This window comes from Phyllostomus hastatus, unplaced genomic scaffold (assembly GCF_019186645.2).
Source record: "Phyllostomus hastatus isolate PE091 unplaced genomic scaffold, TTU_PhHast_1.1 phas_contig_40, whole genome shotgun sequence".
NCBI lineage: Eukaryota > Metazoa > Chordata > Mammalia > Chiroptera > Phyllostomidae > Phyllostomus > Phyllostomus hastatus.
The window spans coordinates 86,692,145-87,268,860 of record NW_025333872.1 but is presented as its reverse complement, the minus strand read 5'-3'; the positions used below and the strand labels follow the sequence as shown (position 1 = coordinate 87,268,860).

Below are 576,716 nucleotides of genomic sequence, written 5' to 3'. Positions count from 1 at the left end.
AGTACAAGTAATTCGATTTCATGAACAATACATAATAAGCTCACAATATCTTAAGGATAAAAAAAATCTCTTTAAAAATGTTCACCGGGGACTGAAAAACAGGAAAGAGACAAAAGTGGAAGAAATAAATATTCTCAGAAAGCAGTAAAAACCAGAGTGCCAAACTAGGAATAAATCAACCAAGATGTGACTGATTACTCTAAAAAATTAACAAATCACAACCAGCCCGCAGCATGCAAGTCTCTGTCCCCTTGCACAACCCGTGTGAACTCCTCCTGGGCTGCTCCGACGGGTAGGGTCCACTCAATCACACGCTTAGCACATGCTGCAGGTGAACACATGAGGTGGCAAGGAATGTCAGGGAGAACCTCAGACTTTGATGGAGGTCAAGACGTCAAATCTCTACTTTGTTGCCAAAAGTGGCACCCAAGACCAAGCAGAAAAGCGAGGTTTCAATTTCCTCTCCCTTCTGGTCTCTCCCTTGATCACTCACAGGTTTCCTACCCTTGGTAAAAGTTACTGACCATCTGTGTCCCATCTGTAAGATGCCATGACAATGTTCAATGTGTCATTTGTGTCATAAGGCTTGAGCACCCGCCATAACAAGCTAAGCAGCCACAAGGGCAGTCATTACCCATTAGTCACATTAAAAATGCTACCTTGCCTTAGGATTTCCAGACATATTTGTACATATGAGAGAGAATACCATCACTCCAAACATGAAGGTCAACAATATAGTGGTTTTTTTATTACAGGACTCTAGCACTGCAAAGCTGATACCATCTGTGTTTGACAGAGAATCTTACATGATAATTATCTCTATTGCTGAGGGAATGTTATGTCATTATATTAGTCTGCTGGAGCTGCTCTAACCAAACACCTTAGACCGGGTGGCTTAAACCACAGCACTTTATTTTCTCACAATTCTGGAGGCAAGAAGTTCAATATCAATCTTCCAGCTGATGTGGGGATTTTTTGTTGAGACAATTCCCCTGACTTACAGATAGGTGCTTTCTTACTATGTCCTCATGCATGGAGAGACAGAGAGAGAGAGAGACAGACAGAGAGAGAGAGAGAGAGAGAGAGAGAGAGAGAGAGAGAGAGAGAGAGAACGAGCATGCAAGCGCAGGTGCTGTGGTGTGTATTACAAGGAAACTAATCCTATCAGACCAAGGCCCAACCCTTACAGCTTAATTCAGCCTTAATTACTTTCTTAGAGATTCATCTCTGGACACAACCACACTGGGAAATCAGGATGTAATACAAGAATCTGGGAGAGACACATTTAATCCTTCAGAATTAGTGGTGTTGAGCACCTTTTCACATGTTTGTTGGCCATCTGCATGTCCTCTTCAGAGAAGTGTCTATGCAGGTCCTTTGCCCGTTAAGTTCTTTATAAAATTTACATATTAACCCCTTATCAGGTGTATTGGCGAATATGTTCTCCCATTCTGTGAGTTGTCTTTTTATTTCGTTGGTTGTTTCCTTTGCTATGCAAAAAAATTTTAGCTTAAGATAGTCCCATTTCTTTATTTTTTTCTTTTGCTTCCCTTGCCTAGGGAGATATATCAGAAAAAAAATTTATGAGCAACATCTGAGATTTCACTGCCTATGTTTTCCTCTAGAATTTGTATGGTTTGGGGTGTAACAATTAAGTTTTTAATCCATTTTGAGTTTATTCTTGTGTATGGTGTAAGAAAGCGGTCCAGTTTTATTTTTCTGCACGTATCTGTCCAATTTTCCCAACACCATTTATTAAAACCATAATGGGATAGTACCTCACACCTGTCAGGATGGCTATCATCAATAAATCAACAAACAACATTGGTGCCGGTGAGGACGTGGAGAAAGGGGAGTCCTTTCTGCACTGTTGGTAGGAATGCAGACTGGCACAGCCACTGTGGAAAGCAGTATGGAGATACCTCAAAAAATTAAAAATGGAACTGCCTTATGACCCAGTGATTCCACTTCTTGGAATTTACCTGAAGAAACCTGAAACACTAATTTGAAAGAACATAAGCACCCCATGTTCATTGCAGCATTATTTACAATTGCCAGGATCTGGAAGCCGTCCAACTGTCCATCAGTGGATGAGTGAATAAAGCAACTATGGGACATTTACACAATGGAATACTATGTGGCTGTGAAAAAGAAAATTTTACCGTTTGTGACAGCATAAATGGACCTTGAGAACATTATGCTAAGTGAAATAAGCCAGTCAGAGAAAGACAAATACCACATGATTTCACTGATATGCGAAATCTAATAAACACACTGAACTAACAAGCAAAAGGGGGCAGACTGATAGATAGAGAGCAGGCTGACGGCTAGGGGTGGGGGCTGTTAAGGGGTGGAGGGATTGAGCAAAAGGGAAAAAGAACTCATGGACATGGACAACAGTGTGGTGACTGGGGGTGAGTGAAGGTAGAAGAGGATAAAAGGGAGATAAATGGTGATGGAAAAATATAATTAAAACAAACAAACACCAACATTTAATCCTTAATAGCCACCGTCCACACCCATCTGGGATGAGTGTCATGCACGAAATGGAGTTAAGTGCTGAGCACAGCCCCGCTCATTATTGAAAATGAGTCCTATTCTAGCTTTGCAGCGGAGTCTTCCCTTGGAATGAGAGAAGAGCCTGAAGACAGAGATTTCTCTTTCATGTCTCGGGTAGTCAGAACCGAGGAAAATGGGGAAAGACAATATAAATAAAGGGGTAACGTCCAAAAGTGGAGCCAGGATGAATCCTATGAAGCCATGTTGGTCTGCCTCCTCCTTGTTGGAGCTCTGCCCACCTCATTCCCCCACCTCCCCGCCCACCCCTGCAAAGGGACTTTCCCTCAGCCCAGAGAGAGTTCCTTTAGGGCCTCATGGCTAGTGAGTCAAGAGGAAGCCGACCCTGCTGCCAAGTCGGGAAGCCCCTGCCTGCGTTCTAGAAGGTCTGACTACAGAACACAAAGGGGAGCTTACCATGCAGTGCAATGGTGCCCCAGGCAACGTGGCTGAGGAAGAGCTTAAAGACTTTAGAAATGATCCCTAATTTTAAAAGTTAGGGACACACTTTTAATTTTTTCTTTAAAAATTAATTTTAGCCCTGACTGGTGTAGCTCAGTGGATCAAGCACAGGCTGCGAACCAAAGGGTTGCCAGTTCAATTCCCACTCAGGGCACATGCCTAGGTTGAGGGCCAGGTCCCAAGAACATGTAACGCGAGAAGCAAACACACATTGATATTTTTCTCCCTCTCTTTCTCCTTCTCTTTTCCTCTCTCTAAAAATGAATAAATAAAATCTTAAAAAAATAAAAACGAATTTTAGTTCTTTAATTAAAAATGAATTTAATTCCCCTTTCAGAGAAATCCTAACTCTGCAACCCCAGTGATAAGTCCTTAGCCAAGCCCTAGCAGTTACTATGGAAACAGGCCCAGTGCCTGCCAACCGAGGTACCTGGGTGTTGCTCTGGGTGTTTCTTTCCTTTGGGAGAAAAAAAAGCCTGAAACCACCTCAGATGTGCTTCACCAACTCTTTAATTTTCTTGGGAAGTCTGATTCTTTCTTGTTGTTGTTTACTAGTACATGGGCTTTGCCCACTGTCTAATTATGACATTCCATCATTACAGAGAGTGAGCCTGCGCTGGCCATCTGAATGAAAGGCAGTGTTTTATATTGACATTTTAATCAGTGGAACTTACTGTCGTAAAACCTCTGTGAGACAGTAATGATTTGCAAAACCTCATATTACATCTTTTGTAGAGCCTGGTATCTGTGTATAATTGACCAATTTATTAGATGCCTGGGGTTCATTGATTTTCTACATAGAAAAAAAATTGGATTGCAGTTTCTAGCTGCTGTTTTCTCCAAACTGATCATGTTGGCTCTCATAAATGTTCCCTTTGTCCTCATGCTCGTACTCTTGCACAAAGAAACTATATTACATACAGTGCGGTGTCTCTGGCCTTGGAATGAGAGTCCGAGTTTTGTTTCTTGTTTTCTCCTGCAGAAGCTCTTTGAGGTGGTTGTTGTTGTTGTTGCAAAGTATTTTGAAGGCAGTTTTATTCCAAGGAATTTTTCCTACAAAGGGCTGCTTATTATCTGAGCGTACATCTCTTCAGGCTAGCATGATCCTTATAAAGGGGCATTTTCTGAAAGCTACTTTGCTTGATTCACAGTAATGCCAAACAAATAGATATTTATTACCTATTGGTTAGACAATTAATCTCAGGACCATTGCCAAGGCAAGGATGACTTTCAGAAAAATTGTATTTATGCCATTGCTGATAATAAGATACTTCTGGCCTGAAGAGGAGTTTTATTAAGAGAAGCCACAGTACTGAAACCTAAAGTGACAAAATGATGAAAAGTGAATGGTTGTCCCTGCTCTTTTACATGAGGTCTGAGGCAACCTGTGGGATGAAGCAAGACCATGTCTAACGTATGTGAGCATTGACTTTTTTTTGGCACATGGAACACACTAAAGGTAAACAGAAGTAAGGAGAAAATAGAAGCAGAGGGAACACTTCATAATTCTACGGAGCCAGCATAACCCTAATACCAAAACCAGAAAATGACATTGCAAGAAAAAAAATTGTAGACCAATATTTCTCATGAACAGGATGGGAAAATCCTTAAACAAAAAATAGCGAACTGAATCTCTGTCCCGATCTCCATAGAATACTTAGAGTGTAGAAGGCCCTGGGGCCAGAGAATGTTGGATTCCAACGTATTAGGAGGTGACCCGGGGCGGGTGCCGACCTCTCTGTCCATAGGCTGTAAACCGGAAGTCTTCCACATAGTGCTACTTCTGTCCCCTGCTCAAGGTCTGCGTCTCCAGATTCCAGCCATTGCTCAGCAAGCTAATGCCGCTTATTCTGAAAGTTCCCATGTACCATTATAGCTTCTCTGGACCTGCAGGGTCAGGATGACAACTCTTTCAACTTAGTTGAAAAAAGATAAGATTCTCTATGTAATAGCAATGTGCAATTTGAATCCAAATGAAAACAAAACTTTATTTAAATGAATAAGAAGCAGCACTAGGTGGTTATCCGTAGGCAGTCATTGGTGGTCCCGTCGATGACGTGTGCTGAGCAGGTTCCTGCGCTCTCAGACTCTGGCTCTGGGGCCGCACAGCTGGGAGGCGGAGAGTAGGAGGAATTTTGTTTCTGCTTTTTCATAGCCTAGTGACTGGACAGAATTTTATGGTCAGTAGCAGTAAAAATGGGGCAATTATATACTTGAAACCCAGAAATTGAATCACCAAAACAATTCAGGGGAAAAAAAATACAGAGAAAAAAAATGGTAGAAACAAAATTCACCCAATGACTGAAAGATTTTACAAACAGAGAGGTTTGGGAGAACGACAAACTTTTGGTCAGAAACACAAGGGAATTAAAAAATGAATGAGACATGTAGAGGAGAGCATTATGCAGAAATCAAGTGTCCGAGGCTTCAGGAAATGAATGAGACATGTTTCAGAGGATCCAGAACAATTTCACAATTGTTCTTTGGAATCGATACAAGATTAAATTAGAGATGTAAAGAGAAGGGGCTATCTAAGACAGTGTGACTGAATTCTCTGTATTTAAAATACCCATTTGCTTTGCTAAGGAAAGAAAACACAAGTACTTCTTGAAACTGCTAAAAACTATCCTATGCTTGCTGGCATCCCACTAACTAAAATCATAAGAGGAAGACATCAGAGATCAGCATACCTATCTATTTATTTATACCTTTTAAATAAATTTATAACTTTATAAATAAATTTTGAAGAAATCACATTTACTTATTTCATTGTCATACCACTGGAGTTTATAAGCAGAAAGTCAATAAAGCTATTATTTTAATTATCAGTAATAATGATAGTAATTGCTGTTTTTAAGGGAAGAGTTAGGTTAACAGAGTAAACAGGCTGACCTAGATTCTCCAAAAGAGTGAGAGTCACAGTATCTATTCATATTAGAAGAATTTTTAACAGCTAAGTAATTTATATAGAGGAGAAACTTCTGGTTTTAATAGTCATTCCATCAGCCAAATCCCCAGACCCTGCATAGTGGTTCAGGATATAGACCCTGATGTCAGGCTTCCTGGGCTCAAATTCCGGCTCTGTCCTTTATTTGCTGGGTGACCTCAGGCATATTTTTTATTCTCTGTCCTCTTTCTTCATCCATAACCTGCAGGACCTACACTAGAAGGCTGTAGTGAAGATTAAAAGAGTTGAAATGGGAGCTCCCTTAAAACAGTGAAGCAGGTCACTGATGAGCAGTGTATCATGGATTTAACAACTTAAGAAACAACATACTCTCTACACACCCTTTCCACATGGAGTCAATGGGACATGCCTCGGCGGGTCCTGACATTCTGCTGTGCCCTGGCAGGGTGTATAGACTTTAACTGAGCAGTAGAATGCGAAAAAGTGCTCCAGAAGATGTCAAGAGGACCCCAAAGCAGGGCTGAGAGGTGAACCCTCCCGAGCAGGCCTAATTGTAAATACAGGTGGACCTCAGAGGGACTGCAGACTGTGGGAACCCAGATGGGGCGGAGATAACAGGGCGGGTGACCACATGGCCCTGCGAATGCCAAGAACAAACTGGGAAGCACTCCACTGCAGCCATGGGGCGGCAGACACAGCATGGACAGAGCTCTAGGTCTTATGACTGAGAGGGCTGAGCTGCTCATCCATCAGAGTCAATGAGGACAGAAAGGACTGCCGAATGACTCCTGGACCAGAGGATCCTCAGTTAAATGCACAATTTTCAGGGACACCCAGATGTTACCAGGAGAAGGGAAGGGAAGATGCATGAGAATGTCTGAGAGCTTGAGCATTTGTACTAGAGGGACTGGGTTAAGTTTTAAATTGGCATCAAGTTCTTCTTAAATGGCAAAGTTGAGTTTTTTTCAACTGTCAGCAGAAATAGAGGCTTCAAGAAAAGTCATGATGAGTTATAAAAAGAAATCAAGAGCCCTGGTTGATGTGGCCCAGTGCCTTGGAACTGAACGGTCACTGCTTCAATTCCTAGTCAGGGCACATGCCCAGGTTGTGGGCCAGGACTCCAGTTGGTGGTGTGCAAGAGGCAACTGACCGATGTTTCTCTCCCTCCCTTTCCCTCTCTCTAGAAAGAAAGAGAGAGAGAGGAAGGAAGGAAGGAAGGAAGGAAGGAAGGAAGGAAGGAAGAAAGAAAGAAAGAAAGAAAGAAAGAAAGAAAGAAAGAAAGAAAGAAAGAAAGAAAGAAAGAACTTTAAAAAAATCAAGAAAAAATGGCCATGAGAGCACTTCTCAGACTGCTGTTACCGTGAAGGTGACTGTCACTTCACTCTCCACGGGGCTCCGAGTTGGGTGAATGGCAAGGACAACCTGGTTGTGACCTACTCAATTTTAAATGCTTTGTCTACAATTTCCCAAAGTTGTACACAGAACTGCACCCCTAAACAACAAACAACCCTCCGTATCAAAATGGAGCTGAGCCATCAAGAGGTGCGCTGCCCCCAGAGGTTAGCTCCCAGAGGCTCGAGACATGATGGCAGCCAGGACCTGGAGCATCTCCTGGGAGAAGCTGAAAAAGAGTTCCACCTGTTCATGACCCTAGGTCATGTGGACAAACTGGAATAAATAGTTCAAGTTAAGAATTCTATGCATAATTATTTTGCTTTGCCCCCCCCCCCCGCAAAGATGCAAAGACTTACACATGAGATGAGTTAGACAGACAGATGCTTATGGCAATAACCAGAGCTGCTGAAAGACAAACCTGGGCCAGTCAGGGGCCAATCAGGTAAGCAACTCACCTGGCCCTCCCATCTCTGCCCAGGAACTGACATCAGGCAAGGAGACAGCCCACACAATCAGGAGAACCAGAAGGGTGTGGGGGTGATAGGCTTGAGAAGAAGATGGATGTCCTGAGATGGAAAGTTTTAACTGGCTAGTGACTGAAGTAAAAGGTACTTGTCTTTAACTAGGTCGTGTGTTGCTCCTGAGTGTGGGGACTGAGTGAAAAAAGTGAAGAGATTAAGCAAAAAATATCTCACAGATCAAAAAACCTTTGGTAGATACCAGAGGGAAAGGGAAATGAGGAAGGGCAGGCAGAAGAGGGTAAAGGGGGGATAAATGGTGATGAAAGGAGGTGTGACTTGGGGGGTGGTGAACACAGCGTACAATATACAGACAATGTATTATTATGGAATTGTATACCTGAAACCTATGTAATTTTATGAATCAATGTCACCCTGATAAAGTCAATAAAAAATTAGTCATCACTATTGCAGGAAGCCATAGTCTTGGAAAGGCCCTAGGAATCCGCACTTGGTGATTTTAACAGGATATTTGGTCTACATGCCCACCTGTGGAAGAATAGTCAGTGTTGCCAGAATTGAGTCTTGAGGCCAAAAATGAAATACCAATGCTGGAAAGTCCTCTTCGAATGGGAGGAAGGGAAGAGGTGGGGAATCCCACGGTCATCGTTAATGCAAGCAATCTTTGTCAACAGTTTGAGGTCGGATTAAGTCTAAACATCTTAGTTTTTAATAATTGCCAAGAACTTTTTTCAATTTCATTTTATACCCTTCGTTCATCATCTGAAGTCATTACACTTATTTTGCATTTTTATGTCTTCTATTTTTTATTTAATTACAAACACATCATAAATAATTATTATGATGATGTATTATAGTTGGCTCTTCCTCTTTATTTTTTTAATCCTTTCCGAGAAGAAATATGGACTTTGGAGTTTTTCTTTTTCAGGCAAGTTTATGTTTCAAAATCAAGCGGAAGTTTCCTGAAGACAACCTTTCTTTGTGGCCCTTATTTTTGCAAATAAAAAATGAATTAAGAGATTTTGAAAGTGAAAAGAAAGACAGGTATCCAGTTTGGGAGTAAGGGACAAGAGAAAGATAAGGAACAAGAGAAAATAATTCATTCAAGAAGGGACCAGTTGTTAGATTTTAATTTAGTGACTAAAGGTGGGTACAGAACCTCAGAAGAGCATGAGTGAGGGTCCACCTCTTATACCTGGGTCCTGGGCACTAAGTCCCCCACCCTAGGGTGGCACTAGAACTGTGGAGCAATTTCCAAAGCCTATGAGGCCATAGACAAGTGTAGTATCAGGAGTGGTCAGGATGGGGCCACAGAGCACTAGAGTTTCCCAAATGTCCTCTGTTGTAAGTCTTCAGTAGCCCTCAAAGGAACCTGGCTGTCAGTGTGGGAAGACAGTGGGCAACAGAGAATCGAGTCCCAGTAGTGACTGCTATTAACTTTCCTTTCATAGTGAGATTGAATTTAATTTTTGGAAAAATAAAGTTAATGATGTATTTCATTTCATAATACTTGGTATGGGAGGGTAGGCATCAATCACACAATAAGGAAATTCACCAGGGATGGTACAAATAACCGAAGTGCATAAAAACAATCCCAAATCTATTAACATTTTAAATCCGGCTCTTTGAATTAGTGTTGGAGTGAATGGTTGCAATTATGAATTCAAGTTTTAATTCTTATTTATTCTATCCTCCTAATGGATGTTCTAATGAGCCATATGCTTCAGAAGAAAGAAAACCAAGGGTGGAGTCTACTGGCAGCAAGACAAGATAACTGGCCAATTGGCAAGCCAGCATCTAAATTACTGGAAGCTGATATTAAGATGTTCTAATGCTAGCACCACTTGTATTTTGATAAATACTAGTGACAGTTTAGCTACAGCTCTACCTCTGAATAGATTTTTTCAATCTCTGTTTTCTAAATGAAGGATCTTTTTTCAATGATGTTATTTTAAGTACTGTTGACTCAAGGCCCTTTATAATATTAACTTTTCTTTAACATGCAATGCAGAGTTTCTGACTATAGATATAAAGGTAGCATGGCTTGTCATCAAGAACTCAAACCATTCATGTTCAGCAGAAACAAAGACTGGATTTTTTGTAGTAGCCTTTTAGGAAAGGAGCTATAGACATATGAGTCACATGTCACTTTAGCAGCCAAAAAGAAAAAAAATAAATTGACTAAGAAATAGTCTGCCCATACCCAAATGAAAGACTTACACTTCCCTGTTTGTTTGTTAAATATTTAAATATATTCTTTTCCTTCTTTAAAAGAGGTATTTGCTCAGTTTCAATAGGATTGTCCCAAGTAAGAAATTATCCAAACTGAGGATTAATTCTTAACATTGGTCACTTTTGTTATACTTCCTTGTCAACTAAGATTATTGTGTATAAAGTAACAATGATAAAATTCAGTGGAAGGTTTAGTTCTTGAGAAAGATGTAGTGGTCTTGGTAACTGGATATATTTGTAATAAATCATTTTTGAGAGACATTTTTTCAAATAATTGACTGTTATTATTTGCAAGGAGATAACACCATAATGTAGCCATAAGTAATTAAAATATCTGATTTAACCAGTGGAACAGTTCAGCCACATTTGCAGTAATATTCATGGTATGTAAGAAGGCAATAGGAGCATTAGTGTGGAGCATTAAGCATTTGCTTAATCAATATTTCTATTCGTATGGCAAGGCAGACTGTTTAGTTAGAAGCATTTTCTGAGGAGGAGGACTTTCTAACTGAGGACCCTGACCTTGACCAGGGTCATTCTTGAGAGCTGGGCGTTTACTAAATCTCCTCTAAGTCTAGGACTGTGTCCGCAGGGCTGTAAGGTTTTCTCCAACAATGGTCGGGAGGAGATAAACTCTGGATGTGAAACAAGGTGGAAAGTGAGTCAACTTGCTGCGTTCCAGACTCTGTGGGTCCTTAACAGAGTTTGTTTATTTGTTTTATTGAAGTTGAAGATGAGGAAGCAATCTAGCTTTGCTAACCCCGTTTAGCCTCTGCCTTGTCAGCATAAAGTACAGCAAGTCCTCATTATCCAAGAATAATTGGTACCAGAGAAGAGCCACTTAAAAAAAAGAGAATCTGCACAAAACGGGAACCAACATTTAATAGTAAATAGAAAACTAAAAAGTTTGATTAGCATCCTACCTTGAAAAATGAAGCTAAAATTATGACAATTAGTTTTATATTACATTTTAAAATTTAGGCTATAATCACATCTATGTGATAATTCTTCGGATTAAGGAGGAATTAAGTATGGATTGCTTTGGGTGGAGGGTGGCTGTAATTTTTCCAACAAAGTTACTTGATAGCGCAACGTGACATTTTTCACATTGACTATGGCAAACTAAAGAAGAATTATATTCAAGGATTTCCTCATATTTCACAAGATCTTTTCTTAATCCTTTCATATTCAGGTCATTCCTTTTCAAAATATCACCATCCTTGTCAAATTCCTCTTCTTCAGTTGTCAAGTCTTCTCACTGCCAGATCCTTGTTTGCCAGTGTCTTTGTGCATGAGTGGAGTGCTTCTTCAGCATTCTTTTCTTTTTATATTTTTTCTTGAATTTACTGGGATGACATTGGTTAATATAGATTTCAGGGGTACAATTCTATAAGGCATTATCTGTATATTGTATTGTGTGTCCAGTACTCCAAGTCAAGTTTGTTTTCTATCACCATCTATCCCTTCTTCATGCTCTCCTACCTCCCCAAGCACTCATTTCAATGACCTCATCACATTCTACATAATTTCCTAAATTAACCATTTTTTTAGTTCATCTGCCTTATATTGTAGAATGTTAATAAAATCAAACTATCATCAGCATTGAGATAGCCAATGATATGGAAACAAGTTTGAAACTGAGTAGGAACTCTTTTATAAATGCGGTCAGCTTATTGTTTAAAAATTTCAGGTTGTGACTTTTTTTGCAATCTCAGAACATTGGGGATTCAAAAATAAATGTTTAGATAATAAGAATACCTCTGCACAACATAACAGTTGAGAGAAGTGTGGATGGATGGGAAAAGACCCAGAGCCATTGTTTCCAAAAACAAAACATCGTTGCCCCTCTATTGAAAAGTAATTGAAAAATCTTGATCTTCTCTGTTTTTCACATTTTTTACCAAAGTCAGTCAATATGAAGGAAAGGAATCTTTTTTCTACATTGCCATAGAAAGAGATGGTCTGTACAATGAAAAAAGCACACTGAATATTCTTTGAAAGACATGACAGTTTTGTTTTGTTTTAGCATACTCTGCTGACATTCCCAGTGTGGCTATTTTATTCTAAGTAGCACTGCCCCATAAATTTTAAGAGCACTGAAAGAAAGAGCCCGTAATGAAAAATAGATGGCTGTGAACTTGTTTCAAGATGGTGGGATGTGAACTTTTCTCTTCGACATGTCTCCATAGAGAGGAAAGATAACTTCTGGTTTGGCAATGACTTAGGGAAGACACAAATCAGGGGCGTACAACCTGCAGCCCACAGGCTGCATGCAACTCAGGATGGCTATGAATGCAGCCCAACACAAAATCGTAAATTTACTTAAAACACTACGAGATTTTTGTGTGTGTGTGATGATATGTTGCAATGTATTTAATGTGTAGCCCAAGACAACTCTTCTTCTTCCAGTGTGGCCCAGCGACACCAAAAGGTTAGACACCCTGGATCCTATAGACACCACTTAATGAAGTAGTGAAGTCCACGGACTCTGCAGCCACTCTCTGGGTCTGGGTCCCACATTTGTGTTTATAGCTGTGTGATCTTTTTTTTCATATGTACATATTTTACTTTTTTTAATTTTTAAAATATATTCTATTCATTATAGAATATATTACAATTAGTAATATAGAATATATTACTGTTACAATTGTCCCATTTTCCCCCTTTATTCCCCTTTGACCTGCACACCCCCTCTCACCCATATTCGCTCCCCATTAGTTCACGTCCATGGGTCATACATGTAAGTTCTTTGGCTCCTACATTTCCTGTACTATTCTTAATTTGCCCCTGTCTGTTTTTCAGCTAACATTTATGTTACTTATCCCCTGTGCTTTTCTCCCTGTCTCCCTTCCCCCACAATGACAACCCTCCATGTGATCTCCATTTCTGTGATTCTGTTCCTGTTCTAGTTGTTTGCCTAGTTGGCTTTTGTTTAGGTTTGGTTGTTGGTAGTTGTGAGTTGGTTGTCATTTCACTGTTCATAGTTTTAATCTTCTTTTTCCTAGACAAGTCCCTTTAACATTTCATATAATATGGGCTGGGTGATGATGACCTCCTTTAACTTCACCTTATCTGGGAAGCACTTTATCTGCCCTTGCATTCTAAGTGATAGATTTGCTGGGTAGAGTAATCTTGGGTGTAGGTCCTTGCCTTTCATGACTTGGAATACTTCTTTCCAGCCCCTTCTTGCCTGCAAGATTTCTTTTGAGAAAGCAGCTGATGGTCTTATGGGAACTCCTTTGCAAGTAACTCGCTCCTTTCCTTTTGCTGCTTTTAACATTCTCCCCTTATCTTTAATCTTAGATAATGTAATTATGATGTGCTTTGGTGTGTGCTTCCTTGGGTACAGCTTCTTTGGGACTCTCTGAGCTTCCTAGACTTCCTGGAAGTCTATTTCCTTTGCCAAATTGGGCAAGTTCTCCTTCATTATATTTTCAAATAAGTTTTCAATTTCTTATTCTTCCTCTTCTCCTTCTGGCACCCCTATGATTCACAAGTTGGAACATTTAAAGTTGCCCCAGAAGTTCCTAAGCCTCTCTCATTTTTTTGAATTCTTGTTTCTTCACTCTGTTCTGGTTGAATGTTTATTTCTTCCTTCTGGTCCAAACTGTTGATTTGAGTCCCGGTTTCCTTCCTGTCACTGCTGGTTCCCTGTACACTTTCTTTTATTTCACTTTTCATAGCCATCACTTTTTCCTCTATTTTGCAACCATAATTCAACTAATTCTGTGAGCATCCTGATTACCAGTGCTTTGAACTGTGCATCTGAGAGGTTAGCTATCTCTTCATCACTTAGTTGTATTTTTTCTGGAGCTTTGATCTGTTCTTTCATTTGGGCCATTTTTTTTTGGGGGGGGTGGTTCTGGGCATGCCTGTTACATAGTAAGGGGTGGAATCGTATGTGTTCACCAGGGCAAGGCAACCCACGTGTCTACGCCGTGGTGCTGAATGTGGAGGAAGGACCAGAGAGGGAACAATGCCGCTTGTTCAACTCTCTGCTGGCTTTCAGTCACTTCCTCCACTACCCACAAGCAAATTAGGCCCTTCTGGTGCTGATTCCTGGGTGAGTGGGTTTGTGTATGTTCTAGAACCCTGTGGGTCTCTCCAACAAATTCTCCTCTGAGGCTGGGAGTTTCTCTGACTGCTTCAACTCTCACAGGTCTTTTCACTCAGAAGTTTGAGGCTTTATTTCCCTGTGCTGGAACTCTGGATTGTGTGGTCTGTCTCACTCCCTAGTTGTTCCTTCTGATTTATCTGAACTTGAATGTGGGACTGCCTGCTCCTCCAGCCACCACCTTGCCACGAGTCCTCTGCTTGACTGCCTGTCTCCACCCCTCCTTCCAGTCTGAATGAGTGTTTTTTCTTTAATCCCTTGGTTGTCGGACTTCCATACAATTCAATTTTTCTGTCAGTTCTGGTTGTTTTTTTGTTTTTAAATTTGTTGTTGCCCTTCTTTTGATTGTGCGAGGAGGCACAGTATGTCTACCTGAGCCTCCATCTTAGCCGGAAGTCTATAGCTGTGTGATCTTGATAAAGTTACTTAACTCCAGTGTGCCTCACTTTCTTCTTTTCTTTTTGGCTTAAAAATCAGAAATTTATATTCTCACAGTCTTGGAAGCTAGAAGTCCAAGATCAAGATGCTGGCAGTGTTGGTTTCTTCTGAGACCCCTCCCCCTCTCTTATAGATGACCATCTTCTCCCTCCATCTCTACACAGTCTTCCCTTTCTGTGTCTGTGCCCTAACCTCCTTATAAGGACACAAGTCATATTGGATTAGGGTCCCCCCTAATGAGCTCATTTTAGCTTAATTACCTCTGTAAAAACCTTATCTCCAAATATAGTCATATGCTGAGATACAGGGGTTAGGATTTTAAACATATAAATTTTGAAAGGACATAGTTCCATAACAAATGAGTGCATAAATCTAGTTTTGAACTTGTTTTTCTTCAGAATTTTGAAGGCATTGTTCCACCACCTTCTAGTTACCAGTGTTGTTATTTTAAAACTTACAAAGCCATTCTGATTTCAGATCACTTATGTGTGACATGATCTATCTGGAAGCTTTAAGATCTTCTCTTTTTTCCCAGTGATTTGAAACCTCACAATGATTTAAATCCATTCTCAACCATTTGGCTAGGCTCTTTGATGGGCCTTCTCAACTCAAAAAAAAATTTTTCTCACTTGATAGAAATATAATTGACATATAACATGCTATAAGTAAGTTTAAGGTGTACAACATGATGATTTGATACAAATCCACATTTTGAAATGATTACCACAATAAAGTTACTTAACACATCCTTATATAAATACCTTTTGTGTGTGGGAGGGTGTGTGGTAAGAGCATTTAAGGTTTACTCCCTCAGCAACTTTCAAGTGTACAATGCAGTGTGCTAAATTATAGTCACCATGCTGTGCTTTAGACCCCGCAGCTGATTCATCTTGCACCTGGAAGTCTGTACCATTTGACCAGCACCTCCCCATTTCCCCTACTCACCCCACCCTTCAGCCCTTGACAATCAGCATTCTACTTCCTGTTTCTATGAGCTTGGCTTTTTTAGGTTCTGCATAAGCAAGAACATAGTGTTTGTCTTCTCTATCTGACTTATTTCACTTAGCATAAGCCCTCAGCTTCTATCCATGTTGTCAAATATTGTGCCTCATTTTTTTCCTCTACAAACAGGAATAGTAATAGTGACTATCAATTAGAGTGGTTATGAAGATTAAATGAATTAGTATTTGTAAAGCAACTAAAATTGTGATGACATGTAGCAAGTGCACAAATAATTATTTTTTAAATAAATCCCTCAAATACACATAGAACACAATGCAGTAATTGCTAAAGCAACTGCAGCCGGAAGGGCAACACCACGGAAGGGATTTCTCAGAAGGACTTCCAGCAGCTTCATATTAACCTATACAAAATCCCTGGCAATTTTACCCAATTAAACAAAGTACACAAGAAGTATTCAAATTTTACTTTAAATATTCATAGAGCAGTGTATGTTTTTGTAGTAGAACAAATAAGCCCCTTTATAATCCATTTTTGACAGTGGGCTGACTTGCTCACTGAGGACAGAAGACAAATTGTGTATGAGGAGGGCAGGGCGCTTGCTCCAGTTCTTCCCACGTATGTTTCAACCACAGAGCCACCCAATGGCAGTGGGTGGTTTACAGCATCCAATGTCAGAGGGCGGTGGCAGGACTCCTTTGCCTTGTGCATACCCGGCAGCTGGCACCCAACTCAGTTACCCCACAAGGTTCGGTAACAACCGTTGAGGGAGCATCGGAAGCCAGGTTTCACGGCAGTGGACAGATAATGATTCATCATCGTGAGGAATGATGCAAACAGCATTAAATAACTGGCATTAGCAACCTGTAGAAGACACAAGGTCTATGTTGTTTATGTCAGAAGAGCCATGGCATGGTGAGTAACAACAGTCTTGCTCCTTTCTTCCCATGGTGCAAGTCAGGAAACTAGCCCGGAATGAAAATTTGACCAGAAAGGATGAAAAGACTGTTTCTGGATCTGCACAGGAAGAGATGGTGTCTGGACCCTATGAAGAACTCTCCTCCAATTGGATGGATTGGACCATAAACACATAGGTAAGTACTTCCCCTCTATGTATTATTCTAACCCTTTATTGACGATCTATATTCACAGTACCTAACACTGACACATGACTTGTGAAATGCATTTTTAATAAAATTGCTTATATATGCTGAGGCCCCATTAAAATATTTGCTCAGAACTTGCACACCTTGGGGACTGCCCTGGTTGAGAGTGCTGGCTTCGGAGTTCAACTTCTGTTGTTCAGATCCTAGCTCCGCCACTCTTTAGCTCTGTACTCCTGAGCAAGTTACTTAAACTCTCTGTTCTTTAGTTTTCTTGTGTGCAATACAGGAATGATACATCAAAGATTGCTATAAAGATTAAATAAATTATTTTGTAAAGCCAGTACCTGGCTCATGACATGACCTCAATAAATACTATTATTTTTATCAGCTCTGATTATTTCCTTAAAACAAATTTCTACAGGCAGAACTGCCAGTTCAAACTCTGAGTATTCATGAGGCTTTGATGGTATCGTGAAACGACTTTCCTGAAAGTTTGGTCACAACATTTTTAAAGCCAGTGATTTCATCACACCTTAAAGTGGCCTATTTAGAACAGCTAAAATAAGAATAAAAACAATTTTCAAAGAGAGAAGTAAAAGCCAAATGTTGAAAGAGAAAAGAGAGGACAGAAAAAGAAGGAGATTTTTAAAAGGAAAATATGAATGAAAATGAGAAATCATCTTTTAGCATTTTAAATAGTTTGTAACTACTAGTTTGCCTATACTGGCCCCTGTCGACTGGAGTCTGATACTTAAGGAGGGTTTTGACTGGGCTGCCCTCCCATCTCCCTCCACCCAACATGAGAAACCTTCTGAGGCCCAGAGACAGCTCAACAAGATTCCACGATACCTCCCGGGGATCTACCACTGTCTCTCTAGTAGTTAAGAAGCAAAAGTATTTACTCAAAGTAATTCCAAGATAAAAACATTAGCCTGATAACATTAAATTCTCTATCCTCCAGCTCTAAGTAAAATCTCAGGGAAAATTTACTAAGGAGATTTATTTTTCATCATGTATGCTAGTTATAGTATTTGTTAAGATAATGAATCTACCCATTTTGTTCCCAAAAGATCTCTAGGTTCTCCTGTAATGCAAGGCCTAAGCAGGGAAGGATCTTCACTGTTGCAAGAATCATAAGGATGAGTAAGTTTACAGGGCGTTAGACCACTATCTATAATAGTAATGTGACTTTATATAATGCTTGGGCTTAATGCTTGGGCAATTAGTGATCAGGGACAGCTGGAGTTTTTATATATTATTTTTATTTCCCAAAGAAAAACAGAACCAGAGCAAAGAACAATTCCTTTTATACTGTAGTTCTCATTCACAGGCTATTCTAAGCGCATAATTCTCAGTCCCATCTAAGACACACCATTAGGATGAATTCAAGTTATCTCAGAAAAATATGATATCTTCAGAGGGGATGCAACAATGACCATCAATCTTTCAGTCTCCTACCCTAACTCTGCCCAACCTGCAAACTGTGGTTGAACAAAACACTCTAAATTATATAAATGGGCGAATCTATACTGCCAGGCTCTGCAATACAACATGTTTTGAGCTTGCAAACATAACTCAGTCCTTGACAATTGCTCTCACTCTCTCTCTCATGTCCACTTTTTCTAGGTAGTACGGATGTTCCTGTCTTCCAGTTGTGTAGCTTCTGTAGTAATTCTTATTCTAGTGAAACAAGAGTCTACCTGCTAATGTGGGTAGCCAGCCACGACAGAGCCTCCCTGTGCAGATTCCCCAGGAGTCCCCGTGTGCCCAGAGTCATGTCAGGTGAGCTTTCAGATTTTCTCCCATCTGTCCTCACTGAGGTCTGGGTCAGTAAATAGGTCTGGTATCATCTGTATTTCGTTCCTATAATTCTGAGCGTTTCTGGTTTTCCTTCTCCCTCTATTCTGTCTGGACCCCTGGCAGCTCTGTCTCCAGTGAGACCCCTCTTTCTTTGAAAAGAACAGATTCCACTGGGACTTAGAGGTATATATTCATATATATAATATATATTAGGAGACATCTAAGAAGTTATGGAAGCTGAGAATTCCCACGAGCTGTTGTCTGCAAGCTAGAGACCCAGGAAAGCCAGAGGTGTAACTCAATCCGAATCCAAAGGCCTGAAAACCAGGGAGCCGATGGGGGAGGTTCCAGTCTGGATCTGGAGGCTTTGAGAGGCTGCAGCACAGAGGGCGAGAGAGGACTGAGGTCCCGGCCCAAGCAGCCAGGCAGGAAAGACTGACTTCTTCCTGCCTCCACCTTTTCGTTCTATTCAGGCCCTCAGTGGATGGGATGATGCCCACCCACCATGGAGAACGCAAACTGCTTTACTGAATCTGCTATTTCAAATGCTAATTTCTTCCAGAAACATCGTAGAAACACCCGGAAATGACATTTAGCCAGATATCTGGGCACAACATGATCTGGTCAAGCTGACACGTAAAATTACCATCACAGGATTGGGATGGCGTGTTCCTGCCCAGTTCCGTACAGGGAGCACCTCGCAGTTTCTAGAAACACTGAGGCATGAGGAAGACAGAAGGCATAACGGAGCCTCAGCCAGCCTCTCGACTAAAACACAACTCAACTACCTCGAAGGAAATTAGATTTGCTCTGTTGCTCTTGTCTAAGCCAGCATGTGTTGGTGGTTCCCGAGTGTGTATCTGAATGACTCTTTACTCAACTTATATTTTGCTAAATTTTATACTAAATTTAGAGATTCGCTTTGACATAACTGCAAATTTGTTTTCTGAGCTATTCTAGGAAGCTTAATTATGGAGTCTAAAGGAATGAAACATCTCTCCACAACTTACAACCGTCTACTTGTAATTTAAATTCTGAGAAATAATGTATACTTACCACACACACCACGCCTCTTCCCCCTGACAACAGGTGTGCATTGTAAAATACAGAGTTATTCTATAGGGAACAACACTGGGGTTCGGGATGTTGACTGACCCTACTCCATTTCCCCTCTAGGTTCTAACCGCTTTGCTGTATGCAGAGGCGGCAGAGGAGAGGGCCCAGAATGCTGCATAGCCCGAGGGAGAGTGTGGCTTCCTTTCCTTCCCTTCCCCAGATGAATCTGGCTTAACCACACAACTGCCCGCCCCCGCACCCCGCTCCACGCAGCCACACGCACTGCAGCTGAAAAGTGAGAACCTCAGATGGGAGGTGCCCTTCCTGCTGCACTCACCGTAGGCGAAGATGGAAGGGGGCGGAGATAGAGACATGGACCTGCTTTCTTTATTTTTTAATTCAATTTCTTTGGGCTGATGTTGGATAAAAAGATCACATAGGATTCAGGTGTACATGCCTATGATGCACGATCTGCATGTTGCATTGTGTGCCCACCCCCCAAGGTCAAATCATCTTCCGTCACCATAGTTGCGGCCCCCTTTACCCTTTACTACCCTCCCACTCCCCTGCCCTCTGGTAACCACCACACTGCTGTCTGTGTCTATGAGTTTCCGTTTCCACCCCACATATGAGTGACATTATATAATTCTTAGCTTTCACTGACTGACCTAGTTCACTCCGCATGCTGTTCTCAAGGCCCATCCACGTCACAAAAGGTGTTATTTCATCTTTTCTCATGACACCTGGGCACGGGCCCAGCTCAGAGCCTGTTTGGCTCTCCCATCCCTCCAGTCATGAAAGTCACTGCTGCCGAGGCAAGGAGCTGGCGAAGAGGGGCGAAAGCTCTGAAGGTCCCTCATCTAGTCAGTCCTGGAGGTGGTGCACCTACTGCTGGAGAGGAAGGAAGCTCTGGTTTTCTCCATTAAAGGGAGTTCAAGGAAAGAAAAGTACCTTCCTTCAGGGCAGATAATTGAAGCTAAGAGGCAAATTTCATTTTTGATGTTTTATGTAACTACTGGAGAGCTGTCTTTATGTAAGCTATTAAAGAGGGGTGTTTTAAAAGCAATCGTGGTACAATAAAACCATATTTTAAGTTTTCATTTTATATCTTAACTGAACCATTCACACACATGCTCACACATATACCCACACTTAAATAGGTGAAGCAATAAAAGGAAATGCACCACATATCTTTGAGTGATTACATTAAATGTGGCAAGGTATTTTTTTTTCATTCTTTGCTTTACTTCTTTTTCTAAGGTTTCCAAAACATTATTGTTGAAATAAGAGAAAAATATGTGTGTTTAAGGAAGGAGTATACTCTGAAACTTCTGAACATAATCTGACCTAATACTTGAAAAGAGGGAAAAAAAAATCACTGTCAACCCATCACTGTTCTGGGAAAACCTTGGAGGCAGATGAGGAACTGGGAAGGGCAGGAAGGTTAATGCCAACAAGATTAAGCAAGAAGCGCCCTTGACACCCAGAAATGAGGACTGAGCATGGTCTCATGTCCTCACAAGACCCGTGCAAGTACATGCAGAGGCTGTGAGAGAAATGAAATGGAAGTGATGACAGCTAAGTGAATGCTGATTGTTGACATTTGAGGACATTTATAAGTTGGGCTTTCAGAGCCAATGGACTTTCCCAAAACATTTTTACATTTCAATTGTTCATTTAATCTTTTATTTTTCATTACCAGACATGTTTAATTCAAAAAATTAGAAACATACATTTGTGATCTTATTTTTCAAAAGGTGTATGTTTATTATAAAATATAGAAATAGAGACAGGCAGAATAAGGCTCACCCTAGTCCAAACACAACCATTGTTAATATTTTGGGCTTCTTCAATCAAGGGCATTGCCTTTCTGCACCATCATAAGGCCAAGGGCATTGCCTTTCTGTACCACCACAAGGCCAAGGGCATTGCCTTTCTGCACCACCACAAGGCCAAGGGCATTGCCTTTCTGCACCACCGCATGCCTCACATGGTGATGGACAGGTGAAAGGAGAGAGCATAGAAGTTTAGAGATGAAAGACAGCTCAGGCAAAAATAACTTTTCTTCTGGGTAGAAACTGCTGATAAGTTTTCTGCCTTTAATTTCATATAAAATATGTGACCAAGAGATAATTGTTTTGTTGATTTTTCGGTGGCTGTTCCCATGAGCATGAACATGGCATAGTGGGAAGACAATGAGCTTGAGCTGGGGTCCCAGCCTGATTCTTAGTGAGGCTGTGGGCCTTGACTAGGTTACTTACATACCCTTGGCCTTGATTTTCCTCTGTGTGAGATGGAATCAATAATACCTCCTTTATATGGCCATCGAGAGACTAATATAACACACTAAAATACCAGGCACATAGTACTTCCACCTATTTTATTTAAAGATTCTAAAAGAAATTTAGTATTGTTGTAAAATGTTCCCCATTTGTCTTTCTACTTTTGCAGTTTACACTTCACTATGGCATTTTAAAATAATACATGTACTTGTATTTGGTACCTAAAGAAAGAATGGCTGCTCTTAACGTGACTTAGTTGCCCTTCACTAAATTACATATTTTTGGTCATGGAAAAACCCTCTCTAAATTTTAAATCTATGCAACTCCAACTCCAAACATCTAGATTAGTAACTGTAAGTTTCAGAAGATAGGGGCCATCATGCCAAGTTTCATCTGCCCCTTTATTTCAAGAAAAGAAAGAGCATTATTAAATTATAATTTGAAGGTGACATTTTTTCCTAGTTGTCAACAAAATGAAGCTCTTCTTATAGTTGCTGGTAGGAAAGAATAACAACTGTCCTCTAATTTAGAATAATCACTTCCCTTTTTTAAGACTCTATTTATTTTTAGAGAGAAGGGACAGGAGGGAGAAAGAAAGGGCGAGAAATAGTTGCTCCTCACAGCCCACCAACGGGGGACTTGGCCTGCGGGAATGACACTGGTGACCTTTGCTTTGCAGGACAATGCCCAACTGAGCCCCATCGGTCAGGGCTATCTCTCCCTTTTAAATATGTCATCCAAGCCCTGGCTGGCGTAGCTCAGTGGGTTGAGCATGGGCTGTGAACCAAAGCATCACAAGTTCGATTCCCAGTCAGGGCACATGCCTGGGTTGCAGGCCACAGCTCCCAGCAACCATACATTGATGTTTCTCTCTCTCTCTCTCCCTCCCCTCCCTCTCTAAAAATAAATAAAATCTTTAAAAAAATATGCCATCCAGTTGAGTGATGAGTAGAGGATCAATAAACTACTTAGATAATAAGGTCAATAAATGAAATTTTATTTTCATCTGGGAGAGTTTATTTTACAAACTCATTTCACAGGAAACACATATATGGTGAGATCAGAGGTCAGTTGTGAAACCAATTGTTTTGCTGTGATGGGGCAATAAATGAAGTATCTGAGCTTTGAGGGGCTAGGGTAGCATGGCTTTATCAGAGTATACAGAGCCATTAAGAAGACTCTCTGTTTTCATCATGTTCTTTATTCCTTAATTTTTTTTAAATTTCCGAACTGCCTGTCCTCAAAAACCAACCAATACAGGATGCTTTTCTTAGGGCCCAGGAGTGAGCAGCTGGTAGTGAACACAAATGCTTAGTGGAGTAACGGATGCTGTGGCCAAACTAAAACTGTGATGTAATGTTGGAGAATTGAACCATCGAGAGCTATAACACATACGCCTAGGCTTAAACCTGAATATTTCACAAATTCTAATGGTTATGTACATTGCTGGTAATTACTCAAAACAGAGAAAAACTATAAGTTCTTCTTTCCAGGAAACATCATGATCCCCTGTGTGGATGGATGGGCAGGGATATTCCGCAGTGTTACAAAGGAGGCAGGACCCCTGAAAGCTGAGTCCGCAGGGGTGTGGCAGCCATGTTGGATGCTGGCACTGGGCAGGCGGCACACGTATCTCTGCACCCAGCCTTTGGAGGTTCGTTCCCATACAGATGCCTGGTATCAGTAAGTCAAATTGTTTCTTGGTGTCCACAGTTGGCTTCTATCATTCCGAGGGCTTCTTTTTTTAAATTTATCATTATACTTTGATTTTATCAGAGTGGAAAAGAACATTCCAACATTATATATAAACTACTCACCTTTAGAAAATAATTTCTACCATAATATATCAAGTCAAACTACTTTTTCTAGTGTTAGTGAGGTATTATCAATATATAACGAATGTAAATTTAAGGTGTATAATGTGAGGATTTAATACAGGTATATTGAAAACTGATTATCTGATAAACTTAGTTATTAACCCTTCCATCAGTTCATCTAATTACTATATTTTTGTCTGTGTGGTGAGAACATTTACAGTCTACGCTCTTAATAATTCTCTAGTCTCTCTGCAGTGTTGCTGACTGTGGTCAGCCTTAGATCCCCAGAGCTCATCCGTCTCATAGCTGGGAGTTCGTACCCTTTGACCAGCATCTCCCCACCTCCCACCTCCTGGGAACTACCGTTCTCCTCTTGACTTCTATGAGTTAGGCTTTTTTAAGTTTCACATATAAGTGAGAACACACAGTATTTGTCTGACTTATCTCACTTGGCATAATGCCCTCAAGGCCCACCCATGCTGTTACAAATGGCAGATAAAATTCTGTTTGTGTGCGTGTATCCCATTTTCTTTAGCCATTCATCCATTGAGGACACTGCGACTTTCTATGGCTCAGCTGTTGTGGATAATGCTGCAGGGAACATGTGGGCGCGGACATCCCTTCGATGTTGTGTTTGGGCCTCTGACGGTGTTCAGATCCCTGAAGGAGATGGAAAGATCATCCTCCTCACCCTAGGGGTTCTTTGAGGGCTGAGGCGGTGGGTTCTGCAAAAGGGGCACCAACGTTGTCAGGAAGTTTATCTTCAGATTTTAAAACCTTATTGTTAGTTGTTTCTCCAGGACCATCCCTATGTCCCTCTGGAGTCCCTCTGGAGTCCCTCTGGAGTCCCTCTGGAGTTGGCCTAAATATCAAGGGTCCTAAAGGGGCTGTGATGACACTAACTCTCCCAATTGCCCATGCCCTCTATACAACTAGATGGGCAGCCCATTTGGCACAGGTTAGCGTCTCCCTTCATTGCAGGTATCTCATGCTTACCCATGTCACATGGCAGGCTGGAACCTGCATAATTTTCCATTAATGATCCAGTTTAGCCCATGTGAATGTCACCTCCTGACTGCATCCACAGCAGCTTCTGCCTGGGAAGCCGCTGAGGCTTTTCTCCAGAGATCCTCATCTGAAATGCCTTCTCACATGGGGCTAATTCATGAAGTAGGATCTGCATGTATTAATCCAATTACTTATGATCACTAGTTCCCTGAGGAATATGGGATCGAACAAAGAAGGGGAGGTCTGGAAAGGTCTGAAACACAGGTGTACGGAAGGAGAAAAACCTGTACCTATGGAAGGCAAGAGTGATCTCCCCAGTGAAAAGTCTCTGTTTGTCAGGAGCATCTCGATGTCCAATAGGTCTTGATCACAGATCATAGACTCCGCACAGCCTTTCGGGATGTCTTCCCTTCCACACATGAGCTGAATTCCCTTAAGCCAGCGACAGTCTCTTGGTTGGCTGCCTTTACCTCATATAATGTAATTCTCTCCTATAAAGATGAGTTGGAGTTGAAATTTTATAATGCTGCTGTGCTATCTCTCCTCCTCCGCACTTGCAGTGACATTTGGGCCATTTTTATCTCAGCATAATGCATGCTCTTGCCATCACAATGCAAGGGCAAATATGAATGAGATGAGCATTAAGCACATTAACTTTCAATGCTGTTGAGGCCATTAGGCATATCAGAGGCCCATTGCTTCATTTTTCTACAGCTGTCTTCATGGTAGTGCGCACTACGATCCCCAGGCAAGAACACAACGTGAAGTCTTCCCAGGCAGAAGCTGCTGTGGATGCAGTCAGGAGGTGACATTCACATGGACTAAACTGGGTCATTAATGGAAAATTATGCAGGCTCCGGGCTGCCATGTGACATGGGTAAGCATGAGATACCTGCAATGAAGGGAGATGCCAACCTGTGCCAATTGGGCTGCCCATCTAGTTGTGTACAGGCCATTAATTTGAAAACCAAAAAGAGAAAGAGAAATTGGGAATTTTTGTCTGGAGCTATTCAACACTTGTCTTCTGCCCTTCATGTGGCAGCTGTAGCAGCAAAATAGCCTGAAGCTCCAGCAAACTGTAAAAGCTTCTTCATTTAAGTATAAAGAAATGGACTAGAAAGGTTTAAAGAAGCCAAAAGCGAAGAGCCTCTAATTAAAGGAGTCATTTCAGAACAAGCCTTGGAAACATTCAGCATGTTCTTTTCATTGATTTATTCTAAGGATGGTGCTGAAAAATATATCTATCTACCTAATGGCAGAAGGGAAAATCTCCAGCTTTACCTTCTGTCTAGATTTATTTTATTCTCACTGAAATGTCTAGTTTATTCATTGTAGGAAAAGGAACGGGCTCAGTCTTTTCAGAAATAATGTACCCAATGCAAAAGGGACCTTCTGTAGCAAAAGTGGCACCAATGGAGTTGGGCGGAAACATTTTAAAACACTGCAAGTTGTTGTTGGAGAAAGTTAAACCTAATGTAACATTTTAAATTATAGCTTTAGTCTCAAAAGCAGGTGTTTCATCTGCAAAAGTCAGGAACTCTTTCCGCTATAAGGAACTGAAGGCCTGTCCTTCACCTGGTTTTTGCCGTTGACTTCAGAGGTCAGAGGTCTTGGTGTGGGTGCGGCAGCTCAGTAATGTCATCAGAGAACCAAACTCTCTAAATTTCCACTCTGCTGTGCTTAGTATGTTAGCTTTTCATCCTCATGGCTGCTGCCTCATTACCACAATGTGGCTGTCGAAGTGCTGGGTACCACATCCATAATCAAAACCAAAAGAAGAAAGAAAGGACAGTACAGCAGCAGAGGGTCTCCTAAAAAGAACAGGCCCTCTCTGCTAAATTGCAAAGTCCTTAGACTAGAGACTGTACCTATTTCGTCTCTGTGTCTCCACCTTCCTGGTTAAATCCAGTAAGGACACACTGTAGATGCTGCAAATGTTGGATTTAACGGGAAAACTATGTACTACATGCCCTAATCATTCCTGTTACCAACTATTAGCCAGTGAATTTTTGCTTGGGGCACTCCTTAAACACCCTTCCCAGTACATCCACATTCTCATCAGCCCAGGACAAATAACCACAGAACATGCCATTTAGCTCATCAAACTACTGATCACACAGTGTGACCTCGATGAACAGATCGGCCAAAAAGAAAATATGTCCTAGAGCAAATTCTGTCCTGTTTCAAAATAAAAGTTGTGAATTTACACAATACATAGTTAGCTTATTACCACAGCTTAGCTCTCAAAGTGATGTTCTTACTGTGGAGCATTAAAAAAAATCTATCTGTGTTCTTGAGCTTAAAAAAAAAATTATCCCCAAAGAGTTAAAAATAAACATGACTAACCCTGAGGCAAACTGTGAAAATGCAGAAATGTCACACTACCTTCCTCCATTTCTAGGCAGTTAAGCCAAGTATCTATTACTAAATGGCCTTTGGCATATATTGTCCAATTTCCCTCCAGAAAGCTCTATGTAAGCGCTTATGAGAATGCCCCTAAATAGAAATGTTGTATCTTGGTCATTTACTCCTGTGCTTGGTGTCCTCACTTTCCTCCTTCAATATGTTAACTAGAGAGGGTTATCCAGGGACAGGCTGAACTACAGTTGATAAAAACTTATTTCTGGAGCTCATTGCAATTGTTATGTGTAGCTTTCTGTGCCCCCGCTCTCCACGTTTGTCACCAGCCAGCAGTACGAGGTCCTGCCTTGGAGGGAATCACGCAACTGCTGTGTTGATACAGCTTTGCTCAGAAAGAGGGCGCTCTCTGCTGCTAGAGCCCTTTTTGTCCCTCCCTCAGGGGCTGAGCTTGGTCAGTCAGGTGCTCTCTCCTGAATTCTAAATCATGCCTGGCTCCTGCAAGTGTCTTTCGAGTTTTAATTTTAATGAAGTCTAACTTACTGATTTTTTTCCATGCCTTACACTTCTAGTGTTGTACCTAAAAGCTCATCACCAAATCCAAGGTCATCTAGATTTTTTCCTATGTTGTCTTCTAGATGGTTTACAGGTTTTACATGTTACGTTTAGAAAATATATTGGATTGGATCTGCTAATATCATGTTGAGTATATTTTCTCATAACAGTTCATGGGAGATATTGGTCTATTGTCTTCCCATCTGGTAATGTCTTATCTGATTTTGGCATTAGGGTAATGTTGGCCTCATTGAAATAAGTTCTATCTCTTTGCTTACATTACTCATCAGTTCTTGCATGTATGTACTTGTTCCATTAGAGCCCTTAATGTATTAGTCATATTTATTTATTTTAAATCAGATATCTGATAACTCAACCATCTGTGACCTACATAAGTCTGTTTTGGATGTTTGCTTTCTCTTTTCAGGCTGTATTTTTTCTTGCATTTGAGCATGCCTTGTAATTTTAGGTTGAAAGCTGGACATGATGTATTGGGTAATAGGAACTGAGGCAATTAGGCTTTCAGTGTGAGGTTTTCTGTTAATGTGGCTGTACGTAATGTTTTCTTCAGCTCTTCATGCCAGCGCTTCATTCTCCTCCAGTCCTCCTATTGTCTCTCCCCCTGTTGTCTTTGGGTTTCTCTCTGAACTCCCTCTTACATAAAGTCTGCTCCTTGCAGCTCTCTTAGTTGTAATTCAGCACAATTATACTGCAGCCCTGTTGATACTCAGATGGGGAAGAGAAGGCTTCTATAATCTCATGATTAAATCTAAGTCTTTGACTGGGCTTTGACCTTCAGACGTGTTTCTTAGCCATTTTTTTTTCTCCCCTTATGTGGCACAAGAAGGCTGGAGGGTCGTAGAATTGTTGGATTATCCCTTCTGGTAAAGCAGTTTGCCCTAAATGATTGGTCTTTTCACAGATAACACTCTGTATGTATTTCAGAATGATTGCTTTTCCTCTGGCTGTAATTTAAAGGGTTATTTTTCCCCTCCTCTTTCCTGAAACAGGGAGGGATTTTCCTCTGATCCCCCCACCCCAGGAGAAGCTGGTAGGTCTCCTGGAGGTAAAGCCTACAAAACTGTGCCCTCCACCGCTATGACTGAACCCCCCAAGAGTTGTAACTCTCAGGCTGGTCTCCACTCAGCTTCTAGCAATATCTCAGAATTATCATGTAAGTGTTCTTCCTAGTGACTGACTCTACAGCTTCCACTCCCAGTAAGCTGGTCCTGGCTGGGGTTTTCTATAGTTGCCCATCTCTCCAGTTTTGTAGAGGCAGTTTGCCCTCTGACCTCAGCTCTCTGATGGGTCTAACAAAAGCCATTGATTTTCAGTTCGTTTGCCTTTCTTCTTGTTGTGAGAATGGGAGTGATGTCTTCTAAACTCTTTACATGTTGGAACTGACTGGAAATCTCCTTCTTCCTCTCCTGCCTTCCTTTGTCCCTTTACCCTGTCCTCCCTCCTTCCCTTCCTTCTTCTTTCTTTCTGAAGCAGATATGGCAAGATGCTCATATCTATTCAATCTCAGTGACTCACAATCCCTTAAATGCAGGTGAGAGGCAACGGTGGTGGCGTTCCTTGAGGAGGCCGTCATGTTTCCTGAGAGCTGAATTTACATTCCAGCCTCCTTTTGCCATCATTAAAATAAAATGGGCTTCAGCATCTATGAAAAGGTCTGCAGTCGTCAAATCGGCAAGAAAGCACACAGACCTCCAAAGCTTGTTAATCGTCCTTTGACGCATTAGAAACATAGTTAAAGGCATTTCCATCACTAACCCTGAAGCGTATTCTGAACGGGAAGACATTGCTATGAAAACCATTTCCAGCTCATCCGATTTACCTGCCTTCCCTCCAGGAAGAAATAAGGTTAATGAGAGTTTTCAATCAGTGAGACTGGGAGAAAAAGCTCTCAGATGAGTACTCATGTCCATGCAGGGTTCAAATTGAGGCACCTTATTAAACCAAACACACATGGATTTTTAAGTTAAGATTTCTATCATCACTCTTAGTCATCATGATAGTAATAGCAAAACTAAACAGTCGCTTTAGCATGCGATTCCAATAGTGTATGGTTTTGTATATAAATGGTATAACACGCTCACTATTAAAATTTTTATTTTGTTTTGTCATAGGGAAAAGCTTATGTTTTTATCAGAGGCTTATATCATGTTAGGATCTTGTTGGCTAGCTTTGTGTTCACGGTATTTGTTTGTCCTTCACATAGTACATCTCGAATGGTTTGGCATGAGTTTAGGTGTCGTTAGTATACTGTTACCTAGCACTTACAGCTGCTCCTGATTGGTCCCCCACAGTGGCCAGGTTTTGCCATATGCCCTTCTGTAGGTAGTGGGGTGGGGGTTGGCACTTCTATTAGTTTGCTAAGGCTATTGTAACAAAATACCTCAGACTGGGTGGCTTAAACAGCAAAAATACATTTTCTCACAATTCTAGAGGCTAGCGGTACCAGATCAAGGTGTCAGTAGGGTTTGTTCTTTCTGGGGCCTCTCTCCTTGCCTTGCAGATGACTGTCTGGTCCCTGTGTCTCCACATGGTTTTCCCTCTGTGTGTGTCTGTGTTCTGATCCCCTGTTCTTATTAGGACACTAATCATATTGGCTTGATGACATTGTTTAAACCTAATTACCTAAGTGAAGACCCTATCTCCAAACATAGCCACATTGCAAGGTACTAGGAGTTAAGTCTTCAATACCAATTTTGGGGGACTCGATAGTAGTTCTTGAAACAGGGAGGAAAAGGTCAGTTTTTAATGTTCCCTGGATCCAGGGCACTTTATACACCTTATTGCATCCTCCCAAAGTCTTACGAAGCAGGGTTACTATTTCCGGTGTACAGGTGAGGAGACTGAAATGTAAAGTCAGGCAGTTTGAGAGCGGCACAGCCAAGATGAACAGCTGGCTCTGTCTGGCTCCAAAGTCCGTGTCCAGCCCATCATGTCACAATCCTGACTTTTGCTTGATGTCTGCAACTCTTCACTCCTCTGCGTCTTGCCCCTTTCAGCCCCTCTGCTGAGTGACTTGTCCTTTTGGTACCATTGCCCCCTCCCTGCTCAAATTATCAATCAAGCGACAGATTTGGAGAAATGAAAAAAGCTTGTCATTAGAGTAACGGGCTGTTGTCCTACAGTAGTAACTCAAAGCCTCAGCCCTTCTAAACAGCTTCTCTGTCAGAACGTCCTAGAGCAGGGCGTGTTGTCCCCATTTGAGATGCCCCAGGCAGCACTGAAAGCAAACCAGAACCCAGGGACCCGGAGCCACAGTCTGAGGCGCTTGCTGTAGGAATGAATGCCTGATATCCCCAGGCACTGTGCCCTAGAAATACCTCTTCTGAGCTGAGCCCATTGTTTGCAACTAAGACTCATGGCAAAACAATCCTGGAGTACAAGGATATCACAAGCCAAACGCATTGTGAAACTTTTGCATTGCTTCTCCTGAAACCCACAAACAGGAGGAGATGTGAATGGAGGCAGAGGAGCCAGCTATCTCTGGGGTGATTTCAGGATACCCAGGAAAAAAGTCAGAGTGCTTTGTCTCCCACCAGACACCACTGTTGTGCTTTGTGGGGTTGTTTTTCTTTCTAATGCCTAATCTTTCTACTCTATTATTGTGAGATAAATTATTTTACATTATTGGGCAATTAAATCATATCCTATTTCCAGTTCTCAGATTAAATGCAAGCAAGCGCTTCGTTAGAATCTCCTTGTGTACAAATGAGTTATAATGATTTGTAAAGCATCAGAGCTATTGCAACGATTTGATTAGTACCAGGGCTGACACCAGGCAAACAGGAGTCATCGAATTTCCCTCTCGAGCGCCGCCACACCAACACACGCATTATTTCATGTCTATCTATGCCGGCGGTCCTCCCAGGCTGATCTGCTTTGATTTAAGGAGGCTTTCTCAATATGAGCACTAACGAGTAAATATTCATCTAGACAACTTGGGGATTTGCCTCTACACAGAATAAATTACAAATATAGACAAAAATCATTAGAACTGCAGGGGGATTTAAAGATCACTTAGTTCAATCTCCTGATTGTGTGGCTGAAATTAGTACAATTAGAAGATTCAGCCAAGGTTTCCGCATTAGTTAATGACAGAACTAGACCTGGACTTCAAGTCCTGGCCTCTCCCCACAGCACCATTCTGTACTATGCCCAGAATATAGATGGAAGTTCATGCACATGCTGGTTAAAAATTGTCTGCACTTGACTCCAAATTTGGATTTAAAAAAAAAAAGCACTGTTTTTTAAGACTAAAAATAAGTCAGGAAAAACCTGTGTGTGAGTCTTTAAAGGCATGCAAATAACTGAGTTATGACTTCTTCCAGCTTCAAAAAGAGGAAATGTGATATTTAAAACAGCATACTAAAATATCATCATTTTCCTAAGTTCTTTTTCCAATTTGGAGTAAATATTTTTAAACCTCTATGTGCAGTTCCTGTATTTCTGTGACAGAGCTTTGCCTCTGAACTGACAGCGGAAAGAGAAAATACTGGGCAGGAACGCAGCGCCCAAATCAGGGTCACGTACAGAAGGCCCCCTCAGACGTTCTGAGGGGACACTGTCGGGGGTTACGGATCTGGATCAGACCCGTGTCGGGCCAGGGGCTCACACCGACAGGAGCCGTGTTGCTGCCGTTAGGCCAGGGCGCTCGGACCTGCAGATGGTCAGCACCCTTCTGCAGAGCAAGTGCTTACTGGGATGCAAAGGACTTTTCTCAAGTCCTACCATCTGGGGTCTTCCTTGTCACACCTGAAAATGAGTCCCCACTCCCTGTAGAGTGGGTATTAGTTTGACTCCCCCAGCCTACTGACCACACATCCAGACTAGTACCATCCCTCTCTACGTCCCTGTCCGACCTCCCTCATGAAGATCTTAAAGGGACCACTTCCAGGTGTTTGTGCGCACTACAGGACCCAGCGCAGAGCTCCCCACATGTGGCCCAGAAGTATCTGTTGAATAAACAGATGACTAAGTGTGTGCTGCCTAAGATGAAAAATCGTATCTGTTACAAACTAGTTGCAAAAAAAATACAACATACTTGACGTGTTTAGGAATTTAAACATGTAGTATGAGAGAAAATGTTATGCCTTAACAATGTGTATGCATGGGCATTATTCTTACTAATCATACTTTTCTGTCCAGTGGGTGAATTTCTTCATTGCTTTTGTATCTTGGCTTATGTTAGTGAATATGATTTACACTGAAGATGTCTATAGGAATGCTTAAAATAGTCATGCTTCTAATGTAGCAACAGATGCTAAGAATACTCCGTGTTTCTTAATTTACAGGTAGGACAATCTGGGCCTGGTAATTATATTTGTTCAAGGTCAAAAGTAAGGTAATGGCAGACATCTACATGTGAGATAGATGTCAAGTAGGGATTTAAAAATATACTTGTGAGCTGTAGAAATGCATGCGCCTGCCCACACCTCTGATTTTCTTGGCCTCCGTGCTATATTAGCTTTCAGAAAATAATTCAAAGTACAGATGGAGAGGTTACTGTCCTACATAAATATACCGTTAGCCTAACTTCATGAAGAATGGTCTAGTACGAAAGGGGGTTCAGTACTGACGTAGGTTGCCAAGGTTGGGGAAGAAGGACAACATAAAGGGATGGGCCTCTAATTTCTCACAATCCTGTAGATTTTGTAAAGCACAAAATAATAGAATGAACTGGTCATTATAAGCAATGTCAATTTTAAGAAGCTTATTGCTTGGAAAAAAGTGAGTCTTAAAGCATTAAGATAGACAAATTTTGAATGACTGAACAGTGAGTGGATAAAAGAGTTTTCTACATGTATATATAACAAACATTAATTTAATTATTTTTAGTCACACTTTTATTGAAAAACACATATTCATCCTTACTTTGCTAGGTGTTGAAGCACGATTAAGCTTTTGGTTTTAAAAAGCGCAAACCCTGATTTCTTCTTTAGTGAAATATTCATCACAGTTGACTTCCTTTTCTATCCCCTCTCACCACAGTGGGCTGTGGCTCTTTAATTTCTGGTGGACTTACTCATTTTCAGACCTCTGCCCTTCCCTGGAGTATTGTGCCTCCCCCTCTGGGATGCCTGATAAAGCCTTTCATCCTTCAAGACCGGCTCCAGCTCTGTCCCTTGAGGAAGCTACCCTCATCCTCCATGTTAATATCACACTTCCTTCATTGCACTTCCACAGATTTCTTACCCCCACGGCTGAGTCCCACACCACGCAGAGCCCTCACCAGCTCACATCAGTCTAAGCCATGTCGTTGCCCCAGGCGTCTGTCCTGACTCCGGGCTTCTTCTCCCATGACCACCACTCTCAGGTGCTTTGCACCCCCACTGTTCCTCCTTCCAGGTCCTCGTGCTGTGCACTCTGGAAGTCACATTGCAGTAGCTTTGAATATAGTTTGATCATGAACCAACAAAAGAAATCTCTTTCCTTTCAGAAAACACATGAAATTTATACATGTTTTATAAAACAATGCAGTGAACCCTGGGATCTTCCATTCTCTTGATAAAAAACTGGTTGTGTGACAATTGCATATTCACACACAAAAAAGTACAGCTATGTCCTTACCTCATATCATGCACAACATTTAACTCAAAATGAATCATAGACCTAAATAGAAAAGCTAAATCTATAGAACTTCTTGAAAAAAGCAGATGCAAATCTTTGTGACCTTGGGGTGGGCAAAGAGGTGTTAGATAAACTCCATAAAAGAAAAATTGATAAATTGGATTTCATTAAAAACTTCTGTGCTTCTAAAGAGACCATTAAGAAAAGGAAAAGACAAGCCACAGACTGGAAAAAAAAATATTTGCTGATCTTGTTTCTGACAAAGAAATATATTAAGGACTCTCATTCAATAATAAGAAAAACAACCCAATTAAAAATGCATAAATGAACTAAAGATATATGAATGGTCAATAAGCACATGCAAATGTGCTCAACCACATTAGTTATTAGGAAAATTAGAAACCACTTTGAGGAACCCCTACACACCCACTAGAAAAGTTGTAATTAGAAAGGCTAGCATGACCAGCTAGAGAGTATGGAGCAGCTGAAACACTCATACCTGCTGCTGGAAATGCAAAATGATACAGCCATTTTGAAAAAAAATGTAGCAGTTTCTAAGAAGTTAAACATAAACTTTTCATATGACATGGCAAGCCCACTCCTAGGGATATATCCAAGAGAAATGAGGACATGTCCACTGAAAGCCTGACACACCAATGTTTACAGCAGCATTATTTGTATTGACCCCAAACTGGAAACAATCCAAATGGCCGTCAATGGGTGAACGGATAAGCCAATGTGCTATATCCATACAATGGACTGCTCAGCAATAAAAAAGGAACAAACTATTGATACATGCTCAGCATGAATGACCCTCAAGAACACTATGTTAAATGAAAGAAGCCAAACCCAAAAGACTACGTATCATATGATCCATGTATGTGAAGTACCCGAGAAGGGCAAATGTAAGGAGACAGAAAGCAGATCCATGGTTGCCTGGGGCTGAGGAAGGAAGCAGAGATGAACAGCAAATGGCATGAGGAAACTTGTTGTGATGTTGGAGATATTCCAATACCGGATTGTGGTGCTGGCTTTATAACTGTAAATTTACTGCAACTCACTGGATGATAGGTGTATGTTATGGTAATATAAATTATACTCTATCAAAGCTGCTTAGAAAGTTCTAAATGATGCTAGTTAAAACTCACTAAATTGATTTTTTGACCCACTACCGGATCCTGATCCATTGTGGAAAACATTGCCCTGTCTTAGAATCAACAAATTCCCCTAGATCCTTAAACTCCTCCAGTTCTTGCCCCAGCTGGAACCAGGCCATCAGTTTCATTTCCCAAAGTCATGTCCAGGTCTCCCCCAGACAGGTACTCACACCCTTCTTCTGATGGAAGTCCCTGACAAGGGTTTCTCCCTCTTCCATTTCTCTTTCATCTCATCACTGGCCAACTTCTCCAATTACGCTTCCTCCAACTGTTCTCTTCTCTCCACTTCTTCATCTCTGTCTTAGTTCCAGCAACTATCACCTCTTGCCTTGATTATTGAAGCATCCACTTTTGGGTTGCTTTGACTCTAACCTTAACTTACCACTTTGCCAAAGACAGGCCTTTCTAGAGCACAATCTTCTCGTGCTACTCCTTGTTTCAACATTTCAGTGGCTTCCAGTTGAAGTATCAACTCCTCGACAAAGCAAGCAGGGTTTCTGGCTGATGACAAATGATCAGTAAAATTTGTTGAAAGAGAGAATGAATATGTCTCATGGCAGTGATTTTTTTCTTTAATTTCATTTTGTTTGTTTGTGTGTACTCCCGTCTCCCCTAGAAATTTTGAACAGTCCTCTAGCACAGAGATTTATGTGTTTACACTCGTTTGTCATCCCTAGCCCCCAGCACAGTGTACTCTACAGTGTAAGAATCTGCTCTGCATTTGTGAGGAAGTGAATGGAGGAGGGCTTTTCAAAGAACCATAGTGGGACCCAAGTGTTTCTGGCTCCCCAGGAAGTTCCTGGCTTTGGTTTAACCAGCAAAGCAAATGAGAGTGTCCTGGTACAATATGCAAATACACCAAATGTTCTGCATTCCTGAAATCTGCCTGGAGGCTCATCAGTCAGACACTGTTTTGACTTCGGAGAGTTGATGAGCTTGGTCCTGGACTCCAGTGAGCAGCCTCTTCTTGCCAGGCTCCCAGAAGCTTCCAGAGAGGAGGAAGAATTTATATCGTACACAGACACTTGAAGGATACTATTTATGTGTGCCATAATAGTTTATATTCCAGATGTCTCTAGAAAGGCTAGTCCATCTCATTATCAAGACTGGCAAAGGGACAGATTCGTTCTACAGACACAGTACAGGAAAGTGTCTCACTGACATATCCTTTCTACCAACTTGAAAATAAACTGGCAAAGTGTATCTTCATGGCTCAGTGCCAAACCAGAGCTCAGCACTTGCATGAATTACTTGGCTGCCTGTGTCGAAAAAGGTAATATTCATTTGATTCTAAAAGGTCTGCTGCATTTTTCAGAAAAATGGATGACTTTTTTTTTTAACCCAAAGCTCTTACTAAAAAAAAATCACCAAATTTACAGCCAAATTAAGGTTATCTTCTGTGAGGAAAGAATAGAATTGTTATACAGGACTTTACATGTGGGCCATCTTAACACTTAGTTTCACCCCCAAAATTGTGGATTAATTAGATCACATTCTTCAGAAAGACAAAGAATAAAACAAAGTAGCCAGACCAAAAATAGATTAAAAATCTTCATTAAACTGACTTTTCAGAAGGAATAATTTTTAAGTGTTAAATTACCATTTAGGTTATATTTTAAAATATTTTAAGATATTCTCACCATTAAATTTCTCTGCACACCCTGTTCTTGCCTTCTCCTTGTTTTTGCTTTATTCTGAAAGGCCATTCTCCCGTTGTCCTCCCCCTGGCCCAAGCCTTCTCTTCTTTCTGTGACAAGTTCAAGTGCCATTTCCTCTAGGGCACCTGCCCCCAAAACTTGAACCATCACTGATACTTTTCTGGAGAACTATTTATTGCATTTTAAACAAAGGTTGTCAACTGAGGTAAGAGTTAGAAGGGAGAAGCACATAAGAATCTTAAGTGTCATTTACAAAGAATATCACAGTGTATTTTGAAATAAAAGAAAAAATTGTTAACACTAATGTAAGGATATGAAAAAGAAACAATCTTCTGGAGAGAGTAGAAGCTGGCCTCTCTTGCACCCACCCCTCCCCGTATCAGGTGCAATGCTTTTTTTTTTCAATTGAGAAAAACTAACATGGAGTCTACACCACACAGTGTCCTTACGAGGTGATACCCAACATGTGTGAAGTTCCTAACAGTTTACGGAGGGCGCACACACAGTTTTCATGTGGTCCTTATTGCAGCCTCTGAGGTGGGGTCAGCATTATCATCTACATCTTGGGCAAGAGAGCTGAGTGTCGAGAAGTTAAACAATATCTGTGGTGACACTTTAGTAGTCTACATTTAGTTTGTTGTCCTTTGCACTATGCTATTGAAGGGGACCAGAGTATTCTACCCCCAAACATGCCACTTTGGCATGGGGGTGATTTTAAGGCAAAGGCAATTGAGAAAGAGCAGATAGAAGGAACTCTGTTTCCCCCCTTCTGCCCAAAAACAAGGTTTAAATTTCTCTTTGTGAAGATGTCCCCCTTCCCTTCTCTTGTACCAGGAAGAGACAAGACACTTGTCACTGGAGAAAGCACTGTCTTGAGTCTGCATAACTTGCCTTACAGATAACCCTCATGTTCCATTAGTGTGTCCCATATTACTTTCCTATGATTGACTGCCCTAGAAGCCCAACCCCCTGACCTTGTCACTTCTCCACAATTTATCATCCTTTGTTAACATGGTATACAAGCTTCCAGGGCCAACCATTTCTTTTCTGTGAGGCTTCACAGGTGCATATGAAGTTAACCTGTTCTCTCTAATCTGACTTTCGTCAGTTTAATTCAGAGTCCCCAGCCTATAACACTTACCTAAGAGGGTAAAGAAAAAGCGTTTCCTTCCTGCCCTGACTGGTGTGGCTCAGTGGGTTGGGCATTGCCACACAAACCAAAAGGTCAATTTAGGTTGGTTTGCCCTGGCCAAACAGGGCAAAGCTGGTTAGAGTGTGGTCCTGTAAACCAAAAGGTCATAGCTTTAGTTCCAGTCAGGGCACATGCCTGGGTTGTGGGCCAGGTTCCCATTTGAGGACAAGCAAGAATAAACCAATTGATGTTTCTCTCCCTTTTTTTTCTCCTTCTCTTTAAAAATAAATAAATGAAATCTTTTTTAGAAAAGTGTTTCCTTCCTTAAACTATGATCTTTAATTTTTCATGTCTTATATCTTAAAATTTCCCTCAACTTTCCCATTGTATCTAGTACAATTATAAGTGGGTGAATGAATGAATAGTTGGATTTATTATAAGAGATATTTAAGTTTAACATCTAGCTGTTACAGGATTGAAACTAGAGGAATACATATTTTTGCTTCCCTAATACCATGTTAATATTTTTTAAATTAAGAAATGTGTATAAACCCTGTATTCATGACAGCTTGAAAGATTCAGGAGACAGATTCTGATCAAGGTTACAACTCATTGAACATTATTGTCTAATTGTTCAATTATTGCCATTGGACATTATTGTTCATGATCATTCAGTGAACATTTACTGTTCATCAGAAATTATTTCTCTTCTCAATACACATTTGAGTGTGCTTATGTGTACTTTAAATTGACTTCTCAAATGAAAACTAACATGGTCTTTCATGAAGACATTAAAACAATTGAGTAACCTAGTCACCAGTTATTAATTTTTCATTTAAATACAGATTCCCTTTCTCTATGTGGGAGGAGAAAGATGGGACAAAGAATCTGGGCTAAGTAAGAATTACGTGCAGTTTTTGTATGTGAGATTAGCACACTTGAGTGGTCCAGGTGGCCATCACATGAATTCAGAAAGAGTCGGTTCTTGTGCTGCCTTTGCCTCCAGGTCACTGTTTCACGGAAACTGAAGTGTTGTGAGTTAATCAAAGCTTCCTCCTCTTTTCTTAGCTGAGGCTAAACACACTGGGTCTCATCAGTTCTTGCTAATGAAGAAAAAATAAACAACGTCTGCAGTTAATCTTTGGCACACAAACCACATTACTCTGGGAAAAGAGCACTTTGGGGCAAGGCCTTTTCAAATGCATGAGCACACCATATATGTTTGTTGTCAGTTTGGAACCTATTGTACATTTGAAGCATGTTGTACATCTTAAGTACATTTTAAGATTTTTTGAAAGTGAAATTTTTAAATAATTATTTTTTCCCATAAATTTCCAGCTCCACGAAGAATTGAAAACTTGATTATTGAGAGTCTACTGTGTAGCCAGAGCTTTCGAGTGCATTATTTTATTTTCACTCAGTTATCACAACCACCTCAGGCTGTTGCCACAACGCTGTGATTGTAACTGTCAGTGATTGACAGACAAAGTGTGAGCATAGCTTGAAAGATGAAAAACTCTCAAGAGGACACCATAAGTTCTTTTATTGTCTTATTTGACAAGTGTGCCATCAAGGAAAAAAAATCAGAACTTCCTAATTTTTTTAATATGAAAATTATCTTTATTAAAACCATTGGTGCAAATAAAAGTTCTGTTAAAATAAATCTTTTTTGTCCCTAAAAGGGACTGTATGGTTATCCAATCTTCTGCATTTACATCATACTAATATTTTATTTCAGAGCTGGATACATTTACAGGAATTATTATACATGCCAATGATTTTGAGTTCAGACAGATAAACTTATGCAAGTTCCCTACTGTTACAAGTCTCTAATTTTTCTCTCTAAATATTTAAAGATTTAACATTGAAGTTTTAAAAGGTTTTCAAATGTCATCTTTAAGTACTTTCTCCCCAAGGACTACATTTTTTTTTTTTACCAATTAACCAATCTGGTGGTTTCTGGCCAAAATAAACTCTTTAGCAAAATTACACTGTGTATTTACCATGCTGCAGTTATTTAAACACTTGGGTTCCAGGAAATGAAGTTTTAAAACATGTTTAGGTAAATACTTTCTAACATTATCCAAATGGTTCCGTTAACTTAATTTACAAAATTGTTAGCAATTTCTGAAGCAAAGCAAACTTTTCTTTCAGCAGAAGGCTATTGCACCAATGTCTCAGGAATAACCCTTACTGTGGGACATCCTGATTTTGTTTATTTCTGGAGACATTCAAAATTGACCTAAATTATTAATATACAGCTATTTCGCAGGAACATGGACAGCATAAGTGAACTCTAAACACTAAATTTAGAGTCAGGGTACTTGAGTTTGAATGGGGACTTTATTACAGCTGAGATTCTTCGACATAATTTGGGAGATGGGACCCATTCTACACAACAGTGTGAAGTTTCGATTTGATAATCTATGTGAAAACTCTTCATAAATAGACATTTAAAAAGTACTTGCTTTACTTTGGGTGAGTGTACTCACGGTTGTGACTGAGCCAACAGAAGTCAGCTCCAGCAACTGCCAAAATGTGGCTGAAGCTCCTCCTCTGCCTTTGCCCTTGAGTTGGGATTCCTGCTTTGCATCAGAATAAATCAAAGCCTATTTAGTCCTAAGCAGGTGTTGCCCCCCCCACCTCTCGCTGGACCCTGGAGCCCCCCTCCATGTGCTGGCATAACTGCATGCTCACTGATCCTGCCTACCCCTAACTGTCCTCTACTCCCACCCCGTTCTGGCTTTTTTCTCACCTACATTTTCAAATTACAGGTGACCCCTGAATAAGGGTGTCAGAGGTGCCAACCAATCCCCCAGAGTTGAAAATCTGCATCAATCACTGTGAAGATGACTTTTGATTCTACTGTATACCCTTCATATCCACAAATTCAACCAACAGTGGACCAAATACCGTATTTTTCATCCAAGGTTGGGGATCTGCAATTGAGAATTCACAGTTGGGAATGTGAAAATACTGTTTTCCCTCTGCAGTTGATTGAATCCTCTGATGCAAAACCCAAGAATGCAAAGGACCAACTGCATTTATTGAAACAAAAGTTGCATAGGGGTGTAAAGCACAGCATAGGGAATATAGTCAGTAACATTATAATCACTATGTGTGGTGCCAGGTGGGTACTAAACTCATCAGGGGTGATCACTTCGTAAGTTATAGAACGCCTAATCACTCTATTGTACACCTGAAACTAATATAGTATTGCATGTCAACTGTAACTGAAACAGAAAAAAAACTAAAAGAAAACCATCTGTGTATAGGTGGACCCACACAGTTCACACCCGCCTGTGTTATCCAGGGATCAACTGTAGTTCATTTATGTAAAAATACTATTTTCCATGGCTTTTACAATTGATTTCCCTGGTAATATTTTTGTTATGATTTTTTAAAAAACAATACTATAAGATAGTCACTTACTAAAGAACAAACTTAAGTACCAAATCACATACCAAAAATAAAAGAATGACAAAATTATTTTTTAACACCAAACTCAGAATGATCCTTAAGCCTTGTAGAGGCTGTCTCTCTGCGCATGTGCGGCAGAGTCACGTGGGTGCTGTGCAACAGGCAAGCTGCCTGCCGGGCTCTTGCGGGAAGTGTCACCATGCTCGCACGTGAGCGTGGTGATTGGCATACAGTCAGCACTTGCATACGCTTGGATTTACTGAGGAACCAACCAACGTAACCACAGTTGGACACTTCTCCCTTTTAGTCCCCTCCTTATCCACAGTACGTTCGTTGTTACCCCTTCAGCCAGCCCCGCAGCGTGTTGTGGCGGTTCTTTGTAAACTCTGCCTTGAGCTACTTGTTTCCCACCACTCCTCCAGCTTCGTCCCATTGCGCCTCTGAACCTCAGCACAGATGGGGGAAGTAAGGTAATTTCGGAGGGAGGGACATGGAGGAAGTGGTGATTACTCATAATAGTAGTGCTAAGTCTCTACATGAGACTTAGACTCATGTAGTGGACAGAGGCAATCCAGAAGTTTTACGGGAAATTTCACAGTAATGCCCTGGCTGGTGTGGCTCAGTGGGTTGAGCGTTGTCCGGTAAACCAAAAGGTTCAATTCCTGGTCAGGACACATGCCCGGGATGTGGGCCAGGTCCCTGGTTGGGGGCAGGCGAGAGGTGACCAATGGATGTTTCTCTCTCACATCAAAGTTTCTCTCCCTTCCCCTCTCCCTACAAATAAATAAAAATCTTCAGGGAAAAAAATTTCACAGTAATGTTACACAAACAGCTTGTGTTTTCAGTAACATGAATTAGCCGGTTTATTTTCACCATGTTACCTCACCAACCATATTTTACTATGTCTCCTGTAAACAAAAACAGAAAGCTTTAGGATCTCTGAGATAAACATTGAAAAACAAAGTGTGGAAGTAAGCTGACCAAAGAACCAGTTGATTTAAAATAAGATTAAATATCTCATCATGATACATAGAGTATCATGTATCTCTTAACGGACTTGGCAAACTCCTCTGTAATATTGCTGCATGATATTATACTTTTCAGCTTAGTTACCAATTCTGGATGAATAATTAGCAGTCAGCACTTGAGCGGTCTTTCTTCATGACTGTAGGACACGCTTTCTTACAAACCTGGAAATAACAAGGATCCGTGCTCTCCGAAGGCCTCGGCCGGCCCTCAGAGGTCACGCAAGGGTGAAGCCTCTGAGACCTGGGTGGCCCTGCGATGGAACCAGCTGCCGAGATTAAGCGGATAACAGCCACACATCAAGAGCTAAGATTTTATTTGCATTGAGTATCAATTCGTGTGCACTTGCTCATCTCTTCGTTGGGAAGTTCTGAACTGAGTTTCATTTTGAGAAAACTGTCCTCCACAAGAAGTGAGCCTGGCAGAAAAGTTAGTATGTGAACAGAGATGGCACAAGAAAAGAACTATTACAAAGAGCTCATAAGTTTTGTTCTTATGTTCTGCCTTAAGGAGATTATAGCACAGAAACAAATGCAAAGGTGCAGTGCAGCTGATGTCAGGCACTTTTTTCTGTGGCACATGCAGTAGGGTCTTATTACTGGGGAGCTGCTCATTCTCCAGTTACTTCTGTTCTTTCCCCTCCCAGCTTTTTCCTCTTCCTGGTCGTGACCTTGCTCCAACTCCCCCCACTGGCTGTGCTATTTCACAACTCAAGACCCTTTTCAACTGGCACCATTTCAGGAATGACCCTCCACTCCAGAGCCCAGGTCATTATCACCACTTCAGAACTGATTCCAGACTGTCCACTGGGAAAGTCATTGTATTCAGCACAATAAAGTTTATGAAATGCAGATGAAAATATGGAGTAAGAAATGTAAAGAGGATAACAGACAGACACATGGAAACTCTGAACACATACTTTAGCAGAGATTCCACATGTGCAAATACAGGATAGATACATGAACCATGAGAATTCAGGGGGATTATTTTGTTTCCTGAATTCTTGATCTATATAACATTGCTCAGCACCTCAGAGCCACTGAAAGATTAATTATAAAGATATGGAGATCCCTGGGTAGCCAGATGCTTCCTTTTCTTCTGAACAGGATTAAAAACGCAGCAGATTTGTTGCAAGACACAAGACACTCTAATAAGTCATGGTCACTGACATTTCACTCCTGCCTCCTAATCCTTGTCAATTGTTGCCTAAACACATGCTTTAGGAAAATAGGACCTGCACTCTGGCAATGATCCTGGCTCCTTTTGTTAATAATCCTCAGCAGCAGAAAATGAAGAAACTCCACTTTGGGGGGAGTCCCTAAAACCTAGGATACCACCCAAGGAATTAACCATCTGGAGACACAGCAGGTAAGAACTCTGAGGATTACTCTTACCACACTCTGGACCCAGGAGAAGCTGCTGAGTGGGCACTCGATGCCACCCACTATGCTCCAGGCCAGCAGGGGGCAGTGTGGCAGAATCTGCCCCTCAGAAAAGGAAGTAGTTCACACCAGGGGCCAGGACCAATTCCGGGAGAGCTGCATCAGCTGTCCTGGAGCCCAGGATATGGGGAGCAGTAAAAGCACAAGTTTTAGAGACAGGCTGATTCAAATTCCGATTTGCTACTTGGTAACTGGGTGATGTGACCTTGCACAAGTGACGTCTCGATATCCATTTTTATCATTTATAAAGTGGAATTATTTATACATTCTTCATAGGACGATTGTGTGATTTAAAGAAGATAACAGAACCTGTACTAGCCACATGGATATTCATGCACTGTGGTCTTTGCAAGGGGAGCCTTGACCTTTTCCATGAACGTATGGAAATCCCCTTCTTCTTAGACCCAGTAGGCTTTAACATTACCTAAAATGGTCAGGTGTGCTTTTCTGACTTATTATCTGAAATTTAAACATATTTTTGCCCTTTACATATAGTTGATGACAGGGATTAAACAAGACAGATAGTTGTAATTCCCCGTATAATTACAGGTCTGAAAATGTATGTTCCGAGGTCTGTATATGATGTAATAACTAGAGAGCCTCTGGGCTATTTTTGGCCCAAACACACGCTAGTTTTGCAGCAAAGTAATGGCCTGTGCACACACACACAGGGCATCTGAAAAGTGAGGAAATAGAAGAAACTTATTTTTAAAGAGCATATTAGTTATATTTTCAAAGAATGTACTCAATATATTTTTGTTCAACCTCAGAGAGCTTTTCAGGTTAAGGAGCTCTAGGTATAAAGCAATGGTACCATTTTTTTTTATCTGAAAAAGTTTAATATACACACATTATTTTCTGTTTTCCAGACTTTTGATATATGTTGCTGTATCACTGGAGGTGATTTGCCTGCAAATAGTCAAACACCCTTTTTAAGCTGGTATAAACTATAAGAAACACTTATACATATAAAATAAACCTTTCATAAAGAATATATATGAAACTAGTTTGGGCACACCCATCTTATTACTGAAACTATAGGATTTGGGCCAGTTATCAAACCCTGCTGCTTTATCAGCTCATTGAAAACATGATAGTAATCACAGTACCTGCCTCATAGGGGTCTTGTCAGAATTAAATGATATGATACGTGTAAAGAACTTAGAATCATTCCCAGTAAATAATGTGAGCTATTTTTATAGTGACAGCAATAAATGTTAGCTATTAGTATCAGGAGTGAGCACTCAATAAATGAAAGCTATAATCATTATCATTACTATTTTCATTATCATCACTCAGAGACTATAAGTGAATTAGAGAAACATTCGTTATGGAATTTTCCAAACCCACCAGACTTGCTCATTTGCAGAACATAAAGCTAATCTTCCTCCCTGTTAACCAACTTCCTTTATTCATAATATGATCAAAGTGTTTATAAATAGATACCTTCAAGTCAGGCTATAGGGTGCATTTCTGAGGCTTCTCAGTGCTTAAATTTAAACCAAGAAATGCAAACAAACAAAAAAACACCACTCACACAAACACTGACGCATACCCTTATGGACCATGCTCATAATCACCTTGGTCAGAAGGCCCAAATTCCCATGGGCTTTGGTAGCTTGAAGCAGCCAGATTTCAATGAGACTGTCCAAGTAGTGCATCCCATTCTTGTCATATCATTTAGAGATTAAAAAGTTATAGGATCCTAAAGATAAAATAGGCATCTTCACGATCATCTAATGTAGCTTCCCAAGCAATGGAAGGTTCTTTAGCAGCAAGAAATCCGGGCTACTCCCTGTCTTTGTGGAGAGCGTGACCAGCGACTGAATTGTTGCTGAACCACTCAAGTCATCACACAGATTTTTACATGTTGAACTAAAATTTACTTCTCAGAATCTTCTACTCACTGATCTTATTTTTGTCCTGTGAAGATAAGAAATCAAGTCAGCTTCCTCTTTTCTATGAAGACTCTTTACCCTTCACAAGCTTTAAAACCCCTTGGATTTCAGCCCTGGCTGGTGTAGCTCAGTGGATTGAGCATGGGCTGCTAACCAAACAACTGCCAGTTCAATTCCCAGTCAGGGCACATGCCTGGGTTGTGGGCCAGGTCCTCAGTGGGGGCCATGTGAGAAGCAACTACACATTGATGTTTCTCTCCCTCTCTTTCTCCCCCCCTTACCCTCTCTCTAAAAATAAATAAATAAAATCTTAAAAAAAAATAAAACCCCTTGGATTCCTCATCTCTCGTTCTTCTAACCATTTTTTTCATTCATTCTTCTAAAGTATGATCATGAATAGTACAATAGGAATATTACCTCCAGGATGAACCTTTGTTGGGTTTGCCTGTCCAGTATCCATTTCCTTCTGCTTCTATTCAACGGATTCCTCTTTTTTAGGGGAACCTACCTCCTGTGGTTTAGACAGTGATAATTCTATCTGCTGCAACTAACTCTTCCAACATGGCCTACATATGGCCGCCCCCATCCACCCAGAGTGATTAGCTCAGAGATGTGACCTCAGTCAGGTTAGTGAGAGTTCACCTCAGGGCTTTGCTGGAACTATCAGGAGAGAGGCCTTCATTCTGCTGCCTTAGTAGAATGTGAGTCGTAAATGTTGGGGAGATGTTTGCTACCCTTCGGTGAGCACCCATCTACCAGTGGCTCCAACACATAGAAACGAAAGTCGAGACACAGAAAGGGACAGATTTTTCCCTGCAGTGAGCACTTGGCCCCCACAGGCTACAAGTTGGTTTATCTCCAGAATTCGTACGACATCCAGGGCTTTATTATTGTTGTTGTTGTTGTTGTTAGGATTTATTTCTATCACTTTCAACTTCAAACAAAATTAATTAACTCGCCTCCGTTACCTCTGCCAGACCACCGGATCATGACGCAGAGTCCGACTTCCTCGTGTCATCCACTCCCCAGCAGCAACCCCGTTCCCCTGGGAGTAGGCGCCTGAGGAGCTGGTGCTATCAGCTGTTTTGGTTTGGGAACCCTTGGTGGCAAGGAGAGAAGCTGGCATAATCAGCACAAATAATAAGAATGTTTATTGGAAGGATACAATAATACATGTAAATGAAGGCTTCCTCTCCTTGAAGTTGGATCTGGTTTATTTTGATTCAATGTCTCAACATACTGACATTATTATAAATCTTTATTCTATCACCATTTAAATTAGTTGTTTCTGGCAGGTGTGTATCTTCTGCACAATTTTACGAGAATGACTTCTCTGGTTTTATTAAACTATTAATACAAAAGCTGAGGAAGACGAGGCCTCAGAGGCCTGTGGCCCATCACTAGAAACGTATACAGGTTACTCTGACTGTTCATTAATATCTTTTGGGTCTAGTTAGCCAGCCAGCAGCAAAACTGGCTAACATTTCTCTAATCCAGTTTACATTTCACCATCTTAACCATAATGAATCTCAAAGGAGACTTTGAAAAATACTTTTCGTAAAAGAGAAAAGTAACAACCCACTGTACCTGGCATCCACTATCCCCTCACTTCTTTCCCATGGTAACTTCTCCCAAAGAACTTGTCACTTTGAATTGTCACTGTCTGTCTCTCCAATAAGACTCAGATCCCTGAGGCGGCCAAGCTCAGTGTCTGTAGTAGCATATTGATGTTTCCCTGGTCCATTATTTGTTACAGTAGGTTCTAAATGTTTTATCTTGCATGTTAATGATTGAGGAAAAATTTAATTAATTAGAACAAAGAGGCATTGTGGGTAGGGGAGAGAAAGCAAGATGGAGATTTTGCTGTAATCCAGAAGAGATTGGTTTGACCTTTTTTTTCTTTTTTTAAAAGATTATATTTATTTATTTTTACAGAGAGAGGGGAAGGGAGAGAGAAAGAGAGGGAGAAAAGTATCATTGTGTGGTTGCCTCTCATACGCCCCCCCACTGAGGACCTGGTCCACAACCCAGGCATGTGCCCTGACTGGGAATCGAACCAGCTACCCTTTGACGCAGTCCGGCGCTCAATCCATTGAGCCACACCAGCCAGGGCAAATATTAGTTTGACCTTTTAAAAAATGTATAAAATGGTAGCATTAGTTTTTGTTAGCCAATACTTAGTTTCATTCAAAAACAGATGTGTCCTCAGAATTACTCTTACCTTACAAACCATGATTAGGAAACTGGAGGACAATAAACAGATTCGGTGGAAGGAGATGGCAGAGGAAAACAGAGGACACAGGCGGGGATGGGGTGAAATGAACTGCAGAGGGGCAAAAGGCAGAGAAAAGCCTGGGAACAGAAAGCACAAACCTTGTCTGACCCCCAGCAGGTGGGTCCCGTCACCCTCTTCCCGAGCCAACAGCCCAGGGGCAAGGAAGGCTCTGACTCGGCTCCTGTGAGCCGGACTCCAGGACAGAGAGGAGACAAGCTGTTCGCAGGCATAGGAGATGCCGCTTGCCATAGACTGAGTGTGTGTGTCCTCCTACAATTCAAACGTTGAGACCAAATTCCATTGTGATGGTATTGGGAGGCAGGGCCTCTGGGAGGTAACTAGGTTTAAATGAGGTCATGAGGGTCAAACCCTCAGGGCTGAGATTAGTGCCCTTGTAAAAGAGACCCCAGGGAGCTTCCTGGGTTATCCCTTTCGCCATTGGACACTCATCAAAAGGCACTGGGCTGTGACCCAGGAAGCTGGGCTCACCGGGCACCTAATCTTTAGTGTCTTGATCTTGGACTTCCCAGCCTCTGGAACTATGAGTTGTTATGAGGCACAGTACAGTTCTGTGGTTTGGCAGCTCAAAAGGAGTAAGACACCACTATTCAGATTTTATAAGTCAGGGAGTTGAATGTGCTTCAATTGAACTGGAATATATCATCATGTACATGGGAATAATTTCTACGGGCAAACTATTGAACTCCTATAAAATGTGTATTTTAATTTCCATAATAACCCTAAGAAATGATCTATCGCTCTCCCTCCTTTTTTTCTTTTCTTTTCTTTTTTTACAGATAATGACACTGAGGGTCAGACATGGTAAATAATCGCCGTAAGTCAACGCTGGATTTGTGGCGTTGCTGGAATGTGACTCCATGCCGTCGCCACAGGGCTCACAGGAGCACCCCAAGCGCTGGTATTTCAGGACCTGATTTACAGCCACCAGGGACTAATAGGTCAAATGTGCTTATCATTACGTCTTTTTAAGATGCCCACGTTGTTTTTTTTCCTAAGTGGCATTCAACTCTATGTTATTACTCACTGTTCCTTCAGTAAGGTTTTTAGTAAACATCAAGGTTTGGACCTTCACTTGAAAGCAAGGAGCAAACCCCTTAGTAACTGGTGGTGACATTCGCCACCCCGAGGTCTGAAGGATCTGCACCGGCTTGCTCAGTGTTGGACGCACGTGCAAGCTGCCTGCACCAAACCCCTGATCGCAGACGTGGGGACAAGATGGTGAAAGGCTCTGGTCAAGACACACACAACATCTGGCCGAAGATTTTAGATTTTTCCCCTCCTTTGGTTCCCCCCCTCAAGTGCCATTGTGTTACCTTCAATTAGTACTTAACCATCCTTGAAAGTGAAGCCGAGTCATTGGTCATGCTATCTATAGTTTTTCTGCATTATCATTTTTTATTGTGAAGGCCATTATGGAACAAAAAGAAAGAAAAATAAAAATTCCACTTCTCCCACAAAGTTTGCAACTTACAATATTTATAAAGGTAATTAGCAGACTCTATAACTGAACTCTATGACTTCATTTGTTTAAAAGTTAATCAAATATTAACTGAATCTATGATTATGGATAATTATTTAATGAAACCATTGGCATGAAGTTCCTAAAAGCAAAGTGCAAGCACCTACAGCATAACTCAAAGGATGGGATTTTCCCACAGAAACTACATTGTCACCAATGTAGTTGCTAAAAGTTAACACGTTCACAATAAGAACGCTGCACACCTGAGGCCATTTTCCCACGAGCAGTGTTTCTGCTCTTTCTCTTTTAGGTTCCTGCTTCCGCTTTTTGTTTTGGAGCTTCCCCAACCACGGCTGTAGAAACTGACGTTCAGTTTGGATCTGTATGGTGATTTCCGATCCTCAGTATCTCTGGGTACTAGAACTGCTCCCAGCAACGTGTATGTCCTGAGAACTGGGAAAGGGCTGGTTAGTTCTAACCCTCCAAGGAGTTCAGGTAGCTCTCGGCTGCCCTAGGGAATGGTTCAAATTTTCCTTCCTCAGATCCCAGAGGCAAATCAAGAAGGGGGCCCCCAATCAATCATATTGTTTTGATTCAGGTGGGCTGGGCTCACTGGAATTATCGTCAACCATGAAGACCCTAACTCAGATGCAACTAACAAGGTTCAGACTGGAAGGTCACCTCTGTTGTTTGCTTAAAGGCATCATTCTTTGCTTGTTGTTTTTATCCTGTTTTTTGTGTTTTTTTTTGTTTTTTGCTGGAGACTTGTGTGGTATCAGAAACTGCATGACATGTGAGAACCTATGAGGTAGAGAAAAGGGACAATGAGCTATGGGAATAAGGAGGTTAAAGATAAGACTGTGAGACTTGATGGCAAAGACAAGGGACACCCATTTGCTTAGCAGATAGGCAAGAGAGATTTAATCCTGGCTGTGAAAACCCTGTGAACAAGGAGAAAGCCCATGAACATAAGAAATTTGGTAAGCCCTAGCCAGGTAGCTCAGTTGGTTGGATCTTTGTCCTGTACACCGAAAGGCTGCAGGTTCGATTTTCAGTCAGGGCACAAATCTAGATTGCAGGAGCGATCCCCAGTCAGAGCACGCATGGGAGGCAACCAGTTGATGTCTTTTTCTCTCTCTCTCCCCTATTCTCTCTCTCCAAAATCAATAAACAGCCCTGGCCCTGACTGGTGTTGCTTAGTGGTTTAAACACCGACCTGTGAACTGAAAGGTCACCAGTTCGATTCCCAGTCAGGGCGTATGCCTGGGTTGTGGGCCAGGTCCCCATTTGGGGGCATGGGAGAGGCAACTATTGTGTATCTCTTGCACAATAATGTTTCTCTCCCTCTCTTTCTCCCTCTCTTCCCCTTTGTCTAAAAGTAAATAAATACAATCTTTAAAATAAACATACCCTTGGGTGAGGATTAAAAAGAAATTAGGCAAGGCGCAAGCCACGTATGACAAGTGCAAAGAAACCACCGCAGGGGCAGAGTGGGTCTAACGCCAGGCTTAACTCACCACCTCAGCAGCCTTGTCAGGATGAGGGGAGAAAACTAAGAGTGGATCTTCCGATCAAAGCTCACTGGGTAGTCAAGAAATCCCAGCAAAGCTAGCTCAAGTACAGAGGCAGCATGGAAGGACACCGAGTGTCCCAGGGTGTGAGGTTGCTAACCAAAACATAACTCTGCCTGCTGGGGTCTAAAAAGCCACCCAAAATAGAATTGCTGCTTGTCAGTGGCAGTGTGACCCCCTCATCTCCCTGGTCTCTCCACCTGCCTCCTCCGTTCTCTTCCCTCCTCGGCTTTCACGTGGTCTGAAAAATGCCCGCTCTAAGTCTCAGGTTTCTAGTACCTTCCTGTTTCAAAGCTCTCCTAGTACAGCAATGTACGTATGAAACCGTCCAAATTTTGAGAAGAAAAAATTCCTGGGAGAGTGCATTCGTCTAAACCAGGTGTGAGGGCTACTCCTAGAAGTTCTGAACAGGACGGGCATCGCGGAACAAGGCTATGGCAGGGTAAGCCTAGGTGACGGTGAGATGAACGGCAGCACAGAAACGCGATGTAAGACACAGAAGGAAAAGAGGAGCACATGCGTTCACTCCACGAACACGTGTTGAGATCTGTATGTGCCAAGCACCATGCTTGTGCTTGGAATTCAGCCTCCAAAGAGCTTCTCATCTAACTAAATTAAACTTACAAACACCCATCTGTAGTAAAATGGGATAGGTGCTTTCATAGAGGTTTGCATCGATCGCCATGTGGAAATGAAGAAAAGGGAACTAATGCCCCCTGAGTGGCTCAGAGAAACCTTCAAAGGAGGTGGCATTATGAGTCAGTCTGGAAAAACCTGCAAGGTGTTTACAACAGGCAGGTAGAGAGAAGCCTTCTTTTCAAAGCATTACGCTATTTGATTCTCCTAACAGCGCTATGAGATGTATTGGACAGACTGTTTCTGTTCTGTAAGTGAGAAAACAGAATCCCACAAAAGGTTAATTAACTGACCAAGACCACATACCCAAGGAGGAGTAAATCCCAGGCTTGATCCCGAGATTTCTGGCCCCTAGCTCACTGCTGTTTCTGTTAGTTTGTGTGGTGTTATGTGGAGAGACGAGGGGATAGGCCTGTTCTGTTGCCGTCAGTATCTTCCGTGCTGTGGTTTAACCTGCCTTTCCTAGGCTTGGTGTCCAGCGCTTTCTTCGCAAAAACTCCTGCACTTAGAACATGTATCGGCCCAAGTCTTGATGGAAGACCAGTGACAGCTCAAATTAATTGACTAAGGTAGAGTTTAACAAAGGGGTTATTTACAGAGGTGTGAGCAGGGTTTCAGGGACCAAACAGAGGATACAATAGGACCCCAGAACTGGCAAGAGCAGGGATTCATCATCACCATTACCACCATTACCGCCATTACCACCATTACCACCACTAGGTCTGAAGGGCAAAATGGGAGTGGAGTGATCAGAACTCAGAGTGGGTGGCATGGAGAAGCCACCTGGCAGGAACTGTGGCTTTCATTGCAGGACAGTCAACCCATGGCAACCTCGATTTCACTCTCTTCTAGCTTCAGAAGTCCCACCAGTGCCTTATATCAGCCAAGCCCCCCGGAAGTCAGAAGGCATGGAGACCCATTGATGCGATCCAAAAAGGTCAGCCTTCCTGGGCAAGATCACGCCAGAGAAGGGTGGGCAGTGAATCCGGAGAGCTGGACAGGAACCATCCAGCACCAGGAATAAGGGGGGTCAATGCAGGAGGCGAGGGGTGGTTTCTGATCTGTGTGTTTCATGCTCCTTTCCCACCCACACACACCTCTGACTCCACCCCCCCCCATTGTCTTCTCTCCCTTTCCCGTGATCTTTCCTTTTGTATTTTGGAAATCTGACCACTCAAGTCATGGCTCTGTGTTTTCAGCCAGGAATTCACTCCAGGCCCATGCAGCCAAATCTGTTTCATCTCCGTCTCTCAGTCATTGCAAGTCCTGAACTGAACTCAAGGGTGTGTGCCTGCCAAGGTGAAGGATGACTTGCAAAGGAAGTGCTGGTATGATTCTGTAGAGTTCCACACCACGTTCTTCCCAAGGACCTTCTTGGTGTAGTCAGGGCCACTGCTCTAAGGGCTCATTTTGAGGAACAAATCTTAGAGATCCAAGCTGAAGTTTTTCATAAGCTCTGCCTGGATGAGCCAGTGACTGGACTGCACCAACAGCAGGGCGTCTGGTGTCTTCTGTGCTCAGCAGAGAGGCCGAAGGTGGGCCAGCCTGGAGGTGGCAGATGAGAGCGTCATGGCGGCCAATGCTCTTAGAGGAGGCTGGCTGGATGCTCTTTTTTCTCTCTTAAAGGAATCAGGACATCTAAAAGTTTATTTTTATGCAGAAATAATTCCCTTTTTTGGCTCATGAATGAAATTTGCCTTGATTTCTGCTTTTGAAAAGAATTCATGGGCATGAAAATTATAGTTTTGATCATATTCAGTAAATTTTTCCTCTCAGAGCCTTGCTAGGAAAGCCACTTCCATCGTGAGCCAGAAATGGGGCCATTTAAAAGGGATAGGTGGGTGGTAATATTTATTTTATATCGTGAAGATTAATTTCACGAACTTTGATGGTTTACCTCAACTATGTACCCGCTAAAATGAACCAAAACCTTACACTCAGATGACATTGCAATTCAGTATCTTAAATCAGAGGTCTCAAATCAATAGTGGGCAAGCAGGACATTTCCACAGAACTGTCTGTTCACAGTTCATTGCTGTGTATCCCAGTCTTCGCCCTCATGTTTGCCCGTCCGAGTCCCGCAGATGCTTCTAGCCGACTATTCCTCCACTGGGAGGCCACCCGCCCACATTACTGTCCATCATGGACTTTGCCCAGTCGCATCTACATGTTTTTTAGTTCTTCTTTCGCACACGAACAGCAGTTCAGTTGTGCTGGCATCATTTTATCCTGGAGATACCCCAAAGAAGTGCAGGGAGCACCCCACGTGGGTGCTAAGGTGGAAGCACAAAATCTTTCACAATAGGGCATTTTGCAGAAAGGGGAATTTTTAGGAAGAAAAAGGTTGTTTTTTTTGGAAACAAAATGTTGGTTCTTTTATCTTCTCCTATGCCTTCCCTTTTAACTTCTTTTTTTGGCTGAACTTCTATAGAGTTGGGAGGAAGTTTTGAGTAAGTTTCTAATGTGTCAATTGGCAAAGCTAAAGGGCTTCATGAAATAATGGCTATGCTCTAGTCCAGCGATTTCCAACCAGTGTGCCACAAGAATTTTTAAAAAACATGCATTACCTGACTCTTTAGTTAAAGGCACTGAGCTCTTTTTCCTTAGATTGTCAAATTTTTTAAAAATGGCAAAAGCCAACATAACAATAGCCATCCAGTGTGAATGAATCAAAATTATACCTACTCTGGGGGCAGCTCTGCAAAAAACATGGTATGTTTTTTGGTGTGCCACAGAATTTTAGTAATTAGTTTACATATGCCACGAGATGAAAAGGGTTGACATCGCTGCTCTAGTCTAATATCTGGTGTGTGAAGGTATGACCGTCAAGTCAGATGTAGGCGAACTCATGACCTAGGAGGTTTCCTTCTCTTGTGGTTTTGCCCTATGGCTAATGTCTCAGGACACATGTAACCCAATTATCCCCAGCCAGCAGTATCCCCTGGTTACAGCCTTTGCATTTTTGAGCCCATCAAAACAACCAGCCCACTTGACTTCAACTCCCTCAGTAACCAACCTGAGGAAGCTAACTAGCTCTTAACAGATGTGAGCAGAGAACTAAGGGGCCAGTGTGTAACTAATTCCAGGTAAAGTATTAGCATTTAACCTGGGGCTTCTTGGAGATACTGCTCAAATATACAAATGTCACTCTAATGGTGAGAACTTGGAGAGCTTTAGCAGGTGAATGGGCAACTGTGCCTTCGGTAGACGAGGCCTTTTGGAAGGCTTCAACTCTTGTCATTTTAACCTCAGTGATGCCCCTTTTCGCACCGGGGCGATCCCTACAGCCTAACGGCAGGACCCCCAGGGCCTGGGGTCAGAACCTCCAGGCTGCAGACTCAGATGTGGAAGGAGTTTGCAGTGCTTCAGCTTTGTTTGTTTGGTCTTTGACACACACAAACCAGACGGCACTCAGTAAGATCCAAGATTAGTGGCACTGCTGCTTGATGACTAATGCAATTAAATAAGTCTTGGTGCTGGCACAGCACCATAATAACAAGTCCCATAGTGTCGAATGCTCCTGCCAGATGGATTGCTCAAACCTTTGGAAGCACACTCAAGTACACATACTTAATCACTGCAGGCCCAATTCGTGGAAAAATGACATGGTACTTGTGTGGGCGGAAGGTTCCTGTCACTTTTGGGGAGTAATCAATCCCATTGTCAGCTTTCAAAGACAATATTGTCCTGATTTCTTCTCTCGCGGGCTAGGGGGATTGAAGTATTAGAAATATAATGAATTTGAGAGACATAATAATTTTTTTCAAATATCTTAGGTTTTTATAGAAGAGGCCTGATTTCAAATATCCTGTCCCACTGCCTTTTAAAGTACATTCTGTGCTCATTAAACTGGGTCCTAATTTTTACTTTAAATGTAGGTGATAGCATTTCTTCTATTCAGTTTATTAAGTATGCAACTAACCTGCTCAGGAGGGATGTGTGTATTGAAGAATAAGTTAAGCCTCATTGAGGTTCCAGCTCAGTCGAAGCTGTGAGTCCTGTGCAGGTCACAGAGGTGCTGCTAGGAGTTATGGGCCCTGAAGACCATCCCTGGATCTCAACTTAACAATTGGTATTCTCATCTGAACTGTGGGAAGAAAGGGTAGCTGGTCTGTGGCATTCCCACCGGAAGGACACGATGTTTTCTGAACCAGCACATTTGCAGGCTGTGGCTCTTTGCAGGGAGTTCACTCTTCAGTGGCTTCTGCTACATGCATTACCACTAAAAACACAGTCCAAGGCCCTCTGTCCTCTGATTACATTTTTGAACCATAATCCAAATATGGTGTGCACAACTACCATCCTTTACCTACCTATAACCCTGGAGGAAGAGAAAGGTATTTACCCGTGGGATGTGGAAAGTAGAAAATATTTTGATTTCCTGAGTGCTTAACAGTGCTGTGAACCACGAACATTGTCATCCAAAGATTGTGAATGCTCTGAAAAGTCAAGCAGACAAATTGACCTTAACATCTAGGCTTTCTATAATAATGCACTAAACTTTCAACTACCGCCCAGTTCGTCCTGTGAATACAGGAGTGGAGGCTGCAGAGACCGCATGCAAACTTGCTCAAGATGGGGATATGCCATGAAGGGTATTCTGAAATACAAAGCAAAGATTATTTTTGCAGCTGGAAAGTCTTGGGGTAGAACTATGTCTGCTCTCTCCAGTTCCACACATCAAGCAGTTATGATGGTTTTGGACCATTTATGCCAGATCTCAAAATCATCCCATGTAATGATCTGCCTGCTCTTGAGATGGTTTTCAGGATCCGGACTTCCCCGGGTTCATGATAGAATGAATTCAGGGTGAGGCGGGTACTACTGTTTCCCATCCAGGCTACCTAACAGGCAGGCAGAAGTTCTGCACCCAGCACCAGGTTCTGTTTATTGCTGATGAAATACAAACAGGATGGGCCCCAACTGGTAGATGGCTGGCTATTGATTACGAAATGTCAGACCTGATCTAGTCCTTCTTGGAGAGGCACTATCTGGTGGCTTACACCGTCTCTGCAGTATTATTGTGTGATGAGGAAATAATGCCGACCCTTACACCAGGGGAGCATGGATCAACATACAGTGGCCATCCTCTCAGCAGCTGAGGGGCTGCAGCATGCCTTGAGGTTTTGGGAGAAGAAAACTTTGCTGAAAATGCAGACAGAATGGGTGCCATCTTAGGAAGTGAACTCATGAAGTGACCCTCTCTGACACTGTAACCACTGTTGCTATCAGAGAAAGCAGAGATTACTGCAACTCTGAGATAATGGACTTCAGGCCAAGCTGACCCTTGGCAACATCATCAGGTTTACACCTCTGCTTGTCATCAAGGGCGACAAGACTCAGGAGTCCCTAGAAATCATTATCAAGGTCATTCTGTCTTTCTGAGGGTAGTGACTGCGGGGGTCCATGGACCCGCTGCAGACAGGCAGCTCGGTGAAGTCCTGGAAAAAGCCTCTGTGTTTCTGCCTTAACACAGGCATGTTCTGCTTACCCTGTGTCTTCAAGGACTCTTAAAAAATATATATTGTTTTCAGTTCATATGTAATGCAAGGGCATTTGCAATCATGCAGTCTGCTGTGTGAGAGAATGCAATGGCATCTACATTCAATTACGTGTTTTTGTGTACTTTCTTTTAATCAAGCCCTGTATAATTTATTTACATTTTTATAATTTCCTTGCTGATGTAAATGTATTATATTTCAAGTTATATGGGATTTTACAAAGAAGACTGGTTTAACCTTACAAAGTTGAAGTATAATAACTGAATTTTAGGAAGGATTAAGTGATTAACCTTATATAAACTACTAGCTTTAAATAAACTCCATACTGGCTTAGCCAAAAAGTTTGTTTACTTTTTTCTGTACGATGGCTCTAGTAGCGCTTAGTCATCTTTAACTTCATTTGAAACAGTTTTGTTGGATTGTATTGTGACAGCTGTCATATCAGAGTGCATTTAAAAAAAAAAACTGATCAAAATTGGTGCATTTCTGTGTAGCCATTTTAATATTGAAAGTGGAAGAAAATAAGCAACATTTTAGCATATTATGCTTTATTATTTCAAGAAAGGCAAAAATGCAACCAAAACACACACACAGAGGAGGATTTGTGCAGTGTGTGGAGAAAGTGCTGTGGCTGGCGAAGTTTCATGCTAGAGATGTCTTGCTGGATGATGCTCCACAGTCGGGTAGACCAGTAGAAGTTTGTAGTGATCAAATGGAGACATTAACTGAGAGCAATCAACATTATAGCACATGGGAGATAGCTAACATACTCCAAATACCCAAATCAGTAAAGTTATTGGTGAAAATGAAAAACATATCTTTTATTCCACAGAAGAACACCATATGGGCTTTTTGGCCAACCCAATATTAGTCAACACCAGAATCAGTGTCATTATTTTGAAGTAAGAATTAATGTTTAACATTTCCCAATTATGTTTTAAGTGTTGATATAATTTTTAAAAAATAAAAATCACTTATTTTCACTTTTTATTAAAATTTAAAATAAAGTTTATACTTTAAATGTCAAAAAATCTTCAATAATTTTTAAAAACCTAATTGAGTATATTGTTCAGTCTACTTATCCCCACTAAATCAACAAGATAGTGAATGTTTCCTTCTATCAATATTTATCACAGGCAAGGCACTTGACAGATGGAGCATCAGCACATGGAGATATCTCTCCTCGAGGAGTTTAGAGTGTAGTTGAAGAGGAAAACTGGCACTCGTGAATGGCTGTGAATAAGAAGTGTGGATAAATAAACGTGATAACTGATGTTACATGATATTGATTGTTACTGTTATTCAAGTTCAGGGAGAAAGAAAGAACTACAGGAAAATATAGACAAACTTTTCAAGGAGGTGGCATATGACTAGACCCCTAAGGTCTTATTTGGCTTAGGTAGACACAGAGGAAGAGAGTCTATGCAAGCAAAGAGACTGTGGCGGGCATGCGGTGGGCATGCGTGCTAAGGCAGAGCTGAAGGAGTGGAGGGTGTGACTGGGAGAAATGAGACACCAAATTGAGCTATGTAGGCTTAGCCTATGGAATGTCTTCAGATAGGCAGAAACACTCAGGCGTTGTGGTGTAGTCCACAGGGAACCACTGAAAGATTATAATGAAAAGCTTAATTTCATGACCCTTCGGCTGGATCTTCCATTATGATTCAAGTGGTACTAAGGAGGCCTGAGACTAACTCGGTTTAAATGCAATGGAAAGGAAGGAGAGATGGGAATGATGTTGAAAAGGATCTATCAGGACCACACAGGAATCAAGGGAAGACTGGGCCACAGCTTACTGCAAACCCAGCCATGATGCCCATGGAAATCATGGAATACATCTTGTTCCACTGAACTGAGACAACGCTCCTGCCACCAACAGAGAGATGACTTCAAAAGTGCCTCTGTTTGGGAAAGGAAATGAACTGGGTTTCAAACCCATGGATTGTGAGGCGATGAAAGGAAATTAAAATCTCTCTTAGATAATCAAAGAGGTACATATAGCTCAGGTGAGAGGTCATGAAAAGAATCACCTGTGCCCTGACTGGTGTGGCTCAGTGGGTTGGGCATCATCCCACCAGCCGAAAGGCCACCAGTTTGACTCCTGGTCAGGGCACATGCTTGGGCTGTGGACCAGGACCCTGGCTGGAGGCATGTAAGTGGCAGCCAATAGATGTTTATCTCACTTACAAATGTTTCTCTTTCTCTCTTTCTCCCTCCCTTCCCCTCTCTTTAAAAATAAAAAAAATAATGAAATCTTTAAAAAAAAATCAGAAATAAGCCAGGCAATGAAAGAAAAATACTATATGATCTCACCTATAAGCGGAACCTAATCAACAAAACAGACAATCAAGCAAAACAGAGCCAGAGACATGGAAATAAAGAACACACTGACAGTAGCCAGAGGGGAGGGGACAGGGGTATAACAGGGGAAAGGAGGGGAGAAATCAAGTCAAAGAACCTGTGTAAAGGACCCGTGGACAATGACGACGAAGGGGGGAGGATTGAGTGTGGGAGGTGGGGAGGGGAGTAGGGCAGGGGAGAGTAATGGGGGAAAATGGGGACATCTGTAATTGAACAACAATTTAAAATTTGTTTTAAAAAAACAGAATCACCTACACGAGTGTAATACCGAAGCCACGGTAATTGCTGACGACACCGAGGAAGAGAGCCTGTGCCCGGGCCGAAGCTTTCCTGCTCTCATCCCTTAAGAGTGAGGACCGGGCATAGTCCACACAGAAGGCCTGCCCCGCTCTGGGGCATGTTACAGTAACAGAGCCGTGTACGTCAGCCTATCATACTTGATCTAATGGCATTTCATTATTGAAACTCTGTGAGGGAATTGTTTTTAAAATGTGTTAACTTCTGCTAAATTTAAAAAGCAAGTTCTCAAAGTGAATGGGATACGTCAGCCTCCCAGCCTGAAGCACTGTGTAAGTCCACCGTAAACATGTCTTTCACCACCTGGTTCAAATCTGACACAGGTGATCACACACAACTACCTTGCTAAGTCGCAGAGTTGTTACCATCCTGATTCTTCGATGAGAAAACCAAAGACCACAGAAATGTTGTAGTTTGATCCAGATCAAATAGCGAATGGCAGAAATAAAACTGTAGCAAGGGGGCTTGACACCAACGTTGCGCTCTTTGACCTATGTGATTGGAGGTCATGTTCAACAACAATGCTTGAAGGTGGGGACTCTTCCAAAAAGCCAGGTGAGCGAATTCCTGCAATGCTAGATCTCCAGAAAGGATCCTCAAAAGAAGCGGACTGCTAACTTCTCTCTGCTTCCTACACCCCCGTACACATGGGCGTGCACGCACATCCACGTGCCCAAATCTCCTGAAAGGCCCGTCCAGGTCAGGAGTTGCATTGCAGTCCACCGCAGGCGCACAGGGGTGGGGTATGTGAAAAGTAATCAGGCTGCTACATATTCTTAGTTTATAAATATAGGTGCTTCTCTATTCACAAATTTTCAACTCACAACCGTCTGTACGATGAACAAAGCTACTTTTCAAAGCGGAAGTCCACCATCCTTGCTCTTCACCCACAGATGACACCAGGGCTGTGTGTGCAGAGACGGTTTAGTGTCAACTAAAGCTGGTGAGCCTGTGGCCAACATCATAACCCTAGGCAGGTGAAGTCAGTGAGTGAAGTGGTACCAGGGTAAGACCACCAAGAGCGATGAGAGCTGTGAGGGACCGGGCGGCACATGGCTATGGAAACAGGGCAGCGACACCCCAGTTCTAGCTGATGGTTATCAGGAAGGTTTGGGGACCCACCGTAGCAAGGTTTTCAAGATGGCATGAAAATTCATGTGAAAATCTTAGTTCTTATGTAAAATGTCCTGGCTTTTGAATTTCGAAGCTAATTCACATTTTATAAAAGCGCTCCACAGCCCAGACACACCCACATCTGCAGGCCAGATTACTCTGAGATTTTTGAGTTAGTTTACTAACATCATTAACTCTGTCATGGCCAGAAAGTGCAAAGCTTTTGGAAATTGACGAAAGTGATAAGAAAGGGGCCAAGAAATTCTGAAATTCTGAACTCACGTCACCAATAGGCACATTCTCTGGAGAAATCTAATTTTTCATGGATGTGGATACATCAACTGATTCCAAAGTAATGCCTTGGATTCATGAACAGATAAACTTAAAAACAGCTTTTAAGGACCTTATGTGTTCGTCAAGACAGAAATACAAACAACACATATTTATATTGTAAATCTTGTTTTAAAAGGGATTCTCCTAATGTGTTTATAACAGGAATACTGCTCTTTCCCCTGCAAAAGCTTGCTGTGAGAACAGGATAGACTGGAACGCCCACATGCGCACCAGGACTCGAAATGCACGAAGGTGCAGGAGACCAGAGGAGGCCAACTCCCAGACCCTTGGCAGAGAATCCAATGCTAAGATGCGTGTAGTAACTGAGGGAAATGACAGTGATGTAGCTTCGTACTATCATAATTCTATTGTTTTATATTAAATTGATGTTTGTATCTGTTTATAACATTTTGTACTAAGTGTTTGAGAGCATGCATGTCAAGATTTCCTTATGTTTTTATTTTAAAAAATTTTTGAGAAAGATTTCTACTGTAGCCATGATTGAATAGGTGAGACTAGACTTACCCCCTAACCATAAAGAAAAACAAAACTAGACACAAGCCCTGGCTGGTGTGGCTCAGCGGACTGAGTGTCAGACTGCGAACCAAATGGTCACTGGTTCAATCCCTGGTCAGGGCACATGCTTGGATTGCAGGCCAGGCCCCCAGTAGGGGGCATGCAAGAGGTAGCTAGTTGATGTTTCTCTCCCTCTTTTTCTCCTTCCCTCCCTCTCTCTAAAGGTAAGTAACTAGAATCTTAAAAAAAAAAAAAAAAACCTAGACAAAATATGGAAGGAAATAGTTCTGGGATATTAGATAATAGGCGACACACGACTATGATCTCTGAGAGAAGGGAAACAAGTGAGGAGAATCGGGTGATAACCCTGACTATCAGTTTGGATGCTTTTCTGGACCACGCAACATAAAGAGAGAGAGACCCCAAGTAGAGTTTGCGATCTTACTGTATCTGAGGAGACAGAGATAGAGATCAACACGATTGAGTTGGCGAGAACTTGTGAAGCAGAGTAGGGCAGGGAGGTGGGGGGACAAGTGTGTGGAGAAAGAGTTTCGGAAAACTTCAAAAGGATAAAAAAAATCACATTAAATACAAATAGTCTAAACACCCCAAGATATATCATGCTAATACTACAGATAAATAAATCAGAACAAACTTAAGCTGGATTTTGTGTATTAATGTCAAGCAAAATAGATCTCACAGAAAAGAATGCTATCAAAGATAAAAAGGCTTTTTTTTCATAATGATAAAGGCTAACCAACCAAGGGAACATAATAATCATAAAGGTTTATGCAACTAATAACAGATCTCCAAAATACATGGAACTAAACTACCAGAACTACAAGGAGAAATAGATAACTACAAAGATAACTGGAAAGTTCAACACTCCCTTCTTGACATGTTTACACGAGCTGACATAAAATCAGTAAGGATACAGAAAATGTAAACAAGTCTGTCAACCAGAGTGATTTAACTGGCATTTCCGGAACACCCCACCGAGTGACGGCAGAATGGAAAGTCAATCATTCTTCTCACGAACACTAAAAACATTTACCAAGACAGACCATATTCTGGGTGCATAACACAGTACAAATCTCAAAAAATAGAACAGGATTTAAGTCATACAGAGTATGTTCTCTGACCAGAATTAAATTTAAAATCCATAACAGAAAGTTATACTTAAAAATCTTCAAATATTTGGAAACCATGTGACTTACTTTTTTAAAAAAATTAATTTATTTATTTTTAGAGAGGGAAGGGAGGGAGAGAGAGAGAGAGAGACATCAATGTGCGGTTGCTGGGGGTTATGGCCTGCAACCCAGGCATGTGCCCTGGCTGGGAATCAAACCTGGGACACTTTGGTTCCCAGCCTGCGCTCAATCCACTGAGCTACACCAGCCAGGGCCATGTTACTTACTTTTAAGTAACCCATGGGCCAAAGAAAAAGTTAAATGATAAGTTAGAAAATATTTTGAACTAAGTGAAAGTGAAAACATAAGATTCTCATAATTGTGGGGGATACAGCTAAAGCAGTACCAGAAAGTATTAAGAAGAGGTAATAAGAGATTGTTGTGAACCACTTTATACTAACAAATGCATGTCAAAAACTTAGACAACTTTAATTCAACAAATTCTTGAAATACAAAACTTATCACACAAAAAGACATAGATAACCTGAATGGCCTTATAGCTATTTAAAATATTTTAATTTGTATTTAAATATTTTTCCACAAACAAAACTCCAAGTCCATGTGGTTTCAAAGGGAATTCTGTCAAACATTTAAGAAAGAAAGAATATCAGTTCTACCCGAACTCTTCCAAGAGATTGAAGAGAACTGATTGCTCGCCAGTTTATTCTCTGAGACCAGCATTACTATGACAAAGACATTTTAAGAGAAAAAAAAAGACCCACACATACACGATCAATTCATTTTTTAAGGTGTCAAGGTAATTCAATGGAGAAAGACATAAAGGAATAGTGCTGGACATCTAAGTGCAAAAGAAAAAAAAGAACCTCAGCTCTTACTCCATACCATATATGAAAATATAAAAAGTAACTCAAATTGGGTCATAGTCCTAAATGTGAAATGTAAAATTATATAACTTCTAGAGAAAAACATGGGAGAAAACCCTTATGTCACTGGGATGGGCAAAGGTTTCTTATGACACAGCAAGAATAAAAGAGAAAAAAACTGATAACTTTTACTATGTCAAAATTATAAATTTCTGATCTTTGAAAGATACCTTAAAGAAATTTAAAAGAGAAGGAACAAGCTAGGAGAAAATATTTGCAAAACACACCTCAAAAATGGTATTTTGGGGCGGTGTGTTTTGCAAATATCCAGGATACATAAAGAACACTTAGAACTCAGTAATAATAGTACAGATAAAACAATTCTATAAAAAATGGGCAAAATATTTAAACAGACAGTTTACTAAAGAGATACTGTTAGAAAATAATCACTTAAAAGATACTCAATAGCATTAGTCATTGGGGAAATGCAAGTTAAGTCCACAGTGACAAATGTATTGGAATGGCTAAAGTTTTGAAATCTGAAAGTACTAAGTGCTGATGAGGATGTGGAACAAAAGGAGCTTCCATACATTACTGGTAAAAAACAAAACTGTAATAACCTTAGAGAATAGTTGTTGTTGTTGTTTTTTAAATTAGACATACCATTTGACCTAGTAATTCTATTCCTAGGTATTTACATAAGATAAATGAAAGTACATATCCACAGAAAGACATGTATGCAACTATTTTTAGCAACTTTAATTATAACTTCTCAAAATAGAAGTTATTCAAATGTCCACCAACATAAGTGGATCACAAATTATGATATATTCATTCCATGGAATACTATTCAGCAACAAAAAGAAATAAATGACTAATATTGACAACATGGATGAATCTCAAAGACATATTGCTAAGTGAAAGAAACCAATCTAAAAGGACTACATAATGTATGCACCCAATTACATGGGGAATTCTGGGAAAGGCAGGCCGATCAAAGTTTGCCAGTAGCTGAAGGGGGGAGATAGGGGATTGTCTACAGATGCATAAAGGAACTTTTTGGAATAATAGAAACAGTCTGTATTTTTTAAAAAAATTATTCAGTTTACTTATTAAAGAAATAGTTCTTACAGCCTCTCAGTGCATAAACCCCTTTCCTGTCATATTTATTGTGCTCAGCCTCTAGTATCTGAATCTGAGAAGTAGGCTATTTAAAACTGGATTAGAAACAATGGCAACAGGAGTTCCAGCCAAGATGGAGACATAGGTAAACACAGTGTGCCTCCTTGCACAACCAAAAGAAGGATAACAACAAATTTAAGAACAAAAAACAATCAGAACTGACAGAAAATCAAACTGTATGGAAGTCTGACAACCAAGGAGTTCAAGAAGAAACACTCACCCAGACCTGTTGGAGGGGTGGAGACAGGCAGCCGGGTGGAGAGGACTTGCAGCAAGGCAGAGGCTGGAGGCCTGAATGGTCCCACATTCGTGTGCAGATAAACTGGGAAGAACAATTGGAGAGCAAGACAAATGGAGCGACCCAGGGTTCCAGTGCCGGGGTGTAAAGCCTCCAATCCTTTGATTGAAAACACCTGTGGGAGTTGAGGCAGCAGGAGAAACTCCCAGCCTCATAGGAGAGTTTGTTGGAGAGACCCAAAGGGTCCTAGAAAATACACAAACCCACCCACCAGAAAATCAGCACCAGAAGGGCCCCATTTGCTTGTGGGTAGCAGGGGAAGGGACTGAAAACTGGCTGAGAGTAGAGCAAGCACCATTGTTTCCTCTCAGACCCCTCCCCACATATAGCGTCACAAACCAGAAATGTGGGTTGCCTGGTCCTGGTGAACACCTGAGGCTCTGCCCCTTACTACATAACCGGTGCAAGAAAGACCAGATCAAAGCTCCAGAAAAAATACAACTAAGTGACAAAGAGGTAGCCAACCTATCAGATACAGTTCAAAACACTGGTAATCAGGATGCTCAAGAACTGATTGAGCTTGGTCGCAAAATGACAGAACAAATGAAGGCGACCCAAAGTAAAATAAAGCAAAACATACAGGGAACCAACAATGATGGGAAGGAAACCAGGACTCAAATCAACAGTTTGGAGCAGAAGGAAGAAATAACCATTCAACTGGAACAGAATGAAGAAATGAAGAAAAACAAAGAAATGAAGAAAATGAAGAAAAGAAATGAGGAGAGGCATAGGAACCTCCAGGACATCTTCAAACATTCCAACTTGAAAAGCATAGGGGTGCCAGAAGGAGAAGAGGCAGAACAAGAAATTGAAAACTTATTTGAAGAAATAATGAAGGAGAACTTCCCCAATCTGGCAAAGGAAATAGATTTCTAAGATGTCTAGGAACTGCACAGAGTCCCAAAGAAGTTGGACCCAAGGAAGCACACACCAAAGCACATCATAATTACATTAGCCAAGATTAAACATGGGAGAATCTTAAAAGCAGCAAGAGAAAAGGAGGCAATTACCTCCAAAGGAGTTCCCATAAGACTAGCAGCTGATTTCTCAAAAAAAATCTTGCAGGCAAGAAGGGGCTGGAAAGAACTATTCTAAGTCATTAAAGGTAAGGACCTACATCCAAGATTACTCTATTCAGCAAAGCTATCATTTATAATAGAAGGGTAGATAAAGTGCTTCCAGATAAGGTCAAGTTTAAGGAGTTCATTATCACCCAGCCCTTATTATATGTTAAGGGATTTAAATTAAAGGGACACATCTAAGGAAAAGAAGATCAAAAACATAAACAGTAAAATGGCAACAAACTCACAGCTAATAACAACCACACCTAAAAACAAACAAACCAAGCAGACAACTAGAACTGGAAAGGAATCACAGAAATGGAAATCACATGGAGGGTTATCAGTGGGGGAATGGGAGGGGGAGAGAAGTAGAAAAGGTAGAGAGAATAAGTAGCATAAATGGTAGGTAGAAAACAAACAGGGAGAGGTTAAGAGTAGTAATAGGAAATGTTGAAGCCAAAAAACTTCTGTGTACAATCCATGGACCTGAACTAAAGGTGGGGAATGGGGTTGGGAGAGGATGTTCAGAGAGAGGAATAAAAAGGGGGAAATGGGACAACTGTTATAGCATAATCAATAAAATATCGTTAAAACTAAATAAATAATTAAAAAAAGAAAAATGGCAACAAACTGAGCTTCAGTTGAGCATTCATTTCTTTCGGCATTAAGTTTTTGTTTTAATACACTTTACAAAGTGTTCCTGCCAATATTTCCAGTATGCACCTGGCACCATATATAGTATAGTTATATATAATGGTTATATATATATATATATAACCATAACATTATATATATATAACCATAACATTATATATATAATGTTATTATATATATTACATATATATAATGTTATTATATATATATATATATAAAATGTAGTTATTACAATATTATTGACTATAATTCCTGTGCTGGCCTTTGCATTCCCGTGACTTTGGTACCCAGCAATGTGTAGTTCTGAATCTCTCCACCTCTTTCACCCAGCCTCCCGAACCCCTCCCCTCTGGCAACCATCAGTCTGTTCTCCGTGTCTATGAGTTTGTTTTACTTTCGTTTGTTCATTTACTTTGTTCTTAGTTTCCCAAAGTAAGTGAAATCATGTGGTATTTGTCAGAAATCATCTATATTTTGATCATGGTGATGGTTCTAGGACTATATACATTTGTCAAAACTTATTTAACCATAGTACACCTTTAAAATGTATATTTTCCTGTTGATAAATCCTATTTCAAGAAACTTAGCTTTAACATAAAGAAGATTATGGAAAGAAACTGTCAGTACATGGAGTGATAGGTGCAGTATAGGTAGCCGTGCAGACTTGTAAAGGTTCACAGGATCTTCTCTTCAAATTATGCTTTGAATACCTTCGTCCTGTTAAAAACAAGGTTTCCATTTAAACCCCATCGTGTCCACTTAAATCCTACACCTAAAAACAACACCCTGAAATGCATTGTCTGCTGAAGGAGTTGAAAGTCCGTATGAGAGAGAAAACCTTGAAAACAAAAGCACGTTCTGTGCACCTAAAACAAACAAAACCACAGCACAAGGAGACACCTCCGGGCGCTCGCTAGATGAGTTAAAAGTTATTAGCCTGACAAGACCGATTGGAGCTAATGTGAAGCAAGCGACGCTCACACGCTGCTGGTGAGGATGTGAAATGGCACAATAATGGTACTGCGCCGCTCTTTATACGAAACCCTTCCCAGGAAACCCAATCTATCGTGACAGAAAGCGGAGCAGTGGTTGCCTGGGGCTGGCTGCGCAGGAGGGGGTCTGGCTGCAAGGACTTTTTGTGGTGCTGAAATGTTCTTGATTGTGGTGCCGAGCATGCGGCTGAATACATTTGTCACAACTCGTTAAACTCTACCCTTGAATGAATGTATTTCATTACATACACATTATATCACAATAACGTTGTGGTTTTTTGTAAAAGAGTTTAGTGACTTCGGTCTCCTCCAATACAATGGACCAGGTACATTTTTTAAGCCAACCAATGAAAACAAAAATATGGGACAATATTTAATTCTTACATTATTTTCATTAGTAGAAATTTCTACTTACAGCTACATCATATAGTAGATTGTTACTGTTTTTTTTTCTTTTCCATGCATGTAAAAACTGCTTTTTTTTTTTGGCTTGAGTCTGTGGAACAAAGACCAACAGAAAGAGAAAAAGCAAAGGTTATTTATTCCAAGCTTGCTGTAGCAGAGGAGTCAGCCACCATCACTTACATTTTGGCAGAAGCTCAAAGGCAGGCAAAGGAATAGGAAGGCTTTATGGAGAAAGAAGAGAGAAGGCTTCAGGTGTGGGGTCCCGATTGGATGGGGAGGACGTGGTGGGCTAGCTAGCCTGTGACGGGTTGTGGGCCTTTCTTTGGTTGGCCTTGAATTGGAAGTGGGAACAACAGTTAGGGAAGCTGTTAGTTATTAAATGACTCCTGGTTGATTGGGGCTGATTGTCATAAGGATGACTGTTTGGCTTCCTGGACCAGTTGCCAGAGACAGTGGTCTGACCTCCTACAAGTCTGACTGTGCACGGCTGGCTGGCTTTCTGACCCGGCACTGTTGCTAATGGGTTGGTTTTCCGGGCTGGTTGCAGGCAGGCTATGGGTCAGAGTTGCATGTTTATATATGGTCTGGCCATTGCCCATTTGTATATACAATTTTTCCAGTTTCTATAACTTTATCATTAATTCAAGCCCCAAATCATCATCAAATAGCTAAATCTCTTCTCAGAGACTCTAATCTTTAATCTTCACAACAAAAACTACTGAGAATATTTTAATCTGTCCTTTTTAAATTTATTTTTTAAATTGAAGTATAATTGTCATATAACACTGTGTAAGTTTAAGACTGGGTACATTTATATCTTGCAATATGATTACCACCATAACTTTACCTAATACTTCTATCTCATCACATAATTTTTTTTTTATGGTGAGAACAATCAAAACCTAGTCTCTTAGCAACTTTGAAGTTTATAGTTCAGCACTGTTGACGATAATCACTTTGCTGTGCATTACATCTCCAGGACTTACTTATGTATCAGTTGCAAGTTTATACCCTTAAATGACATCTCCCCTGTTCCCTGATCCTCCAGTCGCTGCAAACCACCATTCTACTGACGGGGTTCAGAGCAGGCCTCCCCAAGGTGTACCACTTTGGTCTGTCAGTTATTTTGCACTGAAGGTAATCAAGACTCTGCAGGCTCAAGAGAATTCTTTACCTTTCCGTTAAAGAATTTGGATGAGGGGCTTTGCCTAAGAGGTATTACCAGAAATAACTTTTTATAACCTATCTATAGGGCAGGACAAAGTTCTAACTACTGAGCATCTGCTCTTCTGACTGCCCTGGGAGTGACCTTCCTCTCCTCTGCAGCCTCAGACACCCCACGTCATCCTGCGTTCAAACCATCATATATACCTCGTTGTACCTTTCTGTCTCTGAACGTCTCATGTGTGGGGGGCCTCTGACTCTACTGTGTATGTGGGCTTCCCATACATACATATGCAATCATATTTCATCACTTTCCCTTGTTAATCTGTCTCATGTCAATTTAATTACTAGAGCAGCAGAAAGACCCTTGAAAGGTGGAGGAAAATGTCTTCCTCCCCTACACTACTCTCCATGTTTACAAGTTTGGCTTTTTTATATTGCACGTGTAAGTGGTATCATACTGTATTTGTAGTCTGCATTCGCCCTGTAAGCTGGACACACCTGGGATCCTCAGATCATACTTCCCTGCCCTCCTAAACATTCTTTCTCCTCACGCCTACCTTCCATGCCTCCTTCTCTCTGGCTTCCTTCCCCTATTTGGTGTTGCATGTTAACTTCTCGAGAGAAATCACATGAGAAATAAAATGTTGGGGACTTGGAACATCCAAAATCCTCTCTAGCCTAACCTAAGGTATACATTATAGATAGCTTGGATAGGCAGCAATTCTCCATTGGAAATTATTTTTCTTCATGAAGTTTTCCTTCTGAATGTTAAGGCACTGCTCCATTACTTTTTCACTTTCAAATGTGGCTGTCATTCTGACACATCGTTCTTTGTATATAAAGTGTCTTGTTCCTATTGGGAAGCGTATGGGATCTTCTTTTTGTACCTAATACTCTAAAAATTTTGCAGTGCTGCATCTTAGCAGGGAAGCCTTTTGATCCATGGTGCTGGGCACTCTGTGGTCCCAGTGAATCAGGAAGCCACTGGCAAATTATCTTGAATTATTTGGTTGTTTCTTTCCTCCCTCTATATTCTTTGTCTTATTTTTTTAATATTTGACTTCAAAAATTAGTTCTTTAATTTTCTTATATTTGCCTCTGTCTCTTTTTTTTTCATTTCTTGGTCTTGCTGTTCTATTTTCCATTAGAGTTCCTCCAATTTACCTTCCAGCTAGTTAATTGAGTTCTTCATTTTCACTATTCAAACAATCACTTTGTTTTTAGCCATATCTTTATATCTAGATAGTCATGATATTGCCAATTCCTAAACATTTTGAGGGGGTTTTCCAACATAAATAGGGTTGTATCTTGGTTTTCCCCTAGCCAGTTAAAGGATTAAACTTCTTGCCTACCGAGAACCAGCTCCTGCTCTTTTATCTGCTTTCCAGTTTCCAAAAGTTTGTTACTACTGTCTCCACTCCTGTTCTCCTTGTCCTTGTGGTTTTGAGCATTAACAAAAATATTTTTGCTACCATTTTATCGGGGTATGGAGAGATCGTGAAAGTAAACACCTGTGTTACTCTTCATTCTTTACGAAGGGGTGCTGACCAGAGCAACCTCAACGTTCCCCTCAGCTCGATTAAAATCCACCCGTGCTTCCTCCTGCCTCCAGGCCCTTGACCTCCCTTGGCTTAGAGCGTTTACTCCAGCAAACTTGCCATCACAAACTCTTTCCCTGTCCTTTCTGAGCAAATCTTCTTGCAGATCCTTGCCTCACCCGGCAATGTCTTTCTTAAGGACCTGGGCATCATTTCTTTGAAATAAAATCATTAAGAAAGATAGTGCCCCCACGGCCCAGTCTCTGTGGGTGGGAGAAGCCCCACAGCTGTCGTGGTGCCCTGATCCCGTTGACCCACCCCCTCACTAAGCTCTGCTAACCCTTGTTCATCACCAGCTCACCGCGGTGTCTGAGAATTCTCCCCGCCTTTTGTTTCCGCAGATGGAGCTCGCTCTCTCCCCTATGGCAATAGCCTTGAACCAAGTCTCCTTTGACTGCTTAACTCTGTTGGGCACAATTTTTCTTTTACAATATGTGTGGGTTTTTTATTTTTAAAAATCATTTGGATCAATAACTAATAAAGTAAAATATTTTTGCTGGAAATATATCATACTTTAACATGCTTTTCAACTCAGTAAACACTTCTGGAGCTCTGTGTGTTATGCCTGTACTATGCCAAGCACTAAAGATACCAAAAGAGAAAAAGCAATAAATTCAGGAAAAGGGCAACCACATCCAAAAGCATCTATTATAGATTGAGTTTGATTTGTTTACTTCTAAATGAGACAAAGACTGGCTTTGTGACCTCAGGCAAATTCACTCTCTTCTCTGTAACTCTGTCTTAGTCTGAAAAATAACAGCATTGGACTGCATGGTTGGTAAATTTCCTGTTTGACTCTTGGATGCTGAGGAGAGTTTGAAGTAATACAACAACTTGTTTTTGGCAATCAAATGACTAAAATGATTTCAAAATTTTTACTCTAGTCAGAATTTATTTAAATACGTTCACAGCTTATTTAAAACAGTGGTAGAATTGGATAGGAATAATACAGAATTCAACTAAGCCGAGCTGAGCTCTCTGAGAGTACTTACAAATCAATATTTGAGCCTTTTCCGAAATCCTAGCGATATTTTTTTTCTTCGCAAGACATAGTTTCAAGGTCCAAAAAGCATCTCTGGAGGGTATTACATTTTTGGAGCGAGCTCAAAGTTCGTCTATAAATACTCCGGCGAAGGAAAGAAAACAAGCCATCGGCAATCACCTTGACAGGGATTCATCAGGCGGCACAGCCGCCGGGAGTGCTGGACTCCGGTCAGGGGCGTAAAGGCCACGGAGTCATCATTCAAATGGACTGAAGTGCCTGTGGTGTCTCGAGACCTTCCTCACCTCTCAGGGCCAATGAGTTAAGGTGGATAACAGGAGTCTCTCTTAGGTGTATGGGGAGCTTGGCACGGCAAAACCCAAACCCAGGAAAGAGCATTTCACTCCAACTCCTGGCTCAGTTCGGCCTAATAGTAGCAGCGAGGCTGTGGGGAACCAGAAGTAATCGGCAGTCATGTAGAGTTGAGTTAGGTTCCTGGTCTATTTCCCTTCACTAGCTGTGTAATCGTGGCCAAGTTTACTTAAACCTCTTGGAGCCTCGCAGAGCTGTTGAAAGAATTCAGTGAAATAGATTATGTGGCATGCTTGGCACAATCACGGGCATACAGAGTGTGCTTCATGAGGATTAGCTGAACGTATTAATAGCAAGAGCTAATATTAGAGGCAGAGTTTAGTCTACCGCGTATGCATTAGAGGTGATCAGAATATGCCGCCCCCCAAATATGCCACTTTGTCACAAGGATTATTTTGCATTACAGATACTTGAGAGAAACAGCGGATGCAGAAAGGGCTCTGGGACCTCCTCCTTTCTGCATAGAATTTCCCGTGAAAGACGTACCCACCCCATAGCAGGAAGGTCTTAATTCTCTTATTCAGCAGGGACTCTTAGCTGAGAAGCAGGATCTATGTAACTAATTTTACTAAGACAGCCTTTATCTTCCCTTAGTTTCCCCCATATAGCTTGTTCCCCACAGCTTGCTTCTTCTAAAACCTAAACTCCTTTTTCTTTGTCTTGTCACTTCTGCACAAATGTATTCTTCTTTAAAGGGCAACAAAGGTCCCAGGTTGTAACCACCTCTTTGAGTTACTCATCACTGAGCACAGGTCAACACGCTCTGTTTTTCTCTTGCTGGTCTGACTTTTGTCAGTTCAATTTTCAGAGCCTCACTCACAGAACCTGACAGGGCAGTTTTTTCCTCTCCTACAGTGTATACTGTGGGTGTGTAAATGTGTCAACAGAGGGACATTGGTCTCATCTATTGATCCTGGAAGGCTTTAAAGATTTTGGACGTGAAGAGTCCCAGAACCAATGGCCTATTGGAAGAGGGGGAACTGAGAAAGTTGAGGGAATGCTCAGGCAAGAGAAGGACGAACATTCAAAGTTTTGTCTGACATCTAGCTTTTCTCATGTCGCTTACTCATCTGAGCCCCAGAACACGGAGAACCGAGTGACTTTTTTTTTTTTCATTTCTTCCACGGATGTCACATAGTACTATCATAGCAGAGGCTTAGGAAGTTAATCCATTCACTATACATGATGGGTGGCTCAGGGCATTAGGGCCTGGCTGAGGGCTTGGACTGGATGTCGTCAGGTGGAGAGTAGTTCAATGGCCTTCAGGAGTCATTTTCAAAAGAATACACCAGAAAATTCTATGCAGCTGTTAAAAAAAAGTATAGTATATACTTTTATGTATAACAAGTATATAACATGGAAGTATGTCTGTTATTTATTGCTGAATTCAAAAGAGATCATCTTGAATAGTAAGCACAGAATACCCCAATTTTACCTTTTTAAAAACCCTATATGCAAATACATGAAAAGAAAGGAAATTCTGGAAGAATCTACATCAAATTAGAGGAGAGGATGACTTTGGTTAACGGAATTCAAGGGAAAGTAATGGGTGAAAAAGATAAACTTCTACACTTTTACTCTTCAAGTTTCTTCATTGAGCATCTATTTCTTTTGCAATTAAGAATTTTTTTTTCTTTAATCCCCAGTTTAAATATGTTTCAAAAAATTAAGGCATGAAAACAGAAGGTCAATTTGATGAGAGCTGTGGGTGGCTGGGGCATGGAGCAGTGGGAGGAGCAGGGGGCAGGAATGAGGGCATGAGCATTGGCAAGCATTGGAGCAAGTGTGGAGTAATCAGAATGTGCAGGCCAAGACGTTAGGGGCTGGCAGGGGGCCGGAGATGGCCTGGTCCTTTGAGAGGAGGGTCCAGGCGATCCAGAAGCTAGCCCAGCACGGAGCACACAGAGGCCTTCCGCTTCTGGAACTCCCTCCCCTCCAGGAGAGGTACAACTGAGATCCTCGGCCCCCGGTGAGGACTTCCCCTGCATGTGTAGCCACGTCAGAGCACCCCCAAGTCAGCCACTCTCGCAGCATCTCGACATTTTTTGTCTTATCTTCACAGTAATTCTCCACTCGCTCATTTTTAAAATCTAAGTAAATTTGGCATCGACCTGAGCAATAACACCCATGAAATTAGTTTCCATGTTAGTTCTGTTTTCTGCTCCAGAAAAAGTATTAGAATAATTTTTAAAAGGCATTTGCCTACATTCCATCCAAAATCATCAGAGCATATCTGGGGAAATAACATGTTACATTATACAAAGTCATGCCTTTGTACCCACAGGGCATTAGTTCCAGAACCCCCATGGATACCACAATTTGAGTCCCTTCTATAAAGTTGCATACATAGTATTTGCATGTAACCTATGTTTGCCAGTAGGCTACAGCAGGATGCACACTCGTATCACTTTATTTGCATGGACTCAGCGTAGTACTTGGTACATGGCAAATCCAAATCTTGCTTTTTGAAACTGTTTGGGATTTTTTTCCCAAATATTTCTGATCTGTGGTTGGTTGAAGGCATGGATGGAAAACTTTGGGATATGGAGGGTCAATGGCATATAGATACATTACATGTTATATTACATTATCACTAAGATCATGGTACTAAGAGGAGGAAGGTAGGGGTTTTAAGTGTTTAGACAGAAGGTATGGATATTTAAAGTGACATTGATGATTGAAGAAACCATCCTTACCTGGCAGGTCAAACACAGGGCACTCTTCGTGTGTGTACGTGAAAGTTACGGCAAGGAAGAGGAGTGATGGAGAGTACTGTGGAACAGGGCTTCACTGCAGAAATTAGACCTAGCACAACGGCAGGAAGAGCTGGGAGGTAATGGCCTGACAGGGGGAGCTGGAGATTCAGGGACAGCTCCCTTACCAGCCCTCCTGCAGCACTGGTGCAGAGGAGCAAGCTGACCTTGCTGGGGTCTGGGAGGCCAGGGACATACAGGCAATGGAGGGAACCACAGTGGGGAAGTCTGTGGCAAACTCCTGCTTCTCCATCAGGCGTTGGACCAACTCACTCTTGATGAGCAGGGCCAGCCTTTGGGAAAGATGGCCTGAATGCAGGGTAGGGGAGTGTGAAGGCAAACTGGCAGTCACTGGCATCTCAATTCTGTTTCTCACAGAGTGTGCTTCAGCCAGCTTACCTTCTTTGGGCCACTACTAACGCAGAACCATGTTGGGAAGAGGATTCTGGGAAAGGTAGTTCCAATGAGCCACATTGACACAGTACAAAGCCACCATATCATCAGAAGAAAATGCAAAGCTAAGGCTTAGGGGATGAGAAGTACAGTGTCTAGGTGAGAATGGAGACCAGAGGTGTGACCACCGTGCTGTGGTCTCAGCAGGCTGCTTGCTAAGACATATTTCATTTGGCCCATTTCGTTGGGCTTGCATGGGCTTTTAAAGGGCCACAAAGGCAGGCATTGTTAAACCTAAACATAATGCAAACAGCCCAAAGCCACTACCTTCTACTACTCTTATGCATGTGTTTATGTTCACCTCATGCCCCTGTAGGCTTGTGTGTGTGTGTGTGTGTGTGTGTGTGTGTGTGTGTGTGTGTAACCTTAATGCAGATGCACAACTAACAGCTGAGAGCATCTAGTCATTCATTTGACAGGTTCAGCACCTGTGTGCAAGCCCTGTTCCAGAGCTGAGGATATAGCCGAGAGCTCAGTAGACTGGGTCTCTGCTGTCCTGAGAAGGAGGCAGGCAATAGCCAATCTATGCACCTACTGAATGTGGGATGGAGGGAAGGGCTATGAGAGGAGATCCGGGCACAAGTGTAGAGAGGGACTGGGGATGTGCTTGTCCCTAAGATGGCCAGGAAAGGCCTCTCTGGGGAGGAAGCTGATGAAGGATGGAGGCATGCTGCTCTCTGGAGTGGACGTCTTCCAGATACAGCAACAGCATGTGCAAAGGCCCCGAGAGCAGACGACACTTCCCACATTGAAGGAACCACAAAGGTTCAAGTGTAATCATGGCAGCCAGGGCCAGAAGGAGAGCGGTAGGAGCCAGGAAGAGAGTGGTAGGACGTGAGGCCTGAGGCTGAGGGAAAGGCTGGGATTCGTCTCAGTGGGAGTGGAACTCGGTGTGACTTTGAGTCGCAAAGTGACCTGCTCTGAATGCCAGGGGAAAGGAGCGGCTCCTCACCAGTCAGAGCTGGCTGCGGTTTCGCGGACAGCTCACACCTGCACAGATGTGTAGGGATAGAAAAGAGAAATTTGAGTGAGAATTTCACTTTTAACTGAATGAGAGCACTAAAGTATTGAGAGAGCTCATTTTTCTCTAAATACTTTATTTTGTTTTAAAATCATGCCCTGCAATGGACCAAGGGCCTTATGTGTCAGAAATTCAGCCTCTGACTTGAGCATTGTTCCGCTGTGATCCGAGAGGCTAGACCCCTAGAAGGGACCCGAGACAGCTGGGCGGTGGCAGCAACTCGGCTTGCTGTCCCCTCTCTCCACACGGCAGAAGCAGGTGGAAAGGAAGGGAATGTTCCCTCAAAGAGAAGGTTGAACTGGTGAGTGTGAGAGGCAGTGAGAGAAGCAATTATTGTTAGGATAATTTGAACTTCAACTTTTATTTCATGGCCAAATGCTAGTTAGTCTTCATGGACATAAAATGTTAGAACTGTGATAAACAGCTTAGAGAACTTCAAGTTCTATAAATGATCCAACTGCACTGAGCAGCCCTATCATTAATGTCTCGCAGCTAATGAGTGGCAAAGATAAGGCTTGAACTCAAGTCAATCCATCTGACAAATAAGCCTCAACTCGTGACTTCTGTGCTATCCTAAAAAAAAAAAATCAGCCAAGACGATTCATATCTAAAAAAATTTATTAAAATGCTTAGAATAACTGTAAAAGCTAATATAATATTTATAAAGCCATTAATATTTTATTTAACACATTCTTTATCTAGTGCTCACTATAAGCAGAGCACTTTTCTACGTGGTTTCCAGGTATTAACTCATTCAATAATTCCAATAGTCCTAAGTGTTAGTGACTATTGATATTCCCAATTTGCAGATGAGGAAAACTGAGGCACAGGAAAATTAAATAATCTGTCCCCTACTAGTAGAGAAGGGATGTAAACCTATTAAATGTTGCACACGAAAGAAATAGTTAAAAAAGATTGGCCCCTATCTGACCTGTGCCCTCTCACAGTTCATTGGCTAAAACCCAGTCACATAACCATGCCCAACTACAAGGGACATGCAATCCAGCGTGTGCCCGGGAGGAAGAGGGCAAAGCTGAGTGGGCATCGAGCTATCCCTTCCACTATAGAGATAGACACAAAAAGAATATATAACATACCCAACTTACTTGGCAATTACTGTATTCAATTGTATTTCATTGCACTTCTAGGAAGGCTAAATGACAACAGGTGGTAAATTTCTCCAGCGATGGCCTTTTCTGCACAGCCATGCGCCTCCAGGCAGAATCCACAGACCACGTTGCTGGTGCCGGTGGCACAGGCAGGCAGCGTGCGAAAGCAACTGGTTCTCCTTCCTTTTTCTCCCTGACTTCCGCTCTGTGCCCCTGTTCCTTCCACTCGGCCTCACTGTCTTCTATCCCACTTTCATTGTCATCTTGTTTTATTCCCCTTGGGCCCATGTTAGGGGTGAAGCCAGGCAGGGAGACCACAGGCATTGTCGGGTCCCCTCACTGTGGTGGCTCTCGAGCAGAAGGAGAAAGACGCCGTTTGCTGGAGCAGAGAGAGAGCTGGGGGACGACCAGGGCCCAGCTTCTGTCGGCCCCAGCACCTTCCAGCGCTATTTGACCCGGGACAGCTTTGCTCTGGGCCTCAGTTTCCCCACTGGTTAAGGTCCAGGTTGCAACCTGATGTTCTCAGGCCTTAGCAGAAGGTCCCTGACTTATCCAGGGAACCACATATGGAGTGATATGAGCAATTTCAGAGACTGGCTGATGACAATCTTGGGCATGAAACACTTGCAGGTAAGAGCCAGAATACTGCTGGATAGACAGCTGGAAGCCGACACAGTCTGGGCTGAGAAGGGGGTGAGGCCCTTAAAGAAAAACCTCAGGACAGGAATCACTCACTCGACTCTTATGGTAACCAGCCAAGCTCCTAAATATACCAGGCTGGCCAGGGTGGGGTCGGGGGAGGTCAGCAGTGACCTAAGCAGCCCATGTCCAGTCCAGCTCCTATAAGAACTTGGGGCCACTGTGGCCAGATATATAAACTTCTCAAAAGAAATGGAAAATGAGAACTTTCTGTGATTCTTCATTCTAAATGGTTGTTCTCTATTTTAAACCATGTTAAAAAACACTACAAGTTAAATAAGGCATGTCAGATATTGCATAAAACAATGAAATACGGCCCTGGCTGGCGTAGCTCAGTGGATTGAGCGCGGGCTGCGAACCAAAGTGTCGCAGGTTCGATTCCCAGCCAGGGTACATGCCTGGGTTGCAGGCCATAACCCCCAGCAACCGCACATTGATGTTTCTCTCTCTCTCTATCTCCCTCCCTTCCCTCTCTAAAAATAAATAAATAAAATCTTTAAAAAAAAAAAGAAAAAAAAACCCCAAAACAATGAAATACCATGTCACACCTGTTAGAGGGGCTATCTTCAAAGAGACTAGAAATACCAAGTGTTGGCAGAGATGTGAGGAAAAGGGGACACCTGTGCGCTGTTTATGGGAATGTAAAGTGGTGTAGCCGCTGCGGAAAATAGCATGCAGCTTCCCAAAGAACCCTAAAATTAGAGCTATCACATGATCCAGCAATTTCATATCTGGGTATTTATTCAAGGAAAATAAAAACACTGTCTCCAAGAAATATATGCACCTCTATCTATGTTCATTGCAACACTATTTACAATAGCCCAGATACAGAAGGAACCTGTGTCCACCAGTGGACAGGGAAAGGAGGTGTGGCCTATGTATACGAGGGAACACCACTCAGCCATTAAAAACAGGGAACCTTGCCAGGCGTGACAACATGGATGGATCGAGGACATTATGCTAAGTGAAATAAGTCAGAGAAAGACAAATACCGTATGATCTTTATATGTGGAATCTCAAAAAAATTAAGCTCACACTCCTCATATATCTGGAAAAAAAATTGGGGTAGGAAAAGGTGAAATGGGTGAAGTTTTTGTCTTTTTTTAGCATAATTTCATTGGGGAAAAAGTGAGACAACGGTGATGGGAGATGCGATAAAGAGGCAGGCAGGCACCAGCCGATGGAAGCCTGCATCACCCAGGCTAAGGAACGTGACCTGAGGTCCTGCAATTGGGAACTGAGATCCGATGGCTGATCTGAGCAGGAGAGTGGCATGAACTGGAGAGAGGCAAGGCGGGACCACCGTTGGCAGACTGTTGAACTCAGGAAGGCATCTAAGCCAGAAGTGACGTTGCCATGAACCAGGCCTCTGATGGCGTTTGGACTATTTGAACCTTGTAGATGTGGCCTGGAATGTCTCATCTCAGGGAAGGTGAGAGAAGTCTGTCTTAAGCAAGTGTAACGTCTTCTTCCAGTGCTGTTTACAGCAGATCTGGGAACTGTCTTCGAAATTCATACTAGATGCGCATGAATCTTCAATTAGTTACCTAGTAACTGCTACAAGACACCTGTTTGGGTGGAGGGACACCCAGAGCATTCCCCTGATACTTGGGGATTGCTGGGAGGGAAAGAAAGTAAATGAACAGGACTAATGAAAGGTTTGAGTTTTTTTAAAAATCCCTGCAAGTTTAATAAAACATATGCACAGGTTGGGTGACCCCAGGTCGATAGTTTGTCTCAGGGCGCAGTCACCTCTGGAGAACTGTCTGTCAAATCATGGCCCCTCGGCATCACTCCTGCCACTTACTTGGCCACGTGTTAGCTGATGTCCTTTCCCTAAGGGGCAGCAGGAACAATGCCCTGGGACCCAGTACACAGGAGCCAGGAATGACGAAGCTAACGTGGTGATGGCGTACTGCCGGACAAATTTTCATCAGGGGTGAGGGAGTCCTCATTCTTCCCCAAGTCTACAGAGCTCCGAGTCGCCGCCTGGTTTCCATGAAATGATGACCTCCTTGAGAGCGAGAGCTTTGCAGACACTCTCCTCTGGAGCTGGAGCCGCGGCTCCGCCGTCCAGAGCCACCCGAAGCGCATCAGCTCCCCTGTGTGGTTGGGTTTGGTCAGCTCTGCCCCGGTCGACGGGATGGACAAGCCCAGAAGCTCAAGTGATTTTTTTTTTTTCTGTTTGAATTATGGCAATTGGATTGAATTTAACATACCCTTAGAAAGGTTAATGTTCATACCAACCCTGTGGGAAAACTTTTTGTAAGCCAAAGAATCTTCTGGGCAAATGGACAAACCATACCTCAGTTCAGCTCTTCTAGTTTCTGGTACACATTACAAATTGTGAAATCAGGTTTTCTGAAACTAAGGTTCCCATGAACCTAAAACAGGAACATGTGGGCAGGAGTGGGGTGCGGCGAGGTGACCTAGTTGGACTCTGGCTCAGGAGTGGCAATTTCCCCGGCCAGTAACCCCGTGATGCTCGAGGTGGGGTGGGGGAAGAAAGTATAGAGCCATATGCAAGTAAAAAGAACAAGCATTCTTTAAAAAAAAAGTTTTATTTTTAAAACTATTCATTATATTACCGTATGATTTCACTTATATATAAAAAAAAATGAACAAACAAAACAGAAACAAACTCACAGATACAGAGAACAAACTGATGGTTGCTGGAGAGGAGGGGTGGGTTGGCGGGAAGGGACAAGGGGATTAACTAGTGCAGACTTCCAGCTGCCAAACAGGCCACTGGATGTGACATACAGCACGGGGGATAGAGTCAATGTCACGACAGCTAGGTACAGGGCAGATGGATGGCTACTGGACGTACTGCAGTGACTAATTCCTAAGCTATATACATGCTGAATCACTATGCTGTACACCTGAAACTAATATAATATTGTATGTTTACTATAATTAAAAACAATTTTTTAAAGTACATAATTGCAACCTGGCATAGACATTAGTTTGTTGTAGAAAAATATCCCATGTCTGTTTCTGCAATATATGTTCATTTTTTTAAAAAAAAATTGATTTAATAGTGGATTTCCAGTTGGAGGAAGTAAAACATTCTTGATTAAATGTGTTGATTTCTATTAAAGGGCTTATTTCCTGCCACCAATAAGTAAGTAAATAAATAAATAAGACTATTCCCTTATTTAAAATTATTATATAATTATTTAAAATCATTAAATTTTATATAATCATTGAAATAAATAAATTGCAATTCTGTTATGTTTTAATTTATATTTAACTTATAGTAGCACAAGAAACTCATTAAATATATTAATTTTTATAATTATTAAAATTATTGTTTAACTTATTTAAAACTATTAACAACAGAAAACCGACCCTTTAAGAATATAAAAAGCAATAGTGATATGATAATAGTAATAGTAATAGCAATAGTAATATGATAATACAGATGTCATGCTGCGAGAGAAAGATGACAAAGAATTTGGACTGAGATGGCAACGAAAGACAAGGAGTTGCAGGTGAGTTCAAAACACTGTTCACGGTTGGAAAGCCCGACTGTCTGAGCTGCTGAGGCTGCCCACCAGCTAGGCACCTATCAGGAAGCTACCGAACCTCTCGTAGTCCCAGCTCCTGCACCTATAAAGTGGGACTTGAACCGCCAGCCCCATTATTTACCTTTATTTTACATACTTTCAAAAGGCTTAATAGGATTTTTGTGAGAGCATTGGAAAATTATAAAGTATTATAACACAGTAAGATATTTATCATATCATTTTAATAACATAAATGCAAAAAAGAATAGAAGAGGGCAAAAGTAAGTGAGGGTGCTTAAAGAACGGGGGTCTTGGACAGGTAGCTGATGGTTCTTCCTGCTGCGTGGGATGTGGCCAGCAGAACAAATTTCCCTTGCTCTCCCTGCCCTTTGAAATTCAAATTGTCTTTGTAACGCTTGAATGGTCCTGATTGGCCTTATTTCCAACTTCAAAGTTTACATTTTAAATAAACTCTTATCCAGACATGGATTTTGGAAAGTGTTAAATGTATAAAGAAATTCACTGAGACTTACATTGGCCTGAACTATAAATTTCTGTGACATGGAAAATTTCTTACACTTAATTGCTATCAGAGATTGTTTTTCTCCCACTATAAGTGCCTCAAAGTTAGGTCTGGGACCGGCATTTGTTTAATTATTCCAAGTCCTTGTTTTTGTAGCCTAAGTGTATGTGCGGACGGTAGTTCCAAGGAAGAATGACTTGCAGCTCTGGTGTGAACTTCAGGATAGACAGTGTCCTTGACCCTGGGTTGCTCTGGCGCAATGACTCTCTCAAACAGATTTATCTCGTCACTTCAGTAAGTTAATGAAATCTAAATTCCCCGTTGTAGCAAACCAGCCCCCTTGGCAATCCTGCTCCATCCCGTTCTCACCCAGCCCCCCAGTCAGCCGGGGGTGACACGGGGACGACACAGTGACACGGTGCAGCAGGTGCAGAAAACAAACAGCCCCGACAGTGCGGAGGGTGGGAAGTGCTGGGGGCGGCGGGTCTCCAGGGAACAGCCACAATAATAAAAATCCAGCGTCTGACAGGCTTGGCCATTTAAAGAAGAAAGTCAATTGATATATACATAACTGGATGAGAAACAAATTGGTTCCGTATGTAGACAGCAAAACAACTATAACTCCAGGGAAACAAAGCATTTTGCAAGAATGAAAACATGAAATTAGTGGATTACTTGGATTTTACAATGAGTATTTGCAAGAATGTACTAATGAAAACACCTCTTTTATACACTTAGCTAACAATGAGATATAAAACTGTTGGGAGCATGGCAGAAGGGCACACGGGGAAGACCAAATCTACATTTAGCCTAACAGAAAGTCAATGAATAATACCCTATTTTTTAAAAAATGATAATTCAGTAAGCATACTATAGAACTCTAGAAGTCAGTCATTCCCCTCAGTATAATGACTAGAGAGGTCGTTTCCACATTCTAGATGATCAGTTTGGAAATTTCTTATTTTTCAGGAATCTTTGTTTAGCTCATAGCCAATATCCCAAAACACAGTATACACTGAGGTAAATTACTACACACAAAGACACAATAACTAAGACATAATATACACTTAGGGTGATTATTATAGATAATGGATGTGAAATTTTCTTTTGAGTCTTTCTTAAAATTTTTGATCAATTTCTAATAATATAGAATTAGATGATCATTATATTTTGCCTTATATTACAGGGTGGACGAAGAAATCATCCGAAGACCACCTGTCCACTCTCCCCTTTTCCGGTGACCCATTGTTCTTGCCTTATCGGTTCTCACTGGTCTCCTCTGTGAGGGACAATTCATTTCAGTTGGGTGATGTAGCCTGAATACTACCTCCGCAGTCACAGAGGAAAGGCAACATCTTGGAAGTCTTCTAGAGAACAAATAAATAAAGGGCATTGTCTCTCTCTCTCTCTCTCTCTCTCTCTCTCTCTCACACACACACACACACACACACACACACACCCTGGGCATGTTGTGGAACTCTTTCCTAGAGGTTCCAAGTGACATGAGGCATGTCACATGCCCACATGTGAGCATGTGGACCTCAAGATGACATCAGTGATGGCTTATGAATGTTAGTCACAGTTCATTGTTTTTAATATAAAAGTTAAATAAAATAGAAGTTTTAATATTTTCACCTTTTATTCCAGTGAATTGACTTTGATGTCCCTCATAAGGGTCCCTGGGTATGCCCTCAGAGGGCTCACATCGATGGACTCACCTCTCAGTCTCTCCTAAACGCCCCTGAGGCGGGAGGAGGGAGCGTGGGTGGTCGGGTCTCAAGGAAAGGCGAGCTTTGACCAGTGCGGTGCACCGGAGACATTTCCACGAGTGCTTTTGTTCCATCCCAATAATTTATTCACATCTTGTCCACCTAAGAGCATTGTACCTGTGCATGTTTTATGCACATGTGTGTGCATCAGAGTCAAGTAAATCGGACTCAAACTCATAGTCCAGGCAGAGGTCTGTGTTTGGCTTGTTGTTCAAGCACATCATTTCTGAAGCACATTAGAGGATAAAGGAGTAATGTTGACCTTGAGTTTATTACTCAAGGCAGCTATTGACCAAAGCATTCATTGAAACGTTCCCCAGGAGGCTCTAACTCCCCAGAAATGGTAATGAGAACTTTAAGCTTCCAGATAATAACTCTTCAGAGCTACCCTTTTCATTACACACTAACCATGGGTCACCTCATGCTTCAATAAGGGCGTTGGGCTGCTTATAATAACTCAGCAATTGAAAAAATGGGTATAAAATATATAGCACAGGGAGTATAAGTGAGACACGCAGTGCCAGGTGTCAGTCTGTGGGGGAGCAGCAGAGACACTGCTCGGGTCACATGTTGCTCTGGGTCAATGCTATCTTGTTGCTGAGGCCCCTCCTTTTAGAAGTGCATTGTTCACAGGAGTAAGGCGCTAATGGGAACGCAGACATCATGCTCAAAACGTGGGCATAACTAATACAAGGCCGAAGCTTCACTCAGCATAAGTGCAGTGAGGATCCAGAGCTACTGGAGGAGCAGAAGGGAAGGTTTCTTCGGACTCAGAGAGAGGGATGGGAGCCAAGCATAGGTGTTGAAACCTTGAGAGCGGAGGTACTGAAGTGGGTCCTGGGGGATGGGACTAAGAAATCCAGAAATGGGTAGAAAGGGAAAAAACACTCAACGAAGGGGTTAAAGCCATGATTTTGAAAAGGACAGGCTATCTTTGTTTTTGGGGGTTTTTTTAAGGTTTTTTTTTAAGATTTTATTCATCTATTTTTAGAGAGGGAAGCGAGAGAGAAAGAGAGAAACATCAATGTGCAGTTGCTGGGGGCTGTGGCCTGCAACCCAGGCATGTGCCCTGACTGGGAATCAAACCTGTGACACTCTATCTTTGTTTTTTAATGGATAATTTACATAGTCATTTATTTGCATGCTTCTAATGCTTTTTAGTTCCTGTAACTGATGACACGTGGTATGGTAAACACATTTTTATATTCATCGCAGTGGCAGTTTACTCTCCAAATACATTTGTAGCCATAAATATTGTGACTTTAAAGCATGATGTAGAAACTCAGAAATGCTAGTTGCTGGTTCATAGGCGCTCTACTTCACACATGTTGTTTGGATTAGTCTCCTTTGTTAGAGGAAGAGAGAAAATTAAAGAGTACTAACCGGTTTATCACAACCAACAGTTGCCCTGGCCTCACTCCTCCACCTCCCCTGCCTCCCCTACCCCCGATTCTGTCCCTCAGAGGAGAGCACTTCAAGTTCTTTGACTCTTCTGTTTGATATTTATTTCTAGACTCCTAAATAGTACGCTTACGTGAGGTTTTAAAACTTGGACATTATCTATTGATTTTCCGTTCTGCTCCAGGAAGACACACTGTGTCTATGTTCCCGCCCCCACTTTCTCTCTTGCCATCTTCCCGATACTTGTGCCGCCTTTTTAGCTGGGTCAGTGAAGGTACTGACTTTAGTATGTTTGTATAAATAATACTGCTTGTAAAACTTAAGCAAGCTCTTATAATGTTGTCTTTCTTGCAAAGTGTTTTATTTTCCTGGACTTACAATTGTCTTGTCTATTTTTTCCTTTATAGTTTTCTGCATTTTGAAGGCCTAAATTTCCCCTATGATTTTTATATTATTAAATTAATGAAGCAAGGAGGCCAGGCCGGGGTGGCTCTAATGCGGTGGTGGCCTCTATGAGCCAATCTGTTTTGTTTGTTAGAAACAGACTCATAGATAGAGAACAGACTGAGAGCTGTCCCATCAGAGGGGTGGGGGCTTGTGGGGCGGAGTGAAAACATGAAGGGCTTAAGAAAAAAAAAACCTCGTAGACACAGACAACAGCAGGGTGATTGCCAGAGGGACAGCGGGGCAGAGGGAGGTGGAAGACAGTAAAGGGGAGATAAATGGTGGTGGAAGGAGACTTGACTTGGGGTGGTGAACCCACAAGACAATATACAGATGATGTGTTATAGAGTTGCACACCTGAAACCTATATAATTCTATTAACCAATGTCACCCCAATAAGTTAAAAAATAAAAGATAAAATACAGGCACCAATTAAAAGAAATTCTAAGCTTATAAAGGCCTCAACATTAGGAAATCAAAATTATAAGGACAACGCACCTCGAACAGCCAGCCAGCCTTCCAGCCCTAGCCAATCAAATAATTCCCTTGCTTTTGCTTCCGCACCTGCTCTGCGAGGGTCTGCCCCGCTCCTGCGGGCGGAGTGCACCTGACCACCTCTGCTCTGGCGCTGCCCTATTTGACCTGACTTCGCTCAAATTCTTAAATGTTTAATAAGCCTCAGGTTATCTTTTAGCAGCATCAAGCAACTTTTAAAACACTTCAAAGCATATCAGATGGTCTGTCTTTCTGTTACTTTCCGTTTCCCCGGAGACCTCCCTCCCAGCATCCTCCATCCGCCCCGCACAATCTGACCAGGCTGCTTCCTAAGTCCACTGCACAGTGTCGCCTGGGACGCCTCTGCTACTGTGCTGAGTTGCATTCTCTGATTTCTGGCTGTGCTATTTTCTTCCCCCCCAGCCTATTCTTTCTTTCTTTCTCTCTTTCTCTCTTTCTCTCTCTCTCTCTCTCTCTCTCTCTCTCTCTGTCTGTCTCTCTCTCTCTCTCTTTCTTTCTCTCTCTCTCTCTTTCTTTCTTTTTTGCCACACCAATGGCCAGTCTCCAATGGTCCCCAACCGCCCATGCTCCCCGAGGTTTTTGCCCTCCTGTAGTCCCCTCCTACACTGAATCAGGACTGACCTTTGTGGCAAACTGAAGACAACGAAAGGGATAGTGTGTCTGAGGCTGAGTCACAGAGGGCATCGTGGCTCCTGTGGCCCCTGCCTGGCTGTCTGGCATCACTGGCTTGCTCTGTGGGGGGTCCGCTGCTATGTCGAGTATAGACACATGCCCCGCCCATGATGGGGAAGGCAGGGTACAGGTTCATTTGTCCCCAATGTCAACCCTGGGAGAGCAACAGACGCCCATCAGAGAACCTTTCATTCCAATTTTGCACTGAGTTAATACTCTTCCGCTGGGTGAACAGTGAACACATGAACGCACCCTAGTTGTATATGTATTTATTCAATTCCAGGCAAGTCTGGGGAAACGGGGCATCTTTACTTTGCTCTTGGGCACCGTATGACCTCGCTACGCCACTGACGGTTATCAAAATTTCGTAACCTCAGCCAATGATGTTCTTCCTTTTGTGACACATTCCAGTCTGCCATTAAACCCAAGCTTATAAATAAGCCCTCAAATCACTGTGTCACCAAATGTCAATCAAGATGTTCAGAAACAATGTATAATCAGAGTGCTCTCATGGAAAATGGCATTTCTGACTGGTGCTTGATCAAGGGCTGTTGGAACCCCTGATGAAGTAAAACCATTCATTTAAATCTCATACTTTTAAATCTTGTTTATGTTTTGTAATGGGTGTAGCACTTTAGTATTGTGACACCCTTTCATAATCTGTTCATAAATAAACACCCCTGTATTTGTGGTATGTGTTCAAAATTTTATAACCAACAAGCGTACAAGGTCCAAAGAATTTGGGGGGCTCTGATAGCATGAAGCGTCACTTTTTGAGAGCTGCCTATGAGAGGTGAGGCGTGGCCCTGTGGACCGCTCTCCCCGCTGGCCCCTCAACACTCCCCTTGTTCACAGCTATGGCCTTAACATCAAATGTGAGCTTTTTATACTTCATCTCGTCTGTGAATAATAATTAGTCCCATGTTCCAGATGAGAACACTGAGACCCTCAAGGTGCAGTCAGTGGCACCTCATCCTGTAACTGTAAGTGACACGGTCTACATTTACACTCAGATCATGCCGACTCCAAAGCACCTGTTCTTTTCGTGACTCTGCTGCCCAGACCTTCCACCCAGGTGGCCTTCCTGCAACTCCATCCTTTCGCCCCATGAATGCTCTGCTTCGCCATCCCTAAGATGTACGGTTGTTTTACATTTGAAAATCGGGAAATCACGCCAACTCTGGCGCCTGATGGGGTTTCCCTCCTGCTCACAGTCAAGCGAGAGTCCTAATGCAGCTGTCACTGCACTTGTGTACACTTGGCTGGCTTTCTGGGGTCGTAACTGGCCTATTGCTACTATGCTTGGTTTTGGTCCCCAAGCAGTTTAGGGACTTGGGAATCCTGCGTATTGACAACAGTGATCTTTTTTCCAGGTTTAACCTTCTCACTTCCTTTAACCATTCCTGATGTGGATTCCCCGACAAACTATGCCCATCCTTTGTTCCTGCTCCTGCTCCTCCTTCTGTCTGAAACGTCCTTCCCTCCTTTTCCTTCCGGTTTGCCATTCTCCAAGCCTCAGTTCCAGCATCACCTTCTCAGAGAGGCACTTACACAGCATCGAACATACGTCTCTCCCTTGTCTGGCTCCCCAGAACGCTTTCTGGGAAAGTGGGGCCTCAGCCCTGTCTATGTGCCTGAGCGTACAGAACGTAACAGGTACTCATGTAAACACACACAGTGAATGTCTGTTGGATGAATGAACGAGCAAATGAATGAACGAAGCCCACAGTTCCATTGGAGGAAGACTGTGGCCATCGTGGTGGAGGCAGAGCCGCCTGCTGGAGACGCACGCAGTATCTGTGGTTCAGAGGCAGCACCGCACAGCGGAGGGCCCCCGGCCTTTGGAATGAAACACCAGCACACACACAACTGAGTCTGAGTCTCAGCACTGTCACTAAAGTTACACAACCTTTGTGTGAGTAAATGGGTTTGAGGATAGCACCTGCCACATAATGCTGAGCAAAGATTAAAAGCAACGTGTCTACTTTCAGTCCAGATGGAGACATAGGTAGACACACTGTGCCTCCTTGCACAACCAAAAGAAGGACAACAACACATTTAAAAATAAAGAACAACCAGAAATGACACAAACTCGTACTGTATGGAAGTCTGACAACCAAGGAGTTAAAGAAACACTCACCCAGACCGGTAGGGAGGCAGAGACAGGCAGCCAGGCAGAGAGGACTGGTGGCAAGGCGGCCGCTGGAGGACCGGGGCGGGTGAGGCAGCAGCTACCAGAGCAGGTGGTCCCACATTCCAGGGAAGCTAAACCGGGATGAACAACTGGGGAGCCAGACAGATGGAGCGACCCAGGGTTCCAGCGCAGGGAAATAAAGCCTCAAACCTTGACTGAAAACACCTGTGGGGATTGAGGCAGCGGGAGGAACTCCCAGCCTCACAGGAGAGTTCACTAGAGAGACCCACAGGGTCCTAGAATGCATACAAACCCACCCACCGGGAGTCAGCACCAGCAGGGCCCAATTTGCTTGTGAGTGGTGGGGGAAGTGGCTGAAAACCAGCAGAAAGCAGAGCAAGCAGCAATGTTCCCTCTTAGACCCCTACCCCACATACAGCATCACAACACAGCCAGGTGGGTTGCCCTGCTCTGATGAACACCTAAGGCTCTGCCCCTTACTACATTACAGGTGAACCAAGACAAAAAAAAGGCCCAAATGAAAGAACAGTTCAAAACTTCAGGAAAAATACAACTAGGTGACAAAGAGATAGCCAACCTATCAGATGCAGTTAAAAACACTGGTAATCAGGATACTCCAGGAACTCACTGGGTACTTCAACAGCATAACAAAGACCCAGGCAGCAATGAAGCTTACATTATGTGGAATAAAGAAAAATCTACAGGGAACCAACAGTGATGGGAAGGAAACCAGGACTCAAATCAATGGTTTGGAGCAGAAGGAAGAACAAAACATTCAACCAGAATAGAATGAAGAAAGAAGAATAAAAAAGAAATGAGGAGAGGCTTAGGAACCTCCAGGACATCTTGAAATGTTCCAACATCCAAATCATAGGGGTGCCAGAAGGAGAAGAGGAAGAACAAGAAATTGAAAATTTATTTGAACATATAATGACGGAGAACTTCCCCAATCTGGCAAAGAAAATAGACTTCTAGGAAGTCCAAGAAGCTCAGAGAGTCCCAAGGAAGTTGGACCCAAGGAGGAACACACCAAGGCACATCATAATTACGTTAGCCAAGATTAAAGATAAGAAGATAATCTTAAAGCAGCAAGAGAAAAAGAGAGAGTTACCTACAAAGAAGTTTCCATTAGACTATCAGCTGATTTCTCAAAAGAAATCTTACAGGCAAGAAGGGGCTGGAAAGTATTCCAAGTCATGAAAGGCAAGGACCTACATCTAAGATTGCTTATCCAGCAAAGCTTTCATTTAGAATGGAAGGGCAGAGAAAGTGCTTCCCAGATAAGGTCAAGTTAAAGGAGTTCATCATCACCAAGCCCTTATCATATGAAATGTTAAAGGGACTTATCTAAGGAAAAGAAGATAAAAAATATGAATAGTAAAATGGCAACAAACTTAACAACTGAGCCTAAAACAACAACAACAAAAAAACACCAAACTAAGCAAACAACTAGAACAGGAACAGAATCACAGAAATAGAAATCACATGGAGGGTTATCAGTGGGGAGGGGGAGGGAGGGGGAAAACGTAGAGAGAATAAGTAGCATAGATGGTAGGTAGAAAGTAGACAGGGGAGGTTAAGAATAGTATGGGTAAGGTAGAAGGCAAAGAACTTATATGTACAACCCATGGACACAAACTAAAGGGAGAGAATGCTGGTGGGAGGGGGTGTGCAGGGTGTAGGGGAATAAAGGGGGGGAAATGGGACAACTGTAATAGCATAATCAATAAAATATATATTTCTTAAAAAAGCAAAGTGCCTGACACATACGCGATTAGTTCCCTTCCCTCTCCTGTCAGGGTTGAGTCAGGAGTGACAAGTTGAACAAAGAGAACAGTTGTCCAGTGACAAGGGGGTTAGCTATAAAGGGGCAGAAAGTGTTGCTAAAGAATACCCTCAGGCTGAGAGGGAGCACTGCAGCAAGGAGCAAACTTAGACAGGCTGTGGTGTGTCCCACAAAATCCATATGGTGAAGTCCTGACACCCAGTATACCAGGATGCAACTTTGTCCAGAAATTATTGTATTATCATTGTCTGTGATTAGGTTAGGATGAGATCATACTGGAGTAGAGTGGAACTCCAATCCCACATGTCTACCATCATATACAAAAAGGGGATATTTGAACACCAACATGAACACAGGGAGAATGCCGTGCGCAGGTGAGGTTAGAGATCAGGGTGATTCTTCTACACACCAAGGAATGCCAGTGGTTGCCAGTAAACCATCAGAAACATGAAAGAGTCTCTCTCAGTCCTCAGAAGGAACCACCCTGCTGACAGCTGCACCTCGGACTTCCAGCCTCCAGAACCGGGAGGCAGTAAGCTTCTGTTAAGTTCCCCAGTTGACAGTCCTTAATTATGGCAGCGCTCCAGGCCTGAGAACTACACCCCTGCTTTCCTGGGTCTCCAGTTTGCAGGCGGCAGATGGTGGGACTTCTCAGCCTCCAAAAATCATGTGGACCCCTTCCCCATAATAAATTATATATATATATTATATATACATAATATATATTTAAAATATATCTCTGCTCATTCATTCCCACACATATATTTATACATACACATATATATCATATTGGTTTTCATATTTATATATCATATCACATATATATATATATAAAATTGGTTTTGTTTCTGTAGAGAACCCTCACTAAAACACAGGTAAGTCTTTGTGAATGCATTAAAAAGCAAGAGCTACCAGTGAGTCTAATTCGCTACCTAGTTTCTAAGGAGCAACGACTTGAAAAGACATTGGGGGGTATCTGTAACCACTGCACAGTGATGCGAAAATACCTGTAGCTGGGGTCAGTGACCATGTTACAGATGGTGCTAGTACTGAGGGTGTTGCTTACCTTCATGATTGAAGAAAATGCTAAATTTCAGTTGAGGTTACTAGGAGAATAAAGGGACGTGGTTCTTCTATTTCAGTTTGTGGACCCTTGAGTTAGAACCCCTGTCAAGAGGTAATTGCAGCAACTGAGGCCGACCCAGACCTCTCTGTGCCCTGGGAAGGTAGTTCTGAATGAGGCTCGGGCCAGGAAGACCGATCACCTCGACCCCAGCCATTCCGACACAAACACAACACTGTCTGTGGAGCCGCAGGCACCTCCCACTGAAGGCCTCTGAAGCTCCTCCCACTTTGCCCTAATCACTGTCCCCACCTCCAGCACAGGGCGCTGTTCAAAACACAAACCCACGTGGACTTAAAAGTGAGGAAAGGGGAAGTTCCTGGCTTCACAATGCTCGCTCACATGAGAACACAATGACATACTTCATAGTTTGGGGTGGAGGGGCCACGTGGTTCTGCCTGCATCTTGGCCAAGTGAGTCAGTTGAAGAGGAAACGCTTGTGTATTTGCACGGGTGGTGCTGGACAGGACAACTGACCCACTGACCCCCTGGCTGATGGGGATCGAGACAAGGCTGACTTCCCTCATTGTGTTACACAGCTTACAAGCCTGTGTCCTGACAACCAGACCCAGTGTCCAGGGCAGAGGAGCCCCAGCTGGCCAGTGCAGGAGGAACCACACTCCTAAGGTCTGAGGCTGCACATCTGCTTGTTGCCCATTGCCACTCTGGCTTGGGGTGGCCTCCTGCACGCACACACACACACACACACACACACACACAGAAGTACCTGGCATACTTTACTGGTGTATTCTGTTTGCCCAACAAATATCTACTGAGCTCTGGCACGTGCCAGGCACTGTGCTGAATGCTGGGAAAATCCTGGTGAAGTATTGACGCCTCTGTTAGTTTAGTCTGGTGAGAGAGACAGACAAGTAGGCAAATAATTACAGCAACACGATCAACTCTGCAGGCTCAGGAGCCCACCCAGTGCTGCGGAAACAGGGAAGTGGGAGGGCCTATTTACCCCATTAAAGAAGAATTCCACTTTTAGAAAATGGTGTGATTTGAAAGTTGCTAAGAGAATAAAACTTGTTTTTCTTTTTTTAATCGTCACCTGAGGACATTTTTTCATTGCTTTTAGAGAGAGAGGGAGAGGGAGAAACATTGATGCAAGAGAGAAGCATCTGTCATATGTGCCTGGACTGGGGAAGCATGCCCCTGGACCAGGGACAAAACCAGCAACACTTTGGGTTGGCTCCAACCAACTGAGCCACACCGCCCAGGGCAAGAGAATAAATCTTAATGGTTCACACGGCAAAAATAAAAAACTGTAACTGTGAGGTGATGGATGTTCACTAAAAATCTTGTGATCAGTTCACAGTTTGTACATGTATTCCATCATCACGGTGTACACCTAAAACTACTAGAGTGCTTTATGTCAATGATATCTTAATAAAATGGAGGGGTGCATGTAAGGAGATATAGGCAAAGTAAGTGCTTTTATTTACACATGCACCAAGAATAAAAATGACATGCAAATGCTTTACTTTAAACTATTAAAGTGAAACTGTCTCAACCCTAGGTGACTTTTCTTTTCAGGGTTTTACCCAATACAGAAAAACAAACAAAAAATATCAAGTCCAGAGGAGAACACCAGGACAGAGTTTCTTGTCATCACCCTTTGTCCACCCCACCCCACTTCCAGCACCCCTTTCTGCAGCCCCACTCCCTGGCAAAGCCAACAAAGATTCCAACAAGAGACAAGAATGAAACAATTTATAAAATTCTGTAAAGCAGTTAAGATTGAGAACAAATTCTGGTTGCCGTCCTTCTGAGAGAAGCGAGCAGGTTACAATGCTAGGACAAATGTGGGGAACTGTGACAGAGACTTCCAGTCAAGATGGCAGTGTAGGCAGACATGGCTCCCCTCCTCACACAACCACATCAACATTACAATTAAATTATAAATCAACCCTCACTCAGAACCATCAGAAATCAAGGTGAATGGAAGTCTGACAACTACAGAGTTAAAGAAACACATCCATCCAGACTGGTAGGAGGGGCGCAGATGTGGAATGGGCTGGTCCTGCATCCACATGTGCTGGATGAAAATTCAAGAGGACCTCGCTCAGGAGCGAGGAGTCCCAGCCCCACACCAGGCCCCCCAGCGCAGGGTTCTAGTGTCAGGAAGATAAGTGCCCATAACTTCTGGCTGCAAAAACCGGTAGAGACTCAGTCAGTGGAAGAAACTTCTGGAGTCCAAGCAGTTCCTCTTAGAGAGCCCACACATGGACTAACCCAGACTCACTCCCTCTGAGTTCCAGCACCAGGGGAGCAGCTTGAAAAGGACCAGTGGCATATGGGGAAGAACTGAAGTGTCTGGCATCAAGGCAGGAGCTGGGAGATAATTTTTTCCCAGACAGAAAGGCAGGCAGAGGCCATTGTCCCTTTTCTGAACCCTCCCCCAACAGAGCCACAGAGCTGGCAGGTGGGTGCTATATCTGAACTCCATCAGCCTAACACTGTGTGCCCCTAGAGACCCCCCAGAGATCCCCTGAGACTGTCCACCCAAGCTGTTCACAGATGTTTCCATATGAGTGGCTGGTCTTGGCTTATGCTTCACAACTTCCTAAATCTTATCAAACAAGCAACTGCCAACCTCAGTGAGCCCCCAGCCCCATTACCTCTTGCTAAGTGGCCCCAGGCCCAGCACTAGCAGCAACCAGCCTAGATTCACAGCTTGGCTTCCCCTGAGAATCTCCATGCCAAGCACAAGTAGCAGCCACCTCAGATTGCTTTATAGCTCATGCAGGGTGGGCCCAAGAAAAACACAGGTGGGGAACGTCCTTGACCTGCATCACCCAGGAAACCTCAGAGCCTGCACATCCAGTGGACAGCTACAGACCACATCGGAGCACTACCACCTTGCCTCTACACAGCTGATCCTCCACAGAGGGAGGAGGTTGGTGGTCAGTGGTCACAGCCAGTCCTTGCAGCTGAGTGGCCTGAGTAATTCCTTCCCATTGATCTTCCAACAGCAATCAAGTCTCAGCTATAAGAGGAGAGTGTATTCAACACACATGAATGGTGCACCTTGAGTACCCAGTTTGGGTGATAGCGGGAGCTGTGCCACTGGACCCTACAGGACACCTACTACTCTAGGTCATGCTACCAAGACAGGGAGTCATCGTAGCTCTATCTAATACATAGAAATAAACACAGGGAAGCAGCCAAAATGAGGAGACAAAGAAACATGTCCCAAATGAAAGAACAGATCAAAACTCTAGAAAAGTAACTAAATGAAATGGAGATAAGCAATTTATCAGATGCAGAGTTTAAAACACTGGTTGTAAGGATGCTCAAGGAACTTAGTGAGGACCTCAGCAGCATAAAATAGATCCATTCAGAAATGGAGGATTCACTAATTGAAATAAAGAACACTTTACAGGGAAACAACAGTAGAGTGGGTGAAGCTGAGAATCAAATCAATAATTTGGAACATAAGGAAGCAAAAAACAATCAATCAGAACAACAACAAGATAAAAGAATCTAAAAAAAATGAGGAGCCTCTGGGACAACATCAAGCATTCCAGCATTTGCATCATGGGGATGCCAGAAGGAGAAAAGAAAGAGCAAGAAATTGGAAATCTATCTGAAAGAATAGTGAAAGAAAACTTCCCTAATTTGGTGAAGGAAATAGACATGCAAGTCCAGGAAGCACAGAGAGTCTCAAACAAGATGGATGCAAAGAGGCCCACTCTGAGACACATAAGAATTAAAGTGCCAAAGGTTAAAGATAAAGAAAGAATTTTAAGTGCGGCAAGAGAAAAGCAGAGATTTACTTACAAATGAGTTTCCATAAGACTGTCAGCTGACTTCTCAAAAGAAACTTTGCAGGCTAGAAAGAATTGGCAGGAAATATTCAAAGTCATGAAAAGCAGAGACCTACAACCAAGATTGCTCTATCTAGCAAAGCTATTGTTTAGAATCAAAGGGCAGATAAAAAGCTTACCAGACAAGAGAAACTAAAGGAGTTCATCATCCCCAAACCATTATTATATGAAATGTTAAAGGGACTTAAGAAAAAGAAGATCAAAACTATGAACAATAAAATGGCAAAAATACATATCTATCAACAATTGAATCTAAAACACAAACTAAGCAAACAAGAGGAACAGAGACAGAATCATGGATACAGCGAGGGGTTTGATGGTTGCAAGGTGGGAGGAGTGTGAGGGAGAATGGGTGAAGAGGTGAGGGGATTAAGAAGTACAAATAGGCAGTTACAGAACAGCCATGGGATACAAAGTACAGTATAGGAAATGGAGCAGCTAAAGAACTTATATGCATGACTTATGGGCATGAACAGTAGTGGGGGGATTGCCTGAGGGAGTGGGGGGCTGCTGGGAGGAAGGGGGGCAAAGGGGGAGAAATCAGGACAACTGTAATAGCATAATCAATAAAATATAATTTAAAAAAGAAAAAAACAAACTGTGGCAACAACTTGGACCTCTGAACTGTGTAGCGATGTGGTTCCCAACCAGGTGGGTCAGCACCCTGCTCCCTGGGCATGTCCATCAGGCGATGCGGGGAGGAGCCCACCGGGTGAACTGTGCCTGTGTCTCCACCAGTGCTGATGGAGGGACAGCCTCTGAGATCTCTTCTTAACGACATCGTTTCCTGGGTGGAAAAAAGGGAGAGAGAAGCTGGAGCCGATAACCTGGGCACTAGCACAATTGGTCGCCTTCACAGCACTCAAGTAATTGCCACAGGTCTGGGAGGGGCTGTGGTAACGTAATGGGTCCTGGCAAGTCCGCCTTTCCTCCCCTGCCAAAACTAAAAGAGTGAATTAATTGTCCAATTTGCACATTTCGAGAGCGCTATGAGCAAAACCAGCATTTCTGCTTTGGGCACAGATTTGGCTTCTCCAGGTTATGGTAACCATGAGCCTAAAGAAAAGTGTTGACTCCTTGATGGGTGAACAGCACTCCTCCCTATACCTCTTGAACAGATTCCCCAAAACAAACACTACACATTTTCTCTAATTTTGGAAAGGAAAAATATCTGCAAGGAAAATCTGAGCATTCATAACATGATGCAATCACCATGAACCCCTCATCAAACATTCTCTTGTGGGCAGTTCTCTTCAACCTCAAAGCCGCCAAAGGAGCAACTCTGTGAGAAAACACGGTCCCTGGTGGCTCGGGAAGTCAGTCTCCTTCGGTGCTGACGGTGCGGAATTACCCCCTGTGCCTCCCAGCAAAGCCCTGCTCCCTGCGTCCTAAGCCTGGGACGAAACAGGAAGAGCCCAGGTGCCAAAGTAAATGAGGCTCCTCCCTGGCCTGGAGCCAAAGCCCCGGATTTAGACCGCAGCTGAGCTCGCCCTTGGAAAACTTGCGGAAACCTCCCCGGGGAAGATGGAAGAAATTCACACACTGTCCCTGTGTCCAGGGAGACAGCCCTGAGCCCTCTCGGCCGGAAGCTGCAGGGATCTGCAGGGAGCTGAAGCCCCTTGCAGGAAACTGCAGCCCCGGGAGGTGGGACCTGAGCTGCCCTGAGGGTGACCCTGACGGGCACTCGGACTGTTCTGGAAGTAGTGAGAAATGCTGAGGCAAGGAGCCCAAATCAGGAGGAAGGGGGACTCTCTCGTCAAAGGCTCAGGTCCCAGGGCTAGGGCCAGTTCTGATTTCTTGCCCTTGATCCTCATTTCCGCCAGCCCTGCACATACCACTCTTCCAGAACACAGTCCTTCGGAAGAGATTCCAGCTTTGCACCTGGGATGGGAGCCAAGACGAGGGTCCTCGGAGCTAAGTGCAGTTTGGCCTTGGCCAGTGGGGAAAGGGTTGAAGTGAACCTCAGAAAAGCTGTGTGAGAGGACAGGGGTGGTCCCGTCCCATCTTCTGACGTGGGACCCAAGGGTGGCATCCCCAAGCCCTGTCCTACCACCTACCCATGCGACGGAGAAGAGAGCTGGGTGGCTCTGCTCCTGGCTGCTGTCCTGAGTCCTGCCCCACCCCCACCTGGTCTTCTGAGGGGCCCGCATCCACAAAAATGGGGGCTCTCCGGGGCCTACTGTCCCACACCAGCTGCGTGCAGACCTCACTGGAAGGGAGGGGCACCGGGAGAGGGGCCAGTGCTCGTTTGGCCTCCTTGACTCCAGCGGTGGGACTCCATTCAATTCAGACCAGACCTCCGACTCCGGGGAAAGCCTGAGCCCCTCAGAGTTTAGAATGTGAGCTCTTACAAGCCTGGCTAAGCAGGACTTGAAGAAGCTATTAAAAAAAAAAAAAAAAGACCAGTCAGTTCTCTGTCTACTTGGATACACCAGACACCCAAGCAGTCACTTGGCGGCACCTGGCGGTGTGATTCATCCTGTTTAAGGGAAGGAGTCACTAGTTACCCTGGGACATTTGGGACCTGGACAAATCGGCCTCCTCTCTAGCAGGGGCACTGTCTTCTCTAGGATGATCCCAGCACAGGAAAGCATGTCCTGGGGGCTCAGTTCAAACTCCGAAGGGCCCCAGCTTCCTGATGACACTCCAAGTTCGTAACCTTCACCACGCAGCAGGATATCCTGGGGAGAGATATGGCAAGAGAAGCAGTGTGTGTCCAGGTTCCACCCCATGAGTTTCAGATTCAGTTGGTCTGGGGCAGGGGCCAAGAGGCCTCCTTTTCCAAAGCTTTTGAGGTATAATGGCGTTTTTAATGCGTCCACTTGGCTAGGCTATTGTCACGACCTCAATATTCGTGTTCCCCGGAGGTCGTGTGTTGAGACTCAACCCGGGTGGGATGGTGTCGGGATGGAGAGCCTTTGGGAGGGGATCAGGATTAGGTGAGTCAGAGTGTGGGGGCTTCATGAATGGGACTGGTGCCCTTAGAAGACACCACAGAGCTGGCTGCATCTCTCTCTTCCCACCCCGTGAGGACACAGCAAGAAGCCGCAGCCTGGAAGCTGGAAGAGGGCGCTCCCAGAACCTGCCAACCTTGACCCTCTGACCTCGGACTTCCAGCCTCCAGAAGGACGAGAAATCAATCTCTGCTGTTGATAAGCCACTCGGTTTTCAGGATTCTGTTATTGTGGCCTGAATCAGGACAGCTACAACCCTCAGTTATTTCATCAAGCACTACTTAGGCCTTTTGTAGTTGAGATTCAAGTCCATAATCAGTTGACTTTAAGTAAAGGGGACTAAACCTGGGTGGGCCCGATTCAACTTTTGAAAAGGCCTTTTGAGCAGAGCTGAGGTGTCCCCAAGAGAGAAGACATCCTGCCCGTGGGCAGGGCTGCAGCCTGGGCCGAGGCCTCCAGCCTGCGGTTCCTGGCAATGTGCCCCATGCATGGCCTTCCCCCCTGCCCGGCCAGCCCTGTGCCCAGGGAAGCCAAATCTGTGCAACAAACCTCTCAGTGCATGTCTGCTTCTGCTTCCGCTTTCCTGGTGGGACCCAGACTGATACACTTGACTTTTAACATGTGGCTCAGGCTGAGAACCAGGGAATTATTCAGTAGTGGCTAAGCCAAAGGGCTTCAGAATAAAATAACCCAGGTTACCCTGGCTCAGTTGGTTGGAGCATTGTCCTGTACATCAAAAGGTTTCAGGTTCAATCCCCAGTTGGGGCATGTGTAGGAGGCAACTGATCGATGTTTAATTTTACCTCAATGTTTCTCTCTCTCTTTCTCTCTGTCCCTTCCTCTCTCCCTAAAAATCAATAAGCAGATACTCCAGTGAGACTTAAATAATAATAAAAATAAAATAAAAAACCAAGGTCAACTCTCATCCCTTCTGCCTTCACCTCTGCGGCTGCAGGTCCCTCTGCTGTAAAATGGGGTGCACGGCGTCCGCTGCACAGTCACAGTGTAAAGGCTCCGTGAGCATCAGGCCGAATGGCGTCCTCTGTCTTACACCGTCAGGCTGTTCTGGGCCATAGATGTAAAATGCCATTCCCATAAGCAAGCAAACACAAAATGAGCCCGGTCTCCCATCTTACTGCACGACACCTAAAGTTTAGGACTCGGTTTTAGGGTCTCCTAAACGCTTCCTTCCCCGCCCGCCGACCACTCCTCCGGCAGGCGGGAGGAGGGCACCTGTGCACTCAAGACCCCAACCCCACTCTGGGCAACAGGAGGTGAGTCACCCGGCTCTGGTAGCTAAAGGAACCTCCACAAGGTTCATAAAAGCGGAGTTTGTAAGTTTTACTGGTCACTAGTCAACACTCTCCAATGATGTTTTAATAGGTGCTTTGCTTGCAGGGCTCTAGGTCTTGCTGATAACTGGGGGAGTCGTGGCGGTCCTGTTCTCCCTCCCGCCGCCTTGTTTCCTCGGGGCGGCCTCTGCTCTCGCTGGCTGTGCGGCTGGGTACTTGCCTACCTCGGAAATTGCTCCTCTCACCTCCCGCCCTGCAGGCGCCCGGTTCGGCCTTCCATCTGGCACATCAGTGCCCTCTGGTGGTCGTACGCTGTAGCAACTACTCCCTCAGCAAGAACGTGTTTGCTGGAAACAGCTCTGGGAAATTCTGGCTTGCTCTGATTTCTTCTTAAGTCAGGATGCTGACAAGCTCCAGCAAAGCCTTGGCAGAGAGGGTCTGCTTCTTTATCACCTACTCTGTCACTAGCCATCTAAGTATGACCTCAGCAGCTCCTGTGACCTCTCCAGGTCTCTGTTTCCCACCTGTAAACTGAGAGGATTACAACGGATCATCTCCAGCTTTAACATGCAAGATTCCAGGGTTTGTGATTCAGGGACAGTCACTCACTCAGCAGGTACTAGGTGTCAGGTGTAGAGGTTCAGGCTCATCAGTGAGCAAACCTGTGCACTCCTGGACTTTCAGTGCAGCAGGAGGCAGTTAATAAGCAATAGGCATAACAAAGAAATGAAGTATATAGTGTTTTAGAAAGTGACCAGTGCCATGGGGAAAATAGAGGTGTGGGAATGGGGTGTGGTGGCCAAGGGAAGGCCACGGGAGGGGGCAATTTCAGGCGACAGAGACGGGACAGGGCTCTGAGACACCACCTCTGAGCAGGAGGGACAGGAGGGAGTTAGTCCTGCAGATTTTCCAGGCCAGAGCGCCCAGGTAGAGGGAAACCCACATGGACGCCTGATTGAGAGCCTGACCCCTACGTGTGGAGACCGACAAGAAAGCTGGGGTCCCCACAGCCCTCTGTCACATCTCTCGTGTGGCTCTGACCACAGTTGTGAACCACAGGATGATGGCAAATTCTGGTCAGACGGCTGTTAACTGTGGTGGCTCCTACACACATATCCGGCATCGTCCTTCCAAACATGGTTTGACAGACAGGACTTCTCAGGGGTTTTTATTCAAGTGTCCCAGAGGGGACAGCCAAGTCCCCTTTCCCGAGTCCGCTTCTTGGTCCGTGTTGGACGGATGGGCTATGAAGAACTGGAATGCTTCCCAGTAATGCTGCCACGGTCCCCTGATGAGGCGTCCAGACCTGCACCACAGTAAGCATCCCCCCCCCCCCCCCCTCCGTCTCTCTCTCCAGGGAAGCCCTGTGTTGGCTCCGAGCGGGTCTTCATGGCCAACAGGAAAGAGAGTCATTACTCCAAAGCTTCCAAACGAGCCGTGAAAGCATGAGTCCCACCCTTCTCTTTACCCTTGCCACTAATCAAATTTATGTCCTTTGTAACTTCTAAGTGAGTTCACCCTAAGTTTCTATATATGAGGTGAGGTCAGAATAAATAGGAATCTAGTCAAAGCTTCTTAGAAATCATAACAAAAATTTCTTTGAGTTGAGCTATGGAATATTAGAGGTCATCTTGAAATAAATCAGATGTGTATGGTTAGTTCTTTAAAATAATGTAGCACTTCAGATGAACGCCAGCTCTAGGTGTACATGAAATATTTCCATTTACAAAATGGATCGAGGGAGTGGGGATTAAGACAATGATTCATAAATAAAAGATTTAAATGGTAAAGCTTCCTTTAATAAAACCCACCAGTGCATTTATTCTATCAAAATTTAGAATACAGCCCTGGCTGGCGTAGCTCAGTGGATTGAGCGCGGGCTGGGAACCAAAGTGTCCCAGGTTCGATTCCCGCTAGGGTACATTCCTGGGTTGCAGGCCATAACCCCCAGCAACCGCACATTGATGTTTCTTTCTCTTTCTTTCTCTCTCTCTCTCTCCCCCACTCTTCCCTCCCTAAAAATAAATAAAATCTTTTAAAAAAAATTAGAATACATACTTTTAACACAGCAATTCCACATGCTAAATATAAGGATATTCCTCACAGCTTTCTAAAACTTTTACCCTAACCCGAGGACCTATTTTCATGGCTTTGAGAGAGAGGAAGCGGGGAGAAACATTGATGTGAGAGAGAAGCATCAATTGGTTGCGTCTCATCTGCGCCTGGACCAGGGGTTGTACACACCCAGATCAGGGATTAAGTCTGCAACCCCTGGCATGTGCCCTGACTAGGGGATCTTTTCAGCTATGAAAAGCAAACTTGCAACCTTTCAGCTATGAAAAGATGTTCCCACCAACTGAGGCACGTCAGTCAGGGCCACACCAGCTGTTTTAGAACAGCAAATTCTTGTCCTTCCAGAGAGTACTGGTTAAACAAACTACGCGCGTAACCGAGTACTACGCAGCCAGTAAGAGAATGGCAGGGGCGCGGGGTCTCACATGTCCAGACCTCCGAGATACACTGAATTTAACAGCAGGGGGCGTGTGAAGAACATGCTATCGTTCCTGAACAGAAAAACGCACATGCAGTGGAATTTGCAAGTACACAGAGCACTTCTGAACGATCGGCAAACACTGGTTGTTAACTCCTACCTGCAGTGAAACAAGTGAGCGACCAGGCTGGGCCAGTGGAGGGTGATTTTCCGTTGTTTGGTCTCAAGTCTCAAGTGCATGAGATCTACTCAAAATTTCCTATTACAAACACACTCCCACCCAACACAAAACACATTTCTGTCAAATATGGTACACCAATGTTGAAAAGGACTTTTGTCAAGTTGATGAATTTCTAGGATATCCCGAGTTTGATTTCTTTTCTCTGTCAATACAAAATGTGGGTTTTGTTAACTGTGCAACATTGAGCAAGTCAACCACCTATGTGGCTTCAAAACGCTTCTGAAAATGATGGGCTTATACAATCAGTGATTTCCACCAATCCCTTCCTGGTTTAGGAAACTGTGATCATATGACTTGATTTTGCAACAGAAGACAAAAAGTTGCAGTAAGTTGATAAAGAGAATTGGCACTGTGGCAAAAGCACTTATATACAGACAGCTACTACTACTTTTATAATATATTTTATTAAACCACACTCTCGCCCTGGCTGGCATAGCTCAGTGGATTGAGCGTGGGCTGGGAACCAAAGTGTCGAAGGTTCAATTCCCAGTCAGGGTACATGCCTGGGTTGCAGGCCATGACCCCCAGCAACCGCACATTGATGTTTTTCTCTCTCTTCCTCCCTCCCTTCCCTCTCTAAAAATAAATAAAATCTTAAAAAAAAAATCCACACTCTCCCGTTCATATTTGAAATATCCCAGGAACAACAAAAGAGGCATATTCAGCTGAAGAAATTTATTTACTTTTTTTTCTAGGTACATAGATGACAATTATAGACAAGTTTTGATACATAGGAAAACCCTTCTGTCCTTTCTCTTTGCTAAATGAATCATCACAATAATTTTTACAATTTTTAAAACAATACATAGCTTTCTTGGGCTGAAGCAATCGCAAGAACATATTGGTACTGGTATATTACAGCTACTTACAATGTTTAAAAACAGCAATGGAGAAAAATAAGTTATTTAAATACTGATTTCATATACAGAAAGTGCAATGTTGTTAGTTGTTATATAACTTGCTTGACAGTTTGTTTCCTCTATCAATTTAAAATCAAGATAACTTGGACTCAGAGGACGAGACTTATTTTTCTGAAAATCATACAGCACACACACGCAGCACTGACTTGGCGAATGGATTTCTTTCGCTGCAGTTATGAAAGCAAACTTTGCTATGTCAGGAACTGATTACCAGTACACCAGTCACTTCCAATGCTGCCCACCCCCAGGTTCAGGACAGAGAAAAGGGCCTCTGACAAAGGCAGGCCTTAAAAAAAAATCTATCTCCTACTTGGTTATTTGGGAATGTAACTAGTGGTTGGGGCTGGCTGCATTTCGTTCTAGACAGCTTTGAAGGAAGAATTCCCGCGACGGGTGTGTGTAGCTACCTGAGCCTGGCTGCCAGTCCAGGTTTCTTTTGTGCTTCCCAGAGACAAGTTTCTCCGCTCCTCCACATTCCGAACCCCGTGCACCTGAGTCAACCTGGATGCGGCCGACACCCGCCACCCGTCTCCTCCGCCCCCAGGTGGCCCCAAACCACCTCAGTCAAAAGTCACACACAAACGCTGAGGCTTCTCTAGGATCAGAGGAAAAGTTCAAAGCAAAAGAAGACCAAACAAATACTAATTTTTTTTTTAAAAGAAGGATTTACAAAAGCACAATAAAGTAAAAAAAACAACCTCAGACCTTTCAGACTAGGAAGACCTCTCCACCGACAATCATTCGTGGTCCCTGAACTGGAATTTTCTCTGCAAAGGCAATGATCTCCGAAGAAGAGTTGACAAAAATACGGTTTGGCGTTCTCAAAAGTTCGAGCTCAGAAAATCCCCTTTTCCGGTGCCATTTTTACCCCAATGAAAGCGTTACAGTGAGAGTGAATTAAAACTTGGAAAAGTCACGCAGGAGTCCTCCTTCCCCTTCGTCACCGATCGGGACTTTTGTGCGGTGTTTGCTCAGCGTAAACCAGGAGGTGGGCCTCTCCCGTGTCGCACTGAGCTCACGGCGAACACAGCCGAGGAACCCCTTCAGCGGGGGCCCTGCTAACAGGGATGTCACAGCCCGAGGTGATGCAAATGGGCTCTTTCGAAGGGTGCCACAGAAGTTTGGCAGCTTTAGCTTTTTATTCTAGATTTCCACAACTTCTTCACATGGCATCTTACAGAAACTATTATTGAAGAAATATATATTATTTTTTTAAAATGCATACCAAGGCATGAAAAAAATGTATCACCTGAGAGCATCCTTTTCCTCAGAAACATGGATATAAGTATATAAAGCAAATGCTAAAGATGGCTTTGTAATTAATGAAACCACGTTGTTGTTTTTTTTCCCTGAGGGAAATCAATTGTTTTAGTGAGTAGATAAAATACTAAAGAACTTTTGATCAAGGCTTTGTGTTCAAAGTGTTTCTATTGTAAAGAATCACATTCGGGGCTTGGAATAGTGCTCACAATACGAACATAAAGCCAAATCATTTTGTAAGCAATGGAAACCTTGCCAGTTTAGTTGTCTAAATGTCATGTTGCTAGAAAGTCAGACACGAGACTAAGAGAGGACAGAATATGCTGAAATCAGTGGGAAACCATGGAAAATATGCAAACACTTAATACATAGCTAAGGGGGTTTGTCTGGCTCCAAAAGGAACCTTTATTTGAATTAAAAGAACTACCTAAATAAGAAAAGGAGAAAAACAATATCCTAATTGTAAAACTGTAGGAAAACCTTAAAAACCTCTCTTAAACTAATTCCCTTTTTGAAAAGGTCTTTCTGAACAACGCAGCCTTACGCAACGGCTCCTCGAAGGCGATCTGTGGGCGGGACCGAGGGTGGGACTCGGGGGCGGGGCCGTCAGGGTCAGGAGGCCAAGTCAGCGCTGCGCCAGGGCGACCCGCAGGATAAGGACACAGAACGCGTTCAAATGAAAGGCAGTTACTATAGACACCCACAGCTTCCCCCCAAACACTCACATGTACACACATGATAGCCTGGTGAATTTCGGATAGTTTTTCACTGGATTTTGGAGTTGGTTTAACAGGTGGACACCAGCGTGAACTCCGCGCCCGATAAACACTCCTATAAAGTGAGCCGTGTCAGCATGAGATCACCAGAAGAGCCTGTTTTCTTTGCTGGGAACACCCAGACGTGTTAGACGGCAGTCGAAGCTGAAGATCTGGAACTATGGTTACAGGGTAGTGAACACTAGTTAGACAACTGCGTAAAAGCTCATATTAAGGCAAATAAAAGCTGATTGCTAGAAAGCAATTATTAAAACGTCTCTTGTTTATCTAAAGGAGAATAGGACCATTTTTTCCCCCCTAGTGCAGACAGATTTTCTTACTTTTGAACCAATGAGCACGTCAACCGTGTTTACAATCACTCCCGAGTCTGTTACTTTGGCCTAGCTAAGCCTGCCTGGCCCTCGGGTATCCTGCAGGGTGACAGGCAGAAGGTCAAGGGCACTATCATCAGAAACGGAACAGGCTGCCCCTCCCCCCGCCCCCCCAGCCCTCTCCCCAGTGCACCAAGACAGACCAGAGGCACAGCATTTGTGGCAAGTTGGCATCTTGGTTCTATTCTGTTCTGGAAACAAAAATAAGTGCTTGTCTTTTCTTTGGGGGGGGGGGGGGTTTGAAGAGAACCACACCAATTTCCGCAAAGGGGCTTTTCTGGGAAAGAGAGGGTCCCTCGGTCCTATGCCAAGGCTCCGCGCTGTTCAGCGGCACCCTGGGCCGCTCCTCTGGATCTGGTCCGCTTGCCCGGGGAAGGAAGGACTGCGTCGGCATCGCCAGCACAGTGAAAGGGTGGCTCTCATCCACGGAGGTCCGTTCCGGGCCCGGCTACAGGGCCTCGGGGCCCGGCGGCAGCTTGAAGAGTCTGGCGGCAGACACGAGCTTGCTTATGTGTCTCTCCTCTGTGATGCCGGCCTCCTGAAGGCAAGTGTGGGACAGAGAAGGCACCTGGCCCAGGGTGCTGAACCCCGCTTCCGTGAGGGCGCCGGCGTACATGGGCAGGCCGATGGAGACCAGCCAGTCGGACACGGACGAGACGCAGCCGGGGGAGAGGGGCTTCCTGCAGATCTCCGTGAGCCCGCCGCTCGGGATCTGGATAAGAGAGAGAAAACGGTCTGAGGCGGCCCCCCCACGTGCCACCGGGCGGCCGCTTCTCAGATGCCAAGAGAGGGCCATGAGGGACACATTCACCGCCACGCTATCGGGAAGCGATGATGCCGTGACAGGTCAAAGGCCAAGGGCAGCAGAAAGAGTCCTTCCTTGACCGTTCAAAGGTGAGACAAATTCTCAAGGACGTGTGTGAGGCTCTGGAAGGTACTCGGAATAAAATATAATCCCAGGTAGGTGTGCAACTCCCCAAACTGTGAGCATCTGTCTGCATTTCCCGCTATTTAGTCTCACGCTGACACGCTCTTCAAGGAGGCGTCTCGTACAGTCAGTCGGTCGCCGCACACCTAAGGTGACTGAGTGAAGAAGCAGTCCCGGGCGACCGTGTGGAAGGGAAAACACTCAGTGATGGAGCGTTTATAAAGCAGACTTTCCGTTGTACTTTGAATCCACATCAACAACTAGCAGATTAAACATTTTACCAATATAGTCACGAAGAACTGAAAATAATATTGGCTGGGGCAGGGAAGTAAACACTCACACCGGACGCCCGGGAAGACCAAATGCCGTGCCTTTCACAAGGTGGCTGACCACCCCACGTGCGAACCCCTGGGACTCTGTGCAGCCTTGACGAAGCACGCCCTCTTAAAGTAACATACCCTCGGAAATGAACCCCAGACGCCTACGAAGACTTACTAAGAATGTTTTTCACTGCGTGACTGAAAATGTAAAAATTGGGAAAAATCTCCATGTTCCACCAATATGGACTGGCTAAACTAGGACACACCCGCCTGCCGGAGCACCCTGAAATCCTGACACTGTCACACCCTGAAATCCTGACACTGTAACAGAAGTGCATGCGGTGAGAGAACCAGATTTCCAGTGCTCCGACCACTGGAAACACTCAGGTTTCAAAGCCACGCGTTTACTGCTGTGTATGTACAGCCCAATGACCGGGCGGGCTTAACTTCTCCACAGCGCTGGGAGTGCGGATAATTTTCATTTTTTCTCTCTCTAAAATGGTGCTGTAAAACTCTGGGGGCTGAATGTGTACGGCCTCCCCACCAGGCGTCTGCTTTGACGCTCATGAGCCCCGGGCTGCACAGCGGTGGCCCGTCTGCCCGGGGTGAAGCCCTACGACTACACAGACTCCGACAGCGGGGAGGGGCTGCTCACCGCCATGCGGTGCTGCTTGCGGAGCAGCTTCACCCGGACCTGGTCCATGTGGGCGGCGACGTCCCTCTCGGGCTGCTCCAGGTCCTCGGCGTATCTCTGCACCAGGGCTTCGGGGATCCCGCAGCGGCCGTGCTGGGGGGGCGGGACAGAAAGGTGGTGTCAGGTGTTGCAGTAAGGACCCTTCCTTCTCCGAGAACAGCAAACACACGCTAGGATGAGACATTTGGCTACTGGAAAAGAGCACCCAAAGTTTTCATTGCAAATGAATCCATTGTCTCTACAGTCAGGATGTGTTGGAGGGAATACTTTACATCTTTATGTTTCGGGTAGTAAGGAGCTCTAGGAAAACGTCTGGAAACTCAATCATTCTACATTTTGGGGGGCGAATACCCTCAGCTCACTCTGCCTGATCATTTGGCCGAATGTCTGTTTGAAAACTGTTCCCCAACTGCAGAGGGGAGGGGCCCACTTCCTGCTCTCCCGTTGTCTAGGCTACTGCTGTGCCTCCGCTAGTGGGACCGCACCGCCCACACGGGCGGCTGGCACTGACTGCGGAGCAGAATTCTCACTGCTGCTCGTTCACGGGGGTTTATTCTCCAGGTACGAAGGAGAAGGAGGGTGCTACTGCCAGGCATTCGTGGGCACAACAACTTTACAGTGAAGACCCCCCAGGACTGCATTGTAACAGAGCTTGCATTTCCAGGAGCCACGCACGGCTCTATCCATTCTCATTTGTTCTCCAAGTCGTCGTGGGATGGGTAGATCTACTCTTTTTTTTTTTTCAAATGAGAAATGAGTTTTCGTGATAGAGCTCAATGTTTTTAGTACCGTGGTATTTCCACCTAATCTTTCCCCTGTTACCCATACAAGGTAATGATATAATTATTATATCTGAATAGGGCTCTATAATTTTCAAAGTATGCTCACATTTATTTTACTTGCTCCTAAGAATAGCTCTAAGAGGTAGTTATGTAGGTTATTGTTAATTCCATTTTACATACAAGACAATGAAAGGTGGATCTGTTAGTGTCTAAAAACATGCATGTTGAGATAAGAGAGGAAAACTGGACCTCAGGTTTGTCCTCTCCTCTAAGCCTTTCAGGACCCAGTCCTAGTGCTGATGGGTAGTTCTCCCTGCAATGTACAGCTGCCAAAAATTAAAAACAAACAGGCAAAATAAAAAAGAAAGAGAAAGAAAAGAATGGAAAAGAAACCCCAAAGCTGTATTTGCATTTAACCTGGACACTGTGCTCCCACTGGTGCCACCGCCAAGTGGCAGAGGCCCCTGCTGTGGACCCCCTGAGCTCTCACTGCCACAGTGGCCCCTGCCTCCAGGCTGACCCCCTGGGGCAGCTGGTGTTCCTCTCTCCCCTGGCTGCTCCGCAAGCATGAAAGCAGAGGCGTGTGAAGTGGGGCCAGGGCCTTTGATACCTTGTCAGAATACGGTTCCTCGGTGAGATCGATGCCTTCAGCTCGCAACTTGTCTTCAGTGAGCATCTCCAGATCCACCCCCCGGGCGCAGGAGATCTTCCGGGTCAGGGCCGGGGCCAGCTTCACGCCGTGCTCCTGGAGGCTGGCGCTCTCGGGCAGCTCCGAGAGCCAGGGTGGCGGCCTGGAGCTTGGAGGGCTGCTGGGCTCCTGCCTGGAGGGCGGTCTCGAAGCCTGGGGGGAGTGGCAGTCGCTGGGGCCGCCAGAGCCGCCCTTTTTCAGGGGCAGGCACGGTGCGCTGGGGCCCGGGGAGCCGGGGGGCAGGCCGTTGGCCAGGGCCAGGCGCTCTCTGCTCTTCTTGGCAGGGACAGGCGGAGGCTGCGAGGGGTGTCTGGCAGGCGTCTTGGCCTCAGGGCCCCTCTGCTCACCTTCTTTGGTGCCCGGGGGGTGACAGCTTCCTTCAAAGTCGAGTCCTTTCCGGTGGCCCTCAAGAGCAGTCCTCGCTAAGCTGGGTCTGACCCCGGGAGGCTGAGCATCAGGGTTTTTGGGTAAACACGGGGGAGGCGACAGGCCACGGGAAGGGGCTGCACTCGAGCCGCCGCCCAGTTTCTTAGTAGTCGTTTTCTGAGGGTCAGAAAACCGGTTGCTTTGGGTCAGTAGCAATGCATTGTCAACGGCAGGATCTCGTCTGGGGCTGGGGACCTTGGTGACGGAGGGGGCTGTCTTTTGTGGCACTTGCGGTGCAATCTGAGGGGAGGGTTCCGTCGCCGCATGAGGCACGTCTGTTCCAGCATCAGGCTCCCCCTGAAGGTCGTCCAGGGAGTGGGACCGGGGCCAGGCTTTCCCCGGCTGGGGGCCCTCCAGGGTCTCGCAGCTGCGGCAGATGGAAACGGGGAGGCTTCTCCGGTTTTTGCTCGAGCCGGTCACGCACGGCGGGTCGCCGTGCTCGAGAGTGCGAGGAGGGGCCAGACCGCGGCCCAGCCTGCTCTCCTGCCCCGGCGTCCGGGCGTCCGCCGACTTCGGGAGAGGCAAGGTCGGGTAGTTGCCCGGCTGACTCCTGCCGAAAGACTTCAAGCTGGACTCGGCGGGTGACTTGGCAGACAGAAGGCCAGTTTTCCGGGTCTTGCCTGCGAGACAAGGAAACACTTTACGATCACACCTTAGGAGGAGAAGCACACTGATGTGGACAGGTGGGCTAGCGTAACTGAAACCTCCGCCTCTTATATCCCATTGTTGAGTCACATGCGCAAAAGGACAGAAAATCACCACCATTTACGACGTTAAGTAACAATAGGGTTATTATGGTCATGTCTTTATTCTTAAAAAAAAAAAAATTCTTAAGTCTTCATAAAGGGGTGCATGGAGGCTGAATTAACTGAGTTATGTAGTAGGGAAGTTTGCCGGGTCAGGCAGCAAAAGAAGTCCAGGCCTCTCGTCTGTCCCAGCTGCGGTCAGTGTGGAAGAAGGTCGATCACCCAGACCCACTCAGAAACCACCCAGAGGGGATTTCCATCTGGTGAATGCAGTTTCCTAAGGCCGTGGTCACAGAGGGGAGGCGGACTGAGCTCTGGGACAGGTTCTATACACAGTGCCCCCTCGGGTTCACTGCCACCTTCTCGAATGCCACCTTCCTCCAAGCCCTCCCCCCTGAGCGTTCTGCGTCTAGAATGAATGAATCCCAGAAGCAAACAACCTCAGTGAAAGTAAGTGCACACGCTGAAGTGAGTATTTTGCCTGGGGCAGTCTATAAAATATTGACATGGTTCTAATTCCCCAGGAAACTTCAGCCCTGATTAAAATAAACGGTCAGACTAATAAGTGAACCATCCACCAGACGCAATCCGCTTATTGGACAACGGCTGATTGGTATTAACCACTGCTACTGCTGGGTAAACTTCACTGAGAATTCAATATCCCTCCCCTCCCACTGCCAAAAGCACCCTCATATTTTCTATTCAATTTTCTCTTACAAAACTGTGGCTTATGACCCTCCAAAGTGGTTTCCCAACCCACTAATGAATTGTAAGCAGCAGTCTAAAAAGCTTTGCTTTAGTCCAGGGGTGTCAAACTTATTTTCACTGGGATCCAATCAGCCTCATGTTTGCCTTCAAAGGGCTGAAATAATTTTAGGACTGTAGAAATGTAACTACCCCTTAACTGTTAAGCAGCTGAAATTACATTCAGCCCTTTGAAGGCGACTGCGAGGCCGATGCGGCCCCCAGTGAAAATGAGCTTGACACCCCTGCTTTAGTAGGTGCTCAATAAAAACATCAACCCATGGGCTACTCAGTGGGATTCTGATGGCAGCTAGAAACTGGCTGCCCTGAGCACTTTTCATGAAGGTCTTCCAGTGTTCAACAGTGATTTAGGGGAACCCTTTGCTGCTGTTTCTAGTCTCACTACAGATGGAAGCTTGGGGAGCCACCCACGGTGGCACTGAGTTCACCGGAGCCCATTCTGCTGACGGTTTCTCTGGAATTTCCCATCGGCCGCCTCCCGAATGCCGGACAGGGGAGCAACCCAATGGGCAGCCCTCAGATCAGCCTCTTCCCCAGGAACTGCTGCGTCCCCAGCTGCAGCCCAGACACTGCAGGTGCCACTGCTTGGTGACCCTGATGGATGGGCTACCTGGTGAACTGTTTTCCTTATGGACCTGATAGTTCCCAACACTCAAGAGTCGGTTTTTATTGCGTGAAGCAAGGACAGAGGAGGCACACAATGTGGGTTTCACGGCTGCGCGTATTCTGGACGGAATTTATGCACCTCACGCAGCAGCCCAGAGGAGCGGACACTGGAGGCTAACCACCAACTAGAACGGCAGAGAGGTCAGGAAGGAGAAGGTTAGCACCCAGTTCATCGCGGCGCTAGATCATTCTTTTTCAGGAAATAGGACTTTGGCAGTCAGTGATTTTCAAATGGAGCTTCCTTTACATTGTGGAATAGATCAGTGCTGCAGGGTGGCTCAAGGCAAAAGCCCAAGCACAGTCCCACCCGCTCTGTGGCCACCTTCCCTCCCGCCCCCCTGCCCCCAACCCACTACCACCCCTGTGGTCCCTGAGGAAGGCAGGACCCCGCCACGGGGCACTGTTAAAAAACAGAGGTTACGGACTACGTAAAAAGCACTGGCTCCTTTGAACACACCTTCGTTTACTTTCCCTTCTACGAAAATGCTCTGCCAGTGAGAACTAGAATAAGGCTGTGCAGCCTGGTTTAGTATCTGCCTAAACCACAGGCAGGGCTGGAGGGGGCAAGGTACCATGTCTTCAACTGCTAAGTGGACAAATCCAGAAAGATGAAAAGTCACATCTATTTTGAGAACATCTTGCTTTTCGGGTGCTTTTGTTTTGTCTGAACTATAACCTGCCGGCAATTTCAGACCTTTGTCATAGACCCTGCCTTGCTTTCCAAAATGAAAGTTATGGCTGACCCTCGTGTCCCCAGGTGTCTGTCATGGGCACACAACTGGGGAGGATACATTCTGCAAGCTGCCGGCTCAGAGAGGCCACCGTTGGCCGTGGGTGTGGGAAGGACAGAGCGCTCCAACCAGGGGCACAGACACGTGGTCTCTAGTAACTCCCAGTGGCCAGACCACGGGCAGGGCCAGCCCAGCCGTGTGAGCGTGGGGACCACTGTAACCGAGCCACACCTTCCAAGGGAGAAGGGAGGAAGTGCCTATTGGACGGGGGCAGCTGAGCTCTGTGTCACTGGTCAGAAATCTTGAGATGTTTCTAAAAACTAAAATGTAGTTATTTTAAGATGTAATCGTAGACCCTTTATTTTCAGAGATCTAGCTTCCACCAAAAAAAATGAAGCGATGAATGTTTGAATAAAGTCAAGTCTTTTCACTTTCTCTTCCTATCCATCAGGGATGTTCAGACTGTGGCCTTTGATGGACCACTACCCAAACCTCTCTCCACCGAAGGAGTCGCCCCATAACGGTGGGCCCTGAGCTAACCAGCCTGCCCGCCTCGCTGGCCGGGTCCAAACACGGAGGGCCGCCCCTGCTCGGGCTTCCCGAGTACGGAAGAAGAAAAACTGAGCTGAGGGACGATGACGGCACCCACAGAACCAGCCCTGCGTGCCCCGTGTGACGTCCACCTGGACTCAGAGGGGCTCCTGACAACTGCACAGACGCAGGCAAGAGGTCCTCCATGGCACGGGCTGCCCTGGTTCTTGTTCAGAAATAGGCCCCCTTATTTTAGCTGAGCCATGGTTTTTGAAAGCACTTATTGTGATAACAAATACAAACTGCACCCCTTCTGGCTTCGAGTTCTGTGAAGCCTGGACACCTCTGGTGGGTGTCTGATGCCACCGAGTGGAGTAAGGACCTGACACGCGCGTGGTGTCGGACAGTGAGGTCTAAGGCACTGGTTGGGAGCCTCTCACGAGCCGGGGGTGGCAGCCGAGGGGCGAGGTCTGAAGGCAACGAGTGGTGGCCTCAGTCACTCTACAGTCTCTCTGCCTTCCAAGCCTTCCTCTGGAAGACGTGCCTTGCAGGGCCTGAGTGATAATCGGTAACATGTTACATAAGCTCCCAGCCCACTGCCCAGTTCCACAGTCAGCGCTCAGTAAGTGCTGAGTACTATCAATATCTTATTGCTCTGTTTAAGTCTTATAACACTCCATGAAAGGGAAACTTATCTACTAATAGGAGTAATAAGGGGGCTCAGAGACATGGAGTCATCTGCCCAAAGTCTTCAGCTCATAAATGTTCTATTCAAGGCCCAAACCCCTGGTCCCCTCACTTTAGACCCCACGGCTCTTCTCATGATCTGCACCGGGTGTGGAGACTCTAAGAGTATCTGGACGGTGGCGGGCTGGGGGTCCCTCTCTCTAACATGCAGGTTTAGCCTTACACTTTCTGCACTTACTCCCTAAGAGGGACAGAAGGGTAACTGACAAGAAGACCACTGCAGCCGTTTCTTAAGAACAACAGTTGCCTAGGTTCTTGAGGGACATTCGTTCTTCCTAAGGTCTTAATTAAGCACCAATAATCTTGGGAAAATTCCTCCTTCTATTGCTAGGACTTCCCAAAAGCTCAGGCGGAGGAAGGGAGATAGCCATCAGCCACAGCACAGATGTTAGGAAATGACCCAGAGGGTCGCAGTGAAGGCGCGTGCCAGGCGGTGCTGACATTACCGTTTTCCAGGTTCTCGCTGCTCTCGTAGCATCCCGAGTCTCGTGGGGAGCATCCGCTCAGGCCCTGGCTGTCCACCAGCAGCCTCTCCTGGGACCCCGACTGGTCGCTGTTACCTGCAGAAGGGGAACACGAGGCATGGGATCACACAGGGACCGAAAGCAGAGGTTCCCAAGTCAACCAAAGCCCGCTTTCTCCTCAGTTACTGGCGCGCACGCCATACACGTTTTAGCCTTGGACTTCTGGAAGAACGCTAATTATTTTCAAGTAGAGGAGATAAAAAAAGAATAAGATCCAAACATTTTTCTCTTCAAACACTTTCCTTTTCGAGTATCATGTGCAAATGAATTTGGAGACTAAGAGTACATACTTCAGGTATGTCGATATCTGGAAGTTACCCAGAGGGGGACTCTGGCCTTGGGCCAGGCGCCCAGTCTCTAGGAGAGGAATGCTGAGCATTGCGTCCACAGTGGGGGTGGGGAGAGCACTCGGAGGGCTGGTCCCACGCGAGGCAGCACAGAAGTGAAGCGTGAGCATGTCCCTTTCACAAGGAGCTGTTAGATCCTCCCTGCCTTTTAGAAATTTCTAAGATGTGCGTTTTAAACTATTTGCCACATGCTTTCCGCACTGAGAAGCTAATGTAAAAGTGTCAAATGAAATATCAAATTTTATTCCAATTTTCAAGCGATCTTTGGCCTCGGTGACACATGCTGGCCCTTGTATGATGTCAACGAAGTAAGGTGGCAAGAGGGGACACAAGCCCCGTAGCAACGAGAGCCCAGGGGACAGTCCTTGTGCTGGCTGGACCGAGCGAGAGGGCTCTCCTTCCCTTTGCACTGGGTCAGCGTTTCTGCTCACAGGTTAAGGCTCAGGGCACACGCTACCCAGGGCACCGAGTCATGACTATCCCTAGGGCGGACAGCTGAAAGGTGGACGTCCTCCTTCGAAGGAAGCCTTCTAAAGAGAAGCAGATGTTCTGGCGGCATGCACATCTGCCTAGCTTGAGTCACGTGGGAAGTCCCGGGGGCCCTCTCCAGCCAGCAGTGTCCCTCTGTGCACTGTGCACAACAAGGGCACATGGGGTCTGACCTGGGATTGAGGTCTCAGGAGGAACATGAGGAACATCTTCGTACTATTGTGCAGAGCACGTGCGTGGTCCCATCGCACAGAAACTAAGGAAACATCTTCTACATAAAACAACCACTGGCATGAGGAATGGCTTTCCTTTTCTCTTCACTCATCCTCCCCCTACTGCACACACAAAGAAGAAATCAACAGACCAGAAATCTGATGCCTTTTCCCAGGTCGTTAGAAAAACAAAAGACACTGTGGGAAGGCAGAGGGCTGCCATCCCATGTCCGAACGCCACTTCCTGTTTGTGTCTCGCACGTGGGAAGCATTTCATAACACAAATCGTGGCAGAGGAGGCCCTTGAATTAGACCCCCAAGTTCAGAAGTGCTATTTTTAAAGTGATTAATGAAAAAGTAACTAATCGGAAGCACAAGAGCAAACCCTGCCCTGACCCCTGCACAAGGCGTGGAACATTCTAGGGCGATGTGCTCATTGTGCGGAAGGGTCTGCGGGTTTGGAGCGGCCTTTGTCCCAGCCTAGCATGTTATTTAGGGAGTATCGTTACTCCTAAAATGAGGGCTTTGCAGTATTGGTTACAGCCCAGGGAGAGGAATTCACGTAGCTTGTCCTGGTAAGACAGACAGTTCTGTGTACTGCTTCGGCTACAGCAGACTCCGAAGTGCTGACCAATGGGAATCCAACTAAAAACGTGCCCGGTCCCTGCGTGGGGACCCGGCCTGCGTCTGCCTCTGTGGGGACGCCACCCTGATCAGACACATCACGCTACCTGCCCGGAGGGAAGGGGACGTTCCCACTGCCTAGAAAACAGTTCAGTTTATAAAACCATGAGGCCTATGTCAAGGGGCTACTGTCCCTCTCTTTCAACCTGCAGCTACTGAGCAGAAACCGACATCGGAGAGAACGAAGAGGTGGGGCGCCCCCCCGATGTGCGGCAGATTCGAGGCCGTATCCTCTCCTTGTACTTACTGCAATTAATGTCGAGGCACAAAGAGGGAAGAAGGTGAGCTGGAACCATGACATTTCTCACAAGCAAACAAGAGCCGGGGACTGGGTGGTGTGGCTGAAGCCCCACGGCATTGGACAAGAGTCTCTCCCGCAGGGGACCCAGCAGGAGGGCTGCACTGCCCGGGCCTGGGTGCGACAGGGTGGTGGGTGGCTGCGCTCCCTGCTCTCTGGGAGGCTGAGCTGGAAGGCTTGCGAGGCCTCTGAAATACCTGTCAGTCTCTGAATCTGTCTGGTGGACAGACATTTAGTTGGACATGTATCTACTGTGTTCCTCTACATTACCCGTTACTTAGAACACCGCTTAAACGCAGAACAGAACTGAATGTGAAATCTTCAAGTCTGGACCCAGAGCCTTGTCACTGATCAGCACCCCTGAGCCCCGGAAGCCTTTGTTGTAGAGCTGATACAAGAAGTGCTGCTTCATGCGCCAGGAACGTTGTGGCAGTGGCACAGTGTACATTTGAAACGAGATTTGGGAAGAAGCCAAGAGCCCTCCCTGGACATCTGAGCGAGCATCACTGCTGGGCAGAGATTTCCTCTTGCAAAATATCTCCTGGTGCAAACCCCAGGATGGGGCTCCAAGAAGGACAACGAGTCTGAGCCAATGAGGTTACGCCAGAGCCTCAGCCTAGAGCCTGCGTTGTACTCTAGGTGTCGGCGTGGCTCCTCCTATGTCCTGAACGGTAAAGGGCAACATGGATAACAGGGCTTATAAGGCAGCTGTTCTCAGAATCCGAGGAGGAGCACACGAGCTCCTTTATAGAACGGATGTGGTCCAGAAGACCAGATGACTTGGCTTCCACTGTTGTTAATATAGCTGGTTGGCCACGCCGGGCCCTGGCCTGGGCTCTCTGACTCAGAGCCGGGCCGCAGACCCTCAGGAGGCAATGTGAACACTAACGACGCCTGGTGATAAACGAGCACGCACTGCAGGACACCAGGCCCTGCAGATCCGTCCGCGAAGGCAGCGCGTTCATCTAAGGTTCAGACATCTATCTCTATGGTGGCGTGTGGTCCCCCGTGTTATCAGTTAATTTTGGGGGAGGACCTCGCCAGCCAAAGTGAGTGTCGCTGGGCTGAGAGAGACACTGGCCTCCCGTCTCCTGGGCCCGATACCTTCAGTCACGGATACTTTTTTCCCACCATTAACCACGGTTTTGGTGTGTCTTACCAATAGAAATGCTATTAGCTACTGATACCCCTGAAGCAGAGCACATGAAATAAAATGCACTGGAACTCAGTAGCTGGAAATGATGCTTCCTTTGTGGTGAATAATTTCAGGGATGTTTTTGATGTCAGACCGAAGAGCAAAGAGCAAGACAAGACTAAGTTAATGGAGCAAAGGACGCCACGCATTCAAATAGACTTCATAAAAGCCGCGAGCCCACTGAGTTCTGCTCACGGGCTGTAAAAACGAGCTACAGTTTCGGCGGAGCCTCCGCGGCGTGGGAGTCTCTGCTCCGCACATTCACGGCAGCTGTGTCCCGCACCTTTAACGGGAGCTGCAGAATGGCACTTATTGACGAGCTCGCCTCTTCAGGGAGAAAAGAACTCGTGTGCTCTGAGACATAATTAACCCTCGGCTGTGCAACACACCTCCAGCTGGTCAGGCCCTTCTGAGCCCAGGTATCCTTAGGACCTGTGGAAGGCCGCTCAGCCCGAGAGTTCCTAACGCGACCTGTACTGTTTCTTAAGGAAACTGCAATTCCACTCTCGGCCACCTGCAGCAGCATTTCCCTCAACTACTCCCTAGACCCAGACACACGCCAGGAAGGACGACAGCAGCCGGAAGGTCCTCCTTTGCTCCCACATCACCAGGAAGGCTGCACGGGCAATGTGTGTCTTTGTGCCGTGTGACGTAACGCCAAATTGACCTCGGCGGTGGAGAGGGCAGGACCAAACGGGGACTCCAGGGACCTGAGAGCATGCTGGCAGCTTACAGGAGGACGGCTGGTGACCTGGCAACGGTGTGGGGTGCATGACTTACTGTCATACTCCTGTAACAGCTCCACCGCGGTCAAGAGAACTGCTCTGTGTTCCGGGTCCCTGATGTTCAGCTCATCCAAGTCTTCCTCCTCCAGGAGCTTGAAGGTGTCCAGATCTTCATATCCGTTGAACAGGAAGGTGGGCATGTGCTCCTGCGAGGGGAAGACCACCGAAGTGCGTCAGCAGGCCCAGCCCCGTGACCCACGGACCCACAACCAGCTCCAAACCCCCACACTTCTTCCACAGTCGTTTCTATGCTAATTGAAAGAAAAGTGTCATTTGTGAGCATCTGCGCCTCCCAGTTGTGCGGCTCAGCAGGCAGATGGTTAATCACAGGGTAAGAGGATGTGCACTACAGACTGAACTGGGCTCCCCTGGCTGGCGTTTTGATTGCGCCCTTGCTATGAGCTGCCACCTTGGGCGCCACACAGCGTGCAGTGGGGGAGCCTCTTCTCTCCTTTCCAGAAAGGACTGCGACTTCCCCAGAAACAAGAGGGTTTTGCAAGGAGGACTCGACCTGCCGCTGCAGCCCCCACCCCTCACGAGATGTTGGAAATGGTGGTGGGAGATGTGGGAGGAGGGGCTTCTCACGGCCTCTGTGGAGCCGAGGGCGCAGGGGGGCAGGGGTGGTGCTTACTGCCCTTCCTGGCAGGAGCCTGACGCTCGGAGCTCCTGGAAAGCTGTTCTTGGGGTGTTAACAGCAAATCCTCACCTGGGGCTTAGCTAACGCCCGCAGCAGAGGTCAAGGGCTGTGTTAGAATACCGTTACCGATTTCTGCGCAATAATGGCTGCTCATCATAATAACGGGCCGCCCTGTTGGAAGACGTGAGTACCCCCCACCCCCGCAAGTGTCCTCCTTGGCTGGCTTAGTTTAGAAGGAAGAGCAACATGTGACCACAACTGGAGGGAACTGACTTTCAGGTTGATCCGGTCAAGGAGATCCTCCACCGACTTGGGCTGGGGTGGTCTTCCTTTTCTCTTCCTCCTGGTGGGGCGCTTGGGCTTCTCCTCCTCCTCGTTTAGCACGTCCACGTAGATGAATTTGAAGGTGCCCACCTTGTTGTTCAATAGGCCCATCCAGGTGCCCATGGGTGGTTTGCTGATGATATCGATGATGTCTCCTTTCTGTGGCCCAGGGAACAAAGATCTTTCCATTAAGCACATTTCTACACATGAACCACAACTCGATGAGATATATGAATCACATAGATGTGAAATCACTAAGGCGGCCAGAATCGGGGTTCCACGAGCAGCCTTATGAATGGGTTTGGGAGAGGGCAAGACAGGACCTTCCTGACTGCTGGTCTCATACCCTCCGCCCTCCGGCCCCACAGGGTGAGGGGCCCCCAGTGCGCATGGCCAGGTGCAAGGGCTCGGCTCTCTGAATGGTTTGCCATCATCCGGAGCTCCTGGGGCTTAGAGAAAGGATCTCCCCCGAATCAAATGCTGGCGGCAATCCCCGCTCTGTAACTGCTACATACATTTTGTGGAACGCCACCTGTCCCATATAAATACCACCGACCATGGAGAGAAGGAAGTAAGGTTTCTTCGGTGGAAGAAAGGGCAGAAACTTGGGGCTAGAGGGCAACAGAAACTCCACAGGGACGCTGAGGTCAGAGGTCAGGGCCAGGAGGATGAAGCGGTGAGGACAGAGGATTAACACTAGACCCGCCTCTGTCCCGAATGCTGGCCGGTTCTGTTCTGTTTCTCACTGTAGAGGAGATCGGCTTATGGAGGCAGCCACAACGCGGGCCAGGAGCACCGCAGCAGCCCAGCATCCAACGGCAAGAACAGAACACCTCTTAAAGGGCCCAGGTCTAAGGCCAGACAGGGATGCACCTTGAGCTTCAGCGAGTCCGTGTCATAGGGGCTCGGCGTGAAGTCGGTGTGCACCCTGGCGCGCCCGCAGAAGGGGCCCCGGTAGGGTGGCTCCTCGTCGTCGCCGTCTTCCGACTTGACGCTCTCCCTGTTGCTGGTCGAGGAATCGGTGGTGCTCACCGTCTGACCGCCTGCACGGGCAACACGGGAAGAGGGATCAGTACAGTACGGGCTTCCCGCAGAGCGGGGCTGAAGGACACTGGAGGAACCGCAGGTTAGGGCACTAGAGGGCAGCGGAGTGAAACCGTGAGCCGCACGCAGGTCAGGACCAGAGCGGGATCCGGTTCTGAGTCCAGGGAGGATCTGAGAGTTCTGATTATCACCCCTAGGTAAGCCGCTAATTGGACAGGCGGGACTCCAATGAGGGAGGTATCTTTATGATGTAGCAGTGCAGGTGACATCAGAAGCCCCTCACATTTACGACCCCTCGTGGGTTGGCATACCATTTTTACCCCCATTAACGGACGAGCAAACAAACTCAGAGAGGTCAAGTAACTTCCCCAAGGCCAGGTGCTTTTAAAAGTGGTGCATTAGCCCTGGCTAGCGTAGCTCAGTGGATTGAGTGCGGGCTGTGAACCAAGGTGTCGCAGGTTCGATTCCCAGTCAGGGCACATGCCTGGGTTGCAGATCATGACCCCCAGCAACCACACATTGATGTTTCTCTCTCTCTCTCCCCCCCTCTCTAAAAATAAATAAAGTGTTAAAAAAAAAGTGGTGCATTTAACTGTGGAATCCACCCCCATACCATTCTGCGGACACCACCACTGGTCAGAGTGGCTGGCCAGCACTTGTAATCAGCGAAATTTATAGCTATCTTCCCTTCCCCCATCTCTTACTTTGTTGGTCATCTTCTTAATGACCCTGAAGACACCCTCTCTGTTCTTCAGATCCTTCCTCTGAGATGCTTTCCCTGTCTTCTGCAGTCAAAACTCACCACCCGCCTTTCGTGCCACTGCTGTACATAGACTGAACAAGCACGACTCCAGGCCCAGGTATTTTGCAGGTCTAGCTCTCTAAGAGTATCTGAAGGATGCAAACTTGGGCTGTCTTTGAGTTACCTGGACCTGACACCCAGTAAGTCTGACTGATCCCGAAGGAAAGCATCTACAATTACAAAGTAGACGTACTCATCGAGCTCTGTCCGCTCAGAGAACTCCGCAGACTCTCCACAGAACCCCCGGCCTTGAGCTTGGGCTTGTCCACGTGTTCAACGTCAGGCTGGGAGACGGGAGGGGAGCCCGGCATTCCATCGAGGCTCGTGTCCTGCAATGGAGTTCAACAGAAGTGTGTTTCATCGGGGTGGACGACTACCGTTTTGTAATTCAAAGCAATTCTGCCCTCAACTAAAGCAAAGGTGATGCCTCAGCCAACATTCTCCTCCTGTTTAATCTATGCTCTTACTCTGTTTTAAAGGTGTAGCCTGTATAACTACTAATTAAACACTTAAAAATTAGTTTTCATGCTCAAATAGACATTCTTGAAATCTCTGAGAAAGCCCTATCTGTTGGGAACTGCCCTGCCTAGTATCAGAAGCTGTAACCACCCTCCCCCCTCACAAGGCTAAGGCTGAGGGAACGACCTTGGACCATAAGCCAGCAAGGAGACAAAAGCTTATTTCCCTGGCAGGAGCACCGCTTCTGCTCCTTTTTCTTCACCCTGCCTGGCCCCCAATGCTTGGTCAGTTAGCCAATGACGGGTAAGATTCCCCAAGGGGGGAACGACCTAAGACAGGCACGATCACTTTGGGAGGCCCCCCAAAAGAAGGACTTTGCGGGCTACAGCAAAAGGGGGTGATGGACCCTCATCCCTCGGCTTCGACATAGCCTGAGTCCTCATTCTGTCTGCGAGAAAATCTCCTAATCTCTTGGCTGCCTTACTTCCCTTGCTCCACCTAAGCCTGAAACAATAGCAGAGGGTGGTGCCGCCCTGTGCTGGAAAGGGCGGGTTCCCTCGGTGATCAGGCCTAAGAAAGAATATGTAAAATCCTGTGAAACCTGCTTTGTTTAGAATGCTCTCAATTAAATGATAAGGCTCCAAGGAAGAAGTAAGTTTGTTCCTTAAAGTGTTTTACAGTTCTTTGAGCCTAACTCAAAATAGGCCCTCAGAGTTCCTTGTTATCTATTGTTCGATCCTTACTTCCCAGCAATGAGTAATTAGCTTTACCTGAATTCTTGTGCAAACAAACCCAGTAAAACCATTGAGGAAAAGGCTCTTGGCCCTTCTCCTTTGAGAGATCCACCACCTTTCCTCCCTAAGCAGATCATATCTTGGTAGACTTATTCTCATCCGTGGCGGCCAGGGGGGCCCTGTGGGTGGAGCCCCCCCACACCTATCTACCTCCCTAGACAAAATACTTCGTTAAAGGCTGCGAGACTGCTGGCATACTCAACAATCCAGCAATGAAGCTGGACTCCAAATGCACATCAGGTAGAATTCAGTAGTAAGGGGATATTTAATCTATCTGAAGGGAAACATTTACACTAAAAAAAAGTGCACATCCCTTGCCTAAAAAGAAAAGACCAGATTCTTACGCTTCTAGTGACACAAATGATTGAAACTGGCTAATGAAATACCAACTCAGGACCCAGGCATGTGGCAAAAACACCGTCTCTCAGTCTGTGAAGAAGTGTCCATAGGCCTGAGCTGCTATCAATTGTCCCCAGGCTTTAGCATCTACCAGTTCTTTTCCGTGCTGTCAGGAAAAAGCTGCGATGCCCCTTTCGGTCACTGTTGGGGTGGCCGTGCCATCCACGTGGCGGCCCCGCATGTGCACGCGGAAGCCCGGAAGGCTCGCTTGATGAGCAGTGAGTGAAACAATGTCTCCCTTCCAACGTCAGCCGTGAGAACGGCTTACTGGCCAAAACTTAAACCTCTCTGGCATAGTCGCAGCCCTGCGAGCACCAAGCTGCCCAAGCAAAACCTGTTATTTGCGGGGTGCCGACTCATCAGAAGGGCTCGAACAGGAGTCTGCGGGGCCCGCGAGCATCTGAGGACAACAATTGTGGCCGCTTTGGATCCCACACGCACTGCTTCACATTTGAGGGAAGTGAGCAGATGACCTCGAAAACAACACTCTCAACAGAGGTGCCATGATTTGGAAGCTACTGACGCTACGAAGTACTCATCCTTGAATAGAGTTTCATTTCTAAATCCTAAAATAAGACATCTGCCCAATTAAGTTCTTTTTTTGATGCTTCTGCTAAAAGCACGCATGCTTTTATTTTTTAAAATAGTGATATTAAATATACATCTCTGATACTGTATGTTCTTAAATGCTTTGAAAAATTATTAACTTATTCATCACATATGTATGGATTATCTACAACAACACATACTATTGCAAGTAACAGACATATAACAGGAATGGAGCAGATAAAAATCCTTACCAGAGTGGTTGGCATATTTACTCAAAAGTTAAAAAAAAAATGAACAAAGCTTGCAACCATTAATCTCCTCTTCCCCCTAAGCATTATAATGTTCACTTATTCCTTCTCTCTTTTTTCACTTATGTGACATGACTGCTTTTAAAAAACAGAGAACTAAGAATACAAGGCAGGCATATAGTAGTAAAATTACAGAAAAATGCTCAAATGGCATGAAAGTTCCATGCTTATGATCCATAAAGCAGAAAACCCCTGTGGGTGTTATATTTACATGAGCTTTTAGGGGAAAAGCCAACTAAATGAAGTGCTTTTAAATTAGAGGTGCTGCTGCCATTGGCATAACATTGGCTTCCCAGGAGAGCGCAGTTTGCTTTGTTTCTGGTCAGAAACACAAATCACCATCACGCCCACACCCACAGGGCCCCGAAATGCAAAAAACACCAAAACAGTCATAGGGAAGACACACTGGAGGTGGCCCCGACTTCCCCTGTACATCTAGCAAGCCAGGGTTTCTCCACCTGAGTACTATCAGCATTTTGGATTCCATGTCAGGGGGGCACTGTCCTGTGTATTGTAACATGCCTCCCTGGTCTCTGTCCACTAGATGGCAGTAGCACCCACCCAAGCTGCAATTGTCCAAAAGCCTCAAGGTGGGTGGGGCAGCAAAATTACCCCGTGAGAACAACTGCAGCAAATTGGAGATGTTGTGCAGGCTTCGTCTGAATCACTGTGGATGGCCAAGCTGGCTAGTCCATGTTCACGGTGATCCAAACAAGGCAATGCCTGGGTTTTAGCTTACTATGCCCACTAGAGGGCAGCAGCGGAGCCACAATGCCTGCTGTCCCTGGCTTTACCGGGTAGATACAGCAGCATTACCTACACACTTCCAGCAGAGAACCAGCACACACAAGAACTTCAACAGACTACAGAATGACCTCCTGCCGGAGGAGAGTGCTCTGAAAATCTAACGGTCAGAATCAGCCAAAGGCTCAGCTCTCCACATGTCTTTATTCCCTCCACCCACACAATTAAGACAGAACCTGTTCTTTCCACTGATGCGATAATCTAGAATTGGAGGGGATCAATTCTGTGACACCTTAATGGCTGCAGAGAGAGCCGGGGAGTGAAAACATCCCCATGGAAACGGGATTACTATGGAAGTCCCGCAGCCAGGCAGCATTTTCCGAGTTTGCTGCTCAGATGGCTGCGTCTTTCTAGAGCGACTGGTGCCTACAGAAACTTGAATGTCTTCCTTTTAGATTCGATGGCCGTGACGTCCACTATAGGAAGGGATATTTTAGAAAATAAAAGCCTCCCTTTGTATATAAATTTAGTGCTTATTGCACTAAAAGAGTATCGTTTTTTCACGTGTCTTGTTCCTTCCGTCTACACAAAGTAGGAAGGGAAGGCCTAGTTTTTCGCCTCCAGCACCAAGCACGGCGCCAAAAGGACCCTGAGGGCTTAGTAAGTGCTGGTGGCGCCCAATGTTCGACTGCGGAAACCGAGCAGGCTCCCAGGGCCGCGTGAACGCCAGCAAACGCCTGTACGTAGTGCCGTGTACAGCCTCGGACCGACCGCCCTCGCCTACCTGCCGCCAGGGGGAGCCACGGGGCCCCCCCGGCGCGACAGCCGCGTGCCTACCTGCTCGGACACGGAGCTGCTGTACTTTTTAGACATCCTCTTCCTCATCGTCTCTTTTACTGACTTGACCTTCTTTCCAAGAGAGATGCGGGAGGCAGTAGGTGATTTGATGACTTCCTTGTACACAAAATCTCCTTCTTTGCCCTACAAAACAAAACAAAAATACCTTTAATCACAGAAAATGAAGTCCCCAAGCAGGTTTTATTATCCAAATCATTAATGTTCTACCTCAGAAAAATGCTGGCATCCCCCAGGACTTTGCAACTTTTCCTATGTTCAATCAGGGCTACATTATTAATCATTTAACTTTTCTTTTGTTTTTTCAACTTTTTTTATTTTTTCAATTATAGTTGACATTCAACATTATTTTATATTTGTTTCAGGTGGATGTTATTTATCTTTTTTATTAAAAATTGAAAGCTACTCACTAAGGGGCTTTTGTTTGTTTAAAGTGGGACGTGAGATACTTTTTATTTTATTTAATCTTAGTATATTCTTCTCCTATTATACTTTTTTCCAGCATTTTAAATGCCCAAGGGGATGGCATTTCATTAGTAAAGAGTGATTCAGAGGAACCAGTATTTTGGGTAGGGGATGTAGTCCCAGAGGTGGGGGAAGAGGAGGACAACACTACGCATCGCCCAGGAAAGTGGCGAGAACACAGTGGGAAATCACGGTCACTACGAACCAGCGTCCGGTCGGATCTGCATCCGTGTGGTCAACTCCTACGAGTGAGGGGGAAAAAACTCATTCTTTCATTGTTTAAAAGATTGGCTATATAAAATTACTGGTTTACATATCAATGAAACTAGATGTCTAAATAAAATAGTTTTATGCTTCCAGGAAATTCTCAAACACTTCACAAATCACAAACGGGGGTTTCAGCTGACACCTGGTATAGTGTGCCGACAAAATGCACGAGGGGAAAACAAAATGGTACATCAGACTCGCCTACACCTGGGGCCTAAGCAAGTCAACACGGGGAGCAAAGCTTGGACAGACCTGTCCCCAGACTGAGGTCCGGAAGCAGCAGGTCTGAGCAGCCAGTAACCCCGGCCCTCGGGACATTACTTTGCTTTGTCCCCAAGAAGGCTGGGTTCACTCCAGGACATCCCAGATCAGAAAGACCTAGGCTTAATAGGGGGTGATGCACTTGGCCTATGATAAAACTGGGTTTTAGAGATTCTGGCAAATACCCTTGAACCCAAATCACAGGGCTCCATCCCGCCGCGCGGCTTGTGTGCTGCAGTCGTGCACACAGAAAACCAGGGGGAGACCGCGGGGGCTGAGCGCAGATGCCTGCATGCGTGACTGGGAGAAAAGGGGAAACCAGGCACAGAAGGGAAGGTGGTGCTGGAAGGAGAGAGACGGAGGCCAGCGGTGGCCCCGAGGAGACAGGAGTCTCTGGGGGAGGAGCTGGGTGCACAGGTGGAGGGGTTAAGCACAGACACAGACAACAGCATGGAGATTATTACCAAAGGGAGAAAGGGGTTGGAAGAAGGTGGAGGAGGGTGAAGGGGGGCGTCAATGGTGATGGATGGAGACTTGACTTGGGGTGGTGAACACACAATACAATATACAGATGAGCCCTGGCTGGTGTGGCTCAGTGGATTGAGCTCTGGCCTGTGAACCAAAGGGTCGCCGGTTCAATTCCCAGTCAGGACACAGGCCTGGGTTGTGGGCCAGGTCCCTGGTTGGGGGTGTGTGAGAAGCCACCAGTAGATATATCTCACACATTGATGTCTCTCTCCCTCTCCTCCCCCCTCCCCCTTCCTGTCTCTCTAAAAATAAATACAAATCTTTAAATAAATATATATATAAGATATAGAATTATACACCTGGAACCTATATAATATTAGCTATTATCACCCCAATAAATTCAATAAAAAATTTTTTTAAATGTGTGACATAGGTCTTCTTTTCCAACGTGGTTTAGGATCACCCAGGAAAAGGTTACCAGTCTCAGTTTCAAAGACACTTGGTGGGAAACTATGCCAACCACGTCGCCCGAACCCGAACCTCCTGCTTTTCTGCCGCCGTCCACTCACCAGCGGGTCAGAGTTACTGCTGCCGATGTGCAGGGCGCGATTGGTCAGGTCAAACCCTCCGAAACTGCAGGTTCTCTGTGGAAAGGAGGGGGCAGGACCGTTATGCTCGAGTCAGCCCAGCACATTCCCCACCTGCAGGACGTCATGGAACCACAGATGCGACACGGATGAAGGTCGGACGAGAAACGATGGGAAAAAAATACATGACTCATGTCCCAAGGAAACTTCCCTCAGTTTTTACCCCTTGCACGGGCCGCTGGGACGGCGCCTGCACCAGAGGTCCAAAGTCCCCTGGTGGCACAAAGACCAACTGGTTAAAAAACAGAAACATGACCAAACACCCTCCACAGGTTAAAGGCTCCAAGTTTCTGTTGCTTAGCAACAGACTTCCCCGCCCAGCCCTCTGATCGTAAGCTGCGCATGATCTTGGTAAGGAGGGAAGCCGTGTGCCCTGAAGGATCTCGGAAACCCAGGTCTGAAATCCTCTGGCTCTGCCACCAATTGATGGCAGGCCTTGTAAACAGACTCTTTTGTTTAGTTTTAAGTCACTAAGAAGGGGGAAAATAGGTTATGTTTATAGCAGTCCAATCAGGCCAAGAGGATTACTCAACTCATTGCTTTCCTGACCTAGCCAAAAACTCGGGTAAGTTTCCCTGCTAACTGCCTGACTTCATTAACTATGACCTTTTTCTCGGTGCATGAAGTGGAGACACCACATTTGCCCAGAAAGAAAAAAGTTGATTCCATGGCTATCTTTGACTGCACTCCTTAATTCCAATAGGAAAAACACAGATGTTATGAAAAATGAAAACTTTAATGCTCTTTCCATTGGTTTCAAATTTTGTGAAACTGCATATATTTCAGTGATTTTTATATGTTGAAAGGTTGGTTTGAATTCCCTTTCATTTATCTAGCAAAAGCTACTCAAGGACCATTTCCCTGACCCTTCCTGCAACAAAAAATCTGTAAAAAAAAAAAAGAGAGAGAGAGAGAGAGAGAGAGAAACTTAAAGCACACTAATTCTTGTTACAACTGATTGTCTTTTAAGATACTGGTAATAAAGTTGAATATCAGATTTGGGTTCCATAATTTGTAGAACGTTTCTCACAGAACTCTAGTTAACAGCTATTAAACACAAGAAACAAACATAAAGCACAACGTATACTGTAAACGCTACTTAAAATAAATGTACTTTAGATAGAAATTAAATGAGTTGAAAAAGAAACATGCAGAAGGAAAACGCCTAGGTTTCTGAAATCGCTAGACGTGGACCCACATCCTGGTTCTCCATTTGACTTGCTGTGTGGCCACAGGTAAAACACGCAGACTCTCTGAGCTTTGTTTTCTTCACCTGTAAAATACTACCTATGGCATATATTTGAAGACATCTAGCCTACTACTTGGTACAAAGCAGACACTCTTATGAATGTCACTTTCTTCCATTACTTCTCATTTGGGCTGCACTGAGAACAGTAGTTTGTCTCAACAATTGCACTACTGAAGTTTAGGCTTAGACAATAATTTAAATATGCAAATGAAGGACCAGAGCTTAGTTCTGCGCCTGACATTCTGGGAGCTTTGACTGTAAAACCAGAGCATCCCAGGAACGGGACCAAAGGGAGAGCTAGCAGGTGTGGCAGAAGGGAGGGTCGGGAGATGCAGAGAGTTACAGGAGGCATTCAGGATGTCACACGACTGTCCCCCTTCACCACAGTCGTCACTTCTGTTTTAAATAATCTACCACAGACAGATGTCCAGTGAACATTATTCTAATTTTATATTAAATACTCATCAACAGCCCTGGCTGGTGTAGCTCAGTGGATTGAGCATGGGCTGCGAACCAGAGGGTCGCCGGTTTGATTCCCAGTCAGGGCACATGCCTGGGTTTCGGGCCAGGTCCTCAGTAGGGGCCACGTGAGAAGCAACCACACATTGATGTATCTCTCCCATTCTTTATCCCTCCTTTCCCCTCTCTCTAAAATAAATAAATCTTTTTTAACAAATACCAATGGACAATCTGACTTCCCTTATAATCAACTCAACTAGAGCTGCATCTAATCTATAAAAACAGAAAGACCTCTTTATGCAAAAACACTCACCAAATCCCCTGACTTGGAGAGCAATGCTAGGAATACCTCTCCAGGCTAATCTCTGGCTCACAATGTCAAATAGAGATTTCTCGTTTTTGCAGAGGCAGTGACTGCGTTCCAGCTCTTTTCCTGTGACTCCAGGCTTCACAGGCACAGTATGGCACCCAGATGCCGCCTCATTTTATGGCTTTTGCACTTTCCTGCTTTAAATTCCAGCATTAACTGCAACACTGGAGCCCAGCACGTTGCTTCTGAGGCATATGAAATAACTGACAAAGAATTTATGTGGAAAGTGTAACTGTAATAAATTAGAAGCTCGTTCATATCTTCATATGCCTGCTGTATGCATCTATTCCTAAAATAAAAGCTTAAAAGAGTGGATCGGTTTTTATAACCACCACCTAAAACCTCTCCCGGCGATACGCTAAGATATCTGGAAATGATTCTTCTTTATCGCTGTGGGAGAACAAAGACTGTAACAATGGGCATTGCCTGAACTAATCTCTACCTTTTCAGTAACGTCAAGTAGTTCTGAAAGCACCACCCCTTCGACAGAGAAGAGAGACTTCAGAGGGAGTAGTGAAAGAAAGGAAACCAATCTTCAACTTGGGTGGTCTCCATCAATGAAACCTCAATGAGTTTCGTAGAGTTCCTACTTCTCCCGTGCAGGTGATTGTAAGAACATTTAAGATAGATGCTTGTGGGTGAGGAGGTCCAGGCAATGGGATGGTCATGCAGTTGAAAACACATGTTTTTGGGGGGATAGGGTTGAAGTTTAAAAATGGACAAAATTCCAAAATGTCATGCACGTCTGTTCCACCAAATGAAAACTGAATGACCAAATAAAAAGTGAGACAAGTGACCATTTTCAGTGAATACAAAGCATTATCATTTCCCTGAGGCTTCATCAAGCAAACATGGCACTTTTTTTTAAAAAGACAGAAAGATCCAGGTTGAAGACTAGAGAAAACTGTACACTTTGGATAAATGAAGGAGATTTATGACAAAAGAATAGGAGGAAAAAAAAACAAGTTTGAAGTAAACCAAGCAAGAAATTCTCTCAATCCCTTAAAAATAAAAAGTTCTTTCTCACATGTAACATTATTTTCCCTTATATTCACTGACTAATTAGAAAGTTTTGTTTTCCTGATTGTACCACTGACTTACAATAACAGTAACCTGCAAACTTCTAATTTCGTACTGAACACATGTTTCAACAAGTATTAGTAGTACTGGCCAGCACGGCCTCAAGGTCATGGCACCTTGGAAACATCCAGCCTCTGTGACTCGTGGGGCAGAGATGACGCACGCCACTTTTACGGGGGGAATAAAAGGCTCCAAGGCCCTTACTCAAGGTCAAGGAAGAATCGGTCCCTGTGCAATGTGAATTGGCTGCAATCTTAGACATGGACTTCTGGACAGAAAGATCCTGATCCAGCTGCGCCATCCACCTGAGGTGCACACACGGACAACTCCGAGGGTTCCGTGCGACTCAGGATTACAGGACTTAAAGAAACGCACAGAGCGGAGTCGTCAGTTAACAGAGAAGAGGTGACTCTGCTTCACCAAGGCCGTGCCAAATGGCAGAGGCACAGAATGGGCGGGACACTTCCAAAGGTAGAAAGTAAATCGTGCCGAGATTGGTTAACCACAAGTATTTTGCAAAAGATTTGTCACCCAGGACGGAGTGAGTGAGAAGAATTCTGTTATTTTACAACAGAACCGAACCACCGAAACATGGTTGCCTTGATGCTGAAGGAAGCAGAAGAGAAGTGGCTGCTACTAGTATTGAAAGTGTTGTGAGACTGATGGGAATGTGAAAAGATAGACAAGCATTAGCCTGCAAGTCAGCTCGTGTGGGAATATGTGGAAAACCTAAGGGCCCAGGACAGACCTAAGGACCTATGAGAGCGGAGAAGGTCATCGTAAGGATGGCATTGGCCAGCCAGTCTCCATTCCCACAAAAGCAGAACTTTACTGAATGAATTTAATTACAGAAATCTGGGGAAGAACCTCTCACTGAAGAATGTGAACAGACCCTGGAGGAAGCCCCCAGGAGAGGCTCCAAAGTAGCCCATTCCTTAGGCCTTTAAAAAATCGAGGGGGAGAGGGCACAGCCAGCAGCCCTGAGGGCACCCGGGGACGGCAGGGCCCGGAAGGTGGGTGGGAATTTCAGGGAATAGAATACCTATACCCTCAAGTTCAAAATAAGTCATGCCCTGAAAATAAATTTTACAAAGTTTAGTAATTCAGGAGTAAAACTAAACAAAACATTTTATTATTTGAAAGTAAGCACTTTATTCCTTACTATGTATAAAAGAACAGAGAGCCGTGCAGGACGTTTTTAAATATCTGTTCCTTCGATTAAAAAGATTAAGAACACCCACTAGACTTAAGTAAAAAGCTCTTAATTTTCTGCCCTTTCCAGTTAAGAATTTTCCATTTGCTTCTACTGATAAAAGAAACACACTTGATGATGTTTCCAAATCACCAAACTGGTGCCTGCAATGATGGCAGTCTTTCCATGAGCTAGCTCCTAATTGTTTTAATTAAGCAAAACAATAAGCATCTCTTTTAAGGGCAGAGCGTCCTCTGTTTTGAATCAGCTTCTTTGAGACCAAGTGACAGGACGGCTGGGAAAGAAGACAGCCACTCCCAGGAGGAGGCCAGACCCCACCCCGGGACCCAGAAGGCCCTGCTTGGGATCAGCATCCATGCTCAGTTTTATTTAAAAATCAAACAGCTTCGGCTGGAAAGAGGACAATGGAGAAGAAGGAGAAGCCATTCCAGGATAGCAGCAGCAGGGCTGGCAACCTGAGAGGATGGTGGGACGGACCCAGAAGTGAGGATGTTAGAAGTAGAAGAGAGGGAGGGTGCCAAGCTCTGCAAAACCAAGGCCATAATGCTTGACTACACATCACGGAAATGACAAGGCCATCCTGGTGACCGTCTTGGGGACTCACGGACTTCTGGTGGATTCTCAAGAGAACCCTCTTAGTACAGCGGTCGACTGTGGCGGCCCACTTCCTCTTGGCCTCCTCATCCTCCTCCAGCAAGCACCGCCTCAGGTCCTGCTTCTCAGCCTTGCTCAGGGTCCTGTCTGAGGCAGGACGCACTAGCTGGGTCAGGTTCAGGTGGCTGTACAGGCTCCGCTCCACCACGTAGGTGATATTGAACTCGCTGACCGAGGGGCGCCCGCGCACCCTCCTGCTGGGGGCGCCACAGCTCCCTCCCCCTTTGGGTCTCTGCCGCAGCAGCTGCAGGTCACAGGTCGTGGTGTTAACGCCTTTTCTGGAGGGGCGCTGGCAGAGGAAAGCTCTGGAACATGAATAATTAGTATCCGTTTTCTTCAAGCGGATGTGCTTGCGGACGCTCTGAACCTCCTCCAGGGACACTAGAAGGTGGTGCCTACGTCGGTGGTTGTCATAGAAGCAAAGACCGTCCGTACTTACCCCGTGGCTCAGGGACCCCAGACTCTTCTTCATCTCGCCCTCGGTCAGGGAGCGGGAAACCTTCTGGGCCTTTTCTTCTTCTGGATAGGAGAAGAAGGTCCCCATCTTCTTGGGGGGCTTAATGAGGCCCCGACTCTCTCCTTTGCTGAAGGTTTTGACCAACTTCCGGCCAGCTCCCCAGGTCTCCAGGTTGCTCAGTGATGGAGAAGTGGCGACAGAGTCGGAATCATCTTCCGGAGGTTTCTCGGGAGAGCCGTCGAAGAAAAACGGCTTCTTGTGCACTCCGGAGTAGAGGGCGGACCTCTCGTCCAGGACGGGGCAGTTCTCAGGCGCAGGCTCCTCCCCGCCTGCAGAGGAATCAACACGGACAGGGTGAGGCCCCGCCCCCAGACACGCCTTCGCAGTCTCTCTCACCCCTTTCTTGCCGCACCCCCACCAGAACTACGCTGGCCCACACAGAAACCACCATGACCGCGCGCGCCTGCCCCCGCCCCCATCACTTGTACTCTTCACTAGCCTGGCTCCCACGTAAACAAAAGCATGCACAAAAAATAACCAAGCTGTGGTTACGAACGTGTAGTTTCACACGAGCTCAATGTTAAAAGGTTTCACTTGCGTTTTCCTCTCCCTCTTTAAATTGCTTCACAGACCAAACACCTTAATAGACCTATTACGAATGCCATTTGGACAATCCAAACCAGTCACTGCCATGACCCGTGTTCCTTAGCATTTGAGGATCATTAGTCTCCCCAGCTTAAGGGCGCTAATCCTCAGAAGCTGAAAATCAGGATCTCTCCCCTTCTGAAGGCCCTCCTGCTGAGCGGGTGGCCTGTTTAGACTCGGAGCGGGATGCACGCCATGTGGCCGGCAGCGGCTTTTTACTGGTGCATACGCCATGTCATTAAACCGCCGAGGAGGCAGCTTGGGTGCGGAAACGCCACGAAGGGCTGTGCCTTGCAAGTGCAACTGCGGGATGACGGGTCTCCAGTTGACAGGCCAAACTCACAGAGTGAGGGAGCGGAGTGATCCCAGCCAGGCTTTCCCACCAGCTCGGGCCCTGCTAGAAGCAGCAGGGGCATCTGAGGGCCTGGGCACGCCAGCAGCCCCATCGAGCGTTCCACTGCGTCTCAAGGATTCCAGCTCCTTAAGTTTTTGCCGGAGCCAGGTACCACCGCCAAGCCCTCCGGAGCCCAGTGGAAAGGTCTGGACTTGCTGGCAGGAAAACTGAGTTCTTTTCTGCATGTGTGATGTGCACAGATGTGAGAAGAAGAAGTAGGTCAAACTGTGGGTGTAGTGACCCCATCTGGCTGCGTCCCTTTAATTATAAGGAAACTTTGGAGCGTGGCAGGTTTCCACCAGCTGAACTGGGAAGGGGGAAAAAACACAAAGTTTCCTGGAACAGAGGGATGGCGCTAAATATACCAGCTGGGATGCGGGTGCCAGTGTGTGGTGAAACATTGGCGATAAAGGGAGAGGGCCCCTCACTTCAGAGCGGGGGAAAAGATGAGTGAATTGGTAGCAGTCCTTTAAAAATTCCAGACGTTTCCTACTTTTCCAACAGATGGGACCTCACAGTGACAAACAGGAAAAAAAGGACCACTGCCACCAGTACAGCCCGAGACTGACTTAGATGTCAAGCAGATGGCGGTGGGGAGGGAGAAGGGAAACTGTCCAGTCAAAAGCTCTCCACAACCTGCGGCACAAACACACTCGCTGAAAATTTATTCCCGGATCTTCCCAGAGAGGTCAAAATTAGGGTCTAGGGTTCTAACAGGACTTTGCCAGACTAGAGGCAGTGAGCAAATATCATGCAAGTCTCCGGCTGCTTCCTCAGGACATCTGACTTACACGGGATGGAGACCAGGGGTCCGTCCCCATGTTGCCGGGAGTACAAATGGCAACCTCTCTAGACAGTCTCCTGACCTTGGCCAAGAGGAGAGGCACAGCCTTCTCTGCAAAAGCAGTCCAGTGACAGGTCATGGCTTTACCCCGTGGCCCAGGTGTCCAGAGGTGTGGCAAAGGCCCTTACCTACCCCCTTAGGGGCTTCGGGGCAATCAGGTGGGTTGACTAAATAGATTAAAGCCCTGTCACTCAGCAGTGGGCTGGAAACCTTCTGGGCTCTGTCTTTTTAGGGTTGTCATCAGAGACTGCAATACTTCCACATCACATCTGAGTTTGGGACCATGACTTACGTAGCTCTACCTCCTGGTCCCGGAAGCTGGCATCTACTGAGGAGTCTGGAGGGACATGCAGCCACACCAGCCTGTGCTGAGGGCCAGCCCCCCATGGTGCAGGCTCTTCCGTCTGCAGGGCCCCCAGCCCTGAATGCCCAGCCTGGACTTGACCCCTTGGGTTCAGAGCACTGCTTCAGCGATTCTCCTCTGACATGGAAGTACAACTGCCCCACGGGGAGAGTGACAATTGGGAGTGCTCACTCTGTTGGCACTGGGTGTGATTTTTGCTTCGCATATTGACCTTTATCTATTTTATTCAGCTGAGATCAGAATTCAGAAGGAAAGGTGATGTTGACAGGATCCCATGTGGGAGGACTTAAGGCTGAGAACACAGATTTATGCCCTGGACTCCAGCCCTGGCTTTGCCACTCGGCATCTCCACGACCTTGGGCAATTACTTTGGTCTCTGAGTCTGTTTCTTAGTAAAACCTACTGTGAGGGCATTGGGAGGATAAAAGTAAACAGAAGATCTGTGACAGTACCCTATGATGCTGAAGAGCACCCAGTGTGAGCCAGTGATTCACTATCGGGTTCCACCAAAAGCTGGAGCAATGAGGGAAGGGGGTGGGACAGTATCAGCTCCGGAAAAAGACACAGAAATGGACAAAGGGCACTGGCCTGGCTTGCAGTTTAATACTGTCTAAGGTCACCCATGTCCCAGATAAGGGCTTGAAACTCAAGTTACCAGGTGAGCCTGGGTCAAGGGTTATAATTCTCCAGGATCTTCTAAGCCTGCAGAGCTGGGGGCTGAGGGAAGGCGTGGGAGCAGAGTGGAGACCCAAAAGGCAGAGGACACAGGCTGCCCGAACCTAATTCTGGGTCTTCTGCTGGCTGGCTTGGTGGGGTGACCTGCAGTAAATTACTTCACCTCTTGGTGTCTTAGTTTCCTCCTTTGTGAAATGAGTCCTGCCTCTGGTGGCCATCCAGAGGAAGATATAGTAATTAGAACATAAAATCTAAAGTGTTTAGGAAGTGCCTGGCATATAGGATGCTCTCAGTAAATATTCAAACAACGTAGTATTGGCCCAGGCATGTAGGAAGTCAAAGGATCAGATCCTTGAAAGTCTGGGGCAGGGACGGGGGCAGGGGTTGGGAATATGAATCTCAACTGCTTGCAGAAGCAGGGGCCAAAGTAGCAAGTACCACTTCTTTTGCTAATGAGGAACCTCGGAGGGTTCTGTGCAGGGGTTGGAGGGAGTTCTTGTCTAGCAAGGTGTTGGGGACAGCCGATGCAGACACCCTGAGCTGCACACACACCTGGGGCCTCTCTTGGTCACAGGTCATCGCTTTGGGGATACCAACAAGCCCAGCCAATGGCATCGCAGCTCCCCAACTCACTCGGGACTCAGCTCACTGAATCCGCCCCCCACCTGAGACAGGGAACTCACACCAACATGAATTCAAGTTCAGAGTGAAAAGCCCACTGGTCATTCTTTTCACCCCAGAGCTCTCTCTTTTGGTATATATTTTTCCTTTTTACAACTATGTCTCTCAGAGTTGGTTGAATTATTTATTCTGAGATAAATATGTGAGTTAGGATATTTCTGTGTTTCTAAACATGTTGTTCTAGTGGAAAGGCCACCTCCACACACGTGACTGTCAGGTACGAAGGGGGTCAAGGGGTTAACACTAACTGCTCCACTCATTTGATCTCGTTTCTGAAGAAGGGCCGCCAGTCCAGTTGTGATGTTGAGATTTGTCAAGTGTGCATGAGATTGCAGAACACGACGCCCCCTAGAATCAAGGATGGTGACTCCACGTGGTTCTAGTTAACGCCGCTGATGGACACTGTGCATGATTTCAGTACGAGCCGCCACAGCGAGAGGAAGCCAGGCTCTCTTCTGTGTTGTGGAAACTGTGACCGGCACACAGGCATTCAAACATCCAAACGCAACATCGGCGTTGCACCCGTGTGAAAAAGACACCCGGACGAACCCCAGGAGACTCAATACAACTCGCAGTCTGTGGAATTGGCCATCAAGCCGATCTCCCTCACTTCCCCCTCCTTCCTTCTCCCTTTCAACTTCCTCTCTCCCACAGTAACCACTTCACCTGCCACGTTTCTCCAGGGCATTGAAACTGACAAATAATTACAACAAATTAAAAGAAGAAACAGTAATAACCACAGCAGGAAACCATCATCTACCTAAACAAAGGGGAATTCAATTCCCTCCACAGCTTAATTTTATCTGTGTACCAAAAAAAGGTCTCGACAATGGTGCTTTCTAAATCTACATGTTAAAATTTTTAAATTCCTCACAATGTAGGTGTGACATTTTAATAAGGAGTATGCTTTAAAAAAAAAAGGACATTCTTTCCAGTGTTTCTTCCAGTCATTTACCAAACAGGAAATCTTACTCTTTCATCTTTTGGGAAGATCTTCTACAAGATGCTGCAAATGCACACAACTAACAAAAAGGCAGATCCGACGGTGATTCAAACTGTCGTAACTACACTTGAAAGGTTAACTATTCATTCCAAGAAATCCAAGCTCACACCCCTTTTGACATTATTGCTTCATCTACCACGTGGTTTGGTGGCAATATAGCTCTCAGGGACCCACTCTGCGCGGAAAGTGCTTAAAGCCTCATCTGAACTGAGACTTGACCGTCCCTCAGAGAACCGAGAGGACGCGAAGTGCCTTCATTGTCAGATGTTCATTGGAGGTGGCTGTCTATCGAGTTCTGACCAAATCCACTGGGCAAGAACCACTGTCCTTTTTGGGACAGAGGCTTGTGCTAAGAGGAAGTTATAAAATAAATTAATATAAAATGATATAAGCTACATAAGCTCAAAAATTAAAGCTGGGCCACACCTGGAGAAGATTTCACTGCCCCATACCAGCCAGTTCCCATCTCTGTGCTATTTAAAATACTAAGCCCCCAGAACGCTGGACACCAGAGCCTTCACCCCACACCATCCTGAGAGCACTGCCCAGCTGACACGCAGCCCCAATTCTCCCCCTGCCAGAACTCAATCCATCTTCCACTTGAAATCATACTCTTTTTCTCCTAAAAACAAAAAAACAAAAAAAAAAAAAACAGCCCCCACACGATTTGCTTTGGAATAAGCAGGGTGGGGTTTGCTTTTTTACCTTCAGTGCTGGGCTTTTTCATTTCTTCCACTCTGATTAGTTTCTTCCTCACTCTGCGAGTGGAGTTCACCAGCTTGTGCAACCTCTTAAACTTCACTGACTCCTCGGTCTCATCATCCGATTGTTCTCTTGACTGGCAAAGAAACAAAAGAAAAGTTAATCACACAAACGCTCCAGGGCTCTGCTCTTGCAGCGGGGTGCAGCCGAACTCCGGGCACCCACGAGTTTGCCCAACAGGTTCCCGGAGCTCCACCTACCATCTTCGAGTCTAAGAAGTGGAGAATCAGGTCTTAAGCAGCACAACACACACCCTTGCCCTTGACCGGCATGGGGTACATTTTTGTCTCAACTACTTCCCGGTCCTCTTTTAGGAGAACTCCGCAGGACTCTCTCCAAGGCCGGCCCTGTAATTCCCGTTTGCCTGCTGTGGTTTGGGCCAGGCTCTCCTCAGTCTGGCCCATCAGGACTTGCTGTTTAAACGTGGTCACCAACTGCTTCTCCAAACCAAAAATTCTGTTGACTTGTTCCAGTCCTCCCCGAAAATCAAAACTGGCAGGGCAGGAAAAAGGAAGAGATGCAAAAAGCCGCCTTCTCTCTCGCTCCTGGAGCCAGCCTGCCACATCTCAGCCATGCCTTTGGCCTCTCCCAGCTCTTCCCAAGAGCTCACCAGGCGGGCCTGAGGACAGCCCCTGCATTCCTCCAAGAGGGACAAGGGAAAAAGCTGACCTTTTCAGGCATACGCTACAGTCCATATTCCCCAGCATCCCATTCCGCTCTGCAGTGATTCAAGTATGCTCAGCCCAGCTGTTTTCCCTCAAGTATCCAACATTACAGACAGGAAAAAAAATTTCTCTCCGCAGCAATGACCCAGGCAAGAAACAATCCTTTCCTTGTGAACAAAATCAGGGTTTCCCTTCCAAGTCGGCTCCAACATTCAATATGCAGCTTCCTCTGTTTTATCTGTTCAAAATGTGAAAAGGCAAAAGAAGTCTCCAATGAAATGGGCTGCCGCGCGGCTGGGCTCAGGCAGTCAGTCCCGGGAGCACGGAGCCGGCAGCAGTGCGCAGGCGCGGCACACCCTAGGCAGCTGGTGCGACTCCAGCTAACGCTGCACTCACATCCTGGCAACAGCTTTCCCTCCGTTTCCTCAAACCTGCCTCACTGAAGGCGTGGGGAGAGGAATGCCTGCCCTGAATGCTCAGGACAGAGACAAACCACATCTCCGAGCACGAGTCTGGCATGGAGACATTCCCCCCAGATGAGCGCTCATTCATCGCAGCGTCATAGACAATAAAGGAGGCAAGGAAGAGGGAGCAGAGAACAGTTCACGAGGAAACGAGGCTGAGAGTATATGAATTACCGTATTTTACTGTGTAATAATGTGCTCCCGTGTACGGTGCGCACCCATGTTTTTGTCTCAAACTTTCAGGGGGAAAAAAAATCTTTCGTTTTAATTTTTAAATTCAATTTCTTATTTATACTCAGAAACAAAACCGACGATCATATTCCAGGGTATTATTTTGCATACGGATATCGTTATTGCTTTCTAGAGTTACACTTTTAATGTGTATGCATAAATAAAAGAATTAAAAAACATTTATATAGATATGGAATTAGTACTACGCATGTATAATGTGCACAGTTATTTTCCCCTCAAAAATATGGGCAAAATAGTGTGCATTATACATGGCGAAATACGGTACTTAGGTATAAACATGGTGCATGTTGTGAGTCTACGAACATTGCCACAGCACTCTGGCTCTACGGAAGGCGCAAATACAACACAGTTTCCGGCCTCTTCCTCCCAGTGGAGCCGCTGCACCTTCTCCCTGCACAACCCAAGCAAGCCACTCACCCACTAAATAGTGATTATACCCCAGGAGTGACAAGTCACGGGACAGGGGGGTCTCTCAGGCTTTTGTTCTATGAGGAGTATTGACATCCACGTACAATTTCTCAAATTCCTAGAGTAATGTTGCACACGATTTCCAGAATGTAAGTTAACTACTGGTTACCTGGTGACCAAGAATAGAAAATGCACCCCCAGGTACCGGGGGAGGGAGGCTGCATTGCATACTAGTAATTAGGCTTACTGCATTTGGCCTAAAACTCAAAATGCAAAACAATCAGAATAAATATACTTCCTACTCTATAATGATCTGTCCAGTTTGAATTTCATGTTTACTTGACTGAATTGTTATGGGCGATGAAATGGTAGCAGTGGCCAACCAGAGGAATGAGAAGGACCCTCTTTCTGGGTAATTGACACCTGAACAAGCCACAATGCAAGGAATCACACAAAATCACTTAAAAACATTCTGCCTTCTGGCAGCGGGAAAGCCAGGACAGTCTAGTAGAAGAAAAATCAGCAGCAGATGACAGAAATCGTCTGCACTCACCGACGGGACAAACCTGTGCGTCCAAATGTCCATAACCCGCACGTTAGAAAGTTCTGAAGTGAAAATGAAGTATAGGTTGTTTACATTATGAATAAAAAATGTCTGATGTATTATTATATGTATCTCATACCTGGTGTGGGGATTGCTGCTTGCAGTGGGGCACAAGCATGTGTAGGGGTGGGGGAGGTAGAAAGGGAAATGGAGTACAGAAAGAACTAGTATAAAAATCTTCAGTCCACGGAGGCATAAATCATATATGTAGGAAACAGGCCATCAGAGGGAACTTTCCTGGGGAAATCAGAAAAGCTAAGCCAGGACAACAGACTTAAAGGCAAGGACCCTCACCCCCCTCCCCGCCAACCCCGACTTCTGCTGTCCAGAGCCACTGTGGTGAAAAATAACGTATTCCAGGTATTTATTTAATTGCTTTCACATGCTCCATCTATTTTTGAGAAACAGAAGCTCTTCAGAACTTTGAACTAATATTTATTTTTAGTCTGTTAAAAAAAATAAAGATTTGAGGTGGCTGCCTCTAACAAATCACAAATCATAGGAGCTAATCACTTTCTTTGCATCACCACCTTTTGAAAACTGGACAAGCTAGGTGCAGCACACTCTGTATGAAGAAAAATGTAAAATAAAACCAAATGTTTCTTTTTAAAATGTAGAATCTCTTAAGTAGCCTAGAAGTTACTGGAGTTGAACAGTATATTCCAAGAAGTTTTTTTATCAGTAGAGAGGTGTTGACTTCTCACTTCCTCCGGAGTCCAGAGGAAAAGAAATGTCAAGTATTTGCCTTTAAAAAATTCTCTCCAGCTATCAGCCCTAGCTGGTGTAGCTCAGTGGATTGAGCGCGGGCTGTGAACCAAAGTGTTACAGGTTCAATTCCCAGTCAGGGCACATGCCTGGGTTGCAGGCCATGGCCCCCAGCAAGCGCACATTGATGTTTCTCTCTCTCTCTCTTTCTCCCTCCCTTCCCTCTCTAAAAATAAATAAATACAATCTTAAAAAAAAATTCTCTCCAACTATCAACATAGAGACTCTGCAAAGGCATGGCACTTCTTTCGAACTTAAATTTCTTTTAAGCTTATCAGTTCACATCCCACATCCCTCCTTTTACATAAGCCAGCGTGTGCCACTTCCCAAATGCTGGAAATAACATATTGTGTCTTTTCATTCAGAAAACACCCCCCCAAATATGGGGGTGTGAGAATTCACAGTTTCCAGCCTAGAATTTAGTAGAAGATGAAGGGAATCTGCACTGTATATACGATGAATGATTGATTCCAAGAGATAAATACAGAACTATTCTAAGACAGGTTTTAAATAAACTACAGTGTGAAAAACAACAGTAAATATTTACAAACATTCAAACACGAGACGGTCTCTGCTCCCCTCCTCAGCCCACCCCAGGGCGGAGTACTAGAATAAACTTTCATTTGATCCTCTTCTAAAGGAGAAGGTGAAAACCCAATTATCTGCACAAAAACCTCCACCTCTAAACCTTTAGTACAAAAAGGCAATAATTTATCCCACCAAAGGATGTGAAAAACTCAATTTACACTATTGTAAATAGAAACATTTGATTTCCAGCCTCTCTGTTGCAGATTTTTCCACCAGAAAGCCCATATGGCTCAACTTTTAATTACTTTGGCTAATGCTATATGTAGTAATTCTGTGGTGAATGCTTAAGTGTTTCATTTCTGGTTTCCACGGCAACATTACATCAGATTGCAGACAGCTGGCTGCACAGTTTTAAACCATAACAAAGTGACCACGCCAAGGCACAAAACTATAGCTGCTTTAAAGAGATAGCACACCCCCGCCCGCCAGGGTGCTGAAGGAGGAACCTAGGGGGCCTTCTGGCTCGTGAAGGAGGGTGGAGCCTCCTTCCTTCTCAGCTTCTCTTGGAACATGTGCGCCCTTGACACATCTGCAATGTTCTAATAGGAAAGACACGGAGCCAACGTGGAGCACTTTTTATAACACAGCTACATGAAGGATGATCGGAAAAAGGAAAGGCAATTAATAGCATCTGTTGATACAAACATTTGTGAGCTGGCGCGAACTCAAAGCGTGCCCTGACTGTTCAACGGAAGCCTGTCAGTGCCGGTGGGCAACGCACACCTCGCTGGGCCCTGTAACAACAATTCTTGCAGTGTGACGGGACAAATGCTTCCCCAAAGCCACACAGCACAGCAGTGCAGGCAGAGGAGGCATGGGCAGTAAGTAATGAAGGTTAAACCGAACTTGCCAGGAGCAATGAGAACCCTTTGGGGACCACTGGAGACCACACTGAGAGCATGATTACAACAGAACCTTTTGAAGAAACCCACTCGGCTTGCTTCCTCAGCTCTGAACACCCCTCACTGAGTCTCCTGTAACAGCCACCCTGAGTCAGTCGACTTATCTCCCCAGAGCCAGCACATACCACTGTAACATATGTAAGCATTTCTGAAAAGCATTCTGCATTTGGAAAAGTGTTCGGCTGTGAAATTCACACCACCATTTCTGGTAACCCAGCAAGCAAGCAGACACAGGCACTTCATGGTCCTAGGTCCGCTTTCTCAGTGGCATTAGCCTCACAGTTAAGAGGAAGCCGATCGGTTGCAGCTTTAGGAAAAGCAGTGTGCCACACGGTCCCAAGTCAAGTCCTCCACATGGGAAGAAAGCCTCCACAGCTGGCAGCTGACCTCCAACCCCTGTACCCTCAAGCGCTCGCATTCTCACTGAATTCTCATTCTCAAGATAATATTCACTTTTCTCCTCCACAAGAGATGCCTCATCCCTGGGCAGGCTAGGAAAGGATGCTCAGAGTTACGAGGCTGGGAAGTAAACAAGGGAAGAATAAATCGAGGGGAATTTGAATAGAAAAGAGAAAAGCATTATAGCCAGATGCAATCCAAAGCTTGTCCTTGAAGTGCCAGAAAGCACATTTTCCCTCTTGCATTAAACACACGCAGCGGACTTACCGGCTTCGGCATTGAGCAGGCCTAAGGGGGCAATTTTGAGCACGTCCGGTACCCCCACCCCTCCCCACTTCGAGAACGTCTTCACTCTTGTTCCGTCAACTCTGATCTCAAAGTGAAGACCAGGCACTTCTGGGACACGCTCCTTGAGTTACATGTTCAGACAGGCTCCACCAGCACAGTTTAGGATCCGAAGGGAAAAAAAAAAGTGAGGACACTGGATTCAATTAGCCGCTTTCTGCTTGCCGAGTTCCCAGTTCCTTGCTAGCTGCATAACTTGTGAGAAAGGCATAAGTCATCAGCTCTAAGCAAATCTTCTATTCACCACAAGGAAAAAAGAGAGTGTTGTACGTGGCAAACAATCCCTGTTTTCACTGACGAAGGCTCCCTGACCTCCCGCTGGCCTCCGGTTCCTTAATTACTGTCTATGGAATTCCAGAGAAAGGAAAAAAAAAAAAAAAGAACTCGAGAATCGGAGCAAATCCGGACAAGGACCAACCCTTCCAAGTGACTGGACTTAAAAAAGATCTCTTTTGCAGATGCTCTTCTAAACACCCCCTGGAGGAAGTAGTTTCAATTGAAAATAGACACCTTCCAAAGGCTATTCTGGAAATCACCGAATTAAAACTTATGATTTTGGTTTCCTCCTAGAGTTCTCACTTTCTCGCTGTCTCTGCCCCGACGACTCCTTTTTCTATTTTAACCACGAGGGGCGACGTAGGACGTTCCCCCTTCGCTGACTGACGCTTCTCCGGCCGTCTTACCAAATTGTTCCAGGGACCCTTTCAGAGCAGCTGGCTTCCCCGGTGCTCTGGAGGCGTGAGCCGGGGGACTGTGCCACAGACGCCCGTTTCATTTTCTCAGGGGCGCCTGGGGAGCGGCATGCACATGCTGTTACTTAAACAGAACGTCACCCAAGCAGCACAGGGTGGAAGACTCCTCTGAAGTTGCCATGTTCTGGGATGCAAGTCACATCTGTATTCCCAGGGCTCAGTTCACTCGCTCGGGAAAGTCCTCTCCCCCCATCGCACAGCAGGGGCTGCCCGAGCCTCCCTCGGTGCCTCTCTCTCTGGGTGGGTCTCATGTTTCATGCAAAGTCCCCTCTCTTGGAAGGACGCGACACAACACAAATACACGCCCACCACCACAGCTTTTCCCAGGTGCCTGTCCTACTCTTTCTTTCCTCGGGCCCCCGAGGCACCTCTCACTCTTCAGCAAGAACCCCACCCTCTGCCCCAATTTTCTGCCTCAGAAATGTGCCCCCCTACCCTTAAGGGATTTCCCGGAGTTTCTCCCCGCAAGGGTTTGCCACACTTCCCTAATCTGCCTAGTTCCGCATTTCACAGATCCTCACCGACCCCCATTCTGGGTTCACTTACACCACCTTCCCCACGGCCATCTGAAGGTCCCCGAGTGCCACAAAGGGTGGCAGGTGCTCTCTCGATGTTGCACTCCCCACATCCACATATATCAAATGCGCCTGGCTCCCAGGCACCATGCTAGGTATTCAGATATATGATCTTATTTCAGGCGCTGGACCATGGAGGCAGATTCCAAGACTTTGTGGCTTTGCCCCTGCACCACCCCACCTCTACTGGGGGCTTTCTTCACCCAAGGCTGGCAACCACACTGCCTGCAGCACCATGCTGAAAATTCCTTACAACTGTCCGCAGAAATCCTTGTTGAATTTGCCACTTGAAGAACACTAAGAAAATGCGGGTGCCCCCATGAGAGTGGAGTAAAGGGAAGCAGGAAGCCCAGAGTCCTTGGAGTCAGAACAGCCTGGGCTTCACTTCCAAGTTCTCCAGCCAATCACTTCACTTCTGTGGGTCTCAGTATTCCTCCCTCCACGTGAATTCCACTGAATAACATTTATCTCAGTTGGTTGCTTCGAAAATCGTCTAGGTAGAGTCGACAATAACAGCTCAGTCAGTGCTTACTACTTATGCTGTCCTTCAGTGACGGGGACTCAAACAAGACCTGTTTTAACTCCTACAAACTGCTGTGAAAATAGCACAGACAGAGAAAACTGTGAAAGCTAGTGACGTGGCCGCTCTGGAGGCTGGGTCTGCACAGTCTGATTAGATGCAGATAAGATTCGGAGCAGAATTAGGAGCGCTGGAGCCAGGCCCCTTGAGCCACTTGTGAAATAGCGTGTGGCCTTGGACGTGTTTCTTAACTTCTCTCATCTTTCTAACATGCAAAGATAAGCCTCCAACGTCCTTGAGAAGATGAAGTGACCTTGAACGTAAGTAGCAAAGCCTCTATCACTGTGAGATCTGCAGGACACTGAGCATTAACGGAGCCAGGCTCTCTGAGGAGGACGGAGGGAAGGACACATCTGCTTGTCTGTCTAGAGGCCACCTCCACCTGTACACCCCTTTCTAACTGTCATCCAACACGGGCTCATCCTTCAGAAGACAGGAAGGTCCCCAGGGACAGGGACCATGTCTGCCCCCCAGCCTGGTATTCACAGATCCCAGTGCAGGGCCCGCCCACCTACAGTGGGCCCTCACTACCTAAGTGCATCATCGAGGTGGATTGAAGAGGTTTAAACTGTCCACCCCATAGCTCCCAGCCCTTCCTGTGCATCAGAATAAACTGTGGGACATTTGAAAGACTAGGCTGGGCCAGGCCATGCTGGAAAGCTTCTTGGTGGAGGGACGGTAGAAACATCAGGGACAAATTTCATGAGGACAAAGATCGCTGGTGTTGTTCATTAGAGAGCAGACTTGAACTTACCCAGCACACAGTAGGTGTGCAAATTTGCTGAGGACGGATTTGACTCCCGCTCTAGGGATTGCTCATTAGCTCCTCAGGGCAAATTCCAAAGGCCTTCTCATGAAACGTGACTTTGCATGGTCGGAACCCTTCCCTTATCTCCAGCATCTCCAAACGCAGATACTCTGTGGGAAGGGCCTTTCACCGCACCTGGTTCTTCTCATCCTGAGCGTGTCAAACACCTACACTCTGACGTGCCTGCACGCCTTTGCACTCGCATGTTGCTTTTCGCTAAATATCTCTGCCCCACCTACTTCCCTAGCTTCTACTCGCCCTTCAGTATTCAGCCCCATGCGCCTCCTCCTCTGGACAGCTCTCCTGGCCTTTCTCCTTGCTTTCCTAGCTGTGTGGTTGTCCGACAACCTAAACAGACTCTGTCACAGGACTCAGCACAAAACACGCTGTCATCACTGCACAACTCAGCCCCTCACTACACTCCACGAGGACACGGAGCAGTGTCCTATTCACTTCTGTGCCTGTACTTTAGTAACATTTATTGCTTGTGTTCAATTATACATGCCATATATTTAATTACAGACAATTTGGAAAATGCAGCAATGCAAAACAGAGAACGAGAAATCACCTGCAACACCCTACTCGGGCAGAAAAATTCATAATGATTTTGTTTATGTTCCATCATTTGCTATACACACACACACATTATACGCTCTTGGGCTTCAACGTTTTGTTCTTACAAAAAACACGTTCTGGCCCTGGCTGGCATAACTCAGTGGATTGAGCGCGGGCTGTGAGGCAAAGTGTCGCAAGTTTGATTCCCAGTCAGGGTACATACCTGGGTTGCAAGCCATGACCCCCAGCAACCGCACATTGATGTTTCTCTCTCTCTCTCTCTCTTTCTCCCTCCCTTCCCTCTCTAAAAATAAATAAATAAAATCTTAAAAAAAAACAAACAAACACGTTCTTCAGCTGCTCCCCTTCCTGAGGTCACCATCATGGTCTCCAAAGTCTCCCTCACGTGAACACACAGTGTGAGCAGAAATCGAGTGCTCACTTATACTGTGAGCCTCTTTAGAGAAACCCTGAAGTCCTCCGTAAATACTGGCCAAACTGTCTTATAACCTGCGTTTTAAAATTCTGCACATTTACCTATGTCAACAAATAAATACATTAATAATTCAATAGTAGTCATTCCTAGCAGTATAACATAATTTATTTAAACTCTACCCCCATTATTGGATATTTTGCAGGTTTCCAATTTTTCAGTATTGTAAATAATACTCTGATGGACATTGTGTAAAATTTCTAAGACATCGAAGTCTTTTTATAGAATAGATCATTAGGTTATAGAATTGATGGGTAACCAAATGGACGTATCATTAGGTCTTTTGATACACATTAACAATTTGCTCAGAAGAAACACTGTATTATTTTTAAATCTCAAAAGTAATGTTTCCCTACGCAATTGCCAACACTGAACATTACAATATTTTTTTCATGTAGATAAGTAAAAAGAGTATCGATTCCTCATGGAAATGAACGAATGACTGAATGAATGCAGTGAATCACGAGTGAGGTGCAGAAATAACGCGCAAGCTGGCTTTACGTGGACTTACAAAGTTTGGACTCTAGAACGAAAGCCCGAGAGCAGCTGAGAAATGTGATTCGTGCATGTCAACTGAGATAAATGCACGAGAGGGACAAAGAGACGCAGGGGCTGGGGCCGAGGCGGAACTCACATCTGGCTGGGACGTGAGGGGAAGGCGCGTGCCCCGGGCTGGGGGCACCCCCACCTTCCTCTGTGAGCCTAGATATCCAGTGTCCTGGTGGCCCTGTGGCCCCACTGCCTTCTCCTCCCCTGACCTTAGATGCCTGAGTATCTGGACAGTCACAGAGATCTGGGCGGTCGCTGTTGCCTCTACAAACAGCATGTGACAACAATCAACAACAGCTCTAGGCCCGCCTCTTCCCCAGGCTGGGTTTCATAACCTCTCCGGCGTTCCAGATCTCCCTGCGCTCAGCCAAGAAGTGATGCGTCCAAGGCCACTCCCTACCTTGGGGCCTACGGGCCCCAGGACAGCTGTGGCAGGGGCCTTCAGGTTATGTTATTCTTTGGGTTTATACAGATAATTCTTCTCACTCTCTTAAAGACGCCAGAATTACTTTAAAAAGTGTTTATGAGTTGTCGGAGTAGTAAAATATGAAACACATTGCAAGTCTTTTTACAATTTATTTCACAAAGGATTAAGGGGAAGATTCATATGTTTAGTCAGAAATATTTTGCTCATTAGCTGGTGACATCATTGCCCTCTGAAATTACAGGATTTTTGTCAGCTTATGGGGGAAAAAAATGAGATTCCATTCTCCTCCCCGAGGTGCAGTGTAGCACTGAAATAATCTCTCTGGCAGCTTCCAAAGTAACTAGTTGTCACCAGATTTGAAGGAAAAGGAGGAGGAGGAGGAGGCAGAAGAGGAGAAAATTACATGATACTTTCATTTGTAAAAACTATGGGAGAACTTGAGGTAATATTACCATTCCTTAGGGGCAAAGGCTTGCCAGCACTTAATCCACTTAAGAAACTGTTTAAAAAACTATAAAACCAAAGGAGCAGCAAATGAATGCTACCTTCCACAATAACCTCTATTCCTTAAACTTACGAGCTTTGAATTGCTTTTAATCACCCCCAAAATAATGCTGTAAGTTCCCCCACAAGGAAGAGAAAGAATATAGAGGACCTCCAAGAGTCCCGCAGCCCAGCAAGTGCAGAGAGACTTCGAGTGCAGGTAAGCCCCCACCTACATTCTGCAAGCTGCCTCGGGCAGAGCAAACGCCTTTCTTTCTCCAACAAGGGGCGCGGGGAGGGGAAGGGAAGCGGAGGAAAGAGAACTGACTTTTTCTCCACTCTGCACATCTTCAGAAGATGTTTCTGCTTGAGATCAGGTCACCCTGCCCACAGGTCAGAGAACTCCGTAGTTCACGTACAAGGTGAGTTCTGGTGACGAGGGAGTGCTGGGGAGGGGGTCCGCAGCTCTAGAGGCCCCTCTGGTAAGAGGGGGTGGTGTTACCAAAAGGGAATCGGTGGCGTCAGACACGCCGAAGACTTCAGCAAAACAGCAAGCCCACTCATTCCCAAGTGCATTCGGTTCTCACACAGTCCGTGCCATGGAAAAAGGATGATTCAGAACAGGACTGCCAAGTGGGGCAATTACAGATGCGTCGGAGGCTGCAATTGCTGGAGCTGGAGGACGTGTTCGTCCCAGAAGCGGCCGGTCTCCCGTGGGGTTGGGTGGTGTTCACAAAAATCACATTACTTTGACGGCATCGGAGACTGATTGATTTATGCATCGGGCAATGACTTCTTGGACAGAGCCGCCGCCACACCACCTGGCCCAGGCACACGACGGTGTGCAAATGCAGAGAACCGGTGGGCCACCCGGCCAGGGAGGGAAGGTGCCGACACCGAGTTCTTCCCTCCAATCACAACGCTGGCCGTCAGGCGAGCACAGTCGCCTGCTGAAGCCGGAGGCAGGTGGGCCCGCGTCCTGCCCTAGAGTCTCCATCCACAATCTTGACATAACTCTCCTTTTGTTTGTAGAATAAATAATAAGCAAATCTACTTTCCAATGATAGAAATCTAGGCTGAGTCCTTGGGATCCCAGTTAGAGAGGTTGGTTGTGGTTGCCTGAGTGGCAACACTATCAGGTCTGTGGTGGCTGCTGAAACCGAACCACAGAATGCCCTCCACAATGAACAGAATGAGCAACAGCGCCCCCGCCACAAAATAGAAATACATATATAAATATATGTATGTCCGTATATATGTGTGTATATGTATTCATCCAACTAGAAATATTCTACCAAGAGCAACCAGATAAGGAAAGGAACATAAGCAAATACATTAAACTTTAAAACACCATGATCAAGGTAAGAAACACATTTCTGAAGACCAGTGGAAAAGGCCCTCACTTCTCCAATAACCAGAACGGCAGGAATCTTGAAAATCATTTCATATAACCTGAAATCTCAAAAGAAGCAAACGTTGTGGCCTCTTCTAAAAAAAGCTTTTCCTGACCTAGGTGCAGGGAAAATGACTTCAGGGGAGTCATGAGTGAAAAGAAGGAAAGTCAGGTGGTGAGGCTGGTCCTGACGGATATGAAGTCCCTGGAAATTCACCTGGAGAGGAGCTGGAGAAATGAATTACGGGAGGCCGCCTATGGCACCCACCGCCCCGCCCCCATCCCCCTGTCTGCAAGTGGCTGGAATCACGAGGCAGCACACCTAACAGAATCTTCGGGGAAAGAAGGAGGAGCCCAGGTACCCCAATGAGGAACACTATCCAGCTCAGTGGGGGTTCCTTCGTCCCTGGCCATCACCTCAGGCTACAGCAATAATAAACGTAAGTGAACCACAGGGGAAAAAAAAACCCTCAACTGTAGCTCAGAAGAAAAACAATCTGTTGTTGGATAACATGGGGAAAAGGTCGAAAAGTTCTCATTATATCATCACAAATACAAAATCTGACCCAAGCCACGCAGGCATGCAATGCATGACAACTATTCAAACAAACTAGAGCAAGGAGGAGAGGAAAAAATAAAACTAAACTGAGAGGAAAAGCACGAAAAACAGAAAGATTGCATCTTTTGATCCCATCTCTCTACCACTAGAAAATATAACTCAAGGAATGGGAAGAAATAATTCCTAACAGTTGCTTCACTCTATAAAATAATTTAATAAGAACATACAATCAATTAAATGAGTCTGCAGAGACATGATGAGAAACATGAATATATATTTAAAGACTGCAGTCCTAAGAAAATAGATCACCCTGACTGGTGTGGCTCAGGGGACAGAGTGCCAGCCTGTGAACCAAAAGGTTGCCAGTTTGATTCCCAAGTCAGGACACGTGCCTGGGCTGCAGGCCAGGTCCCCAGCTGCGGGTGTGCCAGAGGCAGCCAACTGATGGATCTCTTGCACTGATGCTCCTCTCCCTCTCTCCCTCCTTTCCCCTCTCTCTGAAAATAAACAAATAGAAAATCTTTAACATTGATTTTTCTTAAAAAAAAAGAAGAAAACAGATCAAAAGAACCAATTGCAGCCAATTTCAATTAAATGTGTAAATAAGAATAAGCGAAGACTAGAATCTAGAAGTGAAAATATTGACATAGAGAAATCCTGTATTATTTAAATCCACTTTCTCTTATGAGCCAGGTTTTCAGACTGACCCAGCTCTCTGCCTCGGTCTGCGCCCCTTCCCCGAGCAGGCTTCCACTACCACCACCACGCCGGCCCCCCGCACTGGGGCTCACTGGACTCATGGACTTTCTAGGTGTAGTGTCTGCCCTACGTAGCAACACCCCCGTGAAGACCCCAGTCATGTCATCCATTTGCGTGTCTCCTCTTCTTAAACACAAGCTCCCCGAGTCTAGCGGCCGGCAGGTAGCAGGCACAGAATAAATGCACAATGTATAAATAAGAATGTTGGAGAGGACATGCTTTCCCCTACACTCCGGATCCCACGTGCAAGGGAAGAAGAAGGCGCCCCGCCAGGACACAAACCTGCGATGCTGTCAGCATCACACTGGTGATAGGACACCCTCGGAGGGTGTGGTCTGGTCCAAAGGGGGAGAGGAGTAGGGACAGAGAAGACACCAAAGGGATTTTTCTACAGAAATTATTCTGTGACCAAATTGAATTTGTATGTTTGGTTATTAAAATACTACTTTTCCAATGAATGTCCCTGTCTGATGACTGGCTACATGTAGTGCTAAGAGTTTGATATAATGGTAACGGAAGGGATGGGCGGCCCGTGACTTCAGTAAGTTAACTTAGGGTGGAGGGGGCCCTCAGACAGGATCCTACTCAGGAACCACAAAAGAACCTGGGTACCTCTCCAACAACCCACCTGTTACCTAAGATTTGTCATCAGGGCAAATAATTTAAGGAGGTATTAACATATGATGAATCAGTAGCATTAAACAAGTGAGAGAAATCCTTCCACATCGCCAGCCTCCTTGAGGTTACTGCCGAGAGCAAAGTAAGAAATTGATACTACAAAACCTAAATGCCAAACCTTAACCCAGATCACATTACAGATACCTGCACTTAGATATAATCAGCCAGCAGGGGAAATGTGGTATATCCTGTTTGCCATTCAGGTATTAGGTTGAACAAACAAAATGGCCATTTTTATAGTTCAAAAGTTCCTACCTCCAGTTTCACATGGCTCCACCTACTAAAAGAAATAACAGACCAGAGTGTATCAGAAGCTACCTTAAACTTAAACATTTTCAAAAATAGTATTTTGTCATGTACTACCTGAGTATTTTGTCATGTGTTTTTGTTCGTGGTATGTTGAGGTGAGCCCGCGGGCTGCACCTTCAACTCCCTGCACCTGTGCACACCCGTGGAGCCAGGGATGTACCTGCTTAGTCTGCCAGGTGCAAAGAGCCAGGTTTCCAGTTATCTCTGGGGCAGCCCGGGCATGTGCTCCAACCCAGCAGGTGCGCACACGCTCAGTGAGACTGCCTTATTAGCCCTGTGTGACTCTGGATAATTTCTGTGCAATTAATGGCTTCTCCCTCCCAAACAGCACTCCTAAGGCCAAACACACTTGCTTTTAAAACCATGCCAGACCCCCTGCCCCAAACCCACTTACACGGTAACACCTTCTGAAACAGACAGTAAACTGAATATGTGATTGGCAAAAGCATAACCAAGTGAACACCCGCTATTTTCGTTAAGCCTTCCGATAACTCCAGCCCAGCTGCTGCTAGTATGAGCGCTGCTACCATGTTACTGGTATTCACAGGAATAGCATCCTCCCAGGAGCCCAAGCGCGTTGAGGCCAGCAGTCAATGGAAAGGTAGAATACCTTCACATCACATAACAGGAGCCGATGTTCACCGGGTACTCTGTGCCGTTTCATCCCTGCAACACCCGCGTGGGACAGAGAGCAGGGAGATGCGGGCGCAAAGTGGTGCAACAGTCTGCCCACAGATGCAGAGCCGGTGGGTTCGGATCCCCACTCGACCAACATCTGACTCACGTCTGTGGGCTGAACCAGCCCCCTCGCCTGCCCACGCTGGGCAAACGCCTGGCTCTCCTGAGGCCGGAGCCCCCTCCTGGTCTAACTTTATGTAAAGAGGATGATCTTCAGGACTCAGCAAACACACGCCTCAAGCTCTGGCCCTTGTCCCAGGGCGAAGGCCGGGGGTGGGCGGGTGGTGGGGCATCAGTGACAGCTCAGCTGAGCAGTGGCTCTCGGTCAGCTGATGGCCACTCAGAACAACAACAACAAAACAACATCTTCCTGGAAAGACTTTGCTCGGTGTGTTGTTCCGGTGGGGTGGGGCTTTGCCTCACACTGCTACCATAAGCGGCAGGTCGGAAGGATCATTGCTTTTAAGCTCCTAGTGAGAATTTAATACCCCCTTATTTTACTATCACTGTAGTCTCAACATCACTTTTATTAAAATTACAAGTAACATTTCCTCCCGTACATTCCCAGTCAGCCAAATTAAAAAAAAATTATAGAAAGTACCCATGAAGCCCTGGCTGGCGTAGCTCAGTGGATTGAGCGTGGGCTGCGAACCAAAGTGTCGCAGGTTCGATTCCCAGTCAGGGCACATGCTTGGGTTGCAGGCCACGGCCCCCAGCAACTGCACATTGATGTTTCTCTCTCTCTCTCTCTCTTTCTCCCTCCCTTCCCTCCCTAAAAATAAATAAATAAATAAATAAAATCTTTAAAAAACAGATTATTAAAGCAGTTTATTTAGAAATGTAAGTTATTTTTATGCTTGGACTTCACCCCCTCGGGTTTTCTCATAAAGCACAGGAAGGTAAGAGCCCCAAAGCAGAAGGGAGGTCAGCCATTTTCACGTGGGTGCCTTCACTATACCCGTGTGCCGACTCTGATACTGTGGTATATGTGATTCCTCACGTCATATATACATCCAGTCAAAGATTCTCTCCAAGCCGGCAAAAATATGAAAATATGTATTTTTTTCAATTGCTGAGAATATCTAAAGGTGGATGAAATTTTTGTATATTCATCCTGTGTTGTCATTTTTTAAAAGTTTTCTTGGAGGATCGGAGATCCCCAAATGAGATACCTAATGGTACCTGGTTTATATTTTCTTTTGTTACCTTTGAAATAGAAAAAATAAAATGTCTAACAATTTTTCTTCACAGATGTTGTCTAGAAGTTCACCCTAGTAAAAGAGCAATACTCAAAACAGCCAATCCCTTCAAAATCTGGCTCAACTCAGAATACCTGAGCACGTAGAAAGGGCACATGGCTACACAGACGACCCTTGCAGAAGCCAGGCCACCGCTCTGCTCCCACAGGGGCACCCCGTGAGCAGCACCTGCTTCCCCCACCTTCTGTGGTAAGTGGCCGACCCGCCAGCCTTTGCTTCGACCACAGCAGAAAGAAGTTCAGCCGCTCACAACAAGAACCACCAACAAAGCGACTCTGTGGAAGGCTTTCCTGCCTTTCAGCGCGCCCTGTTTTAGGGAGTTCTGGGCCAGACGCAGGCTGTGGCAACCTTTCCCACCAGCACCTTAAACCTGAACTCTCTGGCTTAAAGACGATGGCTGCTAGCCCTGGCTGGCGTAGCTCAGTGGATTGAGCACAGGCTGCGAACCAAAGTGTCCCAGGTTCAGTTCCCAGTCAGGGCACATGCCTGGGTTGCAGGCCACGGCCCCCAGCAACCGCACATTGATGTTTCTCTCTCTCTCTCTCTCTTTCTCCCTCCCTTCCCTCTCTGAAAGTAAATGAATAAAATCTTAAACAAACAAACAAATGACGGCTGCTGCTGTGGCGGCCGGTGAAACAACTCTAAGTAAAATCCGTCTGCTGGCAGGAGACCAGTTTATGGTTTACAATTTTAGAAAGCCCCAAAAGATTTAACAATATTGCATCATGCCACCCAAACCATCTCATAATACGGGGATACTTCAGCTGAGACCTTAAAAGACCTCCATCAAGGAAACACTCAAAATAGTATTTTTGCAAAAAAGTGGACAAAGTGACCACCTGGCGTTCTGTCTCTCTGTTACCCAAAATTTTAAACAGAGTTCAGTCACGTGGCTCGCCTGCATCTCAAACCAGGCTCATGGCAAAGACGTATTTAGAGGTGGAAGGAAAGGCTATAAAGAGAGGCACACGCGGACATAAGGTATTATTCCAACACCGCAGTCACGACATTATTATAGCATTCTCTGCACAAATGTTTTCCAGCTCTGAATTCCCCAAGTGTAAAAGTGCTCTGTTATGAAACGATGACTCGCTTTACAAAATAACTCAGTCACAAAATATTTCACCACAGTTGCTTCACCCTCGTGAGGAGCTCCAGACATAGAAACGCGATTCCAGCTTCCTCTGCAACGTGTTCTGTGTGCGGTGAAACAGCTCCGGGGGGCTGAAATCGACGCTCGCCGTTGGCCTCTGACAGTGTTGCTGCTTCCCTGGCATTTCTCTTGCTTCCATTTCTCTTAATACATTAATACATTTTTTAAAAAGAACCTAAACAGCACCATAATCACATAATTTACAATTTGACATTTTTTAGAAAGATGCTTCTTCACTGCAAGCATTTTCGTTAATATTCAAGCACCAGGTACAGAACACCAACTCTGAAGTGCCGATCTTGTAGAAACATAGAAACTATGATTTACTAAAATTTATGCCTTGAGAAAAGAAGTATGAACCCCAAAGATGGAAAGCATAATTTCCTCAAGCATTTTCTTAACCAGAAGGTAAACGGAACCTCAAGCCACAAAGTTGAAGGCTTAAATGAGAACTCTTATAACCTTTTCCCTGGAGGAGGCAAATGAAAACAAAACCTACCAAAATAAATGAAATATATACATGCACACACGTTCATACACATATGTATACATATATGTATGTGCACATATACATACATGTGCATATACACACACCTATATATACATAAGTGTATATAGCTATTAAAACAAACGTTCGGATATTTATAAGGAAACAAGTGAAGTACTCAGCCAGAAACTCTTTTCAACAGCTCGAACACTCCCAACAGAAGTTTATTATTAATGAAAAGCAGCAGAGAACAGACCCTCTTCTGGCAAAGAGAGAGCTATTTTTCGCTTCCCTTGGTCACTATCTTTAGTGCCTTACATTCTCGGAAACCAGGAATGTGAATATGGATTTACTGCGAAGCGACACGCAATTATCCAACGCCAGTTAGGGGGGTGGAGAAGCCTGTGAAATCAATGCCGAGGAGACACTGAAGCATGACAGGCATCAATATAGGCATTGAGGTCTGGTGACAAAGGCCTCATGGTCCCTGGAACGTCCACGGCCTGGGCATTCCCGACCACGGCCGGGGACCTATTTACATCTCAGGACAGAAAAGAATAGATAGAAAACGGAAACACCCGGGTTCCCACACAGAAGATAATCAAAGCGCCTAACCCAGGGCGGCCTCGGCGGGACACGGGGTATTTATCTGAAATTAATTACTCCATTCTCAGGCAAATCTGCGCTAACCGAGAAGGAATATTTTGGATGGGAGTCTCCGCAGAAGCACAGGGCAGACTACAGTCGGTGTGAGAGGGGTAAGTGTCATGTATGTCAGGATGACAAGCAAGCTCAGGCTAACTTCAATGACCATGGTAGCGGGCTGGGTGGTGACCGGCGTGACTGGAAGTGGCCGTGGGTGTTTGCCCACGTGGGCAGAAAGTCAGCCAGCAACACGCACAAGGTAAAGAATACTGCCCCAGCGAACCGAACCCTCTCCACTGCTGAATAGCCCACCTTTACCTACATCCCTCTGCTGAAGGAGAAATCATTCTTCAGAGCTTCTGGAGGATTGGGCTGAATTGGAGGGAGCATAGGGTATTCCTGGCCCCTTGTCCAACCAGGACTGGCTGACTTTATTTTTGAGCCATGTATGAAGACACAGTTTGCTGAAAAGCTAGCAGAGCAAAATGTGTGCGCATGGCATCTTGAGTCCCTGTGGGGGTGACTGTATCCGCCACACTGCGGTGACCGTGTGCCACGCCAGGCGGGCCTGCTCTCTCTCCTTCACGTCCCCTCTGGAACCCGAGTGTCTAGCACCGTGCCTGCCAGGTACACGGCACACACTTCGCTGGCATCCCCTAAAGGAATGGAGCACTGCTCAAGGAATGAAACGCCCACCCTTTAAGAGTCTGCTTCACCCTGACTGTTGATGTCGAGGTGGTGTTTCTGATTTGCACCCTGAAAGGAGTCCAACAAACCAGTACTTAATAACGCTTTCTTCGTGGCCCGTTCCAAGTGCCTACAGAGCTCGAGCTACATAAACTTTTTCCCAGGGAGACAAACCTCTTTCCTTGCCGTCTGAGTGTGTGCGCTTTTATGACAGCCCTCATTCTCTGAAGGGGTGGAGTCTTATCACCGCTCCCATGACTCAGATGCTATTAATCAGGACGGCGCACAGTGAGTCTGATACTAAAGGACCCACTCTGGACAGCTGGGTCTTTGTGGTCTTCCCGGAGCTGGGTTTGACTCATGTCAGTCCTGAGTGACTGTATTTATTCTTCATGATTCCTCAGGTTCATGATTTACATTTATATTATGTTAGTCTTTAGGAGGTAGGAATAAGAAACCCAAAGAGGCACACTGGAAACCACAGACATGGTTCCTTGGATTACCTCATGGTCCCAGGATGCGCTGCTGGCTAGCATACAACACATTTATTATTATAAGTGACCATGCAACATCTTGGTCACTTCCACACAACAGCAAACCAAGCAAGGCTTCCAAATTAATAATCTTTTTTTTTTTTTCCATTAGCGTCCATGGAAATCTGGTGCTTGATTCCAGAAATCATGGGAAAGTCGGTAGTAGGAGGGTTCTATGTAGTTCTGATAGGCCATCATTTGTTGCTTAGCTGCAAAGAATGGCAAAGACCGAGTCTGTAGTTGCAAAACACAAGACACGCTCTGAAGCAGCCAGGAAGGATGGACATTCACATACAACTCTGTGCATGCAACATTTTTCAAACACGCGACGTGAGCTGACACTAAGCTAGGCACTCACCGGAGACACCCAGCAACACAGCATGCCCTTCTTGCTCAAGGAGCTCGCGATTTCCAAGGCGGGCAGAAGCATGCACAGTTTATCCTGGTACTGCAGGGTAACCTGAGGGTTCATGTCTACAGCTGGTTTTGCAAAGCACAGAACAGGAAGCAATCAACTATACGTGAGGAGGTTAAAGAAAGTTTCACGGAGGAGAAGGCAGTTGGACTCCACTTTGCAGGAAGCCAAGGTTTACACCTGGAAAAATCTGAAGGAATGCGTTTCAGGCAGAAGAAGATGCATGAATGAAATCAGAGTGTGAAAATACAAGTCGTATCCAGCAACGTGCAGGGTCCAGCGTGGCTGGAGGGGAGCCTACTGGGGGAGGAGGTGACGGATGAGAGTGGAGAAATTGATTAAAGGAAGATCACATTCAATTTTGGGTGTGCCAATAACTTTTGGAATGTACCTGATAGAGCCGGAAAGTAACCAGACTTTTTCTACAGCCCAGGATTTGTGAGGGAAAGGGGTGCTTTAGGAATACGACTGGTTGTACGGAGCACAGACGAAAGGCAAGAGACTGAAGACACAGAGGCAGAGCCGCTTCCAGACTATAAGGAACAGGTGACCGGAGAAACAAAACAACTCCATAACAGAAGACCTCTCAGTGCGATGGATGATGGCACCATGACACGTAGGTCTGAAACTCTGGAATTTTAATTCCTACAATCTCTGTGGAGCTCCTAGTTCAGGAAGCAGTGGTCAACATTAGAGCAGCATGAATAACAAAAAATTCCAACGTGGAAAATAAAAAATAAGGTTCTCTGTTCATAGATGACACGCTCTCATCTGTAGAAAGCCCTAAAGATTCCACATATATACACCAAGAAAAGTTCAAGATAATAAACAAACTTAGCAACATGTGAAAATCAGTTCCAATTTTATACAGCAGCAATGCATAAATTCACAAAGAAAGTAAGAAAAAATTTCATTTACAAAAGCATCAACAGAAAAAAATACTTGGGAATAAAGGTAAGGAGGTGAGACTTACGAAACACTGAAAACCACAAAAATTGGTGGAAGACATTAAAGAAGACATAAATAAATGGAAAGATATCCTGTGTTCGTGGATTAGAAGACTTCATATTATTAAGATGAAAACAGTACCCAAAGTGAAAATACTACCCAAACTGATCTGTAGATTCAATGCAATCCCTATTAAAATCCCATGGCATTTTTTTGCAGGAATGGAATAACCCATCCTAAACTTCCCATGGAATGTCCACTGACCTCAATAGCCAAAACAATCTGAAAATGACGAGCTAAGCTGGAGGGCTCAGAATTTCCAATTTCAAACTTACTGAGAGCTACATTAATCAAAAGAGTATGACACTAGAAAAAGAACAGACAGATAAGCCAATGGAATGAATAGAAATTCCAGAAATAAACCCCTGTATATATGGTCAGTGAATTTTCAAAAAGGATGCCAAGACCATTTGATAGAGAAAGGATAGTCTATTTAACACATGGTTTTAGGAAAACTGGGTATCTCCATGTAAAAGAATGAAGCTGGACCCATATGTTACATCACATGCAAACATTAACCTAAAATAGGTCAAAGGACTAAAACTATGAAAGTCTTAAACTGAAAACACAGGAGAAAATCTTAATGACATTGGATTTGGCAATGATGTCTTGGATACGATACCAAAAGTACAGGCAACAAAAGAAAAGTGGATGAAAGAGAGTGGAAAGGCAACCCACAGTATGGAAGAAAATACTTACAAATCACGTATCTGGTCAGAGACTAACATCCAGAATATATAAAGAACGCCCACAACAACCAACAACAAAATGAACAACCCAGTTCAAGAATGGGCAAACGACTTGAACAGACACCCCTCCGAGGACATACAAATGGCCAATAAGCTGCTCACCATCTTAGTCACTAGGGGAACACAAATCAAAGTGACAATGAGATACTGGTTCACCCCCATCTGGGTGACCATTAACCAAAAAAGGGAGAGAGGGAGGGGTAAAAAGTGTTGGTGTGAATAGAGAAATCGGAACCTTCACGCGCTGTGGCCAGGAACGTAAAACGGTACAGTCACTGTGAAAAACAGTATGGAGGCTCCTCAGGAAAGTTAAACATGGAATTACCGTATGATGCAGAAATTCCACTCCGAGGTATATACCCCAAAAGAACCGACAGCAGAGGCTCAAACAGATACCTGTACACCCATGATCAGAGTGGCACTGTTCACAGTAGCCAACGAGCAGAAACGGCCAAGTGTCTATAAAGAGATGAATGGGTTACCAGAATGTGGTTTACATTACATTGCAGTGGAATCAGCGTTCCACTTACTCACCCATCAGAAAGAAGGAAGGTCTAGTATATGCTGCAACATGAATGAGCCTTGAAAACACGGCGCTAAGTGAGATAAACCAGACCCAAAGGGACATTCTATGATGTCACCTATAGGAGGTACCTCGGACAGTCAAATTCATAGAGACAGAAGGGAGAACAGTGGTTTCCAGGAGCTGTGGGGAGAGGAGGCTCAGGAATTATTGTTTAATGGTAATGGAATTTCTGTTACAGCCGATGAAAAAGATGGTTGCACAGCAACGTGACTATGCCTAATGTTACTGCACCGAACACTTAAAAATGCTTCCGATGGTAGATCTGAAGTTATACATATGCTATGAGAACTGGAGAACACCCAGCATGAAGAGCACTATGCTCGCCAGATGTGTTTCTACTGGGTAAAGAATACTGAGTTACCATGTAAGAACAAATGCTCCTTCTCAGCTCCTGGTGAGAACTGCCAGGAGAAACTGCAAGGCTGAAACTGCACAGACTGTCCCCTCATAGTAGAGGCGCTCAAGATGCTCAAAAAGAAAGCAAACTTACGTTGCAGTTGGACGAGCCGTCGAACGTGGGGCTGGAACCGTCGGGCCAGTCAGCAGGGTCCAAGGCGGCTGGCTGCCGGTGCTGGGCCTCGTACTCCTTGAGCTGCCATGAGAGGAAACGGAAGGTTGAAATGGAAGCACTGGCTGGCACCGTGTCCCGAGCAGTGGAGGGAACACCTCGGCACCTTCCTCACGCCAGTGTCGTGACAAAGTGCCAGCCACACGAGGTTCTCAGAATCAGAACAAGGACCCACCCCCTGCCCTGTGGGTTTTCATCTAAATGAAACCAACAGACACAGCTGACTCTTCGTATTCTATCATGTATTCCAGATAGAACCTCGATTTCCCCCTCCTACATCGGAACTCACCTTTCACAGTTCGACTATAGGTTCTAAAAAAACAACTGTCTCTGGTTTGGCCTCAGAATCACCCCTCTCTGCAGAAGGCACAGTGCGGTTGACTGTGAGCATTTGGGCAAAACAGAGACGGAAGCCTGAAACTAATTTTTAAAAGTCACTTGCTTTTCTTGTTCTAGATTGCTTCAAGTCTCCAGTTCAATGTCACCGTGTAATAAATACAGTGGGATTTACTTGGGACACTTGTGGATGAGAGGAAAAGAAGAAGGGGTCTCGGATACGTGCCGAGATGTTTAAAGGTGGCGTTTAGAAGCCAGGTTTCTACTTTTTTTGAAAAACACAGAGACAGGCGACATATGATAAGAAATTGGCAAATACAATGTAGTAGAATTAGATCAAGGATCCTTCTGAATGGCTAATGGTGTGTTTTTATAACACACATAAAAATTTAACTCTGCCACATAATACAATGAAGTTGTCACTGCATTAAAATTCTACCATCAAGCAGTTTTTCTACATGAATTTTAAGACCCTGATCAAGCTGTGTTCCATGAACAAAGCCACCAAAACACCAGAAACGATCTGACCCGACTGCCCAGGAGGAGGTAGGTCAGCACCGTCCTCAACCACTGGGGCCATGCGGGTGGATATGGCAAAGCCACCAAACTGACAATATCCTCCTCGCAACTTCCCAAAGCATTGCTTCTCCCAGGGAATTCTCTTCTGTGTACACACTGACAGGCGGCAGAGCAGGGAAGGCAGACAGCCCTGATTAATGGGTAAGGGCTTAGCTGCAGAACCAAGCGTCAGCTGAGAGCCCCTGGGCAAAGTACTATCCGCTCTGAGCCTCAATTCCTCCTCCATCAGGAAAATGGGGGTGACAGCACATCCATCCGCCTCATGAGATAAAACAACGAAGCTCTGAGCACACGGCACCTGTGCCAGGGACCCACTGTCACGGCTCTCCTGTGATCACGCTCTGGTTTCAGACAAGTGGGAGCTCCAAGGTCACAGACTCCAGGCATTTGCTCTTTTGGTGCTAGGGGCGCCAATCTCATTTTAATCTTTCCAGTGCCTTAGGGTATTAGTGTTCTGCTCTTTGTAGTACACTTAAGTTACATATTAGAATGCCCTCTCCTTCTAGATATACTCGTGTCTGCAATGCCACATTCTCACTGTATTATTGGAACAGCTGGCAGCTGAACAATGGGGTTGTCACTTGTTCTCTCCTGGTCTATGTCCCACTTTTTATCCTCAACCTTAGCCCCAACTCCTAGGAGCCACGAAATAAACTTCATCGTTAGAAACAAGACAAATTCCTAACCAGGCCATCATAAACAGAATTAATATTTTTCTTCTGCCATCTGTCCATTTCTATCATTTTGGAGGTCAAAAGTACCTACATTTCTTCAGAGGTAGATTCAGATCTGTGCTCTATCCAAATGTGCCACTTTTTAAAAATTATCCTAAATTTCAAAATGCTTCATGTTTCATAAGAGATCCTGTTACAAAACACAATCTCTAAAATGCTTTGTTTTTTTTTTTAATTTTCTTTCTTTTTGGGGGGAAGATTTTATTTATTTATTTTCAAAGAGAGGGGAAGGGAAGGAGAAGGAGAGGGAGAGAAACATCATTGTGTGGTTGCCTCTCACGTGGCCCCCACTGGGGACCTGGCCTGCAACCCAGGCATGTGGCCTGACTGGGAATTGAACCAGTGACCCTTTGGTTTGCAGTCCGAGCTCAATCCACTGAGCCACACCAGCCAGGTTTTTTCTTTTTTTTAATCCTCACCTGAGGACATCCTTTTTCATTGCTTTTAGAGAAAGGTGGGGGGGGGGGGGGAGAAACATCAGTGTGAGAGAGAAACATCAATTGGCTACCTCCTGTATGTGCCCCGACCAGGGATCAAACCTACAACCTTTGTATTTAGGGGACAATGCTCCAACCAACTGAGCCACCCCAGCCAGGGCTCTAAAATTTTTTTAAGTACATTTTATGGGGGGGAGACATGCACCTGGTTTCATTTATATAATTTTACTTTTATATTCCACTCTGCTCCTGAAGAAGTTTTGACTTAAAATAAAATTTCATGAAGGAAAGACAACTGATAATTTAAGAATTTATGTGTTTTAGAGCAAATTTACAGAGTTTTAATTTAACTCCAAAATTTTTAAAATAATGACATTTTATAGTGTGTATCTCTGTCTGAGGTGAAAATCCTCCCTCATATCTTAGTGTCCCTAACCTGACAGGTTTATTATGCTTGGAGTCTATGACATGATTCTTAGAGGGGATGGCCATCTTTAGTAGATTCATGCTTATTCTCCCTTAAAGACCTTTAGGGAGAGATATTCCAGAATGTTCCCATTTTTAAGAGCGCTTATTGTGAAGAACATTTACAGCACATCGCCTCTAAATCCCCTCCAGCTGCAATTTTAATGCATTTCCCTTCATTCTGTCCTCAGTTGAGATTAAAACAAAATAAAACACTCTTCAGTACATCCTGAAGATGTACTGTTTAATAATCCCTCATATATACTTGAGGAAAGTGATTAAACTCTTTGCTGCTGCTTCTCTGAGATAAATCCTTTCCAATTTCACCCCATGGGATCTATCTTTTAAAAAAAAAAAAAAAAACCCTCAGTTACTTTGCTGCTCTCCTATGGACTCTCTCCATGAGCCTCTCTAATTGGCCAAGTCACTGGGATTGATGCTCACTAGCTGCTACAAGGAAATAATTCAAAAACATATACAAAGTTCCAGTTCAGAATGCTGCAATCTGGTATACCAGATGCCCAGACTCCCTTTACGAAATTCCTTGCCTATACTCCCTGGTTCCTGTAGAGGTAGGCTCACACCTATCCCCCTTGGCTCTGGAGAACCACCCTTGGTGGGCAAGGAGCTGTCTCCCCAGAGATGCCCAGATGACTGCTCCCTCCTCCCCACCAGTGTGCAGCCTCCTGTTCCCTGGCAGGAGGGGTTCCACAGTGTAACTCACCTTCCAGGGCGCCCCACTCCCTAAGGGCTCAGGCTGAGCAGAGGCTTCCCCAGAAATCTCATCTCTGTCCTGCTTCTTTCTCTGCCTCTCCTGCTTCCCTCTCTCACTTAGAAGTTTCTCCCAAAAGCTCTCCTTCGCTAAATCATGTGCCTTATAACCCCCGACTCGGGCTCTGCTTCCAGGAACCTGACGTAAGACACTGGCGTGAAGAAAAGTTCACCATGTCAAAACATCAGCCAAATCAGTGACAAACGTCACGTACTTTTTACAAATATATTATCTTAAGGACTTAAGTGTATATATAAATAAATATAGATGTGACCGTGTGGAACCAGATACACATTCCTCCGATGGATAAATACAGACGTATTTCTCTACAACACAGCTCCATCTTTGCTGGTACTGCCACACCAAAACAACAGGGTGCTCTTTCAGCCAAAGCTTTAAAGGTGAGTTTATTCCCTACTCCCCCATCCTCACTCACACGCTACAAATATTACCCAGATAAAGTGGCTTCCAAACCTTCCACAACTAGTCCAAGGTTTGAACACCCTAAACTCACTTGCCAAGAGCTACATGTGCTCTTAAGATCAGCACCTGGAAATGGTGTTCTCTAGACACACCAGTTACCTGGAGCCCCTAAACATTATGTTTTTTAACTCACGAGCTCTACGGAATTCCTTAAAGCACATGTATTAAGTATCCATCATCCAACTATTAGAGACTGTTTGAAATGCCACTAGATTTGATGGAACTATTCAGTTCTTTGGTTAATAAAATTTTAGAAATCCTAAGTTAAGCTGCTTTTTAAATTACACACTGAAGAAAAAAACCCTACTGTGTGAGATGTTCCCTAAACTTCGTTCTCTTAAAATGCTTATGCAACTTAAGAGTATCTCCCACGTTAGCTCTCCGCAGTCTTTTCCATTCTGGTCTGGGTTCTTTTTGATAACTCGGTCTTCAGGGGCCTGCATCATGGCTGCACAGTTCACAGCGCGAAAACATCTGGCAATGAGACCAGAGTCACGTAAGCGAAGCATGGCAGACCCACTGGAACATGGCCGAAGTTTTCCCCAAAGCCAGGATGTGCTGGGGGCTACGCTCAGCTCCATATGGCACCCAGACAAACTTCTCTCCTGACGCTGGCTCATTCCCTCAGAATTGAAGTCTGCATGTCTCTGACCGTGGGACCAACACACCCCGACGTGCCGGAGGAAGGTCCCCATCACAGTCATTATGGGAGGTCTGAGTCTCACTGTTTGTTCTGTCCAGCAATCGCGTCATCCTAGACCCTTCAGCTGCTCCTGAGTCCTGGGAAGTCTGTCCGTCCTGCAGACTATTTTCTGCTCTAACATCTTTCTTGAAATGACTGGTCTCTGGCCCACGAGAAGCCCATCCAGGCAGCAGCGGCTGGGGATGCACCTGCGCAGCTGAGCGGGCCAGCCAGCTTCCCCTCCTGCATCTGTCCGAGGACACCCACTGTTGTAGGCGGAATCGAGCAGAGCTGGGAGAATGCCATCGCCTTTTTCTCCTGTGTGTCTGGGTTGTTGTATAGAAAATGTTCCTGATCTCCTGATGAGCTCCTTGCTGAAACCCGGCCAGGCTGCATGGCTAAGACCTCCACCCAGATGTGCACAGGGAGCGGACTTCTGACTTCCTTTCCATCTAAACAACGGCTGCCTGTTAAGATTATGAGCTCAGAAAGAGCTTTAAGCAATTTTTTCCTCCTCAACTTTCCAAGTATTCTTCATTTTTTTCAACTATAAAACCATGCTACCTCATGCAGACGACGTTAAGGCTATTTGAACATTTTCTTCTGCTCCAAGAAGACGGGATTTGGCACATCGCCTGCACCCCTCTTCCCAAACACAGGTGTCGTCGGACAACCTGCGACATCTTCTGCATTCAGATCTTCATTTTCATGACGAAAACAGAAATGCACCTGGTTGCTCCCCAGAAGGTGGCGTGTCTGTCATGGTCAAACTATTACAGATTCGTATTTCTCATATGCCTTTTCTAGGAACTCAAATGGACTCTTCCCAAATGGGACCACACATTCAGGAAATAGACCTGGAGAGAAAATGTGTGGTGGACGTTTCGCCCCAGCTGGTGGCCAGGCTGAGTGGCCGGAGGTGTGGTGGAGCGGGTCGGGCCAGGCTGAGGACAAAGGGGACAGGCATGGTGATCAGCCACGTGGACAGGAGGTTGTACCTGCCACTTGCTGCATGTCTGCCCCAGAGACACTGGAGGCCGAGACACCTCTGCTCCTGTGAACCGACAGAGCAGGAGAAGCCGGCAGGTGGCCATCTGGAGGTGGCCCCGGCCCTCAGGCCTCCTACTCAACCCAGTCCCACCTTCCACGTCCCACCACATTTGTTTGTCCCTCACGTTTGTTTGTTCCTGAGTTTTCACTTCGTCTCAGCAACGAACTAAACTTCTTCTTGAGTTTAGCGTCAGGTGTGCTCAACGACATGAAGGGAGCCTGTCACTGTTCTAAGGTGACAAACCTCCGAGATTCTACTTGGTGACCAAGTCACAACTCCTTCCATGGCTCCTCAGGGACCTGAACGTTTTCATTAGTTTCTAAACCCGCCTGATTTGTGACCTGTGCACACAGCAACCAACCAACCGTCCAAGTGAAATCCAAGAATCGTCAGTTTGCTGGGCGACAACCAAGGAGGAGACCCCTGCGTGTCCGCCGTCTCACTGCCCTGCTGCCAACCCAGCATCCCGAGGTGACCGGGCTTCTTCCAGCGTCTCATTTAACTCAGAGCAAAAACGTGGCCCAGCAAACTGCAACTGCTATCTACTGAGAAGTAAAAGTAAGAAAAATTTGGTTTTCTGAAAGCAAAATTTTAAGGTATGTCTAAGACTTTCAGATTGTTCAAAATTGAATTTGTGATGGTATCTTGTAGAGAATTGATGTTTACAATGGTCATAATGTATTTAGTTTTTCTTTAGGCTTCACTTAATTTTTACCATTGATTACATTCTTATAATCTCTTTACAAGGCTTGTGCAGTGGGCAATGGCATTCAGATTCCCTTTCCTTGTTAAAGTGGTCTACCGCCCCGTATATTTGCCATTCATTCATTCACGTATTCACTGAATATGGAACTTTACCTCACACCGTGGACGGTTTCTGCTATGCACACAGAATGGAATCACAATTTTATAGGATAAGATAGGTACCTGATGACACCAAAGTATCATCAAAATACTACTCCAAACAATAAATCTCTATACTCTTTGATGCACCTGTCTCAGTCTGCTCACACTGCTCTAAGTACCGCAGACAGGGGGGCTTACACATGACAGAAACTTCTCGGTCGTTGAGGCTGAGAAGTCCCAGACCAAAGTGCGGGCAGATCTCGTGCCTGGCGAGAACCCGCCTCCCGGTTCACAGACAGCTGTCTTCTCTGGCTGTGTGTGTTCACATGGGCGGGGGGGAGAGCCGTATCCTGGGGTCTCTTCTATAACGTCCTTCATCCCATTCACCAGGGCTCCACTCTCAAGACCTAGTCACCTCTCAGAGGCCCCACCCCCAGAACTACCACACTGGGCACGAGGATCTAACACAGGGATTCGGTGGGGGGCCGACACAGACGCTCAGTTTCCAGCGGGCCCCAAACTTTTCTCGGTGTGAGGGGGTCGCGCCTGCACACGTGTGATGTGGATCTCAGCCCTCTTACCCGAGCCAGTGCCTCCTCGATGGTGATCATCTTCTCCTTGACCATCATCATCAGCTGAATCCGCTCCTCATCGCTCATGGTTATCTCGCTTGCCACGTAGCCCACGTCTTCTCCTAGAGAGAGAAAGAAACACCAGGGATGAAAACGAGACAGGTAGACCAGATGCCAGTCTCGACGAGGTCATCATCATCCAGGACTGGGAGAATGAGGGTGCTGTCTCATGTGCCTTTTCCAGGGACTCAAATGTTGTGTCCCGTTGTTGGAGCAATAGGACCACCAGGGGCGGCTTTGTAGGGAGCCAAGCAGCCCACCTAGCTGGGCACGGGCACCACGGACATGTATGGACCAGAGCCTTTGTGATGAAGGGTCTAGCGGAGGAGTCTTGGAGGAGAGCCCACAGGGAGTAAGAGGCGGGCAGAGAGCTAATTTAAAGACCCAGCGAGAGCGGACACACACTCCGGGCTCCCCTGGCTGAGGCTTCCCTATGTCCTCCCATTTGGGGAATGCACGAGGAGAAAATAGTTTGGGGAGAAGTGGGAGGCAACCTCCTGCCGTGGCGGAGAAAGGTCCGAGTCAGCTGCGCTGCAGCCTGAGAAACCGCAGATGCCTGCTAACCTCTCTGACTACTGCTCCTCAGAGGGCTGGTGCAGACAAATAACATCACAGATGGGAAGCGCTCCGGGTCACTGGTTGGGAAGTACCATATACGTAGGCACACATCCGAAAGTTCCGTCGGCATCAATGTTCCCAAACCGTGAGGGGGACTCCACTCCCAGCCCGAAACTGAGGGCAGCCAGAGCCGCAGGGGAAAACAGAAGCCCCGTCAGGTTTCCTCGAAAGTGTCTTCCTACAAAGCGGACAGGCTGCCAGCGCCTCCGACGCCCATGAGCCACGCTGGCTGCGTGCTGCCTGTCAGCCTGGGGGGCAAGACCTGCCAGTGCAGGTGGGCTCTGCTCCGCGCTCGGGGAACGAGCCCTCAGTCCAGGCCCTCACCCTTCTCGTCTGCCCCGTCTTTCCCACACGCCCCTCACCTGCATGGGTGTCATCAGGATGCTGGGCTACGGCCTAACGTGCCCTTGGTGTCAAGGGACAGAGGCAGGGAGGCTGGCCGCACACCTGTCGGAGCCCTTCCATCAGCATCTGCCCGGGAATGTATGTTCCCCTGTGTCTCCCTGTCACACTTCCATTCCACATCAATCGGTGCAGACACACTGCTCCAGGCCCCCTTGCCCCTCGTCCCCTTGCACGGGAAGAACAACAGAGTGGGCTGGGAGAGGGGAGCCCGCCCGCCGGTTTGATTCATGCTGCTCTCTGTGTCGCCTCCAGTGGTGGTGGTGGTTGGGCGGGGGGGCGGGTGACAGAAAGTTGGTCAGGTTTAAAAATAAATCCACGTGATCTAGTCAACTTCCGGGTCTCTCCTGTATTCCTTCCTTCCCTTTCTCTCTCTCTCTCTCTTCCTCCTTTTCTTTCTTTCTAAAGAAGGCTGTGTTAGAATCCAAGGTTAACTTTGAATCACAAGTGATTCTGAGCATGTACCAGAGGAAAATCTCAGCGCGTTTAAGAATAACTCTGTTTTGGCAGGACAAATTTAAAAAAATAAATAAAGACCCCACCGCAGGTCACCAAAGAAGCCGAGCACACTGCTGGCAGGCACACGGCCCGTGTCCACTCTTCTCGTTGCCCCGTGTATGAGAAAGCGGAGAAGCCTTCTGAAGAGGGCAGGCCACTAAGCTTTTGTAAAAGAAGATCCAGTAATGTCACTGGTGAGCAACTAGGATGCTCCTGTCCTGACGACCTCCACCAGCAGGACTGGAGCCTGGAAGTGGCTTTGTTTCCACTCCCCTCTGAACGCCTGGGAGGCGGCAATTATGTAACCCGCCTCAGGGGGATGACACATTTACTTGCTGTATCAACAACAACAAAGGCCCTGGCCGGGAGGAGGGCGGGGGAGGAGGGGAGAGCAGGGCTCCCCCCACAAGGCAGCTCTGGGCAAATTCCCATGATGTCAGGCCAGGAGATAGAGTTTTCCAGGGGCAACAACCCACCAACTCTCCCTTCATCCCTTCCGCAGACAAGCATCAAAAGTTCAGAAGACTGCAAAGGCCCCCAGGGCGGGGCGGCGGGGAGGGTCCCAAACTAACAGACCCTAGAGTGTTTAGGGTCCATCAGGACGAGCAAAGATGTGCCTGAGGTTGCTGTGACGCAGGAAACAAAAACCCGGTCTTTGGCGCCAGACCTACGCTCAGTACAGCCTGCCGGCTCTCCCCGTCCCGTTTTCTTAGATTTAAAAAAAATAAAACATCCCCACTGGGATGAAGTTTTAAGCAATGATAGGAATGTCAGAAAGCTGAACATTGTACGGGCACGCACGATGAGTTATTCTAACTCGCAGCCACCATTCAGATCAGAGACACAGGCTTCTTCCCGTTTGCCGGCTACAAGGGCCCACTGTCCGCCAGCTGTTTCGGTGGTACCTTTTGAAGTCTGCCTCATTATTCCTTTCTGGTTCTTCCGGAAGTTCTGCCAGAAATACTTATTTTTCTTCTTCCAATCTCCTTTTCCTTTAAAAAAAAAATAAAAAAGACACAAGCAGTAAGTCCATTAATAACAAAAGTCGCCCCTTCCTTATAACTCAAAGCTTGCAAGAGTACTTTGATTTCACAAAGACAGTTCTTCCACTTTCAGTTTGTGCAGGACTTGAAAATGCCTATAAAGTTGTTTAAAAGAAATGCAAATTTCCCGGTAGCAGGAAATGCTGCAGCAGGGATAAATTGAGCAATAAAGGAAGCATCAAAAAAGGCAGGCAAAACATGCATTCCTGGATTCTCTTTGATGTCTGTTTAACTCTCATCCAATCTACTGACTCTTGGGGTGTATTCCCCCACCCCCTTTGGTCTCAGCCACAATTATTTCAATGAAACCACAAGTAAAATACTTGCAGAAGTTGACTTTGTTTTGTCGTTATTCCTGCTGTTGATCTACCCTCGGTTCACTTCCGTCACCACAGAGCGAGGGACGAGAATGGCGGGTGCACCCCGGGCACACTGGCCTGGGGCGGGCTGCCGGGCCTGTGGGGTGCCCCACGCCATTTCTCTAAGGTGTGCAGCTTGCACGCATCCAGCCAGCAACGACACGGGTGGGGCAGGATCCTCAGCTCTGTGGCATCAGGCCACTGGGGACCTTCCTACAGCTCACCCAGGGCACAAGGACAAGGAAAGCGGACAGCCCTCCTGCTGTGACAGCTCCCACCCCTTCTCCTCCTCCCCCCCAGACAGATACGGATGGGTGGCTTTTAAGTGAAAGCAAACTGTCACAGCTAGACATTTTTAGCATATGGCAGGGTTTTCTGGTCATCGATATGTAATAACTTTCAAAAACCAATGGGAAACGAGGCGAGTCACACAGAAGGCTAGAGGGACCTTTTGTTCTTCAAGAACAAAATGCAGCGGCAGAGCGACCCGTGGGGACGTGGTACGCTCACGGCAGCTTCGCCGCCACGTGGTGTCTGGTGGCCTCACAGCCCTGGAGAGGGCCCAGCGGAGTGGCACGCTGTTGGTTTCCACAGTCTAGACTGGTGGTGCCAGGCAACGCTGCAGAAAACACACATGTGGGGACTGGAAAGGGCGCCATTTGTCAAAACAGGATGCGCTCATCTGAGTTCCGAACCCTCCGGAGCTGCGGGAATGGAGCCTGAGACGCCAATGTGCTCAGGATGTCCAGGGCACGCCTGACAGCGCTGACTGCCTTTGGGTTAGAGACCACAGCAGACGCGGCCCGTGAAAGGTTAAAGCCGAGGTAGGATATCACTCATTCAACCTTCCTCCAGGGCAATCTGCAATATAACGCATTTCTCTGACTGTAAATTACACTCCCCCTTCTCCCATTTCATTGCTTCTGAAGTGAAGATACAGCTTAAAAAAATAAATGGCACCAGCTAGCATTTATGTAGCAGTTACAGTATCCAGGGCACTTTGCTACCCAACAACGTATTTCATTTAATACTGACAATGAACAGATATTATTGTTCCCATTTGGTGGATGAGAAAACTGGGGCTCAGAGAGGCAAGGACTGTGCCCAGGGTCCTAACTACTAAGTAGGCAGAGTCATGAATCAAATGCAAGTCAAAGCCAGATCTGAGCACTCATGCTAGGCTCCTAGTCACGATTACTTTGCCAGGTGCCCTCCGAACCAAACAGAAAAGATGTTACTAAATCAAGAGGGGACTTTATAATCAAGGAAATACAAAATTTGTAACACCTTCATTGTGCATAATCTTTGATTCAAAAGTTCCAAATCGAAGGATTTATCCCTGATTAAGAACATGATCAGGGATAGGCTCAAGGATTTGTATGGGAACATCTTTCTCTGTGGCAGCGAAAAGAACAGGAAACTAAATGTTCAGCAAAGCAGCACTGGTTGCTTAAACTACGGCACATCCACTATGGCAAATTCTCATCCAGACGTGACGAGTGTACTGGACGCAATGCTCAACCATGTGGGAAAATGTTCAAGACGCATTCCACTGAAAAAAATGATACAATCATATGTAGAATATAATCCCAACTATTTCTTTTACCCATACAAACAAGTACAGTAAGCACGAGGAGGAAACTGTACATCAATATCTTAATGTTGTTTATTTCAAGGTAGAAGGCTTCTTTGTGGTTTTTGTCCTTTCCCATGTTTATGGGTTCTATGAAAGTATTAAAGGAAAATGATTGACTTCAAATCCATAAACCAAGAAAAGAGGTACTGACCTACGGAGCTGTCTTCTGAGTTTGACTTCCGAAGAGAGTTCCTAGAAAAGCAAAACGAGTCTGGTTAGCGGGAGCCTCGCCTCCGCGGGAGAACCCACGATGCCCCCCCTCAGGAGGCTGAGGCCGCACCAGCACTCCCCAGCAGAGAGCCAGGCACGTTTCCACAGGGTATTTATTTTCCAGTGGCCTTTTCCAGCCATCGCCGGCCTTCCTAGAAGCACAGGCACGCACCATCCACCAACGTTTGTTAAAGACGCACCCCAGGGTGAGACCTATATTACATGAAGGGAACGGACCCCACTAGGTGATCACCGAAGTATCTCCCATCTCTGTGAACTATTAACCACCCATGAAGTTACCACCCTCAGGAGGTCTCTTGTGTACGTGGGAAAAGGAGGCACAGCATAGTGGAAGAACAGACCTAAGCACCTCCAATGCCCTTCAGGCCAGGAGGTGAGTAAGGTGGGCGGTCAGCGGCAGGAGAAACCATCGGGGAAGCGGGGGACCCACCCGGCAGCGGGCGTCTGGGGGCCCCACACAGACAGGGCAGCCCGTGTGCAGGCCGTCCGGTCGGGGGGTGCCCACTGGCAGGTGCACTGCGCCTGCGGCCAGATCTCCCCGCGTTCAAAGAGAAGCCAGGCACCTGCATTTTTTACAACGAGCGCTCCACACTCTTTAGTGATGGCGAATAAGTCACTGTTTCTGAAACGTGCCCAAGTCAATCAAGACATGTCTGAGCCTCGGACTGAGGCCGGGCCCTGCCCCAGCCTGGCAGCCGGTTTGACTGCTGATACACACAGATGAACCCAAGTGACCTGAAGCATGAACACAGCCCTAAACCAGGTTATTAAAACATTTCTCCAGCAGAGACTTATGATTTTTTTTCATTATTTACATCTACTTTCCTCAAGGTATCATACATTTTGAAGAATTTATCCCCGGGGCTTCACTTTGGATTTGTTCGTTTTTGTAAGAGGTGCTTCCACGAGACACCCCTTGCATTTCCCTAGGATGCCAGCAGATGGCACTGTAGATTCTTTATTCATCTGGTTCCGGATTTTTATTTCTAAAATTTCACAAGTTCACAGTCTAGAGACTGGCCAAAGAATGGCAATGTTGGGTAGCCTCATGCTTTGAGGCTACCCAACTCATCAATTTGCAAAGGGGGAAAACGACGCCGCGTGAAGTTTGATTTGGACGCAGTGAACTGTCCCCGCAAACAGAAGCTGGCAGAGCAGTGAAGCGAAAGTGCCACCTCCTTTCTCCTCAAGACTGATGATAGAATTCATCCAGCAGGAGCAAAACTCAACAGTGTAACCAAATTCCGAATCCGGATGGCAGCAGGTGGAAGGGGCCATTTACTGATCTCCTGGTGGAAGAAATGAATGCTCAGAAGTCAGTTCCAAAGGCTCCCTAGGAACAAACACGTCCCTCCGGCCAGGCGCCGGGGCCTGCAAACGGCAGCTTGGGAAGCAGCTGCCAGGCCCTTTCTGCGTGTCAGGTTCACTGCCAACTGGGGTAAGAAAGATGGGAACGTCAGCACGGACTTCGGTGGCCTGGAAGCGGTAACGGCATTCTGCTGCACTTTGAGAAGTGATTTGTGCATTTAAAAATCATCGATTCCGAGTGCAAGTCTCTGGACTCAATCTCAGCACCTTTTCATCAACAGCCGCTAGGGAGACCCCCCAACTGCACACATGTTAACATTCTCCCTCAAGGTCCCTGAACTATTTCAGCTCTCAACGAAGCCCTTGAGAAAATTCATAAGGAATTAATAAATTAGATTTAAAAAATTAAGACAGCATCCCTAGAACTTTGGTCCTACCTCAGTGTTTAACAAATTCTATGTTAAATTGCTTCCTTCCTTTGTTCTCTCTCTCTCTCTCTCTCTCTCTCTCTCTCTCTCTCTCTCTCTCTCTCCCCCTCCCTCCCTCCCTCCCTCCCTCCCTCCCTTGAATAAGTATCTATTCAGCCCCCATTCAAGTCTGGCACCCACTCAGGCACTGAGCACAGTGATACAGGAGACTGGTAAGATCTCTGTGCTCTCGGAGCTGGGCGGGCGTGGGGGGGGAGAAGTAGGGTGGGGCGTACAGGTTAAGAGGTGGGGGGAATTTCAGATGGAGGGATGAGGGATGGAGAAGGTCTCTCTGAAGCGGGGACAGCTGAGCAGAGATCTTAATAATGTGTTGACATGACACGCAGTCCCCCAAAGGAGGGGACTGGGTCAGGAAGGGCAGAGGAGGCGAGTAGTCTGGCCGTGTTAAGTCCGAGGTGCTTATGAGCATCTCTGTGGGGATATGGGTGAGGCGGGATATGCCAGACTAGAGTGCCCGGGAGTTGTTGAGGGCCGGAGGTAGGAATTTGGAGAGAAGCCACGTGAAGGCTGAGCTCGGGGGCAATCCAACTGTTTCTTAGGAGTTAGGATAAGACGAAGCAGGCGGTGGGACTGAGGGGCAGTGGTCAGTGGAGAGAATGAAGAGCAGGAGAGAGTACCTTTTACCTTTTCCAACTAGGGTGATATTAAAATCAATTTTACACAAATATCATCACTGGCTCCAATGACACATATGGGATAAATTCTAGGTTGAGTCTATGGCTTCACAGAGGAGAGAGCCTCCGAGACCACAGAGGAAAAACTAATAACCCACATCAAAATGGAATTCTTTGCATTTGCATAGAACTCTACCTCTTAAAGGAAAGGCTCTTGTTGAACCTCCCGTCACAGAGCAGGATGATGGCAGAGACCCGGGAGGGACGACCCACCTGAGGACACAGACAGAGCTGGACAGGATGCAACGGGGTGCAGAGGCCCTGCCCCCGTCCCGTTTCCTGTTTACAAAACAGACATTCACATGGCGCGCTCTGGCCCTGTTCTTGGGAACGTTATTGAAATGATACTCAGCAGGACTTGGGAAGACAGAGCATGTTTTCCACACCAAATTCCAACATGGCCCGTGGGCTTATTAACACCGAGTGTTTCAACAGTGCCTCCAGGATTCTGTTGTGTTGCAACTGCAGGATCCTCTGGTGTGCTTGTGGGAGGAGAGGGGGCCAAACTCCTATCTGGCTCAAACTCATTTTTCTTCTTATGTCTGTTTATATGCAAATAGTCGGAGATAGCTCCAGGCAAAGACAACTCTATCTCACTGTTCCACACTTAAGTCTGGCTCACCAGGAAAGCAGAATGAATGTCCGAGCACAAAGGAATTCCTAAAATAGACTTCATGTTTTTGTTTTGATGGACTGTCCAGAAACTTCATTATAAAAAAAAAAAAAGGAAAGAAAAAGAAAAAAAAACACAAAGAAAAACCATTATAATCCAATGTCTAAGAAAGGAACATATGTTATGTGTTACTGGAAAATCTGTCTTTGAGAGATTTTTAAGGTTCTTTATCTTGAGTCTCCGGAAATACACTTCTCCATTAGTTTCTTTCCTGCTGAATTTTGAGTCGGGGCGTTTGCTGTGTCTGGGTCTTTTCCTGCATCTTCCCGGGCCTGCCAACGCAGTCCCCAAAGCCAGCAGCGTCCGCCTGAGGACCCAGGAAAAGGACCGAGACATCTGTGCCACTGCACTGTGCGCGCCCAGAGGGCCGTGGAGGAAGGTAAACGGGTCGAGGGGCCTTTAGTGAGTTGCTACTCTCTTTCTCCATGACAGATGTAACTAAGTACTCATGTTCCTAGTCTGCACATTTAGTGACAAATAACTTTACGTAAAATAGGTAATTCCTTAATTGGATAAGTCTGATTACCCTTTGGGGATCAAAGATATTTTTCATCCTAGGGGCATCTCTCTTCTGTTTCATAGAAATATATTTTAAACAAATCCCTGTTCACGCTACTGTACTGTCTGCAAAAATCCAAGGGCCAGCCCCTTTCTCAGCCACAGGGCCAGGACTCAGGCGAGGCAAGGGGCACGGAGCCTCCCCCATGTGGGAGGCACCCGCTCTCGGGGAGGGTGGGCACAAGAGGCGAGCGCCACCTTAAAACCTGCGCCCCATGCTCCTCTCTCGCTTTCCCTTTGGGGAAAGCTGGTCCTTCCCAGCCAATAGCTGCTGGATTTCACATACAAGACAGAATTCAGCTTTCCAAAGTCATTGGCTCGGATGGAAAGTAATTCTGTTGCCAAAATCGGGCATACTGTTAGAACTCCCTGGATATTTCGTATAAATGACAACGCTGGTGACATTTTCTCACTCTGGTGAAAATAACCCCATAGAGGCTATTTCTTTCCATGCACAGTCTGTTCCCAGGCTGTACTTTCTGGCCTTTTTTTTTTTTTTTTTTTAACAAAGTCACCTTTATAAGTGAACAGGGCAGGTAGGCGTCTGATGTACCCAACCCAAGGCACAGGGGAGGCACTCACACACTCAGAGGTCACGCACACCTGGGACAGCCCTGCCACAAACCTCAGCCATGCTTTCTTTTCCTGTGATGTGATGCCGATAAAAGCAGTGCCTCCCTTCAGGGACTATTAGGAGAACTGCATGAGACAATGCACCGGAGGGGCTCAGCCCAGCGCCTGGCACTTGGAAGTTCCCCATAAACGTGCCCTCTCGTAACTCTTCTCCGGAGCGTGCCCACGACATGGCTCCTACACTGCAACAGTTCCCAAATCACCGAGGTTCCTCTTTTTTTAAAAAAAATATTTACTTCCCTCAAATAGTTTGGGTGGGTATAATAATTTCTTTCTCTTCTCCATCACGCTTTATACAAATAATTTGTTTTTCTTAGAACTGAAAAGAAAACCCACGCCAACGACTGGACATGATGTCAACGCAGAGTCGCACGGGCCACGGACCGGTATCCAGACGTGAATAACCTTATCTCGACCGTTTTCCCAGGGCGCGCCATGCGGGAAGCTGCCCGGGACAGTGGCTCCCGATGTGGGTTCTGGAATGCAACCGCCAGGGCTCAGAAGTCCGGCTCTACCACTCACTCACCAGTAACCTTTGGCACAAGTGACTGAGTCCCGTGAACCCTGGTTTCCTACTACGCAACATGGAGACAATAATATTACTGATGACGTAGGTTTTCTAGACGTTTCGGTCCAGTATGACCTTCAGGGTTATCTGGAGCAAGTCTGCACGTGGCAGGCTACCTCCAAGAACCAGTGACTACAACCGCTGGCCTTTTCTTTCAGCCGGCTGCCCCCATGGAGTCAAGTCCAAGTCCTTCTCAAAATGCACTTCAGTTTCTCAACCCGAAAGGGGCTGGCTCTCTGGTACCTTGGGGACGGCCAACAGGCTCTCCAGGCCGAGAGCAGGCCCCAGCCAGAACGAACCTGAAAATCCTCGAAGGAGCACAGAAAGAGATCTGTGTCCTTTCCGTCACCAGCCAGTAACTTGTCCCGAAGTTAACGACACAGAGCGCTGGTGGAAGTTGGACAGTTACAGGCCTGAAAGCACCCAGGAGCCAGCTCTCCGAGGCGAGAGCCCACGGCCCGGTTGTGTCCAGGCCGCAACGCCACTCAATACGAAGTGCAAGTGCAGAGCCAAACGTGCTTGGGCATGTGGGGGGGGGGGGGGTGGTCAAAGCTGGGGCAGAACACACTCATCCCCCAAAACCACTTCCCCACCTGGGCCGTAGTATTACTCTTCATTTGTGGCCCCGTGGGTCTGAACTGCCCAAGATGCTGGTTGGCCCTCGCTGTGTGGGCGCCAGCTTGGACGCGGAGAGCACTCCTGAACGCGCTCGAAAGGCACAAATGCCCTCCCACGTCTTCAAGTGCAGGGACTACCTTCAGAACACCCCCAGGGCACACCAGAGGGCACATAATATGATTTTGCATGTGAGATGCCATAAAACGGCATCGGTAACGGGATCAGTCTTACACAAAAACAGCCAACAGTGGTTGCTGATCCGGCATTTATTGCTCGCTGTAGATAATGAAGCCCTGCTTGGCTTGCTGAGGGACAAGGACACAAGGCCCATGCCTTCCAGTATCTCTGGGTGACTATGTGGACCAGCTGCAGGACGGCAGTGGTGGGATCCCTGAGTGGTGACAGCAGGCAAGGCCAGAGGCTCCCCTTCTCGTATCCAAGCTCTTCTCCTTTCCAACTAAAAACCCCTGACTCTGTTTGGGTGGCAGTGCACCCTATAGAATACTCGCCTCCCCCACGCCCCCTGGCAGCCGGCCGAGGCCAGGTGCCAGCCTCTGTCCGGGAAGATGCAGAGGAACTTCACAGCGAGGTGACTCTGGGGAAGCTGATGGTTTCATAATGAAGAGGACTGACTCGGTTTTCACGTGTCTTGTGCCCTTTCGCCCTTCCCTTTGGTAACTGCCCCAAACATGGGCACAGCACCCAAGCTGTGGTCATTTTCTCGTAAGGAACAGAGTCGCATGCTATGTGGATGGTGGAGGAAAGAAAACACTTCCTTGAGCAGCTATAGCAGCCTTGGAACACCTGGGTCCAGACTCCTTGCCAGATGAAAAAAAAATATGTTCCCATTTGCCTCAACGCCGCAGGCAGGTTTCGTCTGCACGTAAGTGAACGGAACCCTGACTCAGTGGTGGTTAAGGGGTGAAGATGACCAACCAGCTTCTATAAAGCACTGGGTCTGGGCTTACCAAGAACATTCGTATGCCTCTCATCGTGGTTCAGGCTCACAGAGGCCCCGAAAAGAATTAGCCCGTCACACAGAGGAGAGACCGAGGCCCTCGATGTCCATGGGACTTCTCCTACGGTCAGTTACAGAGCTGGGCCTCAGCTCAGCTCTCCCGACACCCAGACAGACCACCGTTCTTCCCAAGACAGCATCTGACGGAGGAAGGCAGGGGCCTCCACTGTCTGCTCCTCACTGCGTTTGCAGTGCCAGGCCCAGCGCTGTGAGCCTGGAGCCCAAACAGTGTGCGCTTTCTCTAAACACAGGCACTGAGAGTGCAGCAGAATTTGTGACTCGGGCCCTGGGGCCTGGAGCCCTGAGCACGTGGCCCCAGCTGAAGCTCTGACTTCAGAGGTGTCCTCCACAGGCATGCGAATGAAGGTGTTAAAAAAAAAAAAAAAAAGGAAAAGGCCTTGAACTCCACCTACTGCTCAGTCTGGGTCTGATGTAACCAGTAAAAGCTAAATGCCTCCCTTTTAGGGCCTGGATGGGAACGTCCCATTTTATTTAGGTTTTTATATCTTAAGAATTACTGAGCTGTCACAGGCAAAATAAAATAAAACAGGGTTTTAGCATTTGTTTTGACCACAAAAGGTAGTTTTTATAGCATGAGGAAAAAAAACATGTAAGCAGCTTTGTTGACTTTTTCATGGCTGCTATTTTTCTGTAAAGGGAGTGAAATTACTCCTTCCCTCTGCATCCCTTTTAACATGCACGGCATATGTGTAATAAATACGTGGCCCAGGCACGGCTTTTCCGCCAGGAAACGTGGCTGAGGCTGGAGGCCGGCCGGCCAGCTAGCTGGCAGCGTCGGCTGTTTGTCTGAGAAGCCATTTGGCGACCAGGGTGTGTGCCGCAGGTCCCGCCGCAGAAACGGCTGTGAAAATGGGCTGCCACCCTCACTGGGGCAGGCTGCACCGGGGCGACTCATCCCAGCCGGGGTCGGCACAGTAAGGAAACTCGGCCTTTGCCCTTCTTCTCTGCTGTGCCTGGACCTGCGTTTGGGGAGAAGCTGGCTGCAAAGCGCTGGCCTGTGCCAGCCTCAGCCTCAGCCTCAGAGTCGAGTGGGGACTGGGAGAGGGGCGATGGGAGGAACAGAGGCTCCGCTCAATTATCTCCTCGTTCTGTTTCCATGGAGATGGCACAGGAAGCTGGTCAGAACTTTCTTGGGGGAAACACACAGTGGCAGCCATGCACTGTGGCCCGAGCCACGCTGGCCACACTGGCTGCTGCTGAGCGGTCTGGCTGCAGAGGGAGCCGGGGAGGGACCTGGGGGCCGGGGCTGCCAGTGTGTCTTCTGCCAGCTGCTCTGGGGGGAGTGGGGGAGTCCAAGAAGCCACGTCTGAAGGGCAAAGGCGGAGGAGCCGGGGGCTAGGGGACCCCTGCTAGCCTTGCTGACAACATGCTGGTGGCGCAGTGGCAGCCACCCTCCGGGGCCTCCTGGCGGCAGCACAGAGGACTGGGTGGGTCCTCTCCACAGGGACCACCACCATAAATAGCCAACCGAACCTTCCTTTCGTCTGTCTCTTTTCACTCCTTCAGAAACGGCAGGTGGAAATGTTTCCTGTTACAAATACTGACCGTGAGAACAGGAACCCACACTGCCCTGTCTGCCCAGACATCACTTTATACTGAGACATCATGGACACACAGGGTCGTTAGTTCCAGGTGCACTACGCAATGATTGCGTACGTGTGTATGCTGGGAAGTCACCGCAGAAAGTCTGGTTAGCATCCGGCACCGTGCCCATCTCAGTTCGAGATTCCTGCCCATCGCCTGTGTCCCCCACCGCGCCCCCACCCCTGCACCCACTAAGCGGCTCCCTGTAATCCTGCTGGCTGCTCTCCCTCTGCCCTCCGATGGCTCCGCATCCTCCCCCTCTGATTCTGTGGTTTTATCTGCAGCGACGCCCCAGCATCTGCTGGAGACGACTCCATGCCAGCCAGGCAGTGCCGCCGGGGCCGCCACCATGACACGTGACCCCCGCCAGCATCGGCGGGGCGGCCCCTGCCCCACTGGGGATTCAGACGTGCGGCCGAACCGCAGGGCTTCGACCCGACAGACGAGGAACGGGGTTTGGCAGACATTCGCAAAAGCGAGCAGGCTGCTCGGGCAGCTCCTGGGGAACGGGGTCCCGGCTCCCGGGTTCCCCGTCTGGAGAAGCCGAGGCATTTCACCTGGGCGGGGCCCGAGGGTCTGTCTGGGCAACCAGCTCTCCAGCTAAGGTGTGAACGTGCATGGAGCCACCGATTTACCTCGGTAAACCCTGGGGAACACGTCCTCCTGGTCCATCCCTCCGTCTCCTTCCAGTCCCACACCTCCAAGAGACAGACAGCAGTTTCCCAGGGGAGAATTTCAAAGAAGCAAGCAGGATACAGTGAGATACAATACGAGCAGTTAACATTCTCCAAGTGTTATCCTGACGGTGCGGTTTTACTCGGACAAAGCTTTCAGATAGGGGTTGGGGGCTGGGTTGAGTGTTGAGCAACAGACCCATTCCCAGTGCCTGGAATGCAGGAGACACTCCTTCAGGACTGGATGGCCGAAGGAGCCGGTGGATGGAAGAATTCTAAAAGCAGGGGCATCATAAAAAACAGGGTCTGCCAGGTTTGGGACCTTCGGGATCTCTCCCCTTTGCACTGGTCTCCCTGTCTCCAGGGGGGGCATCCAATCCCCCCCCCCCCCGCCCCACACACAGACAGTGGCTCCAACGTGCAAAACCCACCACCAGGCAACCCCTGAGCTGCTCCCACGAGCTGGCTCTCCGGCTGCACTGACCTGAGCCACGTACCCACCCCCACCCACCCCCGAGGTGCTGCACTCCCACAGCTCAGCACACCTTGCTTCTGCCTGGAACTGCGGTCCCCTCTGTTTCTTTTCCCCAAGAAACCGCCCAGTCAGCCCCCCCATGCTCATTCTTTTGGGAACCCAAAGTGGACGTGTAGTTTAGCTCAGCTGGAGGGCGTCTCCCAGAATCCCCTTCCTGCACGGTTCCAGGTCAGTGTGTGTGCGAGACATGGGACAGTCATGCGGGATGCAATAAGCAGAAGGAGACCAGCAGCCATTCTCTTTCTTTGCTTCAAGATCCGTGCAGGACGCAGCTGACACGTGTCATCGCATGCCCCCAGGTCATGGGGCGCACGGGGCGGCAGCCAGGCCGGCAGTACTCACATTCCTGCCGAGTCCCCTTCTCGGGCTCTATGGGTCCCGGACCCGTGGCCTGTTCTGCTCCAGAGGAGGGAGGGGTGCCAGGGGCTTCTGCAAGGTCCCTGTGCCATCAGAGGCGGAGGTGGTGAGATGACGTGGGCATCAGCCCACTCCTGCAGATGGCAGTTTGTCCTCCTTCCCCAGTTTGTCCTGCACCTTTTTCGCCCCAAGTGCCAGTCCCCCTGACTTCACGCCACATCATCGGCCTCGCCCGGCTGCACAGCCAGCCCCCATGAATGCTTAAAGTCGAAATGCTGTATAATGACGTGCCTGAACGTCAGCTTCTCCTACAGAAGCCTGACGGACACCAAATCTCTGTGGTGCCCAGGTCCACGCCTGTCCCCCAGAGGGACAGACTGCCCCTCCTCTGGCAGCTCCCCTGCATTGGAGTCACACGACCTTGTGCCACAGCATCTTCAGGCTGCAAGAGGACATCTACCCTTCCTCTCCTCTCCACCTGGCCAGGACCCACGCGCACCCACGCAGCAGAAATCTGGAGAACATTTACTCAGGGGAACTTCACTAGTGGCCAGCCCATCACCGGTCCACCCTCAGCACACGGTCCTGGTGTGGCCCCCGTGGGGGAGTCTACGGATGGCAGAAGGACTGACTCCACCGGACAAACAGGTCTGGGTCAGAAGTCCGCCTCCACCTCGCCCAAGGCTGCGGTGATCTTGGAAAACTGGGGAGCGGTTCTAAACCTCAGTTCCCTTACCTTAAACGAACGTTCACCTCCCAGTTTTGTTAGAAGGACTTACACACAGAAATTACAGGTTCAGGTCTTCCCTTATCCTTGCCGGAATAGGAGTGTATTTGTGCACCGACAGCCTCCCTCCCCTCCCACCCTCCTCCCGAGCCCGGCGTTCGGACGGCCTCACCTGCAGAAGAGAGAACAGCCAGCAGCCATCCGCCACACGGAGTACTTCCTGGCCATCGCGCCCGTCTCCCGTGTCGCACAGAAAGGACACAAGGCCCCGCGTGTGGACGGGAGCCGGGGCCGGGTCAGCTGGAGGCTCCCTCCCCAGACGAAGTCCAAGGCGACAGCTGAGGAGGAGGCTCCTGGCACAGCTGCCCCTGCCCTGAGCTCCTGCGCTCTGGAATGCCGAGCCCTTCAACTATGCTGGGAGACGCAGCACACACGTGAGCGGGCGCTCATCCGCCCGCACGCACGCATACCTCGGCGCATGCTGGTCTGCGAGGGGCCTGGGGAAACCGTGGCCGTCCCTGCCCCCCCCTCTCTGGGGCACGGAAAGGAAAGCCCAGGTGGGAATGGCACACCTGAGGTGGCTGCGGACATCAACCAGCTCTGTGCGTGGACCCTCCTGACCAGACTGAGGGTAAAAACCACAGCCACACTGCCTTTGTCCTGGGCAGCGCCCACACGGGACAGAGGAGGTGGGGGGCAGGACAAGGGGAAGGCAGGCACCTGTCTTGTGCCAGGCACCGTGCTAGGCAGTCTGCACAATGAGCTCAGAGAGAGCTCTTAGGGTGCTCATTTAGCCAATTAGGAACCCGAAACTTAGAGAAGTTAAATCCACAATGAGCAGAACTTAAATTGCAGCTCAGGCTCTGTCCATACCAAGCCGATCCCAGGGAGATAGCAAGCTGCCCATGTGGACAGTCTACGCAGAGGTGGCTGGTGCCGAGCTGAGCTTTGGGCCGGGTCACATGTGAAAGATGGCCCAGGCTGGAAGGGACCCTGGAGTCCACCTGACGCACACTCATCGCTGTGTAACTGAGCTGGGGGTGAGGGGCGGGGGAGGCAGAAGGGGGTGGGGTGTGACCCAGGTGGTCAATCACAGATGGAAAGTGCACTGCAAGCGCCAGTGCCCTGGACGGTGACCTTGCCCTTGAGCCCACAGCCCCGGCAGATGGCTACCGGCAGGTAAACTGAGCAAGGCAAAAGAACAGATAACATGCACGACACACTGGCGCCTGGCTCTCGGTGCAGCCCATTCCCTCAGTGAAACCTACGCTCACTGTTCTTGTTCCGCCTGCACTTCCCACCCTGGTGAGCTCGAAGGCCCCCGCGGCCGTGGCCCCTGGGGTCTCCAGTGCTGACCTAACAGGAGGACGGACACTCTGCGAGGACACATCCACGGGAACCAGGCCAAACCAACGTGCGAACTGTTCTAAAGGACACACCTCCACACGGCTTCCTCAGGCTGGTACCCACGTGGCACCTTCCCCATGGAAAAACCTGGTGTTCCCCTCCCCACCCACAGCCCTGCCACAAACAGGATGTGGACACAGGACGCACTCGTCTCAGCTGCAGGCACGAGGCCTGACCTGCATTTCCCGGCAAACTCGCAGACCTCATCAGCAGTTCTCACCAACTCTGGCCGGTGCCTGAGGAGGGCTAAGGACCCAGGGGGCCCAGTGCCCGCAGGTCTCCAGTGCTCACTTCTGGGAAGGAGGACGGGCTTGGAGAGCCCCGCTCGTCGCAGAGGGGGAGGAGCCCGCAGGACCACAGGCGGCAGGCCCTGCCCTCCCGGCTTCCCCGCAGACACCAAGCCGGGGCCCTCCCTGCCCAGACTCTGGAAACAAGCTCACTGAGGACGAGGGAGGGCCCACTGGGGAAAGAACTTGAGGGAGACTTTCTTACGCATCTTAAGGAGGCTGGATACAAAGTTACCAAAAACTAGATTCAAAGTTCTATTCTTAGTGGAGCTGTAATAAACAGATTTTCCTTAAAAAATGCACTTAGAGCCTTGTGTGTGAGGGCACCTTACAGGACCTGCTCAGAACAGGTGAATCTGTACAGATAGAGAGCAGGTCCGTGGCTGCCCAGGGCTCGGCGTCCTCAGGAGACAGAGGCATGATCGCCAGAGGGTAACGGGGCTTCTGTGGGAGGTGACTGAAATGTTCTACATTGACCACAGTGGTGGTGACACATACCTGTGAACACCTTTGGGTTGTACGCTAAATGCATGACTTCTATGGCATGTGCACTATATCTCAACTAAGTAGATTTTTAAAAAAGATTTTGTTTATTTTATTTTTTAGAGGGGAAGAGAGAGAAAGAGAGGGAGAGAGAAGTATCAATGTGTGCTTGCCTCTCATGCACCCCCTACTGGGGACCTGGCCCATAACCCAGGCACGTGCCCTGACTGGGAATTGAACCGGTGACCCTTTGATTCACAGGCTGGTGCTCAGTCCACTGAGCTACACCAGCCAGGGCTAAGTTGATTTTTTTTTAAAAGTAGAAAACAGATGACCACACAAAAACTTGGATATAGATGTTCATGGCAACACCATTAGTAACAGCCATAACCACCTTAAATCTACACCAATCAATAAACAAAATGTGGCACATATACAGCAAAAAGGAATGAACGACAGCTAACCCTTGGAAACATGGTGCTATGTGAAATAAGCCAGTCACTTAAAACACACATGACTCCATTCCCACGAAATGTCCGGAATTGGCAAATCTATAGAGACAGAAAGTTGATTAGCGGTTGTTCAGGGGTGAGGGAAGTAGGGGCATTTTAAGGAAGGCAGATAAAGAGGGGGTGACGAGTTCTGCCGTACCAAGGCACAGCTCAGGGCGACAGCAAAGGAAGGACTAGGCGTCTGGCAAGGGGCTGCCGCAGGCAGGTCTCCAGGCTGGGAAATGGGACTCGACAGAGACGGGAGGTCTGAGGCAGGCGCCTGGACACAACAGTCTGAGGCCATGGGCATGGGCGTCTTGGGAGCGCTGGCAGGCTGGATAAAAAGCCCCAGGGGAAGACCCCAGTGAGGGGTGGGCAGACAAAAGGGAACTGTAAAAAGTGGGCAAAGTGTAAGGAGGAAGCCACAATGTCACAGACACCAAGAACGAAGGGAGAAGTGGGGCCAGAAGGGAAGTCGGCAGTGCCCAGCGCAGCAAGGGTCTGCCCGTGGGGGCGGCGGGGGGCGGGTGTCTCTGCGATAGTTATGGTTTCATCACTGGCCTCGGTAACTGCGGGAGCCGAGACATAGCATGATGGTTGGGAGAACAGCGTGATCTCCTTGGGGTGAAGGAGGAACTACGTGAGTTGGTGCACACTCACCCATGCCTCACGTATCCATTATTGAAGATCTTGTGGGTAAAAGACCCAGAGTTCCGAGTGGGAGGGGACCACACACACACACACACACACACACACGTACTGTGGGACACTGCAAAAGTGGCAGCAAAGCCCAACAGGCAGAGCCTTCACCTCAACTCTGCAGATGAGGGGAGGCTCTGGGAGAAGCCGAGACTAGAGCTGCATCTTTGAGAGTAGAATGGAGCTTGCCCAGGTAAGGAGCGTGGGAAGGCGGTGAGCACGGGGGACAGACACCCTTCCAGAAGGAGCATCCATGTCAGAGGCACGGCATGCCGTGGGAGAAAACATGGCCGGCCTGGGAAACTGCAGGGGCTTCACCCCGCCTGGAGAGCAGGTCAAGGGATGAGGCAGGCCACAGGCAGGCTGAGGGCAGAGCACAGGGGCCAGGAGGAAGAGGAAGAAGGAGGAGGAAGGAGGAGAGGTCAGAGACGCGAGCGGTCTAGAAAGCCGCAGGTGAGCGAGAGGCACTGGAACGCGGGAACTCGTGCAGGGAGGGGCCTCTTCCCTGGGGTCTCAGAGGGAAGGCAAAGACCGAGGGTTTTCAGGGGGAGAACAGAACGTCGACACCATCAAAAGAATGATCAGCCTGCCAGAGGAAACAAATCCGAGAGCGAAGCGATGTCCAAATGGAGTGGACGCCTGCATTTAGGACATCCATCAACCGGGGTCCGTCCGTTTCATCCGACTCCAGAACACTGCTCCGCTGGCCTTCCCTCCTCTCATCTGTCTTCCCTCTTCCATCACGCTATATATATATATTTTTGGGCTTCTTCACCGTAAAATAGTTCAAGTGTAGTCAGAGGTAATGAAAAAAAGTGAAGCTTAAATCAGCGAATGTTCAACTCTGGTGAAAGACTTAGTAGGAAAGAGCTTATAAATACTGGCTAAGGCAAAGCTTGGAAATTTATTTTGGGCCTTCTTGCCTCTACAAATAAATAACTTAGCCCCAGCTTATATACGAAGAGGGAAAAACGTGCTCCTACTTCCCAGGGAACCGCAGGAGTGCATGTTTTAAGTGCTGCTGTTTATATAATGCTCTCAGTTTGCCTCTAACCTCTCTATCGGCACCAGCAAGACAACTGTAAATAAGTCTTTGAGATGATACCTTAGTGGTTGGGGGCAAGGGTTCCCACCTGGGGTCAAAGCTGGGCTCTGCCACGTTTTAGCTGTGTAGCCCCAGGCAACTTAGGAGCCTCTCTGTGCCTCAGTTTCTGCTCTTGTGAATGGGAACGATAGATATCCTACCGAACCTCACAACGGCCTGTGAGGCTCACACGGGCCAGCGGTAAGCACTTAGGTCGGTTCCTGGCCCATCATAAGCACTCATTAAACATCATCTCCTATTTCCTGCCTTTCCTTTTCCAGCTTTCAGTCTGTAAGAACCAACCCCATTGAGTCTACTTGCATCTGGAAACACCTAGAAAACGCCAGGAGCTCCCCCACAGTGGCCTCCCCAGAAGTAATGAACTAAATAATCCTGACATGGAGCTTCTGTGTGAGACAACTAGCTGATTTTCAGACTACCCTGTGTTTATACGTGTATACATACACATAAAACAGTAAATGATCATGGGAAATACCGCTAGTTTCCTACACATTCTCTGTTCTCCCTCCTTCCTCAGAAGCCCGCTTTGTTCTGGGCAGCCATGAGCTCAGCCAGAAACTCACTTCTCCAAACTCCCTTCTTGGCTATGGAAGTGCCCGATTCTGGGCCCCCTTTCTTTGCTTCATTTTTCTCCAAGGCACCATTTAAAACATATAAATTGTTTGTATTCCATCTCCCTACACGAGGCTCATGTCCCTGCTTCACCACAAGATCCCAGATCCCAGCACAGGGTCCTGGACACAGAGCCAGGGCTCCCCGAGCAGGTGCTGCAGGAGGGAGTAGGGTAGGGGTTTGGGGGTGGGACACAGTGCCGGCCACGCAGAGGTTCTCGGAAAGCTTTTTTTCAAATGTACCTGTGGCCTTTTGCCCTCTGATCTTTTTCCCTTCACCCCATTTCTCTCCCCTTCCCACCAGAAGCAGCAGGCACTTTAAAACAGGAGGTCACAACCCCGCCCCCGCAAAAAGACGATGGTCTGGGCCCCCGAAGGCTTGCCTGGGACCCTGTGCCAACCTCGGAACAGGGATGTACCCAAGGAACCTTGCATTTGTTTATGCTGCTATTTGTCACGCTTTATGTTGTTTGTAGCTAAACTCATTCCTAACAGATACAGTTACACAGATATTTCCAGGCAAAAAAGACTTCCTTTCCATGCAATCTTGAGACTACCTGGTAACAAGAAATTCAGTGACGTTCACCCTTCAGCCAGTTGACACAAACCCAAGATTGGTATAACAAAGTAGGTAACCTCACCAACAACCAATATACAGGTATCAGTAGAAGAAGTTCAAATGAAAGCTCCCTTGACCTTTTTACATTTTCAGTGAAAGCGCGTGGAGGCACCAGATGGTAAGAAAATAAGGGTGAATGGGGCCTTTGTCGAACCAGGTGGGGGCGGATTTGTTGTATATCTATTACCTACCTACCTACCTACCTACCTACCATGCAGGTCACCCACATCTCCAGCCAAACAGAGCCCCAGCAGCCCCACCAGGCAGGTGTCCAGGTGCAGTGAGGTCAGGTTCGTTGCACTTTTCTAGCTGTCTGGCTCCCCTACGAAAGGCCCCTACCGAAGGTTCCGTCTCTTTGGGTCAGATGCAAATTCCTGTCATTTAAGAGTTTAAACCTATGAAATGCTAAACACCCCTAAGAAAGATCATGTTCGGTTTTGTTTGTAGAAATCAGACATTTGCATCATAACTAATGCCTGATTCCTGCCTTAAGCAGGTTTTTGCTGGGGAGAAGGAAAGAAGCAAGATGTGCCCAGGCTCCAGAGACAACTGGGGGAGGGCGGGGCTGTGGGTCTGCAAGGCAGGGGCCCACAGGGCCAAGGGCGCGACCTCCACGTTGTCTGCGTCAATCGACTGAGGGCCGGCTGCTGTGGGATCTGTCCGCTTACGTTCACTGAGCTCTCTGGCCTTTCAAATAAAAAGCAGGAAAAAAGTCTGCCCCTAAAACAATGTTGCCTCAGAAGGCTATTTTTGTTGGCAGGTCACCCCTCCAGGGCTTGAAAAGCTACCAGCAAGCATTTTGACGTGAAGAACAGCAGGACTTTGCCTCTCGAAGTATTTGCATTCTCAAGGACACACAAACAAATAATCCAACACTAACACTGCACTCCACCTACTCCAGTTATAATCTGACCCAGAGTGTCCAGAGCAACACCTCAATCTTTTCAGAAAAAAAACCTTTCTGGAAGATTTAATCCAAAATAATTATCAATTTAAGAATAAGTATCACCATTCTGCAAGTCACAGTAAAAACGGATTCAAGCAAGAATCATGAAAGGAATCTGAAACCATCAGGTAAAAGTTTGATGAAGAACAAGATATAGATATATGTGGGGGAGCCTTGTCTACAGAGCACCCCCAGCCACCACGGATGAGAATAAGTCTACCAAGACATGATTTGCTTGGGGAGGAAAGGTGGCTGATCTCTCGAAGGAGAAGGACCAAGAGTCTTTTCCTCAGCAGCTTTTACTGGGTTCATTTACACAGGAATTCAGGGAAAGCTCGTTATTCATTGCTGGGAAGTAAGGATCAAATAACAAGGAACTCTGAGGGCCTATTTTGAGTCAGGGTCAGAAAGCTAAAGAGCTGTAAAAAACTTTAAGGAACAAACTTACTTCTTCCTTGGACCCTTATCATTTAATTGAGAGCATTCTAAACAAAGCAGGTTTCACAGGATTTTACATATTCTTTCTTAGGCCCGATCACCCAGGGAACCCGCCCTTTCTAGTACAGGGCTGCACCACCCTCTGTCATTGTTTCAGGCTTAGGTGGAGCAAGGGAAGTAAGGCAGCCAAGAGATTAGGAGATTTTCTCACAGACAATGAGGACTCAGGCTTTGTCAAAACCTAGGGGCGAGGGTCCATCACCCCCTTTTGCTGTAGCCCCCAAAGTCCTTCCTTGGGGGCCTCCCACGTGATTGTGCCTGTCTTAGGTCATTCCCCCCTTGGGGAATCTTACCCCGCATTGGCTAACTGACCAAGCATTGGGGGCCAGGCAGGGTGAAGTAAAAGGAGCGGCAGCAGTGCTCCTGCCAGGGGGATAAGCTTTGTCTCCTTGGTGGCTTAAGGTCCAAGGTCATTCCCTCAGCCTTAGCCTTGGTGGGGGTTACAGCTTCTGATACCAGGCAGGGTGGTTCCCAACAGATACAATCTTAGATGATCTCTCACACAGTATATCTGCATTACAAAAGAGAAACTGTAACTTCTCAGAAACCCAACAGGCATCATCTTAATCAAGTGATTGAAATTAATATCACTATTGAGGAGTATTTCACAAAACACCTAGCCTACACTCTTAAAAAATATCAATATCATAGAGAAGAAAAGCCAAAAAATCCTTTCAGACTAAATGTGACAAGAGACATGACATGTAAATGCCATGAATGATTGTTTTTTAAAGTCTTGGATTGGGCCCTGACTGGTGTGATTCGGTTGGGCATTGTCCTGCAGAGCAAAAGGTCAGGGTTCGATTCCCCGTCAGGGCACCTACCCGGGTTCAGGTTCAGTCCCTGGTCAGGGTGTGTACCAGAGGCAACTGACCCATGTTTCTCACAGCGATGTGCCTCTCTCTCCCTTTTCCCTCTCTCCCCCTCTCTCTGAAAATAAAAATAAATAAAGTCTTAAAAAACAAATAGACAAAAAGTGTGGGATTGGGGGGGAAAGTGCTGTAAGAAACATTGCTGGGACAATTAAAGAAACTTGAATATAAACTATATATTGGGAAAGTCAGTATTAAAATGCCTCTATGTGTTAATTATACTGTGGTTCCGTAAGAGCATACACTTGCCCTTAAGAGATATATGCTGAAGTGTTTAGGGGTGTGTGCCGTGATGCCTGCAATTTATTCTCAAATAGTCCAGCAGCAAGAATAATGAGTGATTTATGTAAGAGAGAGAGAGCAGGGGTGTGCGAACTGGCCAGTCTCAGTAAAGCTTACGTGGAAGTCCACTGTACAAACGCAAATTTTCTGTAATGTAACATTTTTTCAAAAGTCCTTTATAGCAAAAAAAAAAAAAAAACCCACAATTTTCAAATGTATTAATAAGAAAATGAAGGACAAAATGTATTAAAAAACCTTCAATTTACTTAAACACCTAAGTTTAAGTTAACGATTTAAAAGAACAAAAACAAAATGGCAGCATTACAGATGAAGAGGTTGGGGCTGTGTGGGTATATGATTTCAATTTTTTGTTGTTGTTGTTAACCTCAGAGGAGGCTGTCATTCTCTCTCTCGGCCACAAGAGTCATGCCACATTTCACTAAGTGAAGGCTATAGACACGGAAAGAATGACTACCCATAATTAAGGGGAAGAAGAAATGCCTAGCCTAAGATTAGTACAAATTTGGTGAGTCACTTCCCCTCAAGAGGAAAAACAAACAACTCTCATTTCCTGAAGGATTCAGAAACCGAGAGAACACCTGAGCTCTCAGCTGGAAGCAGGCCATATAGGTGGCACGCTAGGTCTGGTGAACCTGCGGCCCCTCCACTCAACACTTCTGTCCACGCGCAGTTCACCATCAACCACAGTGCCACCTAGTTTCAAAGTCAATGTCAGGTCTAATCTCCTGGCTGCTTCAGCCTCCACATGACTAGGTTGCTGGGAGAATACATGCAGCTAAAACAAAGGAAACTCATGTGGACTGCCCATCCGCCCTCTGGCCTTGAGTGGGCAGTGGCACTGGCTTTCTTTTGCTCATCACCCCCGGCGTCCCCCCGCCTCGGTCCTGCCCCAAATGTGCCGAGCCCCTTCCACGGAGAGCAGGAGCTTCGGCCACGCGGCCTCCCCTCCTCGGAGCTGCCCCCGGCACGCGGCTCACACACGTGGACGGATTAGGCAGAGCTGTGCTGCAAAGCACACACACGCTCTCCCAGCGTGCGCTTTTCATTCCAGAAATACTTCGCTCCTACACCGCTTCTCTGTGTCTCTCCCGGCGTGAAACGGCGTGAGTGGCCCCGTGCCAAGGGAAGTGTCTGTTCAAACATGTGGGCTTTCTTAAAATTTCTTTACCCCAGAAGGTCATAAATAGAACATTCTAGCATAATTATAATGGAATAAAGGAGAAAAGAAAAAGGTTAAAGGAAAAAAAAAAAACCATTTGTTTTGTTTTATAAAGTTGCCTGAAAGAAATACTGGGAAATACAACATATAACATAGAATTATCTTCCAAGACAGTAAAAATTACAGGGTCCCAGTTAGGACAAGGAAGCAAAAATATGACCTTTAAGGTTGGTGAGCATTTGCCATCTCTGTCAAGAGCGTTTATTCCTGCGCTAAGATCACCCACAAAATCAAAACACGGAGGAGGGTGTTTCAGTCATTGTTCTATTCTGGAAAGTCTTTTCACTTTGTACCTTGCTGCTTTAGGACTTCCATCGTATATCCAAAACTAAGAATATAAAAGAAGAAACCCATTTTGGTTGACTTAAACGTCCTTTCCCTTTCCCCAATAAATACCTTTCTCCAGGCATTTATTTTGAGTTTGCCCACGATAAGCAGTGTGAAGTCAATACCTCTTCACAGAACCAGCTGAATGACAATTAAAAACACACTCTTGTCACCTACCTACATCCAGGGGCGGGCAAAAGTAGGTTTCCAGTTGTGAGTACAACAAAAACAGTTTAATCTTGTACTATTATTTATTATTTTATTATTTACCTGTATTATTTCTCTTCATGTTAGTATTTCATATCCTGACTTATGATCTATTTTTTAGGTAACGATGGCTGGTACTTTAGCTGACAACCAATGAGAGTGGATCCTTAAAAACTTACTTTGCCCACCCAGGTACATGTGTGCGCGCACACACACACACACACACACACACACACACACACACACCATGTGAGGGAACTGACCTCCAGCGCCACAGAACACACACAACAGGATCCCCCGTCAACACAGACCCCAAAGCACCTCCGCACGGCACTTCTGACCCCGGGCAGGGAAACTTACTTTCTCTCCACTTCTGGCGTTGACGCGGCGCTACAGAAGCCGAGCGACTCCTAGGAGAGAGAGTGCACAGCGTCAGCACAGGCAGCACGCAGCCGGCTTCGCCGACTTTGCACCGAGAGTGTCACATAAGAAAGAAGGAAGGGGCGGCAGTGAAAATAGATGATTAAAGTCGTCGTGCTTACTTCGATCTGGGACCGCAGCTGAAGTGACGTGGGGCCGGCGTCGGGTTTCTCCTAAAACAGAACAGATGCCGCTTTTACTGAGGCTTCCAAACGTGGCCCACACCAGCAAGACAGACAGATTTGTAACAGGAGCCGGGGGAATCTGGGAAACACGAGGGCACAGGGGGAGGAGGCGGTGGGGGTAAACAGACTTTCTGGAAAAACGCAGGCGTTTTTAAAACGAGAGCTCTAGCCTCTGAAATAAAATGGAACTGGTTCCCAAACTTCACCACTGCTGACAATTCCATGAGGTCGATCTAGCTGTCAGCTAGAATGAGGAATGCTGTCAGCTAACGGTGGAAGAATTCTCCGGGTGGGATCAGACCCTCACCAGGACCTGGAATGGACAGTGACTTCTCTGGGGTTCAGGGTCTTTTTCAACAACAGAGTCCCAGCTGATTTTTTTAATGATTTTATTTATTGTTAGAGAGAAGGGAAGGGAAGGAGAAAGAGAGAGAAATGTCAATGTGTGGTTGCCTCTCACGCACCCCCAAACTGGGGGACCTGGCCCACAACCCACATATGTGCCCTGACTGGGAATCGAACTGACGACCCTTTGATTCGCAGCCTGTGCTCAATCCACTGAGGTACACCAACTTGATTTTAAAGTTCTAAACAGTTCCAAGGCATTTAGTAATGCAGGGCTAGTTGTCAGTGTCTTTAGGGAAGTGGAAAGTTAACTTGGTATTATCTCGAAGCCCTAAAAATCATCAGGCTCCTGCAGTACAAAGGAATTAGCCTAGATGAAAATTTTAAAACTACCAAAAAAAAAAAAAAACCAACTCGCAGCATCCAGTTAATCAATGAAATAAACAAAAGACACCAAGAAGATCACCAAGTCAGAAGCAACAGCAGAGGATTCCAACAATGTCAGGGATAAAGCCATGTGGGATGGATCGTACTCTCATTCCACAGTTTTAAAAACAAAACAAAACAGTATCCCCTCCCTTCAAAGAAAAAAAAAAGGAGAAATAAACCTTTTGATGAAAGGTTGCCTGTGATGAAAATAATACACGAAATAATCTCCGGCTACACAGTGACAGGGTGCACCGTGGGAAAAGACGAGGGACACTGGGGGACAGGGCACCACACTGGTGTTTCTCCTCAGCGGGGCCACACTCTGACTCTACGCGTGTGCTGACGTGGGGGAGGGCCTCACCGCAGTGTGCTCCGCCGCCCAGGGGTGGTCCCCGCCTGGTCAATGAGTCACCAGCAAGACAATGGGCAGTTTGGGTACTATTGCTGACAGTACGCAAGTCTGAAGCGTCGGATTCACCCCGAGCTCTCCAACAATCCTGCCGTGTGTCCACGACGGTTCCGTTCTTCAGGACTGCACGTGCGCTGTTGCAGGGGGTGGGGCTGCCTTGTGAGCCTCGGCTAACGCGCAGGGAGTAGGAGCAGGCCGTCTCAAGTGTGACTTCCCACGGGCCATCTGACTGTTCGGTTTACTACAGCTGCCCACTTCATCACCAGCCCGATGGCAAAACTAGATCCATGTTTTCAAAACCTAGCAGTAAAATAGTCCAACGAGCCTAACTCAGAGTAAATTCCTAACTGTAAATAGCTCACAGGAATCCAGGACCAACACAGACTACAAAGTGAACGTGCTGGGCTGAGTCAACCTGAGGACAGGATGGTTTGGGTCAATGAGACTGAAAGAGGAAAAAAGTGTTGTAACGGACTGGCACCCCACCGACCCCTGGTCCAAGGGCCTTACTTGTTGCGAAAAAGAGAGTGGTGTGAATCCATCCATAGCACTTCTCTCTCATTGGCATCCTGGTTGTTACTGCCACCTTTGTTCGTGACAGACAAATGTGTATTTCTGTCTCAAACTTGATACACCATTTTTACGAGACAGTGTATGGAAATGTTTGGGTTGCAATCCAAGTCCTACTGATATAACCTCAGGCTCGGATATAATAACAAAAGGGACACTCATTTCTGAGGTTCCTGGTGCCCCGTCCAATCGTGACCGCCCCCCCCCCCCGACAGCTCACCACTTAGCACTGCAGTGAAGAAACTCACCAACTTAAACAGCAGGTGGTACACAAAGGTTCATTTTGCAATTTTTTCATACTAAATCATCCTGTTCAGGAGTCAGAATGAAAGTCTTAAGAATGATGATGATAGAACTCTATTAACTCCCCTGAAATTTCCCCTAAAATTGTCCCTTTAACTCCCAACTTCAGTAGATGCCCTTCCAAAACAATCAAAAAAAAAAAAAAGAAGAAAAAAAGCCTGATTCGACTCTCTCCCCTTCTTCAGATCTCAACTCTTCTTCAAACTCTAAGTCTCTACCTCACTACGTAGGAGGCCACGATAGGACGTTTTCTGCTAGTACTGCATATTGTTATCTGCATTTTTTTTTACAATAAATTGTATTTATTGAGTGCATCCTCTGTCACTCAATATCATAAACATAACATTTTGGTCCGTTACACAAAATGTCATAAGAAGCAGGTGCTCGTTAACAACCCCATGCAGTGTCTGATGATCAGAAAGGAACATTCCAAACACTTCAACTTCACATGTTACTTTGTTACTTATAGTAGACATTTGGGTGTGTTGTAGCTACTTTTGAGGAAATTGGCAGGGGCGTGTACTTTGATGTTTAATGCATTAAAACTTGTCCCTTTAAAATAACAGACCTAGTGAATGTTTCCATGTAGAGCATCTGTTTTATCAGGAACCGGAAATGTTAAACAGGAGCGTTGGTACCGTGATGTTTCCAGTGGTTCTTCCCCACCCCCAGAACATCCCACAAAATGCTTTTCAAAGCAAATATTAATTTCATCTCTTAAAGACAGACGACCATCATTGTTAAGAAGCAGTTCTTAAACTAAACGCATCCTCAAGTAAAAGATATCACACAAATTAAGAAGCAGCTTGCAAAATTGTCCACTAAGTAAGGACCTATCCGATGTTTGGAGAGAAAACAGAATGGACTATTGGAAAATTCCATTATTATGACACTGGTGGATGTCACATAATATCCATGACAAAGGCGCACAGTAATTACTAATTATTGTCATGTAGGAATAGTATGAAATATTTAAGGCATAAAAATATACCATAAAAAATACAGCAAGCCCTTGTGGGCCCACAGTTGAGCCTGAGAAATGGACCATTACAGAGTTAAAGCCAGCAGGTGTTCCGAGATCCCCTGGGAAAAACACCTGTGCACAGAGTATGAAACATGTCTTACTAGAACCATCGAACAAACATACAGAAGGGCTGGACAACTTTCTAGTGTTTATCACAGAAAAAAAATACTGGAACTTCTTTCATGGCCCCAGGTGGAGTGGAAAACCGTGATGGGATGGACTCAGCCAGAGGGAGCACCGGCCACGTAGGCAGCAATGAAGGTGCTGCCCGTACAGCAGAGAAGCGGGAATTCCGGTCAGATGGACAGAGGAAGGCTCCTTGACACCCTCCTTCCGTGTCCAGTCTCTAGGTCAGGCTGCCCGTTCTCTGCTTCCAACTCAACTATCCCCAGTTTTGGGGAGGAGGCAGGGAGCCCTGGGTCCTGAGTTTCAGCGGAAGGAAGTCCCGATGAAGGGGAAGGTGGAGTAAGAAGAATAAAGGGACGAACTTGATGGCCTAGCCCCAAACTACTTCATTCAGGGAAATACTGATGGTTCTTAATACAGCTTCCGATCTGGAAGTCGTGTTGAAGAAAACTGTAAACACTGTGACTACCACTAAGCCACAGTCACTAAGAACATATGCGTCTTTGGGGTGTGTCATGAAAAGAGATGGAAAGAGATCACTGGGAAATAAGAGTCTTCTCTCTCTTATCAACATATTCTGTGTTCTCCCTCAATAACATATGCAGCAGTTACTACCATTGTGTAACAAAGCAACCCAAACTTAGTTGCAAAAACGACAAGCATTTGGCTCTGCTCACAGATTCTGTGGGAAGACTTCAGAAGGGGGACAGCAGGAAAGGCTTGTCTCTGGCCCTTGGTGCCTGCGGCCTCGGCTGGGTGGGAGTGGCTTGATGACTGAGGTCACGATCACGGGGAGGTCTTCTCACTCGCATGCCTGGAGGCCTGCTGGCGAGCAGCTGGGGCCTCAGCAGGGGCAATCAGGTGGCACGGCATACGGGAAGGGGGTGTGCTTCACGTAGCTGCAGAATGCTGGGTTTCAAGAGCAACAGAAACATCGCTGGGAGAGGGAAACACAGATCAGCTGCCTCCTGCACAGGCCCCGACTGGGACCAGACCTGCCACCCAGGCATGTGCCCTGAGGGGGAATTGAACCAGTGACCTTTTGCTTTGCGGGATGACTCCCAACCAGCAGGCCACACCCATCAGGGCTGTGCTGCCTTTTTCAATGTAGCCTCAGATGGTGTCCCTTCTGGAGTCACCAACACTCCTAGATGCAAGAGGGCACACAGCCCCCATCTCTCAGGGGAGGAGAGATGGTACAGAGAACAAGGCAGTGGGAGGCATCCTTATGGCCAGCTTCAGAAATCAGCCCGCTGTTCTCAGGGCCAAGCTGACAGGACCTCACCTCCATCCTCGAAATGGAGGTGAGGAATGAGATGAAATCACTGAACTGAGGAATGAGATGAGATCATTTGCGCGTGACAATGTTCGTAAGGATTCTTTTGTGATGTTATAGTTTCCTCAAGTAAGCGTATCTTGGCAACATATTTCAACCTTAACCTACCACTTCAAGGTTGAAATATCACAAGGTTTTAGACTAAAGTTATTAGCTCTCTCATTTCAAAGTTGTTATTATTAAAGAAAACTTCAAATATACCAAAGTAAAGAAAACCACATAATGAACTTCCAAAGTGCTGTTACCCAGCATCAACAACTGTCTACTGACGGTCAATTTTGTTTTATCTACACCTTCACGCATGCTTCAGCCCCACCCCATTTTACTTTGAAGAAAATCCCAGATCCATTATCATGAAATATCACAAATGCTTTTTATGTTAATAAGGTTTAGCAAACAGGGTTGCTTAAATCCCAGCTGTGGTTCATCTTGAGCAAATGCCCCAATCGTCAGGAATTTGACCCTTTCTTCCTGGCACTTGAGAACTTTCTTTGGTCATTGCAGAAAAAAAAATCATATTAAATAAATTTAGATATGCCATCTATATATTGCAGAAGAACATAAAGAAATGCATTCAAAATTGAACATAGCCAAGGAGTTAATTTGGAAAGTACTTACTATTACCCAAAGTACAAATACATCCTCCTAGTACTTTTTTGAGTATGATATACTCATTGACTTTACACTTTGCAGAGTATGCTCAGCAGTATTTAGTGAGAAGTAACTCTAAAATTTTGGTTCATGTTCAATACCCAGAAAGCCACACAGCACTAGAGGCTGAACCTGAACCTGTAATTCTAAGTTAGGGTATTATGACTTCCTTTAAATTTTGAAAAGTGAATTTAAGATGAAAGTGAATTTGCTCTATGGATTAAACGTGTCATTCAGCCACATGTGGACGCCCTCGTTAAGAGTGACAAATACATGTTTGTAAACTATAAATGCTAAAGGAACAGCCCTGCCTTAATGAAGCCCAACAGGGAAAACCAAACCAAAAAATAAGTGCAGGCCACTGTGTGTGTGTGAGCACATGTGTGTGCATGCAAGGGGAACAGCTGGAGGGCATGCGCCACATGCAGTTCCTTTTGCCACTGTTCTCTTTGTGCCTTTCTACAAGCATGAGGTCTTGCATTACCTTCATTGTTTTCCCCCAACAATGGAAAAGATCAGCTTAAAATACAACCTCCAAGTCCTATATATGTTTTTTAAATTATCTACATATGTATGTTTACAAATGAATGAGAAAATGCCTGCAAGAATTCTTACACACCCATGCATAGTCCTGGCAAAGGTCGCTATGGTTCTCCATTTTTAACAAAGTTTTCAAGTGTTTATAACTTTTTGAAATATATTTTTAAGATTTGACTTGTTTTTAGGCAGAGGAGAAGGGAGGGAGGAAAGAGGGAGAGAAACATCAATGTGTGGTTGCCTCTTGCAACCACCCCCGCCCCCACCAGGGACCTGGCCCACAACCCAGGCATGTGCCCTGACTGGGAATCAAACCAGCAACCCTTTGGTTCGCAGGCTGGCACCCAATCCACTGAGCCACACCAGCCAGGGTGTGTTTATAACTTTTTTATTAAGAGATATAACAAAAACCCTCCAAATTAAATTTGATAATATTTTCAGTTCTTCCCAACAAACTAAAACCTTAAGAAACATTGAAACAATTTCTCAAAGTGGGTTACGTGCTGTATTACAAATTTTAATAAATAGAAAAATACTATGCATGAATTTTACGATTAATCATGAAGAACCATGATTTTGGAAATCATTTCACATTCCTATTTTAACTGAAGGAGACTAAACCATACTACTGTATGGGTTTTTTTTACTTGTTTGTTTTTAAGGAATCAGATGACAAAAAATTACTGGTGGGGGGAACCTCACATCCATTTCTTGTCAACTTGGACAACCTCTGGAATCAGTAATTCCCTAGATGTTTATTATGTCTAACGTAGAAGCAAAAAAGAACAAATGTTTCCAAATGAAAGTAGTGGTTTGCCAAAACCCAAACCCACGCCCACGAACACGGTGCACACACATCTGGAGTCGCGAGAACAGGACATGGTCAGATACAAAACCAAGGCTCTGGCCCTAAATGACTACATCGTCCTCCGGAGTGACACAACCCACTGTGCAGTAACAGACCAGAGTAAAAAGCCCCGCTGGGGCAGAGTGAGGTCCTGGAAAACAAACATCCTGCCCTCTTTCTCACTCCAGCTCAGCTCCCACCTTCTTGTGGAAATCCACACCTCTCCGCCCTCCAAGCTGCCAGTGCTCCAAGCCAAATGAACTTCACAGCTGGAAAAGCAGGAGGCAGAAACCCCCTTTCTGATCCCAAAGCAGAGAGGAAGGGCAGGCGCCCTCCTGCCCAGCTTCATGCCAAGTGCTCCTCCTCTCACCCCACCCCCCAACCCAGCACAGGAAGGAGAAGGTGGGAAAAGCCAGAGGACCTCATGCTTCCTGAGTTAGCCTGTGTGTAAACCCCCTGTGCTGCTACTACTACAGATGCATGCGCTTCACGGAGGGAACTGAGCTCGAAATCGCAGGGGAAATTGCTGCTGGTGGTAGACTCAAAAGCTTGTGCTTAGTGTGCCATCTACCACTTTACAAGGAGACCCTGAGGTTGTGGTATTTCCAAGTCGGCCCAGGATGTTCCCCTCTTGTCTGATTTCTCCATTCCTGACAATCGGTGAGGCAGGTGTTCATTTTACCAGGACTTAAACCTCACCATTTTCTTGAAAGTTCCTCACTCCCCATCAGATCAGCTACCAGGGGCTATTGCTTCTTCCTTCATAAGGTTTCCTATGTCCATCCGCCCATTCCATTCACGTACTCCAGCTCTCTGGCTTCTGGCAGAGAGCGCCCTGGGTCACACTGAAGGGCAGCATGAGCAAAGCGCCTGCAGGACTCGGTTTGCTTCGCAGGCACTTTAAAGCTCAGCAAGACTAGTGAAAACCGAGAGAGCTCCCGAGGGGACACCCCTGGAGTGCCCACTGCCCCACCTCTTGGGGGAGTCCTGGGAGCACCCAGGGCAGGGGCAGAAGTCAATCCAAGGAGATAGCAGAGTGAGCTCTCCCATCCTCGGGCCTGGCTGTGGTAACACAAAGGGGAGTCCGTAAAGTCTGATGAATTGGTTCAATTCAGGGACAATTTGAACCTAAGAGTGTCAAGCTGAGTGCTCTCACGCCTCATTTCAAACAAGGTAACAGGGCCTCCGATTTCTAAACTGTCCTAGGAAACAGTGCCCTAGATCTCAGGCTATAACTCTAACAATGCTGAGGACATACCAGGTCCCAAGCATCTTGCATAGAAACAGAAATAAATGAGACCTACACTGTGATGTGACAACCAGTCATGTCAGTCAGTTGAGTCCGGTCAGAAGAATACAGCTTTCACTTGGAACGAAACTAATCCAAGAGTGTCACGATACATAAATCTAAATCTTAAAAGGCACCGTGTCAGTAACGGCACTTGAATTATCCTTAAAAACAAATCTAACACGTTGTACAATTCAATTTTTCATTTTACTAGCAGGACTTGGCTTCTCAACGGTAACATACAAACGGCCTCGGATTTCTCAGTGGTGGACATGACATCGGTCACTCTAGACGTTGTTCATCAAGTTCATCCATCAAGTTCATCCATCAAGTGCACCCAACCTCAGTGCTCTGATCTGAGTACAGCGGGCTGCTGACTGGGACCGCTGACACGAGACGGAAGTGACAGGGAGCCACTAAAGGACCCCACTTAACCCTCGCTTTCTTTTTGTTTCTCCTCATCTTCTCTTTTATCTAATCACCCCTTAATTTTAAAAGCATTTACTGAGCACATATGCCATACATTAACTAAGCACCGCTCGAGTCAACGAGGATGAAACAGTGGAAAACACAGGCGGTGCCTTCAAGGAAGGGGCTCGCACTCCAGCAACTTCTAAGGTCACCCGCAGGAATCATTCCTCCACTGGGTGTCGGAATCACAGGCCGTCCTGTGCTGGCACGAGACAGAAGCCATCTGGAGAGCTGGGCTCTGCTCTGGACGCCACGTTTTCCGCAGGAAAATGAAAACGGGGAGAACCTTCACTGGTGTGGTGTCTGGAAATGGGATCGTATAAACAGGATCAATTGGAGGAACTGGGCTGTTTACTCAGAGAAAGAAAGGCAAATACAAACACGTGAAAGGCTTCCAGGGAGCAGGGGCCGGACAGCTGCCAGGAGCAGATTCCCATGGAGCACGCGGGCGCTGACAGCACCCTGAATGCTGGGGACACAGCGGGACATACAAATGGGATCTGAGGTGGAAAAACACCGAGTGCATTTTTAAATAACCTATGATTATAAAGAAAATAAAATCCAAGTATTAGGGAAAATACTGAATGCTGAATTGGTATCAGAGTTCCAAATAAAATATTTTCTATTAAAAAAAAATCTTGAGCTTCCTTACTTGAAAATAATCTTTAAAAACATTAGATTAGAAGGAGCATTTTGAGATCTTGCTTCCTGGCATGTCGCCAGTTTGGTTTACATAAACTCTTATAAAAATTCAAAAAAAATATTAGTTCACAGGCTTGAAATGACTATAAGCCATTCAATCAGGACTTTCAATGATGAGCTCAATGCTCTTACTGGCCATTTCTAAGAAGGCATTTTACTCACACAGCTAATTTATAAAAATTGTGTTGGCACCCTGGCTGCTGTGGCTCAGTTGGCATCACCCTGCCAAGCGAAAGGTCTCTAGTTCGATTCCCAGTCAGGGCACATGCCTAGGTTGCAGGTTTGGTCCCCAGTCGGGGTGCGTACAAGAGGCAACCAATCGATGTTTCTCTCTCACATTAATGTTTCTCTCCCTTTCTCACTCTCTTAAAAAATCTTTTCAAAAACTGTGTTGGTCATTTTTATAACTACTGAAATACTTATGGCAATTTCTACTTTGAGGATCTAACAGCACTTTGACTAACATCACAGTGAAATTTCTTATGAAAAATGTAACAGATTTCAAATCCAGTTGAAATTTTTCATGTTAGGTAGTAGAAAATACTGACCAAGTTCTACCATACAGACTTGTGCACCTACTGCCCATCCTGAGGCTGGCCTGGCCACACTGCACCAGAGTGTCCCTGTGCCCCACACCACCACTACGTCTGACCACTGCACCCTGGACTCCACACCTGAAGCGTGAGCCAAACTCTCGCAACAGTCCCAGGGCACCTTGACCATGATGGACTGCAGAGGTGCGCTGGGCAGCTGGCCGCTGAAGGGCACACCACACTGTGCTCACTGCCCAAGGGAATGACACACTAAGACCCTGCTGTGGGACAACAATCCAGTGAGCCCTGGACAGTGGTTCTCAAACTTAGTGCATTGTAATCACCTGGAGGGTTTGTACAACACAGAGTGCCGTCCCCCTCACCCCCGAGTTTCAGATTCAGTTATGTGGGCTGGGCCCTGCTAGGTGACGCTGAGGCTGCTGGCCGGGAACCACGCTTTGAGAACGCTGCCCCAGGCCAGGCGGCTCAGAGCTGCCTCTACTCTGGGATTCAGTGATCCGGAGGTAGAAGGGATTGATTAATTAGTACATCTGAGCCCTGGCCTGGTCTTCAGTGCTCTAGAAGGAAATGGTCAAGACTAATAATTTTAAAGTGAGAGGAAAGAGCTGGGCTCAAAATTATTATTTTTTAAAACAAAGGAATAAAAGCAGGTAAATCCAGGTGTCCAAAATAGGATAAATTATTTACAACATGGGAAATCCTCATCCCTGGAGGGTTCGAGCACGACACAGGACCATCTGTCGCCTGGGATGGGGGTGCTTTTGGGAAATGGTTCCAACCTCTGTCTGACTACTGTGATCCTACTAAGAGAAATCAAATAAGGCTCTGTGGAACAATTTATCTTACATGTTATGTTTTAATGATGAAATGAACTATAAGCTCTAACCCAATGACAAAGATTTCAGGATGGATAAGCTTCAGAAGTTGGTGACAATCCATTACTGAACCAATATTCATGCAATCATGTGTTCAACCAGGATTTCTTTTTTTTTTTAAGATTTTATTTATTTTATTGTTTAGGGGGGAAGGGAGAGAGAAAGAGAGGAAGAGAAACATCAATGTGTGGTTGCCCCTCACGCGCCCCTACTGGGGACCCTGTCTGCAACCCATGCATGTGCCCTGACTAGGAATCAAACCAGCAACCCTTTGGTTCACAGGCTGGCACTCAGTCCACTGAGCCACACCAGCCAGGCCTCAACCACTATTTCTTAAGTGTGAACTCAATACTTAATTGACATGCTAAGTACCGGGATTATAAAATGGTCACTGACCTTCAAAAGCTCGTGGTCAAATGAGAGAAACAGACAACTGAGAATATAAAAACCCAAAAGCTTCCATATTATCATATAAATAACATCGGAACTGATTAGCAAGCAGATTGAGTATCAGAATGTGGGTTTTATAAAATTATGGAGCCTCACCAAACTGTAGATGCTCAATTTTAATGAATCCTCTATTACAGTGGCTCACATTTTGTCCCAAGTCAGTATATTAGCATTGGCTTTGTAGCTGCAAAACCAAATGGTGCTATCATGACATTGAACCCTCTTCTTTCTCACTCTTTGAATTGTATTTTCAAACCATTTCTAAAACTTCTGTAACCATCTTAAAAAGTTTCAGCATCGAACAGCAGCCCAGTGCAGACTGAAACCATCAGTCACAAACTTACTTCTAAAATAAACTCTTGAATTAATAGTGTCACTGTATGATGTAAAACATGTTAAAATACATGGGAGATGCCATAGTATTTTTTAAAAGTAAGAATGAAATAAAAACTAGGATCTCAGAAAGTTGAGACAAATGCCAAATTTTAGCTGAAGGCAAACTTTTTATTGCTGTATTATAAATGCCGGAAACCTCAGGTTTATAATGAAACTACAGGCAGACTAAGCCCCAATGTAATATACATAAATAATATGTTTCTGTTCTTGTATAGTGATTTTCCTCCCTTCTAAGCATTAATCTTTAAATGGCTATAAATTATTGAACTTAGTTCAAAAGCAAATGAAATTTAAAATACCCATTTATTGAGTGGCTAAAGTGCCATGTTGAAATTCCTGTGATTTATCTGTTTCTTCAACGGTTACTGTAGCAAATGTACTTCATTGCTCAAAATTATTACCTGGCTGCATAGTTTACTCTGGCTTAAGTATAAATCTACATCCCCGTTCAGAACAGCAGCTGTTTATCAGAATCTCGTTCGTCGCTCATTCATCCACCACCACAAGGCCCAACTTTTTTCTTTCTACCACCTGAACATGCCATCAGTAGCACTGAGATACATATAGATAACACTCAATTTAAATTCACGTGCTCCGTGATTACTACGGGGGGCAGGGCAAGGTGGAGCACCATTCAACCGGTGTTGACGTCACTCCGGTGCTCACAGGCCTCCTTGTACCCTGCAGCGCTCCGGCAGCTCAGGCACTACAGGCAGCCCTGGCTGTGGAACTGATGGATTTCTGGGGCATTACCACTTGCAGCAACTGAGCCGCTGCTACTGTGGTGAGGGGGAGGGATTCCGGCTTAAAATCCAGCTCTTCGTGATGTGGTTGGTGGAGAAGGTGGGAAAAATCCAAACTCTCCACCTAGGGAAAAACCTGCCACATACCTGATAACAAACGAAGTGGCTCAATATATAAGAGTGCTGGCAAATAAATAAGGGAAAAAAAACACTACTTTAGACAGAAACACTACTTCAGATAGAAAAACACTACTTTTGGATCCCAAGTGAGTTTAAGAGATGCGGTACAGAAAGAAAGACCTAAAAATATGTGTGTTCTTAGAGACAATCAAAGAAATACAATGTAAAGACCTATGAGACTACTTTTCATCAAACTGGTAAAGATTCCTTTTTCCAAACAGGATTAAACACTATGAAGTCTGAAATTTTAAAAAGAGCAGGGACACACTGTTAGTGGAAGTGCAATCTGTACCATATACGCAGATGGTAATTTAACTGTTTCTGGAGTCTTTAAAACGGTCCTACTTTCCAAACTGCCAAGTTCATATCCAATAAACTACCCTGAGAAGATAAGTTAGGAAGGTAGAGATGCACCTTTAAAGATATTCATGGCTAATTATTTTTATAATAACCAAAAACTAGAAAACACCTAAATACCTCATATTGGGAAATACATAAATTGTAGTACAGTCACAAGGTAAAAGGGTCCATAATCATTAAAAAATCACAGTACTTAAGAATATTTAATAAGGGAAAAGTGCTCCTTACGGAAGGTTAAAGAATACAGGGGGTGGGGGAGAAAAGGGAATTATCTTCTCAGGGCTGGGCCCCTTATAGTGCAGGCTTCCCCCTGCGAGGTGGATGTTCTGGGAACCCATCTGTATCAGTGTACCAGCTGGCGCTGTTGTGAGAGGCTGCATTTGGCTTCAGTACATTTTTTCTGAAGACTCTCAACGCGTTTGCCATTTTCATGATGGCTGCTTTAAGAGTGCACCTGCCCACAATGCACTGAGTGTTCGGCAGTTTTTGATCCAAAACGGCGTGACCCCGTGCCCCACTCTCCCTATTCACCCATCTTGCTCCTGGAGACTTTTTTATATTTCCCTAGACAAAAAAAGTCCTCAGAGGTAAATGTTTTGATTATGTGAAAAAGGTGAAACGAACAAACAAAAAAGGCAGAAGCACTAAAAGGCATCAAAATTGAGTTCAAAAACTGTTTTGAGCAGTGGGAAAAAAATGTCTTCATAGATATATTGTTTGAGATGGAGAGCACTTTGAAGGTAACTGAAGTTTAAACATGTTAGAATACACAATTTTTATAAATAAATTCTGGGGTTTTGGGGTCCCCCCTCACATAAGCAAGTACACTGCATGTACAGCTCGCTCCCAGTGTGTATGTGGGTATACGGGTGCACATGGTTAGAACATACACTTTGTACGTTTTGTTCGCTGGTGTGTCCCCAGAACACAGCAGAGTGCCTGGTGCTTAGTAGGTCCTCAATATTTGATGAACAAACACATGTATTTATATGTAGATATATCTGAAATGGGAGTGGGAGTGGGGGTGGGGACTTAAACATAATTATTTTCTATTTTAGTTGTTTCTGTCTTTTTGCTAGAATGTGGATGTACTACTACTACAATCAGAAAGCAAAACAAAATTGTTTCTATTTAAAATGTATTTTTCCCAATGTTATTCCTTCTGGAGACCTACAGTCAGACTGGGCTCAAAGTTACACATACCCATAGCACACCGTCAAGATCCCGGACTGCAACTGGGATGGACAATGTCCAAGGCACAGAAGATCTAGGCTTATTTGTTTTAATCTCGCATAATGACCAATTCCTTTTGTACAAATAGATCTGTGGGGTACCTGTGTCATTTAAAGATACGTTATTCAGCCCTGGCTGGTGCAGCTCAGTGGATTGAGCATCGGCCTGTGAACCAAAGGGTCACTCATTCTATTCCCAGGCAAGGCACAGGCCTGGATTGCAGGCCAGGTCCCCAGTAGGGGGCGCGCAAGAGGCAACCACACATCAATGTTTCTCTCCCTCTCTTTCTCCCTCCCTTCACCTGTTTAAAAATAAGTAAATAAAATCTTCAAAAAAAATAAAATAAAGATACATTATTCAGTGCACACATACATCCCCTAGTACTTATTTTTTAATTGCATTATATCATTACATTCTAAAAATCAATAATTTAGCACTTTCCCCACAGAAATTCTGCTTTACTTTCCCTTTTTTCCCTTCAACTACCCTGTCAAATCTTCCTTTCCTATAACATGAAAGGAATGACTTGAAAGTATTTCCTTATCATCTCTTAACTAGCTTCAATCACTTAAATATCTCCAGGGTGTTAATTAGAAAACAGTTATTTAGTATAAGATTATGCATATTATATGCAGAGAAAATCTGCATGTGCACAAATAGTAAGCCAATTTCCCCCTAGCAGATAGCATTTTTCCCCCCTCAGGGAAAGCAAACAAACAAAAGCCACAGAAGAGTACACAGAGGAAACTAGTCAGACCTGAGCTCCAAGGGCAGAAAACAGATGGCTGGCCCTCCCCAAGCATCTGCAGCAGGGCAGATAAAAGCAGGGAGTCCACACAGCAGGCCCAGTGTGCCCAGGAAACTGGACAGGAGAGATGGCCGTGTCCCTGAGTCCTAGAGGTCCCTCCAGAAAGGCGGACATGAACCTAGAGCGATGAGGGCTAAGTAGCCTTAGAGAATCAATAGAATAAAACGTCTTGTAGGACACATTCGGATCTGGCAAACCAATGTTTTTCACATAATCTCTGGAGTGACAGGGTCTACCTACAAGGTTGGCCACATTGTCCTCATCTAGCTCTAAACAATGCATGCAAATTCGGAGCACGGACACTGAGGATTCCATCCAGCCTGTCAAAGTCAACATAAAGAGAAGCCAAGGATCAGAGTGCTCACCTCTGCCACAAAAAAAAAAAAAAAGTCACACTTTCTGAAAGTTTCTATGAAGAGTCTCTTTGAATATTCCAAATTCTAATCCCCAGATGCATGACCGTAACTCATGAAAATGCTAATTATATTAAAGAGAAAATGACCTTTGGAAATGAGAGGATTCTTTAGTTGCTTGCCATAAAATATTCACAGAGCACTGAGTAAACACCCCACCTTCCACCAAAAACGTTTTAATGCTGGGATGAGCAACAAGGGTGACTGAACAGGCACGAGACGGGAATAAATGACAAGGAAAAATAAGAGAAGGGAATAATTGCCAGGCAAGATTTGATGTCACTCCGAAACTGGACAGGGCTTTCACAGTCTGTAAGTTTTAGTGAGTGTTTTTTTTTTTTAGAAAGTTTTTTTTAAAGGTTTTATTTATTTATTTATTTATTTATTTATTTATTTATTTTTAAAGAGGGAAGGGAGGGAGAAAGAGAGAGAGAGAAACATCAATGTGTGGTTGCTGGGGGCCATGGCCTGTCACCCAGGCATGTGCCCTGACTGGGAATCGAACCTGCGATGGTTTGCAGAGCATGGTTCGTAGCCCGAGCTCAATCCACTGAGCTATGCCAGCCAGGGCTTAGTGAGTGTTTTTGACAGAGTAAGAAAATTAAAAATGTTGCCTGCTCCACAGGCCTTCCCTGCCCCCTAAGCCTGGCGGGTGCTTCCACTGCAGCCTAGAACCACAGTGCACTGTAAGTGGCTGCATTCGTCTACAAAGACTTCCTGGTAGGTTTCTGGGCAGAGGCTGCTCACCACGAACATCCCCAGCCCTGGTCAAGGGCCTGGTAGAGATGAAGTATCAATACAATAATAATAAGCATTTGAATCAAGGAATGAAATTTAGCAGAGGAGACTGGTAGTGGAGAGACCATGGCACAGAAAGCTCAGGGCCTTGCACAGAGTGAAAATCAAAAAGCATTTATCAATTACATTAAAATTTCTATTCCATTTTCAGTCCCAGGGTACTGACACTGTATGATTTAACCCTTAAAGCTGGAGACAGACAGAGAGCTGAGCGGCAAAGCAAAGCGATGGCAGAAATGCGTTCTCGGGAGGACCGGGCCGTGTCCGGCTCCCTCTGCACCTTCCGCCACAGGGGTCAAGGGCTCGGTTCGGGTCACACAGACCGCCGTTTGTCCTTGTTCATCCTAAGCAGGCGAACGGGAGAAACTGGACAGAGTGGTTTAGAGTAAAAGCAATTATTTTCCTTACAATCTGCTCTTAAATAATTGCATTCAAATTATTTTAAAAATTGAACTGATGGACTGATTCAGTTACCCACACCCAGGGGTTATCAATACACTGGAGAAAGAGCCACTACAAACTGGCCACTATACCGCATCAACACCAAGGCTACTTACTTCTCACCCTGCACCCGCTGCTCTGCCCGCTGGCGATCGCTGCACCTCACCTATGAACAGAGCACCCTTCTAAGGGCCAATTCTGCCCTGCGGAGCGAGCACGCCTGCCGTGCTTTCTAACGGTCATCATCAATATAATCATCATCAACGTCACCACCATCATCCTCACTTCACTGGGGGCCATCACTGCCAGCACTTACCGAGGGCCACCTACCATTCCAGGCACTTGATATATATTACCTGATTTTGCCTTGTATAATGTGTGCTTTTTGCCCAAATGTTTGAGGGAAAAATAAAGACATGCATTATACATGGGTGCAATGATTGCATGCCATGGGTGTAATAATCCCGTGTACAATGCGCACAAAAACATGGGTATGCATCACACATGGGAGTCTGTTGTACATAGCAGTACATTATACGTGGCAAAATACAGTATGTTCTTTCATCTCCTCAAAAATTTATGAGGTAGGAAATTTCCCTGTTTCCATTATACCAACAGGAAGTCTGAGGCACAGGAAGATTCAGCATCTTGCCGGGACCACATGCTAGAAGGGGTCGGGTCCACCTGATTCAGACGTGCGGACTCTTCACTGTTACGTTACCACCGACCAGCCCTTCTGGTCAGTGCCCCTGTGCTGACCGCCAGCTGCCCTTAGTTTCCTGAACCCCTCTCCTCCTTCCCTACTTCTTAGCCTGTCCCCAAGTGTTCGCGTGTTTTGTTTTGTCATGTTCTTCCTTCTAGAAAGGCTTTCTTCTGATAACTAAATGCACAATGACCCTGCTTGTCCCCAGAACGATTCTGCCCCATCCGTGGCCAGCCTGGTGGCTGAGTCCCTTCCACGTGCTCGCAGACCTTACAATGGAGAGACATCCAAACACAGGCTGCCTCATTCTCCAAGGCTGCCCCTCCCCCACTACTGTCTTGAGCACCCCCATCACCTGTTGCTTGCCCAGACTTGAACTTCTACTGAAGACCTGAGCCTCTCCCATCAGTCCCTGCCATGAGGCCACCCCAGTGGGTGGGTGTATATCCAAGTCCTGGTCTCTCCTGCACATTTCTGATCCTGAGAGCGATCGCTGGTGTTGCCTGGCAAAAACCTGAAGTTGCTACCGGGTGGTAATGAATCTTGCCTAACACTCACCATGTCACAGGGAAGCTCTTGAGTTATCTAACTGTTGCCACCGCAGTCCAATGAAGACTTGTTCTCCCGAGGCAGCCCAACCCCAACACACAAAGACGCTGTTCTCAGCTGGTGGTGAATGCACAGTAGCTCCCTCTCCCTACAAGCCACCGAGGAGCCTGCCACCTGTCAGACACTGTGTAGTTTAATTAGGTAACACTTGTGATGGGTTTTGCGACATGGAGCACACATGTTGTCCCGGGAGCTCACACATGGCATTCCACTGGCAAAATTCAGGAGCTATTTTTAAAGTCTATCTTCCAGTTGAGCAAAAGCTAGAGCGTTTCTTCTTGCAGACTGTTGTAGACCCATTCATTAGTCTTTCACTGAGAATACCTCAAAAAGAGCACACAGCTGGTGGGGATTACTGAATAGGATCCAAAGACACCTTTAAAAAAAAAAAAGAAAGAAAAACTAAGTTGCATCAATGCCAAGTTTTCAGGGAAACTCAAAAAGGGACTGGATAGCGTCTCATCAGTCCGGAGGTCATTTCCAGGTAGGTGCACGAGTCACAGTGCTGCTGGCACAGCCGAAGGCAAACTGGAGAGACTTCTGGGGTGTCCTGGAACCTGTACCTAGCAACGCCAGTGTCCCTGAGGCCCTGGCTAGACTAGCCGGGTCAGTCCAGCCCAGCACGGTGCCTTGCCAGGTGTAGTTGTAAGTGTGGGACCACCTTTACCTGGCTAGACTACAAATTACAGAACACTTCCCTGGCAGCAGGAAAAATGAAAGGTTTGTTTTTAGTGAACGAGGGTAGGTCCCTCATTCCCTCTTTTAAGAATGCCCCCTCTTGCCACAGGGAACCCTGTATCAAAGTAGGCAGGTTTAAGGGACTGCCTCTGGCTAAGAGGTTTGAGGGTGGTTCCCCAAATTGCTGTACTCCTCCGAGGACAGAGCAGTGGGGTCTGCCTCCTTCCCACCTGGGCTTTCTTCCCACCGTTAATGGACCAGCATCAGGGTGGCTCTGTGGTGACGTGGGTCCCGCTGACTCTCGGGCGACTGCCGTCCGTTGTTAAATTCTTGAGGTCAGCAGGGCAGGCGCGGGCCTGCTCCCGGTCCTGCGCACATCGCTGTCTGGTATCTGATCCACACTGAGACAGCCAGGCCGGTCGCACCCCGTGGCTCGGTCAGACCTGAGCGGTGACCCTCCTTCGATTTAAAGCTTTTTCATTTTTTTTTAAAGAAAACTGCCCAGTTCTTTATTTCCTACAAATCGAATCCTTTTCTTCGAGTTCCGCTTTGTTCAATCTCGCCGTCTCCCCCAGACTTATGACATCCCAGGGGGGCCCTCTAGAGAAAAGCCTGGGTCAAAGCCATCGCATGTCGGAGAAGCAGCCTTCTTCCCCCGGGCTCACGGCTGAACAGGCAGAAGAAACGCGGTCCAGGGAAACCAGCATCCAGGCCGTCCCAGGCGTGTGGAGGATTATCACTGGTGAATACCAACATGTAAATTGTTCAGCTGACAACAGTACAGGAGCGATTTCCTCTCCCAAATTAAAACCATCCAACGCTGTTTTCTAAATCCCCCTTCCCGCGGAAACCAAACCTGTTTGTCATCATAGAAATAGGAAAACAGCCCTGGCTGGCGTAGCTCAGTGGATTGAGCGCAGGCTGCGAACCACAGCGTCGTAGGTTCGATTCCCAGTCAGGGCACATGCCTGGGTTGCAGGCCACGGCCCCCAGCAACTGCACATTGATGTTTCTCTCTCTCTCTCTCTTTCTCTCTCCCTTCCCTCTCTAAAAATAAATAAATAAAATCTTTAAAAAAATAGGAAAACATTCTGCTCTGAGGCATCGAGGCGGTTGGCCCACATTGAGCACAGCCAGGCGTCATGACGGACGTGTTACCAATGCTCCATCTCGACAAACATGAATCCTCCCTGGAGCCTGTAGAACGTCTGCTCCACGAGAGCAGACACTGTCCCCGTTTTCTTCACTGCTGCAGCCCCAGTGCCTGGCACACAGTAGGTGCTCGACCAAATTTTAATATTACTTGCCATAGTTCTCACTACAGCCTACAAAGGCAGAGATTATGTTTACAGAGGACCCCTGAGCAAACTGGGTTTCAACTCTGAGGGTCCACTTACATGTGGGTTTTTTTTCAATTGATCCTCGCAGCTCAGACCCCTGTTGCTCACGGGCGGCCTGGCAGATTGGCCTCTGCCTACATGGAGAACTCCAAGTCATACGGAAATGTTTTCACGGTGCTGGCAGTTAACACCCCTTATCCTCACATTGTGCAAGGGTCAACTGTATCTCTGTTTTACAGAAGGAGAAACTGAGGCTGAGAGGTTAAGTAACGTGCTCCCACTCACATAGCTAGTTGGTGGCAATGCCGATTTCTACTCCCGCCTGCCTGCCTGCTCAACTCACCCTGAACCCCTGTGCCTACTGCCCAACAGTCTCCTACATTGGATCCCTTCCTGAAACCACTTGCTTCCAGCAAAAGGCCCCGCTGAATAGGCACTCAGGAGCACTCTGGAGGTTCCTCCCATTACATGCTTTATGACTGTGCCTTGCAACCTAAGCCTGGGCTTCTCAAACCTAATTATTTGGTTTTCTACTTGGTATTCTATATTTAGTATCATCAGGTATTTTATTTCCTTCCATAGCTACATCTCTTTTGAGCAAATACTACATGGACACAACTGCAAATGCAGCAGACCTCCTGGGAGGACTCTGCCTGCTGGGAATACGGATGCTGAGGCCCGGCCAGGGAGGACCAGAAAAGTCCCCAAGCTTTCCATCCCGTCCTTTTCATTCTCCTCGGAGGGAAGGTCACACGTCTTTCAACGGTTTGTACACAGACTTCCGACAAAGGAGGAGTAACTCACTATATTATTTATTTTTCATTCATCATTGTTCTTTTCTTCCTTTTGGCATACAACCGTGTTCAACTATCCCCCATAGAAAGAAAAAAGGAGGAGAGAGGAGAAGAGGGAAGGAGCCAGGAGGGGAGGAGAGGAAGGAGGAAAGAAGGAGGGAGGAGGGAGGGAGGGAGGGAGGAGAGGGGGAAGAAGGGGGAAGAAAGGTTGGTTGATTCTCTACTCGTGCATTGCATCCATTCCTTCAGAGCCAAAGATCAAACTTCCTGAATGAATTTATACCCACTGTCTCCATCCTCCTCCTCCGGACCCACTCATTTAAGGCCGTATACATCAAGTCAGATGCTGAGAAGACCATGACGACTAAGTCTCTAAATGTATCTCTCTCCAGTTGCTTCTGTAAACCAGAGGCCGCTGTTCTTCCGTCCCCGGCTGCACAGTCCACAGGGATGTGCGGACGGGACCTCGATCTCCGCACACTGCACAGTGAGTTCCGGATCTCCCCACACCCAGCCTCCTCGCTCCCTCATCTGTTCACAGCCACACCAACCTTCCAGCACCTTCCCTGACCCCTGTCCCTCCCACAGATTTGCTCAAGTTCTACATCCCTCCAGCCATGCGCCTCTTGCGTCTGTTCGCTCGCTTCCATTGCTGCGCCTGTTGCACCTTTGCGCAGGCGCAAAGTACCGTGGCGGCGGCCTTGTCACTGACCTTCCTCCTCCCAAGTACTTGACTGTGCTTTTCAGAAATCAGACTTCCCAAGGACATAATGCTCGTGTCATTCTCCTAATCAGAATCGTCCACAAGTTTCCTTTTAACAACAGAACAATGGCAAACTGTGAAGCTGGCATTCGAGGCGGCGACAACACGGGCCCAGCCTAACTCTGCAAGTTACTTAGGCTAAGTCAATTCAAAGTGAACCGCACTGAGCTCCCTTGAACATCCAAGCATGATTCACACTAACACTCAAGGAGCTTAGGCTACAGTCATCCTTTGTGCATTGCCAAAGTGATATTTCCCTGCAGGCTCGTTATCAAAACCAGAGTGTTATTCAGAATCACTGAGTTGTTTTAAGAAATGCCTGTTCCTTTATTCCAGCAGTAATTCCAGCAATAATTTTCCTATGATTCTTTCCCTCTGTTCCTCATGATATAATACTCCAGTCATTGGGACTCCTGGCTCACTGCAGTAACTATGGTACAAACTGTACGTTTAAAAACCAAACAACAAATACTTCCTTGTACCATTTTACATCATTTTTAAGCAATGGTTTTTCTTTCACTCATGAGTGTTTTATGTGTAACTGTAATATATTAAAGAATCCTTATCTCACCCTGACTGACGTGGTTCAGTGGGTTGGGCATTGTTCTGCAAAGCCAAAGATCGCTGGTTGACTCCCAGCCAGGGCATATGCCTGGGTTGCAGGTTGAGGCGTAGGAAAGGCAACCAATAGATGTTTCTCTCCCTGTCCTCCTCCTTCCCTTCCCCTCTCTCTAAAAATAAATAAAATCTATAAAGAAAAAAGAAGAAAAGAAGAAGAATCCTTAACTCAAAGTGCCAACACCTAGGCTGATACCTGCTGCTATTGCCAGGAGAGAGTGAGGTACAAATTGCAATTTAGGTGAAGACAAACACTGGATGCTTGGTTCCTCATTTCTTAAGTGAACTGTGATTTTCTCAATCCCTGAAGGCAAAATCTAGCCCAAAGGATCCCTCTTACTTGTAAAAACATAACCCTTCTAAACACCTTAAAATGCGATGAGTCAGACATGTATAGGCTTCTTTAACGCCTCCACTACAAGTTGTAACGAGACATAAGGAGCAACGTCTGTCTGGATGCAGGACACGAAGGCGTTATGTAACAGGAACTATACCAAAGTGGAGATTAAGGATTTGGGCCCTGGCTGGTGTGGCTCAGTGGATGGGACGCCGGCCTGGGGTCGTGTGAGAGGCAGCTGACTGATGTTTTTCTCCCTCTCTTTCTCCTTCCCCACTCTCTAAAAAATGCATAAATACGATCTTAAATAAATAAATGAAAAATAAAGTCTTTTCTCTACCTATTAAAAAAAAAAAAGAATTTGAAAAACTGCTAGCCCTGGCTGGCATAGCTCAGTGGATTGAGCTCAGGCTGCGAACCAAAGTGTCGCAGGTTCGATCCCAGCCAGGGCACATGCCTGGGTTGCAGGCCATGACCCCCCGCAACCGCACATTGAAGTTTCTCTCTCTCTCTCTTCCTCCCTCCCTTCCCTCTCTAAAAATAAATATAAATAAATAAATCTTTAAAAATAAACTGCTAAAAAAGCTACCAAGAATGTAGCTTGCATAGAAGCTTCACCCAATATTCCCACTATGGTCCTACATTTCAAACAGGGAATTTTAAGGGGATTTTGAGCTTCATATTAATCTCATCAGTTTTACATGAAAAAAATCACTAAAAACTCAGATGTCATTTTTTATCCCATATTTTGTATTCCATACAGCTTTAGATACAGCCTTGCACACGGTCAACAGCCAGTGAATGCTGACTTCTGGCTGTAACTGCACAATGCCGAATTACATAAAATTTTGTCCTCTAATACTTTGGGTTTATTTTGTGGAAAGGAATTTTATATTATATACTTCTTGCACTCCAGGACACCTCGTAAAGTGTTCAATCAATACTTAGTGACTGCGTGAATCACGGGACTTTATATTTAACTAAAATTCATGAAGTTGCTGAAATAAAAACACAGACCCAGGAGGCAATTTTTATATCTGTCACAGATGTGTGGGCAAAGTTTTCTATGACACCACTGGGTAGCCTGTGACACTACAGTGTGTTACACTGATTTATAATGAGGTCCTCCTCTTAGCTGACCCACTCTGGACAAAACACTTAATTACAGTGTCCAGTGCAATGTGGTTGTTCATTAGCTCATGAGGTTCTGTTTACTATGGAATGTGGCTTTATGTGCAATTTATAATTAACATTGTCCCAGAGAGAAAATGTAATATATTCTGGTAATACCAAGAAACCGACTGAGACCTTTAGGAGCTTCCTAAAGTAAAAACCAATTCTAGATCATGGGTACTTCCTGTTGTGACTTGAGCCTGCCACCGTGACAAGGATGACCACGAGCACCGCTTTCCCCAACGCTGCCTTCTTCTTGTGACATAAACGTGCCCACCTCAACATTTAGCGCTTTCTCATGGCGCGCACTCCTCGGGATCCCTCGACGAAATTCCCTCTAAACTCACTGTCACTCTGCCATAGGTGTGCTCACAACCTCCCCCTGACACGCACCAGGACCGGCCTCCAGGCAGCTTCTTGGTGGGTGAGCAAGAGCATTCCCGCCGAGCTAAGTGTGTGTTCCGTTACGGTCTCTGGTGAAAAGGACTCTGCGGGGGACCAGACCTGGTCACTGGATATGTGTTTCGAGATGGCCTCCAGCAGGTCTTTATTGAAAGGCACAAGGAATCCCCCGCTCTGTGGCTCTAAATACAGACTGCAGTTTTAAAGGACAACTCTGAAATCACCTGGACGTGAGATTTCTTCTTACATAACCCAAAGGAGTATTAGTAGAAAAATGCCTCTCATATGGTCTTGTCTTCTAATTCTCTTATTACGATGTTAATAGTTTTCACAGCATTTTGGACACGTGAAAGAAAACATAACTGGAACGTGAGAATTCATTCAAGCAAAAATTGAAACGAGAGAATGTTTACTTTCAATATTGCTATTTGCTTACTATCTAATTATACTTCTTTATAACTGAATATTTAGTTAGTAACCAGCGTATGTTTAAAATGAATAAGATGGTAAATTTTGTTATGTCCTGTATTTCATTACAATCTTTTTAAAAGAAAAATAAGTTCAAAAAAACTAAACTAGTCAGGCCACATACCTGGGTTGCAGGCCACGACCCCCAGCAACCACACACTGATGTTTCTCTCTCTCTCTCTCCCTCCCTTCCCTCTCTAAAAATAAATAAATAAACCCTTTAAAAAAAAAAAAACTAACTAAACTACAAACATTCAACCCTGTTAGTTCAGCACTACCTTGGTTCTGAACAACGCCTTCCCAGACCCGAGAGGGCCTGTGCCCCGGCCACTGGCTCTCCCGGCCCCCTGCTGCCGTCCCTGACATTCCCGAACCCTCCAGAACCCACACAGTCTGACCAATCCCCTACGGGGCCTGTCCTGCCTGAATTCCTAAGGCCTTATGTCTCAGCACTCACGCTGCACAGTCACCCTAAGTTGTCCTAGAAGGTGATATGCGGATGTCGGCTGCCTCTCTGCTGGGTGCAAGTGGACATTGATCTCTCCAAGCCTGAGCACTGAATTTAGGAATGTGTATACACACAGTAACGTGAACATAACACAACACATTTAAACAACATATGCCCACTGTGCTCATTTATAACTTCCTTTTTTAGCTCTTGCAGTTCCAAAACACACTTCATGCCTAGCAAGAATCCCCACACGGGGCCTCCCCCTCCAGAGGTATTCTTTAAGGTCCACACGGTGACGACCCGAGTCGAAAGGAAGGAGGAAGCGAACAGGATCACTGGAATAAAGTCACAGCTGACTAAAATGAGGGCTTACGTTCCAAATGTGATCTGCTGGGGTCAGGGCAGGTGACCGGCGCCCAGCGATGAGAAGAATGCACCCTGGCCTGTTCTGCAGCCCTGTCCTACCCTCTGTCCCATCCTCGAGTCAGTGTGACGCGGACAGAGACACATCTCCACCTGGAGAAAATATCTCCAAGCTCTCCATGACCCTGGAGGCCACTGCCCTGACTAAGGAGGGTTGGGTTCCAAAGACTACCTTGTCAGCCTCTGATTTTTTTCTGCGCTTTAATGTCAGCAAAGGTGGACGCGCTCCATGTCAGGCTACATGTCCAGTTTTTCTCATGATGTGCTGGGATACGGAAGACAGGGCCCCCCTGCCACGCAAAGTATGTCTGCCCCGTGCTTCTACGCGACAGGTGTTCATGATGTTTCATAAGGAGCACAATTAGCTGTGGTACTTAGTGAAAAGACAACATCCACTTGGAAAAAATACACAATCTTAGTTATTACTACAATTGGCACTATCATGCTAACTATAAATGCCCTTCAGGAGTCCAGCCCTGTTAAATTCACCTTCGACTTTAGCTGTTTACTTCTATTGATCCAGTTTATGGCACAAGATAAGCTGAGCAATTGTACAAGTTCTCATCCCAATGACTCACAAACCAGTCTTGCACTTGACTTTACATTGTAGAGTCCTGACCGCAAGGCAAGGGACCTGCTCTTCCAGACCAGCTTAAGGAAGCTTTCCAACCAACATGCATCCCCACCTTTTGCCTCTTCTATTGTCCCAATGCTTAGTGCATGCCCATGTGCACCAACGGCGAACTAGAACTTGCTGCAGGCAGATCTGTATCGCCCACGCACGAATATGACTAACACAATCTTCTCCTTGGCTCTCTTGCTCTATTGCAACATATGCTTCCTGAAAGGAGGCTCATATTCTCTGTTACTGATAACTTCCCCATGGCACTTAGTTACTGAAACACACCAAGAAAACCCCAGTAAATGTTGTTTATACTTTGCTGATTTTATCAGGTCCCTGCTCCGACTTTCAGGAAGAATACCACATGCCATCACTTAGCCATTTCTGAAACAGTTTTTACATAACATATAAACTAAAATTAGAATGGCCCTCTAATATTGGGTGACTCTGTTAAAGAAAATGAATTTGGAAGAAAAGGCGATAGGTGAAACAGTAAGATGTTTTATTTTACTTCATTGACTTATTTTATCATTTTACTTCACCTTCTGTTTTGTTTTGCCTCCTTGAATGGAATTCTTCTGAAGTCTATCATCCCCTGTCTTCTACAACAGGGCAAAGGCTATGATTTAACAGATTCTCTTAAATACAAAATTGCCCACAGAATCTACAAAGCTGCTTGCCCATGTTCTAAATAATCCAGGCTGTTGAGCTTTTTGAACTCCTCTATTTGCTCTTAAAATTTCCAGTCTCTTCACCTGCCAACATTTCTCACCACTATCAGATGCTGTCTCTAGCAACCATGAACCTTCTTCGAAGTCACCGCTTCAAACCTGCCGGGAGAGCAAGGCACCGTGCCTGTGAGTGTGTATGCAAAGACAGAAAGAGATGAGGTCACTAAGGGAAAAGGAAGAGAAAATGTGAAATTCCAGAAAACTATTTAAAATCCAACTGTTATCCTCTGTAAGTGGGTATCAGGAGACTTTAAAACTTCTACTTTAAGGAATTCCGTGAGGATATTTTTTCAATTTTCTTACGAGTGTATCATTGCAATTGGTATAATAAAAATTATTTTATATTATACTATGCCTTATCATATTATACTTCTATATTATATTACCCAAGCACAAAAACTAATCTGTGAAATAAGATTTATTAAGGGGTGGGGGGAGGGTGGTCCGAGGAATCTCCTGAGAATAAAATTCAAGGTTAGTGGGTAAACTGGGAGGATTCAGAGACTGGCATTGACCTACTTGTTTCAAGTCCTCTTTTTATGGTTATTACCCTTATCAACACTTAGTGCTTCTATTATAGGTAATGATAATATTTGTTGTAACTATTCATTGAACTCTGCACGAACCCTGGAACTCTGCAGAGTGTTCTACACACCTTATCCTACTTAACCTTTACAACAACCTTGACGAAGAAGCCCCTGTTATCCGCATTCAGCAAGGGAATGTCCAGGCAGGTGGGCGATGCAGCCAGGGCCTCTCCACCTCGTTATATGGCCTCCCTTTGGGAGCGTTAGTTTCTGCCTCCGCCCAACCAAAAATCATAAGGTTACTCATGTCCATCTCACAGGGTTATCAAAAGAACTAAATAGAGGACATGTGGAAGCCGCACACGTGGCCCCTCCTTTTCAGTTCCTGGCAGTGCTTGAGGCAGTCAGGAAGACGAAGGACAGAGTTCTACCCATGTTAGGTTATACTGGTGATCAATGGTGCAGACAGCTTAATGCATAATCATTATATCACCAGTATTTAAAAGATTCATCAAAAATATTAAACGGTAAATTTTTCCTCAAGTTAACATTCTCCTTTAGCCAGAAAGGTTTAATCTTCACGAGTCCGGTGACTGGCTGTGATGAAGAATGCAGATAGAACACCAAAGCGGATCCCAAAAGACGAAAGCAACCGAAGGACTACCTCGCAGAAGCAAAGCCCAGCCCCCCGGAGAAAGAACATACCCACATAAACAAAAATGCCCTTTGAAATCACAGCTGGAAATCTGTCTTTCCTCCTGGCATCTTTGTTAAGAAGTCACGTCTTTGCTGTCGCACGCGCTAAAAAAAATAGCACACGCTGCCACAAACATATCCAGATGTTCTCGAATATTCATGACGTGCTTCCAATCTGGTTTGGACTTGCCCTTGATTTATGTTTGATTAAATTCCATCAGCGTCTGCTGGGGCCCATGAGATGGATGGCACTGCTGTGGCAAAAATTTCAAACATCTTCATATTCTAAGTAATTGCAGAAAGTCTCACAAGCACTTATGTACAAGCCTCAGAATAACTGGAGATGGAGAGGCTGGTGTGCGCCTGAACAGACCTCCCAAGCCACTGCTGGAGTTGATAAATGGAGCCTCCATTTCTAACTCGAGGGTCGGCGGGAGAGGGGGGTAGATCCTGATGTTCTACCCTAAGTAACACAGTGAAACGTTGAAGGAAAGACAGTGGCTGCGCTCTGCGGTCAGCGAGAGGTCTTGCCCAGTCACCGAGTGAGTTAATTTGGGCCCTACCAGGTACAGAATGGTGGAAAAGCCAGCATAAGAATAACTGAACTAACTGTATCAAACCAATCAGCTCACTGTTTTATCATCTTGCTTTCTTCTATTTAAAATACAATTCTCCAAACCTCCAACTTGAACAAAAAGGCAGCTCCAAATCAAAACCTACTTCTGAAAAGGGTACACCGATCTACTAACAAAAGGTGGACAGAGAAAGCTCCAATCCATGGATTTGGTGTACTGGGGCTCAATTCCTTGTGTCCTTAGTCATTTCGGTGCACAAGAGCTGTGCCGAAGGATACATCTAAAACATGGAGTCAGGAGCGGCTAAAATATGGGCCGACAGCGCTGGCAAGGTGGCTCAGTTGGTTGCAGCATCGTTACATACAACAAAAGGTTGTGAGTTCAATTCCCACCAAGGTCACGTACCTAGATTGCAAGTTTGATCCCCGGTCAGGGCTTGTATGGGAGGCAACCAATCTATGTCTCTCTCTCACTGATGTCTCTCTCTCAAATCAATAAACATAACCTCAAGCAATAAATAAATATATTAAAAATGGGTGTATACATAGGTCAGGAGGCCAATTCAGCTGTGTCTACCAGCAAGAGCTTACAGCACTGATCCAGGTGACTTCCTGTCTGTCCCCTGCAGGTATCTGCCTAACCTATTCCAGGCACCTAACCCTGGCCATGCCCAAGCTGGCCCTTGAAGAACAGATGGACCACTTGACCTGGGCTACTCAGACTTCACCAAGGGCCTCAAGGTTAGACCTTTGATGTTACTGTCAAGTAACATTGCAGACACTGCAGCAGAAATGCAGCAGGCCATTCTCGGGGCCTGAAAATAAGCAAACGTTCAACATACTCCTTCATTGTGTGTCTGTCTCATGTCCAGACCACGCAGGCCTCTAATCTACTACAAATTAACATATGTAAATAGCCTACAATTAGCACAAATCCATCACACTGTAATCTTCCACGTCAAGAATGTTTAGTAATTGTGAAATTGTAAACATGTAGATGGCAAGACATTTTGGTAACAGGGTTTTCATAGCCCGAGGTTCCAAAGTGGCACCTGGCCTGGGCCACATTCAACTCCAAAACAAGAGACACTGCTTTTCCCTCCCCAGCCCTGGCCACGCCCAGACTCTGCCTTCAAGGAGGCCTCTTCTACTTTAATTCCTTGGCTTTTCTCCCCAGTTACTGTCAATTTGATTAACACTTAGGAATTCTTTCTGTTGTATGTCAATGAAAACCACTACAAAGCTCAGAGTTTTTCTCCTTTCTGGCAAGAATTTGTATTTGAAGCAAGATGCTATTTTGGTTTTTAATGCCCCAGGAACATGGTGCTTTATCAGCACACACACAAGTCAGTCATTTCTAAATGCTCAGGAGCAAAAACAGAAAAAGGAGTTGATATTGCTGAACCAAATTTGAAAAATCTGACAAAGACCTCCCAACTCGCAGACTCTTGTATCATACATAACACATCTAATCGGTTCTTTTCCATCATTGTACAAACCGTCGATAAAGGTCTCTTTAAGTTTCAGAGGATAGAAGCATGCCTAAATTGACTGTCAGTAAAATTTAAAAAAACTCTCTTAATTATGAAAAGCATAGGATGCCAAGATCAAATCTGGCAGCCAAGGGATCTGTTTATGTCCATGCTAACGCGGTGCAATGCACAAAAATGCTGACTAAATTGGGCCTGGACATTTGACTACAAACGGGACTTTGTCTGAGAGGAGCCAGAGCGGAGAACTGTATTACCATCTGGCTTAAGACATAATGCCTCAGTGTATTTTGACATCAAGTGCGTGAATCCCACAGCAGAATCCAGTTCAGACTCACCAGCTAATGCCCACTGTTTCTGATTGCAATCTGCAACTCAACAGTAGCCCAAAGCTAGCGAATAGTGTCAGTTCAGACAAAATGAAATGAAAACAAAAACAAATGCCCTTCATAGCAACAAATGGGCTTCAGCAGTTAAATATTTAAACACGGGACAATCTGCAACACAGGTCACATTCTTATCCTGGGGACCATGAGAGTAAGAATTCGGGGAGTTCGCTTCCTCAGCACCTGTGGGCCTCTAGCAGGCCAGCATTTCCTAGGAACACCGTTCACCTGTGTGCCAAGGTGGGGGCGACCTTGCTCTCCCACCCTCTTTGCTGGAAAATTCAAGAAGCTCAAAGGTAGAGGAAGCCCGTCTTCCACATGTATTGCTTACTGTAGCAAATAACAAAGGAATGCTCAAAAACCAAAACAAAACCCCCACGGAGAGACTGCACTGTGTTTGCACAGCTCATGAAAGCACAAGTTCACCTCGGCCCAGCAGGTCAACCGGAGCAAACGGCAATCATTTTTGTTTTGTCTTAGGAATAGTGATGAATCAAAACATCCTATTGTTAAAATTAATAATCCAAGGACCTGTGCAGGAAGAGCATGTAACTTTTTTCAGCACATCATTTATACCTTAGATTCCAGCCACAGTAAACCTGTCAATAATGGGTGATAAAGGCTACATTTTCTGTCAATTTTTGACCTTTTCACAGACTGTGACTTCTGCCTTAAACTATTCTGCACTGTCCTCACCCCACCCGCCACCAGGTTAATCTTATAAATGCACCTGGGTATCACCTCCTTCAGGAAGCCTTCTTTGATTTTCCTAAACTGGGTCAGGGGTTCTCTTCTGTATTCCTGCACAGCATTTAATAGCCTGTTTATCCCCCTAAATTGTGACCTCTTTGTGAATACAGAAAACATCTTTATCTGTGTGTCCGGAAGGGCAAAGTGTCAGACACAGGCTCAGGAGTCATTAAATATTCTTATATAATCACATGCATACATGAACTTCAGATACATGAATTTGAACTTATGGAGCACCTGTTAAGTATCACGCATTGTTGCCTATGGCGGAATATGACCAAGAGACTGGCGAAACCCCGGCCTCCAACCAGGACGCAGACCACGCCCTCTGCAGGGCGGCCGCTACGCGCTACACTGCACTGCGGTGCGGGCCGTGCGGATGTGTCCACTGGCCACGGGCACAGAGCTAAGGCTTATGCATTTCAATATGCAAACTGGGCCTCGCAAAAGACAAAGTTCTCAAAAATAATCGAGTGGGCATGAGGGATGAAGGTGAAATGAGAATGACACAATGCTGGTAATTGTAGAAGCCGGGTAAGAGGCACAGGAAGCACTACATATTTTGCTCTTCAGAGATGTTTGAAACTTCCCAAAATAAAAGCTCTACCAAAAAAAAAAAAAAACAACAAACTCTACACTCACATGAATAAAGATGAATATTATTAATATTAACAAATTAATATTAGCTAATTAATATCAACAGTAGCAGATATTAATATTAGCAAATTACTGTGTTGATATTAGGTAGCTGATATCCATTATTATCAGCTAATTAACATTGATAAATACCAACAAATTAATGTTGCTAAATATTGACAAATAACAGACCCCCTTGAAGTTTCTGAACTAGACACAGAAGAAAAAGAAATGAACAATTATAGGTCTCGTACAGTGATGCACCTGGTACTCTATAATAGTTTCCTCATTTATTCCTCAGAACTGCTCTGTGGTCCTTTTAGCGCCACTTATAGAGGGGGAAACTGGGGCTTAGAGGGGTTCCACAACTTGCCAGCTAAGTAAAGCAGGATTTGAACACAAGCCCGTTGGACACCACGCTGCTTTCCAGCCGTGGTTCCCACCCCCCGGCCGCCGCAATAAGCTCAGAGCCTAGGACTCCTCCGGCTTGGGCCGGGGTGGGAGCGGCAGTGTCTGAAGAAGCCCAAGAATCCCCACTGGTCATGACAGGCACCACTCTCATATGCCTCTTAGTCCAGGGTGCTCTCTGGAAAGGTTACATTATGAAAATTACAAGAAACCATAATTATACCCCAGAATCGCCCCAACACCATCAGCGATGGCCCTGGTATCACATCTCACCGTGCTGACTGACAATATTCTCCTTTACATTCCCGGTCCTTAGACACCTGGGTGGGTCTCCACCTGGACTCCCATTTCCTGGCGCCCCCGCACACAGAAGTGACAAAGGTGTGATACAGAGCCCACGGCAGTCGTCACAGGGTCCCGTGAGGGGTGGGGGGGCCTCTCCACTAGGGCCGCGTCACACCTACAACCGCTTAAACTTGGGCAGAGTCACCCTCAAGGATGCTGAGGACACTGGTATGGCCAGTGACAAGAGGCCACCGTGTGTGTGTCCCTTTCCTGGCCACGGCGTCACTTTGACAGATGTCAGACTTTGCATCACTAGAGAAGGGCCCATTATGGACTTGAAAAGCTGCTGCCATTTCCAAATGCGGCTTCTCCCAGCCAAAAACACACGCGAAGCTTAGGCACGTGCCAAATACGTGGAATTACGGGCAGCTTCCCCGCTGTTCACAAGCACTAATGATCTCATCCCCAGCAGAGGCCACGGCTGCCGTCCAAGCACACCGTGCCTTGAGGGCCCATTTGGTGCTAAATAAAAACTCTCACCACGGTCCTCAATTTAAATCATAATTCCTGTTTACACTGTCGAATTTTCACCCATCTGTACTCTGTTGCCGCCATCTAAACTCCACGGCCCCGAAGACCCTTTTTCAAGATAAGTGCTTGATTCCAGTCGGGAGCTGGGAGCTGGGGTATGGGAAAACCAGCTTGCTGTCCAGTCCAGAACGTTAATCACTAACATCATTATCAAAACCTTCAATTTTTCAGGGTTAAGTCAAGCATCTCTGTGGGCGGGCTGTCTTTTTGGTTGGTTTGTTCTCCAGTTGACATGTAATTAGCTCTTAAGGACAATGCATTTTTGGACTTTTTTTAAAAGCCAAAACACAAATATTTAAGTATCTATTTTGTCTAAAGGATAGTCTTTCAATCCCTAAAAAAAAAAGTCATAAAACCAATTTAACCCATCTCCCCAAACACTCTTGTCCTGGAGGTTGCTTCTAAATGACTTTTTATGCGGCAGATAAAACAAACTTAATGCTACTTTTTTTTTCCCCTATAAAATGCTTTAGGCTCCTAGTGATACCATTTCCTCATAGTGGTTTTGGTGGATTGTTTCTTCTCTGAGAAATCTCACATTCGGCCTCGATGGGGCTGCTTCCTAGCACACAAAGAAAGAAGGAAGCTACAGGTCTCTGGACCCCACGCTGCTCCAACAGCCAAGCAGGGAAGAAGTGTGTCTACTTGTCCGAAGGCAGAAAGAACTCAAAGTCCAGAAATACAGACACAATCTAATGCAAGCAAAGGAAGCATTATGGGCTGAAAATTACAACTTTCCAAGAAAACTGCGTTCCTATCAGACTCAATCTGTGGTCAGCTCACTACCTTGAGGGGGATCTTGATGTGAATGGCCAGTGTTGTGTTCGTGGCCTGGGTGATGACCTCACAACCGTCTCACCTCACGAGGGCATCCGGCCCCCTGGGCCCTGGGGGTGACGTGTGTAGCTTGGGGCACCCACCTGGTCTTCTCCAGCCAGGGTCCACCCCTTTGCCACTACAACTTGCCTCAATCTCACAGAAAGAGAACTTGAATGTGTTGACTGGGGATCTTATTTTTCCCACCAACCACAGTTTAAAGGATGAACAGAGTTTCCAGCCTGGCTCAAATTAGCTCCCATCAATTTTACCCACCACCATATTACCATATTCTGCACCTTTGATGAGAACTAATTAAGCTCATGTGGTGCTTGTCCTCCCCAGCCTGCCTTTTGCAGCTCTGGAACAGAGCACACCAAATTAGGCCCATCTGTCTAAATGGGAAGAAGTTATTTATCCTAATGCCAGGCAAGCCTCCTTTCCTACCTAGAAGCTGCCTTCTGAAGTTCCCAAACACCCCGGGATGATTATGGCAACCCTAACTCTTAACCAGCGAGAATTCTGGGGAGAGCAGCTGAGTGTTGCATCAAGAATAACCTAGCAATTTGTGGCGAACATTTCCTTGCACAGTGAGATGTCCAAGAAGGCCACGAAGGAGGCTACCAGACTATTAAGTAAAGTCAAATTTGCAACATGTGAGAACGCAGGGCAATATTTAACTGGTTCTGCTGCAGTCTTGCCAAAAGGAAAGCCTTTTTTTCATTAACAATGCCACCATCAGGAGGGCCTAATTAATTTTAATGGAGCAGAGGAGTCTTTCTGCCACACAATGGAAAGAAGTAAAATAACCCCGCACTCTGCACAAGCCCGAGACACAGTTATGAAAAAGAAGGCCTCGGCAACAGAGACGCCCACACGTCTGCCTGGCCCATGGCGTCAGGCTCCCAGCGGCCCCCAACTGATGCTTCTCGAGCTTCAGCTGACTCCGTTACACTACCTCCCACCACTGCCAACTGCTAAGTCAGTGAGTGAAAAACTAAGAGAATCAACGACTATTTGGTAGTCATGATATAATGTCACTCCTGAGCCAAGCTAAGAAACAGAGGTGCAGAAGAAGGCCAGCATCCTACGCAGGTGGAAGTGGACCACATCTACTTAGAGGATACACAGCAGTGGAGTCTAAACCACGTGTTGGGTCCTTTATAATATAAAATGAATTATTAATAAAGAAAATTATCATCCCTGGCTGGCGTAGCTCAATGGATTGAGTGCCGGCCTGAGAACCAAAGGGTCACTCATTTGATTCCCAGTCAGGGCACATGCCTGGGTTGTGGGCCAGGTCCCCACTAGGGGGTGTGCGAGAGGCAACCACACAGTGATGTTTCTCTCCCTCTTTCTCCCTTCCTTCCCCTCTCTAAAAAGAGATAAAATCTTTTATTAAAAAAGAATGATCTGTTGCTAGTTACTGTTTTTTTCATTCCTAGTCTAAGTAGATCTATAGGAAAAAGCATTTTTTAAAAACAAGGATTCAATGGAATCAGCAGTTTTCAAACATTTTTTTTAAAGATTCACATTTCAAAGACCTATTTTAAAACAGATCTACATAGTCCCCCAGTATATGAAAAATGGTCGAAATGGAGGTGGTCCCGATGGAAGGCACGGAGCACTAAACCTCATCTTCGGCCTCCTGTCCCTAAAATGATCTAAAGGTGACCACAGGGGAACAAAACAATTTGAAAAGCACAGAACCAAAATGAATTCAAGTGTCATATGTGTAGCAAGTTTTAATGGATAATGCAGAAGTTTCAGTAAGCTACTTTACAATAAATACACGACATGGAAATACCAGCACACACAGAGATTACCCAGAGAACACCCAAGCTATTTAGTTACTATTTATCACATGCAAATTCAAACGCTCCGCTATTCGCACACGCAAAAATCTTTACAAACAAGCCAAACGGATTTCAATACACCTGAGTGAGAGAACAGAATGTTGTCCTAAACAATGGTGATGGCAAAGAGGTCTTAATGACATGGAAGAACGACAATAGAATGTTAGGGGGAAAAAGCAAGAATTTTATTGCTGATATTAAAATGTCCAGAAAACCACCAAGCAGAGATCTGCTATATTTCATGTGGTAATGGCTAGGTGGAAGATCGGGATGGTTTCTTGCTTCTTGAAACCTTATTTTGTTTCTAGAAGGAGGAGAAAAAGAGGAAGAGGAAGGGGGAGGGAGGGAGGGAGGGAGGGAGGGAAGAACTCGACATCCTCTGGGCTTAAAAAGTCAATAAAAAGGCAGTACTGTATATAATGGCCAACATTAAGATATCTGTTTCTCTTAAGTTAAAGAAAAACAAATCCGGTCTTTTAATGAATACAAAGTTTTCATCCTGTTGCCCCAGCCAACATTCATGCAGTCTGATATCTGCAGAACTGGGTGGAGGGGATCTGAATGTTCTACCCCAAAGTAGTTCAGCAGCCTGCAGTGGGGTGCTCCGAGCACAGTGAAGACCACGAGAAGGCCCAAAGAGGGGGTGTTGGACCCAGTGCAGGGCCAGGGGCCACCTGCTGGGCAGGGGCACAGCCCCAGGGCCACGCACTCACCACGTCCAGGTCCTGCGAGACCCGCCGCTTCCGCAGCTCCTCCATCCTTTCGCACACGTCGGAGAAGTAGGTGTTGTAATAGTCTGCATACTGCTGGGCCAGGTCATCGATGTTGCCCAGGGAGCCGTCCTGAGGGGGAGGAGGGTGGCAGGAAGAAACAGGAAAAGAACAGAGGCGGTCAGTCCACCTGCACACCCCTCACATGGTGTCGCCTCCCTCTCCGCAGCGCGTACAGTAATAGCTGATATGCATTAAGTGGTGAACATGTGCCAGGTGAAGCTTCATGCGTGACATCTCCCAATACTCAGGACAGCCCTGTTGGGGACCGCCCTGCCTGGTCTCAGGAAGATGTAACCCCCCATGACTTAGGCTGAGTGAAAGACCTCTGGACCAGGAGCCACTAAGGAGACAAAACTTATTTCCCTGGCATGAACGCTGCCTGTTCTGTGCCTGGCCTCCTAGGCTTGATCAGTTAGCCAATGACGGGTAAGATTTCCCACAGAGGGAATCGCCTAAGACAGGCATGATCATGAGGAGGCCTGAGGGAAGAGACTCGGGGCTGTGGAAATGAAGGGGTGATGGACATCAACCCCTGCCCCCTCGGCTTTGTCAAAGCCTGAGTCCTTGTCTTAGTTGTGAAAAATCCAAGTCTCCTGGCTGCCTTTGTCTCCTCTGCCCAACTCAGGCCTGCAGAAATAGCAGGGGCAGTGCAGCCCAGACCAGAGACGGTGGACCCCCGGGGTAATCAGGCCTGGGACATAGAATATGCAAGATCCTGTGAGATCTGTTTGCTGGAGGACGTTATTAGATTAGAATTTGAAGGCACAGGCAGGAAACCAAAACTAGCCCTTTGAGCCCTGTAGTCCTTTCAAATGATAAAACTCCAAACTTTGCCCAGAATCCCAGTTGGGTTTCTGTCAGCATCTTTGAAAGTCACCTATTTCTTTTGATCTTTTCTGCCAGACTATGAATCCACAAACTAAGTCTGTTTTCTCAATAAAAACCTGCTTGGGAATGGAAACGGGGCGCTCCCCACTAGAGAGAGTGGCCGTTCCGTCCCTACTTCCCTGAAGGACCTGGCTGTCTCTGTGTATGTTTTTCTCGTGTTTCGACGAGCCATCCACAGAGTTCCATGATCACTGCAGGCCTGTGGGCGCATCACAGCCCTATATCCCCTCTGCATAGATGGACAAACAGTAGCTCCAAGCAGCTGAGTGACAGCCCCAGGAGGGCAGGGCCTCCTGCCTGGGACTATGTGGTACCAAAGCCACAGTTACCTCACACCTCTGCCTGCTGAGCAGGGCTAGGAAAGCCCCAGCGAAGTCCCTCAGCCACGGCACTGTGTCAGTACAAGGCTCCCTGGAGCCCAGTCGGGACCACGGCTGCAGGAGAACCTCCCGCAAAGCTTTTGTGAAACCCAGATTCCAGGACACCGCTCCCAGAAATTCTGACTGGGACCTGAGACCACAGGGACCCACTGGGATGCTGCATCTGAGACATACCTGAACCAGCCCCTCCCACGAGACCCTGAGAGAAGTGGAGTCATTCCAAGCACAGACGCAAAAGTACACATTACAAATCCATCTAAATACACGAGGGGTCACCTCTGTCTCTTTACTGAGGAAAGGGCCCGCACTCCTGAGTTCGTAGCCAGTGTGCTGCCACTTCGGGGTCGGCGACCTGAGGCTCATTCCTGGCCTCTGGCAACAGCAGAACAGTAACAGCACCCACTTCATAGTGCAGAGTGCTGAGGTCACACAAAACACTTGGAACCCAGCCCCTCCGAGTCTGCCTGGTACATACTAAATGCACAAAACACATTTAGCGGATAATATTCACTACAGATGTTTCAGACTAGAGTCTTCTTTTAGGGGAGCTGATTGCTAAATACATGTCTGAACACATACACACAGGACGACAGAAATGCTGCATCTATTTGCAAGTTAAGCCATTTCTTTCTTTCCATCCTTCCTTCCTTCCCTCCCTCCCTCCCCCCTCCTCTCTCCCTCCTTCCTTCCTTCCCTCCCTCCTTCTTTCCTTCCTTCAGAGAAAGGTTTCCCCTGCCCCCTTTCACCTCCCAACACAGCTTTTCTCTGCTATGAGTAAGTGACCCTACCAAGACAACCAAAGAAAATAATCTTACCAAGACAACCAAGCAAATACAACTTTCAGACAACCTGAAAGGTGCACACACACTTTCTATTTTACATACCCCTGGCCAGCCTTCTCGCGTAACTAAGGTTAGCGCAGCACACAGAGCAAAACATACTGAAAAGCACACTGAAGTCACAATCGAGTTGTACTTAAGAGTTCTCCAAGCACCTTTGTGCTGGAGTCCTCAGGCCCCGGTCAGGACTGGCCGCTGTCCCCACTTCCACATTCACTGATTTTACAGAACCAAGTGCAGAAAACAGAAACAGAAAGCAATGATTTCTTAGAAAGCAGTCTTCCTTTCCTACCAGTAAAATCTTCTACATTTGAGTGAATTCCCTCCAAGTCCCCAGGGTAGGTCTCAGGGAGTGAAGGGCTCCTACAGGACCAGTGAGGTGCCCGAACGCGTCTGGGCAAAGTCACTCCCTACATCCCCAGGATGGTAGGCTGCATGGACAGTGCAGAGGAGGCAGGAGCCACCCTGCTCTTCCCGGGTTTACTGGCAAGTAAACGAGGAAACAGTATCAGTCAAGATGGAATCTGCACTGAGCCGACCGGCCTTCTGCTTGACTGGCTTCAATAAGGAAAATGCCAAGGAAGGAGTCACTCTTGAGAAAGATGGAGCCAGGCCAGAAAGTCTTAAGGAGAGGCTGCTGAAATATAGCATGATAAATCAAATTATGATCCTAAGCTTTGCCCTGACTCGCCTCAACCAACTCAACAGCAGATGCCACATGGGCCACCGAACAAACACCTACAACCTCCCACAGGTTTTCCTGTCTCCTGCCACACTTGTTGCCTAGTCTGCCATGGACCTGGCCAAAGTGACCTTGCTACACAGAGATCTGATCGGGTCTTTCTCTCTCCCCTCAGAATAATCCCTGCCATCTTCATCCTCCATCCTACAAAACAAACCCCGAGCTGACCCGCTGGGCTCTCAGGGCCCTTCACCTCCTTCCCCAAGTCCAGCGGGGCTGGGGAAGGAGCTGCGGTCTGCAGACTGGGGGGACCAAGCAGCCCCCAAGGTGGTGGTTTCCCCCCAGAGGAGGCCCTCTCCGACCCATGCACCTCACCCCAGCACCGGGAGAAGGTATTGGATGAATTTTTAGAAAAGAGAGAGGGCACCTGAGCTACTCCCTCGGAAGCACCTGTTCCAACCACCAGCCAGGATGACGGGAGACAGATGCCCGCTGAGGCCAGGGCGCGAGGCCAGAGGGGAAGCACCTGGACAGTGTGGGGACACAGGCAACCGGGCTACCGCTGGTCTGGGCATCTGCATCCTGTTAACCTACGATGTTTGCTTGCATTTCATAGCAATAAAGCCCTCACCAGCCTGCCTGTTCTCCCAGAGCCTCGTGTTCTGAGCTCACTCCCCCCCACAGACTGAGAAAGACCAAGGAGCTCACTTTGGGGAGGGGGTGGGGGTGTCAGAATGTGGAGTGGGGGGACAGGTCGTTCAGCAACTTCATCTGAAAAGCCATTTTTATGAGTTTTTGCCCTGATCCCACTACTCCCCACGACAACTTGGGCCCGTGGAAGATCCCGGGCTCTCCAGAGTGGTCTTGGTCTCTCGAGAACACGATGCGATCCTCATCCAGAAACTTCCATCTTCTTCCATCCAGGAAATGAAACACACTTGCCACCTCTGACCAAACATGAAATCCACATCTTTTAATGCCCAAGTGCCTGAGTAAACCTGTTGGATGTATTTATTATCTGTTCACAATGGAAATTAACATCTATCTATCTATCTATCTATCTATCTATCTATCTATCTATCTATCTATCATCTATCTATCTATCTATTTATCTATCAATCATCTCCATGTCTCATTGACAGAGGTACTAAGAAGCAGTGTCCAAGCCATGCAACACTTCAATCTGGAATTCCTGCTTCTCACAAAAATCACCAGCCTTTTCATGAGCTGTACAACTTACCACAGCCCACTGTTTTCTCAGCTCAATCAAGGCCACTCCAAAAAAAAACCTTCAACAATTTATTTATATGGCTTTGTTCCACTTACTTTTTCCCCCTTTTCTCTCTTTTTCTCATAATCCTAGCAACACCTTCAAAACCAACTGTTCACTTCGGTTCCAAAGTTTCCGAAAGCTCTTAACCAAACTTTTTCTCCTACTAGTGACAAAGTTTAATTCCCCAGCCCTCACTCCCAATCACTGGAAACTTTCTAGTAATCGGGGGCCTCACACATATATCCATTGCGCATGAGGGAGAAAGCAGCTGCTGAACTAACTCAGGCCAAAGACAGCAAACGTCTTGCACCCTGCCTCATGCTGCGACATGCACTCCGCACTTGGCGCTCAGCAACGGACAGTTTGGAACAGGGTGGCTCAGTGGTCTCTGTGTTTCCCCAAACTGCCTTCCAGATGTGCACGAAGTCCCCAAAGTGCGCACTTCCATCAGTCTTGATGATTTCAAAGCCGACAAGGGCAAGAGTATTTTTAGAAGTATGTCTTTAAAAAGTAGGTCTTGCCCTGGCTGGTGTAGCTCCATGGATTGAGTGCTGGCCTGTGAACCAAAGGTTCGCCGGTTCGATTCCCAGTCAGGGCCCATGCCTGGGATGTTGGCCAAGTGCCCAGTAGGGGACTTAACAAGAGGCAACCACACACTGGTGTTTCTTTCCCTCTCTTTCTCCTTCCTTTCCACTCTCTTCAGAAATAAATAAAATCTTTTAAGAAATAAAATAAAAATAAAAAGGAGGTCTTGCCTGCCATCGAAAGGCAGGCCTTTCCACCCATGCTGCTTTGGGACCATCTGAAAACCTCTGCATCATGTCTGCCCAACGTGTTCTTGCTTGAGACAGTGCAGACCTATTCAGTAAAAATATTTACTTCCACGAAAAATGTTTGCAACACTAGTCTGTAGGGAATGTAAATAATGCAGCTGTATTTCATAGCACCACACCTAGTACCCATCTTTCTTTTTAGATTATGAAGCTCATGTGTGACTCAACACCCTACAATGATAATATCTGGAGGTGTGGATGTTACAAAATAAACATCTAACTATAGTGACTCTAAATCATCTCTAATTTATTATTATAAATGCAATGATTAAAACACTGAAACAAACTCCTTTTTGATCTTTTTTTTTCCTTTCACATTTTCTGCTCTGGAGTTCACTACTTGCCTAGTTTGTTCCGCTTCTTCTTTGGTTCTCATGCACTAGAGGCTGAGGCAATGCAAGATCAAGTTTAGGAACGGGAAAACTTTATTTCCTCAAAATAACTTTTTGAAAGTAAATTGTGAAACTTTGTGTCACGTTATCATTTTACAAGAATTCCCCCAACCCTGTCTTCGAGAAGGAGAGAGGCATGCAAATTCAAGTTCTCTTCTTTTTTCTCATTACAGAACTGGGTCACAGCATCTTGCCATGTGGCCATCCCCTTCAGTGGTACAGACGTGACTTAAGTCTACGGTCCCATAACCAGCGTCGGCTCAATGGAAGAGAAACCTGTGCAATCTTCCCATGAAGCCACAGTGCACATTTACACGAAACACCCATCTTTCACACAATAGTGTAAAAATAGAGATAAGGGATATTGTGCCAAACAATTGAGACTGGGCACAGGGGGTGTCTGCTGTTGCAATTAAGGAGAAAAGAAACACTGTTCTCTCAACAACTGATTTAACAATGTTTCTAATATTTATATCCCAGGAGACTTCTGTCTCACTTAAATGTGAAAACTAAAAGCACTAAGGAAACAGCATTTCTGTCATTACTTTTGTTTTTTTTGTTTCTTCTTTTCCCAGATGTCATTTTTGGTTTAGGGTATCTTCACAGGCTTCCGTGGGAAAAAAAAGAGAGAAAAAAAAAAAAAAACCTCTGAAGACACCATGAAATATGTACTGCTGTATGCAGATTATATGCAAATCAATGCAAATAAGCTTGTGGTCCTGCTATTTCAAGTAGGTATACAAACACAGCCTCAAGGGAAAATTCAGTGTGTTGCTCTGAATGCCCAAAGTTGAGAAGGAGAGGGAGAACAGACTCTTGGCTGACTTATTTAGTGTGTCTACCTCTTCTGTCCATAATAATAGTACATACAGGGTATATCCGATGTAACGTAAATTATATGTGATCTTTACATTGCTTAGTGTTGTTTTGGAGAGGGATAGAGACAAATAAATATTTAAGTCTCCTACAAGCTAAATCCACTAAAAGAAATCAATACATACAAGACAGTGAAACCTAACTGATTTCTCAACCAACTTCACGGCATGGTTTCATTCTTAATCAGCTTGTTTAAAGATTTTGAGGTGATAAGCTCTGGCCACATCATTCTGGAGAAAGTCACTGAATCTATAATAATTGACCTCAGATATTTTTCATATCACTCACAGCATTTCTGCAGATGGTTTGAGCTCGAATACAGTTTGTCTCAGAGAAAGAGTTTTTAACACATAACAACCAAAAACATATTCTAACGGGACACATTAGGTCACAGCAGTAGCGAGGGAGGGCCCTGGGGGCACTCCCACTTGGTAGGTGGATGGAGGGCAGCTGAATTCACACTATCCACTCCCTTCTCTCCAAAAACACCCAGAACTTGCCGAAGCTTATGTCTAATGATCACTTTGGCAAACATGATCTTGGTGCTCACGCCCCCACTACCGTGTACCCCTGGTCTCCAGTTAACTGAAACCCATTCCGGATGAAGGAAGGGTCTCCCATCAGGCAATACTGACCACCCCCTCCTTCCCAGCACTCCCTCGGCAACTGCTTCTAAGGCAGTGGCCTTCAGAGGTCTGGGGAAAAAACACCAGAAAAATTTGGAGTAGGGACTCTCAATATAGTACAATTATTTAGGAATGGATTATATCTACTTACAAATATAAGCATTTATTAATGCAAACTATGTCTATTTATAACTAGTACAACAATTTAAAAATACACACAAACATAGGCATTTTAAATGAGATAAAAAAACAAGTACAACTACAAAGGTCTACGTTTTTTTGTATTCTTAAACAGACAAGCAACCGCAGTGGTATTCACCCTGCAGATCATAACTTATCAGGATGACATGGGTCACGGTCAGGCCAGGGCAGCACCAATGCTATGGGTAACCAGCAGTTGGTGAGACAGTCTGTACAGGCTGCGCCTCTATGTCTAGTACTGAGTCGAAGTCACTGTGCATTGGCCAGGCTGATAGTTGTAACAGAAGCTGGACGTGAAAAAGCATGAACAAAACAGAGCCCATGAGAACACTGGGACCATGAGGACACATGGAATTCCCATCGGTTTCTCATCAGCTCTTAAAGCCTTGATGGTAGGAGTGACCTAGAAGAGACACATGAGCTCCTCCCAACAGACCGAGCACACAGGGGTCAGGACTCCCCGGAAGACGAAGGTGAGCTGGCAGGACTGGGACTCACTGTGGGTCTGGACACGGCCTCACACTAAGGAGGGAAGCTAGCAGATCAGTGACACCACAGTCCTGGACCGCCACAGTCCTGAACACTGTCCAGCAACCTCAGAGTGTAAGATATAAGGCCACTGCTGATTCATTTCTGGCTTATAGGTTGATGCAAAACTAAGCCACCAGAGTCCGAATTTAGACATTTAAGAACACTATTTATTTAAATAACATTGCACAGCACAGAACAGCATGAACAGAACAGAAATTGGTGGTGGTATATATCCCCAAAAGAAAGGGTGCAGATGCTGCTCTACTTACAGTGGGGTTATGTTTCAGTAAACCTATTGTAAGTTTACAAATTTAAGTCAAAAATGCATCGAGGACTTCCGGTCAAGATGGCAGTATAGGTAAACAAGTCTCACCTCCTCGCACAACCACATCAAAATTACAACTAAACTGCAGAACAACCATTCAGAACCATCAGAAATCAAGCTGCCTGGAAGCCCTACAACTATGGAATTACAGAAGAAACTACATCAAGACTGGTAGGAGGGGTGGAGACACGAAACAGGCTGGCCCCATACCCTGGTGTGGTGGATAAAAATCAGGAGGGGTATCTCAGGGGGCAAAGGGTCCCAGCCCCCTGTCAGGGCTCCAGTGCCAGGAAGAGAAGTTCCCATAACTCCTGGCTGTAAAAACCAGTGGGCACTGAAGCTATGAAAGACAGAAACTGCTGGACCACCTGGCAGATCCTCTTAAAGGGCCCGTGCACAGACTTCCTCAGACTCACTCCCTCTGAGCTCCGGCATGGGGGCAGCAGAGTGAAAGGCACCAGAGACATACGGGTGGAACTGAATTTCCTGGCATCAGGGCAAGAACTGGGGGTGGGGGGCAGCTTTCTCCCAAACAGAAGTGCTGACAAAGGCCACTGTTCCGTTCCAAGCCCTCCCCCGACAGACACACAGAGCCGGCAGGCAGGCTCCGTATCTGAGACTCCATCAACCTGGCTCACACTCTGTGCCCCACCCTGGTGATTCCCTGTAGCCCTGCCTCGCCCAGCTTTCCGACACGCCCAAGCTGTTTACAGTGGCTTTTTCATATAAATGAATTTGAATGACTTGCCTCGGCCCATGCTTCAGATATTCCTAAATTCTCTCAAACAAGCTGAATCTGGCTTCAGCTAGCCCCATACCTCTTGCTACACTGCCCCAGGCTGGGCACCAGCAGCCATCAGCCTTGGTTCACAGCTTGGCCTCTCCTGGGCACCTCCAAGCCCAGCACAAGTAGCAGCCACCTGCAGATCACTTTGTAGCTTGTGCTCTGTGACCCTGGATGGAACACAGGTGGAGGGTGGTCTTGGATGTGCCAACAGCAATCAAGGCTCAACGACCACAGAAGAGTGTGCACAGCCCACACAGTGGGCACGCCTCGAGTACGCAGCTTGGGGGATAGATGAGGCTGTGCTACTGGACCCTACAGTATACATACTGTATGAGGCCATTCTACCAAGCCTGGGAGACATGGCAGCTCTAGCTAATACAAAGAAACAAACACAGGGAGGCTGCCAAAATGGAGAGACAAAGAAACACAGCCTAAATGAAAGAAAAGAACAAAACTCCAGAAAAAAAAAAACTAAACAAAATGGAGACAAGCGATCTACCAGATGCAGAGTTCAAAACCTTGGTTATAAGTTTGCTCAAGGAACTTAGTGAGGATCTCAACAGCATAAAAAAAATTCAGTCAGAAACGAAGGATACACTAACTAAAATAAAGAATAATTTATAGGGAATCAACAATAGATTGAAAGAAGCCAAGAATCACATCAGCAATTTGGAATATAACAAGCGAAAAACAACCAATCAAAACAGCAAGAAGAAAAAGGAATCTAAAAAATGAGGATAGTATAAGGACCCTTGAAGGGACAACTTCAAGCATAACAACATTTGCATCATAGGGATGCTGGCAGGAGAAGAGAGAGAGCAAGAAACTGGAAACCTATTTGGAAAAAAAACAAACAAAAAACTTTCCTAACTTGGTAAAGGAAACAGACATACAAATCCAGAGCACAGAAAGTCCAAACAAGATGAACCCCAAAATGCCCACCCCAAGACACATCATAATTAAAATGCCAAAGTTTAAAGACAAAGAGAGTCTTAAAAGTAGCAAGAGAAATGAGGCAGTTACCTAGAAGGGAGCCCCCAAAAGACTATCAGCTGATTTCTCAACAGAAACTTTGCAGGCTAGAAGGGATTGGCAAGAAATATTAGGAGTAATGAAAAGGAAGGAATTACAATCTAGATCACTCTACCCATAAAGCTATCATTTAGAATGGAAGAGCAGCTAAAGAGCTTCCCAGACAAGAAAAAGCTGAAAGAGTTCATCATCACCAGGCCAAGCCAGTATCAATATGAAATGCTAACCCTGCGGAGGTCACAGCTGATCGAAGAGACACAAACAGTTTTCTTAAACATTGTTACACATATCGGATGCATAGTTTCAAGGTCATGACTAGCTGCATGTTTGTACATGATTAATGTTAAGCCATAACGTTTTAGCTGTCAGTTTGGTTATAACACGCGTTTCGTAAGGGTGTGTGATATCAAATAGTAAATTGCACCCGAGAGATACCGCTTATCAAAATATTTTTACAAGTGTTGTGAAAAGCATTTATGCCTTGAACATAGCAATACTATTTGTGATGATTGTTACAAAGGTTTGCACAGCCAACTATTGAAGATTTTTATTAATTAATGTTAAAGACATTTTTGGTTGTATTTTTCGAGCAATATTCCATGTTTCTGTATTGTAGAAGAAAAATTTTTATTCTTTATGGCTTTATTTCATTGTTTAATTTCTAGATTGTAACTGAAAATAAATAAAAATCATGTATTTTATTATATGAATATAATAAATGCAAACCTGTAGGGTTTTTAATGATTTTTTTACATTTCAGCATATACAGTAATGAAAGTATCTCTCAGATACACAAGACCTATGCTATAACTTTTTTGACCACAATCAAAAAGGGACTTATATAAGAAAAATAAGATGATCAGCCCTGGTGGGTATGGCTCAGTCAATTGAGCACTGGCCTGCAAACCGGAAGGTTACTGGTTCAATCCCCAGTCAGGGAACATGCCCGGGTTGTGGGCGGGGTCTTCAATTGGAGGTATGTGAGAGGCAACCGATCACTGTATCTCTCAAGCACTGATGTTTCTCTCCCTCTCTTTCTCCCTCCCTTCCCCTCTCTCTAAAAGTAAATAAGTAAAATCTTAGAGAAAAAAGAAAAAGAGTATGATTGAAAATGTGAACAATAAAATGGCAATCCATGCATGTCTAACAACAACTGGATCTAAAAAACAATGAACAAAGAAGCAGAACGGAAACAGAATTATAGATACAGAGAACATTTCGATGGGTGCCATAAGGGAGGGGGTTGGGAGGATGGGTGAAAACAGTGAAGGGACTTGGAAGTACAAATAGGTAGTTACAGAAATAGGCACGGGGATATAAAGTACAGCACAGGAAACAGAGCAGCCAAAGAACATACATGCATGACCCATGGACATGAACAATTGTGAGGGGATTGCCTGAGGGTGCGGGAGGGGCTGGGAGAAGGGAGGCAAAGGGGGGAAAATTGGGACAACAGTAATAGCAAAACCAATAAAATATTTTTTTTAAAAAAGGAAAAGATGCATTGAAAGCATCTAATCTACCAACATCACAGCTTAGCCTGTCCTACCTAAAGCCTGCTCAGAATGTTTGCATCAGCCTACAGTTAGTTGGGCGATTATCTTGAGTTTCATGTTAGTATAACTGCCTGCCTCTTTTCTAGAAGCAGGACACGGGTGAACATTTTGCAGACATGATGGGATGCAAAAAGACAAAACACAACATCCAGAAACACCAACAATACAGTGTGATGTAGAGTATGCACCATTCACCCTTGATGCCATGTGCCTGAGGGGAGCCGTGGCTCCCAGCCACTGCCCGGCCTCACGAGAGCATCAAACCCCCTATCACTAGCCCAGGAAAGATGGAAACTCAAAACTCTAAGTGCAGTTTCTCTGAATGCGCAGCCCTTTTGCACCACCGTGAAGTTGGAAAATCGTAAGTTGAGCCATCATCCGTCAGGGTCCAACTGTACTGTTTCCTACGATACCTGTTCTGATTATGCACGCGTGTAATAACTATACCTGACCACCCGATGGAAAATCATCTTCCAGCAAACCCGTGGAACGTTTAAAAGTCACTAACGGCGTCTGTCCCCCAGGCAGCACTCTGGGGTCCTCCCACCTTGGAGTCTCAGCTAAAGTCCCCTGCCCTTGGAAATATTGCCACCCCATCCACAGTCACCCCTAAATGCAGATGCCTCCCCCCCAAGGCTCTCCCTGAATTCTTCTCTCCCTGTATTCCCTATTCTCCTGGGGAAACATCCATGTTTGGATATATTTAAAGTCACAGCAGAAGCATTTTTTCCTTCTCTTCTTCCTCCCTCAAGCCCAGGCCAGCCTGCTTGACCCTAGGATATGAAAAGGTTGCGATTTTTTAAAAACCAAAAATGTCATTACCAAAATTGAAGAAATTTGAAAAGCCTGGCCTAAATATGAACACACTCAGTATACAGCCCTGGAGAGGAGTCACCACAATCAATGGAATGAAATTGACCTCGGCCAGGGAAGTGCGGGCCGGCACCTCTCACTCACGCTGATTGGCAGGGATGACGGAGAAAGTGATCCAGGCTACAAAAGCAGGCTCTTCAATCATCAACAGCTAATGGAATATTACATTAGTAACAAAGTAATATGTACTGAACACATATGACATTCCAGATGCTGAGCTAGGTGCTATATATCCAATGTAAAATCAGGAGACATGAACACTTATTATTACTGGACAGAAAAGCACAGTATGGGCTGTAGCTCATTTTAATTCAGTTATAGGGTTAAGTCATAAAAACTTGTTGAAGAGACTTACTAAACTGGGTGCTTAGTGTAAGTTCTTTTTGGAAGTAAAGGCTCTGAAAGATCCAATCGGCTGGTCTATCAGTGTCTCCAAAGAACATTTCACAGGAGCCCTCAGAACTTGAAAATCCAGGCTAAAGACTGGAACGTTGACCATTTGTTCTAAAAAGTTCAAGTCCAAATTCATACTCGAAATGGACGTGTGGATTTAGCAGCTGGCAATTTCAGTCTGAAATCATAACTCGTTTCTAAAATGTCCTGAGCTTAATAGAATCACAGATTTGGAAGAAACAGCAGAATGAGCTAGTTGGGTGGGAGTGAAGTCGCAATTTCAGACCCGATTCAGCGATCCTGACGAGTATGAGTCACACACTGCACTTCCTGTGACTTTGGCACACGGTCATGAGTGTATGGACCTTCCCAAACATCTGGCCAATAAAGATGTGAGAAAGATGTTGGGGAAAAAGTGATCCATAATATTAGACATTTGGAGATGAACATATCCATCTCAGAACAATCCCGAAATTCCTGGTTATGGGGTAGAGCCTGTACAGCCTGAGTTTACTGGGTCTCACGGAAATTATATTCTGTAGCACGGCTTGAGCACGGTCTGGCGGAGTGAAAGCGCGTGGAGTCAGACTGGAAGGCCTCTGGCTGAGCTCCTCGGACCCTCCTGGGAGCAGGGTGACCGCTAACCGCGATGTGAAACTCTTGATGTCGTGATCAAAACTGACAACGGGCATCACGCTTGTAACTACTCACTGTTGCAGAACTAGTGCTGACTGAACTCTTTCTTGGTGACGCTGCCAAAACCCCACGTTTTTAAGAACTGGCAGGTAACTCTTAGACAGGGTCACCAAAAAAATGCACATGACTTACAAAGCTTAAGATGCTACTCACATGGCCCAGCCCTGGAAAAGTTGGATGCCCAGAACTTACACTTAGATACTTCTTGAGACTCTTTCTGCACCTCGTTAGCTGCATACAAATGTGTGTGCCTACTCTTCCCAGACGTTCAGTCTGAACTCTCCATCCCCACCAAACTTTTATTCCGGATTCCAGTATTCCAGAGATTACTATCAACCAGTTTCAACCATGCCAGACTCTCAGGAGCCATTCACTCATCCCCAAAGTAAGAGGGCAGTTAAATCTGACTTATTATATAATGTGTCATAACTAAGTCTGTGTTCTTATAACATTTCTTCTCCAACACTTCTCAACGGCTCAAATGTACCAGAACACTGGCCATCCTAATCCCAGCAGTGTTTCAAGCCACCGACAAAGCTTCCCACCTAGTCCCCCTTTCTCCCATCCCATGTCATTTATAACCTGCTCTATACCCCATGCCCACTGCTACTTTCAAAGTATAAATCTTGGAAGCTGGAAATGTCTCCCAAAGTCGGTCTGTTGCCTGCAACCTCAAGAGCCTTTTCATCTTTACTCTGTTGGCCTTTCTGGACTCTCTGCCATGGCTCCACTTCTCCAGTTTTGCACCAGTTTGGGAGAAACCAAGCTACTCAGTGCGGCGAGCGCTACAGCGTCCCCACTCCCCCGTGCTGTTTCTTTTGCCGGGAACACACCCATTTCACCCTATTGACCTGCAGACAGCAGCCCATCCTTCACAACTTTACTCTGTGCAGCAGCTAACCTTCCCACAACATCACTGTTACTCGTGCATTCCCCACGCACATGAATGACCCGGTGTCTTCCCCTTGCTTCGATGCCATGAGGGGAGGGGAGAGGAGTGGGTGCAGGTACAGACGAGACAGGACTGACCATGATTGATAGCCGTGGTGCTGGGACACGGGGGTTCTTGAAAATAGTCTTTGCCACTTTTGCAGTATTTGAAATTTTCTACTTTAAGACATTTTTTAAGAAGTGGCTTTTACTTATTTACATAGTGGTTGTCCCCGGGAAACTTTCAAGTCCTTGAAAGTTGGAGCTGGGTCTTACTCATTTTTGCAAGCTGAACACCTAACGCTATCAGAAAATAGCCGACACGGAGCAAGTACTTGAGAACTACCTATCAATGCACAAACGAAGGGGCGAAGAAATGAATGAAGCAATAAATGGAAGGCAGTAGAGCTGATCTCTCCCCTTCCCGAGGGTGCCATAACATTAATCCGGCTACCATGCAATGACACGCTGTCCACTAACCTGGCATTTTCACGTGTAATGGCGAGCTCTTACAGTCTTTGTCCCTGCCTCCACCAACCTTGCATCAGTAATTCAGACCAGTGAGTGGCACATTCAAACACAAAATACCTCATTAGAAACGACAAAGGAAGAACTGGGCAAGAAGGTGAGGAATGTTTCAGGCAGAAGAGCCAGCACATGTAATGCCGCTGAGTCAGGAGACAGCCTAGCCTGTTTCAAGAGGAACAGCTCCCTGGGGCAGCGACGGGGTCAGTGCACAGGTGTGGCAGGCAGGGCAGGGGGCTGCAGCGGAGAATGGAACCGGGTTTGAGGATGCCTCACGGATTGAACAGATAATTCTTAACATGTCGAGGGTCACAGATCTTGTTGGAATCCCACGTAAGTTTCTTGTACCAAGAAAATTAAAGGGCAAGTTCCTTGGTGCAATGGACTTAAGGTCAGTGAAGTCTCACAATGTTCTCACATCCAGGCAGAAAAAGCAAGTAAGTGTTTTGAAACAAAGGCAGACATAGGAAAAGGCACTGACTGTGCTGGGAACTCACCTGGCCGAGTGCTCCGCACTCAGCTGCCATCAGGGAGACCAGCGGGAAGCCACACCGGGTGCCACTGGTGTGGGTGTGGTAAGGGCAAATTCCAGGGCGATGCTGTGGCCACAAAACACGCACATTCCCTTTCCGGGAAGGAGCAGCCAGGAGCTGAAGGGACACCTGTCTGTCCCCTATTCCCTGGATGCTGCCGAGGGCCTTTCAATCATGCGACACCAACTGGGCAGCTTCTTTCCAAAGCCAGGGAGAGACCAGCCCGCCCACTGCCCTGGGAAACTCCCCGTGACCCAGAAACACCCTTCCTCACACACCTAACCCCGCCGCCCAGAGCATTCCATGACTTACTGTATTTTACCGTGTACAATGCGCACCTTCTCCACCCAAACTTTTGAGGGAAAAAGGAGGATGTACATTACACATGGGTAGTTAAGTATTACTTCTGTATCTATATAAATGTTTTTAATTCTTTTATTTATGCTTATGCCTTAAAAGTGTAACTCTAGAAAGTAATAATGATACACATATGTTCAAAAATAAATGCTAAAATTTCTTTATAATACAAAAAATAAATATAAATAAGTAATTTAATTTAAAAAATCAAAACACAACATTTTTTTATGAAAGTTGGGTCCAAAACGTGGGTGCACATTATTGTACACAGAAGCACATCATACACGGCAAAATATGGGTAGTTTCTTTTTAAAATTTTTTTTACTGGCCCTGGCTGGTGTCGCTCAGTGAATTGAGCACAGTTCTGTGAACCAAAGGGTCAACAGTTCGATTCCCAGTCAGGCCACACGCCTGGGTTGTGGGCCAGACCCCCAGTAAGGGGTGTGTTAGAGGCAACCACACATTGTTTCTCTCTCTCTTTCTTCTTCCCTTCCCCTCTCTCTAAAAATAAATACATAAAATCTTTAAGAAAAATGTTTATTGTATTTTTTTCCATTACCATTTCTCCCCCTTCAGCCCCCGCCCCTGCAAATGACTTAGCTTCTGACATCTGCTCTTCGGACCTCCTGGCGCCCTCGGTCACTCCCATGACAGCAGTCAGTACACTGAGGCCTGCAAGGAGGGCCAGAGGCCGGCCTGTACATGTGGGGTGAACAGGGGAGTCTGCTGCCTTCACCCTGGACCACACTCCTGCCCACGGCGTCGGACTGAGGAAAATCGGACCTGGAGAACGTCAGCCCCACAAAGTTACTCTTCTTTAGATGTGTTACTTGTTTCTAGGTCGACAAATCCGCCCACCTATGGTTGTAACCATCCGAAATATTACATACGACAGGACGGCCATACTTTTACATTTCAATTTCTTTGGGAAGAAGAGTTCTTTCCTAACTACATCATTTCCCCTCAAGATGATCTCAATTTTCATCAAAAAAGAATTTCTCTTTTGCCAAGAATGTTTTGTGAAAGTGTTCTGAAAGAGGACCCTGGGCACGTGGCTCTGTTCTTACTCATACATTACAAACATCTTGGAAACCCAGAGTGAAGATTATCTGCTTTGTAGCACGTTCTATACAGGGTCACAGTGTCGTCTTATGCCTAAGAGAACCACAACAAAATAAGAAGAATCCGCATCGTTCTACCAAGATAATGATCACAAAGGAATATTCACTTTTCCAATTTACTCAGGAGCTGAGAATTCACTAACATCACCACTGGCTTTTTCACAACATCTAACGTTTCAATTTTCTGAAGTAATACTTTTTTGAAAGAGCAATTCACTGCATCGAAGAGTTAACATTTTTATCTACTCCTCACCCAAATCTTATTTCTTTTAACAGTTTATAGATCAGCATTGGCTTGGACACAGTCCCCTTCTTCTTACCCATGCTCTTGGGTTCACAATAAAACAATCTCATTAAAGGAAATAAACCAGTTAAAACATGTCTCCCACCTACCTACATTTTATGTTTCTCAATTGCTCTATAAAAAAAGGGCAATTTCACTTTTTTCTCTGTGATGTGAACAGGACGAAATGTTTAATTGTTTGCAACATTGTGGGGGGAGAGCCGACACAGGAAATTTAAGGTACTATCAAGCCTCTCAAAGGGTCACCTAGGTTTTTATTTGTTTGTTTTTTCTTTTTCTTTAAATGTTGACTTTGTCAGGATGGGCCATGTTTTTTTTTTTTTCCTTGCAAAGCATGGCAATTTTATGCTAGAAAATCAAATACCCAGGGCCCTCCAGTGCAACCTCTAAACACAGCAGTCAGAGAGCCTGTGAGAACCTGTCAAATTCTGCCCTTGGCTCAAAGCCTTCCTCAGCCTCCCCTCCCACTCAGAGTAAAGGCCACGGTCCCCTCACGGCCTGAAAGGTCCACCACACCTGTGCACCTTCCCCCACCCCCAACACACACACACTCCAAACCCGCCAGCCTAACCCAGCCCTGAACTTGCTCCTCTGTACTCCTCTTGCCTGTACAGCCCTGCCTGTACTCCTCTTCCCAGTTATCAGGCGCACCTTCTGCAGAAGTTATTCAAATACACACACAATCTCTAACCCCATTCTCTGCCTTATCTTTCTCTATCACTCTTAACCATTTAAACTAGTTTGCACACTACTTGTGTCTTTTTTGTTGTCTCCCTCCTCCAACTAAAATATAAGGCCCATATTAAGGAGAGATTTTTCTAGGTTTTGGTCATGTTGGAGTGCTTAGGACAGTGCCTAGAAGACTCTCGGTATAAATTTATAAAAGAAGGAATGAATGAATAATTCAATGTATAAAATAAAATTATCAAAAAATAAGCACAGTGCCAGGCACTGTGCTCAGGCTGTTTGGAAGATAAATATTAATATAAACTATGTATTGCTTATGTTTTGATTTATTTTTCTGTAAGTAACAGATCTACACCTCAGACTTGAAAGTAACCGGCAACTTTTGACTTCTAAAACACCTATGACTCCACCATAATTTAAAAAGCCAATATTAACTATCCTGGTGCCTTTTGTATGTGTATCATCCTGTTCTCTGTATGATTTCAAAAGAAACAAATGGAATATATAGTTCAAGGTGTTAATTACATAAGCTTATTAAAAACAAACTCCTGAGAGGGGTCAGTTCTAACACCTAGTGCTTTTATGTTTATGTAGTTTATTAGTTTTATAAATGTGAGAAAGTCAAATGTAGTAAGCATAATATTGCAAAACAGCCACGACTCAAAAGAAAATTACTTCCTTTCATAGACAACAAGCCTTTATAGAGAACCCTTGTCTGCAAGTCCGAAAGTGAGAAAACATGGTGGGGTGATGCTTCCTTATGTAATCTGCAATTATGTAATTTGCAATGTAAACATTTTCACATAATCAGAAAAGAAGTACCTGTAGTATTCCATTTTGTAAAAATGAGTGCAGACTATTTCGAGACATTCTGCGTGTCCAGGGTCACAAATGATCTAGTTTGATAACTGCCCATCATTTTTTCTGTATTACATTTAGAGAGACAGGTCTGTGAACAGCTACCAGTGGGGGGAATGGGTTCTGTTCATGAGTAACCCAGAATAAGACCAAAGGCAAACCAGGTCATAAACACGGGAAATAAAGACTCTCAGAAGGCCATTAAGAGTCTGCAGCTGTCCAGCGGCGGGCACCTCACCACCCTGCTGGGTCCCAGGAGGCAACGTGGCGGGAAGCGTGGCGAGTAGAAGGCTCCGCCCCCACTGGCCTTTGCCTCCTCCCTTAGCCGGCACCACGGACCCACAGGGGGCCCTGGCTCTGTGCCTAGACTGAGATCGGGTCTCGTGCCCAGCTCTCCACAGACGAGCATGACCACAGAAGTTGTACATGACTTACAGACCAAAAAAAAAAAATGCAGAAAAGCCTATTTCATTGTCCACAGACATAATCAAGAAAAGGTCTAAGAAGTTAAGTCAATTAATTTTCACCGCACTTCAATTTTCCTAAACATTAGCCCAGTGACATTAGGCTCACCTCTCCCATCCTCATCTCCGGCGACAAAACCACTCGCTGAAAGGTATTAAAAACAGAAGAAGAGAATTAGCCGTTCCTGAAAAATATAGTCCCAGGAGGCAGGTCTTCTCACAGCAACAGTCGAGGAGATAACCAAGGCATGAGGCATGTGGCAATATACTTCTTGCCAACTATCTTTAAATATCCGACGACAGTTAATCACCTACTTATTTCTTAGAATTGCACAGGATTTGGTCCATAACCTACCATTTGTTAATAAAAGACATCCAGATGGCCCTGACTAGTGTGGCTCACTGGGTTGGGAGTCGTCCTGCAAACTCGAAGGTAGCCAGTTCGATTCCCACTCAGAGCACATATCTGAGTTAGTGGCCAGATCCCTGGGTGGGGGCTTGTGAGAGGCAAACCAATCGATGCTTCTCTTGCACATCGACGTTTCTCTCCCTTTCACCCTCCCTTCCCCTCTCTCTAAAAGTAAATAAAATCTTAAAAAAAAAAGATGTTCAGATAAACTTAGAAGACCACAGAATACTTTGTCTACAAGAGGACATTTCCGATCACCCGCTTCCTCGCCTCCATCTTCCAGCTACAAAAAAAGTGTTATTTGTTATTAACACTTGTTATTTGTTATATTTATGGAGGTTTTTCTTGGTGTCGCTTGGGTTTATTTCCCTTTCTTAAAAAGAAAACAGAAGAACCAGTATGGTACAATGTTTAAGAACCCAGGCTCTAACCTCTAAAAAGCAAGTTATTCAATTTCCTTGTGCCTCAGAGAGAGGTGTCTGCCCACAGGACTACGTTGCCGAATGAAGGAGATAATCCATGTAGAGCACTCAAACAGCAAGCACGTGGCACCCAGAACTGTGTAAGTAATCACTCTTATCTGTAACAACCGCTGCTGCTGCTTGCGACATTACAGCATATCATGACCGAGCTTAGATTGTCTAGCTTGAAAAATTTTATTTGTTATCGTAACGAAATCATCTTTTGTTCAGGTAGAAACAGTTTCAAAGTGTGAAGCAGACATGACTACAGACAAAAAACAATACGTAGAAGTCATGCTAAGTCCAACTTCCAAAATGTTCTTTTCCTCTTTTGTAGCAGGGGCATGTAGCTAAGGGCAGGTCCCTCCCAGGCTCTGCATTCCCCTAACAATTATGCAACCAACTCATCAATAAATTGCATGGGTTTATTCCTAGTTGTCTCACATATGCACACCCAGATATTCTTCCCAACACATAGCCTCTCTGCCAGACCAACGCATTCTGTAACTCTCTGCAGTGCCCACAAGACAGCAAAGGTAGGCATGTAACAAAAATGAAACAATTAAACACATCCTTATCCTCCAGACCAAGAAACAACATGCAGCTTCTTACATCATATGGGCACCTTTATAAAGATTGGCTTTTGCCCTGGCTGGTGTGGCTCAGTGGATTGAGTGCCAGCTTGGGAACCAAAGGGTCGCAAGTTCGATCCCCCAGTCAGGGCACATACCTGGGCTGTGGGCCAGGCCCATGTTAGGGGACACATGAGAGGCAACCACACATTGATGTTTCTCCCTCTTTTTCCCTCCCTTCCCTTCTAAATGAAATTAAGAAAAAGATTGGCTTTCATTCCATTGAGTTAGTAAAATAAGCTAAAACTAGAAACTGGTGGGTGGGTGGGTATATGTTAGGGAGGTAGGAAGGATGAGGAGTTGGAGGCAAAATTAACATTTATTGAACATTCATATAGCTGTATTACATGTCAGGTTCTCATGTTATTTCACTTAAAACACTGAAGACTTAATGCAGACTTTAGTAGTCGGACAATACCAAGGAGGACACAGACACTCTAGGAGGTGACAGACACGCCCACTGTCACCCATTTGATGCCTGGGCCCATAAAAAGCAGGCCCAGGCATCGAATCCATTCCTGTCTACTCCAAAACCTAACCTGATCACCTCAGAAATACAGGCTCACATCAGTTGGGTACGGGACGCACCTGAGCCAACCTTGCACTTGCTTACATGATAAGGCCACCCGCTGAGGCCTTCCACAGAAAGTGGCTTCCCCTCTTTATGTCTTTAAATAAAAGTGAGTGTCAGAGCTGCATAGGTGTACAGTTAGATAAGTCATTCAACCACGTAAGAGGAAACACATGTCTGGGTGCTTGGCCAAGCCAAACAAATTGGCACATCGTCTCATTGATCCATCATCTCTTCCTGGAGCTGGCTCACGGCGGACGCAGCAGCCCTCGTGTCGGGAAAGCCAGGGCTCGGAAGTGTTGACACAGGTGCTCTGGGGGGTCTATAAAGGGCACCCCCCTCCAAACTCTGTACCCCTGCCTGAGAGAGCATGACACGAGAAACAGAAGCTGCGTGCGAGGGGGCGGAAACCCACCCATCACCACCCACCCCCGAACCTGGAGCAGGAGAACGGGCCCTGAAACTCACGCTAGAAAGGGTGGGCCCAGAACCACGAGCAGGCTGGAGCTCAGTGCTGCTCCCGGAGGGCAGAGGGGGCTGTGCCTCATCATGTCCTGCTTAAGGCTGGCCCACCCTCCACGGGGCAGCTTCCGGAGGAAATCCTGCCAGCTACAGAGAAATGGGTGGCTCGGCTGAGGGTGCCAACAGAAGCAGCATGTGTTGTTCTGTGTCCCTGCACACCCGAGCGGGGCCTCTGCTGAACACTTTTTTGTTTTTGTTTTTGTTTTTCTTGGCAGCAGCGGAACTAAAACGCCAGGCTGAGCGATGGCTCGGATGACTAGGACTGATGAGTCAAGAATGTACATGATTTGACTCAAATGAAGACTGCGGTAAGGACCGAAGTATTCTCACCTAAGCTTTTAGCTTTAAAAACAGCAATGACAATAAACAACAGAAAGACATACAGAACTGTTCAAGGGCGTTCTTTAGACAAGATCAAAGTGCTTCCCAGCCCAGAGCTAGTCTCCTCAGGGCGAAGCCACTTGGCTAGACATGCAATTCCACAGTCAGGACCATGTTCCCTGGGGTCTCCTCTGGAGGGATCAGGGTGCCTGACATGGGGCAGGCACTCAATGAAGGTTTACCGAATAATGGGTTTTTCTCTCTGAGGTTAGAAATTCCCCCCAGGTGGCTATGCACACCCACACGTGAGTGTGCACACACTGTACTACAGCACTGCTCTGAACACTGGAGAGGGAAAACAAAGGGAAATAAAGAGCACGAGTGGAAAGGGTGCTGGCCTTCTCCACACCCACCCCCTTTGCTAACATCACCCCCATCCAGCAGGTCCCACATGCTGGGGCTCGTCCTTAATGCTCTCCTTAGGGCCGGGGGAGTCCCATGGCCACTGGGGGCCCAGCCCCTCCTTAAGGGGCTTCTCAATCCTGCCTTCCTTGTAACTCAAAATGTCAAACACAGGGCACCTTGTGATAAGATCCGTCAAGAAAGTATCCAGCCATGCACTGTGAAAAATAGAGACATATATTGAAGAAGATACAAGAAACACGGTACATAGTACGATGATAGCTCAGTCCCCTTCAAAGTAGCCACCTTGGGACCTCACCCAGTTCTCCCAATTGCCATCGGCTGCACATTCCTGTGTTCCTGAATCTCATCGACGGTCTGAAATGTCTTCTCTTTCAAAGGGGATTTTAGTTTGGGGAAAACCAGGCGCCAAATCTGGGCTGGAGTAGGGCTGAGTCACCTGGGTGATTTGATATTTTGCCAAAAAACTCTATACAAGACATGATACATGAGTGGGCATGTTGTCACGATGAAGCTGCCAATCACCAGTTGCCCATAGCTGTGGCCTTCTGAATCATCCAAATAGTTACCATGGAGGAATGTTCAAGCTTAATGCAAAATCTGATGCAGATTCATTGCTCTATTCACTCAGTCATTTTGAATGTGACGGCCACCCAGTACACATGCTCACTCAAACCCCATCTCCTGCCCCCACTGACTAGCACAGCGAAGTCATCCTTGTTCATGCACGCACATTCCAGTCCACTTCTTTGGCCACCAGGTTACATCGATGTCATGGAAACCAGTCATTATATTAACTATGGCTGTCCTTCTTCCAGACAGACCTCACGCATTTTTCTACTACGGAATCTTAATCAAATCAGGATCCTGGGAGTCTGAAGGAACTCCTGTTCGTTATATTTATGTAGAAAACTTGTCTCCCCTTTCTCCACCCTGACCATTTGCCTGTCTACCCATCGCACCAGGCAATCACACAACAGGAAGCATGTCACCAGATCCTGATTCTACCAGACGGGACGGCAAGCCAGTACCTGGCCACCACAGACATTGCCACACCTCCAGGGTAGCAATGCCTCGCAGCTCTCTGATATTAATAATGTGGGAGAGATGGATGGATACAATGGAGTTGCAGTGGAAACCAACATGGGCCATGAGGCCAGAATTCCTGGATTTACGTCTCACTTGTTGTGTGATGTGGCCTTGGACAAGCCCTTAGCCTCACTCGGCCGAATCTTGTAAATACGGGGACAACAAACCCCAATCTGAACTCATAGGACTCCATGAAGACTAAAGAACCCGTGGGCAGTACTTAGCCCCGTGCCTGTCACAGAGTCAGCAACCAGTCAATCTCAGCTAGCATTACCAAGTACCAACATTCGAGAATTCTCCAAACAAAGCCCTTGGGTGCTTCTAGTCTGCATTTTAGGCTTAGGAACTCAGAAGTATTTGAAACTTTGAGGCATTTCACTAAGTCTGACACAATAATCCTCGCCACCATAATCTTTTTAAACACAAAGCTTCTTTTAAATATTTGGAATCACACTTTGCAGTACCAGAAACTGCATGTGTGTTCCTGTGGATGCCAACTGGAGACATCAGTGCAGGGTACGGGCTCTTCCTCCGCCATCACGAGTCACTGGGACTGTGGGCCTTGCTGCCTTCACCCGTGCAGTGGTGCCCTGTTACAGCCTGGCTGCCTCCCACGGCTGAGACCGCTGCTGGCAGCCCACGTGGGTCCGTGAGCGCCGGGACCCCGCCAAACGCCTGCACCGCACACAGGGCACTGCACCCTCTCGGTCCCCACCTTCGCTGAGAGGGGCAATGAGGTCACCACGAACTGACATCTTATGTTAGAAAACAGTACGCAGGCATGCCACACAAACAGGGGAGGAGGGAACGCTGAAGTTCCTTCCTAGTTGATCAATCAAACGCCCGGGGAAATTTCAAGAAAACTGAGTGGACTGACTCGGAGTGCAATGTAAACAGTGAGCTGGAGAGGGCACGCACAGGAAGGCCATTCACCTTTTGTACTCCCGCTACCTCATCCTTGACCTCAGGCTCGCTGAGATGCAGGCCCCGGGCCATGCATGCCCCTCCCTCTCTCACACCACTCCCCCGCAGATCAGCGGCCAAGTCCATGGTTTCTCCCCTACACTCCCTCAGGTCCATTCTCTCCATTACACCACGGCGCCCCTCCTGTCATCCCACCAGGAAACCTGCATCCCTGTACCTGAGGTGGCTCTGAATGCCCCGCCTCTGCTCTATGGCACACAGACCATATCTGCCTCTTGCTTAAAATGAAGAGCCGACCGTGCCTGCCCTGGCTGCTGTGGCTCAGTTGGTTGGATGTCATCCAGCAAAGGTGGAAGGTTCGATTCCCAGTCAGTGACCCCCGGTCAGGGTACATGCGAGAGGCAACAGATCGAGGTTTTTGTCTCTCACATTAATCAATGTTTCTGTTCTTCTCTTTCTCCCTCCATCCCTCACTTTCTAAAAATAAATTTTAAAATCTTTTAAAAAACTAATAAAGAGCTGGCCCTGAGCGACTGGGCCTCGAGTACCTTCCAGGAGAGGCGAGTGGTCTGGGCCACTCAGAGTCTAGCTATGGAAGCCTATTTTGTTTCATTTTCAGAAATGACCAAGTTCTAGTCCAAACCCAAATGCAGGTCAAGCTTCTTTTACACAGGGCCCAGGCATTTCAAGTCACACACTTAGCAACCTGCCCTCACCTCACCAAGTCCAGACAACACTCGCAGGCTAATGACGTCTTCTTGGTCCGTCTGATGCTTCACTACCTCCAAGTATCCAGCATCGTCTTCTGCCTATAACTTACAACGAACTTCCTTGGTACAGCCCCTCCCATTCGGAAACTTCCGCTCCTCAACACTTTTCTCTATCTAGGAAGCCCCGTATCTCTTTCCGCTGACACTCCCTTTATTTAACTGGTTCACATCAGCAAGGGGCAGCAGCATGTAGAAGGCGCCCAGGGAAAGTGAGAACAGGGCATCTGAATTCCTAACTCGGAATGCAGTCAAGGGGTGGAGAGAGGGGGCGAAGCGAACCACGGTTGCCTCTCCCCGCTTATGCTCTATCAGGAGAACCAAGAGCAACTTTTTGTAGTGAGTTCTGCGTCCCCAACAGGTCTCAGTAAGAAATAAAACAACAGGCCTGGCTGGTGTAGCTCAGTGGACTGAGTACAGGCCTGCGAAACAAAGGGTCACCGGTTTGATTCCCAGTCAGGGCACATGCCTGGGTTGTGGGGGCCAGGTCCCCAATAGGGGGGCGCGTGAGAGGCAACCACACATCGATGTTTCTCTGCTTGTCTTTCTCCTTCCCTTCTCCTCTCTCTAAAAATAAATAAATAAAATCTTTTTAAAATAAATAAATAAATAAAACAGTTCGAGCAAAGAACAAAAATGATGGCGAACGGGCCTCCTACATTGTGAATGTCAAATGAATGATACAAACAGCAAGTGCTGAAGCACACACAGAAACATCAATTTTGCAATATCAAGGGGCCTCTTTAAGAACATAAATAAACAAACAGTCCAAAGCTGCACATCACAAGACAGCCAGAAACTTGCCTGGTCAACACGGGACACAGTAACATGGCCAGAGAACATGATTTCACTCGTCACAGACGTTCTTTACTTCGTTAAACCGACACCCCTGACTTGAGGTCTCGCTTTCATTATTCTCAGTGGTTCCTGCGGTCAGGACTCTCATGGTCAGAGCTCACTCCATCTTTGAGTTCCCCCAGCCCCTGTGTGAGGCTGGCGTACATCAGCCTGCCTAGCTTGGGCAAAGCCACAAGCCAAAACTTACTCTCACCTTGACCTTCCATGGACACAAATCTTCCTTTTGCTCTTGAGTCATTTCCTGCCCCAACAATAGCGTTTTCTGATTCTCTATTCTTCTTGAATATTAAACCATAAATTCTAAATGTACCCAGCCAGCCAACTTTTGCATTTTTACCTCCCCGTCTGCACTAACCAGGTGTCTACAACCTGTCTTACCCACTGCTCAGCTTGATTCCAAGTTACTGATTCCTGTAACATTCTTTCAAGGGACTGCACTCTGGTCAACGCGCCCCCTTAACTTTCTGTGGCCGCTGGTATGTTTCCAAAGGAAGAGGTGGCAGTTGTGGGCCATCTCCCAAAGCTTTGAGAGCCCTTTTCCTTTGGGACAATGAATCACCTTCCTTGTCAAACTCAAGTTTAAAACTTTCCTTTTCCTCTGGAAAACAGAAGTTTCTCAATGTCTGCTGGGCTGTGTTAACAGTCTCCCAAAGGAACTGATGAAGGGTTTTGGCTTGAATCATTGATGAGAGTAACCCTCAGCAACCCAGTAGGAAGTGACTTCTGACTCCCCGAATCCCACGTTACTGCTTAGATGTCACGGCATTCTACGTAACCTCAAAACCAGGGGAGGGAAGTGGTACCAGAAGGGATCTCAAGCAGAAATGAACATTTTCACCTAGAAACCTCTATCACTCCATCCCTAACCAAGTCGTTAGGGTGTTCTCACATGGCGCATTTGAGAGATGAGGCTGAGAGCTCCAAAGGTGAAGCCGCACAGCTTTCTGGTTATCACCACTGACACTGGGTGGGGAGGATCATGTACCCCACCACTCCCCCAAAACTCTATGCCAGAGTCACTGAACCACGTCCTCCACTCCCCGCCCCTGTTCATCTGCTTCATCCTAGAAGTTAGTTCAACAAATCCAGAGACAGCCCTGGCTGGTGTGGCTTAGTGGACTGAGGGCTGGCCTGCAAACCAAAAGGTCAACAATTCGATCCCCAGTCTAGGGCACACGCCTGGGTTGCAGGCCCGGTGCTCAGGGGAGGGCGAGCGAGAGGCAACCACACATTGATGTTTCTCTCCATCTCTTCTCTCTCCCTTCACCTGTGTAAATATAAATAAATAAAATCTAAAAGGAAGAAAAGAGGGGAGGGGAGGGGAGGGGAGGGGAGGGGACAAACCCAGCAACAATGGGACTGTGATCTGTTTTGAGCTAAGACTTTCCTTTCCACACCCCCTCCTACCAACTCTGTCCTGGGCAGTGGCTGAGACTGGGAGGGAAGGGGTGTTATATTTTTTCACCTCCCCAAAATATAACAGTAAAAATGGTGAGCATAAGACGAAAAAGCCATAGGCACCGAACTGAGGCCTTATCTAGGTGCAAAGGTGAAACAATGCAATTTCTTCCCTTTCCCAAACGTACTTCATTCCTCCTCACCTATAATCGAATAAATGTTGGCCAGACCTTTGATGTGGGGTTGCCATATCAAAGCACTACCACCAGCTGCGTGGTTTAAAACAGAAATTTTTTTATCTCACAAGTTCCAGAGGCTAGAAGTCCAAAATCGAGGTGTTACCAGGGCCATGCTCTCTCTGAAACCTGTAAGAAAAATCCTCCCTTGCCTCCTCCCAGCGTGGGATGATGTGTCAGCCATCGTTGGTGTTCCCTGGCTGAGCAACACATCACTCCAAACCTCGATCTTCACATGCTTCTCTCTGCATGTCTCCACACTGTCCCCCGTTTGTATACGGCTGTGTCAGTATCCGTATTGGATTAGGGCCCACCCTACCAACCTCATCTCAATCTGATTAAATCTACAAAGATCCTATTTCTAAATAAGGTCTCTTTCTGACATACTGGGGATTAAGACTGCAACACATGTTCTTTGGGAGGGGAGGGGAAGACACAGTCCAACCCCACAACACCATGCCCCAAGGTTATTGGGACAATGAAGCGAGATGACGCACGGGAAGGGCCCAGCACCGTGTCTGGCACAGAGCGCAGGACCAACCAATCCCTGTTGGCTACTCACATGAGCATTATCCCTCATATATATATATGACTGCTGGGCCACACGGGCTTTCTGCCCCACGGGGCGTCTCTGTTTAAAAGGCTTTATGAAATGTCCTTATGGCCATCAGGCTTCCAAGAAGCCTGTCCCAACTATCACACAAGAATATAACCCCCAAACTCCTTGGGAAAAGTAATGACTATGGTTGACTGGGGAGTAAACTGTAGAACGTTGTCCGCCCTGCCCACGGAGCTCTGGAGCACCCAGAGAGATGGGCATGCTGTAGAGCTGTGCACGAATTGGCGGAGGAAGTGCTCCAAAGCACATGTGGACAACAGAATTTCTATGTTCCTCTGGTTTTCAGGGAAAAGAATTTATTCCACCCTGCACGCTCTCCCTAACATTACCATAACACATATATGCTTACATATTTTTTAAATGAAAGTCCATAAAAGATGATCAATACACATAGCACCAGAAATCCAGGAGCCAAAGAACCAATTCGTTGCCTACTAACGGTCTACAGAGGAGTGACACATTTCAATAGCAAAAACGGTGCTCGCCCTGAGTTTCTGAGATATTTCAGAATTCAGCTGTCTCCCTCATTGTTCCACAGTGACCATCCGTCACAGCCGGGGCACTGCTGCTACCCAGCATGTTTCAGGGGGTTTTTTTTGCACTAATAACCTTATTTTGATTTGGACCTTCATGGCACAACAGAAGGTAATGTGTGCCTACCCCTACCCCTCACTTACTTGGTTGTCATTTTCCTACCAAAACAGCATTCCAAGCCTCATCAATCCTGGCTGCCGACTGCACTGCATAATTCAGTACCTACTCATCTTGACCTAACTGGCAAATTCCAGATGCATACCCATCTTGCTTTGGCTTGTTCATTTGGGCTTTGGCTGATCTTCTAGAACCATCTGGAACCTACTGTCCTTAACAAACTCTTGCCCTGGATTTTCTTCACATGCAAGGACTTGGTACAGCACACCCTCAAACTTGTCTGCAAGTCAGTCCACAAACAATAGGCTTATGTGTCTTTTAAAAAAAATCTTGATTAAGGAAAAAAAAGTACAGCCTAATAGTATAAAGCCAAATTGCTCTACAGCTGGAAAAACTTTGACTAGCAAGAGAGTCCGCCTCCCGCAGTGTTGTGGAAGTGGGCCTTCCTGTTTTCCGCAACAGAAGGACAAACCGCAAGAACTGAAGCTGTGCAGCTCTGGAATTTGTAGCAAGCTAGCAACTGTGAGACACCAGACATTTGTGCTTCTCTCTCTGCCTCCTTGGAAGAGGTGAGCCTGCCCAGTCTTGAATGTATGCCACACAGACCCCCACTGTGGCATCCAAGACCCTAAGAAGCAGGTTGCCTGGGTGGACCATGGGAAAACCCAGACTGCACATCCCTCTCTGGCTTTACCCCCAAACTCAGCTCAAAGAATAACAGAGTTCACGTCCCTCTGAGTCTGGTCTACTTCAGAGGGCGTTTGCCAGCATTTGCAAGAGTACAATAAAGAATGTCTTCAGAAGCTCAAAATTTGCCAAAAACAAAACTCACCCGGCAATTGTTGAATTGCGGGTACAGAAATGTGGTCTGTTTGAAAAGGACGCCCGGAACCCTCGATCATGCTCAAGGACAGTAGTCCTTGACGGACTTTCTGGGAGCTCTAAGAGCGTTAAGTCAGTCAGCGTCTGTGAGGACACCAGGGAGGGCAAGGAGTGATGCCAATGTAAATAGTACCTCCTGATCTCTAGCGCAGCACTTCTTGGAGCAGGGGAGGTGATCTGCTGACAATCTCTTGATGTTTAAGGAGTCTATTAGTATTTCTATCTGTCTCCCTCCCACTTTCTGCAGAAGCTCCTCCACTGCAGAGAGAAGAGCGTCCTGCCTTCTGAAGACACAGGCTCGGAATGTGCAAGCCTTCAGTGCGGAACAGGAGTTCTCCCATTTAGAATGCCAGTGTGGGGATTACAGGGTGGGGCGAAGGGAGGTTTACAATTGGGAGTACGAGAAACAGAGGTCATTCTTGTATTGTTATGTATTCATTATCGTATTATTTTCCATATGAACAACTATAAACCTACCCTTGCCCCACCCTGTACTTCTTTGTTAATGCTAACGTTACATCACATGGGCTTAAATCGCACGTGTATCATTTATGATTCATTTGACACCTATTTACTTCAATGCTCATTCTGCAATCTCAATTGTGTAATATCCCAATCAGGGCGAATCACTACCATGCACATCAGTGTTATGAGGCGCTTTCAGGAAGTTACCACCTGGATACCACATGTTCCCTAAGGCTGACTGACAGGCTGTGGAAGGCAGTTAATGAACTTACCGCAGTAGACTGTCCTCACGCTATGCTTTCATGGAAAGTTTTCGAGAAAACTCATTCATGATAACATATGCTTTAAAAATGAAATGCTGTCTCTTTCCAGCATAAAGTATTCATGGTCTTTACAGACTTTCCTGAAGATTTCAACTTCCTTCAGGTTTCCTTTAGATGCATAAGGAAATTTTATCCAAAACAAAACAAAAACAAAAACAAAAAAACAGAATCCATGTAACTGGCAAGTTTATTTATGACAAGCTTACAATTCTTCCTCAAACCACAGTGAATCCCATTTTCTACCAAATTCATACTGAAATGTGTTTGCAGGTTGCTCTGGGCGCTGGTGAGGACATCCGTGTAAAACTCGTAGAAATGCTTGACTCCTGGAACCTGAAGACTCCTAATTAAGATGCAAAGATCCAGGATGCATAATTTGCAACCCTGATGGAAAGAGTGGTTAATTCAATAAGGCTCTGGGAAAATATTTTACAGAAAAGATCAACATTCACATGACTCCAGCACTCAAAAAATAAAACCATTAGTTAAGTGGATGCTTTCAATATTTTACATGTTTCTAATAAGTCAACTATTAAAAAGACCTCACATGGTAGTGCCACTTAGTCACAAAAGAACTGAAAATAGCAATCTGAACACCATTAAAGTAGAAAATATATTTTTATTACAAACATCTTCTTGCCTCCAGAAACCCCTGCCTATTCACAAGTTTTACACATTCTCTCTCTTTAGTATAAAAAAATATTTTTTAGCCCCGGCTGGTATGGCTCAGTGGATTGAGCACAGGCCTGCGAACCAAAGGGTCACTAGTTCGATTTCCAGGCAGGGCACATGCCTGGGTTGCAGGCCAGTCCCCAGTAGGGGGCACACAAGAGGCAACCACACTTGATGTTTTTCTCCCTTTCTCCCTTCCCCTCTCTCTAAAAATAAAGAAATGAAATCTTTGAAAAAAATATTTTTAAACACCTAATTCCTAAAATGTAATCTGAAAGTTAATATTTTGAAGCAATTTATGCATTTTTTAGGGCATTTGATACAAGTTAAATTAATGGTTAACATCAACCCTAAATTGAACATGTAAAAAAACCAGATCATCCCTCCACTTAAAGATGAAAATGGAGGGAAATTAATTCGCATTCTAACTAATGGAGATTCAATTATTACTAATTCAACGAACATTTATGATCTGCTTACCATATGCCATACAGTTCTAGTGATGCAATTAATCCCAGCAGATCCAATAATGCAGTTGGCTATCATCCTTATTTTACAGATGAGAGATGAAGACACAGAACAGTGACGGCACTCGCCCAGGCAACACATGTCCACTGATTGCTGAAGCCAGGTTTGAATCTCAGCAGTCTGCACTACTTACTCCCTTTGCTCTTCACTACTCTAAAAACGACCTTCCGGTTTTCCAAGGTGTTTATTTTTATTTTTTTATTAAATTTACTTGGGGTGATATTGGTTAGTAAGATTATATATGTTTCAAGCATTCATTTCTATGACACATATCTGCAAACTGCATTGCGTGCTCACCACCCAAGGTCAAATCATCTCCCGTCACCAAACATTTGACTCTCTTGACCCTTTACTAACCTCCCACACCACCTTCCCGGTTACATTATGGTAACCGCCATAATGCTCTCGGTGTCCATGAGTTTCAGTTTTATATTCCACATGAGGGAAATCATAGGATTCTTATCTTCTTCTGACTGACTTATTTCACTTAGCACAACATTCTCTTAGTCCATCCATGTTGTCGCAAGTGGCAGAATTTCATCTTTTCTTATGGCTGAGTAGTATTCCATTTTATACATGTGCACATCTTTATCCAATCACCTATCGAAGGGCACTTCGGTTATTTCCATGTCTTGGCCACGATGAATAGTTGAAAATAGCCATTCTAACAGGTGTGAGGTGGTATCTCATTGTAGTTTTGATGTGCATTTCCCTAATAGCTACTGAAACTGGACAGAGGACCTGGACACGTCTTCCAAGAAGACATACAAATGGCCAACAGATAGATGAATGATGCTCAGTAGCTGAGATGTTTAACTGATTTTTTTCTAATTGTTCTTATTTCAAGCAAAAATTGTTATTATTACTTTTTTATTAATTCATTTTTGTTAGAGCTTAAGATTCACTGCAAAATTCAGGGGAAGGTGCAGAGATTTCCCATAGAGCCCCGACTCCCACACATGCAGAGCCTCCCCCATTATCGATACACCCCACCTGACATTGTGACTTATAATAAGAAATAACATACTTGGTCTTCTTTCCAATCCTAACACAGGCAGGGCTCCTAGAACTCTTGGAATTTCTTGAGTGATAGGAGTGTCTTTTGTCATTCATTAGGAGTCCCTTCTGAGTGCACCTAAATTTAGGCTTTTAAAGCAACTTAGGGTGGGGGGACCCTACAGAACTTTGGGATGTGGCTGGTCACCTGAAAGACCAAGTGATTAGAGGACAGGAACTTTCAGTCTCCAGCCCCCGCCTCACCTGCAGAGAAGGGAGAAGGACTGGAGACTGAGTTCTAACTCCAATGCCAATCATTTAATCAACTAGGCCTCCATAAAACCGCACAAGGACGGAGTTCTGAAAGCTTCTGGGTCTCGGAGCACGGGACATGTTGGAAGAGTGGCCGCACAGAGGTTGGGGAAGCTCAGCGCCCCTTCCCACACTCCTGGGAAGAAGATGCATCTCTTCTTCCCGGCTGTTCCAAGTAATCTAATAAGTAACCTGGCTAATACAGTGAGTAAACTGGTTTCCTGAGCTTTGTGGGCTCAGGAAAATTTGTTACAGCAAATTAATCGAACCCAAAGAGGTGGTTACGGGAAGCTCCGACTGGCATCAGAAGTAGGGTAGGCTTCAGGACTGAGCCCTTAACCTGTGTGACACCCAGTCAATGTCTGACAACTGGAGAACCGTTTGGTTACACTGAAAAAAACCCCACGTGCCCACCAGAGTGGTGCTTTGTAAGAACCAATAAGCCTACACTGATGTATCATAATCACCCAAATCCAAAGTTCACATCACAGTTCACTCTTGGTGTTGTGCACTCTGTGGGCTTGGGGCAATTTACAATGACTTATCCTCACGATTATACAAATACTGTGCCCTTTCTACTCTTCCCTCCCGCCCCTCTAACCCCAGGCAATCACTGGTCTTTTCACTTACCTCCCTAGTTCTGCCTTTCCCAAAAGTCAGTCCCGTAGAGGAGGAGAGAGATTCTAGGATAAAGTAACCTCACAGGGTAATCTGACCATAAATTCCTAAGGGGACAAGTTAAGGTGGTTTGTCACGTCCCAGGCGTCTTCCAAGGAATACTTATCTCGGCCTCGAGCAAACCCCGCCCACCGTTTCTGTGCCTCAAGAGGAAGGCAGCTTAGAAATTCCTCTTTCTGGATCCCTCCTCCTAATGTGATCACCTTTTAAGACCCCTCCTTCTAAAGCTTGAGGATCACATAACTATCCTATAATCCAGCCCCTCCTTCACATCATTTCCTTTGCATCCTCTCCTTAATTTCCAGTGCATAAAAGAAACGGCAAGGCTGTCGTAATCTGGAACATTTGAGATCTTGCTCTCCAGCACATGTCGTCAGTTCTGGCTCAAAAATAAGCTCATAAAATTCTCCACGGATTTGGATGAGGCTTACATCAACAGTCAGAATCAGAAACCTCTGCAGGCTGGCTTCTTTCACGTAGCAACAGGCTTTTTTGTGCTTCCTGTCTTTGGATGGCCTGGTAGCTCCTTTTTTAGTACTGAATAATATTCCATGGTCTGGGTGTGCCACAATGTATTAACCCATTCATCTACCTGAAAGACACATCGTGGTCACTCTCAGGCTTTGGCCATCATGAATAAAGCTGCTAGGCACATCTGTGTGCACGTTTTCTTCATGGAACTCTTCTCCACTCCTTTGGGTAGACACCAAGGAGCACCACTCCTGAACTGAGAAGATTATGCTCAGTTTTGTCATAAACGGCCCAGCTCCCGGCTGTCCGATTCTTCAGTCCTCCCAGCAGCGAAGAGTTCCCGCTGCTGCTCATCCTCTTCGGCACCTGGCATTCCCAGCAGGTTTGGGCCATTGTTACAGCCGTGTGGGACCACTGTACTGTTTTCACTTTTAACCCTGGGCATTTCCACACAAGGGCCTCTGCAGAATTATTAATGGCTTATTTTAAGGGAGGTCCCTAAAATCCTCTGAAAATGGATCATAGCCTATAGCAAAGATAGTTATTTTTACACTTGAATACTCATTGCTTCTACAATAACTTCATATTGAAACACTCTATTTTTAAAAGTACCTAAAAAATCATACAGGCATATTTTTTTAGCTCTACTGAAAAAAAAAAAAAAACTTGGTTGATAGGAGATCTTAGGCAAAGCACTCCAGTCCACAAAATTAACTAGGATGAATTTCAAAACTAACTAGGGCTCACGATACCTCCCAAGATTTTATCTTCAATGGCGCTTTTAGTTAACATGACAATTATATGCATTTATTTCTCCTTCACTTTTACTTCTGGTATTACCTGCGTGCCAACGGAGAGAACGAAGCTACAATCAGACAGTGATGGGCAGACACAGCGGACCTTCCTCACTCACGACCTGCTGTAAAACCACGCGAACAATAGTGAAGCACCAAAACCAACTATAAATCAACGACCCATCACAGACACCAGGGAGAGTGGTGAGGTATCTCTACGGGACACGGAACAATAGTCCTCAGACCATGCAGTATAAAGAGAAACGTATTCACATTTGCACCGATTATCTTCAAAAGGTGAAAGGCAACTAGAGATCCCTTCAGAAAAGAAAGAATATGGATTACAGAGAGGAAAACCTATCTTGTTACCAAGCTTTTGTCTTCTAAGCCATAGAGATAGCGAAATGCCTGAGTCCCTAGTCTCCCTGCTGGAGTGGTCTCTGTTACACGACCTGACACGCCAGCAAAAAGACAACGTAGGTTATCTCCATGAAGCGTCTCACCTGATTCATGCTACCCAGTGAGGCAGATTGTGCAACAGCAAAAGGGACACTAAACAGCTGGCTAGGAGCAAAGCCAATGAATGAGGAACCCACCCACCATTTTCAGGTCTTATTACCAAAAGCAAATTAATAAATAGATGAGCACACCATCTGAAAAATGGCAAACCCGTGTGGTCACAGATACATTATTTTGCCTCAAAATTCATCTGAAGATGTGGTTGATTCTTACAGTCTTTACTCGCCGGTATTAAAGGGTGTAATTAATTCTTAGAGCCTTGGCCTCTATCTCCACTTACAGTCACTATCTTGAGATCGACTTTATTTCTACTGCATGACGAGAATGTGTGGAAGCACGGGTAAGCACACCGTGTATCACGGTGGGACTACGATGGTCAGGTCTGAAGTGGAAAGCACTCTGAAGAAGAATACATTCGATAAACCACTAGTTATTGGTTTTCCTCTTATGTCCTTCATGAAATTGAGCTACACATTTGCTTATGAATCAATTTGCACAACTGAATATTCCCTTGTACGTCACTATCCTCCAGAATTAGCTTTGAAAAGATGGGATTAAAGGCCACTTAGCTACAGTACTGTGTGCAAATCATTATAAATACTCATTCCCTTCTTTGAGGACCCATGTCACTTCCTCCCAGTATATAGTGTCACATAAATATAAATACATCCAGATAGATATTCCTTCAGAATGAAAAAAAAAATCTGAAGACTACCACATCTCTAAAAATTGCTTTCATTAACCCAGCCTGCTCTTGAGCTTAAAAGAATTATCAAAAGAAAGTTACCATGAAGCAATCCTTGATTACTTACAGATACCGAGTGAAACATCGGACCTGATGGAAGCCAGATGACAGATAACTGGTATGTTTCACCACCATTTGGTCCAGGCCCTCATCTTCTCTTGCCTGGATCGCTAAAGCAGTCTCCCTCCAAATTCATCACCCACTCATCACCCACAAGTGTTACTTTTCTAAAACACAGAAGTGACCGTGTCACGTGCCAGTGGAAGATTCTGCAGTGGTTCCTCGCTGGAGCGCACTTCCCACTCAGGACCTAGTGCCCTGGTCCCTCTTCAGCTGCCCTGAGCTTCCCCATCTTTACCCCCTTTGGTTCTGCCCAGAAGGCACTTCCTCCTTCCTTTCCTCTTTAACCCCCGGGCAGAATGCCTCTTCCCAGCCAGGGCGCAAATCAAATGGCACTTCTGGGAAATGGCATCCCTGTGTACCACTTCGCCCCCAAGCCCCCTCTGTCCCCCTGCCTCCTGGGGGCGCTCCACCCACTGCACTGTGGGACCAGGAGAGAAGGCCGGTGGGGTTGCTGTTCTTACTACAAAACTGTCTTTGTGAAAGCCAGAGGCACATGTTGCTAGTACTTAGCTCGATAGCTCAAGCAAAATATGTGATACAATGAAAGATAAAACTGCAAGTAGGAATTAATTTCCGAGAAATAACACAGGATCCAACTCCCGGCTCCTCTGTTTCCCATCTGAGTGATTTAGGTCGGGCATGTTTACCCCTCCGCTGTAAAGTGGGGACAAGAATGCTCACTGGTCCCAACCAGAGGATCAACTACGGGAAGGGCCCAGCACAGCTCAGGGATTCAGTACTGTGAGCTCCGCCTCCTCGCCCTGCCCGGTAGCCTTCTATTAACCTTCTATTAACAGAAGATGAAGTCAACAATGCAAAACAGGATGCCAGTAATAAGTCAAGAGGGAAGAATTTCAAAGTAGAGAATGGCAAATGGGGGCAGAATGGAGGAAGAAGGGGAGCATGAAAGGTCACTCTAGGGCACATGTCTTTTTTGACAGCAAAAGTTGAGCCGGACCAAAACTATGAAAGCCTTGCCTGGCCTCCTCCCTGCTGGGCTCCAGGTTCTGCTCCCTCCCACACCTCTTCTCTAAAGCGAGGAGTTGAAGGCTCACTTCCAAGGTCTCTTCAGTCCCTCCGATACATCACCCTGCAACTTCTCCACTTGTAAAAAGCCAGAGAGCTTTGGGTGGGCTAGCAGGAACATAAAGTTACCATGAAGTCAGAAAATTTGAAACTGAAAAGTCTGACTTTCCAATTCCTCGACCTAAAAGTCATTAGCTGATGGGGTTACAGTAACCTACCACCCAATATGTAAATTACTGCCTTCCAAGGAGTTTGCATTTTAAAAGCTCCCTAGGGATCTCAATAGCATCTCCCCTCCCCCAACATTTCCTAAAATTGCAAAGGAGGGTCTTTTTTTTTTTTTAAAGGGACTTCAACAAATAGCAAATCAGATAAACCTAACATTTGTGGAGGGAAGTCTACTGGATACTTTCCTGCAGACTGCAAAGGATTCAGAGGACAGAGAAGGTCCAGAGTATCTCTACACAAAGGATATTCCCTAAGCATTGCCAGGAAATGGGTGTAAACCGTAGGAACAGAGCGGGGAGCAGAGGAAATATAAGGTTGGGGGAGGTACCTCTTGCAGGATCTTGCAAACAATAGTCACTTACAAACTCTCTTCCCCTCCATTCCCAGATAACAAGCAGCTCCAAAGGCCTGGCTCAGCTTTAAGAGGACCTCAAATTCTGGAGGGAAAAGTTAAGAGCCAGAACAATTTACCCAATGGATAATCAGTGCTCAAAGACTGCCCTACCGTATCTCACCACATCTTAATTGCTTTAGCAATTCCTACTCTCAAAAACATCTAACCTTCCCCACCCAAAGAAAGAAAGAAAGAAAGAGAAAGAAATGTTGTGTCTGCAACACAGACTAAAGATAATGAGTGATTCTAACGCGTTTTGCACTTGTAGGCAGAAGGCGAAGCAGGACCTGGAGAAAGGCAACAAGCTTTGAAAACCCAGGCAGCCCGCAGTTGGCAGAGGTCGGGAACAGAAGAGCACACGCCACAAGAACGCCAAGGTTGAACCGCTCAGGGTTTACACACACTTCCCAATTTGCTACTACCGTTCCCAACAAGCACCAGGGTTTTAGTTTGCATGATGGAACTGTTCAATGTTATGAATGCAGGAACGTGAGCCTTTACAAAATTGTATTCTGATGTGGTTTCTGCACATCAAAGTAAAAAGCACATATTTTCTTCTTTTATATTTAATAAAACCGTGTTCTCAGCACCCAATCAGGCCCAGGCTCTGCGGATAGAAAAATGAGTAAAATATTGACCCTGCCCTCCTGGCATTTACAATTGACAATGCTTTGCCAAGTTCATTTTCTCCTAACTCTCTATGTACATATTCACTTAGTAGCGTTTACTCATTCAAGCACAGCTCAAACAATTTCATGCCATAAATTATACTTATTATTTCTTCTCTAAATAAGCATTTTCTTAACAAGTATCTAAAAGCAACTACTTGGTGAGGCACTGTGCAGGCCTGAATTAATTTAAATGCAAAATGGGTCCTGATAAACTCAGCCTCCCGTGTTTACTGAGTGAGACCTCTGCCTCTGGGGCAACACCCAATCACTGAGGGCAGAAACTGTACTCATTCACTTAAAAAAAGTTTTAACCTAGTTGGCCTTGAGGTTTGTGTTTTACACCTTGGACGAATCTAAATCAATGAAACCGCAGCAGGGCCTGAAAACCCAGTCAGTCTATTTGGATGTACGTTTCCTGCACTGGCTCTACCCCCCTCAGTTCAATACTGAAAAACACTCGTTCAAATAGCATTTTCCTAAAATACCGGATGCCATTACATTTCCACCAAGTAGATCTGGGACAGTTAGCAATGGAGAGTCATGGCATCCCGCTCCTGGTGGTGGGGGGTGTCAGAGACCTGGGGTGCGGTCTGACACTGTCAGCTAACAAGGTACACACGCCATCATTGGTCCAGTCCTGTCTCCTGTCTAGTCCAGGCTGAGAGTCTAGTCTAGGCTGGGACTACTGCAAAGTCCTTTACTTTAAATACAAAATGAAGGAAACGGTGCTTTTAAAAATCTCAGTAAGAATGGAGAATGGCAACAATCAGTGTCTTGATATATTCCCCCAAAGATGCAGTTCCATATAAACAATTAGATGACAGCTTTCTAATAGATTAGAGGTCCTTCCTTTTAACCTGGTGACTTTCTCCAGGGACGCGCAAAGGAGAGGTAACCCATGTCTTCCGAATTTTACTAAGAAACAATTCTGACGTTCAAGTTTACCTCAAAGGAAAAATAATACTGTATAAAAAAATGGATAAGACCCAGTGATCCTACTGCTGGGACTATACCCTAGGAACCCTGAAACACCAATTCAAAAGAACCTATGCAGCCCAATGTTTATAGCAGCGTTATTTATAGCCAAGTGCTAAAAACAGCCTAGGTGCCCATCAGTTAATGAGTGGATAAAAAAAACTGTGGTACAGTTACACAGTGGAATACTACGGAGCAGAAAAAAAAAAGGAACTCCTGCCCTTCGTGACAGCATGGATGGAACTGGAGAGCATTATGCTAAGTGAAATGAGCCAGGTGGAGAAAGACAAACACCGTATCATCTCACCTATAACAGGAACCTAAGGGACAAAACAAACGAAGGCAGGGAAACAAGGAACAAACTGACAGGGACCAGAGGGGAGGAGAGAGAGGGACAAGGGAGGAAAGAATGGGAAAAACCTAGTTAAAGAACAAGTATAAATGGCCCACGGACATGGGCAACAGGGTGGGGACTGACTGCGGGAGGGGGACAGGCAGGGGAGAGCAAGAGTTGGGGATTGGGAGGGAGACTGGGAGAACTGTAATGGAACAATAAAAAATATACATCATATAGAGAATAAGAGATACTGTTGTTAGTTTTAATGGTACTCCAAAGTAGGTGTCACTATTAGTAATAAATAATAAATTAAAAAGACAAGAACAAGATGGATAAACATAAGTGAGCATAACCTATTTGGGACAGTCTTTCCATTCTTGTCAGCCTCACACTGAACTGGTTCTGTAAGAAGTACATGTTTCCTTGCCCTGGCCGGGTAGTTCAGTTGGTTAGGGCGTCATCCCTACACACCAAGGTCGTGGGTTCGATCTCTGGTCAAGGCACATATAAGAAGCAACCAATGACTGCCTAACTAGGGGGAACAACAAATTGATGTTTCTCTCCCCGCCCCCGCCCTCTCTAAAAATCAATCAAATTTAAAAGTACGTATTTTCTTTTCTCTTGTATCTGCCCTTTGAGTAGCAGGTCTGAGTTCCTCCAGCCCCACCCCATCCCGTAACTCAGCCAAAGAACACACTGCTGCAGCTGACCCAACAGTGCCAGGAGCTGCCAGAGAAAGGAGAGCACATTTCCAGGAAGTGCCACCTGCCAGCGTTCCCCTCCCAACAACCCTGAGCCCACACTTGCCTTTAAATGAGCTCCTCCAACTCTCCCTTCCCCAGCCTTCGCCCTCGTAAGGCTGCAAGGTGATGTTATCAAACCCACATTCTCAGTGGCTGATAATGTTCAAGGAGATCTAAGGCAGAAATAAGATAAGCTTTCTTCCTGCTCCACAAACTTAAGAAACAATCTGCCACCACAACTTCCAATGTTCATTGGGTTTGCTGGAATTTTACTGAAGGACTCCCTACTCATTAGTAATGTTCAGAAAATGCAAGGACGGGGCATTTAAAATTTAAAAGTACATTTGTTTTTAAAATATCAGGGAGAAGAGCCAACCGAAATCTTTGACTAGCCTGCCCTGGTTCTCCGCACAGTGATAATCATAAATACCAACGGACCCTGAAAATGGAGTAACCGGGACTTCAGCTAGCAAAAGTCAGACACGAAACCATTTGCAGAAAAAAGAAAAATAGAGAGCTATCCTTTCCTGAGCACCTACTACGTGCCAGGCAGTGTACTGAGTACTACCAATACAACAGGCTAGCTACATCTGGGCAAACCTTTTTTAAAAAGCACAGCTCTTCTGCCCCACTTTTCAGGTGATGACACTGAAACTCAGAGGGAATGAAGATCTCGGTCCTATCATCAGTGAGTGGCAGTTGGGAACGGACCAGGCTAGCTCACTCTAACGCCTAAGAGCTTCATTACTATGCTAAGAACCATATTGTTCATCCTTCCAAAAAGAAAGTTTCTTTCTGAAAACTACACCGTCCACTTGAAAAACCAAAGATCCCAAGATATCTCCTGAGCCTTTTTCGCAGATCCACACAACTGCCAACTCCAAATCTCTAAACTAAAACGGACTTTTTACAGGAGGATTAAGATGTCTGACGGTAACAGTGCCCTCGGCGGATTGGTCTGCCCGCCTCCCCGCCGCTCCATCAAAGCGAGCCAAACACCCCCAAGGCATCGAACCTCCAGCAGCTGAAGCCTCATTCCCCACGCAGAGCTATTTTTCAGAAAGCATGCCAAATCTACGGGCGGTTTGAAAACGTTACTGGACATTTCAAAATACATGACAAGACACTTAGCAGAATAAGCCCCTTTGTTTTTAGTCCCAAACATGGAACAACAAATACCCTGCAATTCTTCAAGCTGGAAAACTACAACCAGACTAAGTAAACTTTTTGGTGGTGCTGAGCAAGGCTTTGGTTGTTTTTCTCTCCTGGTCAGACAACAAGTGGTGAGGAGAGAAACATCAGTCAGCCTCAGTCTCGTCCCAACTCCCACTGCGCCAGTACACCAGCCAAACACTATTTATTTACGTTTACTCTTTGAAGGGCTCTCCCGAGCAGCCTTTGCCACACCAACTTCTCAGCAGGTGTCCCAGATTAAATTGTGGCCCACCACCCGATTGTTTTAAAAAAAATCTTTGATGTGATCTGTCGCTGGTTATTTTTTAATTAGGGTTGAAATCCTATGCCGTGTGTAAATTTAACCCCCTAAGAACTGGGGCCAGAGAAGGACGACTCCAAGGAGCGGGCTGGCCAAGTCGGCGCGCGCGCAGGGAGCTCGGGGTTGCAGAGGGGCTGCCCTGCCCCGCCGGCCCGCAACCGTCCCTTCCCGAGCCTCCACTGCTCCAGGGAACTCACCAGGATGCCCATCACATCGGCCCAGAGCCGGGAAAACGTCTGGGACATGCTGGCGCCCGTCTCGGACTCCGTCTCGGGCTCCGTCTCGGGCTCGGGCTCCGGCTCCTGCTCCGGCTCCTGCTCTGGCTCGGGCTCCGGGCCTGGGGCAGCAGCTCCCGCATCCTCCATGACCGTGTCCCGCACGCGAGCGGTGCGTCCTAGTCCCTGGGGCACTCACGCCCCTCGCAGGAGTGCAGCCGGGCCCAGCGCCAGGTCCCCGCCCGCCGCGTCACTGAGCCGTGCCCCCGCGCGGCATCCCCCAGCAAACCCGCGGGGACCCCTCGCAGGCTCCCGCACCTCGGCTCTAGGTGGCGGAGGGGTGCGCGACTGACAACTCCAGGAACTTTCCCACCCCGGCTGCGCAAGGCCACAGGGTAGCTGGAGGCAAAGTTCGCACCACTGAGTTTTACAGCGGGGATTACTGGCAAGCCAGAAGCAATTAAATCCTCTGCGAAGGCGTTTCTTCCTGTGACGGGGACGACTCACTAAGCCACGCGACTCACTTCTGCCAGCAAGTCTGGGCAGGGCCCCGCAGGGGTGACCGTGGTGCCTCCGGAGCTTGGAAGGAACTCCCCGGGACCCCTCTCTTCAAAATGAGCTCTTCCAGCTCCACATGACTCTCTCCCCTCCAAGCTACAGAAAGCGTTTAGCAACAAAAGGTGCTCTGATGTCAGGCTCTTTGCATGGAAATGAGCCACAGACAGGAGAACAAATCGCCTGTTGAAAGAGCAGCCGCGCTGCAGCCTCCCGCCTGCACAAGTTTCCAATCTCGCCATTCAGTGAAACATTTTGGTCCCAGAAACTCCAAAAGCTCATCTTTAAGATACTCCTGCCGAAAGAGTTCACAAGTAATCAGTCACAATCCACACCTCACCCCTCGGGAACTCAGGCGACCTAAGGAATTACTACTCCGCCTCTGCTGGCCAAGACTTGGTTGAAAAACAAGTGTGAAAGCTCGGGCACGAGCCATTGTTTGTATCATTTTCGTTAAGAATTGGGACATTTTGGTCCCTGGGCGCCCACAATGCCGCGCACTGCTAGGGGTTTCAGCTAATTAGGAGCAACGTCCTTGGGGTTTTAGTCGCCCCTTTACCGCAAGGACAGAGGGAAGGACCATTTTCAAAACTTGATGTTATGACTGTAGCCACTTAGCCAATGCACACTGGGGCCCTGTGTTTTTCCAAGGACGAGATCCAAGGCAGATTTATGTTATGAGGGAAATAGCCCTGAGGAGGTAGTACCCCTGTTGTGATCCCTTCTTTAAAAACTACTCAGAACTTTCTCTGGGCTTTGACAATGCACGCCACCTTTGATTTGGCGAGTGATCACTTTGTGACACAATTCAGAAACCACCAGGACCCTGCCCTTATGTGAAAGGGCTGAGGGCTACAAAACAGAAAAAAAAAGCAGGTGAGGTGCCCCTAGGGGAGAGAGAGCCCCTGCTGGTTCTAGAGGCCCCTTCTGGTGTTGCTTTTTTCTTTTCAACCCACAAAAAAAAAGAGAGAGAGAGAGGGAGAGAGAGAGAGAAGGAATTAAGAGCATGTCCTGAAATCGCCTTACTAAAAAGCACTCATTACTGGGTTAACTACCAATGCAAATGAATGAATCTCCCTTACAGAAAAGTTCAAATTTTTAAAACTTTTTTCGAAAGTTATTAAATGTGCCAGCATAATCCTTGATGACAAGACTTATGCGGAGAAAGAAAAGGAAAAAGAAAGGTTTCCCTTGATGATAAGGAAGCATGTTGATGCAGAAAGTGCCCGGGAGCTGAATGAACATGACTGGACCTGGTGCTTTCTGGTGCTGATTTCGGAGATGCTTGTAATCCAAATAAATTCAGTTAAAGCAGAGGTAGGCTTATTATTATTGTTATTATTATTATTATTATTATTACATCTATAAAGACATGAAAATAAGTAAATGATGGAAACTGGTAAAATACCCCTTTAGAGTTGATTCTACTGGTATATTTAAGAATTTCAGTGTACATTGTTAGGCTTTCGGTACTTGATTAAATTCAAGAAAATACAAAGAACTGTGCTGCCTCTACCAGTGGGCAGCTTGTTCTCTGCATAAATAAATACTTTCTCAGAAGGGACTGGGCCGGAGTCAGGGAACAGCGGGGCAGGGCCTGGGGAGGGGAGGGCTGACTCCCCAACACCAATCGCAAGTCTTTCTCTTAACTCCTCACTTGAGGCGGGGGAAGCACTTAACCTTTGGAGGATGAGAGGCGCAGCTTCCCAGTCCTGGATGGGGCAAGACCGCACTCCTCAGAGGTGATACTATATTTTAGGATCATCTAAAGATAGGTACCTTTTAACAGCAGCACATGCATACGTATCAAGACACTTAAACCTTAGCCAGCATGTTGGCACCTATAGAATCAATCAATCTACCCTCGATATTTAAGCTGCTTTTCCTTGGTGTTCCCCTAATAAATGGGCAGAAAAATGAGATAGTAATATTCGGGGCGACAGGGTGGGGGGAATGTTGAGAAGAGTAATTTTATGTATTTATGTATGTATGTTTTTATTTATTTATTTTGCTGTTACTTTTATCAGCATTTACTTTAAGCTGAATTTACTTCTGAGGCCTAAGTTTTTGTTTCTTCAGTTTGTTCCGGGATATCTTTTTCTTTTGTGCAGCCCCCTCTCCTGGTTTAGGATTGTCTCCCGTGTTGCAGAAAGAGCTGATGTGTGGGTGAATCCACCCAGGGGGTCTGTTATATTCTGTCCCACATCCTGGGAGCTTTGCTCACCTGGACGTGCTCAATGACCAGAGAATGCACCTCTAAACCCTTAAGTTCAGTATTACTCTCTGCATTCTTAAGCATGTGCAGCAAAAATTCAGCACTCTTTTTGGGCCACCAACTCTGCATCCAGCCCCACTGCTGGGCCTGGGCACACCTACGAACTCCACCATTGTAACAACGGAACAGAACACATGCCTTCCGCAAAGTGACGGCCTTCAGATACTTAGTGGGCTTTTGGATATGCATACCCTTGATGGCCTGGGCAGTTTCACGAGTGTTCCTAAAGTGAGCGCGAAGTTTTGAATCTCTTGATTTACATGATTCTGTGGGGTGTTCTGGCTCAAGTGACTAGCGAACCATTTTCAGAGGTCACCTCGAGCCAGTATCGGGAAGAGCTCGATAACAATAATTTTGCTGCCAGCACATCAACATGAAATTTTGAGTAGTCGCTTTTTTATTTCTGGAATATGAATAGCTTTGTTGACCATTTAAAAAATGAAGCTGAACCTCTTTACTCATCAATTTCATGATGCAGCCCCTCAAAATGAGTATGATTACTTCTCCCAAATTTTACTCTTTTAGTCTTTTCTTCTTGAGCTAATTCCAATCTTTATTTTCAAAAATTCCTTCAGGGGTTTTTTTCCCCACAAAATATGAAAGAATAATCATTAACACCGCAGTCATCATCATACTATTTAAGAGTCCCACTTACTCTGAAATAAGGTACCACTTATGAAAAACTTTTATCATAGGGTGGGGAAGGGCCCTGGAGGTGATCCTGGTCAAATCCCTCATTTCTCAGATAAGAAATGGGCCCCAGAGAACTTGAATGGGCAGGCCAAGTGAACACAGCGGCATGGAGCAAAACCAAAGTTAGACAATTTAATTACTTTCCAAAGCTCTTTCATCTAGATTGTGATGTCTTTGATTTTCACAAAGCTCTGGAAGGCAGGCAAGCATAGATGCTCTGTTAAAGATGCAAGTACAGAAATCCTCTCCTCTGTTCCCTTTCCATGGGCCCTGCTCTCATCCAGCTCTTTGGCATTGTTTTAAAGTTGATGGGTGAATTCCAAAGGATCCTTCCAGATTCTGAAGCAAGGGATCTAGAAGAGGATTTTCCAGACATCCACTAGACACTCAAAATATTCCGTGGGTCCCAACGAACATGTTACCATGAATAAAAAGAAAGCTATCAGAATGCAATCATTATTGTTTAGAGTAAATATTGATAATGCACTTATCTCAATGTGTTATTTCTTGAAAGTCTCAGTCATATGGTTACATATAGGTGTAACACATATGTACATAGTTACACGTGTAACTATAAATGTAAATTCTAACTTGCTTTGTAAAAAGTGGTTCTTACTATGAGTCAGGAGTACAAAAGATTACCCAAAAGCCACTAGTGTAGACATCGCAGAGTGTTGCCAGCAACCTATTTAGGTCATCATTCTGGCAGAAGCAAGATAACCAGTCTGTTGTTTGGCAGTCGGCAGAGTTGGGTAGTAGGAAGCACAAAGATAAAGGGGTCAGGAAAGAGCTGGTTTAAATGTTTACTCCAGTTTCTATAAGACTTGAGTGAAAGAGCAAGTGATTTATTGGGCAAGTTATTTATCTCATCTGTGCAATGGAGTAATTCCACCTAGACGGTATGGTTGTTGTGAGGTCGTCTGTGATAATGCAGATGATAATTCTCTATGAGTTACCCTTTATTCCCCCTTTCCTGTACTTTGCTCTTCCTTCTTTTATTCACGCATACCATGAGGTAATATCTATGAAATTACCTTCTCCATATCTGAGTCTCATGAATTACACAAAGGAGTAATTCCTAGCTCTGGAGTGTGGTTGCTGAGTGATGAATTTAGGACGTCATCTGTAGGAGCAGGGGGTCATTCGGACTATTCCGTTTTAATAGTAAAGGTAGTAATAACAGCAATATCAGTATCTGTCATTTACTGAAAAGTCTACGCTATGTCCAGCACTGTGCTTGACAGCTTAAAATTACTTTATCCGACATTTGAATAGAATCTATGACTTTTCCCTCCGATCTAATCCTTCTACCCTGCTCATTTCCCATTTCGGGAGTGTTCTGTTACATCCATGCATTTGTTCAAGCTACCAACCACAGAGACACGCTCGATTCCTTCTCCCCCCTCGCCATGGAAACCATGGATAAGCCCTGTTGATTTGACTACCTAAATATATGTTAAATTCGTCCACTTCTCTCCAACTACACTGCCATGGCCTTAGTGCACACCACCTCCATCTTTTATAGTATTTTACCCAGATCAGTGCTTCTCAAGGGTAGACTCTCGAACAGAAGCATCAGCATAACCTAGGAATTTGTTGAAATGCACATTTCCACCACCCCTACCCACACCCACACCCAAAAAACCCTGATGGAGTCAGACACTGGGGGTGGAACTGCTGATCAGTGTTCCAACGAGCTCCTCAGGTAACTGTGGTATCGGCTCAAATTGGAGAGCCCTTGGGAACCACGAGACTGTCAAAATAAGGAAAAGGAACACGTTCCTGAGGAAATGTTAAGCTTTAAAATATATGAAGAAACTATGTGAGCAGATTGCTTTTAAAAATTAATTAGTAAAAGAAACTGTCATGGGATAAGAGAATGGAGATTGCAAAATCTGATGTTCAGAGTGTGGAGGGAAAGGGGGCACTCGCTAAACCTGACAAGTTCAGGGGCGCCCTGGGTGGCAGCCTTACAAACTCAAGAGACCTACAGTAACCACATTAGGATGGTCTGAAACTAAAATTTTCTAACTAAAAGCAGGTCATGGCGGGGAGTCATATCCTAGGCTGGTGTGTTTCCCTTACAAAGGTCAGTCTTTACCTTAATTGAGACTGTCTGCTGTCTTCTTGCATCTATGATAATATGCCTTTAGAATGTCAGATTTCCTTCTCTGCACCCCTTGAAGCACCAGGCGGAGACCGCAAATTCCCTCGTCGTTGTTTCCATGTTGATTGCTAACTGTTGCTATCCTGTACCCACCTGTGTAGAAGATGTGTCTAGCATTTTATGTTTTGTCCAATCCCAGAGGTTGCCCCTTCTTCCCCTGTCACTTCTGCTTTGCTTCCTCCCACCTCCCTAATCACCAAGGCATTTCATGTAACACCCCCCCCATGCCTCCTCTTTTGATTGTAATGTGGAAAATAAGGTGCAAGACTGCCATTCTGCAGAGCACTAGCTCAACTCCCTGAGGTTTTGTTTCCTGGCAGTTGTCGTCAGCTGGGCTCAGATAAACTCATAAAAGTTCTTACTAGTTTGGATGTTTCTTACATTGACAAGAAATACTTAGTTTTAAAAGGCAGACAATGAAATACAGTCATGTGCTGCATAATAATGATGTTTCGGTCAACAATGGACCACATACACAGCCATGGTCCTGTAAGATCATAATGGAGCTGAAAAATTCCCTTGCCCAGTGACATTGTAACATCTATGTTATGTAACATGGTAATGCGTGACTCACGTGTCTGTGTTTGTGGTGATGTTGGTGGAAATATACCGACTGCACTGCCCATCATGCAAAAGTATAGCACGCACAATTGTGTACAGTACATCATATGTGATGACAATAAATGACTGTTACTCATTTGTTTATACTATACTATACTTTTTGTCATTATTTTACTCTACTTATAAAAACATAGTTTGCCATGTTATGCTGGCGGCAGCAACACGCATCTCATGTTGCTGAATGTCTTGATTGTGTTATTTTCTCTGGTGCTTGACTTAGCCCTGCGCTGTTTTGAACAGTAACATGCTGTGCAGCTTGTATCCTAGGACCAAGAGGCTCATAAAGCCTGGGGGGGCAGGGTGTGTGTAGTTAGGCTGTGCCACCTAGGTTGGTGTGAGCACACTTTGTGATGTTCACACAACTAATCACCTACTGGTATATTTCTCAGATTGTAACATCGTGGTTAATCAGCACATGAATGACTGGGTTGGAATTAAAATGTATTATCCATACGAATGGCTCACGATTTTCTGAAGATTTTATTTGTTTAAAAACATGGAACGCTTTACACATGTGCGTGTCATCCTGGCACAAGGGCCACGCTAATCTCTGGATCGGTCCAGTTTTAGTGCCTGTGCTGCTGAAGCGAGCAGAGCAGAGCTCACGTTTTAAGAAAACAGCTCAGTCCTGGCTGGCGTAGCTCAGTGGATTGAGCGCGGGCTGCGAACCAAAGCATCGCAGGTTCGATTCCCAGTCAGGGCACATGCCTGGGTTGCAGGCCACGGCCCCCAGCAACTGCATATTGATGTTTCTCTCTCTTTCTCTTTCTCCCTTCCTTCCCTCTCTAAAAATAAATGGATAGAATCTTTAAAATAAATTTCTAAAAAAAAAAACAAACAGCTCCATTTAAATACTTGTTATTTCTTTAAAGACAACACATTTTCTGCAGAGAAAATGTGAGATTACACAGAGATTAAGTCCGAACAATTATGAGTAATTCAGTTTATTTTGTTTTTTTTACCACACTGCCTTCTGAAAATGAGCAATGGTAGTGGATCGGCCCAATGAACGGGTGCGGACCGTCAGCAACCGTCTCGGGGCACCCCCCCCCACCCGGAGGCGGCACTCCACAGCGCCTCGAGGAACTCTCTTCAAGGAGAGACTGAAACCCTAAAACATTTTTTCCCTAGACAACCCCAAAGAAAACTTTTCCACAAATGCCCTAAAGGTGAGCCAAGCCTATGTGCTAAGGCATTGCCTCGTTAAAAGCCTCGTCTCTTCTTCGAGGAATATTTGATAAGAGGTTAGGAAAGAGCTAAGAGAAAATAAAACAAGGTGAAGACAGCATGAATAGGCCAGGGAGAGAGGGTATAGAAGCAAAATGAGGACTCAAGGTTATAAACACTTTCCTCTGAAATCTCTTCCTTCACTCTGGTAAAAACTTTATTAGCTGAGCCAGTTCGCTTTTAGCCATTTGGGTTGTTGCTATGTAGACACCAAGGTTCTTCCTGAATTATTCTATCAGACCCACACTTTCTTGAGCGATGCTTCATTTTGTACAGCATAGACAATTTATAGATAGTTTCTAAAGCCATCTGTAATTCTGAAATGTGAGGATTTTGAACTATCGGTAATCCACATTATAGACAAGAAGCAGAAAATTCTGGGTGGGCCGCCAACATCGAAGTCACAAAGTTAAGGTAAAGAACCAGGAGACTTGCACTCACCCTCAGATCGCTTCTGAGCTAAGAGGAGAGCAGTGTCTCCTGCGGAGAGCTGTGAGGTTGCAGGAGGGCAACCTGACACTTTGGGGGAAGGCGGGGAGGGAATAAAGGAAGCAGGGAGAGGGAACCATCTTTGGAATCTTGCTCCCTGCTATTCACCTTTTTGGTTTTAAGAGAGTGTAAGAAAAAAAATAAAAGGAATGTGTTAATAAGAGACCAGAGATTACATTACGTGTTTCCAAATTATGCAAAACAAAGTCTTAAAAACACATCTGGGAGGTATCATCCACCCACCAAACTGCTTCATCAATCTTGTCTAGTTTATAAATCTTACCCTACTTGGCTGTTCCTATTGCTTAAACGTGCTTGTGAAAAATGTTTATTTCATTATTTTTAAAAGCTCCAGTTAAAACTATTGCTCTGCTTCTTTGAGGTGCCATAATATTATGTACATAGAACAAAAGCATCTCACTTAACATAAATCCTGGTAACCATAGAAGATTCTTATCATCTTATATCCAGAGTTGAAGTATGACCCAGAATACTTTGGCTGAACAACAACCCCCCAAATAACTTATGTTAATGACATTTGCATATAACTATTTAAAAAGCAGAGTATTGGTCTTAGCATAACATTCTGAGGAAAGTACATGTTGACTCATTAAAACAAAGGCAAATGTGCCCTGGCTGGTGTAGCTCAGTGGATTGAGCTCGAGCTGTGAACCAAAGCATCACAGGTTCGATTCCCAGTCAGGGCACATACCTCGGTTGCAGGCCATGGCCCCTAGCAACCACACATTGATGTTTCTTTCTCTTTCTCTTTCTCCCTCCCTTCCCTCTCTAAAAATAAAAAAATAAAATCTTAAAAAAAATTCAGTAGATGTTCTTTAAAAATAAATAAATAAATAGATAGATAAATAGATAGATAAATAAATAAATAAATAAATAAATAAATAAATAAAACAAAGGCAAGTGTGATGTCCTTTCTTCGCTCATTTTTGGAGAGTCCTGTACTTACTATACAAATCACCTGAGGACGGCTGTGAGTCCGAACGCACTGCCAGCCTCCTTTCGCCCCGTACCCTGCTCTGCTCCATTCTGCTCTGCATTTTTCACGGGGTGCGGCGGCGGGGGTGGGGGGGAAGGCAAGCATTTTGGACTACAATGAACAAGACTGTTATACTAGTAAAGTTTCTGCCAGCTATTAAAAAGAGACCCTCATTCCTGTTCCTGGAAGAAAAAAAAAAAAACAACCTCATTCACTTTCCCCTCAACTATAAAATTCTATCATTTTAGAATCTCAGAAACATTTATTTTTCTTCTCACGCAAGCTAAATCCCCTTCTTTCCATGTATAGTAAGTGTTACGGTCAGTCCCTCTCCAGTCTCAAGGCCATTTTCCTCTCCTGGGTACGTTCTTTCAAATTGCACTTCCTGTGACACACACAGAGGCATGGGTGTGTGCGCACTCACCACGCGCATGCACAGCACAGCACACACACACAAAGGCTCAGTTATCTCAGTTTCTCTGGGCCGCCTCACACAATTGAAGATATAAATAAGTGCACTTGGCGAAGACCTCATCAAAAGAGGTGGCGCCATGCGAATGTCTCAATGAGCTTCTCACACAGGGAGCGAAAAGTTTGAGTGACAGGACGCTGGGGTCACGGCGACTTCTTTAAATAGTGCCTTGGTCAAAGCTCGGTGAAACAATTCTCTGTTTAGGGAAGCACATAACATGCTCCTGTGGTTAGTGCTGACCTGAATGAGGTTTGAAATCTAAAAGAAATATTAATATGGGAAAGCAGACACCGGATTTTCTGCACCATTTCCCTCTCAATGAGCGCAAATATATTTTCAAAGAACAAAAAAATGGATTGTCTAGCCATAATTTTTTTCTTTGCCTCATAAATGAAACAACTAGGTGCTAGCTATTCTTTATCTAATGAATGTCCTCAAAAATCAGATGATGTTGATTTCAATAGCAACGAGACACTTCACAAAGGATCCTTGTTCTAGAAATGAGGTCATTTGGACAGTCTCTCCATTAAGAAAAAGCCTATTTTGCTTTCAGAGGTCACCTATTGGGGCAGGAAATCCATCTTTCAGCCAGTGGACTAACATCTGGCCGAAGTCTTCTAGGCTGAAATATCAATTTCCTGGTCTAAATAGAACACACATGAAAGAAAAAAAGTTGAAAAATACCAATCTTCATATGCTGAAGAATCCTTCAAAGTAGCATAGATAATAAGAATTCTCAAAAAAAAGAGAGTTACTCTTTAGTGATCAACAAATAAAAATAGTTTAAAAAGTATTTCTTTCTGTAATAATTATGAAAAGCCAAAGTTAAGAGGCTGAAGCTAAATGGTAGCAAAGAGACAAATTAACCATTCACTGGTAAAGCTATAAATAAATCTACTTTAATCTAGATCGGCTAATCACAATTTATGATGATTCATTTTTGGCTGGGCCAGACTTGCTTTTGTACTAGGAGAGAGAGAAAGAAGTTTACTCACTACATTAAAAGGATAGAACTTAGACAAATGGGTGGTTGTTTAGCCAACATAGGAAAAATAACCTTTTAAAGCTTAAAGTGCCATAAGACAGTTAGTGTGTAATTCTTCTAAATAAGCCACTCAATTTATACGACTTTTTCTATTCTTTGAGAATATGCCAGGATTTTGTCTAGTGTTTCTCCCACCAGTTGAAAGTAGAGAAATGTTTTGTATTCATTCATTCATTCATTCATTTATTATGCAACAAATATTGACTGCTAGATTGTGTCTGATATCACATTAGGTATTTTTTTTTACCTTTTTTTAATTGTTGTTCAAGTACAGTTGTCTCCATTTTTCCCCCACCACTTCCCCCCACCCCAGCCATCTCCACCTCCCACCCTCGGTCCTACCCCTCTTTGGCCTTGACCATGGGACATCACATTAGGTATTGACAAAAGACAGCCTTGGTTTTCAGGAGTATCTAGTCTAGTAAGAGCTAGAAAAGTAATTAGTCATCACACAGGTACAACAAAGAGGTGCTCAGAGGAGGGAATGGCCTACCTGGTGAAGAATGAGAAGAGTTCACGAAGGAGGTGATTCCTATGAATCATTTAAAAACCACACAGTTCCCCGGGCCAGTCAAGGCAGTCCAAGAAAAAGCATTCAAGACAGAAGGGCCCTGGCTGGTGTAGCTCAGTGGATTGAGCTCGGGCTGCGAACCAAAGTGTTGCAGGTTCGATTCCCAGTCAGGGCACATGCCTGGGTTGCAGGCCATGACCCCCAGCAACCGCACATTGATGTTTCTCTCTCTCTCTCTTTCTCCCTCCCTTCCCTCTCTAAAAATAAATAAATAAAATCTTAAAAAAAAAGACAGAAGGAAAAGCCTGGAGGATTTAAACAAGTGGACAAAGTCCTCGTGTGGAGGGTGGGAGAGGTTACTAAAGGCAGAAAGCAGCATGAATGGCCAATCCCGTAGGCCAAGCTAAGAGCAGGGTTTACGTCTTAAGTCCCTTTTAGCGGCATGCTTTGCTGCAACGCCACCTCCTTCTCTTCCAATCAGGGAAGGAGCGTAGAAATGCAGGTGTGTGATAAATGTTGATTATGTCTGAACAGTTACATGTGTGATATAAACGATCTGGAACTGCTGAGAGTTTTGAGCAGGGGTGTGTTACACTGTTCGATTTAGGCTCATGTTGTAATTAGTGGCAATGTGGAGCCTAGGAGAGGGTGAAATTTGAGACAAGGCAGTTTTTAAGGGTCGTGCTATTCATCTAGGCACGTGGTTACAAAGATCAATAGCGGGATGCTTCAGCACGTGCACGACAGTTCCTGCCTGATCCCCCCACGGCTTTTCCGGCTGGGTGTTCTGCTCTGATCTGACACTCTGGAAGGCTCTCATCTACTTTCCCCCATATTCCTTATATTTCGTATTTTCTGTTTCTCTCATTTGGTCAGTCTATTCATTTTTCCTGAAATACTCTTGCTTTCCCCTGGTTTTATTGAAATGTAGTTGACATACAACATTGTATAAGTTTAAGGTGTATGACGTGTTGATTTGATACATTCATTGTGAAATGGCTGCCACCATAGCATCAGCGAACGCCTCCATCACATCACATAACTACAATTCCTTTTTTACGGTGAGAACATGGAAGGTTTACTCTCTTCCAAGTACACAGTACAGTATTGTTAACTATAGTCACCATGCTATACATTAGATCCCCAGAAATAATTCACCTAATCCTTGGAGGTTTTATCCGTTGACCAACATCTCCTATTTTCTCCATCCCTAGCACTCGATAACCACCATACTTCTCTCTGTTTCTATGACTTTGGCTTCTTTAGATTCCACATACAAGCGATATCATAAAGTGTTGGCCTTTCTCTGTCTGACTAGTGCACTTAGTATAATGCCATCAAGGTCCATCCATGTTGTCTAAAATGGCAGAATTCCCTTCTTCCTCATGACTGAATTTTATATATATATAAAATTAAGATTTTATATATATAAGATTATATATATATAAGATATATATAATCTTTTTTATCCAATCGTCTGTCGACAGACACTTAGATTGTTTTATGTCTTGGCTATTGTGAATAGTGCTACAATGAACATGGCAGTGCATCTATCTCTTTGAAATCCTGTTTTCATTTTCTTTGGGTGTATACTCCAAAATGGGATTGCTGGGTCATACCGTAGCTCCAGTTCAAATATTTTGAGGAACCTCCATATTGTTTTCTGTAGCGCCATTTACATTCCTATCAACAGTGCACAAGAGTTCCCTTTTCTCAGGTTTCCTTATTTTTTGAAAGAGACACAGGTGTTTATGATGGACAGTGAGGCGTAAAATCCATGGTGTAGGTAAGAATGGAAAACTGGGAAAGACAGGGCTTGAGAAACGACACAGTGTCTGAGTGAGAGTGGATGGCAGGCACTGTGTCAAAGGAGGAAAGAATTATAGGAGGAAGGGAGCGATCAGCAGTGTCCAACATCACAGAAAAGTCAACGGAGGCACCAACAGAATACTCATTTGGCTGGGGTGGGGTGGGGTGGGGTGGGGTGGGGGGTGCTGCTGGTAATCTTATTTAGCAAGCGCAGTTTCAGTGGCAGGAGGAGTGGTAGAAGGTAGATTACAAGGGACTGAAGAATCATGGGATGAAAATGATGATAGTCAGAGGGGAATCACAAGGTTTGAAGAAGGGCTTTTGAGAATATGAAAGTGTTGAGCAAATTTACTTTTATTTATGTATTTATTTATCTATTTACTTTAATCCTCCCCCAAGGACATATTTATAGATTTTAGAGAGAGAGCAAGGGGGAAAGAGAGAGGAGAGAGAGAAAGAGAGACATCGATGTGAGAGAAAAATATTGATTGATTGGCTGCCTCTTATATAAACTCTGACTGGGGATTGAACCCGTGACCTTTTGGTGCATAGGGTGGACAATGCTCCAACCAACTGAGCAACCCAGCCAGGTGCTTGAGCAAACTTATCAGTTAAGCAGAAAGTAGAGAAGGAGAGACTGAAAAATTTACAAGAAGGTACTACTAGAGTAAGATCCCAGAGGGGATGATGGTGATGATGGTAAGTTACATTTTTGAAAAATTACTGTTTCTCTTGAGGCCAAATACACTACCTCTTTCCTGTAGTGAAAAGTATTCTATACTTTTTTCCTACCCAATAATACAACAAGGTGAATCAGATTTAAACATTCTAAGTAGGAATTACATTTTAGTCACATTTCCCTGAAGCTATACCCAGACCATCTTCGATGGATTTTAGAGTTTTTCACAAACTCCTGATTCATACACTTCAGATACTTCAGTTCAACAAGTGTTTACTAAATGTTTGCTCTGTACTGAGAATACGTCACAGATCCTCATTTTGATGAGCTCAGTCAAGTGACATAGATATTCTCACTCCGGTGTGAGCAGTGAATACACAAGTCCTCCATGAACAGCGAGACTAGAGAGAGTCTTTGCAGCCTAGAAGCATCATGGGAGACTTCCCACAAGAGGCTCCGTCTGAGTTATTAAGTCTGGAGAAAGGAGTAAAAATTAGCCAGCCACGTGGGGGCTTAAGCTGGCTTCAGGCTCTGAGAGCAACAGGAGCAAAGGCACATAGAATAATGTGTTGGAGAAACTTGAAGCTCTCTGTTTTAAAAAGTGCCAGGTGGTCGGTCACACTGCATCCTGTATTCTATAAGCTAAGCAGGTTAGTCTTAACCTCTGGAGGAGTTCATACTTTGCACCTCTGTGTTTCCTAATTTCCTTTCTGAGATGGTTAACCTTCACTTTATTTTCGAAGCACAGAGTGTACCACTGCCAGTCCCCAGGCTGCCTAGGTAACTCCACAGTTTGCAATAACGGAGGGCGTGAAAAGCCACGGGCACACTAGGGAGGGTGCAAAATTTGGGACACTTCACTAATGTGCAGGTCACACCTCCCCAAAGACCACGCTCATTTTTTTTCTTTGTCTTTCCAATATCAGTATTTTGGGGCCACTCTCCTCGCCCCCGTGGTGTTTTCTAGCAGTGGTACCCGTTGGCTGCACGGGAAGATCTCATCCCAGGTCTCCCCACCGACTCTGGGATCTGGAGTAATTCACGCTCTTCCTGGCTCTCAGTGTCTTTAACTCTAAAATGAAGAGGGTAATAAGAGACAGTTGAGGTCTCTTCTATTTGTAACATTCTGTAATTCTAAAAGTGGGTGTTTAGGCATAGGAATTGGCTTATGGAATAAAAATAAGGAAGTACTGAGGTTCTAAAAGTCTGGGAAGCAGGAAATAGCCTTTCCCACTTAGTGGAAGTCATCCCTATAATGGCGGGGTGAAGCCATCTGGAAGGTAACTCAGGTAAGAAATGCTTTACGCAGGCATTCTTGACGAAGCTAGAGTGTTCCTCAATCCTCCAACTAGAAATCAAGCCGAGTCTTCACAGAGGCAGCAAAGGAATGTGACTGATGTAAAGAAAATTATAATCATAAATTGGTATATGAGATTAAGAAATTTGGCAGGCTGCATCAAAATCTTTAAAAATGTTCATATCCTCTGACTCTGTATTAAGAATTCTGGGAATCTGCCCTAGTAAATTATTGGAAAGAAGTAAGAAGCTCTGTTTTTAAAGGTTTATTTTATTTTTTTTTCAATTACAGCTTACATTTGGTAGTATTTTGTATTAGTTTCAGGTGTACAGCACAATGGTTGGACATGTAACTTAGGGGCTGACCTCCCAGGTAAGCCTAGCACCCACCTGACACCATGCGTAGTTATTACAACATTGTTGATGGCGCTCCCTCTGCTGTGCTTTACAGCCCCGTAACTACCTTGTAACTACCAATTCATGCTTCCTGATCCCTTCGCCTCAAAGGTTTACTACTGCATTTTTTATAATATTGAAAATTTGGAGCGAAGCTTCATATTTCCCAAGAAAAATGGTCAAATAAATGATGATATTGATAGAATAATATCTACTCATTGAAATGTTAACATAGCCTTGTCTGGTGTGGCTCATTTGGTTGAGTGTCATCCCACAAAGTGAAAGATTACAGGTTCGATTCCCGGTCAGGGTACATGCCTAGGTTGTGGGTTTGTTTGGTCCTCCGTCAGGGATGTGTACAAGAGGCACATCAGTTGATCAATGCTTCTCTCTCACATCAATGTTTCTCTCCCTCTCTTTCTCTCTCCTCCCCTGACCTCTCTTTCTCTCTCAAAAATTTTTTTTTAAATTATTAAAAATACTAACATAAAGAACATGTGACTGCATGGAAAAATATCCTTTGTATGAGAAACTTAACTCAGAGATTAGGAGTACACATGCACAGTGGTGGGAAGAGAACTTGCAAATGTGCTATGCCAGTGTTGGCAACATAGTAGAAACTCAAAAAATAGTTTTTGAACAAATACAGAAATAAATGTAAAATGAAAACTGGCGATGCATTAGGTTGGTGGGATTTTGAATTAAATTATCATCAGAAAACTTTAAAAGATTTTATTTATTTTTAGAGGAGAAGGAAGGGAGAAAAGAGGGAGAAAAACATTAATGCATGGTTACCTCTCGCACACCACTGGGGACCTGGCCCGCAACCCAGGCATGTCCCCTGACTGGGAATCGAACCAGCGACCCTTTGGTTTGCACGCTGTCACTCAATCCACTGAGCCATACCAGCCAGGGATGAAAAACTTTCTATGCTGTTACTGTGTTGTTAATGATAAACACATTTAATGCTAATAGCTAATGTTTATTAGGTGTTTACTGTGTATAGACACTATCTCATATATTATATATTTTGTAATAGTTACCTATTCATCACCTTCCAAAATATGTTCACCAAATACTTTTCCACCTCCATATTCAAATCTTCAGGGAGCCAAATTCAATGTCAGCTAGACACAGAAGTTATTAAGAGTTGAATGAATGAATGAATGAATGCCTCAATGAATGAGAGTGGCAGAGACTGGAGCACATAACACTAGTGCTTTAGACCACAAGGTCTCTGGTTTGAGGCATGGGCAGGGATTCCCAGTACTCACTCAAAGGCCTGGATTCTCTGTGTACACACCTGCAAGAACTGGTAGAATTGAGTTCCTGAAGCTGAGAGACAAAGAAAGAGTTCTTTCTTCTCAAAACCCTATCTCAGAAAGCATAACCTTTTACATTGCTTATGATAATTCTTGAACGCCTCACTGTTAAACAATGGAATGTGCTGTGAAATGTTTACATATTGCAGTATTTCCAAAAAGGAACAGAAATGCATTATGGCCAATTTTGAAGGAATGGAACCTGAATGAGTCCAGCATCCAATAAAAGCAAGCAGGAGCTCTGGGGAGTCACATTTAAAAAAGGTTTTCTCAGTATTTCCTCGAAGCTCCTTAATAATAACAAATATTGGGGAACCACCTCTTTTGATCCACCCATAGTGTTTAACTTTCCTAGTTTTGCAGGTTTGACGATAAACATAGCATCACAGATTAACAAGAGCTCTTTATGGGACCGAATTTTAACCTTGGCTTATGCCCACCAAGGTTGTGTGGAGACCACTGGAATTACTCTTTTGCATCCAAGAGAATTATTAGCCCTTGGTCAGCAGCTCAAGCAATTTCACCCTTGATTTTTCTTGGATACAGAATTGACCTCCTTTACCATTCATCTCAAGCTTTTCCACGGAGAGACACTATTTTGAAAGTTGCTCTGTGCTGTTGGCTATTTCTCCTGATTCCCTCTCTTTCTGGCTGACTCAGAAGGGAGTTCAGTCAGCCAGGTGCCATGTCTGACCACTGTTCCACTCCTCAAGGCACAAGTGGCAGGATTTTTAAGCACCACAACTGCGGGGGGCTTATTTCAGGAGCTCCTGTGCCTTAAAGAGCCTCACTTTGATTTTTCACACATACAAACACTCCAGATACACACCTCTGCCTGTAACTCAATCGCATCCTCCCGACTGTACCAGAGCCTGGACGCCTCGGCAAAGCAATAGTAAATACAGCCTGAGTCAGTCCAGCACCAGGGTCTGGTTCCCCCCAGAAATGCTTATAATCTATGAAGGAACACCAGCAAAACATTTCATAAAACCAGCTGTGTCAAACGCCGCTCACTCTCTTAGTCTATTAAATGTCTAACTTTCGGTGCCTATAAGAAGAAAAATTGAGAGTCAGAAAGCACACCGCCCAGCATTCCCTGAGAACGTTTTCCTAATCATAGATGCATTCTGGGCACGCCAATTAATCTGGGCAGCATGCCCTCGAGTGGGCTGTGTGCTGCTCGGTGTTCATAACAGCATGACATGTATCTATGCCCTGTACCCACTGAGTCTGCCCCTGGCTGGAACACATGAACTTCTATTTGTGCCATTATCATCATATCCTGTCTAGACTGAAAACAGCTACAGAGCAGCTTCCTTCATATTCCGTGAATAAGAAAATAAAGAGTCTGCATTGCCCCACACTGCCTCCGCCCAAGATGCTGGTGGGTTTCCACTCAGCCCCTCCCATCTAACAACGAGAGAAACCGAGGGAAGACCATGCATGGAAGCTGCTTCCCACTGGCACAACCTAGATAAGCGGAAAACTTGTTGTTAAATGGCAAACACGGTGATCTGACTCCAATAATATTATATTTTAAGTAAACTGCCTGGAAAAATAATGAAAGTTGAAAATCGAGTCAGGCGGAAGGCACGTTAGGACTCTGTTTTGATTCTGGTTCGCAAACACTGGTGTGCCAGGAAATTGCCGAACAAAAGGGTTACTGTGCCCTCAGAGCTGTGCAGGGCAGGCTCTGCTGGTCCACAGCGCGGGGATGCTGGGAGGCAGAGATGTCCGGGGCGTGGCAGGCTGCTCTTATTTCTGACAGTGTGACAGGCCAAGAGAGCTCCTACAACCAAGGTAAGAAAATTCCTGAAATTCAAAATAGTTCGAATTTATATATAAAATGGTTAATAGGCGGGGTTGCTTGCATCAGAGAAAATGGAAACTGTCCGTTTAAGGGTTCATCAAAGGACCCAAGGGAATGGCTGAGCACAGGGGCCTTGGCTTCGGACATGCCAAGTTCAACTGGCAGCACGTTTTCTGTAAGCCTCTCACTCTCTTCGGTTATAACACGCGGCTAATGACGATGTCGACGACACAGTGTCGACGAGAGGGGTAGGTGAGCCCGGCACTCTGAGTGGCACATGGTCAATGATCCATAAACACAGATCAGCTACTTTTATCATCATTGTGTGGGAAAGCACTTAACATCGTATCTGCCTGAGCAAGTGATAACAGCAGTTCTGAAGATTTTCATTTCACCTCTGTTTAATACTAAGAATAAATAGTAGCTCATTTAATCCCTTAAATGTTTGCAGATAATTAAGTGCTTTTTAAAAAAGTCATTAACAGACCTGGGGCGGAGAAGAGAATAAGAGAAGAAGAGGATTTCCAAATCCAACCTCTCTTTCCTGTCCCTCCTCCTGACCCAAGGACAGTGGCATGATGTTGGGTGGAGAAGAGAGAAGAAGAACAAAAGGAAACCTATTTCCCAAATTTGTTTGAGGGCCTAAAATGAAAACGTATGCCATTGATTAGAGGGAAATCACCATACATGGCTTAGAAATAACCCCTAGACTCAGGCACAAAATAGCACACTCAGTGGGCCCAGTAAATTCCTCATTACCATATAAATTGTTTTCGAGTTTGATCTAATAGGATATGATTAATAATTGGGATTTGTTTTCTTCCAAGAAGCTGAATGATTGAAGGGAACCCAACACAGTTTAAAAGACCATTCCTAAACTGATCAGGAAAGTGTTTTCTGCTTTGTTGTATATAAATAAAAGTATTCGAGTTAGAGTGCAGGGTCCTCGTGGAGGCCGAGTGAGGAAGAGTGTGGCTGTAGCTTGGCACTGTGTGTGTCCACGTTAGCAAGTGGGGCTGCATCCACTCACCCACCATATGGCTTAGAAAATGAGAACTGCAACAACTACGGCTGTCCGGGGACAGGCTTCCGGCTCTGTGCTCGTTCTTTGTTCTCCGAGCAGACGACCTGGCGGGCCCCAAGGACCGCTTCAGCTGCTTCCCAGTCCTTTCCACCTCCCCCTTTGGACCATGGCTGGGAAGCAGCGAGCTGGTCTCTGGTGTACATTTAATGCAACCTGAATTGCTTATGAAAATGTAGACAGGAAAGCACAGTTTATGGTAAAGGTAATTTTCAGAGGAACAAGGCTTCCTTGTTCAAGCTGTCCAAAATTCAGAGCTATGCAAGGGGAAGGGAAGGATTGGCAAGTGAAGGGAAATAAAACCGGCAAAATAAGGCCTTTGATGAAGAGTTAACATAATGTGCTATAGCCAGTTACACAGTTTCAGCCCTCACTTTCCTGCCAGAAGGAGCAGGTAGCAGTTTCCAATTCCATCGCCCACCCTACACCAGGCAGGCAGCCGCACGTGCACAGCCCCCAAGGCCCTCATCAATTAGAAACAACATTAAAATGACATCCCATCTGCTCTACAAATGTCAGTGAGCCCTGCCACCTGTTGAGTAGTTGTGGGGACAGCAGAAGGGCAAAGAGTCTCGACACAGGTTTGTATGTTTATACAAAGAGCCACTTCATTCAATGCCTTTTTTTTTTTCACTTCCACCCACCCGTCCCCTTCTTTGCCAGAAATCTTTCGAATAGTTTTGCAGTAGTATTTTGCACCCAGAAGAGTGTCAGTTGTGTTTAAATACTATGCCCCAAGAGGCACGGGGCATTGAAAAATATGTGCTGTACCTCAAAGGGTAGGAAAATTAACAGCTTGAAGTTATTTTTGAACTACCCTCCTCAGGCATTCACAAATAAGCATGAATAAAAACCCCAGTGAAGATGTTTAAAATTTGAGCTAAAGAGGAGTTTTCTCAGGGTGAATCTAAGACCCGGGAATGGGTATAGAGGAGAATATGGAAGGGTTTTTTCCCAAAGATCTGGACATTAGGAGAGTATATCAAAATCAGGATGTCACGTCAGCTTGCACAAGCTTCCACCCACCTTCCCAGCCTCCGCTGACGTACTTTCCCTTCTGCAGTAGCTAAGCCCAATTTTGAGATCTGGGGCCATTGGTGTCTCCTCCCTCTGCCACTAATTTCCAAAGATGATTTTCTTTTCAGGGCAAGAGGTGTTTGTTTCTTCTGGTTATCATTTGGAGTGTTTCTCTCTTCAATCACTCCATACATTACTGGGTCACTGTCTGCTGACGCTTCTAGCTGTCCTTCGAGACTCGGTCAGATGCCGCCTCCCCTGGCAAGGTTTCTGACAGCACCACCATCTACCAGCACCACCATCTAGGTTAGAGCCTCCTTCTCTCCCATGTTCGCAGAGAAGGATCCCGCAGACCCTACTTACCTAGCGCTTCTCACACTGCGTTTTAATTGCTCACTTGCTTCACTGTTAGACTGTGAGCTGCCTGAGGGCAGGAACTCCAAGGTTTTTCCGCTGCCTATTCCCAGTGTCTGGCCCAGTGCGAGGACAGGATTCTCAATAAAGAGGAATCACAGTGAACACTTAGGGAGTACTGCCCATATACCAGGCACTGTTCCCAGGATGTTAAAAACAGAACTTATCTCCCAAGGTTTTGAAATGGACTTAGATAATGAATACAAAGGCACATCCGAAGCCTGGCCTGGAGCAAGTGGTCAATAAGCCAGCTAATGTTATTTCATGCATCCTGTCAGTTAACTCCCAGAACGTATTTTTATATGGTGGTACTACTGAGGAAATGGATATTTATAAAAATTAAGAAACTTGGCTAAGGACACTCACTTAGCTTTAAGTGCCACAACACAATTTCATTTTGTTTTTAGTATTATCTTCATTGTTTTCTGGCAACTGAGTACAGTCCATGGTGTGACCTCTTTTTCTTCTAACTCACATGTACAGAGTTATAATTCACACACAGTAAATTCTGGGCTTTTTACTGGACAGTACTGTAGGTTTTATAGTCACGTAACCACCACCACAAACAAGATACAGACCGGTTCTGTGAACCCAAGAATGCCCTGAAGTGGTCAACTCTTTCCCCCATTCAGAGCCGAAGGCTCTGAAACACACGCTGTGACCTCCATCCTTACATTTTGCCTTTTCCGAAATGCCTTTTGAGTCGGGATCAGTTCACCTGGCATCTGAAGTTCATGAAGCATTTGAAGTTCATCCATGTGGCTGTGTGTGTCAGTGGTCTGTCTCTTTTTAATGGCCGAGTAGTGTTCCCTTTATCGACGTACAGCCGGTTGCTCATTAACCAGCTGAGGCACGCTTGGCCATTTCCCAGTTTTTGTTCATTATGAACAAAATGAACTGGTTTTCCTTTCACTTAGGTAAAAACCTGGGAGGGGAATTGATGTATCACAAGGTAAGTGTGTATTTAATTTCGTAAGAAATTACCAGATTGCTTTTCTGAAGAGGCAGCAGTACCGTTCTGCATTGCGAGAAGCAAGGTGTGAAGATTCCCTTGCCTCCAAGGCCTTGTCAGCGGTCGGCATTATCGGTTTTGGGCTGAGGTGTCCACTGTGATTTTCGTTTGCATTTCTCCAACGACTACTGAATAAATGATGTCGAGTACCTTTTCGTGTGCTCTGTCCCACCGTTTGCTCCTTTTAAAGGCTGGGCTGTATTCTTATTATTAAATTTGGAGATATCTGAACGTGTGTTCTGGATACAAGTTATTTACCAGATACTTTCTCTGAGTCTGTGATCGTCTTTTCATTCTCTAGTGCCTTCCAAGGAGAATTGTTACTTTCGGTTCAGTCCAGCTTATCCATTCTTTCTTTTATGGATCTTATTCTGTTGTTTTACCCGAGGAATCTTTGCCTAGCAAAGTCGTATTTTCTTGTTTCCCTCTAGAAAATTTTCTAGTTTTAGGTTTTACATTTAGATTTATTACCTTTGTGTAAGATATGAAGTGTGACTTGAGGTTCATTTTTTTGCACTTAGGATTTCCCATTGTTCCAGCCGCCTTTATCAAAAAGACAGAGCAGCAGTTTGAGGTCATGTTCTTACCATGTACTTCCTTGTACTATGTTTATGTGTATTTTTAGTCCTCTGCTGGATTCTAAAGTCTTTGCCAGACTCCCCCACAGCCCCCACAGCACGGAGCATTGAAGACAGTGTGCCGTCACCGAATAAATGTGGGCTGGCCATCGAAATGGAGGATGGAATAAGGATCACTCAAAACTGGCCAATTCTTGTTTTCCCTTACCCAAGAAAGAAACAGTATTCTTGTGTACAATGCCTGTGTGTTTAGAGCTCTGACCCACCAGCAGGCACGCAGAAGTCACCTGTCTGGTATTTACAATTGACCTCCATTCTCCGAGACTTTTAATACAAGGGTAGAGGAGCTAGTCCTATAGCAACACGAGTCCCAGTCTACCGATGGCATGAGGATACTCGCATTTCTTCTGACAGCATTCCAGCCTGTTGCATAAGCGCTGGCTGTCCTGAGGAATGATCATTTGTGGGCCTGTTCTGGCCAGTGGGCAGGGTCAGCTCAGAAGCAATTTGGGGCCAGAGCTAGTGGGCGGAGGTGGGCAGAGGCGGGAAATGTGCAACACTGGTGTAACTGGGATTAGCTGAGGTCATGCTTCTGGTCCTAGCGTAAATAAGCTAGTGTGGGCAAGCCCTTTGAGTGACCTTCAACTTCATGAGTTTATAAGCAAAGGCCTTTCTGAAAGTCACAGTGGGCAAGGCCAGCAGACCTGTGCTTGGCCTTCACCACTGAAAAGGCAAGAAGGTCTATCACCTCCACCTTAGAGGATTTTGTATTTTTACTCTCATTGCTAATTTTCACTTCTAATAACCTTGCATTTTCATCCAATATTCCACATTCTCTCTTTTCCAAGTTAGGATAACGACAAACACCAAAGCATTTCTGATGAGGTCATATAGAGGAACAGAACCTTAGGCTGAAAAGGAACAACTCCATTTTGTTAATGTGAGAAACTGGAGAGCAAGAAAGAAAAGAAAATATTTTAAAAAGTGGTACCAATTTTTAGTAGAATGACTGATCTATTACAAATACTACAAGAAAGGTTTTTTTTCTTGTCCAGTACCCATTACAGAATAAGTTCTCACCCTGGCTGGCATAGCTCAGTGGGTTGAATGCAGGCTGCAAACCAAAGTGTTGCAGGTTTGATTCCCAGTCAGGGCACATGCCTGGGTTGCAGGCCATAGCCCCCAGCAACCGCACATTGATGTTTCTCTCTCTCTCTCCCCAACTCTCTAAAAAATAAATTAATTAATTAGAAAAAAGAAGAAGTTCTCAGAAACGCCATATTGTTAGCCATTGTTAACATGTTTGCTTTTTTCACAGTCTGTTTCATTCAGGTAAAAATGCCATTATTGTATCTTATACAAGGTGCACTACACACACACACGTGCACACATCTGTACACACATGACTCTAGAACGAGAGAGAAATATAGAAGGACATAGAGGTTAGGAATCCAGAGAAAAAGATAAATTCAGTTATCTATCTATCCATCTGTCTATCTATCTATCTATCTATCTATCTCAAAGAAGGAGCTCTGGCTTGTGTAGCTCAGTTGGATTGAGTGTGGGCTGTGAACCAAAGTGTCGCAGGTTTGATTCCCAGGCAGAGTACATGCCTGGTTTGCAGGCCATGACCCCCAGCAACTGTACATTGATGTTTCTCTCTCTCTCTCTATCTCCCTCCCTTCCCTCTCTAAAAATAAATAAATAAATAACATCTTTAAAAAAAAAGAAGGAGATAAAAGACAGCGAGGAACCTGTGGGTGGTCGTACATCTTGCTAATCCCATGCTCCGTCTATGAGCCTTCAATGTCTCTTCCCTGTTTTCTATTCTCCTACTCTCATAGAAATCCTGGGACCATGCCTCCTCTTCAGCATTCTGCACATCTTGAACATTCAGAGTCAGCTGGGTTATTTCGGGGAAAATTAAATTCAATATATTTGTTGAATAAACATTAATGGAAAAGTCATCAAACCCTGAGCCAAGTGACCAATTAAATAAAATTCTACTGGCCAAGTGATTTGCCTTCCACCAAATTAACTTGGACAAGTCAAGTTATTTGACTAAGAGCTGAGCAAAAATTTTAACAACCTAATTTAAAAAGCAGCTGCCCATTAGTAGGAAGAGGGAGATGACAGGTCATTCTGGTAGGGCTGGATTCTCAGGACAAACCATGCACCATCCTTTGAAGCCTGAGATCAGCAAAAGGTGAAAGAGCAGTAAACACCATGGGTGCCCAAAGCACTGGGGCGGACATGAACCTGGCCGATGAATGTCCTATCCAGGAGGATGTCAGGATTTAGTGGGTTTGGCAGCTGATTATACTGTAAGCTTTTCAGGGCAGGACTCCCAGCTTCCTCTCCAGTTGCCTGTGAGGGTTGTTTGTGCACAGGATGTGATAAGCAGCCAGCCCTCTGGGGCACTCAAGGACAACTAAGAGGCACTGTCACCACGTATGTCTAAAAATACCAAATGTGGTCATCTGGCCCACCTCTACTTGAGCACACTGCACATAGCGAGTCCCTAGAGGGACTGACCAGGTCCCGTGGCCAGGATGAAGTTCTCCCAAGCCTTGGGTGCAGCTGGTTTCTGACATTCAGTGGGCTGACTGCTTGTGATGTCATTGAATGAACTCAGACCAGCCACCCACATAAGCCTTCTTTTGGACAGTAAAACAAAAACAACAAGGCAGGGGTATCCGTCCTGATCCAAAGGCCACCTCCAGTGGTGATGTCCGTGCTTAGGTACTGTAGAGCCCCCACACTAAAATATGCCCCTCGTCCTACCTTCGTATGCCAGCCCAGTGGTTCTTAAACTTTAACCTGCATTAGAATCTTCTGGATGGTTTCCAGAAGGTCTGATTCAGTAGCTCTGGGCTAGACCTCAAAATCTGCCTTTCTTTTCTTTTCTCTTTTCTTTTCTTTTCTTTTCTTTTGTTTTCTTTTCTTTTCTTTTCTTCTCTTTTCTTCCTTTCCTTTTCCTTCCTTCCTTCCTTCCTTCCTTCCTTCTCCTTCTTGTTTATTTTACAAGAGAAGAAATTCACTTTACTTATTTACTTTTCAATAACTTTAAATCCTTGATGAGTATAGCATTACCCAGATTTTGTGTACAATGGCCTTAGCAGGAAGGTTGCTTTGGAACTTGGCATGAACCGCCTACTATTTCCATGGGCACGAGTTACCGATCCCCCAAGGACTCCGGTTTTGTTCTCTTTGCTGCCAGGAGTCACCGTGCTGTTCTTTGCCTTGAACACATCAGCACATCTCTTGCCAAGATAGAATTCAGTTTCCTCTCAAGCATATATACCTTTCATTTTAGGAAGAGCTGTGTATGTCTTTGGTTCCAGAGACCCCCACCGACAGCCAGCAGAAATGCCCTTGGACCACCACATGCCACACACATTTGTCACTACAGAGTCCTGTTCCCAGCAGCCTCCCCAGGCCCCCAGATGGAGGAAAGAGGAAGGTGAGGCCCAGAGACTCCGCCTTTCTGACAAGGTCCCAGGTGCTGCTGATGCTACAGGTTCAGAAACCACAGTCTGAGAACCTTTGTGTCAACATTTACTTGGATAACATTTCCTACTTGTATTTCTTTAAATTTGATGCATGGTGGAAGCTCCAGAGTTCAGTGACTACTGGTGATTCCATAGTATAAGAAAACTAACAGGGGGGCCAATGACCTTTCACTTTTACAGAGGTCAGACATTTGACAACCTTAAGGATTTGGGACATAGTTGCAAACTCAGAAATAAGGATAAATAAGTCTTTAAACTATTAAAAGAGGGCTGTGAAAAAGTTATGGTAGTCTGTGGAGGCCTTTTGATCCAAGCGTAAACCAAGCCAATACCCATGGAACAGCTAAGATGCAATAATTGCAAGATAGGGTGAAAGAAAAGTGAAGGCATATGTAATCTGTAGGAGCGAATCGTCTGATTTGGCCGGAGGTCATCGCTACATTACTGGCAAAACACAATGACTGGTTTTCAAAATATTAAGGTTCCTCTTACAGCACCCTCTCCCACTACTCCCCAGGGTCAAATGAAGAAAATGTAAAATGGCTAATAAGGACTTCTCCCTGAACGTGGAAGTATAGAAAGACTTATGACTCAGCTTGGGACACATGATCATCGTCAGCAGGAAGAAGTGGCTGCTAGATGACCCTGTCCAAAGCCTTGTCCTCAGGGAGATGGAGAAACGGAAAAGCAAGTCTGCCCCGAGTCAGCCCTAGGGGACTGGTCTGTGTACACAGGAAGAGAAGGCTGTGAAAACGGAAGGGAGAGACCACTTCTGTAAGCCGAACTAAGGGCTGAAAATACCAGTGCGGAGGTCCTCTCTTCTATCACAGCAAGATCAGAGGGTCCCTGGGGAAACCCAGCAGGGGGTGAAGTAAGAGCTGCTTTTGAAAGGGCCACGAAGTACTGGGAGCTGAGCAACAGCCATAACAGAGGGGTGGCAGCAATGACGGGGGTGTCTTGACAACCAAGGAGAAACTTCCTGGGCACCAACTAGAGGTGGGAACCTTGGGGCTTAGAGGCCAGTGACTCTAGCGGGTCAGGGATTCTGCTGGTTTGTCTCCATCAGCCCCTCCAGACCCATCTTTGCCTTTTCTGCCATCTGTCCCCCGGGAGGCTGATGTCTGTAGGCAGCGGCCCGACTCCCTGAGTCCCTGGCTTCCTTTGGGTTGAGTCGATGGTAGAGAACAGGAATGTGGAAGGAGAGAGAGGTGTGTAGGGTACTCCTGCCTGTCCCGACACGTGCCTTATTCCTACCAGAGTTTGGGCGGTTGCTGTATTCCCCGAAGCCTGGGGCTAGTAGAGGTGAGGTTATGGCTCCTGATTTAACAACTCTCTTCAGGTTCCCTCAGGCTCTCAGGTCTCTAAGGCTTCCTGCTATTGCTCGTGTCTGGAGCTTCACTATCCCTTGTTGGTTCCTTACACCGCTGCGAACCAGTGCCCTCATCTGACTCTGGTCAACCCCCTTGGGTTGACCTGCTATTTACTGCCTGGACCTTGAATGAAATAAAGATCAAGGTCAAAGCTTCCGAGTTTCCACCAATGGAGCATGAGCTTTGGTGAGCTCCAGATAATAAATGCAATTATTAACTTTCCTCAGGGGCCATGCAGCAGTAGAGACATGTTTTCAGTTCTTAATCAAGTTTAAAGTACAAAGGTGCCTGGAATTAAACAAATTTTCATCTCTCCTTCACCTCATCTGTGATCAGATTGGGAGAAGCCAGATAGTTGCAATCATTTGTTATTATGTACCTATATTTAGATATATAGGTATAGGTAGATATAGAATATTTCTATAGCGTGGAGATATATGAGTTTGAGAATAAGGAAGCATGAAGTAATTGAATTGTAACACCATGGATCTAAGATTTCCAACTCTGACTTCTTGACCCAAGAAACAAGGCAAATGCTAGAAAATCAGGAGTGGATTCTATGATCTCAAAAACCCTATCTAATATTAAAATGATAGGAAATGACTTAACTTCTTTCCTTTTCACTTTGATCATCTTTATTAGCCAAGATCACAATAGCATAATAGCATTACCTTTTTAAGGGTCTGGTGAGGATTAAATGATGAATTTTGAATTAAAGAAAAAATGACATGAAAATGACCTAGCACAATGTTTGGCAGATAATAATCTTTATATTAGTTGTTCTTATATAGAGATGTTGTTTAGTTATAGAATACAGCCATACCTCAGTACTCATTGGCTTCAGAAGTCGTCATACCCTGCACTCAGGTTGCATTTTTTTTTAAAGATTTTATCTATTTATCTCCAGAGAGGGAATGGAAGGAGAAAGAGAGAGAGAGAAACATCAATGTGCGGTTGCTGGGGGTCATGGCCTGCAACTCAGGCATGCACCCTGACTGGGAATTGAACCCGTGACACTTTGGTTTGCAGCCCGAGCTCAATCCGCTGAGCTACACCAGCCAGGGCTTTCAGGTTGCATTTTCATGAGGAAAAAATGTTGAAACACTCAGGGGCTTGCTTGCCACACCAGAGCTCCTCTCTCACAACGAAACAGAGGTCAATGTGTCAGTCTCACGGCAGCTCGAGAACAGTACAGTATGTGTTGGTTTCGGCACTTGTCACGCGTTCCAGAATGAATTAACCACGTGTACCAAGGTACCACTGTATTAGTTCGTTTTAGCTATAGAATTCTCATTACTACTTACAAAGACAGGTTTACCAGCTTTTTTTCTTCTCTCAAGTAAAAAATACAGAAAATGCCTCTTGAAAGTGCTTTAGGGTTATTGAAACTCTTGTTTCCTTGCTTTAAATGAAAGAAACAGAAATCTTATTTCTGGCCCTGGTTGGTGTGGCTCAGTGGATTGCACACTACCTATGAACCAAAGAGTCACTGGTTCAATTCCCAGTCAGGGCACATGCCTGGGTTGGAGGCCAGGTCCCCAGTAGGGGGTTTATGAGAGGCAACGACACATTGATCTTTCTCTCACTCTCTTTCTCCCACCCTTCTCCTCTGTCTAAAAATAAAGAAATAAAATCCTTTAAAAAAATCTTATGTCTGGGAGACAAAGCAGTATTTTTTTTCCTGTTTCTGATCTTTTTTTTTAATCAGACTCTCTGAAACATTTTCTAGGGCACCTAAAAATGTTGGACTACTCGGGGTGCATCTTCCAGAGGGAAATAAGCACCTGATAGGTGCAGAAAGGTTAGACTAGATAACCTTGAGCATCCTTCCAACCTCAAGTTTGCTGAGATAGACAATAGAGGTAATGAAAATGAATATTAGCATAAAATCATCTTGTGAACCTGATCATACTAATGAAAAAAGAACACATTAATCAATTTATTTCTTGGAACTATATTAATGTTTTTAGCCTTCCATATTCAGTTTACTAAATCATTTTTGACAGAATGTTATGGTAATGTAGTCAGAGGAAAGAGTTAATTCATTTATACCCAAAAGCAATTTACTATCTCTCAAGTGTTGAATAAGAGCTACAGTGTGTTGCTAAACTGATATCCATGCATCAGTGGAAATAGGCCCCAGGAACTCAAAGTTTCATTTCCTCCCCACCGTCTTGCCAACATTCTCTGTTCACAGAAATCTCCACCCAAACGTGGGGGGAGGAGAGGACAGGCACCCTGTACATATATTCAGACTCAAGAGTTCAGGCTTTGTAAGTAAAGATGACACCCCTGAACTGATGTTCGGCTTCTTGTGCGCTTTCAATTCAGTTTGACATTTTATCCCAAAGGCTTTTAAGGGTGTACAGTTTTAGGCACAAAACACCCCAGAACTTCTTAATGAACTGAAATGATATCAGGCTGTATAATTCTTGCAGCACCAATAAGTGCTGAATAATAAATATTTATTGCTGAGTTATGAGAAAGAAACTTTTACAATGTCAGATTGCCCCACAAAGTATTACTCAGCACACTGGAATTGGCTGGAGCTGGAAATTCACACATCCTCGTAAAACCACTCTCTAGAATGTGAGGCCCAAGAGGACAGAGAAGTTCATTTTCTGAGGACAGAAGATGAAGTTCATTTGCTGAGATTCCCCCAGGTTCCCCCAGCACCTTCAACAGTGTCTAATACAGAGTGAGTACTCAGTGGCTATTTGGTGGATGAATTCCCTCCTTTAACACGTAAACATTTACATGCAAAGTATTTTAGATGCTTGAAACGTTCTCTGTACGCTCTATGAATGACTTAATATTTCAACCCAAGGTAAAATAAGATTATCTATTGGTTTCCCGCTAGCAAATTTATAGATTTATTTAAAGTAGGAAATTGCCAAATAAAAAATTATGGTAACATTTGTTCCAAGTCAACAATTCATTGTATTTTCTTTTAGTAGATGTTATTTCCCTTAAAACTTACAAATTAGAGCCATGTATTAATTTTTACCAAATGTAGTGATGCTCTGTTACATCGATGCTTCAATAGGGTGACCAGATCAAATATGAATGACTTTCAGTGTATACATGTCCCAACTATCTCATGGTACACACATACACCAAAAAATTAGTCATAGTTTATCTGAAATTCAAGTTTAACTCAAAACCATATATTTTTTTCTTCTAAATGTGACAATCCTACCTTCAAAGCAAGTGCTGTTGCATTGGTTTTAAAGTGTTGTCACAATCAAACACACGGAGCTAAAGGCATAAACCCACAGCGGACCGTGTTCAGACACCGTGCCTGCAGTCCCAGCTACTCTACTGTGGTCTCTCCTGAGAAAACAAACAGACTGAGGGGGAAGTGGCCTCCGGAGCGAGGGCAGTGCGTGACCCTCCGCAGGGCCTCCCCTTTGTAGTTCCCTGAGGTCGGGGCTCCTGGGGAAGTGACACGCCGTGGTCCAGAGTCCCACCCTCTGTGATGAGTGAACTCTGTCTCACTTGGTAGGTTCTTATCAGTGTCCTCTTCCAGAAGTTTCTTCCCACTTCCGGAGGAGCAGCCCTGACCGTGTGAAAATGCTAGAAATTTTAAGAATGCAGTACAAAGATATTCTCTTCCTGGTTAACCCCACACAGAGGTAAAAGTCTTTTGCAGCTGCAGACCTTTGATCTTTGACTCATATTCATATTCTTCCTAAGTCTAGAAATGTGTGTCTTTAATATTTTGCTGAATTCCCCAAATCCTTTAGGTGAGAGAGAAAGTCACAGGCTCTGTGCAATGACTCCTGTTCTCAGCTCGCTTCTCTCCCTGGCCGTGGTCCCCTTTCTCCAAATAGCCGCCGAACGGGCACTGAACACCTCACGTAAAGACCTCCGGATAAGCACAGTCCGTGAGGTGTCGGTCCCACTGTGCTATCTTCAGAGCTGGGAAGGGCAGCATTCCAGGCTAATTGTCCTTCAGTCAATTACTCAACCCCACTGAGTCTCAATTCTCGTCTGTAAAATGGGGCTCCCATACCATGCAGCCCACAGGCTCAGTCACATGAGATCATGTAAACACCGAGGAATATGGTAAGTGCTGTGTAAATGTGCCTATCACTAATATAAAAATGTGTTTCTGAATGTGCAAATATCCACAGAAATTGGCTTTTTAACAAGTATTCCTTTCTTTACAGAAACAAGGATTTTCAATAGTTTTAATTTTAAAAATTCATTAATTTGAGAGAAAACAAAACATTGATTTGTTTTTCCACTTATTTATACAGTCATTGGTTGATTCTTGCATGTGCCCTGGTGGGGGGTCGAACCTGTAACCTTGGCAAATTGGGACGGCACTCCAACCAACTGAGCTACCCAGCCAGGGCCAATACATTTTCCCGGTAATTAAGAAATGGCTTCATAAAGTAAATACATATCATAGGTGGTATTAGAATGAAAAAGAACTTTAAACTTCACTTTTTAAGAACTCTCAGCAGTTGGCTTCCTAACGCTTGCAGAAAGACCACCAGAACTGCCCTGCTGCACAGGATGGAACCCAGGCCAGCGCGGTGCGGGAAGTGAGTCATTCCACTGGGGGCAAGGTGTGGGCGGTACAGCAGTTGCCCCCACCCACCAGGTGAAGTGCTGCTGGTGGAAGGAGAAGGGCATTCTGGGAACAATTCTGTACTACTCTGCAGGTACGACACTTTCTCGAGTGGGGGACTTCCGCCAGCCTCCACCTCCGTGCTGACCTGAGCTGAACCCGAACATACCACAGGCCACTGGGAAAACGCCCCTCGGCCCAGGCCATCGGCACACAGAAGGAAGTCCAAGGAGTTCTGGTTGGTACTATTGTTTGTCTCCGTCTTTCTCCATTTCTCCTTCTCTCCAAGGGAGAAAAAGCTGAGTTAAGAACAGAAATCAGAATCTGGAATCTGCTCACCCAAAGAATAATGGATCTATTCTGTTCCAAAAATGCCTCGATTGTTGATTTGTTTACTTCAGCTCCTTCTGTGAAGGAGAGTATCAGAATTTTGGGGACAAAGCAAAATCAGGAGCAAGGGGAGAGGGGGAGAGAGAGAGAGAATGCACGAGCGTGTGGACAGAGAGTTCCTTTATCTGAGGCTTCACGATGTTTTTGTAATGAGGCTCCCCACCCGAGGCATCAAAACTCAGGTTAGTTTGCCCCGAAGCTACACTTAAGCCACCTTTAAAGCGGGTGGCCTAGTCTTCTGAGACCCATTTGTTTCATTATCCTGGGCCTTTATTTGCTCATCTGTAAAGTGAAGACATTGGATTAGACACAATCTGAGATCTTTCCAAATCTACAATGCTCTCTCTTATTCTGTTACTAAAACAGGGACAGTGGACCAGGATTCACCGTAAGTCAGGTAAAGACAATACTGTGTGTGTGTGTGTGTGTGTGTGTGTGTGTGTGTGTGTGTGAAATGTCTCATTAGTGCAAAGGACTCACTCAGCCTTCATGTACCTTTTCTCTGCCTATTTCAAAAGTGGGAACCAGATTCTCTGCATTTTAGCAAAATGGCTGTGGTAGTGGGTTTTAACTCCCAACTTTGGAACAGGTGAATGTCAAGGTGTAGCACAGAGAATCAAGGCGAGGACACCGCACTGTTGTGGAGCCACTTGAGAAAGAAAATGGGTGTTTTCTCCACCCAATAAAATGTAAGGGCAGTTAAACTTATCAAGTCTTTTTTTTTCTTCATCTTCTTCCCCCATTACAAGTAAGGGCTTGGGATTTGGTCAGAGAAGCTGAGATTCACAGCTCTGTACTGCTATTTATCAAGTATTATTGGCACATTAGCAGTTGGGCATTAGCAATCCCATGCCTTGTGCAATCCTTTCTGTGTGAGAAGAAGAATAAAAGGAACAGCAGCCACCACGCACCGAGTGCTTAGTTAAGTTCTAGGCAGGGTTCTAGGTGAAGTGCGTTACCAACTGATACTTAATCTTCCTGCATCCTGGTGAAAAAGGACCTATCACCTGTCCCTGTAGAGAGGCTGGATAATTTGTGCCAAGTCTCAGAGCTTGTAAGGAACAGGTTCAAGGTTTCTACAGTTGTGACTCCCAAGTCTGTGCTCTCAACAGTTCCTGGATTCTGCCACTGATCTCCTTTTGATCATGAGCCCTGCAACAGTTTCCTGCCTTTGTGGCCTCATTTGTATTCTTTTCTCCCTTCCTGTGGCCAACGACACATCTGCAAAGGAATTCATGGCCATGGAACAGAATTTCTTTGTGCGAAATCTAAGAGCACCACCTCCGGAACGAGTGAGTATTCAGGACCACCTGAGCATCTTTGAGGGACAGGGCCAGCCCAGGCATGGCAGACAGAGACATGTCATGCTCTTCAGAGAACAGAGCTCCCTTGGTTTCCCCGGAGCTGTGCCAAGGGCCCAATTGCAATTCACAGGACTTTCCTTGAAACATTCAGCCATCCCAATTAGGTCAAGGACTCTTTCTCAGGTTCCTCTTGTTCCCTGATGAATCTTAATGCTCTCTGAGTATGTAAGGATTGCGAGTATTTCCCAAGTTCTGATAAAGGACTAGAACCTTCTCTTGCCTCCTCCCAGGTTAGCTGGCATGGCTGTGTTCAGGTGAGGATGGTAAGTTGGCAGGAATTGGGGACACGGTGCTGTGTGGCAGTGGGGAGACTCTGGCTGATAACCGCCCCGTGGATTCTAATTCTTGGACAGGCTGCAGGGGGCTGGCATGCTGATTTTAGAAAATCAGCATGATTTTCTAGCAGATCCTAGCGTCAGTGGCATAAATGAGAACCTCGAATCCCCTCCCCCTCCAGGACTAGCTGCTCTGTGCTCCAGTGTCTGCCCATGCCGCCCGGGAGGGAGCAGCTGTGGACAGGGGCGGGGGTGCCAGGCGCCGCTCACAGTGCTGCCCAGTGTCCCGGCCAAGCAAGTGGAATTCCAAGGCTTCTCTGAAACTCTTGCAAGACAGTCATCGCACTTCCATTCTGAAGGGAAGAAAAGCAAACGGCGCAAGGACCCTTGTTCAAACCAGGCATTTACCGGACAGCATTGTAAACCCATTGGGGGATATTTCACAGGCTGTTGATTTCTTGCAGCCAGTAAGGAGCCACGCCTAAGGAACAAAGGGTGATGTCTTTGCTCACCTTTGGTCCAGGGTGACCTGGTTCCGAGCACACCTGAAGAGTCATTGCTAGCACGACGGACCACCTACAGGGTTTGGATTAGTTTGGGTTTGCAAGGTGCTCTGTGGCCCCTCTGTAGAGACTTATATCCAGGTTCTTCCAGTCCTTCCAGATTACTATAGATCGTGGTAGATCTGCTCCACCTCCCTGGGTTGCTATTGGTTTCAGAGGACCTTTTACAGCCTGGCACACAGCCTATGATTGATGAGGTCACATATTATTTGTCTTTGTTTCTCTGCCCTGATATTAACTTGCCAGAGAGAGAGGCGAGCTGCCAGAACTCAGCCATGTCTGAGTGACTGTGGTCCCTGCAGACTTGTCGTTTGAGGAGAACGTCTTTCCCAGCTCTCTTCCTGGGCAGAGTCTTCGAGAGACTACGGAGGAGTTATAGAGCCCAGGGGCCAATGCACTTGGAAGCGACGGAAGGCCAAGAGCTGCTAATGCTGCTAATGTCTGTCATGATGTCCATACGGAGAAGAAAACCCTGTTCCTGTGGAAGACTCTGTTAGCCCATGTCCCAGACGAAGCAGGGTGGGGGCCTGGGGTACATGGGTGTTACCCTCTGCCGATGGTGGCTGACAGGCAAGCTCAGAACTCAGGGCAGAGGGTGGTTTAAAACCTTGAAAAAAATGAATTGGGTAATCATTCGAATGGGATAGCTTAGTTATATAGCTCCCCGAGGCAGGAAGTAAGACTACACTTTCAGCTGCATGATGCTATGGAAAGATCGTCACAGAAGATAGTTCTGCGTGCCTTCTGACCTCAACTAACACTGAAACACTTCATTAAGTGCATTTTATAAACGCCATTCCTTCCTGTTCCATATTCTGTATTCGTTTTTTTCCCCCTTTGCCTGATTTTGTTACAAGTGTCACAGATGCTCGCTGCTCTTTCTCAGGAAGAATTTGAAATCACCAAATTCTTTCAAATACTAGTGTCTATTTTTCTTGGTTCTAAGCTTTTCTTCTTCTCCACGTCTGGATTTTTCAGTTCTTTTCCTTTTACCGATTCCCCAATGGCTCCCTGGGAAACCAGCAACAAGGAAAACAATTAAAATAAGTATCAGATGTCCCAAGCTGTGGCTTTCTTATTCTTGGCTCTTATTTTTGGTTTTCATTTGATTTGAAAGAGCATCTCAATATGCAATAGATCAGTCACATCTTGTCCGTCTCTCTGTCTCTCGTATTGTTTTCTTCCGAGGGCCTGTTTTGCTTAGCATTCCTGGAGAAGCTCAGCCCGCCTCCTCAGAGGGGTGGGCGGCTGCCACAATTCCAAGGCGCCGAGGATGGATAAATGTGAGGATGTAACTTCTGTTCCTCTTATTAGATTGAACCCTATGAAATGAATGACATTGGGCCATGTCTGACCTATAAAAGTAACGTCATGTGGTTTCACCCAACAGGCAGGAATGTGAAGGTCATTTTCCTACGGCGGACTGCAGTTCTTCTCAGACAGAATGAGATTTTCCTCCCCCGTTCACAGTCTACCTTCAGACTGAATTCCATGCTTCTTTGAAGATGGCACAGTGACTGGCACCCGTTGGACAGTCCTGCAATCCTCATGCCCGTCCTGCGAGGTGGGAATTTCCACTCTCACGTTACACATCCGAACACCGGGGCCCCGAGAGGGCTGCTCGCTCTGCTCCTTGCACTCGCCCCTCCACCCGGTGGCCTCCTCTTGGCATCGGGCTCTCAACCTTTTTTTAAGTTTTTCCCAACATGACTCTTTTCAACTCATTTTGCCTGAAACAAATGTGGGCAAATTATCCACCGCCTGCTTTTCACTGGGTCCTAACCGCACGGGACAGGAGGGCGATGCCTCCCCGTTGGTCAGGAGCAGGGCCTTCGTGCATCTCTCGGCGGGGCCTCGTTTCCGCCAGGAGACAGGCTTCTGCGTTACACGCGTGTTAAAAGTTGTTGGCAGATGACCCAATTGTTTGTGTTACGCACAAACTGGGAAGCCGGAGCACAAATACATGGTGCTGAGAGACGCCATCAAATACAATCTGAGAAATCAAATGAATCTGACACGTACCTAATGAAGTACATAATCATTATGATGTCTCGTGGTAATTAGGCATGCATGGGATGCATTCCACATAAGTGACTGTAATTGGTTTGTATACAGTTGAGCCAGGTGTTTAGGTGTTGTTTTTTTCTGATCGCATTCAGTTTTCTAAGACCTGTAATGGATATCAATATGGACAGCGTTCCTTGATTCTACGTGCCATCATCGTTGTCACCACCATCACATGCAGTGACCAGTGCTGGTATGGGTCTTATACCTTTCTCCTCAACAGTTAGGCTTTCTCTGTCCTCCAGTCTGGGGTGCTGCGTCTTGGGGGTGCTGTGCCCCTGGCACCTGCCAGCTGTGCTGTGCTTTGCCCAGACTCGCCCTTGGGAGGGCTCCCCCAGCAGTTCCTGAAGCCATGCTCTTCTTTCTCCTGACCTGGGATGTCCTGGATGCCGAGGGCCTCCTGTGACCAATCCCTGGGCTCTGATGGGCAGAAGGGAGTGGTTCTGGGGTTAATAGGAAAGAGGAGGAAACAGCTGTCAGAGGAGGAATTATTAATACCATATTGATACCCACTGTAGATCTTCTAAAACTAAACACAGCTGTAGCAAGGCTTAGTCCTGGGCTGCTGGCCGAGTGTAGGTTTTCTGTGTTGCAAATGACCTTGTGTATATTGGTTTAGTCTAAGGGGAATTCATTGGATCCCAAACTGAAATATCGGAGGTGGATCCAGGTGCACGAGGTTGTCTTCGGGTGTCGGTGTCTCTCTCTACCTCAGCGCTGCTTTTCTCGGGGCTGATTTAATGTCTGAGGCATTTCTGCGCAGGGAGAAGGTGGCCACCTGCAGCTCCAGACTTAAAATGACCATCTCAGAAACCACAGGAGAAAGTACATCTTCAGTAATTTCAGCGAAGTTCCTGAGCTTAACTCTGACTTGCCTGGTCCATACCTGAACGAAGCCTGGAGGCCATGGGAATGTGAAGAGCTCATGAACGGCCAGGCCTCCATCACAGGCTGCAGGTGGACACAGTCCCGCTGGACTGTTAGACTGATGGCAGGCAGCCGTGGGCCGCAAAGGCAGATTGGATCTTGTTCCCAGAAAAGGGAGGAGAGAGTCAGGCCATGGCGATTATAGATGTCCAGTCTTGCCGTGGCTGGGATGGCTTAGTGGGTTGAGTGCTGGCCTGCTAGGCAAAGGCTCGTGGGTTTGGTTACCAGTCGGGGCACATGCCTGGGTTGCGGGCCAGGTCCCCAGGTGGGGGTGCCAAGAGTGGCAACCACACAGTGATGTTTCTCTCCTTCTCTTTTTCCCTCCCTTTCCCTCTCTTGAAATAAATAAATAATTAAATTAAATTAAATTAAATTAAAGAAAAAAGATGTTCACTCTCATTGCCAAAGCAGAAGTAAAGGGCTCACAGGGAAAATGCCCTCAGAGCCCCCATATTTGGGAGATACGGCACAGAGAAGGGAAGTGTTAGGATTAATGTAAATATTGTAGAACACATGGCAGTAGATATGATATCAGTGACACACTATTTATTAAGTGTGTCTTTGAAGACCTTGAACTGAGTACAAGTTTCACTTTTCTGTCTCTTAAAACATTTCCCTCAACTGCATGCTGTTATTTGAAAAAAAAAATTTAAACATGGAAAACCCTTCATTCTAGACATGGAGAAAACAGATATAAGTTCACTAGCCCTGGGAAGGCCAATACAAAGGTAGCACAGTAAGGCAAAGTAGAAATAAAAATATCATATTTCCTCTTCTGACAAAGAAAGAGAATTACAAAGAAGCAGGAAAGAGGACGCACTCAAAGCAGAAAGAAGGAAGACACCAGATGATTAAGGACAGAAGACAGTCAAAGCTGACTCCTCAAATTTGTCATTGTCAACCCAGGTGACTGAACACAAATATTGGCCACAAGACTCACCACAGTGGAAATCCTAATATATATCATGCCTTTACTTGGGTCTCTTTGCTTCTCAGCTCACTGAATGAGAACCAAACTTTCCACACGCAGTAGTAGCTCTTGGTTGACAAGTCCCAGCAGCCGTGGCTCAGTTAGGTCATAATTCAAACTAGGGGGAAGAAATGCAAGATAAAACACGCCACACGAGAAGCTCACTGGCTCTTAGCCATATCGAGAGCCTTGGATTACTCAATAACGTTAAACTTTTTTTTTTTTTTTGCTTTTCTGATGCAATCTGCATTTTTCCAAGGAGGCCTTAAACTACCTTAAACTTTATTCTAGAAAAAAAAATAGTCCAAGCTTTGATATATCTTGGAGGCTCTTAAATGGCAGTATTTAAAAAGCACTGAAAAGTGATGGATTGTGCACCCCTTAGTGTGACACCATCTTCCTTAAAGTGAACAAAAGAGTGTCTGGGGAAGCTGGCCCCTCCGGTGACTTGGCTCCAGGCCGACCACGTGGGTCGGAACACTCACTCGAAGGTATTCGGGAGATTCCCCAACGGGGGCCAGTGATGTGGGGGCCAAAAAAGCCATTTTGTAGTCACAGGGGTTTTATGATGTTCATTCTTCAACGTGAGAAATATTTGAAAGAACATGAACATGGACGGAACACTATTCTAAAAATACCAATCAAGTTAACCCCACAGAAAAGTTAATTACTTTGTGCTTTTATAAGTAGTGGTGATAGTACGGTCATGCTGGGACCATCTAGCTCTGAGATCACAAGTAGAAGGAAAGGAAAGCATCAGGAAGGGAAAATGGGGAAGAGGATGATGGAGAGGAAAAAAGAAGTCTGGAAGACAAGAAGCCTTTTCTTCTCTGTTATAGAAAAATCTTAAAATCCGCAACAATGACTTTTAAATTAATTCCCAGTTCTTAACCAGGAGAGAGAAGGGAAATTCTTACCATATATTTTAGTGTCTGTTATTGAGACACTAAAAACTAAAGGTGTTGCTTGTAATCGCAGGCAGAAACTGAACGTTGCAGCCCTGGCTGGTGCAGCTCAGTGGATGGAGCACTGACCTGCAAGGTCAGATTCCCAAGGCACATGCCTGAGTTGCCTGCAGGTCCCCAGTAGGGGGCGCGCGAGAGGCAACCACGCACATGTTTCTCTCCCTTTCTCCTTCCCTTCCCTTCTCTAAAAATAAATAAAATCTTAAAACAAAACAAAACAAAACACAATTGAACATTGCATTAACATTTACAAGTTCCTCACAGAATCCCTGGCTTTTTCACTCACAGAACAGAAATCAAACCACTCTCTGGGTATCCTTCCCCAATCTGCAATATTCCCTGTGCTTCAGCTTCCTATATGTTCTCAAATGCACTCCAAATGTAATAGCTTATCAGCAACAATGATTTCTGTCTCTGAAGATAGGCTTAAAAAGAAACCTTTGTCTAAAAGCCTCTCTTTAAGCTTATTCTGGACAATGGCAAAGGCTCCCCTCGTCAACTGTGACCTCCCTGGGGCCTTCGCCCAAACAAATCCACCCGACAGGCCTGGTGACCCCCACCATTCAGTGCCTTTCACCCCAAAGTCAACAGGGAAGCAAAACAGCGACAAAAATGAGGCGAGAGGTTCTAGGTTGAGACTGTGAGGCATTTGAAACCAGATGGGAGTGGGTAGGATCACACCTTCACACATGAATGGACCAATGGCCGTGTTTGCGCAGGGCTGGCCATCCTTCCCCTCCTTGAGTCAACACCAGCAGTTTCCTCAAAATATAAAAAATGTTTCGGGGTTGATCACAGTGGCCTGGTAATATAGTTTGGTGTCAGGTATTGTGATCCCTCTACTTTGTTCTTCTCTTTCAAAATTGCTGCAGCTATTCAGGGTTGTTTATGGTTCCCTTTAAATTTTTGAAATGTTTGTTCCATATCTGTGAAATATGTCGTTGGTATTCCAATAGGGATTGCATTGAATCTACAAATTGCTTTGGGTAGTATGGACATTTTGATGTTAATTCTTCCAATCCATGAACATGATGTATGTTTCCATTTATTTGTGTCTTCCTTAATTTCTTTCTTCAGTGTTGTGTAGTTTTCTAAGTACCGGTCTTATAGGACCCATGGACAAAGTGGATTGAGGATGGAAGGTGGGGGTGGGTGGGGCAGGGGAAAGCAGTGGTGGGAAAATGGAGACAACTGTACTTGAACAACAATAAAAAAAAGAAAAAAATGCTTTTGGAATTATGCATTATGTCAGGTGAGCTGGGGTGAGAAATAACCCAAACAATCCCTTAGCACTGATCTTGTATGCTGGGTTTTTCTTTTCCCCACAGTAAAACAGAAAAATTGTACAACGTGTGAATCTCAGCCGTCACCTGATAACTGCCCGTCTAGTAATGCAGAGGCTGCCAGGTGCCATCACCCTGGCCCCTGCTCCCTTTGGGAGCCAGGGCTTTGATGTAAATAACGTGGGCAACATGCTGTGTTCACATCTAGAAGCACAGGCTCTGGGCTGGCTGCTGAGAACCGGGTTGGAAATCTTCATCTAATTGCTACCAGGCCATGTTTCTGATGGCCCCAAACTGGTGTGTGTGTCTGCATATTCTGTGTATGTCTGTGTCAGAGGTAGGGCTGGCATGGGGTTTGCTGAGAGGCAGGACATTGCAGAACCCGAACATCCCTCCTGAATCCAGGGAAAGGTGAGGGAGGAGCACACGTGTGGTAGATAAGAAGTAGAGCAACAGTAAGAGTTTTCTAAGCTGGGAGATCGAGCTCTCCTGTTGCACGTAAAGATGAGTATATATTAAAGTCAATCCTTCCCTCAGTTTATTTTATATTTTTAATTGTATTTGGTTTAAAATTGGTTTTAGAGACAGCTGTGTGCAGTTTCTTTTTAAATCCCTAACACAGGAGACAGGCTGTTTCTGTGACCGTGACGGGGTGGAGTGTGACTCCCATGATCCCCTACTGTGGGGGACAGTGCCGAAGGCGCATCCCACAGGCAAATCCCAGGGCTGCCCTGCCACAGACTCTGCCTTCCTGAAGTGATTGAAAAGCACACTTGACCCACACGCCCTCTGCAGAGATGAAGTTCTAATGAAATCCAGGAAAACTCTCTGGCAGCTGGAGCCTGCAGGTTTTGAGTTTAGCGTTTGTTCTTGCAGAAGCCCACAGCTACGGCGTATGTCGCTGCCACATGCATGACCAGTTAGGGCGACCGTAAGATGTTTGTTCTGTCTACAGATATTTTGCTCAGGGAAAATGAAAGCCCACCAGCAAAGTGGAGTTGCTTCGAATACGGATTGAAGCATTTTCTTACAGAACTGAAGCCCCGCTTTTTTCAGGCAGGACCAAAGGTTAGCTTGCTCTTGTGCCAACAAACAAGAAACCATAACTAAGTAGTAAAGAGTAGGTGAGCACAAATGCTTGGGAGAGGGGGAGGGGTCTGGTGGGGTGCCAGTGTGGAGCCCAGATTTAACAGCTTCATCAAAGGGAATGTGTTAAATGCTCATTAACTAAATTTACAAATGATCCCCAACTGGGAGGTGTTGCAAACAACAGAGGAATAAACACACACACACGTGCACACACACTAATTACATGCACACATGCTCATAAAGCAGGAAATGAAGGAATATTTTGCTTGAAAAACAGACCCACGATAAAATAATTTTAAATACAGACATGCAAATAAAGCATTAACACTGGTTTAATGCGGAATTAAGGCAACAACTCAAGAATAGCAAGTCGCCTTCCTGATGAACGTTATGGAGCACTGCAGAGGCAGGAGGGGAGACTGTACCCACAGTGGCAGGTGGTGTGACCTCCCCAGAGGATCCTGGGAAGGATCTGAAATGCACCCTGAAGGAAAGAGAGCGGAGCCACTGGACACCAACAGGGTAGCGATTAGAAAACGCTTGACAGTAACATGCTGGCAAAGTCTAAATATTGTTCCTAACCCCCTGAAGTTTTTAGGGCTTCAGGAGCCATTGACCCAGACCAACTGTAGACTTTAGTAGTGATAATGGAGGAAGGATCACACTGGACCACACCGACACCCAACAAACGCCCCACTGACCCTTTAGAAGCCACTAGGGACAGTTGTTCCTTGTCTAGGGACAACACCCAAGACAGTCCTAAGGTACTGTGTTGGGTATTGCACAGCCACCTTGAGGAAAAAGGAGTGTGCCCTGGAACTTCAGCCCCATCCTAATGGCATCAGGGACCTGGGGCAGGGACAGCACTTGCACGCATGTCCCAGCCCTGCAGTCTGACACTCTGGACCTCACTGTGGGCTCTCAGGACAGCATGCTGCCTCTAACAGCACATGGAAAGAAGGCCGGCGGTGGAGTCGACTGGGCAATAGGACATCTGGGTTGTAGTTCTTCCTTTCCTGTTAAATGTTGATGTGACCGTGGGGGAGTCCCTGGATCTCTCTGGGTCTCAGTTCCCTAATAAGATAAGTATTTCTTAGTGCAGGACCCACGAATTGGCTTCAGGAGGTCTCAGATCATATAGTGAATCACATTTTTAAAAGATGTTCTTGATGCAGGAAGGTTAACCAGCATAGACTATCACTAGATTATTGCTAATGTTCTTATACAGCTAAACTTTAATCATAATCCACATAATCCCTTGGCGTTGGTAAATATTTTTTTCTTAAGATTTTTATTTATTTACTTGTAGAGAGAGGGGAAGGAAGGGAGAAAGAGAGAGAGAGAGTAATATCAATGTGTGGTTGCCTCTCACATGGTCCCCACTGGGGATCTGGTCTGCAACCCAGACATGTGCCCTGACTGGGAATCGAACCTGCGACCTTGATGTTGGTAAACATTTTATGTGAATATGTACACATGCACTTTTTACAAGAAGGACATATTCTTTAGGAGAGAATCATGTTTAAAAGATGTTCCTAATGCAAGAAAATTAACCACCATTGGCTATCACTAGATTATTGTTATAGTTTCCTCTACAGCTGAACTTGAACCCTAACCCATATAATTCCTTCCATGTCTCACCCATATAAGCACCCAGAGGTTCTGATAGTAGAGGAAGAAGCTGAGGCACCTGCTCTTCCTATCGGAGAATGTATTCACTGATATATCTGATAAAGGGTTAATATCCAAAATTTATAAAGAACTTACAAAACTCAACACCAAAAAAAGAAAAAAAACCCAACCCAATTAAAAAAATGGTTAAAAGATCATTGTAGGCCATCACACCTATAATCAGGATCTGACCACCTTCATCAGGTGTGTGTGGACTGAGAACGGTTGGAGCTCTGTGTTCAATTGACTGGAACGTAAGAAAAGTGAAATTCAGGACTGTCAGTATGATACATGCTTAGACCATTTCATCTTTTGACAGAGGAAGCAAGCATGTACAGTGGGCTAAAGATAGTTTATTCAGTAAACGGTGTTGGGAAATTGGACAGATATGTGCAGAAAATTAAACTAGGCCACTGTCTTGAACCACACACAAGAATAAATTAGACCCAAAACCATAAAAATCCTAGAAGAAAACATAGGCAGCAAAAGCTCAAACATTGCTCATAACAATATTTTATTGGATATATCTCCCCAGGCAAGAACAACAAAAGAAAAAATAAACAAACGGGCCTACATCAAACTAAAAACTTTTGCACAGCAAAGGAAATCATCAACAAATAAAAAGACAACTCACAGAGTGGGAGAATGTATTCACCAATATATCTGATAAAGGGCTAATATCCAAAATTTATAAAGAACTTACAAAACTCAACACCAAAAAAAGAAAAAAACCCCAACCCAATTAAAAAAACGGTTAAAGGATCTGAATAGACACTTATTCACAAAGGACACACAGTTGGCTATTAGACACAGGAAAAGATGATGCTCAACATCACTAATCATTAGAGAAATGCAAATTAAAACCACGAGGTATCACCTCATACCTGTCAGAATGGCTATCATCAATAAATCAACAAATAACAAGTAGGATGTGAAGAAGGGGAACCCCTTTTGCACGGTTAGTGGGAATGCAGACTGGTGCAGCCACTGTGGGAAGCAGTATGGAGCCACCTCAAAAAATTAAAAATGGATCTGATTTTCAACCCAGCTATCCCACTTCTGGGGATACATCCAAAGGAACCCAAAACACTAATTTGAAAGAGCATAAGCACCCCTATGTTCACTGCAGCATCATTTACAATCAGTTGCCAAGATCTGGAAGCAGCCCAAGCGTCCGTCAGTAGATGAGTGGATAAAACAACTAGGGGACATTTATACAATGGAATACTACTCGGCTGTAAGAAAGAAGAAACTTTTACCCTTGAGATGGTATGGACGGACCTGGAGAACATTATGCTGAGTGAAATAAGCCCGTCAGAGAAAGACAAATACCGTATGATTTCACTCATATGTGGAATCTAATGAACAAACTGAACTAACGAGTAAAATGGGTGCAGACTCCTAGACGGAGAGCAGGCTGACAGCTGAGGGGGAGTTTAGTGGGTGGACGGATTGAGCAAAAAGGTAAAAGGACTCATGGACACGGACAACAGTGTGGTTATTATTGCGGGGAGGGGAGTATAAGGGGACCAAATGGTAATGAAAAAAATACAATAAAAAAAGATGACAGAAAAAAAACAAAGATAACTGCTGTTAACAATTTAGTGTATTTCAACCCAGTTTTTATTGCTATCACATATTTGTACGTCTTGGGACTGTGTGTTTGAATCTCATTCATTCTGCATCAAACTTATCATTATATATATCGTAAGTATTTTCCCATCTCATAAAAAAAGAAAGAAAGAAAAGAAAATGGGGAAAAACTTCTGTTGGAATTACCTGTGTGAAACTTTACTCAGACATCTTGGAACCCAAGGAAAATTGTGGAAAAGAGGAAAACAGTTTCTCACGGCTTTTCGAAAAACAATAAGTGTAATGTCAATACCACACCCTCAGCAACACCGTGTAAAGAGCTCTCTGTACACCACTCTGGGAACTGGCTCTCCTTGGACCCCCAAATACCCAGAGGCCACACTTAAAGGAAGTGTTATTCCATACCCAGGAGGGTGCTAGGTGCTCACCTCATTGAACCCACGCCCATACACTGTAGCAGGTGGATAGCATTAGCTTCATCTTCACTTTCCAGAGACTTTGGAAATGGTTAGGCAACTCTTTCACCGCCACAGAAGGTGAGTGCTGGAGGCTGGATGCAAGTGCACGCTGCCCTACCAAAGGCCTCCACTCCCGTGTCTGATTCCTGTGAGCGGGGAGAGGAGGCAGGAAGGCTGGAGGGATGGGAAGGAGGGAGCATCCTATGTGCTTAGGGTGAGCGAATGTCCTTTTTCCTACGGGCATCCTGTAAATACAATAGACACTAGATACAAAGCTTCTTGACTTTTACCTCCCATTTCCTCAGAAAATTTCTCCAGCGTAGTAGGGTTCAGGTCAAACAAGTCAATCTCTCTCTCTCTCTCTCTCTCTCTCTCTCTCTCTCTCTCTCTGTCGGTCTGTGTGTCTCTTTCTCTCTCTCTCCCCGCCCCCACCCCTTCTCCCTCTTCTCTCTCTCTCCATCTCCTCTATCTCTCAGCCTCCCTCTTCTTCTACCTCCCTCTCCCCTCTCTTGTTCTCTTTTATCCTCTAACAAAAAGACCCTACATCCTCGAAGTTCTGCTCCTTAAAAAAAAACCTGTGACAATGCAAATTCAGAACAACAGATAACCCTGGAGGTGAGGGAGAGAGATGTGATAGAAGAGAGGTTCAGAGTGGCTTTAGATGTACACATAACACTCTTTCTTAAGCTAGACCACGCACATGGACTTGTTGCTCTGCACATTTTTTTGTCTATGAAATCTGAATATTATTAAACAAAAATTTTCATGGTCTGTCTAAAAGATTAGTTTAGCCTTAAAAATGTTCATACCACTTGACTGAGAAGCTCCATTTCTGGGAATCTATTCTGAGGAAATCGTCTCAAATGAGCACAGATTTCTATGCCAGAAGCCCATCCTAACATTGGTTCTAATTTGAAAACCTTGAAGTAATTTCAAAGAAGCATGATTGGGCAAATTATGCCACATCCCTGAACTGGAATATTATACAGACTTTTAAAAAAAGATGCTTACAAGGAGTTCTAATAGTATGAGGAAATGCATTTGTTGAAATTTTAAGTGGAAACACAATATGAAATTGTGCATAAAATAAAATTTCAAAGCTCTGGAAAAGGCTGGGAAAAAAATGACTGAAACGAGACATGCGAAGAGTGGGTGCGTCTGGGCTGTGCAGTGATGGCCCTTTTGTGCCTGTTTCCAAGCTTTAATTTTATACAATTGAGTGTGTTACTTTCATGTAATGGGAAGATAATGAAGAATAGTCTGCCTATTGGTTCTTACCATCAGAAATCTGGTAGGTTCCTGTATTCATCATTGAGATGACTTGTCCGTTGGCCTCAGTAGATACTGCTGTTGCCAGACTCTGTGGCTAATCCACAGGGCAACAGGGAGCACCACGGTCTGTCCTGGTACTCACTGTTTACTGCACTTTGGTTTTTTTTTTTTAAAGATTTTATTTTTTTTCTTAGAGAGAGGGAAAGGAAGGGGGAAAGAGAAGGAGAGAAACATCGCTATGCAAGAGAAACATTGATGTGCAAGAGAAACATCCATTGGCTGCCTGTCGCAGGCCCTCCAATGGGGACCTGGTCCGCATCCTGGGCATGTGGCCTGACCGGGAATCAAACCGGTGACCTTTCAGTTCGCAGGCCAGAGCTCAACCCACTGAGCCACACCAGCCAGGGCTGTTTACTGCACTTTTAAAAAAACGTGAATACAGAATAATTCCCCCTCCCGACAATTCGGTGTTTCCTGCGTTGTCGCGTGTCTCCCGAGACTAGGAGTAGACGAGGAAAGCCCAGCACGAGACCCAGGCAGGTCCGCATGCTTCTGGCCAAGTAGGGAAGAACTGTGATTGTGCGAGGTAATGATGTGAGTGTGTACAAATGTGTGTGTGTGTGTGTGCGTGCGCACACTTTCCTCCCCACAGTGTCCCAGTCTACATTTTGCCCAGCCTGAGCTCCAGGGCAGGAAGGCATGTGACAGGAGTCCAGAGGCCTCTGTGGCAGCTGACGCTGGCCCCGGGGGGCTGCCGGACAGCAGCCACAGCTGCTAGATGGTGGGGGCAGGGAGGGGGGAGCTGCAATCATCTCTTTCTTCTAAATGTCCCCTTCTCTTTATTCGGTCTGGTCAGTCACGCAGGAGGAAAGCACTGGACTAGTTGGACCAGCTGCTGATGTCTCAGAATAAGGAAGAAGTAAAGCTGGGCGTAGCTGTCAGGACACGAAAGCCTCGTGGAGTGGGGTCCCCAGATAAAGTGGGGAAGCGGTGGGTTTGGCCTTTTCCGGTGTTCTGCTTAGGATGCAGGGGTGCCCTTCCCGCTCCCCTCGTGCTGTCAGGATATACCTCTAGCTGTGTCCTCGCTGCAGAAAATCGAACTGTATGCAGAAGCAGAGGCTACACCAGGTCCTAGCGACAGGGAGAGGTGAGCTGGGGCTGGCTGTAGACTGGGGAGCGGGTACCCCAGGAAAAGGCATCTAGTCTGACTCCTCACCACAGTCTTGATTAAATGCCTTCCAGTATATATATTGTGTATGTCTTTACATTATGTTTAGAAATACATACTTCAAGCATATATTTAAAATATGTATTTCTATATTTAAAATGTACTTAAAGATGTTTGACTTTATATTTGATACATATCTTTATATATTTTAAAATATGCATTTAAACATGTTTGGCATAGTATATGTGCATTGAAGTTTGATATACTTATGTTTGATATATGTATATATATCTATGTTTGATAGAAAGCATACCTATATCTAATGCTTCTTCTCACACTAATATTAGGCAGAACTCAACAAGCACAAGTTCTCAAGTCAAACAGTACTCCCAGCATTGCTACTCTCGCCCCGACAGAGTTCCCTCTTCGCCCTTCCTTCTCTGGCACGACCCTCCTCAGCTCTTCCAGTTATTTCATTTGTTTCTGGCATTGTCTTCCTCGTTTCTAAATCATGTGCTTATTCTTCTGTTTCTTGTGTTTCCCCCCCACTATAGACACGCAGACATTGTGTGTTAGCTTTCTAAAATGAAAGATGATGATTTACCATTGCATCCTGCCCCCCTCCCCCATCACCATTTTTTCTTCCCCTGCCCTCGCAGTATTATGGTCGTGTTAGTTCAGGCCCTGTGAGAAGCGGACACTGAGGCAGAATTAGACACGCACAAGATCTGCTGGGGCAGACGCCGGTGGGGGATGAAGGGGCCACTGCAGGGCTGCTAAGACCTTGTGAAGGAGGAGGACGGGGAAGGAAGGTGGGGCAGGAAGAGCCCGAGGCTGCGGGATAGTTCTGAGAAGTGCAGGGCCAGGCTGATGCAGCGGCCCAGAGTGAAGACTGCCCCTTGGAGAAGTCCTGCGCTGGGCAGCAGGACCAGCTGCTGTCCCCTTGCAGAGCTCAGTCCTTGGCCGGGACTCCCGGAGCGGGACCCTCGTCTGTGAAGACAGCAGCGGTTTCCGGAGCGGAATATGCTCCCCACAGCAGGCTGGCCTTGGAAGGGAGGGCCGAGCTGTGCATCTTCCTGGCCACCACACTTGCATTCTAATTTATGATCCGGTGAATGTTCTGGGCTCCCGTTGTTGTGGCTGAGTGAACATTGCCCACAGCTGAGTCACCCCGTGCGCTGCAACCACATTCCTTCTCTCATTAGTTATTTTTCCTCTCTTAGCATTTCCTTTTTTTAAAAAAAATTTGCTTCCTTTTCTATGTACCTGTCCATTATTCTGCTCCAAACTCTCTGGCAGAATATAAAACGCCTGGCAATATGGTAGAACCCATCCATATGTTGATCAGTTTCTCATCTTTCTTTTTCGGGCACGTTCCATCTGGAGCCCCACTCTGGGTTGGTTGCGCTTTGCTTCTCCCCTCATTTTGATGGAGCACGTCTTCCCAGAGCTTGCTGGGACGCCGTGAACATGATGCACGTATTTTGATCCCGTCTATACTTGTGGGCCACCCCCACACACAGTAGTTTCTAGGTCAGAACGCATTTGCACCCCAGCATTTGGAAGTTATTGTTTCCTGGCTTCCAGCGTTCCTACTGGGGAGTTGGTACCATCCAGATTCCTGATGTGACCTTTCTTCCTCTCTGGCAGCTTTTAGGATGTTCCGTGTATTCCAGCATTCGGAGATTTCACAATGATGTGTCTTAGTCTCTGTGCTGGGTGCTGGGTGCTGGGTAGATCTCTCTAATCAGGAAACTCTTGTCTTTCGCTTTGGGGAAATTTTTTGTATTATTTCATTGATTTCTTCCATTTTGTCTTTTGTAGTTCTTTGTTTCTAGAACTTTTTTCACTTGCACATTTGATCTATTGAACTGGTCATCTAATTTCTAGAGAAAAACCAACTCTGCCCTGGTTTTGACAGATTTCCTATCTGGTTCTCACAGATTTCTTTAACTTTATTTTCTAAGCCTTCTATAGATTTTTTTTTATTATTATCAGGATATTCCTTTTTGGGGGGTGTTTTTGGATCTGTTTCCCCTGTCTCACAGAGAATACTCATTGCATATTTTGGATGCAGTTCTGTTCCCCACGCTGTCTCTGCTGCCTCTGCTGCCTCTCTTCCCCGCTCCTCTGTGGAGGTATGCCTTTCACGTCTATAGCTTTCTCCTACCATCTGATGATCCTTTGTTCTTACTTAAGACAGAGGCACCAGGAATCAGACTGTAAGCCCTGCTCTGGGCAGGCCACACTGTGATTGATCTGGCAGAGGGCGCAGCCTCCTGTATGGGATCCTCCGATGTCAGTATCTGTAGATTTCACTGTCAGACAGGCCTTTTTAAACTCGGAGGAACCCTGCCCCCTCTCCTCCCGGTGGCGGTGGTCAGGGTGGGGAGAGGCTGTGAGAAACCCTTACTGCCAGGATTCTGGGAGCTGAGGTTGGGAAGGTAACTGAGACGTCTTTTCTTTCAGTATGGAGATTTTTGCATAGTCCCCCTGATTTCAGGGGAGCCCCCAACCCCCCTTCCTCAGCTCCTGACAAGACCAGAGCATTTCTGGTTCAGCTTCTCCAGCCTTCTCTATGGTGGGGAAGGAGCTAGCTCTACTCCTTGGCTGCCCAGACAGGCCTGGGGGTGCAGGGAAGGGGGAACCTGGAGTTCTGATTACTCCCCACACAGACTTTCAAACCACCTTCCTGTGTTCAGCCAGTCCCTCCCATCGCCTTCGTGGAGGGTACATGCCCTGCCTCCTTTCCTAGAACCTTCCTAGGGTGAGTGACACCAGTGCGCTTATTCTTATGGGTATTCTCCACACCCCACACCCCATGTAACTAATTTTTACTTTTCCCTATTGTAGACTAACATTCAGTGGCTACTGTGTCCCTCGATCTATGTTCAACCTTCCCAGCTTTCATTGGCATTTCTCATTTCTGTTGTCCACGCACCTACTCATACACCCCCTGCTCCCATCATACATCCCCTGCTCCCATCATTACTTGTAGTTTTATTTTCCCTTCTTTCCATTTTACTGGGGTTTGAGGAGGACATGGGGACAAAGAGCAGGTGTTCAATCTGCTATGTATAACGAGGCGTTACACTTCTCCTGTGTTTTGCTCACTGTCAACACTCTCCTGTCCACTACGCTACCCCCAAAGGAGGTGAAAAAGCACCCCTTTTGTGGAATATGCTCAGAGGAAGCACCTGCTGATCAATCTTTGTTCCAAGACCTTCTTCGATGTTCTTTTGATCTATTTCTTCACTGAAGTCATAAGGGATACCATTTATTGAGGACCTACTATGTGTCAGGTACTGTGCTTAACGCTCAATATGGCTCATTTCATTTTCACCGAATCCCTGCGAGATAGGGATAATTATACCCATTTTACAGACAGGGACTGTGGCCCAGACACTTTTCCCAAGCAAGTCAGCCGACAAGATGTGGAGCTGGGGTTCAAGTGGGTGTCAGTTTGATGTCGAGGGCCTTGGCTGTCCACCCCGAGGGAGGCTTTCAGTGCTAGAGGACTGCAGAGCTCACATACCGAGTGCCCTGTGGGCGAGCATAAGTTCCGTGAGGCAGAGCCCTCCCCTGCCTTGTCCACCCCCCGTCTCCTGTCACCTCAGCACAAGAACAGTGCTCATCACACTGAAAATACACAATCAATATTTTTTCAAAAAATGAATGACTGAATATGATCTTATTTAATTCTTAGATAGAGCAACCCAGTCATAACTCTAATACTACCTTTCTAGAAAAGGTTAGGAAACAAATCTCAGAAATTCGGGACTTTTTTTATTTTCTAGGGGTTTGTTCTTTCCAGGAAGGCTTGTTAGTCTGCAGCGTGTGAAGTGAGCCATGACAAGGCCCAGCCAGGGCCAGAGGACACAGCTGAGTTGCCTTGGCCAAGGTAGTGCGGATTATTTAGCATTCATGAGACAAAGTACTAGTGAGCGCCCACTGTGCGCTCTTGGATGGGGAGGTTCGTAGTCATTGAATCTCGTCTGCACAACAGCACTGCCAGGGAGCTGGCTGGCCTGCAACTGGTTTTAAAAAACATTCATTTTCCTAGTGAAGGGCTTGCTTAAATTCAACCTCTGTTTGAGAATCTGGACTTCATTTTAGTGACCTATATTTTCTTGGCATTTTTGAACAGTTTAATGATTTAAAAAACATAACTTCCTTTAAGGGTACAGCTAACTCAATTTTGTATTTCTAGTAGGTATTTATTGAACTTGCAGGATTTTTTTTTTCCCTAATGATGGGATTGTTTTGGATACTTGAAAAGGCCTTTTTCTCTTTGACCTACTTTGGGATAGTTAAGCTCTTTTTCGTCAGTTTATGTAAAGCCTTTTATCCAGAGTTTAAATGAAATTAAAATTTAATTTAATTTCATGTTCATTTCCAGGGCACCTGAACAGATGCAAAAATGCTCCAAAGGGGATTGAATTTTACACAGACGGGTTTTTGGGTAAGATGTTCTCCAGCCAGTCTGTAATGAGAGGGAAAAAAAGAGAGACAAAGACCTAGGCAATCCAATTACCACCCTTTCTCCTTCTTTTCCTTCCTCTCCCTCCATTGCCATCCAAGGGGGAGGAGACCAGGGCACCTACTGGCTCCTAATTTTTCTGATTCTTGGTATCAAATGCTATTTTTCCTGTTCTCCAGAATCCAAGTTATGAACTCAGGTGGGTCATTGAGTGGATGGACTGGAGGCAGGCAAAACTTCTGGCAACTTCTCCAAGCCTACCTACTTGTCCATTCAGAAACCATGCCCTTAAACATCAGTGGGGCATGGGAATGGCTTGAAATAGGGATGACTAAAACAGCCAGAGTGTTGTAGCCCTTGCATGGTAATTGTATTAATTATAGAAATGTTTATAGTAATTCAAACAGGTAGAACATATGAGAATTTATATTCTTTCTGGCTGCCTAACACATCCTTGCATCAGAATTTGTGAAACTTGTTAAATATGTCAACTATTTAGAGAAGATGCAATCAGATCGCTCAGAGGAATTTGAGGGAGAGGCATAGTTCAGGGAAGGGCCTCAGAGTAATGAGTTATGTTAGAGCACTTGGGTCTGTCCCGGCCCATCTAGGCCACATCAGCGGAGTGCTCAAACACTATATATTTTTTGCTTTTCTAAAAAAGGCAAATAATTGATGATTCTCTTAAAAAAACAAAGTACAACTGTCTCTATTTTTATATTTGGAAAACGATTGGGGCGTTCACATAATTATGTCTGTAAACTTTAAGAAAGGACTGTTTCAGAATTCCATGGACTTTATCTGGAACAGCGGATGATGTCCTCATGCTGCTGCAATGCTGTCTGGATGGCTAAGATCTCTGGCCCTCACCCTGTGTCTGTCCCCAGAAACTCTGGCTAGTGACACTGAGGCTGACTTCCTCTGGACACTCTCAACACAGGCAGCTGGCTGCTGTGGGTGTAATGAGCCAAATGTCCCTCCACGCCATGAAATCCCACCATTCTAACTTTTCAGTTGTTATAACTGTATTGTGAAAAGTATATCCACAGGGATGCCCGCCAAAGTGACATTTACGGTGCTGTGGGGACATCCACGTCAACGGCAGGGACGTTCCTGTGTGATGTGCGCAGACGCTGGGGCCAGACTGCCGGGGTTCAAACACTGGCTCCCACTCACCCCAGTGACATGACGAGTTGTGTGCCCTCTTTGCCTGTCAGTAAAATGAAGATTTTATGTATCTCCTTTACAGGGTTCTTGTGAAGATAACATGAGTTAATACGTGGGAAAAGCTTAGAACAGTGCCCGACACCTGGTAAGGGGTATATTAAGTGTTGGTTAGGCATGTATTACTGTCATAATTACTTATATGAAGGACCTGAAATTTTATGCCTGGCACTTTTTGGATTGCAAATGCACAGGAATGCACTTGAGAATATATGTATGTGTAAATTAATAGTTGCTCCTTTCATAATCCTGGAAGTGCGATTTCCCAACAATGCGAGTTCTTTTCTCTTCCTTTCCCTCGGCCAACACCAGCTTTCTCATCCTCCCCACCTGCCCCTTTTTTGCATGTCCAAAATTCTTTCTTCCTCCAACACAGCTTACTGAATTCTACTTCGGAAAATTTGTTCATTATGTTTATTCACACATCTCTGGAACACTCTTCTTTTCTTGTGCCCTTCCGAGTTTACTTTATTTTTCATCACGCAAGACCAGAAGGGGCTGCTAAAAGGTAAGCCCTGCTACCGACACACTGTGTCAGAGGGAAGGGAGCGAGGTGCAATGGGAGAGGGTCCGAGGCTGCACAGAAGGAGCCCAGCTTCCTTCTGGCCTCAAAGTTCTATGTGTGGCATTTCAGATTTAGATTCATATTTTACTGCCACTGACCTTCCACCTTGTTCGGGTTAAGCACTAGGTTAGATCTTTTAGATGGCTTATAATTTTTTTAAAAAACATTTTATTTATTTAGTTTTAGAGAGAGAGAAGAGGAGAAGGAGAAAGAGAGGGAAACATCAATGTGTGGTTGCCTCTCATGTGCCCCCAGCTGGGGACCTGGCCCACAACCCAGGCATGTGCCCTGACTGGGAACTGAACCAGTGACCCTTTGGTTCACAGGCCTGCACTCAATTCACTGAGCAACACCAGCCAGGGCAAGATGAATTATCATTTTATTCTTACAACAACTCTTCAAAGGTATGTATAACTCCCATCTTACAGATGAAGAAAAGTGAAATAGAGAGCTAAATAACTTCCCCATGACCACCTCACCTGAGAGCAGGGAGACAGAGTGAGAACCCAGATGTTCTTACTCCAAACTCAATTCTCTTCCTGCTGCTCATAATCCTACCCTCACATAACAGGGGAAGCAAAAGAATAATGGTCCAACTCCAGCAATATTATGCCCTTACAACTCCCATTCAGAATTTCACAGGAATTTCTGTTTAACTCTTCTCCCTTCTGTAAATAAACCAACTTTTTCTCCAGCAATCACTCACTCCATCCATCCATCCATCTATCCACCCCCACCATGCATCCTTCCAATCATCTCTCCACTCATCTCTCTATCCGTCCAATCGCATGATCATCCATTCAATCACCCATCTAATAATCTACCTGTCCATCCTTTTATTATTTACTATGTTTCAGGCTTTGTAATAAGTTCTGAGGAAATTCCTGTCTTTAAGGAGTTCTCAGTCTGGGAAAGAGGACAACATGTAAATATAAAAATTGTAATATAATATATTGAACAAAATCCATAGTGGTGCTTATGAGGTGTTAGAGACGTGCAGGAGAGGTGGGAAGGAAAATTTCTAAATTTTCTGACAGGAAACAAATTTAAAATAGGGTCCTTCGCACTTTAGAAAGTCAGTGAATAAACCACCTGGAGTTGTGTGCAAAAATTTCTTAGAGGGGTTTGTAGCCAAGGGAGGCAACAGGTGGGAGTTTGAGCCATCACAGAGGAGTTTTTTTTTTAGTATATTTTTAGATTTTATTTATTTATTTTTAGAGGGGGAAGGGAGGGAGAAAGAGAGAGAGAGAAACATCAATGTGCGGTTGCTGGGGGTCATGGCCTGCAACCCAGGTATGTGCCCTGACTGGGAATCAAACCTGTGATGGTTTGGTTTGCTGCCCGCGCTCAATCCACTGAGCTACGCCAGCCAGGGCAGAAGAGTTTTAACTATGTTAATGTTTGAACTGATGAAGAGTGTGCTGGCAATCAGAAGTGGTAGAAGACATTCTAGGCAAAAGAGACCACCAGTAGAAGGGTACAAGCAAATAATTCTCAACGGCTCTCATCTAGAGTAAAGCTTGAGAGATAAGCAGGAGGTAAAGCACCTAGGATAGAAGAAAGGAATGGTATGCAAGGCCAAACATTTATTCTTGAGGATACGGAAAATGCTCTCAAAAGCAGTATTAGAATTCACTATAAAATTTATTCTCCAGTGAATGCCATTAAATAAAAACAGTACAGGTTCTTTCTGTCCATTTCCAGAAACATGTCACAGATCCTCTGTATCTGGGGGTAAATTGGCATGCAGGAGTTGAGCTGGGGCCTAACTCTGTTTCTGAGGGATAGTGTGTTCGGAATCCCAAACAATGGCTCACAAAGCTTCCAGAGATCCAAGGCTGTGAACTGGCACGGTGGCCTAGCCCCTTCGTGATGCGTCTGATGTTCGAATATGGGGCAGGGAAAGAGGATACAATCCTAAGTGAAGACTTGCTTATTGTGTTACTCAAAATGCGACAGAGAGGTTTTTGGAGGTGGGTTTTATTTGAGGTGATAGTAGTTAAATTTACGATACAGGTTTCGCCCTGACAATCTCTGCAACACTACTTGTATTTTCTGCCCACACCTCTGGGACTGAGGTTAAGAAGGGTAGTTGAATCAAGATAGCTCCCAAAGGGGAAGCGGGTCTGAGCTGGAACCCTCCCATAGATTTCAAGGCTCATTCGCCAGTCTCCTCAGCTAGGACAGAAGCGGCATTTCTAAGCCTGAGAATTCCCCTTTCTGTCTGAGTCGGTCAATACCTCCTTTTGCATCCCCCAGCACAAAAACCCAAATGTGCTTCCTTTTCTAAAAGGAAGCCTCTGTCTTGCCCGGATTAAGGGGGCATAGTCCCATGACACAGTTTGCAGTCAATTTTTGGCATCTGCAAAACCTTCCTTCTTTCAAGAACTGCGGGCAACCAGTCAAGAGGGAACAGTATTTTGGCATTTGGACTGAAAATCTTACCTGCCAACTGGGCTGTCCCGAGCGTATTGTTTCTGGAGCCCGGGGAAGCACATGTAACAAGAACAGGCTTTGTGGTGTCGGGACAGTTTTGATGAGCACAGCTGCTCCGAGTGGAAGGGAGAGCGGCCAGCTGCGCTCGCTCCCTTTCTCCCGCTCCAGCTTCCCTCGGCGGCCTCCGGAGCGCGCTGCTGGGGTGTGCTCGCAACCTCCCAAGACTCCTATTTCAGATTTTCCTACTTCATTAACACCCTAACCATGGAACCACACACTGTACCCACCGTGGCTCGGCCTGGCACTCCAGCGCTTTTCTCTCAATTACCCATCACCCTCTATTCCCCGCTCCGGGGGTCAACCTCACCGGGAAGGTGAGTGGCAATGTACCCAAACAGAGGCTCGCTAGCTCAGTGTGTTCAAACAGTCATCTCTTCTAGGATTCCGTTTCCTAATTCTATTTTCATTCAACAGGGATTTATTTGGTATCAAGTTTCCTCAGCATCTCAGAGAGACAGACAGTGAGTAGAACAGACTTCTGGAAGTAACCTGAAAGGCCTCCCCTCCTTAAAGCCTAGTCCAGAAGCGAGCCAGGAGCCAGAAGGGCCCGGCTGTGGGCTCAGCCTCTGTGCCTCGGGCTGCTGGACCTCACACCCTGGCTCACAACCGCTGTCCCCTTCTCTTGCATCTGATCACGTTAATGAGCAAATCGAATGTCCTTCTCAATGAAAAACAAAGAGAACCGCACACCCTATAACATACAGAGAAGACGAAACCAAGTTGTCCAGCAAGCTGAGAAGCAAACTTCAGTAAGATATTAAATGCTAAGCAGTTCATCAGATGGCCCCGGTCCCCTGAGGCTTGTATGATGAAGTACATAGTCACATTCTTCATTTTTAGCAAGTGTGGAGATATTCTTAAATAATTTCCTAGATAAGCAGAGAGCAGAAAAGCTCTGGCTTTGTAACAAGTAAAAACTTTTCTTGGCTCACAAAACTGTTTTAGAGTCTTGGCAGGGGGGGGATTTTATATACATATCTGCATAATTATGTGACTATATCGTATATAAATGATAAGCCACAGAAATGGCAAACCTGGCCGAGAAACTGCCGAGCAGCGGAGGCTTCCGAACCTCTTGGCACGCTGACCAATTCATTGGCAGCACCGAGAAGCCCGGAGACGGACGGTTACTCGTGCCCACTGTCAGCCCCAGTGGTCCTCTTCCGAATATTCCTGCCTCCAGAGCAGAGAGACATTTCCTCACAGAGAAACAGTCTAAAGAGTCGAAAACGAACAGCCTACGTACCCTGCAGTCTCGGTCCTCCATGAAGGGGCTGCTGTGTTGCTATCGCGCCATATGTTCGAATGTCCTCCGACTTCCTTTCTGACTCAGATCGAATGAATCCACAGCGCTGATGTAAGGCTCTTAATGGGAATCTGTTTTCAATTCAGGGCAGATGTGGGACACTCTTGTAGCCCCAGGGATTATCAACTTTAAAACAAATCGCCCTCAGGATGATAAGTAACTGCTTCCTGAGGCCTGCCTGGGGCTCTGTCCAAATGCTTCGCATATAACACAATAACCGAGACACAAAGGCAGGCTTTGCTCTCGAGGTTCTCAGGCTTGAAAACACAGCTTGCAGATCCTCCTCAGAAACGAAGCCTGGAAACGCATCTCGGAGCATTCACATAGAAATTCAGATGTTTGCAGTAACATACGAAAGCGATCATGACATCCTTGGCCCCTGCCCGCCTCCCCAAACGATCCTAGCACCGTGTTTGCAGCATATAGGTTTGCCACAGATTGAAATCGAATTGTTCTGGTTCAGAGTTTTCTTGGATCAAGAAGAAGAAGGGGAAGACTATTCCAAGGCTCCCATGGAGAAACATCCAGAAATCAATTTAAGTTTAATGCTCTAGAATCAGCATTCACCGGGCAAGAACATCCCTACGTCTCAGAGCACCCTCTGTGCTGAGGCCACTCTGTACGGCTGGCTTCTCGGCCTGGGTTTCAGGCCCCAAATACCTAGCTGGGGTACCCGGCTGGGGTTTAGTATAGATGAACCCTATTTAATAACTCCGAAAAGAGGTTAAAAAAATCACTAACTTGTAAGAAGTCTGAAGGAACAATTCTAAGATTTTAAAGTTAAACTTTCCCATTGATGAAAACTTTTACATAGAACGTTAAAATATTAAAAGTGAGTGTGTACGATGTTTCCCCATAAAGCTCACACAGGTAAATTTAGGCATGAGTAACCTCAGTAAAGAGTCATCAGATAGTCACATTAAATTACATAGTTAGAAAACACAGCCAATTCTTTAAAATTAATATTGTAAAGGTGACATAACAGTGCTACACAACAGGGTGAAGCATTGAGTCGCCCCCCACGAAGAACACCAGGGCTGCTGCCCCTCTCCTCTGCACGCGGAAGCCAGACTATACCTGCAGCGCTCACTCACCTGGCGAACAGCCGTCGGCAGCACTGAAAGGGGCGCTCAGAGTATGGAGAGGACAAAAAGGGACCTCCCTGTCCTCAGATCGCTGTAACTTAGTGGCTCTGGGCACACCAGTGCCCAGGGCCACAGTTTCTGTATTTGTCAAGTGGCTGAAATAGGTTGGTGATTTCTGACACCCAAACCTCAAGTATCAGTTATACGGCATTAACCAGAACCTGGTAGAACAGAGGGTAAGTGTCTTTCCTTTTTTTGTTTTCAAGAGTGATCACTAACTGCCGTTAGTTGGACCTCTTGACAACACCTTTTCCCTGTCTTAAAGCACATTTTTTTATACATATGACTAATAAGGCAAGTTTTAGCTAAAACGTCGGACCTGAAGGGTAAAGAAACCTACTACTTTATACAAAGTATACACATATACATAGTTTTTCCTTTTGATTTGATAGCCTTCCTGGGTAACAATTACCTGAGGCATACTCCATCATCCTGATCCTGCTCATAGGTAAGCATAGGTGAGCAGGGGGCAGGTTGGATGGGTGGGTCAGGTGGGGGACACTGGAGAAGAGGACAGAGAGTGGGGTGCGGGGAGGGAGCATGGAACTCTGAGCTGGGGGGTCCACATCCTGGTTCTGGGGCTGCTACTGATTAGCCTCGGCCACTTCATTGCTCTTTTCTGGGCCTCTGTTTCCTTGTCTGTACAATGATGCGCTCTCTCTTCATCCTCTTACTTGTCCAGCAATTAAAGGGAAAAATCTGCCCCATGGGACGTAGCTTTTGTTTTAGAGTTTGACTCTCGGGAGCACTGGAGTCAGGACTGCACCGTCAGAAGTTCACTGTACAGCGGGTAACGGCCCCAGGTCAGGCCAAGACCCGCAGTTAACCTGTGGCAGGCTCTGTTTTGAAACTGTGGGAGACACCCACCCACCTGCAGAAAAGAGCTCAGATAAACCAGCGAAGCACTGTTACAAAGGCCATCGCCATCATTAAGGGTTTCCCCCGACAAACCTATTTAAATTTCTCAGTTATGCTTTGATAAAATGTGAACATTTAAAAAGCAGTCACGTGTGATACTGGTCTTGTGGGGTGAACTGTGTCCCCCTCTCAAATTCACATATGGAAGTCCCAACCACCCCAGCACCTCAGCATGTGACCTTATTTGGAGACAGATCTCTGTAGAGGTAATTAAATTAGAATGAGGCCATTAGGGTGGTCACTACACCGATATGACTGGTGTCCTTATAAAAACAGCAACACCATGTGAACACAGAGATGGCCACGAACGGAGGCCCGAGACAGGTCTTCCCTCGCAGCCCCCAGAAGGAACCTGCCCTGCCATATCTTGTTTTTGGACTTCCAGTCTCTGGAACTGGGAGGAAACACATTTCTGTGGTCGAAGCCACCCTTCTGTGGCGCTTTGTTACAGCAGACCTAGCAGGCTGACACAACTGGCCTCCTCTGATCAATGTCTGTGTGTTACATCATGCGTCCTACTGTGCGTCAAACCCTCACGTAAACAAGCCAGGGTGCTCTAGAGCTAAAGAATGTGAGAGCTGGGAGAAATGAGCGTTGCAATGGGCTGCCAACGGGGAAAAGCCATCAGCAGCAATATTTTTTTTTAGCTAAAAAAGATTCCTATCATCTCTCTGTTCCTCTACTCCAACACACAATATAGAACACAAATGACTCAACGAAGCACATGAAATACGGAAACAAAAACCTAGAGATGTTGGGCGATGGGGACGGCACGCAGCTGGGAGTGCCCACGACCCTCACGCAAGGTATCGTGTGCGCTGACCCACCATAGGAGTCGGTTCAGCTCTGTCACCCCGCCATCTCCTCCACGGACGCCCCACTCCGAGCATCTACAATAAACCTTCTTATTAATCCTAAGGACTTCCCCCCAATAAAAACAAATCCAGAAATAATGTGTTATTTCTTATCACGAGAAGCTAGGCTACATTGACTCTCGCTGCTAAAGCACTTCATCAAAAATGAAAGGAGATGCTGAGGAACGGTCATGGTGAACGCATGTTAAAACAAGCACTCATTACACTGAGCAACTGATAGAGTTTCCAAACATAAAATTCAGACCGGATCCAGCATTATTATTCCCAAATGCCTCATCTGGCAAGGTTTAGAAGTGAGTACAATTTACAAAGCCGTTCTGAAGGAAAATGCAAATGTTCCAAACCTATATCAAAACCAATCTCTGTTATCTTTGTTTTTTTTTTAACAAGCTTAGAATTAAACTCGGTTTCTAAATACTGACCATATTTATGACTCCAACCATGTAAGAAATAGGAAGGAAGAAAGCTTTTGAGAATGAACTACCCAGGTTAGGCAAGTGGATGTGGCCCCAGAGGAAATGAGATTCTTCTGCAAGACTTAACTTTTCAGAGATAATGTTCGAATGTTTGGTGGGAACTGAGAGACCACTGGTTCTGGCAGCGTCTGCTGCTTTCAGAACAGTGAGGAATGGAAATATCCGTCGCCAAGCATGGCCAGGGTTGAGCTGAGATGTGTAACTTGGATGTATGCGCAGTTAATGAACGTCTCTGCTCCTTCCTATCTGCCACGCTGCATAGTTGCTTCTCGGGATGTTATTTCCATTAAACCCGATCTGCCTAACTTTCCCGTGAGAGCTCAAAGTAATAACACAGGCTTTACAGAGCTATGCAATATATCCTTTCTGGAGGGGAACAAATAAAGAGATTTAGTTGTTGGTCCCCTTCCCGGTGTGCACACCAAACTCGAGTTTATTATTCTATTTCACAACATGCAAACATTCGTAAATGAAAAATTTCTGTTTCCGGTGCATTTCTTGGCATTCCGCATTGTGGGATCGTGAACATTTTGGGAACGTCGCCAGCCGTTTCCATCAGTCAGGAAGTCCTGAACCGGAAAGGAGCCAGGGAGGCTCCTGCAGGAGGAGGAAGGGCTGACACGAGCGTTCCCCTTTGTTCACATGGTCAACACACGCTCACCCCCGTTCATGGGATCCCCGAAGTTTCCCATGGTTGAGAGAGGGATCAGGTATGAACACTTTAAACAACACCCCTTCCAACTCTCAGAGTTCATTCAACACAGCGGCTCCTGTAACTGCCTGCTGAGAAAGGGCAGCTGGGGTGCCTGTTGGAAGTCTGGACTCCCAGCCCCTTCCCTTGGAAAGCGGATGCTATATATGTAGGTGGGGTGGGCCTCCGGGGCCCCTGATGATAGGTGGGTTGGGGAAATGCTTCAGTCCCTGGCTCTTAACCTTGGCTGGATATTGGACTCACTTGGGGTTCTGACTTTATTAGTCTGGGCTGTGGCCTGGGCATCTGGATTTTTAGACACTTTCAGGCGACTGTAATGGCAGCCAGGGCTGAGAATCAGTGACACCACGGAAACGACAGTTCAGTGCAATGTGGGGAGAGTGGGCGCTATCTTTCTTTTATAGATAAGCCCACCAAAACGCAGAGAGGGGACAAGGCTTGAGGGAGGTCCTACTCTCACCAGAATTATGGAGGGGGTCAGGTGTGTTTTAGTGCCCCTGCTACCTTGCCTGTGCTCTGTTGCTCCTTCCTAGGTCTCCAGCTTTCACAGTCTCCGTTTAAAATCAAAACAAAGCAAAACGAACAAGACAAAACTTTTGGTTGCCTAGAGCTTCTCTTACATCGAAATTGTTATGAATAATAACACTAATAACAAACCCAGCAGCAGCTTTCATTGGGGCACTTTCTACGGACTACACTAAATATTCTACATACAGTGTCTTAATTGTCTCAAGGACTCTTTAAGGTGTGTTGTATCTCCATTTTACAGGTGAGGAAGCTGAGGCTTAGAGAGTAACTTGCCGGATGTCATGTTCCTACCAACACTCTTCATATTCCATCTAAATCTCTTCTTATTTTCCTTGCAGCCAACCAAGTTTCAGCAAGTGGCAGAGAGGAAAGAATCCGATAGCATATTTCAGAGAAAGTATTAGGGACAGCTTTCCTGAATTCTATTGCCATTTGTAATACAAAAGTGATCGAATCTTTTAAGGAAATTCTAGAGCCAGCCATTCAAAACTATGAGTATCTAGCATTTGAGGAGTTAAATTGGAGAATCATAGGTTAATTCTTAACCACCTGGTTTGTCTGTGCGTAAGGTTCATCCTGCCTTCCCAGACACAGTCACGGTGGACTGATTTGGCATCAGAAGGCTCGGGCCTGGATCCCAAGTGCTTTTTATTAGTCGTGGGGTCTTGAGCCAGTCACATCCAGGATGTGGCTTAATGGTCTGGGAGAATCAGGCCCAGTTGGAACATTAATCAATATTCTCATATATATATTTTTCTAAGGTTTCCAAAGTACTGACTTTTATTTTTCTGGCTATGTCCATGGTTGTTGCTATTATTCTTGTAAACATTATTATTGTTAGTATATTCATGAGGTGTATTATACTAGATACTGGACAATAAACTATATTTGTATTTATTTATATGTCATATTTTATTTTACTTATAAACCACATGCTTAGCACAGAGCCTGGTACAGAGTAAGCAAATCATCCTAGACAACATCACTGCCACCCTCATCATCATTGTATTAATTATTTTCTTGATTGTAATTAATCGCCAACTAGTGTAGGAAAAACATTAAAATAGTAACAGGTGACACCGACTGTACACTTAATCCTTCACATGGACAGAATTTATTTTTATTATTTCAGTATCCAGAGCTCAAAGTGAATCAAGGAGAGAATTTGGTTCCTAGAAGTGCAAGATCTGTTTAGGTATATAAACTCTTCACAGACACTAGGTACTATTTTATGATGCTATGAATAGGGAGAAAGATGGAAAAAACAGAATTCATTTGTCTCTTCAATTTTGAAGATCAAATCCCTACTGCAAAGTGTGAGGTTATATATAAATTAAGGATAAATTACTCTTTTATTTATGCTACAAAGGAATTAAGACTACTGGGTCAACCAACAGAAGCTTAGACTGCATCCTCTTCTATATGTCTTGGTTTATTTAACAAATAGTAACTGAGCAGTTACTATGGGCTGGACACTGGGAATCCAATGATGACAAAGGTCTCTACCCTCGCAAAGCATACTTTCTAGTTGGCACAAAGACAAAGGACAAGTACATGAACAGATTAGTAAAACAACAGCTGTGCTAAGTTTCTAACTGTTGTGAGAGGTATCCACTTCAGACAGAGCAGTCAGGAGAAAATTTAAGCTAGAAGAACATGAAGAGGCCAGCTATTCTAAGTGTGGTTGAAGAAAAGCATTACGGGGATAGATTCATAAATGCAAAGTCTCTGAGGGGGGCGGGGAGGTTGGTGCCGCTGAGAAGCTGGACAAAGTCAAGTATAATTGGAGTGTCTAAAGCATGGGAGACAGACTATGACATGAGGCTATAGCCTCTTCAGGGACCAGGTCACACAGCCCATCTTGGGGGCTGGTCAAGAGCATGGATTTTACATCCAATAGGAAGCCACTGAAGACTTTTAAACAGAGAAGTAGCATGATCTGATTTGTGCCTTAATATAATCCTACGGTGTGTAAAGAAAGGATATTGAAGACAATGATACCCTTTCTCTTCCCAAGTAATACTTGTTAGAAAAGCAGAAGTCACAAAGTAATATGTGCATTTAAAAAACATTTTTAAATGTTTCATTTATTTATTTTTAGAGATATTGGAAGGGAGGGAGAAAGAAAGGGAGAGAATACCAAAGTGTGAGAGAAACATCGATTGGTAGCCTCTTACATGCCCCCAACTGGGGACCTGGCCCGCAACCCAGGCATGTGCCCAGACTAGGTATCACACCAGTGACCTTTCAGTTCACAGGCCAGCACTCAGTCCACTGAGCCACTCCAGCCAGGGCTAATCTGTGTATTTTTAAAGCAATCTTCCATGGGCTTAATCCTCCATATTTCTGAAGACCGGTAGTTCGTCTACATTCTAAATATACTCGTGTATCTACATTATAGATGGATAGATCATCGAGCTCTAACCTGCCTACCTGGGCACAGGAATGCATTTCCCAATCCTTTTTGTCAAAATAAAAGACATCAGTCCTTTCAAATCGCTGCCCGTGAAGTCCATGTCTTCAGGTGTCTCTTTCATCAGAAGAAGGTGATGTGTTAAAAGTGAGCAAGATCCAGCCAATGTGTGATCTCACTGAGTCCCGGGTAGAGCATTAGGCATTGTGAGCTTTTGTTTATTGGACCAGTACAAACAAAGTGCATCGGCGCACACCTAAGATAATTGATTGGTGTACCAGTGTCCCTGCCCTGCCTAATAGAACTCTTAGCAAACCTAAAATACGTAAAAGTTAAGACACTCCCTGGGCCAGCTCAGAAACAGATCCTCCATCCCCATGTGGCCTGCTGTTTCCATTGCTCAGGCAGGGGCAGGGAGACAGTCATGCTCGGTATACATGCACAGATGGGAATGGACAACTCACAGACTTTCGCAGCTCTAAAAGTCAAACTCTCTTTGCCCCATGATAGTTTTCTTTTCAGGTTTCAGTTCAACATGAAACACATTGCTATGGTTGAGTTACGAACTCCAAACACACAGGCTTGTCTCGGAAATGCCGACAGACGCCTCACTGCAGCCGCGCTCCTGGGCACGGCCATAGTCATCAGGTTTAATGAGCGCTGTGAATATCGCCTCCGTCAGAATGGTTGCCCTGGGCTGACGTTCAGGGCTGTGCACAGGTGTTCTCGGCCAAAACTGTAATGTGGGCTATTACATTATCAACGAGGCACAGATGCGCTTTCTGTCTGAACTCAAGGTGCCGCGCCTGCCAAGTGCGTAACTCTTTCAGTGGGCCCGGGTCTGTGTGTCTCAGAGTGCTGTTCTAGCTCAGTGAACCTGAGAACTGCCTTCTGCTTCCCCAGGACACAGGTTTAGAGAACATGCTTAAGAATGTGAGAAGGCTGGGCTCTCCAAAGGCAGGAACAGGCCTTTTAAGAACACACAACTCATCCCACAACCTTCTGGGTTTTTTTTTTTTAATTTTTCAGTGAAAGTTTCAGCCACTGCACAGTCATGCATTGACTCATCAGGTTTTTCTTGGGCACCTGCCTGGGGCCAGGTACCCCGAAGGAGTCAAAGATGATTCTGCCAAGGCGTTTGTCCCAGGGCACCCCGCAAAGATTTCTGCTGGCTCCGATCTTCCCCGCCAACTGCTTCAGGATTGTCTTTCCAGATTCACGTCTCCATTGTGTCTCCCTATGGTGCCAGGCCTACCATCATGGCATTTTCCTACAGAGAAGGCTGTTTACCTAATTTTACATCACTGGCACCTCTCTTATTCCTAAGCTTGAAACCTCCACTCACTGAGCTTTTTGCTATTCATCTCTGTCTCTGGGATCAACGTGGCTTGAAGCCGATGTTCCTTAAAGCTGGCCGCTGCAGGTCTTGCAGTTAGCCCAGTGTCCTGTGTTGGCACCGCCGAGCCAGCACGGATGCCTGGGTGTCACTGAGGACTGGCTTGAAAAGGCCCCGAAAAGGCCATCGTTGACATGGCACCACACATGCTTGTGCTCTTAATGTGAAGTCGCCCATCAGGGATAGAACAGGGGCTCAAGGAGGAAAAACAGGTTCCCCTCTCCGAGAGGGAGTGGGTTTTGAATGGATCTTGACTCTGAGAGCGGTACTGCCTTGTTGTCCGGGAAAATTGCTCTCATACAGGAGTTAAGTGGCAAGAAAGGAGGTCAGAGCACTGGCCGCGATGCATCCTCCCTCCTCTCCTTTCTGTTTTAAGCACAGAGATGAACAGACACAAGCAAAACACTGGGAAATGCGTGAGTGTGTGCATGAATGTGCTTGGAGAAGTGTGTAGTGTTTTCGTGAGCTTCTGAGAGAACCCAGCTGAGGAAAAAAATGGGAAAAGCAGGGTCACAACAGAATTATTCAATCCTCTGTCCTTTTGCTTGTTGTCTATGCCTCAACTCTTAACTGTAGATGACAGAAGGAGGTTGAAGATAAATGGGAGCTCTTCTTCCCCATTTCCTTTCCACCTACACTCTGCCCCCATGCCTGACTTTAGTCCCCCCCACCCCATTCCCACTGCTTTTTTTGACTGATGGTTCGGCAGTGGCAGTGTGAAGGGATGGCTGGCTGCGTTTACCCTGCTGTCTGTCCCCGTACCCCCCCCCAGGGACGTGCTGTTGCTGGGGAGTCCAGGACTGTCATTCCTGCAGCCTGATCAGAGCCCCAAAGATCTGGGCCAGCAGAAGTGTCTTCCTGGCGCAGTGCTGTTCTACATGGCTGACCTCGTTATGAAGTGAATCTCTTGACAGGCAATTTGCTTCCATCACTTGCCTCTAGAAAGCCTTTGCTACAACTGTGAAATGCATCCGATCCTCTCTTCTCCCAGGTTTAGCTTTCATGACATGTTCTGCTTCCACTTACTGGAATTGCCCAGTTTGCATTTCCATTTGGTGCTTGAACTAACTGTTCTGATCCTCTCTGCTTTCTCCCAGGCAGATAGGCACATGTTTTATACGTGGGAGGAAGGCAAGGACATAAGGGACCCAACAGATGATAACAGGAAGTAAATGTCAAAATAACATGCCTCTGACTCGGGAAGACTTGGGTGGTACAGTACCACTCCCCTCCCTCCACTGAGATCTGAGTTTGGATGAAATACAGAAATGGAAGTATGATTTTCTGTCTAGGGATTTACCATTGCCTGTCTTTTGTCAGATAGACATTTTGGACAACACATTAATATTTACAAAGCCCTTTCCTGGCTGGTATAGATCAGTGGATTGAGCACGGGTCTGTGAACCAAAGAGAGGCCAGTTCGATTCCCAGTCAGGGCACATACCTGGGTTGCAGGCCAGGTCCCCAGATGGGGGTGTGTGAGAGGCAACCACAAACTGATGTTTCTATCCCTCTCTTTCTCCTTGCCTTCCCCTCTCTCTAAAGATAAATAAATAAATTCTTTTAAAAAATAAAAGCACTCATGTCAAAAAAAATTTACAAAGCCCTTTTGGGAATGTTGCTATTTTGCAGATTCAAAACAAAGCACATAAGAAACTGATTAATGTTATTATATTTGTAAGTCAAATGTATAGACCACATTCCCAAGGGGAAGAGGGAGGCAACTCTCAGATGGTTAATATGATAAATTAAGTGATGTTTTAAAATAATTTAGACTCAAATAGGAATCCTTTCCAATGAATATTTCATAGTTGAAAAATTAAATTTCTTCAATTTTCATGAAAATTGAAAGGAACATGATGAAAATAATATCCTCTGATCTCTTCTTTTAGTATTTCTAAAGCATATTATTCAAATAGGTATACATATTATATGTAATCTTGGATTAAAGAAAAGGGTTGGTTCTTAAATGTTATTTTGTTCAGAAATTAAAAGCTGGGCCCTGACCAGTGGGGTTCAGTTGGTTGGGTGTCATCCTGTGAAGCTAAAGGTCACTGGTTTAATTCCAGGCAAAGCACAAGCCTGGGTTGCTGGTTCAGTCCCTGGTCAGGTGAGTTTGAGAGGACACCCATCAGTGTTTCTCTCTCACATCAATGCTTCTCTCCCTCTATTTCTCCCTCCTTTCCCTTCTCTCTAAAAGTAAATAAATAAAATCTTTAAAAAAAATAAAAGCCAAGGAAAGAATAATTGAAAGAGCCAAGATTTATAGTACTACTAAAGGCTGTTAAAATGATGAAAGGTTGGCTTAGTCTTTAAAAGATCTTATCATCCCAACAAAAGTCTTTCCCCAGTCAATAAACTTTGGACTCATTCTTAGTGTTAGGAGCACCTTCTGGGGGACCCAGGGTCTCTGTGATGGAAGAGTCAATTCCCAGCCATGCTTTTGCCGGGCATGTCTGTTCCCCGCTGACTTCATAACTCACTTACATAGTTAAGAATAGTGTATGAAGTCCAGTGTGTGTTGGGCTCTGGAGGAACAGTGATGGGTGAGACTGACCTAGCCCCGCCTCGTGGAGTGCACAGTGACAGGCAGTGAGATAACTCAAGCCAACCAGGCCCCGGAGGGGGGAAGGCTGTGTTATTTATGGGGCCTTCAACAGGGGCAGCTCACCGACCCGTGGTAGGGGGCTGGGTGCATGTTGCCCTTGCTGTGAACGAAGATTTCTGGACTTCCTCTCTCTCTGCTGATACCATTCATTTGACACCTGAGGACAGTTTACACAACTGGCAGCGGCAACCCTCTCCCTTCCTAGAATTACGGCATTGTTCTGGACACAGTGAATGCCCTGTGTGTGGTGGCTTAACTGTGGTTCTATTTTAACTTTCCTAATCACAGGTTTCGGTCTTGAGTGACCCCCAGCTCTCCTGGAACATGGGGTGCCCCAGTTTGGGCAGGAACAGCACCCATGCCCTCACGGACAGCAGTCGCTGAGTGCTGCCCAGTCACAGCATATACACGGCCAAGGTAACAGAGGTGAGGAGGAAAAATACCAGGCTGTTTGCACTGGGACATGGTAACCGTGAGATGAGCAAACATTTAATTGTGTTTATTGAGGTCAACGTGAAACCTGTTGAATCTCTTACGACAACTTCCCTGACATCTGATGCACGCCTTTCTGAAACGCCTCAAGCTGAGCTCGTTGCTCTGAAACGTCAGCATGTTCCATTCCGGTAAGCATTCAACTCGCGGTGAGTTCTCTCTCTGTGGAGGACTCTGGGAAGTGCAGCTAAAATGTATACGGGGAATGAAACAGTATAAGATGAAAACAGGAAACTGTGAGTCAGTAGACAGTGAAAACAGTCTGAGAAGGCTTTCTGGTTTTGGCTGATTACAGACTAAATGTACGATCCAGGCGGAGGGAGACCCACCCATACGGCCCGTGCATGCCCTTCGCATGCATGGCCCCCTTCACAAAACAAGGAGCTGCTGGGGCAGAGACTTTTACCTGCAGAGTCTGGTGATCTCTGAACCTTGCAGCCTGAGTGTGTGAACAAGCTGTGTGTGCTGCTGGCTGGGCCCAGGCAGGGGCTCGCCAACCTTCAGAGCCCGGTGGCCTTCAAACAGGGCCTGAGCGCTGCAAGAATGACCTCAAGCCACAGCTCTGGCCTCCCTTTTCATTTACTTTTGACAAGGGTGCGCTAGCAAAACAAAATATCAAGAAGTTGTAATTATGCGGAGGAAGGGAGCACAGGATTTCGGGTTCTGGGGTTTGAGTCATGGCTCCACTTTTAACTCTGTGATTTTGGGCAAGTCACTTAACCCCCGTGAGCCTCAGTTTCCAAATCTGTAGAGTGGAGGTAATACGATCTGCTCAGGTGTTTATTGTGAGGATCCAATGAGATAACGAATATAAATTACTTAGCATATGGCCCAGTCCATAATTTGTTCAATAAATATTAAGTTATTTTTATTGATAGTTATCTCAATTCTGTGGGAAAAAATCAATGCTTCAATTAGCTTCTTTAGTTTTGCTTGTTCCAAAAATGCCTTGATCCAGCCTAAGCGAGAAGTTATGCATCCAAAAAGGTAAAAAATGGCAAAGCCAGGAGTCCTTAATTCGTTCATTGAACCAATGTCTGTGGAGCGTTTTCTATGCACTCGGTGATGGGGGAGGCGTTGGGGTGCAGAGATGAGAGCAGCACTTCCCGTCCCCCAGGAACATGAGGTCCAGGGGAGCAGACCAGTCAGGGCGCTGACAGTGACAGCACAGCATATGTGCTTGATAAATGCAGTTTGGCAGGCCTGTGCTGTGGAAACACAGAGCAGGAGAGAGAAGAATACCAAAAGGATGACATGCTCACTAAAGCTGAACATTCTGGTTCTCAAGGAACGGACGGGGAAAGTCCGGAACATCAGACAGATTACTGGAGGCCCTGCCTCTCAGCCTGCCGAGTTCCCAGCATTAGGCAGTCCCGAGCTCCCAGGCTGGGTGGTCCTTATTTGGTGGCTCAGATGAATGCTGGCCTCAGGTTCAAGCCACGGTGGCAGCCAGGGCAGCCTTGGCCACAGGCCTCAGGTCTGTTACCTGCTCTTCTGCCTGAATTCCTCCAATACGTCAGGTTTCTGATCAGCACTGGGCCCTTTCTTCCTTGTATGTATGGAAGGACTCTAGTCCTGGCTGGATTGATGATCTCCCTGCCCCTTAGGCTTTTAAAAACAACAGCTTTATTGAAATATAATTTATGTAGTATACAATTCACTCATTTAAAATATGCAGTTCAGTGACTTTTAACATATTCACAGCTCTGCTCCACCATCGCCACAATAAACGTCAGAATATTTTCATTATGTCAGAATGAAACCCTGCACCCCTTAGCTGCTACCCCAGTACTCCCATCCCCCATCCTCTGGCAACTGTTAATCTACCTTCCGTCTTCGTAAGTTTGCCTGCGCTGGACATTTCACACACCTGGATGTTATGGACTAATGTATGTTCCCTAATGTGACTGTATCTGGAATCAGGGCCTTCAAACAGGTAAGTCAGGTTGAACAAAGTCCTAGGGGTGAGGTCCTGATCCAATGGGATTCCTGTCCTCGTCGGAATGGGGAGAGATACGGGGGGCATGTGCGCCCAGAGAGAAGGCCATGGAAGGGCATGGCAAGAAGACAGCCGTGCACAAGTTAAGAAGAGAGGCCTCAGGGAAAACCAAACCTGCTAACACCATGATCTTGAACTTCCAGCTTCCCGAACTGTGAGAAAATACATTTCTGTTGTTTAAACCACTCAGTCTGTGGTATTTTGCTAGGGTTGCCCCAGTGGATGGATATAGAAGATTGATACAATGTATTTTCAAGGTTCAACCCACATTGTAACATTGTATCAGCACTTCATTCCTTTTGTTCATGGCAAATAATATTTTATTTATGTGAGTGTACCACATTTCGTTTTTCCATTTATCAGTTGGTGGACATTTGTGCTGTCTCCCCACTTCAGCTATTATGAATGATGCCGCTATGAACATGCTTGTACCAATTTTTGTGTAGACATGTGTTTTCATTTCTCCTGGGGGTGTGTAGCAAAGACTAGAATTGCTTATGGGTCAGAAGGAAACTCTATGTATAACCTTTGAGAAACTGCCAAACTCTTTTTACAAGTAGCTATGCCATTTTACATTCTTACCAGCAATGAGTGCTAGTCCCTGTTTCCCTATATCCTGGGCAACATTTGCTATTGTCTGCCTTTTTTATAGCCTAGATCTAGTGGGTGCAAAGTGGTACTTCACTGTGGTTTTGATTTGCATTTCCCTAGTAACTAATGATGTTGAACATCTTTTCATATATTTATTGCCATTTGTATATCTTCCTTGGAGACATGTTTATTCAGATCCTTTGCTCCTTTTAAAAGCAGCAATTAATTTTTAACTTGACTTTTGAAATATTGAGTTGCAATCATTCTTTATATATTCTAGGTACAAGTTCCTTATTAGTCATACAATTTACGAAAAATTGGTTCCATTCTGTGTGTTGTCCCTTTACTTTCTTGACAGCATCTTTTAAAGCATAAATGTTTTAATTTTGATGATATCCAACATACCTATTTTTTTTCTTTTGTTGCTTCTGTTTTTGGTGTCTTATTTAAGAAAATATTGCAAAATCTAAGGTCAGGAAGATGTATTCATGTTTTCTTTCTTCTTTTTAAACCCTCACTCAAGGATAGGTTTACTGATTTTAGAGAGAGAGGAAGGGAGAGAGAAACATTGATCAGTTGTATGTCCCATCTGGGGATTGAACCTACTACCCAGGTATATGCTCTGGCCAGAGATCAAACCCATGACCTTTTGGTGGGTGGGATGACGCTCCAACCGACTAAGCCACCTGGCCAGGGGTCTTGTTTTCTTCTAATAGTTTTACAGTTTTAGCTCTTACATTAGGATCTTTGATTGTTTTGGGGTTATTATTTTTTTGTATATGGTATGAGGTAGGGGTTCAACTTAACTCTTTTGCATATAGATAGTCAGTTCTCTTAGTATTATTTGTTGAGAAGACTATTCATTTCACTTACTGAATTGTTCTTGAAATTTTGGTGAAAACCAATTGAACATAATGTCAAAGTTTATCCCTGATCTCAATTCTATTCCATTGATCTGTATGTCTATTTCATGTCAGTAAAATACATATAAAATATACTGTCTTGTAACTATATCTTTGTACTAAGTTTGGAAATTGAGAAGTGTGGATCCTCCAACTCTGTTCTTCTTTTTCAAGATTGTTTTGGCTATTCCGGGTCCTTTGATGCTCAACAGACTTTTGAAGAACCAACTTTCTGTGGTGTCCATTATCAGGGTCCATCTGCTGGCCGAGGCATCTGAGGCTGGCTTGCACGTGTCCCACATGACCACGTGGTCCGGTCTCCTCTGTGTGCTTCAGTCTCACTCAGGCGGCCTGAGCAGGTTTTCCCAGCTTTTAGAGCTGGATCTCGTGAAGTCACATTCTTGACATGTACCTTGTAAGGGAGGGGATCTAATCCTAAGACCAGCTCTAGTGGTGTTTTAAGTGAGATTGATGTGTGTTAGGTCTAATAGCTCACTGTAGAATCCTAAAAATTAATTAGCTTTGATGGACAGCTTGTTAGTATAGCCATGTTGTAGCTGTTGTTTTGAAATCATAAAGGTAATACAGCCACAACCTGAACTGATGGAAAACAAAAAATTCACAATAATCAGAACCTACTTGTTAAAATAATAGTGCAATGATCAGTACTCGAATGCATTATTGTAGATATGGTTTATTTTTCCTTTGTAGAAGAAGTTTTTGTATCGTTTTTGAAATTTGAATGGAGAATTCCATTAGGGATTACTTTTGTCTCTCTTGTGGTCGACAAGGCCGGACAATTTTTTGGAGCCATAACCAAGCAAAACTTGGGGCTTAGGAAGAGTTAGTTATGTCATAGGAATGCATTTACCTGGATTTAGTTTGAAGTTAGACTAAAATTAACATGCATTTGTCTTTGTACTGAACTTTCTCCTCTCTAGGAAGACGTGTGCATTTGCAGGCACATCATTTCATCCCTATAATGGTTCTCAAGACTGGCTACAGAGGTTTAGGTTAAATCAGTTTGGCTTCTTACCCATCTGAATAGAACTCATCACATCATTTATTGAAACCTGAGCTCTGGCGACACAACACTTCAATTTTCTTCAGGTTGACCAGCAAGGGGCACTAAAACACAGCGTCTCTTCCCGGGATCCTCCCAGGAACAGCAGAGGTTTCGGGGAGCAAGTAACGGGGCATGGGTCTGGAAGCTGTGCACCTGCACGGTGCGATCAACACGCTGGTGGCAGTCCCTTCGACGTTTTTCAAGGGTATTGTATTTTTTAAATGAGAAAAATTCTAATTGGGCAAAAAGATAGCAAAAACAATTTCAAATACAGAATCACTCTTTGCTTGCAAGCCATAATTCTCTTGTCTAGTCAATACTGTTAGATAAATCAGCAGAATCCTGTCATTACTTTTCTGTGAATTACTGTGGTTTTTTTCCATCCAGGGAACATAATGGCCTAGTCACATAACGAGTTCCTAAAAGGATGAACTGCTTGATGTTACAGTGACAAGCAATTATTACAGAGGCCTACTGGTTGGTCTCTTTTTCTCCCTTTTAAATTTTGCCTGCCTATTTATTTCCATCAGCTACTAAGAATGACTCTTTTATTGTTCCAAATAAAGGATGTGATCTATATGCTGGGCACACAGGATGAATAATTCCTTGTCATAATAAGGCACGGATGCCCTTCAGAGACTGGCGAGAAGTTACAGAAGCTGTTTAGTATTTGGTAATGAGCTTTTCTTTTTTAATTTTAGCTTTTATCCATGCCTAATCACCTCCAGGTACCGAAACACTAAGAATGACAACATTCAATGTGTAGTCCACCGAGCTGGAAGCAATTACCCAATGTTCTTTTATGCTAAATCAAAGAAACAGTTTTTGGGAAGCACTGTCCACTTATCCATATTGTAAAATGGTGCATGGAAAGGTAATTTATTTAATATTGATGTCCAATTACGAGTCCATGTATAATACCTTGAGTAACATTTTTGTTAATGTTTTCAACCAGTTCCCTTTGAAGACTAGGTTTTGGGGACCTTGTTATTGGCGGCACGTGGGAATCGCACATTAAAATGGATTACATACTTCTTCACCCATCTCATTACAGCCCTCTTCTCCTCAAATACAATCCAAAAGCCTCACATGTCTGATTACTTAAGAATCCTTCAAAAGTCAGAGCTAAATGATGGACAGTTCGGAGTATGATTTTTAATACCTTTTCCTCTGCTCACCAAAATTAGAAGTCGAAGGATGCAGAGCAAAGATTTTGTTAGGGCCAAGGCAGATACCAAAAGTGGAATGAAAAAGAGTGAGAGAAAGGGAAGACCGTAGATTCCACGTTTGTGGTCAATGGACTTAGTGTGTGGGGAGCATATTCTGGCTGTGTTACTCTGGGCAAGTTGTTTTACTTATCTAAGCCTCAGCTCATTCTTCTGCATGGTGAAGATTCATTCATTCAACAAATATTTATCAAATGCCCACAATCTGCAGACACTAGTCTTGGTACGTACGGTTGTTCTGAGGGTCAAAGGAGAGAATGAATGCAAAGACCTTAGTTCTGTGACAATGAATATTGGCCATTACTATCTACTGAGAATCTGCTATGCGCAGGCCTTATGCTACAGATCTTGGGCAATTACTTATTCTCTCTCCGCCTCAGTTTCCCTCACTTGCAAAGGGAGGTTCATGTCTCACATGGCTCTTGTGGGATTTAAATGAGGAATTTTTAACAAGTACTTAGAACTGTGCCCAGCACATAATAGATGTTATATGTGTTTCTCAGCAACAACCTGGACAGGTAAGGCTTATTACCATCACTTTAAGGAGGAGTGTGATCAGGCTCAGGTAAATTAGTCAAGGTCCAAAGCTGATATGCTGTGGGTTAGCAGTCTTACTTGCTCTGAAGTCTGTCTTTGCTTTTCCCGCTGAACCCTGATGCCTCCTAGAAGCATTGAACACCCTGCTTGGAGTCACGAAATCATGAAGACTTATCAGCACAGGCGCTTCTTTGTAGCTCTGAAACATTCTCAGTTCCTTGGGCCTCTCCCATCGGTGCCCCCGTGCATGGGAGCACATGCGCATGCGCACGCACATCTGTAGTGTTGGCGTTCCTTCCGAGCAGCGGCACCTCCCACAGACACTACACTGCCAGTTATGCAGTGAGCAAAGTCGCCACCTCCCACTCCAGAACCTCTCTACTTTTTGCTAGGCAATAAGTAAAAAGAAATGTGAATTAGCTTTTCAATCTGTGAGCGTTTTCAGGGAGAATGCTGTTTTGCTGGCTTGCTCATTCATTCATTCATTCATTCACTCATTCATCTCTTCATTCATCAAACACTCACTGTGAGCCAGGCTCTGTACTAGGTTAGTACTTAGATTTTTATTAAGCATACACTATGATTTATCAGTATGTAAAATATTAAAACTTAATTGCAGATTTTGTACACATTAGTTTAAAAGGACAGAAAGCAAAAAGGACAGTATTTGTTTGCTTTTCACATCCCTTGTCACTGACTGTCAGAAGAAGATAGTTCTACCAATATATTACAGCTTAAATAAGAAGCATATTTTCTCACAGTGTCCTTTGTATATCTTCCCCTTGGGGAACACACAGTTATAAATTATATGGAGATGGTGTAGAGCCAAATGAATCTCCTTCTGGGACACATGGGGAAAGTGACTGCTTTAATAAACTATCCTTTCTAACTGGATGAAGTTGAACTTGTAGCAAATTTCCAAAGAGCAGCATTAAACCAAGCTGATGATGAATTTGTGGTAAACTAAGTTCCATGATCAAATATAGTAATTGCTTCTTTAAAAATAAACATACGAAAACATTTTCCCCCCGAAATGTACCAAAATCAGGAAGGGGTAGATTTTGAGGATTTGTACCCATGGAATGAACTCTCAATGTTATGTCCCCAAAGAGCTATAATTTTAGAGAATGCTTTTGCTGTTTGTTGTTCAGCTGGGCATTCATTCTTTCTTCTTTTAATAATATTGCAACTTTCCCCCTGAGAAAAGGTTTGTACTGGGTCTTGATTAAAAAACAACACAAAACACAATAAAACAAAAGCCAGCCAACCCAACAGGAAATGCCCTTCTTGCTTTCTCCCTCGGTCTTCTGGCAACTTGAACTCATTGCCACACTACTGGGCTTGCTCCTTGCGGCCTCTGGCTGGGAATGTTCTAGAAGGTAGTATTGTTTAAGAGATAAAGGCTTCTACTCAGCCTAATTATTTGGCAATATATAGAGCATTGTAAAAGGACTTTTAACTATTCCTGACTTTTATTAATAGTCCTTCTGTACGGTTTCTGCCAAGAATTTGAAGTAAAGATTAACATCGAGAGGTAAGTGGCAAAATCAACACATAATGCATTAGATCAGAGATACATACAAAGCACCTTAAAGAGAGAGACTTGTGAAAAATAGTTACCAATCACCATGATCGGAACAGAAGCTATAGTCCCAGCTCTTCATTCTCTCATTGCTAGCATGTGCCAAGGTCTAGGGCTTCCCAGGGAGGGAGGGGGCAGGATGGCCAGGGTAACAGGAGTCAGAATAGCAGTGCTTTATTGACTAGTGTAAAAGTATTTCTATAATGCAACAACTGGTTTGCAGAGGTGGGTTTCCTAAGTGAATGGGCCCCCACTTACATGGGAATCTTCCAAACAAATCTTCGTTCACATACATAATTTTCATTCATAAATGTCTATTGTTTCTTTAAGAGGCCCATAAACTTGTATAAGCTTTCAGCCCCCACGACACCAGGTTTCAGACCCTCGGTGTGGCCACAACTGTGCACACCAGGTGACTATCAGCCAGCCAGCAGGCAGGATGGTCCTCATGGCGGTGCCCACGCCGACGCTCGGCAGCCGCCGCGGAGGAGGAACTCGCCCACGGCTCCGCTTTGTCCCACCCGAGTGTCAGGTCTGCCCACCTGAGGAGAGGGACTCGCCAGGCTGTCATCGTAATTATAGCCTGGCATCATAGTAATTCCTTACAAATCATTATGATTTTGTGATCTTTCATCAAACATTCATTTTTTTTCTATTTCATGCCTAACAAGAGACCTTCTGATGATAACTCAGCTCCCGCTGCGGCTGCCTCTGTGGCTGGCTATTGCACGCACGGTCTGGTGCAGCGGCTTTCTGGCTTTTTCACCTCACGGCACACATAAACCAATTACTAAAATTCTGTGGCACACCAAAAAATATATTTTTTTGCCAATATGACAAGAAATAGGTATAATTTTGACTTATTTGTACTGGATGGCTATTGTTGTTAGCTGTTGTCATTTTTTATTTGAGAACGTACGGGAAAAGGGGACAGTGCCTCTGAGTAAGTGGTCAGGTATTGCATGTTCGAGAAATCCTTGTGGCTCACTGGTTGAAAACTGCAGTGATTTCTATTTCGCAGGACAAACCCATAAACCAGGTTCTAGTTTACTAGTGACTGTTCTGATAGCTTGCCCAATGTGAGTCCACTCCTGAGAGACCGTCTCTGCTACGGTTTCTGAGCCTGTGAAATTAGACTGTAGAGCATGGCAAGTGGACTAAAATAAATATCCCGTCTCCAGGGACAAATACTCCATGGATTCACCCTTGGCCTTCTTTCCTTATTTTCTGTAGCACTTTATTGGAACCGTTTATTTGTCTCCTTACTATAGATTGTAAACTCATTGAGAACAGGGGCCATTTGGATTCCAATAAATGCAATAAATACTTAGTAAATGAATGAATAGAATAATAAAAATTGTGTGATATTCTTTGGATGCTAGTCAACTTTTAGCTTAATTTACAAATCACTTGGTATTTTAAACCAATTTATTTTTTTCACTATAAAGGCATTCATAATGCTTTAGAAATTGGCCATCTTTCATCTGTTTGTTTACAAGTCATATTAGATATATTATAAACAATGACCACGGGTGACATAAAGCAATCCCTTCCTTAAAATATTTTCTTTTTCACTATGGAATTACATTTTTATGTTGGTCATATCTACAAATATTTAGGAGGATTGGAAATTATTTTGCTCTTGGCACCAAAAACTAGTCATGAGAAGAAACTAGTTACTTCAAGAATAAACCAGTCCTGCCCTGGCTGGTGTAGCTCAGTGGACTGAGTGCTGGCCTATGAACCAAAGGTTTTCCGGTTCGATTCCCAGTCAGGGCACATGCCTGGGTTGCAGGACAGGTCCCCCACTAGGGGGTGCACGAGAGGCAACCACACACTGATGTTTCCCTCTCTCCTTCCCTTCCCCTCTCTAAAAATAAATAAATAAAACCTTAAGAAAAAAAATAAACCAGTCCTGGGATGAATTCCTTTATTGAAGAATGTGCAAAATAACCCAAATGAATGGTACTGATGCTATTACAGAACCATTTTCATCACTCAGAAAACCTACTGTTGGTTTTAAAGCACACACACAAAACATTATCTATCCCATTGCATTAAAATTTTGAGGCAGATGTTGAGGGGAACAAAACAATTGTAACAGAAATAGCCTTTTAAAAAAGAAGACCATCTAGAAGAAAATGAATGACCTGTATGACTGTAAGAATAATACAGATGAAAAGACTCCTGCTTATCTATACATTCCTGTTAGCTCTTGTTTCTGATTCAACCCTCGAGAATATGGGTAACCTAAGAGAGAAAGGGACAGCGACAGGGAGAGGATGAGTGGAATAAACTGTGTCTGAGACAGAGAGATAGACATAGATAAGAATGAATTAGGCACAACCAGATGCTTCACAGCTTAATTCTTGACAAAAGAAAAAAAATCCCTCCGTTATTTTGAATTATATTGTTGGTTCTGTAACCTGCCTTACCAAAGAACCACAGCAAAGCCAACCAACAATAGATGTTTTACTATGGGGTAATTAATTACTCTAAGTTAACAACTAATGTTTCCAAATCAGTTGCCTCTTCTGTTAGATTGACACTTTGTGCCAAACCTTCCTTGGAAATAGGAAAATGTCTAGGCTGTTGCTGAAATCATCTGGTTTCTATGTTTGCATAACTTTTTAGCTGTAGCTTAATGATCAGTTGTATCCAGGCTATCATATCAAGACGTGGTTTCACTAGCAGCACCTACGGCTTAATTCCAGGCAGCCTGGTATCATCTCTGCTTTCTTGATAGAACTGAGTTGGAAGAGAAGCAATCTTTTGGAAGTTGTGTTTGTGCTGAGAAACACAGGAGTTAATGTTGTTTGTTTAGAGAAGAAGAGAGGAAGTCATCAACCCTGCAGATTCTAAAATTCTAAACCTCAAGAGCTTTTAATATTTCCTCTTGAAAGCATCAAGCAGCTGTTTCTCTTGGGAGGGCTCTTGGAAGCCAACTGGGTTGAACATGGGGTGATGGAATGTGGGCTTGAAAAAGGAACACTGACATCCATCCAGCTTGTAATCTCTCTCTCTCTCTCTCTCTCTCTCTCTCTCTCTCTCTCACACACACACACACACACACACACACACACACAAGTGCCAGGCCTCAGGACCTGTGTGCAGCTCCAATGAAGGTCTTTTTTAAAATAACAGCCCACAAAGCAAGAATCCAGCCTCTCCTCCGTCAAATGGAGTGACCTTTCTCATGTCGCCCTCCAGGGGCAAATGCTCAGAAGAATCCTGGGTGGAGGCAAGAAGCACAGCTGGGATCCAGCTGCCTTTGAAACAGCAGCCACCAGAAACGCAGCCCCATGAGGAACACCACCACCACCACCACCCACAGCAACAGCTCCTTCTCCAAATGGCCACATGACTGCACCAAGAGTCCTCAGGTTAAAGAAACTGGAGGCCCTTGGGGTGTGTAAGTTGTCCTGCTTGGTACACACCATAGTCCGCCTCCTTCTATCAGAGCACCCAGGGACCTTGGCCCCTCTCTGAGTGCATCATTGGCACTTGTATTATCACAATAACCATGTACAGTAAAACTACTTCCTGCCACTGGGTGTCTTCCTCTCTCAATATCTGGCTGCAGTATTCTGATACGGTTGTCTCGTTGAGGCTGCGGGAAAGGCCGGGCCCTGGGAATAAAGCCGGTCTCACCCGCAGGGTTGGGGGACATTTTCCAGTGTCAAACATGCAGGTGAAATGTGGGTTCGTGGACAGGAAGCCAGAACTGAGTAGGTGAGGAGGTCTGAGCTCTCGGGAGTCTGATCATCCCTCCCCGCAGGGTGGAGAGGAAAGGTAACCTTGCTACATGGATGCGGGCCCAGGGCTAGAGAGGGAGGGCCATGCGCAAGCTCCATGTGGAAGTGTGTCATTCTATTCCTTTTGCCATCCTTGGTCACGGAGTGAGACCCTCTTTAAATGCCCCAGCCCAGTCTTAAGGGTGCTTTGGGGCACTTGAAGAACGATCTCAGGTCTGCAGTTGAGAGCAGAGTTAGAGGGAGGCCGTGTCCCTGACGCTGACGTGGTGGACGCGCGGGGGACTCCAAGTCCTTGGCAAGTCAGCCCACAGGCCTCCCTGGTTCAGAGGATCAGGTCTGGTTTAACTGAACAATGGGCCTCCCTGCATCTTTTCTCATTATTTATGTCTACTGCCTTCCCGGTAACGAACATGCTGGTAGGCTCAGTAATGGCTGTCACGATTGTTTAGAGAGTTAAAAGTTAAACCAGCTTTACAGCGCGGTTTCGAGTTTCCTGACCACATCCAAGTCTCCCACGTGACCTGCCAGCTGAAACGTTCTGTTTTCAGGGGTGGCTCACCTGGGGTCACCCCAGCAGTGCAGGGGAAACCCTGAGTGCCAGCGGACCAGAGAACTCGGGTTTATGCGGCACAGAGCCACGGCCCACGGGCCTTAAGGAAGGAACTCTTTTCCCTCTTTGTGGGGCTTAGTCCATACAAAAAAATGTTCTGAAAAGAAATTGGGTCTAGCTGTAGATGAACAAATAACACAGGAGATCCTTAGGCACCCACAGTGCAGTCCACAAAAGAGAAAAGATTAGAATATGATACGCATTTTTTTTTATAGTGGCAGCTGTCTTTTTATGAGAGAAATACTTACTAGTGGGATACTGACGTCATCTTTGAACTTGCAGATTACTTCGTGAATGATATACCGTCTTGCTGTGAGAGTTATAATACACATCGGGGCACAAGGGACGAGTGACAGAGAACTTGAGACAGAGGCAAACACTTTCCTCAGCCTTGAGAAATCAGTGCACCCCAGAAATCGGACTATTCGTTGTTAGGGGAGAGATTCTGAAATCACCGGGGCATGAAAGTGTTCTCAGGCTCATTCCAAAGCAACCAAAATGCAGAGTCCAAAGACAATCAGAGTCTCATAAAATGTTTGGCCAAGAAAAAAAATGGAACTTTGCCTTCTTGGCTTCCAAAAAGAGGGTTTCCATCCAGGTTCCCACTGGAATGGAGAAGTCATTCACATATTTTCCCACCCTTTCTGGTCTCTCTGGATCACGGTGGCTTTATTTTAGCTCGTTATTTACAAAGAGACAATGGTCCTTTAAAATTAGGTCAAAGACCAGTCTTCAGGTAAAGAAAAAAAAAGGAAGGTGAATAAAAATAGCAGGACATAATGTCGCATAGCTATCTCTGTGGAAGACACACCGTGCACAGCAAAGTGCTGGCAGGATGTAACACAAAAGTGTGGCGTGTTGTCTGATGGAGTCAAACAAGCGTGTTTTCTGTAATGAAGGTGCCTTGGTTGATAGAACAGGTAACATATAAGCCTCTAATCTTATTTATAAATAAGTCCACAAAGAAAACTCCCATTCCCAGCTATGACTTAGCGCTACTAGTTAAGTCCTAACCATCTGCACAGCAGGATCCCAGATGACTACAGTGAATCCTGAATAATCCTACGTTGTAAAAGATGTTTACCCTTAGAAGTAACTAAGGCACCAAGAAACCAACAAAGGCCACTCTCGACTGTTTTACTTAATTCCTTCTACTAGATTTTAAGTCAGAAAGACTGAATGCAATAATCCATGGATGTGGGTTCACACTCATCATTCCTGAGCCAACTCTCAGTTTGTGAAAGTAGTAGCTACCATTTACTGGATGCGTGTTGTGTGGCAATAACTGAGTTGATTGCTGTCAGTGTATTAGTTGCTTGAATCCTTACAACAGACATTAGCAGACGAGCAGGTAGAGGCACAGAGAAGTTAAGTCAGCTTCCAAAGGTCACAGAGCCAGTAGGTGGCAGACAGGGCCTGGAACCCTGGCCTTCTGACTCAAGAACCCACACTCTTAGCCATGAAGCTTTACTGCTTTATGAAGCTCTATGACATCGCAGTTTCCTCGTTCTTTGAGGACGAGGTGGTGTTCAAAACTCTCTGTTTAAATATTTATGCAGGACATAAATATGTACCCTGAGACTTTACAATGAGCATATTCCTATGCATTTTCTTTCTGGCCCAATTCAAGGTGTCCCTATATCTCCAGTTTTAAAAGCAGGACAAGATGCCATTTGCCTAGTGGTTTTCATCTTCAAGCATGTCTTTTAGGAAAATTCTAGAAGGGCAACCACAAAACGTATGGCTTCAGCACTTGTGTGTGTACACTCATTTGGGCATTTGGAGCTTGAGAGGTTATAATGTGTACATAACCCAGCTCTACAGCTGGGTTAAGTGACCTGCACAGGGTCTGACAACTAGTTCATTAATGGCATGATCAGGTTGAAGACCCAGGTCTCAGTTCCCATTTCAGGATTCTTCCAACTGTTTCTTCATCTTTTTTTTTTTTTAATTTTTAGAGAGGGAAGGGAGGGAGAAAGAGAGAGAGAGAGAGACATCAATGTGTGGTTGCTGGGGGCCGTGGCCTGCAACCCAGGCATGTACCCTGACTGGGAATCTAACCTGCAATGCTTTGGTTTGCAGCCCACGCTCAATCCACTGAGCTACGCCAGCCGGGGTTGTTTCTTCATCTTTAACCCAAGAACAGATAGAAACAATCCCTAATGGGCTGACAGAATTTTAATAATTACTTAGAATTTGATCGTTTTCCTTCCAGTGCATATTTTTCCCTATGATGGGCTTTAAATATTTTACATATTTTTTAGGGCTGGCCAAAATAGGCCTCTGGGGGCCATAACATGTTTTGTTTATAAGAGAGGAAAAGAGATAAAAACATAACTTAAGAAAAATAGTGACTATGCAGGCAAAAAAAAATGATAAGGGAAATTAAGTCCCCTGCGTAGAGGTCCGGAGCTGATAACTTTTCCTGACCCCCCAGTGGAGAGCTATTTTTCTTATGTGGGAGCCCAACACCCTTGGCTCTGCGTCTCCTCTCACTGTGAAGAAAGCTCTTCCCTTTATTAGCATAGGCCGGGGCAGGTGACCATAAACCCGACCTGGGATTTGAATCTAAAATACTTTCCTCATGATCGATGGATCGATCGACCGTGTCACCACGGCTTCGGCTCCCAGGCGGGGAGCGCTGTGAGCTGCCCTGGCCCTCGGAGACCTGGCCCAGAGTAATGCCTGTGGAATGAGGGGGCCATTACCCACCAGCAGCCTTGGGTGTGGGAAACTATTCCGTCAATTCAGGGAAGGCAGCCCAAACTCTGAAAATTTGATATCTTTCTTTTTCCAAAGCGAAAGATTCTGGGTTCCATCACTCTTACTAGGGGGTGAAATGACTTAATCGTAAACCAATGACCTCACCCTAATAGCCGTGGTCTAATCGCCGCTGAAGAAAGCTGCCTCCTTGGTTCCTGCCAACTTGCAAATGCAACAGATTTCATAGGAACATGATTACATTCATTAGCGATTATTCCATGAAAACAGTGAGGATTTGCGTTTCCCCTGCACTTAAACCAGAAAAGGACAACCGCAGTGTGACCTCGGGCCAACAGTGTGAGGAGAAAGTTGCGTCCCAGGCAGGCCCTGAGCACACAAAGGTTCCTCTTCTTCAGCGAGCCGCTGTTTCAGGTTAGAAAAAGAAAACAAGCCAACAAAAGACTCCTCGCCTTAGACACACAAGATCCTTAGTTTAGAACGTTTGGATGCTCTTTCTCTGAGTTAACTCTGTACATTTCTGTGGGAAGCAATGACACATGGTACCAGCCAACTGTCTAACTGTAACGTGTCCATGTCCTGGGAGATTGAACTGATGCAGGTCATGTAGAGGCAGCGTGAGGGCTGGGGGCAGGTGCGGGCGCACTGGTCGCTGGACATCTGTCGCCTCCCATGTGGTGTGTGCATGAGTATCGTAGGAGGTCGGGGGGGGGGCAAGATTTGTTGGATGCCTAGATACTCGCTCTTAGGAGGGAGGCAGAAGAGCGAAAAGAGTAGGAAAAAGAATAAAGAAACACTAGGATAGCATGACAATGTTTCCTCAAATTGTCCTCACCATTTTTCAGCTAATCTCTATGTCATTGCTGAAAGATCGATTAGCAAGGTCCCACGTTTACAGATGAAAGAGCTGAAATGAAAAGAGATGGTTGTATAATGACTTGCTTTGATCGATTAGCAAGTCGGAGCAGGGCCTGGAGCAGCATTCAAAACGTCTGAAAGTTGCTCCTGAGCCTTGACAATGAAAGGGAGTCCTGATTTTGTAAAGGAAGGAGGCTAAAAGAGCTAAGCCCGCTTCCCTTGCCCTGTGGCTCAGCTGGTCTGACTCCTTTCAGGTCCGTGCCCTGGGTTGTGGGGAACGTGCGGCTGGGAGTGTGTGGGAGGGTCAGTGCTGAGCCAGCACTCCCTCTGGTGAAACATCCTGAGGCCACGTCACGTCACGGAGAGAACCGGCCAGTATCATTCACTTCCTATCAGAAGGATCACACGACGTTATGCTATCATTTCCTTTAGGAAATGCCAACGCCCCAAATTGTTTATCATGAGTCCCTATAGAATAACAACCCTCACCCTAGACCAAGGAAATACCTCTTTCAGTCAAAGCAATACGCTTGGAATCAGTGAGCAAAAAAGTTCTATTTCACATAAGTTGTAAAGTACTCAAAACAATGCTTTTTTTTAATAAACTCTATTTTTAAAAAGGATTTTTATTTATTTATTTTTAGAGAAGGGGAAGGGAGGGAGAAAGAAAGGGAGAGAAACATCAATGTGTGGTTGCCTCTTGCATGCCCATTACTGGGGACCTAGCCTGCAACCCAGGCATGTGCCCTGGCTGGGAATTGAGCCAGCTACACTTTGGATTATACATCATCACTCAGTCCACTGAGCCACAGTAGCCAGGGCTCAAAGCAGTTCTAATAGACCTGGTTGAGCCAACTATCTGGAACCACAACCTCACAGGCCAGTGAAGGGAAGGGCACTTTGCAGGGTCACAGTTTGTGTCTCTGCTTTTATCTGACCTTCACCCTGCCCAGCTTCCTATGATCTGCCCGCCAGTTTGGTCAGAGAATGACATCAATTTCCAGAGTGGTTTCTGGAGCTCTTTTTGAGCTGACTCATATTGACCGTTCCTCATCCCCCCAGTATGGAAGTTGAGTCAGTAGGAGGGAAATGTATGTAGTTCTGATAAAGGGGTGGAGTAGATATATTAAACAATATTGATCGACAAGCCTCTATATGCAGGTAGTTTTCTAGTCCTGGAAACACAACAATCAGCAAAACTCATAAAAATCTCTTCTCTCATTGAATTTACAGTTTGGTGCGTGCGTGTATAATGGAGACGAGAGTGGGTAAGACATAACGGGAAATGTGGTGGGAAATTTTATATGGTGTGTTAGAAGGCAGCAAGTGCTACTGAGCAATTTTGAGAAGTGGGAAGTGATGGGTGTAATTTAAATAAAGGGATGGGAAAGCTCAGTGAGAAGGTGACATCTGAGTAAAACATGAAAAAGTCACAATTCCTAAGGCCATGTTGGGGAGAGCATTTCAGGCCCAGGGACAGCAGGTACGTAGGCTGTGAGTACGGCCACCGTGATGCCTTCTTTTGGTGTGTGCCACTCTCATGTTGTCCTGTGTTACCGGCGCCCACTGGATCCGTGTCGTGAACAACGTGTGGTGGGAAACATGGCAGACCTACCATGAGGCAGGAGCATTCCGGGAAGAGCAGGGAGGCCAAGGAGGGTAGCGGGAGTCAGAGAGAAAATGAAGGGTCAGGAGTTTCCAGGCTCTTCTAGCTAGCTATGTGGGAAGGCGACTTGTTTTAGGCAGCCAGATTGCTTGTGGCTACTGATACCACATATCTTAAAAATGGCTGGGCTAGGCCAAGGGTACTTGGGTGTAATAGTGAGATCCATGAGGGAGACATAAAAGTGATGTGTCTTTTTCACTTGGTGGTTTTTCAGTTCTCCAGCTTCCTGCTGAAGTTGGAAATGAAAGTGGCCATCAGGGCTGACACCAGGTAGAATGTGTTTGCCGTATTATTTGGAATACTCAGTTGTGCCCTAGAGGGCGAGAACACCAGCGGAATGAGGAAATCCATAAGAAACCTGAGGCAGGCACAGATGGTAAGTAAGCTTGTTCCTTCTGCAATATAAGCAAAACTCAGCATGTGTTAGGTACAGTTAGAAAGTAATTTAGTGCATGTTAAAACATACTGAAGATAAATAGAATAAATGGATTATATTATGCAACAAACAAGAATGTTACCAATAGAGAGAAATGGATGGTGATATTAAGTCATCAGTCTTGGGCATGCTGCCTCTGAGCTGACAACTACATTGTCCCTATATCATTAACCACTCCTTGGTGACCCTCAAATGGTTCCATTCTGGTCCCACAAGAGCTGTGCTTAAAATATGTGGTAAAACCTATGGCTGTTCAGCAAGCTAAATGAAAAGGCGCTGATATTGGTCATGGGTTCTTGGTCCTGCATTTCTCTAATAGGGGAGATAAGTATTATTGGCCCAGGGGGCTTCCAACTGTGGGGTCCCTTGCCCAAACTTCAACTCTGGTCCTATAACCGCCCCATCAGTGCAGAGAAAGAGACAGGAGAGGGCATAAGGACCTTCATAATCCAGGATTCAGGTAAGGGTGCTGTCACCTGTGTGTTCCTCATCCTTATGGACTCACTCCATCTCTCCCTTTGCTTTTCTCTGTGTGTTTTAAGTGACTTGAATAAACTGTGTGACCCCAGCATCTTAACTTGGTCTGTGTACCTACCTGTTTTGTGACTTCTGGGATAGCTTGGGATAACTTCTCACCCCCTCCCCAGTTTCTTCCCACACCCTTACCACCTAAGTGCAAAGCCCAAGGCACTATGATGGTGTTAACGGTCCCTACCTTAGGTTATTAATTCTTAAAGCCTGGCATTCACGATGAGTGAACAGGTTCCTTCAGTCCTTGGGAGGGAAGTAATTTAAATTGTAAAAAGAAGAAAATAAACCTATTGTGTCTCTGAAAGTACCATTTACATTTTTATTAGTTGTGAGAGACACTTCAAACAAAGCTTGACTGACTCTATCCACCTGTAAGCTTAAAAATAGAGGGTCTAGAAATACCATGTAATAGCCAAGGGGGAAAATTCAAGGCCATTTTGGAATGAGTAAGAGCTCTTCTGAGAGTCAAGACCTTGACTCATTTGTTTTCTCCTACTCTTTGCATCTACTATTATTTACTGATCATAATTGCTAGGAACATGTTTGCACTGGTCCCTTTGAATAACTGGGCTAAAATAAGGATTGTGGGTTTGACTTATCATAATATATGAGTCAACCATAGAGCTCCTTCCTTTGTTATCATAGCCTGCAAACTGCTGAATTAGTATACAACTTAGATCTATAGAACTAAGCACAAATACACACACACACACACACACACACACACAAATTATACAGTGTCTAATCAGTTTAACATGTTCTGTGGAAAAGAACTGTGCTGGAAAAAAAGTACGATGAGTTATCCCTCCACAATTGAATAGGTCAGAAAGGACAAAAAAGGGTTACAGTAATAGAACATATCTTTTTGATTAGAGAGATTTTATTGTTCTGATTTTGTCTTTCCTCTCAATGAGTTGATTGCACCTGACCAGATTAAGCATATGATTACATGAAGTCAGCAATCAGGGTCTGTTCATTTACCTACAGCCCTCCCGCTAGCCCCTCCTCCCCATCCACCAACTGACTTTTTAAAATTTTTGCTCTTCGTAGAATTGAATTTAATTATGTGATTAAAAGTGACACATATCCTGATGACACAAGTGGCCCTGAGGTGGGGACCACTGTTTCCATTTGAAGCCTGACCCTGTATCACATGGGGGAAGGGCTAAGTGAGGGAGACAGGGACCCATGCATGGTCAGCAGCTAGCTAACAATTCTCCAAAATGAGCTCTATGCCACTCTACCTTGGGCCACAAATAGTCTGTGGACCCATCAAGGGTCCATGTTAGAGCATATTCAGATGTTTTCAAAACACTTGAGAGTCAGGATTTTTAGGCCCTGCAAGGTTTTCTCACTTGGCTTTTAGTTTCGGCTACACCTATACCTTCTTCTTGTCCTCAGGCCCCCAACCCCCAGTTAACTCAGCCACGTACAGCCAGAGGGAGGTCAAGGGTCATGCCAAACCCTAGCTGCCTTGTGGAAACCTCAGTGGCAGAAGCCAAATGTGGATATTCAGTATAGACACACTCACAATCGCACTCACACTCACACAACACACATGCACACAATGAAATGCAAACTTATAAACCATTTCAATCAGTTAAAAAATTTACTAAGTTTGCTTATTTTTTGGTTAAGATGTTTTAAAGGGACTACAGTGCAGAATGCACATTTCAATAGAAATAACTAATTCTTACTGAATCTTGTTTTGCTTTGAGACTAAATTTAGGGCTCTTCCATTAACCTAAGTGGTTTTCTTTCTACAAAAAATGTTATTAAGCAAATTATTTTCTCTTTCTGTGTAAATCAATAAGTGAAGGGACATTTAGATAGTTTAACTCTATATGTAATTAGTTACTTACTGTCTTTATCTCTCTCTTGTCTGTCAGCACCATGAAGGTAAGAATTGATTCTTTCTTGTTCCTCCTCATACCATCAATGAATGACCGGTACATAGTACATACACAATACATATTTTTTAAAAGAGATGAGTGGATATTTGGAGGGCTGGAAGAATAAAGGGAAGGAAAGGAGGAAGGTGAGAGTGGCTGGGGGAAGGCTCCAGCCTACCGAAGAGCTTTGCCTCCTTCTCCGGCAGATCGGAGGGAACGGCAGCTGAGCCCTGCAGCATGCTCCTTAGGGTGCCTGGAGGAGCTTGGACTTCCAGGTCAGACCCACTCGGGTTCAGTCTTTGCTCTGCCCCTGACTGCCGCTGATGGTTTAACCATTTGGAATCTCAGTTCCTTCCTCTATAAACTGGAGAGGGTACCACCTGCATTTACAAATGGTATTGCAACAAATGCCAAATAATATACTCCCAGGAAAGCTCTCAGCTTGGTGCCAGGCTCAGAGTCCTGCAGGAAGATGCACCAACTGCATGATAGTTTTCCAAGAGGCACTGAATTGCAGGCTCAAAACGCCCTTCGGCTCACCTGTAAGAGCGGTCAATTTGAACAGCAGCACTTTCCTGTTGTTGAATGGATGAACTTGTTGCTTACAGCCACCAAAACCTGATTCTCCCGTTGGCTTCCAAATTCCTGTTCATAGCACTTCTCCTGCCCCCAGGTATTAAAGCCCCAAACCTCAAACTCATCCTTGGAAACGTCCTTTTCCTCAGTGACCACATTTGGCAAACTCAATGGCTCCTGTTACTTTTCCCTTACATGATCTGCCATATTTCTTTTTCTTCTCTTATCTGCCACCATACCTCATGCTCAGATCCTACAGGTGGAGAGCAGGCACCTGGGTGCCAGCCGGAACTGGGTCAGAACGCACGCTCTGTCACTTTTTACCCATGAGTTGCTGGAAAAGTTACTGAATCTTTCTCAGCCTCTTTCCTTATGTAGCAAAAGGGATAATAATAGTGCCCGTTTCATATGATTGGGGGAATTAGTTGAGAGAAAGTCCAGTGACAATGTCATTTCTTATTGCCATGTGCAGGCATATATCATAAAGTTATATTATCTTCCACCCAGGGCTGGAATCTCTTCTGGCCTTGGCTGGAATCTTTTCTGTGGTGGGTGGATCAGAGTGTGGGAAAGTCTGATTTATTTATGACTAAGTTTAGTTGTTATAAAGCTCATCCCTAGAGAGAAATGAGGTTCCCCTCTCAGTCGTGTTTAGCATGTGGACTGTAACAAAAATTCACTGGGATAATTTTCCACATTACGACAAACTTTTAAGTTTATAAAGGAATCTCTCATGCTTCATTTTTATGTTTCAGCTTGCCAATTAAACACCACAGATGGCTGACATTTTTCTTTTAATGTCTATGGTCTTCTATACTTTATCAATATCCTTCTTAAAATATGTCGTGCTAAGATAACCATGGAAATGCAATGGACTCATAATAAATAAATCAATCTTGAAAAAGAGATCAAAGTTGGAAGGGTCATACTATTCAATTTCATAATTTCATACAAAACAAGGTGGTGTGGTTCTACCCAAAGAATAGATACATAGACCCATGGAATGTAATTGAGGGTCCAGAAATAAACTCTAGGATGCATGGTAAATTCATTCATGATAGGGGTGCCAAGATAATTAATAGTCATTTCAATAAATGATACTCTGATAACTGGATATCCACATGCAAAGAAGGTAGGTCCTTTTCCTTATGCCATATACAAAAGTTAACTCAATACAGATCATAGACATACATCTAAGAGCTAAAACAATAAACTCCTAGAAGAAAGCATACAAGTAAACCTTTATGATGTTAGATTAGGCAATGGTTTCTTAGATATGATACCAAAAGCACAAGAAACAATGAGAGAAAAAGAAAAGGTAAATGAGACTTCATAAAATTAAAAACACTTGTGTTGCAAATAATACCAACAAGAAAGTAAAAAAAAATCCACAGAAAGAAAAATTTGCAAATCATATATTGGTACCAGACTTGTATTCAGAATATATAAAAAACTCTTAAGCTCAAAATAAAAAAAACTAAGCCCTCGCTGGTATGGCTCACTGGATTGAGTGCTGGCCTGTGAACCAAAGGGTCACAGGTTCGATTCCCAGTTAGGGCACATGCCTGGGTTGTGGGCTAGGTCTCCAGGAGGGGGCATGAGAGAGGCAACCACATATTCACACATTGATGTTTCTCTCCCTCCCTCCCCCTCTTGCTAAAAATAAATAAATAAAATCTTAAAAAATAAAAGCCAAACAAACTAGAAAATTACTCCCTTAATAGGCAAAAGATCCAAGTAGACATTTTTCTAAAGAAGACAAACAAATGGAAATGAGCACATAAAAGCTGCACAACATCATTAGTCACGAGGGACATGTAAATCAAAACCACAATGAGATATCACTTCCCACCCACTAGGATGACTATAATAAAAAAATGACAATAACAAGAACTGACAAGAATGAGGAGAAACTGCAAACCTCATATATTGCTGGCGGAAATGTAAAAATGGTGCAGCAATTTTGGAAAACTGTTTGACAGTTCTTCAAAATGTTAAACATAGATATACCAGATGACCTAACAATTCCACTCCTAGGACTACCCAAGGGAAATAAAGCACATGTTGGCATAAAACACTTGAACACAGATTATTAGTCATCATAGCCCAAGGTGAAAACAACCCAAATACCTGTCAACTGAGAAATGGATAAATTATGGTATATCCATACGATGGGATATTATTCAACAATGTACAAGGACAGACTGCCAAACACTGTGCTAAATAAAAGAATCCAGACACAAAAGATCACCTATTGTACAATATGATTCCATTTTTTTAAAGATTTTATTTATTTATTTTTAGAGAATGGAAGGGAGGGAGAAAGAGATGGAGAGAAACATCAGTGTGTGGTTGCTTCTCGCATGACCCCAAATGGGGGACCTGGCCTACAGCCCAGGCATGTGACCTGACTGGGAATAGAACCAGTGACCTTTTGGTTCCCAGGCCGGCACTCAAACCACTGAGCCACACCAGCTAGGGCTGATTCCATTTTTATTAAATGCCCAGAATAGGTAAATCTATAGAAATGGAAAGTAGATTTGTGATTGCTTATGGCTGTGGGGTTGGTGTCAGTGGTTGGGGCTATAGCCAATGGCTGCTAATGGTTACAGAGTCTCCTTTAGAGGTGATGAAAATGTTCTAAAATTAGATTGCGGTGATATTAGGAATCACTGAATTTTACACTTTAAAAGGATGAATTACATGCTTGATGAATTATAGATCAATAAAGTTGTTTAACATATCTGCATACAAATTTAACACAAAACTCTGCTGTGATTGGACCAGTATTTGTTCTCTGGGATTATTTATTATTTTTGTGGTATATACTTTATTTATACATTTATAGCACTAAATAGTAATTGTATTTGTTCGTATCTATCATGAGCTCTATGACCCCCAGGACAGGGATCATTTTTGTTAATCATCACACCTCCATGTCCCTGTATAATGGTTTGTGCAGAATATATAATTTAAAAATGGTTATTGAGTGGATAAACTTTAGGCTACATGAATGTAGTTTGCATTGGCTGTAAGGTAGACATTTCACACACAATCAACCAATGCTCCCGAATCCTTTTTCTAAGTGGATTGTGTTTAAGCCATGGCAATTCTCATCTTATACTCGGGTGGTAGTTTTTTTGAATCAAAGTCAAGAGCTTTGCATTTATTTGTTAAATTTGATCTTCTTAGAGCTCATCATTCTAGTCAGTTGAGATTTTCTTGGCTCTTTTCTCTATTTCTTTATTTCTTCCTGCTTTGTATTATAAGCAAATCTGAGTAACCATACTTGTTTATTATTGAAGACTTACGATTCCTTCTCCAATATGTTGATAAAAACATTGAGCAGGGCAGAGCTAGGGTCAAAGGCCACTGGACCATCAAACACCACTTGAAGATAGACTTGGAAAATGGCTCAGGCTAACTACTCTGGTCTAGTCCAGTGGCTGGGACTTCTTTGGGAGTGCCTTTCTGCCTGTCTCCCAGTCTTCTTCAATTATTCATGACATAATGTTCGGGAACATCAGACATTGTTTAAAGTTTAGAAAAGGGATCATCTTAGAGTTTTCAAACCAGTCCATGTGAGCCTGAAATTTCATGTTTCCCACACTTGCATTTTTCCTGTTTTGCTTCTGTCATCAGTCTTGGTCCAAGGCAGGCACTGGCTCTGCTTTTTCATGTGGCTGTGGTGCTAACAGGTATGTTTTAGTAGCTGTGGCCTTCCATCCCTACATTCTCCTCACACTGCTTCCCTCTGTCCCATGCCACAGAGCCACCTTCATGAAAGGGTGAACAAGAACCATGGTGCCATTCTCCCATTTCAGGGGACGGAACTGGACCACCTGGGTATCAAAAGGTGGGGGGCTTTACATTTCTGGTTTGTAATATAAAACACATCATTTCAAAATTATGATTTTTACATGGTGGCTAGAGAGGGATTACAATATCTTACAATATCTTGTGATTTAAATCATTTATTCAATGAATATTTTCTAAGTGCCTACCATGTGCTGATGAAACTGATCCAGATGTCAGAGATACAGTTGTGAAAAAGACGAATACAGTCCCATGCTCAAGGAACTTATTTCCAGGGGAAGACGGGGCCAAAACCAACTTTGTACATAAAATACTATCTGATGGCTCTTAAGAAAATAAAACAACATGGTACCCAAATTGCAGGATGCTTCTTTTAAAGGCTAGGATTCCTAGGACCATAACGAACATTTTCAAATTAACTCACACTTCAAAGATCTCCTTTCATGCCCATAGATGTTCAATATAGCTGTCGCCTCAACAGTCCAGCTGCCACCTCAGATCACATCTCACCCCAAACTTTCCTGCTCACTAGTCCAAATATTGCTGGGTTTATCCTCCTCCTGTGAACTTTAGGAGATGATCTGAACCCTTTAAACCAGTCATCTTACTCTATTTGTTTTCTTTTTTAAAAAATTATTTATTTTTAGGGAGAGGGGAAGGGAGAGAGAAAAAGAGGGAGAGAAACATCGATATTGGAGAGAAACACAGATGGGTCACCTTTTGCACACCTGGCCCGCAAGCCAGGCATGTGCCCCAACTGGGAATTGAACGGGTGACCTTTCTGCTTGTGGTGTGATACCCAACCCACTGAGCCACACGAGTCAGGGCTAGAGTAACCCTACTCTCTTTGATTGGATCGCTTTGGACAGGGGCATTTGTCTCAGTCCTCACAAATGAGACTTGAGGTTTGACACAGGGTTTCTGAAAAAGTTTCCTTGTTTGTAAAAAAGACACAGGAAGAAGATAAGGAGTTCTCTACCACTGGAAGTCAGGTGAAGCCCTGGATAAGACACCTGTATCTACGACAATCACCTTGCAACCCCAAAGAAGCCAGCGCGGGTACACAGTCTACATGCCCAAGTAGTCTTAGAAGAAAGAAGGAAATTTCAAAAACTATCTTCTTGGTGACAAAGCTGAGCGATGGAATTGTCCAACTCTGGAGGCACCCTACTTTGAGTCTTCTTGTTATGTAAGATAATGAATGCCTTTTCTGTTACTAGCAGCCCGAAGCGTTTTAATAGATAAAAGTGGATACAAATGCACATGTATAATGAGCAATCTGACTGATTGATTAAACGTATATGGAGGCATAAATTACCGCCCCACTCCATTTGTGATTGTCACATTTATTTTTACCTCAGGCAAAAGCAACAGTAGAATCAGAAGATTTCAGGGTTGAAAATAAGTAACTGAATTTACTACAATTAAAACATCAATTCAATATATAGTCGTATTACACTAAAATAAAAGAAATGCTTACGAATTTGTTAACTGCTTGAGATGCAGTAAGACATCAAACAACCCAATTTTTTCTTTAAGTTCTTAGTAAAAGAAATCTAATGTTGGGCCTGGCCTTTCATTTTCTCACTGGAATAAATGGAGAGTAGTCATTGCCATCAATCGCCTGTTTGTTCCCCGGGGGGCTCCCCCACCAGCATACATTATGTATGGAGATGAGAGGGGGAAACTGGGTCCCTTTTCATGCTGTCTTTTCTTCTCAACTACAGTATCTCCATTGGATCTGCTTTTAAATAAAATGAAAGCAGAAATGCTAAACTATTGCTGTCAGGAAACAGCTTTCTCTAAAAATGAAATGCCAATTGTCTCGCAAAAATTTTCTGTTTCTCATTTTCAGCGTTCTATGGGTCACTTTGATATAGTCAAAGCCTTGGAATATTTATGAAGATTTGTTATTTTTTGGAGAAGGACCAGTAAGTCCCTCATTGGGTTGTTATTTAGCTGTGCAACCTTTATTTATAAAGCACAAATGGTGTACTGGTGAAAAATCTAAATATGTAATCTTCATCAAGTTTCTTCTGTGGGTGTGACTTCATTCAGAACCTTTGATATACTGCAGCTTGGAACACAGTTATAAGTGGTGTGACTGTGAGGCCCGGGGAGGGGTGGAGGCGCTAGTGTCGAACACAGTCACTCACACATAAAGCAGTCACAGGTCTTCCTTCTCGCGGTGCTCACCTTCTGGTTTGGTCTGTCTATCTGACCAACCCACAACAGGCAACTATGATACTTCTTTCTGCTTGCTTCCCCTAATGGCCACCCCTCGATGGCCCTTGAGGGCATAAGGAACATCGATCTGTCCTCCTTCCGCCTGTCCAGGAGGAAGAGGGGTGTGGTGGAGGCACCGTGGCTCATCTCTACACATGCCCAACTTAAAAAAAATCAGCTTTGATATCCTCAGTGTGTGTGTGTAATTTTTCCCCCAAAGATGATTTACTTGAGGGGGAGCTTCCTTCACACATATCGAGAAAAAATTGTAGTAAAATTGTTCCTATCAGTTTAGAACAAATAAAAGCATAACTGGCACCTGTCCCAACTCTTACTATCTCACTATAGGCCATTGCTCAGGGGTGTGATAATTTTTGGAGAGCTCAGCAGAGGTATAAGCAGGAATCATGATTTGGGGGAGCCTCTGTTACTGATTTGTTCAGGCAACTCAAACACCTAAGGCTTGCTATCTTTCCTGGTCTCCCTCATAACTCTGTAAGACCTTGGGGCTGATAAGGTGATTTTTAGATCATGTGAGGATGGATAATCTTAATTGCAAACAGCCAAAGTAGTATAGGTTATTGCAGATGACCTTTTCAAATACAACTGGAATGATTTTGTGGGTCTACGAACATTTTTTAGTGGTTGCGTGATAAATCCACTCTTCAACATTTTACTCAATTTCCTTCTGATTTGCTTTATTCAATAGGGTAGGTATAGTCTATTTTTTCAAATCAAGCCATGAGATATTTTTTGCAATGACAGTCAATCCTCATCTCATTTCATATGTTTTACTTCCTGATAACAAAACTAAACTTCAAGTTTTAACACAATTTCAGATAACAAATTTTTTTTCTGTTTAAAATGTGTGTTACATGAGCAATCATTTTCTTAGGACGCAGAGAAGCAAAATAGTTCAAGGACCACTAGTTGACGGATCCTTATGGTCTCCATCACATGGTCACTTCTTCCTCCCGTCAGCTGACGCCCCTTTGTTTGAACTGAGCTCTTGCTCAGGAGTGAAAAAGGCTAGAACTGCATTTTTTCACACAAAGAGGGGTCTTTCCCCAGCATAATCAGAAATGCTAATTTTTAAAATGTACACAGCACTTTGACATTGAAAGCACTGTTCTAAGAGCTCCATAAATGTGTACTTGTGCAATCCTGGTTACAGTCCTAAAGGGTCACTGTCATGCCCCCATCTCACATGGGGGGAAACGGAGATAGCTCGTCTCAGCTGTCAGCAACACCAGCAACCAAATCCAGCCAGCCCGGCTCCCTCAGGCAGTTAACCGCTGTGCCACACCCTCCTCTCCAGAATCATCTTCAAGTCTAGGGTCTTCCTAGGGAGTTCTCAGAAGCATCCTGCCTTGCCACACCCAAGATTCTTGCCCAGTGTGAAGGTGATGAAAACATTTAACAAAATTTAGTGACTTTTCATCTGGGAATCAATTTCCATGCCAAGTATTAGGATACTCATTCTATAGATAAGGAAAGGAGGAGCAAAGGGCCAGTTAAGTGAGACAACACAGACGAAATTGGAAATAGAAGCCCCCAGGCCTGTGATCTGATTGTAAGGGAAGTTTCATTCCCAGGAATTGCTTAGTAAACAGACTTAAAGAGAGAGAGAGAGAGAGAGAGAGAGAGGGAGAGGGAGAGAGAGCATGCTCGAATGTCACTGAAAGGCAAGTAGGGAGGAGAAACTAAAATGAAAAAACCTTTTGCCTGCAATAATCAACTTTTTAGGGTAATGGATGCAAAAAAATGTTTTATATATTTATTCCACATTTCCTGTATGGGGAATAATGCATTATCATGTAAATGGTCATCATTGCAATGCTGTGGGTATTAGCTCACAAACCAGTTGCGAATCAGCAAAGAAGTCAGAGGCCAATGCAGCTCCTGCTGGTTCCTGATCTCAGGAGCGCTGAGGGCAGAAGCCTGTCGAAGCCACTCAGCGATGAGAGCCCTTGGCGTCTCTTTCGGAGCATGTGGCCCTGTTTTTCTGCCCAGTTTAGGAGTCTGACGTGAGACAAGTCACCGGCTCTGTGCTGACACGTGCTCTACCTGGAGAACAGCTTGATTAACTTGCCTGGTTTTTGGTTTTTAATTTAAGCAATTTTAGAAATTTGTGAAATAGTTCCCTGTTGCTAAGCTATTAAAGACAGTGCTGTTGATTGCTCCTGGGAAAGAATTCTAATTGTTGATTTATCCGCACAAATTTACTGTTCCTAAACTACTTACAAGACCCCTTAGTCTGGGACTCCATTTGATGCTGTGGCCCTTGAAGTCAAGGAGGTAAAACAAAACCTAGGTGCTCCATGGTAATCTGAGCAATCATAGGTTGTGTGAAAAAGAGAAAACTCAACTTGCTTTTGAATTTAAGAGTAAGGGAAATAAAAGTTTGTAAAGAAAAAGAGTCAAATGTTTCAGTTTCATTTTTGGGGTGGAGAAAAGGGGTTAAAAATAAATACGAGTAGTGGAGAGGGTGAGAGTAAGGGACACACACAGGCTTAGAGGTAGCCAGCGGGAGCTTGTAGGCCGGAAAGAGATGGAGACGTGGGGAAGGAAAGGCTTAGTCATTGCAAAGTGTTTTAGTGGACTTGAACTTCTGCTACCTCCTTCTGTTCACCACTGCTATCACTGCCCTTTGAAATTCTAATCAGCCAATTAATCACCATTCACAGCTCCCGAAGCTCATGAAAGGGAAAGTTAGGCTCCTGGTAGTAACCAAAGCACAAGTACCCTGTGCCTAGATGAATTCAAATAACAACAGTCTTAAGGTTAGTTTCCCTCCTCCTGCCTTAGGGTGCCACAGTAAATTCCAGGAGACATGGTCATTTTTCAAAGTGAAACTTTTTTGTAAAACTTTTGCCTAAAAAAATCAGAATTTTTATGTGTACCCTAAGACCTTTACATATAGAGAACTTCTATCAACTGCGTTGCTAGCTTCCCTCTGTGTGGTTTCAAATCTATTCACTCACTTCTATCCAGCTATGCAAAAGGTATTTGTGCAAATGGAGGACATAAATTCAGAACTAAGAGAGCTCTCTTGAAGCTTTGTCATGTTAATACCCACCACAAATGAAAAGTAAAATTTTCTCTTTAGATTTAACCTCATAAATTGCCCAAAAGCCATTTTTTTTTATTTCCAGTTGATTTATTTGAAGAAAATAGGCTCAGATTTATTGGGTCTGTTAATAAAAAAAATTAAATGACCTCCTGTAGTTTTGCTGCTATTTATTGATCTCCTTCAAATTTAGCAAGCAATTCAATCCGCAGAAAGGCGTGCTGAATAAAATGGATTGCAAATGTAAAAATGGAATGAGCATTTAGAAAGCATTTTCAAATCCCAGAAAGTAGCTTTAATAAATGAGAATAAATTAAATTCACATCACTGGAAAAAAAAAGATGGATTTTGTTTTCACGGTGAACTACACAGAAAGAGTTTATTGGATGGAGAATCTATTGGTTACTGTTCAGAAGCTAGCTCATAGAATGGATTACTGTAGCTCTGGTTAGCGAAGGATCCATTATACCTATCTTGTAACCATACCTTCAGAGACTCTGAAGAATTACTTCTGTATTATTAAGGCAATTCACTCCTGCTTTCCCCATCCAACCACAGAAACTATTAGGATCACTACTATAAGTAGCAGTAATGATAATCATCATCATCATAAGTACATTTGACTTCAAAATGAGAAGAATTATTGGGATGCCTTTCCCAGAATTGGATGAAGTGACCTCCACATTACTGAATCCACATGCATGTTTCAGTACATTTCCAGTTTCACCTTTGTTATGGATGCCACTATTGATCATCCCTCCTGGAAACTCCTTTAGCTTCCGCAATACCAGGCACCACCCTGTACTATTTCTCTGCAAACTGTTATCTTTTCCTTCAGGGTCTTTCCCCTGGGATCCTTGGACTCAGCCAACTCTTTCACCAGAAGCATTAAAGTAAGCCTGGAATAATGGGGCTAATGATGCCTTTGGAGGTTGGAGCTTGATCCCCTCCAGGAATCCAGGTTGAGAAAGGTTGCAATTAATCCGAAACCCAGCAGCCGCCCCGTGACAGCTCCACACATTTCCTTCCTCCACGTGGCTGTTCTCTTCCTTCTGCTTTTCATCCCGACTCTACACTCAGGAAGCCTCAGGTGCAGATTTGCTGGCCAAAGCTCCATTTACTCCTTAATTTCCTGATAGGAACCCCTTCTTTCTTCTGTATGGTAAGCTCTATCCCTGTGTCACTCCTCCAGCTGAGCCATCTCTCGTCCCTTCTCCCACCTGGCTCCAGGTCGTTTCTAAGATTCAAGTCTAATCATACACTTTTGCTCAACGCTTCAGTGGCTTCTCCTGGCTTTAGATTCAAGTTTAAACTCTTTAGTATGACCAAAGTATCATTGCCCCGGTCTGCGCCCCCATATTTCACACTTTCTTCACTTCCCCAAGCCCAAACTATAGTCAAAATGACCTCTCCTCCCAGGTAAAATTAGATTCTTACTATGGCATCTATTGCCACATCACGCTGTATTGCGATCATTCATTCATTCGACAAAAATGGACAGAGTCCCAACTATATGCCAGGCAGTCTTGTGTGCACCAGAGAGACAGTTATACGCAAAACAAAATCTTTGTTCTTACTCAATTCAATTCTTGATGGAGAAACCGACCATAAACATGTAAACACACTAAGAAAGTAAAATAGAATAAAGGGATAGTAAGGGACTGGGAGGTTGGGAAGGACAACTGAATGATACGCAGTGAGAAGGAGGAGGCCGTGGGAAGATGGAGGGGAAGGAGGTTTCTGGTAGAGGGCAGAGCAGGTGCAAAGGCCCCTGCAGCTGGAACAAGATGTTCGAGAGAAGGGAAGGAGCCCGGGCAGGCTCGAGAAGTCACTGAAGTAGTGGGTGAGAGAAGGAGGTCCCGGAGGAAGGTTGGAGAGGCCAGTGTTTGGGTTTTATTTTAACTGCAGTGGAAAGACACTGGGGCGGGGGCAGTTCAGCAGAGCAGGGGGTTCTCAGGGCGGCTGCTGAAGAATGGATTGTGAACAGGACAAGAGCAGAGGCACAGTCTAGACTCGGTCATGGTGCCTTGGACTGGGGTTTTAGCAAGGGAGACAGCAGGACGTGTCGTATTCGGGACACAATTTGGAGGTAATGCCAACAGAAGGTGCTGATGGATCGCACAGGATAGGCGTTTACTTCTGTGACTCTTTTTCTACTGTGTAAGCTCTTCAGACGAAAGGGCCCGTTTCTTCATACCTGCAGTTTTAGCTCCCAGCACACCGCCTTAGTGACCTTAGTGACCTTAATTGGTCACTAAGCCTGGTTGTGAATGAAGGAAGCAAAGGGCAAATTATATTGTATGCAGGTGGGTCATCAGAGCAGCCTTTACGGTGAAGGTGAGAAGCGACCTGTCACTTAAAAAGTGGGTATAAATTGAACTGGTAGAAATGGGAAGTAGAGGGAAGATGAGCCTCTAACATTTTTGGTTCCTGGGGCAGGAATACAAATGGAACCCACACGTCTCATGTCTTAATATTTTAAAGTCATAAGTCAAACTAACAGACAGTGAAATAAAATGTCTTCTATCTGTTTTAAAGTTATAAAGCAAGCTAGCAAACTGTTAAATAAAATACACTCTGTCATTTCACCTTGACAAGCCTACTCTGTCATCAGCGGGTTCTGAGACTTGGCAGTGCTTTGGAGAGCCAGCCCCCCGCCCCTGGCATGAGGCATGCCCATCGCTTCCCATCCGAGGCCCCTCACAGGCACCTGTGCAAACACCCCGGCCTGCAAGCTGAAGCTCAGTGCACTCACCCACCACACCCGCCCCAGCACAGACCATAGAAGCTGCCAGTGGGCAATCGGAGCAGGGAATTCTGGGTCTTGGGTAGGCAGGGCAAGGATGCGCGGCAGGGCCTGGGCTCAGGGTGGGCACAGCCCCTTGGCTCTGCCAGTTTCTCACCCCAGAAGGAGGACAGAGGCCAGAGTGAGATCCCCTTGAAGGATGGAGGTGGTGCCAAAACCCTTCTCACCCGAATCTAAGGGTCGTGCTGGTGGAGAGGGCAACAGGCGGCAGCTGGGAGGCATATCAGGGGATAGGGAAGGATGAGTTTGTTTGGGGCAGATAATTCGTGCGGCCGAGAAGGGATCAGATCCCAGAGGGACAAGTATGTGGGTAAAGAGCTTTGATCACATGGCTAACGGGAAGCTCTGAACCCTTCAGTAGAGGAGAAATCATCAGACACGTGCGAGCAGGATGGGTGAGAAAAGGGCGGAGAGAGCCAGATGAGCAGAGTTAAGTTTGGGGTACGAAGTATGGTAATAAGGACGGAAAGCAGAGAGAAAGGAGTTCTTGGAACTTCCCAGAAGAAACAGCCCATTAGATGCAGGGGTGAGGGAGATGGAGTAGCTGGGCCAAAGATGGTTTCTTCCGAGAAAACGTGGTTGGCTGTTCCATTCCTACTGCGGTGAACTGAACGTTTGTGTCTCTTTCAAAGGGGCAGGAACAGGAAGCCCTCACGGGATGGTATCTGCCCCCTCCCCCGCCCCCAAGCTCCCAGTCAGTCATGGGAAGGGACAATGAAAAGGCAGCTGTTTACAGGCCAGAATCTGCCAGCTCCTTGATCTTGGGCTTTGCAGTCTCCAGAACTGTGAAAAAATTAATTTCTGTGGTTGAAGCCTCCCAGTCTATGGCATTTTTGTCATGGTAGCCAGAGCCAACTCAGACACCTTCAAGACACCTCTTTTCCCTGCGGCAGTCGGGACCCTGTGTGGGTGGGTCTGCTTTGAACACCGTTCTCGTAACAACACCAAGCCTGACTCCTCCGGACTCGGAAGGACCTGGGTTCCCCTTCAAGGTCTTTTCCAGGAGGCCCCACCCTTCCACGGCACCCCCATCCACTGTCAGGCTGGGCACAGCAACACAGGTTTAGCTGGGAGTTCTCAGTGACGCTCGTTTAGGTTGGGAGGTGGATTGTTTCAGAGACGATACAATCGTAGGACTCTTTCAGCAAAGGAGAAACACGTCCGTCCCGAGGCAGGCACCCAGGTCACGGTCAGATAGGGTTACACACTCATCACAGAGAAGCAGAAGACACGACAGAGTGGGTGGACTCCAACCTGCTGGGGTTTGCATCCTGACTTTGCCTCTCACCAGCTGTGTGACCCAGAAAATCCAGACTGAGTCTTTTCCCAAAATGCTGCTCGCACGAGTGTTTTCTGTCCTTCCAAGCGTGCTGGGGGCGGGGACAGAGGCCAGGGAGCTTTTGGCTGCAAATGTCAGATGCGTTGGGCCTGCGGTATTGTGATAGAACCAACAAATTCAAGACATTTCCCACTAAAAAATCCCTGAGGCATATTTGTGTTCTTTGATAGAAAAATAACAATTTTATATTTTACTCATTGGAACATAAACTAACTTTCGGCCAAGACCTCAGTAATTTTCCTCATTAGGTTATTTTTCGTGGGGGCTCTCTTATTGTGACCATCTGTGGAGGGTGATGTGCTAACTAGTTGTTTGTCACCAGATCTTTTCTCCTGCCCTCTTTCCACTGCTGCTTGGCAGCTGAGTTTGTTTTTCATTTCAATCAGGGGCACACAATTTCAAGCAGATGTTTTCAAAAGTGCTTGACTTTTAAGCAGAGTGTGTGTGCAGTCCCCTCTCGGCGGTGCCGCTGCACTCAGCCCCGAATCTGATTTGCAAATGAGGCTGTGGCTGTGCTAGTCCACCTGGGAGCCAGCCTCCCCAGCTGAGCTGCAAGGGCCCAGTGTCCTTGACCGCTTTTCTCAGGGGCCTTCGTGTCTGGACCTGCCCTGGAGGCATCTGAGCCTTTAGGACCTGATCCTGCTGCTTCCTGGGCCAGGGCGGCCCAGCACAGACCATGGGGCCGGGAGACACAGGCTTTGATTTCGCGCAACCTGTGTTTGGACTCTGGAGCCACTGCATGCCAGCAGTGACCTTGGACAATGCACTTTTCATTCTTTCTTTTTTTTTCAAGAGTTTATTTATTTATTTTTAGAGAGGGGAAGGGAGGGAGAAAGAGAGAGAGAGAAACATCAATGTGTGGTTGCCTCTCATGTGGCCCCCACTGGGGACCTGGCCCGCAACCCAGGCATGTGCCCTGACTGGGAATCGAACCTGCGATACTTTGGTTCGTAGCCCACGCTCAATCCACTGAGCTACACCAGCCAGGGCTCTTTCTTTCTTTCTTTTTTTTTTTTTTAAGAAAAGGTTGTACTTATTTACTTTCAGAGGGAGAGGAAGAAAGAAAGATAGAAACATTGACGTGAAAGAGAAGCATTGATTGGTTGCCTCTTATACGAACCCGCAAGCCAGGCATGTGCCTTGACTGGGAATCATACTGGCAAACTTTCGCCACACCAGTCTGGGCTGCACTTAGTTTTCTTGTCTGCGAAATAGGGATAGGATAGAACAGCAGCTCACAGGCTGCTGTGATGATCCAAAATGATAAAATGAGTTAAGCATGTTGGTTCAATGACTGACACATAGTAAGCACTCAGTGCATGTGAAATCGTGGTATTATTCTTAACTTGATTTTAACAATTACTGTGACAATCCTATGGGGTAGGTGACTATTAATATTATTATCATTGTGTTATAGACAAGGAAGCTGAGCCACAGAGAGGTTAAGTGACTTGTCTGAGGTGGCACAGCAAGAAGTGGCAGAGCAGTCTGGCTCCAGAGCCTTCTGGGTTGCTGCTGGGGCCTACGTGGGACTGGGTGGTATGTAGCAGTGCAGGCTCCGTATCAGGCACCAGTGTAACCATTCCGCAGCACAGGTTTCAGTGAACCCCCCAGCCTAACTCCTCTCCTGTGCGTGCCCTGGGGGATGCAGTCACCTTCTTCATGCTGGCCACCAGGGGGATCAGACAGGTCAAGTGAGGTCAGAAAGGACACCCTACTGAGAGAAGCTGGCCTTGAGGACTGGTACCCCGACCTCTGTCCCTGCACACTGCCGGGCACTGTCCCAGACCCTTCAGAGCTGGAGGGACCTGAGCGGTCACTTCATGTAAATGTCCCCAGGATGCCAGCGGGCGTCCTGGAGGTGCGTGAATTGGAACCCCCATGCCTTGACTTCAGCCTGTTGTGTATGTGTCTGTTCATGCCATCATAGCAACGGTATCAGTGGCCGCTGCAAGTGATCCGATACACTGCACGCTTTCTTTCTCTCCGGCCACACGCCATATGATAATAAAAAGTTTCTAAAATGAATAAGTATCAAAAACCTAATTTGCACAAGCACAAGGAAGTCCAGAAGGCCAAGTAAACAAGAAATCTGGGCACTTTTCTGTAGAATGTAGAAGTAGTAGGGGAAAAAAAACCACCCAAGCTAAACAGTGGTAAGAGTACATGTGGGAAAGTAATACTGCAAAATTCCTTCATGCTATCCAACTTCTGGAAAATTACTGCCCACAGTTTTATTTGTTTAATTTTTTTTGAATTAGGTGTTTTCTGCTAGCTCTCCCTACTATGCACCATAACAACAATGTAGGGCTGCGGAAAACTACAGGCATGCTCCACAGGTGGATTCTCACTGGTTTCACCTTTGAACCTTGCCCTCTGGGGATACAACGAAACCGCACCATTATTTATCATCAGTGAGCAGAACTTCATGAAGATGTTGCTTTCCATGCTGCCTCCTCTGGGCAGCTTCTCATTCTGAAATGTTCTGATTTGTCTCAAGTGTCCTCATGAGCAGCCCTGAGGAAAGACAGTGTCACCCCCCCCCCCCCCCCCGGAGCCCAGCATCCGCTTCTGTCCGGACACATTCCGGAGCGCCCATTTACCGCCGTTGAACATAAAGTCTTATAAGCGTCTCCTCTTTCACAACCTCTGTTTCGGTGTGATACACATTTTGCAATTTTATTAATTTCCCAGGAATCTCAGATCTGCACATTTTGGCTGAGCCAGGAAATCTATGGACTGAGTTTCCTGCTCATTTCTAAACAGGGTTATTTTCTTCCAGACATTTATTGGATCTTAGTGGGAATAAGACAGGTGGGTTTAGGTTCTAAGCTCTTCAAGGCTGACAGAAAAATGAAGCAAGGCCAGCAGCCTTTCTGCTGAGAGCCTGTCCCAGGCTTTGGTCCAACTCTGCGGACCCAGGTGACAGGTGATACCCACAATGATCTCAGATGAGCCTGGCTTCTCCTGGGGACAGGGTGACTGAGAGAGGCCCACTTGATTCTCTAGAATGTTCTGGGCTGGAATCACCATGATGACCACAGGGCCTGGGCAGAGAGAGACAAGGCTCCAGGGTACAAGCAAGCAGGATGAGTCATCATCCTCTTAACCTCAGCCATTCAGCTCACTGCAGTAGGAACACGTTTCAGTTTGCACAACAGCTATTTGTCTCAGAAGCTTGTGATGTCCCTCTTGTGCAAAGTATTATGGTCCTATGAGATTTGCGTCCCCTGCCTCGTCCATGCATAATTCTCTGATGTCTCAGGGTTGGGAGAAATAGCAAATATATATCTTGGCACATCTTAGAACTCAGTTTTATTCAAGTCCAAATAATGCCAGAGAGGGTTCTTGTGGCAGAACAGAGCCGGGTGATCATTCATATCCTGTGAGGTCACACTACTGATAGCTAACGTGTATAGAACTAGACACTGGGCTCCGTGCTTGGTGAGCACTCTTTCAATTGATCCCGGATACAACTCTATGGGGGGATACTACTTTTAACCCTGTTTTACCGACAGTGAGGCACAGAGAAATGAAGTAACTTGTTGACAGTCATTTGGCTGATAAGAGATGGATTCAAGATCTAAATGCAGGTTTGATGAACTCCAGAGTCTAAGAACTTAACTGAGGTTGCTAAATCGCAGCTGGCATGTACTCTTATTTATTAACATGTGGGAATTGCGGGGCATTCAAGTATTTTAGTCATCTGAACATGCCTATATTTAAACTTCCCATCAAAGTGGGAAGTTTATGCACCATCGACTTATATCAGTCACCACATGCACAAATCAGGAATACAGCTCAGCCCGGTGTCATGAACCACGGACACTCTTGTCAGAGAAAAACTAGCCCGAATATATTGCCCTTGGTGTGGAGTGACGGAGCTGTCATAAAGGTAATCATGTAAAAACCAAAACCTGCCATTAGCAACTCTCTGCATTTCCGAGAAGGAGTTGTTTTCTGCACCGGCTAATGATGAACCCGCGTCTCCGATTCATCATTTCCAGATTCATGCTCTTGGGAGTCGGTTATCATAACTATCACACCAGAGACACAAAAGGCTGGGAAACATTTAGTTTCAGAAAATAATGGTTTAGAATCCTAGTAAATCAAAAGAGCTAGGGGGGAGAATGACAGTTTTCGCTGGCCAGCTGGAGATGCTTTATAGTTGGGCCTCAGCAGTGGACGGAAGCGCTAATCCTGCAGATGATGAAAAGGAAGCTGCCCAGGAGAACCCAAGGCTCCAAGCACACACAGACAGAAGATAATTGCAAGATCCCGGAGCTGAAGGTGACCTCTAATGCAATCTCTGCTTTTAGGACTGAAAATTTGATTGTTTATAAGATTAGAGAGGTCAACCACATCATAAGGGTTTAATAATACCTGCAGAGGTAATTTTACTGAGGAGCCAGAGGAATTCACCCCCCACCCTACCCAGTCTTTCCTCCCAACACCATCGCCCACACAGCATGCGCACAACCAGAGTATTCTAGGCTCCTACAGCCACTACATCTTGACTTAATCATTGACTTATATGAATTGAAATGATCTGCCCTGGCTGGCGTAGCTCAGTGGATAGAGTACGGGCTGCGAACCAAAGTGTCACAGGTTCAATTCCCAGTCAGGGTACATGCCTGGGTTGCAGGCCACAGCCCCCAGCAACCGCACGTTGATGTTTCTCTCTCTCTCTCTTTCTCCCTCCCTTCCCTCTCTAAAAATAAATAAATAAAATCTTTAAAAAAAAAGAAATGATCCTCACGCTTTAAAGGAGAACTTTGCTATTAATTTTGTTGTGGAAAAATGACTAAGTCCTTAAAAGTCGAGAATGGAGTCTTACCCTGGGGTTCATGGATAGGCTCCTGTCACCCCGAAACAGGGTGAAAGCTTTACCCTGTGGAGTTGTCTGCACAGTTTACTGTAGAGAGTGCTCCTAGCTTTTGTCAGATTCTCAAAGGAATCTGACATCCCGTAAAGGGTCCAACTACTGTCCTAGAGGTCCTCTGATGGGGCTGAAAGACATTAGAGTTTAAAAGGAATCCTGTTTCACTCTAACTCAACACTTTCTAGAACTTCATGCTGGCAGGAGGCTCTAGCCCAGAAGCAGTTCTCCTTCTCCTCCTCCTTCCCTCCCCCTCCCCTCCCCCTCCCCTTCCTCCTCCTCCTTCTTTTTAACAAAAATGAAAACAACTACGGGAGGTGTCAGGGCTAGGGGCAGGTTTTGTCAGCAGGGCTGGCAGTACCCCAGAGTCCCCTCCCTGGGTCCCCATCAGCCCAACAGTAGCACAGATGTGAGCACAGGGACTGGGCTGAGGTGTGTGGGGTGTGACCTCTGCCAAATAAATGCTTCCCAATCCAATTTTGTAAATCTCTAGAGTGAGTGTCTGACACAGAGTCACCTGCCTGAAACACTTGGGAACAGATTGTTTTGGAATTCGGGCTTATTTTTGTTAGAAATGTAAGGTGTTCCCATTGTCTAAATGACTGAATGCCACCAGCATCTCCCATAATCAAATCTATGGCTGTTTCTACAGCAGAACTCTAACTATTCACATTGAGAAGCACGAATCAAGATTACAGACAGCCTTACATCAATTTAGCACAAGTTCTGCCATCACAATTTTTCATTTGTCAGAGCATCTTGGATTTGGGAGCTGAGAATCCGTGATGGTAGACCTGCCTTCCCTCAACAACCACAGGTCGACTATCACTTTCCTCAGTTCCCAAGGTCCTAATGCACATGACATCATCGAGTCACCAACCTTGGCTCCTCCCTGTATTCACACTAATGGCATTGGCACTGGTGCCACGCAGAACCTGCTACATGGTGGATTTCTCTTACCTTCACGCTCATGTGCACTGTGTTCGGCTTAGCCTGCCAGCTGCCCTCTGCTCTGAATGAGCTCCGTGAAAAAGACGCCTCCCTTCTCTGGGCTCTGCCTTAAACCCTCCCAAGTCCCCAGGTGCTCGCTCTTGCCGCAGCTCCACCCTCTCAAGGGCAGTCTGCTGCCTGTCTGATACATTCTCGAGGAGCACTCGGAATTACTCCTAGGGACGCTGGTTGGCTCCCTGGTCAGAAGGACACTCTTGCTCGGGAGACAAGAGGGGACATTCCTCAGCTGCAGTCGGGTTTGCCCGAGAGCTGCTTCCTGACGGCTTGAGAATGAATGTCGTGGGGAACACTCGGGGCAGGGGTGTGGAACGGCTCTGCCTGCCTCTCTTCCCCATTCCAGAGTGTCCTTGGGGAAGGCCTGCGGGCTGCAATAGTAGCAGGACTTCCCGTAGCACGTTGGCAGTCAGTAGCAGGTGGCACCTGCTGAAGGCCACCGCATGATACTCTGTGGGCGTGGGGGTCCCGCAGTTTGATGTTAGCAGAGTGCAAAGAGCCTGATCAGACACTTGGCGGTTTGATTTCTAATGCCCGCACATACCGTGCGGCCTGAGGGGAGTCACTTTAAATTCTCGGGGCCTCTGAGAATCCTACCAAGTGGGGATAACATTATCTACTTAACTTGGGCTATAAGTAGGGGCCTGTGAGCTAATGGGCATAAATGCCCCAATACATACACACTCCCCTCCTTCGGCGCCCTTCCACAGGCCTTCCCCCCTCAGCAGTCTGGCGGACCCCCGGAGGGCAGAAACATGTCTTCCCTTTGTGTCTACTCTTAGCACAGGGGGTGGCTCATCACAGGCACATAATAAACTATCGAATGCCTGAATGAATGAATGCAATTGATTTTGCAATTGGTAGCACACCTTCAGTTCTTCCTATAGCTGTTACCTGCATTTTGGTAAGAAGCCACTGGGGTGAAGGTGCCTGAGCCAGAGCCTCATGGTCCAAATAGCCATATTCCCCTCTGATGGGCGTGCCAGAGTTCGACAGCACGGGCTCTTCCACTCAACAATCATGCTTTCTTCTTAAAATGGAACTTTTAGTTACATAGAAAGAGCAATACCTCTTAATAACGAGTATTCAAAGTGCTCCACTTTAAAAAAGATATCTCAATTTAGAGGGAGATTCGAAGATCTACTGCAACTCAATACCTTTTTCACTAATCCTCAACCATTATTCATTCTACTTTAATTTAATCCTACCATTCCCTAGGGTTCCAGCGCTTGTAATGACCAAACTAATTCTGAAATGTTGTGCTCGAGATTATCAAGGGCTTTACATAGGTTTGGAGAATGAAGGCGTTTTGGATTTAAAGGCAGCTTTGAATTTAATTATTCTATTTGGATGAGAGAAGAAACCAAATAAAACAGAGATGAAACCACATTTCTCCTGGAATAGGGAAGACACCAAATAACTCCCAACGTACTGTTATAGAAATCAATGGTCCTGCACCTGCAGCATTTTCCATTAGCCTCTGTCACTTTTCCTGTGAAAGGGGCTCCGACAGCATCTGCCAAGCCCGTGGGAACACAGGTGGAGGTGTCCAAGGCTCTGCCAGCTGTGACGCTGCCGATGCCACCTTATTGTGCTGTGCTGCCAGAGGTCCTCCTCAGTGCTGATGTTTCCCAACTCCAACATTGTGTGGTCTGGCATTAAACAAGGACTCTATGGGTTTTTGCTTACAATCTGCATTTCCCTTCCCATCTGATTCTTAATTTGGTTTTGTCAGAAAGAAACTCTGGGGGATAAATATGGCATGTGTGTGTGTTTCTCTTTATTAAGATTACCCTGTTTCATCTTTGCCCACAGTAGAGTACACTAAGAGGCAGTCTCTAGGAGCGAGCACTGTGACTAGGACCTAGGTGACAGAGGAGGAAGAGCCAGGAAGAAGGGGAGCGGAAGTCCCACGGGTCTGGAAGAGCCCGTTTTGGAGGGGGTGGGGCTAGCCAAACTGGTCGGAAAGGACTTCACCCCTCCGAGAGGTAATGCCTCTCGCCCCTCCCCCAGAGTAAGTACGCGGCCAGTGTGGTAACAAATGCTGCCCGGGAGGCGTGGAGGTAAGGCGCTCTCTGCAGCTGACAACGGGTGTGGACAGAGTGGGGAATAAGGGCGTGTAAATTCCTCACACGTGTGACCTGTCACACCTTCCAGAATTCAGGAACACACGTCCCCTTAATGAAGCCCAGCCCGTGTTCTGATCCCCGCACAAAGGAGACTCGCCCTTAATTTCTCTTTCCTGCCCATTCCCTGTTTATTTCTTTCAACAGAACCTTAAATGACACCTGGGTAGAGAGGTACATGGTCACACAGATGAGTCTATTTCTCTTCTGATGATAAGGGGCGGGTGTGCGAGATTGGAGCAAGCCGAAACAGCCTTTGATTAATATTTCAGTCAGGAGAGGAATCCGGCTACAAGATGAAGGCATATTAAGAAATAGCTTCCAGACAAATGTACTTGGTGAGTTCATCTTGAATCATCCAACCCCAGATTCACACTGCATCAAAATTCAGGTGATTCACACAGCCACATTAGTTCCTATTAGCATTAATGGGAAGTGTGCATGTGTAGCAATGCACACATTAGTGGAGACAGATTCCCTGAAGGGTTTCTGCTTGGGGGCAAAAGCTGCTATTATACCCGCACCTTCTTCACAACCGAAATAGAATTGTGCCCATTAAACAAGTGCTCAATATCCCATGAGCAACAGAAAATGCGGCTCATCCTTAAGGATACAAATAAACCTCTATTTTATATTTGTAATTGGAAGTCTTATAGCAAATGGTGATATCTTATTACTATTATTCATTATTTGCTATTTAGGATGCATTTTCATGATCAACTGTGTTCTGTCATCATGAAAAAGAGCAGTCGTCCGGTCCTCTGTTCCCATGTCAAAGATGAAGAATTTGGCAAAGTGGGGGAGTGACTTATATAGAGAAGCATTCCCGAAGGAGAATAATACACTGTCAGAACAGACAACGGCTCCAATCCACAAAGCAGGAAAAAAAGCTAAGGCTATATATACAACTCACTCGTTTTGTGGCTGCAAAAAGTTTTGAGTCAAATTAGAGGCAATAAGAACATCCAATATACTATCACTATACCAGTAATGATGGTGGCAGTTGCTAAGAAGACCCAATTCAGAATGGAGGTTTAAAAATAATAAACCTACTAGGAAGTTTATCATATCACAAAGAAGAAGTCCAATTGTTTTAGGGTTAGTTAATTCGCCTGTTTTACTGTGCTACCAAGTATCCCGCCTGCCCTTCCTTTCCACGACCCAGAGGGTCTCTGTGTACTCTGTGGGTGAAAGACGGCCTCAGGTGCAGACCCAGCAATGTCAGTGGAGGAAGAAAGATCATCTTCTGTGCATCTCCTTTTGTTGGTAGGAAAGTTTTTCCAAAAATCTGTCCTCAGCCAACATCAGCGTCCTGTTCTTCCTCCCAAGTCAGTAAGTGGTAGGAGAAGTGACATTCTCTGGCGTAGACAGTCCATTGTGCCATCCCGTGCCACGCGTTCTAGATGCGGTCCCTGACTCGGAGCTCCCGGTCTCCCAGAAGAGGCTGCGCACCTCGGGGAGTGGAGGATGCAGAGGGTGAGGACGCAGGGGGCGGTGGGGCGGGAATGGATCGATAGTCGGTGGTGTGTGCTCCACGAGCGCCATTCCTGGGGCCCTCAAAGGTCTACTTGAGTGCAGTCATGGGTGCCCAGGGCCTCACTGGAATGGATGAGGGAGTGCCAGGCTTTGCCTGGAATCTGATTCAACACAATCATCCCAAAGATTTGAACACTAAAGCCTGCGGCTTAAAGCCAGCTCAGTCTCTGGTTTCTAGGTTTAGCAGGTGAAGGGCAAATCATTCGGCAGTCTGCTTATTGTGAACCTGAACCTGCGACTCTGACAATTGTTTCAAAAGGGACAGAGAGGAGAATGTTCAGGAAATGAAATGATATTAATGCAGCTTAGTCTTGGCTATTGTTAGCTTTGCATAACTGAAAAGCAGAGGGAAATTAATCTTCAGTATCTTGACCCCTCCATTCTGTCCCCTGTCACTGCACCCCGCCCCACTCGCCTCCGTAAGACTCCCAGCAGCACACGGGGCTCTCATATTCTGTTCCCACTTCCTCTTGTCATACCCCTTCCAAGAGCTGTCTTTCACACTAAGGCACAAGTGTCTAATAGCAGCTTGAGTATCATCCATTTCACTAATAAACTTGGCCACGTGGCATGACAGGCCTCATGGAAAAGGAAAGAAGTGTAGAACTACTCAGTCCTGGGATGGAGAGCGAGAATCCAAGAAGAATGGTCACGGTCAGAACCACACACTCTAATGCATCCATGAGCCACAGGGCAGCCACTAGCCATGAGCAGCTACAGAGTTTAAATTTAAATTAAAATGAAATAAAAGTAACATCTGTTCCTCAATCACATAAGCCGCATTTCAAAAGCTCAGCTGGTGAGTGAAGACTTAGGACATTTCCATGAGCACAGAGAGTTCTACTGGATGGCGCTGTTCTAGAGAAAAGGCAGGATTGAGACAGCCAGTGGCTTCCCTAGGAAGATGCAGTCTGATGGGCGGGGATGCGCTGCCAAAGCTGGAATTGAGTGGGGGAGGTCTGGTCAGTTCATTTGTCCTGGAGCGGAAACCTGGGCGGTGGCTGGGTGTCGGTGGATGGACAGTGAATAAATTGAAAACTCTTAATGGAGTGGGCCTTGACCCAAACACTTACTCCACAAGGACTAGTGGAGGGTAGGGGATGCTGAGGAGCTCAGAACATGGAAGGTAGGTAGAGCATGAACAAACTTAAATTAAAAAATTGCATAATACGTTTATCTGCCTTTGTGTTAAAGGGTATTTTTTTTATTTATGGCAAATGTTTTAGTCTGCATGGGCTGCTATACCAAATTGGTATTGGTATGGACTAGGTGGCTTAAACAACAAACATTCATCTCTCACAGTTCGAGAGGCTGAGGAGTCCAAGATCAAGGCGCTGGCAGATTCAGTTCTTAGTGAGGGCCCACTGCCCAGTCTGCAGATGGCCGTCTTCTCCCCGTGTCCTTCCGTGGCCAACAGCAGAGACAGAGGCAAGCTCTCTGTGTCTTCTTATAAAGGCACTAATCCCACCTTCAGGGACCACCCTTATGACCTAATTCCTTCCAAAAGGACTCACCTCCAAACACCATCACATTGCAGATTAGAGTTTCAGCATAGGCATTGTGTGTGTGTGTGGGGGAGGGGGGGTGGAGAGCAGGGGGAGGGCACCACAAACATGTAGTCCATAGGAGCAAGTTATACTGGCTTTATGCCAGCGATGTAAATTTGTTTTTAGTATTTTATTTAGTTTATGTTTAGGCAGAGGTGAAGGGAGGGAGAAAGAGAGGGAGAGAAAGGTCAATGTGTGGTTGCCTTTGGCGTGCCCCTACTGGGGACCTGGCCTGAAACCCAGGCATGTGCCCTGGCTGGGAACAGAACCTGCGACCCTGTGGTTCGCAGGCCCCACATTCAATCCACTGAGCCGCACCAGCCAGGGCAATGATGTAAATTTTATTTTAAAAATACAGTTACTAAAATCTCAAAGGGGATAAATTGAAAGCAAACTATTAGATGAAAATTAGCACTGGGCAGAGTAACTTGGTGAAACTGCTAAATGTGGTTTGCAAAGAACTGAATTCAAACGGTGATCTAAGGCGAAAGGGTCTGCCCTGAAGGTCTGCTTCCAGGCAGGGCTGCCCTACCCGGCAGGTACACGAGAGCCCCTGATGCTTTTAGGGATCCATATAAGTGTATTAGTTTTTCTTAGAAATTAAGGTCAGAAGAAAAAAAAATACTTTCAAGTTAAAGAAATGTTTAAATATATAATATCAATGTATTTTCATATATAACTTAGTATATAGTAATATACCAACAGAGTTGCAAAATACAATTTTTAGTATTTTTCTATGGAGGAAGTGGCCCACAAAGGTGAACTTGCCCGGGGCCCATGAAAATCATAGCATGGCCCTGTTTCTCTGTACACTCAGGAGGCACTGGGGGCAATGGAGCAGAGGGTGGAGCTTTCTCAGCAGCACCACCAGTGGGCAGGGGCGGGTACGCGTGGCCACCAGCTAAGCATGGATATGAGCCCAAGTGCACATCAACAGACAGCGCGCCCACCGCCCACCAGACATCAGCATCCACGGCCTACCAGACACCAGGCTTTGGATGGCAAGACCCACCCCTGTTCACGCGGTCACCACCTGCAGGTCAGGATGGGTTCCGGCAGGGAGCAGGGCTGAGCCTTTGGGGTGAAGTTTTTCTGGGGACTGGGAAAAGGCTGGGATGGGAAAATAGTGGTACTCCAGGCATCATCTATTAAGAAGACCTATTAGGACTCTTAAGCCGTCAAGTCACGTTCTAAGGTTTTAGGGAAGAAGCACCTATGTGGCTTGAGTCAGGCTGACTGTGATGCTAAGAGGCACGGGAATGAGAAGCAAACACACACACACATACATACATACATACATACAGGGTCTAAACACAAGAAGTGGCTTGGGGCAGCTGGCAGATGCTGCTTCTGGAAAGAAAAAGTTTCTGAAACAATTACCCAAATGCACCCTGAAGGCAAAGGCTGGCAAAGTTAAGGCCGACTCCAAGGCCCCTTGACAAGCTGGGATGACAGAGGTACAAATGCCACTTCAAGCCGGAGGACTGTGGTTAAAGGCCAGGTTTGCCAACCAATTCTATATCTTGTAGTTGCTCTCTTGTTGCCGAGCGAGGAGCATGGCATTGATAAATCACCCTATTATAACCTGTGATAAAGGCAGCAGGTACTTAGAGAGCTGACCAATAGACACCTGAAAGAGACAAATGGCTGCAGGGAGACAGCTGGTACAAGTTGGAAATTAGCGATACCTGTTGTGAGGGGCACAGGACAAAGCTTACAGGACAGAGATAATATGCCAGTATCACGAATGTCCATTGATTCGGGTCACCTGGCAGTCTTCTTGGGGAAAAGTCTCAATTACTAATAACGTACATGAAAATACCCTGAGAACTATGATCCATCACACAAATGCACGATATTATTGTGGCTAAACCAACTGAAGGGGGAAATTGGAGCAATGGTGTCTATACTTTTACTTTAGGCTCAAGTTTTGGGATATTCGGTCAGAAGTATTTTTTTTCTAACTGGCCTGGAAATTTACCCTTGTGACACGTAGAATCAGCACAAAGCCTCCAGCTTTGAGGGGGACTCAGAATGATTATGTAATGATACGAGCGTGTCTTCTGGAGACTTCTCTGTGAAGTTGGGCTGTTGGCTACGGTCGATTGTGGAGGTTTCTACAGCAGTATCCAGCACCTTTTTTGCAAATCATTTCCTTCTCAAACCTCAAGAGTTTTTGCCAACCACATTCAAATGGTCTGTACAAGTGCTGCCCTACACTTTCCCTTCCCTCGGAGTTGGGCCAAGTGGGCCCGAGGGGGGTCATCAGCTGCTTCAGTGCCTCCATGTGTTGGACTAACCACAAATTTATCATGTGGTCCAGCAAATAGAAAGCCACGTGGAGAACCACAGAAAAAAAATGCACTGCAATTTTTTTTTCTGACAGCTGTCATCACTCAACAAAATCTAAACTGACACCTTCGGTGGCCAACAGCTTTGGATAATGCATGTCCACGGTTCCCAAGGGAGAAAGGTCCCTGGGGGCACAGGTCGACTGGGGGCAGGTTTCAATGAGATGGATAGAAAAATGAACTTGTGAGATATCAATAAAGAATGGAATGGTTTAATGGGAGGAGCCCATATGTAGGTTTCTGGTGAATAACTTGTGATACAGTGGAAACTACATGTGGCATCCAGTAGTTAGCCCATTTTTACTTCATGAAAACTCATTCTCACATTCTGCAGCAGCTGCTACTGTTTGGATTATGAATAGGAATAAGCCATATGGTGTGGCAAAAAGGACTCACACATATTTTCACATGGACAAATATTATTCCAAAACATAAACACGTCAATATAAGTGTTTTTCCTCCTGGGAGCAATACAGCCCCCAATCTCAGTTATAAGAAAACAACTCACTGTGTCTGTGCAAGCATTACCTGCCAAGGTTATGACTGGAAGCTGAGCCAGAGAAATCCCCAAGTTTTTCTTTCCTTATTTGTAGGAAGACAGCAAGAAAGGGAGGAAGGGAGGGAGGAAGGAAAGGAGAGACAAAGAAAGAGGGGAGGAAGGAAGGAAGAAGAGGGAGAAAGAAAGAGAAACAAAAGAGAATGGGAAGATGACTTAAAGAAGAGGGCACATGTGGTCCCTAGCTCTGCCATCTGGGCAGCAGCCTCAACCCAGAAGCCTCCTAACCGAGAAGCAGTGCGCTTGCCTGGGGATGGCGATGCCAAGTGCCCAACAAACAGATCCAGAAGGCGAAGGCAGAAAAGACTTATCGGGCCATTTACTTATTCATTGTTTAAAACCGAATTCATTGGGGTGGTCCTGGTTAATGAAGTTATGTAGATTTCAGGTATACATTTCCACAATACATCATCTGTATATTGTATATTGTTCATTTACTGAAAATAACTGTTCTGACATGCGTGAGGTGATAGCTCATTGTGGTTTTAATTTGCATTTTTCTGATGATTAGCGACATTGCGTATCTTTTCATACGTCTATTGGCCATCTGTATGTCCTCTTTGGAGAAGTGTCTGTTCAGATCCTTTGCCCATTTTTTAATTGGATTGCTTATTTTTTTTTGGTGTTGAGTTTTATAAGTTCTTTATAAGTTTTTGATATTAAACCTTTATCAGATGTATCATCGGCAAATATGTTCTCCGGTGCAGTGGGTTGTCTTTTCATCTTGTTGATGGTTTCCTCTGCTGTGCAAAAACTTTGTAGTTTGATGGAGTCCCATTTGTTTACTTTTTTTGTTTCCTTTGCTCGAGGAGATATGTCAGAAAAAATATTACTATGAGAAATGTCTTAGATTTTGCTGCCTATGTTTTCTTCTAGGATATGGATGGTTTTGAGTCTGACATTTATGTCTTTAATCCATTTCCCTTTATTTTCATTGTCGACACGATTACAGATGTCCCCATTTTCTCCCTCTCTGACTGCCTCCACCCAGCCCCCTGCCCCCCAGTTGTGGATGGTGTAAGAAGGTGGTCTAGTTTCATTTCTGCATTATCTGTCCAATTTTCCCACCACCGTTTACTGAGTAGACTGTCTTTACCCCATTGTATGCTCTTGCCTCTTTTGTCAAATATTAGCTGACCATAAAGGCGTGGGTTTATTTCTGGGCTTGCTTATTTTGTTGTGTTGATTACATGTCTGTTTTTACATCAGTACCATGCTGTTTTAATTACCATGTAATTAAATGGTATTACATGGTAATACATTACCATGTAATTAAACGGTATTAAACTACAGTGTAGTTTGATATCAGGTAACAGGAATTCTCCAACTTTGTTCTTTCTTCTCGAATTGCCATGGTTATTTGGGGTCTTTTGTCATTCTATATAAGATTTTGGGATATTTGTTTTAATTCTGTGAAATATGCCATTGGTATCTTGACAGAAATTGCACGGAATCTATAGATTGCTTTGGGTAGTATGGACATTTTAATGATGTTAATTCTTCCTATCCATGAACATGGTATATGCTTCCATTTATTTATATATTCTTCAATTTCATTCTTTAGTGTCTTATAATTTTCTGAATGCAGGCCTTTTACACCCTTGGTAAATTTATTCCTAGGCATTCTATTTTTTTAATGCAATTAGACAGTTTTTAAAAAGATTATTTATTTTTTGAGAGAGTGGTAGAGAGGGAGAAAGAGACAGAAACACCAATGTGTGGTTGTCTCTCATACGCCTCCCCCCCAACCCCCGCCCACTGGGGACCTGGCCTGCAACCCAGGCATGTGCCCTGATGGGGAATCAAACCGGCAATCCTTTGGTTTACAGGCTGGCACTCAATCCACTGAGCCACACCAGCCAGGACTACATTGTTTTCCTAATTTCCCTTTTTTATAGTACATTATTGGTGTATGAAAATGCAATTGGTTTCTGGATATTTATTTCATATCTTGCTACTTCAGTGAATTCACTTATTAGTTCTAGTAATATTTTCATGGAATCTTTAAGGTTCTCTATATACAGTAGCATGCCATCTGCTACTCAGGCCATTTCTCCCTGTCAGTGAAAGTTCTTTTGAAGCATGCTTCTAGCTTTTAGTGATTTCATTTAACTGCCTAAAAGACAAAGTGTCTGTCACTGACAAAACAGTTCTCTGATTTATTTAGGCCTTCTATTTCTGACTTTGGTCACGTTACTTCTGTCAGTCCCTTCCATTTTTCTTTTTTCTTCCTCTCTCTAGAACTTCTTACGTAAGTTTTTCCTCCGAGAATCCAGCACTTTTGGTGCTGGTTGTTTTGTCATCATCTGCAAAGCCCTCTCCCTGTATCCCTTTATCTCTTTCTTCCTGTCTGGGCTCGCTCATTGCCTCCCAAGACTTGTCATTGCCTGGCTCTTCAGCACCCTGAGAGGCTCACCTGTCTCCCAGCAGGGGGAACAGCCCTCTGGACTCACAGAGGGCAGACCTGGGGTGATGTTTGCATGAAGGGGCAGAAAGAGTGAGCTCAGCCATGGGTTCATGTCTTTGCCATGTAGGTCCTGTGGGTCATCTCACGGAACGAGAGGAAGCCACTGGAGGGACAAAACCTGGAGGGAGGACAGGATGACTGAGAGGGTGCCCAGCTCAGAGAACCCACACTCGGAAACACTGCATCGCCCGGCCGTGTTAGAACTGCCTTCCGTGGTGGTTTTCAGTGGGTCCCCTCTCTCAGCGTATAATTTCTGAAAGTGAACACACTGAGATCAATTTACCTAGTGACCTTTCTCTCACTCTTTAGAATTTGGATGACAGATTATTAAGAAAAATCTAATTCGGTATTCGCCCACCGCCTGGTCACCCTATACATCAGGGGCCTTCTGCCCCAAGGCCATCGGTGGCAGGCTGGTGAGTGTAAACGGATGAATCAGCAGGACTGAGACAGTGGGGGCTGAGCGGAACGGGAGGATCTCCGCCTCCAGCAGCATTTGGAATTAAACGCCTGACAACCTTGCATGCTACCAGCAGACACATCCACAGCTGCATTCAGCCTCGGGGCTGCCGGTCTGCAGTCCCTGCAACCTTCCCCACGCCCCACTCGGGCACCTCCCAGGTTCCTTGAGCTGCTGCCTCCCCAGGTAGCCCACTTCACTTGTCGCCCCTAACTCCCGGCCTACATTTGTCTTACTCACACCCATTGTCCCTGGGTCGAACCTTTGGTGTCGCACACACACTCCAGCTCCTCAGTGAGCTGCAGGAGGCTTTTTTTTGTACCCAGAGCAGTTTCTTCTCAAGGGCAGGTGTGTGGGGTCACGTCACCTGTCCTATAAGGATACAGACTTAAACTCCAGGCCAGCGGTTCTCAAGGTGTGCTCCCTGGAGCAGCAGCATTGGCTGCACCTGGAGACTTGTTACAGATGCAGAATTTTAGGCCCCACCCTGGACCACCGCAGCAGAAACTCCGCGCTGTGGTGGGCCCAGCAGTCCGTGCTCTCACCAGCCTTCCAGGAGGCTCTGCTGCAGGCTCCAGTTTGAGAAGTCCTGCTCTCTCCAGATGGTCCCACTCCCTAGTTTCCACGGGCTTCCGTCTGCCTGTATCGCTTTTAAACTGCATGCCTAGAGCTAAATCTTACCCACACAGACTATTATCTCACATATTGTAGAGGCATGGAGAGACATTATGAAGATTACATGAGATAACACCTATGAAATACTTAGCCCAGTTCCTAGCACCTACCAAATATGTAATATACATTAGTTATCATCACTGTGTCATCATTAATCAAGTTATTCTATGAATTATATAACATTTTATCAATGCAGTCAAAGAGTAAATGAACTTTTTTGTGTATGTTAACTTCCTATTGTCAATACCTCTACAGAGTACGTGTCTCTCATTCACAACTCTCATGTTCACGTAGCAGATGGAAAGGGAGAAACCCGTATTGAAGACAAGACCATACATCGTGGGGCTGAGACATCCTCACCATGTAAGGAAATGATCTTGTTACATGAGACAAAGCTCCAAGACTTTGGGGAGGAGGAAGAAAGGCCCCTTAAAAAAAGGGAAGCAACCACAGAAGTATAATTCCTTTCAGGAGGATGAGGGTGAAGTAGCAAAAGGAGAAATCAAATAGAATTTTAAGTTTTCCTATATTTCAAAAAGCACAGAGAACCTCTCTTTTCTCTCCATCCTCCAATTCTCAATGCCCTGCAAAATCTCCAAACTCCTTCTATTGAAGTTAAAAAAGCTATTTTGAATACTACCATGCAAGCAGCAGACATGCCAGGCTGGGCTAGGTCTGTATTAAAATTCACTCAACAAAGAATTCTGACTCTCATTAAAATGACTACTAAAGGAGAGCCAAGTGGTTGACCTTCACATTATTCAAGAGCGACACCAATCACCTGGCCTTGGCACGCACGCGGATTTCTCGCAAGGCTGTCAGCAGGCGTTTTCTGAATGGCATCCAGAATCGCACTGGACAGAAGCGCGGCGGAGGTCGCCGAAGCCACATCAATAATGATAAGCAGGATGATTGCGGCCCCCTCCCGTCCGCCCTGCGAGCTGGCGGAGTTCACAGCACGGCTGACTACGCGGGAGGCAGCGCTTACAGGAGCTCCTAGCCAAGTGCCAATGTCACTGTAACATATTGAAGACAGAGACTCTACCTGAACAGTGCGGGCCGGAGGTCTGTGGAAATGAGATGCGCTGAGGAGAGGAAAGTGGACAAGAAAACACACACGTACACACACCCCTTGTTTTTATTAGCACATTTCCTTCAGAAATTGGGGACATGTGCAATGTAAATGCTTGCAGTAGTATATCACAACTGCCATATTTTGAAGTGCACTTTTTAGAAAAAGTACACAACTTACAATAAAGGGGAAAAGCTAATGATGAAGTATAGTCTTTCCTGGAATTATAAGTAGCAAGTAAAATGAAGTAAAATAAAATTACGTCAAGGGGTCACGGTTGAGAAACTGTCCCAGATTCCTCTGGCAAGATCACCTGTTCAACACCCCTGTCCAAAGACGCGCTGCTCTCCCATGCCAGCCTCTGCCTTCCTCCAGGCTGCCAACCTTTCTGGTCTTGTCTTCAGGAAACAAATACAGGCCCAAAGGGAGGAAACACAGGGTCGAGGAACCACAGCAAAACTCAGTTTTAATCCCTCTTCTGCTACCAACCCCTTGGGTAATATTGGGCAAGTTATTTGACCTCTCTGTGCCTCCATTTCTCTTTCTGTAAAATGAGAGATTTGTGATATCAGGAGTCACAAAGTCAGAACTGCACAGATCCTGGAAGGCACTCTGCAATACAGGTAAAGGGGAGAATGCGTGTCCCATGTACAGGGGACAATGCTCAACTCCAGCATCTTCTGATGCTTTTCCAAGGAAAATTGTCACATCTTCTGATTCTTTTCCAAGGAAAATTGTTTCTGGATCGTTACGTCAAAATCTTTTGAGATTTAAATGTTGGCTCAAAGGTGAAAAGAAAGAACTATTAAAAAACACTCCGCAGGTCAAACAGAAGACACGTACGGTACTTAAGAGTTCTCACCATCTAGGATTCAAAATTTACCTTGAATCCAACTACAGCTTGTCCATCAGAGCATGCAACCCCTTGATCTGCGTACTTGTTGGTAGTAACCTGTTTCCCTTACAAACTTTCAGGTGAACTGTGCACCTATTTTTCCAGGAGGGGCGTTAGGACAAGTCCAGCAAAGGTGGTCAGCTGAAGCTGAAGCACATTGCCAAGGACCCAGATGTCAGGGGAGCAAACTAACTAGAAATGAAACTAAGAGAGCCAGGGAGGAAGAAGAAAACGTGTTTCTGATTCAGCAAACAGGAGCTAGGAAGACCTTGGGAATTTTACCCACAATATTGTGAATCCAGTTGTGACAGAGGAGGAGCTTTGAGGGTACAGAATGTTCCAGGTGGCACGAGCGTGGCCTAGAAAAGAAATTTTGGTCTGAACTCTCAGGAGGGGCATTGGTACCTGAAGAACTTTTTTGGAAAGCATTTGATTAACTCAAGAAACTGGCCTTAGGAGTAGATCTGAGGAGAAGAGTTAGACTTTTCTCCTGAACAAAGGTGGACTGTTGCTTAGACAAGACAGCCATAACTTGCTAACTCCACGTAGCTGGCACCCTATAGCTCTGATTCACCAACTAGTGTTTCATATTTTTCCTCTGAGATATGCATCTTTCTCCCCATTCAACCTGTACCATGATGGCCTGGGACCACTGTCATCTCACGTTTAGGCCCTATCACAATAGCTTTCTAACAGGCTTCCAGAATCTTCAGAATCCAGTCCATCCAGGTAGCCTAATTCTCCTTAAACACTGCTTTTATCAAGCCACCTCCCTGTTCCACTACCTTCCGTGGCTCCCGTCGCCTGCCAAACCTGCATTGCTCTGCTTGGCTGCCACAGGTCTCCAGGATCCACGGAACTTCATCTCTCCCCAGGCCTGCACGGGCACTTCCTGCGCAGTCACCCGATGCCGCCCCGTTTACGCACCAGTGTCCCCCTCGCCTGGATGCCCACCGCTCTCTCTCACGCCCCGCCCGGTCTTCTCTGGCTGTTTCCTTTACGAAGCCTCTTTGACTCCCCGACTTCAGGATCGCCGTTGCATTTCATGCCTGAGCCACGCGCTCTGCCACTCAGTTACACATTATTTGGTTCTCTAATGGTTCTATGTGCGTACATCTTGTCTCTCAATTACATTCTGACCTTCGCGACTCTAAAGCATGTCTTCTCCCTCTGAGTCCTCTGCAGACACGGCGGAGTAATACAGAGGCCAGACTCAGCACTTACCCCGCGCTTTGCTCGGGTGAGCTCATTTAGAGAAAAGGGGTGGGGACGAATCAGGGTTTTCTGCTTGAAAAAAGAAAGATGGCTTGGGTCTCCTGGTGGTGGTGGCCACGTAGAACCACATAGCCATTAGCACGTCCACTTCCCCCAAACTGTGCCCACTGCTCTGACCGCTGTCCCTTGCATATCACCCAGTGAGGACCATGTCCTCGTGTTCAGCGTATCCTTGTTGCAGGTGGCCTGTATGATCGGTGCGCAAGGTTGTGTGCAGGGCGGAACCTATTCTGTCAACTGTGCCTTGAACATCACACAGCCTAGGGGAGAGGAGGCCGCACTTGGAAGCAAAGCCCTAAATGTGAGCTCCCAGGGGCCACTCGGATCCTCTTCGAGAGAAGCACTATCCGGCATGGAAGGGAACTGCTAAGCGACACAGGCAGTCTGCGAGAGTGCAGACGTGCAAGGAGTCTAGTGGACCGGACACCAAGAACAAGCCGGGAGCTGCCGACGGAGAAGCGGCTCTGGTCCTCCAGGCGGAGGAGGCAGAGGACATGTCCAGCACTATGCAGGAAGTTGCCCGCGCCCGAGGCAGAGGCTTACATGCAGCTCTCCCTTCCACCTTGCTCGGGAACCTGTCAGCACCAAGCCCATCATTAGAGCCCTGTCTCACAATCTGTGCGGTTAAGATAACAACTTGCTGACCACAGGAGAGGTTCGATGTGTTCATTATGATAGGAAGACACTGGGAAAATGCACCAGGCTCTCCAAACTCCGTTTCTGTTGATTCGACAGGTTCCTGAGCAGCCGCTGGAGTGTAACGAGTTTCAGTCTCTCCTGCCCTGGCCATACCTGTCCCTGGGTGTCAGAGCTGGCAGACAGTCTATCTATTGCCCAGCCTGGAAGGAGCTAAGGAGAGACTGCTGAGCCACTGCCACCCATGTAAGGGAGTCCTTGGGACAGCTGACCTGACGGTACCCGGCCACCCGCCCGCCAAAGGAAGTAGTGACAACATGTAGGGGCAGAGCCAGAGTCAGGGGCCTGAAAGCTTCTAAAAAAAGAAAGCACTCAAAATGGCAGTTTGAGTAATCAAGGTTTAAGAGATCACCAGGTGAGCCTGAATGTGCACGATAGGTTTACCTTACATTTCTGACACTCTCTCATGGGACTGAGGGCATCTGACCCGGGGACCTCCTGAGGCAGGGGCTGGGGTGTCTCAGTGGAGAAGACCAGTGAGGCTTCCATCTCATCCCTTTGTGCATTTCCTGAGCTCCAGCCTCTGCCTGGGTCCCATGGGCTGTCTTAGGGCCCCTGAGCCAATTAGAGCCCGCTGCTAAGTCAGCCGCCAGCTCCTTGGAGCACAGGTATTCCTTCCTGCCCAGAGGGCATGCTGAAAAACCCTTTTTATTTACCTATAATTTGTCAAAGTGAGCTCCTAATAAAAATAACAAAAATTTAAAGATCTATTACAATAGCATAGAAATGGTTGTTTCTACAGTACAACTGGTTACACTTGCTAAGTAAGAGAATGGCCTGGATAAAAAAAGGGAAGTGTGTTCAAAGCTGGATTATTGACCTTGAAAACTGTACCTTTTTAGTTACATTTGGGAACAACACAGTATTTTTTACCCTCATTTCTCCAAAAGTATACAACTTGGCTTGCCAGTGAGGTACAGCATTAAAACCTAAGATATCAAAAATAGTGAACATTCTTTGACGATCAGAAGTGATTACTGTAGAAACCAATGTTTTAATTTGCTCTTGGAATCAATTTCATGTCATAAACACAGGTAATACAGGTCAAACTGCCAGGGAAAAGACCAACAGGCCACCCTTGCTGCCACCAGAAGAGCATTTGCTATACCATCCGATCTAAAAACCACCGTGTTAGTGACAGGATTTTCTGTTTCCAGTGAAGTTTACATTCACATTAGAAAACAAAATGAGAATGTACACTGTGGAACAGTGAGATGCGCCAACTGGAACAGCACTGAACCTGGGCTTGGGGTCTGTGAGCTTGTTGCCCAAGTCTGGGCTGCTCAAGCAGGGGAACTTCAGTTTACTCAACTGTAAAGCGAGCTGACAGCCAGGATCACCAGGGCCTGGGAACTGGCCACTCTGTGAGGCTTCAGACGGCCAGTTCATCTAAAGTGAGCACAGTGGCTATCTATGACACACAGGGAAACAGCAGCTGTAAACACGTCTAGGTTGAACATCAGAAAAGTTGGTTTTAGGCAGACATTAGAACGCTCCTTTCCTGTGCTCTTCTGACACACACACACACACACACACACACACACACAATCTTACAGGAAGTACATTTCAAGAAGATCAAAAATCGCGATCCAAATCAGAGTTCCAAGAGGCGCTCATTTGTGTGAAAATCTAGCTCGACCTCCTAATTCCTTCCTGTCAGGACTTGTTTTGCTTCCGTAAGGTCATGTCTTGAGTGCCCACAAGCTGTTTAGTATGGCTCATCAATAACAAGAGAAAAATTTACACCCAAACAATTCGTCCAAAGTCATTTATCACTAAGGTCAGTTGGTATGTAGAGGACATGTTTCATTTTAAAATAATGAGCTAAACCACAGTCCTTTGATTATAAATTCCCCTTTCATCTGAATGTTATGAAAAGCCACAAGGAAAATGCCCAGCATGATGCCCTTGATATTTAAACAGTTCATTTGACTTACCATTAGTCTGCTCCAGAACTCAGCCTCCCTTGCAAAGTGCTCCATAGTGAAGGGACAAATGCCTGGTTCTGCCTTGTCAAAAGTGTCCCTTGGACTGCCCAAACGACTGAGCACAGCACTCGGCAAGCCCTTCAGCAGAGCCACTTTCATAATATTGACGGTTGCACTCTCTCATCGCTGGGAATCTTGGGAGAAATGCAATTTGCATATGTTGGGGTGAGATGGGTGCGGGCCTCGCCCTTAGCTGTGATTCAAAACCGAGATGTGTTTCATTCAAGGAGATAATAACACAACTTGAAGGAGAAAAGTATCCCCTAGCATTAATGCCACTTAAGACATGGCAATTTCTATGGCCACGTACAAGCACACCACGCCTCTGCCACCGTGCCAAGAACAATCCTACGGAGGGTGGTGTAGGTTCCTTCTGGCATGTTTTTTTCCAGGGCAGACTCCAGTAATTATAAATCTGTCAGCTCACTCAAAGGTGTGCACAGGAACACAAGAATGCAATCTGGAATGCGAGCATCATGTGGCAAGTTCAGGGAGACAACTTTGGGCATTCTCGTGGGTGAAATGAGCCAAAGTTGGCTCCTAAATGACTCATCCTCTGTGTTTTCTGTTAGAACAGGTGGAGTGTGATTTTAAGCAGCCACATAAAGATATCTGTGCTTGTGATAGTCTTTTTTTTTAACTTACAAAGAGACAGAAGAAATAACTCCTTTCCAGAGAAATAACTCCTTGCCACATTCCCATCTTCCTTAGTACTAGTCACTGTCACGGTCGCTTAAAAGAAACACGCGTAAACAGAAGTCTAACACCCCCGCAGGAATGGCAATCCCTGCGGGCTAAAGACAAAAGGAAAAGCCAAGTCCGGATCGGGTGTGGCGCCAGAGCCCTGGAAGAATGCTGCTCGTCGGTTTCCGTGGTGTTGCGGCCTTTGCTTGCCCAATGAACATTTCTTAGATACTTAGATCCAGTGAAGTTGTTGAAGTTTAAGACAGAAAGCAAAATTCAGGTGCACAAACTGCATAACCTTTAATAAACCTTCCCCTGAATGTTCTAACAGCATTCCCTTCCTTTGCCAGCTTCTCATTATGCAGGACTCACTGAGTGGCCCTTTGCAGTAGAATGTAACTGTGGTCAAAGCTGAACTTAAGCTGCAAAGCTTGGCCTGCAAAATGAGAAGCCAACATCGTATTGGTCCAACATCTTATCATATCTAAATATCCAGTGTAGTACTTTCATCGTTTTTCTCTTGCAGGGAGGGTTCCCCACCTCATTAAAATATGGGTAAGACTTTTAAAAAGGCTTAATTTTATGTAGTTTTACCAGGAAAGCAGTTATTTATGCCTGGTACAGTTTCTCCATTTCCTTGGTGCCCCAGATCAGTATCAACCTTATCAGATAAACTGCTTAAATAGACACAAACAAATATTTATGAGCCAAGAGACCCGGGGAAATGGTCAAAGAGTAACTTTTCGGAGGGAGAAAGATGGTTGTGTTGGGGGACCTCTAACAGTGCCTGCTTCCTTTTCTTCCCTGGAACCCCGAGCAGGGCCGCACTCAGTGTAACGCCTGCATGAAGCACTGTGCTGTCAGGACCTGTTCTGCGGGTCCTGCCTCATAGCCGAGTCCACCTGTAACTTGGGCGTGAGCGGCCCGCGTGAGTCACCTGAGCGCTGTGCAGTTCCCCAAACCTGCGAAACAACTCTTTAGGTCTGGCAAGGAGTCCTCTTCTTTTCCACTGGTGAAATCTAGTGTTCTTCCGGCTTCCTAGTCACTTCACCGAGTATGATTATATGTACTTTTTTATTCTGTTGTAGGTAAAATAGGTAGGCTTTTAAAAAAGATTTTATTGTATTTATTTTTAGAGGGGGAAGGGAGGGAGAAAGAGAGAGAGAGAGAGACATCAATGTGCGGTTTCTGGGGGTCATGGCCTGCAACGCAGGCATGTGCCCTGACTGGGAATCAAACCTGTGACACTTTGGTTCGCAGCCCGTGCTCAATCCACTGAGCTACGCCAGCCAGGGTTAGATAGGCTTTTAAAAAACTACACATAAACCCATGGCTCTAAATTAAATTAAATTATACACACACACACACACACACACACACATATAAATAAAGTTCAAGGACATCTTGATGCTTAAAGGAATCCATGGGCACATCTACTTGGGGAAACAACTTTTGCTTTGACACCGTCTGCCACCTTAACATTTTATAAGTGTGAGGTTCATAGATTGCATTTTCCTAAAAAGACACAAGTTCAGCCAGTTTGGCCTGTGACTGACTCAACTAATGTCACCAGAACACAAAACTGACTCCACAGCTAAGTTTTAATCATCTTTTTTTGAGGAGAGAAGTTAGGGCAGCCTTCTTGAGACTTAGTGACATTTACTCATTGGCAAACAATTTACAAGAAAAAGAGGGCACAAAATTGGTGTTCGTCTATCCAACACAACTAAAGGCTATTAAGGGCAATCTGTAAAGGATGGACCGGGGGTCCCTTGAAAATAAACCCTAGACCCTCCCCTGCAATGAAGTGCTGCATTTGTTGCTGCCACACACATTAGTAACAATGTTTGGAGGTTTAAATGCAGGGTTTTTCTACCTTTCCCTTTTTGTATTTTCCCTTTCCGCCACACCTCTGCGCCTCATCGCCTTCGCCTTCGTGCAGTGAAGTCAGGCCTAGCTGCGAGATTTCCTGGCTTTTGTTTACTAAAAGCCCAGTTCCCAAAGGAAAGAGAGAAGGTGAAGGAAAGAGCAGAGTGTCTTTGAGAAACAGGCCATGGTGAGGGGCGGTGGTCTTTCATGTGATGAGGAGCTTCGCCGGGTGTGGGGGCAGGGACGGGTCCCGAGGGAGGTCCCAGAGTAGAGTGGCTTCCTGGCACCACCCTGGGAAGGCAGAGGGCCCAGGGAGAAAGAGCTGGGCGTCTAAGGCGGAAAAACTATAGAGCTGGGGCTCACAGCTTCCACAAAGACCCTCCTGCTTCAAGAGGACATCATGGGAGTGGTACAGAATAGCTAGATGTCCGAGGCCCACTGGAGGCTTGGGTGGCGGGCTGTCGGTGACACCAGGAGAGATGCCCCAGCCCAGGCCCCTCCCCTTTCTGGCCACCTGTAACCCTTCCACAATTTAGCGCAACCCCGGGGAAGGAGAGGAGAGCCCAACAAGGACCAAAATAAAATGCACCAGGCGCTCAAAGCTGCTCAAAGGAAATATAAATCAAGCCACATTTACTTCTCACTTGAGTTGGAGGACAAGGATTCCCACCAGCTCCTCATGCTGATGCCAAGCACTGAGGGGAGGGCTCAGGAAGTCTGCCAATTTTTTTTTCTCTGTACGCAGGTGAAGTCACATTCCTAGCGTTCCAACTAGAGAACTAGATAGCGCTGTGTGTGACTTTACCCTTGGGCTCAAGGTCACCCATAAGCCTTTGCTCCTTGCGTGCCACTTTGGCCCTCACCACTGGGCTCCAGGGTGGGTAGTCGACGGCTATCGCTTCCTGACTCTGCAGAGGTAAGTGGCACCAGTTGAAACAACAGATGCAGAGATTTCCAATTCAGGAGTGGTTATCGTATTCATTGCCATTTTAGCTTTTAGACTGTAAAAGACAGAGCGCATATCCCGACCAAGCAAAGTGAAAAAGACCCATTTAGGATCCGTGATCAAAGGCCTGTAGGACAATGAGCACGCCCCAGTCACCCCACAAGTCAGGCTGGCCTTTGTCTTCCAACGTGAAGTGTAGCAATTCCTGAGGTTTACTGCACACACTGCCTGTGCTCATGACCAAACAGCTTCCGGGGCCACGGACAGAAGCACCCAAACACTGAACATGAACAGAGCCTATCTGACAACGTAAAGTAAGACACTCCTCAGTTTTCCATGGACAGTGCACGGAGGAGTGGATAGAGTAAACAGACGGAATTCTAAGTAGACACCCAAAGCTGGCAGAAAACACGAACTCCTCACCTAGGAGGCCACGCAGGCCCGACGAGGGGAGCCTTCCGTGCCCTCGGAAAGAAGGCCCACAGACCGCAGGAACAGGAGAGGAGGGGAGACGAAGGGCCGCTGCAGTGGGTGGGCGGTGGGCGACACACCGCACGCTGAGGCTGCGTCTCTGCTTTAATCGACTGTTTCCACAAGCAGTGCAGCGCGACTGTCAAGGTGCTGGGGGCAGCTGCATCTGGCCCTGTACCAGGCTGCCCCTGGGGGACACGCCAGGACCTCCGTCTGCATGAAAGGTGGTCTGTGCTCTCGTCTCTGTGGACAGGAGATGCTGAGCGAGGCCGGGAAGCAGCGAGCAGGAGGCAGAAAGAACCTCTCACCACTGAGCAAGAAGAGAAGGCTCGCAGGCAGAGGCCTGAAGGGAAGGGGGAGGGGCCCAGGGACGCCGCTGGCCCCTGCAGCTTGCGCTGGGCAGTGCCACGAGGGGCTCTGCAGGAGAAGGAGCAAGGCCTGCTCAGGGGAACGCACCTGTGCCGCACACGTTTCTCGTGCCCTCTACAAGCGAACGATTAATTCAGACCTGGCGAGCCCGGCGGTGGCGTGTGAATCATTTCTGGACACAAATCCAGACATCAGGTCTGACGTAGCGTGCACTCGGAGTGACCCTGCGGGCTCTAATCTAATCTCAAGATCAGAATGAACTACAAGCCTGGGAATAACAGCCAAGGCCTCGCGAGTCCTTGCATTGCTAAGAAGAGGGGGAAAGAGGGAAAGCTTTTGAACTAAAACTTCGAACACATGCCGTGTGCTTAGTATTTTATAAGTGCCAGCATGCCCTTGTCTTCAGAAGCCTGCGAGGTAGGTATCGCTGTCTTGGTTTTGCTGAGGAAGACCCTGAACTCCGGAGGTTCCCTGGATGTCCCACGGTCACCCAGTCGGCAGGGCTGGTGGTGGTGAAGACAGCGGGTGTGGTGGAGGTGGGGGCAGGAAACCACAGCCTCTCTGCGTGCTCAGCATTTTACAGACTTATTTGCTTTTCCAACAACAAGCAAGGCCTCGTTCCAATGTTTAAGAATTTCAGAATGTTTCAATAACATGAAACATTAATATTTTAAACCAGGATTCAAACCCAGCCTGACCGGCTTACAAGTCCATGGTCTTTCCATGATATCACAATGCTCTTCCCTCTCTTACTTAGAAATAACCACATAGATTTCACATAGAGAAGGTAAAAGTCTAAACAGACAACACCTAGGAGGGCCTCGGATAAAGAGTTAGAAAAAGTTCCTGGGTGCTCGAGATACTAAGAAGATACATCAAATTTGTTACCCATTCCTAGCAACTAAGTAGAGTCCTGAAGTGTACAGTTTGCTCCCGTGTTGTGCTGGTACAATCCTGCTTTCGCGTCACACGCTAACCCTGTTTCTGACGCACACAGGTAGGGATGCCCAGCACTTGGAACGTCCATTCCCCCCGCTCAACTTTAAGATGTAGATGTCCCATATATCATGCGACCTTCTCACAGAGCATTTAAGGCAAAAGACTGGTCCATTGGTTTCATCACAATGCCCAGTGTAGTTTCTTAGGCTGTTCCTTAAAGTTTCAACGTATCTGAGTGGCAAAGACATCATTTACTCATGTGGCTCAGCACACACTAAGGTCAGGCTCCAGCCTCCTGACACACGCTTCCTTTCCTCCCAGCTCCGCTCGGGTTCCTGTTTGCCCGTCCAGCATTCGGTCCGGGCTGAAGTGCTCTGTCTGCTCCAAGTACCTATTGAGAGGCAATTAGGATAGAGTGAGGGGCAGTTAAACCATAAAATAGAACCCCTTAAATTGGTCATCTTGTTACCACCAAAGACCGTTCTCCCAGTGGGAACACATTGCTTTTGTCAAATATTAGTGTTCCTTTCTGGAGAGTTACTATTAGTCTACATTTCTTGGATATGTTGATTCAACACCAACACCTGGTAATATTCAGGGGAAAATGTTTTTTATTTTTTAACTTTTGGGAGGTAAAATAAAAGTCAAGCAAAGTAACTGCAGACCCACAACCTCTAACTCTGGTTAAGGCCTGTTTAGTAAGCTCGGCCATTGTTTGTGGGAGCATAGTTTGTGGGCATTAGCACTGAGCTCTCTTCAGCATGGACGGACCTAGAGGGCACTATGCTACGTGAAAGAAGTCAGTCGGAGAAAGACAAATACCATACGATTTCACTTATATGTGGATCTCATGAACAAACTGAACTAAGAAACGAAACAGAAACAGACTCATCGATACAGAGACCAGACCGATGGTTGCCAGAGGGGAGGAGAATTGAGGGACTGGGTGGAAAAGGTGGAGGGACTGAGAAGCACAGACTGGCAGTCAGAGGACGCTCACAGAGATGTAGAGTGCATTCCCTACAGCGTGGGGAATACAGTCAGTAATATTGCAGTAACTGTGTGTGGGGCCAGGTGGGTGCTGGAAATATCGGGGGGAACACTTTGCGAAGTATTTGATTATCTAACCACTATGCTGTACACCTGAAATCAATACAAAATTATATTGAATATAAACTGTAATTGGAAAAACATTTACAAACTGGGCTATCTTAAAAAGGAGACCCATGCCTCTTTCCCATCAAAGGTGCAGGGAGCTGGTTGCAAGGATGTACTAAGGCCAACCCTATTTGGAGGCCAGAGCGGGAAGGGAACGGCTTACACATGGAGCCTGCAATGAAAGAGCATCCTCGCCAGGTTGAAGGTCTCTGATCACGGATTAGTGCTGCATTCAGTTGCTCCCTCTGCCTTGAGTGGAAGGCTGGGGATTGATTTGGAAATGTCACAGCAGCACCTGCAGCCACCTGACGAGGGAGGTGACAGGCATTCCTTGGCCTACGTGCCAATAATAGAATAGCAGGTCTGGCTCTAATAACCTAATTAGGCACCCCTCCATCTTTCTTCAAGCTCACTAACCAACACCTACCGAGGCTTAGCCTCTGTATCCTTACCAGTGCACTCCTAATGGAGAGAATGCTAGGAACTTCAATTACAGTTTTTTGGTGCACTAGAAAAAAATGTAAAAGATAAGCTGTTTCTGTGTACTGAGCCTAAAATACCTCTATATTGCTCCCAGAAAAGCAGGGTTTGGGTAAACTGAATGTCCATGCATTCATGTTTTTCCAGAACCCGATGGAACAACGGGTAAGTTTTTCATTCTCAGTAAGGTCAAAGGGCTCATTTTGGTCGAAGGAGTACAAGTTTCACATAAAAATGTGACCAGTCAAGTGTTGGCTGTGTCCTTTCTGGAACTGAACTATTGAAACACAGTGAAACCAAACTGAGTTAGTTGTACAGGACAGACACAATCTGACGGGAAGTACATCAAGCCGTTTCTCCTGTGCATGCCATATTTACGAAGGGAAGCAAATCAAATGGGCTTTCCTAACGGGAGCACATACCTACAAACCTTACATGAGAATAAAGAGGGAAAACATCGATTATCTTTATAGGCTACATTTTTCTTCTGCACCATCTAATATGCAGTTCTCTATACCTTTTTAAAATTAGTGTAAATGATTCTTTTTGGCCAGTTTATTGTAGGCATCACCATGGACACTCCCAGACGACTTTCTCAGATTTTAAAAGAAAGATTTCTCCTACAAATGTCACCTCTTTGTGATATCTAGCAAGTAAGTGGCAGTGAAATCCATAGTTAATCCTTCCTGATCTTTAAATTGCATGCGATGAGTAGTTTCCCAGCCGAGAGCCCTGAACATGAAGGTCCTCTATGGGACCCTGGCCCCCAGTGGGCACACACGCACGGTCCCTGCCTTCTCCTGGTGCGCATGCAGCTCTCTTTCCATCCTCCCCAGATCCCTGACCCTTATCACCACTCGGACTCAGAAAGATGTTGTTCTAGGGCACGGGCAGAATGGAGGCTGATTTAATTTGTGTCCTGGCCATTGGCTTCCTGCAAGTCAAGCAGCCTTTACAGATCAATAACGTGGAATGTGGGCAAACAGCTTCGTGACCGGGCAGTGGCTTCCAGCCTCCTTGCCCTCCCACTCGAGTCGGACACAGGGACCAGCCCGGCTCTAGCAGCGGCTCGGGGCATGGGTGGCCCTCACTGTCTAAGGCAAACAGGTGCCTCAGGAATTGGGATGTTTGCTTCACGAGGCACCAGCACAGGGCCATTTATAACAAGTGCAATTTCACGCAGAGAAAAAAAAAAAGACCTACTTGTAATTGATGACGGGGAGGAATTGTAAACTCTGCGTTCTTGTTTTTTTTCCAACTCAGGGGGAAGAGACGGATACAGGATAAATGGCACCGAAGGGGCATTAGTTGCAGATCAGTTTTCCCAACTTACAAAGCCTCCCCAAATAATTTAGTCATGAAGACCTCCACGGTGACCTGTCAGCTTTATTTATCTGCTCCTCCTCCGTTCCGGATCCGAGTCATTTATGCGCCCCTTGCAGAAGGTGCCACCTTCCGCAGAGAGCCCCGCGCGCCGTGTGGATTTACAGAGGGATGTGTCCTTTAGAGTCAACTAAAATGACAGTTTTTATCACACAGAATGTGACCCACAAAAATAGCTTTTTGAATTATTTCAGTGATAGGCATCCTCTACTTTGGTCTAGTAATCAGTATCATTATATTTCTAACAAAGAGTAATGTGCCATTCCTCAGAACAGCCTCGAAGAGCGGCCTCACAGCATTATTTTCTGCAGTAAACAAGGTCATTTGGAGACACGGGTGAGCCTTGGTGAAAATAAAACCTGCATAAAACCTGAGTTTGGTGGGAGGCTGACCGGTGGGTGGAAGAGCTGGGCCCAGGCCGCCTGCTGCCTAGCTGGGAGTCCTGGGCAGGCCACGCCCGCACTCACTGTGCTGCCTGCTTCACAGGGTCAGATGAATGACAGGGGAAATGAAGGTTTTTTCCAACGTGCCCCTGGCTCCGAGTACACGTGATGGTGCCCCATTCCATGGTACAAGATACGCCCTCAGCTCCAAAGAGTTCTCCATGCCAGCTCTCCCAAGCGCTGTTTTTTTTAGGTCAAGGGAACAAGATGTGGGTCACCCCACACACTTTCAAGCCCAAGGGACGGAGGCTCTCAGCCTGTGTCCCGGCTCACTCCCTGCCCTTCTTCCTCTCTCCAGGCCACACCGAGTTCCCAGCAATGGGAGCGCACAGTCTCCTAAGGCCCTGATGAAGCTCCGATCATGCTGAGCTTTTTGTCTCACATCGCCCTGCGTTCGTTCCACAGATTGGGCACCTGCTGACATTCAAGGCATTCATCCCTGCCGCAAAATCTTCAGTTCTTACCCATCCTGCTTCCAGCCTTTGGCCCTTGTTCCCAAACATTTTCCCACGCAGAATGCCCTTTCTGTCGTCCACCCGACCTTTCAAGCGCAATGTGGGCCTCACACCTGAGGAAGAAGACTTTTCCTCACCCTGCCAACCCAAGTGCATCTCCTCATCCCCAATCCATGTTCTGTGCATCGCTGCCACAGAATGAGCTCACACGCTGTCATTATTTCTGAAGTTCTCTTAGTTGCTATTTTAAGCCTGGAACTTGCTTAGAATAGAGCTTACATCCCCAAATGGCTTAGAAATAACAGATTTTTTAAATGAAACTTCTTGACTGGTTCCTGGTCATTAGATGCTTTATACTAGAGGACTTAAATAATAGGAAACATCCATTCATTCAGTCCTTCCCTTATGCATCTAACCAATATTCATTGAACGCCATATATCCTTTCAAAATCTAATCAAGCCTTTCTGGAAGTTTTGAAACAATAACGCAGGGTACAGAATTGTGAATTACAGATCAGTGTTTATAGTAGGATCCCCTCCCTCCCTGCTCTTTCCCTGGGCTTTGACTAGTAGCTCTTTAATATAGAAAATTTCCTTGTGGTCTTATTTCTGTTATTTACTATTGTGTACATGACAAACCACTCCAACTCTGGTTGCTTAAAATAACAATAGATGATTATCCTTCGTCATCTAGTGGATTTGCTGGGCTCAGCTGGGTAGTTCTCGTCCAGGACCTGCCGCATGGCTGCCGTAGGATAGGGACTTGGCTTGGAGGCAGCTAAAGGCCCATTTGGGCTGGAGGTCCAAGGTGGCTCACTCGCGTGGCCTGCAGCTGATGCTGGCTGTTGGCAGGGAGCTCAGCTGCATTGTCAAAGGGGCCCATGTCTACCTACGGCCTCTCCACATTGTCTGGGCTTCTGACAGCTTGTGGCTGTGTTCTCAGAGAGCACCACAAGGTCAAGCATACAGGAGACTTATGGTCTTGGAAGCTGCAAAGCTTCTTACGACCTAGCCTTGGGAGTCCCAGAGTGTCACTTCTGTATTTTGCCAGTAAAAGCAGTTACGGAGGCCAGGCCAGAGTCAGAGGAGGAGAACTCATCTCTGGCTCTCAGTGTGAGGAGCAGATGTCCCCATAAGGAGGGAAGGAATCGATGGCAGGCAGCTTGGAGAATTTCTATCACAGGCTTCCTGGAGGAAAGTCCCCCAAATCCCATTACCAACTGGTTCCTGCATACTATTTACAGCTTCATGTGTTTTCTCAATTAACTTTCACAACAACCAACAAGAAGATCGGTGTTATGATTTTACCCATATTAGAGATGACCACAATTGGCTCAAAATGACTTATTCAAGGTCAAACAAATTTTAAGTGGCAGAGTTGGGTTTACAGTCCTGGTGTGTCTAGCTCAAAGTACAGGTTTCTTGCATTGCACAGCCCTGCTTGGAATGCTTCCAGTGTATGAGTGACGCCCAAGGGAAGGAAAGAGAAGGAGCAAAGAGGGAAGCTGATGGAAGTGCTCTCAGGTAAGTGACTGTGGTTCTCTGTGACGGCAGGCTCCAGGCCATGGCCCCTGTTGCTCTTTAGATGACATCTTTAGAAGTTCACCGCCAAATTCTTATTTTATGTAAAACGGTCTCCAATTATAGATAGAGCATTTCAAAGGTGCATACGTCAGCAAAATGAGAGCCCAGTGTATAATCTGAATTAAGATTTATTGTAGAGTAGTACATTCTTACTAAATGGAACACATGTTTTCTATTAATTTTTAAAATTATCTTGAAAATAAGCTGAACTTAATCCTAATGACAGATTTGAGCTTTAAAAATTAATTAGAAGATGGGATTAAGTAAGTATTATTCTGTAAGAACACTAAATTTCTAAATAAACATTTACATCATTAAAATAAAACAGGATTCAGAGAACGAGATATTCAATTGTTTTGGCCTCATTTCTTTTTCACTTACAGGGGCATCACTGATCAATTAATGGCTTTTCTGGTCTTTTTTCTTTTTGTTTTGTCATTTCCTAACAAAAGGAAGAGAGTCATTTCCTACAGACTGCTGAAATGGTTTCACCTCTGCTCTTCAGGGCGTAATGGGTCACCTTCTTGGAGAGTCACCTCTCAAGCCTCTACCTCAAATTCCACTTCAAACAGGGGGCTTTGTTTTGGGGAGAGAAAGAGTGGTAAAAGATTACTATGTACCCCAAATTTTAAATGTCCAAACAAAATTATTCTTTCCATCAGAGGAAACAAGGAGGAACTAAAGAGATGGAGATGAAAAGGAAGATCAACTGTGAGGACATCCTCAGGGAGAGTGTCCGTGGGAAGTGTACAGCTATGGGGTAGGTGTTGGTGTCTTGGAAATACAGATCCTTTGGGGTGAGGTCACTCTGGCTCTTGCCCACTGAAAGGCTACTGAGCTGCTAAGGGCTGAAGAGATAAATTCCTTTTTTCATAGGTTTTCCTAAATGAAGATGGGCAAACATACAGATTATCTAAGCAGTGCTGCCCCCTGCTGGTAGCAGTTATGCAACCCTGCAAACACATTTCCTGGTCCCCGTTTCTCCTATGTGTTAGGAAATGCTAGAACCCCAAGGCTCTGGGAGATGGAGCCAGGGCACACTACCCTGCTCCACCCCACCCCTTCTGCAGAGCGAAAGCTGCAGCCAGCCCTTGGATGGGAAATGACTTGTTTATTATCACAGCTTTCAGATCAGGTCTCTTTCTACATCATACAACTTTCTGGAACACTCAACTCACAGAATTCACAGCTCCAAATAAGCAGTGTTAGCATTACTGTGATGTTTGTACGTTGTTTTTAAAAGATATGTACGGGAGCCCGGTGCTCTGCGGTTAACTGTATCCTTCATTATCTGTCCCGTTTAACTCACAATTTTCCTTAAATGCTGGAATAGGATACCTGGGATATATGTGGTATTTCTGATTTCCTACATCCCTCTCATGGAATAAAAAGAATAGAAAAAAATGTGGTTATTAATCCATAGTCCAGTTTCTGGGGAAAGGATTCTTTCATAACTAGAGCTAGTGATATGAGAATGGAATTAAGAGAAATAAACTTGGTATTTATAGTTCCAAGAGGTTCTGATAGTCTTTCTAAATATTCATGTATGGGATAAATTTTATTTAGACTTTATTTATACTATATTTGAGCTTTAAATATAGTTCAGGTGATTGGAGAAAATCTTGTGTACAGTTTTACAGGTCAAGGTGATTATAAAGGTCAGAATCTCACAGCAACTTGGTAACATAATTAATCTAATATTCAAAGGGCCCATCTATTTTCTTGGTAGCTGTTATCCATCCACTCACTTGGGTTAACTGGCTTAGTTACCTGTCCTAAGACAGCATCCACTACATTGCTTGAGAGCTTTTTTACCTCCACATCTAGTAGGGTGTTTTTCACAAATATACTATAATGACAGCAAGGCAGTTTCTATGTCGGAGATTCACACCTTCCTGATCAAAGTGTCTCTTCCCCTGAGATGCCTTCATCCTCCCTGTGGTCAGAGCCCCACCCCAACCACGGCACCTACAAGGTGTGACTCAGCCCATCTGACTCGGGTCCCTTCTCTTCTTGACAGCACCCTGCCATTTGTGTTCTCAGTTCTTGCCATTTTTTTTTTTACCGTGAACAGAACTTTCTGGGCACGTGTGTGCATCTGCACATGTGTGCTTGTGTGCTGCTGTAGCCTGAGCCTCGTTGTCTGCTTCCTGAAGACAGGTGCTGAGTTTTTTATTTTTTCTGCTCTTGTTCAGAAGTACCTGCGAGAACCTCCTATGGGGGCACTCAGTGTCACGTGAGGGAAGAACCGAAGGGATGCGGACCACTGTATTTGGCGTTTCTTACAAATGTGTCTATTTCTCCCGAGACGGTGTCAGCTTCTCCCCTAGCTGGCCTGTTTTCTTGTTACTCCCAATTAGCATGCCTACTGTCTCCAGGTCTTGCCCTGTATCGATCCTGGTAGTTAGAGCAGTTTGCCGTCCAGAGTCCCACTGACAGGGGGTACACATACATTCACCAGGACCTCTGGTAGAGGTTTGTGCCTTTCTTGCTTTTCAGAGTTACTTTTGTTTTAGATTACACTTCCCTTTTTTCTCACGTCCCCCAAGTTTGCTGCGGCAGGAATTCCGTAGATCACTTACCCCGGCAATAGAGAGCCGTGGGGAGGCGTGCACAACGAAAGTTGGGCTGCGATACAGACTACTGTGATCGACCTGTCAAAATAAGCGTGAAGTTGTATAAATAATCAGCAAGGTGTTTATCAAATACCATGGCAGCGCCATATGGAAGGTTATTCAGGGATTTTTAGTTAATAGAAAGGGTTGAGGCTGGAGTCCCCGGGTTCTGAAAAGACTCTCACCATGATGCTATTAAAGAAATGAACTAACAGCGAGAAAGCTGGCAAAAGACCAGCCTGTATCCTGAGCCATTGTCAGAAGAGTGCATTCCTGGGCCTCTAGAAACTAGAAGTATGCAGTGGCATTCCCCGACATGAGGAAGACTGTTTCCAAATCAGAGGGTGCATCAAACCAAGGGATTTATTATATGATATTAAAATATTATTATATAACGGTGACTATGTGGCTTGTGCGTACTTGCATGGGGAGAAAATAAGCATCCAGGAGCGGAATGGGCACAGGATAGGTCAGGGGAGGAGCTGTCTTAGGGCAGGCGTCTCAGAAGCTCAGTGGCAGCTTTAAGACCAGGAGGGCAAGCGGCTCGAATTTCTTGAGCCACTTCTGGTTGTGACAGAGGCCGCCAGGAGCCTGACCTGGGGAGGATTTATGTAGGGCTGCCAGGTGTGGGCACGAACATGTGGGCTCTGTGACTCCTGGGTGTGTCAGTCCCATAGATGCGCGCACACACACACACACACACACACTCGGCACCACCTCGACCCTGAGCCCCGCCAAGACCCAGTGGGAACAAACGCCTTGTCTGGCTCACAGTTACTGGGACAGGGGAGGGGGGATGAGGAGACGCCTGTTATGTATTCGCCATCCCCGCCTTCGCCCACGACCAGACATGAGCCAGGAGTGACGCCATGTCCTTCTCTGGCCTCCACAACTGTCGAATCCTTGTTCTTTGAGAACGGAGGGGGTTGGGACATCAACATTGTCTTTTTGTTGTTAGATTCACTCTTGTCCATGTTGTCATCTGAACAGCCAAATGCAATCGGATAATAACATAGTACATACACTTTTGTAATTTATTTGGCTATTCATATATAGTCCACAGATAGGCATGGGCATAAGATTTTGGCCTTTATTTTGATTTAATGATACTTGGTGTAATGAGGACTGTTTTCTCGCTCACCATGCATTCCCTCTTCCTCTCGGTAGAGTGGCCTAGCTCTTCCCTAGAAAACTCGCCTTTTCCCACTCTCACCGCTTATGTTTAGGGAGATGCCGCTGCTCCCAACTCCGGGGTGCTCATGGGACCCAGAACTGGCCAATCAGTCCTTTTTCGTCCCACCAACATTGTCTCTGATTTAGGGATTGTCATGAGTTGAACTGCCACACACCCCACGGCCTCCCAGAAAGATGGGTTGAAGTCCTAAGCCTCGTTATTTCAGAATGTGGCCTTATTTGGAGATAGGATCTTTTCAGAGGTGACCACGGTAGAATGAGGTCATTACGGTGGGCCCTAATCCAATATGGCTGTGCCCCTCTCTATAGAAAGGGGACTTTTGGACACTGAGACACAAATAGAGGGAAGAAGATGAGGACACACAGGGAGGGTGCCCTCAATAAGCCAAGGTCACAGGAAGCTGGGAGAGAGGCATGGAATAGATCTCCCCTCCCAGCCCTGAGAAGGAGCCGACCCTGCCAGCACCTTCACTTTGGACATCTGGCCTCCGAACTGGGAGAGGGTAAATTTCTGTTGGTTAAGACCGAGTCCCAGCAAACAACTATGGAGATAACTGTGACTCGAACCAAGTGAATCAGACTGATTCTCAGGGTGTTATGGAAGCAATTGGGCCATGGAAGGCCTCTCTCCCTTCCTAGTTGGGAGGCAGTAAGGCTGGAGCTTCTGGGGCTGCCGAGTGAACAGAACCTGCCTGAGGCTGAAGCCAGCTCAAGTGGGCAGAGCCAGAGATCCGGGGCGAGCCAGGGCGTCCTGATGCCACTGTCCGAGCCCCGGGGATTACAGCACTTTGAAGTGGCCAAGTCTTCAGTTTTTAGGGATGGTGGCCACTAGCCTCCCTTTTTTTTTTTTTGCCTAATCCAGGTTGAGTTGACTATTCTACGACTTTCCCTTATCCAGTCAAGATACTTCACATCTGAGATTTTGTGCATCATGGGCCTACTTCTGGGGTGAGAGCTGCCATCAGCGGGTACCCATTTTTGCAGGAATAGGGCTCAAGAGAGTAAAGGGAAGTATGGAAAAATGCCTCATCATTGTGTTCTACAACATTCTGTGCCACAGTCACACTATGAGGCCCTCCTGCAGAGGGCGAACCTTTTCAGAGCTGTCGCCCTGCAGCAGGTGCAGCGACTTGAGTGTGGGTTCAACAAAGACTCTCGAAATTAAATGGAATCATCCACACATTACTGACCCGGGCCAAATCTGCTGTTGCAATTATCTATGATTCCTTCTTCATGCTATTCCCCGGTGATTCTTTATGAGACAGACACTTTTTAAAAAGGATAGCTTCAGACATATCAGTTAACACAAAGAAATAGAACTATGGGACATTTCAAGTTCACCGATGCTGAAAATAGTTCTGTAGTTTCACATCGAGACCCTTCTTCGGGCGCAGACAGGAGAGATTTTTTTGTCTGCTGAGGAGAACAGTCACAGACTGTCCCACAGAGTGGGATGGTTCTGGGTGGGTGTGCAGACACGGGGGGAGTGGGTACTTGGCCAGATTGGGGCTTGGATGCACGGTCACTAGCAAAAATCTGGCCCGGGACAGCCATGACCCTGAGTGATTGCCATCTGTTGATTGTTGGTTTCAATCCAAGTTTTCAGCCTGGTATCCACATTAAAAAAGATATACACAGATATTAGCATCAAAATAATTAACCACAGAGCATCTGTGCCAACGGGCAGAATGGATGGGCCATTTTAAATGCACGGTCCACTCAGGCCTAAAGGTGACCTCTGCTGTAATTCTGGAGCGCCCTGCTGGCCGATTTGGCTGGTGTGGGGGCAAGTTTCTCACTTGCTGAGTTCTGAGATAAATAATGGATTAGTCAAGACCAGAATGCAAAGCGGGAAAGTATACATTTATCCATCATTTATTTTTGATCGAGAATATCCTTCACATGAACAAATGACTTAGAGCAGCTTACAGAGCTGCCCATGATACTACAGCTAATGTGAATTTAAAATAAAACCCAAAATAGGGCAGAGAGAAAATAAAATGCATGAAAATCAGATGGTTTCAGGTGTGAGATTAATAGTAAAGAAGCATGTCCTATATTTGCTCGGGCTTGGCTTTCTAGCATAAACCGTGAAGAGGAAAACACGATCCCTTGGAAGGGTCAGTCTTTATAGAGGGAACGTGAAGGGAGAAGCCAGCAAAACCGCTTGGTTCGGGGAAGGAAGCCCTCGGCCCCCCGCGGAGGCTGCAGAGGGGTTTTCCCTGCATCTGGCAGTGCTTCGGGGATACAGCAGAACAACAACAACAACAACAACAACAACAAAGCCTCAGCTACTTCCTTCACAGGGCCGCTATTCTGCTTCTCCCTTTGTCTCCCCTCCGTAAAACTCTCTCCCTAGTATTGATGAAAACAGTAACAGGCCCGTTTACAAATATGGTGACCGTGAGGCAGTCACCACATTAACTGCTGCACTTGCAGCATTTCGGCCCAACACGGCGACAAACGTGTGATGGGGAGGCGGGTATCCCCGCCCATCCGCAGATGAAGACAGGCCCGGGGGCAGGAGTGACGCGACCAGTGGAGTCACTGAATCTGCTTGACTCCGGAGTTTCTGTCCGCATTGCTACATTACACAGCTTTTAAAGAAGGGGTTGAAAGATAACTAAGGAAACATCTCTACAAGAGTTATATTTCCTTGAAGAGTTTCCCCAAAGGCTCAGATCATTTCTGTTGATCCCATCAGGAAACAAGATGAGAGTCCTGCCAACAGATTGCGTGTGGGATTGTAGACGTGTACGGTGAGCCATGTGCATTTCATGAAATGAAAGCCTGAGCTAGACCTGGGTGGGCGTTTTCGGTTTCAACACATTTGCACACGAAAGGCTCCGCTTGGCTTTTATCTGAACCTTCGTTCTGAACTTCACGTTCGGCAGAACTGCAGCCATCGCCATCGGGAGGTGGTTCCGAGCATGGAAGCCCGGCCAGTGAGACGGTGCATGGGGGCACCGGGCTGGCCATGCATGCAAAGCTCCTGCACCAGTCGTGCTTCCTGAACTAACATTGTGTGTGTTGCACGGCTGTGTGGCCAGAGGCACGGAAGTGACCGAGGACAGCATCACGCCCAGCCCGCTGCCCTCACGGCAGAGCGAGGCAGAAGGATTTCACAGCACCGGGTGCTTCAGGAGCAGCGGGGCAGCCTGCAGGACGGCGACGGAGCTGCTGATTTCTAGGAGGTACTAGCAGCAACCACCTCGGAATTCAATGCCTTAATCTGGGCAACAGTTGCTCTGCTGGGGCAAAACTTACGGGATGAGAGATAGAGACAAATACAGGGCTGAGCTCTTCAAACGTACTGTACGCAGACACCGAATACATGCAGAGAGTGAGCTGAGCGAACTCGCCAGCATTGCCACGGGGCGATGGTTACTTCCCCCATCTCCACCCCTGTCATGGGTCGGATTACAAACGCACGGAGCTCAGGGCAAGGCCTAAATGGTTTCCCCTGGAACCCAATGTGGTCACATGCTCGTGAAAATTTGTATTGATGAAGGTGATGAAGATGACAAAATGGTAATCGATATACAAAGAGGACACCACCGACCTTTGCATGATCTACTCTGAGTTGAGAATAGGTTAACACTGGGGTGTGGTGAGAACTACGTAAATGCAGTCAAAGCAAGAACTGGAAGGCATCTGCACAGCCATCTTGCCACTCAGCCTCCCTGCAACGAGTCTCCTGAAATGTTTTCCTTACAGGTTTGTTTATCCCCAGCAGAAGACATTTCCACCGTATCTGTTTGAGGGTGCATCTAATTACCGCCACGCTGATAATGAAGAGCCTCCTCACTCTCCCACCTACACACGTAATTGCATGCACACCCATCCTTTCCTACTAACCTCGCCTCCAGACACCTCCCTTCTAGCCAAAGCCTGTCTTAAACGCCCTCCCATTCTCACTTCCTTTGAGAGTTTTCGCCACCTTTCCTGTTTCTCTTTCTTCCTCTCTGCCAGTGTTTGGCCCTTAGTTCATTCTAAAACAATTCCCATCTTTGGAAGTAACCTCCCACGGCACTCTCTAACCTGTCTCTCTTCTTGCCCATTGCAGTTTCTGGAAGAAGAGTCTCCACCAGTGGTCTGAGGTCAGGGGCACGGCGGAATAACCCAGGGGGCGTCAGCTGGTCTGGGGTGCGGCCTGGCCACTGGTAGTTCTCAAGGATTCCAGCTGATTCTGACAGGGAACTGAGGCAGAGAATTCCTGGTTTACCTCGTTTCTGTGCATTCCTCGAACCCTGGCACATCTGGTTCAGGACCGCTTCACTCCTCTGAGATGGGCCTTGCCAAGTTAAAACATCATCGGAGGACAAAATTCCATGAACAATCTTCAGGTTTCCTCTTTGGTGACCTCTATTTCCTCCTTGCAACTTTCCTACCACTGGCTTCCGGACGTGTGATTCCCGTCTCAACCAACTTCACGCCTGTTTCTCAAAAGTTCTATTTCCTCACTCGTTGAAAGGGTACCGCACTTCACATGGTCACCCAAGCCATGGTTTGGTACCCAAACCATCCTTGTCACCATTGCACCTTCAGATTCCGTGTCCTACCTGTCACCAATAGGAGGAGAAACTCCTGCTATTTCTCCCTCTTTAGGAGCAAGGATCTGTCCCCTCGTGCCATTTCCCGGCTCGATCCAGGGCCTGGTCAGTGTAGCCGAGGTGAAGGCAAGGCTTTCATGATGAGTCAGGTTCCAGTCGTGACCTCCTCCCATTTACCTTCCACGTTCAATCCCAAACAGGGACACCAGTTCATCTACCGTACAGTTTCCCTCTGTTTTCCCATGACCATCCATTCCCCCCTTTCCCCTCCTGGTGCACCTTATGTCTAGCAACCACAAGCTCCTGGCAACCCACACGTACACCTCTGGCGCTGCACGCACCAGGTGGTTCTGTGAGAATTCACTCTTTTTACTCCTCTCAGTCTGAGCTGACGGAGGGGAGCAATTTTATACCTTTGCATCCCTGTGCCTACCACAGAATCTGGTACATAGTTAAGTGGTCAATACATTTGGTTCGGTGAATGAATAAATTAATATGCAATTTTCTTCTGTCTGCTGGGCCTGGCTTTAGCTGACAGCTAATTTCCAAACAACTCTTCTGGAGTGATGAACCAAGGCGGGCGAGGATGAAACAAAGACGTGCAAACACACAAGTGATCCAGACGTTCCCCCTCCCCCCGCCCCCTCCCCCCGAAAACCACAGCAGGAAAGTGAAAAGACAGATGAAGCACATGTTTAGGGAAGTACCACCCACATGAATCAGCTTTGCTTGAAGCGTCCTGGTTCTCATTCAGGCCTGATTTTCTGTATATAAGAAATCATTTCTTTAAGACAAATGCAACGCCACATCTGAGTTTCATTACAGGCCAAGCAGAAGGCAATAAAGCACCCTGGAGACACACTAATAGCATGAACACATTTGTAGATATGGTCCAGCTCAGTATTTGAATAAGGGCTACATTGAAACAGAAGGCACATATTCCGAGCACCCATCCCATCTGAAATAGCTCATCGATTTACCTGTTAACATCAAAGGAACCAAAAAGGTATGTAGGGGTGTGGTCCTCTGTCCCATGGAAAGTAAAATGACTCTTGTTAAATGTTTTATTTCATTCTCCCTTTTCCTGTCCATTTCTTTTTAAAATTATATTGTATCGGTCATGCGATTATAGTTGTCCCAGTTTTTCCGCCTTTACCCCCTTCCACACAGCACCCCCCAGGCCCCCAGGCAATCCCCACACCATTGTTCACGTCCATGGGTCATGCGTATATGTTCTTTGGCTGCTCCATTTCCTCTACTGTGCTTTACATCGCCAGGGCTATTCTGTAACTACCTATTTGTCCTTCTTAATCCCCTCACTTCTTCACCCATTCCCTCACACTCCCCTCCCATCTGGCAACCATCAAAATAACTCTCTGTGTCTGTGATCTGTTTCTGTTCTTCTTGTTTGCTTAGTTTGTTTTAGGTTCAATTGTTCATAGATATGTATATATTGTCATTTTATTGTTCATAGTTGTGATCTTCATTTTCTTAAATAAGTCCCTTTAACATTTCATATAATAATGGTTTGGTGATAATGAATTCCTTTAGTTTTTTCTTATCTGGGAAGCTCTTTATCTGCCCTTTGGTTCTAAATGATATCTTTGCTGGGTAGAGCAATCTTGGGTGTAGTTCCCTGATTTTCATGACTTTGAATATTTCTTGCCAAAGCCCTTCTAGCCTGCAAAGATTCTTTTGAGAAATCAGCTGACAGTTTTATGGAGATGTCCTTGTAGGTAACTAACTTGTTTTCTCTTGTTGCTTTTAAGATTTTGCATTTTAATTATGCTGCGTCTTGGAGTGGGCCTCTTTGTATTCACCTTGTTTGGGATCCTCTGTGCTTCCTCGGCTTGCATGTGTATTTCCTTTGCCAAATTAGAGAAGTGGTTTTTTGTATTTTTTTTCAAATAGATTTCCAGTGTCTTATTCTTTCTCTACTCTTTCTGGCACCCCTATGATGTGAATGTTGGACCTCTTGATGTTGTCCCAGAGGCTGCTTATACTATCCTCATTTTTCTGGATTTTTTTTTCTTCTTGTTGTTCTGATTTTTTTTTTGCTTCCTTATATTCCATATCATTGATTTGATTCTTCACCTCAGCCATTGTACTGTTATTTCCCATAAATTGTTCTTTATTTCAATTAGTGTATTCTTTGTTTCTGACTGGATCTTTTTCATGCTGTTGAGGTCACTAAGTTCTTGAGCATCCTTATAACCACTGTTTTGAACTCTGCATCTGAAAGATTGCTTGTCTACATTATCTACATTTAGTACCTTTTCTGTAGTTTTGATCTGTTCTTTCATTTGGGCCATGGTTCTTTATCTTCTCATTTTGACAGCCTCCTTGTGTTTGTTTCTATGTATTAGGTAGAGCTTCTTTAACTCCCTGTCTTAGTAGCATGGCCTAATGTAGTAGGTCTCCTGTAGGGTCCAGTGGCACAGCCTCCCCTTTCACTCAAGCTGGGTACTTCAGGTGCACCCTTCATGTGGGCTGAGTACACCCTCCTCTTGTAGCTGAGACTTAGTTGCTGTTGGCAGATCAGTGGGAGGATTTACCCAGGCCAGACAGCTGCAATGATTGGCTGTGACCACTTACCACCAACCTCCTCCCTCTCTGGAGGATCAACTGTGCAGGGGCAGGGTGGTGGTTCTCCAATGTGATCTGTACCTGTCCACTGGGTGTGTTAGCCCTAGGATTTCCCAAGTGGTACAGGCCAAGGTCAGACCACGCCTGTGTTTTGCCCTGGACCACCTTGTCTGAGCTATAGCAATCTGAGATGGCTGCTACTTGTTCTGGGCTTGGAGATTCCCAGGCAAAGCCAAGCTGTGAATCTAGGCTGGCTGCTGCTAGTGCCATGCCTGGGGCTCACTGAGGCTGACACTTGTTTGTTTGATAGGATTTATGAACTTGTGAGGCATAAGCCAAGATCAGTCATTCACATGGAAAAGCAGCTTGGATGGGACTGTAAGTTGGGTTGGGTAGAGTCTCTGGGGATCTCCAAGGCAGGTCAAACAGTGTTAGCCAGGTTGTTGGGGTCTCTGATATGGCACTAACTTGCCAGCTGTGTGTGGGGGAGGGTTTAGAAAATGGATAATGGTTTCTGCTCACCTTGATGCCAGATACTTCAGTTTTTTCCTGTATACCACTGGTGCCTTTCAAGCTGCTACTCTGGTGCTGGAGCTCAGAGAGAGTGAGTCTGAGTAGGTGAGTCTGTGTGTGGATTCTTTAAGTGGAACTGCTAGGAACAGTTTGGGGCTCCTGCAGTTTCTTCCACTGACTCAATCCCCATTGGTTTTTGCAGCCAGAAATTGTGGGGACTCATTTTTCCTGGCACTGAAACCATGGGCTGGGGGGCATATAATGCGGCTGGGACTCCTCACTCTGGAGATACCCTTCCTGAATTTTTATCCACCACACGTGGGTGAGGGAATAGCCTGTTCCTACTAGTTTGGATGGATGTGGTTTCTTTAATTCCATAGTTGTCAGGCTTCCACTCAACATCGTATCTGATGGTTCTGAGGGATGGTTGTTCTATATTTCAGTTGTAGTTTTGATGTGGTTATGCAAAGAGGTGAGCCACGTGTGCCTATGCTGCCATCTTGACTGGAAGTCCATGCTCATTTCTTATGAATTAATTTAAATTCCAGTATGTGAGTGGCCATCATATGGGCTTCCGGTTGTTCCCTCTGTGAAATATCAATTCAACTTGTTTGGGAGTGATTCAGCGAAGAGGCCATTGAATCAACAGTCAACTGTGAACTTTGGTGTGCAAACTACTAATTGCTAATGCATTAATTAAAACAACTTGGGCTCTTTTGCTTCAAGAAGCGAAGCCTATAAAAAACCAGCCAGTCACCTTCTCCTGACATCCCCCTGCCCAGCACGCCCTCTGCTTCCTGGATATCAGGAATGAGAAAATAGAGAGAATTTGTATTCACATTTCTGACAAGCATTCTAGGGTTCTGTAAAGATTAAGAACAATGAATGAAGGCTTCTCTGGCTTTGACTAACCACGTTCTGGACAAATGGTTTAATTAATGAAGAGGCTGTTTCCTGTGGTTTAATCCTGCAACAGTGAAGCAGAGGCCGCTCACTCCATTAGCCTGTTCGGCTATATCACTCTGTCCACAAGATGGCAGTAAATGTTTGATGAGTTTCAACGATAATCTGAGTCCTTTGTGTGTGAATGGGGCAGGTTGGGGGGAGTGAGATTTGGTCTAGAAGGAAAATTTTACTTGATGTTTTGTATTGTTTTAAATTTTTGTGTCCAATACATCTGCTAGTATGTAATTAGTTTAAAATGCTTTGCAGTGGGTGACAAGTTACATTGTTTATCATAACAATTAAACTGTGTATCCTAACCAAAACAATATCATTGGTCTCCACGTCAGCTACACATAACAAAAAAAGACATATAGAAAATTAACATTTGGCTTGGAGGAATTATAGCATTTTAATTGTACTGGCTAATAACTTGAAAACACATGGACAAATTGGTTTACTTCTGGACCGTAGGTGAGTGAATACCATGTGCAAGAGTTCTGGATGTTGCAAAGCCAAGCACACTAGAGTCTTCCCAAGAAGCCTCAGACCAGCAGAGATGACCAAGGTCTATTCACACAATTGTCATGCAAAGGAATGGATGACAGAAAAGACTTGTGGCCGAACAACTGTGTTCCTGCAGTGGAGGGGAGGTTATCTTTCACGGGGGGAAACAGAAAAGGCTTTTTAGAAAGTGGAGCATTCAATGTTGACCCGGAAAAATGAGTGGGATCCAGATTTGCACACCGAAGACAGACAGGTACAGGAGTGAAAGCACACCCAGGTGAGGAGTGCCCGGGGACGGACAGGTCAGTTTGCTGGTTGCAGAGTGTATATAGAAGGTAGGATTGGTCAGGAAGTTAGCCTGTGTGTGGATCTCAAGGTTTAGATGTTTGGATTTTATTCTGGAGACAGTGGAGGACCACAAAAGGCTTCTGAGCCAAGGAGTAGCCTTGCCGCAGTGTTTCAGAGAGAACAGCCTGGGATCTGCACAGGATGGATGCAAGCAGAGACAGACCGGCTGGGCAATGGTGTACAGTTCTGGAGAGGGGCGGTGGTTAGGGTTAGCACCACCACGCTATTGTCCGGAAGCCAGGATCATCAACTTTATTTCTTTAGGTCATTTTCCCAAGGTTGCGTCAGGTGGTGCTTTTCAGCTCCAAAAACTACAGGCCGGGTGCAGGACAACAGCAAAGGTGTAGAGACCCTAGATTGAATGTAAGAGAGATTAGCAAGAGCAGCACCTGGCCTCTGAGTGGAAGTGAGTGGAGGGGGGTGGGGATGGGATGCTGGCGGGGAGGGGAGGGAGATGAAGGGAGAAGAACACTGCAGGCAGCAGAAAGATGATGGGGGTGTGAGGAGAGAATGGTGACACCATTTTTGAAGAATGTATTTTCAGCCGTGGACATCCTGGTACACTGGCAATATTTGTAGATGGACAAGAGGACTGTTTAAATTAATATTTGGATAAATTATCTGGACAGAGAGCAGAATGACTAGCCTGGATGTGCCCACTCTTTCCCTCTTACTAAATACAGAGTTCAGCACATCATCATCACTAGACAAGGAAGGAGATTTTCAAATGTCGTACTGGAACGGAAGCAACATATTTGGTTCTTACACAACGATGGTGCCACGGGCTCCTCATGGGAGCCAGCTCAGAGCTGCTTCCCCGCTGGGGGCGCTGCGCAAGGCCCAAGCCCCCTCGGGCGCTCAGCGGGACTGGCCCACAAAGGGAAGCCCAGGATGAGTCCTCGCCGAAGGTCCCGTGCTCGGCCCTACGTCATCACAGCAGTGGGGGCAACCCAGGGTGAGGTGTCCTTGCTGCTCAATTCTGACTTGAATTTTGTGCAAAAAGCACAAATAGTTCTCAGGGAATGATTCAAAAGCGCAATTTCCAGGCTGTCACAGGGTGAGGGCAGACAGTTTCAGGCTAATCTCTGCACCACGAGACGGTGCAGTGACAACTGAGGCCCAGAAGCGCGGGATGGTGGGAGGGAGGGTCTGGGACGCGCCTTTGAACCCTCGGAGATTCCAGTCTGTCTGAGGCCGCTCAGTGCTGTGTGTGGACTGTGAAGCGGACGTTTCCATGCAGTGCTGAATGTAGTGCATTCTTTTCCAGAAGGTTCAATTAAAATTCATCAGCACACTGCTTTCTTGACCTTTCTGCACGGACAGGCGTCTGCTACACAAGGCAATGTGTGTACGTTTGTTGGGACAGGGATGTGTGCTCTTTAATACATGAACTTTAAAGATCCCTAACTGGGCGGATTTTACACACCAAACAATTATTACTGGCATCCGGACCATCCTAACGTACGTGCTTGTTTTTGGAACTGCGTATGAACCTGTAACTGGTTTCCAAACTTTCTAAAAACCTAACACACTTTTCCTGAGGGCCTGGAGTGGCTCAGGCATCGGGGGCAGCAACTGAAAGGCTTTCAGACACCAGTAATTAACCCCCTCAACTTGCTTATAATAAAACACATGAACCCTTCCTTTAATATCAACAATTTAAAAGTACTGTACGACTTTTACTTTTTTAAGCCTACCTTTTCTTCTAATCTTTTTAAAAACAGTAATTTAATGGTTAAAAGCAAAGTTTTCTACAGTGTGTTAGGAATGAGCAATTCAGTGTGGTCAGTGAATTTGATTTTCTCCCTTGGGAGAGAATGCACCTCCGTGACCCCAGGCCCCTCTTGGTGCTCAACCACTCGGGGCCTCCGGCTTTAGGGACCTGTCTGCCTGGCCACGCCCCGTGCAGCCGGAGCGTTGCTGGGCAGAAACCAGGTCTTAGCCCTTTCCTGCATCCCCACCGCCTCCTTTGCCAGTGCCTGGTGCTGGGGGCACATTGGTACGCGTTGTACAAATCAATTCATCACCCCTTTGCTTTTCCCAATCGTAGCTTCCATGTCTTCACAGATTCACATTAACTAACAAGTAACACCACAATGACCAACACATAGGAAGGTGAACTTGATGTTACTTAGTCGATACAAGTGAAAGCCAAACATAATAATTATATTTGGGTTTTTTACCCACTATCCTTTCTTCCCTCACCCCTTTCCTTGCCTCCTATGTGTGTTGGTCATGCCTAGTATCTGCAAGGCACTAGGGTCACAGAATGTCAGAAGCAACCGGAAGGGGACCTAGGGTGACTCTTGCCGAAATCATGAAGCCACTCTGTCATGCCCTTGACAAGGGTCCTGCCTCTGAGCAGCGACGAGGAGCCCATCAACCCTAAAGGCAGTCCCTTCTGTGTACCAGCCCGTGACCATCAGGATGGTCCTCCTTATCATTTAGCCCAGATTTGGGTCCCTGTAACTTCTAGTTATTGGTCCTGCTCTTAACCCATAAATAAAGAATGATCCTAAGTATTCTACAAAATGGTCCTTAAAATATCCAAAGTCATGCATCATATCCACCCTTAATATTCTTTTTTAGGCTAAACTTCATTTTTTCCCCTCATCCTTCTATATATATCTGGACCTCCCCTTCAGGAAGATTGGGAACTTGGGGCTTTGATGCTGGCGATGCAGTTACAGTACTCCAGAAACCTGTATTCGAGGCTTGGGGAGGGGGTGGGCTTACCAGCCCTTCGAAAGCAACAGTTGGTGGAATATTCGAGGGGGTGGGAGGCAGCAGGTCCGAGATCCATATTCAGAAAACTGGGCAAACTGTCCAAACAATCAATACCCACTGCCCCATTGCAGACCTGTGGGTCTCAAGCTAAAACCTGCACCTGAATCACCGGGAGGGGAATGCAGATGGCTGGTCTCCAGCCCCAGAGCTGCCGATTCAGCAGGTCTGAGTGGAGCACTGGGCACCTGCCATTTGCATCAAGTTCCCAGGTGGTGCCACTGCTCCTGGTCTGGGACCAGGTTGGGGAACCACGGCCCTAGACGTTGTGATGAGGCTGAGACGCACACCAGGTGACAACAGGAGCTCAACAGTAGTTGGCAGTGAACACAGGTCAGGGTTGTGAGTAAAGGGAGGCAAACGAGGTGCCTGTCCAGGGCCCAGGTCATTAAGAAAGTTGCTCTGTCTCAGGGCCGCACCAATACAGGGCCGTGCGTGCACAAAGCCAGCTGCAAGCAAGCCCGTGGCAAGCAAGCTGCTGGCTGGGGCAGTTCTCACACTGCAATGTCGCCTCTGTGGGAGGCAGAACGTTGGCCCTCAGAGATGCAGACGTGGTACAGACGTGTAAGTGGGTTGCTGTTCCTCCACTATTGCAGTGACCCCTGGCGTGAAGGAGCCGAGTGGGCACAATAAGGCCCGTCTTTCAGTAATAAATATCATAAACCCACCTGCAAAAATATTCCATAAAATTTTGGGCAGTGATATAGCAGGACGGCATTCTAAGAAATGTTAAAATGGAAAAAGTACAAGAGCAGACTTTAAAGTTCCATTCACATCCTGAACATAGTAGAATTGAATTTCTTTTTTCAGAAGAAGTGAAGTCACACAAAGGAGGGCAGGTTGTAATAAATAAGGGTTGTGATCCATGAACTATTATCATCTCATTTCTATCCTCAAAGGCTTCCCCGTCTCCTAGGAGACAGACATGTAAGTGATTCTACATCACAGAATGAAGCGAGCAGAGGCCCAGGAACAGGGCTACGGACTGAACGCTGTGGAGATGCAGAGGATGGAGGGGTCAGAGTGTATCGTTATTGTTTGCATGTTGTATATTATTGCATGTTGTTACTATACACACTCTTGACTTTGTGCTTTAAGGCCTTTCATTTAAGACTTTTTGCTCCCACTCTGAGAAACCTGCCGTCGGCAGCTGGGGGTTCCGGATGAAGAGGGGAGTCCGGGGCAGACCGGAATTGGCAGTGCTGCTCACTGGCCCCAGGGCCCTGACCTCACACCTGCCTCCAAGCTGCTGCTGGCCTTGAAAGGCTGTGGCTCCCCCAGCAATCTTACTCTTTAACAGGAAAGAAATGCAACCTCAGATCTGGCAGGATCTTAAGGGTGTCATAGCATCTCCAGGCCCAGACAGAACCCTACTTTCATAACCACGTCAAATAAGCACTGGCAATAAACTATTTTTGAAGGTCTCCAGGGACAGCTCACAGTGTTGCCGTTAGGGACTGCATGTTTGTGTCCCCCTCCCCCAGTTCACACGTTGGAACCCTAGCACCCAGTGGGATTGACTTTGGGGGGTGACCAGATTTAGATGAGGTCAGGGGGATGGAGTCCCCAAATGGGATTAGTACACTCATAGGAAGAGAAGAGAGAGATGTTTCTTTTCCACCATGTGGAGATACAAGAAGGTGGTCATCTTCGAACCAGGAGGAGGACCCTCACTTAGAGCCTGGCCACGCTGGCCCAGATCGCAGACTTTCAGCCTCCAGAGCTGTGAGCAGTAACGGTCTGTCAGGTAAGCCACCCAGGCCACTCTGTTACGGGGCCCAAGCTAAGACGGTTGCTTATGGTCTCATTCAGAGTACTGTTATGTAAATCTTCTTTCTCCTTCCCCATTTCCATTGAATTACCATGTGCTATTGGATGAGAGAAACAAACACCGGCCAGTTTTCTAGCAGTCTATTATAACGTTCCCCTTCACGGTGTGCCAGGTGCGGGGGGATGACTGGCAACCCAAACTACAGCAGGGAACATGGAGTCTGAAGTACCCACTTAGGGGAAGGAAGAACCTCTGAGCTCCTCAGTGCGGAGCACGTGCCCTGTTCCAGACGAGGACAGGGGAGACTCGGCCGAGCCCTCACCCGCCCCATTCAGTCTGCGCTACTGGGAGAGTGAGTGGGTCACTGACTTGCCAGGCAACATGACACATTTCCTTCAAACGATCCATTTCCTGCCCCAATAACCTGGACCCGTTTCCTAAGTTAGGAGGCAGAAGAATGGGGTCTTAGTCTGTGTGACTTTATACAAGATTACTTCCTCAGTGTGGATTTCAGTTTCTTTATCTACAAAACGAGGGACAGAAATTAGAGACGCGGATGGTCCCATTTGGCTCTTAAATTGCCTAAGTTTCTTCAGTTTTGGAGCACTACATGTAAATGCTTTCCAAATTGCGTTTTATCTGTGAAGAAGCTGCTTCACTTTCAGTTTGTCTGCGTTCAGGACAGCGGGACACCACACCAACAGCCCTTCTGCTAAAGGATGTTCCTCCTCTCACCAAATTGTGTATTCCAGGCTTGGCACGCAAACCGAACCTGTCACTGCGCGTCACCAGGTCAGTTTGTTCTAATCCCATCAAGGTCAGAGCCCTGTGGATGACATTTCTGACTGGCAAGCTCAAGGCTGACTAATGGTCAATTACGACAGGGGACGTGGAGGTACAGAGGGTCGGCAGAAGGGAGCAGAACATTACCTGGAGTAGTTCACCAAACTCAAATCAGAAAAATATTAACCTCTTTTCAGGAAAACACACGGCAATGCTGAACTTATCGGAGTCCAGCCACCGAGGGGACCGAGAAGTGGAGCCCCACGACGACAAGAGGGCGCTTGCAGCAGAAGCTTCACGACACAGCCTTTCAGTGAGTGATGCCCTGACATCCAATGAATTGGCTGACTCGTCCCTGCTCAACAAAATCGTGATTTTAAGCCCCAGACTACCTGGTATAATTGCCAGCCAGCTGACTGGAAATCAGAATGGTGCACGGTTCTCTCCCTTGCAAAAAGAGACTGCCCGGGAGATACGCACACACGGTCAGGAGGTGGGCTGGGCCCTCAAGGCCCTCCCCTCCTGGGAGGCTCCTTCCTCACCGCCCTCCTCCTTCTGAGACCACCCACACACGCTCCTGCGGGTTTGAAGGCACGGCCGGTATTCCGACAAGTTAAAGGGACTCCTAAACACCTTTCTTTTTTTTTTTTAAAGATTTTATTTATTTATTTATTTATAGAGGGAAGGGAGGGAGATAGAGAGAGAGAGAGAAACAGCAATGTGCAATGCAGTTGCTGGGGGTCATGGCCTGCAACCCAGGCATGTCCCCTGACTGGGAATCGAACCTGTGACACTTTGGTTCGCAGCCTGAGCTCAATCCACTGAGCTACGCCAGCCAGGGCAACACCTTTCTTTTTAACACAGAGTCTATTCTATTGTTAATTTGTACTTCAGAACGGGATGTTTTTCTGACTGAGGATTCAACTGGATTCCCTTTTAACAGGGCTCATTTGAACCCAAGTGTGTGCTGTGCCAGGGTGGCCTAGGGCTTCGGTTCATAGTCTGGGTGCCCTCTGTGGATGAGAAAAGAAGGAGGGAAAGGGGAGGAGAAAGGTTAGTAGCAACTTCAACGATTTGCTAGGCCTTGGGAGGGTCATTACAATCTACGCTCTAATGAATGGATCTCTTGGTCCGGAACTGCCCAAAAGATGTGTGTCTGACTGTGGAACAGTCCCATTCAAAAATAACCAGGAGAAATATAAAATTCACAGTTACTATTTACAGAGTCTCATTATTGAGCATGTTACCAGACAGTCTGCTGGTCACTGCACCAGTATTATCTCACTTGGTCCTCAGGCCAGTCCACTGAAGGAGGTGTGATTATCCCCATTTTCCAGGTAATGGGACAGAGACTAAGAGGAAAGGGTAGGCAAATAGCACCCAGCTCTATCTGACTTCAAAACTTGTGTTTTTCCAGTCCCCTCCCCTGAACCTCCAGAACACAGAGTATTTCATTGTTTGTTTCACCTCCCAGTATTATTCATATTTCATGTCCAATTTTGATCATAGTTATGCAGGAGCAAAATGTATGAGTTCATGTGTCTCCTTTTTACTAATAGAAAGCTGGGCTATGGTTATTTGTGCACATTCGTCTTTAGTAGCTTTTTAAACACGTGCATCAGTTTAATGTCAAAGCAGAAGCTTTATGTATTGGGCTCTTGGTACCAATACGTTTAGATTATGTTTAGCTCTGAGCCTGTTTTCCCAGCAAAGGGCCTCATTCTCTCCAACAGATCCATCAACCATCCATCAGCATAATATGCATCCCTCATTTAAGAACACATTTCCATCAGACTTCTTCTCACTCCACTTTCCATCACCACATACGGCAGTTACAAGTTTAAGAACCAGAAGGCTATAAAGTGAATAATCTAAACATGATTAATTTTGCTCTGTTAGAAAGCTGTCATTTCTGCTCTTATGAACTGATCATCATAATAATCTTGTCAACCCCCCAATTTTTTTTCCAGGACATAGGCTGTGTATTAATTTGCTAGGGCTGCTATCACAAAGTATCACAAACTGAACTTTCATTGTCCAGCTGTGGACGGACATCTGTTGTCTCACAGTCCTGGAGGCTGGAAGTCTGCAGTCCAGGTCAGCAGGACCCATTCCTCCTGAGGGCTGTGAGAGAATCTGTCCCAGGCCTCCCTCCTGGCTGCAGGTAGTTCTCCGGCAGTCTTTGGCATTCTTGGCTTGCGTCACTCGGTTGTCCGCCTTTGCGTTCGCACGGCATTCTCCGTGCCTGTGTGCCCAAACTTCTCCTTTAAAGAAGGACAGCAGTCATCGTGGATCGGGGGCCCATCCCCATCCCCCAGCATGACTTCATGCTAACTTTTAACTAATTACATCTGCAACAACCCTATTTCCAAGTAAGGTCAGTGGGCTAGCAGGTGAGGCCACGTGTGGGCGGTTCCACATCTGGCCTGAGGTCTACTTGTGCAGTGAGACGGCCCTGGTGCTGGGGGACCTGATGCTGAGGATGCCCTGACGCCGTAGCTGTTGGTCGGCCACCGTGGAGCTTCCAGTCTCAGACGGGCTGGAGCCGTGTGCAAGTATTTAGCCTGTAACGCCAGGCAGGGAGTGCTCTTTCAGGGAGGGAGCAGCTGCTGCAGGAGCACCGAGCGCTACCTGCGCCAGGAATCGCGGGCACAGGCTTCCGGAAGACGCCCACTGCTCCCGATCAAGTGCTTATCAAACTCACCCCAGTTCTGAAGTTTAAATATAATTCCATGTTTGATTAGCAGAGCGCTCTTGGCCTTCTTAACAGCTAACCTGGGAGAAAAGGGCTTGTTTTAGGGGAAAAGCATCAACTAAGAGCTTGGAAGAGCGGGCTTGAAGAGCAGGTCTGTTGAGAAGGAGGCTGAAGTTCCGTGTCATGGGTGTCAATGCGTCTGGTTGACAAATACATCCTGGTGTTTTCTGGTTTCATCTCTTTTGGCCACAGAAGTCAAATCTCATCTGAACCAATGTATTCCAGGGTAAATCATGGAATAGGACAAAGACGTATTTTGCTCAGCTGATGTGTTTCTCTTGCCAAACAGCATGGCAGCGTACCCTGAAGGTCCTGCGTTAGAAGGCGACACCAGCCCTCTCCCGCCCACCCCGTGTCTGCCACGGGGAGATTCGACCTGTATTTGTAGTAGCACCCCCACGCGTCGCTGCTTCAAGTCTGCTGTGCCCAGGCTGCGGCAGTGACCCGCTTCCAGCCTGAAGTGGGGGGATGACGCTCGCACGCTGTATTTGTAGTCTGTATCTAAGGCAATAACTTTAATCAATTACTATAGGATGTCAGCACGCTTCTAAATTTTACTACATAATGATTAGATCATTAGAAAATTACCACAGATATTTCACAAAATGAAGAAAACAGTATATATCTAAGTGTTTTATAAGTAGCTAGAAATCAATCTCTTTTAACTCTTAATTATGCTGTTTTACTCTGGAAACATAATCGTCACACACTAATCACAAGCTAAGACAGACACCTTTATTAATAGCCTAAGATGTAAATACACAAACCCCTTTGGCTTCCTGAATCCTGGGGCCTCTTTCTCACTGCGATGCCATTCTCTCCATGATTGATTCTGGCCCCGCAAAGCACTCCGAAGAGGGTGGCAGAACATTCACAGGAGTTAGGGGACAAGGTGCACGTTTAAATGACACCTCATTTCCTGTCACTGTGGCAGAGCCCCTGTGAGAGCTGAGGGATTGGTTGTCCCCATCGGGGACACTCTTTCTCATGGCAAAAGGTTTTAATTAATTAATTAACTAAGTTTTCATCCTTGCCTAAGAATAGATTCATTGATTTTAGAGAGAGGTGACGGTGGGGAGAGAGACACACACATTGATCAGTTGCCTCCCATACATGCCCTAAATGGGGACTGAACCCGGAACCTAGGTGTGTGCCCTGACCGGCAATTGAACCCACAGCCTTTTGGTACACGGGATGATGCTCCAACCAACCAGGCCCCACGCCCCACTGGCCGGGGCAGGGGAGCTTCTTTCACCAAAAAACTACTGTTATTAAGTCTCTGTAGAGCCATTGAGCCAGCACTCCCATGAAAAGCAGAGTAAGGTGTTGTCCCATCTATGTCTTAAGGCTGAAAATGCACAGGGGATCGATATGCCCAAACCCTGAGCATATCGATTTGGAAAATCTGTCTTTAACAGCTGTGGGACGTGGAAAAGGAATTTAGCGTATTTGAGGGCCCAGGTTATTTGGAACGGCCTGACAAGGAGAGGACACTGCGCATGTCTGGGGGCTTGATGGTGGATGACTCTTTAGCTCTAAACCTATGCCTCCAACTGCTTCCCTGTCTCTCCACCCAGCTCTCCTGGGGCCCTTAAACTTGAGGTGGTCAATTTAAAGTCATGGATTGTCCCTCTCCTCTGCCAGACACCCTGTCATATTCCTCCAGTACAGTGACTTATTTCTAAAGGTCAGTGAGTATTGTCCCATCCACTTGGCTTACCTAAGCTAGAAACTTCACTGTCATTCACTCTGCCCTTCCCCTTATACCTGACAACCACTGCTACCATGTCCCATGGTTTCTCCTCTCCTTTTCATAAATCCTTACCTGAGGATATGTCCATTGGTTTTGAGGCCGAGAGAGAGAGAGAGAGAGAGAGAGAGAGAGGACATCAATCTTAGAAACATCAGTCACTTGCCTTCACATGCACCCTGACCAGGGGTCAAACCCACAACCTAGGTGTGTGCCCTGACTGCAAATAGAACCCACAGCTTTTTGGTGTACAGGACAATGCTCCAACTAACTGAGCCACCTGGTCAGGGCCCATTCTTTCTCTTCTTGATCTGTTGTTACTTTTCTCTCCATTCCCTATACTCCTGCCTAAGTTGAGAACTGAGCATCTGCCCCATGGACAGTGAAACAGACACTTCAGCCTTGGGACAGGAATTGGCCCTCCATGCCCCCTACTAAGCTCTGGTTTTTATGCGGACAAGTGCATGGCTAAAGTGATATTATCTTCCTACTGCAAATCCTCTGAGTCTATCTCTGCTTACAGGGTCAAGTTCAAATCACTCAGCTGGTTGGACAACCTCTTTACCCATCTGGCCATAACCTTTCTAACCTAATCTCCTTTGCTTGACTCTTTATTTTGAAACAGATATGCACTTTCATACCTCCATGGAATTTGTTCTGCCTGTAATTCCTTCCCCTCGCTCTCCTATAGAATACCGATTTACCTATTCGACTGAGTTGATGCTACCATTTATTGGTCAGAACTGACAAGACAGTCTTAATTTCCTTTCTCTCTGTACACACAGCTTCTTGTGCATCCTTTATTCTTGTTCTTAACAGAATTAAAGTGTAACTCTTTGTCAGCCTCCCCCTCCCAGACGGTTCATTCCTTTAGGGCAGGGGTTGGGTCTCATTTATTTTTTCAGTTTCTGGAGGTCGTCTAAAACATGGCTGGCACTTGATACAGTTTTGATGAATGAATAAATGAATGAATGAAGTCAAACCTACCATTTCTTTCACACTAGAAGCTGCTTCTCCCCCCTTTTCCAGATTGCTATTTTAGATAAGCAATAAGGCAGGAAAACCTGTCCAATCAAGACTTACAATAAAACTACACAGTATTGACAAAGATATTGACAATTAGAACAATGGAACAGAAGAGAGAGCCCAGAAATAGACACACTACAGTCTTGAGTTATGACATTTCTGCCACTGTTTTCAGTGAGGAAAGAATGGACTTTTCAATACATGGCACTGGATCAGGGGATTAGTCACACGGGGGAGTGAAACTGGGTGCCCATCTCTCACCGAGTACAGCATTCAGTTCCAGATGGACTGAAGATCTAAATGTGAAAAGCACAACGATTGGTATGAGACTTTTAAAAGAAAATATAGGAAAACATCTTTACGACCTCAGGATTAAGAGGGGTTTATGAAGGAATAAAAAAAGACACGAAGCCTAATGGAAAAAATTGAAATATGCTATATTACACGTAAGGAAGTATTTCTGTGGCCTGATAGCAGTAAAAGCCTGCAGAGACAAACCAGGACCTTGGGAAAGATGTTCTTGAATGCGCACACCAGGATCCCAATACGCTCGTTAGGACACCCCTCTCAGGCACGAACAGGCCGAGAGGGACACCCAGGACAAAGCGCTGGATGTGAGAGACAAAGATCGATGTAACACAAAGGAGATGGAACAACTGGGAGCATGAAGACAGTGTGTCTGGAAAGAAAATGGAATTTTCTTTGGATAAAGGAATTCCATTGGAATTCCATTCCAAATGGAATTTGAAATTCACAGGTATGCAAAGAACTGCACCTATCAAATAAGAACAAGATGCTATAGGAATGAAGTATTCTAAGACAAAAGGAGCTCTTGGGTGAAGTAAATAGCTTGATGGCAGAAATGAAAAACTTAGTCAAGGAATAGATAAGAAAATGAAGAAATTTCTAAGGAAATGTCCTAGAAAATAGAGAAAATGACACAGGGATGGAAAATAGGAGAATCAGACTAGGAGACCCAATATTTAAGTAATAATCGTTCAATAAGGAGACATCAGAGAAATTGGACAGAAGAAAACTATTAATGATGCAAGTGAAGAAAAATTCTTCAGAGCTTAACAACAGGCGTGGAAGACTCTGTAGAACACCCAGCACAATGAGTGAAAACAGCTCCATCTTAAAATGACACATTGTCATGACACTGCAGACCATTTGTAACAAAGGTAAGATCTTACAATGAGGCAGGGAGGAAAATACAGCTTTCACACAAAGAATCAAGGCACAAAAAGCCTTTGGACTTTTCAATGACAAGAGCAGAAGTGGATATTTTCAAAATTCCAAAGGAAGATGATTTCCAACCCAGAATCTATAACCAGTGAAGAAAGATACTTTTAGATATTCACATATCAAACGTTTATCGTTCATGCATCCTTTCTCACAAAGCTACCGGCATAGGTGCTCCGCCTAAACCAGGGTGTGAACCGAGGGAAAGGAAGACCTGGAGCCCGGGAAGCAGGAGGTCCACGTCAAGGGACGAGCAAGGGAGTCCCTAGAATGACAGTCCCTAATGACAGCTGCTGATCATTCAGATTGGACCAGGCCAGAAGATTTCTTCAAGAAGGTGCAATTAGCCCTGGCTGGTGTAGCTCAGTGAACTGAGTGTGGGCTGAGGATCAAAGGGTCACCAGTTCAATTCCCAGTCAGGGCACATACCTGGGTTGCAGGCCAGGTATCCAGTGAGGGCCACGTGAGAGACCACCACACATTGACGTTTCTCTCCCTCTCTTTCTCTCTCCCTTCCTCTCTCTCTAAAAATAAATAAATAAAATCTTAAAAAAGAAGGTGAAATTAATAGACTATTTAATATGTTTGAACCTTTCCCTTTGAAAAGAGATTTACTCTACTAGGAGAAATTTGGGAGTTGAATTCATGATGGGCACATGGAAAACTACATGAATACAAAATAATTATTAATTCTAGGGAAAACCCAACATTGTGCAAAAAATGAAAAGTAATCATAATATATCACATAGCTAGACCATGAATAGTGTTCACGCAGTCCTACTCATATACACTGGAGAGTTGTCTGACCAAATGTGATGGGAGGCCACTAGGAAGACGTGGGAGATGGGGAGTGTGCATGTGTGTGAGAGGAAATGTACATGAAAGGGGTAAGTTCTCACAGGAGGTCATATGCCAAAGCGGGAAGAAAATAGGTGTTTAATAAAACAAAAAAATCCAATTAGTAACAATGTAAGCATATTATTTTGAGATAGATAGGGGAATATATTTTTGAAAATCCATATACAAAGTTGAGAGCAATTGCTTCTAGGAAGAAGGAAATTGGAAATTGGGAGTGGGTATTGGAGAGGGAACTGATTAAAAATAATATTTTTTAGAGAAAGAGAGGAAGGGGGAGAGAGAGAGAGAGAGAGAGAGGGAGGGAGAGAGAGGCGTGTTGCTCTACTCAGCTCCGCATCCGTGGGTTTATTCCTCATGTGCCCTCACTGGGGCGTATCGGGATGATGCTTCAACTAACTGAGCTACCCGGCCAGGGCTGATTTTTTTAAAAGTCACTAATGTGTTTGTGTAACTTGGATAAAAATAACTAAATTAAAAAATAATGAACAAAAGAATATATACGATGTTTTATGAGGTAGAAAACCAAACAATATGTTGTTTAGGGATGCAAATGTGGAAAACCATAAAGGAAAGGATCAAACAAATGACAAAGTGACTAGAATTTTAAACAACAAACCCACAGCACCAGGATGGCACTTAGCTGGCCTGGGGGGACGAGAGTGCGGGAGGAATTTCAGACAAGCGCCACAGTGCTAGTAATGTTCTGTTTCTTCCATTGAGTGACAGGTCCATGAGTTTCTTTTTGTGACTCTGTTTCATAACTTGAACACGTAACATTACATATACATGTTAATTTATATGTATCTAACATATAAAAACAAAAGATATTCCCTTTGCATAATGTGTTCATAAAAACACATACACTATTGATTTTTTTTTAAATTGAGAGCTAGACTTCTGCCTTTAGCAGCACGTCTAGAAAGTTCACCGAAATGACCATTTCAGGTAGATGGCATCGTGATCTATTACTATGCAATGGATGTCATGAACTCAACTATAAGGGGACTTTCCATTTTGCAGTGAAAAGAATTTAACAAAAAATAACTTTCAACTTGTCTCCCTTTGAACTAACTAGAGACTGCCATTATTTATGCTTATGTTTGTTGCCTTCATTTGGGTTCTCCTTGAGATTAACTGCGGTCAGTTGCACACCGTCCAGTAACTGATTCTATGTTACAGTGAGCTACCCCGCGCCCATTACTGCCGAGTGCCATCCACGGGCGCATTGCCTCCTTGGCTACCCGGGCCGAACCCGCCTGTAATAACAATGAGATGGACTGTTAGGAGGAATTCATCTTACACAGCACCGCTGAGAAACACCTCTAAGGTTTCCCCAAGTGACATAAAACACTCCAAAAGTTATAACCAGAGAACATCCAATCTCTCCAAATGGCTCTAGTTGTCAGTAGCTTTATTTTTAATACCAATTCTTGGAAAGTAATGTATTTTTATCCAACTTTCAGACTGTACTTACTGGTCCTCATTTGCACCGCCTGCGAGATACTTATTTGGGATGGCACGGAATGGAGTTCTGATTTACCTCTTTGGACGGGATGTCTCTGCCACAGCGAGAATCAACAATGAGTACTGAAACGTGCGGGCTGTCCTTTGGCCGCAGTGCTTTTATTCACCCAGTGCAACGCTACTGCCAGAGCTAATTAGACTGCACCTTGCCTTTAATATTTTGATATTAAAAAATAAAACAATTTTTTAGGCCATATTCAGTACTTACAGCCCAGCAAATATTTGGTGACTGTGTCTCTGCCATGAATAGCTCTAACAAGTTATTTTCCTATTTGCTGACACAAGGGGGTGGGGCAGACAAAACAGCTGTCACACCAAGAATGCTGTTGTCACTACCAATTAGATCTCTTTGCTAGACAGCTCGGACCAGGCACCTGTTTTGTTTTCTTTTCCTTTTTTTTTTAAATGGAGATCTACTCTACTCCTCTTATATTGAAAGAAAGACAGGAGGGCAGAGGAACAATAATTTAGCTGAAGGTCAGCCAGGGCGCCCTGCTAATGGCTCTCTCTCCGCCCGTCCCTGATTGCCTGAGAATGGGAAATCAGCCCAAATCTATTGTTGTGATCAGGGAGCAAAAGCTATAATGTCGGTGAGTGAGCACATGCTACTTACTGCCTTTTTCCCTGCGAAGAAAAAAAAAATAATTACTACGTTTAACCGACACACTTCAGGGCAAAAGCCGTCCTCAGAGATCATCAGTGTGAGATGCAGCTCGGAAGAGCTGGTCAGTTTTGATGAAAACAGCACCTCCCGCAGCCTCTCTGCCCTCGGCTCCCTCTGGCCTGCGTTCATTCAAGGCAACACTGAAACTCGGGCACAGCGTGGGGGCCTGAGTGAGTCAGTGCGGGAAGGTGGGCACCTGCAGAAACCTGAGTCTTCCTGTGCTTGGGAGAACGGTCGGAGGTGACTCAGTTCTGCAAGAGGCAGGACCAGTGAAGGGAGAGCAAAAGCCACCCCGATGGTTGGTGCCCAGAGACGGGCATCTGTCGGACTCACGCCTGCCCTTCCACACGGGGCATGAGCAAAGCTACACACGCAGCAGCACCAGCAGGACCTGAGCCAGCGCCAGCTCCCCGCGGCGGCTGTCACAGGTAGACCTGCACAGGTGCTGCGCACCTTCGGGAGCACAACAGGAAATGAGTCAGAGGATGATGACGATGACGAGAAAAAGAATACACTTCTGCCTTACAAAGTGCTTACATACAGGTAACCTCACCTTTTAATTGACTTTTACCTCTGGGGCAGAGCAATTATTACCCTTGTTTTAAGAAGGAAGACGCAGATTCAGAGAAGTTAAGGCCACCCGGGAGGTCCTGTGAAGGTCAGAGCGAGCAGCTGACTCAGCGTCCCTCTCGTCTTGGAAGATGGGGAAATTTCCTCCCCAGCTTTTCAGACTTCATACTTAAAACATTAGCTCCTGATGGCGTTGGCTTTTTAAAGGATATTCTTTAATTTTTTCCCTTTCCTAACATTATACAACCACTATAGTAGGAACTGTGTTAAGCATATTTATACTTTGGGTTTAGTATAAAAAGGGAAAAAGTGTAAAATTACTTTCAATTAAAAATGCAGATATAATACAAAGATATAAGAATTCATATACTATATTAGGCCTCTTTAGGAAACAATATATTCAATGAAACATATACTGACAATTACAGATGCTTAATTCAGAAAGGTCACTCAAGTCTCTTTTGTCATCGAGCAGTAACAGATTATGAAACCATGTTGTTAAGCCCAATATTTAACCCAACATTTGCCCCTGCCGCAGACAGTGGCCCAAATAAAATGCTTAGTCAGTAGGCATTCCCTGACAAACTAAATGTGTTGCTTTTTAAAATAATAAGCCCACCCATTATTATTAATAACTTCGAAATAACCTAATATGGATTTTTAAGGGGTTTAGCAAACCCCTTTAAACCCCTTAAACCCCTTTAGCAAGGGGTTTATTAAAATAAATAATATATATTTAGAATATACATTTGGATCTATGAAATAAAAGTATTCAGGCCACCCAAATGACAAGTGATTGGACATATAGAGTCTTTGGCAGCATGATTTTAATTTTAGAAAAAAATGAGTCTCTCTTTGGTCTTCATGCTCATGGAGCAGTCCCTTGCTGTGGTTTTCTTCTGCTCCTGCTGCGCACAGCTTTTTCAGTGCGGCTATTTATTTATTTGTAAATGAGATTTATTTTATTTTATTTTATTTTATTTTATTTTATTTTATTTTATTTTATTTTATTTTATTTTTATTGGGTTGGCCAAAAAGTTCATTTGGTTGTTCCCCTTGTAAGATGGCTTTAGTAGTGCTCAGACGTCTTTAACTTCATTTGAAACAATTCTGTTAGATTGTATTGTGACAACCATCACACCAGTGTGCATTAAAAAAAATTATCAAAGTTGGTGAATTTTTGTGTAGCCATTTTAATATTAAAGATGAAAGAAGATAAGCAACATTTTCAGCATATTATGCTTTATTATTTCAAGAAAGGTAAAAATGCAACGGAAACATAAAAAATGAGTGGTGCAGTATATGGAGAAGGGGCTGTGACTGATCGAACGTGTCAGAAGTGGTTTGCGAAGTTTTGTGCTGGAGATTTCTTGCTGGATGATGCTCCAGGGTCGGTAGACCAGTATAAGTTGACAGTGATCAAATCGAGATTTTAATTGAGAACGATCAATGTTATACTACATGGGAGATTGCCGACATACTCAGAATATCCAAATCAATAAAATTATTGGTGAAAATGAAAAATACGACTTTTATGGAAAAAAACTAAATGGACTCTTTGGCCAGCCCAATATTTCATTTTATTTTACAACCTCAGGTAACTTTAAAAATTTTTTTATTGCATTTCTTCTATTATCATTTATCCCCCTTATACCTCTCATGACCTTGCAATCACCACACTGTTGTCCATGTCCCAAAGTCCTTTTTCCTTTTTGCTTCATCCCTCCACCCTTGATTTCACTCATATGTGGAATTTAATGAACAAACTGAACTAATAAGCAAAATAGAGACAGACTCAGAGATGAAGAGCAGGATGACAGCTGTGCATGTGTGTGTGTGTGTGTGTGTGTGTGTGTGTGTGTGTGTGTAGGTAGGTGGCAGTCGGGGGCAGAAGTCTATTCAATCTTTTAGAAAACCAACAATGTTCTTGCTGCTGTAAGAAGCAATGGCTTCACTGCGCCCCCTGGTGCTGCATTTGTTTTATTACAAAATTCTGCACGTCCCAAATTCTCCATTTTGCTTTGAAACATTGAGTTAACTATTAATATGATCATATCAATATGATAGAAATAAAAAAAAGCAACAACACCAGCTACAAAGAACACCTTAACCTCTCTTTCATTCATTACCAAGTCAACCCCAGTCCATTCATAAGACTCCAAAAGATTTTATTAAAGTGCTGAGTAGCTACTCTGACCACGGTAAAGGAGGGATCCGGCGCAATGACGGCCCACCGTGTTTCTGGACCCAGAATTAAATTACGCCACAGACCTGTGTGTGGGCAGCCTGAATGCTTTTCACTCCACAGCTCATGGGTCCACAGCGCATGGGGCTCTTAAGGGGCTGCCTGTAAACTGATTTTATCCCAGGGCCTAAGACAGAATCAGGCATCATTTCATTAGACCCCAGACATTGTTTCCTGTTGACACCAAGCCAGACTGCAAATATCCCAAACTGTGGTTCACGGGGACTTTGCCTATTACAGGCTATTTTGTAACGTTAGGTTTGCCGTTCCCAGTAGTGGCGCCATCCAGTTGATAACTTGATTTTCCTTCTGTTCTCACCGCCCCAAATGGACTTCAAATACAATATGATCAGTCCCTAACATACGAGTGAGCAGTGTTCAAAAAGTTTGTGTGTCTGGAACTCAAAATGAATTTTTCCACAGAAGCTATTTAAAAAATAATAATGATAATTAATTCCCAAGGCCATCTCTTAAAATCAGTTTAACCTATATTGAATGGGAATCTTTTATTAACAGCACACATTTCTACTAGGTCTAGTTCCCGGTCTATGAAACTGCTGGTATCCCTGGGAAAATGAATTCTGAGGTCCGCCTCAGGACTAGCAGACACGCACCTTCCCTTCCTCAGCGCAGGAGTCCCACTGGCTTCTGAGGGGGCTGCAGGGGGCTGGCTGCGAGATGAGGCAGGGACTCTTGGGGCGCAGGAGTGCACCTGGGGTGAGGAGAGGCAGGGAGAATACCTGTCCTTTCCTCACATCACTCCCCCTGCCCCTGTCCTATTCTATGTGCAGAACTCCCAGTACTACATGACTTTTTATTCAGGAGCACAGGATGGTTTCAGCTGACTCTCCCTAGGCACGTGGGAAGAAAGGGATTATGGAATGCACAACAAAGTATGTGCTCACCCACACACGCAGCAGGAGGCATTTAATGACCCCAGCTACTCTGCCAAGTGATATTCCAGCGACTCTGCTGAGTGCTGGGGATGCTGAGATGAGTAAGACACAGTCCTTGCCCAAGGGGCTTACGTTCCAATCAGGCGCTATCAATATCTAAATAGATGTTATTATATACTGCAATAAATACAATATGTTACACAAGGAAGCATAGCGTATAATTTCAAGGCATCTTAGAATGAGCTGGGGATACATAATAACATGAATATAAATTAAAGCAGAATCGAAGCTTACTATTCAAGATGTCACAAAGGAAACTAGAAACAAGAGCCAAATGAATGGCATCCACCATTTCTGACCATGAACCCTTTGCCTCCTGGAATACCCGCTCACATCTCTCAGAACACAGTTACGTCATGGAATGCAATTCGAGGACATTTGGGTGTGAAAAAATAAGTGGTATAAATTCAGGAGAGGGAGAAACTTTTAGGTAAGTCGTGCTAGGTTAGCACACATGCTTCTCTTTGCTTCCTGTCTAAATATGTCTTTTTTAAAAAATAGCAATAAAGGTGATAACAAAGATGCTGCACGTACACAAGGGCACAGGAAGGCTGAGAGAGTAGTTAAGAGATGGTTACATTTATGGACACAAATAGGTGATGACAGGTGAACCTGGACAGGTGAACCTGGACAGCTGACGGCAGGTGGTAACAGAGTCAGCAGGGAGGAGAAAACCCCACTCAAGGCCATCAGCAGAGGGCCAACGAGAAACCATGTGTTTTGTACTACAGAACCCCAGAAAGTCTCAGGGACTGAGGGCAACAGGTACCTGCTATACATAGCTGGCGCTGAAGCTGAAGACCTAGTTGCATGTGGTTCGTATAGTTGGGCCCCCAGCCCCCTCCTTGTGCTTGTTAACCAGCCACCTGCCCTTCACTCCCAGACGCTGGTTACTCTCCAGAGAGGGTGAGCCCAGAGGCTCCAGCCGCAGGTGGGCGGGAGGCATGAGGGGGCAAACCGGGAGTAAGGGGAGAGGGCATTGTCCCAGCCTTTCTGCCGGGCCTCGTTTGCTCTTCGGCACGCTCTTCTCCAGGCTTATGACCTCCACACGGGAGAGCCTCCGTGATTCTGATTCTGATCAGCAGAAGAGGAGGGGGCAGAAATCTGATCAACATGTGATGTCTGCCAAAGTATTCTCCTAGGTCCCTTGGACAGGCACGGGCTGCACACATCATGAAAAATATCACAAAGCGGTTGTGGTCGGAACCGTAGCCCCTCACTCTTGGATATGAATGAGCTGACGGGAATCATGGGACTGAGAAAACCCCAAAACATGAAGGATGAAACTCCAACAAAACAGACGAATCCGGGGAGCAGAAAATATTTCAGAAAGATTATTGTTAACGTCCTTATGGAGTTAGGAGAAGAAAGCGTTGATTGGGACAAAAAAAAAAAAAAAAAAGAAGCAGAAAGGGGGCATTTAGAGAACAAGAAAGAGTTCTTAGAAATCCAAAAGGAAATTAAAGTAGTATTAATACGTTTTTGAAGAACGTCAGTAGAAAAGTTGGAAGATAAAGTTGAGTATACCTTTCAGATGGTAAAACAAATAAAGCCAAAAAGGTGGAAAGGGAAGAGATGAAAAAAAAACCTAGAATACCATATATTAATTATAATCCTATATGTAACTACCATGAGTGGCCAAAAGCCAGATAGAGGAGAAGGGAGAAATTTATCCAATAAATAATATACAAAAAGTTTCAAGAATTTATGAAGAAGAGAAATTTACATATTAAAAGGGCCCACAATGTGCCCAGAACAACAAATAACAAAGACTTACACTAAGGCATATTGTTGTGAAAATTAAATGTTACAGAGAACTTCCTAAAACTTTTGAGAGAAAGGAGAATAAAAATGTGTCACACACGAGGAACTGGGTATCATCATGGCCTCGACAACAGCATCACTAGAAAGCTTAAAACGACAGAGCAAAGACTTCAATCATTCTTAGAGAAAATCACTTGCCCTCTAGAATACAGTACTGATCCACACTCTCAGACTGGTCATCAACATGTCCCTTCTGGGCAGAACGGAGTCACGAACTTTACCCCATGGAAACCGTTCGCAGGAAGCTCCGGGAGGCTGGGCTCTCCCCAAGTGAAAGCGTGGACCAGGGAGAGGAAGACACAGGGTCCAGGAAACGGGAGGTCTAGCGCCAGCGAGGAGTGACGGGCCTGCCCTGAACCTCAGGGACGGTAACTTCCAGGACAAACATTCCGAATGAATCAGAGCAGAAGAGCAAGAGGGCCAGGAGCAAGGCCCCCAAGGCAGAGTGGGCGTTCTTATCTGCTGGTCTGACGACGTCAGAAAAGACATGTATAGTTCGTTCGGAGAAGCTGGAACTGAATTAGTGGTGAGTACAAAGAAAACTAAGCAAAGAAACAAGCAGTTAAGAGGCCAGGGCGATTAGTCACTGAAGAGGAAACAAAACCTGGAACAAGACAGGTCATGATGCTACGGTGAGCACATGGCTCGGCTGGGACGAGTGCGTACATGGTTACTACCATGCACTAATATAACACTGATCTAAATAAAAACTGCAATTGAAACTTCATTAGGAGGACGGTGGAGAGCAGTGTGTGTGTAAGAGGAGGACAAGAAGGCTATGATGGGGTCAAAGGAAGTCAATAAGTAATGCCTGCAATTAAAAATAAAGATGTACCCAGTTAACTACGTCATGTACTCATTGGGGGCAAATACCTGCAGGAGTTGGGGTGGTGAACAGGAATGAGGGTCGGGAACACTTGTTTCTCTTCATTTTGCATAAAGTACTGATCGGCTTAAACTGTCTACATACACGGCTTTGTGAAACACAAAAATCAAATGAGAAAGGGACTGTGAGCAATGGGAAATATGCTTACGGTATAGAATGCACACAGAAATGGTGTCAGCTCTATGAATACTAACGACGTAAAAGGAACAGTTAAAGATGAAAACGGTTGGTTTTTAACGGCCGTGACAATTAAAATAGGCAATCTGGTGCCACCAGCAAGGAGCTGTCACTTTGAGATGACTGCGAGGTAACGAGGGTCGCCTGGAAGGAAGGTGGACCACATCACGCTTTGATTATCAGACGCTGGCAAGGGAACTGCATCATGTTGGTATTTAATTAATAATTCATACAAGTCAAATGCTGTGAATTTAAAGAGTACTGTGCTATAATCTCTGCCTTATTATCAATTTTGACAAAAGTAAATAAAATGCCCAAGTTCCCCCAGTACACATGTAGTGATTTTATAGAAGAAAGTAATTGAGATGATTAAAATAAACAGACGGTTTTCTTATTCTCATTTTCACACGTTTCGGTGCCTCTTGCTCTCTCTGATTCTGCCTTCAGCACAGTGAGGAGGTCAGCATAGCACTGGGCTGCCCCATGCACTTAAGACTGCTCCGTCTTAAAGAGCGGACGAAGGAGTCACAGAAAAGCTGGCTGCCCGAGTCTCCCAGTGAGACACGAAACAACAAGGTTTGGAGATGAAGACGGGACAGCATCGCTACACCCTCCACTTGAGGGGGAGGGCCCAGTTGTCTCTGCTGTTCAAAGACCAACTGCAATTTTAGACAAAAACTCAGAAGTTTGGCCACTTTAATTAAATTTAACAAAAGGCCCAATTTTCCAAAAAATGAAATAGAAGTGTTCCCTTCTTTTTTTTTTCTTTTTAATTCTCAAACTACAATCTTCAGGAGAGCAGCAGAAGAGCATTTCTTTATTTCTTTTTTTGGATCAGAAAGAAAATAGGGGGAATAGCCCCATTAACTATCTACTAAAGTAGGAAACTTCAAAGATCGCAGCTTCCACATGACTGTAACGGAAACTAACTTCTGTCTTAGACTGTGGTGCATCTCCTAACCTCTGCATTGATATTTTGTCCTGCATTTGTATATCAAATCTAAAATTTAAACATTGTGACATGAAAATTTATCTCTGATAATAGAATCATACATGAGGAAATGTAGAAATTATAGAAAAGAAAATAAAAGTTAGCCACGATTCTACCATGCAGAGACAATCAGTTGACATATTAATATATATTATCTTAACCTTATTCATACATAAATACAAAATATATTTATTTGTTTCTAAGCTGGACAAATACTTTATATCCTTTTAATCTTTATTTTATTTATGATGTCACAAAGTATCTCCATATCACTAAATAACTTCCTAAGTATAATTTTTATTTTCTCTAAAATTTTGAAGATAGTTCTGAGTTTGCCTAACACTATAGTTCACTATGAAAATAGTCTAACCTTGATTGCTTTCTCATTGGCTTTTAAAATACACTTCAAACGTCAAATAATTACACATGCTTGGTAGTTCCAACCTTGACAGAGAAGACCTCATTTCTATATAAACTGCTGTGTGTACATGTCTGAGCCATGTGCCATAGGATCTACATGATTCATTATCTAGTCTTTGTTTCATTAAAACAAGCAAAAAATTAAAGCAACTTTTTTCATCTCTTGAAAAGGGAAGATACAATTCATGAGCCAGAGTGGTTGTGTTCTGGATGTATGAAGGGGGATCCAAAAAACCCCAGAAGTATTTATAAAAAACTGTGTATTTATTCCTACATGTTTAAACTTCAGTCACCTTCAAAGCACTCTCCTTCTGATGCAATACACGAACTGAGATGTTTTTTCTGCTGCTCAAAACAGTTTTTGACCTTGTCAACTTTGATGCCTTTTAGTGCTTCTGCCATTTTTTTGTTTCACTTTTTCCACATGGGCAAAAACATTTCCCTTTGAGGAATTTTGTCATCTGGGGAAACAAAAAAAGGTCACTTGTGGCAAGATTGGCTGAATAGGGAGTGTGGGGCATGGGGCCATGCCAATTTTGGTCAAAAACTGCTGAACACTCAGTGCATTGTGGGCAGCTGCATTTGTAAATCAAGCATCATGAAATGGGCAAACGTGCTGAAAGAGTCTTCAAAAAAATTTCACCTAACCTGAACGCAGCTTCTCACAACAACGCCAGCTGGTGCACTGATACAGATGGCTTCCTAGTACACCCTCCTAGTGGGGGAAGCCAGAGTGGTTGTGTTCTGGATGTATGAAGGGGGATCCAAAAAAAACCAGAAGTATTTATAAAAAACTGTGTATTTATATTCCTACATGTTTAAACTTCAGTCACCTTCAAAGTACTCTCCTTCTACAAGAGGCCTGCCCTCCAGAAGACTAATTCCAGGGGTTTTTTTGTTTGTTTTTTTTTTGCATCCTCCTTTGTACTACTAGGAAGACTTTCCACCCTCTGCCTGCCCCCGAGTCTGTCAGAATGCCAGTGATGGTGGCTGTCTCTCTTGCTACAGCAAGCTCTGAATAAACAGGCTTTGCTTTTCCAATTTGGTTGATCTTTGTTTGTTTCTACAATGGGCTTATTGAAAACAAGGGCCCAAATATCCTCCAGTCATGGGGTCATAACCTGAACCAATTTCCGGACTAGAGAGGAAAACAGCCTCCACTCTGCTACCTACTCTGAATATATCCATTCAGGTTCATTCAATTTTTAAAGAGGAGAGTGATCAATACTTTTCACAAGATAAGTAATACTATCTGCCTCTGTTATGAGCCCTCAAAAGTGCTGTGTCTGGGATCATCTGCTGAGCTTTTAACACCTCTGAATCAGAAGGTGTGAAATTGATAGTTCATTTCTCCATGTAACTCTAACTCAGGCTTAAATAACAATGTCTTAACCTAGGCTGTCTGATTTTAGAAATAATGAAAAATTGCTTTTCCTTTTTAACATTTGCAAATAGTCATGTTTCCACAGCAAAAAGTAACCCAGTTCATTCAGGCCCTTTTTCTTGCAGTTTCTGATGTAAGAGCAAAATTCACTCCAGCCTTCTGCAATGTGTTTGGTATGTGCCGGAAAACCTCTCAAGGAAACAAGACAAAAAAAAAAAAAGAAAGAAAGAAAAGAAACCAATAATTTGTCGTGGGACAAGAAAATCAGAGTACAGAGTGACTGATCATGGAACCAAAAAGGACCTGTGAGAGATGAGACTCTCAATGATCATTTGCCGGTGGACAGGTGGATGGACGGGTGGACGGACGCGTGCAATGAGCTAGCGTGTGCGCGCTCCGCTCGAGGGGCAGCCAGATCGGGTGACTCAGGTGTGTACTCTTCAGCTGCATTCTCCGCCCCGCCCTCCAGGGCCAGTCCCCACATTTAGGGGAAAAGGTCCTTGGTGAGGAAATCCGAAGACCCAACAGGAGAAAATGGACCTAAAGAGTGAAGGACCGTCACGGTTACACCTTAGGGGGAGTGGCCACGGCAGTCAAACGTCAACAGTTCCCTTGGGACAGTTGGTAACGCCCTGGCTGGTGTGGCTCTGGTGGGTGGGCCTCGTGCTGCAAAGCAGAAGACCTCTGGTTCAGGGTACAAATGTTTCTCCTCCTCTTTCTCCCTCCCTTCCCCTCTCTTTAAAATCTTAAAACAAAGAAAACAAAAAAACAAACAATTGTTAATGCCTTCCTCTGACACCTATTTTAAAAATTTTAAATTTTAATTTTGTTTAAATGTATTTGGAATAAATTTAAATAAAACTTTAACATTTTAATAAAAATTTTTAATTAAAAAATTTTCAATTAAAATGATTTGAGTGTGGTTTAAGATGAATGAGACCTTGACCTTCGTAGGTCAGACTTAGCTTTTCTTCAATGAATTTTCTTCACCATGGGATTCTGGATATATATGCAATTAGACTATTTTGTTTATATGTCACTGGAAATTGTTTAACGTTATAAAAAGACTGTGAAGCCGTGAAAGCTAATCTAGTTTGAGCTAGAGAGTGGCGGGCACCCAGTCCCTGACCTTGTGGGAGCCTGGGCACTGAGGCAGGCGACCTGGAATCCTCGCTGTATGACTGGGTGGGGTCTGAGGTGATAGCTTTGGAGAAAAACCTGGATTAAGTCTTTTTTAAAAATAGATGAAAGCAGTCCATCTGATGCTAATATAATGTTGTATGTGAAGTCTAAATAGAAAATAAAGAAAATAATGGGAGAAATGGTTGCTCTGAACCCTGTGGAGAAGGCCCAAGATAAACACAGAAGTTTCCCCAAGGAAGCTCCTCTGGGAGTCCCCGGTAGCGCTGACTCGTTACTGGGCGGGGGATGGGGTTGGGGGTGTAGAGTTGGGAAGGCTCCAATGCCTCCACTTCAGGGACCCTTTTGTTCCTCAGGAGACGGGGCTATAAGGACAAGGACGTGTAGGGCATCCGCTCAGGATTTGGAGGCTGTGGGAGGGTGGGCCAGGGGCCCTTCCCCACTTGTGACAACAACAGCCAAGTTGAGGCCATTCTGTGGCTGCTCTGACAGCTGCCGGGAGAGCGCTGGGTCACCAGGACACCCAGCTAGAGGGTGGGTCCCAGGATTCTCCTCCATGGAGCCTTAGTTTCAAGGCTCTGGTGACAGTCACTGAAACCAAGATTGTCTCCCCTTCTTCCCAATCTGCCATTTTGCCAAGAAAAGCAGGGACGATTTTGATGGTCAAATAATATGAGGAATTCTACAACTTGTTTACAAAAAATTACTGAAAACATTATGAATTAAGGACTTTGTTTATGCAATACCTAAAGTGGTTTAAATGCCTTCTTATTTTTACCCCTGTTTAATTCTGCAATCGACTCCTCCACTGATCTTATAAAACAGCCTCAAAAAAGTTTTATTCATTAGTCACAACAGCCAGAAGGTACAAGTTACCCAAATTTCCATCAAGGGATGGGTGGATAAAAAAATTGTGGTATATCCACGTGGTGGAATACTATTTGGTCATAAGAAAGAAGGAAGCACCGATATATGCTACAAGTGTATAAACCTCAAAAATACTGCACTAACTAAAAGCAGCCAGACACTGAAGGCCACATCCTACCTGATTCTGTGTGTGGGCAACACCCAGAGCAGACTGGCAGTTGCTGGGGGCTGGGGGGAATGCGAGTAACCGCTTAGTGTGCTTGGGGTTTTATCTTCGGACTATGAAAATGTCTTGGAACCAAATAGAAATTGTGCCTGCAAACTACTGTGAATGTGCTCAATGCCCCTGAATTGTTCTGTTTAAAATGGTTAACTTTATGTTATGTGAATAACAATAAAGAATAAAGGGGAACAATAATAAAGAAAGAGGGGAAAGAAAAAACTACATGAAGAAATAGGTCAGAGCAATTCCTTCTCAGTAGCTGTCGGTACATTGAGACCTCCAGTCACTTTAGTCATTCATTCATTCATTCAATAAATGTTTATCAAGCTTAAATTTTCATCCAAACTCAACAAGGTATTCCCACCACATCTCTAATTCTCTCGGTAACCATGAGAATTAATCTGCCCACTGTTCTAATTCTCTTTCTCCTTTGATAATCACCCCCCACCCCCAACACAAATCCCTTGGCCACAGAAAAGTACCAAGTGTTAAGACCTCCGGTTGCAACTCTACTATTTCTGGAAGTATCCTCAATACGTCTCCTGTAACAGCTAATGAACCACCATCAAGGCCCAGCTTGCTACGACCGGGAGCTTTGGACTGCACACGCAAGGCCCTGCCACCCAAGCCTGCATTTTCCCCTGGAACAGCACGTCTCATTGGCTTTAGGTGAACGGGAATCGTGAGGTACTCACTTCCTCACCCTCCTTAGTAGCAAACTTCTTCTAAAGTGCCTCATTCCATTATTCTGAAACTCCGCTTTAAAGGTAATGGGACATGAATAGACACCAACTGTAAAAAAGACAAATAAGAATCTTTAAAGAGTAGACTAGGTAAATGTAAGCTATTCTTGCGGAATTAAATGAAAATTATGTTTGAGTGGAGAGGCAGGATTTCATACCACTGGATTCAGTAATGAAGTGATAGGAACCTAAAAATCCTGCTTCCTTTATTTCCATTGTATTTACATGGAGATAAATGTCTGCGAATTCCATTTTATTTGTAGTTCTCATTGTAAGGCCTCATAAATTATTGATTTTTATTTGGGTTGTATCATTGCCTAGAATTTTACTTCAGTGTGTTTGCCTACGATCTGTTAATTTGGATTTGAAAGGGGAAGCCTGTGCAGAATCTCACGTGCTTGCAGAACCTGAGCTCACTGCAGTGCTCTCGCCTCTCTTCTGAACTGGCTTTAAGAGAGCAGGCTGGGCGCTTACTTCCAGCCTGACTCTGCTTTTCCCATCCCAGCTTTATGTCTGCGTGATTTGTGAATGGTAAACAGCGATCATTTTTTTAATGTTCTTAGGGAAATACTTTGGCTGCATTTCAAGCCTTTTATCTATTCTCCTCATAATGGTATCTGTAATTAAACTTCAGATAATTAACATTTCCCTCAAAATCAGCATCTCTCTATCTTTCCCCCTTGTTTGTCACAGAACATTAAATTAACTCATCACGGCTTCCTCTCTGTCCTCTTCCCCAATCCTGAAGGTCAACCAAGTTTTAATTTTTTTTTGCATGTAAATAGTAAGTGGAGCAGAGGTCAACACTACTCAAGGAAGTAGAAGGGATGGGATGGGATCCCATCCCATCCCATGGGAAGGGATGGCTCTTAGGTAGTTTTTATGGTGAACCTTTCTTTTGCATGCAAACCATTCTCAAAAGAGTTCTCAGCCAAGTGAGGAACTAAAGGCAGAAGGTGACATGATGTGGGCAGGCAGGGAGGGGATTTGGCCTCATCTCCATGCCTGCCAGCGACTTTCAGGAGCAGCGTGGCTACTCGCAGGAGTCGGCGGCTCCCTGGGTTGGAGAAGTGGCATATTGCCTTTCAGGGATACGGATAATATGCAGGGAGACAGCTCACACAAAGCATTTCATCATTATTTTGCTATTATAGCTGTTAGGAAAATAGAAGCTGTGCTTTAAATACAGATGGCCCATCTCTGTGTAGGAATTCCAACTCTTAAATCCACTTTTCCTCTCTGTGCGTGCAGACGGGGAGAAGAGTGGTGTGAGGAGACTTGTCTAAAGCATGTGGGAAATGAGTAGAAACCCAAAGGCCTTGACACTGGAGCTGTAGGAGAAACGTCCTGTGTACTTTTCTCGCCAAATTATGAGTCCTGACCCGAATAACAAACGGTGCCCCATTAAACACTGGGTACTTACTTAACCTCTGCTTAGACACAAGTGAAGATACAAGAGCTGCATTTTGCACTGTGACCCCTGGGGACAGCGCTCTCCTGTGCTTCTGGACACGAATGACCTCACCAAGTTTTCAAAGATGGGGGTGCTGCCTGCTGGGACAGATCTTTTTTTTTTAAATGTAAAAACTCAACCTACTTCTTCAAAAAGGAAAAGATTATCTTCTGGAGCAGGTTTGAATGTAATTATTAAAAGGTAACAGATAAGCTCAGTAGAACCAGAAACGACTCAGAGCTGTTCTATTCGCCCAAAGTAAATAATGAACCATATTTACCAAGGAAGGATCATAAAACCTGGTATTTAAGATTGCAAGTGAGGTACTAAGTACCTCAAGATGATCATAAATGGTTAATGCTGAGAACACATTCTTCTCAAGAGGGTCAAGACTATGCTTGACCTCTCCGGATACAGACAAAAAGAAGGCTGTCACGTTTGTTATCTGCAGAGAAATAGCAAAGCCAGTGGTGGATTATTACCAATGCTCCTTCTGGCTTAGTTCTCCCATATGTAATCAAATATTCCAGCTGCCTATGGTGGCAGGACAGTCTGTGGAATGTATGTGGCTAGGTCTCCATTTGAACAAGAGCTGCATCCACGCTGGGACTCAGGTGTGCCCGACGCTGCCTGTGTGTGGCTAGCTAAACACTCACTTCTGTAGAAGACCGAGAAGGACCTTGGGCAGGAATTAACACTGAGAAAAGGAGGTATACAATAATAGTGCGTAGGCGAGGGACAGCGCTTCTGTGTACAGCAAGGTGCCTATTGTTCAGAGTTGCACCTGCTAAGAATTTTCAGTAGTCATAATTATATCTACAGTCCTGAACGTACTTTATGGTGAATTTATCAATTTACGGCCATCTATGTAACACCGTCTCCTCCACATGAGATGGGAGGGCTTTACAAAAATCTATGTTTTGTCTCTTAAAAATGTTTTTGCTTTAAAACTAGTGAAACACACATTAAAAAACCCATGAAAATTATTTCTCAGAGACTCGGTTTAGCTATCATTCTAGAAGTTGCCCACGAAACAAAAATGTTCTCCACCCAGGCATTTCATACTAAAGTGGAGACAATATAAAAACAAATGTAACCGATTCAGGCCAGTAGATTCTTTTTTTTCTTGAAAAAGCCTTTCCACTTCTGAAGAGATGTGGTCCTCTCAAGAGACATGGACGTGTCAAGGCCAGTGACTTTCTCATAAACAGGATTTGGAGGGAGCTGTTTTCCCTGCTGAAAACATCCAGATGCATCAAACGAAAAAAATCCTCACAGCCAGCTAAACTGAAACCTTTAAGGGAACAGCATGTGAAATCTCCGAAATGTTTATATTCAGTGTTTCAAAGGCAAATACCTTGTCTGCATGATTGGGTAAATATTTCTTTTATAAAGTAAATATAATTTTTATTCTGAAAAACTTAATGATAGAGCTTTCCTCCAGGAAATTTGGAATTAAAAAACATTCTTATTGAAGGCAGCCGGGTTGGTGCCAAGTAGCCCTTGACTGAGAAGCCGGTGGCGAGGGCGGGGGGTTGGGACCGGCAGAAAGAGGGCCACGGTTCACCGCGTCTGAATTGCACGTGAATGAAACACGGTATTTCCCATTCCTCCTAGTCCCAGCCTGGCTGAGTAGTGCCTAAAGCCAGGGTGGGTTCGGGGCTGGGCTGAAGAGCTTGTTTACAGGGCAGCACTGGGTGTCGTCCACCACGTGCCAGGGAGGCCAGGGCTCTTCTCTCTGGGGCCGGCGTCCTCGGCGGGCCCAGAGGATAAGCAAGAACACTCACACGCAGCACAGGGACTTAGGCGACAATAAGGCAATGTAAGTGAAGGATGCATTCCCAAGACTGATGTGTGCTCGCAATGTATATTTCCAACAAAGGGAAAATGCAGTTCATATTGAATAGGCAGACTCAGCTCACCCAGCCTTCATGTATGAATCCCGAGGTGATGGAGCTAAAATGTACAATAGCAAGTACAAATACAACTGTTCTACAAACCTTTGGTACGATACTGGGAGCTTTGAAGCTTCTCCACTATGGAAAGTAGTCCTGTTTTTGGTTTTTGTTTGTGCGTGTGTGTGGTGGGGGTGGTGCGGGTGGTGGGGGTGGTAGAAGAGAGTGTTGGGAGGTGGTGATTGAACTTGGTTTGGGCAGCATGTAGTTGAGTGGGTAGGACAGGACCTTCTACTCCCAGGAAGGCGGTGCCTGGAGAGCCCAGGAGGCAGCACCCGGGAGCTCCGCAGCGGCTGAGCAGGCTTCCCAGGCCTAACAACAGCTCAGCTCTTCCTTCCAGGCATGAGGGGGCTCGGCGGCCGACAGAGAGGAAGAAGGCAGGGGGGACTAATTCGGTCTATGTCTGAGCATGTGTGAGGGTCACACGGGGACTCCAGATACGGTGTGTGTGTGTCTCCATGCGTGTAAACTAAGTACATCTGGGGTGGCCGCAATTTCTGGTGGAGCCAAAGCCAGAGGCACAGACCTCGTTACTAAATTTGTGACCTAGTTTTTACTCCTCTGCTGGAAGGCCTAACTGGTTTGTGGCTGTGCTCCTCCTTGCTGCAATATTACCTAGTGGTCGCAGATTCTTAGAATTAACCAGTTGGGATAACATATGCTAAAAATACTCTAGAATAGTATAAACTTATGTAAAAGAAACATTGAAAACAAACAACCCCATAATGGGTGGATACTTTTAGGTGTCTTTCTTAAATAAAATTCACATAGATTATACATGTATGTAGTGTATATATAGGTGTATATATGTGTGTGTAAACTGACACACACACACAACCATAACCAGTTACATGTCAATGAAACCCTTAAGTAAAGAGCCAAGAAAGCATTTCTCTTTAAAGTTTTCTATCATTAATGCTTTCTGGGGAAGAAATGTAACAGTGAACTTTTTTTGACATGGTCTGTATTTTTTGGGGGGTGGTTAAAACTAGCCTCAAAATCAAGCACCATGGACACTGTTTTCATGAGGACTAGGAGTTTGAAACAAATCCCAGGAAAGGAGAATCTTAACTAAGTTAAGAGAAAGCCAAAAATATTTCACCTTCGCTAATAGTCTAAATGTTCACAAGACATTTATCACTATGAAATGCATGGCTGTAAATCTCTAATTAAATTGCTATTTCCAGGCCTTGAGCTACAATGAAAATTCTATAAAGGAGGCCATAAACCAGTTATAAACCTATTTTAATCACAGTTTGAATTAACACAAGAAAATAGTACCCAAGGAGAAGGCGTAATTTTGACTCGCACTAGACAGGCTTAAAATTCCAAACTAGACGGCGAGTGCTTCAGGGACACGGGCAGTTTCTCTCATTCCTCGTGCGCAGCCAGAGCAGTGAAGAGTCCGTAGTCCATAAATCTCATGGACTTGTAAGAGTCTCTTAAAAAATCATAAAAGCATCATTTAATTCAAGTTCCATTTTAGAATATTCTAGGAGGCTCCCTGCCCAGCAATAATAAACTCATCAAGTGAGGGTGCCAACTACCGGATGTGCTCACACACCCAGCGTACAGGGATCGGTGTCGCCAAATTTGCACAGAGGAAATCTCTGGCTTGCTGTCAGAAAGCAAACATGCAGACGCTGTGATTCAGCATTGTAATGTCATCAGTCCAAGGCACCAGAAAGAGGGGAAAATGAGAACAAGATTAATCTGTGGTTAGACACAGGAATGCCGGAGTCCAAGAGTTATTGGGGCGTATTCTCCATGGCTGCCTGCAAACCTGCCCTACCTGTGAGGGTTTCTAGAATCATCCATACAGGTGTTGGTAGGGCCCCTGGTTCAGGCTCCTTTCCAGAAAGACATTTAGAAAAAAAATCTTGAAATAGGGACATTAAAAACATTTATTTAATAATTATTTTTAAGTATCTAGCATGTGCCACTTATTAATCTAATCATTGGGGTTGAAATCACGAGCAAAACAGATCCTTCGATCTTTAGGAGGTTAAAAAAAGCCCAAGAAAATAAATCTGATATACGTTGAAGAGAATAAAATATACATTGCAGAGCAGTTATCTTACTCGTAAATAAACGCTAGAAATGAGCATTCGGCACCAGAAAAGACACAGCGTCACAACATTAGCCTGGTTCTGCTTCTGCCCACCAGCTTCCCCTCCCCCGGGAGCTGGAAAATCCTCGCAAGTGTCCTCTAGTGTCTGAGCTCTAACTTTTATTTACTTTTCCTCTTTCTTATTCCCATATGATTCTTTCCTCCTGTGTCTCATTGCTAATTTTGTGTTCTGGTCATGGAGCTACCCAGATTTCATAATGTTAATGTCAGATTAAATAATGTCAGATTAAATAATGTTTTTAATTGTTTTATTTAGGGAGTTTGCAAACATGCAAAAAGTTGAACGTATCACAATTCAGTAAGTGGTTTGTTCTGCAGTGGATCCCATGAATACATCGCCAAGCTTTAACAGTCCTCCATGTTTTGCCAGTCTCGTCACAACTAGGGAACACTTTTTAGCGAAGTCCATTTCATTTTCATTGCTTGAGATATTTCAGTTTCTAATTGTTACTGATAAATAGAGCAGAGTTTCCATTCATGGGACTAATGCCTAGCAAAGAGGAGATCTCAAAAATATTTGTTAAATGAATAAGTGCCTTCAATAAAACACTCTGATTATATAGTGGGAAGGCTCTTCAAGCTGTCTAGGACAGAAAGAAAGATAGGCATTCTGAATTCAGTGTTAGAATGTGAGGCTCAGGGGAACCCTCTTTGCGACATGGCGAACATCATCCACATTTTCCTGTCCTGTTTCCCACCCACAGCCCAGGAAAAGGAGGGACCCAAACAGGAAAGAAGTGGAAAGCATAGCATGGTAGCAGAACCAAACCTAAAGTTCATCTCTCTTGACTTTCTAGAAACATTTAGTTAAAGTAGACATTATCCTAAGACATGTAGTTACTTTCCAGGGTCATAAGCGGTGCTATTTTTCTGGAAATACATTGCTCAAGCATGTTTGGTTCATTATGTAGGTGTCATTTACCCTACGTGCACACAGTATCAAAAGTATCAGTTTTCCAGAGCCAGAGAAGAAAGCAGTGCAAGTCTTTAAAAAATGCAAAACAAAACAGACATGTGCTTCAGAGAGCTATAGAATTAATTGCCTGTGGAGTGGTTTCTTGAATCTGAATTCAGCCTAAATGTATTTTAAAAACTTCCAAATGACAAGAACCAAAACTTCAATTGTGAATAATATGGAGTTAATAAAAACACTTAAAATAATATTAATTGAAAAATAAAAAGATAGTGTCACCCAGGGATGACAAATCGGCAGACTTAACCCTATCCTGGCTTTCTGTCTGTACCCCATATGACAACAGTAGAATTACAATCTCAGCCTTGACCTTTACCTGTCAAGCAAAACCACAGTGAAGTCCAATTTGCGTGGGGGGCACAAGCATTCATCAAACAGTGTTTGAGTAACATCACATACAGTGGGTCCCCGAATCTCGTCGTTTTAGTTCAGTGTCATCTTATTATAATGAGGAGTCGTAGGAACTTAGCTCTTATTTATGTCCATCAACCTAGGAGAACACCGGTTTCATTATATGTTGCATCACTTAACCTGTCGATAATGTTAAATGAGGACTTCCTGTACTCAGGAGATTGATCTGGGAACCTGAAAACCAAAGCTGTGTGACCTTGGGCTGGTCACTGAACCTGTCTGGGCTTTGGGTTCCTGATTGTACAATGGGAGCACACTACCATGCCAGGGTTTTCTTTAATGTTTCAAACAGCATAAACTGGTTTTCCCAAAAATCTGGCATGGACCTTCAACATGTGTGACAGGTGAGTGGGACTGCCCTTGTTGAACAAAGGCAGGGGAGTCGCCCCAAGCTCCAAATGCTCAGCACCCCTCCCTCGCCAGGTCTCTCCTGCCACACGGCTTTGGAATCCCTGATCTGGAGTCTCTCAGGGTCTGGCAACTCCAGGATTGCACCATGGCTAAACAAATCTAAGGTCAAAACTGTGCATAAAGCTGTCAAGGAATAGACACAACAGAACTTGAACAACAATAAAAAAAAAGAAAGGTACATAAATTTTTTGGTGTATGAAAATTAGTAAGATTTCTATGTAACATGTTAATCTCTTAAAAGGGATCCATCAGAGAAGTAAACTCTAAAATGCTTATTCCAAAGGTAAACCGATATGCTTTCTAGAGTTTCTTGTTATCTTCCCCATCACAAGGTAACATTTTCTTTGAAAATATACTTAGGTTTTCCCTTTTCTCCATTACTAATTAACTGTGTTTGGGTGGCTAAATATTTAATAATTATTTTAATAAGAAAAAATACAAAAGGTTCCCTGAAATAATAGTTTTAATCTACTATTGAGTATAGTGGTTTTCTTGGGGACTAGTGGTGGTCATTCAATTTTAGGAAAAAAGATTGAGTTACTGTTTTTTCCATGGGCATCTCACTTGAGCAGCATGAATGATGGCACACACAGAGAGTTCAGGAAAAACATCAACCCTCGTGACAAAAAAGATAACTTTCTCCCACCAATTATGTATTTCTCTATATACTATGTGTTTACAGCTGAATTGTGCCCCCATTCATATGTTGAAACCCTAGCCCCCAGTGCCTCAGAATGTGACGGTGTTTGGAGATAGAACCATGAGATGTAGTTAAGTTAAAATGAGGCTGTCAAGGTGAGCCCTAATCCAAGCTGGCTGGTGTTTTTTTAAGATAAAACGCGGGCCCAAAGAGAGATGGAGAAATGTGAGCCCCAGAGGAAAGACCACGTGAGGACGCGGGGAGAAGGTGGCCATCCGCTACGGGAGAAGACAGGGGCCTCAGACGGAACCTAGCCTGCCAGCACCTCCATCTTCAGCTTCTAGCCCCCAGAACTGTGAGAAAGGACATTTCTGTTATTTAAGTCACCCAGTGTGTGGTATGCTGTTGATGAAGCCCTAGAAAACTAGCACTTCATGTTTACACACACATACTCAGGCCCACACACACTATAGAGAAGGAAGTGTCTGTCTACTCATTCACACACACACACACACACACACACACACACACGTACACACCCCTCTCAGACATTATTACATTCTTCCGTTTAAGGCCTCCTAACATTTCATTCCCAAACTCTGAAAGTGCCACTTTATCTAATTATTTAAGAATTTAGTACATTGCTATCATGTATGAATAGATGTTTTCATCTCATCGTAAAATGTGTAATTGGAACCTGGACAATATCCCATTTAAAAAAATCACATTAGGAGATAAAGCCCCTACTTGTCTATGCAGGAAAAATACCATTTCCTACTGTATAGGGTTATTTAGAGATGATAAGACTGGTTGACAATTGAGCAGAAAGAATTTAAAGATGTATAATTAATTCCATAACTAGTTACCTCTTCCTTTCAGCCGAGTATGCCTGACTGTCCTTCCGTTCAAGAGAATCACTGATTTAAGATAATTTTTTTTTGTTTTTGTCAAAGATTTTGAAGCCCTGTTTTGTAATATGTGATGATAGGAATAAATAAATAATTTCTCCGGTATTAATGATATTAACATTTCATGGGATTCATTTGTTAAGTTCTTAAGTAGACGCCCAAAGCTATTATAATTCAGTACACAGTCACTTAGTATGAAACAGATGCATTCTCAAGCACTATATCCATTTTAAAATTGATAGTACCATCAGGGCTACAAGGTCCTGAGAAGAATTTCATTTTCCCACTCATTTAAAGTGATTGTACCACGTTCCCTGACCTTCGAAAGCTTTCCGTCATTTTTCTGTCACGTAGCGTGGAGGTTCTTTCCTCCATCCATTTCATTTGAATACGCGCCATGGGTAAATCCAATAAACTAAGTAGCCATTTAGTTAAAACCGTCACGGGGTCAGAGCTCTGGGGAACATTTCAAGGCACTGATGTTCCTTCTTCAACTCTGATTTCCTCGATCATTGATCATCTTCCACCAGCTCTTTGAAACAGATCCCCCCGCCACATGCCCTTTGATCCCCTGTGTTGAAAGGAATGCCAGGTCTGATAGCAGCTGCTGCCTCACTTGGGGATGGATGGAAGGAGAGGAAATCTTTCTTTCATGATGAGCAATCTAAAACTGTCCCAAAGTGAGGTGAATGCTAGGCTTTCCCAGGCACGAGTCCCTCGAGGTGAGCGGGGAGGATTGCTTTTATCAGCCTCATTCCCTGGGGCACTGCCCACACTCCATGGGCTTTGCTGGTAGCTCTTTCCCAGCAATCTGTCACATGGGCGAAGGTGCCTTCAGGGTTGTGACAATGTTTTTCTTACTACCAGTGCTTCCCTGAAGGAGTAGATCAAGGTTGAGGTTGCAGAAGATCAAGTGAAACCCAGGGCCTTGTAGATAGTCGGTGTTTAATACTGTGCAATATAAATAAAAGAATAAAGACAATGTGCCCTGGCTGGCGTGGCTCAGTAGGCTGAGCGCCGGCCTGTGAGCTAAAGGGTGGCTGGTTTGATTCCCAGTCAGGGCACATGCCTGGGTTTCAGGCAAGGCCCCAAGTAGGGGGTGCAAGAGAGGCAACCACACACGGATGTCTCTCTCCTTCCTCCCTTCCCCTCTCTCTAAAACTAAAGTCTTTAAAAAATTAAAAAAATATATATACATTGACTCAAATAATGGCATTGCACTATATATCCAAGCTTTGTTGTAGGTTTTAGGTCCACTAGGTCCACTATAAGTTAAATAATAGGTTTAACATGAAAATAGGATTCTGGAGGAAAACAAATCTGGTAAGTGCTGGGTTAAACCACACGAGAGGGCCCTTTGACCCCCCAGGACACTCTACAACTCAAATCTCCATGACATGGCTCTAGTATGTAGTGACTCCCAAACTTGTTAGCCACAGAACCTGTTTCTTCTGCAAGGAATGTGAGAAAATTTACACCACAAAGCTCTTAGCTCACAGGAGGGACTAACGGTCTGTTGCCTTACGCTGCCCAGCACAGAGGTTTTAGGTCCTTGGGCCAGCAGCACGCCCCCAGGAAAGAGCACACAGCTACCGTGACGATGTCGACTTCACTCCTCATTTTCCATGAGAGTGATGCCTATGCATGGCAGAAACATCACTGCCAAGTCGGCCTTCACGTTTTTGGCATTAACAAATACCTTTTTTAGACAATAATCACTTACTATGCTGTTTCATCGTAGAGAATGATGGGCCGGGAGCATAAGGCACCATAGTGGAGTTTCAGAAAGGGAAGAGAGACAAAAATTAGCTGTGAAGACGTGTTGAGACAGGGGACACTCCCTCTCGACTCCTCCTCGGCTGAGAACAGAGCCCGACAGAGGAAAATGCAACACAGGTCAATCCAACAAGAGTAACAGGTGCCAGGGCAGTGGGAAGCAAGATGCCTGCTTGTGCTAAACCACCGACAGAGGGCAGCTCTCGCGGTAGCTCAGCGGCAGGATATTACTTTTGTTATTTACTGAATTCAGTACATTTTCCAATGATGACTGATCGTGGTTTAAATACGCATTTTATGAGGTTTGGTCATGTCTACTTGTAAGATCAACCGCAAACAAATGATTAATTTATTAATCTACTCAGTGCAGCCACTAAACAGATGGTTATAAATATTATGTTGCAACACAGAAAAAGTTGAGTTATAGTGTTAATGGAAAATACAAAGGCAAGCATATATACTTTGACTATATCTATCAAAATGATAAAAGGTAATGAAGAAAAGATTAAACTGAGTGGTGATTATTTTAGAGAGAGGTTATTATAGATAATTCTTCTATCAAATTTAAAAAATTGGTTCCGCAACTTATTGTGTTTAAAAATGTATAATTTTTAATGATCTAGCTTTCCTTTCAAGTGTAATTTTGTTATCTAGGGGCCATTTTTTTTAACTTGAGTCACTCGAGTTTTATCATGGAGATGAACGGGCAAAAATAGAGATTGATAGACACACTTTTACAAATTACATTCAGATTTTCAGGATACCTGTTCTGTTGATTACTAGATGGCTGCAAAGACAATAAAGTCTGCTTCATTCTGAGTTACAGCAGGTGCCTTTCATTATAAACAAGGTGTCTGTTTTAAATTAACTTTCAATAACAATTCTCCTCTATTTCCAAAAGGGATGTAAAACTTTCACTCTCTGAAATGGTCTTTTCTTTCTCATGAAGGCTGGCAATCAAATTTCCTCCGATCCTGGACTAAATCTCAAAGAATATTTTTCTTACATCTGTATTCAGCTGCAGATACAACAAAATAAATCTGCCACCAGAAAACAGGATGTTTTTTTCCTTTTGTAGTCAATGATGAAAATCGTGTGCAACATCAGACCTCAAATTTGTTATAGGACAAAAGTCCACAGAATCTTGTAAAACACAGACCTAGGACTAAATTTCCTCTCTCTGGTCACGGCCAAGTCTATGGGTAGGATGGAGTGGAGTGATGATGCAAGTGGCCAGCCACCCCGCCCCCTCCCCCGGCCTGCCAACTCCAAAAGGAAGGTCCAGGTATTTTCTCTAAGAACTATTCCAAGAGCTCAATGACCTATTTTCAAAGATCCCAGGTTTGAACTTCAGCCTTCTATACTGTAGCTTCAACACAGAACCTACGCTACCAAATAATTAAAACAGTAAATGTATGTTACTATTCTGGGAGGAGATGATGATGACAAACCAACCAACTAGTTAAGCTGATAGCTTCCTAGGCTGATAGGCATTTCCAGCTGATACCGTTATTCCCAGTCTGGCCTGTTCATCAGTGCACCCATCTCTTAGAGGTACGACCTGGGCAACTTTAGGGATTATTTGCGTGATACGGTTCCTCAATCCATAACTTCTTTCCTGTAGAGAGACAGGCATAATTTCTTTCCTGTAGAGAAACAGGCATAATTTCTTTCCTGTAGAGGAAAAATGGCAAGCAAGAGACATGTGGCCAAAACTCTAGAACTGAAAGTACTGGTGTTCCTACCAATGCCATTTCAGAGAATCAGCAGCAAAGCAAAGAAGAATTAGAAAATACCAAATTCTATTACACACATTCTTTGGTTTATATTCTCACTGGAATATGCACTTCACCTCTTAGAGTTTGTGATGCTTACTTTCCTGTGTCACCTTGACTGGCCACTGGGTGCCTGAACTAAACATTGTTTCCGGGTGTGTCTGGGAGGGTGTCTCTGGATGAGATGCGCATTTCAATCGGTGGACTCAGTAAAGTAGATTGTCCTCCCAAAGCAGATGCCATCCAACCTGTTCAGAGCCTAAATGGAACAAAAGGCAAAGGAAGGAGGCATTCACCCAACCTCCTTTCCTCCCCTGTCATTTTGAGCTGGAACATCTCCATCCCATCTTTTCCTGCTCTTGGACTGGAATGTATACACTATTGGTTCCTCCGGTTCTTAGGCTTTTGGAGTCTCACCAACTTCCCCACCAGCTTCCTGGGTCTCCACCATGCAGGTGGCACATGGTGGGACTTCTCAGCCTGTAGTCACATGAACCAGTTCCTCATAATAAGTCTCCATATGTAGTCTATTGGCTCTGTTTCTCTGAAGAAACCTGACTAATAAGTGTTCATTTGTCCTTTCACAGATGCCTATGCAAATCCTGCTGTTGGAGTATTGCAAATCTCTTGCTGAAAGCTCTGTAAACACAACATACTTCTGAATTCATTTCAGATCACTAATTCATGCAGTTTCTCTACTATTTCCCTCTTAGTGGTATACTCTAGTGATCTTTATCTACAGAAGCAAATAGTATCAATGTCAGGTGTTCTGTGCTCCTAAGCAAAGAAGAATGCATTTACATTTGCAAATATCCACTCCTGGAAAATCATTGCTCATTTTTTCTTTTCTTTTTTTTAAAAAAATATAACATCAATGTTTGCAGAGCCATCAACCACCCCAAAGTAATCTGTCTTGCTTATCTATGTTCAACTGGTGAAATGCATCTTGATCTCTTCCTTACTCCCCGAAGTTGTGACTCCAGCAGAAAAGGAGACCTTTATTACTAACTGATCTGGTAGTTGCTTGTCCCCAAACCACGTGATGCACAGGTCACAGTTCTCCAGAAAGAAAACAAGTACCTGAACATTTCCGTTCATTGCAGAATTGCATTTTTCACTCATTCTTCTTCCAGCGAAGACAGGACTGGGGTTTTTGAGAGGCCAGAATGTCTAGAAGTGTTCTAACTACTCAGAGCAGATGAACATGGTATTTTTATTCCCTTCACTCTAACTAAAGAAGGAAGTCAAAGAAATACTTTCCATTCCCATTTTCTTATTTTCCAGACATATTCTCCATAAAATGCTGCTACTGTCTTAGATTTAGAATACTTTTTCTTGGAGTTCATAATTTCTAATTGATTAAATAATATCCTCTTTGGTCAGCTTATGAGATGAGCTGGATGTTTTTAATGCTCCAAACTTCATGTAGCGTCTGTAGTTCAATATCATTTTTTCTTGCCCTATTAAAACGTGAGAAGACAAACAAATCCAACGGAATGGTTTTCCCTAAGCAATTTATACTAAGTTCATAATCTATTAATAAAATGTAATGGGAGTTAACACTGAAATTAAAAAACACACATTATTTTGACAGAGTATTCTCAGGGTCTGGTAAGTCTTAACTACTTATTTACGCACAGTGAAGAACAATCTGGTAAGCAAGCACAACGAGCGTTGCTATGCTGTGCTCAAATTTGGTTCCAGTTCATCTCGTGAACTTTCCAGGAATGACCAGCAAAACCACACAGCGGCTTCCAAAATATTCCACCAGGTGAGGATTTCTCTGAGGTTAGGAGAAGGTGCTTACATTTGATTGAACAATCAGGACAAAATGAAATAAGTCACACCATTAAAATGTCATAAGTTTACTCCATGATTTCTTTCAGTTGATCATTTACTTTCAGATCAAAGGCAGTCTGAGGCATTTTAACACAAAAATAGATGAAGACATTGATTTAGGTAATTTACAATAATCTCATCTGAGACATTTATTTTACCTATGAGAAAACTGGGGCTCCCAAAGGTTAGTTATCTTGTGTAAGGTCATCGCAACTGCAGGCTGGCAGGCCAGGGCCATTTCCACCCAAGGGTGCTGCAAAGGTACCACACTGCATCAGAGCCCAGTTCTTACAGTGGAGCAATGACCCAGTCACACTGTGGATTGCTTTTGATGGTTCAAAAGATCTTTCTACTTTAGAAAAATCTTTTCTGAATTTTATGTCCTAGATGACTTCAGATTGGATTTGGGGATCTATAAACACTTGGCTGATACTATATATTGATATCCTTGAACAGAATTTCTCCAAGTGTGCCCATAAAACATCAGCCTACTTGATTACTCTCCTTAAAAAGGCCATCACTAGCTTAAAAAGTTGAAAAACTATTTTAGACTATATACTTCTTTCAGAAAGGAAAATTTCTTCTTATACAAAAGATGTTAGTGTCTTCGGCCATAGAAACTTTTGGTGTGTGTAGTGGTTATTTTAACCACTATTTACGCGATCTAGCTAGAGCATCCAGCATGCTGATTTGCCTTCAGTTGGTACTCAATAATTGCCTGAGAATTTGAATGGGCAAACATTAACTCCATGTGAATTCCTTTAACATACTCCTACATATGTAATGTACATAGGTTCTCTTGTGGTCTCGCAAAGATTTGCTCCCAAGAACTATTCCTAATAAGGTTAATTTTCAATAAATCTTTGAATGTTTGCCATTCAAGGACGACCATGCTATTTTCCTTTTACCCAGTGCTGACTCTTCCACACATGGTCTCTAGCTCGGCAAGGACTTCCAGTGGGAACGTGGTGTGAAAGGGCAGATTTAAGCCATCCTTCCACTGGAGCTTCCAGAAAGCATTTCTAACGAAGACCACTCTGGGCAACCGGGGAGGCGCACCCAGGTGGGACCGGCCTGGTTCTATCTCTTGAAAGGTGGCAGTCGCACAGGTGTTAGCTCTAAAATTATCCTTGCAATTGGACAACATATTTTATAAATTCTTCTAAATGTACATTTTATGATTTTAAAACAGAAAAGGAAATACCATCTAACTAAATACCTAATTGGATCCCTGCCTCCCCACCAAAAGGTGAGAGTAAGACTATGGGCTACACTTACTTTATGCATGCATGTGTGTATGTACGTACGCATTTATTTATTTGTATACTTATGTATGCATTTACTTACTTATTGTTGACCATCAGCCTTCTTTACCAGACTTGGGAGCAGAGGGGCGGGGTCTGGAAACTGTGCACGTCTTCCACCTTCTAAGTTGATCTTCATAGTACAATATCATTACTTTATATTGTTATTTTACTTGAAGGGGTGGCAGATTTCAGTCAAATTTGACTTAAATCTAAGCATTAAAATACATGTCCAAGGCCACCTCAGAGAAATCTGGAAATTCAGCTGCATTACCCGACCTTTGGTTCCCTGCTCTGGAAAAGGATGCCCCCCTAGAGCATTCTCTTATGTACTCCCTAAGGGATTCTATATTCTAGTTCCTATTTATTCGTGATCATACGGTACTATCTGTTCTGTTTGTCAAGAAAGCTTTTATTCGTATTATACCTGAACAGGTATACCCAAGGTCCACCACTGTCAACACCTGATCTATAACCTTTTTAGGAAACAAAAGACACTGTGGCTTTCAGTTTTTGTATTTTAGTCTTGGCAGACAGAGTTCTTGTTCTTATCAAAGAGGCAGCCAACGCAATAATCCTCTTAAACATGCGACCAAACTGGTCGAGAAAATGACGGCTATTTCTGTGCTCCTGCCTCAGCCCACAGGCTCAGGAATATGAATTAGGTGCACTGATATAAACGTTGAATCTTTAATATTTCACACCAAAAGAATGCCTCCAGGTAGCTTTTAGCATAGTGCTGTAATCTTGGGTAATGAATTAATCATACTCGTCCCTAGCACGGGATGGGAGGTGGAATTCATACCGAAGAGTATGGATCAGATAAGCGAGCACTTTCGCTCCTGAAAATGATTTCACCAGTACATTAGAGCTCATAGAATAGACTAATCTCCCCGGACTAAGGATCTAAAATTAATATGGGCCCCAAAGTCCCAGTCTCAGAGCAGAGCCAGACAAAAGTCCCACATCAGACTGCCAGAAGGGCTTCCAAAGAGAAGAAGGGCACCCGGGGAGCCGGTCATATTAATTCGGTAAATAGGAATTTATCCCACTTACCTTTGTCCTGGGGCCTTTCTGATTAGCAACCCATTTACAGCTCCAGTGGGGAGGGGCCCCTTGAGGGAGCGCTCGGTCCCTTAACTCTCTTAACTAAAGAGGGGTGTCTGCACATACGCCAACATTCCCTCAGCCGGGTTTCTGCCTGGATGAGTGACACGTAATTAATACTGAGGCCGGGTGGAAATTTAAATGCCCGCCGTGGTCACAGTGAAGGGCGGGTTGACCCGCTGGCCGTTCTGTCACGCGGTGGGGGTGGGGAGAGTTGTCTCACACGTTGTTTTGATTCTGTAGAATTATTTGATTCCTTATAGATGAAAGCTGTTTTATGCTTTGCTATCCACACCTCCAGTGAGATTCCCTGCCCGCCAACACCACCTCCCCCCCCCGCCCCTTATTTTATTTGGATTTGTAAAGAAGTGGCCATAGGCCGACAGGCCTACTCTCAATCTTGGCCTGAGCATGCCACCTCCCTGAAAATCAGTAGGGGAGAATGTTCCAGAAGGGGAGAACACTTACACATGTGTATTTTATGATCCTGTATCAATACATGTCTTATTATTTGTTAGACGGCCACGGCTTTCATCCATCCAGTCACCTATTCTTTTAACAGCTATTCGGTTAGGAACTGTGATGTTGAAGGGGGTGTCCTGGCAATGCAGATTAGACAAAGGCTTCCCACGTAGCTCCCGTCCTTCCATTTGTGCACAGAGAAGGGAGAGAGAGGAAAGAGGGAGCAAGGGAGAGAATACACGCTGTGGTCCAAAGGCAGGTGCTAAACTTTAATCTAAACTATTTCTAGTTTTAGTAATTTTCTAAGATAATTTTATCGCATCCTCATTATACAGGTTTCCTACTTTTGAATATAGGCTTTGTTTGGAAAGTGTCACTTCTTTTGTTTTTCATTACTCGGTAGCATAGAAATCCTACCCACAGTTACTTACAGTGAGGAGAAATGGACATGTGCAAATATCTACAATATAAGGTCCAGGGGGATAAGTGCTATTAGAAAAGCACATAGTGCTAGGAAAACATAGATAAATAAGAGATCACTTTGATTTTAAGGAGCACAAAGTGCAGGTTCCAGAAAGGAGGTATCTTTCAAACCAATTCTAAAGAACAGGCAGATTTTCAAGGTCTGAAAGAACCCAAGAATGCCAATGAATCTAAGAGGGATCTTAAGTACTTGGAAACTGGCCGGAAGGTAGAAAGGAGGGGTCCGGAATGGCTGGGAAGTGTCTGTGTGAGTGGGGGGTCTGGATCTGAGGATGAGGAGCTGGAATCTGAGGATGAAGAGCTGGAGATCCAGTTTCAGCAAAGAGGAAGGTGGCGGGGGAGGGGCAGGAGTGGGTCAGGGTTTGGGATCACAAGAACAGGATGTCGGAAGTGAGATGCCTGGGGCACAATCCTAGGGAAAAAGTCCAATGGATAGGTTGAAACAGAGCCTCCTGCCTTTTGAACCCTTTTCAGTCCCGACATGCTGGCGATAGCTGGTGCTGAAAGTTCTTGTGATGCTGAGGAAACGGGGGGCGCGGTGAGAAGACAAGGGGAAATGATGGACATTCCTGTCCGCATTTAGGAGAAGCACAGAAGAAGAAAACCCAAAATACCAGAAAACTGTAGCACATGGAAACCAAAGAAGAGAATATGTTAAAGGTTGTGAGAATATCATTTGTTAAAATATAAAACTACTTAGATTTTCAATTTACAACATTTCCTCAAATACATCCCATATGGACTAAAGACTTTTTTTTTAAAAAAAGGAAAAGAATCTTTACAGATTAAAAGGAACTACAGATGAATATTTACCTGACATTTGAATGGGAGAGAACTTTCCAAGTGTAAAAGCAACATAAGATCTGACTACATAAAAATGGAAAATTTATGTAACCAGGACAGTATTTTTTGCCAAGATCAAAGAGACGCATCCTAATTTTCGCCTCATTCAGGTCCCACCTGCAGCCTCCTCCTCCTGAGGCCAAGCCACTGACTTGCACAGAGCAGGGGAGGGAAGGAATGCGCATTGTAGAGCAAGGCTAGAAAGTCAGGGGAGCGAGGATTGCTAAATGCCCAAATCTGTTTAGCAGATCCTACCGTTCTCCCGTTCTCCCAGAGTGTGGAAAAGCTACCACTTCCATCTCTGGGGCCGCAGCCAGGAGGCCTGCTGCTCTGTGGTGGGAGGAGGTTTGAGGCAGGGGAATGAAAAACAACAAGGCGGAGGGCAGAAGGAAGTGAGAAGGTAGGAGGAAAAAATAGTCCGACTCCTGTGTCCTGGCTTTGGCACTTGATATGAGGGACACAGAGGGAGGATCTCTGTCTCCATTTCCATGTAGTACTTTAGTCCGAGACAGCCTCTCAGGTGGCTCCTTAACCAACAGGAGTGCAGCCACCTCAAGGGGAACTTGCTGGTGCTGCTGGTTAGGCACAGGGAGGCCTGGACGTGTATCTTATTTGGGCCACTCACTGGGTATGTCTGGAACCTGCCCTCTTGAGAGTCTTGGAACTTAATTGAGAACCTTCAGGTCTGGCCCTGTGGTGAAAGGGAGGAGTCCTCTCAGGAGAGGCTGGGGGTGGATTCCTTGTGCCCAGGAGAATGTGGCAGACAGTCTGAGGTCACTATGGAATCCGGCCTCAAAGACCCAACCAGACAGGCAGCACCACTAAGTAGGGCCAAGTTGAGACACAGAGAGAGCGAGAGAGCGAGCACATCACCACAAATAGGTGAGGAGAGCCCTTCTCTCTGGGACACTCCACTCCATTTGAAACAGGACTGAGGAGAGAGGTTGGGAATAAGAGAGACTGAGCAATTATCTCAACAAATCAAACGAAAAATAAAGGCCTAAAAGCTAATTTCTCTTTTCCAGCCCAATGGGTGAGAATTGTAGGGAAGACCAGCAGAGTTACAGATGAAATAAATACAGCACATTGTATCTGCACACTGAAGCATAGTATTGAGTGAATTCGTAACCCTGGTACATTTCTATATGTCAAAAACAACATTCATAAAATTAAAAGTTAAATCACAAATTGGGGGAAAAGACCAGAGAGAAAGCAAAGGGTTAAAATATCTTTTACTGACATGGAGTCCTTTCAAACAAAGAAGATAAATGCTAAGCCCTCAGGGGAGGAATGGTTAAAAACTTCAGCAACCCCCCACCATTATCAGTCAATTTACAAATTGAGAAATATTAATGGCTAATAAACACATAAATACTTAACAAATTAACCATGAAACAAAATAACATTAGAGCCATTTTCACTTATCAAAGGAGGAAATAATGATATGAGTTTTCTGAAAATCAACTTAGCAATACAACAAGGACATGCAAAATGTTTGTATCTTTTGATCTATTAATTCCACTCTTAGAAAATCATCCTAAAGATGATCCTAATCAGCCATTAGAAATGTGAACACATTTAACAATGAGATTTAACATTGTTCAAGATGTATGGAAAGACCTGAGAATGCACATTACAATACCTTCCTGGAGTTCACAGCTCACAGATAAATATCTACTTCTTCTCACTTGAAAGAGCCCAGAAGAGAATCTCACTCCGTAACTCCTCCTGCTATTCTATTTCAGTCTCTCATCAACGTTGCGGTCAAGCCACGCTTCCTATGTCCAACTGAAACGCACTCTGCTTTAATTTAAGCTCACGTTTGCTCTCATGTGGACACAGGGAATACAAGGACACACCATGGAGCCCTTTAATTAAATTTTTTTTAAAAACCACTTTCCTGGCCCCAATTTTTTCTACTCTTTCAATGAGCACTCACTCCTGGGACTGATACTGTTTCTGACTTGCTGGCTGGCCCTTGGCCCCCACCTGGCCCAGGTCCTTGAGGTCTGTTTGCTTCCTTAGCCCATGGATGGAAAGTGGGCCACAGGGCAACCAGCACACAACACGGTGTGTAAAGAGCTCAGTCTGGCGACTGGACTGGGTCTCTGTCACACAGGCTGGCCTGGGGGAGTCATGTATCAGAGAGAAGGGAGCCCGAGAGCGGCTGTGGAATGCTGAGGGAGGGTCCCCAAAGTGGACAAGACGGTGGTGGGGTGGGGAGGTGAGTGTGGTCACTGCAGGTAGCAGGAACAGGGCAGAAGTGCATGGGGAGAGTGTGACTTCGCAGAGTGAAAAGCTCTTGCGTGTGGCTAGGAGGGAGGGCTCCAAGTGGGATGCCCGAGGAGGAGTGGGGGCTTGGGGGCTGGCCCTACAAGCCGTATCAGAGACTTCGGATTTCACTCTATAAATGCTATGGAGTCAGTGAGTAATTTAAGTAGGTGAAATATGATCGGATTTTAGTGTGAACCAAGGACACACAGACCATTTGGAGGGTGGGTTGGAGGCACAAATACCAGATGGAACAGATTATGGCCCCCAAAGAGGGAGAGAGAGGATGGAGAAGGAGAAGGGTGCAGGAGCAAGGGTGCAGGAGCAAGGGTGCAGGAGCGAGGACACGGAAGCAACAGAACTCGGAGATCTACTGGATGTGGGTCAGGGTGAGGCAGAACGGAGAGACGGCGATGAAAGGTTATCCTCAGCTTCTGGTGCCCTAAAAATATTACCTGCAAAAACATCTGGCTATCAGAGGTCTCACACTGGGCCGTGCTGGAGAAGCACCAGGATCCTTGTTAAAAATATAGACTGCTGGGCCTCACCCCAGACTGGCCAAGTGGGGAAAAACCAAAATGCAATTTCAATGACCCCCTCTGATGATTCTTACAGAAATCCACTTTGAAAAATATAACCAAGCATTTGTTTGCTTTGAAATAATTTTCAAATTACCATCTCCAATGGATAGTTAGTAGATAATCATGCAGGGTGAAGAGAACAAAAAATGGCACGGTGTACACGATAGCTTTTGGAAATACCATGTATCTGCGAATATGGAATATGCCGGGTTGGGGCAGGAAAAAGATGGGGATGATACCTATGAAGGAATCTAAAGGGCTGTGAAAGCACAGCAAATATATATATATAGGTCTCTGTCCCCAGTTCCTCCTTACATTTAGTGTTCCACCCCAATTTCCAATGCAGAGCTGCTAACAAACACCCTTGGAATCACCCGAGTGATAGAAGGGTCTCACACAGAGCTCCTGAGCCCCTTGGGATTTCCTGGGTAAACAGGAGCATCTTTTGTTCTAATGTAGTGGCTCTTGGTGGGCTCCTGGATGGGGGCTGGTCCCCAAAAGACCAAGCATGATTAGAAGCTTGGAGCTTTCAGCCCCACCCCCTAGCTCCGGGGAGGGGAGGGGGATGGAGACTGAGTTAATGGTTGATCACGCTTCCACGTGGGAGCCTCCCTAGCATCCCGTGATCTACAGGTGTGGAGAATTCCCTGCTCGGTGAACACAGCCATGCATTAGGAGGCTGTGCACCCCGACTCCACAAGGACAGAAGATCCTGTGTCCTGTGTCGGAGACCCTTCCTGACCTCATCTTCTGTGTCTCTTCATCTGGCCACTCATTCGTATCCTTTAAAATGGCCTTTATAATAAATCCGCCACATTAAGTAACCTGTTGTCCTGGGTTCCGTGAACGGATCCAACAAATTATTGAACCTGGGGCAGGGGGGGTCATGGAACCACCGACTTGTAGCCAGGTCAGACGGACGTTGTTGGCACTCTGGGGACATGCTACTTACAACCGGTGTCTGAGGTGGGGACAGTCTGTGGGACTGAGTCCTTCGCATGTGGGGTCTGTGCCAATCTCTGGTTACTGTCAGAACTGAGTGTAGGACACCTGGCTGGTGTCGCAGGATGGGCCAGTGTGGGAAAATATGTACATATCTAGTTTAGAAGTGTGAGGATTGAAAAAACACAGTGCAGTTTTCCTAGACATTGGTCAACGTGAGAAAAGAAATGATCGAAAATGGAAAGGCGTGGCCAGCACAGAGCTGAGGAGAATGGTTGCCCTGTGGCTGAGTCTGAACAAGAGGAGGGTCCACAGATGCAAATGAAGCAGCAAGGACGAGGAGGCAAAACAGAACAAATGAACAAACAGCATTGAAACGGGCTCAGAGACAGAACACTGGTGATTGCCAGAGGGAAGGCGGGTTAGGGCAGCTGGGTTAGAAAGATAAAGGGATTGAGATGTATAATTGGTAGCTACAAAATAGTCACAGGGATGTAAAGTGCAGCACAGAGAATGCAGTTGACAGTATTGTAGCAACTATGTACGGTGCCAGGTGGGTGCTGGATATATTGGCACCCATGGATACATGACTTTGTCATGTACACAATTGTCTATTATGTTGTATACCTAAAATACAAAATATTATTAAACAATAAAGAAAACAAAGTCATAACAGGAAGGAAGGAAGGAAGGAAGGAAGGAAGGAAGGGCGAGCAGAAATGGGTATGTTTGGGATTTGGTCATGAGGTCCCTGGAAAGCTGAGGACTCGGGCCAGGGCAGTGAGCTGCAGAGGGACAGAAAGACGAGGAGGTGGAGACCGAGTCTGCGGCCAGTGACTCCGGGGCCCCTGCTACCGCACAAAGGGCACCCGAGAGCTGCAACAGCACGCTGCAAGTGCTCAGATCTGCCCTTTCGGAGCACTGCAGTCTCTCCAGGTATTGAACCACGATTTAAAAGTTTAAAACACTCCATTCCCGAAGGATACAAGAACACAACATCTAAATTCCTTAACGCCAGGGGATCTTCAGAGGTTTAACAACTAAGTCTAATTTTTTAAGATTTAATCTTTATTGTATCTTTTTCCCAAAGACATAAAGGTGTGAAATGTGTGGATGCTGCTGATAAGTGTATGTAAACATTATTACCACTGGTAATTAAAACCATCCATATAATTGAAATAGCCGGTAGGTATACTTTAATGAAAAGTATATGCTTGTATATTTATAAATGAACCCTTTCTTTTTTTAAAAAAAAAAGATGGAAATTGTTCTCTAAACTGCATCAGTAAATCTACCCTAGTTACATAAGTGTTCGGAGGTAGGCAATTTGGAAGGAGCTACGGATTTCTTTCCTGAGCGAGTTCTCATTAGCAAAGCCTGAAGAGAGCTGGTACATTGGCCTGCATAAAGCACTCGGAGTTTCGTGTTCCTATTCACTGCTATCAAATGCATTATCCCGGAGGCAACCTCACGAAAAAAGCCAGTGAGACTGAAGTAGGCCGAAAAAACCCTTTGAGACATGAAAGCTTCTTTAAAGTTTTCTGGAAAATTTAGTTACCATCTGTCTTACTTGAAATGAAATGGAGTTGAAATACTTCCACCCCCGTCCTACCCTTAATCTTTTTTGGATGCCGATTAAAATTTATTGCAAAGTCTATTCAATGAATTCCCAAATGTGGGTGGAACCCCCCCTCCCTGAGAAAAACATCTCTCTACAGGTCACAAGGTGAGAAGCACTTCTCGACTTTCAGAACTTCAGTCAAGTGTAGTCTAAACGAGAATGGTCCAAGGCCTTTGTTTCCCAGGGAGGCTGGCTTCGCCCTCCCTCCCTGTGCTTGGAGAACAGGTGTGAGATTTGCGGTAAACGGGACACTTGTGATATCAGTCCACAGTTTCAAAATCCCATCATGGGAAGGTGAGTCAATATTTGGAACCTGGTGTGTAGTTCACGATGTTTTGGGTCAGTTGGAAGGGAGGTTCCTGAATTATACCCGCCTGCTGTCTTTTTACAGACTTGGTATCTTGCTTTATTTCTTCTCCTCCTCCTCATCCTCTTCTTCGTCCTGCTCTGTGCATCTCCATTTGGCATTGTAACCTGACCCTGACATTGGCTCTCCAGCCAGGGACCAAACTCCAGGACCTTGACTCTGGGTTCTATTTCTGAATCTGATGCAGTTGCCACTACTGACAGGGGTTTGGATGACAGAGCTTCATGTATTTGCAATTATATACCATAAATACATATATTTAATATGATATATTTATATAAAAATAAAATCAACAAAACATTGTATAATATATTATACATATTATACACTATATATTACATATGATAGTTAAAAGTCATGTTAACCTATAGAAACATTTGGCCAGTCAGTGGCTCTCATACTTGGGGGTGCACGGCAGTCACTTAACATATAGGATTGTGGGCTCCACCCTGAGACTGGGGAAGTGGAGAGGAGAACCAAAAAGGCATTTTGATGAGCACTCTTGGGAATTCTTATGTCGGTCTACTTTAAAAAATACAGGCACAAGTTTTGCTTGTTTCTTTAAAATAGTATATAAATCACTATACCCTGATGAATCATTAGTAGATGCCATGCACAGGTAAAGAAAACAGAAAAACAACACAGTTTTGATGGTTGGGATGTTTTTCCTTTGTCCCCTTTAAATGGCGTCCTGTAGCTACTCCCTTAGCCCAAGCAGTTGACAAAGCTTTTGAGTGCCTCCGAGGAAAATCAGGAGTTTTCCAATAGAAATTGTTATTGCAATGAAAGGAAACAACTCATTTTTTTCTACCCTCGTATCAATGCTTGACCAGGTATCTCTAAAATAAGCCGAGATCTGGTATTTTGTACAGAACACAGTTTTCTGATTACCTAGTTTGTTCTTTTAGAGATAGAATGCTAGGAAGCCCAGGTCTTATCTGTGGCGGAGAATGTATTCTGTCTACAAACAGCAAAATGAAATTCACAGTTGTCTCCTAGCTACTGATCTTAGCGGGCATGTGAAAATTTTGTAAACCACACTGACCCCCATGAGCTGGCCCTGACATCCTAGTGAGCCGAACATCAAAGGGATGCATGCACACAGACTAAAGGGAAAAATTAAAGCAAACCAAAACGACGACACAAAAACTCAAGCCCTAAGGGGCTAAGTTCTGTTTTTAAAAAATAACATTGTAAAAAGCCTGTAAGATTATGTAAAAACTAGAGTCAGAAAAATGGGGAAAACCGATTCCAGAAACATTGGGAAAACCGATTCCAGATGATCCCAATTTCAAAGAATGACTTTATTCATGCTAAACGTATAGCCCGTGGGTTCTGGCTTCTGTCACCTTCCGAATAAAGCGAGAAACAGATTTTCTTACTATTTTTTATTCTCAGCTTCTAAAGCTCTGCTTGTTAAGTAGATTTTTGAGCATGTGTGTGAAAGATAAAAAGCCTTTTGCGTGTGGGGTGCAGAGAGAAAGTGGTAGGGAAGGGCTGGGAAAATATTATCACGAAAAACCCGCCCAGATTAGGTAAGCCCAGAGGGTGAGCCAAAAGATCTGATAGTTATTATGTTTTTTGAATAAAAATTTAATGGTTGAAAAAGGGAAAGGGCCATTGAACGGAATGGGCAGTGAGTCTACCTCCTCACTGGAAGCATTTAAGGCATGTCTCCTAAGGACGGCGGCTGCTGTGCACGCCCGCCCGTTGCTAGAATGAAAGTGAGTGGAAGCCCCGACCAGAGCTTTGATCAGGCCGCCTCCCCTGACAGAAGTCAGCCTGTCCTGAGGAGGGGGAGGCGCTCCATCCTGTCACGGGTGGGAGACCACCACCACTCAATTAGACAAAAGGTGACACCCTGTGGTTTAGACTTCTGGAGGAGCCCCAATTAATTTATGCACCTGCTAGTGTCTGCCATGTTGCGTTACGGTTCTTTGGGTATAATTTTATATTTTTTTCCTCTCAAAAATATTCATATGTATTAATGTTGGCTTAGTAATGTTATTCCCCTGCAGAGAAAAGGAACCACGATCATCTCAGCATTCTTGCCTACTTCCTCTCCCTTTCCTCCTCGTTTTAATTAACAATTGCTCAGTGCCCTGAGGGCTGTCATTAATTAAAAGATTTTAAAAAAATCCTTCAGGAATAAGTGGAACTGATATTTTCCTCTTTTTAAAGCTGAATGTGGTTTTAAGATTTATTTTGCTGTGCATTTCTTCTTCTTTTTTGTGGTCTGCTCCTTGTGATTAAATTCATTCCTGCAAGGTTCAGTTGCTGATTTTATGCAAATATATGACTTTTCAATATAGGCAATAAAATCTCTTGATGTTTTATTAATTCATGCTTTCCTTAGAGTTTAGTGAAATAGCTTTCACAACATGGGAATTATGCTTTAATAGGAAAAAAATACAAACATTAGTAACTTGTAATTGGGAAAATGTATATTTTGGTAATTTCTTTTTTCCATTGTTTAAGAAGAAGGTAAAGATATCTTTGAGAGTTAAAAGAATTCACTGATGAAGGCAGATGGAAGTGATAACTAGCAAGTACATGGGCCTCCAAACCATTAGGCTGTGACTTATACTGCCTAATTACTATTTTGACCACTGATAGAATTTTTTCTCCCTCTAGTCTATCAAAAAACATTAAATAAGAGACTATAAAGGGACCAAAATCATTTCAAAGGTGGCTTAATGAAAAAAGAATAAAACATTCTGCAGTTTTATGGAAGGTTATAAACCTTATGAAGTGAACCGTCTTCTGATGATAAAACGCTCCCGGCAAGATGTCCAGAAGCTTCTCAGACACAGGACACAGCAGTGTCTCTTTTGGCCCACCAAGGTCACCGCGAGAGGCACACAAATATTTCATCGCAGCAAATTGCTTCTGGAGTTTCTAAGCTCTGTTTCCCATGTTAAAGTATTGAAATGCAAGCCATAGGAATTAACTTCAAAAATCATAAGTGTTTGAGTTGAATTATAAAAGCCAGCCTGTCCTTTATTAAAGACCCCTCTGTGAGAAACGCTTAGTGAGGAAACAGTCAAATCCTTTCTTGACTATTGCTTGTCCTTGGACTTCCTCAGGGTGTGATACTGCAAAGCTATGTCCTCTCCCTGCATGCTTCTCAGGGCTTTCTTCCCTATTCAACCCTTCCTCATCTGTTCACCACACTGCTCTCCTCCAAACGTGGGAACTCTCCATGCCCCCCCTTGGCCCACTCTGGCCTCTCTCTTCATGTTCTGTTTCTCAGAGACTTCGGCCTCTGTGGTTACAGCTCTATGGCCAATAGCCTTCAATACAAATCATTCATCCTGAGGTGGTGCGCTTCTAACCATTTCTTGACCTCTTGAATGAAAATACCTTTAAATCTTGAAAGCAATGTAAGCTTATTTTGAGACATTAAACAATTAAAGAGGGGAAAAAAATCACTAAAAGCTCCACCATTTTGAAAACTCCATCCATAGTATCTTGCTGTATTTCATATCTACATTTTAGCATGATAATCATAGTTAATATCTTAGATTACATGCTACTTTTTCATTTAACATTAAACTAAAGACATTTGCATGTTGCTATCCAGTCATATATCAAATTATAATATAGCTGAGGAGTGTTCATCAAGGGGATGGATCAGCATTTACTTAATCATTTCTTTTCAGCTGGATGTTTGATAGCTCCTAATAGTGCAATTATAAATAACACTATCTTTAACAATGCATTGCATTTTTTCTTTAGGAGAGAGACTCTAAGTGGAATTACTAGGTTTGTGAACACTTACATGTATCTTAAGATAAGTGTATTTTACCTATGTCTTAAGATATATTGATAATGTCAACTTTTGGTTTCCAAAAATGATAAGACTTGTGTTTGCTAATTTTCTGCTTTTTATTTTAAAGTAATTTCAGAGGGTGATCCAAAAGATTCATAAGAAATTTTAGAAGAAAATTTATAACTACAAGAAAAATGACAAGAATAGTATTAAAAAATACCTGTATCCCCTTTGAAAATGGCCTCAGTCAAGTGCTTCCAACCGTCCCAATCATGTCCTTTACAGCAACAGCACCACTGCAGTACCCTGTGCTGCACCCGACCACCATATCTGTCTAGTCTCCTTCAGTCTGGGACACCTCCTCAGTCTGCCCTTCACCTTCATTCTGAAGATTACCTAAACGACATCAATCTTCATGCCTCAGCATCACCTATAATGCAATAATTCCAAAACTGATCTCACCACCTTTTTCTCAAAATTAACCCTCTCGCTGAATTTCCACTTTCTGTCATCTTTTTCCCAATGACCTAGGCTTAAAACTTTTCCTTTCTTTTAGTTCATACGTGATTACCAAATTGTTAAATATTATTATCCAACTGTCACTCAATACCTTTACTTGCATTTTCCATTAGCACCTTGAACTCAACACGTCCACCACTAAACAAACTCATCAGCTTCTTTTCAAAACCTACTTCTCAGCTTCCTATCCCTGTGAATAGTCTCTGAATGGCACCAATACTGGCCAGTGGGCCACGGCAGCATGAGGGAAGATGGGCAGCAGGAAAGCATGGGTATGTTCAGAGTAGATTGGAATGGCAAAAGGGGAAGTAATGAGAGAATAAGCCTTTACATGCTATGCTAAATAATTTAGATTTATTCAAGCTTTCTTTTGGGACTCCACTGAAGCATTTTAAGCCCCTAGCTATTGTTTTAACTGCCTTATAAACCTGGTACGATCTATCTAGCTCTTTGTGTACAGAGAGTACTAAATAAAAGTTTACTCAAAAGTTAGATTATATTGGGACTTACAGCTTTTGGGAGTTGATCCTCTGCTGTAAGTTTCTTTTTTCTCTAAATGTGTCATGAATATTTCTTTTTAAAAATATTTTATTTTTATTTTTAACATTTTTTATCATTGTTCAAGTACAGTTTGAATATTTCTAACTATAATCACATAATTGGGAAAACACAGGTAATCATCTTTTCTCTAAAGAACAGTGACAGAACTAGATATACAAATTCAGCAAATACTAATATAGCAAAAAGAGAGTATTTAGCAAATACTTGTTAAGGGTCTATTATATTTATGTGAATTTAATTGATGCTTAATTTAACTGTGGGAGTGATAAGCATTTGAGATGTAAAAGTATGAAAATTTAAAACTTTAATTAAGGGTCTAGAATTTATAACAGATGAACAAATGGTTTAATTGCCACAGAGTCTTTTAAAATTCAACTTCCAGTTTTCACAAAAAAAAATAAGGAAAGGCAAGTGGCATATGTTTGTAGAGGGGAAAATCCCATGTTAGGCTGGATCTTTAAGAGACAAGTTTATAGCAATAAATGCCTACATTGAAAAAGAAAAAAAGATCTCAAGTTAACATAATTTCACACCATAAGGAGCTAGGAAAATAAAAATGAACTAGCCCAAGATTAGTGGAAAGAAGGAAATAACAAGATTTGAGCAAAAATAAATAAAATAGAGAATAAGAAAAAAGAGAAAAAATGAGCAAAACTAAGAGTTGTTTTTAAAAAGATAACATTGACAAACCTTAGCTAAATTAAGTAAGGATAATACAGGAGCAGCTCAAATAAAGTAAAAAGTGAAAGAGGAGACATCACAATAGATGCCTTGGAAAGAAAAGGACCATAAGGGATTATTTTGAACAATTATACACCAACAAATTGGGTAACCAAGATGAAAAGGCTAAGTCCCTAGAAACATACAGTCTACCAAGACTGAATCAAGAAGAAATAGAAAGCCTAGACAGACCAGTGGCAACTAAATAGTAATCAGAAATCTCCCAATAAAGAGAATCCAGGACCAGGGGGCTCAATGGGTGAATTCTGCCAAACATTAAAAGAAGAATTAATGTCAATCTGTTTTAGGTGCTTCCAAAAAATAGAAGAGCGGACATTTATTTTGTGAGGCCACCATCACCCAGAAGTGGGGGGGGGGACCATAGGCCAGCATCCCTAATTAACATAGATGCAAAAATCCTCAATACTAGCAAACAAATTCAACAGCACATTAAAAGTATCAGATGCCATGACCAGGTGGAATTTATCTGTAGCATGCAAGGATGGTTCAAATATGCAAACCAATCTTCGTGACACACTGCATTAACAAAATGAAAGATAAAATCCAATATGATCATCTCAGTAGATGCAGAAAAAGCACTTGACAAAACTCAACATCCATTCCTGATAAAAACTCTCAATAAATAGTTATAGAAAAATTAAACACAATAAAGGCTATAATGAAAAGTCCACAGCTAACATCATAACCAAAACTGAAAGCTTTTCTTCTAAGACCCTGTATAAAGCAAGGATACCAACTCTTAACCATTTCTATCCAGCATAGTACTGGAAGCTGTAGTCAAACAATTAGACAAGAAAAAAGAATACTTGGAAAGGAAGAAGTAAAACTATCTCTGTTTGCATATGACATGCTCATATATATATAGAAAACTCTAAAGATTAGCCAAAGGCTGTTAGCTATAATAAGCCAATTTAGTAAAGTTGTAGGATGCAAACACAATATGCTAAAATCAGTGGCATTTCTATATACTAATAACAAACTATGTGAAACAATTCCATTTACAATAGCATCAAAAAGAATAAAGTACTTATGAATAAACTTAACCAAAGAGGTAAAAGACTTGTACACTGAAAAGGATAAAACACTCCAATGCTCATTGCACCATTATTCACAATGGCCAAGATGTGCAAACAACCTAACAGTCTATCAAGGGGGGAATAAATAAAGAAAATATGGTATATACACAATGAAATATTATTTAGCCTTAAACAAAAAGGGAACATTGCCATTAGTGACAACCTGAGTAGATCTTGAGGACACTATGCTAAGTGCAACAGTATAGTGTTTCACTTAGCATAGAAAGTAGCTAAGTCAGGTATAGAAAGATATAAACTGCACAATCTCACTCATCTGTGGAATATAAGAGTCAAACTCACAGAAGGAGAGAGTAGAATAGGGCTGATAGGGTCAGGAGGAGATGTTGGTCAAAGGGTGTACAGGTCTGTTATGCAAGCTGAGTAAGTTCTGGAGGGTTAATGTACAGCACTTATGACTATAGTTAACAATTCTGTATTGAACACCTGACATTTACTAAGAGGATAGATGTTAAGTATTGTATAATGCAAAAAAAAATGAAAATGGTTACTATGTTAAGGGATGGATATGTTAATTAGCTTGACTGTGGACTTCATTTCACAATGTATGCATACATCAAAACATCCAGTTGTGCACCTTAAATATATACATTTCCTCTTTGTTAATTATACCTTAATAAAGCAGGGGAGGGGAGACAGTGTGTGTGTGTTCCATTCTGCCATTCACTGGCTGAGAGATGGGGGCGATATGCTGACAACTCTCCACACCTTAGTTTCAATGTTTGTAAAGTGGGGATAATGATAATAGTTTCTAGTGTTACAGTTCAGCATTATTATTGCATTAAATGAGTTAATATATGTGAAGAGCTTATAATAAATGGTGAGGGTGGATAATGCTCTCTTAAGGATTCCTCAAGTTGCAGTAGTCTTATTCAAATCCAGTAAATTTTTAAAGTATATTTATTGCTTCAATCAATATTCGAAGTAGTTTAGTGGTCTCGGTACAGTGATGTGTAAGACATAGTTCCCATCATCAAAGAACATCACAGAGTACAAATTAGAGAAGGAAAATGATGTTTTGGGGAAAGAAGATGCTTTGGTTAATTTTATGTCTACCTGACTGAACAAAGGTTAAACGATATGTCTGGGTGTGTCTGTGAGGGCATTTCCAGATGAGGCCCACATCCAAAACGGCAGGCTCAGCAGACTGCCCTCCCCAATGTGGGTGGGCATCTTCCAATCCAGTGAGGGCCTGGATAGAACAAAAGGTGTAAGACAGAGGAATCTGACCATTTTTTTCTCTGATTGCCTGCTTGAGCTGGGACACTAGTCTTCTCCTTGTCCTTGGACTTGGGTTTACATCATCGGTTTTCCTGGTCCCCAGGTCTTCAGACTTAAACTCAGATAGAAATCATACTACCCAGTTTTTCCTAGGTCTCCAGCTTGCAAATGACAGATCATGGGATTCTTCAGCTTCATAATCATGTAAGCCTATTCCTAATAATAAATCCCTTACTATAGAGCCCACTGATTATATTTCTCTGGGAACCCTGGCTAATAGGGTAGACATGCTTTCCTCCTTTTGCCAGCTTCCTATCTCAGATAATAAACAGAAAACATCCATCTTCTCACTACTCACTAGATCCTTAGATAAATCCCTTTTAGTACCTCTCTTTTGTTCTTTTAGTAAAGAACTAAAAGAGGACTTTCTTATTTGACTGATTCTGTTATTCATGGGGCCATGTGACACTATGATGAATATTACTGCTCAGAAATATAATGCATCTTTGGGTTCAGTTCAACCTGACACAGGATAGGTGAGTAAGTCCGAAGCTCCGTGTCTCTCTTCACTAGCTTCCCCTCTCCTTTTCTCTCTCCCCACCTACCAATAGGCTAAACATGAGAGTGTATTCTCACATTCACCCACTCCCACACATGAGTATGTGACCCCAAGGTCTAGATTCTGGGTGGGACATGAAACTCCACTCAACCCTTGCCTGAAACCACAGTTTCCCATTTCCACTTGGATTTTGAGGCAGTTGTCAAGTTATTAATCAGGTAAATATTCCACAGGTATGAACAGCAAGTGCCAGGATTTGGACCTCCTAAACATCCAAAAATATGTTATTTTACATTTTTTACAATATATTTTATCTCACAAATACAAAACTCTCCAGTATTGTTCTCTTTTAATCGTAGCTTTTTCTTTAGTCATCCTCATCGTAGATAACCTCTACATAAATTATCTCAATTTTTTCCTCCTCCTACACCTCTTTCTCCTCTTTTTCTTCCTCTTCTTTCTTTTCTCTCCTCCTCTTCTCTCCTCTTCATTTCTTTCCTCTTCCTCTCTCTCTCCCTCTCCCTCATCTTTTCTCTCACTTTCTTCCTCCTTGAGAGGTGACATTCATTTCCCAAATTTTAAAGTCTTGTCTTTACAAAAGCTACTCTTGCTTGTTACTGTGGTGACATCACCTTGACTCTCCTCGATTCATTAGAGACACTGAACGCTTGGTACTGGGCTTTGTGTTTGCTACTGAGAGTCTGAAAATGAATGACCCCATCTCTGTCCGGAAGAGCTTTCAGCCTCTGAGATGTGACAGATATGTGCACGCGCATGCAAATAGCTATATGACAACATAGAACAGTACAATGGGTAAGGGGTGGGGTATGATTAATTTTAATCAGAAGAAATTGGAAGGTCTCCAAATCTAAACAAAATTTAGAAGTTTCCAAATTGTCAGCTGACTTCAAAGTTATTCAAGGTATCATGAACCAGACTGCAAAGTTGAAAGGCAAAGTATGGAACTTTAGAGTTGGTCTCTTTCCATAAACAAGCTTACTTAATTTTATATTTATGTGGAGTTTATAGATGTTAACTGAATTAGAGTGTAACTGAAATTCTAATAAGAGGGACCAAAAGAATGTGAAGATCATCAAAATGAAACTAAACTTTTAATGAATGTAGTTTCAGAAATAAATGACTGTTTCTGAATCGCAGAATGAAACTCTTTAATAGAAACAAAACAAATGAACAAACCAACCAAAACCAAAGAAAACCAAAAAAAACAACACTCCTCACTTCCACATGAGGAAATAAACATGGTACCTCTTAAGATTTGACCCTCTCGCTGGTGTAGAGGATCTCTGTACCACTCGTGTTCATGCTGATGAAGCTACCCTCCAAGACACAAAAGCAAGCCTGGCTCCATGGCATGATACACAGAGGAACTCTGACTAGTTTATGGGTCCATGACATCACTGGCCATCTTCTGTTGCCATTCTGATAGGTACTTTGGCATTATATGACTAGATCTCTTCCAGAACATAGAATTCCAAGTCAGTTATTGACCTTTTTAGTGTATAAAGCACAACCCAGGGTCATCTCAACCCAATAAGCAAGATACAAAGACACGGAAAACAAAGACTTTCCTCTGCAGGGTCTGAGGCCATGAACCTGCTTCGTTACATGGCTGCTGCTGCTGAATCATGTCCTGGACTTTTATCTCCACGTGCCTTAACATCTATTAATCTCCTGGCCCTTCGCATTTAGCTGATTTCCCTAAGTGACCCATCACTTGCTTCCAGCTGAATCTCCCTGGCACTGGGTGCCTGTTCTATTGGTTTGTTGCATCTCCACGAGGCACTGTCATCATCTTCATTCTCAGTTAGATTCTGGGACTTGCTGCTTCTTGCACAGCCTTGTTCAACACAGAATGACATCTCCTTTTTAGGCATATCTCTCTTTAATTTTTTATTATGTGCTCAGTTTGTTTGTTGAATAGATACACCTATCCTATCACCTCTTAGAATTTATGTACAGGCACACAGAACAGTTGTTCCACAATTCATTTACTCGTCAGTTATCTGTTCATGGGCACCAAATAGAATGAGTAAAATTCCAACTTTCAAACCCTGAGGATCAGAGAAAATGAAATTTGTTGCTATCTTTTAATGTCTTTAACGTGATAGGCGATAAGAAAGCTGCCAAATCAGAATCAATCTAGAGAAAAATGTTTTTCTGTGAGTGATTGAAAGGGAGCATAAAAAGATGTCAAGCTGACAGATGGATTACTGCCATTTCAGATTTGCAACCAGAAAACAAGGCCAGGCTGTGGATCTCGGTGTGAAATTGCAAGTCTTCTATCTATTTCAGGACATCACCCTGGAACAGCTCATTTTATTTCCCAGTCATCCACCACTTCTCGTCCACATGCACAGCAGCTGCTACACCTGAGGAGGGCTGGTCAAGGACAGCGTTAGAGTTACAGTCCTCTATATTTTTCTCTTCCCAACCTTTTGTTTTTTGATGTGTAACAAGTTATAAAAGCTGAAAAGACTGTAAATATACATTGCTCCATGGTAAAGAGGGCGTTCCTAAAATTGGATTATATCATTGAAGAGTAAAATACTGTCAACTGGCATTAGTACTATCCAACATCTCCCCCTGGGGCCAATATCCACTGGGTGATCTCCCTTCTGACATCTCCCACGTGCCCTACATGCTATTTATTGTTCACTATTGCTGCTTTTACTAGCCTATCTGCCTCCAGTATTCTTTCATTTTCTGACCATTTCCATGAGCCTCCTCCCATCAACATTTATCTCTAGTATTTCCTGACACCAGTAAAAGGAGGTATGCCAAGTCCAAGCTCGCACTGCGCTCAGTGTTTGAGAATCTGCTCTATATATTTCTACTCCAGAGTTATTCTCACTAAAATGAGTGTTATTAAACAACAGTGCCTTAATCTAACATAATGTATGTGGAAGAATAGACATTTAGACAGTGATGCAACTTAAATCATACTACAGAGGTGACTATTATTCTTGTACAAGAATACAAGAATTGTTTTTACTGTAGTTGAGTCTTTGATTATTCAAATGTCTTGGTTCGAATTACTGTTATTAATTTTTAAAAATATTTTATTTATTTATTTTTAGAGAGGGAAGGGAGGGAGATAGAGAGAGAGAGAGAAACATCAATGTGCGGTTGCTGGGGGTCATGGCCTGCAACCCAGGCATGTACCCTGACTGGGAATCAAACCTGCAACACTTTGGTTCACAGCCTGAGCTCAATCCACTGAGCTACGCCAGCCAGGGCTTATTATTAATTTTTAAAAGGATTTTATTTATTTATTTTTAGAGAGGGGAAGGGAGGGACAAAGAGAGGGAGAGAAACATCAATGTGTGTTTGCCTCTCGTGCATCCCCTATTGGGGACCTAGCCCATAACCCAGGCATGTGCCCTGCCTGGGAATCAAACTGGGGACCCTTTTGTTTGCAGGCTGGTGCTCAATCCACTAGGCCACACCAGCCAGGGCAGTTTGAATTATTTTTCCTAGACATTATGTTTTCCCTCTCACCTTGATACTTAAATAGTTTTAAATATTTTAATGTCCTTTGTATTTATAGTCTCATTTTGGGGCATGAAACAATCTCAGTGTTTCATCATAAAATAATGAATTTAATGGAAAATTCCCCTAATCTACAAGCAAAATGGCTCTAAAACTTTTAACAGCAGTTTTGTTCTTCTTCATTTTCTGAAATTAACTAAGCTGAAAGCTATCAATGATGATATAGCATCTTATCATCAAAGTGGAAGTCAGGAGAGCATGTTTCTAGCTTCTGTTCTTTCACCAGTTAGTGGTGTGTTGCTGAGGAAATCACATCACTGCTCTGGGCCTCTAGATTGAAAGCTGAATCCAGGCATTCTTGAAATTTTTTGGATCATAGATCTTTTAAAAAGATGATTTTATTTATTTATTTTTAGAGAGAGGAGAAGGGAGGGAGGAATAGAGGGAAACAAACATCGATGCATGAGAGAGAAACCTTGATTAGTTAGTTGCTTTCCATATGTGCCCCAACCAGGGACCGAACCCCAACCCAGACATGTGTCCTGTGGCCTGACTACAAATCATGTCAAACCATGACCTTTCACTTTGTGGCGTCATCACCCAACCAACTGAGCCACGCTGGTCAGGGCTGGATCATAGATCCTTTCGAGAATCAGATGAAAACTGGTTCATCTCTCTACCATACACACATTTTTGCATATGTTACTTAGTCTGTTTTTTTGAATATTATTGTTCACAAAGTCAGTTCTAGCCTAAGTCTGAATTCCACCTTCACCCCTGACTGGGTCTGCAACCTTGGGAATGTTACTAAGCCACTCAAAGCTTCAGTTCCTTATCCACTAAGTGAGGAAAATAACATCTACTTCATAGGGTTATTGTTGATTTTAATATATATTAAAGTACCTAGCTCAGTATCTGGTACATAGCAGGCCCTAAATAAGTGACAGATAAAAAAATTCGCAAAGCCAACAAAATGAAAAACACTGTATTAAATTATATTTCATAGCATTGAGTTCTTAAATTGTATTGTATTTTGGATTTTTGTTTTTAATAACATTATATTTTAGAGCTGTTGAGGTCCTAGCAAAATTGAGGAAGGTACAAAGCATCCCATATGCTCCCTCCCCGCACACACGCGTGGCCTCCCCCATTACCAGCACACCCCGCCGAGAGTGGCACATTTGCTGTAGTTGGTGAACATACATGGTCACATCGGTTTTCCAAAGACCGCAGTTTACCTTGGAGCTCACTCTCAGTGTTGTACATTTTGTGGGTTTGGACAAATGTATAACGACATAGATCTAAAATTATAGTATCATTCAGAGTAGTTTCCCCCAAAAATCATCTGTGCTCTGTCCGTTCATCCCTTCCTTCTTCCTCCCAACCCCTGACAGCCACTGTTCTTTTTATGTTTCCATAGTTTTGCCTTTCCCACTATGTCATGGAGTTAGAATCATGCAGTAAGTAGACTCTTTAGACTGGTTCTTATAATTAGTAACATACGTACATTCAAGGTTCTTCCATGTCTTCTTCTATGGCTTGATAGGTCATTTCTTTTTACAGCTGCATAATATCTTATAGTCTGGATGCACTACAGTTTATTTATCCACTCACCTTCTGAAGAACATCTTGGCTGCTTCCACGTTTTGACAATTATAAATAGAAGTGCTATAAATATCCACGTGCAGGTTTTTGTGTGCATACAGTTTCGACTCCTTTGAGTCAATATAGTGCACAGTTACTGGATCACGTGCAAAGCGGGACCCACAGAAAACCCGGAATTATCTTCTGGAGGGCCAGCCCGCTGAAGTGCAGGCTTCCCCTGAGTTCTGCCCCCCTGAATTTTTTTCGAAGACTCTTTCGATGTGTTTGCCCATTTCATCACGGGTAATTTCTGAGCGACCAGCCCACACCGCACTGAGTGTTCAGCAGTTTTTGACCCAAAACGGCATGAGCCCTGTGCCCCATACTCCCTATTTACCTGATCTTGTCCTGAGTAACTTTGTTTTTTGTTTCCCCCTGGATGAAAAAATTCTTCATAGGGAAACATTCTGCCAATATGGGAGAGGTGAAACATAAAAATGGCAGAAGCACTAAAAGGTATCAAAATTGGCAAGTTCAAAAACTGTTTTGAGTGGTGGAAAAAAAAATGTCTCAATCGGTGTATTGCATCAAATGCGTATTGAAGGTGACTGAAGTTTAAACATCTAAGAATAAATATGCAATTTTTAATAAATAAATTCTGATTTTGGGGGTCCCCCCTCATAAGAGCATGTTTAGTGTTATAAGAAACCGCCAAATCATCTTCCAAGGGGGCAGTACCATTTTGCTTCCCACCAATGATGAGTGAGAGTTTCGGCTGCTCTACATCGTCCCCCGAGTTTGGTGCTGTCAGTGCTGTGGATCTGGCCACTCCAGTAGGTGTGTATTGGTATTTCATTGTTTTAATTTGCATTTCCCTGATGACATATGATGTGGGGCATCTGTTCGTATGCTTACTGGCCATCTGTATATGTTCTTTGATGGAGTCTCTCTCTCCCTATTTCTCTTTTTTAAGAAAGTTGGCTGACACCTTTATTGCTTTGGGGGCAGGTGGGTGCTCAGGAGCTCTTGGTGGGGTGGGCTCACCATCAGGGCTTCTGGCTGCTCAGGATGGCGCTGGCCCTGTGGATGGTGGCCATGCGCAGATCTGGGCGGCACTTGTTCTTGCGGATCATGTGACAGATGCTGCTCAGTATGGGCCAGGTGTTCTTGTTGATGGTGGCCCACATGTAGGTCGTGGCTGGCTTTCGATGGCCGAATCTCTGCTTCATGATGACCACCACACCTTTGCTGTCGGCTGCTGGCTGCACGTCTACCTTCTGGTGGTGAATCAGCTCAGTTGTAGCACAGGGAGTGGTGGGTCTTCAGATTATTGGGTTCGGTGCTGTACATCTGCTTTTTCCTCATGGTCAGGAAGCTGCAGCAGTTCTGGGTGACCACTCATTGCAGATATGGTGGGAGGTCCTCTCACAGTGGCTGATGAAGGAAATATTTCTTAAGGTCTTTGCCTTATTTTTAAATCTAGTTCTTTATTTGTTGGATTTTAAGAGTTCTTTTTGTATTTTGGATAACAGTCTCTATCACGTATATCTTTTGGAAATGTCCTCTCCCAACCAGTGGCTTGTCTTGTCATTCATTTGACAACGTGTTGTGTAGAACAACTCTACATATTTTTAATTTTAATGAAGCCCACCTTATCAATTATTTCTTTCATTCATTGTGCCTGTGATGTTCTATCTAAAAAGTCATCACCAAACCCAAGGTCATCTAGATTTTCTCCTTTGTAATCTTCTAGGAGTTTCCTAGTCTTAGGTTTTACATTTACGCTCATCATCCATTTTGAGTTCACTTTTGCAAGTGGTGTAAGATGTGTACCTAGATCTACTATTCTGCATGTGAATGTCCAGTTGTTCCAACTGATATTTAATTTTATTTGTAAGTAATGTTTATTTATTACTACAGCATAGTTGTCAAGTCTGTATTTACCAAGCAAGCATCACAGAAGGCTGCTTTTCAAAATAGTCTTGGAAAACAAATTAGGGCATCAGATGCAGACTAGACATTTCTTTTTTTTTTTTAAAGGAAGTTACTGATTTTATTTTATTTATTTTATTTTTTTATTTTTTTAATCATTGTTCAAATACAGTTTTCTCCTTTTTACTCCCAATCCATTCCCCCCCACCCTTCCCCACTTCCCTCTCATTAGACATTTCATTAAACAAGTTGGGAGCATGCATACTAGATCTAATTTTTCCAGATTTACAATGTTCACAGCATATTAAAAGTTCTGATCAATTGTAAAGTAAGGAGAGTATAGTAATGGCTTATATAACTAGGTTACTTATTTTTTACTCCCAATCCTATTAATTTCTCCAAGAATTAGTGTTCCTGGACACACTTCAGGAAATGTTTTTTTTGGTCTGGTATTCTTTATCTTCCTTTAAGTCTCATCTTCCTCAAGAAATTGCTTTGTTATTTATTCAGTAGCCATTGTGTATGGTGGTTATTAGAATTCATAAAATATTAAGTCCATATAAAAATAGCTATGCAAGATGAATGAACTCAGTGAGATATTTTATCCATGCTGACAAGGCCTGAAGCACAGCCAAATCAACCAACCAATCAATCAGTCAATCAAAACTCTTTCCACTCTGAACAACTGCTAATTATGATTGCTGTCAAATATAGAGACTCCTCTTTAATAAGACCACAGTCTCAACACATATCTGAGAAATAATGAATATGATAGTACTTCACATAGTTCTTCATCTACAGAGACATGTGGGATGGCTGACATTCACTTAGCTATTTTATCAAAGTATTCAACAGAGGGCTATGGAAAACACTTTGGAAACTGTAAATAGGCACTGAATTGATGCACTGGGACCATCATTTTGGCGTTGGCAGTTCTGATGGTTTGGTGTGGAAATTTGGGCAATCTCATCAGATTTGGGATACCAATTTGACAGTAAATAGCCATTTGTAGACTTCAAAATCCACTTAACACTCGGGAAAGTTCAAATCCATTCTGCTGTAGTCAGTCTAGACCTTCCAAAAGTCTTGCCAGCTTTCTCTGTGCCTCCTTATCTAGACATAGTGTTTCTGCACAAATGACTGGGATTGTGACCATAAAGCTGGATTACAGGGCAGGGAGTAAAATATTTTTTTTTAATGAGAAAGAAATTTCATGCAAAAAAGCCTAAAAAATATAAAAACCAAAAGAACGGAGAGGAACAAGTTTAGTTTCTGGGGTTAAAGCATTGAGTACTTCCCCAAAACGGAAATATGTTTTTTTGCATTCATGGGAATTATTATATATCCTTTATGGGGAAAAAAACTTGACCCAAAACAAAGACACATCCTTCAATTCTGCCATATGCAAACAACATTCACCGGAAATTAATATCTTCATCCTGAAACTTAACAACAGACCTGTGTGAAAGTTCTTATTTTCCTAAAATTTTGAAACTCACAAGTTTCAAAAGGATTACTTGTTTTAGCATATACTTGCATTTTATAGGCAATTTCAGGACTAGATTTTTTTTTAAAAAGGTTTTCCTTAGATAAAGTGTTTCTATTTAAAATAACATATATGCAGGCAGAGGCTTATTCCCAGCCACTTATCAGCCTCAGAATCCTGCAGACACCAGTTTAAGTTGGTATTGCATTTTTATCAGTTGCTTAACAGGATTTTGCTCAGTTGAACAGTCCCACAAATAAAAAAAAAATTATTTGAAGTGACTCACACTACTTCATAGCTGGAAACAACAAAACATTTAAAAGGTCTTTTGTATAACATATTGCGAGTCACCAGCTGTTTTTCTGATCGGCAGAGCAAACCCTGTACTGAAAGACCGCTGCCCAGAAGGCACGGGCTGACATTGATTTGAATCTACCAGCTCTCCCGGTGGATCAGATGGCGTCTCAGCACTGGAATCAGTATTGCTATCACACACTCATCTGTCGCCTCATGGGACAAGAGCTGCAAGAAATATGAAGGGAAATTGCTCCCGTTAGGGGACAGCTACATTTATTTCTGCTGAAAAAAAAAGCCACCACCTATAATGTGCATGTTAAAATGATGCCTACCTCTAAAACGAATCCATCCTTTTCTGTCCAAATATTAATAAACTCAGCAGAATAATTCATTATTGCTACTTTCCAGCCCTATTCTTAGCCTTCCTTGGGGTTGAGCCGACCTATTTGTACAGTCGAGTCTGTGTGGAAGTGATTTGTCCTCTCGGAAACTCACACCGGAAGGCATTGCGCAGTGGCTGCCACTTTTGCCTTTGTGTTCATTTCCATCCTTGTGAACACCCCCACTGAAAAGGACTCTTCACTCGCTGAATCAGATCCAGGAACTTTCCTACGTTTTTATTTATTCTTCAATTTCCAGGATGCCCCTTTAATTTGAAAGACCATGACCATTTGGGGAAAAGCAACTTCAAACTTTAACTTGTTTTCTAACCCCACAATAAACTGGCTTCATTTAATGGGAAGCAGCGTCATTCTCCTAAGCACTCATTAGCCCTCTGCACTTTCACTTTTTCACATAAACAGTAGGACACTGACTTCCAGTAAATGTTTGTAAAGCTCGGTAATTCAAAACAGCCTGGCTTAAGCCTGTGCTCACAGAAAAAGCACAACCTCCAGCCCCACATCACACACATATACCCACCCATCCATCCACCCACCCATCCATCCACCCACCCATCCATCCACCCATCCATCCACCCACCAACCCATCCACCCACCCACCCACCCATCCATCCATCCACCCATCCATCCACCCATCCATCCACCCATCCATCCATCCATCCATCCATCCACCCACCCATCCACCCATCCACCCATCCATCCATCCATCCACCCACCCATCCACCCACCCACCCATCCACCCACCCATCCATCCACCCACCCACCCATCCATCCGATAAGTATTTACTGAATAACTGCTATGGACCTGGAGGTGCAGCCACAGATAAACAAGCAAGGCCTCCGCTATCATAGACGAAGGAGGGCAGTAAGATTGTTCATGGCATGTCTTATCTTAAGAAACACTGTAATCTGATGACAGCCACTGCTGTTATTTTCAGATTTACCTTAATTCCGTGCTTTGCTCAATGCATTCTGTGCCATGAAGATATTCAGGGACAACATCTTTGGTTTAAGAATATAAAATATATTTAGAAAATCAAAGATGACATTTGGCCTCTAAGATATAGCCTGTCAAATAATCTTAAACAGATAAGAATCTTAGCAGGAGAATTCATAAACACATTTAATATATAATGCTAAACATGGTGGCAGACGCACAGAGGATGTCTGCATGATGAATTGTTGACCAAGTATTTCATTGCGAAATAAATTTTTGCGGGTCTTTCTTAGGTCGTAGAGAAAGATATCATTAAACGCAAAGCTTGTTTAGCAAAAAATAAATTCAATAGACAGAGTAGCAGTTATTGTTGGGAGTAATAGGTCATTAGAAGCTTTTAAGATCCTCACAATGAATGACATTCCCTTAGGTCCTTTTCAATCCCGACTTGGCCCTAATCACTTCCTGTCTTTGGTTGTTTTTGAAGTCAGTAGGCTGCAGGATAATATATCTTGACATCATAACCTAAAATATCAGATTGGCTCAATTGTTATGCAAGTAATGTTGCTTTGCAAATGACGGCTGGGAGATGGGACGCTACCAAGTGAAGAGGAAAATGCACGCCACATCCTCTCCCTGCTGCCTGTGGCCTCATCGGAAATAACATCTGCGAAGGAACACGTGACACTTCCATCCACCAATGCGTTTGATGGGCAACAGTATCTACAATGAAATCTCATGTACAAGGGGATGAGGACACGGCAGCTTTTGCCTCTGCCTGTGCGTCCCCTCACCACCTCGCCTCTGCCCCACACTTCTCCAGAAGAGGGGGTGGCAGGAGCCTGGGAAGCAGCATTTCCCAGTGTGCACCCTGATTAGGATGCCAGCACCAGGGATGGTTCCCCCTCCCCGCCACAGGGCAAAAGTATTTAAACGCTCTTGTGGCCTCAGGAAGGCTACCAACAAACTGTTCTCTGTGCAACCCTACTTCAAGAGGAATTTAATTAAAAAAAATTACATTTTGTAATTAGTATTTATGAATCTTGGTACTCATGAGGTACGATCGTTTCCCCCCTTCTTTATCAATTATCTTGGGGCATCACAAACTGTATTTAAAGAGATCTGAAGCTAATCACAGGAGTCGGACAGCTGGCTGGTGCTGAGAGAACATGTCCGTGAAAGGACCTCAGAAGAAGGGATTCTGGGAAAGGTCTCCTGCATGGACATACCCAGGGCATGCCTGCGTCTGCTTTCAAGGATCTTCTTAGGATAAAAACACTGAAATAACAAAAAAACAATATATGCCTAGAATTGCAAAAATATCTTGAGAATTCCTTGGAACTGTCTCATATTTTCCCCATTCCTCAGCATGCACTGCCAAGTTACCTTTGGGCTTATGCTAATGTGTCTATTATCGGCAGCCACTCCCTGTATATCAATAAGAAGATTCAGGCTGCCTAACTGAAGAATGAGGTTTAAATTAGTTACAGCCTGAATTTAGCTATAAGCCTACATTTTTGCACTTATCACGGCATAAGTTTTCACAAGCACCCACTGCAGAGTGAGTACTCCTAAGAATGACTTTTGAAGGGAAAAGAATAAAAAATGGGCTGTAATACATAGTGCTTTACACTATGGCCACTGCAGGAGGTACAATGGAAGTACCATAAGAATGTCGTCTAATTCTGTGGTGTCTTAATGGGGGGTAGCAATGGTTTATTTATTACCTCCTTGGTCACAAACCAGACTTATAAAAGGTCACGTGAGGAAGTTACTTGAAGAGGCTCTACCTTCAGATCTGGTTCTCAGAGAGTGAATGAAAGAAATGAGTGAATGAATGAAGAAATGAATGAGTGAATGATGGATCTCACGGTGGCATATAGTGCTCTCAAATGCAGCTAGCAAATGTGGAGGATGCCGAGGGAGGTTTTAGCAACCAGGACATCCCTCGGCTCACATTCTTTTGGCCAGCACTCAGGCGCATGGGGTCAGCACCCACATGCCCAGGAGGAAGGAAAATGGGTTCAGGGCACAGCCAGTCAGTCCCTGCTGGAAGGAAGGATCCAAACTCCCAGCCACTCTGTCTGCTTGGTCCACGGCTGCTGCGCTCCACAGGCTCTGCCACCGCTGCCTTCCCTGCGCCTCCAGCCCACGTCATCGGTGAAGGATCTTGTGCCCTGCAAGTCCAGGGAGCCTGCCCGGCCCCGCATGCTTGGCTCCATCTTCCGGGTTCTAGGTCCTCATTCTTTTTTTTTTTTAACTTTTGTTTTTATTGTTGTTCAAGTACAGTTGTCTCCACTTCCCCCTGCCACTCCTCCCACCTTAGCCATCCCCACTTCATTCTAATTTCAATTCCAGTAGCAGGGCCCCTGTCCTGCTCATGTGCCTAAATCTGGGCACTGGAAAAGCAACAAAGAAAGAGGGGGATTAGAAATTCCTATTGTGGGGTGCTGCTTTTGCATCCAGTATGTGTTCAGAGCTGACGAGGCCATTAAGGTTTCCAGTTGAAACTATTTCTGCAATAAATAAACTTATTATGAAGAGAGAAATTTTAGAAAGCCAGGTGCCTTCAAACTATCACCTTGCTGTGTGGCAGAGCATTTCCGCTTATCATCTCTGCATCCCAGGAACTGATCAGGGGGAGGTTTTGCTGATGATTCTGCTCATCCCCTGCCAGTCCAGGATTAGAATATTCTTAAATTTCCACTCAATCTTGCTTTGCTTCACCAAGAGGACTGACTTTTTAGCAGTTCTTTTTAGAATGCATGACTGTACTAAGAATGCACACACCTGTTCCACAGTCTGTCAGTTGTCTCAGTTCCTTTATTTTCTGTCCTTTATAATTTTACAACATGATTGCCTGATTTAGAAGTAAAATGCCCTTTTCATAAGTCTTCTTGGGGGTACTCAGACACTCCAGCGTCACTGTGCTGGACCACTCCCCTTTGGTCTGTAACAAAAATAACTCGCTTCCTCTTTCCACCTGGGGCATCTCTGTCATTCTCTTCCCTGCCCCTCCTTTGCTAGTTGGTTGGTCTCAGGATGCTCTTACCTTCCTCCCCTCTTGTACCTGTGTGGGACAGATCTTGAGAGCCTCAATTCTGGCTGCTCTGTACTTCTGTCCCATGTTTTCTATCACAGAAATGTCAAGCATACCAGCCACCCCCTTCACATTGCCATCTATTTCTCCATCTCCACTGCTCACTGACCACCTGCACTCCATTGGCACTGGCAGTGGCTACGCATGATCCTGCCTTTGCTGAGTTCTCCAAGTCGGAGAACCATCCTCTGTGGTGTCCCACTATCCTCTGCAGTGTCCTCCATTGATATTTTTATCTACAATAGAACAGGACTGACCACTTATTATATTTATTGTATAATTTGTTATTACTACATATCTATGATGGTGTATAAGTGTATACAACTCATCTATTAAATGAGGCGGGACTCAACATAGAAGAAATTAAATGAGAACTGGATGTTTTTTACACCCCCACCTTTTGGCAAACTCTTCAAATTATTCTTCTTTGCACCCAGATGAAATCTTGGGTGATGGTTAACTTTAGCGCCCACTTGACTGTTCTAAGGCATACCCAGAGAGCTGGTAAACATTACTTCTGGGTGTATTTGTGAGGGTGTTTCTGGCAGAGATTAGCATTTGATTCAGTAGACTGAGTACAGAAGACCCACCCTCACCAAGGTGGGCCGACATCAGCCATGTGGGGGCCCAGAGGGAACAAAAAGGCAGAGAAAGGATAAAATCTTTTCTTGTCTTTCTGAGCTGGAGCGTCATCTTTTCTTGTTCTAGGACATTAAGCTTGTGGTTCTTGGACTTTTGAACTCTAGCACTTGACACCAGTGGCCCCCTGGATCTCAGGTCTTTGACCTTGGACTGGGAGTTACATTAGCAGACCCCTGCTTCTCAGGCCCTTGGACTTGAACTGAATTATACTACCAACTTCCTTGTTCATCAGCTAGCAGACAGCAGATCATGGGGCTTCTTGGCCTTTATTACCACGTGAGCCAATTCCTACAGTAAATCTCTTATATCAATATCTGTATCTATAGCCACTACCATATCTATCTTGTTGGTGTATTCCTTTGCAGAATCCTAACTAAGGCACCAGGCCCCATACCTTTTCTGGGTACCATTCTGACTTTAGTCAAAGTCTCATCTAACCATCTAGACATCTGATACTTTCCTTCTCAGCTTGGGCTTAGCAGACCACCACAGAGGGGAGGAGGAGGTAGAGGTGGGGTGTTCACTGTTTCTCCTCAGCTCTCCCACTCCTCTCCCAGAGTTCCCTCTGCTGCTTCAGGCGTGGATGGGGGAGAGAGGAGACAAAGCGGCCCAAGAGCTTCCTCTTTCACGCGGCAGTGGGTGGCCATGGTAGCAGTTAAGTTAGATCATGTCATCCCCTCTGCTGTTCGAGACCGCAGTGGCTTCTCAGCACACTGAAGGTGAACGGCATCATCCTCAGGGTCCTACCAGGCCCTCTGTAATCAGGCCCCGCTCAGCCTCCGACCTCATCTTCCACCGCCCATCACGGCCCTCCCCACAGCTCTGCCCCAGCCTCCTTGCTGCTCCTCATACCTGCCAGGAACACCCCCTGCTTCAGGGACTTCGCAATGGCTATTCCCGCTTCCTGGAAAACCTTTCCCATAGACACCCAACTCAAGTGTTTGTCCAGTGTCACCTCCTCAGAGGAGCCTTTCCTAAACACTTTATTTCAAATTGCATCTGCTTGTCATTCTCAGCCCAGCACACTCTGCTTTTCTTTATAACCCTTTTCACCTTTAACGTACCATGTAATTTAATGATCTGTTTTGCTTCTTATTGTTCATTCCTGTGTATTGGAGAAGACAGTGAAGTTCAAGAAGATATTATATTTGAATAATATTTTAATCAAAGTTGGAATATATATGACATATACTAAATATATATATGTATATACTTAATATATAAATATAAAATAAGTAAGTCGAACCATTTATCTTCACCCTAAAATAATTTTGTGGCCACAATCTACCTGTTCAAATTTTCCCCCCTTTAGTTACTGCCCACATTTTCCTCCCTCAGGTGCCACGCACTCACACAAGTGCATTATAGCTAATCCTCCTCCCTAGTCCTCTGTCCTTCCGTAACTCTCCCCTAAAATGTCCTTCCTCTTTCTGCGTATCCAAACAGTGCTTCATTATTTACAAGTCTCTCAAGATGCCCCTTCTCTCTGAAACAAGGAACAGGTACACATACTCATGAAGCACATACTACATACCAACAAAAAGTGACTTAATTTGTTTTCCTTAATTCTCTTGACAATCCTATGAGGTCAGTATTACTATTCCCATGAAGTGCTCATTGCACTCAAGTAGCTCGCCCAGGGCCCTGTGAGCATCAGTGCTAAGATCCAAATGCCTCCTGCAAACCTCAGATGCCCATGTGTTCTGTACAGCCAGGATGCTTCCAGAGGTACTCCCACCCATACTCTGCATCAATTCTTTCTCTTCACCACACGGGGTGTCTCCTGTGGTCCTGAGCTTGCCCCCTCCTTGTCGTCTAACTGTGTGTGTGTGCACGTCTTGCAGGGCTCGTGACTGTGCTCTCTCATGTTTGTACGGAACAAGCGCAGTGCCCTTCTTCAACACCGGCAGATGGGTGGAGCCCACGAGGGAGGCAGACAGGGGAGGGTGGTTAGTGAGCTGTAAGGACAGCTTGCAGCACTGAACTTAAAAAAAAATAGAGAGGTTTACAGTGGAGGAAATAACCCACAAGCCCAGACAATGCAGAAAAGACCAATAAGAAATCAGAACCATCTACTAAATTTCTAAATTAGGAGCAGTATCATTTGTGATTTTAGTAAAAAAAATGTTAGCAGGTTGCTAAAGATGAAAACCACATTTCGGTGGCTTCATGAGTTAATAGGAGGGGAGAGAAATGAAAGTGAGTACACAGAGTAGGGCAAAAGTAGGTTTACAGTTGTGAGTCTGAGGAACACAGAATTTACTCATTATTATTACCCATTAATTATTGCATTATTTACTTGTGTTTGAACTGTAAACCGACTTTTGTCCCATGCTGTATAGACTACTCTTTCTAGAAATTTGCCTTTCTGAGGTGGTGGACAGAAATTACATGGTGTTCAAAGAGAAAAACATTTAAGGATGGGAACATAAGAAGAAAGAGAAAAAGGAGGGGAACAATAAAAAGTAGGAAAGGAAGGAAGGATAGGGGAATGAAGAGAGATGAATAGCACGCAGTGATATTTACGGTAATAGAATTTGCTGCTTACGTTTCTAAAATTCCATCAGATGTTTTCCTTGGGGCTAAGATAATACAGAGTCGTATTGGGTATGTGACCTTTCAGTAGTTAACGTGTTCCCAAATCCTAAGATCTCCATATAAAAAGACTTGAATTACTTAAATTTTCCTAACAACACCATATGCACTAGGGTTTTCTTTTGGATGTTTTCTTTTTGCTTTTGCCTTCGATATACACTGAAAAGCAGGTGGCTCTGGTGGTCAGTGCTTTCTGAGAACTCCGGATAGAGGGCGCTGCCCCACAGACCATCTCCGACAGCAGGTGCAGGATCCTGGGCTGCTCAGGGCAGAGGATCCTCCCGCTGGAGGAGCATGGCGAGGGGAGGCGTAGAAGCAGACTGACCCTGATGTGATGTCATTTACCAGCTGCCGTGTGTTTTTTAAAGTAAGAGAGGTACGGAACCAGGAGTACATATTGTAAGCCTGTGATCTATCACCTGGCATCCACACGGCGTTTTATGGGCCCTTGAGGGATGGAAGCCAAACTCGGAGATCATTACCTCTTCAACATGGCAAAGGTTAAAGTGCTACACCTAATGTAACTCTGAAGTTTTATATGGCAAAGATGTTGAGGGTATGTTACTTAACGATCACTCTTTGATTTCAGGATCCAAGCAGTTCGCTTAGGGCCCTGCCTTGGTCTCCAGCAGTACAAGCTGCTGCAGTAAAAAATGGGCAGTGACAGATGGTTATTAGCACAAGGAAACCTCCTAGAGGGCTAGAGCAAGCTCAGCAGGTCCACAAATGGAACCAGAATCAGTGAATTCCTAAAGTTTAGGTTTCCAGCACGGTAGGGCAAGGGGGTTCATGGGAGACAGTCGGGGAACAAAGGTCAAAAACCTGCGGGCAGCACAGTCCGGTTTTATTAAGCAGCCTCTAATTAGGACGGGGCTGGTGGGTGCGCACTCGGGTGCAGCTCAGCCCGCAGTTCACAGCGGAACTCGGTGGTAACAACAACAACAATGACAACAACAACAACAATGACAACAACAACAACAAACAAGAATAGGCTCCACCCCCGAACCCTTCAGACTCGGGGAGGGGGAAACGGTGGGGGGGGGCATCTTTTTGGACAGCTCAATCCAGTTGTTTTTAAGGAATCACAACTTTTTCTCAGTTTTCTAGCTTCCTGGACATTTTTTATGTAAATAATACTGACAGTTTTTAATGAAAAAAAATTAACTCTAATTAAGAACTAAAAAAGGTCAGGATGGGGTCCCCACAGTTCTCCTCCGGTTGTGATGTTAAAGCAAGAGAAAATGGAACAGGGAACATAACATATGCTTATTCCCAAATGCTTCTCGACGCACTCTGTTTAATATGCATGTGTTTATCTAGTGTGCATTTATATAAACACACACGCACACATACACACAGTACTTCCCCTCCTTGTGACTGAAGAATAAGTCCCGAGTAGAAAACTACAAAAGAAACTAAAATGAATATAGTAAATCATTCTTGAACTAAAATGCTTAGACAGGAATCGAGCAAGTATCAAGAAAAGCAAGCCTTTCCCCACTAATTTACTTCCTCGCCGTAAGAAGGCAGGTAGTGATGCAGGGAGATCTGCTGAGACTGCCGGGGAGAGGAAGGGACCCCTGAGGAGGTGCGTGAGAGCCCAGGCCCCAGAGTGAGGGAGGGGCCAGAGGAAACACCGAAGGCATCTGGGGTGAGGCCGCAGCACGACACGAGATAGGCTTCCCTCCGCAGGGTAAAGGGTGAACCAACCAGTGCGTCAGCTCACGTTGGCTCGGCAGCTGAGCAGTGTGGCGTGTGATGCACGCAGCAGGATGAAGCTTGCGCGGAGGTTGTGTAGGTTGGAGAGGTCACAGCAGCACGTGTACTGTGGAGGTTGAGGTGGTGGCAGGCAGAGGCCCCTCCACGGAGTGGGTGCCAGGCCTGTATAATGTTTGGACAGAGGGAAGAACCCCTCCTACTTGCTTCTGGAGCACATGGAATTTTGGGCTGGGAAATTTAAATGGAGGGTAGAGAGAGACTCGCCCCTTCTCCTTCTGCTTGCTTTCCTTGTTGGGCCCCGAGGTTCCCAGACCAGTGGGCCCTGGAGACCGCGTGGTCTGGCAGCGTCCCAGGCCCCGCCCAGCGTGGGAAGTGGTGGCGGTGGCGTGGTTGCACAAGCCATGCACAGATTCCAGAAATATGCTGAAATATGACTGCGACTGGGAACAAGCTAAGCTCCTGAGTGATCACGCTACATTTCCCCAAGGATGATACTTTAAATGGGAGGTGGAATTCCAGGCACAGCTCTGAACTAATCTCGCAAAAGGTGATGAGGTTATTTTTTTTCTGGGTGTTTTAGAAGGAATGGGCTCTTAGGTGGAAGCCTGCCATTTTTTAAACATTGGATAGCCATTGAACAAACGACCCCTTTCCTGTTACCAAACCTCTGCCTCTGGAGTTTGCCTGTTGGGTGGCGGGCAGCAGAACCCCATTATTGTTTGGCAACAGTAGCATCTTTTAATACTAGGACAGGTGTCAGGTGATTAATTGGCAAAGGCCTTGGGGGAATCTGTAGAATAATGTTTATTGAAAATAAATTATAAGTGCAAAAAATATAGGTGAGGGTGCCTGACGCCTTGAACACCAGCAGTGGGCAGCCGCTGGAGGGAAGCCACGGATGTTGTGCAGATGCAGGCATCCCAAGAAACAGCAAAGAAGGTGCCCAGGAAGCCTATTGTTATTGCTTTGTTTATATCTAAGGGCATGGGAAGGAGGCTGGGTCGAATCACAAACAAAAACATTGTAGCACAAAGTTGTGTCTTCAAACTTTATACATATATAATATAAATACCAATGGGATAGGAAAAAACCCATGAGGAAAACACATAACCAAAATTGCTGTTGAATAATTAAGGCCAAATAGTAAATGGAATAAATAAATAGAATGTCAATTGTTTTCAATAAAATTATTATGGTTGAAAATGTATGAAATTGAATATGCATGGGTTCTATACTATACAAAGGAATGTTACTTTCTTTTCAATGTAATTAGTAAGAGGCAAAATTTTCAGAGGAAATCCCATAACTTAAAATATTTTCGTAATGGCCTGAATTCCAGTTAACGAAGCTTCCCACCAGCCCGGTTACCCCCCAGATGGCCTGGGAAAAGAGGTGTCCACTCAAGGGTCTTAGACAAGCTGACGTTCCCGAGATCTAGACCATCCCAGCCCCATGTCCTGGGTGTTAAGCTGGCAGAGGATGGACAAACTGCTCTGATCTCGGTGGATTTGGAAGCTGCACCTGGCTCAAGCCTCACCGCTCTATGCCTTCCTGAGGTGCCTGCGGAGGAGAGGTCCCCAGAGGCCCAGCAGCCAGTGACCACCAGTAACACAGCACAATTTCTGACAGCCTGAATGCACCTGCTCACTGGTGGAAGTTACCAGGGTATTTCAGGGCACGTCAGAGAAATACGGATGGTCAGAATTAAAGAGGCGCTATCTGGAGAATTGTTTATAGGTGTAAGAATGTTATGACACTGCTGTTCTTTGCTATATTTTTCTCTAAAAATAAGCCCAGAAGAACAATACAGTAAAATATACTTGGGTCAGAATTTGAGCACTATGCATATAGCAGACTCCCAATACAGGCTTTTTGAACTAAAAAGAAATCTTTTCTTTGAAAAACAAAGTTGAGGTCTTTGAAGTCTATGGGACACCGACTTTCACACAAAGGGGTACATGGAGGAAGGTAGAGCTGTACTAAATTCCAGCTACGCCAGCTGTAAAGCTAAATGACTAAAACATCACACCGGAAGGTGCTGAAAAAACCCATTTAAAGGATTTGAACACTGGGGACAAGTAAACAGCATGGGGGTCTTCCCTGACTTACAGACCTTCCCTAATGAAAGTCCCCTCAGTCGGTCTCAGGTCTAAACAGTGGTCGCTGCAGAATCTCAAGGTGGTGAGAGGACCTGGAGATGGTAGTGACCAGCTTTCCACTAAAAAGATTTGCTCGATGATTTGTCCATGACCTTGACTTAGCTCACACAGCAGACAGGCAGTGATCACACGGGATGGCCTGGGGCTAAGAAGAAGCACCAGGAAAACCAGCACTGTCTCAAACCCTGGTCATGAGTGCATCCCGACACTCATGTTTTACCCTCCTTTTCAGCCTGGCCAGGAATTACAATAAAAAAGTCACTTTTCTCTTCTGCTTAACCAAATTATACATTTTATTGCCCAGTGGCTTAGGGCAATAAATGTTACAGAAAGGACTGATTTAAGATCTGAATTTATTTTAATTAGTTTTGTGATACTGCAGCAGATGTGAGCTTGCTTATGTGCAACTGGCACTGGCTAAGAATCTCAATGAAGTCCCCAGCATTTTATGTTGCTAAAGAAGTCAATTCTAAATAATGTGAAGAGAAGGGGGATGTTGAAGCAAGCTGGCTGATTCGGTCCTGGACGTGTTCTCTGCGCACACACAGTGGGTTATGGTGGGGTGGAGGCGCGGCATTAATAAGTGACAGCTGTTGTTAACTCCCACGGAAGAGTAGATAACCTTTCGTGGGATCCATACCCAGATCCTGGGCGGCAGAGTAATGAGTCCCCCTGGAATGAAAGCTTCGGCCCTCTTTGTTGTAACTATCGATCTACTGCAGCGTCCTGATGTGATTTAGATGAGGGAGGAAGAGATAATGGCATTGATTATTCTATTTAGGAAGCAGACTAAGACAGAACTCAGGTACACTACATGAACAGAAAAAAACCCACTCAATCATTTTGTCTTTTCTTTGTAGTCCAAAGCTACACCGGTAGTCATAGTGACAGGTGAATACATCTTGATAAACACGGAGCTTTGTATTTTAGGGACACTCGGGGGCAACAAAACCACAACATCGCTTTTGCTGCTCCGGTGTTTTAATGATCATGTGTCATAGTTCTGACAAAGCCCGGTGGTGGCACACCAGTTGTGGGTGAGCTCAAGGGACCGAAGAGTACTCGCCCAGCGAGAACGGTCTTCCCCATGTGATGTTACACTCTTCAACTTTATTAGGTAAAGATGTCTTTGATTCAGAACTGTGCTCTGTAATGTAATGAATGAAACAGTCTACCAAAACCAGGCATCTGCTTCAAAGGTTCTAAAATGGGGGTGGAGGATTTTACTCCCAAGGGGCATTTGGCAATGGCTGGACACATTTTTGGGCTGTGAGCTGTGGTGCTACAGGTATCTAGTAGGCAGAGACCAGGGGTGGTGCCAAACATCCTATAAGGCTCAGGATAGCTGCCACCACAAAGCCTTTTTCCAGCCCCAATTGTCAATAGTGCCAAGCTTGAAAAACCATGGTCTAATTTATTTCATGACATAAGTATCTCGAATTTGTTTTAAATTGTTCACTATAAAGCTGTTTAAATGCTTAATAGATTTCCTTGGGACTAGAGTCTAAAAGAAAAACAAAAAGAAAAGCACGGTGGCTGTTTTTTTTGTTTGTTTTTTGTTTTTGCAGGGGTCTTATCTGGTTCTTGCCCACCTGAAAGCTGTTTAAACTACACTAAAGCACCGCTGAGTACACTCACTAGCCCAGGCAACTGTGTTTTATGGAGAAAGTTAAGAGATGAAGTAATGGCCTTGACTTCTACTGAGTTAATATTCTAGGCTTGAAAAACACTAAATAATGGAATGCAGTAGATTTAGAATGTCTTTCCTGTGACAAGCATAGAATAGAAGGGAGAATAGAGGAAATGTGTCACAATGTTCTGGAACTCAGAGCCAGAAAGAACCAAAATATCTGTCCTAATAAGCCACTGTGCAGTATAGAAGCTATGACTTGGAATCTTCAGGTTCAGGACAGACCTGGCTGTGGCACATAAACATGGTGTTGATTCTGAAGCAAGTGCTTAAGCTCTCTAAATGTGGATTTCCTCACCTGTAAAGTGCAATAATGATACCCTCATTATAGAGTTATGAAGACTTAGTAGCACACTACAATCATTTTTGACTATCATGAGCTGTTTTGCAGATGAGAAAGCCAGAGTTCAGCAGGGCAGATTAAAGGTCAAGTGCCCAAAGTCAAACAGCAAGAGTGGGAAAGCCAGAGCTACAATGAAATCTCATCCAAGGTCAGGGCTCTGTTTAGAATGCGGGTCATGCATCGTCTTCCTTTGATTCTCATTAACACTCTTACTGCATTAACACTGGATGCACTCAGCATCCATCATGCAGCAGGTACTATTCTAGTCACTGGGGATACAAACACAGGTAAGACAAAATGTCTCCCAGCATTGTGGTGTGGATGAAGTGTGAAGGGAATGTGGACCAGGGTTACATATCCAACCTCATGGGGTTGGGCTAGTTTATGGTTTAGATGGTCTTTGAACTGGGTTCTGAATGGTGAGGAAAGTGGGCCTGGGGTGGAGCACAGAAGCCCCAGAGCTTCCAGAAACAGCAAAAGTAGTGTTTGGGAAGCTGGAAGAATTACAGGTTTCAATAGGATGCTATATTTTTTGTCTTTGTGAATGGAAATACTTTATGTTGCTATCAGACTCCACAATTTACAAAGCATTTCCACATACTCTACTAGTACCACTACTAGATCATAAAGAAACAAACATTTATTGTTTACTATGTACCAGGAGCTGTAGTAAGCATTTTAAATGAACCAGCCCATGGATTTTTAACAAAACAAAACAAAACAAAAATCTATGAGAAAGATACTACTAAGGAAATTAGTATTTACTAATAATGAAGCAACTTAAGGAGCATTTAGTGACTTGCCTAAAGTTAGTTACTACCTAATGGCAAGTTTTGGCTCAAACAAGGATCTTCAGATTCCATGCCCAGTGCTATTTTGTTTAATAGTTATGTATACCACGTTTGACACCTTCCCCTCTCCTCCTTATACCCCCGTCTTTCTCTGGATTGTAAATTCCCAGAGGGCAAGGACTCTCTCTTCGTGTCCTGGCAGCTTGGGTGGGGGTGGGAAATGAAGTGGGAGATTTAAGTGCCTGGGGCAGAATCAAAATATAAGAAATTTTGGTGGAATTTAATATAGTTTTAGTGCTGGAACTCATTTCAAGGGGGTGCTCTCCTTTGAAAGGTATTGACAGAAACAGAATGACCCCAGATATGGAAAAAAACCAGTTCAATTGAAAAAAAAGTCATGATGACTATAGTCTTTATGTATGGGAGAATTAAGGCAGAGTGCTCTGAATATTCTCTTATCTTCCCAATTTAGTGGTTCCCAGACATGTCTGAGAATTCACAGACCAGGAGTCAGCCACAGGGGTGTTCTCTCTTATCATGACTGGTTCTTCTAGACTAGGTTTCAAATAAATTTTAATACTTGGAAATTATAAACAAAGCACACATATTGACTGTGATATTATAATTGGGATTGCACAACAGGGACCTGCAGCAGAATTCAAGTGCAAAAGGTTGGAGTGTTTTCTTCAATACGGGTCGGGTTCATCGTGGACGGTTTGAGGAAGGTCAAGAGAATACGATCGTGTTAAGAAAACTTCTTTACTGCCTGCCTTCCAAACCACCTGTGTGATAAGGAGTCCTTCAATTTATACAGCATGGCCTGCTTTTCAGACCTTAAAACAAGAAAGAAAAATAAATTTATTCAGGTTTGTCCATTTTATTCTGCTAATTCTGATATTTGAACATAAGCCATTTTATCTGGAGCTTGGTACTATAGGCTGAGAATCAGGAAAAACACGAATTTTGGAGTCCATTAATAAATTGCTCAGAGATTATAGATAAACACTAACTTCTTAGATTGATTTGGTAGTCTGAACTGAAGACTTTTTATAGCTGTTTTTTTCTTTTTTTAGATACACCCAATGTGGAAGATTCAATTTTCTAAGACAGCTGCAGCCAGATTTTCCATCCCACACACTTTCCTTACAAGGTGACATTGCTACTCCTCTCATCAAGATGGGGGATCTGTGTTCTCAGCCCCTGAATCTGGGTGGGCGTGACTACAGAGGGAGGGTGCTATGCAACTTCTGAGACTAGGCTGTTAAAGTGAATGCAGTTTCTCCCTGAGCTCTCCTGGGACACGTGCTCTCGGAACACAGCTGCTACCCTGTGAGGTGTTCCCGCCAACAGACTCAGCTGAGGTTCCAGCAGGCAGCCAGCGCCAACCGTTCGATTTCCAAGTAAGAAGATTCCCAGGCAAAAGATTGAAATGACCACCTGGCTGCTTCTTGTGGCTTATGATAAAAACGTGAAAGGAGAGAAATAAGCTAAACAAAGAACTATTCAATGGAAGGGAGCTAGTCTTTTCTAGGTTTAAAATACTAATCTTTGTAATTCACCCCTCTAGATGACAAATAATTCCAAAGTTAATATATGACATCCAATAGATCAAAACCAGGGTAGAAAGTGGTAATGAGTTTTAGGAAAAAGTGGTATAAGGATGAAACCAATGGTGTGACTGTAAAATGTTCCCTTAAGACCTTAAAACATCGAAGGCAGACAGACCAAAGGTCCCTGAGCATGTTAAGGGTGCTGTCCCACAGACAGGCCACCCAGATAGAGAAGGGTGTATCCCCAAGAGATATGTAGATAGGACAGCCTTTTCTGTTGAGTGGGTTGTCAATGAATACCCCCCAAACCCACAGAGTTTTTAAGAAAACTTTCCTGGCACCAAAAGGGAAAGAGAAGCTTTTGGACACCCCATCTTTTATGGATAGGAAGCAGAATAGTAAGAAGGCTATTCAGCTATAAACTCACCATTATTTTAAAAGACAATGTGTGACTTGGAGAGAACTAAGCGTGCAGAGAGAGGAGGAGCTCAGAAGCACAGCACAGACAAACAGGGCAGTAGGACTGAGCCCTCAACCAGGAGCTGGCGAAGAAGTGCTCGGGGGGATTTCAGAATGTCCATAAAACAGTGCCTGCTCTGCACAGTTCTCAACCATTTTGCCTGTGAGTCAGTGTAGTGGTGACCTTGCCCTGTTTCACCACAGTATGTTGGGTGTATGGAGAAGCGAGGGGGCAGGCAGCTTTAGAGAGGAATGGTACTTAGGGCGCTGCATGCAAGGAACCATCCCCTCAGAGCCTCATCTGCATGCAGACACGCCTTAGAAGGTGCCTCCTAGACCTGGTGCCACAGCCGGTTGGGTCTCGGGGTCTTGAGGGGAGGGGATGAATATGTTCTGCATGTGAAAGGGATGTGAATTATTTTGGCCAAAGAGAGAACTGGAGCAGATAATATCTTTCAAGATGGCCACAATGAGGGCTTCCATCCTACATAGCCTTCTTACAATTTAATACCTACATGCCTCCCACTGAGAAGTGGGGTTTATGCTCCCTTTAGATCTGGGCAGGCATGTGGCTGGAGAAGGAGTGGTGTCACTTGTAAGGCAAGGTCACAAAAGAAGATGGAGCTTCAGCCTGGTCTCTGTGGGGATGCTTGCTCTGGGAAACCAGCTGCTGTGCTGTGAGGAACCAGAGGCTGCCTGGGAGTGTTTGGTGGGAAGTTCTAGGCAAGAGGCCAGCAGACAGCTAGTAGCAATTGCTAGACATGTGAGTGAGAAGTTGTTTGAGGTGAGTACAGTCCTACGGTCTGAATGCAACGGCATGACATGACGGCATGAGGGCGAGAACCCATAGTAGAACCCAATCAACCCCAGGACTGTAAGAGATAATATTGTTTTAGCCACTTGGTTTGGGGGTTAAGTGTTATACAGCAATAAATAACGGAAGGAACTAGTTCACTCACATCCTGTACTATGTTTGTTCTTAGAGATTTAACATCTTTTAAGGGTTTTTTAATATGCAGTATACATGTTATATATGAGAACAGGTCAATGAGGCATAAGCACCTTAAAAATATTGCCAGTCTTTTAGGATACTCCTCAAACAAAATTCACACACACACACATACACACACGCATGCACGCATGCAGAGAGAGAGAGAGAGAGAGAGAGAGAGAGAGAGAGAGAATGAATCTGAAAATACGCTTCAAACAATGCCAAATCTTGCATAATAATTTCTCAATTTTAACTTAGAACTTTGCATTTCTGCTGACATTCTTGTTTCTTGATTTCTTTCCCTGAAGTTGGTTTTTAATGATAATCGTTCCGCTTCCGGGCATTTAAACTGTAAATTCTGAGATTAGCAGTGGAAGTGAGTTGGAGGGATCTCATCATATTCCGAGAGCTGAAGAACCAAGCAAATCACACTGTGAACTGTCACCCTCCCTGCTGATAAATATCTTTAATCCCATTTAAATATATTCCACTTCCAAGGCCATTCATAATAGGTTTTCCCTCCATCATCAATTCTATTCATGCAGGTTGCCAGCGCTTCCCAAATTATTCTCCCTCCTTTCAATAAATTATCAGAATATAATTAGTAATATATCAAAAGTGTACTCAGGTCCCCACCTCCTCTGAAGAGAAGCAGATTTTAAAAAAAATGACTCTCACTTATATAGTATGCAGACAAAGGCGAAGTCACAAATAGGGTCAATACATGTCCTGCGAATTGGATCCAGAGGAAACACTTCTTCCTCTGGAAATCGGGCTCAGTCACCTAAATGGCAGAGCAACTGAGAGAATCACAATCAGGATGCTGTGATGTTGGCGCAAAGCTGAGGCCAGTCAATGGAACTTTGCTCGATGATTGCTTATGGCATATAGTACAGCCATAATCTCACTCCTGGAAAGAATGTTTTCAAGATTCTACAATAATTAACTCTGCAAACTACATCCTCAGATGTTTCCTTCTGTAATTGTTAAAAATCGCAGTCAAATTGAAGGAAATACACCCACACAAGATCTAAACGCTAGTTGAATCTAAGTAAGGCATGGGCTGGGCTGCTAGGCCTTGGGCTTATAGATGAAATTCAGTTTCTGCTCTCAAGAGGTTCGTGCCCCATATATAGGTAAAGTAATATTAGTTTCCTAGGGTTGCTGTAATAAAGTACCTCAAGTTGGTGGCTTAAACAATATAAATTTGCAGTCTTACCATTCTAAAGTATAGAAGTCTGAGATCAAGGTATGACACAGATTCTCTGCTTGACCAAACTTTAGTTAGGCTCCTAAACCTTTTTCTAGGCCCATCTGTGCACTTCCTTGTAAAATCTCATTTTTAGCAAGAACCGTGGTAAATCAGTTTGGCCAGAACTCTCTACCCTCCATATCTGATCAGGTTCCTCACCCTCCAGCCCCACCCCGCCATGCAATGCCTTGTCACCCTGGACTGTCTGCAGCACAGGTGGCAAACACAAGGCCCACCGGCCGAATCCAGCCCTCCACCTTGTTTTAACCAGCCCAGCACTTTGATTCTACCCAGCGGCTTGCCCCTAGTTAAAGAGTAGTTACATTTATACAGTCCTAAAATTACATTTGTCCCTTTGAAGGCAACCATGAGGCTGATGTAGCCCCCGGTGAAAATGAGTTTGACACCCCTGGTCTACAGCGAGAATCCTGTTAGGTGGGTTTAGCCAGAAGCCCCCTTTTCCCCAGGCGTTCTCTTTTAATTTTTCATCCACTGCCTTCCCTGTCTCTCCCTACTCCTTAGAGGTAAATTTTCACTTACCTGTGTTGTGTTTGTAATAGAGACCAATCTCTTTTACTGTAAAACCCTATTGCAGTGAACCCTGTACCTACTGTGAAGGTCCTGAGTGAAGTCTGCCTGAACGGGTGTCATTGCAAATATATATGTGTATGTATATTTTAACAGGTGTCGGCAGAACTGATTCCATTTGGGAGCTGTGGGAGAAGGATCTGTCCCAGGCCTCTTGGATTACAGAGGGCTGTCTTCCTACTCATGTGGAATTCTCCATGTGTGTTGTGTGTGTGTGTGTGTGTGTGTGTGTGTGTGTGTGTGTGTCACTGTGCCCAAATGTCCCCTATACATAAGAATAGTAGTCATATCGGATTAGGGTCTGCCCTAATAACCTCACTTCAGCTTGACTGCTTCTGTAAAGATCCTCTCTCCATGAAAGGTCACATTCTAAGGCCCAAGGAGTTAGGACTTCACCCTTGGAATTCAGGGGAAAGGGGAACACAATGCAACCCATGATAAATATCATGTAGAGAAAAAGTACCGTGCAAAAAACATGAGGATAGGAGACTGCAGAGTCTTTCCGGAAGTCAGGGCACACACAATTAGACAACAATTTAGCTGGGCATAGCACAGGCCCAGAGACTTCTGGCTTGACACTAGCTTCAGGAGGCAAAAGGGATCCCTAGGATTCTGCAACTCCTTGCAAGACCATCCACTGTTATGTCCCAGAATACTCGTGTTCTCACCACTTTCTGCTTTGGGGTTTCAGGACTAATGTCACCCTGGCTATCACTCCTGATCCTCTCAGTGACTCTGTGAAGCCCAGGTTCCACTCTATCTCCCTGCACACTAACTCCCATCAGGCTGTGGGAAACCTTCCTCTGCACCCTCTGGAAATGAGTCAGTCACTGGCAAAATCCCAGTGCCCTTGACCTCTTCTCTACAGGTTCTCTTCACTGTTGGCCCCGAGGAAATTGTTTCCCTGCAGCTCTAGCAACTGGTAGCCATTCATAGTTAAAGTATTTGACTACTCATTGTCAAACTATTTAGATCTTTTCTGTCCTTTTCATTTAAAGAAAATTTAAATGAAAATATATATTATCTAGGAATGTAATGTTCAGCTTACATCCCTAGATAGTATATATGGCTTTTTCTGCATCTACCAAACTTGTCATATAATTTTAAAAACCATTAATGTGATTAATTGTATTAACAGGTGCTCTAATGTTAAACAAACATTATTTGCTCAGAAAAAAGCATTCTTATCATGAAGCATTATCTTTTTTTATGCATGGCTGGGTTAAGATTGTTAATATTTGTCTAGGATTTTTGCTTCTATATGCATGAGAGAGATTAGTCAATGATTATTTCCTTCAAATACCCATGCTTGTCAGGATTTTGGTAACAAGGTTATCACAGCTTCATAAAAATGGCTTAGGAGTGCACCTCTTTTAATGCAGTCACATATAGTTTGTGTATGATTTAAATTATTTCTTGAATGTTTGGTAGACTTTTCTCATAAAACAATTTGGGCTAGAATTTACTTTCTTGGAGACTTTTAATCTCTTTGTCTTTGATGGTTTGCAGCTTCACTATGACCTTCCTTGTATTTATTTATTTGTTCTGTTTTGGATTTGTAGGGCTTCCTGATTCTGAGGATTAGTATTTTCCCCATTCTTTATATTCTCTCCTCGTTGGATGCTAATTATACTTATGTTAGTCCTTATTACACTATCCTTCATGTTTTTCAACTCCCCTTTTATATTTTCCATCTTCTTGCCTCTCTGTGCTATAACCTGACACTTTTCTTTTAATCTACTTTTCAGTTTTCTAGTTCCCCTTTCAGCTGTGTCTAATCCATTGTTGACTTTATTTTATTATATTTTTTTATTTCTAAAACTTCTTTACATATATATTTTATTTCTAGAAGTTCTATAGTTATTTTCAAATATCCTTAATTATTTTAAAAATAGTCTCTTGCTTCTGGCACATACTTTCAAGTCCATATTTTAATTCTTTAAACATGTTAAACACACTCATTTTATGTTTTGTTTCTGATAATCCCAGCATATAAAGTCTGATTTGTGAAACCTTGTTTGCTTACATGTTTTAATTCTCCACTGTAAGCTCACTACTCCTTCTCACTTCGTCCAGAACATTCCTTCGAAGCCTGGGTTGCAGGTGAGTTTCCACAGGGGATTTGGCTTTGCCTCTGTGAGGTTACTAATGGAATCCTCAACCCAGGATGATTGCAAAGTGCATTCCCAACCTGCAGTTTGTGAATGATGGCAGAATGTGAATTTGGTTCGTAAACCCATGTGATGTCTGGTGTTACTACAGATTTTCAGGGCAAGTGTCCTCTTCCTCACAGTGCAAATGTTTCTGCTCTTCTCAGACGGGCAGCTTTCTTTGCTTCTCATAGGATATGGACGGATGTTGAAGGGCCAAGTTATTTCAAGTTTGCCTTTACACGTTACACTAGGTTTTATTTCTAATACAGCCCCTATCCTGGGAGTGACCTTGTCAGTTTGTAGTAACTCCTGTTCACCTCGAGACCATAAAGTTCAAGACCAACCTGAGCAAACACCCTGAGACTCAGCGCTGGCTTCAGGAATCAGCTCACGTCTTTCATTCCTATTTTGAATAGTTTATATACTCTGAATTTTTCACATTCTTACTATCTCATATAAGCATTTAAAGCTTTTTTATTTTCATTTGTGTTTTCTATTTTTTTAACCAGGCAGAAAGCTTTTTAAAGCTTTTTTAAAAAGTCTAGTGTTTCTAGGTCTTCCCAGAGGGAGGGTCTATTCAGAATGTATAGCCTATGATTACCTATGATATTACAAAAAACAAAACTTAGAGTCCTTTGGAAGACTGGAGAAAACGTTTTTGGGGTTGATGTTATTTGCTTAGCTGAATCATCATATTAAAATAATTACAACTTTCAGAAACAGTCTAGTAAAGTATGTATTTGCCACTAATTTCATTCTGTGGCTTGGGTTTTAATTATATAAGAATATGAATTTCCATTTGTATAAGAATGGGAAATAATGATAATTTAATCCTTTCAGTCCTTTGGATTTTTAATAAATGGGACATTGTATAACTTGTTTTCAAAAGCAAGCAAGGTTGTATACACATTTATTATATTTAATCTGGGACCTGTAGAAATTTAAAAAGTAGTGGAAAACAGCTAAAAATAAAAAAAAATAGTTTACATATTTTAAAATAAATTATTTTTCCTTTCCTGGCCAATAAAAAAAATCAAGAGTTTTCTCTGTTTGAACTTTATAAGTTCTCAAAATCCTTCCTTCCCTACATGTTGACCTGAGAATGAAATAACTGGAGAGCAATAGCGATCCTCTAACGGGTCACAGTTCCAGCATGGAGACAGAAAATAAAACTTAGTCTAACATTGAAAAGACTCAGGCTCCATAGAAAGAACCTGGGTCTGTGGAGAGTGTTTTACTGACACAGTGCAAGACTCAAGTTGGGACTTTGGTAGAAAAGATCACTAGACATCATTTCTTCAGTTTAATAATCCATTTAATACCATCTTTCAATCCCATTTCATGCTCAGTAAAGCAAGAATAAGTGGACCTCTTGCTGACATTGATTTTGTCGAAGAGCTTTTGTTTATAAAGCAGTGGTGACACGATCTTATCATGGGCCATCACAATTGGTTTGTCCTGTCCGCTGTCCAAGCAATGCCTTCCTGTGATGTGGGCAGCTCTCACAGGGATGACCCCTGTCCCGGGCTAAAGTGCTTTGACAGTACTTGCTCGCTTTTTAAAAGGGAGGCATGTTTCAAAAATCTGTTTACATGACCATTTTTACTCAACCATGTCTGAATTGGGAGGAGGAAGTATGGATTCAACGGTTGAGCAAGAACAAAGGCAAAGGAAGCCCGGGACTGTTGAACAAACTTCTGGGCACTGCATGGTGGTCGCATGACTTTACACTGAAAATTCTTCCACGAGATGTGCTTACCTATGACACATAAACTCACAGTCAAGTCAGTGAGAAAAGGAGTCAGGTGGAGTCGCATGAAGAAAACTCAGGCCTTAGCGTTACAGTTACCTAAGGTTGTAAATATTAAGGAAAGGATATCTCTGTATTTTTCCTGTTTGAGATTTATAATAGTAATCAAAGAGAATAATATGAGTCTAGACCAACAGAAGTTTATGTGTTGCATATTTTAAGATATAGATTCAAGATGTGCAAAGAACATCTATTATTATGGTTTTCATAAAATTTGTACACTGTGGCAACTGTATCTTAAATTTCTACAGCTCTTCACGGGCTGCTTTCACCCAGGGAGATTAAGCCATCCCTTTCAGATGAAAGAATGGAAGTTTAGCGGCTGAGGGAAGGACCTCATTGAAGCCCCATAATACTGTATCAGTAGAGGCACGCCTGGACCCCAGATCTTCTGACTCACAAACCGGAGCGCTCTCTCTCACCAGCTGTGCTCCTTGGAGTCCAGGAGTCCCCTGATGTCCCTCTGGTTACCCTCCCTCTGTCACGCCTGGAAGGGCACACAAAGTCACACCAACTGACAGTAAATCTAGGCCTACGCTTCAAATCTAATCCCTTGTTTGGGAGGTTCCTCTTTCCATACCACATGATAAACTTCCACTTCCAAGCATAGCAATGGCCTATTCTAGGTTCATTAAAATTGGCAAATGGATAAACACGGCCACTCAGTGACTAAAGAGAGAGGTTACAAAAACATTGATAAATAATATTTCCCTCAAGGGTTTCATATTTACATCATGAAGATGTACATATCAAATGCCCCCTGTGTGTGGAATGCTCACTGTGAAAGTTCTTTCCCAGAGAGATGTGGAGTTGGGGGGAAGGACCTGGAATGTTTCTAGGGGATAATCAGCCTCCAGCCACCGTCATCATAAAACGAGACAGAAGGATGCAGAATGTCATGTTGGCTTTTGATCTGTACAGAAATGTTTGGGGGAATAAATAGAGAAAAGGTTTACACATAAAAGCAAGTATCTGTGTTTTAGGCAGGAGAGAGCTGGCAACTTAAGTTAGTTACTTGCATGGCCAGCCCCCACACTGATAAGAAGCTGGAGCCCAGGGCAGGCCACAGCCCTCTCAGAGCCTCAGTGTTCTGTGTGATTGTGGGATGAGGACTCATTGATATAGCGTGAACCTGTTAGAGGAGTTATTTGACTTGAGTGTGAAAGGGCCTGTACACTGTGAAGCAATGTGCAAGGTGAGAGGGTGTGCAGGATGGATTGTTACATATGGTTGTAAACTTGGCCTGTAAACTGTGGCTGTGCATTTTGTCCCAATGGTGCCATAGAACCGAGGAGTAAAGCCACCCTCTGAAATTGCCTGGAGCTCTTTACACAACCCCCTGCGGCTGCTCTCTGGCTTGCTGCCCCATTTCATGTAGCCACGTGGCCAAGGCCAGGGGAGGGATGTTTGTTCCTCACTATAACACGACCCAGCATTTTGTGTACTTCGGGTAATCGTCCCCTGTGGCTAAGAGCTGTGCTCCTGGGATGACCACCAGTAAGGAGGTGCTCGGCTTTGATGTCTAAATATCACAGAAAGAACATTTTCATTAAAAAATTTTAAAAAGCATATACTGTAATTCTTCCTTTCCTTTTCCTGAATCTTTGTTTTCCGAATTCCTAAAATCAGGCACTGTACCCCATGAAATTATCGTGCCAACCATGATCAGCTTCAGTTTGCTTAGATACACCTGCCTAGGTCACAAGCAAGAAAATGATGCGGGATGGACCTCTCTCTGCACCATGTAGCTCTTCCCGTCTCCATCGGCAACACTGTCGCAGCAAGCCCAGGTGAGTTTTAACATTTTTTTGTGGAGTCAACCAGAAATCCAAAGGCACTAAAAACAGTTTAAATTTGACTGAGAGGTCAGAAAAGAAAGTAGACTTTTTTGTATCTAGGAGTTAAGGATTAATATCCCAATTAGTATCCAGCTGCAGGCTGGGTACTAATCACACTCCCACATAATTCATATCGTGTCTGTGCTGTGACAGGCAGCTTGGTATTAAGTAGAAATCACCTTGAATCCTATTCAGGAGCTTTTATTTTTTAATTTCAGCATTGCATATTATTAGGCTTAAAAGAGCATGTGTATAAGATGCAGACACAGGCCCTGTTTCGTGTGGCTCAGTGGATTGAGTGCCAACCTGTGATCCAAAGGGTCACTGGTTCGATTCCCAGACAGAGCACATGCCTGGATTGTGGGCCAGGTCCCAAGTTGGGGGCACACCAAAGGTAACCACACATTGATGTTTCTCCCCCCTCTTTCTTCTTCTCTTCCTCTCTCTCTAAAAATAAATAAATAAAATGTTCATCAACAAATAAATTTGTTAATGAACAAATATGACAGAATCAAAATACAAAAGGATTTGGTGGCTTAGACATAAAACCAAAAACAAGCTGAAATTTAACAGGAAAAAAAATTGGGTATTTAGAGTAGATCTACAGTAGATCTTAAGCAAGAACCAAAGGTCATATAATGAAGAACTGGAGGCTACAGTTTCACCAGATAGGACACTGTTGTTTTAAACAAAAAGACATGCAATCGGTCCAGGCAAGCCGAAGGAAATGTTGACAGACACCTTTGCATCTCACAAAGGAGTCAGCCATTCCCTGGAGGCTGCACACCAGAGTCACTGAGGAAGGTTTACGATAAACTCAGAGCCCCTGGGTTCCACAGGCAACTTCCTGCCCCCCCTTGCTAGGTCTCCCGCAGCTACCTGTTCTAGTACATGATTGATAGTCACATTTTCTTGTAGTTTTAGTCTTTTTATTCTAGCCTACGGTGTTTTTTATATAGCTAAGTCAGTATCTTCAAAAATGAACTTCTACCTTTTTTGACATTCAGTATTATTTTGTATTAGTTTCTGATGGACAGCACAGTGGTTAGATCATTATGTAATTATTTATGAAGCGATTCTCCACCCTCCCTTCCCGATAATTCATATACCCACCCAGCACCCGACTAGCTATTACAATATTACTGACTACATTCCCTACGCTGTGCTTTATATCCCCAGGACTATTTTTTTTACTACTAATTTGTACTCATTAATCCTTGTCCAACTCTTTCACCCAGCTCCTCAACCTTTCTCCCATCTGGCAACTATCAGCATGTTCCCTGCTTCTATGATTCTATTTCTATTTTGTTTGTTTGTTTATTTTGCCCTTTAGATTCCACATACAAATGAAATCATATGGTGTTTATCTTTCTCTGTCTGACTTATTTCCTTCAGCATAATACCTTCTAGGTTCATTGTTGTTGTTGTAAATGGCAAGATTTACTTATTTTTTATGGCCGAGTAATATTTGTGGCTGAGTACCACAGTTTTTTTATCTACTCATCTATTCATGGGCACTTGGGTTCTTTCCATATTGCGGTTATTGTAAGTAACACTGGCAATGGACACAGGGGTGTGTATAGCTGTTCAAATTAGTGATCAGGATTTTTTTTGGATATGTATCCAGAACCCACAACAGTGTGTGAGGGTCCCCTTTCTCCACATCCTCGCCAACACTTGTGATTTGTTAATTTATGGATAACCATCAACTGTGTGAGGTGATATCTTATTGTGGTTTTAATTTGAGTTTCTCTAATTATTAGTGATATTGAGTATCTTTTCATATGTCTACTGGCCATCTGTATGTCCTCTTTGGAGAAGTGTCTGTGCAGGTCCTTTGCCCAATTTTTAATTGGATTGTTTTTTTTTTTTTTTGCATTGAGCTCTGTAAGTTCTTTATAAATTTTGGATATTAACCTTTTTGGGGGGAATGTATCCTTGGCAAATATCTTCTCCCATTCAGTGGGTTGTCTTTTTGTTGTTTTTTTTTTTGATAATTTCCTTTGCTGTGCAAAAACGCTTTTGTTTGATATAATACCATTTGTGCATTTTTTCTTTTGTTTCCCTTGCCTGGGAGATGCATCAGAAAAAGTACTGCTACCAGAAATACCAGAGTAACTTCTGCGTTTTGTTGGGATTACCTCAATTCTGTCAGCAAGAGTTCTTAAGGCTTAGCTTTACCTAGCATTGGTACAAGTGTTCTTGGCATGATTCCTCACAACTGCTTCCCTCTGCAGTTTCTCTCATATTTCATGGTTTGGTTGAAAACTCAGTATGGTTAGGAAAAAAGACATGCAAAAGTGGACCATAATTATATTGATTCATGTTCAGCTGATAAAGATTTATTTGTCCTCAAGGCATAATAATGGCCAAGATTTGCTCATGATCAATAACTCTTGAACCAATAAATCTTGATATTGGCAACAAAAGCCAATATGTACTTAAACTTTTTTCTAAGAGTTGTTATAATATGCTGATGGCATGGAACACGTGAGCACATAAAACACAATCTCTTGAGCTTTGTGTTGACACTAAGTTTGTATTCGCCAAGAGGCAAAATTCTAGATTCTGGTGACATAGGAACAACCAGAGGGTCCGGGGAAAGTTAGCCATGAGGACTGATAGTTAATGGCACATTTTTAAGAAGGAAAAAAATAAGATTAATGTATACAGAACCATTTATTAAGATCCAATTTATTAAGATTCAATTACATTTCTATAATGTAAAGTATAACACAGTTTGTCTACAGGTTATAAACTCTGTATAGTATAGTATACTTGCAAAAGAAAACAGCTTTAGTAAAAGCAGGAATAGAAGCACAATATCAGAAGAAATGAGGCCAAAGTAGAAGAAGGAAGCGAGAAAGGGAAGGAAAGGAACCGTGACTTAACACTTTATTGTGTACCCAGCATGTGTCAGGAGCTAAGGGAATTATTTAAAGAATTAAATTGTTACATTTAATTCTCACAACCATTCTATTAGGTATAAGCCAAACTCACGCACAATTCTAATGCCTATAGAACTGAGGTTTAGGCTAAGGAATCGGTTCCACAGTTATAAGTAGCGGAGCTAGAATGTGTGACATTGTCTATCTGAATCTAAAGATCATGCTTTTCTAGGTTGCTGTAAACAAAAAGCTAGATGGTTTCCTTGACAGAGGCCTTTGGGAACTGGTACTGCTGTGGCAAAGTGTTTCTCTTAGATTGGTGAGGAGGCCTGTGCCTTTCTTCCCTTTTCACCCCAGCACCATTCTCTCCACACAATAACATGCCTCAGCCCACGCTCTGCAGACAGTGAATACTGGTGCCTGATAGCACTGCGAAGGCAGACAATGCAGTTTGCTCTGTGGTAGGGTAAAAAAAGGTTCAATGGGACAAAAAGATGATGGGATGTCTTTGACCTTCAGGAAGACAAGTGCCTTTCCACCACCCATTTAGTCTACTTAGGTGCCATTTGCAAAATACCATATTCTGTGTGACTTAGACAACAGAAATTTATTTTCTCACAGTTCTGAGGCTGGAAAATCCAAGATCTAGGCATTAGCTAATTTGTTTTCTGGTGAGAGTTCTCTTCCTATCTTCCTAGATTGTAGATGTCCATTGTGTCCTCACATGGGGTGGGTGGGGGAGAGAGAGAAAGAGAAAGACAGGCAGACAGAGAGAGAGAGAGAGGGAGGAAGGGAGAGAGAGAAGGAGAGAGAGATATTTCTGGCATCTCTTCCTTTATGAGGATACCACTTTATGACGATACCAGGTCTATTGGGTCAGGGCTCCACCCTTGTGACTCCAATCAGCTCCTTAAAGGTTCTTCTCCAATATGGTTACAGGGGGTTAGGACTTCAACATATCAATCCGGGTGGGCAGCATTTAGTCCACAGAGACCAGGGCTGCACACTGAACCTGTACACGAGGATGTGCTCATGGGTTCACATTCAGATTTACAACCTAAAGACACAGGAACTAGCACAAAGTTCTTATACACCTTCTCGAACTTCAGTATCATCCCCCGACGGGCAACATGGAAATCACCATGTTTGCCGGGTGAACATCATTAGGCTGTGAGGAGCATCACAGTTCACCATGTGTGGGTAGCCCTGTGGTTTGGGCATGAAGCTTTCTTTTTTAAAAAAAATTAAAACATTTCTTTCAATTACAGTTTGCATTTAACATCATTTTGTATCAGTTTCACACGTACAACATAGTGGTTAGACAATCACATGCTTCACTGCATGGGGCTTTCCTGAGAAAGTGTCAGAGGGGCTAACTTCTCAAAGATGGACGTGAGCATTACAAGGAGCTTCTGTATTCTGAGCTGTGAAAACTATTCTAAAACCTCTAAACATCACCTTGTAGATGGAAATTTTGCCAACATAGTTCATGATTTTTATCATGTTTTATTAGTTATTGACTTGTTTGTTTTTCAAATTGCCCAAGTACCATAAAAACATGTTTCAAAAACACAGGTGACCCTGAAATACAATGTCAAGCCTCACTTTACCTTCCTTTCCTAAAGTCCACTCCCAGCCCCGGAGGTACCCACGGCTGTTGAGTCCTCAAGGATGCACGGATATTTCTCTGCATGCTCATACAAACCTACACAAGCACATAATTTTGTGGAAGATTTTAAAAAATATATGAAGATATCCTGCTTCCATTTTTCCTTCTCATTGGATATATATTTGTCATGCTGGAGTTCAACAATTATTTTGTTGAATCAAAGAGTCACTACTCTTAGCCTGTGTTGAAATTGCTGCCTTTTTCTCGGAATGCTGGTTTAAAACATAGGCTTTTTGCCAATCACTTTCTCCAGTTTTCTACTAATTTTTAGAAAACAGTGAAGCAAACATGCAATTATTTTGATATCTGGGTGCACACAAAGAAGGAAACACAGCGGAAACAGAACTATTGGCTAGCAGGCAGTTGACCGTATTTGTTCACTAGCAACATCAAACTCTGGCAGTGTAAAGGCAGTTTAAGGGCATAAGTGTATTCTGCACCAAAGTGCAAGCTGTTTTATATTCAGCCTTATAAAGTTGAGTTTATATGTGTAAGTAATTTGTAAAACTGTAGAAATACGTTTGTGCAAAGGAAGAAAGAAAGGTCTCATTTGACAAAAGGCAGTTTTCCAAAATGTACTTAGGAATTTTTTCATATTAATCCTGTGTGTGTGTGTGAGAGAGAGAGAGAGGGGAGGGGGGGAGAGAGAGAGAGAGGTTTGGTCATCTGCCTGAAAATCTTTTGTCTCTCATGCATTTAACAAACAGGTCTTATTTTATAATTTATTGCAATTTCACTTAATCTTCATGTGCTTTAGATTAGTCTTTCGAAAGCAACTTGTACATTTATACATAGAAAACATAAGGTTTAAGAATAAGGGTTTTTTTTAAAGTCACCAACTAAACACTGAAGATGTGTTTAGTTCCAACCCAGCTAACAATTTGACTCTGTCCTACTAACCCTGAGCAATGCCATCTAGTGAAAGGCAATGTCTTGATTGATCATTCATGGAAAACTAAAGTAATTACCATCATTCTAATATTCCTATTTAAATGCATGAAAAACTGATTAGCTGAAGGCAGCCCTATATATAGCCGAAATGGCATCTTCTTAATACTTATGCTAATGTAAGACATTTTACACAAAGGTTAGAGGTGATGTAGGTAAGAAATGATCTTAACGTACACATTTGTTTACTTACAATAATATATGACATGACTATTACTCTGAGAGAGATTTAACTGGCACAGAGGATAAGGTATACAGAAACAGATCAATGTGAAAATACACATAGTACACTCATTGGCACAAACATAGAAAGATACTTATAAGATATATTCATGTAAGATCACCAACCACTAAAAGAAATGGAACACCCACACCTTCAAGCTAGTTTTACAAGTAGATTTCAGTTCACTTTCAGCCTGAGGTAGTCACATTTTTTTTTTAGTCTGAAGAGAATTTTGATTGAAATTTAAAAAGGTTTTAATAATTCAGCTGGCTCTGTGCATTATATACCTCGTATGTAAAGAAACTTAAAAATGTTAAAATGATGTCATTTCAAATCGTAGTTACTATCTTAAGTGAGCAATGAAGAACTGGGCTTATACATTCAATTGAATTTTTACACTGTCATTTCCACATGGCTAACCCTCAGACTGAATTCTGTTTCCTGCCAGCTTTCTGAGCCCACGCTAAGGTGAGACTCCCCAGAAATGGTGCATAACAATGAGCACATCACAGAGGCAGTGCATGAAGAAGAAATAAAACACGGAATCACACACAGACTCGAGGATCACATCGGTGGGCTAAGAATGGGTTACTGTCAACAACGGATTTCAAATAAGCCTCTGATTTAATGACAACCGAAAGCCGGAGTCTGATTGAGGGCAATCAAATGCTTCCTTTTCATCTGCCTCTAACTCATTTTCAATATGAAAAGAAAAACTGCCATTACAACATCAGCAGTATAAGGCTACACACAGATCGGCCAAGGGGGAGGCTATCTCCACGAGCAATTATGACACAATGCGCACCCCACATCAAGGATGGTCAAGTGGGCGGGCAACCAAGAGCCACTTCTACTCAGCACGTTGGTGGAAATTAAGCATTCAAATTCAATTTGTTGTCGTCAGCAAAACTGGAATGGAAGGAGAATATGGCTTTCAGATTTAAAAGCTAAGTAAACAACCAGATGACTCACCCAGGGGCGGGGGGGGGGTGGGGGGGGGGAGGGGGGGGGAATGAGGCTGCACTGAAAATGACCCCAAGACAGACACATCTGTTTAGCATTTAGGGGGGAGACCCCGTGGCTCACCCTGATTATCTCTGCCTCATCATCCCCCTGCTTTCCAGCCCCCAGGACACCCTACCAGAACCTTTGTTTGTTGTGCACCTGACTACATTCCTTTAGCATTTCCCTGTTCATTTGTCGAACACTGTTTTCTGTTTTCAAGTGTAATTGTTTCTGGGATGCTTTCAGTCTTTTCCCCAAAGTGCTGTAAGTTCTTCCCAGGGAGGGCCCGGTATAACAAATTCTTGTTGAATTAATATTGCACCAAAAATAAGAAGTAAGAGGTTACTGACTAGATCCAGAGACTGATTTTTTTGACAAGAAAGTATCTGACTATAGATAGGGAGTTTGAAACAAAACTTTTTCCCCCCTCTTTCATTTAGATTTGGATGTTTTGCCTATGTGCCCTCTGGATCATTTTATAGGAGCTGCAGGTATGTTTTGAAAAACTCTTGCCATCAGATAATGTGTTGCAAATGTGCAAAACCCTGGACTTACACCACTGAAGACAGTATGTGTATGCACATGTGGTCTGTGTGGGGTTTATGTCGTTTATGTGATTGGGAGCCAGAGGTAGGTTGTAGGAGCCTTATGCATGCTGATCTGCTTCCAGCAAAGACCTGGTTCTGTCTAGTCCACTTCAAAATAGAGAAATGCACCCATCTTTGTGTGTGTGTCTCAATCCCAGAAAGAGGGAGCAAAATGGTCTTGTTTCCTCCGACTGTAGGTGACTGTAGGTGAAGCCAGACCCAAGTCCCTCGATCAGCTCCTAGGACCACAACTTTTGTCTTTCAATCCTGTCCCTTTCCACCCAGCTGCTGACATCAACGCTTCCTTGCACAGAAAACTCTGCTTCAAGGTAAAGAATATGCACTTGCAAGCAAAACATTAAGAACTCCGTTTCCCTGGTAACTTGGGCAGGGAAAGAGAATTTAAGATGATAGGAAATATTCATTCTGACCAAGTACAGATCCACTTTTCGTCTCATTCCTAAGGCTTTATCTGCAACACAGGGCAGGGTCCCAAGGTGCTCCACGTAGCTATACATCGAAAGATAAATGGAAAGTGAAGTCTGCAGCTAAGTTTAGCTCTCTGCTGAAATCCTTGGGAGATTATTACTTCCTTCTGGCTATATCAGGCCCCCCTTTCCCCATACATATCGAATGGCTTTGAAGTTCCACTTCATTTGAAATATTGTACTGTAAATGCACACAGTGTGCTACTGGGCTGCATGGATTAGTGGAGCAAATAGTTGCTTAAATTTAATTCAAAAGTAGTTCAGAAAAGACCTAGAGAATTAGTACCGGGGCTAAGGGTAGAACCTACCGAGTGGCACCTGGCTGGAGGGGAAAAGCCAGGGAGGAGGCACTGCTTCTCCCGGCCTCCTCTGCCTCCTGCTAGGAGGGGATTTTGTGCGGTGCCTTGTGCAGTCAAAGGGGATCCTGGCTGAAGGATGAATATGCATGAGTTACTACTGTCAGATGAATCAGGTCATGGCCCTGACAGGTGCGTGTGGACAGCCATGGCTACCCTCTGTCCTCGATTCTATATTGTAAGGTGGGTACTGAGGACTTAGAACAATGGAAGAGAAACGTTTTGTTAGATCTACACCACAGTCTAGAAAACAGCTTCCAAATTTTTGCCCCACACAGGTCTACCCACTATTCTTTCCTTCGCACTGTCAGTGGATTTCATGGACTCACCTGCACCTCATTACCCCTTTACAACACTTGGCAGGAAATTCTTGTTCATAATCAGGCAGCTTATCCAATTCTAGGTCGCAGAAATCACTTAAGCAGTTTTAATGAATATGGCATCCTCGGGATTTACATTTAGTAAGAATTGAAAGTCAAGATTCCTAAAACGAGACAGCTAACCTGACATTCCCATCCATAATGCAAACCTATAAATCCCAGATGAGACAATGGGGTCCCACTTGGTTTTTCTCCACTTTTTTTTGTTGGCTTTCCTTGGGGGTCCCATGACAGTCCTAGTGACATCAGATTCCCCCCATAGGTCCTAAGTAGAAATGAAGTCTGAACTATCTTGAGCAACCTGCTACCATAACAGAAGAAGAATGAAGCTAAAATCTAAACCTAATTTAGGTTTAGAATCTAAAAAAAAAAAGAATGGGAATTATGCTTGAACCATCATGTCACACGTTGAAGGTAAGCCAGAATGGTAAGAAGCTTGGAATGTGGACTTCATATACTTGAAGGAAGGAAGGGGACAGAGTAGTAAGTTACTCTCTTAAGGAACAAGCAGGAATTGCACTGCAGTAAGCTCTGCGTTCTGCTCCTACTGCCTCATCGTTGCTTGGTGTCTGCTCCCGGGGGATGGAAACACGGGAGCTTATGCGATGACTGAGGACGTGTGCCTGTGAACGGATAAGGCTAGGAGAGGGAAGAACCCTCCCTGCCCCACTCCCCTCCTCCCGGATGAACTGAAGGCAGTTTGTGTACTTCGTGAAACTCGGTGTAAAGCGAGACAGGGAAATGTGGAATCCCCCAGAAGGAAACCAAAGATGCTTCTAGTCACTTGTGAAAAGGAGATTCCAAAATAGCTATCATTGCTAAATAGTCTTCACAGCATTGCATATTCTACTTGTTTTGGTTTGTTTTCTACTATCAAAACCAACTGACTAACCAGCCCATGCAACATATTTTAGAAAGACCATTTTTCTTGGGCTGTACCCATGTCGAGAATCATTTATTACATTGTCTCTCCTAGCGGGCATGTGTGTGCCAGAAGAGCATGGCCTTTGCTTTGTTCTGTCTGGAAATCCAGTTTCTAGAGCTGTGCCTGGCACCTAATAGCTCCTCACTAAATGGTTGTGAATGGAGGGATGAGTGAAGGAATGACAGATTTAGTTAAATACGTCTTCAACTTGAGTTTTATAAAAGAGACATACATTTTAACCAGCCAATTCTCATACAAAGAAATAGATCATTCCCTTTAACTGCCAGAACCACAGGATAACTTATAATTTCTCTTTAATTTGATTAAGAAAGACTACAGCTATGGAATAAAAAGAAAGCAACTTGAAACCCTGTTCATTTTGATTTTCAGTTATTTCTGTGGCTTACTAATAAGCCAATCAATAATATGAAGATATCTCTGCAGCCATTAGCAAGTCCCTTTGGTGAATATACCGGTTTCTTCTTAAGGAAGACAATTACTGAATTTAAAACACATTCAGTCTTCCACAGAATTTTCCTTTACTATATTGAAAATCTAAATGATCAATTGCAGCAGGGGTAACTGCATTTTGAGTAGAGTTAGTGATTTTTTTAAATTAAAATTTTTGTGTTCAGCAGATAATTGTCGATTCATATACTGTTGTCAGAATATGGAGAAATCCTAGATATTTTTAGCCCATATAAATATACATACTTTTTACCATCTTCCCCAGGGGTAAAAATACCTGTAGTAGAATATTACGATGTGGATGTTGACACTGACACAGGATACAGAACATTCCCATCATATTGCCCTTTAATAGCCATACCCACTCCCCCGCTCTGTCCCACCTTACTCCTGGGAACTGCTAATACTTTCTCCACTTCTGTACTTTTGTCATTTAAATCATGTTACATACATAGAGTCATATAGCATGGAATCTCTTAAGACTGACTTTTTTCATTTGGCATAACTCTCCAGAGAGTCACTCATGTTATTGTTTGCATCAGTATTTTGCTCCTCTATTTTTAAGAAGTATTTCATGATATGGATACTGTAAAATATGTTTAACCATCCATCTGTTAATGGGCATTTGGGGGGCTTGCAGTTCTGGGTTATAATGAATAGAACTGTTAGAATCATTTATGTACAGGCGTTCATATAAAGGCAAGTTTTCACTTCTTTGTCATAAATGCCCAGGAGGGAGATGACTGGGTGAATGGTAGTTGTATATTTAGCTTTTTAAGACACTTGGCAAAATGTTTTTAGAGTGGCTCTACTATGTATATTCTCTCCAGCAGTTTATGAGTGATCCATTTTCTCTGCATCTTTGTCAGCATTTGGTATTTTCACTTTTTTCAGCCATCCTGTTTAGTGTGTGTAGATATGTCAGTGTGTCTCCCTCTCCATGCTGGGGTGCCTGGGCTTGGGGAGGTGTAGTGGGTAATGTGGGACTGCTCTTCTATTGTCTCCAACGTGTCCCTTTTATTTCTGTGCTCCTCTCAGGTGCTGTAAGCCTAGCTTTTGTGGAGCTGTTTTTGTGCATGGATAGTTGTTTAAATTGATGTTTCTGGCAGGAGACGAGGGCTAGAAATTCCTGTACAGCCATCTTGCTGATGTTCTACCCCTAATTTTTTGTTTTAGAGATTGCACTTTCAGTTTCAAATCTAGGACTTCTTTGCCTAGCCTTAGGTGGCATTTTTTTCCCCCGTGAATTTTTTTTCCTAAAAATATAGAGTTTTAAATTTTACATTTAAGTTTGTAACTCATTTTTAGTAAATTTTTTATGAGATGTGAGTCTTAAGTCTAGGTTCACTTCTGATGCATGTGGGTGTCCACTTGCCCCACACCGATTGTTGAAAAGTAAACTCTTCCTACATTAAATTGCTTTTTACCTTTGTTAGAGGTCAGTGCAGCATATTTGTGAATCCTATTTCTGGATTCTTGGTTCTGATCCATTGATATACATATCCTATGTGTCTCTGTACAAACATCTTTGCCTTATTCCTGATCTTAGGAGAAAATATACAGTTTTCACCATGAACTTAAATTATAGCAATAAAAGCTTTTTTTTGTAGGTATTTTAGACCACTCGGCCATCCTGACAAGCTCATTTTTTTGTAGAATTTTTTTTTATCAAGATGAAGAAATTAAGTAAATTCTCCAGCATCCCTATTTTTCCCGAGATTTTTTTTCTAATCAAGAATGGGTGTTAAATATTGTCAAATGCTTTTTCTGCAACAATTGCAGTTTTTGTTTTCATGATTTTTCTTTTTTTAGCCTGCTAATATGGTAGATTATACTGAGCCAGTCTTACATCTCTGAAGTAACCCCTAATTGCTCATGGAGTATAATTATTTTTATGTTGCTAAATTCTATTTGTTAATATTCTAGTAAGGATTTTTACAGCTACATTTACAAGAATTATTGGTCTGTAGCTGTGTGTGTGTGTGTGTGTGTGTGTGTATCTTGATTTGCATTTGGTGTCAGGGTAGCACAGGTTCATAAAGTGAATTTGAAACTGCTCCGGCTTCTTGCATTTTCTGGAAGAGATTGTATAGAACTGACTAAACCACCTGGGTCTGGGCCTGCAGAGTTGGGCCATACTTTGTCTGTTTTTTGAGGCTTTTTTTGTATTTTGTAAATAATGAATTTCATTTTCTTAATAGTTATGGGACATTGAAATGATTTACTTCATATTGTGTGAGAGGTGGCAAATTATTTTTTTCAGAAAGCTGGCCTATTTTGCCTAAATTGTCAATTTTATGTGTATGAAGTTCTTAAAAAGTATTTCCTTATTCTCTTGTCATTTGCAGGGTGTTATGGGTTGAATTATCTTGCAAAATCCATATGTTGAAATCCTAACCCCCAGTACCTCAGAATGGGGTCTTACATGGAAATACAGGGTCTTCCCAGAGGCAATCAAGCTACAGTGAGTTGTGACTAGTACCTTTATGAAAAGGAGTGATTTGGATACAGAGATATGCACAGAAAGAAGACAGCCATGTACAAAAAAGAAGAGAAACCTGGAACAGATTCTTTCCTCACAGCTCTCGGGAGGAACCAATCCTGCCAACAGCCTGGATTTTGCATTTCTAGCTACCAGCACAGTGAGACAATAAGCTGCTGTCATTGAAGCCCCTCAGTCCATGGTACTTTGCCATGGCAGCCCTGGCAAACTGACACACAGGGTCTGCAGTGACATTTACACTTTCAGTCCTGACACCAGTCATCTGTGTCTTTTTCTTTTTTCTTTGTTGGTCTTTGTCAATTTTATGTTTTTAAAGAATAACTATTTTATTCACTTCCTCTACTGGTTTTCTGCTTTCAATTTCATGGATTTCTGCCTTTATTATTTCTTCTGTTTACTTTGAATTTATTTTGTTTTTTCCCCCCTGAGGTTCTTGAGGATAGAGCTGAGAATGTGGATTTAAATTTTTTCCCTCCTCTGTAATGTGCGTATTTACTGCTATAAGTTTGCTTCTCAGCACTGCCTTAGCTGCTTTCTGCAAATTTTGATATTTTGTATTTTCATTCACTTCCACGTATTTTCTAATTTCCTTTGAGACTCATAGAGTTTCTTCTTTGACTTGTAGATAACTTAAGAGCATTGTTTAGTTTCTGAGAATTTAGGGATTTTTCTGTTTTATTTATGTTACCGACTTCTAGTTTTATTCCGTTGTGGTCAGAGAAAACATTCTGTACAACTTTAATTTTAAAAAGTTTGTTGAGGTTATTTTTATGGCCTATTATATGATCTATTTTGGTATAGGTTCCATGGACACTTGAAAAGAATGGGTATTCTGCTGTTGTTTAGTCAAATGTCCTATAAATATCAATTGGATTCTATTGGTCGATGGTGTTTTTGAGTTCTTCTATACCCTTGCTAATTTTCTTTCTAGTTGTGTAGGGGACTGGTTTGTTTAGTCTGGCAAATGTGACTCAGCTCTGTATGGAAAACCTACAGAAGCGACGTGGTGGGCAGGAGCCAGACCTTCAAACCAAGTTTCCCCATGGGAATCAGGCCTAGAAAATGCATACTGGCTGTTACGGCTTGCTCTTGCTAAAACTCCATCACCCTCGTCTAAAACAACAAATGTGCATTATCTATCTTCAAGATAATGTCCAAAGCCTGTGTGAATTTTCCCAAGGACAGAGCTTATCAGCTCGCCGCCATTCCCCTCTGCATGTTATTTTCATTTCCTTGATTGTACCTAAAATGTAGACAACATTTTATGCAATAGATACTAAATCTTTCTCTGATGTAAGCCCTGAGAAAAACAATAAAAGCCTGTCTAGGCAAGGGTCGGGGGCTCTCCTTTTGAGAGAGTGGCCGAGGCATTCATAGGCTCTCTCTCCCCTTGAGAGAGTAGCTGCGCTGTCCCTTTTTCTCCACAGGATTGCAGTCATCTGTGCATTTATTTTCTCTTTCAGCCACAACAAGGCGGAACTCTGCTGGCCAAAGTCTACCACATAGTGTTCTAGGAATTCTTTAGAGAATAGTGTTAAAGTATTTAAATGTAACTATAGAGTTGTATATTTTCCTTATAGTTCTACTATTTTTACACTCACATATTTTGCATCTTTCACATATCTTTCAGCTGAGAGTAACTGTTATTCTACTGGAGCCTTGTTGGTACAGTGTTAGGTGTGGAGAAGGAAAAGTCTTCTATAATCTTACAAAGAAATCTCAGTTAGGTTGCTTCCAATGGTGGCTATTGTAACTTGTGCTGCTATGAACACTGGGGCACATAGGTTCTTTTGAATTGATGTTTCAGGATTCTTAGGGCATAAATCCAGTAGTGGAATTGCTGGGTCAAAAGGGAGTTCCATTTTTAGTTTTTGGATGGAATGCCATACTGTTTTCCACAGTGGCTGCACCAGTCTGCATTCCCACCAACAGTGTATTAGGATTCCCTTTTCTCTACAACTTTGCCAGCACTTGTTGTTGGTTTATTTGTTTATGATGGCCATTCTGACTGGTGTGAAGTGATATCTCATTCTGGTTTTAATTTGCATCTCTCTGATGGCTAGTGATGCTGAGCATCCTTTATATGTCTCTGGGCCCTCTGTATGTCCTCCTTGGGGAAATGTCTGCTCAGGTTTTTTGCTTATTTCTTAACTGGGTTGTTTGTCTTTCTGGAGTGGAGTAATGTGAGTTCTTTATTTATTTTGGAGATCAAACCCTTGTCCAAGGTATCATTTGCAAATATATTTTACCCTTTGGTTGGTGCCCTTTTCATTTTGCTGATGTTTTCTTTAGCCATGCAGAAGCTTTTTATTTTAATGATGTCCCACTTATTTATTCTTTCCTTATGTCCCTTGCTTTAGGGGACTTATTGGTAAAAATATTGCTGTGGGGAATGTCTGAGATTTTCCTGCCTATGTTCTCCTCTAGGACTTTTATGGTATTGCAACTTATATATAAATCTTGTGTCCATCTTGAGTTTATTTTTGTGTATGGTGTAAGCTGGTGGTTGAGATTCATTGCTTTGCATGTAGCTGTCCAGATCTCCTAACCATTTGTTGAAGAGGCTATTCTTACTTCAATTGTTGGAAACAACCTAAGTGCCCATCAGTAAATTAGTGGATAAAAAATTATGGTATATTTATACATTGGAATACTACTCAGCAGAAAGAAAGATGGAGCTCTTACCCTTCATGACAGCATGGATGGAACTGGAGAGCATTATGCTAAGTGAAATAAGCCAGGCGGTGAAAGACAAATACCATATGATCTCACCTATAAGTGGAACCTAATCAACAAAACAAATAAGCAAGCAAAATATAACCAGAGACATTGAAATAAAGAACAAACTGACAGTAACCAGAGCGGAGGCGGAGGGGGATAATGAGGGAGAGAAGAGGAAGGGTTGCCAAGGAACATGTATAAAGGACACATGGGAAAAGCCAAAGAGGGGTAGAATGGAGGGTGGGAGGTGGGGATGGGCATGGAGAGTGGAGTTAAGGGGAAAAAATTGAGACAACTGCACTTGAATAACAATAAAAAAGAAAAAAAATTAAAAATGGCCAAAAATCAGTCTTTTAGTGAGCCTGTTCTCTGAGCCATGACTTTCATAAGTGTTTGTTAGCTTCCCTCCTCCCCAAACCTTAAGCAAGACAGGAAGTAGTGGAGACTGGCATTCTCTGATTGGCCCAAGAGTAGAGTAGAGCAATTATTGTCTAAAAGTCTTCCTTCCCTTTCTTGGACCTATGGTAATGAGAGCAGGCTTTTGTTGGTGCAGTGTTTATGTGCACCCATTGGTGTTTCTAGATTGCTGGCTGTTTCAACAGTAAGTATGGGATACATGAAGAGGAAAAAACTCATGAACTCACTGCTGTGTTGTTCATTGGGTTTTAAGATCCCTAACTGACCTGCCTTCTTTTCTGCACCTTTCAGAGTCTTCTTATGTTTGTTTTATATATAATGTGTAGAGTCTTTAGTTGTGTTAGCAGAAGGAAAATGGAAAAGCATTTCTACTTAATTTTTCATAAGTGGAAGTCCTCCTGTTACTGAAATTTTTAAGGATCCTAAATATCCATGCCCTGGCTGAAAACAGTTTCAATATCTTTTTTTTCCAGTTATAGTTGTTATTAAATATTATATTACTTTTGGGGTTACAGCATAGTGGTAATACATTTATATAACTTATGAAGTGATCCTCCCAGTAAGTCTAGTACTACTAACCTGACACTATACATAGTTATTACAATATTATTTCTATATTCCCTATGCTGAACTTTACATCCCTGTGACTTTTGTAACTCGATTTTGACAGCATAAAACTATTATGGAGAGTCTATTTAGAAAATTGAAAATTTTGAAACTTATTTTATTAATAATATCATTGTCCTCCTAATTGGCTTATTGTTTATTTAGATAGCCTATCTCTTAAAGAGAGGCAGATATATTGTATAGTAATTTTCTACCCCTTAAATTAACACTTAAGTTAATTCAGACTTGACCAGTTCTCTTCCAGAAGTTGATGGTACTAGACACATTGCATGTATCATTGTGTTTTATAATGTATTAATATACAAAGAAATTTGGAAAGGCATTTGCATAGTAAGCATCTAACTACAGCTGACTTTGATCCTCAAGAAAGAAGAAAATACATAAACTATAGAAAAGGTTGTTCTAGACCTTATTGTATAGACTGCCTAGTATAGTGCCTGGCATACAATATATACTGAACAAATATTTGCAGATGAATGAAGGACTAAATGAAGACAGCTTTTGGATCTTGGTTAAGATACATTTCCCTCTCAAATAACAGATTTAAAAAACAACTAACAAGTATAAACAAGTTCTGAAAGCCTCTAAGGGGAATTTATAGTTATATGTAGATATGTAGTTTATGCACCCAAACCTTAAAAGTTTTTGGTTACAAGTCTCATATTTACTCTCATCTACGAAAGATATATAAACATTCCTGAAAAGTATTTGAATCAAAAAATCTTTTCTTAACATCAGCCAAAATACAAGAAAATTAACAATCACAAAGCTAGCTCTCCTCTACCTACAATAAAAGTTAGTTTATGGTTAAACCTCCTGAGCTTATTGAGAGTTATTTCCTTCAAAAGATGCTCAAAGGTGCGGTTGTTGTCAGAAAACTGCTTCTTTTTTAAGTAAACAAATGACTTTTCTCCTGTCCTCGGCTTTCCAGGTCAGAGGGTAAAGTGTTTCCAATTGGCAGAGCTCTCTCAAGCTGTGATTCACATGAGTCCTATAGGTTAAGCCTTTATGATGACAGGAAGCAGGCCCTGGCCCAGCTGATACAAACCCAGTTTTCCCTGAGCAGATCTCAAATGCCAGCTAAGTCCATTTACAGGTTTCACGGGCAGAGTTATAGTTGTTATAATCACTTGCATCTCAGTGTGCAATATAAAAGGAAATGCTTCTGATTGCTGCAGATATTTTGGGGAAAAGACCCAAACACCAAGATGTCCTCCTGATTAAGCTGACTTCTTATAGAAGATAAAGGAGAGATCTATGGAAATCTTGGCTTCTTTCTCTGTGGAAAAAGGTCCACATTTTCCAGCCATGAGGGAAATGGATTGCACAGCTTACTACCACTATAGGTTTTCATTCTAATGTTTTCTGATACCTTCCCAGCTACACTACTCAGGATTCCTCCAACCCTGCCCCCCTCAACTCTAAAATATAAATCCCAAATTTCCTTTTTCGGACTGTTTTTCCTCAACAACACTCACTGTCATCCTGCATACTACACGTTTCGCTCATTTATGCTGTCCATCACCCCCATGCCACCCAGAACGGTGACTATGGGGGCTGTGCTCTATTTTCTGTTGTATCCTCAGTAGTCCTGCCATGGGACAGGTGCTCTATCAACACTGTGCAATAATGGTTGAATGCATTCTCAAGAAAAGAGACAACTGTCACAAGTGGTTTAGCCATCAAGATGGTGACTGCCAACGGAACAATTCAGTTGGTTTTCATCGCAAAGGAAGTTTGGGCAAGTGGTGGAACCCTGGTCTGAGAGTAATGGAAGTCTGCCTCTTCACTCTGGGCAAGTCCCTTGGCCTCACTGGGTTTCTGTTTCTCATCTTTAAACAAGGGACCCTGGGAAGAAGCTCTCTAAAGCCCTCCCGAACTCCATCATCCAGGCATTCCTCTGTTTATTATTTCATGATCTGTGAGAGGAGTCTGGAGTCTCAGCAAAACCAAAGATGGCTTTATTTATTATGGTATTTTGTCCCTATCATACGGCTCATAGTACTGGCGATGGCAGTCAGATTACAAAAGACAGACCAAGAAAAAGTATAAGGTAGTTTAAAATAGAGCAGACAGTAAAATAGAGGAACAAAACTGAGCAACATAGAGCAAAGGAAAAAAAGAAAGAATAAAAGTGGGGGTGAAGGCTGTTCCATTGCACAAAAGGAACCACAGGGGCAGGACTATATCATCAAGAGAGATGAATTTCTAACACTAGCCAATCACAATCATGTAATGAATCATGATTTACAACACAATTTTTGCAAATAGACTTGGTGCATTGAATTGCTCTAATGGGTTATGTTTTAAAATGACTTCTGAATCTTCGATAGTAATAAGAAAACCTTAAATGTAGACCTTGAGATTACGCCTTGCCATCAAACAAGGTGATTTCCCTTCCTTTAAATGAATTATTCTCTGGGAGCCACCACAAGGCATGAGCAGCCCTGCTCTCATCGATTCTCCTTCTTTACACACTTTTCCCCTTCTCTACTCATAAGTCATCGCCCCGGCAGAATTTCCACTTGCATATCAAGTGACTGGTGCCACGGACGTATTTACTGTCACTTTTCATAACAAGACTATATATTTTCAGCTACGACAAGAGACCAGCTGGCTAATTTAGAATGTCTGCTGAACATTTGAGGGAAAGTAATCATTTTATTTTTCACTGGCATATTTAGAAGGCGCATGCTGCATATGAATGATTATAAACATAAGAATTTCACAGAAGCATAAGGGGGCATCCAAAATTTTTTGTAGGAAAGGCACAGCAATCCCTTTCATAACCCTGATGGTTTTGAGTGGGATAACTGAGAAATGCTTCTTTTTTGAGCAGCAAATAAAGGTTGGTCAAAACTGGTTATGAAGTGTCTTACATTTTTAAAGGAGAGTTTTACTGTCAATAAGTCATTGTACCTTTACAAAAGAAAATTTTATTAATTGAGGTGGGATCAAAATGTAACAGTCTAATTATTAGTAAATACAGTCTCCCCTATTGATCATTCACCAAGCCAATGTATGAAATTTCATATTTAAAAGAATCACACACTAGTGCTTAATCTCAGAATCCAATTTAAAAACTGGGAATACTGTATTATGTTTCCAACTACAAAATCACAGTATAATTTGAGTGCAAGATGAAGATATAATGCTATATTTAAATTTATTTTATTTCATTCTTTTCAGCATCTATATTTTAATGTTCTCAATTAAAAATAATATATTTACATAATATGTAAATAATACATAATCAAATATACATGCATTGGCGATCAAAAATATACAACAGTCAAAAAGCAAATCCACTGTTCTAAAAAATAGTAACTCTGCCATTTCCATTTGCTGCCAATCACCAGAATATATTTAATTTATCAAGTACTTTCTATGTGGCTGGAATTATGCTAGGCACAATATAAGAATTACTAATGTTCAATGATGGCCTAGGGTTTCCCAAATTACATGGCACAGAATAAAATTGAAATAATATAATATAGGGACTAGCATGGCACTTCTCCAGAGATCCTATTATGTGGCCATCTGAAAAATACAGGCCCTTAAAGCCAGCAAAATCAGGCTTCAGTATTGCCAAAATAGATGCCTTAACTTCCCATGCATTTAAAAATATTTGTCTTTCAGGTTCTGTCTCATAGTATCTTCCAACGAGCTTGATCATCTGGTTTCCTAGATTACAAGAAACAAGTCAGAAGGGGTTAGAGGTTATAAGAAATAGTGGTACAATAGTAGGAAGGACTGAGAGATGAAAAGCAAGAGGGAAATTTTAAAAATAAGTCCCAAATGTTGTTTCACATCATATTAAAGAATCAACTAGAAACGTGTCATATCTGTATGTGAAAGCTAAAACTAAAAATGCTCTAGCAGAAAACATAAGACAAAATCTTTGCAGCCTCGGCATAAGGAAATATTCTTTAGATGTGATACAAAAAGCATGAGCCATAAAAAAATCATGAGCCATGAAAGAAAACTTTGATAACTTAGACTTAATCAAACTTTAAAACTTTGCTTTTGAAAGACACCATTAAGGACATGAAAAAGGGAACCACAGAGTGGAAGAAACTATTCACAACACATGTATCTGACAAAAGATTCATATATAGAACGTATATAAAAAACTCTAACAGCTCAATGAGAAGAGAAAAACTCCAACTAAGATGGAAAAATATTTGAGCAGACATTTCACAATAGAAGACACAGGAATGGCCAATTAGCACATGAAAAGATGGTCAATATCATTGGTTATTCAGGGAGTACAAATGAAAACCACGATGATATATTAATGTACATCCTTAGAATGGCTAGATTTTCTTAAAAAGACTAACCATATGAAGTGGAATTCTCATGACTGCTAGTGCGAATGTAAAATGGTACAACTACCTTAACAAAAGTTGATAATACAACTACCAGGCAATCTGGCAATCCCATTCCTAGTTATTGGCCCAAAAGAAATGAAAACGTATGTCCACTCCAACTCAATTAGAAGTTCCATGAAGCAAGCTGTATCATGGATAGCCAGTGCCTCCCACACACCTAACAGCTAGAAGATGCTCATAGTAGGCATTCATGAATGAATGGATATTAGCTAACTAATGGTATGCTCTAAGACTGGGCATGGAAGCATATGGTATATTACAGTGACTTACTTTTTTTTTTTAGGCTATGAACCCACTCATTACTCCCATTGGGATATCACCTAATAAGAAATCCCAATAGGTAAAACAGATAAACTAGGCCCCCACCTGCCAACACACCCTATCTGTCTTCCGGTGGCAACTGATGTAAAATCTTCTCAACATGTGGTGGTCAGGACCTGTAAGGAGTCATGAAAGATTCATAGGAATTTCACAAGGGAAAGTGGAAAGACTGAGTAGAGTCAGAATTACATATAGAGTAATGAGGCAAAGCCAGGGTAGATGGGACGGGTTTGAGTGTAAAGTGCTTTTCAAACCTACTCCTTGACTTTCAAAGTTTTAATACTTCTAGTACCACTTCTCTGGGCCTTTGGACTATACCAAGAAGAGACACATTGTCCTGACTTCCTGTTTGCATGGCACTTTTTGCCCTTCATCAAAGCCAAAGATTCCATAGATTGTAGGACACATAATTATTTTGTGCACTACCAAAGAAAAATGTGGCCAGTTAAAGTAAGATATAGTGGCCTCTTATCCCTTAGAATTTATATTTTAATTTACTGTACGAGATCTTTTAGGATCATTTAGACAGCAGACACATAACTGGTGATCATGATCTTGACTTCTTTGACGCCTGTAAGCACTGACAACTTATTTCCAGAACACCAGGACTTAATTAGCATAACTTTACAGTTTCATTTTTTCCCCCCCATGATTGAATCACATGTTGCTGGAAGTTAGATGGCTTCTGTTCAAAGTCAACAGGAAGTTCAATGGAAGTTCAATGCTTTAATGCTAAGTCCTGCGGAATGACTGAATCAGTAATGCCAACCTCTTGTTGTTTTGACATTTCTTTCATCTCATAGCAGATTATATTTTCCAAATACAGCTGCAACAATTTCTCCAAGCCCATGTGCTCTTCTAGGAACTTGCTGCCTTGCAAGCAAGAGGTGAAGTGAATTCTCTTCCTCTTGAATCTGGACAGGCTTCTGACTTGCTTATAACCACCAGTGCAGCAGAAGTGATGCCGCATAACCTCTGAAGCTTGGTTGTCAGGGCAATTCAGCTTCCATCTTGTTTACTGAAATACTCACTCAAGAAGCCTTTGGTGGTCAAGCAAAGGGTCCAATGGCCCTGGGGCTGCCAAGATATTTCAAAGCCCAAAGTAGCCCAGGCTGAGAGACTACAGGAAGAGGTTCCAAGACTACATGAAGAGAGAAAGATGCTTGACCACATTTCTGCCCTCTGCTGTCCCAGCTCTAGTCTCCTTCTGATTGCAACCACATGGGGGACCCTGAGTCAGAGAACTACCCAGTTTCCTGTCCCACAGAGACTATGAAAGATAATAAAATGACCAGTATTGTTTTAAGCCATTTAGTTCAGGGAGAGATTTGTTACATAACAAGAGATAACTAGACTATATCTACTCCTAGGAATTGGGGGGCAATTTCTCCTACCTTTAGTGGAATTATTTGATTTGTGCTAGGCAATCCTTTTTGATATCTCCACAACAACACATAACTAGCTGTATCTACTTTTGGGGGTAGGTCATGTGAGGCGCTTTGAGCTCCTGCTTCATAAAAAATATGAACTTGCCTTTAAAATTCATTAATATAAGTGTCTGCTTGATTAACATACCATGTATACCTCTCAGCACTCTTTCCATGCCTCTATGTGTGTGATAATTTTTAAATGCTAAATCATAGAGTACTTTCTTAGAAGACACTTTAAATGGCATATACAAATGAATACCTGTGGTATCCACCATGAACACAACCCACCTGAAGGGAAGGCACTATGAACACCATGACCAAGTTCAAGAATGAACAATCACAACTATGCATTGACCATTACCTGGTCATTGGGGAGAAAAGATGTCACCCATTCTAAGATATATCCCAATTCCGTGACGTTAAAATGTGAACTTTTAGGATTAGAATAAGTGAAGCATGCCATTCTCTGTCCCTCTCTCATGGCACATATCATACGTAATTTTTTGCCTTGTATTCTAAGCATCTGTATATGCCAGTGTTACGAGTGCTATTTACCTCCTTATCTCCAGTGGTTCCAACTTCATGTCGTGCACTCTGCCTTGCTATTATGGGGAATCAATTAATCATCCAGGTTGACTCCATTTTTCCATCACAGTTTGTGATCTCAAATCCTCAGGTCTCGTTCTCAGACTCACTGGGCAGTTCTTCGCTACATCTGTCTGGCTGTGAGTTCAATTTCCCACGGTGACTATTCCAAACCTTCCTGTTCTTTTCAATTTTCTAAGCTCATTCCCATCAACTCAAGAATTGAGAAGTAACATGGCACATGGGAAAGAACAAAGATTTCGTGGTAAATCCTATTGAGTTTGTAGACTGTGTGGCTTTTGGTAAGCTGTGTAATTTCTCGGCTCCTCAGATGTTTTCTCTTTTTGTAAATGAGAGAAATACTACATTCCTGAAAGGGTCATGGTAAGCAGCAGGTAAAAGATTTATGTACAAAAGATTTATGTAAAGTGCCTACTATCAGAGATCCAAGCCACAATACCAGTAGTTTTATTTCTAGTTCCTATTTCACCCTGTCTCCCTATTGCCTCCTATTTGGTGGAGAAGCTAAAGGTCATTCTTGCAGTTGCTCTCCATTTCATGTAAGAATTCACCTATATCTCTACCCCACCTGTCTTCATTGCCTGTTGTCCCATTGAGAATATCCCTGTTCCTTCAGAGAGTGCGAGCTTAATGTTGTAGGGTCTTACTTTCCTCATCGATAGGTGAGCAATAATGGAAGTGCCCCCTCACAGGGTTGATTTTCAGGATTTAATGAATACATCTTAAGCCTAGCTCATTTCCTGGTCTATAGTAAGTGCTCAATAAATAGAAGCAATGCAGCAACTTGACTTTGCCACTGGCAGTGAACAGACATTGCTTAGTGTTAAATCTAAAAGGCTTGAGGTGCAGATAAAGAAAGGAGTTGATAAACTGAGGTTTGAGTACGTGTAGCATCAAAAAAGAACTAGAAATGCTTGTGAGGCTAAAGTGACTTCTCTGCCACCAAATAAGGGCAGATCTGTTCCTCAGGTTGTTAGTCTTACAAGCTCTGCCCTGGTGTCCATTTTGTAAAAAACCTAATGGAAATTGTACTTTGAATGAACACTCAATAAATATTTGTTGATGAACTAAAGACACCTCCTGTTTTCCAATAAGAGTCAGTGGGAAAATGGAGTTCATATACAGAATTTCACTTCAATCAACTTTCAAGGGCACATTGTTTTAATTTACAGAAACTGCTCCATGAACTGGGACTTGGCCCAGGCTCCTAAACATCTTGCATCCTTATGTACATCTGTTGGCCTGAGGATGCCTGACATCGCTTGCTGGTTAATCCTAGGGCAAACCGTGAGCCCTTCCAGCTAGGATAATTATGTATTACTTAGTTTTCAAGGTACCACCTTTGCCTCTGAGGATATAAAGAATGCAAAAGTTCGATTTTATTCTCTTCCAAATAATGATTCACTTTATAAAAAAGTTTTTAAGTTCTTTTATTATTAATTAATTTTTGCAATTTGTTAGCATTGTATTGATTTTTTCCTATAGTTGTGGCCTTGACTGTTTAAATCCATTGGTACTATCTTGTGAATGTTATTTTGCCTTATGATATGATTGATTTTTTTTCAAATATATGTGTAAGGTACTATGTAGAAGGTACTTTTGAAGATTAGGTGAGATAAGGTTGAAATCAGGTAAAAGGGCACCTGGGATATAATAGGTAATTTAATAAAGCTTAATTTCGTGGAAAACTTCCCTAATTCCTGTTGACCTTTTTTTTTTTTTCACTACATGGGCAGGACTATAGGGAGAATTTTTTAATGCTATTAACAGTGCATTTTATCTTCTTAGTTTCTGAGATTAAGAGCATTAAAAGCAAAAAAAAATACTGACATTTCTGGAATTTCATTTAAAGCTCCTATCTATTCAGATGTTAATAATCCATGTGTGTGTGAATATTTCTCTCCCACTTTCTGATTAGAACAGAGTTTCCCTCAGGTTGTCCTCCCAGAAAAGATATGCTTTAGATAAACTTTTCTGTAGATAGGATTTCCATATCCAGCCTGAACAAAGTCTTTGAATTACTATGAAGTACTATCTACATTTATATACTAAACTCAGGGAGTGTTTAAGGCCTTATGTGTGTTTATTTTAAATAAAAATCATTCTGGGTTTCTGTAAAAAAAATCAGTAAGTTTATTAATAAAACACAATCTGGGGCCTCTAAGATACAGTGGAAAGCGAGTCTCCATGTGGTAAAGACCAAGGGCAGTGAGACCATGGTCCCAACCATTATCTTCAAAATTCACCATGCCTTGACCGTTTCTCCATCACTCTTGTCATCTTTCTGGTGACTTACAGAGAGTGAGATTCTGTATCCTATTTAAAATGCTAGCCCAGGAGAGGCCGGCAGTGCAAAATTATCTTCCCTAATACCCTACAGCTCAGTTCAGACCTTTATCTAGACTTTACTAGCGTTATAGAATAACAAAGGCTGCACACTAAACACACACCGAGACACACATAGATACACACACGTGAAAACACACAAAACAGGGTAAGTATCTGAAGTATCTGTCTTCCTATGCCAAATGTACCTACCACTCAGGAACAAACTTAATGCTCCCCAACTTAATGGCTTCTATATGGTTTCTTAATGGTTTGTCTCTTCCACACAAGCCCAGTTTCTCTGCTTCAATTTAATTCAGGCATGTCTATGTTTTCTCTACTACTGACACTAGAACCTCTCTTCCCTATGTCCTGGTGGACCTTACTAGACTTTCTTCAACAAAGAGTAAATTAAGAATGCTGTCTATAACCTTGATCTTCTTGGGTTACAGTTCTTCCTGTTGTAGTCTATTCTGTGGCTCAGAAATGAACTCACTCCATGGCTCATATGTTTAAGAATAATTCATTTATATTCATCATATTCATGCTGATAGTATTTAGCTTTAATAATTCAGCTGTTGAGACTCTCTCCCTTATACAAGGCTAATAAATAATTTGTCTCTAATAGAAGATGTGATTTGAATAAGAGGCCTGGAGTCCACAGTTAGGCACAGCAACAGACAAGTTGCCTATGGCACCAAAAAAGTGCTGACTTCCATCCCTGGCCTTCTCATTAACCAGCCAAGAGACTTGGAATAAGTCACGTAACATCACGAAGTTTCAAGTTCTTTATATGTAACACGACAGGCTTGCCAGAGGATGTCTCTGAACTTCACTCTAAAATTTGACTTTGCCATGTGCCTTATTGCTAAATGTGTTCTAGTAGTTGATTTAACTTGTAAAATAAAAGATCATATTTTTAGAGAAGGCAATTGGCTGCCAAACCAGTCGGTCACACTTATTAGTTCCACGCTATGTATTTCACATAGAACTCAGCACGAGTGGCGATTAGCTTGGATTCCCCAGGGGAAGGCTTCAAGTGAGGATTTGCACTCAAGTCATTTGTAAGGAAGTGCTCCCAGGAGAAATTGGGAAGTGAATTGGCCGTGTTGGATAAGGAATGGAAAAGGCTCACCAGAGGTGCAGATCCCACAGCGGGGCTCTGGACTATAAAACACGCCTCAGGCTTTTCCTAACTGTAGACAAGGGCCCTGGGCTTCATGCATGGGTACTAGGATGTGGTTGGCTAGGCCCTGTACTAGGGAGGATGTAAATCTAAGGTGCTTCTGGCTCTCTGAGCAAACAAGCAAAGCAGCCTCAGTAGCCTGGGAGTAGCCTCAGGCCTCTGAGAAGTGTCACAGGTACAGGCCATCCGAAGCAAGATGGAGCACAACAAATGGGAGGAAATGGAGAAAGAAATCCAGGGGATCCTAGCAAGGCACTGGCTATGTCCACCCCAGGGCCTATCAGTTAGGGTGCCTTCTCATAGGCAAGAGAAAACCCACTTCCCATGGCCTGATCCCATCAAAGGAATTCACTGACTCCATTCAGAGGTGGGGTCAGTTTCCCATATGGTGGTATAATCTGGGCTCTAGCAAATACTTCCTGCAGTTCCCCAGGGTCTCGTGTGTAGATGAAAAGACACATTAAAGAACTCTCCTATTTTCAAGAGTTTCCAAGTGAAAATGTGTATGAAAAAAGGGGAACATCTGTAACAGTGTCAACAATAAAGATAAAGTAAAAAAAAAGATGTCTGAAAATGAGGAAATAAACTCTTTTGACCTTATTGAGTATTTTTGGTTTAAGGAGGTATTAGCATTAAAATCTGTGAATTTGATTTCTTGAGTTTCTCTGATCTCCAGTGGGTGAACAAATAGTACTTTAAATTGACAAATGTTGCTATTTAACAGGTTTTATACACTTTTTATACACTCATGGAAGTAGTGCATATGCACAGTTGCTAAGTCCCTAGATCCTCGGCGAGCACACTGCTATTGTATCAATGCCAATGCTATCGTAATAAAACGTGGCAGATCCTGGAAGCCGAAAGTGAACCCTGGGGAGTGTAAGCGCATTGACAGCTCACACCCACAAGAGCACTCCTGGATTACTATTTCCAGCACTTCCCCTCTCTCTGCTTCTTTTGATTACCACATGATAGCGCCTCAGCATCATCATCTACATGAAGCATCCCCATAACCATATTAAGATTAAGGGAAATATGTCTGGAACATTTTATTTGTGCTTAGTGACAGTGAGCAAGGGGAAAATTGGCAGAAGAATTCTTGCGACAGTTTATATTCCAACAATAATCACATGGTTTAAAGTGTACTTCCAAAGCAGATTACACCTTTTATGCATTTAATTATAATCATACTGTTCTCTTATCTGATATGACTATCTTCCATTTAAATATCAGCTTAATCGATGCCTATCCGTTAATAATCATACTATGATCCAGGCCCATTATACCAACTCCTTCCTCTGTAAAACTATAGTTGTTAGAAGAATGTTGAGAAGGAAAATGTTTAAATCCTAACATAAAAAAGTCTGTGATAAAAGCCAGAAGCTTTGAATTTCATGGCCCTTTAATATTGCCTTTGAAGTAATGAAAAATCCATTTTCCACCACTTGCTTCAAGGACTTCACTAATAACATCTTCCACAAAGGACCGATCTCTTTTTTTTTTAAAGCAGGATATTGTGACGTTATTCTAAAGCATTTAAAATTATATAACAAACTTTTACTGGAATTTCTCAGTCTACCTTCTTCATTCCCTCTAATGAAATACTTGTTAAATGGATTACTTCATGTCAACTTTATGGAAATGGCAATGACAGAATATGCATCCCTTCATTCAGTTCTAGAAATAAAGGATAACACATTGGGGGTGGTGAGAAGGACGGATGCTACAAATACTTTTAAAAACTAGGCAAAAAGGCCTTTCTTTTGGTCTGAAGTTCAGTCTCAGCTAAGTGGCAGAAACATAGTGATGTGATAACCTTGAACCTGTTCCCGGCGGACACCTGTCCTCCACACCAACCTCCCCTTTAATGCAACTGGCTATCCACTTAGACAGAACCTGGAAGCAAGGAAATCACTGGGGCTTACACAGATCAACAGGCCCAGTGATCTTTGCAGACATCTGTGTGTTAAGCTCTGCGATTGTTTCTGTGTGCCCTGAACAAAGTCAGCTGCACAAGAAGTGGAATTTTGGAAACCCATGGAATAGGGCTGTTCATATAAAAGTGGTTCAAGATGAAGTTTCCCAGGAGCACAGAAACCCAAGGAGGAAATTAGTTTCTTCTTTCGTTTCATAGGGGGTTTTTGGCTAGGAAACTGCTAAAGATAATTATGCAAAATGCATGTGAGAATGTCACAGACGGTCTGGGCGGAGAAAAAGGTGACGTGAGGCAATAACCTCAGGCTTGGGTCCCTGCAGCTCAGTTTCCTGGGAGTATCAGGTACCAGGTGAGGAGTGATTCCAGGAAGTGACCAGTGAGGAATTAAAGGGCGGTTCTATTAGGCAGTGCTAAAAAAGGATAAATGAATGTATGAATGAATGGATGAACTACGTGAAAATCCACCTCTAAAGAAAGATCTTCCATAATAATGGTGAAAGGCACAGCTGCTTTTCCCTTGGTCACACACAGTTCTCTGCTTGTTCCCTTCCTTTTCATAGGATGGGTGATAGTACCCAGCTTAAAACCATTAACTTCAGAATAGTACCTGGTATATTCTTAGGTTAGCTCTTCTTATTATTATAACTTGATTTAACCCATTTAGAGATGATGATGGTGTCTTAGAAAGAATGTCCAATTGAATGAGCCAGCATAGTAGTCATATCAATAGAAGTGTTCAAGAAAAATTTTCTTAAGTATTTTATGGAATCATTTCATCAGAATCATTACATTCCACAGACTGCCTGGATCAGACCTAGTAGTGTAACACAATATAGAGTCTTATGTTCTAGACCAAATGAGATAAAACATCGTCCTGAATCATTTTTAAATCTGATTGCCCTATTTTAGGTGTTTCCACAACAAATAACTTCAAATAAGTCATTTGAAAATGACCCAAAACGTTCAAATTAAGAATGCCATTTAAATGTCTTCTTTTTAAATTTTAATTATTGTCTTCTGTGAAAGTTGAGTTGATTCCTTCTTACAATAGTCATCTTGCTAGATCTTAAAAAGCTGGTCACCTATTAAACGTTTTCACGATTTCCTATTAGGAATGAGGGACAGGTGACATCTGAGGTAGCAGGTGGGATCACACAAAAGACAAGATGCCCAGTTTATCTCGGAGAACACAGCATCATAACATTTTAGGGCCAGAATGTACCTCAGAGAGCACCGAATCCAAGTACTTCATTTAAAAAGTGAGAAAAAAGAAGCCACCAAGGTCATGTGCTTAGTGGCTTAGAAATGTCATTAATATAGCACAATAATGAACACTAAATATACACACACATACATATGGCTAATGTAATATGAACAGTAAATGGGTTATATATGTGTGTGTGTGTGTGTATGGGATTTCTCAGTCTATATTTTTCAGTCTCTCCAATAAAATATATCTCTATATATACCTATAGATATGTAGGTAAGATAACATGTGTATCTTATGTACAATACATGACTGAAATAATAAATGCTATTTTGGTAACTATTATGTTTAAATACTATTTTGCTAACTACGATGCATAAAAGGCACTACATTGGTAATCTTGGCTGATGACTTCCTGTTGAATTAGAGACACAATTAGGGTCATCATGTTTTCCACAGTGGTGGGCATTTCACTCATCAGAATATGAAGAATATTAAGAATAATCTTAATAACAATGCCCACATTTAATTTAAAAGGGTATAGAAGTTCTTAAAACAATATTCTTTTTATTAAATGTATTGGGCTGACATTGGCTACCAAGACTATGTAGGTTTCAAGCGCACAATTGTCTGATATATCTTCTGCGTATTGCATTGCGCGCCCACTGCTCAGAGTCAAATCATCTTTTGTCACCATGTGTTCGACCCTCTTTACTCTTTCCTGTCCCTCCTACCCACCTTCCCTCTGGTAACTTCCATACCGTTGTCTGCATCTATGAGTTTTTGTTTGTTTTTTTTACATGTTTATTTGTTGCTTTCAGTTTTATATCCCACATATGAGTGAAATCATTTGATGCTTAACTTTTCTGTCTGTCTTATTTTGCTTAGAATGATGTCCTCAAGGTCCATCCATGTTGTCACAAATGGCAGTATTTCATCTTTTCTTATTGCTGAGTATTATTTGATTATATATATGGGGTCCATCCAGAAAGTATCTAGCCATGTACTAGAGACATTTACTGAAGACCATACAAGATGCAAGAAACATTACACATAGGACAATGACCTCAGTCTCCTTTGCAGTAGGCGCCTTGGGAGCTCACACAGTTCTCCCAGTCACCATCAGCTGCTCCCTTATATTTTCCTGAATCTCACCAATGGTCTGAAATCTCTTCCCTTTCAAAGGTGATTTTAGTTTTAGGAAAAGCCAGAAGTCACAGGATGCCAAGTCTAGGCTGTAGAGGGGCTGAGTCACCGGGGTGATTTGATGTTTTGCCAAAAAGCTCTGCATGAGAAGTGATGGATGAGTGGGCGTGTTGTCGTGATGAAGCTGCCAATCACCAGCTTCCCAGAGCTGCAGCCATCTGAGTCATCCAAGTAGTTTCCACAGAGGACTGTTCAAGCTTAATGCAAAATTTGATGCAGATTCATTGCTCTACTCTCTCAGTCATTTTGAATGCAATATCCACACAATACATATGCTTACACAGTGGTGTCTACTGCCCCCACTGACTGGTACAGTGAAGTTGTCATTGTTCACGCATACACATTCCAGTCCACTCTCCTGGGCTGCCAGGTTACATCGATGTTGCGCTAACCATTCTTATTGTATTAACAATGGCTTGACTTTTTCCAGACAGGCCTTGTTTGTACCACATCTTCTTTATCCAGTCGTCTATCAAAGGATACTTCAGTTGTTTCCATGTCTTGGTCACTGTAAAGGATGCAGTGAACACAGGGGTACATATGCCTTTGCAAATAAATGTTTTCAATTTTTGGAGGGATAGGTACTCAAAAGAGAGGTTGCTGGGTCATATGGTAACTCTTTTCTTAATTTTCTTTTTTGTTTCTGTCTTGGTATCCCTTTTAAAATATTTTTATTGTTTTCCAAATACAGTTGTCTCCATTTTCCCCCCACCACTTTCCCCTACCCCACCCACCCCCACCTCACACTCTCTATCCTTCCCCCCTTTGGCTTTGTCCATGGATCCTTTATACATGTTCCTTGATGACCCTTTCCCTTCCTTCCCCCATTTCCTCCCTCCATCCTCCCCTCGGTTATTGTCAGTTTCTTCTTTATTTCAATGTGTCTGGTTATATTTTGCTTGTTTGTTTTGTTGACTAGATTCCACTTATAGGTGAGATGATATGATATTTGTCTTTTACTGCCTGGCTTATTTCACTTAGCATAATGCTCTCCAGTTCCATCCATGCTGTTGAGAAGGGTAGGAGCTCCTCTTTCTTTCTGCTGCATAGTATCCACTGTGTCAATGTACCACAGTTTTATTTGATCCACTGATTTAGTGATGGGCACCTAGGTTGCTTCCAGTACTTGGCTATGTGCTGCTATGAATATTGGGGTACATAGGTTCTTTTGAATTAGTGTTTCAGGATTCTTAAGGTATAAACCCAGCAGTGGAATTGTTGGGTCAAAATGTAGTTCCATTTTGAGTTTTATGAGGAATCTCCGTACTGTTTCTCATAGTGGCTGTATCAGTTTATGTTTCTACCAGCAGTGAAGGTGAAGGAGGGTTCCACAGCCTCTTCAACAATAATAATATTTTTAAATTGGAGAATTTATTTGATGTTATACTCCAGACATAATTTTTGAAAGAAAGACTATTTATAGTCCTAGGGTTAATATTGGTATCCCCATTTTTTCCTATGTTAGATCTCAAATATATATTTAGATGTTTTACTTTTGTCTGAGAAAATGGAGAATATAAATAGTAGAGAAAGCCTGAGTTTACGTCCATAATATTTGAAGCTCTCTAAGTAAAAAACACTCTGTGGGATGAAATTGGCTAAGTTTTTATGAGTGGGCTCTGAGGTGGTGGCTGTGTTCTCATCTGTATTTTTTAAATTAAATTTCTTGGGGTAACACTGGTTAATAATACCATATCATTTGCAGGTGTGCTTCATTACAGTTTGACACCTGTATATTCTCTTGTGTGCTCACCAGGCAATGTCTGGTTTCCTCCCATTACCATATATTTCTTTCACCTCCTTTCACCCACTTTACCCCCCGCATCTGTATTCTAATCAAGACACATGATGTGAAGTATAGAAACATAGTACTTTCTTCATACCATGACTGTACCTTGTCTGCTTCCTTCTAAACTCTTTGGACACAGAGCTTTGAATGAAGCAGATAACTGAGTGCAGTAATTTGGCCAGAAATGCTACAAGAGGGCAAGAAGGATGTAAATATCTAGACAAAATAACCTCATAAAATATGTAGAAAAAATCATAGCCTTGACTGAGGTTCTGCATAATCAATGCATCATTTCACCCTGTTAAACCCTGATTTTTCCACAGTGGTGATTGGGTAGTTACATTCATTAACATGCATAAAAGTGGTCTGGTTAAATCCTTATACGACAATGAAAATTTAGATGTATTACCTTGATCTGACGTGCTAGAAGCTGGTTCTATATTTGTAGGTGATTTAGAGCTTTCATTTTCATAAAGTTCCAACAAGAGTGGTCTCCCTTCCTTTCTAGCATGTTTTGCAGAAAATATTCCAGTATATAGGTTGCCAAAGGAAAAATCCATATCTGGAGTAAATAATGATAATAAGACTACTGAAATGTCTCTGTGCCTAAAATCCTTATTAAGTACGTGGACATAAATACAAACCTTCAACTGTAAATCACAGCAGCATTAGGTTTCAGGAACTAAAGGAGAAAAAAGCCAGCAAGAATTGAAAGAAAAATACCCAGGACGGCATATGTTCCAGGAAGCTCTTTCCACTTTCCAGAGTTACCAATGGAAAGATCACATGGAGCTACCTGAGTCTGTGTGGTGTCTAATTCATATTCCTCCATCTTATAGCTTGGATGAGTCCTCAGGGAATTAGGTCAACTAGCCAATGCCCAGGTATCTTATAGAAGACTCTCAGTGGGTCTAGTCATCCAGTTACACAAGGAGCAGCATGTTCCCTAGTGAGAAGCATGATCCCTAGCGTGGATCCCATGCTCATCTAGCAGCACTTTGATTCATGCACCATTTCTTGAGAGGCAGTGTAAAGAATTCTCAACAATCAAGGTCATCTGATGGCAGGGAACATGAACTGTCAGACCATTTGGGGATACAACTCCAATCGATTTGGTAACAAAAAATAAACTTGCCTTCAGAATCAGTTTTCAGTATCATGGAGTCAGGAAGCGAGACCCTGGCATTCCTCTCTACACCCTGACCAGGAAGAAGTACGCTTGTTCAGATCTGCTGACGCTCTCATCCACGCAACCTTTAGTTCCCCTCCTATTTCCGGAAAGGGCCTCTGCTGTGCCATGGGGGGCATGTACATCAGAAGCTACTCCTTTACATTCTATGACATGGAATGATGCAAACTTAGTGTCTTCAAGTTTATAGGAACCTCAGGAAGGTTGAAGCCAAGATCCATTCACCAAGGGCCACGTTGAATCACCCAGCCTTCAGGGTGGTCCTGCAGTATGGCCACCGGAAAAGGCCCGGGCTCCTCTACCGAGTAAGGAGCAGGCAGGAATCTCAGTAGGGTTTTCATGCTATTTGTGAAATTTAAATCTATAAATACAAATGGATGCTGATCAAAGGAGCATCAAAAGAAATAGCACCCATCTATCAAAGATCTTGTCTTAAGAAAGATGCTAGGCAATGAGTTACGTTCCCAAAACCATGACAAGCCTGATATAGTTGATTTGAGGCTATAATTGATTTGTTTTGGAGTTTTCTTTTTAGGCTATATATATATTTTTTTATCTCCAATTATATGTACCTACATTCGAGGAAACGATCCTAGGAAATCAATTTGCCCCCAGGCAGAGGATATGCTCAGGCCCTAAACATGCATAATTTTCCACTGTGCAACTGTGATATCCACTTTCCTCGCTAGTACTGCAGCCTACCGCACTTCATTTCCTCCTTTCCATTCCTCCCTCTCTGCCTCCTTCTAGTCCTCCTCTCGTCTCTCCTCTCTCTCCTACCCTCTCTTTCTCCCTCTCTCCTTCCCCTCCTCCTTTCCACAAAAGACTATCTTCATCATCAGAAGATATAATGTGTTAGAAAAAGAAAAAAGGCAGAAAACAATAATGCACTTTACAAAACAAACATCCTGGCCTGGCTGGTGTGGCTCAGTAGGTTGGAGTGTTGTCCCGTAAACCGGAAAGCCATTGGTTAGATTCCTGGTCAGGGCGCGTACCTAGGTGGCCTGTTTGGTGCCCAGCTGAGAAGCAACTGATCAATGTTTCTCTCTTGCATAAATGTTTTTCTCCCTCTCTTCTCCTCTCTTTAAAATCAATAAGCATGCCTTTGGGTGAGGATAACATAAATAAAATAAAATAAAAAGAAGTCTTTTAATGCCACAAAATTACTCTGGGTTAATCCAATCCTATGTCTACTAATGAACAACTTTAAGAGTTTATAAAGGAACAAAATTGAGAGTGTCTAGTTCCAGCCCCTCATTTGGAAGAAACTGAGAACAAGGGAGATGAAATTGGCTTGTTAAGGTTACACTATTAGATTATGAAAAAAATTCCTGATAAATTTAGTAGATTTTTTTAAAGGTCTCTAAGAATATTTCCTCAAGAACAGCAATGGAGGTTAAGGAAAGATTCCATGCCCAATAGTCACTGTGGTCGTCAAATTATTCTTTAATGCCTAAAATACAAAGAAGCAAGAGACAACAAGTATATGGAGTGTTTTCTTGAGGCATTAAGTGAAAACATCAAAGGGACTGGCTTTACATTTTACATTAAAATAACAACAACAAGAGAAAGCTTAAGACTTTTCGGTCCACGAAGGGATAGCGTGAGTTGTGGACAGTTTCCCCCTTTTACCACAGTACAGGCCAGACTGTGACATAGACGACTAGGATTAAGAACCCAGAAGGATTTCTGTTGAAAGATTTCAGGCCCTGAAACACACAACTGCCAGGGGAAGCTGTGAAATTTCTTCTTCTCACAGCCAGTCTTTAAGATTACATCTTTCAGGGTTGGTTTACATATAATGTGACTGTGACCCTGAATTACCCTTCAATGCCCCTAAGAGGCTTATGATTATGTAGTTCAGGGTCTGATTTTAAAGCTTATACACTTGTAATTATGGTATATAGTAAATTCAACAATTTGGAAAGAATTAAGCATTACCTAAATATTGCATATAATGACACCGGTTTGGATTTACAGAGCTGTCTCATGATTGTTTTGCTTTGTGTTCAACCTCTCCAAATGGTAGAAAGGTTCTGCTTCTTTTTTTTTCTTTTTCCATTCAGAGAGGAGGAAAAAGAAACACAGGCAGGCCAGCCAGCGACTTCGGAAAGTCACCAATGACTTCCAGGCAGGAATGACCTTCGAAGAGCCCTGGCCCCCCAGAGTGCATACTTCCCACAGTGAACCTGCCTTGCTTCTTCGGGAATCAGCATTCTAGTTTCTCCCCTTTATTAAAAATAAACATAAATTACATAGGACAACTAAATTCCTCATTTATATTTTCTATAAAGCTGATGTTTATTTCTTTAATTGTTATCTTTTTTCAATTGTTTTCTTAAAATAGTGTTTTTTTTCCCTGTGGATCACCCAAATAAGAATCTCTTGGAGTGCTTGTTAGAAAGATAGATTCCTAGGCTCCACTAATGATGTTCCAGATTAGAATCATGTAGACAACACCCCAAAACTGCATTTTAAACAAATCCCAAAGGTGATTCTTATGCCATGTTCTAATTCCTAGGTTTACTTAAATCAATCTCTATAACCTTGGTCTGGAAATAACAACTATTTAGTTGCTTCCAATGAACAACAATAAGGAGTATATAGGCTGTAATTCTACAATAAAAATATATCATTATTCAAATAACACAGTAAGATATCCTTAAAAATATGCAAGAAGCATACTGTCTAAAATCTTGTTCCCAGTGTAGAAGTTCTCTCTTGGCTTCATGTTCATAGGTCACACTGATATTTACGAGTGTGTGTGCAGTTCACACCACATTTAACGATGATCATCTCTGCCTCCTTTCTCTGACTCCGTTTTTATAGGATTGTCCTGTATAAATTCAATATTCTTCATGTTGTTACACTCAAATCCACAAGGAAACTTAACACAAAAGCTTTGTGAAAGGCTTACACTGTAACCCAATAAACAACAGGAACAACCAGAAAAATCCATCAGTGTCTGAGAAAAGTTAATCTTTGATAAGGTCGGTATATAATTCAAATTTGTCCCACATCCAAATTTCCCAACCTTCACTCAGAAGAAGGGCTTTTCTGCAATCGTCACCTCTTTGCAATTTTCAAATGTGAACTTAAATTTGAGCCTTCTTGAGCATGCAGGTCCTTGTTTCTCTTTGCGATAGAAGGTACAACCTGAACAGCCTCGATGACAGAAGTTTGCAAACAGGAGTATTATGAATGGGTTTTGATTTTCAGCTGATGAAGTTGTACATGGCACAGTTGACAGATGTTAGCTTGTAAAGGAGTTACATATGCTTAAAATGCCTTTCCATTCATGGAGAGAAAGAAGTAGTCATTTCAAATGTACTAGCTGGTCTGTTGCCCCCTGGCTAAAAGCTCTTTATGTAGAAATGCCATTTTGCACAGAATAATCTCAAGAGCAGTAACAGCAAGGCAGGAGGATTTAACTGGAGACAGCAAGAGATCGAATGAACAAAAATCCTGTCTCCTATTAAGTGAAAACAAATTTAAAACCATGCTGGGTAACCAGCCGCCTGTTTACTTTATAAGATCACTCTTTCAACGTCATCTGCTAGAAATCTTATTACTGGATTCTCACGAAACCAAATCCAAGCAGAATTAGTGTCAAAAAAGCTGCATGTCTTGCTAATTCACCTTAGTTACAAGGGACCCACTATGAGTTACCACTCCGTGGGTCTGTGGACAAACAATTCTTCAAGGAGATAACAATAGGAAAATCGCCTATTGATTTATTGCGGTACTACCATCTAGTTCTAATTAATTACGAAAATACCACAGGCTACTAGTCAGCATGTGATGGCTGGGGTTTTGTCAAAGCAAAGGCATGTCAGTTATTGGAGAAATGGCAATAACTCGGATATTAAATTTTTTGCAAAGTGATGGGAAAGGGAAGCGTGGGTATTTTGGACGGTCTTTAAGTAGGCATAACACGGAGAGTGCTGTAGTGAACCTTTTATCATTTTAGACTAGAGGAGGAGCTAGATAAAACAGCCGCTGAAATGATTTTTTGTTAGAAATCAATCAGAGGATTAGCTCTGAACATGTTCCCTTTAAAAAACCATTCTCCCTCACTCACTTCCACGGCCGCTGGCCGAAGGCGAATTGGCCCAGCTCCCCCGAACAGCACTGGGAAGGCAGACACTGAGCCTTAGAAACATGCGTGTCCTATGATCTCACAATGGAAATTCTGGAAATTTACTTTCAGCAAATAATTAGAGATATTAAGTAAAGACGAACTACGGGGGTATTCATAGGGGCTCAGTTGGTGAGAGCCAAGAGTCGGAAGTCACACAAATGTGCTAAAAATGAAAGTCACACTATCGTATAACCATTCATTAGATATTCATATTTGTAAAGACAACATGGCATGGGAAACCATTAGGATGTTGTATTTAATTTTTATTTATATTATTTAATGCTCTGGACATATCATTTAACAAAAAAGGAGTCTAACCCAATATGATAATTGGTAGAATCCAAGTGTGTGTGTTTAACTGATGTTTAATGTATTTCCAAGATTAAGGGTTTATATTGATCAGGAACCTAGAATGGAGGTTCTGAGAATTATGGAGAATGGAGAATTATGCTGTGTCTGAGTTTTTCAAGGGGATAAAGGTTATACGGGGACAGAAGGTGTACTACCTGCCCAGGAAGCATTATTACAAACTTTGCTACACCAGGGCACTAAACCCCAGCCCCTGGACTAACCACCCCCTCAGTCACAGAAAGAGCCTTAGAACTTGAGTTAGAAGAGAGTGATGGTGCTGGTAATGCTCTACTATTTCCTGGGTGACAACAGGCATATTATATTAGGTTAGTGGTTTTTCAGCTTTTCATTTTAAGTTGTTTTAAAATGAACTAATATGTGAAACATAAATTTATAGTGGGTTAAAATATATGCAGGGGAATTCCAGAAGTTTCCAGCAGTATGGTGGACCAAGTATCTTGATTTACCCTCTTGTCGAAAACAACTGAACATTTTAAAATAACATAAAAGTAGTTTATGACTGCAAGGTCAAAGCTCAGGAAGAGCAAGAACCTGAAGAGCTAAGCCGCTCACTGAAGATAGCTTGGCTTTGAGGCTATCTGCCACAGAATGAACCTGAGCACCAGCTTCCATGACCTTCTGAAACATGTAAGGCAGAAAACGAAGAATGCCAGAGTCCACCCTAGGTCTCTAATGTGAGATCCCACAAAAGGAATCATCTGAATTGGCTACATGCTTAGCTTAAGGTGGAACCAGAAACTGTATTTTCCTTGTGAGGGTGAAAGAAAAAAAAATCACAAAATAGAGGGCATCAAGAGTTCATGCGCTCAGAAAGGACAGAATAGGATCAGATCTGTAAAGTTTTCAGATAATTGTTAAGCACAGAATATAAAATAATCATGTGTAGTCTGTATAAAAAACAGCAGAAAGTTTGAAAGTATAAGTAAAATAAGCAAGAAACTTAAAAACAAAGAGCAAACATTTTTTAAAAATGAAATAGAATTTCCATAAATTATATAAAGTGTCTTTGGAATTAAAAACTCAGTTAATTTAGAGAATTAGAAAATTTGATTCTAGATCTGTAGAAATTATCCATATCAAAACACAGAGAGACAGATGGGAAATATGAAAGCTAAGTCAAGTAATATGAATAATAGAGTAAGAAGGTCTAACATATCTTATTGAAAATCCAGAGGGAGAAATGGGGCAGAAGCTACATTTGATTGAATTATCTACAAAAAAATAACAAATTCATAAAGAGTTTGCTTCTCAAAATTAACAACAGAAAAGTAACAATTGTGGAATTAACAACAGTAGAACAATGTGCAGAGAGAAAGAAAAATGTCAACCTAAATTTGTAGGCTTAGTGAAAATATCTTTCAAATACAAAGGCAAAGTAAAGATATTTTCAGTCAGGATAACCTGGAGTCAGCCATTTCTCAACACAGCTGTGGTGCCTTCTTATGAGACCTGGGATGAGAATCTGAGAACGGATGCTATGTGCTCTTAGCGACAGGGGTGTCTCTGCTGTTGGTCTTTTCAGTGAATAGAGCTAGAAATATCTACTTGTATACACACATACGCAGGCAAACACATACCTGTGTGTGCTCGTACATGCACACATGTGCACAAGTTACATGCATTGCACACATGCATGCATATTATAGAAATCATGAATTCACACTGACCAGCTGCCATTTCAGCCCACTCCCACGTGGTTCTTTCTTACCCTCCCTCATTGCGTATCTGTATGTGCCTCCTTTCAGAGTGACAACTCTGGCTCCCAGCAACACAGTTACTCACTCGTCGAATCCTCTCACACATTGAAATTGTTTCAGAATCCTTTGACCTGTACCATCACACAAAACAAAATCTACTTAAATCATTTTCAGATTTGTTCACACTTCTAGCCCCACAGTCTTGCCCAAGACAGAGAGTATATAGTCAAATAGTGTGCTCATAAATTACTTGAAGTACTGTTCATTTTCTTTAGGTGTGCTTGTGGAATTTATTTAAAATACAATTAGGTTCATTTGCTTTAGTTTTAGTTTTTCTTCCCTTCCCAACCTTGTTGGTTTAATTATATATATATATATATAAATATATATAAATATATATAAATATATATAAATAAATAAATATATATATATATATTTAAATATGTAGAACATTAACATGCTTCCAAAACTAAAAGTATACAAAAATGTATATCCAGAGAAATACCACTCCTTCTCATTTTTTCCACTCTCTATTCCCATCTCTGCTTGCAGGTTAAAAACTTAGATTGAATAAAAAATTATCGATTTATCCTGTGTTTCTTTTTAAAATGAAAAACAGATATTATATATAGATATATGAGATCTGTCCAGAAAGTATCCAGCCACACAATATGAAAAATAGAGACATCTATAGAAGAAGATACAAGATACAAAAAAAAATGTACATAGGACAATGATGCCTCAGTTCCCTTCAAAATAGGCACTTTGGGACCTCACAGTTCTCCCAGTCACTATTGGCTGCCACTGATGGTGCATTTTCACGAATCTCATCAATGGTTTGAAATCGCTTCCTTTTCAAAGGTGATTTTAGTTTTGGGAAAAGCCAGAAGTCACAGGGTGCCAAATCTGGGCTGTAGTGGGGCTGAGTCACCTGGGTGATTTGATGTTTTGTCAAAAACTCTGCTTGACTCTATCCTAAGAATACTAAAACACCAATTCAAAAGAACCTATGCATCCCAATGTTCATAGCAGCACAATTTACAATAGCTAGGTGCTGGAAGCAACCAAGATGCCCATCAGTAAATGAATGGATCAAAAAACTGTGGTACATTTACACAATGGAATTCTATGCAGCAGAAAGAAAGAAGGAGCTCCTACCCTTTGCGACAGCGTGGATGGAGCTGGAAAACATTATGCTAAGCAAAACAAGCCAGGCAGTGAAAGACAAATACCATATGATCTCACCTTTAACAGGAACCTAAATAACAAAACAAAGAAACAAGCAAAATATAACCAAAGACACTGAAATAGAGGACAGGCTGACAGTGACCGGAGGGGAGAGAAGAGGGAATTTAAGGGGACAGTGGGAAGGGTTCACAGGAACAAACTTAAAGGACACATGGTCATAAACTAAGGGGAGGGTGGTAATGGGAGGGAACTGGGGAGGGTGGGAGGGGGGACTGGATTGGGAGTAAAAAGGAGAAAACTGTATTTGAACAATGATTAAAATTAAAAAAAAAGAAAGTGAAAAAAAAAACTCTGCTTGAGACATGATGCATGAGCAGGCGTGTGGCCATGATATAGCTGCCAATAACCAGTTGCCCATATCTTTGGCCTTCTGAATCATCCAGATAGTTTCAGTGGAGGAGAATGTTCAAGCTTAACAAAATTTGATGCAGATTTGTTGCTCTACTCACTCAGTCATTTTGAATGCAACAGCCACACAGTATACATGCTCACTCAATGGCATCCACCACCCCCACTGACTAGTACAGTGATATTGCCATTGTTCACACATGCGCATTCCAGTCCACTCTCCTTGGCTGCCAGGTTACATCAATGTCACACAAACCATTCTCATTATATTAACAAGAATCCAGACAGATGTTATATGTTGTCTTTAATTTTGCTTTTATGGATGCATTTGTCTTCTAAAAAAAACTCAAGGGTTAAAGAAAAAGTCATATTAAAAATTAGAAAAGTATTCAGGACAGCATTATGACACTGCTGAATATCAAAACACACATATGCTGCAGAAGTAAAACTTAATAAATGACAAGTATCCATTTTAAGAAGTCAGCCTAAAGCATCAGAATAAAAGCAAACAAAACAGAAGAAAGAAGAAAATGAGAAGAGACGAGAGGATATGAAAAGAACTATGCTACATAGAGGGCTAAGATAGGCAAAACTTATTCTGGAACAGCAAATACAATTTATAAAACTGTTTAGAAAAAAATAGAAAAGGGAAAAAGAGGAAGAAAGATTAATTATAATCAGAAGGAAAGAATGAAATAAATTCAGATGAAGCAAAGGATTAAAAATAGAGTAAGAGGCTATTTTAATAACAAGCTAACAGAAAAAATTCTTTTAAAACTGCAAGAAAGATTGACTCAAGTGAAAATAGAAAGGCTGAAGAGTATCATATATATTGAACATTTGGAATCATTAGATAAAATTGTTTTTAAAAGAAAACATCAGGTGGTATTTATTACCCATAAGTTTAGCAATTCTTTAAGTCATAAGTTTACCCAAATTAAACCAAATGGTAGAAAAACAGAGATTTGCCAAACTCATTTTTTGGGGGGAAAGCTAGCATGATCTTGATATAAAAGGTGGACACTAGGACAGCACAGAAAAGAAAAACCGTTGTCCACACATTTGGAGACTCTTAACTGTCCTCCTATTTCAAATGTTCTTTTGTTTCTTTTAGAAATAGAAATTATTTTATTTTATTTACTATTGTTCAAGTACAGTTGTCTCCATTTTCCTCACACCACTCCCCCCACCCCAGCCATCGCCACTTCCCACACTTGATCCTAACTCCCTTTGGCTTTGTCCCTGTGTCCTTTATACATGTTCCTTGACAGCCCTCCCCCCAACCCCTCCCCAATATCCCTCCCACCTTCCCTCCGGTTACTGTCAGTTTGTTCTTTACTTTAGTGTCTTTGGTTATATTTTGCTTGCTTGTTTGTTTTGTTGATTAAGTTCCACTTACAGGTGAGATCATAAGGTATTTGTCTTTCACCGCCTGGCTTATTTCACTTAGCATAATGCTTTCCAGTTCCATCCATGCTGTCGCAAAGGGTAGGAGCTCCTTCTTTCTCTCTGCTGCATAGAATTCCATTGTGTAAATATACCATAGTTTTTTAATCCATTCATTTACTGATGGGCACCTCGGTTGCTTCTAGTACTTTATTATTATAAATTGTGCTGCTATGAACATTGGGGTGCATAGGCTCTTTTGAACTGATGTTTCAGGAGAATATGACTTTTCAAAAATAAAAAATTACTCCTTTGAGAAATGAAATTAGATCCTAGCCACACATTATAAACATAAGTTGATTTTAGGTAGATTAAAGACTTAAAGTGGAACACACAGTTAGAGAACTTTTAAAAGATGATGTGGGAACTGTCTGTGTGGCCTGTATTGGGGAGGGACTTTGCTCCCAATACATAATAAATCTGGGAAGATATAACACTGAGAGACATTGAAAGGGTTACATTTTGGGATTGGGTTCCTTCAAGTAACCAAAAGAAAAAAAAACCCTTCCGTAGGGCAAAAATCTACTCGTGGTAAATCAGAGTGTTTGGCGAAAGCATCAGAGATAAACCAGCCAATACAGGCATCTCAAGTAGGATTCCTTTTATACTCACACCCTAGCAGGGCTGACTGCCCTGTGTGGCAACAGCCAAGCAGTTTTAGGAAGGCAAAGCAATGAAAAAATACCACCATCGCACATCAACAGGAAATGCAGTTCCCTGTGGTATCTTGCATAAGCAATAAACTAAATACTAAAGGTTAACATTGAGTCACAGAGGCTATACCTTTCTATCAATATTAACCGGTGTAGTATATTAGCACCTGAAAGCAACACTTAACATTTCCATCTATAAAATAGAAAGAAGTAGTTTCTACAGCACATAAAAATGATATATAGCTAGAGACATCTGCTATGAACTATTCCCTCCCCCCCGCCCCCAGTTGTTTGGTTATAAGACAAGGAACCATGGAAGCATCACTCCTACAATCTGAGGCTACAGAACATAAGAATTTTTCCTCTAGGGCAGCCCCACTAGCTGGTGACCCCACTGCCCCTGCCATAAACATTTTAATCCTCGTATTTCCTCCTGAGCGTCCTGCTCATTGGAGATCTGTAAAACCCAGAGACTGTAAAGAATGTCTTCTTGTCCTTCTCTCCTTCTTTCCTTCCCTTCCTCCTCCACTCTCCTTCCTTTTCCCCTTCCCTTCCTCCCCCTCTGCCCCTTCCTTCTCCTTTCTTCTCCCGCTCCTTCTCCCTTCTTATTTTGTAAATTAAAATTACTGACCGTTGAAGACAGTTGTAGAAAAAACTCATTTCTGTATAAAGAGGAGGGATAGGAGTAAAAACTTTGAATTTGAAGCATATTTTAAGCATACTTTAGTAAACTAATGATATAATACAAACATGTTTCCAATATCAGATGCTTATTGTTTTTTCAGGAGCCTAGGACAATTTTTCTCTGCATGCTGGAAGAAGAAGAGAGCCTATTTCCTCTATCTCAATAATTTCTGGCACATGTCAGATCAATAAACTACAGCTGGCATAAAACAATGATTATTTCATAAGGACAAGCCCTTGTGAAATAATCATAAATGTCTAGACTTGTAGCTGTGACTTCTTTTATAATGACAGCCGATCTGAAACATGAATTAGTTTCTCTCCTACAAAAACAACTTTGTGATACCGGATAGGAGAACATTGAAAAAGCATTTTAACAACTGTCCTGAGAACGCGTTGGCCTCCAGCTACAAGTTTCTAATTTATGTACCTGCTCAATTCAAGTGAAAGAATGTGGATACAGCACTAAGCTTTCCATCCCTCGGCCTCTCTTTTCTCCAGCTCAGTGTCTCAAGCTAACTTGGCTCAGTGCCATCATGGCAGCTGAAGGCACCCTGTCCTGCCAGGTTAGTGACTTCTGAAGACACAGGTTATGGTCATCAACTGGCATTCCTGTGTGTCTCTCAGTACTAGAAAGTCACCAAGGTTAATTGGAATGTCATATCTGTTTATATTCACTCTAAGCCTATGCATTTAAACCTACACATTGCTAAATCAAAAGAAGTCAATGACTATAAACTTGATTCCCATCCTGATTCTGTTTCCCTTCGGTATCTTTTGGACTTCTGATTCTTGCGGCTCTGTCTTTCTGTTCTCTTCTGGGGCCGGCTCTTCAGAAATGAGGACAGAGCCTGGTGTCCTTGGTCTGATTTCTAATGGACTGTTTGCACAGCTCAGTCACATTTCTTTTCTCTTTCAATAGATCCTGGCACTGCCCTGGGCCTACTGTGACCTACCTTTCTTTCTTTTCTTTTCTTTCTTTCTTTCCCTCCCTCCCTCCCTCCCTTCCTTCCTTCCTTCCTTCCTTCCTTCCTTCCTTCCTTCCTTCCTTCCTTCCTTCTTCCCTCCCTCCCTCCCTTCCTTCCTTTCATATAAGGTATAGAATTGTATACTGATTATATTAGATTCAGGTGTACAATAAAATGATTTGTCATTTTTGTACTTTACAATGTATTCACCCTGCTAATTAAAGTAATCATCCGTCACTACGTAAACTCATCACAATGTCATTGATGATATTGTCCTTCCCATAGTTCACTCATCTATCTCCTCAACCCACCCTTGTGGTTACCATCCCTTTGGTTTCTATTTCTATGAGTCTGCTTCTATTTTGTTTATTTGTTGTTGTTTTGTTTTGTTTTAGATTCTGCTGTGGCCTCATCTGAGGGGGATTTTGCAAGTTTTGGACAGTGGGTACAGGGAAATGGATCTGTATCATCCAATTGCCTGCAAAGTTACAGCACTTCCTCCCTTACAAATTTTCACAATCCTCACATGATCCCCACCTCAGCATGTGTTTTGGGTGTTCTCCACTTTACACCTCTGCTTATTTCTTTAGGGCTTTTCTTTAGATGGTGTGGGAAAAAGGAGCTACAAGAACAGTAATGTGATTGGACACTGTTTTGAGATACAAAGTTTTGGGGGTCAGATGGGATCTTCACAGTTTGGGCTCCCATCACCTCCACCTGGTTATGTTATATTACATGACAAAAGAGACTGAAGATGTAATTAAGGCTACGGGACTTTAAAAAGGGAGATTATCATGGATTATTAAATGGGCCCAATCTCATCATGTGAGCCCTTAAAAGCAGAGAACTTCATTTGGAAGCAGAAGAAACATATATCAGGAGAGGAAGTGAAAGAGATTCAAAATGTGGGTGGAACTCGACCCATTCTTGCTGGCTGTGAGATGACAGGGGCCCTGGGCTAAGGAATGCGGGTCCCCTGTAGAAGCGAAGAATAGCATCAGGCTGATAGCCAGGAAGGAAAGGGGGACCTTCAGCCACATGGAACTGATTTGTACCAACAACACGAACAAGTCTAGAAGCAGATCCAGACCCACCGCTCCTAACCCCAGGGCTTCCAGGTAACAGCCCAAGATGGCTGACACCTTGATTTTGGCCTCCTGAGGCTCAGAGCAGAGGAACCAGCTGAACCAACCAGGACTTCTGACCAGAGATAATAAGTTTGTACCATTTTAAGCTATTTAGTTATAGAAGTAATAGAAAACCAAGCTACCATTTTTTTCTTAGTAATTTTCCATCGCTTTCCTCCATCCAAGCTGGCTCAGTGTTCTAGTTTGGGGGCACCATGAAATACAGAGTGTGCTGAGAATCAGTCTGCATATTTTTCTGGGTATTGTCTAACGACATGTCAGGTCAAAGGGAAAAGGAATTCCTGAGCTTAGATAGAATGTCTACATGAGGAGAAATCAAGAGGGAAAGAAGGTAGTTTTTTCCAAACTTGAGCCATCCTTGGGTTTGTGGGCTGGAGACTGGGAGGGAGGAAGAAGAGGGATAACTAGAGGAGTCCTCCAGAAGTGGTAGCCCCAAATAAGACCTCATGCTGCGAATGAGCTTAGGGGCTTAGCCAGGTGAAAGGCTACCACTGTGAGCGTTATTTGAAAGCCCAGAAAACGACGTGAGGCCTGTGCCATTGCTCCTAAGCTACTACAATGTACATGTCTCTGCATTCACCTGGACAACCCGCCGGAACCAGAGTCAGGGCTCCCTAACAGGTGTGGCCCCAGTCCCACCCACATCTTACTATAGCAAAACCAAGGTTCTCTTCCTCCTTGTAGCTCCCCATGACATCGAGGGGTCTCTAAGGTGTGCCTTCCCTGCTCTCCCAAGCATGGGCCCTTCAGTCATCCCATCATGACCATTCTCCTAGTTCTGCTGAGTGTGGCCAGCTCATGGTCATGCTCCACACTCTCAGGTGTACCCATGCTGGTGATTCACTTCATCTGTTCCAAGTCCCAGCATCCCCCTGCTGGGAAGGGAGATTCCCAGTTCACCCTCAGGAGCTCTCTGGTTACACATTCTACAGAGCAGCACCACCTCCTGGCTTCCTTCCACCTAAACAGAAATATCACCACAAAGCAAGTGACCTCCTACTTCAATACCCAAACCAGGGCACTTTTCACAGTGAAAGGAGTGGTGACTGGTAATTACGCCAGGACAGCGGCACGTAAATTCAGACAGATGGGGAGGTGAGGTCCCCTGAGCAAAAAGGCTCTTTTCTTTGTTTTTCTTGTTTGGCCACAGTCTCTGCGCTCCAGTGCGCTGTGGCGGGGTCCCAGAGTGGGTGGGTATGTTAGGGGTGTAGTGTCCTCACTGATACACTGTGCTGTGTTCAAAATCTCCCCGCCTCACTGACACGTTTTTCCTTGAAGCATGCCAAGCTGTCTTATTTCCCTTTTGTAGGCTGAGGTCATCCCTGGGATGCTTCTTATCCCTCAGGCAGACAGGTTCCTGTCCGGTTGTCCCTTTGTCCTTCAGGCAGACTCGGGCAGGCCTGGAACCTAGCTCAAGGGTGCACACAGCTCGGACTGTCCAGCCTTCTCCTTGCATGTTCTGTGGTCACACAACTAGGAACTATTTGAGCCAGAACTAGAACCTGAGTCTTTTGGATGCTATTCCTTGGCTTTTTTTTTGTTTTTCAACACCAGGAAGTTCCAGGTAGCTAGAGCACAGGCTTCTTAAAGGCAATATCGACAACTCTTGGCTGGGACTGAACCAGGTCCTTAGAGCCTCTTCATCAGGCACTTCATCCCTTGCACACCCTGAAGGGCAGCTGATGACAGAGACCATGTGGCTTTCTGAGAGTAATGCTCTGTTTATTCAGAAAAATAAAATGGAGCCACGACAGAAATGATTGTGAACCAGAGGCACAGGAGAAAAATTAAATCTAAGCCAAAGTTAGCGAAATGAAAAATTTCAATAGCTACTTAGCCTGAATACTTCCATCATGGGTTACAGGGAAGGTAGCATTTCCGCCATGGCGGGTGGAAGAAAAGAGCTTGGACCTTGGACCTTACGAAGCCTTTGTCTCTGTGGTTGTATTTTCCATCGAGCCTTATTTCATTCTTACTACAGGGCCTGAGGATGCTAATGTCTGTGTACCCTTCAGAAGGAGCTATATGTTTATATTTCACTGCTGTAAAATGATCAGGTATAATTTCGTAACATAAGGAGAAGCTCCGCCTGCTGTCCCCTCGTAGCAATAGTTTATTAGGCGGAGACAGAGAAGAGTGTGCCTTCCAACGAGCCGACTAAATCAGACCTTTCAAAACACTTGTCATTCAAAAATGGTTTGTTGAAACTTCAGACAGGTTAAACGTGTGCTGCAATTTGAGTGAAAAAATTAGCTTTCCGGGGTTGCAATTACAAGCCTACTTAGTTGCCATGGTGACCGCACAGCATATGGATTTTGTTAGATAAGGACATCAGGGGTGCTGAGAATGGACAGTGTATTTTTTCAATCACCACATGCCAAGTGTCAAATCTTTTGCAGTTTTCTTGCAAAAATATTTTTTTATTAAGGAAAAACATGTATCTGGATTCAGAGGTGGGGGGTTGAGAAGACGAGCAAGGCGTTGGAAAAGTGAAAAAAGGAAGATTACTAAAAATGTTTAAAGAAAACAAGTTAATGTTAAAAAATCACTTGAGTCATAATGTCAAATCGTGTAATAAGGGCTCCTTGGGGCTAAGGTGTTAGCAAGCACCTACTATCATATAACAAATGTGTTCTAATATCATGGGACCAGTCTGTTCCAGTTCCTTTTCTATTGTGGTGTCTCTTATTTTTCTGGGCCATGTCATTTTAATGTTCCTTCCCCTATTTTAAGTGTATGCGTATATAGGATTATTTTTGTCAATGATCTTGCCAATCTGCTGGGCCACTATAAAAGTGAATACAATGTAGAAGTAGAATGTTCCTGGGCTGCAGAAACAGGACAGTAAGATAGGAAAGGATCAGAAATAAATTTTCTTCTGTTACAAAGAAAAAAAGACTCTCTGAACTCTAATAAAAGTTGGAATTCTCAATGTATAGTTATATTCATTTGTCATTCAGTGCTTATATACTCATAACAATTACATCTGTCCTGCCGGCATGAAAATGAAATGGAAAGATCGCACCCCATCTCTGTTAGCTGTGATGGGGTAGGGAGACCCTCGGTACCAGGTAGCCTCGGTCTATTGGCCAAATGGGTGAGGGCTGTAATGCACCCTCAACCCAGCAGTCGTCAGTTTCTGACCACAGGGACTTCACCTTTTAGTGGGGGAAGAGGAACATTCAACAGACAACAAGCAATACACAGGATATTTGCAGAGTGTAATAAGAACTGGGAAGTAAGGAAACTGTGGTCTCGTAATGGAAAGTCCACCATGGGGGTGGCAGGATGTGGAGGGTGGGTCAGGGGACTAGTCTAGACAAAGTGTCCCAAGAAGACCACTCATGGAGGTAACCTATGAGCTGGGGTCTGAGAGATGACACAGGGACAGCCAAGCAAAAGTCTTCCTTTGAAAGGCCAAAGGAAAACGAAAAATCCTACGAGTGGTCAAGAGTTTGGCTGAAGCAGAATGGGGAGCAGAGGGGGCACCGGGGGAAATCAGGGATGACCGGGTGCCTAGGACACAGAGTTGAATTCTAGTCTATTTGTTCTACAGAAACTATACAATTATATCAAATTGCTCCAGAATTCAGTAAAATCCTAGTACCAGACATCTTGGAGGGGTTGCCCTTGAAGAGAAACACATGGGGTAGGAAGAGGTGATTTCAGGGGTAGAGTCTGCTGAGGTCCCAGCCAGGGCGGGGCTGACTTCCGGGCCCTGCACTCCCTGTCAGATTCAGTGATTTGGCAATGGTATTCAAGCCTCGATGATCATCAGTACAAATTGGGGAGCTTGTTAAAAATTCAGATTCTTGAACCCTCTCTCACAATTCACACTGGTGATGCCAGTGTGGCCGGGGTTACGAGAGGAGCAGTTACTTCTTACCTTTGCAAATGGGAGTGCAGGGTTCAGCTGGGGCTAAAGTCCCCCCTGACCAAGTCATTGGAGCTGACTCTGCTCCTTTCTCTCCTGTTGTTTCTGCAACTGGGGCCCTCTGCTGAGGGCTCTAAGAGTCTGGGCCCCTTAGAGTCCCAAACTGCCAGTCTTTTACTCACCTGGTGCTTGTCATTCTTAGAATGAAGATGATTTCTCAGAACCGCACACTTGTCTGGGTGTGTAAATAGTATGTCTGTGTCTTTAAATAGAAAGGCATTAGGGAATCTTAGCCCAGGCTAATTATAAAGATCAGTTATAGCTAATAATTAAAATGTGCCTTAGGCTTTGTGGGACGGTTGCTCTTAGGAAGCTGGGGTTGGATTTCTCCCACACTGTTTTACATATTTACAAATTAATTTAAATGTGGTAAACTGCAACACTGATATTTATAAATGCTTAACTAAACAGAAATGTGTTAGCCTAAAGATAGGCTTCTTATAAGAGGACTAGGACACAAGCACTGATCCAGGAAATCTCCTTACACGTGCCCCCTGGCAGTTACCGAGGGGCCGTGTACACACGTGGGAAGGACAAAAGCCGAGCCAAGAGAACCTCTGCAACCGCACTGAGCCCCGTTTCTTGGGAGTCAGCGTGGGGCTCCAAAAACAGCCCCTGTGTAGACATCTATTTGAAACTGGACCCGGATCAACATCCAATTTAGTACAGGTCAGTGAGCACGCGTTAAGAAGCAAGGTCTCTCGCCCGCGTCCAATCTATACTGGATTAGAAACAATGATTTCGAGGTGAAAGGCTCTGTGTCCCGTGCTGTGAGCCCAGTGCCACTCAGCTCTCCGGCTATTCTTCAGCGCTCGAACCCGCAGCACCATATTTTCCTGAGGTCATCTTCGTCAGACAGGATGTTGCTCGGGCTCATCCTGCCAGAGAATTTATTATATTGATTTGGGGAATAAGGTTAATGGAAATGAACTTTGGGTTTTCAAGGTAGGCTTGGTGCAAGGCTTCACAATTAAAACGGAATTCTTCTCCTTTCAGTGACGGGGGTTCATTTGACTGCTCGGACAGTGCCATTTAGAAGAGAGGCAGGCGCAATTTTACAACATGAAATGCTCATTTACTTTTCTCCTGTTGCTATAACAACTCACTTTTGAACCAGACGTGGTGACAGAAAGCCTTGGCTTGGCAATGAATTTCACGTTGGTTTTGTTTAGATGTTTCAATCAGCTTGCTCAGAACTGCAGCTGGAAGTTCAGGAATAGATTTTACTCCTTTCTTTTTTTAGAAGCCTTGCTCAGGACTGGAGCTTTGTGTTTCCATCTTGTCTCGAGGGCTGCAAATAAAGGGAAAAAGTCACACCCCACGCAGAGTTTGTGCTCCCCTGGCAAAAAGCACATTTCAAACTCACATTGTGAGCTATTCTTTCCCTTAAAGGGAATACCAGGGTCTCTGCTGCTTTGGACAGAGAAAAACAGCTGTCAATTCATTCCGCTTTTCAATCTTCTTCTGTCCGAATGCTACTAGCAAGCCAGGTATGTCTCTGCAGGATTTGGGGATCCATAAACCTCAAAATCTCGTTAAGCCTCATGTGGCAGAGCAACATGCTTTGTTTTCTGAATACTCTGAGAGAAAGGTACGTAGATTCAGCAAAGGTAGAACAGATAAATATTTTCAGAGAAACACAGAAGAGTAATTGTACATCCAACCAGACTCCAATTCTGCTTCTGTCCCTATGATGTCCCATAACAGACATCAGCGTGGACAAAAAGTGTGTGGCCTTGCTTCAGGAGCATTAGGTTCTCAAAGGCTGACTTACGTACAGGTAGAATTAAGAATTGAATTGAGTATCTTTGGCTATATTTTGCTTGCTTGCTTGTTTTGTCGATTAGGTTCCTATTAAAGGTGAGATCATAGGGTATTTGTCTTTCACCACCGGGCTTATCTTGCGTAGCATAATGCTTTCCAGTTCTATCCATGCTGTCACAAAGGGTAGGAGCTCCTTCTTTCTCTCTGCTGCATAGAATTCCATTGTGTAAATGTACCATCATTTTTTGATCCATTCATTTACTGATGGGCACCTAGGTTGCTTCCAGCACTTGGCTATTGTGAATTGTGTTGCTATGAACATCAGGCTGATGGTGACCAGAGGGGACGGGGGCGGAATTTCAGGGGAAAAGGGGAAGGGTTTGCAGGAACAAGTATAAAGGACACATGGACAAAAACTAGGGGGGATGGAAATGGGAGGGGGGTCAGGAGGGCTGGGGGGTGAGCTGGAATGGAGGTAAAAAGCAGAAAACTGTACTTGAACAACAATTTTAAAAAATGTTTTTAAATAAATAAAATATTTTCCTCTGGAAGCTATCAAATTAGGAAGTCACATCTAACTTTATAAAATACCAATTTCTAAAATTGTAAATATCTCACATTTAAATGTTCTAAATATCTGATTATACAGTTGATAGCTGCCTTCATATGTTTTTAATGAAAAATCACATTAATTAATTAATAAATATATAATGAGAATTTTGAAAAAAGAATTGAATTGAGAAATGGACTGAAGTGTTTGGGGTGAAATAGATGCTTTCTGTTCAGTAGCTACATCTCAGCTTTAAGGAAGCTAAACTACAGAATGGTTTTGATGGTTTGATACAATTTTTAAAAATGATAAAACTCTAGTGGCTAAGAAATAAAGATGTGAAAAAAAAACAATGCCAGGAAACATAACTCCTCCCCGCCTCAGTCTCCAGTGAGATAAGAAGTGGTCATTTGCAGTCTGTCCCTTTGGACACTGTTACCTCATCTTGTCCATGGGTCTTATCAGGAAAAAGAGCCAGGACTGAGATCTATGAATTGTTAATCGAAAGTCTCCATTCCTTAAATACTAAGCTAAATGCCTAGACATTAACAGAGTAAAAGCATTTAAAATGCCAAGGGGTGTTAATGACACAATGCAGCATGTAACACCATCCTTTTCTGTTTTTCTCTTCATCTTCCAGGTAATTCCACGAGCCATTATCACAAACACAGTCAGCAGCTATGCTTTGTGGCAGAAATGTAGACAACCCATTTGTTCCTTGTGGCATTACAAAACCCGTGACCTATTTAGAAACAGCATAATGATGACATTTAGGTAAAGATACTTGTTTTCAATTCTGGTGAATCTACTAAAAGTAATCTTCAAGCACAGAATCTAAAGAGACAAACCTAGTAAAGAGCCCGACTCTCTTCCCCTCTCTCTCTCTCTCTCTCTCTCTCTCTCTCTCTCTCTCTCTCTCTCTCTCTCTCTCTTCATCTCTCAATAGAGAGAGAAATGTCCAACATGATCCAAGGGGCCTGAAGGCCCCAGTGAGAAGCTGCATTTCTGCAGGAGACAGCCGGGCCCAGCCTCTCTGTCAGGCAGGCTGGGGTCTTTGCTTGGTGACCATGACTACAAATTTGGAGTCCTCCAAACACGCAGTTTCTACTTAACTTTGAAGTGAAGAAGAAGGAGAATCAATATTTGAGTACCTCTAAATGTTAGGTGCTGGCTTTGTTTAAATCGTACTCTAAGCAGTTTTATAATCATATGTGTGAAAAATGGATTAAATTGATTTAGAAATATCTACCAACTTGTTCCTTGGCCATTCTGAAAGCTTCTGTCAGTTTATCTAACAGCTAGTCCTAATTTTTATTTCTGGTTTGGATAAACATGTAATTTTTAAATATATTTATACTTTAGAATTATGAGAGAAAGATCAGATATACTATTGCAATACCAGCAAGATTTTTCATTCTTTATCAATAATTCCTTTAAAATTTATGACACATCCTACCCATTTCCCAAAAGGATTGAAGAAGCCATTTCCCCCTCTTCTTGAGGTACAAGTTGCTTTCTCATAGATTAAAAGTCGTCTGGACACATTCACAATTAAGAGTGATATGGTTCATGGGAGAATACTAGTTAATAAAATGATTAGCATTTCCATAGAAACCCAAGAGAACACAGTAAGACCTGGCTTTGGGCTCTTGAGGCTTCCCTTAAGGACCTGATTGAAGGAGGCCAGGGCTGCCACCTCCTCTGCACGGCTTAGGCCAGACCCCCCACCACCCCGACAGCTGGAGAACTAGTTACAAGCAATGTGCTCGTATCACAGGGCCCTGAGTGGTGGTCCCAGACCCCAGACCCCTGACACAGGGCCCATGTGGCAAACTACCAGGAAACATGGCCTCATGAAAACTTTTGTTCAGAGACAAGAAAACTCAAAACAAAAATACAAGAGCAGACATATAAAGAACAAATATAAGATATAATAGAATTACCCAGCCAGGTGCAGGGACCCTGGGATGGTCCTTGAGTTAAGTACACCGACTGCCAGATATAACACATAAAACAAGGACACAGGTAGACAGAAATGGGACACGACAGTGTGAGGACATTCTACTCAGTCATTTAAAGAAAGGTACTCTATTTATTACATGTTAGTCGCTGTGCCAGCTGACTGGGAAACAAAGGTGAGTGAGTTGAGTCCTTGTGTCACCACGGCGGCAGGTGAAACCTTGTATACTTCTCTTTCCACTGCAGTTACAGGAAGAAAAGAAAAAGGACAAAGATGGCTAGGATAATGAAAACCAACTAAGGCTGTGAACAATTGGGTCTATAGCCAAGTGCCAACCAAAGTTGCCTAAAGGTAGCCAGAGAAACCATTTGCTCCTCTAAGCAAAACCCACCAGGGCTCCATCTTAGCAGGAGGCAGTTACAGAAGGGTGACCTTTGCCCGTCAGCGCCCCTCAAGAATGAGGAGCAGTGGTTAAAGTAGGGGGTATCTTCTCAGCATGGCTGTAGGCCCCTGTCTGTTGAAACCTTATGTACATATCCTTCCATTTCAGTTATGGGAAGAAACATGAAAAACAAAAGGAGGAAGAGTGCTAGAATGACAGAACCAACCAGAGCTGCGCTGAACCAGGATGGCTCTGGATCTGCCCTTCGGGAGACCCTGAGCATGACCCCACTCTGATGATCACGCGCCAGCAGGCTAAACGGCACACGCCCTGCGGCCAGGGCAGCTCCCATTCAGACCATATAAGGTAAAACAGGAGTGACCCCCCAATTCCAGGAAGAAACCTGCCTGTTCCCCCAAAACTAATGCGTATGCCTCCCACTCATTATGTTGCCTTTTAATAATCTCCCCCCACCACCTTCAATTTATCCAGAATGAGAAGTTGGTCTGTGAGTTTAACTTCTCTATTCACTGGCCATTGAATTGAAGTTTGTGCTGCTGAGCCCTCAGCTTTGGCTTTGTTCGTGGAGTTCCCGTGGCACTGCAGTGAAAGGACTAGGGATGGGGACACACAGAGGTGGGTCAGCTCTTCAGGGGACAATGCTGCATCCAGGGACTAGGTGCTGTGGCACTGCAGTGAAAGGACTAGGGATGGGGAGACACAGAGGTGGGTCAGCTCTTCAGGGGACAATGCTGCATCCGGGGACTAGGTGCTGAGGCCTACATTAAGGGACTGGAAAGCTTATTCTAAGTCCACTAATTTGCATCACAATTTGCTAACAGAGTAGCACTGGCATGGCTGACTGGTAGAAAGAAAAAAATGCCAAAGTAAGAGAGTCAAGCTGAAATGCTTGCAAGGTTTTAGAATATATGCAGAGTTTCAGTACAGGTCAGAGAAGCCAGCATTATTTCTCTCCTTTCTACTGTATTTCTTTGAGCTCAATTCCTCACCTGCAAAGCGACAGTGATCACAGCAGCTTCCGTAGGAGAAAGAAATAGGATAACATCCTCAGGGGCTGCAGTCCTTAGCACAGTGGAAGGCACACCTTAGTCACTCAATAAATGTCAGCTCCGATGAGGTTATCCACCCATGCATGAACTGGCTCTGGTGTGTGAGTGTGTACCCATGAGTCTGTGTGTGTACATGTGTGTGGTGTGCATGTACACGTAGTATGAATACTGTGGCATGACTATGCGGCATGCATATGCAGTGTGTGCTGGGCCTCCAGAATGTTTCTTGCTTAGCTCTCCTACTTACAAAACTCCCTAGAGAATCTTTTAAACTGATTTCTGGTAGCCAAGCCATTTAAAGTATGAAATCTTTATTTATTGAAAGACTGAATTAAAAAATGAAATAAAAGACAGGGACAACTATAAAAGGGAAAGAATACTCTATTCTAATGACACTGTAAAATCATGTTGTCTTTAACTTGGGTCCTCCTTTGTGATTAGCCTTGATTGCTCGAGTTGGATGTGCGTTCCTGCCATCATCCTTGAAAAAAACTGTTATAGCCATAAATACTTTCTCTATTTAATGGAAATCATCTCAATCAACCACCCACAAAGAAGAGGAATTTAACAGTCAAAGGGCCCTGTGGGAGAAAAAAATGACTTTCAATGTTTAAGGGGTAAGTTATGTGCTAACGCTAAACTAAACTTTTTCTTAGTTTTTGAAAGGTATTTCTAGAAGCAATAGTGAAATCACACTATTGTTTAATTCACTTATCAAAACATCTCTTGCTTCTGTTTGAAATGTGGGGAAATTAATGATAACCATCTTATATGTTAATCCTATCTCCCCTGAGCATCTTATTCCATTAAAAGGATTTATTTAACTCTGAATAAACCAGCAGTCGCACAGGCAGATTGAGAGTGCTATTAGAAATCCCCTCTCCAAAGCAGTGTTCCTGCACATGTATGGGGGCCAGTTCTACCACTTGCTCATTTTCTGTTAAGGTTGTACTGAATCATGGAGAGAGGGGGCATTCTGGTGTCAGGAAGGCCGAGGTTCAAACTGCAGCTTGGTCAGTACTAGGTGGGTGTTTAATTCTGGACAAATGACCTTACCTTTATCCACATTGTACAGTGTACAAATACTGCCTAGCTTTTAAGCTACTTTAGGAGGTTCAAAAATGAATATGTAAAACATCTATTGCATAAGCTGGTATAGCAGCGGCTCCGTGATTGCAGCCATTACTAACCCAATGTACTGTTGTTAGTTCAGATGGTAGGAAGTATTTTCTGTCTAGGAGTTTGCACAGCTTATAGATTGTATATAT

At 44.3% G+C, this 576,716-nt stretch overlaps 1 protein-coding gene, 1 non-coding gene and 2 pseudogenes across 7 annotated transcripts; 1 reads left to right on the top strand and 3 right to left on the bottom strand.

Moving 5' to 3' along the window:
- The first annotated feature begins 55,944 nt into the window (after positions 1 to 55,944).
- On the top strand, positions 55,945 to 57,191 carry LOC123822201 (annotated as a pseudogene).
- A 46,865-nt stretch (positions 57,192 to 104,056) lies between these two features.
- Positions 104,057 to 401,190, bottom strand: SASH1 (SAM and SH3 domain containing 1). Of its 6 annotated transcripts, none has more exons than XM_045844033.1 (20): positions 401,073 to 401,190; positions 231,283 to 231,411; positions 195,091 to 195,141; positions 194,909 to 194,958; positions 173,959 to 173,999; positions 171,675 to 171,761; positions 169,201 to 169,313; positions 162,157 to 162,258; positions 139,098 to 139,230; positions 133,280 to 134,115; positions 128,227 to 128,301; positions 126,179 to 126,322; positions 122,282 to 122,417; positions 121,116 to 121,285; positions 120,192 to 120,401; positions 119,277 to 119,427; positions 115,194 to 115,307; positions 110,058 to 111,181; positions 108,627 to 108,758; positions 104,057 to 107,435 (listed from the first exon to the last, which is right to left on the bottom strand). In XM_045844033.1, the coding sequence occupies exons 1-20, from the start codon at positions 401,115 to 401,117 to the stop codon at positions 107,172 to 107,174; spliced, it is 4,107 nt and encodes a 1,368-aa protein (XP_045699989.1). In that variant the 5' UTR covers positions 401,118 to 401,190; the 3' UTR covers positions 104,057 to 107,171. The 6 variants fall into 6 exon arrangements, with proteins under 6 accessions (XP_045699989.1, XP_045699988.1, XP_045699990.1 ...); XM_045844032.1 differs by lacking the exon at positions 401,073 to 401,190 and adding an exon at positions 273,760 to 274,661; XM_045844034.1 differs by lacking the exon at positions 401,073 to 401,190 and adding an exon at positions 273,760 to 274,649 and having other exon boundaries at positions 133,769 to 134,115.
- Positions 280,579 to 280,682, bottom strand: LOC123822293. The gene has a single exon (XR_006786264.1). It is a non-coding gene; the product is annotated as a U6 spliceosomal RNA (small nuclear RNA).
- A 90,415-nt stretch (positions 401,191 to 491,605) lies between the features above and the next one.
- On the bottom strand, positions 491,606 to 497,834 carry LOC123821873 (annotated as a pseudogene).
- Between the last annotated feature and the right edge of the window lie 78,882 nt (positions 497,835 to 576,716).

Coding starts and splice junctions, on each gene's coding strand:
- SASH1 (XM_045844032.1), bottom strand. CDS start 273,927: ATGGAGGATGCGGGAGCTGCTGCCCCAGGCCCGGAGCCCGAGCCAGAG. Junction 128,302..133,279: donor TGAGAATCCACCAGAAGTCC/GTGAGTCCCCAA, acceptor TCCTTTCCACAG/AGAACCTGCAGTTTCGGAGG. Junction 119,428..120,191: donor TTGACCGGATCAACCTGAAA/GTCAGTTCCCTC, acceptor TTCCCCTCGCAG/GAGCACATGCCCACCTTCCT.